At 41.2% G+C, this 441836-nt stretch overlaps 5 protein-coding genes, 1 long non-coding RNA gene, 2 other non-coding genes and 2 pseudogenes across 14 annotated transcripts; 6 read left to right on the top strand and 4 right to left on the bottom strand.

Annotated features, from left to right (window-relative positions):
* The first annotated feature begins 4164 nt into the window (after positions 1 to 4164).
* Positions 4165 to 86221, top strand: USP14 (ubiquitin specific peptidase 14). 5 transcript variants are annotated; one of them, XR_016387594.1, is made up of 18 exons: positions 4273 to 4303; positions 9200 to 9345; positions 11665 to 11697; positions 18928 to 19032; positions 19765 to 19868; positions 29738 to 29796; positions 32832 to 32962; positions 35035 to 35115; positions 35484 to 35569; positions 36244 to 36358; positions 41555 to 41620; positions 41765 to 41857; positions 43492 to 43620; positions 48331 to 48391; positions 48757 to 48864; positions 49532 to 51899; positions 53154 to 53224; positions 75464 to 86221. XR_016387594.1 is itself a non-coding variant. In XM_089894967.1 (17 exons), exons 2-17 carry the CDS (start codon positions 6793 to 6795, stop codon positions 49681 to 49683), a joined length of 1509 nt encoding a protein of 502 aa, XP_089751093.1. In that variant the 5' UTR covers positions 4174 to 4303; positions 5928 to 6792; the 3' UTR covers positions 49684 to 50392. The 5 variants fall into 5 exon arrangements, 3 of the variants coding, with proteins under 3 accessions (XP_089751094.1, XP_089751093.1, XP_089751095.1); XM_089894967.1 differs by lacking the exons at positions 53154 to 53224; positions 75464 to 86221 and adding an exon at positions 5928 to 6832 and having other exon boundaries at positions 4174 to 4303; positions 49532 to 50392; XR_016387593.1 differs by having other exon boundaries at positions 49532 to 53224.
* LOC111181451 (prefoldin subunit 4 pseudogene) lies at positions 20346 to 20913 on the bottom strand (annotated as a pseudogene).
* Positions 52533 to 94665, bottom strand: THOC1 (THO complex subunit 1). The gene is made up of 21 exons (XM_022586797.2): positions 94558 to 94665; positions 92598 to 92671; positions 92444 to 92504; positions 91132 to 91198; positions 88245 to 88363; positions 87738 to 87786; positions 87225 to 87320; positions 79429 to 79511; positions 76415 to 76488; positions 74970 to 75078; positions 73664 to 73795; positions 60132 to 60232; positions 58816 to 58882; positions 58567 to 58617; positions 58406 to 58476; positions 57908 to 58003; positions 57097 to 57162; positions 56055 to 56138; positions 54256 to 54403; positions 53434 to 53509; positions 52533 to 52931 (listed from the first exon to the last, which is right to left on the bottom strand). The coding sequence occupies exons 1-21, from the start codon at positions 94609 to 94611 to the stop codon at positions 52636 to 52638; spliced, it is 1974 nt and encodes a 657-aa protein (XP_022442505.1). The 5' UTR covers positions 94612 to 94665; the 3' UTR covers positions 52533 to 52635.
* On the top strand, positions 76623 to 76695 carry TRNAR-CCU (transfer RNA arginine (anticodon CCU)). The gene has a single exon. It is a non-coding gene; the product is annotated as a tRNA-Arg (tRNA).
* Positions 94069 to 160024, top strand: LOC115802123 (uncharacterized). 2 transcript variants are annotated; one of them, XR_016387596.1, is made up of 3 exons: positions 94069 to 94388; positions 135498 to 136623; positions 137910 to 160024. It is a non-coding gene; the product is annotated as an uncharacterized LOC115802123 (long non-coding RNA). The 2 variants fall into 2 exon arrangements; XR_016387595.1 differs by having other exon boundaries at positions 94069 to 136623; positions 137910 to 138013; positions 138967 to 160024.
* COLEC12 (collectin subfamily member 12) lies at positions 121169 to 319526 on the bottom strand. 2 transcript variants are annotated; one of them, XM_022586796.2, is made up of 10 exons: positions 319337 to 319525; positions 302040 to 302090; positions 169484 to 169606; positions 159863 to 159961; positions 158073 to 159119; positions 145195 to 145683; positions 144104 to 144240; positions 142662 to 142771; positions 133269 to 133414; positions 121169 to 125633 (listed from the first exon to the last, which is right to left on the bottom strand). In XM_022586796.2, the coding sequence occupies exons 1-10, from the start codon at positions 319341 to 319343 to the stop codon at positions 125614 to 125616; spliced, it is 2229 nt and encodes a 742-aa protein (XP_022442504.1). In that variant the 5' UTR covers positions 319344 to 319525; the 3' UTR covers positions 121169 to 125613. The 2 variants fall into 2 exon arrangements, with proteins under 2 accessions (XP_022442504.1, XP_089751092.1); XM_089894966.1 differs by having other exon boundaries at positions 121169 to 133414; positions 319337 to 319526.
* A 62617-nt stretch (positions 319527 to 382143) lies between these two features.
* On the top strand, positions 382144 to 383594 carry CETN1 (centrin 1). The gene has a single exon (XM_022586774.2). It carries the CDS (start codon positions 382537 to 382539, stop codon positions 383053 to 383055), a length of 519 nt encoding a protein of 172 aa, XP_022442482.1. The 5' UTR covers positions 382144 to 382536; the 3' UTR covers positions 383056 to 383594.
* A 16062-nt stretch (positions 383595 to 399656) lies between these two features.
* Positions 399657 to 400481, bottom strand: LOC111181422 (endothelial differentiation-related factor 1 pseudogene; annotated as a pseudogene).
* Positions 400482 to 411433: 10952 nt separating this feature from the next.
* LOC115802325 (U6 spliceosomal RNA) lies at positions 411434 to 411544 on the top strand. The gene has a single exon (XR_004022752.1). It is a non-coding gene; the product is annotated as a U6 spliceosomal RNA (small nuclear RNA).
* Positions 411545 to 412629: 1085 nt separating this feature from the next.
* Positions 412630 to 438894, top strand: CLUL1 (clusterin like 1). Its single transcript, XM_022586773.2, has 7 exons — positions 412630 to 412762; positions 413918 to 414066; positions 418921 to 419088; positions 421002 to 421434; positions 425696 to 425833; positions 434358 to 434572; positions 438471 to 438894. The coding sequence occupies exons 1-7, from the start codon at positions 412657 to 412659 to the stop codon at positions 438657 to 438659; spliced, it is 1398 nt and encodes a 465-aa protein (XP_022442481.2). The 5' UTR covers positions 412630 to 412656; the 3' UTR covers positions 438660 to 438894.
* Positions 438895 to 441836: the final 2942 nt, after the last annotated feature.

Here is a 441836-nt window from a genome sequence, read left to right as displayed (position 1 = left end):
CACAATTCCTGTTTATAGTTTGGTCGAGGGAATACAGACGTTAAAGAAACAGACATGATGAAAGTTACTAGAGGGAAAGCACAGGGTGCGATGAGAGACAGTATATGACAAGCACTGGCATCCTTCCATCTTTAGGCCTCCCTTACTGTCAACTTCACAGGGCAGCAGAGTTTCCCACTGAGGACCTATCCAGTATATTTTTAAAGATATATTTTATAGAACTATATTACTGAACATTTGGAAAGTAGAGAATAAAGCTACCCATAGTCCTCTACTCGAGCCACACCCTACAAAATCCCTCTCAAGTATTTTTTTTTTTTTTCCCCCTGTACGCGAGCCTCTCACCGTTGTGGCCTCTCCCGTTGCGGAGCACAGCCTCCGGACGCACAGGCTCAGCGGCCATGGCTCACGGGCCCAGCCGCTCCGCGGCACGTGGGATCCTCCCGGACCGGGGCACGAACCCGTGTCCCCTGCATCGGCAGGCGGACTCCCAACCACTGTGCCACCAGGGAAGACCCCCTCTCAAGTTTTTATTGTGTAATCTGAAATAGCTATCATTTATTGTACACTATGTGCAATGCCCTGTGCTAAGTATCTTCTATACAGGATCTTATTTCATCCTCGCAACAATCCTATAATGTAGACATTTTATCTCCATTTTATAGATCAGGGAACTGAGGCTCAGAGGTTACACAGCTAGTAATGAGATTCAAAACAAGTCTGAATCACAAACCAAATCCAACAACACATGGAAAGGGTCATACCCCCAATCAAGCTGGATTCATCCCAGGGTCACAGGGATGGTTCAGTATACACAAATCAATCAATGAGTTACAGCACATCAACAAAAGAAAATACAAAAACCACATGATCATCTCAATAGATGCAGAAAAAGCATTTGATAAAAATTCAACATCCATTCATGATTAAAAACTCACCAAATTTGGTATAGAGGGAACAAATCTTAGCATAATAGAAGCAATTTATGACAAACTCACAGCCAACAAAATACTCAACGGTGAAAAGCTGAAAGCCTTCCTGCTAAATTCTGGGACAAGACAAGGGTGCCTACTCTCACCACTTCTATTCAACATAGTATTGGAAATCCTAGCCACAGCAAACCGAGAAGAAAAAGAAATAAAAGGCATCCAATAGAAAGAGAGAGGTAAAATTGTCATTATATGCAGGTGACATGATACTCTATACAGAAAACCCTAAAGATTCCACACAAAAACTATTAGAAATGATAAATGAATTCAGCAAGGTAGCAGGATAGAAGATTAACATACAGGAATCTTTTGCATTTCTTTACACTAACAATGAAATATCAGAAAGAAAAAGTTAAAAAAAATTGCTTTTTAAAATCACCAGATACTATAAAACTCCTAAAGGAAGGCATAGGCAGAATGCTCTTTGACATAAATTGCAGCAATAGTTTTTTGGATCTGTCTCCTAGAGTAATGGAAATAAATGAGACCTAATTAAGCTTAAAAGCTTTTGCACAGCAAAGGAAACCACAAACAAACCACAAAGAAAACCTACAGAATGGGAGAAAATATTTGCAAATGATGTTACCGACAAGGGATTAATTTCCAAAATACACAAACAGCGCATACAGCTCAATACCAAAAATACAACTCAATCAAAAAATGGGCAAAAGACCTAAATAGACATTTCTCCAAAGAAGACATACAGATGGCCAACAGGCACATGAAAAGATGCTCAACATCACTAATTATTAGAGAAATGCAAATCAAAACTGTAATGAGGTATTCCCTCATGATGCTCAGAATGGCCATCATCAAAAATTCTGCAAATAATAAATGCTAAAGAGGGTGTAAAGAAAAGAGAACCCTCCTGCACTGTTGATGGCAGTGTAAATTGGTGCAGTCTATGGAGAACAGTATGGAGGTTCCTTAAAAAGCTAAAAATAGACTTACTGTATGATCATGCAATCCCACTCCTGGGCATATATCTGGAGAAAAAGATAATACATGCACCATGTTCATAGCAGCACTATTTACAATAGCCAAGACATGGTAGCAACCTATATATCCATCAACGGATGAATGGATAAAGAAGATGTGGTATACATATACAATGGAATACTACTCAGCCATAAAATAGAATGAAATAATGCCATTTGCAGCAACATGGATGAACCTAGAGATTATTATACTAAGTGAAGTAAGTCAGAGAAAGACAAATATCATATGATATCATTTATAAGTGGAATCTTTAAAAATGATACAAGTGAACTTATTTACAAAACAGAAATAGACTCAGACATAGAAAACAAATAATGGTTACCAAAGGGGAAAGTGGGGGGAGGGAAAAATTAAGAGTTTGAGATGAACAGATACTACTATTCATAAAATAAACAACAAGGACTCACTGTATAGTACAGAGAAGTATATTCAATACCTTGTAATCTACACTGGAAAAGAATCTGAAAAAGTATATATATATATTCTAATATATATATAGAATATATAGAATCACTTTTCTGTACACCTGAAACTAACACAACTTTTATTTTTTAATATTTATTTATTTATTTTTGGCTGTGTTGGGTCTTCCCTGCTGCGCGCGGTCTTTCTCTAGTTGTGGCGAGCGGGGGCTACTCTTTGTTGCAGTGCGCAGGCTTCTCACTGTGGTGGCTTCTCTTTGTTGCGGAGCACAGGCTCTAGGCATGTGGGCTCAGTAGTTGTGGCACACTGGCTTAGTTGCTCTGCGGCATGTGGGATCTTCCCACAACAAGAATCGAACCCACGTTCCCTGCACTGTCAGGCAGATTCTTAACCACTGCGCCACCAGGGAAGTCCCTAACACAACTTTTAAATCAACTATACTTCAATTAAAAAAAGAAGTCTGGGGTGGGACAGGGAGGGTGGGAGGGAGGGAGATGCAAGAGGGAAGAGATATGGGGACATATGTATATGCATAACTGATTCACTTTGTTGTAAAGCAGAAACTGACACACGATTGTAAAGCAATTATACTCTAATAAAGATGTTAAAATTTTTTTAAGAAGTCTGAATCTATGAACAATGGTTTTATGTACTGCATAAATCCGATATACTCAATAAATCCAATATACTCTTTCCACTTAATATTACACATTACTTTAAATAACGTTCTGCGTATCTTTGTGTTATTTTGGTCACATTTTGGATCATATTTTTATGATAGGCCTTGAATAATGAAGTAGTGAAGGGTGAGTAAGACTCCTGATGTAGACTGATAAAACTCACTCTCCTATGGGCTGCACTGTTTTAAAATATGGACAGTTTAATTTTGAAATAGGGACAGTTTCAACTCCTCGTTTGCAGTATAGGTGATCATTATAAAACCTCTATATTAGGCAAGAAAGCACCTCAATTTTAATTTCCACGTTTTCGGAATTCCTTCGTTCATTTACAGATTCTATTTCCTTTCTAACTCATCTAGAAAGTTTTAAACTGATGTCAGCCGTGACAATTTAGAGTTTGAAAAAGGCCTCAGAAACCTTCCAGTCTATCTTCCTCATTTACCAGGCTGAGGAAACAGGTCCAAAACAATTAAGTGGAGGGCTGCACGTAACTTCCATGGGGCAGTCAAGGGCGCTGTTATCTACTCCTTTACTAGAGCCAACCTAGGGTCCGAACAGGTGTTAGAAACAGCAGTAATACATTACAACCAAGACAGACCTATCTCTGAAATATTCAGATCATTTTGATGTTTATTTTTGTTGCAAAATCCTGAATGGGAGGCCTAGACATTTTTATTAATAAGTAGACCAAGTTGAGGGGCGGAGCAAGGCTCTTCTCCAGCCTACATTAACAGAGAGAATAAAACCCCAGCTCGTACTGCCCCACCGTTTGGAAACGGGTGAACAACCTCCTAAGAGGCTGCGGCGGGGACACTAGGTTCCCGCTATGTCTGCAGCCGGGCGGGGCGGGGCGGGGCTGGGAGCCGGTGGGCGCAGACGGGGTGCAGTGCGCAGGCGCACACCTGTGAAGCGCAGGGGCCCCGGGCACCCGGCCGTTCCCACCTCCCTTGTCTCTCCACCCGCAGGCCCCGCCTCGCTTCCTCCCCTCAGTCGCCCCGTGGCTCGGCCGGCGGACGGCGTGTTGCTGCGTCATCGCCAGTGGCCGGTTTGAATGAGGCTCTTGTCGCACCGTGTCTGCCGCCACTACCGCGCCTCCGCCTCGGCCGCCGCCACAGCTTCTTTGCGGCCCTTTCCTTTCGCCGCTCTTGCCAGGCCCAGCCTTCCTGCGCCGCCGCCGCCTCCTAGCGCGCCCTGCCATGCCGCTCTACTCCGGTGAGCGCGCTCCTCATCTTGTGCTCCGCAGTCCCGCCCGGGGCTAGGCCTCTGTGTAGGCCTGGCCTGCAGGGCGGGTGCCCCGCTGAGCACGGGGCGGGGATTCCGCGGCGTGGAGGGGACCCTGGCCCCTTTCTCTCTCCCTGCGAGTTCCGGGCCCTGCAACGCGAGGGAGCCGTGCCCCTCCTGGGCCGCCGGGTGCGTGGGGTGGGAGCCGGAGGGGAGGTGGGGAAGCAGCGAACGTCCGCCCCTCTGAGTGGTGACTCTGCAGAATAGTTCTGTCTCTGTCCTCGCGTGCGGGGTAGGGTGAGGTGGTGTCCCGGGGCAGCAGGGACCAGGCTGGAGGTGCAGTGGCATTTCCTGAACCTCTTCAGGGGTAGCCGTAGCCGTGGAAGGGAGCGGCCAGGAGGGGAAGCCTCGGTAAGGGAGTGATGGAGGGACCAGAGATGTGAGGTTAAGCCTTCCTTCCTTTCTCGTTCTGGGGGTTTCCCTCAATAGCCTCCCTTCGCTTACCCCTTGCTGCCACCACCCCGTTTGTACCAATTTCATTTTTATCCCGAGGCAGATTGCGAGCTTTTTGCTTCATTTTCATTTCATCAAACACTGTTTTGTGTTTCTGCGTCCGAAGCACAGTGTTAGCTTTGAGAGGTAAAGGAATACAAATGGTCGCGGGTATCATTTCCTTTTGATTGGCGTTTGACAGGGTTTTTTTGCGTGATGGCAGTCCAAGGGGTTGGCCAGGGATCATGTTTTTACTGAGTTAATGGACCTTGCTGTCTCCTAGTGTAATTCAAAATGGCCCCTAAAGTGTATGTGGTGGCTTCAGTTGGCTATGGATGTGTGATTCATTGGCCATCCTTGACACTCTATCATAATTCCTTTATTGAAGATTCAGCGTTTTCAAAGAATGACATCAAACAAAAGAATAATGTTTAAACTCGACATGGATTCTTGATGTTCTAGAATCTTGAATGCTTTAATAATGATTTTTTGTTTGTTTTTTTGGGTGAAGTATAAAAGAATAGCTTTATTGCTTTGCCAGGCAAAGGGGGCCACAGCAGGCTAATGCCCTCAAAACTGTGTGTCCCCAAATGCTTTAATGATGATTGCTCAACCTCTTTTTCTAAGGCCACAACAATGGAACAGTAGAATGGTACTTGAAATATTCTGTTTATGCAGTATAGAATTTAAGTGGCATTAATTAAGTAGTGGCGGTAAATACCTGTGTATGCTAATACTTAAACACACACAGGTAGTTTGTTCCCCTCAAAAAATGCCTGTACTCAGCAAACTTTCTATCTTAGAAATTGAGTTCCATCTTAAATATTTAATCAGATCTTTTCCTCATTTCCAAAATGAGGGAATTGAAGTAGATTTCTAAGGTTTCTTCCTTTGACATCTCCATATTGAGAATCTGTATTTTCAGATTCTGCAAAAAGCCCTGTATTAAAACAAGAACATCTTAAGTACTGTCATAAGTTTTGATACAAAATTAAACGTCCAGACACTTACGTGTTTAAGAAGAAGTGCTGTAAAAATTAGTGAACACTTTTTTGTCTGGTACAAAGCTAATGTTTTTTTTGTTTGTTTGTTTTGTTTTGTTTTGTTTTTTTTGCGGTACGAGGGCCTCTCACTGTTGTGGCCTCTCCCGTTGCGGAGCACAAGCTCCGGACGTGCAGGCTCAGCGGCCATGGCTCACGGGCCCAGCCACTCCGCGGCATGTGGGATCTTCCCGGACTGGGGCACGAACCTGTGTCCCCTGCATCGGCAGGCGGACTCTCAACCACTGCACCACCAGGGAAGCCCAAAGCTAATGTTTTTTATACATGTTGCTTTGTTTTAATTTTCAACATAGTCCCGTGGTACTAGTATAATTCTCCTTTATGGCAGCGGTCCTCAACCTTTTTGGCACCAGAGACCAGTCGTGGAAGACAGTTTTTCCACAGTCCCGGGGAGGGGTTGGGGGGAAATGGTTTCGGGATGATTCAAGCACATTACATTTATTGTGCACTTTATTTCTATTATTACTACATTGTAATATATAATGAAATAATTATACAACTCTCCATAATGCAGAATCAGTGGGAGCCCTGAGCTTGTTTTCACTTCCCACTCACTGATAGGGTTTTGATATGAGTCTGCAAGCAGTTGATTTATTATGGTCTCTCTGCATTCAGATCTGTCTGCTAATGATAATCTGTATTTGCAGCCGCTCCCCAGCGGTAGCATCACTGCCTCAGCTCCACCTCAGATCATCAGGCATTAGATTCTCATAATGAGCGTGCAGCCTAGATCCCTCACATGTGCAGTTCACTGTAGGGTTTGTGCTCCTATGAGAATCTAATGCTGCCACTGATCTGACAGGAGGTGGAGCTCAGGCGGTAACGCAAGCCGTGGGGAGCGGCTGTAAATACAGAAGAAGCTTCTTTCCCTCGCCTGCTGCTCACCTCCTGCTGTGCGGCCCGGTTCCTAACAGGCCATGGTGTGGTATGGTCCGTGGCCCTGGGGTTGGGAACCCCTGGTTTATGGGTAAGCAAAAAGTTTAACTTGCCCATGGTGACACAGCTAAATAAATTTCAGATAGATTCGTCTTCATTATTTCTAATACAGTTTTGATTTAGTCCTCTCTCTTTTGTTTGTATTATTGTTATATGTTTCTGGTTTGTCTCAATGATTGTAGTCGTTCCCCCTTCAAACCAGTATTTTCTCTGCTGCTGCTAGAGTGTTCTAATGGTCAAACCAGACCAAAGTGGCCTTTATGAAAACCTTTCAGGGACTGCACATTTTGTACAACCTAAAGCCTGTATGTTTTAACATGACTTATGTTATCTTCCCTGACTTGATCTTTGGTCAGTTTCTCCTTTTTCAGCTGCTTCCCCTTCACTCTGGGAATTACTTGTATCTCAGAGGACACTATGCTGCTTTATGCTTTTGAGTGTCTTTTCCAAGAATGCTTTTATTCTTATTCTCTGGCTAACACCTGATTTTTTCTTTGAGACTCAAAGTTGATAGTGGTAACTCACAGTTAACACTTTCTCCAGAGAATCCTTCCTCCCTCGTGAAGCATTCCACTGTGCTACTCTAGCATTTGTAATATTTATATTGTATTGTTAATTATTTTAACCTTTTTCCCTCTCTCCTTTATTAAACTGTGAGTTCACAGAGAGTCTCCCTAATCCTTGTTACTGGGCTTATCATTGAATGAACACTAACACGTTAACTGAACTAGTGAAAGAATAGGGATTTGGAGTCAGGGTCACTTTTTTATATTCTGATTTTAGTAATCAGAGAAATTAGACAACTATTATGGGATTCTCATTTTGAGTAGGTATAAAGTTTTCAGTGGAAAAAACTATGTACATCCTTGAGTGAGTGAGTTTGTTTGTTTGTTTATTTATTTATTTTTGGCTGTGCTGTATGGCTTGTGGGATCTTAGTTCCCTGACCAGGGATTGAAACCGGGCCCTGGGCAGTGAAAGCATGGAGTCCTAACCACTGGACCGCCAGGAAATTCCCTAGTTTGTTTATGTTAACATATTTCAAAAGTTAGCTATTTTATAAGATTGAAATTTTTTTATTGTGGTAAAATATATGTAACATAAAGTGTAGTTTTAAACAGTTTTAAGTGCACAGTTTTTAACATTGAGTACATTCACATCGCTGTGCAGCCGTCATCACCACCCACCTCTAGAAATTCTTCCTGTTCCTAAAATGAAACTCTGTACCCCTGTTTCCATTTCCCCCAGCCACCAGGCAACCCCCATTCTTCTTTCTGTCTCTAGGAATTTGACCACTCTAGGTACCTCACATAAGTAGAATCATACAGTATTTGTCCTTTTGTGACTGGCTTGTGTCACTTAGCATAATGTCTCCAAGGTTCATCCATGTGGTAGAATGTGTCAGAATTTCATTATTTTTTTAAGGCTGATTAATGTCCATTGTATGTATATACCACTGTTGATGGGCACTTGGGTTGCTCCCATTTCTAGGCTATTGTGAAATAATGCTGCTAGGAACATGGGTATACAAATATCAGTTTGATTCCCTGGTTGCCATACTTTTGGGTATATACCTAGAAATGGAATTGCTGGATCACATAGTAGTAATTCTATGCCTGAGTTTTGAGGAACCACCATACTTTCTGTCACAGTGGCGGTACCATTTTTATATTCCCAGAGCAATGCACAAGCGTTCCAATTTCCCCACATCCCTGCCAACACTTGTTATCTTCTGTGGTTTTGTTGTTGTAGCCATCTGAATGGCTGTGAAGTAGGATTTCTATAATTTTTAATAATTTAGCTATATTTTTGGATTCTTCTTAATATTTGACCACCTCTTGCTCAGGAGGCAGACCTTTCAGTTCTTCTACACCTTTCTTCTTATAATCCAGGATCTATATTCCTTAACCTGTTTTCAGTGTGCTTTATTTTCCCAAGAATTTTTTTTCTTCTCAAAATACTCTAGCCTTTCTTCCCCTCTCTATTTCAGCAGTATGTAATATTCAACTGATTTTAATGATTGTTTAAATAAACACATTCTGAAGTCTGTGAACTTTATTCTGGGAAGTGTTTCAGTGTGGTCATATTTTGCAGATATTATTGGAGTAGGATTTAGAAGCTCTGTATATTTACTGACTGGTTTTGTGACATTAATCAATGAGCTTCTTTTAAGTCTCAATTTCCGTATTTATCAAATGAGAAGTTGGATTAGATCCAGTTAAATTTTATCCAAGATCTATTGCATTCACTTCACTCCTGATTTGGTAGGCCTTAGGTGTGTAAAAAGATTAATGACATAGTTTGGCTTTTAAGAACTAGCCTAATAGTTCCTTAAGGATCTTCTAAATCTTAAGTCTTGTTATTTTGTAAATTAAAAAAAAATTATGGTTTGTTTGCAGTTACTGTGAAATGGGGAAAGGAGAAATTTGAAGGTGTAGAACTGAATACTGATGAACCTCCGATGGTGTTCAAGGCTCAGCTTTTTGCACTGACTGGAGTCCAGCCGGCCAGACAGAAGGTTATGGTGAAAGGGGGAACACTGAAGGTAAAATTTAGTCCAGATTTTCATTATGTACTAGTGAAAATAACTAGCACCAGAAAATGTTGCATTTAAGGTATTTTTTATTTGGTGAGAGTATATAGTCTATGGTATTAAAACTCTTATTCATGTTAGTTTAAGGAAGGAACATTGTAGCCATTTCAAAACACTATATTATAAAGCATCATTAAAATTTTGATTTTAAAATGCATTTTATCAGTGATTATCTCTGGGGGTCAGGGGACTGGGGCACTTTCCATTTATCTGTGTTTGAATTTTTTTCTTATGAATGTGTGTTAAAAGTATTTCATTTTGTATAGACTAAAAAAGTCTATTTGTTTTTCCTTAGTAATTTTCAGTTATGGGGTTAGAAATTTTATCTCTGTTAAAAATGTGGAACAGTATGGTAAATTTATTTTTTAAAGGCTACTACACAATGTGTTTTTGTATATACATGCGAATGTACCAAATTTACTAAGGCCCTGGTTCTGGAATACTGGAAAACTTAATTTTTCCTTTGGCCTTTCTTGCATCCTACCATTAAAAGGAGCCCCTTTCTCTTAGAAGTAATCACTATCTAACATCTGCCTGGAGATGGGAGGAAAGAAATTTTTGTTTAAAAGAGAGGGAATTTAAGTTTTCCATTAGTTCCCTTGGAATGATCACATTGATTACAGTTAAGAGTCCAAGCTTACCAGTATCATTGATGAAGGGCCACAGAAAAGATGTGAAGGTATTTTCTTTATTATCGTTTGTAATACTATATAAGTTTTTTTGTGTGTGGTACGCGGGCCTCTCACTGCCGTGGCCTCTCCCGCTGCGGAGCACAGGCTCCGGACGCGCAGGCCCAGCGGCCACGGCTCACGGTCCCAGCCGCTCCACGGCACGTGGGATCTTCCCGGACCGGGGCACGAACCCGTGTCCCCTGCATTGGCAGGCGAACTCCCAACCACTGCGCCACCAGGGAAGCCCATAAGTATAGTTTTTAAAATACACTTTCTTCAAGAGTTAGATGTGAAATGCTAAAGAGCTCTAATTAACTTTAGAGATAAGGATTGGCTACCCCTGTTAGCTGGGCCTTAAAACAGGTATTGGTGAAGAAACATTGTTTCCCCTCAAGTTGCAGTATGAGCTTTTGGTCATTAGTGAACTTGGTAATGTAATTTGTGCTGAACTGTGTACTGGTGGTATACTGTGGAGAATTACAGAAAAATGCTAATTAAATGAAACTATGACTAATAGCTACCACTTACTGAATACTTACTCTGTGCCAGGCTTTTGTTTTCTTTAATTGTCAACTGTATGTATATTAAAAATGAGGAAAGTAAATGTATTTTACATATTTTACTGAGCATCAGAGAGGCTTAAGTAACATATAGTAAGGCACCAAAAGAACATGTGATTTACAAGTCGAGCAGATCTGGGTTCATTTCCCAGCTTTGTGTGACCTTGGATAAGTAGGAGGAGGCATTATTTGAGGAGACATTTATAATTATCATTCCTTATGATTAGCAGTAATAGCCCTTAAACTGAGAAGGGCATTTAGAAACTTACTGTTCTACTTTGAAGCAGGATGCCCAAAAAGAAATAGTGGCACCACCAAAGGGAGGTGTATTGAGTGCCTGGTACCTTCGGTAAAAAGGAAGGAGTGATATGGAACTGAGTATCCCCTGAAGGGAAGGGCTTTTAGCTGCCAAAATATCTGTGGACCAATCATGGCATTTCAAAAAAAACTTGATTTAAATTGAACGTACTGAAGTCAAAGTATGTGTTAATTGATGCATAGATGTGAAATGTAGGACTTGAGAAACATTTGTGGATGCAGCAAATACTATTAAGGGTTAGTTTGCCTTGGGTAGTCTTGTTTACTCTCCAGGTATAATTTTTAGTAGCACTTTCATTCTCAAGAGTCTCTTGATTTGGGTGACTAATTATATAATCACCCTAATTATGTAGACCTTATTTCATTTTTGAAGTTATTCTTTATTCTTGTCAAACATATGCTAGTTATTAGCTCTGCTGGTTCCAGATATGCAAAAAATTAGCATCTGTCATCAGTCAAGTGTTTCAGTACTTTTGGTGCTGCCAAGTTTACTGCCTTTTAGATTGTATCTTACGTAGTTTGAACAATTGTTAGACTTACTAGTTTTAGGACTGCGTTTGTTTTTTGTTTTTTAAAAAATACTTTTGATTACAGTAATTTTAAGTAAAATCTGCATATAGACAATTTCTATTTTGGAGTAGAAATCTAAAATTAGTTGATTTTTAGATTATGTTTGGATTATATGGGGGTGGTTAAATGTTTATTATTTGTCTTTAAAACAGGATGATGATTGGGGAAACATCAAAATAAAAAATGTAAGTATTATCTTAAGAACACTAGTTATAATGCAGTTCCCTAATTATTACACAAAATGTATTCCAAATGCCTTTATTTCTGTCTGTATATCCAGTTGTTCCAGCACTATCTGTTGAAAATATTTTCCTTTTCTCATTGATTTATGTCAGAGTCTCTCTTGAAAATCATTTGTTGGTCTATTTTTGGACTCGTTTCATTGATATATTTGATTAACCTTATACTAGTACCACATGGTCTTGATTACTAAAGCTTTATAATAAGTCTTGAAATAAGATAATGTAAGTTCTCCCACTTTTTCTGTTTCCTCAAGAATATTTTAACTCCTTTGCATTTCCTTATAATTTTAGAATTAGCCAATTCCAGCAAACGGACTCCTGGAATTTTGTTTAGGTTGCATTGAATCTGTAGTTCAGTTTGGGGAGAATGAACATCTTAAAGGTATTGAGTACTGAAATCCTTAAATAAGGTGTACTTCTCCATTTCTCTTAGCTCAGTTTTATAATTTTTCAGTATAGAGAGCTTGCACGATTTTTGTTAGACTCTGGAACTTAACATTTCTTGGCTATTTAATGATACTTTTAAAAAAATTTGTTTTCCAATGTTCATGGCTAGATTATAAAAATACAGTTTATTTTTAACCTGTGACCTTGCCAAATTCACTTTCTAGTTCCAGTAGTTTTTTTGTAGATTCCATTGGGTTTTCTATGTACGTAAGCATGCTCTTTGCAAATAGAGGCAGTTTTACTTTTCCCTTTCCAGTCTTTACGGCTGTTATTTCTTTTTTTGCCTTACTTTACTGGCTAGGACTTCTAATACAGCATTGAATAGAAAGTGGTGGGAGTGGACATCTTTGTCATTTCCTAGTTCACTAAGACCTTTTAAGTTATGAATGGCTCTTGAATTTTAAGTACTTTTCTGCTGATTAAAAGGATCATATGATTTTTCTCTTTTATTCTGGTAATCTGGCTAGTCTCATTGATTTTTAACTATTAAACCTTGCATATTTGGCATGTGCAGTTCTCAGATTTCTTGGTCTTTGTGACCTCTTTACACTCTCAAAAATTATCATTTTTTTTTGTGGTACGCGGGCCTCTCACTGTTGTGGCCTCTCCCGTTGCGGAGCACAGGCTCCGGACGCGCAGGCTCAGCGGCCATGACTCACGGGCCCAGCCACTCCGCGGCATGCGGGACCCTCCCAGACCGGGGCACGAACCCATGTCCCCTGCATCGGCAGATGGACCCCCAACCACTGCGCCATCAGGGAAGCCCTCAAAAATTATTTTTTAACCCCAAAGAATTTCATATATATGGGTTACGTCGATATTTATTGTATTTGAAATTAAGGCTGAGAAATTAAACATTATTCATTTAAAAGTAGCAGTAGCAAACCCATTACCTTTTTTTTTTTTGGAATTATTTTATTTATTTATTTTTGGCTGCGTTGGGTCTTCGTTGCTGGGTGCAGGCTTTCCCTAGTTGTGGTGAGCAGAGGCTACTCTTTGTCGTGGTGCACGGGCTTCTCATTGTGGTGGCTTCTCTTGTTGTGGAGCACAGGCTCTAGGCACGTGGGCTTCAGTAGTCGTGGCTCACAGGCTCTAGAGCGCAGGCTCAGTAGTTGTGGCGCACGGGCTTAGTTGCTCCGCTGCATGTGGGATCTTCCCGGAACAGGGCTCGAACCCGTGTCCCCTGCATTGGCAGGCAGATTCTTAACCACCACGCCACCAGGGAAGCCCTGTCTACTTCTTTTATCAAGCGTGTTGTAATCTCCAACTATTATTGTGGATTTGATTATGTCTCCTTTCAGTTGTATCAGTTTTGTTTTGTGTATTTTCAAGTTCTGTTATTAGGTGCATGCATATATAGGATCGTTAAATCTTGATGAATTGACCTTTCATCACAGTGAACTGTCCCTCTTTATCCTTGGTAATATTCTTTGCTCTCAGTTTTACTTTGACTTTAATAAAGCTACGCCATATTTCTTTTAATTATTGTTTGCATTTCATGCATTTTCCCATCCTTTTGCTTTTAATACATCTGTGTCTTTGTTTAAAATGGAGTTTTTTAGGTTAGCATATACTTGGGTCTTGCTTTTTTATCCAGTCTTACAATCTCTACTTTGTAATTGGAACCTTTAGACCACTTATGTTCAGTGTTATTATCTACATGTTTGGGTTTAATTTACCATCTTGGTATTTGTTTTCTGTCTCATTGTTCTTTTGCTGCCTTCTTTTCGATTATTTTTAATTTTGTGTTTATCTCTGACTTTGCTTTATCTCTGTTTTGTTATTTATGCTTTTATAAGTTTTCTGAGAAAATTCACTGACTATGAAATTCAGCGCTTTAAAATGTTCATTTCAGTGTGTTCTGCTATATTCATAGAGTTGTGCAACTGTCAACACTGTCTAGTTTTAAAACATATCGTTATCCAAAAAGAAACCCTGTGTTCATTAACAGTCATTTTCCATTCTCCCCTCCATTCCCAGAGTTTTAATGATTTCTCTAGGGTAACAGTTCTCTGAGTGTACCCCGGGAACTCCAGGCAGTACCCAGGACTCTTTCAAGGAATCCTTGAGATCAAAACTGTTTTCATATTTTAAAAATGTATTTCCATGTTGACATTAAGATTTTGTTTGCCTTTTCTGTTGTTGATTATGTACAGTAATTTTTCAGAGGTTGTGGGACATGTGATACTGCAGCAGATTGAATACAGAAACAAATATGAAAATCCACTGTTTTCTCTTAAGCCAAACATTAAAGACATTTGAAAAAATGTAGAACAATATCAGTCTTCACTAGTTTTGTTTTGAGAATATAATTATCTTTCATAAAAATGTTAATCTTAACATTAAGTGGGTTTATTGTTTTTGAATGAATATTATTAAAATTTCTCAGTTTTAATTTCTAATACGGTAAATATTGAGAACTACATAACAGAAGTTCTCAATTTTTAAGAATGTGAAGCAGGAGTCATCAAACTGTGAACTCTGAGCCAAATCTGGCCTGCAGCCTGTTTTTGTAAGGCCTGCAAGTTAGGAATGATATTTATATTTTTAAAGGGGTGGGGTTGAAAACAACAAAGAATATGCAACAAAGATGGTATGTGGCCCAGAAATTCTAAAATATTTATTATATGGCCTTTAATAGGAAAAGTTTGCCAACCGTTGGTATAAAGGGTCCTGTGATGATGTTTGATGTTTCTGAATTGCTGTTGTAAGGTTTATATTATGTATCTATAACGAGTGATTTCAGGCATAGTATAAGACTATTACAACAGTGTATTTCCATTTCCCTGCTTTGTGCTGTTGTTGTCATACATACATATAGTTTACTTCTACCTGTTAGAAACTCCATACTACATTGCTATTATTTTTACTTTCTACATTGCTACTTTTGCTTTAAATAGTCATTTATCCTTTAAAGAGATTAAAAAACGTAGAAAACCCATATTTACCATTTCTGGTGCTCTTCCTTTGGATCCAGATCCAAATTGCCATCTGGTATCATTTTCTTCTGCCTGGAGAACTTCCTTTTTACATTTTTTGCAGAGCCTGTCTATGAGTTTTCTCTGCTTTTGTTTTTCTGAAAAACTCTTGGTTTCATTTCATTTTTGAAAAACATTTTTGATTGGTATTAAATTCTAGATTAACACTCTTTCAGTACTTGAAAGATGTCTTCTCATTTGTACAGTTGCTGTCATTCTTATCATTGTTCCTCTGCATGTAATGTGTCCTTTTTTCCCTGGGTGCTTTTGAGATTTTTCTCATTATTGGTTTTCAGCAATTTGTTTTGGTCAGGTTTTCTTTATGTTTATTCTGCTTAAACCTCTTGGATCTCTGTGTTTATAGTTTTTATTAAATTTAGAAAATCTTTAGCTATTTCTTTAGATATTTTTTCTGTCTGTCCTTCTCTTTCCTCTTTTTTGAGACTACAGCTACACATATATAGGGTAGTTTTGCCCATTGTAGTATTTTGGTCCCTTTTTTACAGATGTTGTACAGGTTTTTTACAGATGTTCATCAGGTTGAGGAAGGTTCTCTTCTATTTCTAGTTTGCTGAGAGTTATCATGAATGGGAGTTGAGTTTTGGCAAATACTTTTTCTATATATATTGAAATTTTTCTTTTTAAATCCTTTAATCTCAATGTGATGAACTACACTGCCTTTTTCGAAATAGTAAACCACTTGGTCATTATATATTTTCCTTTTTATATAACGTGGATTCTGTTGGTAGTATTTTGTTAAGTATTTTTGTGTCTCTTTGTGAGAGATGGTTTGTAGTTTTCTTGAACTGTCTTTGTTTGATTTTTGCTATCAGTGTAATGCTGACCGTATAAAATGAGTTATGAAAAAAAATGAGTTATGAAGCATTCATACCTCTCCTCTTTTCTGAAAGAGTTTATATATATACACACACACACACACACACACACACACACACATATTAGTGTCTCATAGAATTCTCTAGTGTAGTTCTCTGGGCTTGGAGCTTTCTTGGTGGGAAGACTTTTAATTCAGAATTTAGAGTCTTTAATAAATGTAGGATTATTCAGATGTTATATTTTCTTTACACCGGTTTTGGTAGTGTCTTTTAAGGAATTGGTCTGTTTAGTTTAAATTGTTGGATTGATTGTCATACTACATACATTCTTACAGGATATCCTACAGATTCTAGAATCTGTAGTTCTGTCGTTCCACCCCTCCCCCAGCCCCCGTATTGGCAAATTGTGATTTCTTGCTTATTGTCTTTATCATCTAGGCAGAGGTTGTAAAGTTTCATTGATATTTTTTTCTCCCCAGTCCAAAGAGTTAACTTTTGCTTGTTCATTTATTATTTTATTGATTTCCCCTCTTTGCTTCATTTCCTCCTTTTACTTTGATTTTAATATATACTTCTGCTAGCTTCTTAAGGTGGAAGCATATTTAATTTAATTTTAAGCCTTTTTTGTTGGCTTTCTACTTATCTCTACTGCCTGTTTTTCTATTGTGCCTATATATAGTGATTTTTTTTTTAAGTTTGTCCTTTAAAATTTTGATTGTGGTAATGGGCAAGTTTTTAAGATTTATATAGTTATATACTAGAGACATGAGTCCTTTCATCTTTTATGTCAATTTTAGAAAATCTTCCAAAAACAGTAAGACTTTTTAGAAAATAAACAAATGTTTTGTAATTATTTGTTTCATTTTATTTACGTTTAAATCTTCAGTTTCTAATTCATTTTGGGTGTGGCATATCATGAGGTGGAGAACTCAAAGTATTTTTTTTCTAAATTATTGTCCTCAACATTCTTCATTTTGTAATCTATTTTCTTAATAATTTTAAAGGTATTGTTTTTAGTCTTCTTTTTCAGAAATTTCTTAGCTGTTGTCATGGGTATGAATTTGCTACATGAATGAAACATTTTGTAAAGTTTCAGAAAGGAATTTTGTTAAATTTATTTGATAGTTTGGAATCACATCTTTACATAATTTTTCTATTCCAGAAATCTTTCATGTCCTTCAGTTTCTTTAGGTGTTTTTTAATATCCCTAAGTAAAGCTTTATAGTTTTCTTATTAAAGTATTACATATTTCTTGTTATGTTTACTCTTAGATATTTGTTGGTATTCTTTCTTTTCTGTTGTATTTTCTGACTGTTGCTAGTATATTCCTCAGATATTTGGTTTTCCTGAGACAGTTGTCTTTTTTTAATAAATGTATTTATTTTATTTATTTTATTTTTGGCTGTGTTGGGTCTTCGTTGCTGCATGCAGGCTTTTCTGTAGTGGCAAGTGGGGGCTACTCTTCGTTGCGGTGCGTGGGCTTCTCACTGCGGTGGCTTCTCTTGTTGCGGAGCACAGGCTCTAGGCACACGGGCTTCAGTAGTTGTGACACACGGGCTCAGTAGTTGTGGCTTACAGGTTCTAGAGCGCAGGCTCAGTAGTTGTGGCACACAGTGTTGGTTGCTCTGGGGCATATGGGATCTTCCCAGACCAGGGCTCGAATCCTTGTCCCCTGCATTGGCAGGTGGATTCTTAACCCCTGCGCCACCAGGGAAGCCCGACAGTTGTCTTTTAAGAAAGATTCTTTAGTGATAGCTTAGTACTGCTTTGCTGTTATCTTATAGAAAGTTTAAATAAAAATAATAGGTGATAGAATGAAGATTGTTGGATTTGAACATAGGTACTCATAAGACTGAGTTTGGTGACCTTATTAATTTACTAATTTTAATCTTCGTCTAGATATTTTTATTTTATTGTCCTTTTTTTTAAAAAAAATTTCTCCTTCTGGCCTTTTTTTTTCTTTTAAACCTCTCTACCCTCTGTCTTTGTCTCAGATGTTTTTGTCTTCCAGAAAGATATTGAATAAGATGTTCACATTTCAGGATTATGAGACTTAAGGTGACAGTGTCTCCATTGTTCTTCTGTTGTATGGAATGGTGTATCTGTACTGAATATAAGTATTCCCTTAAGTTAATAATGTGTAGAATTATACAATTAGATATTTTGAACTAATTTATATGTTTGGTTTGATATTTTCTAATAATGGAGATTTCAATGCTTTCAAAATATTTCTATTCAAATGTAAATAATGGTTACATTTCACAATAGACTTTCATAGAAAGAATCTTATCAGTGCGTACTGTGTTATGGGGAGAAGTGATGCCACAAAATATTAATGATCATTTGAAGAATTCTCTCCTTTCCAATATTGAAAACATTCTCAGCTTTCTTTGTGACTGTGTTTTTTCTGTTAGCTTTATTGACGTATAGTATATAGAGAGTAAGATTCACCTACTTTAGTGTAAGAGTTTGATGGATTTGGTTAACTTTATACAGTCATGAAACCACTACCACAGTCAAGATAAAGAAGCTCCACTATTCTAAGAAGTTTCCTTATACCCCTTTTCAGATAAGCAGGTGACCTGTGGCCTGAGGCAGCCACCCTAGTACTTTTTTTTTTTTTTAACAGTTCAGTGATCTTTAATGTATTTACAGAGTTGCGTAACCTTCACCACAGTCTCATTTTGGAATATTTTCATCACCCCAGAAAGAAATGAGTTCCCATTTAAAGACACTCCCTATTCTCACCTTCATTTTTAGCAACCACTAATCTACTTTGTGTCTCTCTAGATTTACCTTTTCTAGCAAATAGAAGCATGCAACATGTGTTTTTCTGTGTCTGGCTTCTTTCATTGCACATAAACGTGATCAACTTTTCAGCATTTTCATGAAATTAATTTTTTTTTAAACAGGGAATGACTTTACTAATGATGGGGTCAGCAGATGCTCTTCCTGAGGAGCCCTCAGCTAAAACTGTCTTCGTAGAAGACATGACAGAAGAACAGTTAGCATCTGCTGTAAGACATACCACATTTTATATATTTGATCACTACTTTTAAGAAGTACAGTTAGTAAGATGCCTTTCAGAAAGCATCTACATGTTTTGAAGATTTAATCAATATTAAGATGTATGTTATTAGCAGTAAATAAAAGTTTTATCTTTGAAATTGGCTCAAGGAATCCTTTTTTAATTGAATAATTCATTATAAAGTCAGTGAATATCTGTAATAAATATGTGTCTGGCAGATAGTGCTATTTAAATGTTTACTATTATTTTATGGGAAAACAGGCTCAAAGAAGTTAAATAGTTTAAATGCTGGGATATTTAAATTCTTAAAACCTTCCATGTTGAAAATATACAATTTATCCTTAATTTAAATGCAGTGTTGGTTTAGAAACTGGCCAACAAACACTTGTCAAATATTATCATTATTTTTACTACCCAGCATTTATATAGTACCATTCATTTTTTTGAAGTGTTTCTGTATATATTTTGTTACCCTCTTCCAGTGATAAACCTGCAGATGAGGCAGAACTGATATGATTGTTTTCTTATTATTTTTAAGAAGGGAATTAAAACAGGATGATTGTCCGCATGATGCAAGTAAAATTTTTTGTTAGGGAAATAAAACATTGTTAAGGTAGAATAAATTGGTATGAGTTGGTAAATTGTATTTGCTTCAGTGTGTTTAGTGATTTATATATGCTGTGTCATCTTTTAAAAATGATTTAATCCTTTTCCTTATCAGATGGAATTACCATGTGGATTGACAAACCTTGGTAACACTTGTTACATGAATGCTACAGTTCAGTGTATTCGTTCTGTACCTGAACTCAAAGATGCCCTTAAAAGGTAAGACAGAAGAGAGATTGTTTTATGTCATATATATATATATATATATTAGCAGCTTTATCGTGATATAATCCATTTATCGTACAATTCACCCTTTTAACATGTTCAATTAGATGGTCTTTATTATATTCACAAGGTTGTGCAACCATCACCACGGTCTAATTTCAGAATATTCCCCTGCCCCCCAAGAAGAAACCTCATACTCATTAGCAGTCACTCCTTATACCTTTCCCACCTCCAGCCCTAGGCAACCATTAATCTACTTTTTGTCTTACAGATTTGCCTATTCTGGACATTTCATATTAATGGGATCATACAGTACGTGGTCTTTTTGCTGACTGGCTTCTTTTACTTAGCATAATGTTTTCTACATTCATCCATGTTGTAGCATGATTCAATACTTCATTCCTTTGTATGAATGAATAATAGTCCATTGTATGGATATACTGTGTTTTGTTTATCCATTCATCAGTTGATGGACATTTGGATTGTTTCCATATTTTAGCTATTATGAATAATGCTGCTATGAACACTCAAGCACAAGTTTTTGTGCAGATGAGTTGTTTTCATTTCTCTTGATTATGAGTGGATTGCTCTGTCACATGGTAACCTGTGTTGAGCAACATTTTAAAAGTATTGTAAAATGTTTAGCGTTCTTCTGCTTCAAGGTTTATGCTGTTCTCCAATTTTGCATATTACTGAACTTTCAAATCTGCTAACACCTGCTGCATTGATTCCACTCTGGATTCTAAAGTATCAATTTCTTTTTGGAAATTTTTCTTTGCTTCTTCTAACATTTCTTGAAGTTTCTTCTTGAGAATGGCTAATGAAAACATCACTAATCTGATGAGATATCATTAAGCAGTTGTCATCTGCAAGTGTGATATCCTCACAAGCATCTCCTAAATTTTGGAGCTGTTTCTTTTTTAATTCTGTTTCTTCCTTTAACTGTGTGATTCTACTTGTATTCTGTGCACATTTATCTTTTGTTGATCTTCAGATGTAACATTGACATCTGTGTAGTCAACTTCATGGTGGCTGCCATCTTGGGACTCTGTCTTTGATTATAGCCATTCTAAGGGTGAAATGGTATCTCATTGTGGCCCTCATTTGTATTTACCTAGTGACTAATGATGTTGAGCATCTTTTCATGTGCTTATTGGCCATTTGTATATCTTTGTAGAAATGTCTGATCAGCATATCCTTTTCCTATGCTTTAAATGGTTTGTCTTTTTATTATTCAGTTGTAAGTGTTCTTCATATATTCTGGGTACAAGTCCTTTTTCAGGTAATTTGCGAATATTTTCTTCCATTTTGTGAGTTGTCTTTTCACTTTCTTGACCGCATTCTTGTAGCACAGAAATTTTAAATTTTGATGTAGTTGAATTTTTTTTTCTTTTTTTTGGTGTCATATGTAAGAAACCATTGCCTAATTTCTAGGTCATAAATTTTTTTTAAGAGTTATATAGTTTTAGCTCTTACATTTAGGTCTATGATCCATTTTTAGGTGATTTTTTTGTATGGTGGGTGGTAGTTTTCCCCATTCTTTTGCATGCGGATGTCTAGTTCTTTCAGTACCATTTGTTGAGAAGACTAGTCTTTCCTGTTGAATTGTCTTAGCACCTTTTTTGAAAATTAATTGACCATAATGTATGTAGTAAAAAGTAAGATTGGATTCTCAATTCTAGTCTAGAAACACATACGTTGTATGTTTATCCTTATACCAGTGAGTAACGGTTTTTAAAAGAAATAGAACTTTGTTTTTATACTATTGTATTTACAAGAGTAAACAGTTATTCATGTTTTGAGAACATATCAAATAGTCTATAAAATGAGGGTCCCTTCTCTTCAGTGAGTATAAATGTGTAACTTAAAAAATATGTAATTTAATTCTGACTACATTTATTACATCTGTTTTGATTCATACATTGCCAGTTATTAATATGTGGTGGAATTCTGAACTACAGTTTGGATTCTTAGCTTTATGAATGCTGTGTGGTTTTTTCTCCCCTACTGGCTTATGAAATGCTTTGATAAAATTGAGCAGTAGAGAGGAGAGAGAAGGGACATGCAGAAACCTGAGAGTAACTGAAGGTTTTCTGAATTTCTCTGAAGTGAACACTTGTCAGGTATTTACATGAAGTTGCCTAGATTGCCACTAATATACTGCCAGTGCACAAGACAGAGCACCTGTCTTCAAGGTACTGATGGTCTGATGGAGGAAGACTACCAAGTAAACGGGTACTGTTTCAGAACAGCTTTGCTGGGAAATGTTAAAGTCAGTTATTTTTCCTCAGAGATTCATAGTTATTTCCCCACTGTTGTAGTGTGCCCATGGTTACTGAGAGGTCTAATATCAATCTCTATTCTTAATCTTTTCTGTCAGTAACTTTTAGGGTTTTCTCTTTATTTTTGTTTTCAACGTTTTCCAACAGTCCTAAGTGTGGGTTTTCTTTTATTTATCTCATTTAGCCCTCAGTGGGTGCTTTCAGTCTGAGGACTGTTGTCCTAAACTCTGGGACATTCTTAGCCATTATTTCTTCAGATATTGCTTCTCTTCTATTTTACCTTCCTCTTATATTCTAAATATTGGGGTTCTTGGATCTGTTGCTAATGTCTTTTTTTTCTCTGCACTTTTATTTTTATGTGCTGTGTTCTAGGAGAATGCCTCAGTTCTGTTTTACATTTCACTGATTTGTACGTTAGCTTTGTTTCACAACTGCTCATTTATCACAACCTTCTTTTTAATAAAATCTCCCTTTCTTAAGTTTTGGATATGATTCCTGCTTTTATTTCTCTGAGGCTCCAAAGTATTCTTATTTAAAGGTTTTTTTTTTCCTGTTTGGTCCTTTAACTTTGTTCTCTTTGGATATATAGATCTTCATTTCTTTGAAGATGGTGTACTTATGCAGTGTATTCTCTTGTGTTCCAAGTGCAAATTATCTGAATGAGTAGCTTGCTGGGGCAGCTCCCTGTCATAGAGGGTGGCTAGTTGGGACAGATTTGCCTTATTTCCAAGACTTCCTCTTTACTCTTTTCATCTGGGATTCCTTATTACAGCCTCTACGTCAAGGAGAGCTCTCTTTCATGTTTTGGAGTTAACTTCTCTGAGTTTTATATAAGCAGGGAGATTTCATCTTGTTGCTTCCATTTTCTTGAAACCAAGTAAACTATTTTGAATTCTAAGTTGTTGCAAGAGGGTGGAAGCCCCTGTACTTACTAACTTAATCGATACAGAATGATGTGGATGGGGTTGTATGTCTTTGGGAAAATGATACTAACTGATAAAATAGGAATGAAAGAAAAGAGGACAATTCCATGAAAGATGCTTTACTGCTGGAGATGCTGAAGTTCATCCTCAAATGTATGGCAGGTTCTGGAGAGTGGGATGTATACCGATGAAGAGTAGAAAGAAAACGCATTCAAGAGAAACAGGCTGGATTAGCTGAAGAGAAGCAGTGAGGGCCAAGAACAATACCTGCAGATAAAATCTGGTTTGCTTGATGCTGCCCAACAGTGGAACCTCATCTTAATGTGGGAGTTCTAAATTTAGAACCTAAAGTGAAAAGTGTATATAATAAAAATTACTCTTAAATTCTATGTTACTTGTAAAAGACAGTATCACATGACAATATTTTTGTCTTATTGGAGACTGGCAAGCCAACTCTTAGTAAGTACAAAATAGTCTTTTCATTAGCAATTACTAGACTGCTATTTTACTTTCATTTTCAAATTTGTAGAGGAATGATCTATTTTTGATAGAACTTATCAATAAAATTGGCTGGACCCAACTTTTTTGGGGGCATCTTATTTATTTTTATAAATTTATTTATTTATTTTTGGCTGTGTTGGGTCTTCATTGCTGCGCATGGGCTTTTCTCTAGTTGCGGCGAGTGGGAGCTACTCTTCGTTGCGGTGTGCGGGCTTCTCATTGTGGTGGCTTCTCTTGCTGCAGAGCACGGACTCTAGGCATGCAAGCTTCAGTAGTTGCAGCACATGGGCTCAGTAGCTGTGGCTCACAGGCTCTACAGTGCAGGGTCAGTAGTTGTGGCGTATGGTCTTAGTTGCTCTGTGGCATGTGGGATCCTCCTGGACCAGGGCTCGAACCCGTGTCCCCTGCATTGGCAGGCGGATTCTCAACAACTGCACCACCAGGGAAGCCCTTTTTGGGGCATTTTAAATGTCCATTTTCTGTGTCTTTTTGAGTCAGTTTTGGTAATTTATTGTTTCCTACGAATTTGTCCCTATGTCTTTGAACTATTTTAGCATATGAGTTACTCTGTTTTGGGATCTATTTTTTTCTCCATTTTTATTTCGTATTAGTTATTTTTTCTCTTTTGATTACCTTGACAGAGGTTTGTGTATTTTTTCACAGAATCAGCTATTAGATTTATTCACTCAGTTCTTTCAGTTGTCTGATTCGTTCTACTTTTGTTTGTATTAATGTTTTATTTCTGTTTTCCTTAGACTTGTTATATTATTTTTTAAGTTGCATGCTTGGATCATTAATTTATTCTTATGTAGGAATGAAAGTATTTAATTCTGAGATTTTGCTTGTTTTCTATTCATTAGATGAGATTGCTCAGATGTTTTTTAAAAAATGTTATAAAAGGGACTTGCCTGGTGGTCCAGTGGGTAAGACACTGTGCTCCCAATGCAAGGGGCCCGGGTTTGATCCCTGGTTTGGGGAACTAGATCCCACATGCATGCCACAAGTAAGAGTTTGCATGCTGCAATTAAGTAGTCCACTTGCCGCAACTAAGCAGCCCGCATGCCACAACTAAAGATCACGTACGCCACAACTAAGACCCGGTGCAGTCAAAATAAATAAATATTTAAAAAATAAGTTATAAATTCTTATCTTTTCCTTTTGCCCCAAAGTTTTTTGTTTTTTGCTTTTCTTATTGAAGTATAGTTGATTTACAATGTTGTGTTAATTACTACTGTCCAGCAAAGGGATTCGTTTATACATATATATATTCTGTTTTTTTAATATTCTTTTCCGTTATGGTTTATCACAGGATATTGAATATAGTTCTCTGTGTTATACAGTAGGACCTTGTTTTATCCATTCTGTATATAAAAGCTTACATCTGATAACCGCAACCTCCCACTCCCTCCCCTCCCCCAACCCCCGCCCCCTTGGCAACCACCAGCCTGTTCTCTATGTCCATGATTCTGTTTCTGGGATAGGTTCATTTGTGTCATATTTTAGATTCCACATATAAGTGATATCATATGGTATTTGGCTTTCTCTTTCTGACTTACTTCACTTAGTATGACAATCTCTAGTTGTATCCATGTTGCTGCAAATGGCATTATTTCTTTCTTTTCTGTGACTGAGTAGTGTTCCATTGTATGTGTGTGCCACATCTTCTTTATCCATTCAGCTGTCGATGAACATTTAGGTTGTTTCCATGTCTTGGCTATTGTGAACAGTGCTGCTATGAACATAGGGGTGTATGTATCTTTTTGAATTATAGTTTTGTCCAGATATATGTCCAGGAGTAGAATTGCTGGATCATATGGTAATTCTGTTTTTACTTTTCTGAGGAACATCCATACTGTTTTCCACAGTGGCTGCACCAGCTTATATTCCCACCAGCTGTGTAAGGAGGGTTCCCTTTTCTCCATACCCTCTCCAGCATTTGTTATTTGTAGACTTTTTTAAAGGTATTATTATTTTTAAAAAATTTATTATTATTTATACTATTTATTTTTTGCTGCATTGGGTCTTAGTTGCAGCATGCAGGATCTTTGTTGCGGCATGCGGAATCCTTAGTTGTGGCATCTGGACTTCCTAGTTGCTGCACGCGGGCTTCTTAGTTGCAGCATGTGGACTATTTAGTTGTGGCATGCATGTGGGATCTAGTTCCCTAATCAGGGGTCAAACCCAGGCCCCCTGCATTGGGAGTGTGCAGGCTTACCCACTGGACCACCAGGGAAGTCCCTGCCCATTTTTGGATTGGCTTGTTTGTTTTTTCGTTGTTGAGCTGTATGAGCTGTTCGTATATTTTGGAAATTAAGCCCTTGTCTGTTGCATCATTTGCAAATATTTTCTCCTGTTGTATTTTCGTTTTGTTTATGGTTTCCTTTGCTGTGCAAAACCAAAGTTTGCTTTTAATTATTGAATTATATAGAAACATATACAAATGAATTATCCCAGAGTGAACACATCCCTGTAACTGATGGGGATCTGCAGAGCTCTGTTAGCACTCCAAAAATCCCCTCACCAATCCCTTCCTATCCACTGCCCCCACCCTTCTTTGCAAAGTTGTTATACTCACCTGACGTCTAATTTTGAGTAATTTTGCTTATTTTGAACTCTTCATGAACAGAAACATACAGATTATGTTCATTTGAGTCAGGCTCATTATATTTGGCTTTTCTATGTTGTGTGTGTGTTCATTCATGTTCATGCTGTAGGGCAGTGGTCCCCAGCATTTTGGCAGCGGGGACTGGTTTCATGGAAGACAGTGTTTTCGTGGACCGGTGTGGGGGTGGGGGGGAATGGTTTCGGGATGATTCAGAGCATTACATTTACTGTGCACTTTATTTCTATTATTATTACATTATAATATATAATGAAATAATTATACAACTCACCATAATGCAGAATCAGTGGGAGCCCTGAGCTGGTTTTCACTTGTCACTCACTGATAGGGTTTTGATATGAGTCTGCAAGCAGTTGGTTTATTATGGTCTCTGTGCAGTCAAACCTCTCTGCTAATGATAATCTGTATTTGTAGCCACTCCCCATCACTGCCTCAGCTCCGCCTCAGATCATCAGGCATTAAATTCTCATAAGGAGCAAGCAGCCTAGATCCCTCACACGCGCAGTTCACAGTAGAGTTTGCACTCCTATGAGAATCTAATGAGGCCGATGATCTGACAGGAAGCGGAGCTCAGGCAGTGATGCAAGCGATGGGGAGCAGCTGTAAATACAGATGAAGCTTCTCTCCCTTGCCTGCAGCTCACCTCCTGCTGTGCGGCTGGGTTCCTAAGAGGCTACATACTAGTACCATTTAGTGTCCCGGGGGTTGGGGACCCATGCTGTAGGGTACACCATTGTATGTATATACTACCAAATAATTATTCATTTTTCTGTCAGTGAATGTTTGGGTTGATCTGATCTGTGACTGAATATTGTGAATATTTCACAGATGATAGAAGAGTCAAGACATCCTCTTTTTGTAGGTGATAAAGTATAATAGGCATTAAGTTTGTTTTTTTTTGTTTTTTTTTGTTTTTTTTGCGGTACGCGGGCCTCTCACTGTTGTGGCCTTTCCCGCCACGGAGCACAGGCTCCGGACGCGCAGGCTCAGCGGCCATGGCTCATGGGCCCAGCCGCTCCGCGGCATGTGGGGTCTTCCCGGACCGGGGCATGAACCTGTGTCCCCTGCATCGGCAGGCGGGCTCTCAACCACTGCACCACCAGGGAAGCCCTAAGTTTATTAATTACATTCAGATTTTCTATATCATTATTTAATTTTTATTTATTTGCAAAGATTATGAAAGGTACTCTATTGGTTCTTTTGTCTGAAAAACCTCTCAGTATTTTTATCTGTTAAAACTCTTAGTACTCCTGTCAATTCCTCCTCTTCTCTAGCAGTTTTTTCTTTGTAAAGTTCATTATGAATGTTTGGCTTATTGGATGGTTTTATCTTAATTAGGACTTATAAGTTTTCTTGGTATAATATTGAGAGTTTTAGGGGGATGGTATTAAATTAGCTATGATTTTTCTGTTCTCAGATAATTAAAAAAAGATTGATAATTCATTAATGCAGCTTTTGTCATAAACGTAGAAATAGTTACGTACTCATGTTACCCTGTAACTAGATGTAAATTCATAACAGCGGCAGTTATGTAATTACATACTTCAGTGATGTTATGGGATGCATCTACTTTATGAGTACTTCGTTTTAACTTCAGAAGTGCCCTTTAAAAAGTTGCTAAACTGTCTGACAGGGAAACTATTATGATTTCTTTCTTTTTTTTTTTTTTTTTTGGCGGTACACGGGCCTCTCACTGTTGTGGCCTCTCCCGTTGTGGAGCACAGGCTCCGGACGCGCAGGCTCAGTGGCCATGGCTCACGGGCCCAGCCGCTCCGTGGCATGTGGGATCTTCACGGACTGGGGCACGAACCCGTGTCCCCTGCATCGGCAGGCGGACTCTCAACCACTGCGCCACCAGAGAAGCCCATATGATTTTTATTTTTTAAATGAACATATATAATTTAGACTATGCATTATTGTATATTGAAAAATTAAGAATTTTTTAGTTGCAAGAGTTTCCAAAAGATCTAAACAATTGAAAAAAAGAAAGAAAATTATTCCATTGAGCATAATTTAACATAATATTTTCTGTGACCTCTTTCATTCACTTACATAAGCACAGAGTTTTTTTTTTTTACTTGACTGCATTGGGTCTTCGTTGCTGCGCAGGCTTTCTCTAGCGGTGAGCGGGGGCTACTCTTCATCGCAGTGCGTGGGCTTCTTATTGCAGTGGCTTGTTTTGTTGCAGAGCACAGGCTCAGTAGTTGCAGCGCACAGGCTCAGTAGTTGTGGCACATGGGCTTAGTTGCTCTGCAGCATGTGGGATCTTCCTGGACCAGGGATCGAACCCATGTCCCCTGAATTGGCAGGCAGATGCTTAACCACTGCGCCACCAGGAAAGTCCCCTTTTTTTTAAAAATTGGAATATAATTTACATCTAGTGAAATGTATGCATCTTATGTGTTCAGTGTGATCAGTTTTGACAAATGCAAATTCTCTGTAACTCATTTTACAATCAGATTTATAGAACATTTTCATCATCCCAGGAAGTTTTATTGTACCTTTTCCCAGTCAACTGCCCATCTCCCCCAAGTAACCACTGATGTTATATTAGTTTTGTGGGATCTCTCCCATTGCCTGGTGTTTAATACCTGAATGATAATTTTTGATCCTTTGTCGTAAAACATTGTATAAGTAACTACAGTGGTTTGGGTATTTCCTTTAGGGTGGCCAGTCCTTTTTACTGCTGTAAATTAACTGAGAATCATAAAAGTGAATTTAGAAATCATTTAATAGGAACCCTTCATTTTATAGGTGAGAAAACTGACTTGAAATTTAAGTGACTTACTTAGTGTTGTGTAGGAAGTTAGTGCTGAATGTAGATTTATTCATTTTGATTTAAATTTTTTTGTTTGTTTGTTTGTTTGTTTGTTTTTGCGGTACACGGGCCTCTCACTGTTGTGGCCTGTCCCGTTGCGGAGCACAGGCTCCGGATGCGCAGGCTCAGTGGCCGTGGCTCACGGGCCCAGCCGCTCTGCGGCATGTGGGATCTTTCCGGACCGGGGCGTGAACCCGTGTCCCCTGCATCGGCAGGCAGACTCTCAACCACTGCACCACCAGGGAAGCCCTGGTCTAATGTTTTTGATCTAATGATTTTTTCTTCATTTCTGAAATTATATTTTATTTTCTTTGTAATAATGGATATTAAATATGTGCTTTTTAATTTTATTTATTTTTAACATCTTTAGTGGAGTATAATTGCTTTATAATGTTGTGTTTCTCCTGTATAACAGAGTGAGTCAGCTATACGTACTTTTTTGTTTACACAATTTTTAGAAAATGTTATAGATGAGTTAGACAAGAGGAAAGAATTTAAAGTAGGCTTCATTCATCTAATTTCTGTTTTTTCTTAGCAGTCCTTTTTTGCCCATGTAATTCTTAAAGGAACAAGACCAGAAGAGAAGAAGAAAAAATGGTGGGAACAACTCAGAGAAACTTGTAGTTGAGGGTTTCATAATAAGTCCTTTGAACTAATTTCTTCCCATTTGAGTTTCAGAATAAAGTGAATATTTAATTCTGTCTTAATGTTCCTAGGTATGCAGGTGCCTTGAGAGCTTCAGGGGAAATGGCTTCAGCACAGTATATTACTGCAGGTCAGTATCTTAAATATACTACTTTTCAAGAGGGAGATGGTATTCAATAAACGTCATTTTTCACTCACAGTTTTTTTAGTATCTTTCTGTTTTCAAAATGTATTTTTAAAACATCACCTCATTAAAATTAGAGTACTTACACTTACATTAAACAACTTGGGACTTTTTTTTTTTTTTTGTGGTACGAGGGCCTCTCACTGTTGTGGCCTCTCCCGCTGCAGAGCACAGGCTCCGGACGCGCAGGCTCAGCGGCCATGGCTCACGGGCCCAGCCCCTCCACGGCATGTGGGATCTTCCCAGACTGGGGCATGAACCCGTGTCCCCTGTATCGGCAGGCGGACTCCAACCACTGTGCCACCAGGGAAGCCCTGTAACAGCTTTATTGAGAGATAATTCACATACTGTACTATTCACCCATTTAAATTATACAATTCACTGTTTTCTAGTTTACTCATAGAGTTATGCAGTCATCACCACAATCAAATTTAGAATATTTTCATCACTAGAAAATAAATCCTGTAACAGCAGTCACCCTGTTTCCTGTCACTACTACCAGCCCTGTGCAACCAGTAATCTACTGTGAGTCTGCGGATTTGCCGATTCTAGAATGTTGATATAAATGGAATTGTACAATATATGGTCTGTTTTGATGGCTTCTTTCACTTAGAATGTTTTTGAGGTTCAGCCACATCGTAAACATGTATCACTACTTCATTCCTTTTTATTGCTGAGTAAGATTCCATTGTATTGGATATATCACATTTCATTTATCCTTTCATCATTGATAAGACGTTTGGGTAGTTTCCACTTTTTGACCAATATAAATATTGCTAAACATTCGTGTACAAGTCTGTGTGGACATATGTTTTCATTTCTCTTGGGTATATGTCTAGGAGAGGAATTGTTGGGTCACATGGTAACTATGTGAGGAACTGCCAGACTGTTTTCCAGAGCAGCTGCATCATCTTATATTCCTCCCAGCATGTATGAGGATTCTGATTTCTTTGTATCCTCACTGACACTAGGTATTGAATGTCTTTGATTATCACCATTCTAGGGGTGTGAAATGGTATCTCGTGGTCAATCATTAATTTGTAATACTATAAACAGTAGGTTTCTTTGCATCATTTGGAATTAGTGAGATTTTCCTCTAACCTTTTTCCCTGAAAGTAGGTTCATTTGTTGAAATGTTTTGTTTTCTTTTTTGAAGATGTTGGGGGTAGGAGTTTATTTATTTATTTATTTTATTTTGCTGTGTTGGGTCTTCGTTTCTGTGCGAGGGCTTTCTCTAGTTGTGGCAAGTGGGGGCCACTCTTCATCGCGGTGTGCGGGCCTCTCACTATCGCAGCCTCTCTTGTTGCGGAGCACAGGCTCCAGACACGCAGGCTCAGTAGTTGTGGCTCACCGACCTAGTTGCCCCGCGGCATGTGGGATCCTCCCAGACCAGGGCTCGAACCCATGTCCCCTGCATTAGCAGGCAGATTCTCAACCTCTGTGCCACCAGGGAAGCCCCCTGAAATGAAGTTTTTACTGGGAAAATGTGATCACATATCTAGTTCATCTTGTAACTTACGTATCTAAGAGTTGCTCAGAATTTCAACAGCTTCTCCAGAGTCTTATAGGAGGCTTGCAGTATTTATGGGATGAAAAATACCGGTCTTTACTTTTTGCTTCTTGATTTTTTAAGTTTTTTATTTTGAAATAAATTTAAATTCACAGAAAAGTTGCAAGAATTCACCAGTTACTAACTTTTTGTCACATCTGGTTCATCATTCTGTGTAATGCATGTTCTTTTTTTCTGAACCATTTGAGAATAAGTTGCAGACATCCTGTTTTTTGTTCCTGAATACCTCAGTATGTATTTCCTGAGAATAAGGACATTCATAACCACAAGATGGTTATTTTTCGAAGTCTGGGAGTTTAACACTGATGTTAACTCGTAATACTGACTTGATTAAATTTTGCCAATTAACCCTGTATTGCCCATTATAAAGTTGTTTTCCTTTTTTGCTTCAGGAGCCAATCTAGGATCACACATTGCACTTAGTTATGTTGTTATGTCTCATTAGTCTCTTAATGTATAGTGTGTCTTTTGACCTTTTTCTTTCAAACTAATGAAATATTTGAGATGCTCTGTTCATGGTATATATTAAATTAAATCATCTGTGTTTTTTTCTTGTTTTTTTTTTTGGAGAAGTGTATCCTTTAAAGTGTTATTACAATTTAGGCTTTTTTATTTTAAAAATTATTAGCTTAGTAGGGATGCATAATTTCAGCTCTACCTCCTAAAATATTTTTTAAACATTGTGTTTAGTAGTTTTATTCAGGAACATTTCATTGAGTACTTACTTTGTGCTGAGATGTTGTATTTTAGTATTTGCTATGCTAAATAGTCTGTATACTAATGATAACATTTCACATTTTAGTTAACAAAACAATGCAGGATAAGCTAGATTAGAGTTTTGCTATACATGAAGTAAGGGCAAGGTGTGATAGCTAGGGAGTCAACAGAGAAAAAGTATTCTGAACTCAAGAGCAGGGTTGAGTTTATGACCATCATGGGATTTATGGTCATGGTGAGAGAGGATAACATACTTCATTTAAACATACTCCAGATTTCAATACTCAGGAGTTCAGTACACGGGAACCAAGTATGGGCTTAAAGGGAGGAGGGCTGGGAGTGGTTACCTGACGTCCTGATAATGGCGGAACTGTAACATCATGCCTCTGTGATTCCTAGACAGAAGTTATGTGTTGTCTGTATTAAAGTGAATATACCTTGCTTTATTAGGGAAGACAAAAAGGCTGTCAAGGAGAGACAGACATTGTTTATAGCTAATGATTGCATTATAAAGTCTTCTGGTGAGTTAAGATTTAAAAACATTATTTTCCTATTAGGGATCCAACAATTGCAAAAGGAATAGGTATACTTAAAAATAATAGGCATTTCTTGGTATTAATTGAGACTTAATTTACAGTAGCATGTATTAAATATGTCACTATTTTACTAAGGAAGTATTTGCTTTGTTTTTAAGCCCTTAGAGATTTGTTTGATTCCATGGATAAAACTTCTTCTAGTATTCCACCTATTATTCTACTGCAGTTTTTGCACATGGCTTTTCCACAGTTTGCAGAGAAGGGCGAACAAGGACAATATCTTCAACAGGTAATCAGGGCAAGGCTCTGTGGTTTTTATTTTGTAAATGTAAAATTTAGGCGTCCTACACTTACTGGAGTATATTTGGAAATACAAATAATCAGTCCTCTGTAGTTCACACCACCATTATCTCTTGCCTGGAGAGGTGCAGTAGTCTGTTAACTGATCATCTTCTGCCTTTTGTGGTGTTTCTCTATACAGCCCCAGAATCCTTTTAAAAATGTAAATAAGATTATGTTGGTTTCCTTGTTCAGTACCTCCTAGTGACTTTCTGTCTCAGTCCTAAACAGTCTAGCTCCTGGCTACCTCTCTGAGCTTATCATGTGCCACTCTTCCCCTTGCTCAATTCTCTCCAGATACACTGACTTCCTTGCTATTTTTTAAAAACCCCCCAAGTATCCTCTTTCTGTAGGGCCTTTGCTCTTGTTCCTTTGGCTCCCAGGTGCATGGCTTGCTTCCTCACCTCGTTCAGGTATCATGGCTCAAATGTCAAGGCATCAGAGAGGCTTTCCTTGACAGTCCTATTGAAATAGCACACTTCCCTTCCCCTAATCACTTCCTTTTTTTTTTTTTTAACATCTTTATTGGAGTATAATTGCTTTACAATGGTGTGTTAGTTTCTGCTTTATAACAGCGTGAATCAGCTATACATATACATATATCCCCATATCTCCTCCCTCTTGCATCTCCCTCCCGTCCTCCCTATCCCACCCCTCTAGGTGGTCACAAAGCACCTAGCTCATCTCCGTGTGCTATGCAGCTGCTTCCCACTAGCTATCTGTTTTACATTTGGTAGTGTATATATGTCCATGCCACTCTCTCACTTCGTCCCAGCTTACCCATCCCCCTCCCCTTGTCCTCAAGTCCATTCTCTACATCTGCGTCTTTATTCATGTCCTGCCCCTAGGTTCTTCAGAACCATTTTTTTTTTCCAAGATTCCATGTATATGTGTTAGCATACGGTATTTTTCTCTTTCTGACTTACTTCACTCTGTATGACAGATTCTAGGTCCATCCACCTCACTACAAATAACTCAATTTTGTTTCTTTTATGGCTGAGTAATATTCCATTGTATATATGTGCCACATCTTCTTTATCCATTCATCTGTTGATGGACACTTAGGTTGCTTCCATGTCCTGGCTATTGTAAATAGAACTGCAATGAACATTGTGGTACATGTCTCTTTTTGAATTATGGTTTTCTCAGGGTATATGCCCAGTAGTGAGATTGCTGGGTCATATGGTAGTTCTATTTGTAGTTTTTAAAGGAACCTCCATACTGTTCTCTATAGTGGCTGTATCAATTTACATTCCCACCAACAGTGCAAGAGGTTTCCCTTTTCTCCACACCCTCTCCAGCATTTATTGTTTGTAGATTTTTCGATGATGGCCATTCTGACCAGTGTGAGGTGATACCTCGTTGTAGTTTTTTTTTTTTTTTTTGCGGTACGCGGGCCTCTCACTGTTGTGGCCTCTCCCGTTATGGAGCACATGCTCCGGACGTGCAGACTCAGCGACCATGGCTCACGGGCCCAGCCGCTCTGCGGCACGTGGGATCTTCCCGGACCGGGGCACGAACCTGTGTCCCCTGCATCGGCATGCGGACTCTCAACCACTGTGCCACCATGGAAGCCCCTCATTGTAGTTTTGATTTTCATTTCTCTAATGATTAGTGATGTTGAGTATCCTTCATGTGTTGGTTGGCAATCCCCTAATCACTTTCTGCTCCCATATTGCTTTTTTTCCCTTCATAACCCTCTCTTTACTTGAATTTGTTATATTTTGTTTATGTTCCCCATTAGAACTTTTTCTATTTTGTTGACTGTTGTGTATTCCTAGTGTCTAGAATAGTGTTTAGCATAATGATGAATTCACGAAACATCTCTTGAATGAATGAATAAACTATTCTGGAATTCTTCATTGTTTTGAAGATCATATAATATTTAATTTGGCTTAATATTTTTTAAGAAAAAAACTTCCTTCCCCTTCTCTAAGGAAACAGTAATTACTTTGGAAGGATTTTATAGATCAAACACTGTAATAGCCAGGATTACTTACTGTGTCACTTTTAAAATTACAGGATGCTAATGAATGTTGGATACAAATGATGCGAGTATTGCAACAGAAATTGGAAGCTATAGAGGATGATACTCTTAAAGAGGTAATTGAAATATATTTGTGAATATAGACTTTGATTCTCTATCCCACCCCCACCCTAAAGTCTTAGTTCATCTTAATAGGTAGACATGTACTTGAATACTTTAGATGCTGAATCTGTAGTTGGAACTTGACAGCTTGCATTTGATGCTTGAATTCAATGCATTATTTGCTAAATTTAATCAATTGAGATTATTAAGCATCTGTAAATTTTTGGTAATATTTTTTGATCAGTAGAAGAATTTTACAGAAAGGGATTACATTTTAAAAAGTCTAAATGTGTGTTACTAAACTGGATTGTGTGGGAGCCAATGTACATTAATATCCATATGAAGTAAAGTTGGAATTTTTATTTCATCTTAACTTTTGCAGACAGATTCTTCATCTGCACCAGCAGTGACACCTTCTAAAAAGAAAAGTTTAATTGATCAGTTCTTCGGAGTTGAATTTGAAACTACGTATCCTTATGAGCCAAGATTAGTATGACTGTAATCGTAACTTAGAAGTGAATTGGTATAAATAGCGTTGTTGCCTGGAGTGGTGGGTGGGATATGAAGGAAAATTCTTCAGAGGTTTTTATGCTTAAAAAATATGGAAATTAGGAATTTGGAAAAATACACCCTTTGGAGTGCTTTTGAAGTTTAGATAAATGTACTCTTTAAGGACATTCATATTTTTTCCTAAGAACACCTTTAGCAGAATACCTCATTAATTCACCTCATAGAGAATTAATTTTTAATTATGAAATGGGATAAATCAGCTAAATTATATACATGAGATTGATATAATTAATAAAACATGAATTTAGGAGAATACTATTTTCTACATCATGGGTGGAAACTTAGAAAAAGATTTGTTTATCTGTTGTTGGGTTATTAAGACCATTTTAAGACTATAAATACCAACTTATATTTGTTGAGAGTTTATCCTTTTACACACATTCATTAATCCGTATTGTTGGTAAGTGAATGAGCATTTTTAAGTATATTAGAATGAATCTCTATTGGAAGACTGAAATGTTTTAAATACCAGTGAATGATGCTATTAATTTTAATAGCATTAGGATAACTTATTCAAGATTATATAACAAATTGAATGCCTATTGGCAAATTCCTTATCTTATTTTTCAAAGCATGAAATGTACAGAATCTGAAGAAGAAGAAGTCAGTAAAGGAAAGGAAAGTCAGCTTCAGCTTAGCTGTTTTATCAATCAAGAAGTCAAGTATCTTTTTACAGGACTTAAGCTGGTAAGGATAATTGCAGTTCCTCCCCATTGTTCGTAGATTCTGTATTTGCAAATACACCTACTTGCTAAAATGTATTTGTAACCCCAACATCAGTACTCATGGTGCTTTCATGGTCATTTGTAGATATGCACAGGGTGACAAAAATTTTGAGTTGCCTGACTCACACTGTTTCACCTGAGGTCCCCAAAGGTGATGCTCTGCCTTTTTTTTTTTTTGTGCCATGCGGGCCTCTCACTGTTGTGGCGTCTCCCATTGCGGAGCACAGGCTCCGGACGCGCAGGCTCAGCGGCCATGGCTCACGGGCCCAGCCACTCCGCGGCATGTGAGATCTTCCCGAACCGGGACACGAACCTGTGTCCCCTGCATCGGCAGGCGGACTCTCAACCACTGTGCCACCAGGGAATCCCACTCTGCCTTCTTGTTTCAGTGCTCATACTATAAACAAGTACCCTTTTTGCGGTAATTTTAATGCCACATGTCTTGCATTTTTGTGCTTTTTGTTGGTGATCTTGCTGTTTATAATGGCCTTCAGAAATAATGCTGAAGTGCTGTCTGGTGTTCTAAGTGCAAGAAGGCTGTGATGTGCCTTAAGGAGAAAATAACCTTTGTTAGATAAGCTTCATTCAGGGATGAGTTACAGTTTACTTGGCTGTGAGTTCAGTGTATGTTAAGGTGTCATTAAATAGCAGAAACACACATAAAACAAGGTTGTGTATTGATTGGTTGACAAAAATGTTGTGGCCAGAGGCTCGAAGGAGGCCTCTGAGGGTATTATAATAAGGATATATTAATAATTGTGAGGTAAAAACTGGGGTTGTACTGTGCAAATACGGGCATGTAGTCATTCTGCCATTGCAATAGTATTAAAGTTGAGGCCCTAGAATTTAAGTGACTTAATTGGTTTGTGGCAGAGCCAGAAATAAAACTTGCTTGTCTTATTATTCAGTTAGTACTGTTTCCCTAGTGCCATACTAAAGAATCCACCCTAATGAGCAGATGGATAAAATAGAACAATTTTGCTTGCCTAACATTTATTTGATATGGTTTGGGGGAATATGTACATCTCTTGAATGATGGGCAGTGAATTGGGGCAGGGATTACATTGAAAACAAGATTATTTGTTGTCAGGGAGCTCCCATTTACAGTTTGGGGTAAGATTGGTTAGGGGAAGTATTGGTAAATGTTTCTATAAGAAACAGATAGATAAATAGTGCTATTCTTTGCCCTGTGATACTGAGGGGAGAGGTGTGGTGAGGCATAATGGCTTTTAAGAGAAGTTCACTTGAAAAGCATACGTAAATATATGCAAATCAATCAATGTGATAAACCATATTAACAAATTGAAGGAGAAAAACCATATATGATCATCTCTCTAGATGCAGTAAAAGCTTTCCCCAGAATTCAGTACCCATTTATGATATAAACCCTTCAGAAAGTAGGCATAGAGGGAACTTACCTCAACATAATAAAGATCATATATGACAAACCCACAGCCAACATCGTTCTCAATGGTGAAAAACTGAAACAATTTCCTCTAAGATCAGGAACAAGACAAGGTTGTCCACTCTCACCACTGTTATTCAACATAGTTTTGGGAGTTTTAGCCACAGCAATCAGAGAAGAAAAAGAAATAAGAGGAATCCAAATCGGAAAAGAAGAAGTAAAGCTGCCACTATTTGCAGAAGACATGATACTGTACATAGATAATCCTAAAGATGCTACCAGAAAACTACTAGAACTAATCAATGAATTTGGTAAAGTAGTAGGATACAAGATTAATGCACAGAAATCTCTTGCATTCCTATACACATGATGAAAAATCTGAAAGAGAAATTAAGGGAACACTCCCATTTACCATTGCAACAAAAAGAATAAAATACCTAGGAATAAACCTACCTAAGGAGACAAAAGACCTGTACACAGAAAAGTATAAGACACTGATGAAAGAAATTAAAGATGATACTAACAGATGGAGAGATATACCATGTTCTTGGATTGGAAGAATCAACATTGTGAAAATGTCTGTACTACCCAAAGCAATCTACAGATTCAGTGTAATCCATATCAAACTACCAATGGCATTTTTCACAGAACTAGAACAAAAAATTTCACAATTTGTATGGAAACACAAAAGACCCTGAATAGCCGAAGCGATTTTTTTTTTTTTTTTTTGGTGGTATGCGGGCCTCTCACTGTTGTGGCCTCTCCCGTTGCGGAGCAGAGGCTCTGGACGCTCAGGCTCAGCGGCCATGGCTCACGGGCCCAGCCGCTCCACGGCATGTGGGGTCCTCCCGGACCGGGGCACGAGCCCGTATCCCCTGCTTCGGCAGGCAGACTCTCAACCACTGCACCACCAGGGAAGCCCCAAAGCAATCTTGAGAAAGAAAAACGGAGCTGGAGGAATCAGATTCCCGAACTTCAGACTATACTACAAAGCTACAGTAATCAAGACAGTATGGTACTGGCACAAAAACAGAAATATAGATCAATGGAACAGGATAGAAAGCCCAGAGATAAACCCATGCACATATGGTCACCTTATCTTTGATAAAAGAGACAAGAATATACAATGGAGAAAAGACAGCCTCTTCAGTAAGTGGTGCTGGGGAAAGTGGACAGCTACATGTAAAAGAATGAAATTAGAACACTCCCTAACACCATACACAACAATAAACTCAAAATGGATTAAAAACCTAAATGTAAGGCTAGACACTGTAAAACTCTTAGAGGAAAATATAGGCAGAACACTCTTTGACATAAATCACAGCAAGATCCTTTTTGACCCACCTCCTAGAGAAATGGGAATAAAAACAAAAACAAATGGGAACTAATGAAACTTAAAAGCTTTTGCACAGCAAAAGGAAACATAAACAAGATGAAAAGACAACCCTCAGAATGGGAGAAAATATGTGCAAATGAAGCAACTGACAAAGGAGTAATCTCCAAAATTTACAAGCAGCTCATGCAGCTCAATATCAAAAAAACAAACAACCCAATCCAAAAATGGGCAGAAGACCTAAATAAACATTTCTCCAAAGAAGATATACAGACTGCCAACAAACACATGAAAGGATGCTCAACATCACTAATCATTAGAGAAATGCAAATCACAACTACAATGAGGTATCACCTCATTATAAGTCAGAATGCCCATCATCAAAAAATCTACAAACAATAAATGCTGGAGAGGGTGTGGAGAAAAGGGAGCCCTCTTGCACTGTTGGTGGGAATGTAAATTGATACAGCCACTATGGAGAACCATATGGAGGTTCCTTAAAAAACTAAAAACGGAGTTACCATACCACCCAGCAGTCTCACTACTGGGCATATACCCTGAGAAAACCATAATTCAAAAAGGGTCATGTACCACAATGTTCATTGCAGCTCTATTTACAATAGCCAGGACATGGAAGCAACCTAAGTGTCCATCAACAGATGACTGGATAAAGAAGATGTGGCACATACATACAATGGAATATTACTCAGCCATAAAAAGAAAAGAAATTGAGTTATTTGTAGTGAGGTGGATGGACCTAGAATCTGTCATACAGAGTGAAGTGAGTCAGAAAGAGAAAAACAAATACCATATGCTAACACATATATATGGAATCTAAGGGAAAGAAATGGTTCTGAAGAACCTAGGGGCAGGACAGGAATGAAGATGCAGACATAGAGAATGGACTTGAGGACAAGGTGAGGGGGAAGGGTAAGCTGGGAAGAAGTGAGAGAGTGGCATGGACATATACAGTACCAAATGTAAAACAGATAGCTAGTGGGAAGCAGCCACACGGCACAGAGAGATCAGCTCGGTGCTTTGTCACCACCTAGAGGGGTGGCATAGGGAGGATGGGAGGGAGAAGCAAGAGGGAGGAGATATGGAGATATATGTATATGTATAGCTGATTCACTTTATTATAAGCAGAAACTAACACACCATTGTATACTCAAATAAAGATGTTAAAAAAAAAAGTAAAAATAAAAATAAAAGCATACAGATACTAGCTTACCACCCCAAGTCCTATAAAAAATTATGATGCAAGTTTTGGGGCATCAAAATATGATGTAAATGTTAATTGGAGAGTGTGGTATAGAATGTTTCAGCAGGGACTCTCCAGGGTGTATTCTTCGTAATTTTATAAAATTCCAGGAAAACTAAGTATACCTGGAACTTCTAGATGATCATGAATTGATGATAATGATATGTAGCTTATCTGATGAGTAACATTGTACCATATATCCTTTCTTTAATAACATGTATTAATGAGATGTTGTATTTGTTGTCTTGGTAATTTTTTAGATTTCTTATCATTCGTTTTATTTTTGAGTAATTTTGCTCCACATTTCTTTACCTCTTTGTTGCCAGATAAACTTGGTTAAATGTTAAAAAGCTACTCCATGGTGCTTTCTTTTGTAATTAGTAATTTTAAAAAATCAAACCTGAAACAATTTTTATACAAGTGTAACATGCTTGTTGAACATAGAATATATACCAAATAGTTCTCCAAGTTTTCTCCATGTACAAACTCATGTAATTCTAACAACAGCACTGTCACGTTAACTGCTGTTAGCACCATTTACAGATCATGCACCATTTACAGATGATGCCCAGAGGGATAACTGTCTTGCTCAGTGTCACACAGGCTGTAAGGAGTGGAATGGCAGCCATGATGGTTATAAGATATAATGGCTAAAGGCTTTCCCACATTTATTAGATTAACAGAGGTTTTCTGTGTTACGACTTTTCTCAGATTTAACAATAACTGATTGTTCTGGAAGGCTTTGCTAAATAAAGCGTAAAGAACAAGGATTATCTGTATTCTCTTAATTTTCTTCTAATATGAATATTCTGTTGATCCATAAGTAGAGGAATACCATGAAAGGCTTCCTTAGGTTGTATAAAATACAGTATAAACTCTCAGAATCTGAGCATTTGGGTTATAATTAAAAGACTTCAAATATTTACATTCTGAGGAGTTCATGCCAGTAAAAATTGATGCCTTTTAAGAACTGAACCATATCTAAAAGCCTTCCCACATTGTCTTCATTCAAATTATTTCTCAGGGGTATAAATCCGTTGACGTCCTGTGTGTTGTCTATTAATTAGTAGTGCTGATAATTTTTAAAAGAATTAAATAAATAACTGTATTGCAGAAGAAAATTCTTTAATGTTTGGACTTCTGTTATGTTCTTTTTTAGCGACTTCAGGAAGAAATCACCAAACAGTCTCCAACATTGCAAAGAAATGCTTTGTACATCAAATCTGTAAGTTTTGGAATCCAGTTCCATTTACTAGAAAGGTTTCCAGCTAATTAATGTTACCCAGTCTTTGTTTTTACCAAACTGAGGAATTAAAAATTTGTGTGGTATTTGTATGTTACAGAATTTCTTTCCACTTTGTCTCCTCAGTCCAAGATCAGCCGGTTGCCTGCTTACTTGACTATTCAAATGGTTCGATTTTTTTATAAAGAGAAGGAATCTGTGAATGCCAAAGTTCTTAAGGTTAGTAACGAACTTTACTATAATGAATTATTGTAATTCTTTGAAGGTAATTCATAACTTACAATAGGTTTCTTTATTCTTTTAGGGATAAACTCACTTTAAAATACTATAAATAGGGAAGTTATTAACATTAGACAAGTGGTTCTTAATCAAGAATATATATTGGAATTATCTATTGTCCTTTTTATTTTAAATCATACACACGCCTGCCCCTCAACTGCCACCAAGCATCTGATTAAGTGGGGCCTTAGTAGGTCTTACATTTTTCAAAAGATTCCCAGGTAATTCTGATGGATGCCCTCCATTCCCCAGAAATATTGCCCTAGACCAGATCCTCAATTCCAGAGATACTAGTCCAGTAGGTTTGGGGATGGGAGTGGGGCAAGGGGCAATATAGCACACTCTATTCTAGGCGGTTCCTTTCTTCCAGGTGAAAGGAGAGTGTTAAATTACTGGTGCCCAAGGAATACTTAAATTGTAATCGTTTGATGTCAGAGCTAACCTTATGATTTATCTGTTTTGTTGAACTGTAGCTCTGCTGTGCATCCATAGAGTCTGATCCTTGGGAGAGGTATATATAATTTTAGCCTCTTGAGCTGAAATTTATAATACATTTTCAGATATACTTAGGGTCATATGAACAGGTTAAATGTAGTTGAAGTATCTGCTAGTCTAATATTTCTGAAATGCTTCTTTTATTGTTTAAATTAAAAAAAAAACTTATTTGGCTGCGTTGGGTCTTAGTTGCAGCACACGGGATCTTCATTGCGGCATGCGGGATCTTTCGTTGTGGCGCATGGGCTCTTTGCAGCATGCGGGCTTCTCTCTAGTGGCACGTGGGCCCTAGAGCATGTGGGCTCAGTAGTTGCAGCACTCGGGCTCTCTAGTTGTGGCGCACGGGCTGCAGAGCGCACAGCCTCAGTAATTGCAGCATGTGGGCTCTCTAGTTGTGGTGTGTGGGGCTCCAGAGCACATGGGCTCAGTAGTTGTGGCACATGGGCTATCTAGTTGTGCGTGGGCTCTAGAGCACGCAGGCTTAGTTGCTCCGTGGCATATGGGATCTTAGTTCCCTTACCAGGGATTGAACCCGTGTCCCCTGTATTGGGAGGTGGATTCTTAACCACTGGGCCACCAGGGAAGTCCCTGTTGTTTAAGTTTTTGGTAACTCCTCTGCGGTCAGTTTCATGGGTTAAAATGTTTAATGGAAAAGTTAAAAATTTTTTATCTTAAAGTTAGGACTACGGGCTTCCCTGGTGGCACACTGGTTGAGAGTCCACCTGCCGGTGCAGGGGACACGGGTTCGTGCCCTGGTCCGGGAGGATCCCGCATGCCGCAGAGCGGCTAGGCCCGTGAGCCATGGCCGCTGAGCCTGCGCGTCCGGAGCCTGTGCTCCGCAATGGGAGAGGCCACAACAGTGAGAGGCCTGCGTACCGCAAAAAAAAAAAAAAAAAAAAAAGTTAGGACCAGATTGAAAATAAACATATTTTCAAATGCATAGATTTCCACGTGATTTTTACAGTTCTTATTTTCAACTTTATTTGAATATGAAAGCAGTACTTTAAAAAGTGTGATAAATATTTTAAATAACTACCTTTATAAGTCTGTTTACCCTTTTCCTTTTGGTTTGTATATAGGATGTTAAATTTCCTCTTATGTTGGATGTGTACGAACTGTGTACACCAGAACTTCAAGAGAAAATGATTTCTTTTCGATCAAAATTCAAGGATCTGGAAGATAAAAAAGTAAATCATCAGCCAAAGACAGTAGGTTCTTATTGGTCATTTTCTAATCTTAATATGTTTACCTTTAATCTGTGTCCAGTATTCATTTTATATTGTTAACCTATTAGTAAAAATGGATGAACCTGTGTTTAGCATATATACAAATCTTGCAGATAGTGGTGCAAGCCCTTAAAGTTTTAGGTGTGTTTTAGCATAAGAAAAAGAACTCTAGCTATGCTAAATGGGTCCTTTGTGGTAGAATAAACTTAATATTTTCTTTTCCCATAAAAATCTTCAGCTTATATTCCTTTTATATCAATATTTATTTCCTCAAAGCACTTCACGTAAAATCTTGCCTTGTAAAATTCAGAGTATTTTATTATTTTCCTTGTGAGGCATCTCCATTTTTTAAAATGGAGTTAGTGTTATCGAATATTGCTTCATTATGCCCACTGTGACAACTTAAGTCATATCTTTTAACAAGCACCTATAACTGTTAAAATTATAACCTTAGCAACTTTATATATTTAATAAATTGTATATTTTAAATTCAGAGAAGGGACAGCTGAATTATATGTTGGATTGTTTTCTTCAAAAGGAAAAAGATATTTCCTGGTAAATAGGAATATTTCCAGTGTGATATTATATACCAAATTTTAAAATTAAATTCTTCTGCAGGTTACTGTGTGTGTGTGTTAAAAGCAATTTTAAAAAAATTAAACTTTATTTTGAGATAATTGTAGAATCACATGAAGTTATAGGAAATAATAGAGCTCCTGAGTACCTTTTACCCAGTTTCTCCTAGTGGTAACATCTTGCAAAGCTGTAATACAATATCACAACCAGGATACTGACTTTGATGTAGTCTAGATGCAGTACATTTCCTCTACCACAACGATCCCTTATGCTGCCCCTTTGTAGCCAAATCCACTCTCCTTTCCCCCTACCCCCTTCTTTTTTTAAAAAAAATAATTACTTTTTGGCTGTGTTGGGTCTTTGTTGCTGGTGCAGGCTTTCTCTGGTCGTGTGCGGTGACTGGGGGCTCTTCTTTGTGTGATGTGCAGGCTTCTCGTTGTGGTGACTTTTCTTGTTGCGGAGCATGGGCTCTAGGCGTGCAGGCTTCAGCAGTTGTGGCTCACAGGCTCAGTAGTTGTGGCGTGTGGGCTTCAGTAGTTGTGGCTCGCGGGCTCCAGAGTGCAGGCTCAGTAGTTGTGGCGCACGGGCCTAGTTGCTCCACGGCATGTGAGATCTTCCCAGACTAGGGCTCGAATCCGTGTCCCCTGCATTGGCAGGCAGATTGTTAACCACTGAGCCACCAGGAAAGTCCACTTCTTGTACTTTGGTTAAATTTATTTGTAACTATTTTATTCTTTTTGATGTTTTTGTAAATGGCATAGTTTTTAAAAATTTCATTTTTGCATTCATTGCAGTTGATTTTTGTATATTGATCTTACATCCTCTACTCTCCTGAATTGGTTTATTAGCTGTTTTTTTCTCTTATTTTTTTTGAAAGAGATTGTGTAGAATTGGTGTTAGTTCTCTTTTAAACGTTTGGTAGAATTGTCTTGGTCAGACAGTCTTGGCCTGCAGAGTTCTTTTTCAGGAGTTTTTTTTTTTTTTTTTTTTGTGGTACGTGGGCCTCTCACTGTTGTGGCCTCTCCCGTTGCAGAGCACAGGCTCCGGATGCGCAGGCTCAGCGGCCATGGCTCACGGGCCTAGCTGCTCCGCGGCATGTGGGATCTTCCCAGACTGGGGCACGCACCCGTGTCCCCTGCATCGGCAGGCGGACTCTCAACCACTGTGCCACCAGGGAAGCCCTTTTTCAGGAGTTTTTAAATTAAAAATTCAACTTTATAGTTATGGGCTATTCAAATTTATTTCATATTGGGTATGTTTTGGTAGTTTGTCGTTTTGCGGAATTGATCCATTTCATCTAGCTTGTCAATTTTATGCGTGCAGAGTTGTTCCTAGGATGATGATGATTCTGATGTTTGCACGGTGTGTAGCGATATCTGTCCCCTGTTTCATTCCTGATATTGTAAATTTGTGTCTTTTTTTTCTGTCAGTCTTGCTAGAGGATTGTCAATTTTATTGCTCTTTTCAGAGAACTAGCATTTCGTTTCATTGATTTTTCTCTATTTTTCTGCGTCTCGTTTTATTGATTTTTACTCTTATTATTTCTTGTTTTCTGCTTGCTTTGGGTTTATTTTCCTCCTCTTTTTCTAGGTCCTTATGGTGTGGGAACTTAGATCTTTTATTTCAGACTTCCTGTTTTCTGATGTGTGCATTTAGTGTTCTAAATTTCCTCTTAGCAGTGCTTTCAGATTGTGTCCTACAAATTATTGTATTGCATTTCCATTTTCATTATGTTTCTTGTATTTTTAAAAAATTTTGAGACTTCTCTTTGACCTTGGATCATTTAGAAATGTCTTGTTTAATTTACAAATGTTTGGAAAATTTCCTGTTATCTTTTTGTTACTGATTCTAGTTTGAGTCGATTGTGGTGAGAAAACACCCTCGTGTGATTTAAATTCCTTTAAATTTGTTGAGGTTTGCTTTATGGCTCAGGATGTGATCTATCTTGGTAAATGTTCCATGGGCACTTGAAAAGAATGTGTATTTTACTGTTGTTGAGTGGAGTATTCCGTGATGTTGATTAGATCCAGTTGGTTGATGGTGGTGTTGCTTTTTCCTGTAACCTTGCTGTTTTTCTGTCAGTTGTTGAAAGAGGAGTAGTGAAGTCTTCAACTAAAATTGTGGATTTGTATGTTTCTCCATTCATTCAGTTCTGTTAGCTTTTTGCTTTTCATGTTTTGTAACTGTTATTTGGTGCATACACATTTAGGATTGCTCTGTCTTCTTGGTGGAGTGATTCTTTGATTATTATGCAGTGTCCATCTCGGTTTGTGGTCATTTTCTTTGTTCTGTAGTCTACTTTATCTGATATTAATATTGCCACTGCTGCTTTCTTTTTGTTAATGTTTGCATGATACACCTTTTTCCATTCTTTTACTTTAAATTTGCCCATGCTATATTTGAAGGTAGTTTCTTATAGACAGCATATAGTTGGGTCATGTTTTTTAATCCTGTGTTAACCTCTGTCTTTTTATTGGTACATTTAGACCATTTATATTTCATGTAATTCTTAGTATGTTAGTGTTTGGATCTATTTTATATTTGCTGTTTGTTCTGATTTTTGTTTCTGTTTTCCCTTCTTGTAGGTTACATGAACATTTTTTAGAATTCTAGTTTATAATTTTTTTTGAAGAATTTGATTTTTAAAAAATTTATCTGTTTTATTTTTGGCTGCATTGGGTCTTTGTTGCTGCACACAGGCTCCCCCTAGTTGCGGCAGGCAGGGGCCACTCCTTGCTGTGGTGCGCGGGCTTCTCACTGCAGTGGCCTCTCTTGTCGTGGAGCGTGGGCTCTACGGCTTTCGCGCTTCAGTAGTTGTGGCTCGCGGGCTCTAGAGCGTAGGCTCAGTAGTTGTGGCACATGGGCTTAGTTGCTCCACATCATGTGGGATCCTCGCGGACCAGGGCTCAAAACCATGTCCCCTGCATTGGCAGGCGGATTCCCAACCACTGCACCACCAGGGAAACCCATGTGTAATGTTTTTTAATGTGTTTCTTTGTATAGCCTTTTTTGGGTTGCTCTAGGTGTTAAAAATATATAAAGGAATGGTTGACCTAATTGCCTTTCTTTGTTGTAAGATTCTTTGGCTTCTTGTCACTTTAGCTATCTTTTAAACTGCTTGCATTGTCTTCATTTTCATTATAGTCTTCAAGAACTTTGTGTCCATATGCCTAAGTAAGTTTTTTTTTTTTTAAATTTATTTTTGGCTGTGTTGGGTCTTTGTTGCTGCACGCAGGCTTTCTCTAGTTGTGGCGAGCAGGGGCTACTCTTCTCTGCGGTGCGCGGGCTTCTCATTGTGGTGGCTTCTCTTGCTGCAGAGCACGGGCTCTAGGCGCGTGGGCTTCGGTAGTTGTGGATCGCAGACCCTAGAGTGCAGGCTCAGTAGTTGTGGCTCACGGGCTTAGTTGCTCCGCGGCATGTGGGATCTTCCTGGACCAGGGCTCGAACCTGTGTCCCCTGCGTTGGCAGGCAGATTGTTAACCACTGCATGACCAGGGAAGCCCCTGCTTAGTTGTTTTTATATTACACACTGAAATGGGTTGAGGCAAGCGAGTTCTCACTGAAGACCCTTGTCTAAAGTTGTAAATCATGCCTCTTAATGTAGGTAAATATTTGCTGAATTAAATATTTCAGTTCATTTGAGCTGAAGTGGCAGGTGACCGTGGCTTAGTAGATATAATATTAATTGCAGTAATTCGACTTCTGTTTTTTTGAGGCAGGTTTTCTTTTATCTTCACCTATATGGTTTGATAGTATTCTGGAAAAGTTGCCGAATTGGGTTTTCTTTTTCTACCCTAGAGCAGTGTTTATCTGTACTCTGTATTCACTGGTGTGCTCTAGGTTTAGTGGTTTGAAGTTGGTTCTGTAATCAGGATCTCCTACTATACATATGAGACTGTATGTTGTTAAAGAGTAGGACTTTTGGGTTTACAGTTTTATGTTAACTGTAGCTGTATCATTTGAGCAATTTGTAAGGCAGATCATATTTTTTCTTTGTCTTGCCTTGGTGATTTGCATTATAGACAGTAAATATTTGTGGAGATGGATACTCATTGAGAATATAAATTTTATTTCCAATATCATGAAAACTTAAAATTAAAATTTTTTTCCCCTCAGAGTGACAAAAAGAGTAGTCCCCCAAAAGAAGTTAAGTATGAACCCTTTTCTTTTGCTGATGGTAAGTGAAATCTTCATTTCAGTTGACTTTTACTGTGTGTAGTGTTTTTTTTTTTAAGGTAAAATTACTCTTTCCACATATCTGTTTTTTTCAGGTACTGTGCTTTAAAAAAAAGTTGTTTCTTATGATTTACTGTAGTATGACATAGTAAAAAAATCACTTTTTAGTGAATATATGTTCTATGAATGGTAGCATACTTCTTAAAACATCTTTCATGAACCTTTAATTGGACAGTAGTATCTTATTGGATTTTAACAATAAAGTAGTACTTCTCTAGGCTAAACTTGAGTTCTTGCTTGTTACTTAGCTTGAGAAAGTACATATCTGTTCATTTCTAATATTATTGGGTTTACATCTTTCTTTAGACATTGGCTCCAATAATTGTGGATACTATGACTTACAAGCAGTGCTAACACATCAGGGAAGATCTAGCTCTTCAGGTCATTATGTATCATGGGTGAAAAGGAAACAAGGTAAAGATTCTGTTTTTTTAAATTGTTCCATACTATTTTGATAAGTTGTTTAGATTTTTAGCACATTTGTTCTCAAACTTTTTGATCTCAGAACTCCTTTTGCATTCTTAAATTATTGAGGATCCGAGAGAGCTTCCGTTTATGAGGATTATCTCTTAATATTTACTATAATAGAAATTAAAACTGAGAAGTTAATTCTTTTAAAACTGACAGTAATGACGTCATTACATATTAACATAAATAACATTTTCAAAATAAAAATTACAATCTTTTCCAAAACAAAAAAAGGCAAAAAATGATATTGATTTACATTTTTCTAAGTCTGTTTTGTTAGGCTTAATAGGAGACAGCTGGATTCTCCTGTTTCTGCCTTCAGTCTGCTGCTTTATCACACATTGTGTAACCTCTGGAGAACTCCAAAGCACACTTCACAGAATGAGGGGGAAAAGGGAAATAATGCTTTAGGAGTGTTATAAAAATTGTTGTAACCTTCATGGAACCCCTGAAAGGATCTTGAACCTGAGTAGTCCCTGGACCACTCTTTGAGAACTGTTGGTATGGCAGATGGAATACTACTGTACATGAAATTACTCAGTACCTCTTTTGCAATGGAACTCTGAAAAAATCATATATGAGATTAATTTCATTCTTCTCTTTTGCACTTTAGATGAATGGATTAAGTTTGATGATGATAAGGTCAGCATCGTGACACCAGAGGATATATTGAGGCTTTCTGGTGGTGGAGACTGGCATATAGCTTATGTTCTACTCTATGGGCCTCGCAGAATTGAAATAATGGAAGAGGAAAGTGAACAGTAATCTTCATTTTAGCTATTTATGCTTAGGTGTGAAATAAATGTTGTTTGTTGATCATTTCTATAACCCAGAGCTTTAAAGGAAGATTTTTAGGTGGTTTTACATGTTTCCCCTCATGTGGAACAAAAGAGGGCAGAAGCAGACCACTCTGTGTTATCGACCTAAAGAATAACAGAAAAGAGAAAATTGCCTTTGGACTGTGCTGCCCTATATAAAAGTGACAGGAAGACATTTTTAAAAAGCTTATTTCTTGGATTAATTTTTAAAAATTATGAGTTGAAATGCCTTTCAACCATTACCTTCTGTGATAATTTTTCTTCCTTTTTCAGCCCAAGATTCAGCAATCAGATGTTTATTGCACACCTATTACTCTATTATTTGTTGTTTTTGCATGGTTCAAACCACCAGTGATTCAGTAGCTGCCCATCCTTTGCATTATCTAACAAAAATTTTGCCAGGACGGTGGAAAGGAAGTTAAGTGTTGATCTCATTGTGTAACTCAGTGCTGCTGTCCCCATCCCATGGAAACATGGGTACAATCAAGTATTTGTCCAGCCTGACTGTTGCTGGCTTTTCATGACTTTAAAATAAATTGTGATCAATAATAGTACATTTGATTATACATTTATTACTGTGTCTCTGATGTACTAGGTTTGTACATTTAACTTTGCAATGGTTTTGTAGTAATCAACCTTAAAAATAATGTTGACAAGCTCCGGTTGCTTATTTTTAGAAAATTAGGATATTTAATAAAAAAACAAAACAAAGAGGGACTAACAGCGTTTGACCTCAAGTCTTTTGTCTGTTGAGTGTTGGAGCTTGGCTGAAGTTCAGATATGTTTACTACTATTACAGTTTCTGCAGATGGTTCGTTTAACTAGGCTCTTAAGCATCCATTTAAAAATAGTCTTTGCCTGCTAGCATAATATTGTTTAAAAAGGAATAGAGTTGTAAAAGTAAGGGAGTTCTTTGGATGCTGAATGCAACCATGTTATCAGATCTGTTCCTTGGCTCAGTTGGGTGTTTATTTCTACTCCCTTGTCAACTTTGGACAACTCCCTTGTCCAAATTCTTAATGTCTATCAAAATTTAGTACCAATGATTTTTAAAGTGATGGTAGAAATACCAGAGTATGAGATATCTCAATATATGGTATGTTTCTTCCATTTTAATACTCTAGTCAATTCATTTTTGTTTTAGGAGCCTTGCTTGGTTGCAAAAGGATAGAGTATCAGCTGACTTGTCTGATTTCCTTTGAGTTAGATATTTATCATAAAGTTTTGGGGATTATCGTGAAATCTCATCTTTGCTTATGCTGTTTTAATGCTCTGCAGAGCATAGTAGTGATAACTATTAGATTCTTAGAGAATAGTGGCCATTTCCTCTCAAGTTTGAACAATGTAATATAATCTAAGAACACTAGGGGATAAAATAAGCATTTCAGGAAAATTTATTTGTAAATAGCTTCTTCAGCTAAGCTTTAATAATTGGCAATCAGTACTCCTTTTGCCTTGGAGGTGGTATAGAATAGAATAGGGAGGATGAGACCATAAGAATTGTAATGATTCTTTTATATATTGGTGTGATGCTTGTAAATTTGTGAAGTTTTTTTATTCACTAATTTTGTTCTGAACAATTTTGAGGACACCAATTTAGGAATTAGAATTCAGATTTTACGATTTGGAGGATGCTGTAGCTACTAGATCAGGTAGGGTTAGAACAAAGTATATAAGCCTTGTATGGAATTAGCATTTTAAATTATAATTCCTTAACTGTCATTACAAAACACTTCATTTTATTTGATCCAGAAAAGCATTATAAAGTATAAGAAATTGGACTTATACTATTGTTTTAAACTAGGCTATTTTAGAATTCAGCCTTTCATATAAGATCTTTGAAAAGAGAGAATAAGCAAGAAAATGTCTTGATTGATTCCTGAGTGTGCCTTATGTGCTGTGCCCCTCGCACTGAGGCCCTTTTGATATTAGAGCTGCGCTGGATCACTATTGGACTAGTGAGTGAGGTGAAGCCCCAGCAAGAATATTTTTAGTGACAGGTACTTAGCCCTCCTTCCATATTCAAAACAATGACCGTAGCGCCCTAAAGGGTAACTTACGTGGGAATGGAAACTGTCTCCAGCCATGATGACTACATAGTGCTTTGCTGTTTGTAGGATGCTTTCACATACATCTCATTTGAACTTCACAACAATCCCTGAGGTATGTACCCCTATTTTAATGACTTGAGAGCTTAAAATAAGTTCTCTAAGGCTAAATGAACTACGTTTTAGACTTCACCCCATTTCTTTTAAAGTTGGGGGTTGGAGAATATTTTCTGCCATGGGCCAGGTATTTTAAAAATATGTTTTAAGCTTTGCAGGCCATAAGTCTTCATTGCAACTATGTAACTTTGCTGTTGTAGCATGAAAGGAGCCATAGACAGTACTTAAAAGAACCAGCATGGCTGTGTACCATTAAAATTTTACTTATAAAAAGAGGTGACAAACGGACCATTGTTTGCTGATCCTCTGCTTTAAAGCATAGATGAGACTAGAGCAGTCATATAGTTTCAGAAAGTATTACTGTGGGATGTTCAGGATAGCAAGTTAAATTCTATAACTGCTAATGGAATGCAGGAAACCAGTTTGGCATAGGGTATCTTAGGAAACACCATGCCCCTAAATATTGCTTACTGACTTTATAAATGTTTAATTAACAAAAATATTATGTGACCCTGAGGTCACTTTACTTTGGCCATTTCCCCAACCTACCCCCTTGTCCCCCCAGACCCTGAGGTCAGTCATCAAGAGGCACCATGCATTCTGTTGTTCTTGGAGCACCAGCCAACTGTACAACTGTTATAAAAATGTTTATTGTTTACCAAAACCAGTGAACCTCTTATCAAATGCTGCTTGGTAACAAAAGCTTATCACAGTTTTAATAATAAAAAAAAAAGCTAACTATTTGTCTCACTGTCATTAGTTAGACTTTCTGCAAGGTCACTTAACCCTGACTTGTTGAGTGCACTGATCAGGTTCTCAGGTGTCGCGTGCACTCCCTCCTGATCCTGCCAGGCGACTAGCAGCTGCTTAGCTCTCATCTTCATGTCTTCACTGTCACACTCAATCTGTCTAATTTCTGAGTCTTTCATTTCCAAGTAGGGGGCCAGAATCTTCCATTGTTCACCCAGTTTGTTGGCAAATACCTCTATTTGGTCCCCTGTTACAGGTTTGTCTCGCCGAACATCAGGACCTAGAAAACACAGGAAACATAAATTATGAACAATGTACGAGGATGTGTACAATTCAAAATATAAAACGGAATATGGGGCCACTGAGATATTATTCACCTTTAATAAGCTTTATTTTAAAAGTAAAACAGTTCCTTTTTGTACTTTCCACGGGTTGAATTACCATTCTTATGATCATTAGGGACTCAATCAAACCTAAAGCTGTTGCCTCTATTTATAATTAGGAAGGCTTCTGAAACCAGCGGCCCCCAATCTAAACCCCAAGAATTAAGAGAGATATGAGTTGCCTTCAAATGTAAGTACTTTTCTTCCCAACACTTCCAAATTTTACTGTATAAAAGGTACTATTTTAAAAATTATCAAGCAATGTTTTAGATTCCTCACTATAAGAAACAGCTGAGAAAGATGGTAGAAGTTGAGAAGTAGATCAAATAACGTACCTCTCAACAAAGAACCCCAATCTTTTCCAATTTTGTAAAATAGCCAAGAAAATTCAATTCTTACTTTCATTTTCCTTCAGTAAAGCATCATTATCTTCCTCATCTTCATCCTCACCTGTTTTTATTTCTTCAGAAGGAGGCTAAAATGAGTAAAAGAATGGTTTAAAAGAATGCCAACTTCTAAAACCAGATAACTGGGCATACTTTCTATTTAGGTATGAGATTCCAATTACGGGGCCCAGAACTTTACCCTTGAGAGTGTTAAATGTGAATGTCAGGTAAGGATCGCAGTGGGACAGTGTTAACCTGGAGAAGGAGGGGTAGGCGGGGAAGACTGAAGGTTGGAAAGACTCTTATTCCAACCTGGGAAGAAGGGAGCCAGTAAGAAGTATGGTAAGATGACTTGTAAGTACTCAGCATATGGTAACGATGGTCTAGGGAAGACTGGGGGAGCAACCATGTTCTTAACACTTTTTTTGAGTAATTTTATTCAGATTTATGCATACAGTATAGTTATTACCATATTGTATTGGAAAAGAGTAGAAAGATAGGCCAAGCTGCCTACCACACTACCCCATGGGCCCTACCTTTGATAAAATATAATGCATTGGCACACAGAAAAAATAAGTTAAAGTATAATAAGTTAATCTTTATATAAAGTTACTTTATCTATTTATGTACTTCCTATAAATGTATACCCAAATGCATTTTTTTCTCATTCTAAACAAGGGGGTTTATGGATTTTTTTTTCAACAAGGGGGTTTATGGATTTTTTTCTCTCCCACATGATAAAGGCTAAATTCAGCTCTTAGCTCAAACAGCAATAGCAGTTTAAAAAAAGAAGGTAACGCAAACTAAAGGATGTAAAAATTGATGTGTTACTTACTGGTAATTCCTTGGCTAGCTTTATTACCATGTTTTCGAGATATTCTGGCAAACTTTTAAACTGCTGGTTGGTTGGCTGAAAGAAGTGAGGGCTTCTCCGTGCTAATAGTCTCAGGGCTCTCCAACCATAATTAGAATTGTTCACAGCCCTATAAAAAGAGATGTCAGTCTTGTAATTTATACTTCTTTATTTCTATATTCCCTTCTAGTTAATGTAGTTCACCAGGCAAAATTCTATACTCCCAGGTCAGTTGCTGAAGGCACCATTCTTCTCATTCTGATCACAGCCCTAAAGAACCTCTCAGTGAGCAGTTCACTTATAAACGGAAACCAACAGAGTCCAAAGAGGCAGGTTCATATGCAGCAAAGTTTTTAAATTTAAAAAGTTTACATACATTTTAAGTTAAGTCAATTAGTATGTGTCCAGGACTGGCTAGATGCTGTGTGTGCAGGACAGATCATCCCCCTGGTCATTTAGAGAGAAAAATACTCATAGGTTCACTATGTTCAGTAGACTTGATATCCAAATGGGCAATGCCATCTGCAGGTGTGAGTTTCAGAATATTTTATAAACCCAACCGTTTTCATCATGTTAATTTAATTAATCTTTTTTTAAAATTTATATAACATCTAAACTTTAATTTGCTGAATATCAACCTCAGTGAATAAAAATTACTCCAAAACTAAAAGGGACACATCCAGTAGCCAACACCATAAGCAGTGATACCAAGAACAGAATCCACGAACTGTTCCTTAATACAGGTGGTACACAGTAAGGTAAGAAAAACCTGAGAAACTCTATAATGTTTTGGAAACAGGCAAGCTACAGAGAATCCAGAGCACAGATCTGTTCCACTTAAGAGTTTCTGTAAGTGACTTGGAAGTCCCCACAAGTTCTTAGAGTAGCAATCTAGTTTATTAGTCACTGCTCATAAATAAGCCTCATTACCTCTGAGACAGTCTTGGCACCTGAAAAACTACCGCTAGGCAGTGCGTGGTTCAACATGAACCATCTTATTTAATGCTCAGAATAACCCTGTGAGATGGGTACTATTACTGTTAAACAGATAACGAAACAAAGCAAAGAAGGGTTTAAATTAGCCCTTAGAAGCCTAGCCAGTAAGTGGTAGAGTCCCAGGACTGACCTAGGCAGGCTGATGAGAGGGCCCTTGCCCTCGGATCACGATGCCATAATGCCTATTTAAAACCACGGGGCTGTGTGGTGTCACCTGGAAGATACAGCTAAGACTGACTCCTGAAGTTACTACAAAATTTGAGTTAGATGGAGAGCCAGCAATGGAGACTGAGACGGTGAGGCAAAGGGAAAAACAGGAGGAGAGTGCAGTTAGATGGGTGTCAAGGGAAGAAAACATTATCTAAGCAGGGAGAGATCAACTGGAGAATGCTGCTGAGAGGTCAAAAAATGATCAGAGCTATTTCAGTGGAGTGATGGGGAGACAGGCACGGGCTGACCAGAGAACAGGAGCTGAGGAAATGAAGGCAGTAATTATCAACCACTGTTGGACATACTGTGATTTGAAGGGGAACAGAGAAAAGAGGTGATAGAGGTGGGCTCAAGGGGGATTTTTCTACTTTTCTGACACAAGCGTGACTCTTATGCTTGTTAGTCGATGGGAATGGTCACTGAAATCAAGACGTGCAGTAATGTGAAGCTGGCACATAAACTCAGCTAAAAGAAAAAGTACTATGCGCTCAACTGTCTGCCTTGATAAGCATTCTAGTATACATACAGTTCTTAAGAGATATTAGGGAAATTAGTTCATGAGAAACATTACTTACTTGTATTCATTTTCAACCATATTTTCAGGGTCTGCCTGTTCAATGGCTTCTTCAAAGAACTCCTCCAAAGTTGGCATATATTCCCTGGGCATTAAAAAAATAACTAGTGAGGATCATGTCTGTTCTTATTTACAGTTATTACAGAATATTGGCTCTATTCCCTGTGTTGTACAAAATGGCTATATTTTCTTATTGCTACAAGTAGTACTTGTTTTTTCTAATTTGCCTGGTCCTTTTTGAGAGTGCCATGTTCCTTTTAGTTGCTTCTTCTGTCTGCTGATTCTTAGTCATGGTAGATTGTTTTCTTAAGTTTGGATGGTGAGTTTACCTTCAGACTTACCTGTAGAATCCTTGTGTGGCTTAGGTTGAAGGTGTGGCCGCCCTACCCCACCACAAGCTTTCTATCATCAGCCTGGGACTTTTTAGTTCACCCTCTTAGCTTAAGGGTCATCCCTTTATACTGCTGGTAGTATAAATATAAACTCTAAGACGGCATGACAGCAGACCTGTGGTTATAATTTCTCAGGGAATACTTTTTCCTTTTCCTCCACATCTCAGGTGGAAATGGATGAGCTCCTTGCTTCCTGTGCCAGTGAGCAAGTCCCTCCTCCTCCCGCCGTGCCCTTTTCTTTACAGATAGTGTGCACTGAGGGCCTCAGCTTTACTTGGGGGAAACTCAGTTACATATTTGTACAGCCCTAAGGCTTTACTTTCTATCCTTTTGTGGCCGTTAAAACCCAAGTTCTCTGGTTCCCCAATGTGGGAATCACTTGCACTGCTCCCCAGCTAGAAGCAACCGCAGCATTAGTTCTTACTTTGGTTTTTAGTTCCCCCTTCTTTTGCAAATCTTTATTTCTTGTGATTTCTACAATTATTTTATCAGTACTTCTAGGTGTTTTATGGAAAGCTATATTCTACTGGGCCAAAGTCAACCACAGTAAACTTTAAAATTTCTTTTGAGCTCTACTTATAGCTGCCAAAATTCTACTCTAGTTTAACATTTGAGAAAAGCAATACTTCATATGAAACATTTTAAACCTGCCTTGTCTCTGATTTACAGGCTTCCATATTATCAGGACAGAGATTCCAAAGCCTTGTTAACTCCTCACTGCAAAACAGACAAAGATAAATACATTTTTTTATGGACACCATTCTCTTCTACCTTAAAACTATAAAAATACTTAAATAGTGGATTTTGGGGTGGTGATGAGTTTTAATCATTTTTGGTATTTAGCAAATTTTCTATATGAGCATATATTTAATGATTTTTTTTTCTTTTTTTCTTGTTGGAGTAAAATTGCCTTACAATGTTGTGTTAGTTTCTGCTGTACAATGAAGTGAATCGTATATGTATACCTATATCCCCTCCCTCTTGGCTCTCCCTCCCATCCCCCCCATCCCACCCATCTAGGTCATCACAGAGCGCTGAGCTGAGCTCCCTTTAATGATAATGATAACCACTACTTTTTTCTAAAAATATTCAAGTGCAGTATAACGCAATGAATAGTTAACTAGAAGGTAAAAGAAATGAAAGGATTATAGTACCATGCAACAACTAGAAGTAAGCTGGCTCAATCTAACAGCAATTGTATTGTCTGTGACATGGAAAAAATGGCAGAACCTAGAGCCATGGATTTTGGAAGCAGGAGACAAAAAACTAAGTTTTGTCTCAATGCGTGAATCCATGATGGACCCTACAGATTGATAGGGTGTGGTTTGCTTTAGTTATCTGTGTACATACCAAACACACAAAAAACTGGAAAAACACAAAACCTTGGGAGTTCTTACAGTAATATTTTCACAATACAAAAGCCTCTATGATAACATCCCACCTATGAGACAGGTTAACCTACTTTCCCATCAGAATTTTTTTGTTCGGTCCTTTCCCTAGGAAGTCCTCTGGAGCCGTTCTCTTCCGTACTACTCTTGTCGGCTTGGTATCTGATGTTCTGTGGTGAACAAAACATGCTGGAATTTCAAATGTTTAATGTAAAAGAAAATTTAGTTGTTTTCTTCCTAAAAAAGCTTCATATGAAAGCTTCGTATTATTACACTCATCAGAGAGAAGACAAAAAGGCCACACCAGGGGACAAATTACAAGGAGTGGGTACACAGCATTTTTTTCCCAATAATTAATAACAGATCAGTTTGTTCTGAGAAGTTAATGACAACAAATTTGAGATAAAAATGTCACATAGAAGTATATCAAAATGGTTGTAATTTTTATGGAATACAATTTACATTTTTTATATGAAATACATTTACACATATCTGTACATAATGTAAAATAATCATACCAGACTGTATTCTGAAAGCCTTTCTCATATTGCTTGAGAGGAGTATATATTTACCTTTCTTTCACAAAACTTGGGCAGCCTTCATTTTTCCATGAGTTCCAGTTTTCTTCAGTGTTTAATATATGCTGGGAAAAACAAAGAAATTACATTTCCATAATGAAGACTTTGAAACTCTACTGGGTGCTAAGAAGACTATGTAAATATAAAACACATACCTCTACCATCTTTGAAAATCTTTCTCCATCAGGGGGGTTTTCAGATAGTAGCTGTGATTAGAAAGAATATACTAAGCTTTCAACAACTTTCTGCATCATAGGAGTTGTTTGTAGGCAGAGAACCAAGAAGTGTTTGTGGTCTTGTACCTGAGCTTAACTTTATCCTTATTTTCCTATTTGGGGCTGAAACAAAGAAAATTCTAAATTTTCATTTTGTTCAATCATGGGTTTGTTGCGTGATGAACTTACTTGATAAACTGATTTTGTAGTATCTTCAATCCAGAGTGATTGCTCATCAGTTAAAACATAGTTTGAACTAGGAAACAAAGCAATAAAAGCATGCTTGAGTTACAAGAATTGTATATTCAATTTTAAGGTTTATATACCGTCTTGAAGAAACACTGAACAAAGCAATGAATGTTTCCTAAAATAAGTTCAATGTGGGATAATAGCCTCAGAGAAAATGTTAACATACTCCTCTCCAAGATGCACATTCAAATAAGTCACACTATGTTCCTTTAAAACGCATTCAAGATACAATGAATAAAACCCCCAAAACTCTAGAGAAGGCTGAAGGCAGACCCAAATTGTTAACAGCTGCCATCAATTCAGCTCTCACTATGTACTAGGTGCTCTATAGTTTATAGCCATCCAACGAATACTGATAGACTGCCATGTGCCAGGATTTAAGGACTTTACATACATTATTCATTTAATTCTCAAAACAAGGACATGTGCATATATTAAACAGACTACAGAGGCTCAAGCCATAAAGCTTGCATTCAAACCCAGGTCTGCCTCCAATTTCTACTATGCTATACCAAACCTCCACAACAGATAGGATAACAAATAGCATTTTTGAGTGTTTGCTATGCGTTATCTTAAAATTACAAGTCTGAAAGCTGAATTGCAGCTAGTGGGTGATGAAAGTGGGATTCAAAACCAGAAGGTAGAAAGCCACATTCTTTACAACTAATACAACACTGCTCTGCAAACTTCCGATACCATCCAGTAACGGAGCTCTGCTTCAGTTTTAGGTGGGACAAGAGGGACTAGTCCGCCCTACAGGTGGAGGAATTCAGACTGACAGCGGAGGTCCTGATTAGGTTTTCTGAAATCCCAAAGAAACTAGAACTCCGTGCTTCAAAGGTTTACCTAATTTTTTTCAGCTCTAATGTCCTAGATAGTCCCACACCTGGAGAAAGAAGTATTATTGGCTGAGTTTGCAAATCAGGTTTGGAGAAGGTCTGAGTGAGGTGAGGAATGACGGAAATCAGGAGCAGACCTCCACCCACCAAGACAACTGAGAACTCCCAGGATGCCAGGCTCTCAGCAAGAAAGACACTGGCAGCAGATACAGTCAATGCCTTTTCTCTAAAACAAATAACCTTAGCATCTTGTTAAGCTAACAAAAGCCCCTGATTATCTAATATTGCTGCAAATGAAATGTTTCAGGGAGGTGAGCCTTCCACACAAAATGAGCCCGCTACATAAAAATATACATCAGTAAGCAATCATTCTCTTTGCTGCTGTTTATAAACCATTTACTACCCATATTAACTTACCTTTTAAATTTGACCTGCCCCTTGAGATACTGGAATAAAATGAGATACTGCAACAGGATGTGTCGACGAAAGTTACTGTCGCTCAGTTGTAAATCCATCAGCTACTCGAAAAACAAGCACACACACAAACCACCACATTAAATTCAAGTTCTACCTAAAGGTGCAAGTGATACTATTACAGAAATGGAAGATTTCAATTCAAAAAACACGTGCTGAGAACTCACTGCATGTGAGGCGTTACTGTACAAGCCCCAGGACAGAGTAGCAAAGCTTCATTTAGCTTTCTTAACCATTTTATGCCATGAGGTATTTATGTTGGTGGATAGCAATGTTATACCTGTGGTCCTGAGGTCAGGATAAAAGCAGAAATATAAAAAAGTAAAAGTATGGCTGTCACTTTCCCACATATAAAGAAATAATGGCTAAAGAAGAGGTCCCTGTGGATAAACAATACAATACTGAGGGATGTCGCTCTTTTCTGTAGTCCTAGGAAGTGCCTGCAACAGGGTGGGCGCTCAATAACAAGCAAATGAGAAGAATCAGAGGTGAAAAATCATCCATGAATTAAATGGACTGTTTTTATATTTTAGAAAAAATTGTATCACACCTGTATTATCACAGAATTTGGATTAGAAAGGACTTGAAGGTCATTTATGAGGAAGCTCTTCAACAACACTGCCACCTAGCTGGTCTTGCTGTAAGAATGGCCTCAGTGATGAAGGCGTCATTCTGATTCTGTCCCATGTGCTGAGGGAAAGCTACGTCTATGTCCACAAACCCGGTTTGTGCTGTTCTGCCCTCCAGACCTAAAGCAACAATGGAGGCCTCCTTTTTCTAAATGAATAACCAGTGAGACACCTGACAGCCCTAGGAACCAATTTCCAGTTCCAGGTCCCAAGTTCCTTGGGCAACGCATCACACGCTATGCTTTCATCTACTAACACAGCAGTTGGGCTGCACCCCACAGGCCTGGAAGCCCTGTACTTGCCCAGCCTCAAGACAGCAGAGCCGGAGTCAGCAACAGAGACATCAATGGTTTAACGGACGCGGAAGCTTACACGTTTGAAAGCGAGGCCTGGAGTGACACCCCACCATGTGTGGCAGACGGTGGGCAGGACGAGGCAGCAGTCTTCCCTCCCCGGGGGGGAGGGGGGAGGTTACCAGTTATAGCGGGAATTGATGTCATCGGTTACCAGGGAAACTAGCAGAGGCGCATGCCCCTCACTGCCCCTTAGGTAAGCTCTCCTGGTGGAGATCTTCTGACCTAAGGATTAGATCACCAGCTGGGGCCTGGGGCAGGTATGTAGAAGGGCAGTCACGTGAGCAGGGTGTGGGTGAAGCAGGCACTGGTCAGCAGGGGATGTACAGAGAGCAAGAGAACAGCCATCCTGCGTGACCTGGTCATGCCACAGCCTAACGTTCATTAGCCATTTACTCACCAGCCACTTCTTCCACAAGGGTGGTTCTTGTTCAAGCAAATGCCATGCCCTTTTTTCTTTTAATTTTAAACATACGATTGGCCTTCTAGTGGGGGTTCCCTCGCCTTTAGAGATGTGATTTAAGGATCTGATTCTGTTACTGTATTAACCACCCCAAATTGGCAGGCTGAATGGCACGCTCCCAATCTCCCTTTCCTCCACTCCTGGATGACTTTATATCTCCGCTTGGGCTCTTAGTTCCCTGACCTCAACTCCACTGACAGTCACAGCCCCTCTACTTTGGTCCCCGACTACCATGGCCACAGCTGGACCTGGCTGTCACTTGCAGCTGCCCCAGCTCTGAAATCTAACTCACAAGAGTCTCACTTCAACCTCCTATCCTTCCCACTCAGTTGTCCCATTGTACCTAATATTTGGACTTTACTGAGACCTTAAGTTCCTTGGACCCTCTATTTTCTGGCTATCTGTAAGTCCCATCCTGTTTTTACTATAATCCTATTTTAGTCTAGGTAAAGGTCAGGAAACGTTTTCTTAGAGGGCCAGAGACTAAATATTTTAGGCTATGTGAGCCAAGAGGCATATTATGGATATTATGTAAGTACTTATGTAAACATTTAAAATGTATAAAAACACAAGACAGGCAGTGGGCCACATTTGGCCTGTAGTCAGCCGACCCCTGTTTTAGAGTACGTGGTCTTATCTCTTCAACAACTTTCTTGCCAACTTCCTTAACACCCTCGTCCCATACTTCTGTCACATCTACTGAGCAAAAGGGCAACTTGGAGCAAACCAACTGTTAGTCACCTTCTCTATCCTAACACTAAGGCTTCCCATCTAGCCGCAGGTGGAGCTGCTTGAAAAAAAATACAAATCAGGGCTTCCCTGGTGGCGCAGTGGTTGAGAGTCCGCCTGCTGATGCAGGGGACACAGGTTTGTGCCCCGGTCCGGGAAGATACCACATGCCGCGGAGTGGCTGGGCCCGTGAGCCATGGCCGCTGAGCCTGCGCGTCTGAAGCCTGTACTCCACAACGGGAGAGGCCACAACGGTGAGAGGCCCGCGTACCGCAAAAAAAAAAAAAAAAAAAACAGAACGAGAAAACAAATCACACAGCTACGCAAATGGTACCACTGCTATGTTACTGTCTCCAACTTAGAATTCTCCCTTGTCTCTAATCAGCAATCTTTATTCTCCAAGGCTGTTCTCCCTCCTATTCTCCACAGCAACTATTTCAAATCCCTTGTACTTACCAGAACACTACTTACTACCCCTCTCGCTCTCAGTAGATAATTCCCTCTACCTTCAACGAGGAGAAAAACTCATTAAAATGGAAGTTTCAACTGCACTCACATCCTCATTCGCCTCATTTCCTCTGCCACAACATCTTCAGGATCTTCGCTGAAGGTGATCCTTCTATCTGGACATCCCATCAGTTAACCACCCTGGTTGCCTTATCTTCAACCCTTTCTTCTTTCCAAGCTCCTTTCCATTAGCATTTAATAACTTCTCTCAAAAAGATTCTACAGCTTCACCTTATCCTTCCTGAATAGCAAAGCTTCTTGTAAGAACTGGCTACATTCAGTTTCCAATCCTCCCCTCAACCTGCCTCAACCAGTGGTGTTCTGGGTCACCAATCCACGGGAAGTGTTTTGCCAAGACCACCGATGACTTACTTTTTATTAAATCGAATGAGCACTCTTCACAGTCCTCATCCTACTCAATATGCTTGGCTTCCATGGGGTCATATTTTTTTAGTTCTCCTCCAATCTCACTGGCTACTCTTCTATCTTCTTCTCTCCTTCTCTTTTCCTTCTCCCTCAAATGCTGATTTTCTTCAGGATTTGGTTTGATGCTTTCTTTTCTTTCCAGTCTACACTCTCCTCTTTAATTACCACGTATAAGCTGATAACCAAACTATATACCAAATCTATACTCTCAACCTAGATCTCGCTCCTAATCTCCAGATCTGTGTGCTCAAGAAGCTACTACATATCTCTATTTGAATGTCCCACTGACACTTGATCAGATTTCCTGTCCAAAATGAAACACACCAATTTCCTCAACAAAGTCTGCTTTTCTCCGGTGTTGGCTAATTCACCGAGAGGCTCCACCATCCATCTATTAGCCTAAACTACTCCAGGAACACTTCCTGGAAAAAGCAGCAACCATGAGCCACAGGAGCAAACCTAAAGTTGGAGTGTATAGAAGAAAGAAACAGGAGGTACAAAGACTGAGGCAAGTACAAGACTGGCCAGTTTGAAGACCCTGAGGCGTTTAGCTTACAGTGAAGACAGAAACTTCCTGGCTTGAAGAAATAGGTGCTGTTTATGAACTTTTCATCTACCCTGAGCTTTAAGTCCCCTATTCCACATTTATTTTTTATGTTGGATGATAATTTTTTTTGATAGAGACAATGGATTGAAAACAAGAGTCAAGAAGACATTGAATCACAGGTGGGAGGGGACTAGTTTGATCATTTAAACTAACTGCATCACACTATCCTTAAGAAAATGAGGCCCTGACAAGTTAAAATGACCCCTGCAAGGTTACACAGCTAGTTAGTAAGAGGTGGGACTATCAATTGTATTCTTTCTTCAATAATATATATTTTCTAGTCCTGCTTTTCTTCAGTTATTTTTAAAATTACACCATTTACATCATGCATTGGGTCAAATATTTCTTTGCTGTCTTTGTTTTGTGAACAAAGGGCCTTTTTTTTTTTGAACAAAGGGCCTTTTATTGTCCTTAGCTTTTACTACACCTCTTAGCTCAGGCCTCAGCCTTCCTGATTATTATTCTAAACCTAAAAAGGCTCAGGCTACTCTTCTTAGTTATTCTTATGTGCCTTTCTGTCAATAAATCGTACATACAAACAATATTCCTTTCTGCACATTTGAAACTTTTCATAATAAAAAAATTTAAAACCAAAACAATGCTCTGGAAAAATTAAACTGAAGTATGAAATCTTCCATTTCTGTTACTTTAACACAAAATGCTTAAAAAATCTTTACTAAAAAACAAAATATTAAGAGCATTCTCATTAATTAAATTCTTACTAATTTGTGATTATTAACACATCAGATGAAAATATCCAATTTTCAAATTGTGGAGTATTTTTTAAAGTTCAAAAAGGTACAGTTAATACAACATTCATGTCTCACGATCCAGTTACTTATCAAATCCTAACATTTTTACTTGTTCCACATTTCTTAAAGAAATAGAATATTATCAAAACTGTTGAAGCCCCTCTATAAGCTCCCTCCACTATGGAAAGCACTACCATGTATTCAGTGTTGCTGATTCTAATGCATATTTTACACTACTATACATATAGAGGCATCTATAAATATCAAGGTATTTTGCATGTTTTCAAACTCTTATACTACACACATTATTCTGCAATAAGCTATCTTTCATATATTATGTTTGACATTTACACAACTTGATACATGTAGCTCGAGTTTAGGGGTTGGCAAATTTCTGTTAAGGGTCAGTAAATTACTTTAGGCTTTGTGGTCATACAGTCCTCGTCCCGACTACTTATCTCTGTTGCCATGCAGAAGCAGCCACAGACGACACGTAAAGGAGTGAGCATGGCTGTGAGCCAATAAGCTCATTTACAGAAATAGGCAGTAAGTAATGTGCCAACCCCCATCCTAAGTCATCCATTTTCAGTGCTTTACAGAACTCGATGGTATAAATTTACCATAATTTACCACCCACCCAGTCTCCTGCTTATGAACATTTAGGTCGTTTCTACACTTTCACTTGCAAACACCTAAGTTACAATGAGTCATATATTTCCTTGTGCATATGTGTGATTCTCTAGGGCCCACATCTTAGAAGTTTTAACTTTGCTCTTTATTATAAAATTACTCTGCAAAGTGGCTGTATCAATTTATACTTCAACCAGCAGTGTGTTAAAGTTCTCCTTTCCCCACACTTTTGCCAATACATTTCATTTATTGTTAGGATATTTAATTTTGGTCAATTTGACAAATGTGAAGTGATTATCTCATCATTTTAATTTCTTTGGCTACTAGTGACATTTAGCATCTTTTATAAGCTCATTAGCTATTCAGGTTTCTACATCTGTAAATCACCTGTTCATACCATCTTTCCAGTTTTCCATCTGGTTGTCTTTTTGTCAACGGTATATTCAAAATACTAATCTTCCTCAGTTCTGGAGATGGTGAATATCTTCTCCTACTTTGTGGCTTGTCTTTTCACTTTGTCTAGTCCTAGTTCCTTTTTCTTCTTTATACCTGTACTAATACTTACTGTTTTAATTATTAGAGCTTTATAGGTCTTAGTATCTACATCTGATAGGGCAACTGTTCCTTCTTAGGAGGAAGTAGTTACTCTTGGCTTAGTTACTCCTGGCTTTTTGCTTTTCCATAAAAACTTTAAGATCAACTATTCAAGTTCCCTCAAAAAGCCTGTTTGGATTTGATTTAAAATACACTGAATTTATGGACACATTTGGGGAGAAGTTGCACTGGGTCTTCCTATCTATAAATGTAGTCATATCTCTTTATTTTTATAGTTTTATCCATGGAGATTACTCATAGGTATTAGTTTTCATTGCTGTTTTAAATAACATTTTGTAACCAGTTACTTATAGGAACACTATTGATGTTTCTTTTGTAACTTTGATGAAGCCTCCTTAATTCAAAGTTTGTTGGTTCTCTTGGATTTTCTCTGTAGACAATTATATTGCCTTCAATTAGAGACAGTTCAGTCTTTTCTCTCCAATACATATAACTCTCATTTCTGTTTTGTTTTCTCTTATTGAAATGTAGGTCCTCCATTACAGCGTTGAACAGAAATATGGTTGGTAGATATCTGTGTCTTGGTCTTGAAATTACTGAGAATACTTTTGAAAGTTTGATCATTACATATGATGCTTTAAGTTATAGGGTTTTTGTCAATCCCCTTAATCAAGTTAGAGAAAATTCCCTTCTACTTCTGATTTGGTTTTGTAATGAGTATTAGATTGTATTGAAATAATTTTCTTGGCATCTGAGATGGTCATAGTTTTTATTTAAAAACCATTAATCTGTTAATTTCATATTAATCTTTCTGTTATTGAATCATACTTACAATCCTGGGATTAATATATTAATAAATATTAAGTCTATTATTTAGAGACTTAAATGATAAATATTATTAAATATTATAAATATTATTTAGTCTCTTTTTTATTTACTTTATTAAATTTATTTATTTCTCCATTTATTTATTGGCTGCATCGGGTCTTCGGTGCTGTGTGCGGGCTTCTCACTGTGGTGGCTTCTGTTTGTTGCGGAGCACAGGCTCTAGGCACGCAGGCTACAGTTGTGGCACACAGGCTCAGTAGTTGTGGCACATGGGCTCAGTAGTTGTGGCTCGCAGGCTCTAGAACGCAGGCTCAGTAGTTGTGGCGCACGGGCTTTGTTGCTCCACGGCATGTGGGATCTTCCCAGACCAGGGCTTGAACCCATGTCCCCTGCACTGACAGGCGGATTCTTAACCACTGCGCCACCAGGGAAGCCCCTAGTCTCTATTTTTTAAAAATAGCTACTATCAATTTAAAAAATTGATTTGTGAGTTTTTACAATATATTTTTCATCTCTATTCATAAGTGAAATTGATATATATACTTTTTTTCTTGTTCTGTCCTTATTGGGGTTTTATTTAAAAGTTACATTAATCTCATATAAGGACCTTGGCTGCTTTTCCTCTATTCCTTGAAGTGCTGATAATACGTACCTAAAAAAATCTGGGACTGATGTCATTTGAAAGGTGTCACTTTGATTACTATTTCTTTAATAGTTATATGTTTATTCAGGCTTTTAATTTCTTTGTGAATCCATTTTGGTAATTAAGTTTTTCTACAGAATTACTATTTCATTAGATTTAAATATAGTCTCTTACACATTTTACTGTCTCTGTATTTCCAATTACTCCTATTTTGTTTATTGGTACCTTTTCACTTTTTTCCTTAGGCCTGTTCTACAAGAACTTCTACAAAAATTCTTTTTATAAAATTTTTCTTTTCAAAGCCTTTGGTTTTCCTGATATGTTCTATTTCATTAACTTGTGCTATTATTATTACTTAATTCTCTCTTGAGGTTTATTCCGTATCTTTTTTAGCTTCCTGAATTCTCAATTTGTCACTCTTAAATTTTTCATTAATGCATTTAAAGTGGTAATTTTTACCTCTCACTTTATTTGTGACCTACACACGTGACATAAAATACTTTGTCCTTCTTCAGAACTAGGCTCCAAATCCAGTCTACACTGGCAGGGTACTTTTTTAACCCTGTCTTGTGTCTTTCCTAAATAGCTGCTTGGCATCACCAAAGAATTTACTCTTATCTTGCTTGCATAACTATGGATTGACTCACACACAGAAGGGATTCTAAAAATAATAAAGTATGATGAGTATGCTCTAAACTTTCCAATATGTTCAACGGTATTTACGGAGCTGCCCTGTGTCAGGCCCACAGAGTACAGGAGTGTCACAATAAAGAGGGCAGCTCATGCCTCCCACCTTGCAGACCATTTCAGATTGATTTTATGCATGTAAAACTTCAGTAATTGTGTTTACCTTTTCAGATGAGTGGAAGTACACCCATATGTTAAAACTGACATGAGTGTCAGCAAAAGTCTTCAAACAAACTGCAGTTTGTAAAACCCTAACGATTCATCAATGCCTTCATGCCATAGAACTGGAATTCAGCAGAGAAAGTCAAACATCAAAAGAGAATTCTGAAAAATAAACTAACCCAAGAGTTTGTATATGTTTCAACTATAGTGGTTAGACACATTGCCTACAGCTCATATGACAATGAGATCTATAGTAAACAGAAGATTTGGTTTCTCTCCTTGTGAAATATTAATGGTAGGCCAACTAAATTTCTGATACTTCCCCAGTGGCCACCCAAGGGCCAACACTGATGTGCTAGATAATGTTGTGTTAGGTTACTTCAAAGCCTGGATCAAGTGTGTCAAATATTCTAATCACAGTTGTGAGAAGCCCAACCAGTTAACTCAGATGGATGGTGTCAAGACGTAAAGTCTTAACAACTGATTTACATCAAGGTTCATCAGTGGAAAACACTGCTCCGTTCTTATTGAGAACTGCTGAGTGCTTATATGATTTTTAAAGTGTAAGGCCTTCCATCTTGGACCTATAAGAAAATGTCAGCACCACCCATTTAACAGCTTTTTGCTATAACTTTTTTCTCTCTGGGGGCACAGGGATCAATGATCTAGTTTCTACTTAAATTTCTGATAAACTCCAGGAACCTCATGGTACACTCCTGGAACTATGTGGAGGGCTGGCTCTTTCTCTGGCTGCAGACAAGGAAAACTCAAGCGGTGTTCCAGAGTTGTCCAAAAACCTCCCAGACCTGTTTAAAGGGAGTCCCATATGAGACAACTGATGAAACTAAAGGAAATTCTAGGAAAGTGGTTAGCCTGCCTGTCTGTCTATAGGAGGGTCTTACTTCTGAGGTCATTTCCTAACTAGGTTGTAGTGTGTCTCATAAAAGATGAGACCTGTCTTTGCCTACACTACATAAACACTCAGCCTTGGCTATCTCTCAAATTGATAGAGAAAGTATGAAAAATTTAAGGCTGTACTGACAGCTTCTTTCTGCCAGGAACTTTTTTTTTTTTTAAGTGACTAAAAGTTCTTATTTGAGAGCTCTTCATACAATGCAGAGTCTGGGAAGAATTGTTATTTCTCTTACCTCCATGAACAAGAATGGCCTAATGACCACACTAGTGTGTGATTGTGGGACAACCACTCTGGTAACTGATAGCTCTGGAGTATTCCCCCGGATCTTTTTCATTAGGTCACTGAGTCTCAACTGTAAGGGGAAAAGGAGTCGGTATTCTGAAGAACTGGGTAACCCTGAAGCTCATACCTAGTTACTGGCTGGGCTTTTTTCTGTAAGAACTCAAAGATATAAAAATACATTCCTTTAACCATCATGCTAACACTCATGGTACTTGGAATTTTGTTTTAAAATGCTGGTTCTACTTTTACACGCTACACAGTACTGAGGGAGAAATTCCTATAATAGTACAGTGCCCTTCACACAGTATGATAAACTGGGCAATTAGAGGTGAAATCCTCAAAATTTCTGAGTATGACTCTGGACTATACTTAAGGAACCGGCAGTTCTCCACTAAAAATAAAAATCCAGGGATTACTTTGCTACGTTAACAAGGGAACTATATTGTTGGAAATTAGTGTTTACAATCATACCCTAGGCATGAGTTTCTAGTGGAAACTTCCACCTTTAAGAAAGAAGGTATGATAAGTTAGAAACATATCTATTTTATCTGTAAAATCTGTGCCTACCTGAAGCTGCTACATGATTGGCCTGTCTCTAACTAGAAAGGTTATATCATCCTTCCTAAGAATGATATAAGGAAAACTCTCCTAAGAAAAAGTTTGACCACATTCATGTAAGCAAAACACAAGGGTTCTGGGTAATAACATGGCCATCAAATGAGGCTATACGCTCTATTTGAGTGATGAAAGACCTAACCTTGTAATGACAAGACCACTCTCCTAAACCTGCTCACCACTGAAACGATGGGCTATAGAATTATACTCTAAATAATTAAATGGCTTTTGATTTCACTTAAGCTAGCTCTCACTGGCAAGAAATATATCCCTGAAAAATCAAGAGTGTTTCTGTCATTTACCAAATCTACAACCAGAAGAAAGTTGAGAAGTAACATTAGATTGGCACATACTTAGGTGGGATGGCCTTTTCAGAAATCCTGAGATGTAAAACATCATGTAAGGTGTTATAGAAATGCTAGAAGGCTTCTTTTAGTGAAGCAGTAAAACTTATCAAATGGTGCTACAGGTGGTGCATTACAAATATTTTCACTTGGATGCTGAGTAATAAACATTGTAAATACATAGGAAAAATACAAAGATTGCACAGGAAGGGTTCTTTTATAGGTTGAAATTTAAGATAAAGTTACTGCTTAAGAGGCAACAAATGGAAGTGAAGATGCAAAACATCACATGCCTTACATTCTTTGTTGCAATTCTCTGTGCCTTTTTTCTTTCCCATATTGTAAAGTTTTAAGCTTCTAAAACCTGCTTTTCCCTCTATCAAAACGTTACCTAATGGAATTCCAGTGCTTAACCCTGAAAGCTCATGCTGTCTGCACTGCTGGTGAAACAAAGCTCACAAAGAGTCAGTAAGGGAGACACTATTCAGGGACCAGTTCTGACAAAGTGGTGAATGGAGATCGATACAAAAGCACTGATCTTACTTTCCAATGTGGAGATGTCTCTGAAAATGTATAATCCTGCTGCTTTCTAAAATGTCCTTGGAAATGTCAACTGTCCAAAAAAAAAAAAAATCTTTTAAGATATCCAGGGTTTTGAAATAGTTGTCATGTCCTGAGAAATGTGACCTTTAACTGCTAAAAGCATACAACTCTTACTGGTTGTTGTATTTTTTAACTGTCTTGCCCTGATAATATTATTTAAATTGATATCTCAAGCTTTCTGAAAGGTATATATCTTTGGGAAGCTTCTTTGTTAAATCAGAGGAGGCTTTGGAATTTTCTTCCCTTTCTACATACGGTAAAATAAAATTTTGAATTCTTTATTCAACCAAAGAGTTTTATATGTCTGTTTCATTTAAATGAATAAATATATCTGGATTTTAAAAAAATCCAATGTGATAATCTCTATTAGGTAAATTGAATCAGTTTATGCAGTCATTACTGATATATTTGGACTTACCTACCCTTCTCTCTTTTTTTCCTCCCTTCCTGCCATCTGTTGGATTTATAAAGTAGTCTATATTCCTTCTTGTCCCCTTTTTTAACCCCTTGCCATTTGAGAGCTACAGGATGTTTTTCCTTTGGTGGTTTCCCTTTTAATAATAATAATGTCTAAAGTTATTCAGCATTCCTTTTCTCCTCCTGAGGATTACAAGGACTGTAGCATATACTTAAATTACTCACTAAACATCTGTTTTCCCCTGATTCTTATTGTTATCTAGTTTACATACTACATTAAAATTTTTTAAAAAATCAGTTATTATGACTTTTTTGTTTTTAGTCAATAGTAAACTGAAATATTTTTCAATTTCTGTGCTCACAATTGCTTTCTTTATTCCACTCCTTTCTTATGGATTCATTTTCCTTCTTCCTGAAGATCATCCTTTAGTAGTTTTTCACAATGATGGTCTTAAGAGTGGTATGCTTTCCTGGTCTTAGAATGAAAATGTCTTTATTTCATCTACAGTCTTGAGTGCATTTAGCTGGGTATGAAATTCTGGACTGATAGTTTTTTCTCAGAAATATTTCTCCACTGTTTTCTGGTATCTATTATTGATAACTGTTAGAAATCTGTTCCTTTCCAGTATATTTGTGTTTTTTTCCTCCCCTCTTTGGTGGCTTTTAAGGTTTTCTCTCTATACCTGCAGTTACAGCATAATGTACTGAAGTATGGATTCATCTTTCTTTATCCTGCTTGGTAGTTGTAGCACACTTTTAATCTGAGAACTTGGGACTTCCTTCAGTCCTTTAGTTTCTCCAATATTCTCTCCATTTTGTTCTTTGGCAATCCTACTTAGATATATGCTAGAATTTCTCAATCTATCTTCCATGGCTCTTAACTGCTTTCAGGTTGACAAAAAAAATCTGTCTGTGCTGTGTTCTGGGTGAACTTCTCATCATTAGTACTCTTGTCATCTATGTCCAAACTATAGTTTAATTCTATGTGCTGTGCTTTGGTTTCAATGATCATATATTTTCATTTTCAAGAATCCCAATTAGTTGTCATATTAAACTTTCCTCTTTCATTTCAACTGAAATGTTTCAGTTTCACAATTTCTTACTCTCCATGGAGGCTGTACTATCAATTATCTCTTGATTATCCGAAACATATATATTTTAAAGTCTTGGTCAGGCTATGTATCTAAAATAAACAAACATACATCCCAATAGTTGATTTTGTTGGTGATCTTTCTTAGCACTGGATTTCGGAATTTTAATTTATCAGAGAGTTTTGAATGGAAGGCTTTTGTTTTGGGATTGTTGCTTTTTGCTTCTTTATCTCTGTGTATACCTTTTTCTATCTAGTAGTTTTGTACTTTCTTTCACCAGGTCCATGGGCCCAAGTCTAGAAAACAGTCTCATGATGACTTTTTGGAACAGCTGTTTCATGAGTATACTGGGGATATCTCATATCTGGTCATAGAGCAAGCAGAGGACACAAAGCTGTGCCTTTGTTATCCCTAGACCCACAACTTGCTATGAAACCACAGCCTTTGGCAGAAGACTGGTAATATCTACCTTAGCTTCTTTTCAAAAGTGGGTTAAGTTCTACCCCAGTCTCTGGCTTCAAGCAGTGAATATGGCTCTGGCTCCTGGTCTCACATGGATCTGGTCTCACTTGTAGCCAAGCTCCTGGTTGCCACCACCTGCTTGGAATATACAGTCAGCAGGCCCAAGGCTTCATTTTCACTTACTACTTGGCAGTTCTGGTCTGTGAAGATATTTATCTTGTCTCTGGAAGCCCAGCTTTGTCTTTTTGGTTTTCTCTTTTTATATTTTACCTGTCATTGCTATGTGTTTGGAGCAAAGGGAGTGAATCGAAACACAAACTCAATGTGCCATCTTGACTAGAAACTTGCATAATGCCTTAGCATTGTATTTGAACAAAATTTACTTATTACTTATTAAACTGTGTAAATAAGATTAACAGGGAACTTTAAAACCCCTTATTTGTACCTAAATGGAAAACTATACAAAATATTTTCATAAATGCAAATGAAATCCTAACTTGAGGTTCAGAATATATGTACTTGAAAGTAACTAAAATGTATTTAATCCAAAGTAAATCTACAAAACAGACAATGCAGAACAACTTTTCACCTTTGAAATTAAATTAGTCTTACTTCTACAAGAAGAAATAGGACTCTCAAACTAACATTTATCAGTTTTAACCAAAAATAAAGAAACTTTTCTACTGTATTTAACTTAAAAGGATATCAGCTAAATAGAGAAAACAAAAATAAAAACATTTCTTACTATGCTTAGTGAAAAAGAAAGATTTATACCTTTTCACTTGTTAAAAACTTTGCAAAATATACATGCTCTCCTCCTGTTTTCAATTCTTCCATCTTTTTCCTTGAGGCCTGAGTATCATCTAATTTATAACTCTTAAAAACAGCAAGAACTTCTTCAGAATACTGCAAAGTAAAAATATCAATTAGTTTTATTTGGCATTGTTGCCCAATCATTTGTTTAGTGCTTTTCTTTATCAAAATAATGTACAATTTATTCCCAGTTAATCATATATGCATCCCTAAGGCACACTAAACAAGAAAAATTATGACAGCAAAATGAGGGTAAAACTATTTTTTGTGAGATATCATGGTTACTGTAAAAGTAGGAATAAACTCTCTACTTCTGGAAAAATGTGATTTCTTATGCAGTTTGTGTAAGGGGCAAACAGAGAAAGGAATGCTTTGAGAGTATACAGAAATTTACCAGTAAAAGTAGCTGTTTAATCAGCAACGGAACTCTCAAGCATTTCTTGTGCTAAACACTGTGACCAAATAAAAAAATGATGTCAAAGCCTATCCAGTTGAGGAACAATTCCAGATGATTTCTCACTTACCACTTAATCTGAATTTGGATAGTTATGGCGAAAAAAAAGATACTTCATATAAAATAAAAACTTTAAAAAGTAACACAGAAAACACACCATGCTACTTTTAAGAGCTACCTATTAACTTTAGATTTTGATTACAACAAAAAGGACAAACTGACCTTTAAGGAGCCAAGAAAAAGAAATACAGAGGATTCTTATAGAAAAGAGGTTAGTAAACTTTTCCTGTAAACAGTCAGATAGTAAATATTTTAGACTATATGGCTCAAATGGTCTCAATCACAACTACTCAAGTCAGCCATTATAGCACAAAAACAACCACAGATAACACGTAAATGATTGGTGTCGCTGTGTGACAAAATTAACTCTGTCTGCAAAAGTAGGCAGTAGGCTGGATGTGGTCCAAAGCCATAGTATGCAAAGTCCTATTCTTAGAGGATAGCTGAAATAATTTTGTGCAAAGGCAGGATGTATTCTGCAAAAGTTCATCAATTGACAATACTCACTATGTAAAAAAAAAAAAAACCAAGGCTGTAATTACTAAATTTTAATCCTCAAGTCATTTATAAACTACTCTCAAAATCAACTGTTTATATATTAATTTACAATTTAGCTTCTATATTATGAAATAGGTATAAAAACATAAGAGGTAGAACTATATAGTGAAAAGTATGCTGGAAAAGAGTCAAGTTCTGACTCTGCCATTAGCTATAAAATATTGGGCTTTTGGTAGTCTGTAATTGGCAACTCACCTTGAGAAAAGTTTTCCATGAAATTTTCTCATAGCATTGCACAGGGTTCCTAAAGTAATCCTGAAGTGACCAAAATTTTCGGTACAGGTTGTAATCAATTGGAATGGAGCTGATAAAATAAATGTTACATTAAATAAATCATTTAAGTTCTTTTAGAAATATCTAAATGCTTTGACTTTTCTTGGGTCACATATCCTCTGAAAAAGGTAATGAAAGCCATGGCTTCTTTCCCCAGAAAAGTACACAAATTCATAAATATTTATATAAACATCTATAAATAATTTCAGGGGGTTCATAGACCCCTATTCCCTCTTTATCTTCAGTGGTGGAACCCCTGAATTTTGGCTGGATACATTCAGAATTTAAGGCTCTCTTTCCCAACCTCTCCTGCACTAGGTGTGGCCATGTGATTAAATTCTGGCCAGTCAGTGGGGAGCGGAAGTCATATGTCTTATATGGGCTATGTTTTACCATTTTCCCTTTTTGCTGGCTAGAATGCAGATATGATGATGAACCATCCTGGACTATATGAAAAAGAGCAAATACCAAGGCATGGTGGAACAAGAAGTTAGAAGGAACATGGGTCGCTAGACAATCTCCTTGAAGAGTGCTACTGCATCAGCCCTGAACACCTGTCTTCTGAACACCTGTCTTCAGACTTTTACATGAGAAAGAAATCAATTTCTATGTTGTTTAAGCTAATGTTAATTTGACTCTAATGGTAAAAGCCCTAGGCATTGTATCCTAACCAACACACTAAGACCTAGTATGAAACAAACACATTAAGTACATATCAACTTAGTATTACAAAAATGGCGTTACTAATTCAATTTCTAATTCGGCTATGTTACAAATCTTCAGTGTCAATACATATTTTTTTTTAAACATCTTTATTGGAGTATAATTGCTTTACAGTGTTGTGTTAGTTTCTGCTATATAACAAAGTGAATCAGCTATATGTATACGTATACTATCTTACTCCATTCTTTCCAAATAAACCTTAACAAGTTGAACCTATGGATTACAGTTAGCATCTGTGCTAAGCTTCATGCCCATACAAATATTCCAAGTAAGACTGTAATTTTATATGGGAAACAGGAAGTAGGTTTAGTGATCCACACAGCACCATGATCTCAAAATGAAATGGAAGGGAGAAGGGAAGGAGTGCGTAGGTTGCCTGTGGTTGGCTTTTCAAACGTTATGAATATATATAAGGTAGGTTACACCTAAACAACGGACTGCCTGCACACAATTTAGAAACCAACTGATAGAGCCCATTAGTGATTTTGGAGTTGTAATTTTAAGTGATATACATTAAAGTTACAAACAAAAGAAATCCATAAGCATGATCTCCTTCTTCCCTGTCTACATTCTCACCTTAGTGCCTGATAAGTCATAAGGTATTATCTTTGTAAATCAAGAAATCTGAACTTCTAAACACTCACCAAGTTGTTGGAGCTTCATCATCCCCCATTTCACCTTCTTCCACATCCATTCCTTCTTCTCTGTCCTCCATGTGCTAAATTAAAAGAATGTACATCCTGTCATGAAGCAGTTGTCAGGCAGAGGAAAATTCTATATGACAGGGATCCGAGAACTCAAGAGCAGTATGACAATAATATAAGATAGCCATGAAGACATGGTGCAAGGACCTCCCTGGTGGTCCAGTGGGTAAGACTCTGCACTCCTAATGCAGAGGGCCCGGGTTCGATCCCTGGTCAGGAAACTAGATCCCACATGCATGCCGCAAATAAGAGTCTGCATGCTGCAACTAAGATCCTGCATGCCGCAACTAAGAACAGTTGCAGCCAAAATAAATATTAAATAAACAAATATTAAATATTTATATAAATAATAAAAGAATATAAATATAAATACCTATTCATTAAAAACAATAAAAACAAAGAAAAACATAGTGCAAAGTTTTAAACCAGTACTTTTCCAAACACAGTCAGTACATTCTCTCTGGGAATAGAGAATCTATGGCAAAATATGATTTGGAAACATAGTATACAATGACTTGTTGGAAAAGTGAGAAGATCATTAGTACACTAAGGATTCCAAGAACCACAGTAAATAACTCAAAGCGATTTAAGTAGTTTTTGTCCCCAACTTTAATTTGACCTTGAAAATCTTCCCCCGCCTGTACACATAACACTTATTATCTGGGAACACTTTAGGATATGCTGGGTGTACAGCTCCATATTGAAAAAAAATTTTTTTAATACTTAATTTTTATTGGAGTATAGTTGCTTTATGATGTTGTGTTAGTTTCTACTGTAAAGCAAAATGAATCAGCTATACGTATACATATATCCCCTCGTTTTTGGATTTCCTCTCCTTTTAAGTTACCACAGAGCATTGAGTAGAGTTTGCTGTGCTATACAGTGGGTTCTCATTAGTTATCTCTTTTATACATAGTATAGTGTATATATGTCAATCCCAATCTTCCAATTCATCCCACCCCCCCACTTTAAAATAACAAGTTTACATAGAATAGTCCAAAAAATACCTAAAAGATACATAAAAGGGAAAGGCAGATTTTGAAAAATCTTAAAGTCAATATCATTTCCAAATTGACAATGATTACAATTTAAGGGATAAATTAAGTAAAGTACTCTGATTAATTTACAGTGAAATATTAGTTACATCTAATTAATAATTTTTTAAACTTTATAACTTGCTCTTAAATGAAGAGCAGGTGCTGAATGTCCAAAAATTTGCCAGCTCTGGACTGTCTTCTGGACACATCAAAAATAATCTTTAGGGGGTGTCCCTGGTGGCACAGTGATTAAGAATCTGCCTGCCAATGCAGGGGGACACGGGTTCGAGCCTTGGCCTGGGAAGATCCCACATGCTGCGGAGAAACCTAAGCCTGTGCACCACAACTACTGAGCCTGCGCTCTAGAGCCCGTGAGCCACAACTACTGAGCCCACTTGCCACAACTACTGAAGCCTGTGTGCCTAAGGCCCATGCTCTGCAACAAGAGAAGCCACCGCAATGAGAAGCCCACGCACCACAACAAAGAGTGGCCCTGGCTCGCCGCAACTAGAGAAAGCCCGTGCACAGCAATGAAGACCCAACGCACCAATAAATAAATAGACAGACAGATAAATAAATAAATAATCTTTAAAAATAAAGTTGATCTGCTGATGTCCTTTTGAAAAAATCAGTGGGCAAATGATGGATTACTTAACAAATGGTTCTGAGATAACTGGCTCACCATTTAGAAAAAATTAAATTATAAATCAACTTACTCCAAACCCCAACCTTCCTGCTGGGTAAAAGATTTAAAAGAAAAAATAAAATCATAAAAGCACCAGAAGAAAACAAAGAATTATATACTCCTGTGGAGTGGAAGCCTTCAGTATGACACAAGGCTAGAAACACTAAAACAAAAGACCAACAAATGTTAATATTACTATATCCAAATTTAATAGCTCCATATAGAAAACTATAAAGTTACAAGAAAAACCATAAACTGAGGAAAAAAATGTATCAACACACAGTAGGAATGAATTAATAATATTCTATATAATGAGTTTCTACACATCAACAGTAAAAGACGTTTCAGCAGTAAAATGGGCAAATGTCATGAATAGGCAATTCTCTTCCTCATTGTTTCTAATCAGCACAGAAGAAAAATAAATTCCAATGAACATGCAGTAAGTTCCTCGACTTCATTAATAACCAAAGAAATGTAAGTTAAAACAAAGACGACTTACCTTTCAAGTATGTATCAATTAAGCAAAAATTAAAAAAAACTGGTAATTCCCCATGTTGGCGTGAGGCTGTGGGGAAATGGGAAGGCATTCTCTATGTGCCACTGGGGGTGGTATAAATGGGTACAACTTTTTTGAGAAGTACCTGGGCAACAGTTATCAAAATTTGATATATGCATTTATTTTGACACAGAAATTTCACCTATCAAAATTTATCCTAAGGAGACACCTGCATAATTTAGCAATGATACACAAAATACTATTTACTATAATGTTGTTAACAAGTTTTCACTATTAGAGATTATCTAAATGCTCAGTAACAGGAGACTGTGATATATCCAAAGACTTATCATGAGACATTAAAACACAGAGACAAATCTAAATGTACTGATGCAGAAATGGAACCATTTCATACTGTTAAAAGAAGAAAGCGATTTTCAGAACAGTATGTATTGTATGACCTCAATTTTGGAATAAAACTACATATACACAGAAAGTCCTGTAAGGACAAAAAAAGAATGTTAAGAGTGGTTATCTCTGGGGCCTTGGATTATGGGGTAGCTGTACTTTTTATTTTAAATATTTCTATTTTGTTTGCATTTTTTTTCTACACAGAATACATATTATTTCTATAAATTGAAAACAAAGGTTTTTAAATTTTTTGATTTAGAAGACCCATTCATCTGAGTTATCTCAATAACAAAATATGTTATGTTAGCTTTCATATCAGCCTCACCTTTTGACCCAATGTGCTTTCCTGCTCATTGGTATTGAAAACAGTGACATTTTCCAGATTAAACTGACTCTGCAAGTTAAGACCTATTAAAAAAAAAAAAAAAAAGATTTTCAAAGCAAATCCATCAAACACCTAAACTTGTTTAAGAGTATAACTTTGTTGTCATATAACCAAAATACATAAAATGATAAATCCATAATTAAGCAAAAGATCAAGTCAGAATAACATCACACTTGATTTTCAAATTCTTTCTAAAATTCATTTCTTTAAGGTGCCTTTAGAGTATGCTGAATTCTGTATACACTGTGACAGATATATTGATCCTTGTTATTTATGAATATTCTAGAACAATTTTACAGAATGCAATATGTAGTAATTTATAATTTTGCTGAAGCACAAATAGAAATTGTATTATTCAAAAAGTGTGAATGTATAACAATATTTATAGGAAATATAGTTAGTGAGGGCCAGGTTTCTCGCTGTCAGGGAAAGAAGTGATAAATAAGCAGGTCTATTGGTGCTAGATTAGACTCACAAGTTATCAGTCACTATGATAGCATTGTTTTTGTTGGTGGTCATTAAAAAAAATGTAGACAGATACAGAAATACAGATACAGAAATACATGTTAGTATACATATGTATCTTTCCAAGCTCTGTCTACTGAGAGGGCTTAGAAGCAGTGATATTCTAGTAACAATTAGCATGATCTAGGTCCCAGATCTTGTCTTCTAAATACCATTTTTAAGTAAAACAAATCAGGCTCTTTGGAGAAGTGGCTGATTCCAGGGGCTGGGCAGGGAAAATACAAGATGTGCCTGGACTATCCTCGCCTACATGAAAGAGCTCCCAATGGGGAAAACTATAATAATTTGAGCAACAAAGTAAATAATGATATTATGAGATTATATAAAATAAATATCCATGAGTTCATACTGAAATAGATGACTGAATTACAAGTAAACAAAGGAGAAGAGACAACTCTTCTTTTCTTTTGTTTTTTTTTTTGGCTGCACTGTGAGGCTTGTAGGATCTTAGTTCCCTGACCAGGGATCAAACCCACGCCCCCTGCATTGGAAACGCAGAGTCTTAACCACTGGACCGCCCGGGAATTCCCAAGACAACTCGCCTTTAGAGAAGACTCCCAATTCATAAACGTAGAAGGAATGAAAGAAATAGAAAATCACCGCCAGGACAACCTAATAATAATCACTGCAGGCAAGATCCACTGATGAACAGTACTAAACTCAGCCGGCAAAGGTCTAAGGAGAAAAAGTATCTGCATAGCCTCAAAGTATCTCCCTCCAAATATTTATTAATTACAAAGGGGAAAATAGTAACTTTGTAGTAGACAAATATGGTGATCAAGGATAATATCTTAAATAAGTGATGAAAGATAACACCCCCAGTAAAAAGACACATCAATACCATGTTGAAACGATGCACTGAGAAGGGCCCATCCATCACCTCTGTGGTCTTCTTCCCCAAATCTGTAACCTCAATCTAATTATGAAAAACAATACACAAACATGAATTGAAGGGCATTCTATGAATTATCTGACCAGTGCTCTTCAAAACTGTCAAGGTCATGAAAAAATAGCAAAGACTGAGGAACTGTCACTGACTGGGTAGATTGGGGAGATTAAAGTGACATCACAACTAAGTAATACAGGATCCCAGATTGGATTCTTAAAAAAGAAAGCACTGATAAAACTGGTAAAATCCAAATAAAGTCTGTAGCTAACAGTGCTGCACCAATGTTGATTTCTTAGTTTTGATAACTGTACCATGGCATGTAAGAGGTTAACATTAGGTGAAGCTATTTGGGTACTCTATACTATCTTTGCAACTCTTCACGTCTAAAGTTATTTTAAAACAAGAAGTTTTTTTTAAAAGCTAGTACGCTAGATGACGTCATTAAGCTAGTGAATGAACCTGGCTGACCATTTAGCATTGACTACTTAAAATATCTTTGTCCATTTTCTGTTTATTACTCAACAAAGCACATGCCATAATTCTCAGGTTAAAAATCTCAGTCATACTTTACTAAATTTAATGGGTAAATTACATGTGAAGACAGCTTTCTGAAGGTCTTGGGATATACTCTAGTGAATCTTATGCAATCAAATGTAAAAAAAGAAGAAAAAATACTGCAAGAAGATATCCCCAAATGCCAACCTAGCTTATGTTAGGGTGACAGGATTGATTATGATTTTTTTTTCCCTTCATTTTCCAAATTTTCTGAAACAAGGTTGGGTAATTTTGTAATTTAAAAATTAAATTTAAAAATATAATTTATTAAAATATATATATATAGTTTAAAGCTACCTTTAGCAATTATTGTTAGTCTTTCAACTAGTTAATAAGAAAAAAGTGATTTCTCTATGTCTTGTCAATTTAGGAATGTAGCATATTGAAAAAGAGGTTAAAATGTTTTTTAAAAAATGAGAGTGGAGGCTAGAGATCAACAGGAAGGACTAAAGAATGGCTGAGAATTGAAACTTTGTTTTTGTTTTCTGTAAATTCCAGAAAAAGAAATCACAAATCAGTACTTATGAAGGGGCACTTCATTTCACAAAGAGATAGAATTTCATTCATCAAATATTTAAATAGTGCCTAGATATCTGGTATTAGAAGTTACTAGGCACAGAAAATACAGAGGTGAACAACACAAACACACTGAAAATGCCAGGTGGTGCTAAATTCTAAGAAGAGATTTGAAATCAGGTGGTGATAATGGGTAACTGTGGTGGCAGGTTTAGATTAGATGCTCAAAGACAGCCTCCCTAAGGTAGTAAAATTTAAACCGAGATTGAGTGACAGCAAAAGTCAGTAATGTGACAATAACGAACAAAAGGATTACAGACAGCAGAAAGAGTGCCAAGGTCCTAAAGTTCAATTGATCTTGATATTTTGAAGGTAAAAAGAAGGCAAGATGCCAATTCAGTGGGAAAAGAATAGTTTTTTCAACAAATAGTGCTGGGACAACTGGGTATCCACATATAAAAAGAATGAAACTGGAACCCCACCTCACACCACATACAAAAATTAACTCAAAATGGATCATATACCTAAATGTAAGAGCTAAAACTCTTAGAAGAAAACATAGATGTAAATCTTTGTGACTCTGGGTTAGGCCAGGGGTCCCCAACCCCCAGGCCATGGACCAGTAGCGGTCAGCGGCCTGTTAGGAACCGGGTCGCACAGCAAGAGGTGAGCAGCAGGGGAGTGATCGAAGCTTCACCTGCCGCTCCCCATCGCTAGAATCATCGCCTGAACCATGCCCCTGACCAACCCCAGTCCGTGGAAAAACTGTCTTTCACGAAACCAGTCCCTGGTGCCAAAAAGGTCAGGGACTGCTGGGTTAGACAACAGTTTCTTAGATATGACACCAAGAGCACCAGCAACAAAAGAAAAAATAGATATATTAAACTTCATCAAAATTTGAAACTTTTTTGCTGCAAACAACACGATCAAGAAAGTGAAAAGGAAATACACAGAATGGGAGAAAATATTTACAAATTATATATCTGATAAGGGTCTAGTATCCAGAATATAATAAGAACTTGTACAACTAAGTAATAAAAAGACAAATAACCCAATTTTTAAAATGGGCAAAGAATCTTAATAGACTATTTCTTAAAGGAAGACATGCAAATGATCAGTAAGCACATGAAAAGATGCTTAACATCTTTAGTCATTACAAAAGTACAAACCCAAACCATGAGATACCACTGTACACTCACTAGGATGGCTATAATAAAAAAGACAATAAACAGTCAGTGTTAGCAAGGATGCAGGGAAACTGGAACGCACTTGCATCAATGATAAAATGATGCAGCCTCTTTGGGAAACAGTTTGGTAGTTCCTCAAGAACTTAAATACATCATTTGTAGAGACATGGATGGACCCAGAGACTGTCATACAGAGTGAAGTTAAGTCAGAAAGAGAAAAACAAACATCGTATGTGAACACATATATGTGGAATCTAGAAAAATGGTACAGATGAACCAGTTTGCAAGGCAGAAATAGAGACACAGATGTAGAGAACAAACATACAGACACCAAGCGGGGAAAACGTTGGGTGGGATGAATTGAGAGATTGGGATTATTGACATATATACACTAATACATATAAAATAGATAACTAATGAAAACCTGCTGTATAGCACAGGGAATTCTACTTCACTTTGCTGTACAGTAGAAGCTAACACAACATTGTAAAACAACTATACCCCAATTAAAAAAAAAAAGAACTTAAAATACAGAGTTATCATATGACCCAGTAATTCTACTCTTAGATATCTATCCAGGAGAAATTAAAACAGTTACCATATGACCCATCAATTCCATCCTATGTATATAGCCAAGAGAAGTGAAAACATACATCCACATAAAACTTGTACACAAATGTTCACAGCAGCATTATTTACAATAGCCAAAAAGCAGGAACAACTCAAATGTCCATTAACTGATGAATGGACAAAATGTGGTATATCCATATAGAGAATATCATTCAGCCATAAAAAGGAATGAACTACTGATACATACAACACAGATGAACCTTGAAGGTATTACGCTAAGTTTAAAAAGTCAGTCACATGAAGTGAGAGAGTAGCACTGACATATATACACTACCAAATGTAAAATAGATAGCTAGTGGGAAGCAGCTGCGTAGCCCAGGGAGATCAGCTCGGTGCTCTGTGACCACCTAGAGGGGTGGGATACGGAGGGTGGGAGGGAGGCTTAAGAGGGAGGAGACATGGGGATATATGTATACGTATAGCTGATTCACTTTGTTACACAGCAGAAACTAACACAACATTGTAAAGCAATTATACTCCAATAAAGATGTTAAAAAAAAAAAAAAGCCAGTCACAAAAGACCACATATTTTATTACTCCATTTTTAAAATGTCCAGAATAGGAAAGTCCATAGAGACCAATAAGTAGATTAATGGTTGTTTAGGGCCTGGGAGACAGGGTAAGGATGGAGGTAAGTGGAGAGTGACAGTTAATGGGTGCAGGGTTCCTTTTAGAAGTTAAAATGTTCTAAAATTAGACTGCAATGATGACTGCACAACCCTGTGAATATACTAAAAAACAGTAAACTGTACATTTTCAATGGTGAATTGTATGGTATGTGAATTTACATCTCAATAAAGCTGTTAAAAAAATATAAAAAGCTGAGCTTCCAGTAATGGAAGGCTAATTAATTAGCTAATTGATTAATTCAGATTAACCCTCTAAGGACAACTGAAAACTTGGATAAATTACATTAATTCTATGAATACTTACAGAGCATAAACCATGTTCACAGCATTGTTTTAGGCAAAGAAACAGAAAATTGTTTTCTTAAAAACAGTAAAGAGCTGACATTCAGTGAGGAATATATGGCAAAAATCGAGAAGGCAAGAAAGATAAGCAGTGCATCATCAGCACTCAAAGCCACTTCTGTCTTGAGGATATCTGCCAAACAGGAAGAATCGGCTGCAAAACTGAGCTACTCTTTTAGCAGCTTCCTGAAGTGAGGATGATAAAAATAAATCTCTGAGTCCAAGGAAGGTGGGGAATCTAATTAATCCTACCCCAACCTTCTTCTAGACTGGGACCTACGTCCTCAGGTAAGGATGAACCAAATTGCAGTCCAGTGCCAAGTCTTCTCGATTATCTAAGGAATCACAGGCCTTGAGCTGGGCTAGATTAAGGTAATCTTGGACTAGTAAGGGTACCTGGCAGGAGTAATGAAAACTCTTATCTGGAGAAAGGTATCTAACCTAGGCCTCAAAATTATTCCCTCAAATATCTTCTCAAATATAACATCAAACACTAACCAGAAACACAAAGGGGTAAGATACAATCAGTGAGAAACAGTAGAAACAGACACTAGAGACATACCCACAAAGACTTAAGACACTGGAATTATCAGACACATAAAAATAACAATGCTTACCCTGGTTAGAAGATTAAAAAACAAGTTTGAAAATATCAGCAGGGAATAAGAAACTAAAAAAGTGACACAGCAGACTTAAAAAAGACTTTCTAGGAATGAAAAAATACAATTACTGAAATTAAGAGCTCATTTAGCAGCAGATTATTCACAGCTGAAGAGAGAAGTAGTGAACTGGAAAACATTTCTAAAGAAATTATGCAGAATGTGATGGAGAGCGACAAAGAGATGGAAAATGTAGAAAGTGTAAGAGACAGGATACAGTGAGAAGATATAGGATGTCTACTAGAGTTCCAAAAAGAGAAAAAGAGAAAGAAGCATATATAATATTTGAAGAAATAACAGCTTAAATTTTTACAATCTGGATGAAGGACAACCAATCCATAAATTCGAGATGCCCACAAATCTGAAGAATGATAAATTTTAAAAATCCACGCTTAGATACATCATATAAAACTGAAAAACAAACAAAATAACCCAAACAAATAACAAACAAAAAACCCAAAGAAAAATAAAACCTTAAGAGCAGATAGAGAGAAAAAAAAAAACTAGATTATCTTCAAAGGAGTTAGACTGACATTTGCCTTATCTATAGAAGCTAGAAGGCAAAGTAATGATTATCTCCCACTAAATGAAATCCTATATCCAGTGCCAACCTACAATCTTCTATCTATTGAAACCATTCTTCAAGAGTAAAGAAATAAAGATTTTCAAAGAAAACACAAATCTGCACTAAAGTAAAGTCTAAAGGGGGAAACAGAAGGTCAAAAATACAAGTGGTAAATACACTGATAAATCAAAATTAATCCTGACCACATTAAATAAGAGGAAAGAAAAAAAAAAAAAGATCTAGCAGGACAAAAAGAAAGCCACATGTAAAACAACTGCTAACATATACTATAGGTCTTACCACATGCAGGCACTGTTGTAAGCTCTTCACATATTTTAATTCATTTAATCCTTACAACAACATATGAAGTAGGTGGTATATTAGCCTGATATTAAGGAAGGGAAGATTGAAGCACAGAGATATTAAAATCTGGCATATTTGAACAGATTGTGGTGGGCTCTAGAGAGCCTTGTGGTGGGCAGTGTTCCATTTCTGGACCTGGACAGTGGTTACACAAGTATTTGCTTCATAATTATTATACTATATTTACTTTATGCACTTTTCATATTACCATTATATTTCACAAAAATATATGATAAAAGAAACGAACAAAGTCAATGTGGCTGAACAGTAGTGATTGAAGGAAAAAAGCAGAAAAATAGGCACACATTAGGAAATGAAATAAAAACATGATTCACAGCTACATATTTCAGTGTGATTCAACTATACATTATTATTAATAAACTTTGAACTTAAAGAATCAATAACTTTAGGGACTTCCCTGGTGGTCCAGTGAGTAAGACTCTGTGCTCCCAATGCAGGGGGCCCAGGTTCGATCCCTGGTTGGGGAACTAGATCCCGCATGCATGCCACAACTGGGAGTTGCATGCTGCAACTAAGAGTCCGCATGCTGCAACTAAAGATCCTGCATGCCATAACAAAGATCCTGCATGCCGCAACTAAGACCCAGCATAGCCAAAATAAATAAATAAATAAATAAATATTAAAAAAAGAGAGACAAACAAACAGGCTTGCAGATATAGAAAAAAAGGAATCAATGACTTTATTTAAGGGTTACCTGTATCATACACTGGGACAGGTGTAACTACTTATAAGTAAAATAAAGTGGCAATTTCCTATGTTTTCAACTTTTTAGAACCATTTTTCTTTTTTATCATCATAGTACATTCTAATCTGGTAAAGATTTTCCTGCAAAGCATTTTATGTACAAAAACTTACCTGACTTCTCAGATAAAGGGAAAAGTCTGGCCAAAAAGAGCTGAATTCGTCCACAGAAGACTGTATTCTGGGATTTTGATAATCTTCGTAAGAGATCTAACAACACATGGAAACGAAGGTTACACAGGTGAGATCATTCTATGTTTATTACAATCATACCCAAGTTTCTTAACCAGTTTGTCAAAAGTATTTTCCTAAAGCAGTAGTTCTCAAAATGGGGGTAGAAACTATTTTTGTCACAAAAAAGCTCTAGAAAATTAGGAATAAAACTAAACAAGTTTAGCATGGGTAAGACGAGCTTTACTAAATTTTTTTGGTTTTCATTAAGTTTATACCCAGAACAGGAATAGTTTAATTTAAAGCAAATGATCAGTTTTAATAAGTCAGACTGCTATTTAAAAATGAAGATACAATCTACTTTAAAAATTTTACCACTTGTGTTTAATTCCACCACCTGTTTTCCTGGCCACATTTACTTTTTAAAAAACAATCATTTACTGTTGAATTACTTACCATTGCACATACGTAGTAAATAATTTTTCCCAGCAGAATAGAATGTATTCTGAAATTAAGACAGAAATTATTACTATTGTTCTGAAGTTGTTGCACATCCTTCAGTAATAAGTCACAGGAAGTAAAATTTTAAAGAACACTACTATGCACTGAGAATCTACTATGCCACTTTCACTTTTTTCAAGCAAATAACAATTTTAATGAAATAAAAATATTTTCAAATATATAACAAAACACAATTCTAAGTAACTTTTAAACATGTAAAAGTGTGTGTTTTCAAGTTAATTGTATCTACTCAAATTTTGTACTTCCATTTTCTCCATATAACTTTTACTTGGCTTTTCCAAGAGAGCAGAATATATAATTCTCATAGGGACAAACTTTTTGGCAATCAGCAATATTAGAAATATAAGCAAAAAACAAACAACAACAACAACAAAAACTACCCTCAAAACTCTGGATCTATAGAAAGATAATATTAGCAGAAAAAGAAACTAAGGCACTTACTGATTTCCAAGTAGCAACATTTTTTTCCACAAAAGTGAATATCGTGTCACACTGATCCAAAGGAAGGCAATCCAAAACATCTCCCAACAATACAAAAGGTGTAGATGCTGTACAAATACCTTCAAGTGGAGCACAGGCCAATTAAAAAGTTTAAAATACTGTTGAGTAAAACAGCCCATGCAAAATAATTTTAAAGAAAATATTAAAGGTATACTTTGTCAATCCTAACAAGGCTGTGAATGACAAGAAACAGAAGCAACCTCAAGTCCCCAAACAGGATATACTTAAGTAAGTATGTGATGATGATAATCATTCTTGATAACACTTCTAGAGCATTTACTATATGTCAGGCACACTAAGTGCTTTACATATACTAACACATGTAATCCTTATAACCCTATGAGGTAGATAACATTATCTCCAGTTTATAGAATGGGAAACTGAGACACAGAGAAGTTAAATAACTTGCCCAAGATCATAGAGCCAGTAAGTGGTAGAGCTGGGATACGAACCCAGGCAGTCTGGCTCCACAGTCTGTTTTCTTCACCACTAAGCTATTCAAAAGAATATAATGCAGCCAATTAAAAAAGATGGTTATGACGACTATAATAACTTGGAAAATGTTTATGATATAATGTCAGGTGAAAAAGGCAGGGTTCAAAACTGTATGGGTATTATGGTTATCACAATAAAATCTTTTAAAAAGACCAGAGAAACTAAAACCATATACCAAAATAAATGGTAGTTTTTTTTAAAGTAGAAGAATTAGGACTAGTATGTTCCCTTCTCATTTCCAAATGTTCTGTACTATTCCTAAAATTTAAGTTGTCTGTGATTTGAAAGAACTACTTCAAAAAAGATAACAAAACATCACTGTAAAACAATTATACTCCAATAAAGATATTAAAGAAAAAAAGGGTAAATGATCTTCAAATTGAAAATTCTGTTCTTCCACTCTTCCTGAAGCTTTCAAAAACCTTCTGAAGTGGCAAAATAAATATTTGTTTGTTTCTAAAAAAAAAAAAGATTTGATACTGATTTCAACTCATTAAACTTTTACAATAATACCATTGTTTCAAGGGAAAAAAGGGTAAAATAAAAAGTTGTTTATTTCTAAATTCAATCTTACTAAAGTAAAGCAATAAATTAAGGACTTTAAGGTCGTCTAGGCTAGCTAAAAATACTTTTTACCTCCCTGCTCATTCTTCCTTCTATTTTTACGTAATAGATACTAACACTTGTTAAGTGTTTAGGAAAAGTAGACACTTCAGCATGATATGTAAAAAAAAAAAAAAGTACTGAGTGGGTACTATTAGCCCAAATTACTGCATTAACACAGTATGTTCAGAAACAGGAAGTAGTATTTCCAGCTCTACTCTGCACTGGTAAGATCATATCTGGAATGTGATGTGAGGGATACTGCCTAGAACCAGGGAGGCATAAAGAAGCAAATTTCAACTCAATACAAAGGGGATATCGCACCATCAGAACTATCTAACAGAAATCAAATAGTGAGCTCCATCAATGGGAGTAGAGGCTGGATGACCACCTGCCAAGGACTTTACTGAGGGGAGACAGGATAGGTCAGAGACAAGATTGGACAATATGACCTCTAAAGTCCTTTAACACTTAGATTTGTGATACTTTTAAGTCCTGTATATCCAAGAGATTTGAGAGACATACTCCCTGCCCTTAGCAGAAGTATAGTTTGGCAAAAGTTAACTCACATTAATAACTATAGAAAAATACCTAAATTCCACTCTCAAAGATTCTGATTCAGTAAAACAAAGCTAAAGCCTGGCAATCTCATTTGAGGGGCTTCCCTGGTGGCGCAGTGGTTAATAATCCACCTGCCAATGCAGGGGACATGGGTTCAAGTCCTGGTACAGGAAGATCCCACATGCCACAGAGCAACTAAGCCCATGTGCCACAACTACTGAAGCCTGCGTGCCTGGAGCCCGGGCTCCGCAACAAGAGAAGCCACTGCAATAAGCCTGTGCACTGCAACGAAGAGTAGCCCCTGCTCTCCACAACTAGAGAAAAGCCCACGCGTAGCAACGAAGACCCAACGCAGCCAAAATTAACTAAATAAAAATAACTAAAAATAAATAAATAAAAATAAATAAAAGTCTCTTGAAACTATCCCCTACTGCCACTGCCCCATTTTAATTGTCCTCTACCTAGTTTTCCTGCCAGCAGTTTCTCCCAATCCAATGGCTCTTCCATAGGTCCTCTTTAGCATGGCACACAAAGCCCTTTACAAATGGCCCTAACCTACCCCTCCTGCTTCTTTTCTTCACCATGCTCATCATCCTCTCACCATTCTGCTCTACATTTTTTTTAGTCATGCTGAACCAGGTCTTTACATAGCTATATCCTTCTGTTTCTGCCTGACAAATTACTCATCCCTCACATCCCAGCTCTTATGTTACAGTTTCCTTTCTAAGACCATCCTGATTCCTTCAGACTCTGAAGTTTAGAGAATCACTTCAACCATACTTCATTCCTACTTCACCCCCCGCCCCAGTAAGACATTTAGACGTGTTTCCTCCATTAGCCACTAGGCTCCTTATAGGCAGCGAATATGTCTTATTTACCACTGAATCTCCCAATTCCTAGCTCAGTACCAGGCACATAGTAGATGCTCGATAAATATTTACCTGATGAACAGAACAAGTGGAGAACAAAGAAAGTGCCAAAGTGTGCACTGTATACACTAGTGACAAGAAATACCTGTGAGCTAATTTCCATGGGACTTCTTGGCAAACGGGGTAGGCAGAATTTTAAAAATGAACAAAATCAATTAGGTATGGGGAGAATAAGTTTTAAATAAAACATGTCATGCCCAAGATTGCTTTAAAAAAAAACAAAACAAACCCATACTTACCTTCAGTAACTCCCCCAATAGCAAGAGAAATAACAGCTAAAACGTTTTCACATGATGAATGATTTATCTACCAACAAAGGAGAAAACAACTTAATTTAGGAGCCAGACTTTAGACTAATTTGATAATAAGAAAAACATATCCTCTGACATTAAATTGATTATCATAAACACTGGATAAAGATATTTCTCACAGAAGATTACTTTCTAAGATGAAAATTTAAAAAATGAACAGTAATAACCCTAACGGTAGAAGTATATCAAATAATTAAACAGCAGGTGATTCACTTAAAATCCAAGTCTTAGGAAGATCGTTACATTAGCATGATTAAGGCTGTAAGCTAATCAACTACACATGTGCTGAGGCCAAAACTCACTCAATGGCACAGGACAAAGGCAGGGCCAGGGGAATTAATTGTACTGGTGCATCAATATGTCTGAGGGAGGGTTTTAATAGAAGAGAGGTGGTGCTTAGGTTTGATAGCATCATAAAATCCAGCATTTATTGAGTGTACATTAAGTGCCGTTTCACACAACCACCATGAAAACATGGTATTTCCCCTCTTACAAATGAAATTGAGGCTCAGAAAAGCAAAGTAACTTGCCCAATACCTGACAACAGGTAAGTGACTAGGTCTGAAGAAGAGGAAAGAATGAATTTGACATAGAATTGTCCAAAAGAAAGGGACACTGTTTTATGGCCACGGGAAAAGGGTCTAGCTTCTTGAGATCTAAGCTTTGCTAAACCAAGAATAAACTATTGAAACTTTTCCTTTCATTTGCGTGCTCCACTAATGGTAAATAAATTCAGATTTTTCATGTTTAGATTAAATTTCTCTACTGAAGTTGGATAGGCTATTGTTATTTTTGCAGGTGAACTGATAAGGGGATGCCATAGGAAAATGAGGGCATGGAATCCCAGCTCCCATGCTGAATGAACATCCTTGGACTAGACCTTTTATGCCACTACAAGATGTGTCACTGTTTATACAGCAAAGCGAGAGGGCTCACCTTCAAATTATAGTTTTTGCTCAGGAAGACCTCTTATCAAATTTTCTTATACATATTCACTTGCAGAGGGCTCTATTCATTTATTAAACCAACCCTTAAACAAGTCAAACTGTGCTATTAAAACCCTTAATCCTTACACAACTCCTATACTAACTATGACCAAGTTAGGTTTCACAAAGTAGCAAGTTCACTCTAGAAAAAATAGTCATGTTTAAATATCTATTCTAAGGATAAAAGCAAATTTTAAAATAATATTAATTTGCCAGCAAAATTCTAACGATAAATAAAGGAAAAACATACTTACAATTTCTTCTTCTACAACACCTCTAAAAGCTTGGTCAAGGGTACATTTTTTTTCATTTTCACTATTAAAAACAAAAAACACCTGCATTTTTAAAGCAGCTCAGGGTACGTATAAAGATTTCAGCGAGCCTATTTCATGGATATCAACGCCTTACCTTCCAGGCAACTGGCTGAAGGTATTCAACAAGGGCTTGATATTTTTGTTGTTCAGGGCCTCTCTGGTAGATTTCTAGAAAAATAAAAATAGCAAATAAGTGGAAAGATTTCTGCTTATTATTTACTGAAAAACATATCACTCATCAATAGTATGTCTAATAAAAAATGTTTATACCTGGGAAAAATTACCTATGAGTCATTCTATCAGTAATTCTTATTCAAATGCCACTTACTGATATAGACTCATCACTTTAAGCCTTGCAAGAGCTCCCCAGCTAGACTTTCTCATTCCAGGTTTTCCCTCCTCCTTTCTTTTTAAATATCCCATTCATGAGAGTATCCTGCTTTAAAAAAAAAAAATCTCTAAGTGGCTCCTTATTTCGTAGCTTCCTCTAAACGTCCTTGATAATGTTATCCCACTCAAGCTATGCAACCTCATTTCCCAGTACCCCCTAACACACACTCTCTACTAGGGTCTAGCCATTTTCCCATCATTTTCTATCAAGCTCACTCTAGTGTATTCATTCCCATTATTCCTCCCACGTGCTCACGCAAATTCTATCCATTCTTCAAGACCCATCAAAAGTCCTACCTCGAAAAAAAAAAAAAAAGTCCTGCCTCGTCTAGGTAGCTTGCACAGCACAGCCCCTGACACCAAGTAAACACTGATTGTCTTAAAGTAGTAAACCTGCTGGTTGTCTTAAAGTAGTCATAATTGAAAGACAAAAATATTGCCAAGTCATTCATTCTGTGAAAATTCACATACACTTGGAAAATCAATGTTACCTCACAGGAGTTACATTTATACTGGAAAAGTCCGTTCCTGACTCTGCCTGTGAATAGGCTGTGTAATCTTGGGCATACCCCCTTACCTCTGTGCTTCATTTTCCTCACGAGTTAAATATGAGGGTTGTTGTAGATCCTTACTACCAACAGCAGCAGTGGCATCACCTGAGAACTTGTTAGAAATGCAGAATCTCAGGCCCCATTCCAGACCTACTGAACCAGAATCTACATTTAACAAGATCTCCAGGAGATCCCACCTCATGCTCAAGCTTGAGAAGCACTGGGCTAGATGAGCTCCCATTAAATGGTCCCCTCCAGGACCAATACTGGATATTCCTAACAGTTACTCCTGGCAGAATTTCAGAGCACAAGGGAAAAATACAGTCAAACAATTTAGTGATGGGCAACATAAAAAGAATACTGGGTCTTAAGTCAGAGAAAACAGTAAAGTAAATCATTTAACTTTTGGAGTGGGGGGAGGCTGTCTCAGTTTCTATCTCATCTACCAGGGATAATAAAACAGCCTCCTTACAGTGCTATTCTAAGAGTTAAACAAGCTAACAAGAAAACGCTCTGTAAAGTGTTTCCCAAATGCTTAACCTACTGTTCCCCAATGTGTAAGAATAAAATGACAGCTGACAACCCTTTCCAAGCTGACCTGTTTGTCCTGTCCCACTTAGGACCTTCCTCATCGATCTCTTACGAATGATACGGAGGGTTAAAGGGTGGTGAATAAGCGGCCAGAACAACCACCTGGCAGCTTAGGAGGCGGGGCGGGAGCCAGTTCTCTGGGCTAAAGTCAGTCCCTCCCCCTTCAGCAGCCCCCTTCCAGTTCTGGAGACACCTGACCAGCTGAGAGAGCACTGCAGAGGAGCTGGACCCGAACAGAGGTAGTCTGCGGATGACCCCTCCACGCAGGGCGCAGACACGCCCAGAACGCGGGGTCCTGGGACCAGCCGGCGGGAAGGTGGAGGCGGACCGCAGAGGACGCGCGGAAGAGACAGGTAATGCGCCTTTGCCACTTCCCAGCCCACGACGAGGCCGGGAGCCCGTCGCCGCGGCGCACACGCCTCTGTCCCCGCTTTACCCCAGAGCAAAATTCGAGTAATTTCAGGGAGAGGAGGGCAAAAAATAGCGCTGAGCCAGGGCCGCACCCACCCGCCTTCCGCTCACCGTAAACCGCGTCCGCGCTTCGGGCAAACTGAAGAGCGGCGGCGTAGGAGACATCTTCTCGGCCGCGCGTGCCCGCCACCGCGCCGCGGCGCCCGCCGATGACGTCAGGGCGGGAGCGAAGAGATTGCCGGCTCGGTGCGCGGCTAGAGCGGCCTGTGAGCGCAGGGGCGGGCCCGGTGGGGGATGGGAGCTTCTGTGGTGACCGAGGACGGGCTGGAGCTGGGAGCCGGAGTCAGCCGCTCAAAGCCCGATTCGGGTTCGTGGGTAACCCTTGGGGTGACGGTAGATGTGTGGCCTTGTCCTGTAAGCGCTGCGGGTTGCAGGCCGGGACGCGCACTTTGGCGGTGGTTTTCCTGTTTTGGGGAAGCCTGGTGAAAGGCGGCTGGTTACGGCTCAATGGGCCGCGAGGGAAGGTAACCGCCGCCCGAGAATCCAAGGCAGGTGGGTTATCCGGGAAAGCTCCAGGCTGGGGAAGTGTCGGCAGTGGCCGTGCACCGCCGGACCAAAGTCCTTTTCGAGGAGTGGTCCCAGCTCCGGATTTGCGTTTCTGCCCTACAGTTCCTGGGCCCTGTAGCTCAGGAGCAGCCTCCTCTTCTGAGTAATAGAAATAATGCTTATATCCTTGGGCTGTGGAGGAGCGTCAGTGAAGTCATGAATGCCCGTGTGGCTTGTATAGCAATGCAAGTATTATTATGAATGCTTGGGGATTCGTTAACTTTGCTGGCACATAGAGGGCTATACTGAAAGAGGAAGATCTTGGAGGAACGCAGTACTCGGCGCTGATTGGATAGCGCGTGGCGCCGGGTCAAGGGTTGGAGGCACCAGCTGCAAAACCTTGCAGTTTCCTACCTTGGCCAATGAGAGAGGCTTGGCCAATGAGAAGCCAAGTGGCAGTAACTTTTCAGTTGGAATTATGCTGTGGGCGAAGAAGCACTGACCCAAACACTTCCTACCAGCTCTTATTCACCTCCATGTGTACCTAAATGAAGAAAGCTAGACGCGCTTTACCTTTTTCCCTTCGTTGATATCCAGCGAGAATACAGGACACTAACAAAAAGACAGCTTTGCATAGTCTTGTCCCTAAGTGGGAATTGTGAACAGTGCTGGCTACCTGGAGCGTTGAAGGCTTTTTAGAATCAACAGAATCATTCAGGTTTGATTGTGCAACGTAAATTTCCAAATTGCCAAAATAAACAGGTTTTAACTGATTTAATAGGTAGCTGATGTATTAGGATTATTATTATACTATAGATGATTATTAACTGTGTGGAGCACAACTAAGACCCAAGAGATAAATAAAATTATTTTTTACAAAATCCAAACAGAAGAAGAGCTTGAGTTTATTGACTCATCCATCAAAGTCTAGTGACTTAGAATTGTGTTTATTCACACATTTGCTGGGCATTTTATACACAGTGGACAGTATTTGTTGAATGAGTAATAAATATATGGACATATGATTGAATGAACAAAAATTGCTGTTTTGAGGAGCTCAGGTCGACATAAATGAAACAACTGCAGTGTACAATTTTGATCATGAGTAATTTGCATCATAGCTGCTGTAAGATATCAAAGGAGAGAGGGACCATATGAGGTGGTCAAGGAGCCTTTGTGGAAAAGAGAGCATATGAGCTGGGCCCTGAAGGATTCCAATAGACAGGTCAGAGTGTGAAGGGGTGAATAGGAAAGACATTCCAAAGGGTGAAGAAGGTGTGAGCAGAGGTGTGGAAAGAAGAAAGCACAGTGAAAGGTAGTTGTTGACTTTGACTTAAACTTTGGATTCTGAATAGAAATAGAGTTGAAAAACTGGGTTGGAACCAGATTGTATTCGTGTTTCAGGCCAAAGAATGTTACTGGTTTAAAAATGGCATTTGCAGTTCCTCTCAAGTTATAGCCAGCAGTATATTTTGTGGGAAGGAGAGAAATGAGCTGTTGTTGCTAATGAGTGAACAAACGCCAGATAAACAGGAAAAAAAAGCAGCAAACATCAGGGGGTAATGGGGAGTTACTGTTTAATGTGTACAGATTTCAGATTGGGACGATGAAAAAGTTCAGGAGATGGATATGGGTGGCGTTTGCACAGCACTGTAAGTGTACTTAATGACACTGAATTGTACACTTAAAAATGGTTAAAATGCTAAATTTTATTTATACTTTACCACAAGTTAGGAAAAAGTCTATGTAAAAACAGTAGTCTGATGCTAGATAACTTAAAAAGGGCAAAAACGTCACAGCCATCAGTATAATCTTGAGATCTCAAGGTGAAGTGATATTCAATAAGGCAAGGAAGTAGGTGATGCATTTAAAAAAGTTGTGCATCAAAACTCACTACCATAGAAATGTGTTAGCATTTAGATCATGTTAATAAATGCCTTATAATTCCCAAAGCACTTAACGTGTAGTGCTTTTGATCTTTTAAATGATATTTTGAGATGAGTAACAGCGATTATGCTCACTTTACACATGAGGAAGCAAACTCAAAGAGATAGGGTTCTTGATAGAGGTAACTGGCAACATGAGACTACCCATGGGTTTTGATTTCAATTTTTTAGCTCTACACTGTCATACTGTCGTAAGTAATAGTCAAGTTTTATTGAGTACCTCCTATGAGCCAGACACTTTCCTTGTATTATTCCTACTCCTTACAACAACATTGTACATAGTTATACACATCAGTGAGGAAACAGGCTCATCTGTCCTAGGTCACATGGCTAGAGGAAGCTAGGTTTGAACCCCTAGCTGTAATCCCAAAACCTATATTTTTCTCGAGTCTTAACTTATGAATCCTTATGAAGCCATGGGCCTAGTTAATGGCTCATAAATTATTTCCTTATAATTAGATAAGGGTGAGGATCATATTGTCATTCCTAACATAAGTGTTTAAAGAAGTATGTAATAATAACATTCCAAGGGCAGACATCCAATAACATGTAAATTCCTCACTTACATTTATTAAGCACCTCTTCTTCCTTCTATGCTAGTGAGGTAAGATGGACCAGGGAATGCCTCTCTGTTAGGAAACACCTCCATGGGAAATTCTAGGATGGATGGTTTGGATGGATTCTAAGCATTCACATCTTTATTCCTCTTCTTTTCCTTGGTATGTCTCATTTGGATTCAAGTTATCATTGGTGTGGTGAGATCTAGGAGAAAAGGACCAGGGAGGCAGCTTAGTCTGCTTTCGTTCTGGTCTTTATCCTCTAGCCCAGGCCAACGAAACTTTGTTCCATGCTCACAAGTCAGCCGTGTTAGCATGTTGGATTGCGGCCTTTGCCGGTTTGGGTTCTGGGCCCTAGCCCTCTTTCCCTTCCTCTCCCTAGGTAATTTAAGTGGATTGAAAGAATTATATTGACAGGGAACTGATGTCTGAGAGGCAAAGTTGAGCAAAAAGAATGAGACTCCTGCATTGGGAGAGGAATGTCGCTGAGAAGAAGAATGGAAGAAGTTTGGCACTTCGTGTATATTTTGGGAGTTACATTTTTGTGGAAAAAGAGAAATTGCGTGAAAACTGTGGGTGCTGTCTTTTTTATAGGGTGGTGGCAATTTTCAAGCATTTTAATTGTAAATATTGTGCTGTTCATTCAATATGTATTTATTGAGTGCCTACTATTTGCTAGGCACAAGAACAATATTATTGGACTGTATATGCAGTATTGTTATTTTATTTTATTGTAATATTGTATATATCATTATCTAGTATATGTTGTGAAATCCTGTTTGGTGAGCTTGATTGGACCACATAGATGAACATAATTTAAGGTTAGAAATTGAATAGTGGGTGATTCTTACCCTGGTGAGCCCAGCTTCCCTGAAAGGTTAGGCAGAGATTTTGACTGAAATTGACCCATCACTTGGCTTGTATCCCTTTCCTATCCTGTTTCTCTCCCTTACTGGTTTCTCCTGAGAGCACCTTAATCATATATTCACAAATTCTCCCCTCGGGGTTTGCTTCTGCAAGTTTGGGTCTACCAAGAAGCAGATGCCAACATTTTATTAGATGTGCAAGAGATTTATTAGGGAGGGAGCAAGAGCCAGGAGCAGGCAGTGAGAGCTTGCAGACCACAGTGCAGGGCTGACACCTGTGCAAAGAGAGAGGCAGGGAAGAAGTGAAGTGCAGCTCCAGGAAAGGCTTGACTTTGCCAGTGGGGAGATGTCAGGCCAAACTTCTTGTAGGAAGGGTCTGGCAGTTTGCCCGAATGGACCTGCCCTGGTTACCTCTGCCATGCTCAGTCATTGACCTAGAGCCACCCTCAGAAAGCCTGGCCTCGGTGCAAGTGTGGTGGACCCAGCAGGCAGCAGTGGGGCTGTCAGTCAATTTTGTTTCCCACAGCAAATGGTCTGAGGGGAGCGTTTTCATGGCCACCACACTCTCCTAAGTTTTTGATATAATATTTTCTTCATTTGTTTATTCTCAACTAATATATATATTAGTTGTGTGTGTGTGTGTATGGGTGAACCTGGCACTTTGAACAAAACAGAAGAGTTAACTGTCCTCATGGAGTTTTTATTCTATGGGAGAAAAGATTTTTTTTAAAGTAAAGAAAAACATAAAAGAATTTCACTGTGAAAAATGCTATGAAGGAAACAGTGGCGTATATTGAGTGCCCTTGTGTGCTTGAATTCTTAGTGCTTTACATGTATGAACTATTTAGCCTTCCCAGCAACCTTGTGAGGTAGGTACTCTTTATTATTCCTGGTTTACAGAAGAACCTGAGGTGAAGAGCGCTTAAGTAACGTAGCCCCAAGGTCCCTCAAAACCAAAGGAATGAGAGACTGAGGCAGGGGATGCTCCGGCAGTATTTAACTTTTGAGTGGCCAGAAAAGACCTCTCTGAAGAAATGATATTTAAGCTAAAGCTTAAAGAATGGAAAGGAATGAGCTGTATATTTGTGAGGGTGGGATTTGGCAGAGGAAGGCAAGAAAGATATTCATATGAATGGTGATTTTTCCTTCTGTATGTTTACAAATGTTTATAAATGAAGGTCAAGATTGTTCAGTCCTAATCACTGTTGCAGGGGTGCTCAGCACGTTTCCCACTCCTCGCTTGCCATTCCCACCACCTTTGCCCCATTCTTGTAACAGATGACCAGTTGTGGGCATAGGACCAGGCCTGGCCAGCCGTAAGTCTTTGAAATTTTTCTTCTGCAGCTGGACAATATGGCTGTCGTACTAGTGAGAGTTTCTCTTTCATAAAACAATAGAAACCTGCTCTGGTTAGTATTTTGAGAAGTAAGTTATTGGGAGGGTATCGGGAAGCTCATATAAGTAAAAGGCTGGAGATAAAGCTTGGGCAGGCCTCAGTGGAAGCAAGACATAGCTTCAGTCTTAAGATGCCCCACCAACACCATTTCTATGACTTGGCTCTGCTCCTGGATTCGGCAGCCCCTGGGCACTTGTCACCGCGTCACTGAACATTGACCACCACACCATGCCGCTGCAGCTGTCCTGCATCATCTCCAGCTCTCAGACCTTTGCACGTCTTCCTCGAGATTCAAGTTCGTGGCTGACAGTATCTGATTGGATATACTCAGGTCTCGTGCTTGTGCTCTAGCTTCCAGGGAACAGGAAGAGTTATACCTGTCCCTCCTCACCTTCAGCTTCTGTAGTGAGCTGCAGAGCCCTATTTTGGGATTTCCCTTCAACTGGAAAGAGTATTTGGATGCTGAACAGCAAGTAGGATAATATCCATTGGTGATGCTGGCTGCCTAGCCCGATTCACCACAGGAGCCGTGGTGAATATTGAGCTAATGCTGCCGTCTTCCTTATCACTTGGAGAAAGCCCATCTTCAGAAAGAGAAAATGAGGCCAACACACAGACACAGAGCTAACAGATGGACTGTAGGAAATGAAAAGAGAAGGGGAGGATCTAATGTACAGCTCAGTGACTCTAGTTAATACTGTATTTTACACTTGACATTTGCTAAGAGAATAGATCTTAGGTGTTCTCATCAATCACAAAAAAGGTAACTAGGTGAGGTGATAGGTATGTTAATTAGCTTGATTGTGGTAATCATTTATCAAAACCACGTTGTACACCTTAAAATACACAACTTTTATTTGTCAATTATACCTCAGTAACACTGGAAAAAATTAAAACTTGCCCTACTAGATATATGCTTATTAGAATCATAACAAGATGCCATACTAATGGTTAAGGGAAAGAAAAATTGACTAATGAAAGAAAATAAGGAGCCCCCAAACAGACCCACACATATGAAGAAATTTTATCTATGTTTCATTGTATCACATTTGAAGACATTGTGACTAAGAGTCAAGAAGAAAATGGGAGATTATATGATAAATCATTCTAGGACAATTGGTTATCCACACATGGGGAAAAAAAAAGATCCCTCATATCACACAAAAAAATTTCAGATGGATTAATGACACAGTCTGAAATACAAAATTAAATTATTTAGAGCATATCCAATTACCATGGAGTAGGGAGGGATATCTCAAACAAAATACAAAAAGCGTAAAACATAAAGGAAAAATGGACAGTTTTGTCTACATTAAAATTAACTTCAGCTCATTAAGAAGACAAGATAGTAAAAATGGAAAGACGGGCTTAGAGTGGTGGAAGATATTTGCGACTCTTATAACCAGTGATTAGTGTCTAGAATATATTAAAAACTTTTACAAATCAATAAAAAGGCAAACAAGTTAAAAATGGCAAAAGACATAAACAGTAAATTCATACAGAAGAGGAAATATGAAAAGATGCTTAGCTCCCTGAGTAATCAGGGAAGTGCATAAAACAATACTGAGAGATTGTTTTCTCATCTGTGAGATTGGCATGAGTTTAAAAGCCTGATGTGGGACTCCCCTGGCGGTCCAGTGGTTAAGACACCGTGCTTCCACTGCAGGGGGCACGGGTTCGATCCCTGGTCGGGGAACTAAGATCCCTCATGCCGTGCCGCGCGGCCAAAAAAATAGAAAAAAAAAAAAAAAAGCCTGATGCATGTTCGTGAGGAGGTGGGGCCAGCTAATGGAAATGTAATCTGGTACAGCCATTTTGGAAGAGAATTTGGCATTCTATAAGGTTGAAGGTGTAATACCCTTCAATCCAACAATTCTCTAGGTATAAACACAAGATGATTTCTTATGTTGATAAGACGTATACAAAGAGACATGTACACAAATGCTTATCTTGGTACTGTTGGTAACACCACAGAATTGGAAACACCAAGTGTCAATCAATGAATTGGTGAATAAATATTAAAATATTCATTTACTGAGTGTAAGGCAGAGAAAATGAAAGAGCTAGATGTATTTGTTTCAGTGTGAATAAATCTCTTTGGTTGGAGTGATCATGTTTGACTTTTATAATTTTCAATAGGGATGTAATAAGCAAAATGAGAAAGCCTTTGGAGGAAAGAGAGAAAGTTCTGGGATTGCCAAGGGAAAAGCATTTTGTGGGTGAAGTTGTTTTTTCCATTAAAATAGGATCATTTAGGGCTTCCCTGGTGGCGCAGTGGTTGAGAGTCCGCCTGCCGATGCAGGGGACACGGGTTCGTGCCCCGGTCCGGGAAGATCCCACATGCCGCGGAGCCATGAGCCATGAGCCGTGAGCCGTGAGCCGTGAGCCGTGAGCCATGGCCTCTGGGCCTTCGCTTCCGGAGCCTGTGCTCCACAACGGGAGAGGCCACAACAGTGAGAGGCCCGCGTAACACAAAAAAAATAAATAAATAAAATAAAATAGGATCATTTAACTTTCCCTTTCCTATCCATAACGCAAATTATCTTAAATTCCATTGGAATTATACCTTCTTTAAAGTAACTTTAAAGAAGTAGTTTAGTAAGTAACTTACTAAAGTTTCTTACCAGGAGAGGTCAGCATTTGCATGGAAATACTCCTCTAAAGTAGAAAGACGAAGAGACAGAAAAGTGAACTTTTTCTATTTAGATGTATTCCTATCTGAAGTGGATTCTGGTAGTACTGACCTTAACGGCCTTAGTCAATGCCAATTGTAAGTAAGTTATTACTACAGAAAATGGTATATACTTATAGTGCTGTGTTAGAATACTTGCTTAGTTCTGAGCAACTCAGCAGGTCCATCCACATTACAAAACTCAGGAAGGCTCAGCTGGACTTTGGTGTTTTTTTCTTTCAAGGAACTCCTCTAATGGCTGTTTATGTCAGTTTAAAAAACAAGTGATACAGACCTACACCAGGGGGAATTACTAAGTTATGACTATTTCATGAGGTTTTGTGACCTTCACTCTAGCATGTGCTATTTTTATTCATAGCTCTTAGAGGAAAACAAAGCACTTTGCCCTCAGGGCTAGAAGAGGCCTCTGCCACTTGGTTCTGGTTAGACTTTCCACTAAAATGTTTTTTTGCCCGACTCTAGCTTCCTTCCTCCCACTTCATAAATGGAAAGTCGTGAAAAGGTTCCTGTTTTGATGTCAGCACCAGATCCGCACTAAATCGTCAGTGGTTGATGGCAGTGAATCATAGAGGGGGTGTCTAAGATAGCATTTTTGTTCAAACATCTCTCCCACAGTGATTAGCACACTGCCTTGTACTTGAATATCTGCCTTAATGAAAATAGAAATCGGATCAATCCATTCCTTCAGTGGCTCCAAATAGCTTTCAAGACCTAGTTAAATTAGCTCCACATTCAAAGGTATTCATAGCATGGCCCTGCCCAATCCATCAGCCTTATATATTGATATATTCCTATTCATAATAAGTTACTGTATGCTAAGCACACATCGTATGCCATCATTGTCTTTTATACTTTATATACATGATCTCATTGATTCCTTACTTTTTGAGATATTGTATGCAAACGAAAACAAGACTTAGAGAATTAAAAAAAATTCTTTACACGACTAGGATTTGGACTTGAGTGTTTTTGATTCTAAAGTCATAATTATATATTGCATTTCTCTTGTCTCGCCTCATAACCACATACTCTGCAGTCAGACTGAGCTACTCTCAGTTCTTTTTATGTCTAATAACTTTCACGTACATTTCTGCTTCTTCCGGAATGCCTTTCTTCCCTGCTCTAACTAGTCGAATCCTTCTTGTTTAAAGCTCAGCTTAGTCATCACTGCTGTGGTTGACCCTCCCCGATCTACTCAACTGTGTTCATGGCCCCTGCTCTGAGGACAGAGTAGTTTTTCTTAGCATGTACATGAGGGAGTACGGCAGAGGATTCAGGAGTTAACTGCTGATGTTACTCTGGAAGAACCATTGCTCTGGTTCTTCAGAAAAGAACGTGTGGAAATCCACTTGTAGCTTGCACCCCAGCAAGGAAATGTGTTCAAAATAAGGGAGCAAAATAAGTCCATCTCCTTTGACCCCGAGATATAATTACTAGGAGAGGGAGAGTACTGATTGAGCAGTAACTGAAGTTTCAAGAAGGAGCTCCCAAGGTGGAGTTGCAGGGCTAAGAGAATAGAAAAAGATATTACTCGGGTGAACAAATCAAATGGGCAGCTGTGTTTAAAGGCTAGACCTGAAATGAACTCTGAGCCTTTGCAAATACAGGAACCAAAAGGGCCTTGAAAGTGAGGGAAAACAACTCCTACCCAAACTACAGGGAGGACTTGTGTGCTCAGAATGGGCAAATCAGGAGGAGGCAACACTCCTTTCTTAAAATTCTTTCCATAAGGTAGCTAATGGCTATTTTGAGCATGCTACCTGGGAACAGAAACTTTGAGGGATTATATCTCCAGCATGCCTTTTCATTTCTTTCTCAAATATTGGGAGCTAGATTTTCACTTAGATTTGTACCATGAGCATTGCCTTTCTTATTTCGCAATGGCTTCTTCCTCTTTTTTTTTTTTGTACAGTTTTCTAGTTGCTGAGACTCTGGAAATTTCCTGGCAAATTATGGTTCCATTTTCTTGAGAGCAAGAAATTCTTTAAAGATATGGCCTTATTAGTTTCCCATTTCAAGTAATTTATTTTTATCACTCATCTTGAAAAAATATTATGAGAAAAGGAAGGGAATTAGTATTTACTGAGGATATGCTAAGTGCCAGACAACTCTTTCACATGCATTATCATAACCCCGCTCCCCCAGGGTTTCCCAAATTTAAATGAAGAATAGACCTCTTTTTAAAAAGGAAAACATTTCCACAGACCCCTTGTAATGATTAAAGTTATTTTATGTTTCTTAAGTGAACAAACATAAAACTAAATACAGTTCATGTATATGGCATTTATGTAACTACAGGACTAAAAGCAAATATACAAATTAAATAGAAATAAAACTTCAAATGACATAAATAATAATGTAATTTTGTTAAAATAAAATTGAGGCTTGCAATATAAATACAATATTGATTCTCATAGTGCAGTTTTTTTTCACTTCGGCATTTCTGTCTGCTGTGTGATGATTCCATTTCACATTACCGCTTAACTCTTTGAACTACCGTGAAAATCCGAGATTTTTACAGCACATCGTGATATGATTTAACCTTTGCTTGACCCAAATGATTATTTCATTATGAAATCCACCTCTGTTCTTGTTTCATTACAATAAAAAATCAATCTTGACAATAAAAATAGAACTATGTCCACTCCTCGAGGGTGGGTCTGCCTTTTTCACTGGTGTATTGGTGTCTAGAACAGTGCCTGTCACATAGTAGGTGCTCAATAAATGTTTATTGGATGGAAGGGTTAATGAACAAAAAACACTTGAGGCCAATACATTATTACCTGTAAGGGCAGTTTCTGAGATCTTATGGTGATAATAGGTTGTTCGATGGTCGTCCAGATGATTCACAGTGTGCTTATATTGCTGAGATAATATTTTGAGGCATTATTTGTTGATTTCTCTCTGTGTTTTCCCTCTCCAGCCCTTCCCTTTATTCCTATCCTGACTATTCCAGCAGGTACTTGGATTCTATGCCAAGGACCTCATGGGAGGGGTCTGGCGGGTCAGAGAAGCAGACTGTCTGTAAGCTTTCTTGGTTTGTGTTCCCTAAGCCTCCAGGTGACAGAGCCCCTTTTGGGTCTACTTTTCCTCAGTGTGCTGCTTATCCTCCATCCGTACCTTCAGATCCACTCTCCATTCTTCTCCAGCCTGATCTGTGCCCTTGGAGGCTGCTCATTATGAATTGTATCACTGATCCCTCTTGTCTTTTGGCTTCTGCTTGGATTTGGCCAGTGGGAGGCACTGACATGAGACTGAGGGACGCATCTCAGTGGCTACTTGTTTGGACATAAGTCCTTGCTCCCGCACAGGCCCCCATGATTTGGTGTTTGGGGCTCTGTGAAAAGTCACAGAGTTGAGACAAAGCCCTGGAGATGTGGGGTGACGGGAGCAAGGAGACCTGAAGTTAAGTTGTTTGTCCTCCTGGTGGAATGGTAGACTCAGAGTTAGAAATTAAGTTTAATTATAGAGAATTAAGTAATATATTTTTCCCTGCTTAAATTTGCAGATTGAGATTCATACCCCCCATGGTATTTTTTTTTAAAGGTTATCATTACAGTGGGAACTCCAAACTTAAAAATTGTCCCATTGAACTCAATGGACCCCATCCAGGAATCCAGTTTGAAATACACTACACTATGTCATACTGACCTTTGGGTTACAAAATTCTAAAAGCTGGTTTCCGTGTGCATGAACAAAAATTGTGATTAAAAGTTACACTCTGGGAGCTTCCCTGGTGGCGCAGTGGTTGAGAGTCTGCCTGCCGATGCAGGGGACATGGGTTCGTGCCCCGGTCCAGGAAGATCCCACATGCCGCGGAGCGGCTGGGCCCGTGAGCCATGGCCGCTGAGCCTGCGCGTCCGGAGCCTGTGCTCCGCAACGGGAGAGGCCACAACAGTGAGAGGCCCGCGTACTGTAAAAAAAAAAAAAAAAAAAGAATGAGGAATCTGGATTCAGATTCCTGCCTTGCCACCCACAGCTATGTGACTTTCAGTAAGTCTGTGCCTGTTTCCTCATCTGTAAAAGTACACAAAACTTTGAGGATTAAATAAGATAACATGTAAATAACTTAGAAAGGTGCACATAATAAGTTCTCAATAAGTTTATGATAATTATTACTCTGATCTCAGTAGTCACTCAAACACTGCTTCATTTCACTGTTTACTTGCCACTCACCCTGCAGTGCACAGCAGAAGGCACTCATGAAAAAATGAATAAAGGGTTTATCTGCTTCCAAGCAGACAGTTAGCCATTCACCAAAAAGAATCCATTTCTTCTTTTTCTTTGGGCAGGCAGCTACACTACATTCCTTGCACCCTTGCAAGTAGGCATACAATGCAATGAAGTTCTAACCAATGGTTTGTGAGAAGTTTTACCCGTCACTTTCAAGCTAGAGTTTCTAAAAGGCAGGGTTTTTAAGTGCCCTCCTCAGTGTCTTGATGCAGAAGATGACAAGGCCGTAGGAGATGGCACAGCCACAAAATGGATGGAGCCTGGTTCCTGAATTGCCATGTGGAGGAGAGCTGCCAAACAATATCTCCTTCACACTGAGTTCTGGGAAAAAAAGAAACTCCTGTGGTCTTTGAGCCATTATACATTTTTTGAGGGGCTGTTTATTATAGCAGCTAGTGTTATCCAAATTAATATACTCTTCTCATAACTCTAACCATGATGGAGTACATGGAAAGGGTGGATATTTGCAGTCAAATATGTTGTCTATTTGGATTCAGATTTTCAGGAGGGAGAGGGTGGGGCAGAAACTAGAAAAATGGGGTCCTTTTATATCTTGTTTTTTCATAAAGCCAGACCCCTCCCAGATCCTTCTGGTCTTCCCCATGGTGTTTCACTCTGGGCAGTGTTTCCCTCCCCCCCCCCATCATTTTCTTCTTTATGAGAGCTTCCAGGCAGCAGTCTCCTCAGCTCAACCATGAATGGCATCTGCTAGCAGTGCTGGCCCCTGTTTATATCTGGGCCATGCTGTGTGTGTGTCTGCATTAGTGGGATAAAGAGCTCTTCCTGACCCTTTGGTTCCTTTCCCAAATGATCCACTGGCAATTTGTAAAGTGAAAGGTTGGTCTTCCAACAGCCCATAAATAATGTGACTTACTAATCAAAGGAATATCATCATACACAAGGCACTTAACCGGTTTCATTGAAAACAAGGTTTATTGTTATTTTGGGAAAATATTTTAAAACTCCAGATTAACTGTGTATCTACTTCTTGAAACAAAATACCTTACTTTCAATGAGCACTTTCTAGAATGAAAGGCCCACTCCTTCACTAAATGGCAAAACCAGGTAGTAGTTTCCATAGTATTTGATCACCAACCTCCAATCTAAACTATGAATTTGACAGAGACACTTCTTAGGATACAAAAAAACACCCATTGGGCAAATCTGTATATGCCCCTAGAATGGCCTATCCAGAGTGGGCTCAAGTGGGCTCGAGTGAGCTCATCCTGAGGGTGCTGCTCCGATTCTGGGCAGCCCAGGAAGGCCTGGCTTGGGTCAATTTCAGCGTGGCTCTGCTCCAGGCTCTGTCTGGAGGCCTCCCTAATGGGAGATGTGGGTGCTGTCCAGTTCTCTGCCTTCTTCAGGGCACTGCCAACCTGCAACCTTGGCTTGAAAGGTGTAATAACACAACTAAAAACAAATTGTAGGCACATTTTTACCTGGAGTTGCCCACTGCCCTGGGTTGACCATTCTTATCCAATAAGCAAGCCTGAATCGTAGAGAAAAATAAGCACTTCAGAAACATTTGGAAGTTTCTCTCTTTCTCTCTCTCTTTTAAACTCCTTTTAAAAGAAGGCAATACTTCTTAAGTTGCCATAGGTAGATTCAAGCTACATTGATAATTTTTGCTATCAGGACTTCATTTTACATTTTAAAACAATATTCCAACTCTGAAAAAAATTACTCTTTTGGCAGGTTTTCAGGAAATAAGTGCTTAACCATGTTAGATTTTAGAAAAAAGTAAAGAAAATTAGTCACTCAATACTTTGAAGCATCCAGTAACTTCTAAGTCCCTGGAAAAATCAACACAAGGCAGACCTCTTGCAGATTTCTTAACTTTTCTATTCTCCTAGAAATACCAATCTCTCAGCTGGCTGGAACACAATTTGTGAGCCAGGATTGGCCCAAACCAAATTGCGGTTTTTCATTTTTCTACAGCAATGGCATTCAAACTGGTAATAACAGCCACAGTGTAAAGTGTACCCTCCAAAACTGGGCAGAGTGGGAGTTGGCACACGGATGTTTTTCTGACCTGCTCTGTAGAGGGTGTCATGTTCTGGCCAGTCGCTAGAGTAGTAGTGACCACCCACTGGGCAAAGAACTTATAGGAGAAACTATGTATTCTCCATCCTAGCACTACTCTCTGGTTTGGCAGAGTGGGGTGCCAAGGAAGAGCACAGACTTAAGCACCAAAGAGCCTCACTTATATCACATCCCTGCCCTGAACCTACCACAGTGGGAAACTTAACCAGCCACCCACTATCCATTTACCAGCACAGTGGAAAGAAAGATCATGGGATCTTGGTGCTGGCTGGAGATGGACTGCTGCCATGTTGTACCCCCTCTCAGGGTGACCTTATAAAGGCTCACTTTATAAAGAAGGAGAAGTACCCTGAGATACAGATTGATATGAATTCTTGGACAAGAGTGAATGGCTTGACTGCTTGGTCGGGGCCCAGAAGGAACAAAATTGGAAGGTCCATGGTGAGGAAATCTGGGGAAGAGGCATGAGGATGTATCTGTGGTTGTGGGCACAGAGTATGTGTATCTTTGTATCCTACATTAATGCCCACCAGAGAACCCCCACTGCAGAGGGAGCTCTCAACCACAAGGTAGACAAGATGTCTCATCTTGTGGATGTGGACAGCTAGTGATGAGCCTTGGGGAGACCAGACCACCCACTTGGTGGCAGAATGATGTCAATTTCAATTTGTCCTTTCCAGAATTGATATACCCACCCTACCCACATGTCTCTATTAATATCACCACCCAAGGGCTCACAGAATTCCTGATCTATTAAAAATGGCATCCTGCACAGCATTGTGGCAAAGGGCACATGAACACGAGATCTACTGGTCTCCCCAGAGATCTGATCAACCAGAAGTAGCTAGTCTAATGGGAGAGTGCAAAGACTGTTGAAGGCTCAGCTAGGGTTCTAGCCTTGGGGCAATAACCTGCAGAGTTAGGGTGCTGTCCTCCAGGGTGCAGTATATCCACTAAGTCAGTGGCTATAGTGCTATGCTCCCAATAACTAGAATTCACAGGTACAGGAACCAAGGGATAGAAAATGGGTGTGGATCCTCTCAGGATCACTGCTTATCAAGCTTGCAACTTTAGACTTTGCCATTTTAAAGGTTCTGGTTTCCACAAGGGGAACACCAGGCAGCAGTTGAACTTGAAGCTGTGACTATGTCAGGTCATTTTAGGCTCCTCATGTCAGTGGAAGAACTGGCAAAGAAAAGAATTATCCCCTTGGTGGGCAAAATTGACCCTAATTACCATGAGGCAGAGGATTGCTCCTACATAATGAAAGCATGGAGGAGTTGACTGGAACCCAGAGGACTCACTTGGGTGTCTCTCGGTGCTTCCATGCCAGCAATAACAGTAAGTGGGCAACTTCAACAGCTATGGCTTGATGAGGCCAAGGCAGCTGAGGACTCAGGGCTGAGGTTCTGGGTCAGCCCATCAGGCAGGAAGCCTCAGCTGTCTGGAGTACTGGCCAAAGGTCAGTGAAATCTAGAGTGGGTGGTGGAGGAGGTAAATGAAGGCTTTATCTTGGGATCTGCTTTCCAGGGAACTCAAGAAAGATCCCCAGCATCTGGCACAGGACCTAGAACATAGTAGAGAGGCCCTAAGAGGTTGACTATATGAATCTTTGATGAATGTATGAATGAATAACTGTGCCTTGTGCTCTGTGGTAAGGATGCTCAAGTTAATTCACATTTGAGAAGTGCTTAGGGATCTCAGGGAAGGTCTGTATGTTAACACGTGACACCCCCAGCCCCTGTTCAGCAGGGTTCACTCACTGTTCCTCCCGCCGAACCAGGGTCTCATGTTGAAGGCTCACACACAGCTTTGGAAGTGCACCAAAGCCCCTCTGTGCTTTCCTCCCCAAGCCACTGTGTCGCCAGCAGGAACTCATTATTCCTCAGAGTCAGAGCGACAGAGAGAAACACGATCCTTAAGGCCTGACCATTTTCTTTCCCCCAAATAAAAAAGCCAAGTCACACATGGCTATAATTTGGATGCTGTGTCACTTTCACACTTTATTGCTCCACACATAAGCCAGTTGAATGTTTTTGAAAGTGACTGAATGAATTTAGTTTTTAAATTATCCCATGTACCTTACCCCGATAAATTACCAAAATAAGTGGCAAGTGTAATATAATTACAGCATTGACAGTGGTCTAAGGCTCAGCTCTATGAAAAATTGCTTCCCCTCCACCCCTTCATCTATCTCTCCTGGGATTGGTTGGTGGGAGATGAATTCTCCAACAAATGAGCTATCTTCTTGAGATGTAATCGTAGGCCTGGAAGGACTTGGAGGTGTTTTTGCCTAGTGCCCAATGCCAAAAGCAGAGGCTCTGCAGATAGGGTCAGAAATCTATCAGTCTTTCACTCTATTCCCATCTTTTTTGCTTTCTCTTAGTTCTGACATTTTACAGCCTGGCTCACTGATTCTCAGCTCTTACATTTCTAGTCCATTCTCGTATGCTAGAATTTTGGTGGCATTTGTGAAGAGATTGAAATACTCAGAACAACAGCAAACAAGTAAGCAATAAATTACCATGCAGCCACTGCTCGGGTTTAACGCTTTCTCAAGGTGTTATGAAAGCATCCACAGTCATTTCCTTATTCACCTGGCAGCTTTTCAGGCCATGTTGTTGTTTCAGAAGACCTTTTTACTGCCCTGGCCTTTTGCTCACATGGTTAAATTAGCATAAAATTTGCCTTTGGCACTAGCCTGATAAAAATTTATGCTTTACCGCCTTACAGTAAGGCTCTATATTGGGTGGTGGAGTCCCAGTAAGGCTCAATATAGAGCTATATTCCACATAGCTCTATATTGCTTTTCACAGCCTCGTCACCTCTGTGTTTCATTTTTTGAACAACTCTGTAACAGTAAGTATTGTAGTTGTGCCCAAAATGAAATTTATATGTTGATCAATATTTGGCCACATGTTAGCAATGGATTTGTGAGATGCCACCGTACTATACGTGACCTACCAATTAAGAATCCTGGGCCTAGCTAGTAGTGAAGAAAACAGTATAAGAGTTATGAGTTATGAGATTAAAGCCTTGAATGTTAAGACCTGAAACCATAAAACCCCTGGAAGAAAACAGAGGTGGTAGGCTCTTTGACATAGGTCTTGGCAATGATTTTTGGTAATCTGACACCAAAAGCAACAAGCAAAAATAAACAAGTCGAACTATATAAAACTAAAAACTTCTGCCCAGCAGAAATGAAAAGGCAACAAAATGAAAAGGCAACCTACTGAATGGGAGAAAATGATTGCAAATCATAGATCTGATAAAGGGCTAATATCCCAAATATATAAAGAACTCATATAACTCAATAGCCAAAAAAAAAAAATCTGATTAAAAAATAGGCAGAGGATCTGAATAAACATTTTTCCAAAGAAAACATATGAATGGCCAGCAAGTACATGAAAAGATGTTCAACATCACTAATCACCAGGAAAATGCAAATCAAAACCACAATGAGATACCACTTCACAGCTGTCAGAATGACTTATCAAAAAGATAAGAAATAACAAGCATTGATGAGGATGTGAAGAAAAGGGAACCCTTGTGCATTGTCTGTGTGAATGTTAATTGGTGCAACCACTATGGAGAACAATATGGAGGTGGCTCAAATTAAAAATAGAACTATCATATGATCTAGCAATTCCATTTCTGGATATTTTTCTGAGGAAAACAAAACCCTAATTTGAAAAGCTGTATGCAGCACCCGTGTTTATTGCAGCATTATTCACAATAGCCAAGATATGGAAACAGCCTAAGTGTTCATCGGTGGATGAATGGATAAAGAAATTTTGGTATATATATACAGTGGAATATTATTCAGCCTTAAAAAAGAATGAAATCTTGCCATTTGTGACAACATGGATGGACTTTGAGGGCATTAATGCTAAGTGAAATAAGTCAGACAGCGAAAGACAAATACTATATGATCTCTCTTATATGTGGAATCTTGAAGAAAAACAACGAAAACCAAAAAACTGAGCTCAGAGATACAGAGAACATGTTGGTGATTGCAAGGGGTAGGGGGTGGGGTGGGAGAAAGGGGTGAACTTTTTTTAATAGATTAAATAAATTGAACTCAAAAAGTCAAAAATAATATTATATTTTCCAAGCTAATGTAACCACTAACATAATGTCAAAATAATGTCTAAATAGCAAAACAAAAAGTAGAGAAGGGGGCAAAACAATATTTGATCCAAAAGAAGACAGGAAAGGGGAGAAAGGGAACATGAGAAAGTGAGACACGAAACACGTGATGCTTGATTTAAATCCAAATACACGACAATCACATTACTTATAAGTGGACTAAATATTTCAGTTAAATAACAAAGATTAACCACTATACACCTTTTAGAATAGCCAAAGTCCAGAACTCTGAAAACACCAAATGCTGACAAGGATGTGGAGCAACAGGATCATACATTGCTGGTGAGAATGAAAATGGTACAGCTACTTTGGAAAACAGTTTCTTACAAAGCTAAACATACTCTTACCATACAATACAGCAATTATGCTCCTTGGTATTTACCCAAAGGAACTGAAAACTTATGTCCACTCAAAACCCTACACACAGATGTTTATAGCAGCTTTGTTCATAATTGCTAAAACTTGGAAGCAACCAAGATGTCCTTCAGTAGGTGAATGGGTAAACTGTGGTATAGCCAGGCAATGGAATATTATTCAGCACTAAAAAGAAATGAGCTATTAAGCCATGAAAAGACATAGAAGAAGCTTAAATGTATATTACTCTTTATTAGTAATATTATAAATAGTAATTGAAAGAAGCCAATAAGAAAAGGTTACATACTGTATGATTCCCAACTATATGACATTCTGGAAAAGACAAAACCATGGGAACACTAAAAATATGTGTTACTAGGGGTTCCAGGGGATGGGGAGAGGGATGAATAAATAGGTGGAATACAGGGGATTTTTAGGACAGTGAAACTATTTTGTATGAAACTATCAATATAATGATGGCTACATGTCACGTGAACCCTAATGTAAACTATGGGCTTTAGTTTAAGCCAGTAGTTTAGCACTACTGGTTCATCAATTTTAACAAGTGTAGTGCACTAATGAATGATGTTATTAAGAGCAGAAACTGGGGGAGGGTGTGGTTGAGAGGGGATATGGCAGCCCTCTGTACACTCTGCTTAATTTTTCTGTAAACCTAAAACTTCTCTGAAAAATAATGATTTAAAAAATTTACGAGTTATGTTTTTAAGATGAAATTATCCAAAACATGGAAATAACATAAAAGGATAAATATATATCCGTGCAAATGTCATTCTGTTGCATTGACCAACAAGCCCATCAACGGGCCATCAGAACCTTTAGGGAATAAAACTTTGGCAAATTAATGGCTCAAACGCTGTAAAGCTGGATGTTAATGAAGATAATTGATAAGCTGCCAGTGATTTTTGACCAGTAGAGGAGCAGGTGATTTCTGTCTGGCTGAAGAGATAACTCCAAAGGTTATGGCCCTATTGTCCTGTTAGTGTAGCTTTGTATCTAATTTAGCAACTAAAAAAAAGTTTATTTTTTCACTTTGTAATTCTTTTTTTAATTTTTATTTTATATTGGAGTATAGTTGATTTACAATGTTGTGTTAGTTTCAGGTGCACAGCAAAGTGATTCAGTTATACATATACATATATCTATTCGTTTTCAGATTCTTTTCCTATGTAAGTTACTACAGAGTATTGAGTAGAGTTCCCTGGGCTATACAGTAGGTCCTTATTGATCATCTGTTTTATATATAGTAGTGTGTGTATGTTAATCCCAACCTCCTAATTTATCCCTCCCCCCACCTTTCACCTTTGGTAACCATAAATTTGTTTTCTAAGTCTGTGAGTCTGTTTCTGTTTTGTAAATAAGTTTATTTGTATCATTTTTTAGATTCCACATATAAGTGATATCACATGATATTTGTCTTTCTGTCTGACTCACTTCACTTAGTATAATAACCTCTGTGTCCATCCATGTTGCTGCAAATGACATTATTTCATTCTTTTTTATGGCTAATATTCCATTGTATATATATATATACCACATCTTCTTTATCTATTCCTCTGTCGATGGACATTTAGGTTGCTTCCATGTCTTACCTGTTGTAAATAGTGCTGCAGTGAACATTGAGGTGCATGTATCTTTTAGAATTATGGTTTTCTCTGGATGTATGCCCAGGAGTTGTTATTGCCCTGTTAGTATAGCTTTGTATCTAATTTAGCAAATTTTTTTAAAAAATAGACTTTATTTTTTATTTATTTATTTTATTGGGTTGGCCAAAAAGTTCCCTTGGTTTTTATTTATTTATTTTTACATCTTTATTGGAGTATAATTGCTTTACACTGGTGTGTTAGTTTCTGCTTTATAACAAAGTGAATCAGTTATACATATACATATGTTCCCATATCTCTTCCCTCTTGCGTCTCCCTCCCTCCCACCCTCCCTATCCCACCCCTCTAGGTGGTCACAAAGCACCGAGCTATCTCCCTGTGCTATGCGGCTGCTTCCCACTAGCTATCTGTTTTACGTTTGGTAGTGTATATATGTCCATGCCACTCTCTCACTTTGTCACAGCTTACCCTTCCCCCTCCCCATATCCTCAAGTCCATTCTCTAGTAGGTCTGTGTCTTTATTCCCGTCTTACCCCTAGGTTTTTCATGACATTTTTTTCCTTAGATTCCGTATATACGTGTTAGCATACGGTATTTGTCTTTCTCTTTCTGACTTACTACAAAAAAATTGAGTAGATAGTACAGAGGATTCCCTTATACCCTGCACCCAGTTTCCTTTATCTTAACATCTTACATTAGTATGGTACATGTGTTATAATCAGTGAACCAATATTGGTTCATTATTATTAACCAAAGTCGATACTTTACTCAGATGCCCTTAATTTTGACCTAATGTCCTTTTTTTGTCTCAGGATCCCATTCAAGATACGACATTACATGGAATTGTCAAGTCTCCATAGGTTTTCCTTGGCTTTGACGGTTTTTTTTCCTTGTTTGTTTTTGATGGCCTTGACAGTTTTTAGGAGTACCACTCAGATATTTTGTAGGATATCCTTCCATAGGAATGTGTCTGATGTTTTCTGCACGAATAGACTGATTTTATGGGCTTTTGGGAGACAGACCAAAGGATAAAGTGCCATTTCATTACATCATATCAAGAGTATAGGCCATCCACATGAATTATGACTGTTAATGTTGGCTTTGGTCACCTGGCTAAGGTAGCACTTGTCAGGTTTTTCCATTCTCTCCCCTCCCTCCTAGCAACCACTGATCTTTTTACTGTCTCTATAATTTTGCCTTTTCCAGTTGCTATTATTATTGGTGACCTCTTACAAGAGAGGTTGTCGAAAGTGCTACCTTGCTTTTAAAGCTCCTTAAGATGATTCTGTGTGCCCTTCAGACTCTTATCAGGTCACATTAAGGATATTGGTATTGTAGACACAGTGGTGGGAGAGTGGGATGGAAACAGTGCTGAGTTTGAGGACCCCTCTGCTACTCAGTGCCCAGTCCATTAACACCTTCAGCCTCAGCTTCCTCATTTTGTAAAGTAGGAAATGTCATAGCAGCGCAATGATACTATAAGTGATAAAATATCCTAATTCACTGAGATGTCTGTCTGAAATAAAATCATATGTGTGAAACACTTCCTAAGCACTACAGAAAGATAAATTATTACCATCTAGTATAGGGGTTGGCAACATTTTTCTGTAAAGGAACAGATAGGACATGTCAGCGTTGTAGGCTATCTGGTCTCTATCGCAACTGTTCAACTCTGCCATTGCAGTTCAAGAGCAGCCATGGACAGTGCTTAAACAATGAGCACAGCTGTGTTCCAATAAAACTTTATTTATAAAAACATGCAGGGGGCTGTATTTGGCCCACAGACTATCGCACGCTGACTCCTTGTCTAGAATATGCGTGGAAAGACACAAACCACTCTGCCCCCTTCCTCCTGAAATCTCTTCCAAATATAGTGCTGGCGAGGACATTCGGTAATTTATTGGGAGTCTTGACGCACAGACTACAAAGACCCTAGGTGGATTGAGTCCATACACATATGATATAAATAAATAAATGATGGAATAAATTAATAAGAGGGGGAGAAGAGACAGATCTCAAGGCTTGATCCTGAGGCCAGATGCACCACTGTGGTACTGCTGATTTTGAGGAGCTCCAGGGAGTGGTGTATCCTTGAACATTTTATCCTGGGTGTCCTATAGGAGGAGGTTCTGAAGACTAGAACGTCAGCAAGGATATACAGTGCTCGGCCATCGCATAAGACGCCTGGGGAGAGAATGGTGCCAATTTGCAGAAAATGGGAAAAAGAGGGTGTTCGGGTGAGTGGTAAAGGGGTTTGAGTAAGGACGTTAGGGTGCCCCCAATTTCCTGTATTCCCCAAAATTCCCACAAAAGAGAAGAGCTGAAAGGGCTCCTGCTCTGAAGACAGGCTAACAATTGCCATCCATGGAGAAACTCTTTTTTTTCTTTTTAATTTTGCAAAGTTTTTGAAATAGGTAGTGTCAGTTTGCAAGCCCCCCGAGCTGGGTGCTAAGCATGCAGAGTCTTCGTTATCTCACCCTGGGAGGGCTGGCTTCTGCCTTGTCTCAGAGGACAGATTTTATCTTTTTTTTTTTTTTTTTTCTGGAACTGCCTCCTAAATGCCTTGTGACAGCCAAGTTCCCAAGGCCAAGGGCCTCACTCTCCTTCATTCCACCTGTGCAGTTGCAACTGGGAGGAGATGTGTGGGAACTGGCTGAACTTTCTGATCAATTTTTCCCTAAATCTAAAACTGCTCTAAGAAAGTAACGTCTATAAAGATAAGGAAAAAATGGTCCACTTATAAATGTCATCCCCCCTTATAAATGTCATCCCCCCTTATAAATGTCATCCCCCCTTTTACCTCCTATCCCCAGATTCCTCCCCACAATGACTAAGAGTCCACCTTTGGAGACACACTTCTTTGGGTGAAGTATCACCTTCCAGCCTTTCTACCGAAGTTTGTCTCCCTCCCTATCCCTTCCTCTGTCTCTTGTATTAGTGACATTGGGTTTTGATTATTGAGATTTGGTTATTCCGGTGCAGACCCTGTAGGGTGAGGCTGGATCTTTTCTGAAGGTTGAGATCTGTGTCATGTGAATAACTGGAGACAGGTGTCTCCAGGGTGGACCCATGGATCTGTAGGCAGGAGAGGGGCACTTTGGGGGTCTAGATGCCTAAAAGGTGCTTCTGAACAGGGGGTTTTCAAGGCGATGCCAGGCGGCACCCTGGATTGAGGAAGGGGGCAGTCCAGGTGAGACCTCTCCTCCTTGGAATCCTCCGTGGCTGGCAAGCTCTGCTTGTCTAGCAACTGGATGCTCTCTGTGACTGTTTATCTTTTATTGTGCTCTAGCCCTGACTGTAAGCCTTCTCCAGAGCTTCTAACCTAGAGAATGAAAGGGAGGGGTTTGGTCAATGCTTGGCTGTGAGCGTTAACAGAGCAGTGTCCCTCTCCTGCTGTGATGACAGCAGGGATCCATGAGGCCCCAGGAGAACGTGAAGCTTAGGGACACATCAGGCTGTGTGGTCCAGGATGTTATCCTTCAAGTGCTAGTCTTGGGGATTGGTTTATTTTCTTATGAGAAGTGGTATTTTCTTATATAATCTCTAATACTAAGTAGGAGATTATTTCTCAAAAATAGCAACAGGGCTAGACAGGGAAGGGTGAGAATCCAGAGTTCATGCGAATGTTCAGACAGATCAGCCTTGCCTGCTTTTCCGTGGTGCCCAGTGCATCCCTGCGGGGGTTTCCGGTTGCTGGGAGCAGCCTGTCTCTGGCAGGTCTGCTCCTGGGTAGGTTCAACCCCACCCTGTATTTGGGTAACATGCTGGGTTCCTGGCCTCCCCTGCTCTGGCCTCACGAGGTGCCCGTTGTGGTAGGGTGCGTGTCAGCAAGCTGAATTAGGGAGGAAAACAGTCCCCATGGGAGGTGGGAAGCAGCAACCCCAAATGCCAGGGCCAGCTGACCAAGCTGCCAGTTCTTACTGCAGACTGTGGAAGAATGCAGTGCACATGATCCCGTTGCCTGCGATGGAAGACGAAAACAGGAAAAGGTAATGCTGGGGCTCTATGATTTCAAAACACTGTGGCCACAGAGTTGAAAAGTGAGCACCAACGATCTTGAGCAGATGATTTTTTCATGCCTTCAGAAGAGTATGTGCAGTGCCGCTGGCTGCTGCTAAGCTGTCATCATCTTAAACTCAGGTTTCACCTGCCTGGGGGGGCAGGCGGAGGACTTCAGGACTTCAATGGACTTTAAGGCAGTGCTTTCTCCACCGAAAGAACTCTTTCAAATGGACTCTGGGGTAAAAAAAAAAAATGGTAACAGCTTTCTCTTGGCTGACCCTCTTTCTTTTTCTCTTCCATTCTATGCATCTATGTTTCTGTCTCCTATCTTTCTTCCTCCCTCCCTCCTTCCTTTCTTCTTCCCTTCCTTCCATCTATCTATCCATCATTAAATTTTGGGAGGCTTCTTTTTTCTTTCTGAGAAATGCCAGGCTCTATATGAAGGTGCTGGTCATTATTCCTTGTGCCTGTTGATTTAGGCCTCTTGGTATACTTCACCCAGTGTAGTTGTAGGTATAGGGTTGAAATAGGTGAAGTTCTGGTATAAACTGATTATTTCTTTGCAGAGTGTCAATTAAGTGGCATCTTATAGGACCTGAAATCCAGACTGTTTTATGAAGTGGACTCCAAACTATACCTTTGGAGTAAAAAGAGCTTATTTTCACACAGTATTGTCCAAATGGAGGCAAGGCAAATAGTTGTTTAGAAATAAGTTGTTATTACCATCGATAACAAGGTAGCGTGTGTCTACGAGAAAAATCATTATTCATTTTACTATCTATGAACATCATGGTGGAAGGTTGGAGCTAGGAAATCTTTTGGCGGGGGCAGGATTATAGATTTTTAAGAGCATGTTAGCAAGTCCACTGGGGACTCTTTCTTGCTTTTTGTCTGTTTGATCAGGATTTCCCACAGCATCAGGCTTCCGTGCTATTCCTCTTGTGCCCCTTTCCTCCCAGGTCTCAGTAAGTGGGACCTGGAGCTGCCTCATGCAGCTGAGTTCAGCCAGCCTCTCCCGTATCCTGTCTGACCTTCAGCTCTCCTTTAGTTGGCCTTTTAGAGTTTGGTTGAAGTTCCAGGAGAGATGCTTCCAGTGGGATTTGTGTGGAGCAGAAAGTCATATTTCTACAGGTCATGAGGAAGGAGGTAGAACCTGTGGAGAAAACTACTTATGATGGGGCCAGAGCCTTTCCATGCAGCCAACCATCTGTCCATCCATGCTTCCATCTATCCTTGCAACTATTCATGCATTCATCCTTCCATCTGCCCCTAAAACAAAGGGAGGACACAATGGTATATGACTTCATTCTATTCATGTTGGGTAGATACAATTTATATGCATAAAAAGACTAGTGTATTTCTAGCAAACAGAATCCAACAGCATATGCCTCACAAGCAGGAAGTAGAGAGGAGGATTCAAACCTGGGTCTATTTGGCTCCCAAGCCTGTCTCCTTTCATCTGACACTAATTATATCAGAGAACCCTGTGAGACGTCCAGTTACTCTAGAATCTACGGTGGTTTCTCCAAACTGGACCTCTTTGGACATCCATGGCATGGGTGCCAAGTGGACTTTTGCCTCTTTGCTCATTGATAACAAAGAGATTGGTCTAGTACTTTTATGTAAAGAGCACGAATCACGATTCCTCCATTATCTCCCTGCTTCTGTTAGAGAGACCTGGTGGCTTGACTGATTTCTTGTGGCAAAGAACAAAATACAACCCAGAAAGCCCAGACTCTCAGGAAGGTTACTGTTGGATCAAAGGAGACAGCCTGGTGGGGTGGAAGCTAGGTGGTCATGGGTTCAAATCCCAGTTCTTGGAAAATTATTTAACCTGTCTGATCTTCAATTTCCTCGTATGGTAATTGGAGATAGTAGGTGTTATTATAGCTACTCTAGAGCCAGCACTTTGTGCTGGTTTATGTCAAACCTGGCCTAGCTCCTCTGCTCTCAGGCACAGCAACTGCTTTTAAGACTCTTATAATTCCCTGAAGCTTGCAGGCATTATTTAGTGGGTCACAGCAATGAATGATGATTAAAGAATACACCAAACTCTGGCACCAACGGTTGGAAGACTGGCCAAAGGACAATTCTCCATCTCTGGCCAAGAGGACTAACCCTTTTGTTAAAGCCCATTTAATGACCTGCCTGGTTGAGTTGTTGGTGGGAGTCTCCTTGCTGGCAGCTGACTCCCAACCAAGTTGTACGGGTGATCCCCGTTTTACCTAGTAAGTCCTTGGAGGAAAGCTGGAGGCTGGGATACAACCCTGCCTATGGCAGGCAGGGCTGGACTGAGTTCATTCATAGACTCATTCATTGAAAAGTTTGAAAACCAGGGGCTCTGCTTCTGGAGAATTAAAGTTGGTTTTCTTAAGCCTGCTTTTCTTTGGACTTCTGCCCACCTGGTGTAACCTGGGCATGCTATGTACTTATTTGAACAAGTATATCTAGGAGGAGAGGAAAAAGCATGAACGGGTGGAGTGGAATCTCTTTAACATCTGCTCTGTGATTTATAAAATAAGTGTGATGCCATGCCACTACGGGATGCTTTCCAGGAAAATGGAGCTATGGTACAGAGAAATACCTTCTAAAAAATGGCAAAAGTTCACCTATACTTCTAAAACTGTTGAGTATAACAGAAAAGAGATATTTCATTACACAGCCATTTAGAAAAGGTTTCTAAAGCTTTTCCCTGACTCAGGGCCATATTTTGATAAAGAGAATGAATCTGCTTTGCCAGTTTTCTTTTCACTCAATATTCCATTCATAATATGTATATTACATATATAGCCAATATAGTGGATTTATAGTAACCAGTTGTTATCAACGTGAATTGCTTCATTTCTCCTGCTTGGCTTCTCCCATTCATCAGTTCTCTTAAGATTTCATTGCTGACTGGCCATATTCACCTTTCTCTTCTTTCTTTTTTTTTTTTTTTTTTTATAAATTTATTTATTTAGGCTGCATTGGGTCTTCGTTGCTGCGGGTTTTTTCTCTGGTTGCGGTGAGCAGGGGCTACTCTTCATTGAGGTGCACGGGCTTCTCATCGTGGTGGCTTCTCTTGTTGCAGAGCATGGGCTCTAGGCGCGTGGGCTTCAGTAGTTGTGGCACGTGAGCTCAGTAGTTGTGGCTCGTGGGCTCTAGAGCACAGTCTCAGTAGTTGTGGCGCACGGGCTTAGTTGCTCCACAGCATGTGGGGTCTTCCCGGACCAGGGCTCAAACCCGTGTACCCTACATTGGCAGGCAGATTCCCAACCGCTGCACCACCAGGGAAGCCCACCTTTCTCTTCTTAATTCAGTAATATTTAGGCCTCTCAGCTAATCTGTAGATCATCTAACACAGTGTGTGGGTTTTCCTCCATGTTATCTGGAGCACTTGTGTGTAGCGTTTGGCATGGAAGAATCAGCTCTTCCTTCAGGGTGCATTTGTTTTGAAAGGATTCGGGCTAGAAGTGATGCTTGAGCTGTATCTTAGAGGTACTTTCCAGGTAACAAAGGTAGGGAAGGGAAGTTCAGGTAAAGTATGGGGGTAAGAAAGAGCATGGAGGAAATTGCAGGTGGCTTGCAAGGCTGTTCTGGCACATGGCAAGGGAGGGCAGGGTTGCAGCTGGAGGGGAGGCTGGAGGTGCAGCTGAGGACCTGGTCACAAGGCCCTTATCTCCCCTGCATGTATGTACTGCAGGCAACTCAGAAGATTTTAAACTGGGGGTAAGGGTTAGAATGGACTTAGACTTAGGGACATAAGAAGGAGGAACCTGATCAGATTTGCATGACAGTGATGTGGGCAACGGGCAAGTCTTCAAATTAGCCTCAGTGTCCTCATTCCTAAAGTAGAGAGAAAGGTTTTGCACCAAGGTTGGAAGAGGTAATGTATGTGAAAGTGCTAAATATATTTAAACTTTTATTATTATTATTGGACTTCTTTGAGCCATGAATGAGTTAACATACTTCATTTTTCAAGAGATCAGTTTTGTCATCTGAGGCAAAATACACATGCTTAATATTGTTACCTGATTTATATAGGGATATATGATTGATTGATTGGCTGCGTTGGGTCTTCGTTACTGCGTGCAGGCTTTCTCTAGTTTCAGTGAGCGGGGGCTACTCTTCGTTGTGGTGCACGGGCTTCTCATTGCAGTGGCTTCTCTTGTTTCGGGGCACAGGCTGTAGGTGCGAGGGCTTCAGTAGTTGTGGCTCATGGGCTCTAGAACGCAGGCTCAATAGTTGTGGCGCACGGGCTTAGTTGCTCTGCAGCATGTGGGATCTTCCCAAACCAGGGCTCGAACCCATGTCCCCTGCATTGGCAGGCAGATTCTTAACCACTGCACCACCAGGGAAGTCCCAGGGATATATGATTTATGTAGCTTTCTATTTCCTTAAACATCTGATTTTTAAAATGGGAGCAGGTCTTACTATTTGTTGTCTGCTTTAAACTCTAACTGCTAAAATTGGAAGGATATGGGAAGACCTGGTGAACGCTGCTCATAAAGAGGAAAAGAAAGGGTTTTTTTCTTTCTGGCTGTGCACTCATTCTTTCAAGAGTCATTTAGAAAGAAAAGGTTTCCATCTTCTCATAGCAACTCAAGTGCTTGAGGACCTCATGACATTTTACCAAAACTCTCCTCCCAGAAGGGCATCAGTGGTGAGTAGGTGAATAGAAACATGGTGTATAAATAGCTAAATATACAGAGGAGCACATGAGGCATCTGGTAATGTGTGATTTTCACCTGATTTTACTGTGTTATTAAGACGAACCCTGCTTCCTAAAGAAAATTAGAACATTTTCAAAGCTCGAGTCTGAATCCTGCCTCATTCCTTGGTGATGATGTGACCCAGGAAATGACATCACCTCCCTGAGTGCTCCCCTCTATAAAATGGGGAGAGTAGTAAGGCCTACTTTTTAGGGCTGTTGGGAGGATGACATGAGATCATCTGCTTGAAGCCTGACAAATGATAAGCTCTGGGTAAGTTGTTATTAGGAACACCCTCAGCTGTGGGAGCCAGCACCATTCTCTTCTGAGCATGGCATCAGACGTTCAAGTTGCTTCTGAACATGAATCTGAATTGACACCTAAGAAACCAGAAGAGGATGAAAAAGAGGATGGAGTTTAGTCTATAGAAGGTCTTGAGCCTGAAGAGGTACCAGAGTCCAGTGCCTGTCTCGTGTCATAGGGCCCAGACGACAGCGGGTCGTACCAGCCCGACCAGACTACATGGACAGGACAGCAGGGCATAAAGGTGCTGAGGAGGTGACCATTCCTGGGCTGCAGAGATGGCATGAACAGTGACCAGGGCAAGACAACACAGTCCACACAGCTGCAGGTGTGAAAATCAAACTCTGTCTTTATTCTTTTACCATTGTATGTGGGATAGGTAGCAGCACTGCTGGGGAGCTCCTTGGGAGGAGAGGAGAGGGAATCTGTTGGATGGAAATCTTACCTTTGAGCATCAGTTACATCTAAGCCTGTTTTCAGCACATTTCATGTTAGACTTTTCAATGGCAAGTCAAGGAGTAGAAGGTAGATGGGCTCAGACAAAAGGTTCTTTGCAAGAGTTCAACATAGTGGCCAAGATTTTATTCTTGCATTTCATCATGCATGTGCCTTGGAATTACAGATTTTTTGGAATCTGACTGAAGAAAACATAAACTTTCCAGGTAGTGTATAGGTGTCCCCATCTTTCTAGCATCTCTGCCTTTGGCCGATGTGATGCCATACTTTCCTGACATTTAATATCAGCTCTGGTATGGGTCTGATACCAAGTATATTCATACCTCAGCCATAAAACAGGACCTTCTAGATAGCCAGATTCAGGTGCTCTGCCCTTCCCAACAGATGCCTCTCCACCACCCCTGACTCCGCCAAAATGAAGTAAAAGCACATCCTGAGTTGACCACTTCCTCTGAGCCTGGCAGACACACAGCAAGAGTCTTGGCTGGTGATGGGCTTGATGCATGGCCCACTTGACTGAGCCACACATATGCACAGGCTTGACCTACACTGGCAAAATCTGCAAGGACACTTCTTAGACATTTCAAGTGATTGATTCCTCTGAGGAAATGATACATTAAAAAATACACATATACACACATATTTAATTATTTTTTTAAACCACAACTGAAAAAAATTCTTTGCCACTGTGTAGAATTAAATCTGACAAGAAACCCTATGAGTTTTTATTAGTACCATTATTGTTTTCTTTGGCTTCATGTACTATAATGGTAAAATAACAAAAAAAAAAAGAAAAAAATTGTAAAAAGGCAAATATTTTGTACAAAAATACAAAGTTTTAAAAGCTCTTTAAGTATATTTCATATTGTTACTAAAAGTTGACCTATATATCTGTATGTCTGCATATTTTTCCTACATGTGGGATTTTAGAAATGTAAGGTACTGTTTACACAGTATACGTTTTCAGTTCTTCCTAAAGCTCAACAACCAATGATAATCTTTTTTCTGATTGGAGCATTCCATACTCTGGAAGACATGATTTGCATAACCGTACGATTACTGGCTGAGAAAAATCTATGTGATTCAGTCCATTTGCATACTGAAAATCAATGTATCATACTGGGGGAACACTTTTGTTCCCAAGTCCTTAAGTAATGGCAGATGGTAAAGAACGTTGGCTGTCAATTTTTTCAGTAATTGGTTTGCAGTGCTTTTTTTCAATCTGGTGAGAAGGTGATGCAATGAGGAAGAAGTATCTTTTGCCTTTGAGAACTGTCCGAAAATTTGCTCTTATTATTATATCACAGTCCATTATAATGCAGGTGATAGTACTAAAAGAAAGGAAAAAGGATGGGTGTTAGTTTTTCTTAAAGAACAATGTTAATGTATAATTCAAAAAAGGAACATGTGTTTTTATAGGAAACATTCCAAATACATCGTTCAATAATTACTTTTTCAAATAAATGCCTAGAAATTCTTACTCAGATTAAATAAAAGGTAAAATTCACTTTGAAAGAGCCTATTTTGGGGAATCCTAGTCCCAACTCAAATCCCAAATGGCCAAAGAAGGCTAACAAATGACAAATCTGGGTCACTTGTCACCCTCTACTGTAATCTCTTGTTGAGATATTTGTGTTCTTTTCCTGAAACTGACCAGGATGGGAGTTCCTTACCTGTCTGGAGACCTCTAGCACTTGGACGAGTGCTTGACACACTAGAGGTTTTCAATACATGACTGTTGAGTGGATAAATGCATAATTTGTGCCCCAGTTACTGTCAAAAATAATTTGAGCAAAATATATTTTTGTCATCAACTTTGTTTTTAAAAATTGAGATAAAATTGACATATAACATGTTAGTTTCAAGTGTACATGATTCCAAATTTGTATATATTGCAAAATGATCACCACAGTAAGTCTAGTTAACGTCCACTACCACATATAGTTATAATTTTGTTGTTGTTGTTGTGATGAGAATTTTTAAGATTTACTCTTTTAGCAACTTTCAGATATATAACAGGATTAGTAACTATAGTCACCATGCTGTACATGACATTACATTACCATGCCTTATTTATTTTATAACTAGATGTTTACACATTTTGAGCCCCTTCACCCATTTTGTACACCCCACCACTCTCCGCCTCTGGCAACCACCTGTTTTCTGTATCTATGAGTTCCATTTTTTTTTTATAAGGTTCCATATAAGTGCGATCATATGGTGTCTGTCTCTGTCTGACTTATTTCACTTAGCATAATGCCCTCAAGGTTAATCCATGTTGTCACAAATGGCAATATTTCATTCTTTTTTATGGCTGAATAATAATATTCCATTGTATTTATATACTGCATTTTCTTAACCCATTCATCTATTGATGGACCCTTAGACTGCTTCCATATTGTAAATAATGCTATTGTAAATAATGCTCCAATGAACATAAGGGTACATATATCTTTTCAAGTTAATGTTTTTGTTTCTTCAGATGAATACCTAGAAGTGGAATTGCTGGATCATATGGTAGTTCTATTATATTTTTAATTTCTTGAGGAACCTCCATACTGTTTTTCCATAGTGGCTGCACCAATTTACATTCCCACCAACAGTGCATAAGTGTTCCCTTTTCTCCACATCCTCGCCAACACTTGTTATTTCTTGTCTTTTCTATAATGACCATTTTGACAGGTGTGAGGTGATATCTCATTGTGGTTTGCATTTCCTTGATGATTAGGGATGTTGAGCAGCTTTTCATGTACCTGTTGGCCGTCTGTATGTCTTCTTTGGGAAAATGTCTGTTCAGATTTTATGACCATTTTTCAATGGGATTGTTTGGTGTTTTGCTATTGAGTTGTGTGAATTTTTCATATATTTGGGATATTAGCACCTTATCAGTTCTATGATTTGCAGATATTTTTTCCCATTCAGTAAGCCGACTTTTCATTTGTTGATGGTTTTCTTTGCTTTGCTGAAGCTTTATGGTTTGATGTAGTCACACTTGCTTATTTTTGCTTTTGTTGTCAGATCCAAAAAATCATCGCCAAGATCAATGTCAAGGAGATTATTACCTATGTTTTCTTCCAGGAATTTTATGGTTTCAGGTCTTACATTTGAGTCTTTCACCCATTTTGAGCTTATTTTTGTATATGGTATAAGAGAGTGGTCCAGTTTCATTCTTTTGCATGTGGCTGTCCAGTTTTCTCAACAGCATTTATTGAAGAGATTGTCCTCTCCCCACTGTATATTCTTGGCTCCTTTATCATAAGTTAGTTGACCAATAATCCATATGCATGGATTTATTTCTGGGTTATATATATTCTGTTTCACTGATCTATGTATCTGTTTTTATGCCACTACCACACTGTATTGACCCCTGTAGCTTTGTAATATAGTTTGAAATCAGGGACTGGGTCTAGCTTTGCTCTTCGTTCTCAAGATTACTTTGGCTATTTGGGGTCTTTCATGGTTCCATACAAATTTTAGGATTGTTTGTCCTATTTCTGTGAAAAATGCCATAGGAATTTTTCTAGGGATTGCATTGGATCTGTAGATTGCTCTGGATAGTATGGACATTTTAACAATATTCTTCCAATCCATGAACACAGAATATCTTTCTATTTATTTGGGTCTTCTTCAGTTTCTTTCATCAGTGTCTTATAGTTTTCAGTGTATAGGTCTTTCACCTCCTTGGGTAAATTTATTCCTAGGTATTTTTTTCCTTTTTGATGCAACTGCAAATGGTATTGTTTCCCTAATTTCTCTTTCTGATCGTTTGTTATAGTGTATGGAAACACAACATATTTTTGTACATTGATTTTTGTGTCCTGTGACTTTACAGAATTCATTTATTAGTTCTAACATTTTTTTTTTGGTGGAGCCATTAGGGTTTTCTATATATAAAATATCATGTTACCTACAAATAGCGACAGTTTTACTTCTTCCTTTCTGATTTGGATGCCTTTTTTTTTTTTTTTTTTTTGCCTAATTGCTCTGGCTAGGATTTCCGATACTATGCTGAATAAAAGTGGTGAGAGTGGGCATCCTTGTCTTGTTCCTGATCTTAGAACAAAAGTATTCAGCTTTTCACCATTGAGTATGATGTTAGTTGTGGGCTTGTCACAGACCCTCTATAGAGAGTTTCTCTCTACAGGGAATCCATTTGAGAGTGGTTTTTTTTTTTTTTTTTATCATAAATGAACACTGAATCTTGTCAAATGCTTTTCTGCATCTATTGAGATGATATATGATTTTTTTCTTTCATTCTGTTAATGTAGTGTATCTCATTGATTGATTTGTGGATGTTAAACCATCCTTATATCCCTGGAATAAATCCCACTTGATCATGGCATATAATTCTTTTACTGTATTGTTGAATTCGGTTTGCTAATATTTTGTTGAGGATTTTTACATCTATAGTTCATCAAGGATATTGGCCTGTAATTTTCTTTTCTAGTAGTGTCCTTGTCTGGCTTTGGTATCAGGGTAATGCTGGCCTCATAAAATGAGTTTGGAAGTGTTTCCTCCTCTTCTATTTTTTGGAAGAGTTTGAGAAGGATTGGTATTAATTTTTCTTTAAACGTTTGGTAGAATTCACTAAGGAAGCCATCTGGCCCTGGACTTTTGTTTATTGGGAGGTTTTTGATTACTTATTCAATCTCTTTACTAGTAATTGGTCTGTTCAGATTTTTTTATTTCTTCATGATTCATTTCTTTGTAGATGGTATGTTTCTAGGAATTTATTTCTCATAGGTTGTCCAATTTGTTGGTGTATAATTGTTCATAGTGATCTTTGTATTTCTGTGATACCGGTTACAGTGTCTCCTCTCTCATTTCTGATTGCATATATTTGAGCCCATATTTTTTTCTTGGTAAATCTAGCTAAAAGATGGTCGATTTTGTTTATCTTTCAAATACCAGCTCTATCATTAATCTTTTCTATTATCTTTTTAGTCTCTATTTCATTTATTTCCACTCTGATCTTTATTTCCTTCCTTCAACTAACTTTGGGCTTCATTTGTTCTTTTTCTAGTTCCTTGAGGGGTAAGGTTAGGTTATCTGAGATCTTTTTTTCTTGATATAGGATGTATTGCTATGAACCTCCCTCCTGGAACTGCTTTGCTACATCCCATAAGTCTTGGTATGTTGCATTTTCATTTGTCTCACTATATTTTTTACTTCCTTTTTGATTTCTTCCTTGACCCACTGGTTGTTCAGTAGCATGTTGTTTAATCTCCTCATATTTGTGATTTTTCCAGTTTTCTTCTTGTGATTGAAGCCATATCAAGCATCTTTTCCAGTCACAATGGTATGAGGCTAGAAATCAATCTTCTTAAATTTATTGAGACTTTTTTTTTGTGGCCTAACATGATATATTCTGGAGAATGTTCCATGTACACTTGAGAAGAATGTGTATTCTGTTGCTTTGGGATGGGATTTTTTCTATCAGTTAGGTCCACCTGATCTAATGTGCCATTTAAGGCCAATGTTTCCTTATTGATTTTTTGGTCTGGATGATCTATTCACTGATGAAAGTGGGGTACTAATACTGTACTGCTGTCTATTTCTCCCTTTAGGTCTGTCGATATTTGCTTTTTTTACTTAGGTGCTCCTATGTTGGGTGCATAAATATTTACAAATGTTATATACTCTTGTTGGATTGATTCCTTTATCACTATGTAATGACCTTCTTTGTCTCTTATTCCAGTCTTTGTTTTAAAGTCTATTATGTCTGATATAAATATAGCTACCCCATCTTTCTTTGGGTTTCCGTTTGCATGGAATATCTTTTTACATCTTCACTTTCAGTCTGTGTGTATCCTTCATCTGAAGTGAGTCTCTTGTAGGCAGCATATAGACGGGTCTTGTATTTTTATCCGTTCAGCCATTCTATGTCTTTTGACTGGAGAATGTAGTCCATTTATGTTTAAAATAATTATTAAAAGATATGTATTACCTGCCATTTTGTTAATTGTTTTCTGGCTGTTTTGTAGTTCCTCTGTTTCTTCTTCTCTTGCTCTCTTCCTTTGTGACTTGATGATTTTCTGTAGTGGTAGGCTTAGATTCCTTTCTATTTATCTTTTATATATCTACTATAGGTTTTTGCATTGTGGTTATCATGAGGCTTACATATAACAATTTATAACAGTCTATTTTAATAACAACTTAAGTTTGAATGCATTCTAAAACTCTGTGTTTTTACTCCCTGCCCCCACACCATTTTATGTTTTTGATGTCACAATTTATATCTTTTAATCTTGTGTATCCCTTAACAAATCATTGTAGTTGTAGTTATTTTTATTACTTTTGTCTCTTAACCTTCATACTAGCTTTATAAGTGTTAATCCACTACCTTTACAACATTAGAGTATTCTGAATTTTACTATATATATGTAAAGGTAAATATATTTTGACCTTTACCAGTGAGATTTATACTTTCATATGTTTCCCTGTTTTTAATTAGCACCCTTTCTTTTCAGTGTAAAGAAGCCTCTTTAACATTTCTTGTAAGGCTGGTCTAGTGGTGGTGAACTCCTTTAGGTTTTGCTTGTCTGGAAAACTCTCTCTCTCTTTCAATTCTGAAGGATAACTTTGCTGGGTAGAGTATTCTTAACTGGAAGTTTTTTTCTTTGAACACTTTTAATAAAACCATTCCACTCCCTTTTGGCTTGCCAAGTTTCTGCTGAAAAATCAGCTGACAGTCCATAGGGGTTCCCTTGTATGTAACAAGTTATTTTTCTCTTGCTGCTTTTAAGATTCTCTCCTTGTCTTTAACTTCTGACATTTTAATTATAATGTGTCTTGGTGTGGGTATCTTTGGGTTCCTCCTATTTGGAACTCTGGGTTTCCTGGGTTTGGATGTCTGTTTCCTTCCCAAGGTTGGGGAAGTTTTCAGCCATTATTTCTTCAAGAAGTTTCTGCCCCTTTACCCCTCTCTTCTCCTTCTGGGCCCCTATAATGTGAATGTTGGACCACCTCACATTGTCTCATAAGTACCTTAAACTATCTTCACGTTTTTTCATTCTTTTTTCTTTTTGCTTCTCCACAAGCAAAGTGGGTGTGTTCCACTGCCCTGCTTTTGAGCTCACTGATCCTTTCTTCTGCTTCATCTAGTCTGCTACTGAATCCTACTAGTATATATTTTCCAGTTCAGTTATTGTATTCTTCAGCTCTGTAACTTCTATTTGGTACTTTCTTATATTTTCTATCTCTTTATTGAAGTTCTAACTGTGTTCATCTATTCTTCTCCCGAGTTCAGTGTGAGCATCTTTATAACTATTATTTTGAACTTTTTAATAGGTACATCACTTATCTCCATTAAGGACTTTTTATAAGGTTTTATCTTGTTCTTTCATTCAGAACATATGTATCTTTCTTCATTTTGCTTGACTCTCTGTGTTGTCAAACTAGATAAAACAACCCTCTTTCCCAATCTTGAGGGAGTGGCATCTTGTAGGAATGAACCTTATCTTTCAACACTGCCCTAGCTCTTGCTTGTCCTTCAAACCACTGTGATTGTTCAAGCAGCCTTTTTTATTTTTAGTGGCTCCTAGCATTTGAGTGTGCCAAGACCTGTCAGTGCCCCAAAGGGGAGGATCTCAGTCAGCAACTAGAGTCTTGCTGATTAGAAACTAGACCTTCAGGCAGCAGCTTTTAGAGTATGCAAATATTTATAGTCTTGTGGGACTGAAAGGTATGTCCCACTGGCCACCAGAACTGGGTGACCTAGAAGTGTCTCCTGCACAGTTGTTGCAAAAATCAGGGTGCCAGACAAGTGTACAAGCTCCATCCTGGGAGCTACCTGCACCCTGTCACGAGGCAGAGGGAGGTCACAAAGATGGCATCCACCAGCCTTTGTCCCTGGAGGGCACCTCAGTAGGTCCCTAGATGAGCCAAACCAGAAGCCTACCCCTCTTGCTGAAGCTCCAGGACAAGCAAATAGGCCTCTTTCACAGAAATACTGGGGGTATGATTCAGTTTGCTGTCTGCACAGTCCCCTGGGGATAGCAGCTGGCCAAGAATGATTTGTTTGTTATAGTCTCATGGGACCCAGGAATGCAAGCTCACTGGCCACTAGAGCCAGGAGATCAAGGGGTGTTCCCTGGGTGGCAGCTGCAAAAAACTGGGCATCAGACGTGTGTAAAAGCTCCCCTTGGGGTGATACTGGTGCTGTGGAGCACAGCAGAGGGAGAGCACAAAGATAGTGCCTGCCCTTCAAGGTCTCCCACCAACTTTCAAAATAAAGACTTTATGAGATAGAATTACATAATATTCACAAGGTTGTATAGTTTAGAACTATCTAATATTTTAGAACATGTTCATCACCCCTAAAAGAAACCCATACCTATTACCATTCACCCCCATTTCCTCCTCCACCCACCACAAACTTTCAAATCTAGTTCTGATGAAGAAAACTAAGATGCTATGTCCTGAAGAGGGTCATGTATTTAATGAAGTTTTACATAAGTACCTTTTGAAATGAAAAAAAGAATCTCCAAATGCCTCTTAGGCTTATGAGCTTAGAAGGAGGCAGGGAAACTATATCCCTACATTATCTAGCACAGCATCTGGCCCATAGTAAATGCTCAGTAAATACATGTGGAATTGAATGCTTGGCCACCTGAATTATCCGTGCATGGAACTCTATGAAAAAGACTTAACACTGGTGCCATATGTTAAATAACAATTGACTGACAATATTATAAGGTAATGACCTAGGCCTTTTAGTCTAATATTTATTGGGTACTTCCTCTACATTAGGCACATTTATTAACTTATTTAAGTCCTCACAACAACCCCATTAAGAAGATATTATTATTTCCCTGAGGTTAATAGCTTGCCCAGCTAGTAAATGGCAGAACCAGGACTGGAAGCCATTACCGAGCCTACATTCAGATCCCTTATACTCATCACTTCTTGCCCTTTAATAAGATATAAGCTCAGTGGCTCTCTCTTAAATCCCCTCTGCTGCTTACCTGTCTCCCTGTCTTTTTCGCAAATGAAGTTATTGATGTCCTCACACTGGAAGTCGTTCCACTGCCCAGCATAAATCAGCCCAGCACAGTCTTCTCCAGGCCCGTGGCCATGACCCCAGTTATCTGGCTGTCCAGCTTTCCAATTTCTTTTAAGAAAACAGAAATCAGATATTATTTGCAAAGCCACAGAGAAGTTTTCTTTACCCAAGAGCAGCAGAGAAATGTAAAAAACAAAACCAAGGCCTGTCATTTGTCCGGGAATGAAAATGCACTGTTTAAAAAGCTGTGCACACTCGGATTCAGAATAAGCAGCTGTTTTGCAGAGCGCTGTGTTATGCAGCATCTCCCTGCAGGCTTGTTATCATTGCCACAGTGCAATCAGCTCACTGAGCTGCTTCATCACGTTGCTGAGAGAGTAAATCTGTCTCCAACACAGTTAGATGAATGACAGCTTTCTAACGTGCACTGGAATGCTGACTGCTGGGCATGTGGGTGTATATCTGTGTGTGAATGTATATGCATTCTGAGGACCACACACACACACACACACACGCGCACACACACACACACACATTCTTGGAAGAACCCAGAGGGATCCTCGTACGTTCTGATATCTTGTCTCTAACAAGTCAGAGTCAGGCAGAGAGAGCGAAAGACGCTTGATATACACTTACAAGAACCTACAATTATAAACACTTGGTTATGGTTTTCTGGCTAAGTTGTAGATAGTTAATTGCTATAGAAAGAAACAGTAATTTATTCTTACTGAAAATGACTTATACATCTCACTGCCTTTTTTGGGAGAGAGATTAAAGTCTTTAAAACAAGTTTTCTTTAGGATGAGCTCATTTGGGGCTTAACTTGCATGCTGCTGCTCAAAGCACCCCTTTGCCAACGTTTCCTCTTCCTGACTCTATTTCCAAGCAATAAATTAGATGTGCTTCCAAGACTCAAAACTTGAAAGACTACGTTTTCTCTGAGAACCAGGTCTTTGCACAGAAGCTTGTGGTTACCTCCTAAGAGGACAAGCTTGCCTCGTGCGGAGGGTCCGAAAAAACATCTGCAGCAGGAAGTGCTTCCCATAAACGATGACTCATTACCCAACCAGCATCATCTAATAATAACTCACTCTGGTCCATGCTTCATGTTCGTATCAGAGTGGCTGCGGCTTTGGCCGCTAGAGAGAAATCTTCCACTGTACAGACCCTGATAGCAGGAGAAAGTTTTACAGCAAAGAAACACTTCTCACTACTAAGATTTTCCTTTTCTGAGGCCAGGCTCTTACCAGGGTCACCTGGGGACAGAGCCCATGTTGTCCTACTTCTTTCGACGACAAGACCAGCAAAAATCAGGGCGATGGGAAAGGAGAGTTGAAATTTACAGTTAAAGGATGTAACAAGGTAGCATGGACTCCCCCAAGCCAACTGTATATTTTGGGATATTTTATAAAATGAAATGAACTTAAATAAATCTAGTGATGAAGAGATAATTTAGATGAAACCATCAACTGATGAGAGTAAATGTGGGACGATACTCAGGTGGAAGTCAGAAATAGTCATTCGTTAACTCATTCATTCGACAGATATTCACAGAGCACCAACTATGTGCCAGGGATAAATAATGCTAGCTGATGGCAACACGGCACTGTGGAGAATAGAGTCCCAGCCCTCTCAGAAATTATATCACAGGCAAGAAACAAATGAGGTAAAACCCTCAGACTGTCACAGTGATGCCAGAAAGAGATGAAGTTGGAAGGAAACTTTCAGGCAAGCTTTTTGGTGTGTGTGTTTCCACCTCGAAGGACCCTCCCGGAAATGTCAACAATGCCTGGGCAGTTTGATGTTGTTGGTGTACACGTTGTTCATTTCTGTAGTTATACGAGGGGGTTCCCTTCCAATTTTGTTTATCAAATTTGAGATTGTGATTCTCGATGCATACTGACAGGACATTTAATATTCTTTATCTCCCAGTTAGTTGGGAATAAATAGGAATATTTATATAATAAATATAATAGGGTTTATTATAATATTATTTATTATATAATAAATAATAAATAGGAATAATAATAAATAAATAGGAATTCTGATAGAAGATCTGTTTAATATTTTCCCCTTGTATTTCCTTGCCCTTTTGAGTAGATAAAAGGGATTTACAGATGAGACAAAAAGAGAACTGCTTGATAAGAAAGGAGATTGTCTTTATCACCATCCTCCATTCGTTTTTTTCCAGGTCACTGGAATTCTTCACATGCAGTGCTTAAAGCAATCCTTCCGGACTAAAGGTAGAAGGTGGCTGTGAGTGGAGTGACTCAGGTGGGACCAGCATGGATGTGCGGTGGAGTAGCCTGAAGCCAGGCTGCAGGAGGAATTTGTCTCAAAGACTAAGTCTCACAGCATCTCTTTGGAAAAGCTAAAATCACATGGAATGATTTGTGGCAAATCCCCCCAGTCTGCATGTTTGTAATAGAGCAGAACGTGTCAGATAAATAGAATGTATATATTTTGGAGAAGAATTTCAGCTTAAATGTTTCCTAAACCTCATTCATAGGTAGATTCTGGAAAGAAGAATGGCTGAAACCTGGGCGCCAGATCCTTGAATGCCACATTATAACATACATGTCAGAGAAGTGGTTGGGTAGCAAGGTGTGTATGTACTTGGACACTGTATTTTGAGTACACTGGGGACCATGGAAGCATCGGGACTCCCTCTTCCAGGGAGCTGGAATCATTGCAAGCACCTCAGCCAGTGGGTGTGAAACACCCCCCAGGATTCTGGGTTTATACTAATGGAGGTAGAGCACAAACTCTCAATTTTGGGAACAGCCCCTTCCAACCCTCACAACTTAGTATTTCTCATCAACCACAAGATTGACTGAGCCTTCGTGGCCAAGAAACTTCTGCTGGTAAGAGCCTGGCCTCAAAACAGGAAAATCTTAGTAGTGAGAAGTGTTTCTTTGCTGTAGAATTTTCTCCCGCTATAGAGGTCTGAACAGTGGAAGATTTCTCTCTAGTGGCCAAAGCCAGTGCCACTGATACAAACATGAGGCATGACCAGAGCGAGTGAGTATTGAAGTAGATGATGCCAAAGGTTCCCTTCTGGTCCTTACCATTCTACGGTTCTATATTCTAAAAATGTAGTATATAATATTACGTGTAGCCATCTGTGTGGACAGAAGGGCAGCCCATGTTTTGTCTTTGCAGTGCAGAGATGAAAGCTGTTACTCGTAACTTGACAGCATGCTCCCGTTAAATGATATCCTGTGCAGGGGACCAAGAAATGGACAAGAGGAAGAGAGGAGCTTCAAGTGTGTTTTGGGAGACTCTCAGGAAGCACAGCATATCTCTGGTGATCTAAGGTGGGCAACTGCAAGGAGGGTGGGCAGGAAAGGCCTTCAAAGGCTCCCTTACATTTCTGCTTTGAGCAAGTGGGCAGAGTCTCCATCCCATGTGTGTTTGGCTGCCCCGTGCCTACCAGGCAGTCTCCATTGACAGTGATGACCTTTGCCAAATGACACACCGGCATTTATTCCATCAAGAGTAGAAAGACCAGCTTTGACATGCTCCTGATTTCACTGGTCTTCTCCCTGGTTTGTCTGTTTTCTATTTCATTGCTTTCCAGTCATTATTATTCCCTTCCTTTTGCTTGCTTTGGGATTAATTTGCATTTCTTCTTCTACCCTGATAAAGTAGAAGCTTAGGTCATTAATTTTCAACTTTAAAATATTTTTCTAATATAAGCATTTTAAATTTATAAATGCCCCTCTATATACTGTTTTAGCTTCATCTCACAGATTTTGATGTTATGTTTTCTTTGTCTTTGAAACATTTGCAAATTTCCTTTGTGATTTCTCCTTTGCCCCATGGGTTATTTAGAAGTGTGTCTTTAATTTCCAAATATTTGGTGATTTTACAGATATCTTTTTGTTATTGATTTCTAATTCAATTTTGTTTTGGTGAGAGAACATACACTACATAATTCCAGCGCTTTTAAATTTATGGAGACTTGTTTGATGACCCAGCCCATAGTTGATCTTGGTGAACATACCATACTCACTTGAAAAGAATGTGTATTTGTAGTTGTTGGGTGAAAAGTCCCATAAATATCAATGAAGTCAAGTTAGTTGATAGTGTCTGCTATATCCCTCTTGGTTTTTCTATCTCTTCAATACTTGTTCTATTAATTACTGAGAGGAGAGCATTGAAACCTCCTTTGAAGCCCCGCTCTTCACTGTATCCACATTTAGGGTCAGAGTGTCTGTCTTCTTGATTGTGACAGGGTCCTGGAAATCAGACTGTTTTTACATGAGTAGAAGAACAGTACCTCTCACTCGTATTGTGCCCCAAACTCCAGAAAAGATCCTCCAAACCAGCACAGAGGCTGGGTCATGGTGGACACTCCAGGATAATTCAGTGAATGTTATCATGGGACTGTGGGCCAGTGGATCCCAATGTCCAGTCAGAGGACTGGTGCTGGGCAAGAATGAAGTTCTCACAGGTCTGTGGTGAAAAGAGAAAAATGAAGACAACTCTGTGTGTATGTGTGATGGCCAACTGTCTTTTCTTGGTTTTATTCTTGTTGTTTTTGTGCTGAGATTTGTTGATAGGTGATTTTTTTTTTTTTTTTTTTGCCTGTGCTGTGTAGCATGTGGGATCCTAGTTCCCTGACCAGGGATCGAAGCCGTGCCCCCCTGCACTGGAAGTGTGGAGTCTTAACCACTGGACCGCCAGGGAAGTCCCCCTTGATAGGTGATTTTTAAAACCCACGTCCTTAGTTGGGCAACTAAAATCTTGGCAACATAAGTCAGCCCTCCAGTCTTTCTCTTGGAATTGTATTGGTGTGTGGACCCAAAGCATTTGGAAACCTGTCCTGGGGACCATCCTGAGACATCACAGATTGCTTCTCATGCCATCCTTTTCCCTAAACGTCATAAGATTTAGTGAGTCAGGTCGTATGTTTCATGGGAAATAAACCTCCGTTCAAGTCCACGTGTGCCCTAAGCTTCTGGCATCCAATCCACATCACCGTAGCTTTTTGTCTGTTTATTCCAGCACTGTCTTTCTCAGCCAGCTCTCAGTATAAAAATGGAGTGGGGGCAAGAGGCAGAGGAGAGAACCTTTTATCCTTTGTCTGTTTCCTCTTTAACAGTCCCCTCAGCAGCCTGAAATAATTTCACAAGGGGTGTGTGTGCGCATGTTGGAGAAAAAGGATAAGAGTAAAGTAGGGAGACTGACTTCTTCTGTAGCCTGCACAAAGTACGGGGAGGTGCCAGGTCCAGAAACCACTGTGGGTGGCAGGGGAAAGGGAAGTGGATGGACCAGGCTTGGAGGCCACAGAAGCAAAGAGGAGGAGGGTACAGGTGAGTCTGAGTCGATGGAGAGGTACTTGGGGAGCTGTATCGTGTTGGGAGACCCCTGAGAGCCTAGAGCCCCATCCCCAGGCCACGGCAGGGAACATTCTTCTTGTCTTCACAAACCTGTCGTGTGTGTGCCATCTCCTTCAGGACATGGTATAATCCATAACTGCTAGGAAGTGTTATCCTGCGATTAGTGACTAGTATGAAAATGATGACAGTGATGACAATAGGAGTAATAATTCTTGAGCACTTCCCATGGGCGCAATGTCCTCAATGCTTGATATATATTATCTCATTTAATTTTCACAATACTGACATCGGTCCTTCTGGAATCTTCATTTCTAGATGAGGGCATGGAGATTCCACACAGTTGAGTAACTTGCACAAGGTCACGAGCTGTTGAGTGCTGAGTCCGGACCTGGAACCCACACCTTATTGACTCTAGGGCAGGTACTCTCTCCCCTCGCTACACTAGCTCTTTTTCTAGTTTGTGCTGTGTTTATTATTCTATGTCAAGTTAAATGAGCCTTCGGCTATTGAGGCCTCATAATATGTCTGCCTAATTTATTCTTGCTTTTAAAATGTGATCCCGAGGACAAAGTGAGAGAATGGCATGGACATATATACACTACCAAACGTAAAATAGGTAGCTAGTGGGAAGCAGCCACATAGCACAGGGAGATCAGCTCGGTGCTTTGTGACCACCTAGAGGGGTGGGATAGGGAGGGTGGGAGGGAGACGCAAGAGGGAGGGGATATGGGGATGTATGTATATGTATAGGTGATTCACTTTGTTATAGAGCAGAAACTAACACACCATTCTAAAGCAATTATACTCCAGTAAAGATGTTAAAAAAAAAAAAATGTGATCCTAGGGTTTTTTACATGTCTATGTATTCCTTTGGGTGGAAAACTAGAAGCACTGTCTGGGCTGTGGCTGGGAACAGAGCTCCCAGGAAGGTGTCTGGGGATGTGAGCCTTCTCAGGTCCCAGGTACCAATTCTGGCGCTCTCCTCCCAAATCACATAATTCCTGCTGCAGCCTGGGAGAGACGAGGAAACTTCCACTTTGGGAGAGCTGGCATAGGCCGTACTGTTCTGTTCCCTCTCAATCCATTCCATGTGGGCCAATCCAGTTTTTGCTTATAGGAGAGCTTCAGATTGAATTTCTTAGTGAGTCTAACCCAGACCTTTTTCGTATTTATGGTTGTGAGAAAAGTGGAGGGGACTGAGGTTTTTTGTTTTTTTTTTTTCCAGCTCCCCACTGACTCCCTTAAAAAAAAAAATGATCCTGGCACTCTAGACTGTCAGTCACAAATTTCTCTTTTCCTTAGTAGTCTCTGCCTTCCGTGCCCCCCTCCCACTGGTCCGATTTTAGGTGACAACTCTCACAACTGTGTTGACTCTCCTGAAGCAGATCTCTGCTGTGCTGGATGCCCTCCTCGGGCTGGCGGCCAAATTCCCGAGTGCCAGGGTGTGGTGTGGCTTCATCTCCCCAAGGACAGGTGCGCAGGGAGCAGACAGGATGTCTGCTGAGCCAGGAGGCAGATATCCATTTGCCCTGGGGGCAGTCTGGGGCAGTTCGGAGCAGACCTAAAATCTTCAAACTTTCCACCTTGAAGTTTGGTCGTTCTTTTAAAAGAAATGGCCTTCGCCAGCCCCCACCCAGAACTCCCTTGTGGTAGGATGAACCTAGCTATGGACCCAAAATTTCCAGTGTGCGCTCCAGCACAGCACTTGTGATGGGCTGCAGGAGCAAAAACATATATTGTCAGGACTTCCCTGGTGGTCCAGTGGTAAACAGTCTGCCTGCCAATGCAGGGGACACAGGTTCGATCCCTGGTCAGGGAACTAAGATCCCACATGCCACGGGGCAACTAAGCCCGTGCGCCACAACTACTGAGCTCGCACACCTCAGCTAGAGAGCCCGCATGCCACAACTATGGAGCCCGTGTGTTCTGGAGCCCACGCACCACAACTAGAGAGAGAAAAGAAACCTGCACGCCACAACTAGAGAGAAGCCTGCGCCACACAACAAAGAGCCTGCGTGCCACAATGAAAGATCCCGAGAACCTGCATACCGCAACTACAACCCGCAGCCAAAATAAAAAATAAACATATACTGTCTTTCTCTAAGTACAGTTTCTAAACACTCCCCCCAAACCCCCCACAATGGTAAGATCATAGACCCAGTGCCTGGCTATGTGACCCCACCTCGGGGGTCAGGTCCATTCTAGGCTGATCATTTCCACCTCTCCCATGGGGGTGATAAGGGTCACATGGAATGAGTCTAGGATTGTGCTGAAAACTGAATTCCCATATTTACACATCTGTGTTCATAGCAGCATTATTCACAGTAGCCAAAAGTTGGAAGCAACCCACATGTCCATCCATGGATGAATGGATAAACAAACTGTGGTCCATCCATACAATAGAGTATTAGTGAGCCTTAAAGAGGAAAGAAATTCTGACACGTGCTACAGCATGGATGAACCATGAAGACATTATGCTCAGTCAAATAAGCCAGTTACAAAAGGACAAATACTGAATGATTCCACATACATGAGTGACTTAAAGGAGTCAAATTCATAGAGACAGAAAGTAGAAGGGTAGGTACTACAGGCTGGGGGGAATAGAGAGTTATTATTTAACGTGGACAGGGTTTCAGTTTGGGAAGATGAAAAAATTCTGCAGATGGATGGTGGTGAAGTTTACACAACAATGTAAATGTAGTTGATGCTGGAATCTACACTTAAAAATGGTTTAAATGGTAATTGTTATGTTATATATATTTTACCACGATTTTTAAGTAAAAGGTTTTTTAAAAAAATAAAATAAATGGCCTTATTCTGGTTTCCACCTATATCCTCTAATCATGCTTTTCACGTGGAGGATTTAAAAGTATAAAGAAGCCTGTCTGTCTACCCCCATGCACAGACATGCACAGGAACTCTATCTGGCCCCTCCATCCCCTCTAACCCGTTCCCTGTCCTTGACCTCTACTGCTCCAGCCCCGAAGCCCGTGACGCTGTCTTGGACCTGAAATACCCTCACTTTCTCCTCTCCTGGTGCCAAGGATGCTGTGGCTTCTCCATGCTCGGGACATGGTCCTGAAGCCGAGATGCCCACATGCCTGCTTGAACCTCTGCGGGGCCTGCCTTCTCTGTCTCCAGCAAAGGAAAGGTGGGTTTTTATAAATTCTGCTCCATTTGGTACAGTGTGTGTCGCATATTTTCACATCCATTAGAGGCAAAGCAGGAGTAGGATAAAGAGGTGAAATTTAAATGGGCACAATTTAGTCCTCTTCAGACCATGGGGTAGGATTAGGGCAGGAGTGGACACGGGGGTCGGATGAGGCTCATCGAGATGTCTGTGCCCCTAGGAGCTCCGAGAAGGTTCTGTGAAGTGCTTCCCTTCTCTGTTGCTGCCTTTATAGAACTCAGGTCACATCGGACTTAGAGAGACTCTTCAAGCCTGCAGGACACGGTCATCCCACAAACGCCTTCATTTGTGGTGTACTTGAACTTTCTGTGTGTAGGGCAGTCATCAACCTGTAGTTCATCCCCACACTCTGGCCAGAAGCACAGAGGGGGTCAGGGCGTCGATGGCGTCATCCTGAAGGGAGTGCCCGGCTCTGATCAGAAACATGGCTGGTGAGCTCGGACCATGCTGGGAAGCCTGGGGCTTCTTTGGCCTTCACGGCAGCATTTAAAGAGCACGCTCGGCCACAAGTGCCATCCTGGGTGGTTTTATGGGTCTGGTGGTTTATTTTGTTTGTTGTTTTGTTTGTTTTTGTAGAAATGAAAAAAAATTCACTCCATGAAAAGAAAAAAGAAAACCCCTATTTTTACAGCATATTGATTCTCAACCATAATTTCCCTACATGGAAATAAACATGCAGCTGGTACCTGGAGCCTCAGTTTGAGGAACGTGTAGGACACAAGGTCGTTCAGGAAGAAACTGTAGGAAGTCAGTCTGGCAAGAGGTGAAAACATAGACCAGTGAGAGCCTGACCAGCAATCTGGAAGTTTCTGAGACTCACTTATACTCTAGAGATGTCCCATCCAGCCACTTCCATTCGTTTTCCTGCTCTGAGTCTGTGAGGCCGATCCAGTAGTTCTCTCTCCCTACCATCTGCTTTTTGATCCATTGCTGAAAAATAAATCAGAAACGGTACATTACTATTTCTTGAACAGATGTTTGGGGGACTTTCCCCTCAATGTTTAGAAAAGAAGGACACTTTATAAGAGGATGTTTATCAGACTTTAACAGAGAAGCATAATGAGATTTGAATAAGATAAAGCTGTCTCAAAAAAAAAACAAAAAAAAAGGATGTTTGTCAGAATTTGTGCACTGCTTTTGCTGTCCTCTCGTTACTGCACTTGTTTTGCACTGTTTTGGGGGCTTTGACCTTTTTTCCTCTTATAAGCTTATAAGCAATATTTAAGTGATGCTCTTTCTCCCTTAAAGTATCCAGACCACTCGATGAATCCCACCAGGCTCCACCCCCTTCCACCACCCCTCCCTCCCATGTTCAAACAACAGTAACAGCCACAGCAATATTGAGCGCTTCCTCTGGGCCAGGTCCCACGTCCAATGTGTCACATACAATGTGTCTTTGAGCCATTACAACCACCAACCTAAGACAGATGACAAGTGGCTGAGCTGGGATCAGGCCCAGGTGTGTGTGTTCTGAAGCCCAGGTACCTGACTACTGTCTTATGGATGCTCCTTCCCAGTCAATTACTGCAGAAGCATCTGTTTTCGGGGTCATGTCTGCCAGAGACACTTAAGGAAAAGGAAGGAGGCCACTGGGACAGTGTGGCATTAAAGAAAGAGCATTGGTATTGTTGCTAGTTGGACCTCAGTTTCAATCTCAGCTCTGCATTTACTTGTCTCATCATGTATTAATCATTTAAACTTTGCGGGGCCTCAGTTTTCTTATCTGTTAGATGGGGGTAACATTACACATAAGCTCTAGGGATGTGGTGAGGTTTATAAGAGAAAATGCCTCATACAGTGCCTGGCACACAGTAGGGGCCTAGTGAGTGGTCACCATTGTTATCATGTGTGGGCTCTGCCCCAGGGCCTCCTCTGCTCTTCCTGACTGTGCCGAGGCCACACGTCTGGTCCCTTGCATCCCTCCCCACCCCTACGGTGCTTAGGCCTCTCTGCCTCTCTCTCCACAGGGGCCTGGTGCCGGCCTGCCAGGCTTACGGCTCTTTCAATGGCCACCGGTAAAAGCCACACACCTCCAGGCTTGATAAAGCAAGACCTTCCAGGTGGAAGCATAAGGACCTAATTCCCATGCCATGAATGCTTCTTGTCACTGGATAAATAGCCCAAATCTCCATAATGCAGCCTTCTGTGTTTACGTGACTATGAATTCTTGATATCTTTGAATCCTCAGTAAGCACGTACTTTCCACGTGTCACGATCCTTAAATTACAGTTTTCCCCAACTATAAGTATGCTGCAAACATACCTGTTCCTCTCTTGTGTTTATGAAAATGAGATGTGAAGACTTGTCTTCACAGGAAAGTTTTGCATCCTCAAAAATTTCTTTTTCAACCGAAAAATAGTAGCATTTGTCTGTGAAGTTCTTCCAGTGAGGCGGGCAGCCTAGGAATGCAAAGTTTAAAAGTATTGATTAAAACACACACACACACACACACACACACAGAGAGAGAGAGAGAGAGAGAGAGAGAGAGAGAGAGAGAGAGAAAGCACTATGCCTTTCCTCAGCTGCGTTTAAGAGGCACAGCTATGGCCCTGCTTCCCCACGTCCATGTGCCAAGCCAGTGACTGACGTTTGGGGACATGCTGGGAGCAAAGACTAGTCCAGGAAAGTGGCCTGCAGAATACACAGTAGTTAAAACTACATAATCTGGAAAATATCTACCCTGAGCCTTTGTTCCTCTGTGTCTGGATTCGTCTTTACAATGACAGAAATAACAGACACAGCAACAAAAAGCACAGGCACAGATCTTCAACGTCAGTCTGGAATCACGTGGAACCTGTAAACAAGTGGCTGGGAGAGCCCAGAACTAGAACTAGACTCACGGAACAAACATGATTGAGCTGGACTGAAGGAAACCAAGTGGAATCGGGTGTGGGTCAAAGGTTGCAGACCCAACACTCAGGGTTTGACCAAAGGTTTCACTATCAAAGGACGAGAAGGCGCCGTAACATCTTCTCAAAAAGAAATACGATCTGGCTTCAGGAACAGAAAGTTCCATCTGCACGTTAACCACGGGTCATCCATCCCCAGGTGAAGGGCATAAAATGAGGACAGGGACGGGTCCGGGGTGGCCAGCCTCGGACTTTCCTGAAGGAAATGTTTGGGACCAGTTTGTCCCCGAGGATCCGACTCAGCTAATTATAAACAAGTGCTGGAGGGCCTGGTGCTGTTTAGAGAGAAACACAAGTGCCTGAGCACCACCGCCTGGCACGGGGCCGTGGGAGCAGCGGGGGCGGAGGCCACCCTGTGCGATGCCTTCACTGCCAATAAAATGCAGTGTGGGGGGCACACATGGGGGGGGCACCCATCCCCAGGTACGAGGGGCTCAGACTTACCGTTGGCCTCGGGTGCTGCAGTTGGCTCGCTCTGCAGGGCCAGGGGCACCGCCACCCCTGATGGGCCCGGGGGACCGGGGGGGCCCTTGGGACCCGGCATGCCCGGCACCCCAGGCAAGCCCGGCAGACCCCTTGGCCCGGGCACCCCAGGCTCCCCCACGGTGCCCTGCAGTCCCTGGAAGCCAGGGGGGCCCTGGGGGCCCGGGAGTCCGTCCTTGCCTGGTGGGCCAGGGGGGCCTGGGTCCCCACTGGGGCCCTGAGGGCCGGGCTTCCCGGGGGACCCGCGGGAGCCTTTGGGGCCCTGCAGGCCTTTGGAGCCTTTGCCGCCACGCTCTCCAGGGGGGCCGACCGGCCCGATCGGGCCCCTCTCACCGGCCGGGCCGGGAGGGCCAGGCTCCCCCTTCTCTCCTTTCTGTCCCTTGTTGCCAGTGGGACCCGGGGGTCCCTGCTGTCCTCTGTCACCTTTCGGACCCCTGGGGCCAGGAGGACCTAAAAGAAAAAAAAAGACAAAAGGCATAAAAGTGAAATCCAGGACGCCTCTGGTCATCTGGGACCATTTTGTCACCAGCAGGAAGGCTGTGTGGGTTGAGATCGTGTGCGGGTTGAGATCGGGATGCCCTCCCTCTTATTTCCTCCTCTTTCCACTGATGTGATGAATATTTATGAACTACCTGTTATATGACAAGCACCATGTAAGGTGGGGGAGAAGGGGTTTAGAATTAGACCAAAAAGATGCCATCGAGCGTTGCGGGCCCTATCCTGTAATTCCTGCACCACACCGCCCTGGCCTCTCCTCTCTGCTCCTCCACTGACGCTCCTGTCCCCTTCAGCGGTGCTGCGGGCACACTGCTGTCCTCAGGGCTCAGCCTCACCGTGGACCAGCGTGCAGGGACGGGCGGTCTCCATGAGAAGTGCTCTCGGGGCCAGAGCTAAGGAGGATCAGTTTCATTTTTTCCAGAGAGTCTAATGATGCAAATAGGGAAGGTGGACTAGAGAAAAAAAGAGGTGGACCATCTAATTGGCAAGGGAGAAAAAAAGACACCATTTTCCACCAAAGGAGGAAAAAGCAGTTCCCCCTAAAAAAGGTTGGGAGAAGAAGGCAAATACCTGTTCACCCCTTCTTGTTCCAAAAGCAAGTTCACATAACATGGGATTGTTTTGTTTTCTCTGAGTTCTCAGGGGTAGGTAAGGTAACAGGGATGTCACACAAATACATCACAACAAGGATTTGTATAGAAAATGACCGTGTGAGGTACTTTCACATACATTATGTCACCTGACCTTTGTCTATGACAGAGAATTCCCACAGCACATCTGAGGACACGCAGGGCCACAGACACCAAGCTCTTTGTTCAAGGTTACTTAGTGACTCAGGACAGATCTACCCAGGGGAGTAAGACATGGACAGTCACCGTCTGGGAGAGGAGCTGGGACAGGAATTCAGGGCTTCTCGTGTTGAAATGGATGCATCGTGGAGGGCACTGTGCTCAAATATTCTGCTGCCTAGAATCTTAGAGTTTGAGATCTCACTATTCTTCGTGAACAAGTGTAAGAGCTTCACACCCATTCTTTGGACAGAAGCAGAGAGCCTTTGAGGCTGGAAGGGCGCAGGTGCGGGGAAAAGGCTGGGTTGGTGGGACTCTGCACTCCCACAGTTTTTCCTATTCCCCTGCACCAGCACACCCCACCGGCTGGTCGGGATGGAACAGTGAAGCAGCCTTTCCCACCTCAGTAGGGGGAATCTCTGCACCCTCCCATCCCAGGCCCTAATGGACATCACTGCGCCCACATACCATCCATGGCCAAGTCCAGCCTGCCATCTCTGCCGCCCCTTAGCAGGAGCCTAGGTCCTGGACTCAGCTTTCCTTACTTGAGGCTACCCATGACGTGCCCCTGGACTTACTGGCAGGACCCTCTACGGAGCTGTAAGCGAGTTTATGCCAATGGCTAGCACTGGCTTCAGTGCGTTCTTTCTAGGGTTATCTACCCCATAAGTGGGAGGCTTGGGATGAAGCACCCTCTCCCTGAGCCCATTTCATTGACTCCTCTCCACCCGCTCCTGCTGACTCCTCTCTACCATCAGCTCCCCTGGGCTCTGGGTCCTTATCTCCATCTCATAGTCGGATGGTCTATCTTCTCTGGGATGTCCCGCCAGCACCCCCAACCTGGTGTGTCTACACTGACCTTGTCACCTCTGCTGTTCACGTCCTCCTCCCGCCATCCCTTAACCCACTGCATCATCACAACCATCTCATCACCATCCTAGTGTGAGTCTTCTCTCTCTTCCTCTCTCCCTCCTGCCCTTCTCTGTCTTTCTGGTAGATTTTCACAGTTACCTCTTAACTGCTCTTCCTACCTCTGATTCCTCTCCATTCATCCCACTCTGCATCTTTCGCCTTCTTTACACATAACTCTGGTCTCCACCTGCTCCAGAATATTCAGCCCCTTCTCGATCACCTGATGTCAAGGCTTTCATGACCTGGTCTCACATGTGTTTATTCCATCCTCCCCTGCACTTATGCAAATTTCTTCTCTTAGAATTTTCTCTGCCCATATCCATCTGGAGAATTCCTGTTCACCCACCATGTAATCCTCCCAGGTCACTCCAGATGGAAGTTTTTCCTCTTTTATGATTTTTTAGTCCTTGTTTATTCCTCGAGGATCCTTCCCCATCTAGCAGCTAGATTATAGGCCATAGTCATTATCCAGCAAGTGTTTATCAAATCAATGGGCATCACAGCCCAGTGCACTAATGCCAACATTATGGGCCCCAGCAGAGACCAAAAGGGAGAGATTTTGGGGGAACGGTGTCCTGCCTGGTGTCCCTCACCTCATTCCAAGAAGTACAGCTCCACTCAATCTACATATCAGGTTTACCCTGGCTGCCAGTATGGAATCACCATGGGGAGATGTCTTTCCTGACTCTACTCACACTTCAGAATTGATCTAGTGGTCTTTTACCCACAATCTGGATAAACAGATTTTTTTTTTCTGTTTAACTTGATGAGGCTTACTAAACAGCCAAACCACTTAGTAAAGACATGGAGGGTGGGTTTTCATTGCCAGATCAGTCTCCTTTAAAAAAATAACTTAGAGGCTTCCCTGGTGGCACAGTGGTTAAGAATCCGCCTGCCAATGCAGGGGACACGGGTTCAGTCCCTGGTCTGGGAAGATCCCACATGCCGCAGAGCAAATAAGCCTGTGCGCCACAACTACTGAGCCTGAGCTCTAGAGGCTGTGCACCACAACTACTGAAGCCTACGTGTCGTAACTACTGAAGCCCGTGCACCCTAGAGCCCATGCGTCGCAACTACTGAGCCCACATGCTGCAACTACTGAAGCCTGCATGCCTAGAGCCCGTGCTCCACAACAGGAGAAGCCACCGCAATGAGAAGCCCGTGTACCACAACAAAGAGTAGCCCTTGCTCACCGCAACTAAAGAAAGCCCACGCACAGCAACGAAGACCCAACGCAGCCAAAAATAAATTTTAAAAAATAATAAAAATTTAAGAAAATAAAAAGGGCTCTCACTCATAAAAAAAATAACTTAGTTCCTTTGTGTAGTTGAGAAATAGTGTCTTACAGATTATTAGTGGGTAAGGTGGCATGTGTGTTCCTCCACAACAGATGTAGCATTATGGAAGATTCTAGTGGAACAATACTGACAATAGGCCAAAACGAACAAACAAAAATCTAATTTATTTAGAATAAGGGCAAAAATAAAAGTAACTTTTTTTTTTCCCCTCAGCTACTTCTGTTTTGTTTATGTTCTATGTTTAGCCTTAAGAAATCCAAATAATGAGGAAGGTCTGTTGGGAAATTCAAGTGCTTTAGAAATTCTTTATCCTTATCCTCTTCGTGGATTTACCAATAATCAGTGTTTCTTGATCACTCACGTCTGGGGTTGGTGCTGTACTTGCAAGTTACGGGAAATGAGTTCACTTGCAGCCGTGAAATAGTGCCCATTCCGGGGCCTGTCTCCCTGTTCTGAATGTTCTGACAGACCCATGTGACAGGGACTTGTATTTGTTCCAGAACACCCTCCTCTGGTTTCCAACAGAATTCCAAAGACATACAACTCTCTCTTTGCCTCCTCACATGAATCCAAGACCTCCCTTACCTGGGGTGACAGCTTTTCGTGAATCTTATTTCTTTCTGGGGTCAGGTAGTTTATCGTATTCAGCTGTCTCCCTCTGAACCGAAGTTGTGCTTGAATGGCCCTACCTTCTCCACATAGAATCGTGGCTTATTTTAAGAACAGCATAAAAACACGGATCCCACAGTCAACACAAAATACCAACAGATGCTAATTTCCAAATCTTGAGAAGGAAGGGAATAAGACACTGGGAGAAGATGCAAGATTTTGCCTTTGATAAAGTCTAAAATCCTACTTGTGATGGATTTCCTAGCTGGATTAGCATAAAAACTGAAGTTTTCATACGAAGCACTAACTACATCCATCATAAATAGGTTATCTGTCTCTCTCTTTAAGATAAAGTTTTATATTCATGGCTGTGGATAAACTCCTAGCAAGCACCCTATTATCAACGCATGTCTTCATCCCCAGCTGCCCCATCCGCAGAGCTAGAGCAGGAGGCTGGCGCTCCGCCTACAGATGCTGGGCTATGTGAAAACATATTCTGTGTGTCCCATACCTAGGGGATTCATTCATTCATATACTTGGCTCATTAAGACGGTACTTTGCTCCTTAAGACATAGATATTTGCTAATCATTTCTTTTTAAAAATCACTAAGAGGGCTTCCCTAGTGGCGCAGCGGTTGAAAGTCTGCCTGCCGATGCAGGGGACACGGGTTCGTGCCCCGGTCCAGGAAGATCCCACATGCCCGTGAGCGGCTGGGCCCGTGAGCCATGGCCGCTGAGCCTGTGCATCCGGAGCCTGTGCTCCGCAACGGGAGAGGCCACAACAGTGAGAGGCCCGTGTACTGCAAAAAAAATAAATAATAAATAAATAAATAAATAAAAATCACTAAGAAAAAGAGCTAAAACCATTTCAGAAGTCAGCACTGGATCCCCCTACAAAGCCGATCGTCAATGCCATGAGTATATCTCCCTCTAGGCCCTGGGATGCTGGTATTGCTTTTGGCATCTAGATGATCCCAGGCTTTTAGGTATTACTTGAATCTTTTATTAGGCAGCTACTGAAGTGAAAATAAAATGAAATAAAATATAAGCCATCCATAGTGCCTTAAAACTGAGAACACTGAGATAAATGATGAGGGAGGTATTTATGAGCTCATGTGATAACAATTTGAATTCAGACTCAAGAAAATCTAACACTACATGTGAGGCAGACATGATGTCTCATACAGAAGAGCAAACTGGAGATTTGCTTCCAAGGCCAAGTGGGTGGCTGGCCTGGGATTCTGAAATGCCAGGATACCCATGTTGCTGATAAAGCCTTGACCAAAGGCTCCAGAAATGCCTGTATATAACCGACACCAGAACTTGGAGCAACCGTGTTTACACTGCCAGCAAAACCTTCTCCCCAGGTTCCCAGGCTCCAGAGCCCAGAGCCTTGAACACACGAATCCCCTAAACAAGCAGCTCCAAAGAGGACAGAAGACTAAATCACTGTGCCATTTCTGCTTTAACAACCAAACTGCAGGCCTTGAGAAGGGCCCAGCCCTGTGTCCTATGCCAGAGATAGCTTTCCAATTCGTTTTCCAACAAAACTGCTGGTGCCTAACAGAAAGTAGAGAAACCACTTTAATTCTTACTGCCATTCAACATCTTGGAGAGACTGTTTTAGAACCACGAGTGGTTGGGTTGGAAGACAGAAGAAAACAGTAATATAATCTGACATATTTTTCTTCTTATTAAAAAAATCTACTTCGCATGCAAGGAAATTAATCAAACATTTATTTAACACCCACATATGAAAAAGTGGTCCTGCTTCACTTAGGTGAAAAGGAATATACAAATTAAAAGGAAATTTAAGAGATATTTTTTGGCAATCATTTTGAAGAATTTGATTCTTGACCTCATGTTCAAGACAGTCAGGCTTCTGGAAAGCCATGGAAGCTCTCTCTCCACAGAGAAGGATATACTTAAACCATTGTTTCTCACCAACTGGCCACGGTCTACATCGATGCCTTTGAGTTGCCTACTCTCAAGGCTCCCCAGACAAGTGGTCTTGTTTGGGGAAGAGTATCAAGAGGGGGTGGGGTCGACAATGAGAGGAATCGAGGCCTCATGCCTGATCCACTTTGCTCCATGCCCTGTCCTGCTATGTGTGCTGTCCAGCCTTCCTGTGCATCTTTCAAGGTCCAGATCAAATGTCAGTCTCTCACTGAAGCCTTAACTGATAGCTCTCCTGAAGGTAAACTCTTGTGTATTCAACCTCCCCAAACATGCCATCTTTCTCCTGAATCATCCGAGGGCAGCAGGGTACCGTGTGGAAGCATGGGTTAAGGGACCAGACAGACCCGAGTTTAGCACTGCCTACCACTGACTAGCTGCTTGATCTTGGATTAGTTACTCAGGCTCTCCGTGCCTCAGCCCCCCTCCCTGCAAATGGGGATGCTGACGATTCCTACCTTAAGGAGCTATAACAATGAACAGAGACAACTTATCCAAGTGCTCACTGGCATGACTGGCATGTTGCAGACACTCAATAAAAGTCCATTAGGGACTTCCCTGGTGGCACAGTGGTTTGGAATCCGCCTGCCAATGCAGGGGACACGGGTTCGAGCCCTGGTCCCAGAAGATTCCGCATGCCACGGAGCAACTAAGCCTGTGCGCCACAACTACTGAGCCCACATGCCACAACTACTGAAGCCTGCGCGCCTAGAGCCTGTGCTCCGCAACGAGAAGCCACCGCGATGAGAAGCCCGCACACCTCAACGAAGAGTAGCCCCCGCTCGCCACAACTAGAGAAAGCCCGTGCACTGCAACAAAGACCCAACGCAGCCAAAAATAAATAAAATAAAATAAAATAATTTATTTAGGGGCTTCCCTGGTGGCGCAGTGGTTGAGAGTCCGCCTGCCGATGCGGGGGACACGGGTTCGTGCCCCGGTCCGGGAGGATCCCACATGCCACAGAGCGGCTGGGCCCGTGAGCCATGGCCGCTGAGCCTGCGCGTCGGGAGCCTGTGCTCTGCAACGGGAAAGGCCGCAACAGTGAGAGGCCCACATACCGCAAAAATAATAATAATGATAATAATTTATTTAAAAAAAAAAGTGAATTAAAAAAAATGAGTGAAAGCCAGGGGTCGGCAGCACCGAGTGTGATTCCTCTCCTGGGCTGGGCACCAGGAAGCCAGCAGTTAAGTAGTTTTGGACCCACATGGTACAACTATAGTCCTTGTGCACATGAAGCTGTTGTTTTCCACAGCGATGTACTGGCTGGGGCTCCAGTGGAGGGAAGTCTTGGATAGGAACTGAACAAACTCACTCTTGGGTATGAATATTAGCTAACCCCCTGCCAGGCACTGCACTATTTTATTTACATTATCTCATTAAGTCCTTATAACTCTAAAAGGTAGATGCAGATGGGAAAACCGAGGCACAGAGAGGCTAAGGAAGTTGGTACTCGTATCCAGGGCTATCAGGCTCTAGAGCTTTTGTTCTCACCCACTAAACCTTGTGCTTCTCTCAGAACAGCAGGTGCAGGGAACTGTCTGATTGCATTAGGAGGATGTGACTTACACCTGCATGGCTTGCAGAGAATAGCTCAGGATGTGAGGTGAACTTGCCACCCAAGAGTGTGTGTTATGAGTATGAAGTCCTCCATGTGCCTAATTAGGATAAAAAGCATTACATTATTGGTAACAAAAAAAATAAGGCTTTCTTAAGGTTTGGGGGTTTATGGATATAGAGATAATTGTTATCAGGATTCAACATATGACTTAATATCTAGTTCCACATTATCATCTGGCTTCAGTGCCATCTAATCAGTCAGCTTCAGCTTTCACTGCCTAATGAGGTAAGTGTCTCCTGTGGCTGAAATGTCCCAGAAGCACTAGGGTTCTTGAAGTGCACGTCACCAAGAATTTCCTGGAAAGCATCAGGGTATTCTGAATCTTGCAGAGGCAAACCCAGCATAAGCCAGTGTTAATCCCATCCTGCTCCTTCCTGTTTTATCCCATCTGTCCCTCATCCTCAGGGGTGGGATGTGGGTACAGAGAACGAGGAAAGGCGCTAGGGATGCAGGGGGGGAGGAAACGCTTGCATTTGGAAGTGGGGGTCTTCCCCCAGTCTCTGGTTCTCTTGGAATCGCCGGTGGGCATTCCCGTCCTGGAGGAAGTTGAACACATTGAATAGAAAGGGGGTGGCTTGGCTTGAGAAGTTTCTCAGGTCAGCTCACAGAAAGTGCAGGTAATGAGAAGACCAAGGATAAATGTAAATGGGAAAGCATATGAAAAAAAGAAAATACCATTCAGAAACCAAACTCTGAGGCCTTTCAGAGACACAGAGCCAGGAACCTCACCCTAAGAGACATCTCCCACTTAATATGTCTAAACAGACCTCCCTTTCTGCATCTCCTGGTTGGTACTGCCATCCGCCTAGGTGCTCAAGCCAAACACTTAGGAGACACCCATTCCTCCCTTTCCCCTGCCCTCCATGGCTGATGCATCCGTGAGCCTCGTCCACCTGCAGGCAGCAGCCCCTAACCCCGTGTTCAGTTTCTGTCCACAGCACCCCGACTCCTACGACGTACTGGTGCCTCTTGGCTGCCGCTTTGGGCTTGGGACACTTCGGGGAGGGAAATCCAGTGTCCTGTGCACCAAATGTAGTCAAGATGGGATTGGCACAGACTCCAAACTGCACAGCCCCTCCAGCCCGGGAATTCCTCACCCCGGTGGGCAGGGCCTGTTGTCCAGGGAAGGGCAGGGCTGTCCTTGATTCTACCTCCATGATTCCTCCTGACTGAGGAGACCCACTTCTGTCATCTCCACTGCTACCATCCATCCCACGTCACCCATGACTGGTCCACTGCCCCTCACTGGACCCCTGCCTCCAGGCTCACTCCCCCAGAATCTGTTCTCCCCCCAGAGAACATTTATTTTTGTATTTAAAAACGTAAATATTTTTATATTTAAAAACATAAATATTTTTATATTTAAAAATATAAATCAGGTCATGTCACCACCTTCCTTAAAACTCCCCTTCACACTTAGAATGAAATCCCATCTCCCTGCCCTCACAGGCTCCCTCGGGATGGCTGGGAGGGGGGCGTGCACTTGCTGTGATTATCAATGGGGTTCGCACCATGGGCTTTGCACCAGACGCACTGGGCTCAGATCCTGTTTAGCTACTTATCACTTCTGTAAATTTAAGGAAGTTCCTTAAACCTCTCAACGCCTTAGTTTCCTCATCTATAAACAGGTGATGATTTTCTGAGTACCTGCCATACAGAGTGGGTGTTAGGACTCACCAGGATGGTTCATGAAAAGCCCTCATTCCTCTCACGCTCAGTATCAGCTGATAAAAATAATCAGAACAATGGAAACATTAACTCAGTTAAAGCCGGGCTCTGAATCTCCAACCATGAGCTTTTCATACCCTTCCTTAGCTGTTAAGCTGCACTGTCTGTAAACTAAATATGTCAGAAGTTTCCTTGTAGAAGAGAAGTTAACAATTAAACCCATGGAATAATAAAACTATGAAATTTATAGCTAGAAAATATCCAGAATACCATGATAGGACTGCCTAAGGTATAACAACCTGCCTAAGGTATAACAAGAGACAATGAGAAAGCTCTTATTTTCTGAGGTTGCACGTCTGCTGAGATCTGCCCTCATTCTGAATTTAGGTTGAGGAAGAATAGGGAAAAAAATAAATCAAGCACTGAAGAACCTTCTGGTCATTTGAAAGCCCACCTCTTTATTCCGAGTATCACTCATACCTACAATACTTTGATGGGCACTGTCCAACCTCTCTAGAGTTGGGGCATGCCTATGGTTCAGGAAACCCACTATAGTCTCAGGCAACACCAATTTTTATAAGGAACATTATATAAAACCAAAATTTGGGCTTCCCTGGTGGCGCAGTGGTTGAGAGTCCGCCTGCCGATGCAGGGGACACGGGTTCGTGCCCCGGTCCGGGAAGATCCCACATGCCGCGGAGCGGCTGGGCCCGTGAGCCATGGCCGCTGAGCCTGCGTGTCCAGAGCCTGTGCTCCGCAATGGGAGAGGCCACAGCAGTGAGAGGCCCGCGTACCGCAAAAACCAAAATTTATTTTCCTTTAATGAGTACCCACTAGTCTTTGTTTCACCCTCTGGAGCACCTCCGATGTCATTTAAAATCTCCACATGCTGGCCTTTTGAATAGTTGTAAACAGCTGTCTTATTCCCCACTAAGCTGTCTCTCCTACAGGTTAAAGTTCCCAGGTCCTTCAGTCCTTCCTCACAGCACATCGTTTCTAGACCCCATCATCCTGGTCATATTTTTCCAAGCATGATGGTCTGTGAGCGCCCCTGTTGAAAGGGGCTCCCCAACATACGCAGTATCCTCCAGGAGTGGTTTTGCCATGCTGAAGGGAGTAAGATATCACCTCCCTCATTTTGGAAATCATATTTTTATTAATACGGTCAAAGATCACATTAACTTCCCTGGAAGACACATTTAGTTGCTTACAGTCAACTAAAATCCCCACGCTTTTCCTGCACACTTCCTCCAAGCCATGCCCTCGCATCAACACTAATATTTGGTCTTTTCTATGTACGAGCAGGTCCTATATGTCTTCCCTATTTATTTCACTTTGTTGGCATCTCTTTACTATGCCAGCCCCTGCAGATCATTTTGGATTATGATTCTATCACCCATTAAACAGTATATACAGTTTCATGTCACACAAGTATTGGATGACCAGGTCATCCACGTCCTCAAGCGAGTCCCTGCAAAGCTGTTGAGCAGGTCCCTGCCATCTGCCACCCAGATATGCCTCCAGGCTCAGAGGGGCTCATGAACTATCACTCTTTATACTCAGTCATTCAATAGTATGGCAGTCACACCCCAGGGTGACTCCCAATGACTCATGCTCTCGTATAATCCCCTCCCCTTAAGTATGGAACCTCTAACTTGCTTCTAACCAATAGAATATGGCAAAGGCGATGGGATGTCACTCCCTTGACTAGATTACATTATATGAGACTCTGTCTTTGCCAACTAGAGTGAGAGAGACTCCCTTGCTGGCTTTGAAGAAGCTGTAATGTTTTGAGATGGTCACATGGCAAAGGACTGGGGGTGGCCTTTAGGACCTGACAGCCGATCTTACAGTCCAAGCAGATGAACTCTGCCAAGAACATGAAGGAGTGTGGAAATGAGTCTTTCCCCAGTCAAGACTCTGATGAAACCACAGCTCCTTGCTGAGACTGCAGCTGGGTGAAACCCTGAGCAAAGGACGCACCCGAGCTGTGCCCAGATTCCTGACCACAGACACTGTGAGATGAGAAGTGGGTGTTTTAAGCTGCTGAGTTTTTAGTAATTTGCTATGCAGCACAGAAAATGAATACAACCAATAAACCCATCTAACTGGGCTATAAACCAGCACTGAGTGCTCCATCTTGTTCAAGGGTATCACTGCCAAGTGCCTTGGTGAAATCCAGATATGCTATTTTTCATTCTCCTACTTTAAACAATATACTAACTCTGTTAACGTGAGGAAATAAGATTAGGTTCACCAGGCTTCTTCTTAGTGAATTCATTCTGATGATTATTGCATTCCTGAAAACTCAAAAATTATCCTTTTTATAATCTCTTCTCAAATTTTTCTTGGGCTTGAAGACAAATTCCCCATTCTACACAGTGTGTAGACTCTACCTTTATCCCCTTTTTTTGAAAATCAGGATTACTTTTGCTTATAGCCAGTCTCTTTCTTTTTGCCCTAAAATTCTCTTGATTTTAAGCTACATGAGGGCAAAGACCTTCTGGTCTTCTTTGTACACCCCAGAGTGCCGAGCACAGCATCTTCCACTCAGTACTTTCAACTTAAACCCTGTGAAAATAGTTATGACTGAAAATACTATTAATATATGGTTGCTGCAAATCTTCAGAAGTAGGCTTAATCTAATCCAAAGACTTTCAATTTATAGGGATGATCTGGTTGAGAGCAAAACTCAGATTTTTATGTAAGTCCATTATTCCCCTCCTCTGTGGTGTTAACAGTTACTGTAATGGCCAACCATCCATCTGCTCATGACACTTAGAAGTAGGAATCTCTTAATGCTAACTCCATGATCTAAAAGAATTAATCTTCCTTCCAAAGGAGTCTGATTTATAATGGCACTGAAATAGCTAGGCACTAAGAAAATCCAAGTTAACCAACCTTTCATCCCACAAATATTTAATGGAACACATTTGAGCACGGTCCGCAAGTTCTTAGTTATTTCTGCTTCCTTTCAAGAAATGGAGCTTAATTCCCTTCCCCCTTGGGTGTGGGATGGACTTAGTGACTTGTTTCTAAATTAGAGAATGTGGTGGAAGTGATGGTATGTGACTTTTGAGGCTAGGTCATAAAAGGCACCGTGGCTTCCTTCTTTCTGTTTCTCTTGGCTCACCTGCTCTGGAGGCAGCCAGCTGCCATGTTGTGAGAACACTCAAGCAATTTCACATGGTGAGGAAACGAGGCCACCTGCCAACAGCTGACAAGCCAAGAGCCATGTGAATGAGCATCTTGGAGGCAGATCCTCAGCCTCAGTTAAGGCTTCAGAAGACTGCAGCCCTGGCCAATATCTTAACCACAACCTCATGAGCGTTACTAACCATCTAGCTAAGCTAAGCTGCTCCTGAATCCCTGATCCATAGAAACTATGAGATAATACATGCTTATTGTGTTAAATTGCCGAGTTTTAGGGTCATCTGTTACACAGCCATAGATAACTAATACAAACACAAATTCAGAATTTTCGCTTACCTTGTAGTATTGTAAAATTCTTGATGAGCTGACCATGCTTGGAGTCCACCAGCTTCATTTCTTCCATAATCACTGATAAGTTGGCCACTTCAGTGTCCAACCTCGACCTCATCAAATCTTGTTGCATCCTGAGAGAAACAGAATCCAAACGGATGTTGGCCAGTGTGTTATTCAAGGAGGTCAGATCATCCGTGTGTTTGGTCAGCGTATCCGTGCACGTGGTCCTGACTTCATTCAGGTTGCTGGTCAGTGTCCGTAGGTAGTGGGCCGTGTAGCTAATGTTGCTAATGATGTTCACAATGTCGGTCTCAAAGAGCTGGAAGCGCTCCTCCAGCTGGCTGAACTTGACAGCCGTTCTGTTCTCTGCATCCCTGTGTACATCCTGCAGATCTTTCAGGTTCTGCTCATTGGCTTGGGAGGCCGTAGTGATGTTGTCCATCTGCCCTGCAAAGGAGCTGAGCTGGCTGTTCATGTCCTCCAGGGTGTCATTGTTGGCTTTGGCCAAGGCAGAGTTATTGGCAGCCAGCGTCTGCAGGCTCTGCACTTTCTCCTTCAGCCAATCCGTGTCCTTCTTGGCTTGAAGGAAAACCTGCTGCAGGTTCTGGAAGTCATTCTTGATTCGCTGGATTGCCTGGCTTGTGTCATCCAAAGAGCGCTGCAGATTTGTGATGAGGTTCCTTTGCTGCACCTGGGTCAGGTTCAGGTTGTTGAGGTTCATGATGACCACGTTGTGAGAATACATCTGGCTCTGCAGGTTGCCCTGAAGCACACTCGTGTCTTGCTGCAGGTTTGTGACATAGCCGTTATATGCCTGGAGGGTTTTGTTTACAGTGGTGATGAGGAAGGAGTTATTCTCCAAAGTTTCTTTCAGCTGACTCTGCTGGTCCACCAGCGCATCCCCGCTCGCCTGTAACTTCTCCAGCGTATCTCTGTTCTTGCTAGTCTTTTCTGTAATCTCACGAAGTTGCTGACGCAGATCCAGAATGTCTGACCTGAAGGTGGAGAGTTCTGAGTTGGTGCTGAGAGCTTTCTTCCCAGTTTGGTCCCCTGGAATAAGACACGTGTGTTACTCAGATTGGTGGGATGGAGAAGTGTTCGGGTGAGATCACAGATCCCAGAGACCTAACTGGAATGTGCTCTATTTCATACATAAAACTTGTGGGATATGCAGACTGCACTGCAGTAGTAAAATCCATATCTCTGTTAAAACTGGGTCCTCAGAAATTGGAAAGGCTACTGAGTACTAGGACAGACTAACTTGGGTGAACACTTATCTCAAAGGAGGGGGAATTTGCCTGATTCTAGAGCACTGGGAAGGACGTCAAGAAGGCAATAACCTTCTGTTTAATTCATCAAAATTCCTTTTTAAAAAATTGAAAAAAATCACAGGATAAGAATAGGCTGGGATCTTTTATTTTTTTTAATTAATTTCTACAAATTTTTATGAAGTTTAAAATATTTCAAATAGGAATTTACTGAGTATTTCATAAAAGAGCTTTTAATAAAGGGTATTTGTGGTTCTTTTGGATCAGGATTTGTCTTCAGGTTTTCTGTGGCACATAATAGTGTTTTCTGGGGAGCAGAATTCAACTCCAAAATTGGTCCTTAACTTTAAAATTTTAAAGTCTTTGAATTAAATCATGAGGAAAGATTCAACACACAACATGAAAGTTTAAAGTCTTTCTGGGTGAATGTGAATTTAGAGCCATGTCATTCTAAAAAGCTGTGGTCATTTACATAGAGTTGAGTTAGGGGATTCAACTTAATAGTTCACTCTCGTTGCAGATTACCTAATTTTTTCAGGTCGCTTTCCACTGCTGTGAGCTTGTCATCATAGGTTTGGCGAGATGTCTCCATGCCACCTGTAACACTGTCCATTTTCTCTACAACTAAGATTTGGAAATCAATGGATTAATACACACACCTGCCCATATTTTATCTTTCAGTTTCAACAAGAGGGCATTTCATTACAGAATAAAGGAAACAGAGTGAAAGAAAAAGAGTATAAAAGAAATCAAATATAGGGAAAAAGCCATTCTTTTAGAAAAATAAGTAACGTACTTGTCGTAAACCCCGGTGGTAGTTTACTTGGTTGAGAACTGTATGTTCTTAAAAGCTGTTCTCAGGATTCTGTATTGGCTTGGAGATTTTAGAAACTGTATGGAACTCATTAAATACTTTTTGTATTATAGAAATACTCAATCTGTGTTATTTTTTATATTAACTTCCATAGGTGGAGGCATAACACAAAATTTTGTCACTTATCAGACTCCCTACCATTCTTGGTAGGTGTAACTCGATTATATGGAAGGAGATTCCATGGCAAAGAAAATCTAGCTCAAGTCTATACATAAAGTTGTTGTAAAAGGGATGCAAAGTCAAGGGTGTTTGCTACTCTCTGTCATGAGTTCATCACTGAGGCTTGAAAATCTGCTTCTCCGTAGTGACAAGTGAATCTTTATCAGTTCCCAAGAAGATGCCTAAGTGGGTTTACAAATAATAATTTACTAAGAAGACTTTTTTCCCAGCATTTTCCTGATTGTACATGATAGGGAAAGTTAGTGATGCAGTGTTAAAGCCACTGTCATTATTCGTTCTCAGAAGGCAGTAATTGTCCATGGTTATGAATTTAAGTTTACCATTCTAAAATGTCTGGGAATTGTCTCCTAAGGCAAAAGAAACAACAGCAAAAATGACAAATGGGACCTAATTAAACTTAAAAGCTTTAGCACAGCAAAGGAAACCAGTGACAAAATGAAAAGACAACATACTGAATGAGAGAAAATATTTGGAAATTATATGACCCATAGGGGTTAAAATCCAAAATATATCAACAGCTCATACAGCTCAATATCAATAAAACAAACATGCCAATTAAAAAACGGGCAGATTGGGCTTCCCTGGTGGTGCAGTGGTTGAGAGTCCGCCTGCCGATGCAGGGGACACAGGTTCACGCCCCGGTCCGGGAAGATCCCACATGCCGCGGAGTGGCTGGGCCCATGAGCCACGGCCGCTGAGCGTGCGCGTCCGGAGCCTGTGCTCCGCAATGGGAGAGGCCACAACAGTGAGAGGCCCGCGTACAGCCAAAAAAAAAACCAAAAAACAAACGGGCAGATTTATTATACAAACACCAAACTTACTGAATTATACTTTATTGTAATTTAAAATAGAGAATGAATATGTAACATATATGTATACACACACACACATATATATATATATTTTTAAATTGATTTATGGCATCCTCGATGCTTCCCTGAATTCCAAAGTTGCAGTGTCAGACTCACTTTTATCTATTTCCTTCTCTTTATACCAGCCTTCATCTTTCGTATTATTGGAATAAAAATATCCAGGTCACTAAACTCTAGTCTATAAAGGAGAAAACTCTTACTCTCCCTAACAGTGATCCATCCTATGTCATAATCTCTTTCATCTTCTACCTTCTCTAATATTGTACCTCTTCATATAAATGAAAACCTGATTCCTTCCCAATAACACCACTTCCCTGGAGGTCCTCCCTAGTGGGGACTGTAGGTATTGACATAATTGTTTACCTCTGGCACATCTTGATCCTTATCTTTGAAATATCTTTTAACCCTTTCCTCCTTTTGAAATCAGCATCACCCAATTTTACTTTACTTTTCTATCTTTGAGGCTATAAACCACAGAACTTCAAGACATGGTGTACCTTCTCTCTGATTTCAGCATCTTTTTCTTCTCATCCTTTCAATGCAACATTTCTTGAGACTTCAGTGTTTCCCTATTCATCTGGAATGGACGCATTTCAACAACTGTCTCTTGTTCCTTACAACTCAAGCCATGTCATTGTAACTCATCTTCCAGGAGATCCCCACCACCACCAAAAAAAATCCAACCAACCAACCAAACAAACAAACAAAAAAACAGGCAGAAGATCTGAACAGACATTTTTCCAAAGAAGATATGCAGATGGCCAACAGGTATGTGAAAAAAATGCTCAATATCGTTAATCATCAGAGAAATGCAAATCAAAACCACAATGAGATATCCCCTTGATATCTCATATCTCATTTACACCTTGACAGGTGTAAACCTGTCAGAATGGCTATCCTCAAAGTCTACAAATAACAAATGTTGGCAAGGATATGGAGAAAAGGGAACCCTACTACACTCTTGGTGAAAGTGCAAATTGGTGCAACTACTATGAAAAACAGTAAGGAGGTTCCTCAAAAAACTAAAAACAGAACTACCATGTGTCCAGTGATTCCACTGCTGGGTATATATATGAAGAAAATGAAAACACTAACTCGAAAAGATACATGCATCCCAATGTTCACAACAGCATTATTTTACAATAGCCAAGATATGGAATCAACCTAAGTGACCATCAACAAAAGAATGGCTAAAGAAGATGTGGTATGTGTGTGTATATATATATATCTATCTATCTCTATATATATACATATATATACAATGGAATATGACTCATCCATAAAAAAAGAATGAAATTCTGCTATTTGCAACAACATGGAGGGACCTGAGGGGTATCGTGTTTAGTGAAATAAGTCAGACAGAGAAAGACAAATACTGTATATCACCTATATGTGGAATCTAAAAAAATAAAACAAACGAATATATATATACAAAACAGAAACAGACTCACAGGTATAGAGAACTAATGTTTACCAGTGGGGAGAGGGGAGGGGAGAGGGGCAAGATAGGGATTAAGAGATACAAACTATGTATAAAGTAAATAAGTAACAAGGATATATTGTACAGCACAGGGAAATATAGCCATTATTTTGTAATAACTTTAAAAGGAGTATAAACTATAAAAGAAATTGAGTCACTATGTTGTACACCTGAAAATCAACTATACTTCAATAAAAAAATAAAGATAGAAAAAAATAAAGTGTACTAAGTGAAAAAATAAATGTCAAATAAGAGTATATCCCTCCAGAAGTAACTCCTGTGAGATCCAACCTCTAGCAGCTTGGGATCAAGTCTGACTGTCCCTCTTGGTATTGATAGCTTTTTAAAAAATAATGACTATTTTTTTAAGCATGAATATGTTTTATATATTACTTATCAGCCAATGGACCCAGTCTATTTTATTCAGCAAGCGTTCCACCCACGTGGGACTGCGTGAGAAGATTCTCCAGGCTCCCATCAGGAAGCAGAAGTATGTTCCCACGCGTGGAGAAGCTGGAGAAGCTCATCGTGCTCTATCTCAAGCTTCTATATAGTCTGGTCATAATGAAATGTGTGCTTTGCACCAAACGCTCTTTCTCCCCCAAGCCTTTCCATGCATGCTTCTCCCCACCTAGAATGTTCTTCCCTGGCCTCTTCCCCAAGCTAAGCCCTCCTTGCTCTTCAAGACTCAGCTGGTCACGTCCTGTGGGAAATCTTTGCTGAAGTTTATGTTGCAGGGGTCTCTCTCCCGATTATAGGACTCTCGTCACTGTGTTGTCATGGTTTCCCTACTCTAAGACCCTTTAGGGCAGGACAATTTGTGTTGGTTTTATCTCCAGCTCTTAGCTCAGTGTGTGGCGCGTAGTAGGTATTCATCACATACTTATTCATTACACCGTTTATTTAAATAAATGAGAATCTGCCTGCTGGCTGCTGAGGCCTGTGGAAAAAATCGACTGAGCTAGAGGTTATGCAAACAAACGTATAAACCAACCAATGCAGGGAGGCCTCGACACTGGCAATGAGTATGGCATTTAGTTGAATAATTATCGTTTTTTTTAAGATGACTATATAAACACAGAAGTACAGTTATAATAATCTGAGGGTTGTCTGATAGGCATGCACATTCCTAAATCCCTAGAAAATGGGAAGAACAAAATGTTTCATCTGCATTTTAGCAAAGCTACCCTTTAAAAAAAAAACAACGAATGTTTACAAGTTTAGGTTCAGTTTTGATCCTCAAATCAAACACATGCCTCAGTCTGTCCTCAAACCACACACAGGATCTTAAGTCCTGACCTTTTTTCCTGGAAGCCAAAGAAACCTCTGAATATGCTGACAGGCAGTCATTTTCTACCCTCTCTAATTTTTCTTCCATTTTACTTTTTAAAAACACAGAACTGTCGTAGACAGCTAATTCAGGTTTGTATAGAGTAAAAGGAATAAATACATTCATGAAAAAAAACCAAAAACCTGTTAGGTTTCTCTTTGGTGCTAGGAAACTCTTTGCCCCGCCCACAAGGATTATGAATTGGTTACATGCACCACTGCCTGTGTGTCTGTGTTTAAAAACAGAGGATCTGGGTATAAAGCTGCAGACTTGAGGGCTGCAAAACTGGCAGCTTGCTAACTGCTTTAAAATACTAGACTGATGGAGATCCAGAAGTAACACTTGCTGTAATAGCACATAGCATTTTCGCTGGTTTTTTTACTCTTAACTCATTAGCACAAATTCTCTGTCAGGAAAATAGTGGCAGACCATCCTCTCTGACCCTGGAAACTCCCCATCTTTGGAGGGAGACCTCAGTTTGTAGATTGTTCTCATATGGGGAAAACAAACATGAAACACAGAAGGGTCACGAGCAGTCTTTTTTCACAGGCTCCCCTTTATTGGAAAGTGTTTCTTGACAGATTTTTTCTTCAAAGTATCATTGCTTTAGGTGTCATATCTGAAGTGTTGCCCTTCTTTAAGTACCCAAAACTCAATTCTCTAGGATCATCTGACAATAATACCTTTTCTATAAAAGCATGTTGGTATCATTCCTTGGCCTGGGCCACTAACCTCCTTCTCCCTCGTCTGGATTCCACCCGTCCTTTAAGGTCTACTCCAAATCTCACCAGCCCATCGTGCTAAGCCTTGCCTGATGATCTGATTCCACACCAATGGACCCTTTATCTGAATGGCAATAAAAACAGCCTCTGTGGATTGCCTACTCTTTGCAAGGTGCACTGCATCGTCACTGCAGTTAATCCTTATGACTGCTGTTTTACAGATGAAAAAAATTGAGGCTCAGAGATGTTCAGTAACTTGTCCAGAGTCACAAAGCTTATTATTTTTAATTTTGGGGGGGGGTAAAAATCTACACTTTACTTTTAAAATTTTAAAATGTTTATTATTTTTTTGGCCACACGGCATGCAGGATCTTAGTTCCCTGACCAGGGATTGAAGCCACGCCCCCTGCAGTGTAAGTGCGGGGTCTTAAACATTGGACCACCAGGGAAGTCCCTCACACAGCTTATAAGTGACTAAGTGGGATACCAGGCCAGGAGATCTAACTCTAAAATCCATGCTTGCTCTATAATTCCACATTGCCTTTCATCCAGTATTTCTTTTTCCTAAATATGGTTTCTTCCAAGAAAAGTCCCTTCAGGGGAAGGACTATGTCTTCTTTATCTTCCCTTTACAGTCATCAACCTCAGATGTTTACCAAGTATCTGCCAGGTTTGTGGCCCAGAGCTGGACATGGAGGATCCAAGAGACGTAGCTCATGGCCCAGGCCTTGGGGACAGGGAACAAGAGCAGAGCACAGAGCTCCTGCCGGGTGCTCACGAGGGTCTGTACCAGCCTGATTGTGGTCCTGAGAAACACGCCCCCTGCTGGTACCTGGGACTTCCCAGTAATACCAGTTATGCTCCTTCGTGATGTAATAAAGACATTTCTACCTTGAACACTATTTCATATTTCATTACAAAAATACAGAAGATCTGGTTATAGGGTGTTATCGTGGATTCTGACAACAGCTACACAGTGTGATCTGATGCACATCTGAAAGCCTACTTATCCAGCTGTAACTGCCACCTTGGCAGAGCCGAGCAAGGCAGACATTTATGACTAGGAATGTTGCATCAGAGGAGGTTCTTACTGAAAAAGGTTCAGATGTCTGTCTTTCATCTTTATCCTAATTCCCTTAAGGTAGATGCCTGCTGGGCAGGACCACAGACTAGGATTTTCCTGTTCAGGGAATGTTCTGGAGGAAAAATGACCCACTGAATTTAGGAGGTGGCTTCTGTCATGGAAGCTTCACTGACCGATGATAAAGAGTCCAGGACAGAGGGTGCACCAAGCTGTAACTGTCTGAGAATGTGCTTTCTGTAAAGTGGCTGACATGCCTCATTGTCACAGCCAGTGTACTGACCTGTCTGGGTGACTCAGCAATCCTCTGACTTGATCAGCAAATTCTCTGGAAGGAGCTTAAGTTACATCCTAACTTGTAGCTGCATAAGTGACATAAAAGGAGAAGTAAAGAACAGTTTTGAGGAAAACACCATGGAATTGCCTTTGCAAACTCTGATAAATAAAGGAGTTTCTATTTTATTTCCTTCCAACTTCTCCTCCAGAGAAACCTCTTTTTCACTGAATATTCTTTTTTGTTTCTTTCTTCCCTTTTTTTTTTTTTAAGTGGAGCGAGTTCCTCCAGACTTCAAAGGGAGATGTGTGAAGGGAGAACTTATCTTTCTGCCTCTTACCATGTTGGGTCACCAGAATCTTATCAGCAAGAAAGAGGAATCACTGTTCAAATAAAGAGAAAACACATCTGGAAAATATAAGCATTTTAGCTCATTAAGGCTGTGTTTAAAGACAAAAATTGCATGTTGTGTTACCTTATTTTTGTCATTAGAAGCCTGAGGGATGGGGACCCTGAAGGAGGAAAAGAGGGGCCTCCAACTTGTCTCACTCCCTCAATCTCTTCGCCCTTCATTCTGGCGAGATACACCCCAGAGCAGGCCAAGTAATCTTCAGGATTTTAAGCTTCTAGGTAGGGCCTTGAGTTGCAGCAATTGGCTTAGAGGTCCCTGGGCATTGATTGACTGCCTTTATAGAAGTCGGCCCTAATCTACAATTCAACCATCCAACTATCCATCCATCTTCTCATTAATTCATTCAGTAAACTTTATTGGGTAACTATTACGTACTATGAGCCAGGTGCTAGTGGGAGATATGATAAATAAAAGATAGTCTCTTGTCTTCGTGGAGCTTACGGTTTGGGTGGTGAGACAGACCCATTGGCCATAACGATATAGTGTGACAGGGGCTAAGAGTAAAAAAGGATGCCATGGGGACCAGCAGGAGGGCACCCAACTCAGCTTTCAGGGGCTTCTTGCGGTACATGTGTCTGAGGGAGACATGAAGGGAAAGAAGAGAAAATCATAAAGAGAAAGGTGGAGAACAGGGAAAAGGCGTTCCGGGTGAATGGACCAGCCCACACAAATATGCCAGAGCCGAGAAGGGCTTTCTACTGTCATAAGAATGGAGGAAATATCTGTACTTTAAAAATAAACAAAGCCCCCTATTTTGTATCTTTCTGTATAATTCTTAAGGCATAAAGATCCTAGACCTTATCTTTTTGCAGAGGTAAAAATGCCAAAATACCATACAGAGCTATTTCTTCAAACCTTTCTCATCTCTTTTTACTTTCATATCACACAGTGCTGAGCCCTAAAGATACCTATTAAATGACTGTTTGATTTCAAGCATCTCCTTTATCTGAGTTCACTAGGAAAAGTTGTCAAGTGAGTAATGACCTAAATGACCCAGTAAAAGAAGACAACCAGGCTGAATTACCTGGGACATAAAACACCTTCCTTTTCCCCACTAGGTTTCCTCCCCCCCCCACTCTGTCCAGCCCCGCCATGATTTAATAGCATTTCTTAACACTTGCTCTGTTAATCCTAGGTTAGATTAACTCATCGCAAATGGATAGAATGACCTGGTAATTTTCCAAACTTCCATTGCCCAAGTTCATCAGTCAGCCCACTACAGGATGCACACAATTTTCCATGGAAATAGCCTTAAAAGTGGACTTAACAAGCCCTGACTATACTGAGTATTTTTTAACATGTTTTTCCATTCTCATAGCTAGAGCTGTAAAAACGCAGTTATGAAGAAGCAAAGAACAGAAAGATTCAGCCACTCGCTACTGGGACCAACCTTAGGACAGGTGGCTCAGTTACATCATCTTTGCTCATCGCAATCACCTTGAAGAGTGGCATTACTATTGCCATTTTACAGATAAGAAATCAGAAACACCAAGGGGTTATGATTCATACCCAGGTTACACAGCCATGCAGAGGATTTAGCGTGATGCCCGGCACGCCAGCGAGCACTTAATAAACATTCACAATTGCATTACAAATGGTGGACTCAACAACTGGACCGGGACCGTCTGGCTCCAAAGCCCATTCTTATTCCAGTACATTGTTTTCTCAGGAAACCGATAAACACTTGGAGAGCAGTGGGAGGAGTTACAAGCTGGAGGGAATTCACCTTGCATCCTTCTGTCCCCAGGTCAAGTCTATGGGGCAGGGAACAGAGAAGGGAACATGTGGGAATTCTCCACTGTTAATCTGTCAGTGCTGAGCGAAGGCAGAGCGAAGATCAACAGACCCCACGTCTGCCTCTTGCTGAAACCAGACATCACATCTATCTCGCATGTCTCTGTGAGGCTTCCATGGCTGTTTTCTTTTCTTTTTTTTTTTAGATAAATAAATAAATAAATAAATAAACTTATTTAGGGCTGTGTTGGGTCTTCGTTGCTGCACACAGGCTTTCTCTAGTTGCAGCGAGCTTGCGGTGCATGGGCTCCTCACAGGCTCTAGAGCGCAGGCTCAGTAGTTGTGGCACACGGGTTTAGTTGCTCCACAGCATGTGGGATCTTCTCGGACCAGGTCTCGAACCTGTGTCCCCTGCATTGGCAGGCGGATTCTTAACCACTGCGCCACCAGGGAAGTCCCCCATGGCTGTTTTCTATAAAAGGGTTTACATAGTTTGTGATTCTGAATCAGGGCGCCTTCTACCTGCGGTGTCTGGAATGGGGGGTGGGGGGGACCAACCCACTTTGCAGATCTGGAGGATTCAGGCAAAAATCCTCCACTGACCTTAAACCATACATGTTGAAAGAATGCCTGATGTGTCATAAAGTACAGTTGAGGTGGTGGTGCCACCTCTGTGTTTAATTTCTACAGGGTGGTATTTTTATGGGGGTATATAAACAGTGACCACAGTAAATGTGCTGAAGAGAAACAAAAGGGAATTAATTGGCCAGTTCCTAGGTGAAGTAAGTCGTATCTCTTGGAGGTCTTATCCTCTGTCAATACAGTTTTCCCATGTGCTGACTCCAGGGTTTTCGTGGGGCCTCTTAGAGATAAGATGGAAAAAGATAGAGGAAGAGGGAGTATTTGGAAATAAGTAGGAAAAAGCAACAAAGAGGAAAAAATTTTATAACTCATAGAGGACCATGATTATGGTTGAAATGACTCAAAAGGAATTGCTACTTCTCTCCTTTCAGGTCCCACAGCTACAAGAAGCTCAAGACACAAAGATGGAGCTTAAGATGTTTAAGTTTTGTTGGCAAGAGTTATATTAATGAAATACTTCACACTTGCCAATGTACTTGTTTTTTCAGGCTTAAATTAATGAAAGAAAACTTGCTATTTGGAAGGAAAAAGGAAAGAGTACTTACCTTTGTATCCCAAAATGGCTACTGTGATTGTTAACAAGGCACACAAAATGTATAATAATATGATAGAAAACTTCAGTGCCCAGTTATTTTTACATTTGGTACATTGTGTTCCTTCCTGAATACCTGTAAGAAAAGTCAAATCTTAATAATAGTAACCAAAAACACATTTCAAAAGTATCTTTTTGCATTTTGGTTCAAATACTATAACTAAGAATGTAGTTTTTACACATGCCCTACTATAGGATGAGTGGTATTTTAAAATTAAACATACTTGAACAACACAAGCACTTTAAATCTCGCCATTATATTATTATAAACGTATTTAACGACTTGAAAATAGAGAACTTTGTCTCATAGAACAGTTTCAAGATCGCATTCCATTATGATAATTATAATTTCAATAAAGATCTCTATATGACAAGAGATTTAAAACACCCAAATCTACTTGTGTCAGCCATTATTGGACCTACAGTAATTCAGACACAAACAACAACAAAAAAATTGTGACTGGGGCTTCCCTGGTGGCACAGTGATTGAGAGTCTGCCTGCCAATGCAGGGGACACGGGTTCGTGCCCCAGTCCGGGAAGATCCCACATGCCGCGGAGCGGCTGGGCCTGTGAGCCATGGCCGCTGAGCCTGTGCGTCCAGAGCCTGTGCTCCGCAACAGGAGAGGGCACAACAGTGAGAGAACCACGCACAGCAAAAAAAAAAAAAAAAAAAAAAAAAAAATTGTGACTTGTCCCTTGATGTTTGTTTCATTGGTGTGCTCGAGCTAGTTCCTACTGGCTTGCAAGAGTCAATTGTCAAATTTGTAGGAATTTTGGGAACCGGTTGTTAAACAGTTGGCAGCTTGAAATCAACCCTGGAGGGAGTATTTACACCATGGAAATTGGCAAACACAACAAATGATGCCCTCCCACACCCTCAATTGCTTTACCAGCATGCCACTAGCTATACTGTACTATAACCTATAGCAGAAAATATAGGTAATTTTATGATTAAAATGCTCCATATATAACCATCTTTGTACATTACATAAATACAGAAAACAGACACTGACCCTTAAGTTATCACAGTGATTTAAATAACAACTAGGGAACAACCAGAAAAAACAGACATTTTTGATGAGAGCAGGTAAATTTTTAGTGCTCACAGCTGAACTTTTTGAAAAACATTCTAGTCTAAGTGGTAAACCACCAACACTTCTGCAAGTGACTCCAGAAACTAACCCATTAAAAAGGAGCTTGCCATCGGACTGATGAGAAACACAGAAGACATAGACTCTTGACATTTTAATGTGAAAATCACATTGTAAGGAGTATCGCGAGAGTCTTCCTTTCCCTATGTGTGTCTTACTAATAGCGTCTCCCAGGAGCAATAGCATGTAAAGGACTGATCTTCTATGATTGTGCTCAATAACTTTTGATGGGTAAATTGTGAAGATTAAGCCACAGCTGAAGTTCCTCTCCTTTGGTTTGTAATTTTACGCATTGTGCCCTTCTTCGGTGAAAAGAGTCCTTCAGCTGTGTTTAATGCAAAATGATGAGAGAAACAGTATAGAACAATGACTCAAATTAAGTTTCAGGGTTTAACCAATCTCTCCAGTGTTCTGGGCTATACACCCAAGGGGAGGGGGCTCAATCTGTCTGTTCCATGACTTAGAGCAATGATTCTCAAACTCCACAGTGCACTGGATTCACTCGAAAGGCTTGTTGAAACATAGCCTTTCTAATTCAGGAAGTCTGAGAAGGCACCTGAGAATCTGGATTTCTAACAAGTTCCCAGGGGCTGTGATGCTGCTGGTCTGGCCGCCATGCTTTAGAACAGTGCTTCTCAAACCGTCAAGTGTTTACAAATCACATTTTTGAAATGGAGATCCTGATTCAGCAGGTCTGAAGCAGGAGCTAAAATTCTGTATTTCTAAAAAGGTCCAGGAGATGCTTCGTTGGAGGAACACATTTTGAGGAGCTACGGTTTGTTGTAGAAGATGGTCATATGCTGGATCAACCTTGGTTAGCCAATTCCTTGAAGGTAAAGCTGTAAAGTCAGACTTATTGATCAAACAGACCTAGAGTTAATCAGCTTCGCAGCATCACAGTTTTCTCATTTCTTTGACTCCTTTTCCTTTCCATCCTCCTTCTTCCACTGCCACCTGGATGTTTCAGTGCCATCGCTTGTGTCCAAAACTGACCTTGGTACTAGCCCTGCCAAACCAGATCTCCAGCTTTCACCCAACTTTTTAATTTCCATCCAACCTAAATACTCCTACCATCCCAATCCCCCAGGTGGTCAAACTCAGACACCTTGAAGTCTTCTCTTATACTTATTCTCTAACTCAACAGGTCATCAGACCCTGCTAATCTTCCTGCGGATATTTTTGTCATGATCATCTCATCCACAGTTTACTGACGTTCGCTTACTGCCTACACTGTGCCAGACTCTAATACAGGTACTTTACATCACCTTTAATTCATATAATAACGCTTCAAGATGGCATGGTAGTGAGAGCTGAAATGACATCCCATAGACATCATAGCCAGGATTCGAACTTGGGCCTGTCTGACTCCAATCGTCATGACATCTCCCCTACGCCACGGTGCCTCTCTGGTCAAGCTTTCCTATCCATTTCCACTGCCACCATCCTAGTGTGAGATCTTCTGATCTCAGTGGAAGATTCCTCTTCCATTCCCACTGGAATCCAGCCTCACCTCACCCTGTAACAAAATACTGCTGACCTCATGATGATGCCAAAAAGAAAAAAACAAAGAAAACTTTCAATCGTTCACCCTTAACTAAAGGATGTGCACGTGCACGCACGCACACGCGCGCACGCACACGCACACGCACCTGCTCGTAAGCTCTCTATAATCTGGCAGTTTAAAATGAAACAAAGACCCCTTATATCCAGTTAGAGTGAGCATAGTTTTGGAATTGGGAGTGGGGGAAGCACAGGTAGACCCAGAGATAAGCCACATCTCATGTTCAGAAAGCAATTAACTTGCTTTGGTGGTAATTGTAAAACACAGAAGGAGGATAGACCCAGGGATGCTGTGCAAAGATTGGATGACACTTTTATAGTTGATGGAGGGTTTCATTCCTTTTGGATTTTGGGAGTGCGGTGGGTGAACTCTTTATGCCTCTCCAGGGCGATTTCTTTCATTCCGTTAGAAGAGCCTCAGAAGATTTGGTCAGAGGGCAGGTGATGACAGATAACAGAATTTGGGGCTAGAGCATTGCTTAGAGGTCATCCGGTCAAGTATCATTGTGTTACTGATGTGGAGAGTGAGGCCGGCGAGGTAAAGCAGAATCAGAAGGAACGTGCCCTGACATCCAGTGCAGGGGTCCTTTCCTCCCCTTCTCACCATGCGTGGCTGGCGCTGTGTTTGCCACTGGACATCTTCTGCATGTGGTCTTCATGCAGATCTGCTCCCAGACAGTTGTCACCGCTTCACAGGCTGAAGAACAAGGGTCACTTCCTAGTGACACGCATTTCTCGTTGCTGACTCTGTCAGCATTTAACCAATATCAGATGGCACCGCCTGGTCTCCCGTCCTACTTGACACAATTTCTCCGTCTTGTTTTTTCTCCCTCCCAAGACTTATTTTTCATAAGAATTCTGTTTTATCTTTCCCTCTCTGCCCTCCACTGGGAGGACATCTGGCCAAACATACAGATGCCTACTACAAAGAGACCCTGCTGGCTCACGTAGCTGGGGGACCCCCTCCTCCTTGAACCTAGATGGTCACAAAAAACATTCAAGAGAGACATCCCCCTGTTACCAGCCTTTGTAGTGTTTGTTTTCTTAGCATTACTTTCCAGAGACGGGGGACTCTGTTCCCATTGCGAGGGGCCGGTAGGAAGGGCAGGGAATGGATCTGCAAGGCTGCAGATAAGAGATTCTAGGTCAGGAAGTGAAGCAGTTTGCCCCTCACCACCGAGAGAGCCAGCTTATCACAAAACCTGGCCCAAACGGCACATCTACAATTCAGCAGGCCACAGGCAGAACGTGCCTGCAGGACCCATGCCCTCCCATGGGTTACCCCTCCTGCTCTATCCCCACTGAACTCAATGCTTGGCTTGTGTTCTGAATGCACTTTCCAGTGTCCAAGTCTTTATTATACAAAAAACATTGGGGAGGCCAAAGGAAGCCAGAATCACTCTGGTTAACTCCTTGAGTATTCTACAAAGTTCAGAATAGGCTGATAATTTGGTCCCATCCCCAGTGTGCAAACTCAAAGTTCCCTGTGTTGCCCTGCTTCCAATAACACGTTTTAAGTAAGAAGATGGGGGTCAGTGCGGCCGCCGATCAGGGTATGGTGAGCTAGTTGGAGAGAATAAGTGAGAAACACTGCAGGAATGACAGTGCAGAAGGCCAGAAAAATTCACCAGCAAAGAGAATTCCTTTCTGCTGTGGTTCTCCATAAAGAGCCCTCCCAAGCTCTGTGGTCCTGGCCCCAATACAGTCTGTTTTGCCAATCATTTTGGAAAACAAAAGAGTCTCCTTCACTATCATATTTTTCTACCATCACCAAAAGAGGGCTCTCTGTTAACATGGATGCGTGCTGATCAGCGCCCTTCCTCCGTAAGTGAAGGCTGGCGCTGTGGGCGAGTGCACGGCGCTTTCGGGCTGTCTTAATTATCATAAATGTCCAGAGCTCAGTGGTGTTGCCATAAAGATCATGTTACCATAGAGAAGCTTCAAAAAGCTGGTAGACTGCAAAATCCAGAAAACCACAGGTTTTGATCTGAGTTTTGCAGTGACCTTTTCATGTGGTTTTTTAATAGTTATTAATCTACTGCCTGGTGGCATATATTCCCATAAGCCCATGAGAATGATTTGGCTCTAACGGTAAAACTGATGATTCAAATACATTCCTATCATTAAAATGCCCTCAAAAGCAACAAAACAGTAAGAGTTAACATCCTAGTTAGTTATTTGGATGTTGTGCAACATCACTAGAACAGAAGTTAAATACATAAAACACTTTATCCCACAAATAATTGGTTTTTCCTTATTATAAAGGCTATTTACTAAATGATGGGATATGGATTTATTTAGTATTTTTTAAAAAGTATTAATGAGTATTTAGTTCCCCAAATACAAATCCCAGCCCTGGACAACTTATTATGCCAAGTTTCTTAAATAATGTAGAGAATCATGGTAACAGAAAGACGACAAGAATTAAAAATAAAATCACTTTCTGTGTAAAATAAATGAAGCCTCACAGCATCGCTATATTCATAAAGATGCATTCAAACCAGAAAAATGATTTAGAAGAGTTTTATGAATTTGAACTCTTCAGCATTCATCCTGAGCTTATATTAATATTCTGCACATTTACCAAAGGTATAGTTTCTTTCGTTAAAAATTTTTCATGTATATATTAAAAGAGGCAACCAGTTCTGGTTTGGTTTTAATGTAAAAATCTATATTTATTATTGGTTTAAAATTTATAATGTATACGCTGCCTGCTAAAAAAGAATTGTTAGAGGCAAAAGACACATAATGATGCCACTCAGAATATATAACGTCTGCCAGATCGTATGGTGTCTCAAAAGAATGCCATTACTTTCTCTTTGTGGTTTTTATAATAGGAAATCCTTTATTATATGAACTGTACACAAATGCCTTCAGTTCCGAGGAGCGGAATCCTAGGTCCAGGAGGAGTTCATCCATCACATCTCTTACATATGTCCCTCCTGGCTGGCCCCTTCCTCCTGGCTCTCTTCCTATTCATTTTATTCCATGGGCACAGAGTGAACTGTCAACCATCCTAATGATACACTTCAGCAGCCCTGACAACTTCATTATCGGCACCACCAAACAATGTCCTTCTGTGATTAGGCTCTGAATCTTTTAATTAAAAGGACACATGAAAATTTGGCTCCAGCTTGGACCATCAAGAGTCTGTCGTATAATTGAGCTGGACACTTAGACTGCACAGGTATTTGGAGGAAAGCCACGAGATATTTGTTTAGTGGATGAGAGTTTGCTATTGCTGCAAACTCGAAGAGGAATTGGTAAGGATGGTGGCCAGTCTTGAGTACCTGATGTGTACCACGACCCCCTGCCCAGCTACTTACAGTCCCTTTAATAACCCTGCCAAGTAGGACTTCTGACCCTGATTTTATAGATTTTTAGGAAAGTGGGGGTCAGAGAGGTTGAGCACCCAAGCTAGTGAGTGGCTGAGCTGGGAGCTGAACCCAGATGATCACAAGTTGCTTCCCTAAGCTTGTTGACCTTCAGAGGTGGAAAGCAAAACAAAGCAAGGAGAAGGATGCCTAATGAGATAAACTGTAGAAGGTGGACAGGTTAGACTTGTAGAAGTGTTCTGTCAAAATACAGGAATGCAGAAACATCCTTTCAAATGTTGACAGATAAGCCTTTCTCAGAAATGAGCAGGAAAATTTAGTCTCCAGGAAGTTAACTATTACAGGCCTGAGGTTTCTACAGGCTGTAATTTCTCTTCCTATTCTGTGATGACATACTTGAGCAGCAAGTTAATTCCACCCTAAATAAATCCTCATTATCTCTGTGAGAGGTCACAACTGGCTTGGAGGTTTGGCTGGTAAGGTCTGTTAGCCCCTCAGGGGAATCATCCCCCAATGGTGGTGAAATTTCTGGGATGGGGTGGCCTGGGAAGAGAAGGTAGCTTTATAATTTCAAGGCAAACTATGAGATATGTAAGGGCTTTGAGCTTGAAACCAAAACAAGTTGGTTGCCCCTACTGAGTTTTCTTCTGAAGTTCTAGTTCACTGAAATAGGAGCCTCAAAAGTCAATGGTGCACTCATCTATGGACCCAAATAATTGTTGGTGGTTCGAGCCTGCAGGAGTTGGGAGAGAAAAGTTAGTGGAAAGGAAGCAGGTAAAATAAGGATTTATTGAGTGGTAATAAAAATTTATCTAGCCTCTTAACCCCCTTTTTAAAAAAACCTCCCTGGGGACTTCCCTGGTGGCACAGTGGTTAAGAATCCACCTGCTGGGCTTCCCTGGTGGCGCAGTGGTTGAGAGTCCGCCTGCCGATGCAGGGGATGCGGGTTCGTGCCCCAGTCCGGGAAGATCCCACATGCCGCGGAGCGGCTGGGCCCGTGAGCCATGGCCGCTGAGCCTGCGCGTCTGGAGCCTGTGCTCCGCAACGGGAGAGGCCACAACAGTGAGAGGGCCGCATACCACAAAAAAAAAAAGAATCCACCTGCCAATGCAGGGGACACGGATTTGATCCCTGGTCTGGGAAGATCCCACATGCCGCGGAGCAACTAGGCCCGTGCACCACAACTACTGAGCCTGCACTCTAGAGCCCGCAAGCCACAACTACTGAAGTCTGCGCACCTGGAACCTGTGCTCTGCAACAAGAGAAGCCACCACAGTAAGAAACCCACACACCTCAACGAAGAGTAGCCCCCGCTCGCTGCAACTAGAGAAAGCCCGCGTGCAGCAGTGAAGACCCAATGCGCGCCCCCGCCCCAAAAAAAAACTGCCTGGAGTACTTTGGAAAAAAAAAATTCTTTTTACAAATACCAGCTTGACCCCATGGTTCAGAAATCCACTGCCACAGTAACAGCTCCAGGTGGCTCAAAGTACATACCAAGAAGCCCACCACCTAGCATCCTCTGACCACCCAGGTCCTCAGAACCTCACAGCCTGAGGACTTCAGCGGTCACCTCAGCCAGTATCCATCTTACGAGTGAGGAAACTACAGTCCAATGAACTTCTCTGCCCTCCAGGCTGTCCTGGGCTTGAGGACTCAGGTCTCCGGATTCTCTGCCAAAGTTCTTTAGACCCCAAAACATAGCCCACCATACTTCTTTCTCGCTACATCCCATTTATTCAAGAAACAAGGATGGAGCACCTAGTCTGTACCAGGCGCTGGGTAGAACGGTGAACAAAACAGACAACAATCTCTGTCCTTACGGAATGTACACTCCGGTGGGAGGATATTTTAATATGTTGGAAGGTGCTAAAGGTTATGGAGAAAAATAAAGCAAGGACTGGACAAAGGGAACGTGGGAGAGGAGGTGGACGGCAGTGTAAGCAAGTGGTCAGAGAAGGCTTCAGGGAATAACATCGGGGCCAAAGCTTGAAGGAGCTTGGGGTGCTGGGCAGGGACCTCATGGCACAGCCTCATCGTCTGCCTGTCTCCTCTCTACGTCTTGAGATTCGGCCCCCTTCTCCCTGCAGCACTCCTCTCTCTACCAAATGACTTCTATTAAAAGCTGTTTAATTTCCTCACAAATTTCCTCCTGGATGAACCCTCTTCTAATAAGCCTCGCCCCGAGCCCAGCTGGGCCTGGACCCCTTCGGCTCCTCTGAGGTTCACATTGCGTAAATCTATTAGGCTCATTTGTACGGTTTTCAAGTAATTTAAATGCCATCTCCCTGGCTATGACCATGGTATGGGAATGTAATTGTTCTGCTGTGCTGCTTTTGCATTTCTCTGAACAAACCAGACCCCTCTCATACCCTGTACGCCCTGCAGATTCACGAATATGGGCCTGGAGTGTAGAGCCCGCCACGGGCAGACGGGCTCTGTCACCCTCTCAGCCAATCCTACTAGTCAAACAAACTGGCAGCAGCGCCAGGTGTGGGGATTTCACAACCTTCTCTCCCACTCTGTGTCCAGCCTCCTGGGTGATGGGTGACACGCTGAGCTCAGCGTCCTGCAGGCCAGGGTGTAGACGTCCTGAGAGAGGCATTCAGCTCAGGGCCTGACAGTCAAAACGCAGACATACAGGACACCTTCCAACCAAACACTCAGGAATGCACGGCTAGAAAGGAAGCATTTTCTTTTCACCACTGGGGAAGGGGTGTGCAGTGGGATTTACTAACCAAAGAAATGCAAGCTGTTCCCAGAGACCCTTCCCAGCTGCAGGGCTACAGCTCTCACAGAACTAAACCTGACAGGGCAGAGGTGAGAAAGCAAACCCACAGTCCAACATTTGCCTCGAGGTGCTTGCTTTAAAAAGTGTCATTTTAGGGCAGCTGAACTGAGCGGGCAAGTCTCAGTTAATGATAGCGTATTTGTTGTCGATTACCGAGGCAGCGTTGGGGCATGTGGAAATTATGCTTTGGAGCAGGTGCTGGTGGAAAAGAGAAAAAAAGACAACCCACTATCTCTCACATATCTACTTGACTTTTTTTAAACCAAAAAACGAGTGTTTTGATGGAAAAAAAAAAAGGACCTAAATGTAAGTGAAAATATCAATCAGCCTGACAGAAACTCCTCGTTCCTGTATGAATATGCTTTTTACTTTCTTCAAGTGAAGATGATAGCTGAGGACACTTAAATTAAGGGAAAAGTGAGCCAGACGAGGTGACAGATTTTCCTGTTGGCACTTTAAAGTAATTATCTATTCTGTGGTGAAGGTAACCTCCGTTCTGAACCTCGATGAGAAGTCGATTTGAAATGACTCAGTTGAGGGGGAAAAAAAAGCTGGTAAAAATAATGAGGAAAATGAGAAGGCTCTATTTTACAGACCATGGGATCGGGGGTGAAGGGGGTGTGTCCCCCAGATTCAGTGAAGAGCATCTGTTCACCAGCTTGGTATTCACACTTGTTATTAAAACTGGACAAAGGACAGAAAGAGGAAGAAATCTTTTCATGGAGCAGACAGCCCTGGCTGTAGAGGTCAAAGGAATGAAACTGAAAAGTATGTGGAAAATCACTACGCCAACAAGTCAGAAGGCATGCAACCAATTATAACTAAAAGTAAAGAAGAAGAGCGGCTTCAAGATGGCAGAGGAGCAAGACGTGGAGATCACCTTCCTCCCCACAAATACATCAAAACTACATCTACATGTGGAACAACCCCTACAGAACACCTACTGAACGCTGGCAGAACACCTCAGACTTCCCAAAAGGCAAGAAACTCCCCACGTACCTGGGTACGGCAAAACAAAAAAGAATAAACAGAGACAAAAGGGTAGGGACGGGACCTGCACCAGTGGGAGGGAGCTGTGAAGGAGGAAAGGTTTCCACACACTAGAAAGCCCCTTCACTGGTGGAGATGGGGGGTGGGCAAGGGGTAAGCCTCAGAGAGCACAGCAATAGGGGTGCAGAGGGCAAAGCGGAGAGATTCCCGCACAGAGGATCACTGCCGACCAGCACTCCCCAGCCCGAGAGGCTTGTCTGCTCACCTGCCGGGGCGGGTGGGGGCTGGGAGCTGAGGCTCGGGCATCAGAGATCGGATCCCAGGGAGAGGACTGGGGTTGGCTGTGTGAACACAGCCTGAAGGGGCTAGTGCGCCACAGCTAGCCGGGAGGGAGTCCGGGAAAAAGTCTGGAGTTGCCGAAGAGGCAAGAGACCATTGTTTCAGGGTGCGCGAGGAGAGGGGATTCAGAGCACCGCCTAAACGAGCTCCAGAGACGGGCACGAGCCGCGGCTATCAGTGCAGACACCAGAGACGGGCATGAGACGCTAAGGCTGCTGCTGCCGCCACCAAGAAGCCTGTGTACAAGCACAGGTCACTATGCACACCTCCCCTCCCGGGAGCCTGTGCAGCCCGCCACTGCCAGGGCCCCGTGATCCAGGGATAACTTGCCCGGGAGAACGCACGGCGCTCCTCAGGCTGGTGCAACGTCACACAGACCTCTGCCGCCGCAGGCTCGCCCCACATCTGTACCCCTCCCTCCCCCCACCTGAGTGAGCCAGAGCCCCCACATCAGCTGCTCCTTTAACCCCGTCCTGTCTGAGCAAAGAACAGACGCCCTCAGGCGACCTACATGCAGAGGCGGGGCCAAATCCAAAGCTGAACCCCTGGAGCTGTGCGAACAAAGAAGAGAAAGGGAAATCTCTCCCGGCAACCTCAGGAGCAGCAGATTAAATATCCACATTCGGGCTTCCCTGGTGGCGCAGTGGTTGAAGAGTCCGCCTGCCGATGCAGCGGACACAGGTTCGTGCCCCGGTCCGGGAGGATCCCACATGCCGCAGAGCAGCTGGGCCCGTGAGCCATGGCCGCTGAGCCTGCGCGTCTGGAGCTTCTGCTCCGCAACGGGAGTGGCCACAACAGTGAGAGGCCCGCGTACCGCAAAAAAAAAAAAAAAAAAATTCTCCACAGTCAACATGATGTACCCTGCATCTGTGGAATACCTGAATACACAACGAATCATCCCAAAATTGAGGCAGTGGACTTTGGGAGCAACTACAGACTTGGGGTTTACTTTCTGCATCTAATTTGTTTCTGGTTTTATGTTTATCTTAGTTTAGTATTTAGAGCTTATTATCATTGGTAGATTTGTTTGTTGATTGGGTTGCTCTCTTCCTTTAAAATTTTTTTTTATATATATAAATATTTTTTTCCCCTCTTTCTCTTTTTGTGAGTGTGTATGTGTATGCTTCTTTGTGTGATTTTGCCTGTATAGCTTTGCTTTTGCCATTTGTCCTAGGGTCTGACTCTCCTTTTTTTTTTTCTTAGTATAGTTTTTAGCACTTATTATCATTGATGGATTTGTTTTTTGGTTTGCTTGCTCTCTTCTTTCTCTCTTTTTAAATTTTTTTTATATTTAATAATTTTTTCTATTTTAATAACTTTATTCTTTTTCTTTCATTCTCTTTTTTCTCCCTTTTCTACTGAGCTGTGTGGCTGACAGGGTCTTGGTGCTCTGGCCGGGTGTCAGGCCTGAGCCTCTGAGGTGGGAGAGCCGAGTTAAGGACACTGGACCACCAGAGACCTCCTGGCCACACATAACATCAAACAGCGAGAGCTCTCCCAGAGATCTCCATCTCAACGCTAAGACCCAGCTCCACTCAACGACCAGCAAGCTACAGTGCTGGACACCCTATGCCAAACAACTAGGAAGACAGGAACACAAACCCACCCATTAGCAGAGAGGCTGCCTAAAATCATAATAAGGTCACAGACACACCAAAACACACCACAGGATGTGGTCCTGCACACCAGAAAGACAAGATCCAGCCTCAACCACCAGAACACAGGCACCAGTCCCCTCCACCAGGAAGCCTACACAACTCACTGAACCAACCTGAGCCACTGGGAGTAGACACGAAAAACAATGGGAACTACGAACCTGCAGCCTGCAAAACGGAGACCCCAAACACAGTAAGTTAAGCAAAATGAGAAGACAGAGAAACACACAGCAGATGAAGGAGCAAGTAAAAACCCACCAGACCAAGCAAAGAGGAAATAGGCAGTCTAACTGGAAAAGAATTTAGAGTAATGATAGTAAAGATGATCCAAAATCCTGGAAATAGAGAAAATACAAGAAATGTTTAACAAGGACCTAGAAGAACTAAAGAGCAGACAAACAATGATGAACAACACAATAAATGAAATTAAAAATTCTCTAGAAGGAATCAATAGCAGAATAACTGAGGCAGAAAAATGGATAAGTGACCTGGAAGATAAAACAGTGGAAATAACTACCACAGAGCAGAATAAAGAAAAAAGAAGGAAAAGAATTGAGGACAATCTCAGAGACCTCTGGGACAACACTAAACGCATCAACATTTGAATTATAGGGGTCCCAGAAGAGGAAGAGAAAAAGGGACTGAGAAAATATGTGAACAGATTACAGTTGAAAGCTTCCCTAATATGGGTAAGGAAAGAGTCACTAAAGTCCAGGAAGTGCAGAGAGTCCCATACAGGATAAATCCAAGGAGAAACATGCCAAGACACATATTAAACTATCAAAAATTAAATACAAAGAAAAAATATTAAAAGCAGCAAGGGAAAAGCAACGATTAACATACAAGGGAATCCCCATAAGGTTAACAGCTGATCTTTCAGCAGAAACTTTGCAAGCCAGAACGGAGTGGCAGGACATACTTAAAGTGATGAAAGGGAAAAAACTACAACCAAGATTACTCTACCCAGCAAGGATCTCATGCAGATTCAACGGAGAAATTAAAACCTTTACAGACAAGCAAAAGCTAAGAGAATTCAGCACCACCAAACAGCTCTACAGCAAATGCTAAAGAACTTCTCTAGGCAGGAAACACAAGAGGAGGAAGAGACTTACAATAACAAACCCCAAACAATTAAGAAAATGGTAATAGGAACATACATATTGATAACTACCTTAAATGTAAATGGATTAAAGGCTCCAACCAAAACACACAGATTGACTGAATGAATACAAAAACAGGACCCATAAATATGCTATCTACAAGAAACCCACTTCAGACCTAGAGACACACACAGACTGAAAGTGAGGGGATAGAAAAAGATATTCCACACAAATGAAAATCAAAAGAAAGCTGGAGTAGCAATTCTCATATCAGACAAAATAAACTTTAAAATAAAGACTATTACAAGAGACAAAGAAGGACACTACAGAATGATCAAGGGATGAATCCAAGAAGAAGATATAACAATTGTAAATATTTATGCACCCAACATGGGAGCACCTCAATACATAAGGGAAATGCTAACAACCATAAAAGGGGAAATCGATAGTAACACAATAATAGTAGGGAACTTTAACACCACACTTGCACCAATGGAAAGATCATCCAAAATGAAAATAAATAAGGAAACACAAGCTTTAAATGATACATTAAACAAGATGCACTTAATTGATATTTATAGGACATTCCATCCAAAAACAACAGAATGCATTTTCTTCTCAAGTCCTCATGGAACATTCTCCAGGACAGATTATATCTTAGGTCACAAATCAAGCCTTGGTAAATTTAAGAAAATTGAAATCATATCAAGTATCTTTCCCGACCACAACGCTGTGAGACTAGATATCAATTACAGGAAAAAATCTGTAAAAAAAATACAAACACACGGAGGCTAAACAATACATTACTAAATAACCAAGAGATCACTGAAGAAATCAAAAAATACCTAGAAACAAATGACAATGAAAACATGACGACCCAAAACCTATGGGATGCAGCAAAAGCAGTTCTAAGAGGGAAGTTTATAGAAATAAAATCCTACCTCAAGAAACAAGAAACATCTCAAATAAACAACTAACCGTACATCTAAGCAAATTAGAGAAAGAAGAACAAAAAACTCCAACACGAGCAGAAGGAAAGAAATCATAAAGATCCGATCAGAAATAAATGAAAAAGATATGAAGGAAACAGTGGCAAAGAACAATAAAACTAAAATCTGGTTCTTTGAGAAGATAAACAAAATTGAAAAACCATTAGCCAGACTAACCAAGAAAGAAAGGGAGAAGACTCAAATCAATAGAATTAGAAATGAAAAAGGAGAAGTAACAACTGACACTGCAGAAATACAATGGATCATGAGAGATTACTACAAGCAACTATATGCCATAAAATGGACAACCTGGAAGAAATGGACAAATTCTTAGAAAAGCACAACGTTCCGAGACTGAACCAGGAAGAAATAGAAAATATAAACAGACCAATCACAAGCACTGAAATTCAAACTGTGATTAAAAATCTTCCAACAAACAAAGCCCAGGGCCAGATGGCTTCACAGGCGAATTCTGTCAAACATTTAGCGAAAAGCTAACACCTATTCTTCTCAAACTCTTCTAAAATATAGCAGAGGAGGGAACACTCCCAAACTCCTTCTACCAGGTGACTATCACCCTGATACCAAAACCAGACAAAGATGCCACAAAATAAGCTACAGGCCAATATCAATGACGAACACTGATGCAAATATCCTCAACAAAATACTAGCAAACAGAATTCAACAACACATTAAAAGGATCATACACCATGATCAAGTGGGTTTATCCCAGGAATGCAAGGATTCTTCAATATATTCAAATCAATCAGTGTGATAACCCATATTAACAAACTGAAGAAGAAAAACCATATGATCATCTCAATAGATGCAGAAAAAGCTTTTGACAAAATTCAACACCCATTTATGAGAAAAACCCTCCAGAAAGTAGGCATAGAGGGAACTTACCTCAACATAATAAAGGCCATATATGATAAACCCACAGCCAACATCGTTCTCAATGGTGAAAAACTGAAACTATTTCCTCTAAGATCAGGAACAAGACAAGGTTGCCCACTCTCACCACTATTATTCAACACAGTTTTGGAAGTCTTAGCCACAGCAATCAGAGAAGAAAAAGAAATAAAATGAATCCAAATCAGAAAAGAAGAAGTAAAACTGTCACTGTTCGCAGATGACATGATACTATACATAGAGAATCCTAAAGATGCTACCAGAAAACTACTAGAGCTAATCAATGAATTTGGTAAAGTAGCAGGATACAAAATTAATGCACAGAAATCTCTTGCATTTCTATACACTAATGATGAAAAATCTGAAAAAGAAATAAGGAAACACTCCCATTTACCACTGCAACAAAAAGAATAAAATACCTAGGAATAAACCTACCTAAGGAGACAAAAGACCTGTATGCAGAAATCTATAAGACACTGATGAAAGAAATTAAAGATGATACAAACAGATGGAGAGATATACCATGTTCTTGGATTGGAAGAATCTACACTGTGAAAAGGACTATACTACTCAAAGCAATCTACAGATTCAGTGCAATCCCTATCAAACTACCAATGGCATTTTTCAGAGAACTAGAACAAAAAATTTCACAATTTGTATGGAAACACAAAAGACCCTGAATAGCCGAAGCGATTTTTTTTTTTTTTTTTTTTTGGTGGTATGCGGGCCTCTCACTGTTGTGGCCTCTCCCGTTGTGGAGCAGAGGCTCTGGACGCTCAGGCTCAGCAGCCATGGCTCACGGGCCCAGCCGCTCCACGGCATGTGGGGTCCTCCCGGACCGGGGCACGAGCCCGTATCCCCTGCTTCGGCAGGCAGACTCTCAACCACTGCACCACCAGGGAAGCCCCAAAGCAATCTTGAGAAAGAAAAACGGAGCTGGAGGAATCAGGTTCCCGAACTTCAGACTATACTACAAAGCTATGGTAATCAAAACAGTATGGTACTAGCACAAAAACAGAAATACAGATCAATGGAAAAGGATAGAAAGCCCAGAGATAAACCCACGTACATATGGTCACCTTATCTTTGATAAAGGAGGCAAGAATATACAATGGAGAAAATACAGCCTCTTCAATAAGTGGTGCTGGGAAAACTGGACAGCTACATGTAAGAGAATGAAATTAGAACACTCCCTAACACCATACACAAAAATAAACTCAAAATGGATTAAAGACCTAAATGTAAGGCCAGGCACTATAAAACTCTTAGAGGAAAACATAGGAAGAACACTCTATGACATAAATCACAGCAAGATCCTTTTTGACCCACCACCTAGAGAAATGGAAATAAAAACAAAAATAAACAAATGGGACCTAATGAAACTTAAAACCTTTTGCACAGCAAAGGAAACCACAAACAAGACAAAAAGACAACCCTCAGAATGGGAGAAAATATTTGCAAATGAGGCAACTGACAAAGGATTAATCTCCAAAATTTACAAGCAGCTCATGCAACTCAATATCAAAAAAACAAACAACCCAATCCAAAAATGGGCAGAAGACCTAAACAGACATTTCTCCAAAGAAGATATACAGGTTGCCAACAAACACATGAAAGAATGCTCAACATCACTAATCATTAGAGAAATGCAAGTCAAAACTACAGTGAGGTATCACCTCACACCAGTTAGAATGGCCATCATCAAAAAATGTACAAACAATAAATGCTGGAGAGCGTGTGGAGAAAAGGGAATCCTCTTGCACTGTTGGTGGGAATGTAAATTGATATAGCAACTATGGAGAACAGTATGGATGTTCCTTAAAAAACTAAAAATAGAAGTACCATATAACCCAGCAATCCCACTACTGGGCATATACCCTTAGAAAACCATAATTCAAAAAGAGTCATGAACCACAATGTTCACTGCAACTCTATTTACAATAACTAGGACATGGAAGCAACCTAAGTGTCCATCGACAGATGAATGGATAAAGAAGATGTGGCACATATATACAATGGAATGTTACTCAGCCATAAAAAGAAATGAAATTTAGTTATTTGTAGTGAGGTGGATGGACTTAGAGTCCTGTCATACAAAGTGAAGTAAGTCAGAATGTGGAAAACAAATACCGTATGCTAACACATATATATGGAATCTAAAAAAAAAAAAAAAAAAAGATTCTGAAGAACCTAGGGGCAGGACAGGAATAAAGGCGCAGACCTAGAGAATGGACTTGAGGACACGGGGAGGGGGAAGGATAAGCTGGGACGAAGTGAGAGAGTGGCATGGACATATATACACTACTATATGTAAAACAGATAGCTAGTGGGAAGCAGCTGCATAGCACAGGGAGATCAGCTTGGTGCTTTGTTTCCACCTGGAGGGGTGGGATAGGGAGGGTGGGAGGGAGACGCAAGAGGGAGGGGATATAGGGATGTAAGTATATGTATAGCTGATTCACTTTGTTATACAGCAGAAGCTAACACACCATTTTAGAACAATTATACTCCAATAAAGATGTTAAAAAAAAAGGTAAACTTATTGGGGAAAGTATATGCTTATTATCATTTCCATGCCTATGTAAAGAGTTCATAAATGAGTGTTAAATTTAGAAAATTGTGTAAAACTGAAATAACTAGATAAAAAGACAGGTAAGTACCTACATTTGTATGTACACACACGCACACACACAGTGACTTTCTTCAGACGGTAGAGATGTTTTTAAAGAAAGGATTTCTAAGGCAAAATTCAAATTCACGATTTCCCATCATTTCTCAGGGGTGTGTTGGAGCCAGCTTACACTGACTGGTGACAGCCAAGTGGTTTTTTTTAAAATAAATTTTATTTATTTATTTATCTATGTTTAGCTCTGTTGGGTCTTTGTTGCTGTGCTCGGGCTTTCTCTAGCTGCGGTGAGCAGGGGCTACTCTTCCTTGCGGTGTGCAGGCTTCTCACTGCAGTGGCTTCTCTTGTTGCGGAGCACAGGCTCTAGGCCCACAGGCTTCAGTAGTTGTGGCCCGCGGGCTCTAGAGCACAGACTCAATAATTGTGGCACATGGGCTTAGTTGCTCCACGGCATATGGGATCGTCCCAGACCAGGGGACTTGAACCCATGTCCCCTGCATTGGCAGGCAGATTCTTAACCACTGAGCCACCAGGGAAGCCCCAGCCAAATGTTCTTATCTCTTCACACCCTGCGTTCTGAGACTTTAGTTGACAGCTTGAAGCTGGTCATGCTGGGAGTATTTACACCACAGAAATCAGCAGATGCTACAAATCAGGGCTTTGGCCTCCGGAGAACTGGTTGTTAAAGTTGGCCAGCATGCTGTTCAACCTGGTGCAGCTGACCCATCACATTTAAACAAGTGAAACAACTGTTCTGTCCATAGAATCACATGAGAAGTTCAGGATCACTGGCCCTGTCAAGCTGGACATGGTGGAGTCTGTATTGGACCGTTGTTCCTTCTCTCCCCTCAAGGTAGTAGGGATAGTGCACATGCTCCTATTGGCGATTTGTGCACATTAGAAGTTTTGCATTTAAAACTTGCATGGAAAGTTCATAAATTACAAATTCATCATATCAGTGGGACATAATATCAGTGAGATATTATGAAATTCAGTGAAACTGACAATGTTTCTCAGTGAAACTGACAATGTTTATTTTAGGGTTCAATTCCCACACGTCTGTTAACTTCATACCAGGGACACAAGTTTGACTTAACTCTGACCAGCCACCCTAAAAACTAATTTCTTTCTCATGTGGAGGAAGGGATTTCGAATGACAACCCTCAGAGTCTGGAAGATATTCTCCTGGCCTCCTAACATCATGCAGGAAGTAAAACCCCACCTGCTAGGCAGAAAAAAATCCAAGAGTCCAAAAGAGCATGAAACTTCTGTACATTTTTAAGATGCACAAATGTCTGCGACAGCAACAAATGGACCCAGAAACAGAAAGAGGAGAACATTAGAAATACACCAGCTGAGCCACTCAGAGTGGAGGCCGGGTGCCATTTGAACTTGACCTCTTAGAGCAGAGAACTGCAAAGTGTGGTCAGGGCTGCATCAGCTCTGGTCCATTATTCAACGGATATCAGAGATGCAGAAAATATATACACAATTTCATACGATATGAAATTCTTAGGGTAAAATCACTTAATTGTATTTCATGCTCAAAGAAATGAATTTTATTGCCCAAATGGCTAAACAGCTTCTAACTATGGCTGTAAACTGGTTAAACAGGCTGAAAGAAGAGGCTTTGGACAAGTGCTTCACAATACTGTCCAATCCACACCTAGCTCAGGGTTTTCTCCACCACCCCCGCGAATCTGGAATTTGGAATTAATATCAGGATCACCCACCAGGGAGTCATTCATATATTATATTTCTAATATGCAACTCTACTGGTTTACATGAACTCCTAGAAATCTGTATATAGTTTAGAACACAGTGTGAGTTCACTGCTTATTATTCTTTAAAAAATCTCTGTGGCAAAAGAGTCCCTCTTGGTTAAGAAGATGTAGCTGTCTTGGGTGGCCACTACACAATGGGATGCCAAGGATGGGCTCAGCTTGGCAGACCAAGGACACATACCCCATCTAGAATGGGGCCTGAGCAGGGCTCTTCCTTCTTGGGGAAGCAAAGCTTCCCAACCCTACTGTTGGAAAAGCCACTTGAAGCTCAGGTCCTAGGGATGACGGGCCAGCAGTGTCATCTGGTGAACACAAAGAGAGCACTAGTTCATTAACTTCACATTATGCATGGCCCTGGAGAGGAACTGAAAAAGAAAGATTCAGTGATTCACAAAACGTCTGTTCCTAAATGAGGAATCAGATGAAGTCTGGACTTAATAGCTCCAGCTACTTTGCAATGTTCCTTCCTGCTGGAAAGCAGTTGTGTTATAGCAGCAAAGCTAGTAAAGACAACCAGCCACCTGTAAATACAACCTACTGGTTGCCCTGAAACAATGCGTCCCTTTATACAGCACTTAGAGGAAACAACACCTAATAAACAACACCTAGAAAAGCAAAGAAACATATACTACAGTAAAAGGAAACATCCCACTTACAACCGTGGTTATGACAGTGCTTATAAAATTAGAAGCACTAATTCATTAGGGTATACAGCGCCCTAAATGACTGTGTGATTGTATATTTACTAAATTTTATCTATAGGACGGTTGTATAGGAGTATATCTTCCTGGCTTTGAGTTTGTTTCCATCCCTGCTTACTTGCCAGACACACATCCCAAACTGGGCACAAATCATCTAAGAGAAATGTTTATCCAAATGGAACTGGAAAAGTCAGGGGCTCCAGGCGGGCCCTGGGGCTCTGGGAAGGGCCCTTTTTTCAGTGACTTCTGCTGTACAGGCTGAGGGTGGGATGGAAAGGATCACAGAGTAGGGGACGGAAACAAGATTTCTTTTTTGAGGAAAAGAGCAAAGCTTGTGATTATCTAGTCAGAACAGGAGAAAGGGGACAGCTGTGGCAACAGGGAAATGAAAGTAAGCAACAACAGGCTTCACGAAATAGACTGCAAGGAAGGTTCCTACCATCGAGTCATTTGTGTCCCAGCGAGCTGGGAAACCCTGAGGTGGAGTGTCTGTGCTTCACTTGCTGGGACACAGAGATGATACAGATTATTGCTGTTAGTAATGAAGAGCAGGCTCTAGAGAGTGAAGGAAAAACAAACTAGAACATGAAACGAGTATTTGCCCAACAGTCTTGTTAATTACTTGGACATCTAGGGCAAAATCAAACCAGTATGTCAGGCAGAGAAATGAGTGCCAATCTAGTATCCACTGTTAAAATATGGTGATTCTTATTTACCAAAGGGCCAATCTGTTTCCAATACTAAGGATTTATAGCTGCACCTGGTCCTCAGAGCAGGGCGGGACTTCACTCCCCTTCTCCTCCCACCCTTCCCCACAGCCAAGTACATCATGTGGCACGAAAACTGGGAACCAAACAATGGGGCTCCCCCCTCGTCAGATGTACCCCACTTGGGCGCACTATGTACAGACAATGAAAGCATCCCCCTTTAGTAGATGTATTTCAGAGTCCTTCTACAACCTCAACTCCCCTCCCTCCATGAACACTCTTGAAACACAAAACAGGTAATAAACTGAAGAGATCAGCACTGTCTCCTTTAAGTCAAGCACCACAGTGTTGAGATCACTGAGCCACAGCTGTGAGCAGGCTATTCAAGCCCTTAAGTTGGTGCAAAATAGTTTCCTACCAACATCATTTTGTAAGGTACAACCAAAAGTGTTATTTACTGACACCAGGTAATAGAATTCACGCAAGGTCGAGCAGTGTGGGATTCAAGGGAACACCTCCAACTACTTCCTGCCAAGGGGGACGTTTGATGCTGACACAGGAAGTGTATTGATGTCTCGTGAATAGGGGATCCAAAATGGATGTCTGATCTTCTAGCAGAAAAAGGGTCTGGCCTAACAGTTTAAACCTCCTCCCATCTTTAAAGGAAACAGATTACAGCTCTGTTGCAAAGCCTAATGAATCCCTCTGAGAGACTGATATTGTTAAATTAATGAAACAAGGAGGCCATCAGACTGAGATGGCTCTAATCCCGGCAAGGCCTATGGAAGCAAACCAAAACCTGAACCTGAAATGCCTCAAGGTTACGAAATCTAAACCCAAGGACAACCAACCACAAACAGCCAACTAGGCTTTAAGCTACAGCCGATCAATAACTTCCCATCTTTGCTTCTGCACCTTTTCCTTGTAAGTCTGGCCCCAGCTCCTGTCGGGCAGAATGCTCCAGCCACTTCCGGTTTGGTGCCATCCAGGTAGAATCGATTTTTGTTCAAATAAGCTCTTAAAATTCTTAATACGCCTCAGTTTACCTCTTAACAGTCCATTCGAGTTAGAGAGGAGCCCAGACCACGGCTTCCCCGTGACCAGGACAAAACTGAAACGTTGGTGACAGTGGTGGAAAGTCACACAGACTGAATCCAGGGTAGTTTTCATAGTTTTTTCTCAATTCCCATCTTGATGAAAAATGTGAAACCTCTATGTGTGTTTCTGACGGTCCCCATTTCCCCCTGCACAGAGATCAGTCAGGGGGCATGTCGATGCTTCTGACCCTGATGGGAGGAGCAGACAACCAGTGGGAGGAACAGTGGGGGAGGCAGTGTGGACATACAGGCCGGATTCAGACAGGACTGGGACTATTTCCTTAGCCACACCGATGAAGGGTTTCTACTGGGTCCTTAGTGAGGAGAACTGGAACCTGGTATCAAAACCCACTGTATGTCCTTTGTAGTTTTTTGGTATAATTAAGTACCACCAACTGTGCGGGGTTTGCATTCCAGGGCCTGGGATCAGTCATTCTCGACAATCCTTTTGTTGACTTCCCTAAGTCCCAGCTAAGAAACCCTTGAGGGCTTCCCTGAACTGGGAGGAACTGATTAGCGGGGCAGGACTCTAGCGCCCAGGACACCCCTCCCCCGCCCCCACCATCTCCGCCAGGTGTGCTTCACAGCATACCTGCAGGTGAGCATCAGACAACAGACACACCGGGTGCGTGCCCTGCCTCCAGCGGCAAAAGAGGCCAGTACGTACCCACGGGACTGGGAACGTGTATTTCTACCATGGTACTGCGGCGAAGTCCCGAGGTCTCCCTGTTAAGTCCCTCTCTGTTCCCCTTCTGAGCCTGGACCTCATCTAGTGTGTGGGCCCTGTTCCACCAAGGACCCGAGGGGACGTGGCAGGGGGCTTCTAAATACCTCAGGCCTAGGATGTTGTTTCAAAGCACTTGGCTCATGTGCGTGTCTGTAAAGCATTGCTAGAATTGGAGGTGTTTCAAAGGCAATGATGAGCATATGAGAACAAATGATCTAATACAGCGGGTGAATTCCTGGTGACTTAGTCACTGAGCAAGGAGGCAGAACAGACCTTGAGTGATAGTACACCTTGAGGTCCTCAAAAATACATTCCACACCTTCTCAGGGACCATAATTTATCTATCTTGGGAACACTATCAGCAATAGTTGTCAAATATAGATATTACAGATTCTTAATATTACAGAACTAAAAGTTCCCTTTAAATCCCTTTATAAAACATGTACATTTTCACACGCTTGCACATAGGTTATCCAAGGTTGCAAATGTGGCCTACAGTTGTGACGAAGCCATTCAATGAACACGCAACTGAGCGCTATCACCTGTCCCCAGAAAAATGTACACAGACATCCATTTGGACATGATTTCAGGGGATCCATGAGCTCCAGATGCCACTCACAGACCTGGGGCTCAGAACTTGTGATGCCTGACCTCTCATAGCATGTATGAGGATGTCATAATCCTTTCCCACAGGAATGCAAGGGTACAAGTTGTCACTCGGACACACGTCTGTTCCCCCATGGAACAGGATGGAGGGGAAATTCCATTGACAAACATCTCCTCCTTCACCCTTCCTCCCTGCTGATTCTCTTGATTGCCAGGCCCAAGCAATATTTATCTGCGAGTCCCTGGTCCCAATAACTAATTCAACACAGCAACACATTATGAATCACGAGTGTGGACCACAGTTGTCTATGAAGCCACTTAAGTAGCATCATCAAGACAACCCAATACAAAGAGAGAGCAAAGGACAGAATCATTCAGAAGAGGGGAGGAGGCTGGACAAAGATACAGGGGAAGTTGGGGAGAGTTCATCTGTTGTTAAAAAATCAACATGTACAATGTTGACAGTGGAGGCCCAGATGTCCCATTAAACAATGTCCTACTTAAAGTCTCAAAAAGTTGGCAACTGTCCTTATGGGAACCAACAGCAGGAGCAGCAGCGGTAGTAAATGAATCAGAAATGTCCTTTCTACACATCTGGCTTCCTCTTGATCATGTCTCCCCTCTGCTCAAGTTCTTCTGGTAGCTTCTCATCTCACTGAGATAAAGAGCTGAGATCCACAAAGCCTATCTTCTCCCCAAACCTTCTCTCTCTGACCTCATCTACTCTGCGGATCACGCCTTCTGCTCTAGCCACATTGGCCTCCTTGCTGTGCCTTGAACACACCAGACACATGGCCCCAGGGCCTTTGCACTTGCTGTTTCCTCTGCTTCAGACTCTAACCCTCATATACCCTCACAGCTCTCTCTCTCTCTCTCTCTCTTACTCTTTACAGGTCTTTACTCAAATGTCACCTTGTTAGAGAGGCTTTCCCTGATCAACCTTTTGAAAATTACAGCTCCCCCATCCCCCTTTCCTGTTTTATTTTTCTCTATGGCACTCATCACCATGTAACGCACTGTCTAATTTACTTATCTTTTGGCCTCCCCCAACAAGAATGTAAGTTTCATGCAGAGGGAGATTTTGTGAGTTGCACTCACTATCTATGGCTAGAATATGGCTATAGCACAGTGCCTACTGCACAGGGTTACTGAGAAGATGAAATGAGTTAAGACACATAAAACGCCTGAAAAGCACAGGGCGTATAATAAGAATTATGTAACTGTTGGCTATTATTCTGGTGTTTGTTTTAAACTCCATGACACACCTAATGAGTAGTTGGTATTGTAATAGCCAATTTACAGATATAAGAGGCTGAGGCTCAGAATAACTTTGCATGCTAGTGGCTGGCAGAACCAGGATTCAAACCCAGATCTGACTCTATGTTCTGTGTACTCATTTCCCTCCATCTGCTTTGGGAGTCCTGGGATAGAAAACAGGCAGAAATCCATTCATTCTGGAGCAAGGGCCAAGCCTGAGAAGGCTCTAGCCCAAGGGGGTGGGCGGTAGGGAATCAAGTTTCCAGAATCCAGAGACATTTCTACTGCATGGATCTGAAATGGCATGTGGCATTCTGTTTACTTCCTAACCTCACCAAAAAATGTAGCAGAACCTGCCAATTAAAAAATGTTTTCATGACCCCAGAAAATCCGCGTATTGGAGACATTTACTTTAAACAGTCATTCCACCATAACAGGAAAAAGAGGTAGAGCAGAGGAGTTTATTATAACAGCTGCTTTCATACCCAAAACAAGGTTTGGCTGTTTTTGGCAGGTTGTACTATAGTGGAGTTGGCAAGAAGCTGACAGACTGTATGAGTTTCCTTTCAAAAGATCATTTTGCTTCCTTAGAAAAACCCATGACTGGACTATCTAGTGTGACCTGCAGATGTCTGTTCCTCCTCTGCTCCTCTGTCACCCCGGGGCTTCCACCCTACCTGGGCCTAAACAGGGCACGAGCTTGTAGCACAAGAGGGTGTGGGCTTTGGAACTGCAAAGACCTTGGGTAGAATCCAATCTTCCTTTATTAGCTGCTTAACTCTGAGACTCAGTGTCCCCGTCCGCACAGGGCTATTACGAGGATGAAAGTAAGGCAACGGCAGCTCCTGGCACGTTATCAAGTGCCACTGGCAGCTATTATTAGGATGCAGTTATTATCATGACTTCAAATGGTGACAGAATTGAGTCCCGATTCCTCTGAGACATTCCTTTTGCAAAATGCACACAACGTGAAGTACAACTCCTTTCCTGGGGGCTTTTAAAAAAGTGACTTAAAAAAAAAAAAGAGAATTTAGGGCTTCCCTGGTGGCGCAGTGGTTGAGAGTCCGCCTGCCGATGCAGGGGACATGGGTTCGTGCCCCGGTCCGGGAGGATCCCACATGCCGCGGAGCGGCTGGGCCCGTGAGCCATGGCCGCTGAGTCTGCGCGTCCGGAGCTTGTGCTCCGCAGCGGGAGAGGCCACAACAGTGAGAGGCGCACGTACCGCAAAAAAAAAAAAAAAAAAAAAAAAAAGTGACTTATCTGCACCCCCTTCCTTTCAAAACTGCAAAGTGGGCAAGAAAAGGAATGGGGAGAGATGCCAGGGTCCCCCTGCAAGTGTCACTGCTCTCGAGGTCCAAAATAAGAGGAAAGGGAAGGGAGAGAAGGGGACCTGATGGCAGCCTGCAGCGCAGGGCTTTGCTGGGGTGACACTGGAAATCCAAAAGGAAGCAAAGGGCTCCTGACTCCTAGGGACCAGGGCCATGCTGGGCTGCACCTCCTGCAACACAAGTGCACAGCAAGCGGCTGAAACCGTCTCAACACTGATGGCTTCCAGATGGCAGGAGAGCAACCAGCACACGGCACAGGTCAGTCCAAGGGGTCTGATGCCCATCATTTGGGCCAGTGACCCAAACTCATAAAGAACCCATGTGAATTAGAACCAGATGTCCCGCATGTTTGGATCCCCTGGCTGGACCAACAGGGCGTGCTGGGGATCCCAGGTAACGGGCACACACCCTGTATCCTGCAGGGTCTCCAGCTGCATGGAAGCCACCTCCCTCCAGCAACGCGTGCCCTGCCACATTTGAGTCTGAGACCCACGGACAGCACAGGCCTTGCAGCACAAAGGAAATGAGCTTCCCACAGCATTTGGGAACTGTGGGCTGGGCTGGGTTTGGGACCCGTGCTCGAGGGGAGTTCCTTGGCCATTGCCGGCAGCTTTGAAGACCTAGTTTTGATTTCAAAAGCCTTTAATCCTCTGTCTATTCAGAGCCTGAACTTGGAGCACTTGCCTTCAAGAATGATGAAAGCGAGGAAAGCCGGTGAGCAACACAAGGGGCGTGGATTCAAAGGGGCACCACAAGCTGGCACATCTAAGCCCTTATTCCTGGGCTCCAGCCTGGCAAGGAGTCAGAGTGGGGAAGGTGGGTGAGTGGGTGGGGCCTGTACTCCTTCCCCACTGAGAGGGCTGTAGTTTAATTCAATGTTGAAACATCCCACAGCCCAAATACCAGCTCAACCAATAGAAGAAGTGCACATCTTCAGCCTGAACTCCACATCCAAGTGATATTCCAAATATTTGATAAATGCCCTGGCACGAGCACTAATCAATGAGCAGGGATACCCCATGGCGCTCCCAGCTAAGTATCTGCCCTGCCTGCGTCCGGAGAGAGGCGTTTACAAAACACCACAGCAATTACCTGTGGGTGGAATATCCCAGAGCAGCCAACACACTTTCCACTGTTGACTCAGAGCTTTCACTGCCTGGCGCTTTTCCTGGAGGGCGCCCTGCTCCGCGGTAGCCTGGCCACACAGAGCTCATGGGACATCAGAAGACGGACTATCTGCCCCAGTTGTGAATTAAAAATAAAAGCTGTTATGAAAGCAGACAGGCGGATGGCCATTTTAAGTTGCTCCTCTGTTTAAGGAAAGTAGCCGTAAGGACAGGTGCCAGGGCTCGGAGGATATCCTTCCATTCCTGTGAAACTGGGTGAAAACCCCAAGTGCAATATTTTGTGAACCAAACACTCAGGTGCGATTGCTGCAGGCCCTTCCGCGGGTTGACCAACATCGGGTCCTGCAGGGTGTGGTCGCTGAGGGAGAGAGAATGAGGACACCTGGTGCCCACCCTCCAGGAGCTTACGCTGAGGTCCTGGCAACTAGTATCAAAGTCGGACATGAGCAGCTCCCTCCATGTGGCAGTCTGTACTGCTCTCCACGGGGCCATTCTCAGGGCCAGAGGATGTGCCAAGAGAACCACGTTTGTCTTGCCTTTTCTCCACCCTCCTGACACCATGCGCTTCTTCCCAATTGATTTCCCCTTTTCCTTTTCACTCCCAGATTGTTACCCTCTCCATTCTCACCTTTCTTCCCTAGCCCCGTGCACGCTCTCCCCTGCTGTCCCTTCCATTTTTATAGCAGTTGTGCTTCGTCCTCCCGGTTCCTTCTTCCCACCCGTGCCCTTGAGAACCTTACATCCAAACTGTCAGAAAGCAGCCTGCCTGCCCTTGGCTGAGGGTTGAATGGGACACTGGAAAAGTGTAGGATGGTTTCCAACAACTCCCTTTGTTTGGGAGACAAGGGCTGGATGGATCGCTCAACCCTTTTATCGCAACACTAGATTTTTGTCAGAAAAAGTTGTAACAAGCAGAAGGGCTCACTGACTCCTGACCAGGTCCATGCAACCTACACATTTTGGAAAAGCGAAGGAAACAGAGGGAGAAAACCGGAGGGAAAAAGAAGAAAAGAACAAACAGCAGAAGAGAAAGACCCCACTTCAGAGCAATCACAGCTCATTCAGGTCAAAGTTCAAAATACTCAAACTGTTCCTAATGTCCCACTATGCAGCAGCCTCTCAGGGCCTCTGACAAGTGATTTAAGAGGAGTGGTCTGCTCTTATGGGAGCTCACGAATCTCCATGCAGGATGGTCCGACCGAGTGAGCACAGAGCCGCACAGTGGGGAAGGCAGTGATGCAAAGGTCAGACAGACAAGGGAGAAGGTCATCCATCAACCCGGACGTGCGAGCGTGCCCGGGACAGCTCACGGGACGGGAGCCATCTGGCAGCTTCGCTTGCAAGGACAGATTAAGAAAGCACCAGCACAGAAACCACAAAGGAGAAGATGAAGCTGTATTTCCGGAGGAAAAGCAAAGATTTCTCCCCAAAGCTGAGGTAAGAGCTTTATTGATTTATTTTTCCAATGATGAAGAAAAAATCCTACTTCCCTCTGATTTGGGATTATTTTTAGTGTATGTGCCTCAGCTTTGAGGCCCACACGTCTGGCCATATATTTTCCCCAGCCTGAAAATTTTCAGGAGCTTCCCACTGCCTAGTGTATGAAACAAACGCCATGGCATGGCACCCAAGGCTTCCAAGGTGGGACCCCACCCACCTCTTCCCCTTTGTCTTCTTCCTGCATTCTCGGCTCAGAATTCACAGAGTATTTGCGTTTTCCAGAGCACGTTATACTGTCTCACACTTCCCTGGTACACGCGTTTTCCTCTGCCTGGAACACCTTTCCCTGCTTGCTTGCCTACCCAGATTTTACTCTCCCTTTGTAACCCATCTCAAAACTCTAGCTCCTCTGTGAAGCCTGACTTCCTGGGTTCCCTCTCCTGGACTCCACTGCACTCAAGAGCCACCCCATTACGAGAACGATCTTTCATTGTAATACAGACAAGAACTGTATCTTTTCATTCTTTTGTCACCAGCATCTAGCCCACAGGAAGTGCCCCAAATGTATGCCAACTGTTCGTGTAGCATTCATTTGGATTCTACATGTATACACATTTAGTTTCACATACACGTACACCCACACAGCCATCATCCCCTGCATCTCCAGGGTTGTGAGTTTTAGTTAGGACCCTGCCATGAAGTTTCTGACCAGGGCCCCAGAGTTGGGATGGATTGATGGAATGGCATAAGTGGCCTATCAGAAATCAAGTCTAAAACTTGGAAATGAATGGCTTCAAGTGCTTAGAGACCTCATATGCACAGGCCTTAGCTTCAACTCAGGCAGAGTCTACATTGTCTGAGAGAGGAGAGCAGATTAAGAGTGAGTGACAGCAGAGAGGGGGAGGTACAGGGTCTTGTGCAGAGTCTCACACCTGGTCCCCTTCCAGCTTCCTGGGAAAATGGCGCTTATCAGGTCATCCTACGTAAAGAGCCATTTATTATATCAATTTTTTTTTTTTTTTTTTGGCCACACTGCACAGCATGTGGGATCTTAGTTCCCCAACCAGAGATGGAACCCGTGGCCCCTGCATTGGAAGCTTGGAGTCTTAACCACTGGACCACCAGGGAAGTCCCCTATTTCCATCAATTTTAATTCCATTTTTAATTAGCCCTTTCCCAAAGAGCCACCCAATGTCAAAGTTGCTGGGATAAGCAGTTGAGACTTTAATAAATGTCAAAGCCAGTGGAACCAGCCTCAGAGAAAGGCAGGTAAGTGCAGGAAGGGACCTCTCGCATTCCAAAGCACACGTGGAAAAGCGCAGAAGTGGGTATTTACGTATGAAGGAATTTTTTAAATAGTCCATCGTACTGAGGCATAATTCTGCTCCAAAACCTTAATTGTCGGGCTTCCCTGGTGGCGCAGTGGTTGAGAGTCCGCCTGCCGATGCAGGGGACATGGGTTCGTGCCCCGGTCCGGGAAGATCCCACATGCCATGGAGCGGCTGGGCCCGTGAGCCATGGCCACTGAGCCTGTGCATCTGGAGCCTGTGCTCCACAATGGGAGAGGCCACAACAGTGAGAGGCCCGCGTACCGCAAAAAAATAAATAAATAAATAAAAATAAAAAGACCCTTAATTGTCAATAAGTCTGGCGTGAAACTGACAGGAAAAAGGGGTATCTAAATCTCAAATGTTCTGCAGTTCTGAAATTTGGTTCTGCATTGTATTAAAACACTTCACCTCTCATCAGGAAAATAATTGCTGGATTTATGAATGTCAAGAACTCATTACTGGGCATATTTAACAAGCATACCAGGTCTGTGATCGTCTAGGGATCTGAAAAAAGCTACTTGCCAACATGCGGGAGACAGGAATATAAGAATCGGCAGTATACTCATGATGGAGGTGGAACAGCATTTTCATCACCGCATATGGTATACCACAGTTTAAAAAGGCAATGCAGATGGCCAGAAGAGAAAATATTATTTCTAGAGCAAAATATATCTTTAAATGATCAAACATCTGCCTTGCAAATCACCTTTCCTGTTCCAAGTTGGGGACTACCTAGGTAAATCATTCAGACACACTCAGGGGGAAAAAATCCCTTTTCCTTTCTACTTTTCATGCACAGGGTCAAGAATATAGGATCAATTAGTTTCACAAGCACATTGTCTGACTTACTACTTTACAGAGCAAATTGCTCAAAGACAGGATGAGTGTCTTCTAAGAGTTCTGCATCTCATCACAATGGAGTAGGTTTTCTGAACCTAGCAAGTGCACGACACAAAGAAAGAGGATTCAGAATGACTGAAAGACTGGAACTCTGGAGCAAACCCAACACGATGAAATGCAGTAGGATGTAGGGCCTTCCTTACCCCAGCAAGATGGTGTGGTGGAAAGGGCATGACTCTCACTTTCATCCTGACACCCCACTGATTAGTGCTTAAGTCCCTCTGAGCCCCCATTTTCCTCATCTGTAAAATGGGCATAATTACATGCACATCACAGGATTATCGTATAGGTTAAAGGAGACCATGCACTGCCAATGAATACAGTGAATGTGGCACATATTAAGTCAATGTATTGTAGTTTCCTCTTCTTCTCTCCTTTTAAAATGCAATTCCTCTTTGGAGGTATCTGCAGAGAACACACCTTCTGGTCTGTCCATGCTGCAGGTTTTACACGGCAGTTCTCACATGGGAAGTCTGTGGTTTTCCAGCACTTCCTGTAACTTCACAGGAAAGTCTAGCTAATTCTGGAGTCCAGGATTGGGAAGCTCACTGCTGTGGCACACCTAAGCCATATCCTCCCACCTAGCCTTTATCAATATTAAAGGTGAATTTTTAAATTTAAAAACAAAAAGCATTTACCAAAAAAGGATGGGGGGTAATGGTTTAGAAGTAAAAAACCCTAGGAGTTAAAGGGCATAGCAAATTCACCTTGAGTTAGTGATCTGGTACAGCTCAAGTGTCATAATGTAGTGTGATGGAGGGGAGTGATCTCTCAGGAGGGAGACGTGTATCTCCCCACATCCCAACCCCCCAAATGTCTCATCACAGCATCCCAGAGAGTGAAATAAAATATGTGCCAGAAACACGATAAATAAGACATGAAACACAAAAACATGAGCTCAGCTAGCTCAGCTGTGAAACTTAAGTTATGATTATATTGGTTTTGTATCAATGTAAAAAACTTCAAGATGAGAATCTAAAACCCAAGAAACAAGTATGAGTTCCAGCTTACAGAGAGACCTACCAATTCAACAATAGGTTGTAGCCCCTCCTCGACCCTAACACCCTCTCCCATTCTCATCCTTTCTCCACACTTAGCCTGGGCAGCAAGCAATGCCTCTGATTGGTAAAGACTTTAGAATACTCGTCCCCAACCTCAGCTACATTTGGTATTTCCCCAGAAGTTTATACAAATCTTGGTGCTCAGACCACACCCCAGGTCAATGAAATCAGCATCTCCAAATGTGGGGCGCAGGCACTGTCCAGGTGATTCCAACACGCAGCCAAGGTTGAGAACTGTTCCAGAAGGCCAGTCCCATTCCAACCTGGAGGACGGTACCAGTTCTGAGCCACGAACCTGAAGAAGGTTGGTGAGGTAGGAGCCTGTTCAAAGAGTGACCAGGATGGTGAAGCGTCTGATCTCTGACATAAGGACAACTGGCAAAGGAAAGAGAGACAGGCAACTTGGGAGTATAACCGGTACTTAAAATCCCTGAGGCCCTGTCAGGTGTAAGAGGAAATCATTCAGTTCTGTTTTCTCTGCATTGATATCAAAGGGTGGGAACTAGAGAGAAATGGATTTCAGCTCCATCTCGGAAGAACTTTCGTATGAAAACTCTGCAAAGACTAACTTATAACCTGTGGCTGAACAGGTTCGAACACAGACTATGGTGAAGCCCATAGGGCAAGGAATCTACAGGGAAATCAGGCATCGGACAGGGGATTAGACCACGTGACCCTTAGGGTCCGCTGTAACTCTGTGATTCCAGATGTCTTTGATTCCAAGGGCTCAATGACTAATAACAGACTAAATCACAACTTTGCACAGTGAAGAAAAAAAATTTTGTTTAACTCAGGAGAACAAATCCATTATAAACCTTACCAAATGGATAAACATGAGTGGACTGGGACTTAGGAATAAACCCCAGAAGACTGAAATGCCCAGAAGTTCTTTCCACAATACCATACAGTTCATTAGAACAATGGGAAATAGAGCAATAAAAGAGGCAGCTGAATGGCCCCGCTGTGGCAGCCCTCTGGGAGGCTATCTGCTGATTTAAGAAGGCAGACACTCAGGAGGAGACCCCTGCTGTTTATATGGTTGTCCAAGTTAATTATCCCTATATTTTCAGATGAAATGAATGGTAATCTGTTTATCTAGGTCAAATATTTGGAGCTGTCTTTGTCCCTTGACAGTGGTACAAAATACATAGTGTTGTCCTTTTGGGCATTATAAGAAAAGATAAGGTTAAAAAAATAGTAGCCGCTTCTTTATAGGCTCAACACAGTAAAGTCCTTATTTCTGAAGTACTCTAATTAGATCCAACTCTAAACAAGTGGTTTAAAATGGGATTTAAAAAACAACAGAAAGAAATTTTGAATTCATGCCATATTTTTGTCTTGAGTTTATGACGATGTTTCCCCATAGAGATTATGAAAATCTGGCCTCTGGCCTCTGCAACCATTCCTAAGAGCAGTAACTACCACTGCACAAGGAAAAAATGCATGGAGTCATCATAGACGGCTAATAAAGTGCTGTATTGGTTACCAGAACAAAGAGGGGTGTCGGAGTGGAGGAAGAAACTTTACATGTCACAGTGTACATGGGGAGGATGTGATTTAAACTGCAAAAATAAATAAAATCTTTGGAAGAGTAAGGTGCTTCTTAATGGTATTTACCAGGTGTCCTTTAAGGTTGGTCTCATTCTGGAACATGTCAATCAGACTGAGCTGTGGATAGATAGAGGTAGGGTGAATAAGCCCACTGTGGAGAAAGGATTATCAGGGACTCTGCCATGGGGTGGGGTGGGGTGGGGTGGGGGTAGAGGAGAAGGCCAGGCTCTGGTTTGGCCCTTGAAGGATGGAGCCTTCAGGGAACTGCAGAATCACTGAGCAGCTAAAGTTAAAAACTTCCCTTACTTTGAGCCACTTACTCTACTAAGCAGATCCAACGTCTCTAACATTATTGAAAACCAAGTATGCAAGACACCTACCAAACGCAAGCCTGCAGCGGTGAGTGGAAGACGCGGTGGCTGCCATCTTGGAATCCCAGGGTGATGATGCTCTATGACCTCCCTTCCTGCACCAGCATCACCTGAAGCTTGTTAGATGCAGACCCTCAGGCCTCTCCCAGACCTACTGAGTCAGAATCTGCATTTTAACAAGATCCTCAGGTGATTCCCATGCTCATTAAAGTTGGAGAAGCACTTCAGTAAGAAACCTTTGAGTTTCTATCCTTTCATTTAAATTTGTTTAAAATTAAGACTTTATGTTTTAGAGTAGTTTTAAGTTCACAGTAAAATTGAAGGGAAGATACAGAGATTTTCCACGTACTTCCTGCCCACCCCTCCACATGCACAGCCTCCCCCATTATCAACGGCCCCCACCAGATGGTACATTTCTTACAACTGACAAACCTGCATTGACACATCATCACCCAAAGTCCATAGTTCACATTAGAGTTCATTCTTGGGGTTGTATATTCTGTGGGTTTGGACAAATGTATAATGACCCGTAGCCATCATAATGGTATCACACACAGTTTCACTGCCCTAAAAATCCTCTGCTCTGCCTGTTCGTCCCTCCCTCCCCCATATCCCCTGGCAACGTCTGATCTTTTTCCTATCTCCATAGTTTTGCCTTTTCCAGAATGTCATATGGTTGGAATCATAAAGTATGTAGTCTTTTCTCATTGGCTCCTTTCACTTAATGTGCATTTAAGCTTCTTCCATGTCTTTTCATGACTTAATAGCTCATTTCTTTTCAGTGGTGAATAATATTCCACCATCTGCTGGTACCACATTTTATCCGTTCGCCTACTGAAAGGCAACTTGGCTGCTTCCAAGTTTTGGCAATTATGAATAAAGCTGATATAAACATCTGTGTGCAGGCTTTTGTGTGGACACAGATGCAGGTTTTCAATCCCTTTGGGTAAATACCAAGGAGTGTGATTGCTGGCTCGTATGGTAACAGCATGTATAGTTTTGGAACAATAACCTCTTATTTTTCAGATACAAACCTGAGGCTCAGGGAAGTTATGAGACTTACCCAAAGTCACACCATGAACTCATGGCAGCCAGGTCTAGAACAAGCATTTCTTGATGCTTCATCTGTAAATACACGTTGTCATGGGAGAAGAACGGATATGGGAACCAGGGAGACCTGAATTGAGAAACTCTGTGCCTCAGTTTCCTCACCTGTGGACACTAAGATGCTTATACTTCCTCAGCAGTGTAATTGTGAAGACTGAGTGAAATAACATAACTGAAAATGCCCACGGTGCTCAAAAAATTTAACTCCCAAATATTTTTTTCTGTTCCTACCAGCACCTTTGAGGGACCCAGTGCCTCGGGAAGAGGCCAGGTGTATACCTGACTCAGGCTGGGGGTTTTTCTACATAGTAAGGAGTTTTCTTGGACAAAGAATGCAGAACTTACTCCATCTGCTGCAGGGTGGGTGCCACATTGCTGCCCCTGTTGTTTAAGATTGGTGTCTACGCTTTATATAGATCCCTGGATGCCTCCTGCTCTGTTTTCTAACAGTGACATGCTTGCTTTTGGCAGATTAATTGGTAGTGTTGTCAGCACAGCTGCCTTTTATTGCCAATAAACTTGGGCCCCTGTGAGCTGTGGCCTTAATGATTTGTTATTTCTTTTTCCAAGAGGGATAAAGTATATCCTGCTTTAAGCTGGTGTTCTCTTGTATCAGGACACGAAACTAAAGAGCACACTGAGGAATTGATCGTGTAGCAGTGACTAGAAGGGGTGCCTTCGAAAAAGCAAACAGTGAACTGAGGCTCCAGCACCCTTCCTGGCTCTTTTTCATCCTCTTACCCCCTCTTTCTCCCCCAAATCCATGCTTAATGGCAAGAGGCAGAGAAACTTCTGCTCATAATCTAAGCCTCATGAGGAAATTTCCACCAGTAAAACATTGTGATTTGTCTCTCCCTACTTAAATGTTTGAAGGCTTCTATGCCATAGAGCAATCTCTTGGCGATGTTTTTCCATGTCACACTGGAGTGTGATATTATTAAAAATAATGTGCTCTAGGAAATTTCAGACTCTTTGTTGACAACGTTTACAGAGTTAAGCAAAGCTCAGTTTGATGAGTATAACCACAGTACAAACCATGTGTAATTTTTAAAGGCTTCACTATCTTGTTGGGTTTATCAGTGTTTTTCCTTACATGTGACAAAATTAATGTTATATAAAGCAGAAGCCTGCTGACTTTACTTTTTACCCTACCAAGAAATAATCAGTTCAGCTAATTATTAGCTCTCTCCAACATCAGGAATCCAGGGAAATCAAAGGAAAATTTAATCCACGGGAACACAAAGGTCTGTTTTCGTCAATAGTTTCAGTATCTTCTCCACAAAATAGTTTACCAGATCTGCTGCTAGGCAGAAGGATGTGAATTTTACCTTCTTCCATTCTACCTTCTAGTCAAGGGGCTAATGAACTGTAAAACAGTCTCAACTGGACAGCAGGAGGCATAAGGAACAAAAAGAACTTGGTAATAAGCCATCAACATAATTAGTCCTTGAAACCAAAAAATCCAGCTTAAATGGTAACTTTTAAGGCTGTTAGTAGCCCTCAGCTTCCACAACGGCAAGACCTAGTAAACGACTTATTATACTATTTTAATATAGGCAAATACCACCTCATTTTAAATATAGGCCTTGTAAAATTGAACTAGATTGATGTCTTAGAGTTATCTGTGTAATCTCTAACTCCATCCGCCTAATTGGATCATCGGCAATGGCTCTTTCGGCCATTAGTCTTAATTAGCATGGCGCCACCATTACTGTGCATGCACACGTGGCTTCCAAGTGGGAGCGCACAATCACCCACCGGCCTCTTTAAAAAGAGAGTCACTCAAAGTTTTTTGTATGTGTGTGGGTTTCCCCAGATGTCAACCACACATCCAGTGAAGTTTGTAAACGTCCGTTTAAATACGCTGAAGTCATTTCATTAACTACCTGTGGCCACTCATATCCGAGAGAGCCGGTATGTCAGAGACATGGACTAAACAGGGCTGTGCTGGGGAAACAACTGAAGGTATTCCTGGCAACTAATTAACGTGACATGAAAACTAGCTTTTGCCACAATATCTGTTTCCCAGGGAAATCTGAACAGGAGCTGACACCTCAGCAGTTGCCGTAACTGACTGTGCTTATAAGATTCTCACCTCCTTTATCTCCCTTTCTTTTTGGTCGAAGAACCCTTGGGAGAGCACACACCTTCCCTCCCCAAACCAGGGTCAGCTTTGTTTACATTTTCAACACGAGTAGAAGTTTATCTTTGGAGGCCTCCTGCCTGTATCTCTGCATTGCCCTTCTTTCTTCTGAGCATCCTTTCTGCATCCTCATAGGCTCATGTGCCTGCCAGCTACTGGAAATTCCTCGCTCCAAGTACCTCTTCATCTGACAACACACACTCCCTCTCCTGGACAGCGTGTAAGCCAGGCGTTAGAAGGAAAGCAACATGATCACATTATTCACAATTTAGTGTGAAGACAGACCAACTCACCACAACTCTCCTAAGAGTATTAACAATTGAAGAGATGAGCTTATTGTTATCATTGAATTTATACTGATACACTTTCAGCCAATATAACTTTGGAAAGGAACTTATTTTAAGGAGAATTGGGAAAGAATGTTTGAAAAGCAAGATACATATATCTATTTCACACACACCCCACCCGTACACACACAGAACCATGCTACAGAAAACTATACAGCCAATTTTTAAAATGAGAGCGCTGTAGATCCTAAAGCGCCCTTTGAGTTTCTTAAATCCAACCACAAGTCACAAATAAAGTCATCCCTGGTCTTTCTCCACTAATTCAGAATAATCCTCCCCTTCCCTCACCCTACTCCCGGAGAGAATCAAACTCACCCAGTGCCACCCACAGACTCAAGCCTGAAGAATGGAGCTGGAAACTTGGCATGGTACTTCTGAAAAATTGCTAATCCCCGAGCCTGGCCAGTGGATGTGGAAATCTCATTCGTGGTCAGAATCCCACTCACAGATCAGGCCACAAATGGGAATTCATTTTCTGCCATGGTATCCACAAACCTCATCTATAGCTTTCTGATGAGTGGCTTTTGTTCTAAGTGAAAGATCAAAGATAAGCTCCCAATAGAATTTTTTTCTTTAACACTAAAAGCACAAATAAAAACAAAAGAAAACAAAACACTGTGCGAACACACTGCCAGACTCGTTTCACAGGTGCCACCTCAACCTGTGGCAGTTTCCAGGACCCGGAAGTGCTTTGCCCAGCAGGGGGAGACACTGCTCCCAATCACATCTGCATTCTCCAAGAGCAGGCCTCAGATGCTCCCAAAATCTGGGAAGGGAAGCGAGTCCTGTTACCCAAACCGTGGTTTGTTATGGAAGCAGAGATGGCCTACACCTTTCCCCCTGTGAGCTATTTTTGAACAAGAAGGAAGATGAGAAACTTGAATTGGAATTGTTTGAAGCAGAAACTACTCTCTGGGACCCAGAGGTTTTTGGAGATGTTCCATTATCTATTTCCTGGCACTAAGGATCATTCAGCAAATGACTCTTTTCTGTGCTCAAAGATGAAAACGATAACAGAGGCAAGGACTCCTTTGGCACATGTGCTATAATCCCTGAGAGTGAAGAAGGCTCTGCTTTCCTAATGCTTTTGTCACTGTTTAGCAGCAGGTCAGAGAAGGCACCTGGACACCCCTTGCTGCTACACTGGTGGGACAGACATTGTCCCCACAGCAGCAAACTGGTGTTTGTCAGGAAGTAACCAACCGTGCAGGGGGCTGTGTTGACAGGGAACTGGTTCCACTCTTTTTTTCTTTTGTTCTTCTTTCTTTTTTAACCTGAATTTCCAGTTGTATCGCAAGGCCATTTCTAAACAATGGATTTCCCAAAGCAGTCTCAAGTTTGGCTGTCAAAGGGTTTTGTTTCCACTGAATTAACATAAACTCTAACAATTTGGGAGGCTGGAGAGAAGCAGGCTCTTTGGTGTGTAGCTGCTTTCGTCTTGTAGAACCAGTAAACTCTCAAGTTTTGAACTGAAAAGAGACTCAGGAGATGACGTATCCTCTCATTTTGGGAGTGTGTGCAGGTGCCAACTGGAAAGAGGTAAGTGGTAATGTGTGTGCCCTAACAGAGAACAGGGAAGAACATTCTGGAACATTTCATCCTGATCAGTTTGGGGATGGGTTGCTTTTGGGAACCTTTGGCAAGTAACTGCATCAAAAGCGTCTCGGTTTTTTAGTGAATACATAACATGTGTTGAGTTACCAGGTCTGCCCACCATTCTGAGATCTGGAATCTCCTCCCTGACTATAAACTGGGGATATTTGGTGCTATATTGAAATCATCCTTTTGAGTGCTCGTGGCTCTCTAGTTATAAGTAATTTTGCTGATCTGGAGGAGAGTGCTGTCTTTTGGGACCCTAGCTTACAATTTAGTGCATTGTATCAGCAGTGGCATTGATGTCTGAATTTCACCCCCTCTTTGTATTTTCAGGGAGAATCAAGTGAAAACAGTCTATATCCACAAAAGTAACACCAAAGTATATGCACACCAAAGTAACTAGATACGAGTTAGCTCTTTAGATGTTCAATGAATAAGTAGAAAAGAGGTGGCAATGCTTCCACTTAAGTAGAGTACTCTGAAAAGCAATTATTACAACATACAGAGTTCAAGTTCATCCTCATATTTACAGTAAGTTAGCTTTGAGAAGATTTGATCACTGAATACCAATAGGTAAGATTATTTAAAGTTTCTCCAATGTTTGAAGCTACTCTTGCATTATACCGTCCACACACTCATGTATGGCAACATGTATGTATGTTTGGTAAATAGAAGGGTGAAAGAACAGATCCTTGGATTGTCTCTGACCAGTGTATACCTGGGGCCATGCGTGGGGTCCAGGAACTAGAGAGTGTTCATCTTCCCATGAACAGATGCCTCCCTTTAGCATTCCGGCCTAAGGAGTTGAAATTTTTTCTGAGTTAACTGCAGTGAGCCTTCCAACCCTACAATGTTTGGAATTTTTCCCAACAGGCGCTACTCTAGCCTGGTGGCTGCTGAGCGTGGTCATCATAACCTACAGTTCACTGGTCCTTTGGGTAAGTCAGCTGGGCCTGGGAAGGTAGAACAATAACTATACTTAAATCGAAAGACCTGGGTTATGATCCTGATTCTCCCACCTCACATCCATGCCAACTTGATCAAGCCTCTGTTTTCACATCTGTCTGATGGGATAATCATACCAGGCCTGCTCAAGGTTTTTATGCAGTTCAACTTAGATACTGGATGGGAACAATGGGAATACATTTTACGAGTTGTACCATGTTGTATAAATATTTGGGATTGATTTATGTTTGGCAAAATTTACACTTTTACCTTAGATGCTATTCGGTGAATGCCACAGGCCTTCTGAGACCAAAGCAACACACATAACACACACACACACATCAGCCTCTTGAACCTAGGTTTGCACTTCACACAATTACTTTAGCTGCTAAGGAAAAGAACCAAATCTCAAAAGATGCTCAACCCACAGCTTTACTTCTGTAAAGGTGAGGACTTTTTATGCTACCACCTTCAACCTAGATTCACAGCAATACACAGGCCGGCAGGTCAGGGAACCCTACTTAGCAACCCAGCCTTAATTCCAGGTCAGTTGGAGCCGAGCCATGGGATTGCACTATTAGTCCAGGATAACCAATTACTTTCCTTCCATGATTAAACATCTTTGGAAAAATATTGTTTCTCTTTGTTACATAACCCAAAGTTCAAATTCTTTTGTTCTTGAGGTCTCTGCCAATGAATGGAAGCTCAAGTTCACTGCCTGCTGTCCAATACTTTTTAAGAGCCCCATTGTAAGAAATAATGTTCATGGATGATTGCCTAAAAGATATGAAGAACTTCTATTTCTCTAGATACCCTAAATTGTATCCACACACCAAGCCAAACCATGGAAAAGCTGCAGGCTTAGGCTGAATCATTCTGGCCCTGTGTTCAGCTGGTTTTACTGTATTACACTTTGGCAGTATGCCATTGGCTTGCATTGAGGGACATTACAAGAAACAGTCCTATAAAAATTGCTAGTGCAGGGAAGATATTTCCACTGTGTCCCCACATTGAGCCTTCAATGAGAATCAATGGAGAAATTTCCCTTGGCTCTTAGTTCCAGCAAAAGACTGTTTCTTTTGAGCAATTGGCTTTTTTTCATATGGGTATAGCAAAGTTCACAGTTCCCTTTTTGCTTTGGCATCTAGGAAGCTCAGAGTCAATTTTTGTCCAACCCCTAACAACTAACGGTACATAAACTCTATATGAACTAACTGTTCATGGTCTTATATTATTTTTCATCCCTTATATTCCCTACACTTTAATTTCTTTTCTATGTAGTGTGTGTTGGGGTAAACCCCCCCTGAATCTTTTTGAGAACAAATGTGTATGGAACTCATTGGCCCTGCATAAGCCTCTTCTAGATCCCAATCTGCCTTTCCGGGCTTGTCTTTGGCCACTTTTTACCTTGAATCTGTGCTCCAGTCACACTGAGCCACATCACACCTTCACGGTGCTGTGCTCTTTCGTGTTGTTCTACACCTGCCTATGTAGGTTCCCCTGCCTGGAATACCCTCTGCCTGTCTCTCAGTCAACCAAAAGCCTGGCAGAACGCAGGAGTCCCCATCTCTGTTCCTGTCCAGCTTTTCATCCACACCATCAGCTTATCACATACATTATACAGTAGACCAGGTACACCCCTCTGTCCTTTGCTAGATCATAAACCCCTGGAAGGCAATGCCATTTGCACTTGTCTTTGTATCTCCAGATACAAAGTTCCAGATGTACAACAGGTCCTCCATAAACATTGGTAAAATTAATGAGTAAATGAGAGCTCCTGTTCCAGCACCAGCACGTGGGACCCTTCTGATGTTTGTTACCAAGGTTGATAACAAAATGCATTTCAACATTCACAACCTGGTGGTGGCTGCTAGAAGCACAAGTGCAGGTGATGCCGTCTTCCAGAAGGTGGGGTACAGGTCCTCAGAGCAGACCCCAATCCTCCAACTCTCTTCTACAGACAGCAATACCTGGATGCTCCCGCCGCCCCACCCCACTACCACCTATGGCATTTGCTACTTGGTCAGTTTCAGCTGTTTGCCATTGGTGAGGCTAACACCAAAACAGCAATCATGGGAAGCCAGAAACAGAAAAAAGTGCAGCTGATTCTGGTTTGTGATTCTATAGGCCAGAGGAGAGGGGCCCAGGAAGGGGGATGGGAGGCAGCCTGGTATCCTGGGGGCAAATATCTATGCATATGAGCGCAAAGGAAAGTTAACACCAGAAACCAATTACTCAATCAATTTTCCAAACACTGGGGTGGAAACGATGCTTCTCCAGCCTCCCTTTGTTCTTCCAGTGCCAGAATAGTGTGTTTCTCGTTTGCTCAAGAATCCAGAACACTCTTAGGATGCTGAGAGAGAACATGAAAAGAGCATCACAGGGTTCTCAGCAGAATGCTGCATCACGACGTATTGAAAGGGCCTCGCACGGCCATGTTCAATACGATAAGCAGTTACTTTCTACCTTGAAGGTTTCCCATTTTTGCCTCTTGCTTTGGTGTTTGCTTTCCTTCGAAGTCTGCCAATAAAACTAACGGGATTATTACTGTTTCAACAGGAAGACCACTGAATCCAACGCCTCCATTTTACAAATGCACAAGCTGAAGCCCTGTCAGATACAATGACTTGACCAAGGCCACACAGACCAAGGCGGCAGAACCAATACTGGACCCCCAGCCCACTGTTCCTCCCAGGACACCATACCAGCTGCCTCTTTGTAGGCATCCAACAAAAAGCAAGTACAAATAACCAGAAGCTCCTGGGAGAATAAGCCAGTCCATTTGTTTCCACGTTGATGCCAACTCAGTCCAAAAAACTCTGGCATTAAAGGGCTAACAGACTTAGTTGATGGACCCAGCAAGTGATTAATGTGTAAGGGACTAAGGTTGTAAAGAGATGCTGTATCTTCAAGCTTGGCGTCTGGGACTGGTTTGACAAACACTCTGGGAGAGCCTAGCACTGACCCAGTTGCTGGAAGGAGATGAGGTGATTGAAAGCCAAGTGTGGAAGAATGCAGCAGAAACCTAAGACTCAGACCTCCTGCTCTGCTGACGAACGTGTTATGTAGGTCACTTGGCAACAGGACATGGAGTGCATCAGCAGAAAGACACTCGGGATTTCTGCAGTTGAGGTGGGAGGGCACAGGGCCCTACAAACAGTTCACAGTTCAGTTGGGAGTGTCACAAGGAAGGCAAGAGTGTCCGTGCCTTACGGTCTCAATTCTGCCACAACAGGCCGTCTCATCCCCAATTTTAGGGGCCAAGGGTGTCCACGATCTCTCGGCACACACAACACAAAGGGCAGGCTCGTGAGAGGTGTACCAGCTCAACCACAGAAAGAGCACTAGACATTTTTGAGTTTCTGATTGCCTTTTTTTCAAACAGTAAAAACACGGATAATAATCCTTCCCAGAAAAATGTGAGGTTAAAAGTTTAATCTGACTTCACAGCACACACATTCCAAGGGGGGCAACGTACTTGGGGAAATTACTCACCTAGAGTTTATGTAAGTTCCGAGGCGATTAGAGTCAGCCGACAAATTGGAGCCAGAACACGTTTACATTTAAATCTTAAAGTGTAGATTCCTCTTACGGAAGAAAGAAGGGTGTCAGGGGTGGGAGGTGGGGGGGGGAAATCACCCACCACACAATGTTTCTTGTTAAGGGACCAGACTCCATTAAGTGTCAGTCCGTCATCTCAAAGAGTGTGGAAGATGCCAATACACGATCCCCCTCTGCCCGTCCCTCTTAAAAAGCGCACGTCACATCTGCTTGCAATCAGCATTTATCTCGCGGCGTGCGTCTGACTCATTGGGAAAACTCAAAGCACATGTCTATTCCTGCTGAGGCGCCGGCCATTACCATGCAATTTACAGGTCCTATGCAACCCTGAGCACACGGCCAAGGAGCCGGTCCCGGCTGGGTTTGATGACTTTGCTACCAGCTTCACAAATGGAGGTGACACCCGTGTCAGCCTCCACGGAGCTCTCTTGTCACTTCTCAGCCCCAGTCACAATGAACGCTTCTCCTTCTTTGGTGAGGAGCCCAAATAGAAAGTGTTTGGGAAAGAGTGGCCACATGTAACTAATGGGGAACATGTGGCTTGTTAGTTTCTGGAAGCAAACAGCATGCGTGCAACCCCTCCAAAAAAAGCCTTGGTCAAAAAGCAAAATCAAAGTACTCATTCTTTTTTCCGAATGCCTGCAGTCTCTGGGATGGAGCTTGGTGATTGCAGCACACTTTTCACCTGGGTTTCTCTCCACCACCTAATCTGATTTCAAGCAGCCTCTCTAACAACACTGAAAGGGAGTGCAGCGTGAACCTACTTAACCGTGGCCTATACCAAGCCACACTCCGGGTTGAAAAGTGAAAATTCATCAGACTTAGCATTTTGTCTGCTGGATCTTTTTTTTTTTTTCCTTCTGATTTTGGCTCTAGTCGGCCACAAGTCACAGCAAGGTCATGGCCATAGCGGGTCCACAGAGATGACTTTGTGTAAGTTATAAAAAGGTGACCCCTCCAGTCAGCTCAGCCCTTCCGGGAGCCTTTCTGCAAAGCAAAACCTGCACCAATGAATGTTGCAGCACTGGCAGGAGCTCATCAGCCTTTCCTTTCCAGAAATCTTGAAAAGTGATGGACACTCTAAAGTTTGTTCACCTTAACTGGAAAAGGCCACACCAGGCTGTTAAAATGCAAGGGGCCAAAGGCTCGAATAAAAGTCTACCATGTACCCCTGTCTGTGTTCTCGGAATGCTGGACCTCTGCATGGAGAGGCTGGCATGAGTTATCTAGACCCGATGGGCTTCCATCTGGCCAGGTGACCCTGTAGTATTCATTTTGCTCTAGAAGCACCTCCTAGATGGAACTGGTTCCCTTGGTGAGGTGGCGTCCACTTTCCTTGGGTCCTTCCTTAGTTCTGAGTATCTCTGGAAAGATGGGAGATTTCCTGTCCTCCTGGTTTGTGCAGAATGTACTCCCCACTCTTCTCATCAGTGGCCTGTATCTTCCCTCAGCCTTTGCAGGCAGGCCTGTCCTCTGAGGCCACCTCTACCTTTGAACATGCCACCAACCTTTGACCATCAACCTCAGAAAATGCCATTTCCTAGAGCAGTGGGTTCTAAGCATTTTGAACATATATCCTCCAAATCCTTATTATTATTTTTTGTTGTTGTTGTTGTTTTTGCGGTACGCGGGCCTCTCACTGTTGTGGCCTCTCCCATTGCAGAGCACAGGCTCCGGACGCGCAGGCTCAGCGGCCATGGCTCACGGGCCCAGCCGCTCCGCGGCATGTGGGATCTTCCCGGACCGGGGCACGAACCCGTGTCCCCTGCATCGGCAGGCGGACTCCCAACCACTGCGCCACCAGGGAAGCCCCTTATTATTTTTTTTATTCTTTATTTGTTAACATATACATTATCAACACAGGCTATTACCATTATTTAACAGTTCAAGGCACAAAATAGATTTTGAGATTTATCATAACAATTATACATGTAAATTTTCATCCAGGTTCCCAGTGACATTTTAAAATTTTTGGAGGTTTTTGGCCAACTGCTTATTAAATCAAATTAGATTGCCACTGTTTCTACCTTGTAACACTGTGACCTTGTAGTGTGGTTGGCAAACATTCTGCAGTGGGAGTAGCAGGAGGGCTACTGCCATTTTTGTTCGGTTTTCTTGGGAACTGTATGGTTAGAGTGTTATCTTTAATCCATGGTTCCTTTATAGGAGTCTTTTCAAGCCATGTGTCCCTTTTGTCAAGGTTAAAACTAGATAATGCAACTGGTAAATACATTTAACCAGGCACAAGGAACCAGACAAGGACACTCCATGCCTTTGAATTGGAAAACTTGGAGACAAAAGACTAAAGACTGGCCCATTCATTCACTCAGGGTTAATACCAGGTCAGGAAAAAAAAGCAGAGGGAGCTTTTCTGGGGGCTGCCAAAAAAATGCTACTTTCACAGTTGATTCCACATCTACATCATTTCTGGTTTAGAGCACTTCCCAACAAAGGAAGGAAAGCGACAGATACCAAACGTGTCCCAATGTCTCAAATGCCTCTAAAGGGAAGCAGGTAAAGTATACGACCTAACTTCTTAGGTTTAAAGCAACCCAAATCGGGGCCTGTCTTCACACGTCTTTCCCCCACAGAAGGTCAGGGAAGCATGGGAACCACGAGACAGTGGAGGGAACCATGCCGTTCCTCCTCCCATTGGCCCATGCTGCCTCTCATCTGGCAACAGTAATATCTACAGTCTTAACACCTCCAGTAAACTGATTTTTGTCACCCGATTCTGGGTTTGAAAAAATGAGAGCTGCTGTAGGCACATTCAATCTCAAGGGTCACAACTGCTAGTTTTAGAGGGATGTTGCTACCACCGTCAAGGTGAGAGGAACAAGCAGCACATTCCCTTTCTGCCCACTTCTATGGTAAAAACTCCAAGTCAGCAGATTTCTCCACTGTTGCCAGTGAAGACTTTTCTCTAATGCTTGAAAACAACCGGCCGTCCTACCCAGACTCCCTGGGAAGGTGGGAGCAGCTCTGCTCACTCAGTGGGTCCTGACGCAGGGAAGGGCCCTGGGGGAAGGGTGGGTGGCTGCCTGTAGCAAGGTCCAGAAAACCTCAGGATGGGAAAGGAGGGTTCAAGCTAGGGAGGAGTTAGTTAACCATAAGCTGACTCTAAGTTAGCTTATACACTGAACTATCCAACTCAGTGGCACCACAATGAAATTCATAGAAGTCAATAATTATATAAAGAACGAGAAGAAAACTGACATTGAAGCCAACAAAAGACAGGAACAGAGACAGGCAAAACCTCCATGTTTTCTGGGCCGGCGGGAGATATGTAAGCTAATGGCTTTGCTCTCATCCACATGCTGCCTCTTTTCTTGCTACTTGGAGGTGTTCATATACCCGTGGACTTAAATAAGACAAGAAGGAAAGAATCAAATGCCAGCCTATATGCAGTATCCAGACCTGAAACCTAACCTAAACATATCCAGATTCCTCTGATCTTGTTACTAATTTAAGACAAGAGAGTAGGTCCAAATAATGCCAAGCATCTCAGGGCCACCCATGGAAACCAGGCTACTTTATCAGCAGCTCAAGGCACTATTTATAAAAAAGCAAAACCCACCAAACAAGACAACCCAAAACAACCCAAACCCAAAATGCCATCCTGGAAAATGCACAACAGAGTCTGAGGTCGAGGACATTTTCTACCCTGCTGGGCCAAGTGTAAGATGCTACTGACAGAATGAACTTCAGACAGCTAGCGGGGGTTGGGGGGGGTGACCCTGGCACTAGAGACCCAGTGGGTGTGTGTGGCCAGGAAGAGGGGGCTGCAGAGCAGCTCACTCAAAAGGATCCTTCTCCTCTGTCCCCGGCTCTTGCTGCTAGAGTGTCCTTTCTTGTCAAACCAGCCCCGAGAGCAGCCCGAGCTCTGCCACCCCATGTCATGTCATTCACTAATTTATTCATCCATTTAGCAAATATTTATTGAACTCCTCTGAAGGGTCAGGCCCTGGGGATACACACATGAATGGGACACACATGGCCTCTACCTTCATCTGAAGCTTTCTCTAAGTCTCTCTGGCAGGTTGTTGGCTTGCGTTTTCACAAGGCAGACGCTGCGGGGTAGAACTGTGCTTTGTGTTCAGTAAGTGGAGTTTTTCAACCCAGGCTGATGCCCGCTGCTTGGAAGGAGCAGGCCCCTGCCCCGGCCTGGGCTGGATGTGTGGGGAGAAGCGTGGTGGGAAATTAATTTTCATCTGCTTCACAGTTTGCTTGGGACTAACCCAAACTAGGACACAGCCCCCATCTTGGCTCAATCCACAGACAGCCCTTGTTAGAGGGTGTCTCGGGGTGGGGGACTGGAGAGGCTCTATTTATTCAGGGTCTATAGAAAGTCCCATGACAGTTTCAGCAAGGACTTACCATTCTCTCTTAGTATGAATAGAGAACCCTCTTCACCTCCATCTGTGTCCCCAGCACAGGTCTGCTGGTAGTGCCGGGAGGAATGAAACTGCAGAAAAAGGCTGGGGCAAGTGGGCATCTAGAAGATGGAAAAGGCCCAGATAAGTTCTAATCTGGGTAATCTCTGTGCACTGGATGATGATGTGCCCTCAGAGTGCAGCAAGTTTTAGTCTAAATCATGCCAATTCTGTGTTCAACAGTTTACAGGCTAAATGGATCCTTTTAGTCTGTCATAAGTTCATGCACTTGGAAGGACCAATAATGTAGACTTAAACATGCCATAAACTTAAAGGAAACGAGGGTCCAGGGCGTGAGGAGAAATGAGCTATTACTCCTCCTCTGGCAGGGAACGGCCATTGTATTTCATGTATGATTTGACCATGCTTCAGGAAAGCCATTTTGGCTTTAAATGGCACATTTCTTTCTTCTTTATTAGGCTTCCTGAAGGGTTATTTTACCCCCAGGTACTTTCTTACACTGAGTAGTATTTCAGTTGTGTTCACAAACCCAGAGGTCTTGCAGAGATCTCAGGAATACTTGGTATGTCACTAACGGTCAACAACCGGCAGACTGTGGTTCTGGAATCCTGAGAGGCACACTCGGATCTGTGATGGATGTTTATAACTCTCGGGATGTGTCTTCAATCATTGCAGAAATGCCTGAGCACGTGGCTGTTGGTTGTGCAACGTGAGACATGACTGACAGTGTCTCTTAAGATGGGCATTTGTGCCATTATTTATTATTGTTCTAGTAACATTTACTATTTCAGAGTGCTTGTTGTTCTGTTCTAAGAAATAACAATTTGAGTATGGATTTTTTTTCAAAATAAGTAGCCTAAACCTCCTTTCCCTGAGTTTTGGAGCAAGGCAGCATCTGGGAACATATGGTTACAGCTTCCTGAAAAGTAAACTGTCCTTCCTTATTTTGTTAAAATGCATTCTTTATCCCTAGTGAAACCAAGATGAGATTAGTTCATAGAATTTTATTTCCTTGGGACTTATCTACATGGGGACATGAATCTCATTAGAGCCTCTGAAGGCAAGGGCTAACAGGATGCAGACCGCCTTGCACATGGATGTGATCCCCACTCAACAGTTCTCACCTAGGAACTGCATATGCTCGGTTGTGATACTATTTGCATCCAGGCTGGTTTCAACCTCCTTAGTATTTAGGTATTTTAAATTAGTTATTCATCAGTGAAATCAAATATTTTTATTTGCATTATAGTGCTTCAGATCTGTCACTGCTCATGTGCCACATGGCATGTGGGATCTTAGTTGCCCAACCAGGGAGCGAACCCATGGCCCCTGCAGTGGAAGCATGGACTCTTAACCACTGGACAACCAGGGAAGTCCCCCTGGCTGGTCTTTTAAATAATTCCTCTATAAAATCCCCAGCAACTCTATCAGTCAAAGCCATGCAGTTACCTTCGGCTTCCTTAAGGGATTCAACCCTTATTCCAGGGGAAACAGACCAGGTTTTCAAAAAGCAAAACTGTTTTCGACTCCTTAGTTGCTCATGAAAGCACAATTATTACCAACAGAAAAGATACTTTCTAACTGGCACTAAGGATTTGTCCTCAGTGTTCTGTGATATCTGCAACTGAACGTCTCCAGGTGTCATGGGGAGGGCCAGGGCCAGGGCTGGGCTTAGACTCACAATGCATCCTCTTGGTACCCAATGTTCTTGATTATGAAGTTGGGCTCTCTTCTCCCTTAGAGATCCTCTAAGAAGTACCTCAAGAGAATGTGCTCAAAAACTTGCTTCAGTATAATCCTTGGGGGCATGGCAGTGGCCACACCGTGTCATATGAGCTTCATAGCAGGCTTCAAGCCCTCTTTCTTCAGGGTCCAGGGACAGGAAGGCTGAAAACCATCTGTGCTACGTGGTGACCTGGAATTCAGAGGACCCAAGAGGGCCTGAAAGGGACATTTGTCTTCTGGAGCAGGTAACACTTGGCTCCAACAAAGGTCTCCCTCCTAAGACAGCAGAAAGAGTTCTACTCTGGAAGGCACAACGAATGGTCTGAGTTCAACCATGGCATCACCATGGTTAATGGTTTCCTCACCTGTAAAACGAGAGTTTGGGTACATTCAACAACCTTCCAAACCCCTTCCGGTTCTCATTTGTGTGACTCTGTAATTCTATTCTACGTAGAATTATACCCTAGCAGACCATGGTAGAGCAAAACTGTAACATAACAGTACGAAAGAGGGTATTTATGACAGTTAACCATGGCCAAACAATACAAAGCCTACCAGAAGTGAGGCGAGAAGGTGACTTCTCATGACTCCTTTACTGCAGAGATCTAAAAGATCCAGGAGAAGTCTTGCCTTGTGAGATGTTCAACCTTCACGTAATAAGGGTCTTAGCGGCAGGTGAATTAGAGCTATCTCCATGACTGGTATAATGATCCCACTCCTCCGCCTTGGGCAGCAGTAATAGTTTGTTCTTTGCCTTCAGGTGTATGTTTGGGAGCCTCTTGGAGGGTGAGTCATGTGCACAAAAGCTAGAAGCACATAAATCAGGCACAAAGTGACTAATCAACCATGGCCTGAGTGACCACTTTGGGAGAGCATCTAATTGTTTCACAGGAAGTGTCTGACGGTGCCCCTGTTCCTGACAGTGAGCCATCTGGATTCACTTCTCCTTCAAGGGTTAATTTACTTTGCCCTTCAAACGGGGTTTTTTCAACTTTCCATCTATAGTCTTAGCACTCAGAAGAATGCTAATCCTACTGAGAGGACTTTGAGATACTTGGTTCCTAGGCTCTAGGAAACAAAGACTGAGAGCTATGTATGACCAGCTTAGGAGAGACCTTATGAAAGTAAGAAGTACAAACTAGATCAGGGATGACACAATAATGATAGAAGGACTCAGCCCGGGACTTCCCTAGTGGTGCAGTGGTTAAGAATCCACCTGCCAATGCAGGGGACACAGGTTCGAGACCTGGTCCAGGAAGATCCCACATGCCCCGGAGCAACTAAGCCCGTGCACCACAACTACTGAGCTTGTCCTCTAGAGCCCATGCGCCACAACTACTGAGCCTGCGCTCTTGAGTCTGCGAGCCACAACTACTGAAGCCTGCACACCTAGAGCTCGTGCTCCGCAACAAGAGAAGCTACCACAATGAGAAGCCTGTGCACTGCAACGAAGAGTAGCCCCCGCTTGCCACAGCTAGAGAAAGCCCGTGCACAGCAACGAAGACCCAACGCAGCCATAAATAAATAAATGAATGAATGAAAGAATTTATATTTTAAAAAAAATAAGAAGGACTCAGCCTGGACCAGAGCCACTGCCTAAGGGCAACCAGGTCCTTAATGAGTGGAACTGGTAACTAATAGCAAACCCCACTTTATCTTCCGTGTGGTTTGTTGTACGTGGCAAACTGTGTAAGGTCTTCACTTATCACAGAGTGTGATTTCAACCACTCCCAAGAAATCCTTTTGTTGTCTTCATACAGACCCTGCATTAAAAAACAAGAAAAAGACAAAAACACACAAACAAACCAAACAACTTTCAGGGGTTATTATAAATAGATTTGAACACAGGTGACCATAAAAGACAAGATTCTGATGCCCAGAGTGAGAAAATTCAGGCTAGCAGCACCCACCTGCCCCACCCTTGAATACACAGAACACAGACAGCACCGGGTGTGCTAACACTATACACACTTGCATAGAGGCACTAAAGAACAGTATATTAAGCAAAGAGTGTTTTGCTGGTGGTATTTGTTTTATTTTCAGTGATGATTTACTGTCCAACCTTCTGAAAAGACAGCTTTAACTGAAAACACATCCATCTAATTTATTTTGGAAATCTCTATCAAAAAGATAAATGGGCTTCCCTGGTGGCGCAGTGGTTGAGAGTCCGTCTGCCGATGCAGGGGACGCAGGTTCGTGCCCCAGTCCGGAAAGATTCCACATGCCGCGAGGTGGCTGTGCCCGTGAGCCATGGCCGCTGAGCCTGTGCGTCCAGAGCCTGTGCTCCGCAACGGGAGAGGCCACAGCAGTGAGAGACCCGCGTACCGCAAAAAAAAAAAAAAAAAAAAAAAGATAAATGGAGTTGGTGATTACAGTCGTATTTCCATTAGCTAACCAAAATGATGAGCCGAGGAAATTATCCACTTTGGCCAAAGGTAAGAGGGTAGTTATCCTTTCAAATCTAAAATGTCCACAGTGCCAATTTCACCAGGTCATTGGGTAGCCTTCTGATTCACCTGAAGCCAGGTAAACGTGGTGCAGGGTTGGCTCACCTGTCGTTCTCACATTCCTATAGTATTAAAAAAAGGGGGTGGGAAGAGGTTTTCTTTTGCTGCTCTGGAATTGGAAGAACCCCAAGATCCAGCCCAGGTCATTTTCCCTTTTTCCCCAAATGTATTTCTAGTTGGTTTATTTTTTTAACTTATTTTAGGTAAAATGAGAATAGCAAAACCACATGAAGATTAAGCATGAAATGGAAACTGTGATGTCTTCAGCTTCACACACAGCAGCACCAACGTGCTTGTGTAATACAGTAACAAAAGCACTGCTAGCTGAACTTCGGTGACTTCTTTTGATCCCCTGAAATCTGTTTATTCCCTTGAACTGGAATAATTCCTGTGGCTTTGTTTGTTTATTAGCAATTGTTTTTCAAAGTTTGGAAAAATGTAGCAAAAAAAAAAGAAGGAAAGAAAAGCAAGTGATAAAACAAGAATATCATTCCTCTGCCTGCTATTTACAAGACACTAAAATGAATTAAAATTTACTCTAATAATCTCCAAGAATCTCAAAGTGCCATTTCATGTGTTTAAAGATATTATCAGTATGATAGAAATTTATGGGGAACTGGATTATAGTGTTGTAAACCAAGGCTTCTTTTGACCAAGTCATGAACTTGTGTTCCTGAATGAAACAAAATATTCAAAAGACAGGATGGAGCCACATATTGATTTAAAGTGGGACTAAGGATGGGGCTGTATAAACTGAATGAAAATTAGCTACCACTGCACAGGCCTTTCAACCAGGCGGATCCATTCATTCATGGCCACATGGCAGGCAGCCATAGAAAAGAATCACGGATTGCAACAGTGGAGACTTCTGGTCTACCTTCACATCTGCATCTCTCTTTTACCCCATCCCATCCTGTTCTCCTGGCTACCTCTGCTGGGCTTCTGAACCTTTGACTTTGCCCTCCTCTCTGGCTCTCTGGTTGCCCCTTGGACTGGCATGGGACAGTGGCCTGGCGCTCAGTGCTCTCTAGGACTGCCTTGCAACCCTCTTTGGTTCATTTTTCTCTTGTCTCTTTGGGTAATCACTTCCCCACTCAGGGCTGAGCTGTAGACCCCAAGTTCAGCTTTAGCCATCTGTCCAGTATCCTGAGAAGACTGACCCCAGACCGCCCTGAGATGATTGGACAATGTGAGTTAACAGTGGGCACCTTATATTAAGGTGCCTGTACTCCCCAGGCTGCCCTTCCTGTGACGGGACCACAATTACCTGAGAGGGGTGTCCATTCAAACCCCATTTCAAAGGCATTCCTTGTGATGTCTCCAGGGACCTAAAGTATGAAAAAGCTCAGAGACGGAAAGGTGTCTAGAAGTCTTAGTCAGAAATGGAGTGTGTTAGGCAGGGTTCCCCAGAAAAACAGAACCAATAGGATGCATAGGAATTGGTTCATGCAATTGTGGAGGCTGAGAAGCCCCAAGGGCTGCAGCTGGCAAGCTGGAGACCCAGGAATGCTGATGGTTTAGCTTCAGTCTGAGTCTTAAGGCCTGAGAACCAGGATAATGGTCACTGAGACACTAATAAAAGGTCAGCACAGTGCCTGGCCCCTGATAGGATTACAGCAAATGTCAGTCTCTTCCTCTAACTCCATAAGAATCAAGTCTTATTAAAATCTGAGAAACAGAAACATTCATATCATACATGTAATCCAACTGTGTTTTCAATAAATAAATAATACATCACATACTGCACTTCCTCTAGCAGTCTTTCTTTTCAATCACTATCTTGTACTAAAAACTCCTGTAGTTCACAAACAGGAAAAAAAAAAGATGTCAGATTTTGAACGTGGAAAGGAACAAATGCAGGATTAAACTTGAATTATTCATAGCTGTCTCAAAGTTGAAACTCTCCAAGGAATTCAAGTATTGCCAAATATCGAGAAAAAGAAAAAAATGGGGAAAGCAAAAAAGAAGGAGAGAGATTTAAGCTTATGTAAGTCGAATTTCAGAGACACAAAATAGGTCTAAACTCATTAGTGTGTATGGGGCTCCTTAGGAAATAATTTTGCTACAACTTATTTCACACTAAAACAGGGGTTGAAATGCCTGACTCAGAAAGGACTGTGTTCCATAATTATGACTAGCTTATTAACCTTAAACAAAGTCCATGCTTTTTCACAACTGAAAGAATATTATCTGGATATTCTGCATGCAGACAAATGTTTTAGGCTCTAAAAGAAATGTCTCCTTCTCTCCAAAATGCAAGCATTCCTATAAAGAGTGTTGATGAGTTGCTTTACTTATGATTCTGTAGGTATTTATTTACTACTGGAATCCGTCTATTATACCATGGGCACACTTAACACAGCAATACTGGAACATGTTAGCATTGTGGAATCTCACTAATTTGATCCTATAGGTATTTATTAATTACCTCCTATAAGTAGAGGACTCCTCCCTGTTGATGCAGTTATATCTACATTTATACACATAACCACACATACCTGAACAGGCTTCACCTAACTGATTTGGAGTTGCATGGGATTTACTAGGCATGGGCACACAAAAGAAGCAGGAAAGACCATCTCTGTGTCAGTGAGCTCACAAGCTGACTGAGGCCTGTGGTGGGAGAAAAATGTGGGCAAGACTGGCCTCAAATCCTGGCTCTGCCAATTATTAGCTGTGTGATCTGGAACAAGTTACTTAATTTCTCTGAACTTCAGATCTCACCTCGGTAAGTCAGGGTTAATAATACCCTCCCTGTAGCGTTATTCTGAGGATAAAGTGAAATTATGCATAAAGTGCCAAGCACGTGGTAGACACTTTTCTTCTTACATAAATCCTAGAAACAAATGTTTCCTGCAGGTGGTTTGGTGCCCTTCTGGTTTGTTAAGTGATGCCGCATGTGCATAAAATACTGAGCTTGGAAAACCAAGCTGACTAAAAATTAAAGCTTAGGACTCCTGCTTCCAGGAGGATGAAGTGGACACACTTTCTCCCATCTCTCCTGTTAAGTATAACTAAAACCCTGGACATTAGATTTAAAACAAATTTAAGAAGACTCTGATAGGTGGAGAAAAGAAGGCAGACTAACTAGGGATCTCAGGACCCATGGCACAACATGGTGGTGAGTTGTTCTTTCTTTTTGTTTCACATGCCCCATAGTTAGAATTGAAGCCAGCAACTCTAACCAAAGTTAGAAACACCAAAGGGCACAGATGAAAAAGGTTCCAACAAGAGCCTGCTCTCTCAAGGAAAGGGGCAGCCTAGCAAGACCGCAGACATTTAAATAATAAAAGCTGTGTTCCAGCCAAATACCACACACACAAAAATGGTGGCCCTACCTCTACCCATGCCAGCCAAGCCCAGGTGGGGAGCCTAGACTTCCCCACCGTAAGGTGCCCCAACACCCCTCTGGAGTGGTGTCAGAGAATGCCCACTGGAGAATCAGGACTCTCACCATTGCCTAGTGATAACAAGGCCACCCCACTGTGGGGTCAGAGGAGACCACAGAGAGAGCTGGAACTTCCACCCTTGCCCAGGATTGATGCTATGTAATGAGCTATGAGGATAATGAACAAAATGTCACCCCTCAAGTATCAATGGAGGCTGAGTGGGGGACCTGGATTTCTGCCCCCACCTAAGCAGTGAGGTGGTGCCCACCCCTTCCCTGTCAGAGAGAGCCAGCTAAAAATGGATTTCGGTAAGACCCAGAGTCTCATAAAATAATATGAAAATATCCCAGTTTCATTTGAAATCACTGTCATACCAAGAAGCTGAAAAATCTCAAACTCAATAATAAAAGGACAATCAATAGATACCAATACCCAGAAGACACAGTTTAGGATTCCCTGCCAAGAATTTTAAAGCAGTCATGAAAATTTGCTTCAATGGGCAATTATGAATGTTTCAAACAAATGAAAAAGATAGAAAACCTCAGAAAGGAAATGGAAAGTCTCAGCGAAGAAACAGATGACCTAAAAAAAAAAAAAAAAAAAAGAATCAAATGGAAATTTAGAATAAAAAGAACACAGTAACCAAAATAAAAAGCTGATTGGAAGGGCTCAACAGCGAATGGAGGGAACAGAGGAAAGAACCAGTGAACTGGAAAGTAGAATAGTATTTTATCTGGAAAACAAAAAGAAAATAGATTGAAAACAAGATGAGCCTCAGGGACCTGTGGGACCAAAACAAAACAAAACAAATCTAACACTCATGTCATCAGAGTTTTGAAAGGAGAGAAGAGAGAGGAGGTGGAAGAGTACTTGAAGAAATAATAGCTGTGAAAACTTCTCAAATTTGGCAAGAGACATAAACCTACAGATTCAGAAGCTGAATGAGCCCCAAACAGGGTAAAGCCAAAGAAATTCATGCCAAGACACATCATAATTAAACTTCTGAAAGCTAAAGACAGAGAAAAAAAATTGAAGGCAGCAAGAGAGAAACAACATTTTACTTGTGGGGGAAAAACAATTCAAACAACAGTGGCTTTCTCATCAGAAAAATTGGAAGTGGAAACAATATTTTTCAAATGTGGAAAAAAACACACAAACAAATAAAACAACTAACCCAGAATCCTATATCTAGCAAAAATATCCTTCAGGAATAAAGGGGGAAACGAAGACATTCTTAGAGGATGGAAAACTAAGATGAGTTGTAGCTAGCAGACCTACTCAGAAAGAATAACTAAATAATTTTCCAAACAGAAAAATAAACAGAAGAGACCTGGAATGTCAAAAAAGGAAAAAAGAATAGAGTAAACAAAAATATATGTAAGTGCAATCGATTTTTCTCTTTCTCTTGAGTTGTCTAAATTATGCTTGATGGTGAAGCAAAAATTTTTGACAACGGTGCAAAAGCCATGCAGTGGAGGAAAGACAGCATTTTCAACAAATGGTGCTGGAGTATTCACAGACAGTTCTCACACCTTGTATGAAATTTAACTCAAAATGGATCACAGACTTAAATATAAAACATAAAACTTTTAGGAAAGAATTAGAAGAACATCTTTAGGATCACCAGATAGGCAAAAAGTTCTTAGATTTGACACTGAAACCACAATACATAAAAGGAAAAATTGATAAGTTGAACTTTGTCTAAACTAAAAGCTTTGCCTCTGGAAAAATGTCTTGTTAAAGGGTTGAAAAGACAAGTTACAGGGTGGAAGAAAATATTTGCATACCATATCTCCAACAAGGAACTAATAGGGAATATAAAGAACTTGCAAAAACTCAACAGCAGAAAAGTGAATGATCCAATTAGAACACGGGTGAAAGACATGAAGAGACACTTCACCAAAGAAGACAGACAGATGGCAAATAATCACATGAAAAGATATCCAACATCATTAGTCATGAGAGTAATATAAATTAAAACCACAATTATATACCACAACACACCTATCAGAATAGCTAAAATAAAAAATAGTGACATCTCCAAATGCTGGTGACGATGTGGAGAAAGTAGATCACTCACACACTATGGTGGGAATGTAAAATGGTACAGCCACTGGAAAACAGCTTGGCAGTTTCTTAAACAATGAAACATCCGACTACTGTATGCAATGGCACTCCTGGGCATTTACCCCAGAGAAAGGAAGACTTGGGTTCATACAAAAATCTGTATACGAATGTTTATAGCAGCTTTATTCACAAGAGCCCCAAACTGAAGACAACCCAGACGTCCTTCAATGGATGAACGGTGAAACAAATTGTGATGTATCCATCTCATGGAATACTACTCACCAATAAAAAGGAATGAAGTACTGATATATGCAACAATCTTTTTTTTAATTGAAAAAAAATTTATTATCTTTATTTTTTATTTTTTAAATCAATTATAGCTGATTTACAATGTTTCAGGTATATAACAAAGTGATTCAGTTTTATATATATATATTCTTTTTTTAGATTCTTCTTCATTATAGGTTATTATAAGATATTGAATACAGTTTCCTGTACTATACAGTAGGTCCTTGTTGGTTATCTATTTGATATGTAGTAGTGTGTATTTGTTAATCCAAATTCACAGTTTATCCCCCCCCTTTCCCCTTTGGTAACCATAAGTTTATTTTCTATGTCTATGAATCTATTTCATTTGTATCATTTTTTTAAGATTCCACATATAAGTGATATCATATAATATTCTTTCTTTGTCTGTCTTACTTCACTTAGTTTGATAATCTCTAGGTCCATCCATGTTGCTGCAAATGGCATCATTTCATTCTTTTCTATGGCTTAGTAGTATTCCGCTGTATACATGTGCCACATCTTTACCCATTCATCTGCCGATGGACATTTAGGCTGCTTCCATGTCTTGGCTATTATAAATATTGCTGCTATGGACATTGGGGTACATGTATCTTTTCAAACTAGAGTTTTTGTCTTTTCCATATATGTGCCCAGGAGCAGGATTGTTGGGTCATATGTTAATTCTATTTTTAGTTTTGTAAGGAACCTCCATACTGTTCTCCACAGTAGCTGTACCAATTCACATTCCCCCCAACAGTATAGGAAGGTTCCCTTTTCTCCACACCCTCTCCAGCGTTTATTATTTGTAGCCTTTTTGATGATGGCCGTTCTGACTGGTGTGAGGTGATACCTCACTGTAGTTTTGATTTGCATTACATGGAACAATCTTGATGAAGCTCCAGGGAATTATGCTGACGGGGGGAAAAAAGGGTATACATTGTATAATTCTGTTTATATAACATCCTTGAAATGAAAAATCATAGAAACGGACAGCAGATTAGTGGTTGGTGGGGATTAAGGAGAAGGTGGAGGGGAGGGAATTTGGTGTTATCTATATATATAAGAGAAATCTGGGAACCTGTGATAATGGACATTTTCTGTATCTTGACTCTACCGATGCCAACACTCCACTTGTGCTATTGTACTATAGTTCTGCAAGATGTTACCATTGGGGGAAACTGGGGAAAGTGTACAGAGAATCACTTTCTATTACTTCTTACAACTGCATGTGAATTTACAATACTATAAAATTTAATGCTCCAGAGACGACTTGCAAACTGGTAAAGAAAGTAAGCAAAAGCAAAACAAAACAAGCAAACAAAAACCAAACTCTTATGCAAACATGGCCTTTAAAGATAAAGAGTCCTTACTTATCAATTTGTCTGATTTCTTAATCTGAAGTTGGCAAATGGAGGCCCAGTGGTGGACTGGTTTGCTCAAGGACAGACCTGGGACTCTGACCACCAAACAGTCTTGGTCCCAGACACGGAGCCTGTGGGCCACAGTGAACACATGTAATGTCTGTGTAGTTAAGAGGGGATGCAGGAGCTGTTTCCTTATCTGAGCACAGACTACTTCACTTGAATTATTTCACTGCTTTTCTGCACCTAATAAAGCTACTGTCACAAAGACAAGGGAGTAGCCTTGATTTTAAAGGTTGAATTCAAAATGCATTTGTGCAACCTTGGAATGAAGCCATTACTTATGATCATTCCTCTAGAATTGCATACATTGTTCAAGTCAAGATGAGAACAATAAACATTTGCATGAAGTTTTACAGTTCGTTAACACCTATATATTCATTATTTCACTTGATCATAGCAACAACTCTATGTGGCCTAGGAATTATTGCCATCTCCAATTTTTAGATGAGGCAACTGAGGCGCCATAAAGCTATATAACCAACCCAAAGTTAAAAACTAGCAAATGCAGAATGAGGGCGCCGACCTAGATTTTCTATCTTCAGTTACTGCTGCCTGTTCCTCGCATCTGTTGTGTTCTCCCAGATCTAGGGACAAGATATACCTTAATCCTTACAAAGCTAACCCCATCCTGGATGGAAATTCCACTCTCCAGACCCGAAGTTAGGCTTAATTCCTTACCATCCTGACTCCAGACCTTCTCTGCACCATCCAGTCATTCTACACAACAACATGCTCTTATTTTTGTGGCTAACTGAATTATAATTATTTGTTCAACTCTCTTGTACTAATCTTTGTATCTTCTATAATAGATACCCATTGACGTGACTCATTTGTAAAAGTTGCCTTTCTTGTCTTGTTTGTACACTGGTCTGTCTTATCTGATGACCTCTTTGAAATTTAAAGACTTTTGGATTTAGACTCTAGAAGTTTCTACAAGGCACTGGCAAGCAGGTTATGTGTCACCACAGAAAAGGAATTGACTCTTCAGGAACTAAGAGAAATAGAATAAATAGCAGAGCTTTTCTGGCTACATATGCAATAACATGGAGATTTATTCAGTTGCCTGTCACAGTGACATATGCACCTAATTACATTGTAATTCACATCTGTCTTTCTTCAACTACTCAATACTCCGGTGTTGAATATGTTAGGCTTATAGTAAGCTGGAATGAAGAAAAATAAATAAGAAACGATAGTCAATAGCACTAGTTCCTGGTCAGGCTACTGAATTTCACTGCCCTCAAATGAGATATCATTACACTAGTAGATGTGGGTGAGGTATTTATGGGGTAGAGAGATGACATTTAAACCTTTTTCTGGATTATCCAGTTCTTATTTTCTTCTTAAAGAGACATAAATATCTAACAGATCAAAATTCAAACCTGACCTGTTATGGTGTTGACCCACAAAAAAGTCAATCTGGGAATTGTTTCATCAAAAAGCAAAAGCCAACTGAAAATAGTAAAGGCCAGCCAGGAACATGGAGTGAAGTACTTATCACATGCTGGCTATGGTAGGTGACTGAAACATGAAACAGGACTGGGTTTTAGGAGATTTGGAAGAAAGGAAAAAAGAAAAATGAATCCACTCAGAGGTTGAAAAGAGAGTAAAGAAAGAGTGACCGCCATGATATCTATGAGTTGTGGGTCTCTCTAACTACTCCCTCAATATTTTGATTAAATGTCTTATTACGATACCTAGAGAAATTCCACCACTTACTTTAAGTGTCTTCTGTGCCTCCTTTCCAGTAGGGAATGGTTTTCCTTATAAGCAGGGAGGTAACGAAGCTTTGGGACTCTTCCCCGCCCAGCTGTGTCCCCTCACACAGCAGGAACACTGTTCACAGGCTTCTCTTTCAGAGAGGGTCATGGGAAGCTCCAGCTCTAGGGAAGATCAAGTTCTGATATGTCTCTGTACTCAAAGTTTTTTAAACCAAGAATAACATTAAAGGTAGAAGACCTGTCTCACCCTGCATTCTCGACAGCATGAGATGACATTTGGCTAATCAGGGGGAGGTAGAAAAGGAAGGAGGGAGGGAAAAGGCATTCCAGGCAGGGAGTCCAGCAGGTGCAAGGGCATAGATGTGAGGGAGAGTGTGCCAGGTTTAAAGGATGGCAGGAGCTAGGTTCATTCATTTCACACATACTGTTGAGCACCCAGGCCAGGCATTATTCTAAGGGTTACAGTGACCAACCCAGACAAAGCCCCTGCTCCCATGAACCTGCCTCTGAGCTGGGCATAAAGAGGTGGGGAAGAGAAGTAAAATAAACAAGTAAAGGAACATGAAATATACACAATGAAATACTACTCAGCCATAAAAAAGAATGAAATAATGTCATTTTGCAGGAACATGGATGGACCTAGAGATTATTATACTAAGTGAAGTAAGCCAAACAGAGAAAGACAAGTATCACATGATATCACTTATATGTGGAATCTAAAAGGACAAAAAGACACAAATGAACTTATTTCCAAAACAGAAAGAGACTCACAGACACAGAAAACAAACTTATGATTACCCAAGGGGAAAGGAGGTGGGGGAAGGATAAATTAGGAGGTTGGGATTAACATATACACACTACTATGTATAAAATAGATAATCAACAAGGACCTACTGTAGAGCACAGGGAACTATACTCAGTATTATGTAATAATCTATAAGGGAAAAGAATCTGAAAAAGAATATATCAATATATTCAGATATATATATGTATGACTGAATGGTTGTGCTATACACCTGAAACTTACATGATATTGTAAATCAACTATACTTCAATCAAAAAAATTTTTAAAAGGAACATGAAAATATCAGATAGTGATCAGCAGTATGCAGAGAATCCACGTGGCTGCTTTGAGCTTGGGTCCTCAAGGAAGTGATTATTAAGAGGAGATTATTAAGTGATTATTATCAAGGTGATTATTAAGTGGAGATTGAATGACAAGAAACCAGTCATACCAAGAACACTGGGGAGAAGGAATAGCTAATGCAAAGGTCCCAACACAAGGAGGAGCTTGAAAAGAGAAAGAGGGTCAGGGTGGCAGTGGCGAAGGAATGGGGAGCTAGGAAACATGTCCTTAGCTCCAGTCAACATTCAGACACGCTGCTCACATCTAACTGGAAAAGGGGAGGTGTTTCTTAATGCTGTTTCACTTATTCCCTAGTCTCTCTGTGACATCTATAGATGTATGTGAGATATTGGCTCTACCCAAATATTCACTGACACAGGTTCAAACCCAGATTCCAAACCCCTGCCTTGTCCTTCTCGCCATCAGTCTGGCTCCCCTTCCCCAGAGCATAACCACAGATGAGCCACGTTCCCAGGGCCACTGTCAACATGTCAATCAAGTGACGTGAGCAGAGTCTTGCCCTATCCTCTGGCCGGGAGGAGATGATGGTAGGAAGAAAACATGGTGGAGGTGCTGAAATGGTAGAGCCAAGTTCATTACTATCAGCCTCAGAAGCATGATTAACAGAGGAGAGATTTCACTCCTAAGGCCTGTTGCTGTCAGCAAGTTCCAGGAAACATTGGTCATTGCTATAGCAACTGATTGCACATGCATCAGCAGAAATCGTAACGGTATTAGTTCTCCTGGAGACAAGTTGAAACTGCCTACGATTAGTGTTCCCCATTTCCTCTAATGGTGCTGGCACTGCCCTGATCCTTTTGCCTTTCTCTAACCACTTCGGGTTACTCAGTTTTCTGAGGCCTCCCATTTTTCTCCCTGAAGAGGATGGTGCCACCCTAGACAATTAGGCCATTTATGTGCTGTTCTGAGCCTTCCAAAGCCAAGGAACCTGGGGTTGCAGAGTGGGGATTAGAGAGGGAGAAATCACAGTATTCAGAGTTTAAAATTCTGGGCTTGGGCACCAGCTCTACCAGTTAGCTGTCTGACCCACAGAAGCAGTTTACTTAACCTCTCTGTACTTCTGTTTCCGCGTCAGAAAAATGGCGCTATTAGTATTACCTCTCTCATGAGATCAGCATGTAGAACAAAGTAAAAAAATGGGTGTGAAAATACTTTGTGAGTAGAAGAGCCATGTAAGTACCAAGTATTTGCCTGAAGCGAAGGATCTTCTCTTCATTTTAGGAGATAAACATCCAAAATGATGATATATATCTATTAAAAGTCCTTACCATATACTGATGAACCTAGTGGCAGGGCAGGAATAAAGATGCAGAAGTAGAGAATGGACTGGACAACACAGGGGGCAAAGGGGAAGCTGGGGCGAAGTGAGAGAGTAGCATGGACATATATACACTACCAAACGTAAAATGGATGGCTAGTGGGAAGCAGCTGCATAGCATAGGGAGATCAGCTCGATGTTTTGTGACGACCTAGAGGGGTGGGATAGGGAGGGTGGGAGGGAGACTTAAGAGGGAGGGGACATGGGGATATATGTATACATAAAGCTGATTCACTTTGTTGTACAGCAGAAACTAACACAACATTGTAAAGCAATTATACTCCAATAAAAATTAAAAAAAAAAAAAAAAGTCCTTACCATAGTCTGTAGCTTCCTTCTACCTCTACTACGGAATTCAAGGAAGCCATCAGTGAAAGTATGCAGCTAACCGAATTCTGGTCCTGCCTCTTCCACCATTAGTAGCTTTGGGATCTGGGACACTTAACCACTCAGAGCCTCAGCTTCCTCAACCACAAAGTGAAGATAATAATACCTAAGAGCTGATGCAGGGAACAGATAATACATCTCAATATTCTTTGGAAAATATCTAATACATTTAAGGATATACATTTGAATATGTGCATACATGCATGCATATGTTTTAGATAATTATGAAGTCATAATTTGAATGTGAGATCAAAATTTTTCCATCAAAACATTTGCGGTCAGTAATCTTTATATAGAAAGAACTCTGAAATGAAGTGCATTGAATATCTATCTTTTTAAGGCAGGCACAGAGTGAGACAGAAGTAATCTCCTTCTGAGCTTCCCTGGTGGCGCAGTGGTTAAGGATCCGCCTGCCAATGCAGGGGACATGGGTTCAATCCCTGGCCAGGGAAGATCCCACATGCCGCAGAGCAACAAAGCCCGTGTGCCACAACTACTGAGCCTGTGCTTTAGAGCCCGCGAGCCACAACTACTGAGCCCGTGTGCCACAACCACTGAAGCCCACATGCCTAGAGCCGTGCTCTGCAACAAGAGAAGCCATCGCAATGAGAAGCCTGTGCACTGCGACGCAGAGTAGCCCCCGCTCACCATAACTAGAGAAAGCCCACGCGCAGCAACAAAGACCCAACACAGCCAAAAATAAATAAATAAATAAATTTATTTATTTTTTAAAAAAAGAAAGAAATAATCTCCTTTTTGTAGATATGGTAAATGGCGAGGCAGGGGGGATTTTTGATTTGCCACCTGTGGTAGATTAAAGATGACCGCAGATTCTTTGCTATTCCTCCCACTGACAGGTGTAATTTATGTTCCTTCTCCTTGAGTCTGCAGGGTGGGACTGGGGGTGTCTCTGTGAAAACTTAACCATCAGAATATGGCAGAAAGGAAGCTGTCTGCCATGTCAATTTCCAAGCCTCAAGAGACTATGAGCTTCTACTCTCTGACTCTTGGAAGACTTGTTTTTGGAGCCCTGAGACACCACATAAGAAGTCTGACTACCCTGAGGCTGTCATTCTGTAAGGAAGCCCAAGCTGCTCACCAGGGGAGGTCATATGAGGAGAGAGAGTTGCCCAGCTGCCGCCAGGCTGCCTAGCTCTCAGCCATTCCCATCACCCCAGCTGAGACCCTACGACGGTGGTGTAGAGGTGAGCTATACCTGCTGCCCTGTCTAAAGTCCTGACTCACAGGATCAGAGAAGAAGAATAACTTTAAGCCAAAGAGTTTTAGAGTGGTTTGTTTTACAGTAATAGATAGCTAGTAAATCATCCAAACATGAAATAATAAAATGTTTGATGACTGTTTATGAAAGTGTGTCTCACCAAAATGAAATTTCAGCCCCAGAGTTGCTTCAGTCTTAGAACAGGGAAACATTTTCCTATGGCTAGCTGCCAGCGGGTGTCTGAGAAATTATGGCAAATTGGAACGATTCCTCAGTATTTCCAAGTACACTGACAAGGGAAAAAGCCTCATTAAGTTTCGCCAAGCAACAAAATCTACATAGGCTTAATCTCTTTTGCAGAAATACAACAGAAAGAGAAAAAAAGTCTAAAAATCTATAAACAGCCCTCAAAACGTTTTTGGGTGAGGAGAGGGGGGTTCTTGATTCCCCCCTCCAGCTGTCTAGTAGAGGTTAAACTCCTTATTGGATGATAACTTGAGGACTGTAGAAATACTGTACCAGGGGGCTTCCCTGGTGGCGCAGTGGTTGAGAATCCACCTGCCAATGCAGGGGACATGGGTTCAATCCCTGGTCTGGGAAGATCCCATATGTCACGGAGCAACTAAGCCCGTGAGCCACAACTACTGAGCCTGTGCTCTACAGCCTGTGAGCCACAACTACTGAGCCCGCGTGCCACAACTACTGAAGTCCGCATGCCTAGAGCCCGTGCTCCACAACTAGAGAAGCCACCGCAATGAGAAGCCTTCACACCGCAACGAAGAGTAGCCCCCGTTCACCGCAACTAGAGAAAGCCCGTGCACAGCAACGAAGACCCAACACAGCCATAAATAAATAAATAAATAAATAAATATTAAAAAAAAAGAAATACGGTACCATGCATTCAAAATCATGTACCATTGAAGACAAATTACTTCTAGAACATACTTGGCAAATGATCGTGCAACTCCACAAGAGGTAACGAAGAAAGATTCAGACAAATATGTTAAACTCATTTGTATTGTATGTATTTTAAATTTTCTGTATGTTATGATGTTTTGACATCTTAAAAAAATCTTTCTGGCTGGAGAGGGACTGCTCCCTCCAGAAGCCAGACAATCCTTGGAAATGGCAAAGGACCCAGGCTGGAGCAGGTCTTTGACAAGCAAACGAATCCAGAGCCACAGTTCCTCTGTCTGGTCCGTACACTCCAGGAGGCAATATTCCTCTGCCTTAGTCACTCCAGGCCGGGCACTACACAACTGAGAACACCGTATGGTCCAAGGCCCTCCAAAATTATTAAACTGGCTAATCCTAAACCATTTACCCTGTCCTGCCTTGTCTTTCCCTGGGAAACCCCAGTAAAGACTGTGGCCCTATTTTACCATAACATGGACATTCTTAGAATATCATTCAAAGGGTTACGTGGTCAAAGACTTAGCTGAAATCAAGAGTAACTGCTGGGAATTGGGGTGGGTGAGGTTAGGCTAGTTTAATGACCATGGAATTATGGAGGGGCTTTTCTCAGCTTACAAAGGAGAAAGGAGGTGAGAGAGAGCACAAGAGAAACTCAACTGCTTCATTCCAAAATTCAGTTTCTCGTGTAATCTAGCAGGGAAAAAGTTATGTAGCTTTATAAGCACCTACTTAAATTAATTCTTTTAAGTAAAATAGCTAAATGGCTGCATACGGAGCTTTAAATTGCACAGGGCTACGTATCTTCTGAAAATGAAGCCTGTCTCTAATGCTGAGTTACGAAAGCCACATATTAAGGTAATGAGCATATGCTTTAATAGAAATACAAGAGGAAATTGAACCTTCTTGCCTGGTGATATAAACCAAATATGTTTTACTAATATGGTAGAGAGCAGATGGTGAAAAACGTAGAAAGGTACGACTCACTTCTACCTTGAAAGGCTTTACTATTCTCTGCTATCGGCAGAAATCAGATTTCATATTTTCAAAACTTCCAAATATGGTGCCTTTATTTTTCTGAGAAAGGCTACAGTGAAAGCCAAAGAATTACCTTCACCGTTGCTCATCTTCTTCTGGTAGGTCGATGAAGCAGGAGGCTAACATGAGGGACTCAAAGGAATGTAGGAGGAATCTGGAGGTGTAATTAAAAGAATTATATGTCTGCCTTTTTGTGCCTTTAATTTAGGAAGTCAGTGGCTTAAATCACCTACTTCACAGCATGAGTAAGGCACAGAAAGTCTGGGCTGTCGCCACATTTAAAACGACTCTGCCACCCAGACTGCCAACGAGCAGCACTTTCTTCACTTAAAATATTGAAGTGATTCCCACCATTGCCTACTGATGGTACTTTTATCTAGACATTCCTGCCATGAGGATCTTTCTATCAGCTTCTTCAAGAAGACTCCAAGCTGCCATTCAAGCATTTTCAATATCGCCAACTCATGTCCTAAATGAGGGGTCAAGAAAGGATTTCATGCATTTGGGTCATGTCAGCTAGACTGGGGTTAAAAGCTCTCATTCATCATATCAGATTCTGGACATCAAGTTGTAGGACTGGCCTTTCTGGTCAATTCAGTCGAATGACTGGTGGTTGAGCCACTGGACTACTGCCTCCCTCCCAGTCTCACTAGTTCTCCAGGTGATCTGGAAACCAGCTGTGGCCTGAACACAGCTGTGAGTACAAAGACCTTTCAGACCGCCATGCATGTCCAGCCCTGTCAGGTGAGCAAGTCGCCAGGGCTGGTGGCCTTTCTTGCCAGGCTACTGGCCCCTGTGCAAGCAGTAGACAAACCAACAGGAACACCTATGACTCGGTGTGGCACTATGTTACTATACATAATGCTGTGTTATTTGCCAACAGCAGCTAGGTGGCTAATTTGGGCAGTTTTGTTTCTAAAAGTGGGAAATATGCAGTTTAGCAGTGGCAGCCTCACAACTATTCCCTTATTTCTGCTGGCCTCTCCCAGCGACAGAGCCAGATGATGTTCTCTTTCCCTAGACCTTCAGCTCAATTTCCTTATTCTCATCCCACTCCTACCTCGCTCAAAGTCAGGTGTTTGAGTATAATTTTTATGCCACCCTACTGACTGATTCACCTATGTGTTTGCTGAACACTGACTGAATATTTGCTAAGGGCCACACCGTGTGTTAAGAACAGGAGACAAACGAATACTCATGATAAGGAGGTTTCAACAAATGAGACATATATCAGGTAAAAATGTGAACGTTCCCTGTATCTTTTCCAATTTTACTCCTTCCAATTGTATTCCTGGAATGTGCTGTAGATGGGTTTATCTATATTTTCTATAGCTTTAAAAGTGCATTTATATGTGCACACACACACAATCTATGTATTATATTCTAAGCATATACACATGGGAGTGTTGGGGTGTATGCGTGTTCACACACAATTCTAGATACGGTACTCGTGAGGTTAAAAGTATAAATTATTGAAAATTATACTAAATGTTCTTTTAAAATTCCCACTCTGATCTTTTTGTTTATACACATTTTTCAGAGTTTGCAGAAAGAAGACACCACTGGACTCACAGCCAGCCAGCCCAGAGGCTTTCGCTCTGTAAATATTCTTCTCACTCCATTCATTCAAAAAATATTTATTGGGCTTAGACCATCTTCCAGACACTGTGCTAACTAGGAGTACAAAAATGAATTACCCTCAAGTCTAGAGTACACAGGATTAAAATGAATATATCTAATTTTTCCAAATAAAATTCTTACTTTTAAAGAAAATAACCTCAAAAACCCTTTTGATTATAAATATTTTTTTTACATTGTATAACGGCCAAGTGTTATAATGATCGTTGTTCAAATGTTGGCCTTCCCAGATAACAAGACAGGCTGACTCAGGATCAGCGCGTGTGAGTGACTTTTCAGGAAACTTGAGAAACTAGGCAGCTGTCACATCATACACACACTCACGGGCTGGCCTAATGGTAGGACGGTTTGGGGTCGTTCTGATTTTCCCTTGTTTGTAATTGTGGTCACCTTAGTCAGACTGGGCAATTGTGGCCCCTGGTTCAGGGGCCGTGGAAGAAGTGCCCAGGAGACAGTTATGCAGGTTGAGAGGCTGAGGAGTTCATTCGATTTCAAGCTTTAACGCCATCTTTTCCCTCTCGTCTTAGAAGAAGACGGTCTCTTGCTCCTGCCTCCAACTGGGAAGGAAAAGAAAGTGACTTTGGAATGTTCTATAGATAGGCTTTTATAGCTGCCCCCAAACTCCGTTTTAAGGACAGCATCTTCTAGTGAGAGAAAACATTATACAACAAATGTCCCTGATCATTTTTCTACGGAGAGTGAAAGCCCAGTTATAAATTACACTGAATACTTCAATCATGGCATGACCTACAAGTGACCTTCTGCCTTCATTGGTCCAGCCAGCCTGGACTCCCACATCATTGTCACCATGGACACTGTATCACAAGAGAAGAGAAGACAGTATGGGACTTACGTAACCACAGGCCTGTCCCCACCCCGGCCCTCTGCTCACATGAATGCTAAGCGGTGTATAATTTAGACAGGGGGAGAGGCGATCATAGCTTTTGACCTCACACTGCTATGAAATTCCAGGCTTTTATGTGCAGGAAGCTCCATGTTGATCTTGGCGTCCCCATGGGTTAAAAATCCTGTTTAAATGTTGCAGCCTTAGAATAGTCTTTGAGGTTTTTCTATGTTGTTTTATAAAAGACTCTGCCTGATTATTTACAGATGCTGTCTCTGAGAAAGCTGAAAATAGTCTCACTACGAATGCTGAAATCTGGACCCAGGCTTCCGTAGTATTTTATGGTGAACAGTTCATCAGAGCTCAAGCCCAAGGCTCAACCAGCTTTTAAACGGGGTTTTCTGTCAGTGTCTCTAGCGTTGAGGTTTCTGTTGACCTGACCTCAGCCTGTCAAGGAGTCATTCGTCAGTGCTCTCATTCAGCAAGTATTTGTTGAGCCCTACTATGTGCCAGGGACTGGGGACACGGAGATGAAAACCAAGGCTCTGCCTTTGAGGAGAGGAAGTCAGTCAGCCAACAACTAGAACACGGTGTGACAAATGCTGTGACAGACAAGCAGGGTGCACTGGTCACCTCCCAGGGCACAGGGAGGCGGAGAGGTGAACAAGGAGGCCAGCTCGGATGCTCAAGCTCTCCTTCCCTCGCCCCCTAACTCCTACTAAACAAGGGCTGACAAGCAAGGTATGATTTCCTCATCTGTTTTTTCCCTTCTTCAAATCTGAACCAGGCCTCGGCCTCTAGGGGAGCATGATCTGTAATATTCTAGACTAAGAAAGACCCATTCTTGTTCTACAAAATCTCTAGAGAGGAACTTAGCACAGCCTTCATAATCATCACCGTGGGCAGAGAGGTCCTTGGTCTCCATGACCATAATCCTTGAGCTGCTTTGCTACTCAAAGAAGCTCAAAGATTATAAGCTGCTCATAATCTTTGAGTTTCTTTGTCCCGTCCCAGCCTTGGGGGAAAGCTGGCCCCTGGAAGCCTCCGTCCACACTGAGTCATGCCCCCGCCCTCTCCTCTCCAGGCCAAGTGGTCCCAACGCCTCCCACTCAGGACTCATTCATCTCCTTCAGTGCATTCAGTGTCAGGTCCTGGACTCATTCCAAACCCTCCTCATCACTTCTCAATTCTAAAACACAGAACTGGGCCAGGAGAGGAGTGTGCTGGGCCAAAGGTTTTCCTTCTCAATTCCTGCAAATTCCTGAGTCTCCACAGGCTGGTTGAATGAGTCTCTTTTAACATGATGACCAGGGGAGACTCTGGGATGACAGCTTTGTGGGGAGGAATTGAGGAGAGTAAAATACAGTCCTAACAGGCTTCATTAGGGACACACAGCCCCACAGTCATCAACATTACCATTCCTGGCACCGCTAGCTTCTCTCCGGAGCCATCAGGACATGTGGGTGAATACTGGAGAAGTGCTTTTGGGTTAACAGGAGTGTCATTAATCACTGTTACTGAGTTAAAGACTCCTCCATATGATTTACAACCTGCAGTAATAATGACCTGGTGAGTTTGAGAACTCATCACTCCATCTCTTATCCTATAGTGTCTCCTTAAAGAAAAATGAACAAAAATCTAAGCTGAGAGCAATAATGTAATCACATCTCGTCTTGGTACAGCATTTTGTATTTCCCCACGTACCACCTCATCTAATCCTCTCAATAACCTTATGCAGTGAATCTTACATACTGACTTATAGCTAAGAAAACAGAGGCACAAAGCTACAAAGTGACTTGCTCAAGGTCACATGAAAGTATCAGAACTAAAATAATATTGTATGTTAATTATAACAGTTTAAAAAACATTAAAAGAATGTGTCAGGAGTAGGACTCAAAGGCAAGTCTACCTCACCTCTCTCTTTTCCACTATAACTACTAGTGTTTGCAAAATACATCTTAGTTATGACAACTTTTCATATACATGATTTTATTGGTCTTCAAAACATTCCTAGGATGTAAATAAGGAACTAGCAAAAATAAAAACTGTGTAGGAAATAATTGTGAAAATTTTTGAAATGCACCAGAAGGGTGAATGGACATTGCCTAGTTCACCCTTCCCTAGTTCACCCTTTCCAGTTACCTTGTACTATGAGGACTTTGCATGTTTTGTGGTCTTTGAGCTATTTTACAACTCATAAATTGTAGATAACTGAGTGCAAACAATTCTTGCCCACAGACACACAATTGCATTTTCCCCCCTGAAAGTGCAATTGCTTTCCCTCTGCCTGTGGAAGGAGCCAGTTTTGCATCCCCTAAGCCAATTCACTTCAGCATCTTTGGTTACCTATTTATGCACTTACCCTTTGAATTCTCCTTTGAACTAGTTGTAACATCTTACTTATTCATCAGTTAATGAGTTAAATAAGTCCTTGACACATGCTCATTTGATATTTGTATGAGATGATGATTTTATCTTTTAAAATAATTATGCTTTAACAATGGCTAACACTTAACTCAGCACTTACTATAAGCCATTACTAAGGGCTTGACATACATTTAATTCTCACAACAACCATAAGGCAGGCACTCTTATTATCTCCGTTTTCTAGATGAGGAGACAGAGCTTCAGGAAGATTAAGACACTTGCTCAAGGTCCCAAAGTCAGCAAGGGAAGGAATCACTTCTCTCCTGCTTCTTCCTGAGGCCACCCCCTACTGATTTTTCCTTGGGGTCTGTGATATCTAGAACTAAGTAACTGAGGAAGCAAGGTCCCTGATGGAGGTAGATGTGTGAGTCCATCTTGAGCAGTTATGGCTGGTGGGCTGCAGTTCATGTTAAGTTTAACACGGTAAGGTTAAAATCATTCTCATTTTGGATGTTGATCAACACCCCACTGCTTGACAATTTGGGGAGTACTTGATATGATTTGTCTCCCACACAATGTGACTTGAGGGAAGATGGTGTCCTGGAAATAGCAGTGGCCTCGTAGTTAGAAGACATGCATTCTTGCTCTGGCTCAGCTGCTGACAAGTAGTGTGACCCTAGGCAAGGCACTAAACCTTTCCAGTTCTCATCTGTAAAGTGAGGAAGCCTGGATGGACAGAAGGGTAAGTAGGATGACAAATTTCACTGTGCCCACATTGAACAAAGACAACGGGCACTGAGCCAGGTACGCATTGTATGGAGGTCCCTGCCCCTTCAGTCATTAATCCTGGGTCTCAGGAATGGCAGGGGGGGTGGGGGGGATCCTCATTTTAAAACTGGTAAAGGAGCAAGTATTACAGGTCATCTGGTACACACAGGCAGATGTGTTCTATATCTTGCCCCTGCTGGGCAGGGCTGTCCTGGGTGATCTCTCAGGCCCAGCCCTTTAGAAGCTTCTTCATAGGGTCCCTGGGCAGTGGCTTGGGCATGCAGCCCTCTTGGAAGAAAAGTGAAACTCTACAGCTGGGACTAAAAAGACCTGAGGCTTACATATGTAATTGTTAATCCCTAGAGGTGAAAGACCTTGTCTTATTCATCTTTCTGTCTCCCCAGTGACTTGCACAGCTCATAACTAGTTCTCAAATGTACTGAATTGAGTGGAATACAAGCCCATTAACTAGTTAAATAACTGATGCAACAAGCATTTTATGGGCATCTACCACATGCCTGGCACTATCCCAGATGAAAGAGACCCCAAGCCCACCCCACGGTGCTCACGGTCCAATGAGACGTGCTCCTCAGATTCCACTCTCCTCTCTGGCTACCTGTGGGGAGACACTCTCTTCCCCTTTCAAAGTCATCTTTAGGGCTTAATGATCATCTTTTCAAAACATGCAATTCTACACATACTGTTATTTGCTCCCATGGAGGCCCTACTTAAAGAGGTTTTTCCAACAAATATTGATTGAATGTTTACCAGGGGTTATGGCTTGTTCTATGCAATGGACTAAACAGAGAAAGTCTCTGCTCCCACAGAGTTTATGTACATTTTAGAGTGAGACAGGGTGGTGAGAGGAGATAGATGAAATTAAAAGAACTTTTAAAAAAGGCATGTAAATTGAAAAGGAAAAAGTAAAACTGTCTCTCTTTGAAGATGACATGATATATATGGAAAACCCTAAAGACCAAACAAACAAACAAACCTGTTAGAACTAATAAATGAATTCAGTAAAGTTGCACAATACAAAATCAATATATATAAAATCCATTGACTCTCTGTACACTCACAATGAACTATCAGAAAGAGAAATGAAGAAAACAATCCTCTTTACAATAGCACCAAAAAGAATAAAGTACTTAGGAATGAATTTAACTAAGGAGGTGAAAGACCTATACACTGAAAACGATAAAACACTGATGAAAGAAAATGAAGAAGACAAAAATAAATTGAAAGATATTTAAAAATCTACACACAGTAAATGCTGGAGAGGATGTGGAGAAAAGAGAACCCTCTTGCACTATTGGTGGGAATGTAAATTGATACAGCCACTATGGAGAATCGTATGGAGGTTCCCTAAAAAACTAAAAATAGAACTACCATACAACCCAGCAATCCCACTACTGGGCATATACCCTGAGAAAACCATAATTCAAAAAGGGTCATGTACCATAATGTTCATTGCAGCTCTATTTACAATAGCCACGACATGGAAGTAACCTAAGTGTCCCTTGACAGATGAATGGATAAAGAAGATGTGGTATATATATACAATGGAATATTACTCAGCCATAAAAAGAAACGAAATTGAGTTATTTGTAGTGAGGTGGATGGGCCTAGAGTCTGTCATACAGAGTGAAGTCAGAAAGAGCAAAACAAATACCATATGCTAACACATATATATGGAATCTAAAAAAAAAAAAAAAAGGTTCTGAAGAACCTAGGGGCAGGACAGGAATAAAGACACAGATGTAGAGAATGGACTTGAGGACACAGGGAGGTGGAAGGGTAAGCTGGGAGGAGCTTACCCTCCTCCCTCTCAGGAGCTGACATATATACACTACCAAATGTAAAACAGATAGCTAGTGGGAAGCAGCCGCATAGCACAGGGAGATCAGCTCGGTGCTTTGTGACCACCTAGAGGGGTGGGATAGGGAGGGTGGGAGAGAGACACAAGAGGGAGGGGATATGGGGATATATGTGTACGTATAGCTGATTCACTTTGCTATACAGAAGAAACTAACACAACATTGTAAAGCAATTATACTCCAATAAAGATGTTAAAAATAAAATAAATAGAAAGATATTTGTGCTCATGGATTGGAAGAATTATTGTTAAAATGTCCACAGTACCCAAAGCAATCTATAGATTCAATGCAATGCTTATAAAAATTCCAAAGGCATTTTTCACAGAAATGGAACAAACAATCCTAAAATTTGTATGGAACCACAAAAGATCCCAAATAGCCAAACTAATCCTGAGAAAGAAGAACAAAGCTGGAGGTAACACACTTCCTTATTTCAAACTCTACCACAAAGCTACAGTAATCAAAACAGTATGGTATTGGCATAAAAACAGACACATACATCAATGGAAGTAATAGGCCAGAAATAAACCCACATATAAATGGTCAATTAAATATTGACAAAGGAGCCAAGAACGTATAATGGGGAAAGAAGAGTCTCTTCAATAAATGATGTTAGGAATACTGGATAGTCACATGCAAAAAAAATGAAACCAAACCCCTATATTATACCATACACAAAAATTAATTCAAATTGGACTAACAACTTCAATGTAAGACCTGAAACCATAAAACTCCTAGAAGAAAATATAGGGTTAAGCTGCTTGACATTGGTATTAGCAATGATATTTTGGATTTGAAACCAAAAGTAAAGGCATCAGAAGCAAAAATAAACAAGTAGGACTACACCAAACTAAAATGCTTCTGGGAGCCTGAACCAAGATGGTGGAGTAAAAGGACGTGCTCTCACTCCCTCTTGTGAGAACACCAGAATCACAAATAACTGCTGAACAATCAACGACAGGAAGACACTGGAACTCACAAGAAAAGATACCCCGCATCCAAAGACAAAGGAGAAGCCACAATGAGACGGTAGGAGGGGAACTCACAGACTGGAGAACAATTATACCACAGAAGTCCACCCACTGGAGTGAAGGTTCTGAGCCCCACGTCAGGCTTCCCAACCTAGGGGTCCAGCAACAGGAGGAGAAATTCCTAGAGAATAAGACTTTGAAGCCTAGTGGGATTTGACTGCAGGACTTCGACAGGACTGGGGGAAACAGAGACTCCACTCTTGGAGGTCACACACAAAGTAGTGTGCATACTGGGACCCAGGGGAAGGAGCAGTGAACCCAGGGGAGACTGAACCAGACCTACCTGCTAGTGTTGGAAGGTCTCCTGCAGAGGCGGTGGGTGGCTGTGGCTCACCGTAGGGACAAGAACACTGGCAGCAGAAGTTCTGGGAAGTACTCCTTGGGGTGAGCCCTCCCACAGTCTGCCATTAGCCCTACCAAAGAGCCCAGGTAGCCTCCAGTGTTGGGTTGCCTCAGGCCAAACAACCAACAGGTAGGGAACCCAGCCCCACCCATCAGCAGTCAAGTGGATTAAAGTTTTACTGAGCTCTGCCCACCAGAGCAACACCCAGCTCTACCCACCACCAGTCCCTCCCATCAGGAAACCTACACAAACCTCTTAGATAGCCTCATCCACCAGAGGGCAGACAGCAGAAACAAGAAGAACTACAATCCTGCAGCCTGTGGAACAAACACCACATTCACAGAAAGATAAACAAGATGAAAAGGCAGAGGGCTATGTACCAGATGAAGGAACAAGATAAAACCCCAGAAAAACAACTAAATGAAGTGGAGATAGGCAACCTTCCAGAAAAAGAATTCAGAATAATGATAGTGAAGATGATCCAGGACCTCGGAAAAACAATGGAGGCAAAGATCGAGAAGATGAAAGAAATGTTTAACAAAGACCTAGAAGAATTAAAGAACAAACAGAGATGAACAATACAATAACTGAAATGAAAACTACACTAGAAGGAATCAATACCAGAATAACTGAGGCAAAAGAACGGATAAGTGACCAGGAAGACAGAATGGTGGAATTCACTGCTGCAGAAAAGAATAAAGAAAAAAGAATGAAAAGAAATGAAGACAGCCTAAGAGACCTCTGGGATGACATTAAACACAACAACATTTGCATTATAGGGGTCCCAGAAGGACAAGAGAGAGAGAAAGGAACCAAGAAAATATTTGAAGAGATTATAGTCAAAAACTTCCCTAACATGGGAAAGGAAATAGCCACCCAAGTCCAGGAAGCACAGCGAGTTCCATACAGGTTAAACCCAAGGAGAAACATGCTGAGACACATAGTAATCAAATTGGCAAAAATTAAAGACAGAAAAATTATTGAAAGCAGCAAGGGAAAAATGACAAGTAACATACAAGGGATCTCCCATAAGGTTAACAGCTGATTTCTCAGCAGAAACTCTACAAGTCAGAAAGGAGTGGCATGATATACTTAAAGTGATGAAAGGGAAGAACCTAAAACCAAGATTACTCTACCCGGCAAGGATCTCATTCAGATTCGATGGAGAAATCAAAAGCTTTACAGACAAGCAAAACCTAAGAGAATTCAGCACCACCAAACCAGCTCTACAACAAATGCTTAAGGAAATTCTCTAAGTGGGAAACACAAGAGAAGAAAAGGACCTACAAAAACAAACCCAAAACAATTAAGAAAATGATCATAGTAACATACATATCGATTATTACCTTAAACGTGAATGGATTAATGCTCCAACCAAAAGACACAGGCTTGCTGAATGGATACAAAAACAAGACCCATATATATGCTGTCTACAAGAGACCCACTTCAAACCTAGGACCACATACAGACCGAAAGTGAGGGGATGGAAAAAGATAATCCATGCAAATGGAAATCAAAAGAAGGCTGGAGTAGCAATACTCATATCCCATAAAATAGACTTTAAAATAAAGAATGTCACAAGAGGCAAGGAAGGACACTACATAATGATCAAGGGATCAATCCAAGAAGAAGATAAAACAATTATAAATATATATGCATCCAGCATAGGAGCACCTCAATATATAAGGCAACTGCTAACAGCTGTAAAAGAGAAAATTGACAGTAACACAATAATAGTGGCGGACTTTAACACCTCACTTACACCAATGGACAGATCATCCAAAATGAAAATAAATAAGGAAACAGAAGCTTTAAATGACAAAACAGACCAGATAGATTTAATTGATATTTATAGTACATTCCATCCAAAAACAGCAGATTACACTTTCTTCTCAAGTGTGCACAGAACCTTCTCTAGGATAGACCACATCTTGGGTCACAAATCAAGCCTCAGTAAATTTAAGAAAATTGAAAACATACCAAGCATCTTTTCTGACCACAACACTATGAGATTAGAAATGAATTACAGGGGGAAAAACGTAAAAAACAAAAACACATGGAGGCTAAACACTACGTTACTAAATAACCAAGAGATCACTGATAAAATCAAAGAGGAAATTAAAAAATACCTAGAGATAACTGACAATGAAAACAGGACAATCCAAAACCTATGGGATGCAGCAAAAGCAGCTCTAACAGGGAAGTTTACAGCTATACAAGCCTACCTCAAGAAACAAGAAAAATCTCAAATAAATAATCTAACTTTACACCTAAAGAAACTAGAGAAAGAAGAACAAACAAACCCAAAGTTAGCAGAAGGAAAGAAATCATAAAGATCAGATCAGAAATAAATGAAAAAGAAATGAAGGAAACAATAGCAAAGATCAATAAAACTAAAAGCTGGTTCTTTGAGAAGATAAATAAAATTGATAAACCATTGGCCAGACTCATCAAGAAAAAAAGGGAGAGGACTCAAATCAATAAAATTATAAATGAAAAAGGAGAAGTTACAACAGACACTGCAGAAATACAAAGCATCCTAAGAGACTACTACAAGCAACTCTATGCCAATAAAATGGACAATCTGGAAGAAATGGACAAATTCTTAGAAATGTATAACTTTCCAAGACTGAACCAGGAAGAAATAGAAAATATAAACAGACCAATCACAAGTAATGAAATTGAAACTGTGATGAAAAATCTTCCAACAAACAGAAGTCCAGGACAGATGCTTTCACAGGTGAATTCTAGAAAACATTTAGAGAAGAGCTAACACCCATCTTTCTCAAACTCTTCCAAAAAACTGCGGAGGAAGGAACACTCCCAAACTCATTCTATGAGGCTAACATCATCACCCTGATACCAAAACCAGACAAAGATACTACAAAAAAAGAAAATGACAGACCAATATCACTGATGAATGTAGATGCAAAAATTCTCAACAAAATACTAGCAAACAGAATCCAACAACACATTAAAAGGATCATACACCATGATCAAGCGGGATTTATCCCAGAGATGCAAGGATTCTTCAATATATGCAAATCAATCAATGTGATACACCATATTAACAAATTGAAGAAGAAAAACCACATGATCATTTCAATAGATGTAGAAAAAGCTTTCAACAAAATTCAACACCAATTTATGATAAAAACTCTCCAGAAAGTGGGCATAGAGGGAACCTACCTCGACATAACAAAGGCCATATGACAAACCCACAGCAAACATCATTCTCAATGGTGAAAAACTGAAAGCATTTCCTCTAAGATCAGGAACAAGACAAGGATGTCCACTCTCACCACTATTATTCAATATAGTTTTGGAAGTCCTAGCCTCAGCAATCAGAGAAGAAAAAGAAATAAAAGGAATACAAATTGGAAAAGAAGAAGTAAAACTGTCACTGTTTACAGATGACATGATACTGTACATAGAGAATCATAAAGATGCCACCAGAAAAGTACTAGAGCTAATCTGTGAATCTGGTAAAGTTGCAGGATACAAAATTAATGCACAGAAACCTCTTGCATTCCTATACACTAATGATGAAAAATCTGAAAGAGAAATTAAGGAAACACTTCCATTTACCATTGCAACAAAAAGAATAAAACACCTAGGAAAATATTGGGAAAATGACTATACTACCCAAAGCAATCTACAGATTCAATGCAATCTCTATCAAATTACCAATGGCAGTTTTTACAAAACTAGAACAAAAAATCTTAAAATTTGTATGGAGACACAAAAGACCCTGAATAGCCAAAGCACTCTTGAGGGGAAAAAACAGAGCTGGAGGAATCAGACTCCCTGACTTCAGACTATACTACAAAGCTACAGTAATCAAGACAATATGGTACTGGAACAAAAACAGAAACATAGATCAATGGAACAAGATAGAAAGCCCAGAGGTAAACCCACGCACCTATGGCCAACTAATCTATGACAAAGGAGGCAAGGATATACAATGGAGAAAAGACAGTCTCTTCAATAAGTGATGCTGGGAAAACTGGACAGCTACATGTAAAAGAATGAAATTAGAACACTCCCTAACACCATACACAAAAATAAACTCAAAATCGATTAGAGACCTAAATGTGAGACTGGACACTATAAAACTCTTAGAGGAAAACATAGGAAGAACACTCTTTGACATAAATCACAGCAAGATCCTTTTTGACCCACCTCCTAGAGTAATGGAAATAAGAACAAAAATAAACAAATGGGACCTAATGAAACTTCAAAGCTTTTGCACAGGAAAGGAAACCATAAACAAGACGAAAAGACAACCCTCAGAATGGGAGAAAATATTTGCAAACGAATCAACAAAGGATTAATCTCCAAAATATATAAACAGCTCAAGCAGCTCAATATTAAAAAAACAAACAACCCAATCCAAAAATGGGCAGAAGACCTAAATAGACATTTCTCCAAAGAAGACATACAGATGGCCAAGAAGCACATGAAAAGCTGCTCAATATCACTAATTATTAGAGAAATGCAAATCAAAACTACAATGAGGTATCACCTCACACCAGTTAGAATGGGCTTCATCAAAAAATCTACAAACAACAAATGCTAGAGAGGGTGTGGAGAAAAGGGAACCCTCTTGCACTGTTGGTGGGAATGTAAACTGATACAGCCACTATGGAGAACAGTATGGAGTTTCCTTAAAAAACTAAACATAGAATTACCATATGATCCAGCAATCCCACTACTGGGCATATACCCAGAGAAAACCATAATTCAAAAAGAGTCATGTACCAAAATGTTCACTGCAGCACTATTTACAATAGTCAGGTCATGGAAGCAAACTAAATGCCCATCGACAGACAAATGGATAAAGATGTGGTACATATATACAATGGAATATTACTCAGCCATAAAAAGGAACGAAATTGGGTCATTTGTTGAGACGTGGATGGATCTAGAGACTGTCATACAGAGTCAAGTAAGTCAGAATGCGGAAAACAAATACCGTATGCTAATACATATATGCGGAACCTAGAAAAATGGTACAGATGAACCGGTTTGCAGGGCAAAAATTGAGACACAGATGTAGAGAAAAAACGTATAGACACCAAGGGGGGAAAGCCGCGGGGGCATGGTGGTGTGATGAATTTGGCGATTGGGATTGACATGTATACACTGATGCATATAAAATTGATGACTAATAAGAACCTTCTGTATTAAAAAAAATAGAAAAAACCTATTTATTAGGTTTATAGACATGTGTGCAATTTGGAAATAAAAAACACTACTGTTACCTTGAAAAAAAAATAAATAAAATATTACCAAGTTGGCAATACAGGTTAGCAGGGAAAGGATAAATTATTCAATAAAGCAATTTTATTCCCTTTAAAAAAATAAATAAATAAAAATAAAAAGCTTCTGCTCAGCAAAGGAAAGCATCAGCAAAATGAAAAGCAACCTATGGAATGAGAAAATATTTGCAAGACACATACTCACTAAGGGATTAACATCCAAATTACATAAGGAAAGCATACAAGTCAATAGCAAAAACCCAAATAAGCCAATTAAAAAACAGGCAAAGAACCTGAATAGATATTTTTCCGAAGAAAACACTCAAATGGCCGACAGCTACATGAAAAGGTGCTCAAGATCACAAATCATCAGGGAAATGCAGATCAAAACCACAGTGAGATGCACCTCAAACCTGTTAGAATGGCCATTATCAAAAAGACGAGATAGGGGCTTCCCTGGTGGCGCAGTGATTGAGAATCTGCCTGCCGATGCAGGGGATGTGGGTTCGAGCCCTGGTCTGGGAAGATCCCACATGCCACGGAGCAACTAGGCCCGTGAGCCACAACTACTGAGCCTGTGCGTCTGGAGCCTGTGCTCCACAACAAGAGAGGCCGTGATAGTGAAAGGCCCGTGCACCACGATGAAGAGTGGACCCCACTTGCCGCAACTGGAGAAAGCCCTCGCACAGAAACGAAGACCCAACACAGCTAAAAATAAATAAATAAATTAAAAAAAAAAAAAAAGACAAGAGATAAGTAAATGCTGGTGAGGATGTGGAGAAAAGGCAACCCTTGTACACTTGGTAGAAATGTAAACTGGTACTGCCACTATGGAAAACAGGATGGAGATTCCTCAAGAAATTAAAAATAGAATTACCATATGATCCTGCAATCCCACCTCTGGGTATACAGCCAGAAAAAATGAAATCATTATTTCTAAGAAATATCTGTACACCAATTCTTTGAAGCATATTCACATTAGCCAAGGTTTAGAAATAACCTAAGTGTCCATTGGATGAATGGGTAAAGAAAACGTGATACATATACATATATACATATATCACATACATATATATATTTATGTACATATACATACATACACACAATGGAATATTATTCAGCCTTAAAAAAAGAAGAACATCCTGCCACTTGCAACAACATGAATGAATCTGGAGGGCATTATGCTAAGCGAATTAAGCCAGACAGAAAAAAACAAACACTGCATGGTATCACTTACATGTGGAATCTAAAAAATAAACGTTGAACTCAGAAACAAACAGAAAGGTAATTGCCAGGGGCTGGAGAATGGGGAGAAATAGGGAAAGGTAGGTAAAACGGTACAAATTTTCAGTTATAAAATGAATAAGGTCTGAGGATCTAATGTAAAACATGGTAACTATAGTTGATAACACTGTATTGTATAACTGAAATCTGCTAAGAGGGTGGAACGTAAATATTCTCACCAAGAAAAAAAAAAAGGTAAATATGTGAGGTGATAGATGTGTTAACTCAATGGGGGAATGCTTCCTCAATGTACACATATAGCAAATCGTTATGTACACTAAAAGTATCTTACAATTTTGTCAGTTATACCTCACTAACACTAAAACAAAAACTTTACACTACGAAAAAATTTTAATTATTAGAAATCTTGCCTTGAATTTCAAAAATAAAAAATAATGCCAGCAATAAAATTTCATACCTTTCATATTTCTCCAAGACGAGTTAAATGATGGCAAAGAAGGTTGATTTCCACAAGATTCTCTAGTATCTCCCATTTTCAGACAATAGAGAAAGCAGATCTTTTTTGTTAGAACTAGTGCTAAGTAATTGGTTACCTGAAGTTACTCACTGGATAACTGGATCAAATGAATCAAACACACATCATGGGTTGCTCAGCAATCTGTTATTATGACTAACAGAGTAATTGGTTAGAAATTATATCCAACTGATATGTACGGACACATTCTGTGGGAGCTCATTAAAAAAGAATTATTTTAAATAAAGTATTATTCCCCAAATAAAGAAGTATTGCATTTAATAAGGTAACTAAAAATTGTTTTGAGACTTAAATTAAAAATTATAAGCCATGTTGCCCCTCCCCCCCCTTTTTTTCTTTTTTCTGCTGTGGTTTTATTTTGCCTTGTTGCAGTGCTTTCAATTATAATTTTATTTTCCCTAATACATTTTTTATCTTTCTATTTATTTTGTTTTCCATTCTTTGATATTGTACTGCTCCTTTTTTTTTTCCTCCTTTTTTTTTACCACGCCATGAAGCTTGTGGGATCTTGGTTCCGGGGCCAGAGGTCGGGCCGAGCTCCTGTGGTGGGAGCTCCAAGTCCAAACCTCTGGACTAACAGAGAACCTCAGCCCTCAGGGAATATCAATCGTAGTGAGGCCTCCCGGAGGTCCTCATCTCAGCACCAAGACCCAGCTCTATCTAACTGCCTGCAGACTCCAGTGCTGGATGTCTCAGGCCACACAAGCACTAAGACAGGAATACAGCACCACCCATCAAAAAAAAAAGAAAGAAACGACAAAAAAATACGTTACAGACAAAGGAGCAAGGTAAAAACCTACAAGACCAAATAAATAAAGATGAAATAGGCAACCTATCTAAAAAAGAATTCAGAGTAATGATAGTAAAGATGATCAAAAATCTCAGAAACAGAATGGAGAAAATACAAGAAACATTTAACAAGGTCTAGAAGAACTAAAGAGCAAAGAGTAATGAACAACACAATTGCTGAAACTGAAAATACTCTAGAAGGAATCAATAACAATAACTGAGGCAGAAGAACGGATAAGTGAGCTGGAAGATAAAATGGTGGAAATAACTGCCAGGGAGCAAATAAAGAAAAAAGAATGAAAAGAATTGAGGACAGTCTCAGAGACCTCTGGGACAACATTAAACACACCAACATTCAAATTACAGGGGTCCCAGAAGAAGAGAAAAAGAAAGGGTCTAAGAATATATTTGAAGAGATTAGAGTCAAAAACTTCCCTAACATGGGAAAGGAAATAGTCAATCAAGTGCAGGAAGCAAAGATAGTACCATAGAGGATAAACCCAAAGAGAAACACACCAAGACACATATTAATCAAACTATCAAAAATTAAATACAAAGAAAAAATATTAAAAGGAGCAAGGGAAAAGCAACAAATAACATACGAGGGAATCCCCATAAGTTTAACAGCTGATTCTTCAGCAGAAACTCTGAAAGCCAGAAGGGAGTGGCAGGACATATTTAAAGTGATGAAAGGGAAAAACCTACAACCAAGATTACTCTACCCAGCAAGATCTCATTCAAATTTGATGGAGAAATTAAAACCTTTACAGATAAGCAAAAGCTAAGAGAATTCAGCACCACCAAACCAGCTTTACAACAAATGCTAAAGGAACTTCTCTAGGCAGGGAACACAAGAGAAGGAAAAGACTACAAAAACAAACTCAAACAATTAAGAAAATGGTAATAGGAACACACATATCAATAATTACCTTAAATGTAAATGGATTAAATGCTCCAACCAAAAGACATAGACTGGCTGAATGGATACAAAAACAAGACCTGTACATATGCTATCTACAAAAGACCCACTTCAGACCTAGGGACACATACAGACTGAAAGTGAAGGGATGCAAAAAGACATTCCATGCAAACGGAAATCAAAAGAAAGCTGGAGTAGCAATTCTCATATCAGACAAAATAAAATTTAAAATAAAGACTATTACAAGAGACAAAGAAGGACACTACAAAATGATCAAGGGATGAATCCAAGAAGATATAACAATTGTAAATATTTATGCACCCAACATGGGAGCACCTCAGTACACAAGGCAAATGCTAAGAGCCATAAACAGGGAAATCAACAGTAACATAATAATAGTAGGGGACTTTAACACCCCACTTTCACCAATGGACAGATCATCCAAAATGAAAGTAAATAAGGAAACACAAGCTTTAAATGACACATTAAACAAGATGCGCTTAATTGATATTTGTAGGACATTCCACCCAAAAACAACAGAATACACTTTCTTCACAAGCGCTCATGGAACACTCTTCAGGATAGATCATATCTTGGGTCACAAATCAAGCCTTGGGAAATTTAAGAAAATTGAAATCATATCAAGTATCATTCCCGACCACAACGCTATGAGACTAGATATCAATTATAGGAAAAAGTCTGTAAAAAATACAAACACATGGAGGCTAAACAATACATGACTTAATAACCAAGAGATCACTGAAGACATCAAAGAGGAAATCAAAAAATACCTAGAGACAAATGACAATGAAAACACGACGACCCAAAACCTATGGGATGCAGCAAAAGCAGTTCTAAGAGGGAAGTTTATAACAATACAACCCTACCTCAAGAAACAACAAACATCTCAAATAAACAACCTAAACTTACACCTAAAGAAATTAGAGAAATAAGAACAAAAAATCCCAAAGTGAGCAGAAGGAAAGAAAGCATAAAGATCTGATCAGAAATAAATGAAAAAGATATGAAGGAAACAGTGGCAAAGATCAATAAAATTAAAAGCTGGTTCTTTAAGAAGATAAACAAAATTGATAAACCATTAGCCAGACTAACCAAGAAAAAATGGGAGAAGACTCAAATCAACAGAATTAGAAATGAAAAAGAAGTAACAACTGACACTGCAGAAATACAAAGTATCATAAGGGATTACTACAAGCAACTATATGCCAATAAATGGACAACCTGGAAGAAATGGAGAAATTCTTAGAAAAGCACAACCTTCCGAGACTGAACCAGGAAGAAATAGAAAATATAAACAGACCAATCACAAGCACTGAAATTGAGACTGTGATTAAAAACCTTCCAACAAACAAAAGCCCAGGACTAGATGGCTTCACAGGTGAATTCTATCAAACATTTAGAGAAGAGCTAACACCTATCCTTCTCAAACTCTTCCAAAATATAGCAGAGGGAGGAACACTCCCAAACTCATTCTAAGAGGCCACCATCACCGTGATACCAAAATCAGACAACGATGTCACAAAAAAAGAAAACTACAGGCCAATATCACAGATGTAAAAATCCTCAACAGAATACTAGCAAACAGAATCCAACAGCACATTAAAAGGATCATACACCATGATGACGTGGGGTTTATCCCAGGAATGCAAGGATTCTTCAATATACGCAAATCAATCAACGTGATAAACCATATTAACAAAATGAAGGAGAAAAACCACATGATCATCTCAATAGATGCAGAAAAAGCTTTCAACAAAATTCAACACCAATTTATGACAAAAAACTTTCCAGAAAGTAGGCATAGAGGGAAACTACCTCAACATAATAAAGGCCACATATGACAAACCCACAGCCAACATCATTCTCAATGGTGAAAACCTGAAACCATTTTCTCTAAGATCAGGAACAAAACAAGGTTGCCCACTCTCACCACTATTATTAAACATAGTTTTGGAAGTCTTAGCCACAGCAATCAGAGAAGAAAAAGAAATAAAAGGAATCCAAATCAGAAAAGAAAAAGTAAAACTGTCACTGTTTGCAGATGACGTGATACTATACATAGAGAATCCTAAAGCTGCTACCAGAAAACTACTAGAGCTAATCAATGAATTTGGTAGAGTAGCTGGATACAAAAATTAATGCACAGAAACCTCTTGCATTCCTATACCCTAATGATGAAAAACCTGAAAGAGAAATTAAGGAAACACTCCCATTTACCACCGCAACAAAAAGAATAAAATACCTAGGAATAAACCTACCTAAGGAGACAAAAGACCTGTATGCAGAAAACTATAAGACACTGATGAAAGAAATTAAAGATGATACAAACAGATGGAGAGATATACCATGTTCTTGGATTGGAAGAATCAACATTGTGAAAAGGATTAAACTACCCAAAGCAATCTACAGATTCAATGTAATTCCTATCAAACTACCCATGGCATTTTTTACAGAACTGGAACAAAAAATTGCACAATTTGTATGGAAAGACAAAAGACCCCCAATAGCCAAAACAATCTTGAGAAAGAAAAATGGAGCTGGAGGAATCAGGCTCCTGGACTTCAGACTATATTACAAAGCTACAGCAATGAAGACAGTATGGTACTGGCACAAAAACAGAAATACAGATCAATGGAACAGGATAGAAAGCTCAGAGATAAACCCACGCACATATCATCACCTTATCTTTGATAAAGGAGGCAAGAATATACAATGGAGAAAGTACAGCCTCTTCAATAAGTGGTGCTGGGAAAACTGGACAGCTACATGTAAAAGAATGAAATTAGAACACTCCCTAACACCATACACAAAAATAAACTCAAAATGGATTAAAGACCTAAATGTAAGGCCAGACACTATAAAACTCTTAGAGGAAAACATAGGAAGAACACTCTATGACATAAATCACAACAAGATCCTTTTGACCCACCTCCTAGAGAAATGGAAATAAAAACAAAGATAAACAAATGGGACCTAATGAAACTTAAAAGCTTTTGCACAGCAAATGAAACCATAAACAAGACAAAAAGACAACCCTCAGAATGGGAGAAATTATTTGCAAATGAAGCAACTGACAAAGCATTAATCTCAAAAATTTACAAGCAGCTCATGCAGCTCAATATCAAAAAAACAAACAACCCAATCCAAAAATGGGCAGAAGACCTAAATAGACATTTCTCCAAAGAAGATACACAGATTGCTAACAAACACATGAAAAGATGCTCAACATCACACTAATCATTAGAGAAATGCAAATCAAACCTACAATGAGGTATCACCTCACACCAGTCAGAATGGCCATCATCAAAAAATCTACAAACAGGGCTTCCCTGATGGCACAGTGGTTGAGAATCTGCCTGCTAATGCAGGGGACACGGGTTCGAGCCCTGGTCTGGGAGGATCCCACATGCCGCGGAGCAACTAGGCCCATGCGCCACAACTACTGAGCCTGCGCATCTGGAGCCTGTGCTCCATAACAAGAGAGGCCGCGATAGTGAGAGGCCCGCGCACTGCGATGAAGAGTGGTCCCCGCTTGCCACAACTAGAGAAAGCCCTCACACAGAAATGAAGACCCAACACAGCAAAAATAAATTAATAAACTCCTGCCCCCAACATCTAAAAAAAAAATTGAGATATAATTTACATACAGTGAAATTCACAGGTTTTAAGTGGTCAGTTCAATAAGTTTAAAAAAAAATCTACAAACAATAAATGCTGGAGAGAGTGTGGAGAAAAGGGAACCCTCTTGCACTGTTGGTGGGATGTAAATTGATACAGCCACTATGGAGAACAGTATGGAGATTCCTTAAAAAACCAAAAATAGAACTACCATATGATCCAGCAATCCCACTACTGGGCATATACCCTGACAAAACCATAACTCAAAAAGAGCCATGTACCACAATATTCAGTGCAGCACTATTTACAATAGTCAGCACACGGAAGTAACCTAAGTGTCCATCAACAGATGAATGGATAAAGGAGATGTGACACATATATACGATGGAATATTACTCAGCCATAAAAAGAAACGAAATTGAGTTATTTGTAGTGAAATGGATGGGCCTAGAGTCTGTCATACAGAGTGAAGTAAGTCAGAAAGAGAAAAGCAAATACCGTATGCTAACACATACATAGGGAATCTAAAAAAAAAAAAAAAAAAAAGGTTCTGATGAACCTAGGGACAGGACAGGAATAAAGGCTCAGACGTAGAGAATGGACTTGAGGGCACGGGGAGGGGGAAGGGTAAACTGGGATGAAGTGAGAGAGTAGCATTGACATATATACACTACCAATTGTAAAGTAGCTAGCGTGGGAAGCAACTGCATAGCACAGGGAGATCAGCTTGGTGCTTTGTTTCCACCTAGAGAGGTTGGATAGGGAGGGTGGGAGGGAGACGCAAGAGGGAGGGGATATGGGGTATACATATGCATATAGCTGATTCACTTTGTTATACAGCAGAAACTAACACAACACTGTAAAGCAATTATACTCCAATAAAGATGTTCAGGGCTTCACTGGTGGCGCAGTGGTTGAGAGTCCGCCTGCCGATGCAGGGGACACCGGTTCGTGCCCCGGTCCAGGAAGATCCCACATGACGCGGAGCGGCTGGGCCCGTGAGCCATGGCCGCTGAGCCTGCGCGTCCGGAGCCTGTGCTCCGCAAGGGGAGAGGCCACAACAGTGAGGTACACAACATGTACCGCAAAAAAAAAAAAAAAAAAAAAAAAAAAAGATGTTCAAAAATATATATAAGCCAATATAATTGGGGAGAATAATAATTAGGACACCAAACTAAATATAAATATAGTGGCTTTCCATTAAGATTTCATTAAGTTAATGTTTTTCTCCCTTTGGATTAAATTACATCAGGCCAAAATGAACTTGCCACAGAGCAAATTTTCCAAGGAATGAAAACAACATTTACTAGGGGACACAAACACAGTTTAAGAAAAAAAAAATTTTTTTTAAGATATTTTTTAACCAGATGGAAGGCTTTACTTACAAAATGTAAAAGGTCATAAAAGCCCCCCTTTTTGGGGTAATCATAATATTTTTAAACAAGCCAAAGTGAATATTATTAATATACAAGTGAGATTTTTAGTTCTTTAAAATGCAGTGGGGAGTAATTTTTTCTAAACAGTAAAAAGGAAAATCCCTCTGAGATTGTGAAGTCACAGAATTTGAGACTAAAAATTTGCTCACGTCGAGACACTGTTAGTTAACCATCTGTTCTGCATGTGTTTGTGTGTGCTTTCTTAATGAAAGCATTTTGTCTCCCCTGTGGTAATGATGTAGATTGCAAAATATTTAAACTATTGTTGGAACAATGTGTACCACACCAAGATAATCGCTATACTTGGCTGATTTGATAGTAAACAAGGCAAGCTCTTTTCTCATGCAATTCATTAACAACACAAGCTAGCAGAGAGCATGCAAGAGTGAAAGGGAAATAGGACCACATGATAGAAGATGTGGATCTGAATGTCTAATTCCAGGCCGGTGTGAATGAATAAAATCTCAGTGAAGAACCAAGTAGGCAGAAGCCCTACAGTCTATGGGAGATTCCCCACCACCCCATCTATCTAATCCAGCTCCTTGTACTGTCTAGTCCTTACTGCCCTTATTTTAATTCACAGCTTTCCTATAGCATTTTTTTTTTTTTTTTTTGCGATACGCGGGCCTCTCACTGTTGTGGTCTCTCCCGTTGTGGAGCACAGGCTCCGGACGCGCAGGCCCAGCAGCCATGGCTCACGGGCCCAGCCGCTCCGCAGCATGTGGGATTCTCCCGGACCGGGGCACGAACCCGTGTCCCCTGCATCAGCAGGCAGACTCCCAACCACTGCGCCACCAGGGAAGCCCTAATTCACAGCTTTTATCACTGCCTGGCATTACAGGTATACTGTTTATTCATTTATTTCCTGCCTCAGGTCAGGGCTCTGGTTTGCTTATTGTAGCATCTCCAGCTCCTAGAACAGGACCTGACACAAGAAAGTTCTCAAAAAATATTTGGTGAAAAATGAATAAATCCTTTGGAGAACTGCAGACTCTGTACCTGGATAACTCTGCATATTAATTACCCCTGTTTTGAAAAATTATATTTTCTCAGAGCTCTTTCCTAGTTTAATTATTAATAAATGATCAGCTATTAACAGTACATTTTGAAAAATGTTCTCTTTCAATGATATAGTAAATTTGAAACTTGAATTTGAATTAAAAGTCTCTAAGGTTTTATTTGTACAGACAAAACTGCTAAGAACATGAGTATAAATGGACTAAGCTAAATTTATAAATCCAAGCTAGTATATAAAAAGTAGGAATTTTTTTAAACTGAAAAGTCAACTTTAAATTCTTTTCAACCTATCTTTATACCACAAAAAAACAATCATTATACAGATACAAATCTAACCAAAGGACTGAATATTCTAAAAAAGAGGGAAAACTTTTACTGTAAAGCCATTGTTGCATAAAAGAACATTTTTAAGCCAAAATGAAAAATATGATGAGTAATAAAAATTAGTATTCCTGACAAATATGTTTTGTTAGCCCAAGGGGTCAAAATTTTTAAAATACAGTTTGACCCCAGGATTATATCCTTCATCAATTTTGCATGTAAGTGGTTGCCCACTTCAAGTGTATTTAAGTGGGTGGCAACATACTGGAACTATGGTCACATCATGTGGCTTGTTATACAGCTGGTTAACACATTTTATGGTGACTGGCCTACTGTCGTGGGATTTCGATCACACACTTCATACTTTGCATTTCTGTCTTATGATATCCTGAAAATTCTTCAGGACAAGGATCATGTCTTATTCATGTTTATTTCTTGAAGCACCTTGGAGAGTGCCTGGCACACAGTTGGTGCTGAATAAAAATCACAGTTGAAAGAGTGGATGACCCATGGAATGCGGAAGAGGAAGGAGAGAGTAAAGGAAAGGACAACTGAGGTTTCCAGCTTGGGTGAATAGTGACGGTGCTGATGACGGTGGGATTCAAGAGGAGGAGCACACTGGGAGGAAACGAATGAGTTTGACTTTGGACCTTTGAGTTTGAGGTCCTATTACATATCTGGGTGGAGATGTCCAGTGAGTAGTTGGGAAAACTGGGCTACAGCTCAGAAGTACCAGGGCTCCTTCTCAAATTCACTTGTTCTTGGCTCCTTGCAACATACAGAGCAGTATGTTGGAAAAGCAGCAGCAACAGTAGTAGTTGTAAGTGATGATAAGGATGCTGCTGCTGCCGTTGCTGATAATAATAATTGATAACACTTGTTGATCCACTGCCATGTGCCAGGCACTGTGCTAATGGTTTATATACATGATCGCATTTATTACAGAAACCCAAAGAGTACCCAGTGGGTACTCTCCCAGTGTTACTTAGGGAGAGTAAATAACTTGTCTGTGGTCTGTTACAAGGCCATACCCTTAATCATTTTACTAAAATCCAAACCAACCCAGAAAGACTTGAGGAGTATAAGGGAAGAGCACTGCCGCCCTTAACACTAAACATATATCTTCTCTGTAAGTCCATCTACACTCAGGTCTGGAACTGCATCCATCGTGAATCTAGATTTGATTATGTCCATTCATTAATTCCATTAATTTAGTCATTCATTTACTAACAAATATATATTCAGTGCCAGATATTACATTAAGTGCCAACATCTACACTGAAGAGCTAGTTCTGAAATCTACATGAAAACAACTAAGTACTAAAATAACGTCATCACCAGCAATAACGTCATCACCAGCAATAACATTAACATAATGATAGCAGGAGTTTATAAAACACAGCGAAAGAGGCAACAGAGTACGTGGACACTCCTACTGCAAAAGGAGCCTGGGGTCCAGGAATCCACGCTCAGCTCAGATACTAATCTGGCTATAAAACCTCATTGAAACCTGGGTCGCAATGTCCTTATATAAAAATTAAGGGGTAAAATTACCGTCAGTTCTGCTATATCGCTTGTTTTGAAAAATACACATTCCTTCCAACCCATTTGACAGATTAGGGAACAATCTGAGCATGACATGGATTTTGCTTTTTTGCTTTTGCACAGTTTCTCCTGTGACAGACACCAAGAGAAGGCAGAAAACTTCATCCAGCTGAACTGAGCCATGCTGGAATACACAAGACGCACATGCACTTTCAATTCTAATTATCTACCAGCTACCTCTTTCACCGAATGTTGTGAGCCACAGCCATCCACATCTGGTGCTAGAACTTTCCATCTGATATCAGATAACCCTCCTTCCGCCCCTTCACAAAAGCTCACAAGCTGCAACCCTTTCCTACTTCCTCAAGCAAACTTTTCAAAGTCAAGTGTCATGTTTATTGTAGTATTGATGTAGTTCTTAACCATTTAACATGTGTGAAACTGCACTAACATTTTTATTAGGATCTTATCTCTTTTTTAATATATGTCACTGGCCAAGCTGTTGAGAGTTGTGTCGCTTACCCTACTTTTACCCTACGCCTGGGTTTTCATCGCTTGATTTTACATAGTGTGGTTTTCAGGAAGGCCATGCATTGCATGGAAGCAGCAGTGACTGTTCTCAGGTGGTTTTCAGATTTAACATTCAGTTCTGCCTGCTTCACTATGCCGTCCCTGGACTGAATGTTTGCCTTTGGTGCTCCTTTAAACAAAACTTAACACCGAATCACATCAATAGGAGGCTGAAAATAAGGGCTTATTTAAGTCTGAGCTTAAGGATCAAAGGATCCAGTCATAGCATTAAATGACCACCCACTCCCTCTGCATTTTGCTCCTCCCTCAGGGAGAGCACCTACTTCCTTGCACATGGAGGTTCAGCACCTTAAGAAGCCTGTCCCTGGGTCTCCTACCCCAACCAAAGATGCTTGGGGCTTCACTTAAGGCAGGACTCGTATGGGCCCAAGAAACTTCATATAGTCTGAAGGCTATTGGAGGGCTGCTGCCAGTTTCTTCTCTGAGACTCTTGTGGTTACTGAACAATTGGTTTCTTAGAAGATTCTGGCATCCCCCGGAGGCCCTGGCATCGAGTTGTTGCTCAGCCCAGAGGCCAATCAGCTCTAAGAGTCATCACTTACAGAAGACAACAAAAGGCTTTACAGGCCTGGTCAGACCATCACATCCTGAATCCAGGACTGTCCTGCTTATGAAAAGGCTGGAGAAGAGATTTGCTTGTGGCAGGTGGTAATCTCCTAAATATAATTATTGTGACAGAGAAAGAGAAGAAAGAAGGAGGGTTAAGTACCCTGCAAAGCCCACCACAAACATCAAACTCACACCCCAAGAGTGAGTCGTTACACAAATATATGAGGCCATTGTTATTATTACTAATAATATAACACTACTGAAATATTATCCATAAATCATTAAGCCATTCTCATTGGTTGGGAAAAAGATACAGGAATTATTAGAATATATGCTTTCCACTGCTAACAAAATACTGTGAAAGAACATGCCACCAACTGTAAGGAGGTAAAAGCATCATGTGAAAATGCAAGAAATAAAAGAAGATACTAAATATTTTAAATTGCAGATATTAAAAAATATATAAACCAATAATGGCTGATAATGATCCAGAAAGATAAATGCAGTACACGATATTTCATGACAAATCTCCATAATTGGGGCTAATGTTTTGCTTCCATAACCAACTGTGTGCTAGGTCTGGCTTGGTGTCTACATTTCTATCACCCATGTTTCCGTATTGTCTGAGGAGGCACGTCTGGCCCATTCTTCCCCCACAAGACTTCTCTTGGCCACTCGTTCTCAGGACAGGTCTTTGTCACTGTCTTGATCAGCTCAGGCTGCCACCACCTCTTGCCAAGTGTGACACAACAGACTGTTCATTTCAAATCCTTATCTCAGATCACTCTTCTCTCCAATCACTTCCCTCCTCAGACTGCCATCAAAATTATCTTCCCAAATCTCCTATCTGAAGCTCACTCTCCCCCGCAATCACACAGTGGCCCCCTTTCCCTCAGACTCCTTCCCATGGCTTTTAATGCAAACAACATCCCCACTGCACCCCACTGATTTGGCCTAGACTATTTTTTCCTGCTTCATCTCTCATCAGAGCCATCCACACATCCCACCAAGTGAGCCAAACCACTTGCCATTCCCAGAAGTGCCCCGCCTGATCCCTCCTCCAGGCGAACACTTACACCATTTGCTTAGCTTGGAGTGTCAATCCCTCATCCTTGCCTATTTTCCCATTGACATCCTTGATCTCCACTAGCAGCTTTTTGATGTCTGACTTACTCCTGATATTATAATTCTCTTCACTTATACTTCCCTAGCTGGATTCTGAGTTTCCTAAAGATTTTAGCAGCCAGCACACTCTCTCAAACATAATAAACACTCTATTAATGTTCACTAAAATGTAACTGAGCTGAACTTCAAATTAGGGAAAAGATGAGAAGTTAAAATCTTTGGTATATATATATATATATATATATATATATATATATATATATGGCTGATACATATTTGAAGTCTCTTTTTATACACTGGCTTTTTCTGAATATCCAGAGTTAGACAAAGCATGCAGAATTTTGCCAACTTAAAAAAAAAAATCCTTCTGGATATCCAAAATCTGGATATCGTATTATACTGAGTAACCTTCTACACCTAAGTTGAAGAAACTCATTTGTTCTCAAAATGCAAAAAGTGTTGAAATATAAGGACTATTATCTTGATGGGTCAGCCTGAAGAATTTCCTGGAACTTTACACTCTTGTTTCTGATAACACACAACAGAAATTTGGACTGAAATCTAGACTCTTTATCTCCTGCTCACAGCAAAGGTCCACAAAAGACTGTGATTGTGTTTCTGGCAGTCAGATATTCTTAATAACCGTTCACCTTTCCCCTTTGGTCTTCATGTGTCTGTGTTGTCTCTGGAGAGAATTTAAGTCAGAATCCGTGACTAATGTGCAGAGTATGTCAGCCAGACTATCCTTCCAGTTAGCCATCAACTCTTTGTCATAACATTGCTTCTTGGTCAAGTTCCTCGACTGCATGAAAAAAAACCCTACTTAGTGATTAAAATTATGCTCAAATAGGCCCTGCACTGCCAGGGGACTAGCCAGAGAAATGGGGTCTTTCTCATCTAGACATGGGTTTATTTTGCAGGTAATAAAGGAAAAAAGAAAGTAGGCTTTCAGGAATTTAGATCTGGGGTCCCACACTGTACATGCAGTTTTTGGTCTAGACATTACATAGGTCTCTTCTGTGTTTGACTGGGATTCTTAGGCCCTAATACCAGCCTACCTAGGAGTCACCTGAACCAAAAGTCATGACCAGAGGCAGGTATCACAGCAGGTGTATTGTTTTCCTCTAAACAGCTATGGAAGAGTTTTTCTGTATTGTTCTGTGATGATCTGTGTGTTCACCACTCCTCTACACCCAGACTGCAAGTTTCTTGAGGCCAAGGTCCACGTTCCATATTTTATTTGTATCCCTCGCATGGCTGATAGAGTCACCAATGTTGAAATATTTAGCACATGCTCCATAAATATCTTCAATTAATTGATTTTGCCCTAAAAAGATAAGTAACACAATCCTTGTGGTCTTCAGATATTTCTAGCTCATAACTTGAAATAACCACACATTTACATAACCCAGGAGCTTCTAAGGCGAAAAGCAATTCGGTGAGGAGAATAAAACTGGATATGGGGGTGCAGAGGGCAGAGGAGGCAACAGTCACTGAGGGGAAATTACAGGGTGTAGTGGGCTGTCGGGCCCCAAACCAGGACCTCTCTTACCAGGACTGTATATTTTCAGAGAACAGCTCCATTAAATATTGATGATAGGACTATGAAAGGCCTAGAATTAAATTCCAATCCTGTTTTAATTTTATGGGCCATGCAACATAAAGAGCGAGGGAGAACAGCTGGGCCACTGGGCCACAATGCACATGTTCACAGCTGGAAGAGATCGGAGATGACCCGAGTTAAATTAGCTTCGGGGTGGCCACCTGCACAACATTTTCATTTCTCTAAAATTCTTTCCCCTGCCCATGTTGACCTGTCCCATGACTCTCCACTTAAACTGGATTTTTTTTTTTCAAGTCTATTTCCGTAGCCTCTTTTCTCCCCTACACTCAAGCTGGTTTTCACTGCGTTGCTGGTGCATGTGCACACACGGAATGAGGAACTTGCAGTCGTTTGCTCAACTGGTCGAGTTCTCTCTCTTTCGTATATTCCTAAGTACAATTAGAAAGGACAGGAAATGACTCCAGGGCTAAAAGTTTTATTCTGATTTGGATAAGTGGCTTGAGTCAACCCAGATGGTGATACTTCATACGACAGCATTCGAGTTAAAAGAAAAGTCTTTGGAGAAATAATAACAATGACAAGAGTTTGTATCGACTTAGCCCTCACCAGGTGCCAGACACTTTTGTAAGCCCTTTTGCATCGATTAATGTATTTAATGGACTGTTTGAGCTACAAATTGGGTACCAAAGAATCCCTAATATTTCTCTGGCAACGAATAAAATAGACTAAGGAAAGTAGACGCTAAAGCTTTGACCTGTCATCTGAAAGCACACATATTTCTAAAGAAATACACTTTTTAGATATTTACAGTTTATATACATATGTTACATGTATATAGTCAATTATAATTCAGCTTTGAACTGGGTATATTTTGAGTTTAACTTTTTAAAAAATTATGAAAGGGGTAAGGCAACATATGTGCTAGATTATAAGGTAAAAGCCATGTTCTTAAATAAATGTAACAAAGGAATTAATTTGGCCATAGAGATACTATTGGATATAAAAAGGTAGACATGAGTGATTTCAGATGTTGTAAAGTCAGAGTGCCAGCTCAGACCTCCTGCTATTACAACCCAGGCTGAGAGATGAATTAATCATTTACTTTTCCTAACTCTTTTCTTCTAATCTGATAGCTTAGCCTCCAATATAAAGAGGTACTATATCATGGAGCTAAAATAATTCCGAAATTTAATATACTCTATATTTCTGACAACTATTTATTATTTTTAACCATATTAAAACCTTAAGTGAACATCTGTCATTTTACTTCCAATACTTGGAAGGTTTATATGCCAAGTTTAGCTTCACTTTATGAAAAAAGAAGGTATACAGTGGAAGATCGAAAGTTCTCATTCCATAAAGCCCCAATCACCCCACAGCTACAAACTTTCACTGAATGCCTCTGAGAAGCCATGGAAGAAAGAACAGACCTGAAGTTAGGGGACAAGGCCACAATTACGGGAAGTCAGGTGCAACTGGCAGGAAGGAATAATAAATAAAGGAAGCAGGAATAATAATTTTGCATAGGAACTGGCTGCCTTTAACACGACTTGTCTCTCTGGGAAACTCTGTCAAGACCCAACTCAAACCTCTCTTCCTGCCTCTGACAGTGTCCTTGCTCTAAGAAATCAGCTGCACCCCAGCATTCTTTGTACATACTTCGTTTATAGTTCTTTGTTTCCATGTCTGCCTTTTCCTCAAAACCACGAACAACGGAAGAGTTTTTTGTGCATTTGTTTTCTCTTATTCACTGTCCATACGCCTAGACCAACCAAAATGGTACATTCTCTTGAGTGCTTAATATGTATTTGTTAGATAAATGAATGACTGAATGAACAAATGAATGGGAAGAGGTAGCTAGGCTATCAAAGGAGAGAAAACCTAGAGAAGAGAGGAGAGAATCAAACTAATAACCACAGCAATTCAAATTTTCTGAACCTCACGGTCTCCAGAAGCACGATTTTTTTTCCATTTTCCTAATTTTATCTATCATCTATCTATCTATCTAACAATCTTATTGAGATATAATTCATATACCATCTACCTGGAGAACAGCATGTGCAGTAATAATAGGGAAATATGACTAATATTATACCTTACATGTGATTAAAGTTTTACATAAAAGCATATTCACATAGGTTAATGCACTGGATTCTTTCAAAAGTTCTTTGAGTTACATACCATAGATTTTATCATCCCCATTGTACATATCAGGTGCCTGATTCACAATTACAGATGATTCTGGGAAATGCTGGCTTAGTTAATCAGGGTCCCTACAGTGGTGCTTCACTTTAAAGTGTTGGGCACATAGTACATCTCCAAAGAAGGTTACACTAGGCTTTTCCTGCACTGATATGATCAACAGGCATTTTTCCAAGGATCACCTTTGGAGACTATTTTGAAAGAACACATTTTGGGAAACACAGTGCTTAGTCATTCAGCATTCAGTTGGAAGTGTCTGTCATACTATATGACAATGGGTATATAATGGTGAACAAAGTAGACACAGTCCTCTGCCACATTAGACTGCAGTTCAGGCATCCATGGGGATGGACACAGGCAGACAGACTGTCCACACGCCTGTACCAACCACAGCGGTGTCGATTCTACCTCGTGCTCATGTTTTCCTTTTACCAGTGCATGTGCCCCTATAAAAACCCCGGTAAAAAACTTTGGGACAAAGTTCATTTTCTTTATATAGTACTCAACAGGAAACTAATAATGTCTCTTGGTCTAATGTAATTGGTCAAATATTTTAAAAAATCATATCAGATCCAGAAGATCCATTTCTTTCAGTCAATAGGTTTAACAACTAGGGATGTTCCTTACCCAGATTTGTAAGAAAAAGAAGATATTCGGGGGTTAGAAGGACACTAAGTCAACAAACATTTATTGACCATCTACTCTGTGTGGATGAATGAGACAAAATGTCTCCCCTCAAGCTGTACAGAGCCTGCAGAACAGGAAAGTCTAACGAACATTATCACCCTATGCAATGAATGCCATAATAAAAGAATGGAATGCATGATACTGGAACACCAAAAGCGGGACATGAAAATCAGCTGGAGGTGGGGCAGAGGGGATAAAGTGACAGAGGAATATAATGCTTAAATGGAGTCTTGAACTGACGCTTCTGATGACTGTCGTCAAGGCAGGGATTCTGAGACTGTATGCCAACCTTGTGCTCCTCGGTGCTGGGGATGTCCAAGGGGTAAGTCAGACAACGGTGCAGAGACGGAAGAAGAGGTCACGAAGCATGCAACGTGGGTTGGCATTTTCTGTCCTCCTCATGCATCCCGGGGTTCACCGATATTCCATCTCCACGGTATTTCCTTCGGAGATGGGTTATAAAGTCAAGCCTTCAATTATGATGCGTACGCAGAGGGCATTTGAATCTTTACCTTCAGTCCTGACTTCTCTCCTGAGCTCTTCATGGATGGGTCCAGCTCTCTGTAGATACTTCTACTTGGAAATCTTCTCCTCACCTCACCTGTTGACCTCACACTAGGTAAGAGCAATAGATCACCTCGCAAGTGTTCCTGATTTCAAGCTTTCCTTTCTTTCAATCCATTTCATACACTGCAGCTGACCTAATGCTCCTAAAACAGAGGTTTTGTGTGCCTTCCACCATATGACAGCTTCTACTAGATGTTCTACAGGGATCTCCAATGACTCCCCTGTCCCACTCAGAACAGGGTCCTGGCATAAAAGACAGGAGCAGAGGCAGGCTTCCTGCCTCTGGGTCTGGACTGCCATGACCTTGGGCAAATAACTAAGCCCGGGAGGACTGAATAAGAAAACCCAGGCCAAGGCTTAGCACAGATCCAGCACTTAATTCCCCTCAGTAAGGAAGGCTTACTTATTAAGTTCTGTTTGTTCCTGCCTTTAGCTCTTTGAATATACTGCTTCTGTTATGTGTGTTCACGTGTGTTCATCCTGCTTGCGAAACTTGCCCTCAGCACCACAGCCCAGAGCGACCTCTGCTTTCTCTAAACTCCTAGGACCTTTACTACCAGCTCCTCTACACAATCTAGAGCCATTTCTCTGAAGGCTAGAAGCCCCTGTAAGAGCTCATCTGGTCCAGTCACCTGCTGGCTGGTGAGGCATCTCTTTTTCCTGATGAATCATGTCTCATATAAAATCCTGATTGTTCCCTAATTTTCTATACGTGTGTTAACATGGAATATATATACATATATATGAAAAGAATGTATTCTGTACGTGCATATTCTTTCCAACTATGTTGGAAGCTCCTGAAGAACAAATTCTTTTATAATTTTTCCCATGGCACCTAAATATAGTATGTACTTAATGAGTATTTAACTGACTTTAAGTATTTCAGATTGGAGTTAAATGATGGACCAAAATCTCCAAATCTGGAAAAAATAGATACATCAATTTTCTCATGGTTGAAAGAAACCAAAGGTCAAACCTGAAAGAACTCAATTACCCTGTGTCTCACTTTCATGTGTTCTGGTTGGTAAAGTGAAACCACTCTAACTTTTTGTTTAAATCTCCTTCTGGCCTTCTATTGGAATGGTGGTTGAGAATAGTTGGCTCTGGAAGTGAGGCTGTCTGATTATCAGGTTTTCATGGGAATGTGTGTGTGTTCGTGTCCCCTAAGGTGCTCTTGGCTCCAGCTCTGTGGCTGTATTCCCTTTGCCTAATGGTGCAGGCAGAGGAGAAGGGGGTGGAAATGGATCGTGAGGCTGCAGCATAAGGATAAGGGTTATGTTATGATGAAACAGAAAAGGGAAAGAAAAAAGGAGCATGATCTCCAAAGTTTTTGATCAGACACCCTTATCAGAAACAAAGCAATGAGCAAGCATCCTTGAGTATATGTATTTATTTATAAATGATATATACCTGTGATCTTTATCCATCATTAAAGAGCATTACAACTTACATGTCTTTCTCTTTTTTCAAATAAAAGACAAGCAAACATGGTTATCACTTTGGAGATCACTGGGATAGAATCTAGAATCCCTAGCTAAGGGCTGGTTCCGTAAAAAGCCTGCAGCAGGCGAAAGTGCTGATGTAATTGAAGCCACACCTAAAAGTAACACACCATCTGTACAATTAATAAAGCCATGTAGATAGAAACTATAATAAGCCCATATTTACATTTCAGTGTAAAATGTAAGAAGCAGTTTTGATTCGAAATTAATTTATTTTTGAGACATGATATTTCCAGAAGCGGCTTCCAGTCCTGTCACTCAACATTTTTTAGAGGGATATTCCTTTGTTTCTTTGGGGGTTTTTTTGGGGGGGGGATGGAATAGAGAGGGCAAAGTAAAAGTTAAAATATAAGTACAGGTATGAAAAACAAGAAAACTCTTTCCCCAGTGTGAAAACCACTCATTTGAAAAACATACATCTCTATGTAAATGAGATAGACACATGATATTTCCATATTGCCTTAAAGCAAGAAATTTAGAGTTGTCAGAAATCATATCCTGAAATCATCTCACCGAGTCCCAAAACCAACGGTGACCACAGTTCTCACAGTGGTATACAAGATTTGACAAGGCTTTTCCAGATCTAGAAAAAGACTTCCTCCTTGATTTGTTATGTTTTGTTTCTACTTTATCAGTTTAAGCTATTTTTATTTATTAAGATATTTTTCCTTATGGATTATTTTACAACAGAGGTCAAATCTGACTCATTACCCTCCTCATATAACATTTACAGTTTGTTTCTTGCAGTTGAAAATGGTTTTCCCACATGATATTTGCAGTCTGAGGTGAACATATAATAATCAAACCTGACCGGGGGGCAGTACTTTTCACTGTGACCAAGTATGTGTCAGCAGATTCCATTCAGTGGGGATTTCAGAGCACCCTGGAAAATACATTATCAGTCTCACCTAAGTCGTAGCTACTGTTTCTCAACCTTGTTCCTCTTAACTTGCAGATGTTGTTTACATTATAATGTGAGATCTTATTCATCTAAATGCCAATTATTCTTATTTATGAAAATTCTGATAGGGATAAATGGACATATATCTTTTTTTTTAACAGAACAGCTTTATTGAGATATATTCACATATCACATGATTCAACCATTTAAAGTGTTCAATTCAATGGTTTTTAGTATATTCAACCATTTACAGCGTTCAATTCAATGGTTTTTAGTATATTCATAGAGGTGTGCAACGATCACTATAATCAATCTAAGAATATTTTCATCATCCCAGAAAGAGACCAAATACCCACTAACAGTTCTCCAGCTCCTATACCTGCCTGGCAACCACTAATCTACTTCCATCTCTACAGATTTTCCTGTTTGGATGTTTCATATAAAAATAACCCTTTTGGGGCTTCCCTGGTGGCGCAGTGGTTGAGAGTCCGCCTGCCGATGCAGGGGACACGGGTTCATGCCCCGGTTTGGGAAGATCCCATATGCCGCGGAGCGGCTGGGCCCGTGAGCCATGGCCGCTGAGCCTGCGCGTCCGGAGCCTGTGCTCCGCGCAACGGGAGAGGCTACAACAGGGAGAGGCCCGCGTACCGCAAAAAAATAAAAATAAAATAACCCTTTTGTGTCTGGTTTCTTTGATTTAGCAAAATACTTTCAAGGTTCATCCATGTTGAAGCAGGTACCAGTACTTCCTTTTTATAGCTGAATAATATTCCATTTTATGATTATACTATATTTTATTGATCCATTCATCAGTTGATGACATTTAAGTTGTTTCCACTCTTTGGCTATTATGAATAATGCTGCTTTGGACATTCGTGTGCAAGCATTATGTGGACACGATTTCATTTCATACTTAGGAGTGGAATTGCTGGGTCATATGAAAAGTCTATGTTCAACCTTCAGATTGTTCTGACATTTATCTTTTTAATCTATGTAAACAAGTTTTGTGAAGAAATTCAAATGCAAAATAGAAGTCCTGGGTCTGCTTCTTTTCTAAAACAATCTCCATACCTTTCAAAATGTTAGCATTATTTGCATAAAATATTTACTGTGTTAATTGCAAACTATTCTGTCTTATTAGAGCAAGGCCAGTTGATCTTAATGCACACTGCAACATTTTGTCCGCCGTTCATTTGTACTACTGAACACCTCGAAAAACAACCAAAAAGGCATTCATTTCATTCACATTTTCCATTTGACTTCTCCCTAATCATCCTGAATTATTTTACCCATTTCTCCTCAGAATACAAGGGTCTGGGGACACATAAGCACACCAATAGACTTCTGAAAAAATAATGCATTCATCTTTGACCTTGAGTGGGCTGTACCACCTTCATAGCTATTCTTGATCATTTGTACTGGTTTATCTTCCCATGTTCAAGATGCCGACTATCTATGGGCTCCTCTGGCACATGTGATTGGAGGGAATAACTTCCTCCTAGGAATGAACATGTCTTTAAGTCAGATAATCACATGTGGAGTCCCTACCTGTGAAAGGCAGTTCGTGCGTGATGACACACGCATTCAGGCTTTCTCCTGGGCTCATCGTAGCCTTTGCTAACCAAAAAAAAATGGTATCTTTTAGTGCATCCTATTTTTCTACCCATAATTTGGGGTCAGCCACGGTTGTACCATCTAAGAGATACTTGTATCAGAGATCTTACTTCCTACATGGGGAGAGACCTTGCTCAGAGCAGGTTCTGACTTCCTCAGGAGGCAATTTCAGGTCCCTTCAACTCCTCCTGGGCAGCAGAAACCTTGTCCAATTTCTCACGGGGGTGGGGCGGGTAGAGGCAAGGCAGAGCAGCCTACAACTTCTGGAAATTCACGCACAGTTCTTGCCTGGTGTGCTGAATGGAGGCCACCCAGTTTGGCTTATTGAATAGAATGTGACGACTTCACCAGACCAAGTGAAACAGATCCACCGTAGAGGCACTCCAGGAAAAACAGCAGACCGTAACCTCGGTGTGCTGAGAATCTGCTGCACCGCTCTTTATGGGGCACTGTCAAAAGTGGGAGGGGAATTCCAGTTTCTCGCGTTGCAAAATTCACCCCAACACATATACTGGACAAACATTAGAAGCAGTTTCTAGTGCTTGTATCTTTTACTAATATGTAGGAAACATACAAGTAAAACTGTAAACGCAGGTCCCGTCCTCTCTGACTTCACTAAGTACAAAGCTACAGACCACATTTTCCCCCCCTCTGGAAAAATATATCAATAATGTAATCACCCGGAGAGGAAAAACTCTAACCTCTATTTTTTATAATTATCAAATATTTTTAGAACTCTTTTCAAAAATAGCCAGCAGTCAAAGTATGTTGTAATGGGGGTGTGGGTGCGGAATCTGACTTGGGGGAATACTGTGCATTGAAAATATGTATCTAAAAAGGTCAGGTGGAATGTAGCACTGCCTTGACTGGAGAACAATAATTACGCTGCTTTCAAAGACTCAAGTGGTAGCCACAAAGTTTACCTTTTCTCTAAAGCCTGTCTGTATCAGTGCCTTTTGTCTCTCTTGAGAATATTACTTCGTGGGGTAATCTTCCTTTTAACCAGTTTGTCACCATCGTGGGATAAACACAATGGAGCTTCCAAGATGAACTGGGCAAGGCCGGGGTTCTCTAGATAAAACACAACTGACTCTGTTTGGCAAACAAGTGCTCACAGAGAGCTTGATCCAATAATCTTTGTGTTGGCAGAGCACTGCTGTCGTATAACTCGGTTTGGCAAACTTTGTGTAAAAATAGGACCCTTGACTTAAGACAGTGTAAACAGACTGACTTCCCTCAATGGGTATGTGGTGAATGAATGCTTAGGTGCAGACTCTGCTATGTAAAACCAAGTTAACTTGAAATACAATTTTTCTCTTCTCTCTCTGTTTTTCATAATGTATGGGCATCCCAACCCCACCCTCATGCCAAGAACTTCACAATTATTGCCCAAAATCCTGTGGAGTCCAGAGAGGAGATAGTGTTCAACTAGTGGAGACATTGAATACAATGAGATGTCTGTGAGGCCAATTAGGTTGTCAGTGGCCAAAACTAAGCATAGGTTAGAATAATTAAGTGAACGAAAATGGTCAAAAGAAATTTGTGGGGAGATATGTTTTTCACAGATTCTGTTTCCATTTTTTAATGAGTTTAAAAGGTTTTTTAAATGACTATACTGTACCTAAACCTAACCGAAGTAAAGCAATGCCTTTTGCTACAGTGTACAGAGGAATAAATTCAGTAGTTTCTTTTGAAAAGCTATTTTCATTGAAGGAATATTGTACATTCAGTATATTCACAAACAAGAAAAAGAATATGAGGTCATTTTTCTGCTCCCAAAGAAACGACATCTGAGGGAAGGAGGGGGGAATAAATACTGTTTACTTGAATTCATCTCTTTCATTGAAATCAATCGTCTTTTTAAAAAATTGCATCCCCAGAAATTATATAACACACAGGAAGGCAACATGACCACAGAGGCAGAGACCCAAGTGATGTGGCCAAAAGCCAAGGAATGCCAGCAGCCACCAGAAACTAGAAGCAGCAGGCAACAGACTCTGTCCTGGAGTCTCCAGAAGGAGCCAGCCCTGCTGACACCTTGATTTTGGCCCAGTGAAACTAATTTTGGACTTCTAGCCTCCCAAACTATGAAAGAATAAATTTCTATTGTTTTAGGCAACGAAATTTATGGTAATTTGACACAGCAGCCACAGGAAACCTACAGAGCACTGTGCTAACAAAGTACCACAAACACAGTTACCTCAACAACAGAAATTTATTCTCTCACAGCTCTGGAGGCCAGAAGTCCAAGATGAAGGTGTCAGCAAGGTTGACTCCTTCAGAGGATTGTGATGGAAAAATCTCTTCCATGCCTCTCTCCTAGCTTTTGATGGTTTTCTGGCAATCTTTGACATTCCTTGGCTTCTGCTGCATCGCCCCGATCTCTGCCTTCGTCTTTACGTGGTGTTCTCCCTGTGTGTGCCCTCTGTGTCCAAATTTCCCCTCTTTATAAGGACACCAGTCATACTGGATTAGGGCCCATTCTAAAGACATCATCTTAATTTGATCACCTGCAAAGAGCCTATTTCCAAATAAGATCATATCCACAGGTACTAGGGATTAGGACTTCAACATCTTTTGGAGGGGATACAATTCAGCCCATAACAATTACCTCAAATTGAATGTGTACAAAACTTAATTCATATTCCTTCTAAAATGTTCCTAGACTCTATGTGTCAGATGGTGCATCACCACCCCTGAGCCAGTCAGAAGTCTTGGCATTATCCTGGATACCTGGCTTTTCTGACCTCCCCCCTCAGTCCTGCTTTTTTTTTTTTTTTTTTAACCTCCCAAGCATGTATGTATGTATGTATTTTTTTTAGCTTTTTAGTTTTTAAAAAATTTTTCTTGGAGTATAGTTGCTTTACAATGTTCTGTTAGTTTCTGCTGTACAACCAAGTGAATCAGCTATACATATGCATATATCCCTTTTTCTGGATTTTCTTCCCATTTAGGTCACCACAGAGCATTGAGTAGAGTTCCCTGTGCTATACAGTAGGTTCTCATTAGTTATCTGTTTTATACACAGCATCAATAGTGTATGTATGTCAATCCCAGTCTCCCAATTCATCCCCCGCCCCCCTTTCCCCCCCTTGGTGTCCATACGTTTGTTCTCTACGTCTGTGTCTCTATTTCTGCTCATCTCTCCACCCCTCGCTACTGAAAGGGACTCTTAACTGGTCTCCCACCCTCAAGTTTGCCCTTCTCACATTTGCCCTCCTATTTTCTGAGCTCTTTGACTACAAGGACCGTGTCTCAGTCATCTTGGAATCCCACTGACCTTGCACAGAGCCTGCCACGTAGAAGACCCTCAGTAAATGATGATCATCAAACTCATTCAAGAAACTGTGTTTAGATACACAACACCAAAACCATACCATTTAAGGTCTTCTGTGGGATTTATAGATAAATTCCCCTATCGAAACAATGTTATAATAGTATTTCTTTTTTTTTCACACTGTATTTTATTTTTACAAGAGATAAATAAACTGACCCCAAGCATTGTAAATGGATGACCACAACATAAGCAACAATGATTGCAATTACCGAACACACGAAACACACTCACACTATGTCATAATATTGACATTCAGTCCAGGAATCCTCCACTGTAACAGCTCCTTTACTTTGCAGTGAAAATTGATTTGTATATTTTTTGCCTCTGAGTCCTTGTGGGATATTTTTTTTTTATTCAAACAGAAAGTCAAAAATTATAATCATCCTCACCAGTTCACTCAGTCCCATGTAATTAATTTTTTTCATCTTGATCTTTTGTTAGCACTTCTATGAATTCATCAGTTTTCCATTAGAGTTCTGACAATGCTTATTCATTCAGTTCAGCCGTATAGTCAGTTACCAGAAACCTGTACTTGTCAGAGTCTTTTCCATGAATTCCTTGAAGATGTATAACAGTATTTTGTAAAAGGAGATTTTACCAACAAATATTTCATTTTCATAGGCTATTAAGTATTACCTTTTACATTAATTAAAAAAATAGTTACAGGACTTTCCTGGTGGCTCAGTGGTTAAGAATCCGCCTGCCAATGCAGGGGACACGGGTTTAAGCCCTGGTCCAGGAAGATCCCACAGGCCGCGGAGCAACTAAGCCCGTGTGCCACAACTACTGAGCCTGCGCTCTAGAGCCCGCGAGCCACAGCTACTGAGCCTGCACTCTAGAGCCCATGAGCCTAGAGCCCGTGCTCCGCAACAAGAGAATCCACCGCAGTGAGAAGCCCGCGCACCACAACAAAGAGTAGCCCCCGCTCGCCGCAACTAGAGAAAGCCCACACAGCAACGAAGACACAACGCAGCCAAAAATAAATAATAAAAATAAAATAAATTACTTTTTAAAAAAAGATAGTTATATCATAGAGGAGAGGTATCACCCTGACCCTTGTAACTCACACTGTCTTGCTCTCTCTTGAGCATCTGCAATATTTGTCTGTACCTCTGATTAGGCACTTGGTTCCATGCTGCCTTATACTCTTATCTATTTTTTTTAGACTATGCCTTCTCTCAAAGACTGTAAGTTGCATGAGAAAAAGAATAATGTCACATATATTTGAATGCCCCCACTATGCATGATCTAGTGTTAAACAGAATAGATATTACTGAGTGAATAAATTTCACTGGCATCCATTATCACTCACACAGACTCTGTTAGAAAAGGAAAACCGACTTGAACTGCGCACCATTGTTTCCAATATATATGGTTTAGAGTGAGAGCCTGGGTTCTGAAATCAGAGACTTGGTTTCAAATTTCTCCCACCTACTAGCGCATAATGTTGGGCAACTTATGCAACGCCCTGAAACCTCAGCTTCCTCATCAATAAAACGGGATCCGCCTCCACCTTTAGTTCCTGCTTTGTGAGACTGTAGTAAGGATGAGGTAAGACATAATGTACAGCACAGTGCTTGGCACATGTAAGCACTCACTGAACGGTGGTTATCATCATCATTATCATTTTTTATCCCTTAAGGCTTTGGTTGCTGCTTCCAGGAACTGCCTCTTCAGCAGCATCCTCCTCTTCCTCACTACCACCATCAAAGAACATTTCTTAAGAATCTTGGAAGAAATCTTATGCTTCCAGGTGTTGGTTCTGGCAGGGTTCCGTGGGAGTGTGGAAAATCAGCCGATATCACCCCTGACAAAACCAAAACTTTCCCCAACCCAAGGCAGGAACCAAAGATTGGATCTCCAGGGCTGACTTGCAGGTTTATTTTTTTAATTACTGTGTTCTGCCAATATCGTTTTTTTGCCTTGTGTGTCTTTTCTGTGGAACTTCACATCTGTTCCTCTTGCCCCACAAACACTTTAGTGCCTTGGCAACGTGCACTTCCAATGGAAGTGCGAGGTGGCTGGGGAGGGAGTGAAGGATGCTGCCTTTGCCCCATGAAACAGTGTCACTTGGGGACACAACGTCATAAGTCCTAACCCATGGGAATTTGAAGCTAACATTCTACAAGCTGAAAGAATGTAACCAAAAGACATCATCCTAAAAACCAGCAGGAAACTATAGTTATTCTTTATTACACACTGTCAAATCCATCCTCTGATCCACAGAAGAATTTCTGGACAACAAAGAAGGTCTCTGGAGGTTGCTGGTTTGTTTTTCTCCTTCCCCCACCAGAAGTCCAACTTCCCCTACTTAAAAGCAGCAGTGGATTTAGCAAGCAAGAATTCTGAATTACTGACACATGATCAGTGTCACTGGACTTGTTCTGGGAATCAGTAAGGATAGGAATGTGTAGGATAAGCCAGAAAGAAGTCGACTCCCGGCCAGGTTGGGGAGCTCTAGAAATTGGGAATCAATCAAGAGAGGAAAGAGGAGGGAGAAGGAAGGGGGAAAAAACAGGGAGGAGAAAGAGGAAAAGTAGAAAGATGAGGAAGAAAGAGGAGGGGGGAAATGATGAAGACCTGTCTCCCCTGCCCCCCAACACATGGGAAGAGCATGGAGCTGTCCCCTGGGAGTGAGGAACTGGTGTGTACGATTTAGGTGTCAGCGCTGAACTTTGCAGAATAGAATGTTGGTTCTTCCTCCTCTTCTCAACCTTTAAATAATACTGAGGGGCAGTCCTTAGCTCCCAGCTTTCCTGTCGACACTCTCTCCATATGTAATTGCCCCTAGTCCCTTGACTTGCTGAAGATCCCAATTTCTATCTGCAGCCACAACTTCTCCACCGAGCTCCTGACTCATGCAACTATATCTCACTGGATGTATAATCTCAAAATTGACATGTTTAAGACAAAATTCCGAATCCGCTCATCCCTTAGGTTCCAATGTCAATAAATGCACCACTCTTCACCCAGATGCTTAAACCAAATACCTAAACATCCTCAACCTCACTCCATTACACCCACATCAGCAAGCCGGATTAGCTGTGCCTCTAAAATATACCCCCAATACCATCACTTCCCATCATCTCCACCATCTCTCCATTCCAGTCAAGGATACCCCCACCCCCATCTAGTCTACGGGCATGACCCCCTACAAGCCTCCTGCTTTCACACCTGCCTCCCCGCCCTCTGTGCCCCAACACACTTTGCCATGAAGGAGTCAGAGTGGCTTACACTATGAGGTGCAAGCCAGACCATCTTACTTCTCTACTTGAACCCATGAAGGCTTTCCATAGACTCCAAAGTCCTCCCCATGGACCCCAAGTCTTAACATATTCTAGTCCCCCCACCCCAGTTCTTAACTTCATATCCTCCATCTCCCCTTCACTCTATTCTAGCAACATCTGGCTTAGTTCTGCTCCTTGTACACTCCAGGCTGTTTCCACCTCAGGCTATAATGTTTCCCCCAAATCACAGCACCCATCAGTTTATTGTTCCAATGCCACCTCCCCCGAGAGGCCTTTTCTAACCATCCTATCCAGAACACCATTCAGTGCCACCACGCCCTAGTCCCCCACCCTGGTTTTTCTCCACGGCACCTATTTGAATTGTTTTTATTAGCTGATTAGCTATCTCTCCCACCTGCCTGAGGACAGGTAATCTCTGTCTTGCTCTCCACTGTGGTCCCAGAGTCTACAACAGAGTCTGGTGTATGACAGATGCTCAATAAATGCCTGACTAAACAAATGTTGAGCCGTGCAGATTGGCCAGAAAGGGCTTCCTAGAATCAGAATTTTGAGTTTTATTTTCGAAGCGATGAAGGATACACGCTGGGTGGAATTAGCCTTGAAGATCCCTGAGGTTCCGGATCTTACTGATGTCCAAGCAGCCCCCCTCCCCCACCAGCAGGGACCCCTTTGATGATCACAGGCCACACATCATCGTTCAGACCATGCCTGTGAGCCAGAGGGAAACCATGTGAAAAATCATCGTTTCCCATTCCACGACGGTGTGGTAGCTAAGCGGAAAGCCCCACTGGAAGATAAATAGAAATGAAAGGCACGGTGATGGGATAATGTTATAAAAATAGTGTGACGTATTTTAAATGACACAATACTTAAGTGTATCAGGCACACTCAAGCAGGGTGTGAAATCAGACCGTGTGTCAGCCCTCAGGTGGGATTACAGAGCACGTGGCTGAAGCCTGGCTGGTTTAAGAGGGCCTTGCAATCCATTGCATGGAACATTTTACTGCTTTTCTGAGTTGAATGTAGCCACAGGACAGAGAAAAACCATCTGACAACCACATTTACCCCATTTCCTAGAGGTGGGCACGACAGCACGAACATCCACTCTGTAGCTACGCTTGGTCTGAATTCCCAGTGCAGAGCTATGAGCTTGGCGTTATGCTGCATTGATTTCCATCCTGCACATGGCCGAGTTCTCCAACCTTCCTACAAAACACAAACCCCTCACTAGTCAGGAAGCACTGGGGGTTTGGACCAATCGTGTCCCACGAGCAATTTGTGCTCGGAGCCAGGCCCACACAGCTGCAACATTTTGCACAAGGAGAGAAAAGCTGTCTAGAAACTTTCTCTGAAGAAATACTCAGTGTTGGTCAGGATCTCCCCTCAGTGCTGGAAACAGCAGCATGGCTTCTGAGTTACCAGTGATCTGTTCTCCACACTTCACTGGGCCATCCCACACCTCGGCTCAAGAGGGTCACAAACCCACTTTGGGTTAAATGCTCTCACAGCTTACTGGAAAGCCACTGGCAGCGGATGCCATGTTTCAAGAATAAACTATGTCATCTTCAAGATTTCCAAAAGGCACATTTTCTCTTCCAACAAAGAGCAGCTTCTGACTGGGCTGTGGGCTGTGGGCAGTGGTCACCCCTCGGTGATTCACTCTTTAGATTCTGGAGGGATCGCACATGAGGATCAAAGACTTTGGGGACTGCAAGATCAGCTTCCCAGCCAGAAGGTAAAAATAAAATACAGGTGGTAGGCAAGAGCCGTGCCCACATAATGCACAACACTGAGAGTGTTCAGCCCTGCTGCTTCTCCACGGATGAGCCTGGAAAGGTCTTCGGGTTCTGAAATATTTCACTGCTTTCTGGTGGCATATTCATGGGCATTTTGTTAGGATGGTGGCCTGCTGGTGTCCCTGCGAGTTTTGTCTTGGCAAGGATCAGTCCAGCTAGGTGACGGCTCTTCCTCCTAATGAGCCTTAATTAGATTATGATTAACAGCAGGGACTGCACAGCGAGACCCGCTGATCTGCAGACAAGGAGCAGCTTACCCTGTAAATTAATAGGCCTGCCTGGGATTAGGGAAGCTGGTTAGGTAAACGCGCGAGGAGCCCCGTAAGCCAACAGTCCTTGGCCTGCTGACACAGCTGCGCCCGGGTACCCAGTCACCAGAGCGCCCAAGGATATTCAGTTACAGTGAAGAAATCATAACAAAGACAGGAAACAGATCAGCACACTCTGGATTTCACACCCTCCCTGGGGAACTCTGCTGATTTCTAGGCTGCAGATGTTTTTAACCCTGCCTTGAAGAATGTCCACGTCACAGGCTCGGGCTGTTGGAGGCAAGTAAAGTATTTAAGCAAAGCACACATATTCAGCAAGTGGACCGAGTTATGTCGATCAGAGGTCCTCGTCTTTGAAATAGAGGCAGGGCAACTGTTCCAACCCGCAGAATCCTTTGGTGGAGTTTGCTGAGCTGTCAGGAAATGGACGCCGGAAAAGTCCATGGTTTATTTACTTAACATAAGGTGTAAATGAAGCCAACTAGCGCCTTCCATGAAGATCTTAGTCCCTACACTTGTGGGGTTTCTCAGCTGTTTCCTCATTTTGCTCTTCCCCGCACTCCACACCAAGGGGAGTAGAAGGAAAACAAGCCTTCTTCATTCAGCGTTTGGAAACATCACTGCCAACAAAAACGGGATCCTTGACCATTTCGAGTGTATGATTAAAGGGATGGCATATCTTACTGGCAGGATACGGGTCATTTTTCAAAAGTTACAGTAAATTTATCTTTAAAAATTCTTCTAGGCTACATAAATATGTCGAAGGCTGCATAAAGATGTGGTTGGCCAGAGACACCACATCTTCCTCGGGACAAAAGAAACCAACTGGACCTGCCAGAAAAGAGTTCAGGCCAGAGGAGACTATGAATGTGATATGAACCTCAAGCCCAAGAGCTGGAAAAAGCTCTTTTGTGATTTTGTGATCACAGCTCACTTGTGATTTTGGTGGCGGGGGGGGGTGTCATTTGCAACTTTTTTACTGTTTGTTTTAAGTTTTCTTATCTGTTACATGAGTAAGTTTTAAGAATGCTCTCAGAGAACTCTGTTAGGACCAAAAACTCTATCACTAATTTCCTAACTTACCCTTGAAACATCCCACTGAGGATGTATTTTTGTTTCTCATGTTAAGAAAGCAATGATCATTTCAACTGCTACTGAATTGAGCCTTGTGTTTGAGGAGACACAGATCTCTGGTAATTTAGGGCAATTCTCCTTTCTCCACCTGAGTTTGCAGGCTTATCCAAACAACTGGGAGGACATGAAGGTGGGTGGGGAGGGGGAGAGGCTGCCTGAATTACACAGGCCGGCCCTCTGCCCTCACCACAGGCATCAGGGAACGGCTGTTCCTGACCGCACAGCCCCACTTTCCAAAGGCCAGTCTCGGCTTCTGTGAACAGGTGGCAGTTCAGGACCTAGGAGCTGATGGTGACCTATGGGGCAGCCTGGACCACTGCTGGCCAGTTCCACCTGTTAAAAAGCCCCTCCTTAATTTTGGACCTCTTCCGTCTTATGATCCCAGACTCTTGCCCCATACAACCACTTCCCAAGATTTCTCTCTCCTGGGTGAAGCCTTTTCTCCCAGCTTCCTCTCTGCTCCACCACTACACCTGATGGAATTCTCACTTCACACACTGGGTCCTCGGAGCATTCTTACTTGCCATCTACTTAGCTGGTGGACAGACCTGGATCACCCAGATTCCATGAGGAGCTTAGACTGATTCAGGACAGGATGGCCCTTAGCTGTGGGCAGAAAAATCCCTCTAAGGTGTGAAGGGTGCCAACAAAACAGCCTCTGTCCCGTCAACAGGCCCTAAGTCTCGTAAGTCATGTGTTGTGTTCTTTTTTGGGGTCAAGCAGTGCCCTATCACAAAGGTCTACTTTTGAATGAATGATCACTTGGAAGAGCAAGCATGCACAGTGCCTGGTATGTATGTGCTGAACAAGTTTATAAGTGAAATCATAAATCAGACAGCTTTTCTCACTGGGAGAGCTTGCAGGAGTGAAGGCGTATGTATGTAAAAACCTGAGTGATGATATGAAGGGCGTTTAAGATAGTTCTGTCTACATAAAACTCTGCTTGCTAAAGGCAGGTGCATGTCAGGAGACCCCAGATCAGCTTTCTCTATACACCCAGGGCAGCAAGTACCATGCATGTACCAGAATGCTTTTGTATACTCCTTTCTCCACCTTCCAGAAGCTTCATGGTGGAAGTGAAGCCAGAGGCAGGATACAATCTCCTGACTCGCCCATGCCTCTCAGCTATAAGGTAAGGGAGTACAAGAGGAAAAAAGGATGCTGAGGACCTTCTCAAAGGAGGATCATTGCTCATAAGGTTGGCCCCGAAATCAACCTGGAAATCCTGCAAAACACATGTGTGTTCATTTATAGGATTGTTGTCTCTCTCTCTTAATTATCCCGTTTTTCAGTAAACCATAATGACCTCTCAGTACTTCTCAGGGGGACTGCCCTGAGGTTCTTCCTTTAAAACGGGCAAGTGATGAGTGATGACTGATTAGCCTGCCAAATCCCTCACTTAAGAACTCATCAAGAGAAAGAAGAAGAAAATGAACTCAGCTATTTTGATTTGGCCGTGAGCTCAAGTAAGCAACATCTATAAAACAGTACGAATATTTTTGACAAGAGACATCATTTAAACACACATGGAGTCCCTCTGCTGTCATTCAAGAATAAACTCCTGGCTGGCTCTGACCTCTTTTTATTCTCCTTCTTCCACAGTCACTTGGGATGGGCCACAAGAGAGATCAGGATTCTTCATTCACTCTATGCCCTAAGGTTTTATGGACTTTGTCTCACCTTCTGAATCCACTCCCATCCCAAGTTTCATTTTACGCATCAGTGAAAGTTTCAGCCAAATGGCAAGAAGTTTTCTTCCTATTGAAGTGGAATTCAGGAATGTATCTGTCTTGAGGTCTGGAGTCAAGCTAAATTATGTTACCTGGGGATGTTGCCAAAATACAGGTCTGTTCTCTGTTTTGAATCATGAAACAACTAGTGGTAACCTTACGTCCAGATATTTGAAATTAAAAACACCAGTACCTGATGTGTGTTTTACAAAAGAGGGTTGCCAAGGATGTTATGTCTTCCACATAGCTTTCCTGGTAACCTGAATACTGTTCTTCCAACAAAAAAGGCAGGTGAGAAGCCCCAGCCCAACCCTCTCTGTTTACAGCTAAGTGGTATTCACACGTTAGCTGAAGGACGACTCAGCGATCAACGCCCCCAGCATCTTCCCCATCGTTTGCTGTGTGTGCCCCATCTTCTCATCTTTAGTCTGCAATGTCCACCAGGTTACACAACAGAAAGGGGCATCGTCTCAGGCCAGCCCGTGACTGGGAGGGTCAGGGAAGGAGCTGTATCCAATTATCACAGGATGTTGCTTTAACGTCTTCATGGCCATGTTTCTGTTCTTCAAGGCTTTCTCTTATTTTGTTGGGTAGGCAATGGGTTAACTTTGAAGGACGGTTGGCTGGTTGGTCAGTTAAGGCCCTACTGCTGAAAGCTGACCAGAGCTCATCTGATTTGCTGTTCTCATTCAGGGAGCAAATGGATTCCTGGTGATAAAAACTGATAAGAAGATTTGCTAATAATCATCTGAGTTTTACCCAAAGGGTATTTAGATGACATATTTTTCTTTTCCAGGAGCTCAAAAACAAGCCTTGAAAATATTAATAGTAGGTAAAAACACTGTCCAATAGAAATACAAATCACGTATGTAATTAAAAAATTTCTAGTAGCCACATTAAAAAAAGTAAAAAGAAACAGGTGAAGTTATTTTTCACAGTATATTTTATTTAACTCAATAGACCCCAAATACTATCATTTTGACATGCAGTCATATAAAAAACTATTATGAGATATTCTACCTTCTTTCTTTCATAGTATGTCTTCCAAGTCTAGGCAGAGTGTAGACTGACAGCATATCTCAGTTTGAACCGGCCTCATTTTCAAGAGCTCTGTAGCCACATACAGCTCAGGGCTGCCGCACTGGGAATCCAGGCACAGCACTGCCTGCACCCTCACTGACTTAAACAGGGACTTAGAAAAGAGGGAGAAGAGGAATGTTAACCAGACCACCTTTTCCACATGGCAGCAAACTGAAGTGTATCGCAATGTATAGATATTGAGATGTAATGCCACCGTATCTAAAACCACTCTCACGTCATTTCAATTCTATCCCTTTTTTAGTTAATACATATCATCCCTGTATGATAGCAAAATAACCCCAGCTGATTTTTTTGTCTTTTGGGATAAAAAAAAAAATGGAGATACTCAGTAATGGAATGGTGCAGCCACTTTGGAATGGAGTCCAAAAGGTAAACATAGGGTGACACGTGACTCAGCAATTCTACTCCTAGGTACACACCCAAGAGAAGTGAAAACATATATCCACACAAAAACTGGTACAATAAAGTTCACAGCAGCATGATTCATAATAGCCAGAAAGTAGAACCAACCCAATCCCTGTCAGTTGATGAATGGGTAAACAAAATGTAGGTGGACTATTATCCAGCAATAAAAAGGAACGGAGTACTGATACATGCTATGACATGGATGAACCCTGAAGACATTATATTGAGTGAAATAAGCCAGATACAGAAGACCCCCATATTGTATGATTCCATTTATATGAACTGTCCAAAAGAGGAAAATCTATAGAGTCAGAAAGTGGCTTAGTGGTTGCTGAGGGGTTTCACAGAGGAGGATTTGGAAGGAATGGAGTGATGACTAATGGATACAAGGTTTCTTTGTGGGGGGATGAAAATGTTCCAAAATTGTGATGATGGCTGTACGACTCTGAACACACTAAAACCTATCGAACTGTACACTTTAAACCAGTGGATTGTATGATATGTGAACTCTATCTCAATACAGCTGTTATTAAAAGAAAACAGCGAAGAAGCATTGCTGCCTGATGGATGAGGCCCCTCCAAACCGCACACAATTTATCAGGTGGCTGTATGAGATGGCGCACTTGACCACAGGGATACAGACAGAGAAGCATTCTACCAGCACAAACAATGGTTGAAATGTTGAAGCCGGTATGTTTCTTTTATTGGAAAAAGGCAAAGCAGAGCAGCCCCAGGTTAATTTCTCCTTAGCCAGAGTTTATTGAGAAGAGCCAAGTGCAATATCTCAGATTTAAGCCCTCCCAGCAACAATGGAGGAGCCAGCTCTTTCTATCTCTGTGCTTTCCGGAGAATGGGGTGGGGAGAGGAGTTTGGGGAAGGGGTGGCAGGTTCTGCAGAAGCTCTGGCTCCAACTGAGAGGCCCCGCTTAGTCCCACAAGCCCACTGCCTTCTCAGTGTGTGTGGCTCAGCTCCCCTCCTCACTCACTACTTCCCCCTCCTTGACTTGCTTCCCAAAATGAGCTTCCAACCTCAGAGCCGGCTTTCGGCATCCACTCTTCCAGAAAGGGATTTACTTACCCTTGGCAGAGGATGAGGCTCGCTGATTTTCGTTTCAGACTTCTTTTACAGTGTTTTGTTTTAGGCCTGGTTTGTTGTTGTTTTGTTTTCTCCCAAATCAAAGATCTCCAGCATCACACTGGCACATTGTGAAGTAGCAGCCACTTAGTAAAACGTGCTTATTAACTGTACCTGATGGTACATGGTTGCATTTGAGACATCTGGCAACGACCAGCCAAACCAAAAGATCTATTAAAATCAGGAAAGGAATAAACCACACACATACAAAGAAAAATAATTAGTTGCCTAATAGTCTCAATGCACGGAAAAGTGGCGGCCTGTGTCGTAAACATCGAGTGTGCCCGGCGGGGCTGTGCTGTGGCCGCTGCCTCCCTGGCTGACCTCTGAATCTCAGTGGCAGATAACTATCAGTGAGCACGGTAAGAGTCAGAGACATCGTGGAGTCACAGATTACACGACTCTCTCACTTCATTCCCGTCGTCACAAGCACATTATCAGCTTACTCGCCAGTGACAGCGACAGCTCACCTCCCCTCTCCCCTAAATTCCACTTTCTCTTCTTTCTGTATAAAACTATGTAGTAACAGCACATCAGTCGCTCCCGATACTCCTTTTGCTACACAGACGGATCTGTTAAAACACTTTGAGTCCGGTTACTTTAATTGGATCAAATGGAAATTCTGCTTAGTTTTCAGCTCCCCAGCCCAGCCCAGCCCCCAACACGCAACCCCAGCTCCAGGCAGGAAGGTTTACAATTTCCCTCCCTGGCGGCCTTTTCTCCCCATCCCCACAGGCACCCTGAGCTAATTCCTGCCCCTCCTCACTCAGAGCCCCAGACCGATGCAATGGTTTTCCTTTTCCTTTCTTGATTTCCTCTTGTCTGGATTCATCTTCAGCACAGACCTCTAGGATATAGTGGCTTTTGCATTGTTGGCTCTTGTTTCATGTGAGTAACTTCTGTCCTGTTAACTTGGTGGTGATATCCCAACAGCAGCGACCATGAGTTACTATTCTGAATCCTTCCCAGCCCCTGAAACATATCAGGCACCTAATAGACACAGCATTTAATGACCATCGCTGGATACTGGATCCCAGCGGCAGGGCGCACCTCTGCCTGCAGGTGTACACAGGCGTACCTTGTTTTATTGTGCTTCGAAATTGAAAGTATTTGTGGCAACCCGTGTTGTCAGATGATGGTTTAGCATTTTTCAGCAATAAAGTATTTTTAGATTAAGGTATGTACATTGCTTTTTTTTTTAGACATAATGCTGTTGCACATTGAACAGACTACAGTATAGTGTAAACATAACTTTTACATGCGCTGGGAAACCAAAAAACATCGTGTGACTTGTCTTATTGGGATATTCACTTTACTGCAGTGATCTGGAACCAAACCTGCAATATCTCCGAGTGTGCTGTCTGTGTCCCCTGAAGACAGGACTTACTGCCCCTTGATGCTACTGATGCTATTGATCTAATTTCATTCTGTTTCTTCTGCCTTGAGGATCTCGCCCACTGACTGCCAGGGGACTTCCTCATTTTAATGCCCCGCCCTTAAACAATCATCCTTCTCTATGGCTTCTCTGATCACGGGTTCCTCCCTTCCCTGCAGAATTAGTAACTTCAGAATCTGGGTCCTCTATTTCCTTTTAAGGATCTTTCAAATTATAGTATGATGATGTAGATGTTCTTTCCCCTTTGTTACACCATGAGGACTACACACACTGGTGCCATGTCTTAGCAATCCAATCCCAGGGTCTAGCACAGGGATAGGATATAATAGGTACATGACAGATATTTTTGAATTTCTTCCCCAATCCCAGGTGCCTTAGATCCAAAGCTCCTTGAACCTTTCAAATCTCTGAAAGACGAATCTCTTAAAAACAATCACTGTGCTGATTTCAGCCAGATTTGAGGAAGAAAGCAATCTGATTAAATAGTTCACCCTGAAGCGCAGATGACTGAGTAAACATCTTCCTCTCTATAACTTCCTAGAGTATTTGCACTTCACAAGAGCTCTATAATCTTAACTAAGTTTAAGCACAAAAGAAATTCAGATGAAGCCAGAGGACCTTTCCAGGGTCTTTCTGAAGAAGCAAACAGGGACATGGGCCCACCTCAGCTAGAGAATTTCAGGTGCTCTGTCTCTCCCCCTAATAGACCGGGAACTCTGTGCAACCCCCATCCCCAGGGTCGGCTCTAGTTGTTCTTCCTTCTCAGCCCTAGTCCCAGCCGTGGGGCATCTGTCCCGGCTTTGAGTCTGTGCCATGGCTGGATGCTGGATTTGGGGTCCGCGCCCCTCCCTCCCCAGAATTCAACTTTGGAAAATGTTCTTGGTCCGCACACAGACGCCGTCGGGGAGATGCCCACCAGGTCATGGGCATTGGTAACATTTAAGAAAACACCCTGAGTACAACGCGTGTTATAAGCACCCAAGCATATTACTCTTCTGTTCTCAAATGCTTGTTGAGCCGAGGACCTGTCCTAAGTTCAATGACGAACAAAACGGACACTATCTCTGTCCCCAATGTACTTACACCAGGGCTGGGAAAAATACATTTTTTAAAAGTAAGAAATTATCAGAATGCAAGGGTTTGCTCCCTCCCTTCTTCCTGGAATCCCTGGCCCTTGAGAACTAAATCCGACTGTCTGACTCCCCCATCCCACAGCCTGCGGGACTCTCTGCTACCCCTACTCTGCTCTCTCTTCCCCTCCCCTGTGGCTTTTCCTTCTTCCTTCTTTCAGCCCCAGGAACCCCAAATCCTTCAGGTCTCCAGCTACATGCATATATACCTAAATCCACACAAGTGCCCAGCAGGGAAAAAAAAGACTCTCAATTTATCAGAATATCATTTCTAAGTGTTTGCAATTATAAATAGGAAAAAGAAAAGTAATACTCTTCCTTCTTTCCTTCCTTCTTTTTTTCTTCCCTTCATTCAAATGCTGACTCATTCACGATTTGCAAAGTGAGGTTAACTATTTACAAAATGGCAGAGAGGGAAGGAATTGACCTAATAATTTCCCAGCTGGGAAAAAAAATCTAGCTCATAAGCTTTTTAAATATACGTGTTCCCACTTTACATAACCATAACCCCTGGTTCTCTCTCTTTTGTGTGTGTGGGGGGTGGGGGGTGTTCTAATACTTGGTCACTAACCCAGGGAGGTGAGAAAGACAGAGCTCCCAGGGGGCCTTCTTCTCAATAAGGGGCATGGCTAAAGAGAGTTTTTTCCTTTGTGGATAACCAGTAGATTTAGGTTCTCATTCAATATGTCTTTCATTAACATGAGAAGCACAAAGGAAAAATTCATAATATGATAAATATAAACAGATCACTGAATTGAGAGAAACTGCCAGATTTTCTTGGGGATTATTAATGGAAGCTTCTTATTAAATTTGCAGACACGTGTATCTGAATAATTACCCACTGATTTTATGAAGCTTGGAGGGAACAGAATCTTCCCTTTTTGAGTGTAGAAATCTAGAATAAAGTGAGTTCAAAACACTTAAGCCTAGAAAATGCTTCAATACTTCTAAAGTTATATGAAAGGAACATACAACCAAATGGAAACCCAACAAGCATGAGATCGGTGACAAGTTGAACAAACCTAATGTGAAGAGAAGATAGTTTTCCATCTGTCATTTTTGCTAAATTTTGTATCAGATACCTGGGAAAATATGTCTGAAATAAGGGTACCAGAATACTTATTCTGAATTGTTTGAGTAAGTAAAAGAAAGGGTGAAAAATAACATATATTTTTAAAAATCTCACGTAGTGGCAGAATAGAGCCTTGGATCACATTATAGTTGCAAACCCATAACCCAGTATGGCCTAAAGAAGTCTTTGAAATCATCTACACCAACCCCCTTCCTTTGCAGACCAGCTTATTTGAGACCCAGACAGTTTACATCATTTTGCAAAATTCACACAGCTAGTTAACTGTAGGAAAAGAAAGACTACAATTCTGATCTCCATGCTTCCAATTCAGACCTCTTCAAATACCCAGTGATGCACACACATGCACACACACACAGTATATACAGACGAGTGTGCCTGGGTAGACAGAGAGAAAAAGGAGTTCAAATGAAGTACTGAACTCAATTTTTTAAAAAAAATCTGGTTCTCTTTCCCCGATGAGCACTTATGGAACAGTTTCTAAGTGTCAGGCAATGTGCTAAGCATTTCACTTCCCTTAAATAATCTTCGACGTGCCCTCTCTCATGGGTAGTGTTGTTATCCCTCTTTCCATAACAAGCAAACGAGGCTTAGTGGAAATTTACGTGCTTGAGGTCACTAGGGCCCTCTGTGATCCTTATTCACTGTTTATAGGAGGTACGTTTTGGTCCATCAAAAGTGGACCAAATATGGGAATTCCCTGGCAGTCCAGTGGTTAGGACTCGGTGCTTTCACTGAGGGGCCATGGGTTCGATCCCTGGTTGGGGAACTAAGATCCCACATGCCGCGTAGTGTGGCCAAAATACAAAAAGTTGAATAGTGAAGGATTCTAAACCAAATTATCTTACTACACATTTACTGAATTGTGTTTTCAATGCACAAAGCTGCTGTTAATAAGCAGAGCAGGTTTACGTGGCAACAGTTTGGTAACAGCTGGGTCCACAGCATGTACACCATCTGGGGACGGAAATTACCTTCCAACCTTCTCTCACCGGCTTATATCAAACAAGTTCTCACATCTCGTCCTGAACCTTTTCTGAGGGGCAAAGGACAGAGACTCCATATACGCCCTCTTCCTGTGCACAGATGCGAGAGGCGGGTGCAAAGGAGAACCCCCAACCTCATCCGGAAACCACTGAAGTCTTGCCAATACTGAACTTAGAACAGCAGAAAGAAGAGGCGGCTTGCACTCCGTCTGGCATGTGGTGCCCTCTATTGTGCCTTTGGAAATTCTGCGGGTGGGAGAGGAAGCAATTCGTAGGGTTGGCTGATATTTTTCTTTTATGCAAATACACCCCTGTTGGAAAACTCTGCTTTCCATTACACTTGAAATTCCCAAAGGCAAAAGGCCATGTCTTCCTTCTTTATTGTGCATGATACCCAACACATTATGGGTGGTTAATAAATGTCACATCACTTTCATTCTGCATAGACTGAGAATGACATTTTCCCAGGAGTTTTGCTTGCTTCAGTTTCTCAGCAAATCTCACAAAATGCATACATTTCCCAGAAAAAGGGCACTGTTTAAGGCCAGTGTTCCTTGCTTGAATCTCTTCCCCAGATTCCCATCAACGCTTCACTCATCTTATCCCTGGGCCAATGGATTTCCCCCCTCTTCTCCAGTTGTTTTACTCTCTTTTTCTATGCCCACCTGCAGAATTTATATGTAATTCTCTGACACCCTATTTTATATCACTTCCATCCCAAAGTGGCAGCCCTCTGTTCTATGTCTACCTTTTGACTCTTTGTGGGGAGCCTTTGATGAGGCTTATCATCTGGGCTATTCCTAGTATAAACATTTTTAGGAGAAAAATTTTGTTTTCATAAGGACTTTTATACCTGTTGTTTTCTGAGAAATTTTTTAAAATGCATTATAAATGTTGATAAGGAATAAAAGAGTCAAGAGCAGAAACCTTGTTTATTCATCTTTGTACCCCAGTTCACGGCAGTCAGTGACTTCTCCTCAGAATGAGAAGCATTCCTATTTCCCCTCAGTTGTTTCCAAAAGTGATTCAACAGTAGACTTCCATGTAAAACGTGAGGCAGAGCAATCAATACATTTTGATATTCCTTATCAAATGGCCCCGGTCCAATATTAAATATGAGATACCATGAGGATGTCCTCTTATAAGTACAAAGTAAAACCCAAAGGGAAAGAATATGGTTCTCCCTCACTCATACTGCTTTGAATACTTGAGCTTAGACTGAAGATTCAAAATCAAAAACGTCAGCAATGATTTTTATCTATACAATTTCCTCCTTCACAGAACAAGATGGACATGTTAGAAAGGTTATTTCAAATATTAGAGAATAGAGGGCATCTTTAGGCATTTGGATAAGAATGTAGCTGGATTTTTTGCCAGAACTTTTGCAGACTTCTAGTTCCATTCTCCTGTTTCCCAACAAGCCTAAAATCCTTCATCCTCATCTTTCAGCATGTGAAAGAAATTGATCTGTATATGGAAATATTTACACCAATGAAGAAAAAAATAAAAACACCCTAGTGTATAAAAGAGAAGACTGTTTCAATCAGGGCCAAATGTCAGTTTTCAAAAACGTATAAAAAGGATAAAAATGAAATATCAGAAGAAGCAGAAAGTGTTTATAGTTATGACTCAGAACAGAAGACCAATTTCACAATGTTTCCTGTGGCAGGAGTTGTATTCACTGAGATTTGGGACTGTCTCCTTTTTTTTTTTTTTCAAGTTCCTGTTCTAAAAAAAAATTGTTTCTTCCAAATCTGCTGAACACTACTGAGAAAACTAAGTTCCAAGAAAGCAAAACAACTTTTGTTCATTCATTTATTCATTCCCTTCTCTATCATACTGATCTCTTGTCTTTTGAAGGTTTCTCTTTTTATAAACTGTCAAAAACTAAGAACTCTTGGTGCTTGAGAGTTCAGCACACAGCAGCTCCACTTATAACAAAATTCCAAATCATAAAAAGAAGCTTGCAGCTATTTTGTGAATGAACTGAATTTTTCAACATGTTATATAAAACACGATAATTTTATATGTGGAACAAATTATAAATAATAATTGGTCAGATTACAATTAAATTATATTGTTATTTAATAATCATTCATCATCTAATTTAACATTAAATTAGAAATGTAACAATATTACATGTTATACATATTATGTATTTATAATAGTCTACATTATGGATATTAACTTATACATAATAACAGCGGTGAGAGTGCTTAATTCCTCACCATACATTTTGCCCCAAACGATGAGCCCAAGCCACCCAGGGCCCGCCCATTCCCTTTGTCCGTAACTGATTTAGGAAAAGACTGACTCAATGTTGGCCAATGACACGTGAGGAAAAGTCTCTGAAGGCCTTCTGGGAAAGCTTCCCTGCTTCCAAAAAGACGCGGGAACCCAAGACTGTCTGTCACCCACCTGGAACTGCCACAGCCACCTTGTAACCATTTATGTGACTTCTCATGATGCACCATTTGTGAGTCTTTTTGTGTGCAAGGCGCTGCTCTAAGTACTAACTTCTTGAGTTCTCACGAGAGTCCTACAGGCAGATACTATAATTACCCCCGTCTTTTAGACAAGCACACAGAGGCCCTGGGAGGTTAACTGGTCTGAGGCTATCTCACCTGTAAGTGGCAAAGCTGGAAGCTGAGCAGAGGCAGCTGACTCTGGGGTACATTCCCTCAGCCAGGAGGCTGCTACGTCACCGCCTGCTACGTTACCTGCAACGTGCTCTTAGCCCCGCCCGTACTCACAACCTTCCTTACAATATATTCTTTGCTGGTGGCCACCAAGACTTTCAATTAAAAAAAAAAAAAGCTATGCAAGAAAACAGACTCTTTTGATATTCCCTGAACACAGTATGGCCCTTATGCAGAGCAGAGAATGCAGGAGTGAGGACAGCAAGATTTCTTTTTCCTTTTGTTTTTTTTTCCCTCAGTCTCTGTATTTTACTTTAATTTTTAAAATTAATTTTTATGGGAATATAGTCGATTTACAATGTTATGTTAATTTCTGCTGTACAGCAAAGTGAACCAGTTATACATATACATATATTGAGTCTTTTTTTTAGATTCTATTCCCATGTAGGTCATTACAGAGTATTGAGTAGCATTCCCTGTGCTATACGGTAGGTTCTTATTAGTTATCTGTTTTATATATAGTAGTGTGTATATGTCAATCCCGATCTCCCAATTTATCCCTCCCCCCGCCTTACCCCCTGGTAACTATAAGCTTTACCTAGCACATATTCAAGAAAGGATATTGAAGAAAAGATGCTTAATGCTTTCTTTCACATGAAAATAGAAAAAAAAATCATAATCATGTGGCCATGTGGTGTTGAACAAATTTTTACTGATGAGCAGAAAGATGAGTCAAGGAGGATGTGAGCTGCCCATTGAGAAGCTCTTGATGGAAAAGAAGGGAAACCCAGGTGAACACCGTTGGCAGAGGAGATTGTGAATATTATCTCTAATGATAGAAAGTAGGAAATCTCAGGTTATTTAAAAGAAGTAATAGGCAGCAAACCCTTTTTCTCAGGTCTCAGGAGCCCCACTGCTTGACTGGAAGTATGGGGAGAGGGGCCACGTGAGCTGTTCTGAATCTCTTTGGCATCTACTTCTTCACATGCCGTTTGACCCCCAATTCTCATAAAACCAGAATATCTACTCCATTAGGATTTGCAAAGCCACATAAAGAAGACTCTGCCACTAAGGAAGCAAACAGCTTTGAAGAGAAACCCCACAGGGACACCAGTTCAGCCTCTCATCCTCACTTATCTCTCTGCCCAGGGTCAGTCCTTTGCCTGTCCTGGTACCCTTTCCATTTAGGGATGTTTGGAAAAGGTGCTGTTGAAAGGACAGCCTCACGCTGGGCTTCTTTAGTCATTCCCCACAGGAAATGATGGAAATTCCTGGCATTCTTATCAGGGAAAGGGGTGAACTCTGCTGGTGCCGGTCTGGAAGGGCTGTGCGGAGACGAATGCACGGAGCCGTCCTTTATGGTTGGAGGTAGATGACTTCAAAGCGGCACCTTCTCCAAATCCAAGATGAAGCCAGGCTTCTGGGAAGAGTCCGGGGAGAGCAGAGACAGGCAGCCTGGTCCCCAAGCCCAAACATTCAGAAGAGGGGGCGGCCAAGTGTTTATGTTGGGCAGCTTCCCAGAGAGAGTTCATCATCCTCTTGGTCAACTCTTGGAACCCTCTCTACACTGAAAGCAGAAACTCACCATGTGCCTCAGAAGGAACCTTTCTTTCTGGTTACGCATACCTGTGTTGCTATTTTTCAGAAGCCCAAGTGGTCCTCTGCACTTTCTAGACATTCACTTCCTCAAGCCCTCTTGGGAAGACACAGCTCCATGATTTAACTAGCACCCCTGATTTGAAGTTTCATATGTTATCTCTTTGGAAGGCGGGTTAGGAGGTGTGGGGGGGGGAATGATGAAAAAAAGGAGCAAGGTCGGGAGCGTTCTGGGGCAGGGCTGGGTTCTATTCCACACCGATCTCTCAGGCTGCTCCCACATGCCCTGCACTGTGCAGGTTAAACTGTTAAAAATATTCTTGCTAAGCCAAAATTATTGTCCAAGGGAAGAAAGCCTGTGTGAAACTATAAGTAGAGGGAGGCCTATGAAGTTGCAGGTAAACAAAACTCACTTTTTCTTAAAAAAAAAAAGTCAAGAACTGACTCCAGTGAATACACTTAGGAAAAGGCATCTGGTACCCATTTTTGGACTGTTACCCTTATGTAATTTTTCAGTAGTTCTCTTAGAATTTTTCCACTTAGTTTTTTACAAAAGATTTGAGTTCTACTCCATAGAATACGCTTCCTTGTACTTTTTGCTACTATTTCACAGTTTGCAATTTTTGAGATCTTATTCTCTCATAGCTATTAACACTCCCTATTGCTGAGCCCCAAGGAAGCACTTTTGTCAAAGCTTTGTTCGTCAAACACAAACAACAAATGTTTCCAGCTGCCCCCAGTTGCTCACTGTCAACCCTTAAATCTACCCACGGCGTTCACAGACGGAAGGAACCACGTGCCTCTGATTCCTGCATCAGTCCAACTTCTGACATCCTATTATTACACCAGGTCCTATTCCAAAGATAACACAAGAGAACCCAATGAAACAAAGTCAGTCTTGTCCCCCCATCCCGCTTCCCCCCAGCACAGAAAAGGGGCAAAGCAGGCTCCAGAGGGAGGGTAAGGGACACCCAGGGGGGTACTCGCCATTAGGCTCCCACACTGCCCACCACGGTGCTGGGGCAGAGAGCCATGTCCCCAGGCCTTCTCGCCTCTCCCAGCTTTTAGCAGGAAAGCAGGGGATGTGATGCAGCCAGAATCCATGAGGTTGCAGGACATCAGAAGGTTCCAGGGGCTTACTAAACCCTAGTTCCATGTTCAAGCATCAGGATCAAAAGGTTCAAGAAGGAATCTGATAATAGGATATTGGTCAACATTTATGGGATCCTCACAGTGTGCCAGGCACTGTGCCAACCCAGCAGCATGTTTAATTCCACAACAGCCCTATGGAGTTGGCCTGTGATGACCCAAATGTTACAAGTGAGGAAATGGACTTCACAGCTTTGGATAATCACGTGCCCAAGGTCACATAGTTGGTGAGTGCTGGAACTTGGATCCAAAGCCACCCACCTGGTTCCAGCACCCACACACCCAACCACTGCACCCCACTGCCTCCTGAAAAGATGACAAGCAGCCATCAAATAGGAAAGATGGCACCTGGCCTGTTGGCCTCATGGAGTAGTGGTGAATGAAAACTACATTAGTACGTACTTTGGGAAGATACAAGTGATAAGCAAATGTGAGCTGGATTTGTTGCAATCTTTTGTACGTGGGTTAAAAAGCAGGATCTGGAAGTCACCCCTCTTCCCACACTTCTCCCCTTCTCTGGAACTGTGATGCACTTATCCCTTGGAGCTGAAATGACATTCTTCCTTCCTCCTACTCTACCATTTTAATGGAAAAATAATTTTTTTAACTTGGATGCACTCATGTTCATCACATGACTAATCAGAAGATTTCAGAAGACATTTTTGGAGCAACTTATCGCAAATTCCAAATTTTATGAATTCATATTTGTCCCGTAGAATATGAATGAATTCTCTTTCCCTTTCTGCTAACTATAATAATTAAGGATACTAGAGCCATGTGTGATATTTTTGAAGAAAACAGTAACTGGGAAATAAGTAGAAAGATATCATTGTAGTATAGATCATATTCTATCCATAGAAAATAAAACTTTATATACTGGTACCCCATGTTCCAGAGAATGAACTCTGCCAAACTGTAACTATAGTTACATCCCAAATTATTTAGCTCTGCACACTGAGGCCAAGAAACGCTGACCGGCAGAGCCTGATGAAAATTTGAAAATGCTCACTTCCTTAACCTTTCAAAGTTTCCCCTCATCAAAACTTTCATCAGAGGAGCAGATAAGTGCAAACCCACCAGATTTAACTCCATCTCTTCTCCAGACACCTGCCCAGAACCTTGGGAAAGGGGCTAACAAGCAGGACATATAGAGAGATGGAAGAAAAATAGAAGCCTTGGTTGAGACCCAAATGCAACAATGAATTCTTCACTAGACAAGGGATGACCATCTTAAAATAATACCATCCCATAATAGATTACTGGAGATGATCACCCATTTTGCTCTTTATTAAATATTATACTGAATTTGAAAAAGGACAGTATTTTTACATAAACAAGCCTTGACTTTATGTAGCATATGTTTCTGAATAACTATATATCAATAACTTTGGAAACAAGCTACCAATTTGCTAAAATAGTGGCCCCTTTGCCCTGCAAATAATTAATCCCTGGTTCATCTGCAGCCTAAATTCAAGCTGTGACCACTGTATTTGCACAAACAAGACATACCTAAAATTAGACAATAACTAACCCTTATATGTTATCCAGTCTATTTTGCAAAAATAAAAGCCAATGATATTACCATGTTCATCTTTATATCTCTCTTCAGGAATGAGATTTCAGACCTGTCACATTTTGATATTTGGCAGTGGCTGGACCAAGATGTCTGAAGAGTGATAACAGCCTCAAATCTCAGGAAAGTGGCAACACCACCCTTGTTTTCACAGTGCTGCAATTTCGAAGCACTGGTCCATCTGCTATCTTTCTCAGTCTCACCAAAGGCTTGTGAGGTAGACTTACTACTGTGGCAGGTGTCACTCTGCCCACAGGGCAGATGCAGCACTGAGGCTCACAGTGTGGAAGTGACTGGTCTCAAGTCACAGGAGTAAGTAGGGGCGGGGCTGACAGGACTGCCTGGTCTCCGGACGCCTCCCACTCACCACCTTTCACCAACTTTGTCTTCCTTTAATGGTTAAAGTTGAATCATACATGAAGGAATGGGTTCTTGGGTCCTGCTGCTTTCAATGACCAGCCTTGGCCACACCTTAGGAACTAGAAACCCATTTACCTTCTATAAAACCAGGTGCAGAGTCCTAGGCCCTGTGAATGTGATGAGGTCTCCCTGGTGGAGCCAGACTGGTGTCCAGCCCACTTTAAGATTCCAGAACTGCAGGGACACTTCTAGGACACAGGAATTGAGAGGTCACCTCAATCTCACTGTTGGACCCTTCCTCAAAATTACACTAGCCTGAGAGTTAGAAGACCCAGCATCCAACCCAGCTCCGGCTAACCTGCTTGACAAGGACTTGATCTATCTGGGCCTCACCTTCCTTATCTGTAAAAGTAAAGGCTGAGGGACTTGCCTGGTGGCGCAGTGGTTAAGAATCTGCCTGTCCAAAAAAAAAAAAAGAATCCGCCAGTCAATGCAGGGGACATGGGTTCGAGCCCTGGTCCGGAAAGATCCCACATGCCATGGAACAACTAAGCCATGTGCCACAACTATTGAGCCTGCGCTCTAGAGCTCGCGAGCCAGAACTGTTGAGCCCACTCACCTAGAGCCTGTGCTCGGCAACAAGAGAAGCCACCGCAATGAGGAGCCCGCACACCGCAACTAAGAGTAGCCCCCGCTCGCCACAGCTACAGAAAGTCCACGCACAGCAATGAAGACCTGACGCAGCCAAAAATTAATTAATTAATTTTTTAAAAAAAGTAAAGGCTGATATAAATCATCGCAAAGCCTCTCCATTTCCAAAATTCTACTCCACCCCTACGCTGGATATCCATCACTGTGCCTAAAAGCTGAACCCAAGAATTCTCAGCCTTGGGATGTCTCTCTCATAGCTCATTCCGAAGTTTCTCTTTTAATTTCATTCCTCTATTCTTCTACTTGTGCCACTTGGTATCACTCTCTCCACGTCTCCCTGGTTCTCCAATATTTGTACGTTGTTATCATGTCTCCCCTCTGAGTCATCAGTTTATGGTTTCCACACACAATTTAACTACCATAAATTAAATCCTTTCAGCAACTTACTATGTTTTTGTGTTTTCCACCAAATCCCTGCCCATCTAGCTAGTTACAGGATCATGAAATTTTATATAAAATTTCTCTCAAGGTCACTCTTTTCTCTTGGTTCTTCATATGTCTACCGATCTCTGTGTAGAGATTTGAAATCTGCTGATCTCCAAAATACACAGGCACGTCAACATTTACTCTGCCTTATCTTTACAAGCTTGATTTTCCTCTTTATTTCTGCCTTTTAATTTTTGTTTTGTTCTTTCTTTCCTTTATAATGTCTGGTTTCCTCTTCACTCCTATGACAACCTTCAGTGAACCCACGACGGGAAAGCAGAATAACACATGGTACCAATGCAGAAACATGTCATTGTGCAGATAAAGAACAGTAGCATGAGGGAGGGGAGAGCACGGTGGGCAGAAGCCTCTCTGCCAGCACATGAATGGAAGGGCCGTGGGCTTCGTGCCACTGCATTCTCACTTTAAAGCCCTATTTTTTTTCCCAGAAAGAAATGCAGAAGTGTGTATCCAGAAGAAAAATGCTAAAGCAATGAGGGAGCCAGAGCAGCTGGGGGATGTTAAATTTAATCAAGGTCCAGCCAGGATTTTTTTTAAGCAACAGGAAGTAGGTTTATTCTCTCTCTCTCTCTCTCTCTCTCTCTCTCTCTCTCTCAGACACACACACACTCTCATTCTTTTCTCCTCTATCCTCTATTCCTCATTTCCTCTGACCAAGGCACAGAAACGGGCTGGACAGAAAAACCTCAGTTCCCTTGAACTGTCTTTGGAACTTTGTAATGTTTTCACTGGCAGTTTGAGGCCCAACTGCAGATCCTGGGAAGTGTGGTCAAAGACAGAAGAGCATCCGTGAGTAGGCAGAGAAGCGTGGATTATTTCCCTGTGGCTTCTGGGACAGATCACCACAAACGGGGGTGCTTAAAAGAACACAGATTTATTCTCTTACGGTTTGAGAGGCCAGAAGTCTGAGATCAGCTTTAGTCGGCTGAAATCAAGATGTTAGTGGGGCCGCATTCCCACCAGAGTTCTCTGAACAGAAAATGTTTCCTTGCCTGTTTCAGCTTCCAGTGCCCACCTGTATCCCTTGGCTTGTGGCCCCTTCCTCCACCTGCACAGCATATCACTCCAATATCTGTTCCCATCATCCCATTGCCCTCTTTTCTCAGCAGTCAAATCTTCCTCTCCCTCCCTCTTATAAGGACAATTGTGCTTCCACTTAGAGCCCACCCAGATAACCCAGAATAACCTCCCCTGCTCAAGCTCTTAACTTGATCACATCTGCACAGCACTTTATGCTATATAAGGTAACATTCAGGTTCCAGGGATTAGGATGAGGATATCTTTAGGGGTCACTGTTCAGACTACCTTGGAGCACCTGTGTCTAGCTGGGTTCCTGAAAAAAGTCTTCCTCTCGTTTCTCCACTGACACTAAGTTATGAATATGGGGCCTGAGGAAAAAGGGAAAAGATGTTTTCTAAATCTCAAAATAAAGAAATGACTATCTTGTCACAGATTTACCTTTCCCACCATGTTTTGCCTGTTAAGCCATCAGGTTTGTATTCAGCCAACCCCCCTAAGCATCCCATCACTTCCCCATGCCTGGGCGTAACTCCTGTCCCAATAGCCTCAGATTCTCTGAGAAATCATCCACCTGTTATACAGAAACTCAATTTCCAACCAAAATTGGGCCTCAGAGCCACACGTGTTCATGCGTGTCAGAGGTCCAGCCATGGTCATGTTACCATATCCCAGGTCAAGCACAGAGAAGGAACAGAGCTTTGCTAGAACTCACCAAACCGCTTGTAACCGAAGGAATGCACCTCCTCCTCCTCTGCGAAGTCGTCTGTGGGAGAAGAAAAGACAGAGCATTAACCACAGTGAGGCCGGAAGTGCAGGGTCAGCGCTGGACTCAACTTCAGCCGTCTCCACCTTCTCCACCCTCCCCTCGCCCACCATGCTCCTCACAGTGGCTGTCCTTCTGCTCCTGGAACATACCACGCTTTCTGAGAAACACCACAGTGTCCCTGCACTGGCTGTTCCCTCTGCCTGGACTGCTCTTCCTCCTGTTCCTCAGGTGACTCCTTCTAATTCAGGTCTCAGCTGAGGTATGGTATCTTCGAGATGCCTTTCCGGACCACCACCCAGCCACTCTGCGTCAAACCATCCTATTTTAATATTACTCTCTGGTATCATCCTCATTTATGTGTGTGTGTGTGTCATCGTGCATGATTTTTTTCTGTCTGACTTCATGAATGAATCCCATGTACCTAGAATGGTGCCTGTCAAAGAGCAGAGGCTTAATAAACTTGGGTGAATGAATGACTGAATAATCAACTGTCCAAAGGGTCGAGTTATCTTCACGTAACTGAGCCTAAAGCCCTCCTTTGCAGATGCCAGGCTCTGGGGTCACCTCTTCCACCAACTGTGGCATCTCAGGAGCCCAGCATGCCTCCTGCAAGGACGGCCGAATCCTTCCCCACTCTCCTTCCACTGGATAACTGGGACTGACGGATGATTTCCCAGTAAATGCATTTCAAAAGACAGACTTGCTTGGGAATTCCTAAAGGTAGGGAACTGGAAACAAGGGCAATGTTATGGCAGCCACGCTTTCTACCAAATGCCCAAATCCCCCTCCTCACGTGGACACGATGCAATTCCTATGACACTGATAACGAACTTGTCATTTCACACATCTGCCAGGTGTGGGTGTGCAATTAAAGGATACTTTTGATGACTAGTCAAAGTGTTAAGACCAGGCCTTTCCAGGGAGACCTAACCAATTCTTCTTTTTGTTTTTCTTTTCTATTATGGTTTATTATAGGATATTGACTATAGTTCCCTGTGTTATACAGTAGGAACTTGTTGTTTATCTATTTTATATATAGTAGTTTGTATCTGCTACTCCCAAACTCCTAATTTATCCCTTCCCTACCCCCTTTGCCATTTGGTAACCATAAGTCTGTTTCCTATGTCTGTGAGCCTGTTTCTGTTTCATAAATAAGCTCATTTGTGTCACATTTGAGATTCCACGTCTAAGTAATATCATACTTTCTCTGTCTGACTGACTTCACTTAGTATGATAATCTCTAGGTCCGTCCATGTTGCTGCAAATGGCATTCTTTCACTCTTTTTTATGGCTGAGTAATATTCCATTGTACACATGTACCACATCTTCTTTATCCATTCATCTGTCAGTGGGCATGTAGGTTGCTTCCGTGTCTTGGCTATTGTCCAACCAATTATTCTTGGGTTGATCACCATCACTGCACCAGCACCCAGCTTTCCCCCAACATGCAGTTCACTTCAAAAGCGCTGACTCAGCGCTCACTATGGACCAGAGACTGCCAGGCAGTGGGGTGCACAAATGAGTGAGACATGGTCCCTTCCCTCAAGAAGCTGACAGGCTTTCAGAGAAAAGAGACATGTAGGGAGGAAATAGAGCCTCTGTGATCATCTTTTTCAGCCCACAGATGGGACACAGGGCCTGGCTATAACCAAACCTTGAAATGTGGAAAAACCCAAGATGTGTGATATCTACCACACAGCGTGCTGAACCTCAGCACGCTAGCTTGTTATGAAGTGTTATGAAGACATGTGTGAGAGAACAACTACTCCTAAGACAATGGAGGAGTTGGAAATCTTTGTATTTTACCGTGTTTCCTTATTCAGAGAACAGCGAAGAGATCTTGCTTGGAATCTAGAAATCCAGGTTTTCATGATTCAAGTCATCTTCTTCTGGCAAGGATTAAAGCTTTAGTTCTTTCTAGATGGAAGAACGTGCTTACAAGCAAAAGAACAGCACCTTCTTCTCTCTGACTCGGTGATTAGTTAGTTCGACAAATACATATTAATCCCCTAGTCTGTGCTGGCTTTCCTAAGTAATTCTCCCATTAATGCCTGCGAAGTCCAGTCTAGTCTCAGTTAAAGAGAAACCCTTATCTGCTTCTTCTGCTTAGAAATCCATGCATTCATTTATTCACTCAGTCAATAAACAGGTGCTTATAGACCAGTGGAGTTGATGGGACATGAACATAGGTAACGATGCCACCCAGACATCAGCTTCCCCCTCCAGCTCCAGCCCCTCCATTGCAGAGACACATCCGCAAAAGAATCTGCTCACATGCACACACTGTGGGCCAAGGAACCATCATCACTGAAGAACTCACAGTGGAGACAAAAAAACAGCTTACACTGTGCTCCCGGTAGCAAACAGCTTAAAAAATTAGTGTTCTCCCTAAAGCTTCTTTTCAGCAGACCTACCATTAGTTTGTTTGTTTGTTTTCTTTTTCCTCTCTGGTCTTTTTCCCATGCAGCATTTAGTCTGACTGACTCCTCTCTCCTTCCTGAAATTTCCCTGGGAACTTCAAATGTCTCATAGTTTTGTTATTAAAGCAATTCAGCGCTGCCTCCAAATTAACCTACTCAAACCCATTAGGGGTTCGAAGAAACAAAGGCTTTACAGGGACTCCTAATACAGGACTCAAAGAGGATGTCCTGCTTCTTAACCCTCATCCCAAGAGGATGCGAAATTCTTATGGCAGCTCCTAAAAGAATACAAATCTCTGTCTCATCCAACTCTATAATTAGATACTAAATCGTATGAGACATGAGGGGTACAAAGTACCCCAGAGAACATCTTACTGGGATTATCAGGGAAGGTGTCACGGAGAAGTGTCTTAATCTTTCCTAGTGTTTATTCTTTGGAGGGAAAAAGAGAGTTACTGCCTACCATATCCCTTTCTTGTAAATTCATAGCAATTTTGGAACCATTCGAGACTCAGGGAGGTGCTGAAAGAGAGAGAAAAAGATTGTTCAACTCTGTTTCACTCAATATTTTCAAGAGTTGACTTTTTGCATCCTTAAAAGCTGCGTCGAGTTGGGCAGGTAATGCCTAGTAGACATTCCATTAGTGGAGGTGTCCCCAGAGCCCCAGCCACATTCCCCCAGCTATGAAGATTAGCAAACAGCTGATTCAGGCTGGTGATGCAGTGAGACATTTCAGGAACTGAGAAAGAGAAAGGGGCAGGAGCTGATGGGGCTTGCGGCTGTCTGGACAGCCACATCAGACTACAAGAGTCACAGGAGAGAGGAGGAGAGGTCAGCGGTTCCCAGTGCCTGAAAGTTTGAGAGGGTGAAAGACTCCAACAGGGCCCACATGGCTGGCAGATGGGTTTCAGGAAGACAAACAGCCTGATATTATGTGCGAGGTTATACTTTGTTCTCAAAACCTTTTCCTCACACTGAGTGGACCCAGGCTAAATGCATCCTGGATTTTCTTTATAGTACCAGGGGCCTGCAGAGGTGATGGGCTCAAATAAGGATATTATCCCTCAAGGATATCCAGTCACCTTTGCAACCTGCCAGTTTTCAAAATCTGTCTCTGACACAATCTACGTCACATAACTGCTACACTCCAACACGAGAAAGGAATTTGTTAAGATTTAAGACCTCTAAGTTCTGCAGTGGCCAGAACTTGATCCCTGCTTCTGACATCAGTTAGTCTGCAGGGAAGAAGTAGCCTTAACATCCTAAATAACAAAACGTGTTAATTGGAGATTTATGTCTGCAGGCACGTACTTTCCTGGCTGCCACAGCTGTACTATAGCATTTTTGTTGTAATACCTATGGGCTATACTGTCTTTTGCTTGCCTATTTCAAAATGTGATTTTTATTTATTTTTTTACTTTCCTTGGTAACTGGCACAGGGCCACGCTGGCCAGAGGTTTCGTGATGGGGAACGCAAAACAGAATTCTGCTGCTGATTTATTCTTTGGGCTTAGCTATTTCAGAGTACCACGAGTTCAAGTGAAGTTTAGTTTAGTTGGCTTGGAGAGTTGAGAGTCATACATATTAATATGTTCCAATCAATCTGTGGACCAAGTTGTGCAACATCCCTATGGGTAGAATTCACCTCTCCTTCCCCTGCACTCCCTTTGTATCAGTGTGACAGCAATTACTTCCGTCTGCCTTATATTCCAGTTCTGTTTTTGTTTTTGTTTTTTTTTAACATCTTTATTGGAGTGTAATTGCTTTACAATGTTGTGTTAGTTGCTGCTGTATAACGAAGTGAATCAGCTAAACGTACACATATATCCCCCCATATCCCTTCCCTCTTGTGTCTCCCTCCCACCCCCCCATCCCACCCCTCTAGGTGGACACAAAGCACCGAGCTGATCTCCCTGTGCTATGCGGCTGCTTCCCACTAGCTATCTATTTTACATTTGGTAGTGTATATATGTCCATGCCACTCTCTCACTTCATCCCAGCTTACCCAGTTCTGGTTTTGACTTCACCAGATGGAAAGCCTTTGGAAAACAGGAAACTTATCACATTGTACCCTCAGAAACTAGCACATTTATGCCATGCTATAGAAACTCAGTAATTGTTGTTAAAAAGTAAGCAGATTATAGAGTTATACATGTGTCTCTCTCTCCCACTAGCAGATGAATTCCTGAAGGAATTCTTTCTCTTTTTGCATATCCACCAGGTTTGAGGAAGAGAAGAGAAGCAATACTTACTCAGATCTACTGAATGTCAGTTACTTCCCGTTTGTTGTTTCTCTGTTTTATAGGTGAGAAATCTGAGGCTCAGAGAAATCATGTAATTTGATCCAAGGTCCCACAACTTGTGAGCAGCCAGACCAACACTAAGACCCAGGTCTGGCGGACCCTCAGGTTCCACACCATGGTGGTTGCTGACCCCACAGACCCAGGAAACTGAACTCTGTGCTAGCAGAAGAGAAGGCTGAGAAGCGATGATTTATACCCCAGAATTCTGAAAAGGCTAAGGAATTTGGGACACGGGCCACTCTGAAAGGAGAATAAAGGTGAGGCTAAAATAGGAGGACTTGCTGAACATATGTTTAAGAAGCAACTACTATAGGGCTTCCCTGGTGACACAGTGGTTAAGAATCCGCCTGCCAATGCAGGGGACACGGGTTCAAGCCCTGGTCCAGGAAGATCCCACATGCCACGGAGCAACTAAGCCCATGTGCCACAACTACTAACCCTGCACTCTAGAGCCCATGAGCCACAACTACTGAAGCCCACACGCCTAGAGCCCGTGCTCCGCAACAAGAGAAGCCACCGCAATGAGAAGCCCACGCACCACAACAAAAAGTAGCCCCCACTCGCCGCAACTCGCGCACAGCAACAAAGACCCAACACAGCCAAAAATCAATAAATAAATTTTTAAAAAAAAGAAGCAAGTGCTACAATCAAAAAGATAGACAATTAGTGTTGGCAAGAAGATGGAGAAATCAGAACCCTCATATGCTGCTGGCGGGAATGCAAAATGGTGCAGCCACTTTGGAAAACAGTCTGGCAGCTCCTCAAAAGGTTAAACATAGAAATACCATATAAGCCAACAATTCTACTCCTAGGTATACACCCAAGAGAAATGAAAACATATGTCCACGCAAAAACTTGTACATGAATGCTTATAGCAGCACTATCCATAATAGTAAAAAAGTAGAACAATCCAAATGTCCACGAATCGATGAAGGGATAAACAAAATGTGAATATAATATTATTCAGCAATAAAAAGGAATGAAGTACTGATACATGCTACAACAGGAAGGAACCTTGAAAATATTATGCTAGTGAAAGAAGCCGGTCACAAAAGACCACATCTTGTATGATTTCATTCATATGAAATGTCTACATTAGGCCAGTTCATAGTCAGAAAGCAGGTTAAAGCCTAGGGCTGCAAGTTTTGGGGGGGAAATGGGGAGTGACTGCTAATGTGCATGGGTTTTTGGGGTGGGGGAGGGTGATGAAAATGTTCTAAACTTGATTGTAATGATGGTTGCAAAACTTGTGAATATATATATATATTTAAAACTCTCTTAATTGCACACTTTAAATGGGTGCTCTGTGTGGGATATGAAAAATAAAGCAGTTTGACCTCCCAGGCCCTTCACAGAGCTGGGTGACTGTCCCTCCCTGACCACAGCAGAAGATGGAAGATTTATTACTTAGAGAAATTAAAACAAAAGAACACAAATGGTGTCCTCCTCCAGAGGACACCAGCAACAGCTGAGATGAAGGGAACTGTAATGGAGTCAGGGGAAAAGGGGGAAATTTTCATACTGAATGTTCAGACACTCAGTCTTCTTCTCCCACTCACCCAACCAGACTGTATCCTCCAGGCTAATGACTGAAGGTTCTTCCTGGGGAATCTGGCCGGTTAAGAGAAAAATAAACTAATGATTCTCATTCCAGGAGGTCCCCAATGGAACAGCCCAGCCAGATCAGCCTAGAGTGATAGTCACAGGTCACAAAATCCACCAAAACAAGGAGCTTCTAATTAATGTTTATAATACTCTGCTCTTATACATGAGGAGACACCAGACACATGACACAGCCTCTAACATGAAAAGACAAAGATGAAAATAAAGAAACCAGATAAAGCAATTTGGAGAATATCATTGTGCAGAATGATAAAAATAAAATAAAAAATCCTACCATTAATATCCTTGTAGAGATAAGAGAAGATAATGTATCCATAAAAGAAGAACAGGATGCTATAATAAAAAAGAAACCCTCAGAGAAAAAGAAAGAACTCTTGGAAATTAAAACTATGATCACAGAAATGAAAACTTAATAGAAGAGTTGGAAGACAGAGTTGAAATATTCCAGAAAGCAGAAAAAGGGCAAATAAATAGAAAAGAGTAAAGACGAGAAAAAAAATTAGACAACCAATTAAGTGGGTTCAATATTCAAATAACAGGCGTTCCAGGAAAAAAGAACAGAGGGAAAGAATCATCAGAGGAATAAGTAACAGTATTTCTAGGACTGAAGGACATGAGTTTCCAGAATGAAAAGGCACATTACTTCCCAGCACAAAGAAAGGAAGAAGATCCACTCTGAGGCACATCATCATAAAGTTTCAGAACCTTGTGGACAAAGAGGAAACTCAAAAGCTTCTGGACAGAAAAAAAAAAAAATTACTTACAAGAATTTTTAAGAAAAGGAATGGCTTCACATGTCTCACCAGAAAACTGGAGCTAAAGGAGAAGAAACCAGTGCCTTCAAAATTCTAAGGCTATATTATTTCCAACAGAGAAATCTCTCAACTAAATGAGTAGGTAATATAAAGACCTCTTCAGACCTAACAGATTCCTCAAAAACGTACCTCTCATGCACCCTCTTCTCGAGAAGTCATTGGAGAAAGCATTCCACTGAAATAAGGAACAAACCCAGAAAGATGTATGTGCGTATATGTGTGTGTGTGCACATGCGTGTGTGCACCCTAACCTAACCTTAACCCTAACCCTGAGTAGGTCGGAAGAGTCCAGGAAAGATTTCTTCAAGAAGATGAAAATGCGGTAATACCTACTATGTTTGAACACACTGCACAGAGATGGAGGACAGTGGAAGAGACTTCGGGGGTGAATGTCGATGTAAACATACATGGGAGGCTAAACAAATAAAATAACAAGAGGATTACCAATTCCAGAGGAAACGCAGTTATGCAAGAGAGAAATATAAGTCAGCTGTTAATAGCATTGACATCGTCTTAATAATATAAACACTGAATATTGATCTAGGCCAGACTGTGATATAACTATACTGGGGTGATAGGGGGGGCAACAGGAGGTGTCCGTGATGGTTGTCAGGTGGAGGTGAAGGGTAAAAGAACTAAATCCTCATCAGCTATAAAGGGAAGTCAATATATAACGCCTAAAACCAAAATAATAATAATAATAAAACCAAAAAGTGCCCAAAGCATGTCACTTAAGGACATGGGACCATAGTAGCTCACCCACGTTAAGAGCCACGAACAATTTTTCCATCCCTCCGCGTGCAAGTCCATTTCCACTCTTTTGAATCTGGGAGGACCTTGTGACTTGCTGTGGCCAATGGTATTTGCCAGAAGTAGCAGTGGGTGACCTCAGGGCCTAGACCTTCTCCAAGACCTCTGCCTTTCAGCTTCTGTTTTCACCCCCTCGGCAGCTGGCTGCCATGGGAAATGTCCAGGTACCCTGCTGGACCAGAGGCCACCTGAGGAGAGAGGACCCCTGGGGGATGAGAGACTCTGAAGGAAAGGGGAGAGCCCGGCCAGCCCTCGGCCCTTCCAGCCACCCCGCTGATGCTCCAGCCGTGGAGCAAGGCTGACCATGACCAGCCTGGCCAACACCTCGGGAAGCAGAAACCAGCCATCCCTGCCAAGCTCAGCCCGAATCGCAGGGTCACGAACAAATAAACATCTGTTGTTTGAAGCTACAGGGTTTGGGGATGGTATGTTCTAGGTAGAGAACTGAAAGAAAAGTCAATGCCAAAAGAAAATGCAAAAAATGTTCTCAGGAGGTTGCCTCTGGGGACTGGGAAATGATGAAATGAAGTGGGTTGGGCAGGAAATTGCTGTTTTTCATAATAAATGTGATATTCTTTGACTCTTTAAACTGTGCGCATCTCTAACTTTGATAAAAATAAGAACTAAAGTCAAGCAAACAAAACAAGGGAATGTGTAGGGGAGATAAAAGTCAGGTAGACAAAAAGAAAAGTGCTCGGGTCCAATGGATGCTGACCACCAGAAAAGGTCCCCTGCTCCAAAGAGCCAGCAAGCAGAGTTCACCCTAGAGCGACAGCACAGAAGGTGTGGACTCGCAGCCTTCACTAGCTGGCACAGAGTAGGTTCTAACAAATGGCACACTGATCAGAACAAGTTCCGGCGCTTTTAGGGGCCAGGCTGAAGGACCGTGGACAGAGGCGAGGCTGAATTTAAACTTCTCTTCCAAGCCGGGCTCAGCACTGCTGTCCACTCTGTATTGTCTCCACCCTGATGCAGGCCCAGCTCCTGTAGCGTGATCACTGCTAGAACAAAACAGTGCGGTAGCCCACAGGCTACTAAAAATACTTGTAGGTTATTCCAAATAGTACAAGACATTTATTTTGATTACTCAGCTGCTTTCTGAATTTTATGTTTTACAGCAATAGGATCCCTTTTTTGGTTCAATGGTATAGGGTTTTTTTTTTAAGTCAAAATTGTAAAGACAGGGCTTCCCTGGTGGCGCAGTGGTTGAGAATCTGCCTGCCATTGCAGGGGACACGGGTTCGAGCCCTGGTCTGGGAAGATCCCACATGCCGCAGAGCAACTAGGCCTGTGAGCCACAACTACTGAGCCTGCGCGTCTGGAGACTGTGCTCCGCAACAAGAGAGGCCGCGATAGTGAGAGGCCCACGCACCGTGATGAAGAGAGGCCCCCACTTGCCGCACCTAGAGAAAGCCCTCGCACAGAAACGAAGACCCAACACAGCCAAAAATAATAAATAAATAAATAATTAAAAAAAAATTTTTTTTTTTAAATTGTAAAGACATAAAGTGACTCCAATTTGTGGCACAACTTGTAATTCTGATGCTTTTCAAAAACTTGCTTTTCTGATAAGGAGATATGATACCCTTTTCCTTCCTTTACCATTCAACAAAATTGAAGGGATTTTTTGGGTAACTTTTACCACTAAATTGGTAGTGGAGGCTAAACCAGATTTCCTCCAGCAGGCCCACTTCAACAACTTAAAAAGTAAATAAATATGAGACTCAAAATGTTGACCCCCACATCTACCATTCACAGTAACTACAGGGGAGGTGACATGTCTCCCCTTCTCTTATGAGGGACCTTCTCATCTAATCACCTTGGTCAAGTAGAGTCAGGATGAGGACTTGAATCCCTGCCCCAGATTTTATAAGGACCGTGGAAAGGTGTCAACCGCATGGGTCATTTGGCAAGAAAAACTAATGCCGTCCATTTCTCTGGAGACACACACATAAAATAAGTAGTCTTTGTTTAAAAACCAAACCAAACAAAACAAAAACTGATATAGCTGTTTTGTTCTGAAATCATTTAACTTTATGTTTAGGTTATCCAAACAATTATACCAAAGTAACATACTATAATTAATTACGAATGATGGACCAAAATTGAGCTTAGGAGACAAAGTTCTAGAAAACTTTGTATTTGATTCTCTCTCATCTCCCACATCGAAATGTCCTACCTGAAGGTTTCAGGGTGGCCCTGATGCACCATTTGCCTCTAATTACTATTAGAGCAATGTAACCTGAAACATGAAATATAATTTGAGATAACGAATCAGCTTGAATCTCCCCTCCAAAGGAAAATATCCCTGTCCTCAGCCATCTCCTCCTGTGTCCTACAGCAGCATTTATCTGAACCTCAAATAAGGCACTTTTCTCCTTCTATCTTGAATGCCAATTGTTTATGCATAAGTCTTACCCTGCCCATCAGACTGCGAGCTCCTTGAGGACAGGGGCTATGTACATACTAAATATCTGACTATATTTCAATAACATTCTAAATGCAGAATATTTAACTATATTTAATATAAAGAATATTTGAATATATTTAAATAATATACTACATAAAGAATAAGTGAAAGCTAGTAAGGACTTGGTGGCCTAATTTTAAATAATGAATAAAATAGAAACGACAGCTTAATAGAAAATTAACATTACCAATGAAATAGACATGATGTCATATGGTTAAAAATACATACATACACATACATCTGTCCTAAGACTTATTTACAGATAAATTTATGTTTTAACTCTTTGATGTCATATCCTTACTGGACAAAACTGGACACTGGATTTGAGATACAAATCTTTAAAAACATTATGTCACCATCAGTAGGTACCTGAACAATAGTGCTCCAGGAAAATTAGTGCTCCTAAGCAAATTAAAGGTATTTACATATATTTTCTAATTACCTAGCATGATCATAACAAATGAGAAAATGGTACCATTTTCACTATAGTTACAAACTTCACTGTAAATATGGTCCATGCATTTTCAGTAGGGCTGATTTCTGGCTACATGACAATAACACGAGTGTTGGCAGCTGGAGATGGACCAATAGTAAAACTGTTTCCCATAAAGAGCACAGTTTTCTCCCATCCCCCAGGTTTTCGTACCACACATTTATAATTTGAAAATTACTTTCATTTCAAAACCGAACTTTTTTCTTCTTGGTAGAAACTGTATCACTTGATTAACTTAACATAAGATGGTTCATAATTGGCAATTACGTTCTGCCTGGAGGAAGCAGCAGGTTATAACTAAACAGTATTCTAACACCTAAAATGTCTTGAGTTCTCCTTAGGTGCTAGACACCATTCTAAACAACTGATCTATACTAACCTACCTAATCCTCAAAACAAACCAACAAAACAAAAAACCAAAAAAAAGGCATCCAGTAGCTCCCCCATTTGATAGATGAGGGCACTGGGGGCCCCAGTAGGTTAAGTAGTTTGCATGTGGTCACCAGGCCCTCTGATTTCAGAGCCCACACTCTTCACCACACTAAAATTGTCAGGTTCAACTCCTGGGAACACTACATATAATTACATTTTATGAAATGGCTACATTTTAAAGTATATATTATTAACTATAAATTTGGATTATTTTGCCTTTGAATAATAAAATGTTATATATATATATATATATATATATGTATATATATACACATCAGCTAGTTTCCAAACATTTCTATGTCACAAGGAAGTGAGTTACACCCAAAGAAGTGCATCTATTTCCACAAACCAATGACAAGTTAGTTTTTTCACACAGAAATGTCAAATGTCCAACCTCTTAGGCAAGTGCATATGACTTCACGTGATACAAGGTTATAATCTCAAATGACTCAGGAAGTATAAAGGAGTCATTTAATATATCCAAGTCCAATAAATAAATAAATGTTTAAATCTCCTCCCATGCTGAAAAACATATTTCCTTCATAGTTTTTAAGAGTATTGATTAACTATTTGTGATAAATTCAGGGGTTAAGAAAGCTCCTAGGATCTCTTTGGAATTTTAAATTGGATTACTAATTTCTCCTTTCACTGCTATATAATTACAAAGGTCCCTTAAGCAATCAGCAGGACCTGTTCAAGGTAGTATTTTGGTTTGGGCCCTTCAAACATCATTCACTTAAAAAGAAATCAAATCACTGCTTGATTGAAAAGTTACCCCCTGCAAGCTTTGGATTGTTGGTGTGGTTAGAAACTGTGTTATCAACAGTGAACAATAAAATACTTTCTATGAAGAATGTCAGTATCTCCCTATCCCTTGTTTAAGATGTTTATTTACTACTGCTACTACTACTATTATTTTTTAATTATTATTATTACTGATCACCTACTGGTGGTTACAGTCTGTTCTTGAAAAGCAATTCTGACAATGTTTCATTGTCTCACAGCAAACCTGTCAGCAAAACAATGCAGGGGCTGTTTCCAGAGTCCATGGCTTTAGGGAGCCATTCACACTCATTCAATCAATCACAAGAAAACCTCCCGGCAGATAAATTCTACAAAAAGCAGCAACCCTGGAATCTGCCTTATCTCTGCAGGAGCTCCAGCCTAGAGAGACTCCTCCAGTGACTGGCTGAAGAGCACAGCAGTTTCTTCAGACCTTTGATGCCAGGTTATTAAAGTCTAAGCCCAGACAGTAGGACCTTTTCTCCCTTGCTCACTCAGTATCTATGGATTGTGGCACACAGTAGGTACCTAACAAAGCTGGGATGATTGAATGAAACATTAGGGTGTGGCTAGGAGGGAGCCTAAATTAGAGGTGTTACATGTGGATTCTGGAGTCAGACTGTCCGAATTTGCATACTAATTTCCCCACTGACTAGCTTAGTGCCCTTAGACAAGTAACTCAGCCTCTCTGAGTCTAAGATTTCTTAACTGTAAAATGAAGAAAAAAATAATGCCTGGTATGGCAGGTGCTCAGTAAATGTTAGCTATTACTAAAGGGAAAAATAGTAAGTGGGGATATTAAATGGCCCATCAGTCACGCCTAAGAAGTTGTTTGCAGTACTAACCACGGTACAGATCAACTTGTCCCTGGCTTTTATCTTCCAACTCACAACACTGTTCCCTGCCTCCAGGCCACAGTCAGGAATTCCAGAAGCTGAGAGAGCCTGTGCCTTCGGAATGGCATAGGAGCAGAAGATGGAAAGGCAGGACCAGCCTGGTAGAGCCAACCCCACAGTGCGGGTAGACTTTTTTCACAGATGACCACTTTGATGACCTAGAACACTGTCCCCTGGCCCCCAACTGCCTGATTCTTTTCACTTTGATTTGCCCCCCAAAAGCAGAAAGACTGTCCTCTGCCCACTCTGGGCTCCTCTCCTAGCACCTGACCTCTTTTTCCCATCACGCGGAGACATGTGGACCAAACTGTCCCCCTGAGAGATCACTCATGTGCTGGGTTTACCCGAGGCAAAACAGACTTTTCTATCACAAAATTTAAATGTCTATTTTCCCATTTGAAAATTAACACTTCAAAGGCCATTTAACTTACTTTGGCAGCAGCTACATCAACAGTTTTAAAATAATGTTTTAATGAGAATAAGCATTAATTCAGAAAATTAGACACCTAGTTATGCTATAGCTTTAAAGCTACCATACTCCAGCTTTTCCCGTCCACACCATTATTGCTGGATAAGCCGCATGGTGGGGGGGGGAGTGGTAAGGGGATGGGAACAATCTTGGAAAATTGCATAGGAGACCACAGGGAAGATCTATACTTAGCAATAATTAAACCTCAGACTAAGAATGTCAAGCATCTTCAAACTAACAGTCAAAAGTGTAATTGGATTGCAAATTTGTCTTCCAGAGGAAGGGCAGCCCCAATTCCCAAACAGTGAAAGGAAAAAGGTCTCACTTTGTTTCCATTTCCCTGCAGAAAACATGATTCTTTCAATGTTAAATGCAGTCAGCCCTTACACGCATGCCTGCTTATCCCAGTTAAGGACAAGAAATTTTAGACACTGGGAAAGCAAAGAGACCATGGGTCTGGGAAAACAACAGGCAGTAGGAGAAGTATACTGCTTACTAGTGCATTTTGAAAGTATTATTGCCAGACAGCATTTCAGAAATGTTTACATACAAAAGCACAAAAATAAGCAGCTGGACACTATGTTTTGATGGCACCAACCTCCTCCCTGTGTTAAATTAGAACAGTGGTTTGAATCACTGTGGTCGCGTGGTTGTTTCTGGCCGTCTCTTAGGTAACAAGTGCTGCTGCATTAAAACTCACCAATATTCCCAACTTCCAGGACTAGAAGTGTGACTTCTTAATGACACACCTAACTCTAGAGGAGTCAGATTCCTTCATAAAGAATGTGAATATTTATTAGAAACCATGAAATTTATGGTGCAGTACAGCTAATTGAAAATGTAATTAGAAATAAATTAAAACCAGATTCATGTTTTAATCAGTTTGGAACGCTTCAAGTATTGCAGCAACAAGGCAAGTAATTTTCTTCTGGAAAATATATAATGATGTCATTATTTTGGTACTTGTGACTCCAAAGATGGAGGAAATAGAACAGAGACAGATATTTGCTGAACGCAACAGATAGGTGGCGCTGTGGCTCATGGCAGACCTGGAATTAGACTACAAAGACTATATCCCAGGTTTAAACATCAGAATTAGAAAGTCAAATAGGCACCCTGAAAAGGTATCTGTCTCGCACAGTAGCTGAATTTCTGCTTTGGCAGATAAACTTCTGTAACTTCTAAGATGTCCACTAATTTTCTATTTGGCTAAAGAATGTTTTACCTTAATTTACCTTAATTTTAAGCATTTGCAAGGCTTGTCACTGACTTCTATTATTTAGGGAAATCAAATTCTAATGAAATGTTGGCTTAAACATAATAATTTAATAGCTATACGACATAATCACAAACCCAAGGAAGACTCTGCGTTGGTTACCTATGGCAAATCATCAAAATAATTCTACATGGTAAAGGCAGCTTTCCTTTTTGGCTAAACGCATACTCTGCTTGGCTTCAAAAGTCTTGTGTCCAGTTTCTTGGTTCCACCCCTTCCTGGCTGCTGCACCAACTTCGAGTTACTTGGCTACTTAATTGCCTGAGATTCACTTTTCTTCTAGTCCAGAGATGTCTAGTCCAGGATCTGCTCTCCTAGGTCTCTCCAAGCCTCACAGGGAAACTGGCAAAGCTTGTCTTTAGATGCCTACCATCCCCCTTGTGGCTGGTTTCTATTTCTTCTAGACTCCTTTTCCACATCTATAATGTAGGGGTTAAAATACCTACCTCACAGGGTTGTTGAGAGGGTTCACCGATGGAGGGCTTATAGAGAGTGGAGCACAGGGGCTAGCACTTAGTAGGTACTAAAGAAGTATTACTGCTGCCCCCCTTCCGCATCTCACAAACCAGACAAATAAATGCAAATTACATGGCAATGGTTGGTAAGCAAACCTCTCACAGAATATTTTGTTTTAAAAGAGGCCTTCAAAGTGACTAGTCTACCCAGGGATTCAGTCCCTCAGCTCCCCTCTCCCACTGGGGCAGAAGGTAAAAGGGGCCTTTGAAGCAGTGCCCAGACCACAGAGAGTAAGCAATAAACCTTCTCCAGGGGGTCTGCAAGCTGGTCTAGTATGCAGTGTAAACCTCACACACACGCAAAAAATATGTATAGAACTTGTAGGTGTGTCTTCCTCTGCAGATTTGAATTAACATTGGAAAAATACCCAAACTGTAGTAACAGTCATTGACCCAGTCAAAAGCATAACAAAATTTTCAGAGTTTCGGAACACACATGGGAGCTGATGAAATGAGTAGCTGGCTTATCTTTCCGAGAGTTCAAAACCTTCTGGCCTCAGTGACCAGCAATGAGAAGATTAACTGGCTAAAATGATGGTAACTGAGCCCCAGAGTAAAGTTTAGCCGCGTGAACGCTTTCCTTTCTGGGAGGATCCTTCAATCAGTGCTAAGGAAAGTGCTCCTTTCCTAGAAGGTAACTGAGAAGAGAAACCGAGATGGAGAGAGAAGGAACACACACCACTGCCTTTTGAAATTCCCTAGCCAGAGAGTAGTATCCTGTCTTTTGTTTCTCTGGCCCTGGGGCGGGCCCCATTCCACCTGGTGTTCTGTCCCCTCCCTACCCTGGGTCCCCAAAGGAGGACACAGAACTCCCTTGGAAGGAGAGCTAACTGGCATTACCGCTCCGGAGTGTTCAGCGTGAACTCCGTTTCAGAGAAACCTAGAGCCAAAAGCTACTTTCCAAGTCTGTGGGGCTCCCGGGGCGCCCGCCTCGGTCAGCAACGCTTGCAAGTCAAAGCGGTCGCATCGCGTGGTCTCGGGCGACTGGAAACTCGGTCCCCGCGGTCAGATGGCATTTCGCACCCAGCCCCCTCACTCAAGCCTGGCCCGCGCGGTTACAGAAATGTGTTATCCTAACGCAAAAACCAGGTCTCCAGTCTTGTGTAAACACCGCGCCGGCCCATCCCCAAACGGCTCTCTTGGATGCCTCCGCTGTAATTATCTCACATATAAATCTGGATTCTGCTGACAAATCTTCGGGTTTCTACTAAACACAGGCTGCCCTGAGAAGCCCTTCTCCTCGCGATTCCGTTTAAAGGTATGATAACATCTGACACTTCCCTAAACCGGCCTGCAGAGGATACCGCCCGGGGGACTGTGTCACCCCTGAACACACGTGGGCACAACAACTCCGCAGGCGGGCACATGGAAGGGACGCGGAACCCAGGACAGTTATTTTCCAGTCAGTGGGTCTGATGGAGAAAGATGCCAAACGCACTTCCCAAGCCAGCTGAACTCCGCGGGCACCTAATCATTGCCAGATGTGGGGAGGGCGCACCGAGAACATCCCCGAGTCCCAGAGAAAAACCCCGGCCAGCAGCCCTTCGACTTCTTGGACGGCGAAACGGCAACAGCGGGGAGGGAGAGGACGCTGGGGAGAGGGGGGAGTGCTCCAGAGCGGAGAACCGACTGGGGGGGCGGGAATGATGATGCCTCCACTCTCCTGGGCATATTTTTTCAATTAAAAAGTTGGGAACTGGAATCCGTAAACAATAATTTGGGGCTTCAAGCTACTTTGTAGAGACAGGATGGGGAGGAATACTCACACGCTTCAAAACCCCAACCTCTAGGTCTCCGGCGGTACCCGACTCCGGAGACGGGGGCGCCCCCAGGGTGCGCGCACGAACCAAGCACCGGGTGTCCCCCGGGGTTCCGCGCAGAGAAAGTCCGCACCGGATGCACCTCGCCCCCTCACGCGCTCCCCGAAGCTCGCCCTACCTTTCATGGTGGCCGAGGAGACGCACAGCCAGCCGGGGAGCTCCGCGCCGCCGAGGAAGTTCGCGCTGAGCAGCGGGTCAGTGAGCGCCCATGGCAGCTGCGCCGCGCGTCGGCCGTCTGCGCTCCAGCCCTCCCTCCCCGCTTGGCGCTCTGTGCCGCGGGGCCGCCGCGCGCTCCGCTCACCCCGGGCGGGAGGCGCCGCTCCCGCCAGCGCCCCTCCCCCTGGCCCGGCCGCCGGGGCGCGCGGGCCGCCGCGCCCACGCCCCCCTCGCGCCCTCCCGCGCCCGCCCCGCCCGCCCGCAGGCAGGCGCCCGCCCGGGCCCCGTCGCTTTCTCGCCGCGCCGTCGCTCGCCCGCGCTCCCCCGGTTCTCTCTTTTTCCCATTGGACCAGAAACGGGACGAAGTCGGAGGAAAGCGGCTCCCGAGGGTGGTCAAGTGCTCACCCTCGGGGTGCACGGAACGTGCGGCCGCTGGGCTTGTTTCTAGACCCCTGACTACCTAGAGTGTGGGGTGAGAGGGCTGGGAGCAGCGGCGTCACGGGGACGGCGGAGTTAGCTCGTCCCTTCCCCAAAGGGCCCTGGGCACGGAGGGTTAGAGGATCAAACAGGGGGCGAGCGCTTCCCCGAGGCTCCAAGTTTCCAAGTGCGCTTGTTGATGCCCCGAAGGGACACAAGGGACAGTGCTCACTGCCACCCGGGGAGAGCTGTCGCTAAGTTCGAAGTCACCATTAGATGATCTCCCTGCAGAACTCGGAGCAGGATTACAACTCTTGGACCTTCAAGAAGAGAGAGACAGAGACTAAAAAACCCACCACACTCCCCTGGGTTGGAAAAGTCCCCCTTCTACCCACCGCCCCTGAAATGATCAGGTTGACTCCAGTTTTACCAGGAAAGGAGGCTGGGCTGTTGAGCAGATTCATAATGAGCTCCTTTCATTGTGGCCCATCCTGTTGCCCCACAGTGTTTATCTTTCCTTTTAGAAACCTTCCTAAGCAGACCCATTGCTTTATTGCTTTCCTGCAGAAACTAAGTGGTGAGTGGAGCTGGTGGGGGGCGGGGCGGGGGGGCACTGCGGAGGAACTTTCTTCCACAATGGTGAAATGACAGATTACTTGCGCTCTTGTTAGCATACCAAAAGAAATACAATTCTGGCACGGGCAGTGGTTGCAGCTTTTCCGATTTCCTCTCCTGAGGGCTTGGTAACACAGTGTAACCAGTCCATTGATTCATTCTAAACAGGGAATTCTTTGCTCTAGTAAAAGTCGGTGCCCAGAAATGGATACATTCTAAAATATTTCAGACTCTCCGTTCCAGAAGCTTTCTATTTAGAACGTTAGGGGGAAACTTGTACATGACTGGCAAAGAAAAAGACAAAAACTGGCAATTTTTTTTTTCACTTTAGGGCTTGATGAAACTATAGGGTCCCTGAAGATTACTCTGGAGATTTGCTCCAGCTCTCACCAAGGTACCTGCCTTGTTTTGCATGTCAAATGAGAGCCCCTGAAGAGGCCAGAATATGGATTCTCAGCCCAGAGCTTACTAACTAATGTTGGGATGGAATAAGCCCATCAGTTTCTTTGCATAATAGTTTCTCCAACTGAAAAATGGAGAGAATTTTGGCCCCAGTATTTGAATTGAAGAAAATCATTTAAAATACCTAAATTACAGCTGTGACACCGAAAAGTCAACAAAAGAAAAAAATAATAAATTGGATTTCATCAAAATTCAAAGCTTTTGTGCATCAAAGACACTATCAACAGAGTGAAAAGGCAACCCACAGAGCAGGAGAAAATGTTTGTAAGCCATATATCTGATAAGGGGTTGACATCCAGAATCTGTAAAGAACTCCTACAACTCAACAACAACAAAACAAATAACCCAATTTAAAAACTGGGCAAAGAACTCAAATAGATATTTCTTCAAAGATGATATACAAATGGCCAATAAGCATATGGAAAGATGCTCAACATCACTAATCATTAGGGAAATGCAAATCAAAGCTACAATGAGAGGGACTTCCCTGGAGGCCCAGTGGTTAAGACTCCATGCTTCCACTGCAGGGGGAGTAGGTTCGATCCCTGGCTGGGGAACTAAGATCCCGCAAGCCACACAGCATGGCCAAAACAAAACAAAAAATAACTACAATGAGATACCACTTCATACTCACTAGGATGATTATCATAAAAAATAAAAAATTTTCAAAAAACAGAAAATAACAAGTTTTGACAAAGATGTGGAGAAATTAGAACACTTGTGCATTGGTAGTTGGAATGTAAACTGATGCAGCCACTATGGAAAACAGCATAGTAGTTTCTCAAAAAATTAGACATAGAATTACCATATGATCCAGCAATACTGCTTCTGGACAGATGCCCAAAAGGGTCAAAAGCAGGGACTCAAATAGATATATTTGTACACCCATGTTCATTGCAGCATTATTCACAATTGCCAAAAGGTGGAAACAACCAAAGTGTCCATTAACAGATGAATGGACAAAATAAAGGCAGCACATCCTGACAATGGAATATTTTTCAGCCTTAAAAAGGAAGGAAATTCTGGCACATGCTACAGCATGGTTGAACCTTGAGGGCATTATGCTAAGTGAAATAAGCCAGTCACAAAAGGACAAATACTGTATAATTCCACCTATATGAGGTACCTAGAGTAGGCGAATCATAGAGAGAGACAGTAGAATGGTGGTTTCCAGGTGGAGCGGGGAGGGAATGGGGAGTAGCTGTTTAGTGGAGACAGAGTTTGTGTTGCAAGATGATAACAGTTCTGGAGATGGATGGTGGTGATGGTTGTGCAATGATCTGAATGTACTTAATGCCACTGACGTGCACACTTAGAAAGGGTTAGGATAATAAGGTTTGTGTTATGTGTATTTTAACACACACACACACACACACACACACACACACACACGCAAAACCTAACAGAAGAAGTATAAGGTTGGAAAAAATCCCACAAAAACCTGTTAGCTACAATGGGCTAGACTCACAGACCTGGTGATGAGAAAACAAAGCTCAGCAACTCTTTAGAGGACAGGGCTTCTGGAACATGCATCCTCCCTCCAGCCCCACCACCTTCAGCACCAAGAACTGATCGAGCCCCTGCAAGTGGGTCCCAAAAGTCCCCGGCCTGGCGCCTCCTCTGAGCCCCACTCTGGAGGATACAGGGGCTGAAGGTTGTGGTCACGTGCAGATCATCAGCTGACCAAGATTTCTGTGCTCAAGAGCTCTGGGAGGAGTTGAGTTGGGGCTCAGGGAGAGGAGAGAAAGGCCCAGAAGAGGAGGATGGTGTGGTTGGAAAGGACACCAGTGAAGATGCCTTGCACTCCTCAGGGGAAATGGGCTGCAGGGCAGGAGCTTGAACTCAAGTCTCCCCGCTCCAGGAGCAGCAGCTGTGCCCTGCGTTCGTATTACCTTTATAACGTAGAGAAGGCATCGTCTCACTTCATCCTCACACCAACCCTGTGCTAGTAGTGTCTTTTTACTGATGAAAAAGCCCAGTCACCCTTGCCTCCTCCCTTCCCCTCTACCCTACAACCTCATCAAGCTCTGCTTCTACCTTCAAAATAGATCTCATGGTCCACTTCTCTCCATCTCCCCCGCATTCCCCATGTGGAGACCACGATAGTCCATCTGGAATTCTGCAATCACCCTCCAGGTGTTGCTCCCTCACCACCCACCTTATCAGATATGAACGCCCTCAACCTCCTTTTCCATATGCATCTAATTTTTGCTATCATAAACACCTTTATCTCCTCCTCTCCCACCTCCACAATTAATCTACTCATATACTTGATCTCACTCCCTCTACCTGGTCTCCCTGACTTCAATCTCGCTGCCTTTAATCTACCCACACCAGTACAGCCTAAATATTTCTAAAATGCAAACCTGATCATGTCACTCTCCTACTTAAAATTTAAGTTCAATGGTTTGACATTGTCCTCAGGCTAAATTCAAGTTCTCAGACCCAGCTTACAAGGATCTCTATGACTGGACCCGTGTTTATCTCTCTGGCTTCAGCCCATACTCCCCTCTGCGCTCTATGCTTTAGCCCCTACCTTTTTTTTTTTAACATTCCGTTTCTCTATCACCTCTTAGCCTTCAAATATTCCATTCCTGCCTGAAGCACTTTTTCCCAGGCCCATCTTCATTACCTAACTTAAGCTTCTGGCCTCAGCTTAACCTCCCTCTTCCTGACACCTAAACTAGTTTAGGGTCCCCCACCCACCCAACCGGTGCCTCCATAGCAAACTGCATTCCACACTCTCTTGTGGAATAGTTACTGTCAACTGTGTGAATTCCCACCGGCTACAGCTCTATGAAGGCAGGGACCATTTGGGTCCTGTTCAATGCAGAACCACAGACAAACATGTATGAATAAGTAAATGAAGTAAGTCTTCCTAGATCACATGTCGTAATTTGTGCCCTTTCTTAAATCTTCAAACCTTGTCCTCACCTCCTAAACTTCCACATAAGCTCAAGTCTCCCCATCTTATAAAATTCTTTGGATCCTATTTTCCTTGAAATGAGCCACTTTCATTTGACCTCTGATTTACTACCCAACTCAAGGCAATCGGACTGGTGCCTTATGACCCACAAAAATTGCTCTTGTGGCTGTCACGGACCTCCAACTTACCAAATCCATGATTTCCCTTCCAGATTTTTTCCCACCAACTTTATCCCACTGCCATGCTTGTCTTGCTGATCATGATTTTTTTATTCATTTACTTATTTATTTCTGCAAAGGCCTCTCTTCACTTCCATGCTCTCTGTCTCCCTTCATTTTCCTGTTCCTGTTTTCTCCACTTGCCCTAAGCACTTGGATTTCATCCACTGCCACCATGTCTTCAGCCTCCACAAGCTCTCCTTGGGTGGCCATCTAAACTCTCCAAGGTGTCAGCCATACTGCCTCCCACTGGGAGTTGGGGAGTGAAAAAGGTAACAAAGCCTCAGGGAAAACCTTTCAAACCACACTTGGGCCTCCTTCATATTCCAATCTAATCCCTGTCATCCACATTTAAGAGTAACTGAGTCACTTCTGCTTGCAGGAGTTAGTTTTATTAACTCAGGTGTGTTGGGGAGAAACTGATATGTATCATTCACCTATATGCTGAAGACACCCAAATCTCTCTCCTGTTAGACGTTTCTCCTGGACTCTAAGCCCTTCTTTCCATCTGCCTACCTACTGACAAGTTCTTCCCGGATATCCTACAAGCATCCCAATTCAGTTTCTCTAAAACCAAATCACCTCTTCAAGGCACGTGCCTTTCTATGTTTCCTACGACCCACAACCCAGTTGTCTAAGCTTGAATACGAGCATCATCTTAAAGCTTCTCCCTTTCCTTCAATCCCACTATTCACATCCTCTCAACCCCACCCTGATCCAACTGCGACCTCGTTTTTATAAAGTGCAGAAGGTTGGGCTTCACTTCAGGCCTTGGAATCAGAATCTTTCAGGGAGAAGCTCGGTTGCTCCTGTTTTCTGTTGCTCCCCGGCTGATTTTCATGTTCACTAAACTTGGAGAATCATTATAGTAGACTATGAGCTTCTTAAGAGAAGGGGCATGTCTTCTTCACCTTTAGAATAACAGTTTCTAGCAATTAACATTCAGTGAAAGACTGAATAAATGGAGAAGGGATAAGCAATGGAGGGAACTGCAGAGCAGGGAAAGCAAAATGCATGGCACACGCCTGAGGATTGCCATCAATGGGTGATACCACATGCTCTGAGTCAAGCCTTTGAGTATGGCAGGAGGATGAGCTGGTTTCTTGAGAAGGATGTTGGCTTCCACAGCTTGGTCACCTGAGTCACGTCATATTTTCTTCCACACTTGACAAAGAATAGACCTCGTTTGCCAGAGGAGCCATTGTTGTTATTAAGCAAGTCCACTAAAATGTTACGACCCTGTGAAGAGGCTAATGTGGTTGTAATGGACACCAGGTGTTTTGTCTCCATCCTTTGAGATGTGATTATGCTTGAGGTTTGCATGAAGGTTTTGGGGTTTTTTGTTATTTTGGGGGGGGGTTTGGATAAAGAAATAGCTTTTTGGTCTTTAAAAGTTTATGGTTTTTGTCAGTGAGTGTTTCTATTTCTTTCATTTTTAAATAAACTTAAGATTTTTGAAAGGAGGCTCTGATTGAGAGCTGCTTTCCCTGTTTGACCAAAAAGTCAATATTTATTCCATGTCATGTTTCACAGTTCAGAGGATCAGTCTGAAATTTTTCCTCTAATCCACTGCAAGGCCACTGATGGTTCTAGAGACTGGTTCAGGAGCCTTTTTTTAATTTCAGTGAAAAGGTAAGGGCCGAGAAAAAAGAAATGTGAGCCTCAGTTGGAGACCCAGGTACATCGCAGGGAAAGCCAGAATTCTCTCATCCTGACCTGGGAAGTACAAGGTAGATGGCCAACTGCAAAATGCTGATGATTCTTTCCTATTAGGTTTCAGGTGTATTACATCTGGACATTGCAGACAAGTGACCTATATGAAAAAAGTTTTTACAGGTTTTTTTTGCCCTTAATGTGTGTCTTTTGCAGTGGCATAGATGAGAGGGACTTATTTTGCTTTTATCTTCCATTTGGTCTTGTCATTCATTCGTTCTGGTGGAGATGAAGTGTGTTGAGCCACGCCACCATCTGGTGATCACTAGAGTTTGACTCCAGGCCCTGTTCTGTTATTAGGGGCCTCTCTCACTAGGGCCGGCCTCTGACATCTCGAGGCCTGAGTATTCTTCCAGTAAAAATGAAAGGTTTTAGACTAATTTCCAAGGTCTTTTTTGGCTCAAAAACCTTAACATGAAATGCATGTAAACACTATTTGAGGGGACTTCCCTGGTGGTCCAGTGGTTAAGACTTTGCACTCCCACTGCAGGGGCCTGGGGTTCTATCCCTGGTCGGGGAACTAGATCCTGCACGTATGCTGCAACTAAAGATCCCTCACGTGGCAACGAAGATCCCGCGTGCCACAACTAAAACCTGGGGCAGCCAAGTAAGTAAATATTTTTAAAAAACTGTGGAAGTTGGAAATTCAGACATATTTTGGATGTGTGTGTATATATATGTATATATATTATATGTCCAAATTATGTCTGAATTTCCAACTTTCACAGTGATCAGCTACAAACATATATACATTTGTATACATATATTTGTAGCTGATCACTGATTTGTATATATATTATATATTATTTATATATGTATATATTTTTACTTATGTATATTTGTATGATATATCTGTAGCTGATCACTGATTTGTATATATGTGTATATATATACATTTGTGCATATATATATATATTTGTAGCTGATCACTTTTTAAAATATTGGACTAGCTCAGAGGTACACCTTTATCCATATATTCATGCTGGTGATCCCATTACCTAGTAAGTATCCAGTAAATGACTAAACGAATGAATATGCAGATACAAGTGAAACAGAGAAGCTGTTTCATCTGTCCATCAATTCTCACCTACCTTTAAAATGAGCCTTTTCTTTATGGTAATAACAGTAACTATTGCTGACGTTTACTGAGTGCTTTCTATGTTCTAGACCCTATGCTTAGCCCTTGATACACAGTATCTTATCTATCAGATTCAGAAATATGTGGGACTTTAGGGAAACCACTTAACACTGAGTATCAATTTCCTTATCTAAGAAATGAGGACAGTACTATCCATCTTGCAATATTTGGGGGAGGGATTAGAGGTAATGTTTTAAAATCCCTCATACACTACCTGTCACATAGGAGAAGCTCAGTAAATTGTGGTAATTTTTCTCATAATTAATTAATTTTCTATCTTCCATTTTCTTTTCAAGGTAAAACAGAAGACCAAATTTAACAAAGGCAAAATAATTTCATTAAATTATTTCATACGAAATAACAATTTGGCTGGTTAAGGAAGAGCCTAGTAAAATTTATTTAAAATCTTAATGATGAATAGCTTTAAAGAGACAGTTTTATTTTTAAGAGCAAACAAGTACAAAAATAGTAGAGATCCCAAAGAGAACTACCCTAAGAGATAGATTAAAATGTTTACAATTCACATGTACATTGTTACTAAGTGTGGTGTGCACAAGATATTTGAACATAATTTGTTCTCTAAAGTAATTTAAACATTAACTTTACGAATTTTGTTTATACTATAATTTGATTAATAATGGTGAAAAGGTAAACTTTTGCTAAGCTTTTGTCAAAATTGTTACAAATTCCGAATAAGTATATCAAGGTTGGTAAGGTTTCACAGTATGGCGTTATTCCTATGTGATATTGTCTTTTGATACTATATTCTTTCAAGATTGGCAGAATTTTATTTTACTCTTTACTTCTTATAAATAACTAGCTATTTTCACTGGAGTCTTTGACTCCTATAAATAACTTACACTACATTTTTTATTCAAGGTCAAGATCCAGTAATTATTTTCACTTTATTTATATTTTTAATTGAGACAATACATTATATTTGAACTTAAATATTTCTCTACCTTGAATGTGCTTTCTTAGAACTTAAGAATAGTGCATATCAATATTCTAAAAGATTTACTTAAAAATAAAGAGCATCAGATGTGCAAATAATTTATTAAATAAAATCTTTTCATAGTTTTTTTCTGTTTGTTTGTTTTTGCAGAATTTGAAAGATGCTCTTTGTGGATTGCTCCCATGGTGCAGTGAATTCTCACATCGTCCATTAAGTTGATCTGCTTTATAGATTTTAAAAGTTGTGGATTTCTATTCCACACAGTTAAAATGTTTAGTATTCCTTGTAATGGAAGCTAAAGTCCAGAAGGGTTCCACAACTTTTCTAAGCCCAAGACAGTCAAGAATAAGGTTCCACTAAGATTCTTATTGAATGTGTTCAAAACAAGCACATCTCAAATTGAATATGATTTTTCCAATAATTACAGTTTAGCTGAATGGAAAACTTGAGACTGAAAAGAAAGAATTGGAATTTTATAACTAAACCTATAATGCTGCAGAAATATAGGAATGCAGATAGCTGAAAGGTCATTCTTACAACTTATTTACTATCTCCTATGAAGAAAATATGGCTAATGAAATCTTTGTAAAATATTAGAATCCTATCCTTGCTCCATTTGCAACATAAGGACATTAAAGTAAGAAAATCCAATTAAAGAAAACACTGACCTTACCAAGGGACTCATCAGTGTAATAGATAACTTTCTTTTCCATGGTTTTCTGTCCTATTTTTCATATCTAAAATATACCAGTTTTTCACTAATTATTAGTCAATGAGAAAAATTTTGAACTGTGAATAATGCTATTTCTGATAATTTATTGATTAAGTGCTCATGTATTACATTAGTAAAAATATAATTTTGTATTAGAAAAAAAATTAGAATCCTAGATTCTAATGTGCTGTAAGGAAAATGCCCACAGGTCAGAATCCAGGGTCCTGGTCATAGCTGGCTCTGCTGGGGCCTGACAAGTCTATCCGTGTCCTTGTATGTGCTCTGGGCAGCTCACTCCCCATTTTCCTAGCAATTACTCCTGACCTTCTTCTCCAGGACTCTGCTTGACGCCTGCCCTCTTACTCTGAGCAGATGACCTCATTGCCTCCTCTGCAAAAAATCAGAGGTTATCTGACAGGAATCCTCTGGAGCTCCTGCACTCTTTCCTCCGCCCGGCCTGCTATGACTTATCTCTCTCGGCACCTGGACTCACCACTTCCCCTCATCATCACTGGAAGAGACATCTTATCTGTCCTCCAGGGCTCCTTCCACCTGAAACCTCGCCTCTCCCATCCCCATCTATTATTATTGCCTCTCTCTCTTCTTGTAGTTTCTTCTTTTACTTCCTACACTCTTCTTGCCATTAGAGACAAACTCTTGAAGTCGTCTACACTTGAAGTGTCCACTTCTAGAACCTGTTGCCTCTACAGACATGGCCACACCTGTGCTGCCACACGGTGGCGCCGGCCCTGCTATAACCAAGGTCATTGGAGCCATTCAGACCGCCAAATCCAGCAGGCACTTAGCTCCATCCTTGGTTCCTTTAACTTCTCTCCTATTGACAATCGACTTCTTTTTTTTTTTAAATAAATTTATTTATTTTTATTTATTTATTTGTGGCTGAGTTGAGTCTGTTGCTGCACGCGGGCTTTCTCTAGTTGCGGCAAGTGGGGGCTACTCTTCATTGCGGTGCACGGGCTTCTCACTGTGGTGGCTTCTCTTGTTGCAGAGCATGGGCTCTAGGTACGCGGGCTTCAGTAGTTGTGGCACGTGGGCTCAGTACCTGTGGCTCGTGGGCTCTAGAACACAGGCTCAGTAGTTGTGGTGCATGGGCTTAATTGCTCCGCGGCATGTGAGATCCTCTTGGGCCGGGACTCAAACCCACGTCCCCTGCATTGGCAGGCGGATTCTTAACCACCGCGCCACCAGGAAAGTCTCGACACTCAACTTCTTGAACCTCCCTCCTCCCTCTGATAAGTGTCATCACGTCTCTGATTCTCCTACTAACTCCATCACTCTTTACTTTTGGTCTTCACTGCAGCTCCTCTTTTTCTGCCTTGCTTCAAAATAATGACACTCCTAAGGATCCTGCCATCAGTTTTGCCTCTAGTAACTCAATAATTTTCCATTTCTGATGACCTCTGTTTCCTGACTGGACTTCTCTGACCTCCAACTATCCAAAAATGCTTACCATTCAAATGCATACATACTTACTATATCTCAAAACTTTTCCCTTTCATATAGTTTTAAATTTACCAGCATAAAGTTCAAAGTAGTTGCTTTTGTTTTAAAAAAAAATCTCATCTCTGTATTTATCTCTCTTCTTGTTCCTGACATTATTTAAACCTTCTATCTGCTAGAGATGTGCCTATTTTAAAGAAACAGCTTTTTAAAAGAAATTTTTATTGAAGTACAGTTGATTTACAATGTTGTGTTAATTTCTGCCGTACAGGAAAATGATTCAGTTGTATACATACATATTTTATTTCATATTCAAAGAAACAGCTTTGATGTTGCTCGTCTATATATATCTTTGTTTTGTTTTATTTCTCTATTTTATTTCTGCTCTTACCTTTATTATTTTTTATTATTTCCTCTCTGGTTTTACTCTGTTGTTTTTCTAGTTTTTGTTTTTGTTTTTTTTTTAGTTGAATGCTAACTCATCTGCAATTTTCTAACTTTTTTTTAATTGATGGAGTTAAGGATTGTGGTAAATACTTCTTATTCTTTTGGGGTGTTTAGCACCTGAGTCCCCCTACTATGTTCAGTTAATTCCCCACCACATGAGTATTGAAGGGAGGCAATGGTTCTTCCCAACATAGAAGCAAAAAAGCCAAATATTTTTTGTCTCCACTTATCGAGGTATAGAATTATAAATTACCACTTACTATCTCTCAGCAGTTTAGCTTCTGACATATATTGCTGCTGAAGAGAAGTTTGATATCAGTCTAACTGCTATTTCTTCATGTTTGACCTATATTTTCTGAAAGCATTTTAGGATTTTCTCTTTGAGGTTCTGTGGTTCCAACTACAATGTATTTAGGTATTGACTTATTTTTATTTATCTTGCTTGATACTAGCAGTGCACTTTCAATGTAAGCACTCATGTCTTGCTTCTCTCTGGAAAATTCTCAGCCATTTTCCTCTTTGAATATTGCTTCCTCACAAATTCCATCAATTCTCTTCTTTTGCAATGTCTACTCACTGCACATTGAAGGCTTACTCTCTATCTGCATATCTCTCAGGGCTTTTTCATATTGTTCATGTTTTTGTCTCCCTGCACTGGACTCATGCCTATCTTTGGTTTCCTTTGTCCATCTAGAGTTCACCTTTTCCACTGAATTTTACAAATTTTAATGAATACATTGTTCAGTGTCATGATTTCTAATTTTCTTCTTCATATTTACTTATTTTGTTTCATTTCTCTTGTTTTGATTTATAACATCTCATTCTATTTTTATGGCTGTGATTCCTTCATTTACCTTTATAAGCATGCTAAGTTACTTAAAGATTTTTTTTTTTTTTTGCGGTATGCAGGCCTCTCACTGCTGCAGCCTCTCCCGCTGCGGAGCACAGGCTCCGGACGCGCAGGCTCAGCAGCCATGGCTCACGGGCCCAGCTGCACCGCGGCCGCAGGATCCTCCCGGACCGGGGCACGAACCTGCATCCCCTGCATCAGCAGGTGGACTCTCAACCACTGCACCACCAGGGAAGCCCACTTAAAGATTTTTTTAAAGATTATCCTGTACATTTAATTTCATCTGGAATGAATGCTTGTTCTGGAAGGTGATCTTGTTTGTTGTCTGTGTAGATTCTTCTCTTCCCTGGGACAGAACTATATGTTCACACCTTTACTCTGTCCTGGTGATGGGTGGAGTCTACCTCTCCACTTCTTGATTCTGGGCTTGTCCATATGACTTGCTTTGGCCTTATCTGAAGTGACTTGAAATATTCCTATGCTCCTGGGTCTCCTCTCCTGCTCTCTGATGATCTGTGGTGAGAGGAACATGAACCAGGTAACTGCTGCCTCTCCAACCTGGGTCCCTGAATAGGAACTGTGAAGCCAACCACATGCCCTAGATAGCATTTGGTCCCAGAAGGAGGAGACATATGGACCAGACCTGAAACCAACCTGGAGCCTGGAGGCTGGTTCCTGGAACCTGGAGCCCAGCCAAGCCCAGCCCAGCGGCAGCTGCCAGCAGTCCCATGTACTTGAGAATAAACGGCTATGTTTTAAACTACTGAGTTTTGTTACACAGCATTGTTGTGGTAATAGCTGACTAACACCTTATGCTTTATTGCATTCATTTTCTTCACCTGTTTTGAGAGTTTTGGTTTGCAGGCTTGTTTTAAATGGGAGGGTTTCTGTTTATTTTCCTCTTTCTCCTTCTCTGTACTTATCATTACCTGTTTAGTAAACTTCAGAAGCCTCCATGCAGCCCTTCTGGGCCCTATGTCCAGAGCCAAGTCTGATATTGATTCTTCAGGTCCTGTTCTAGGGTAGTATTGGAAATAGTCCTCTCTTGTCCTTGACCCAGAGTGTGGCTTGGCCCAGGGACTGGTTGTAAGCTGTGTTTGCATCTTCTGTTTCTCTGGATATGAAGCCCACATAAGGCAGAGGCCCCAGCCTCTGGTTTCTGGGAGTGAGCCTGGCTCACTTTTTCTACCTCGCCCAGTGTTCTTTTCATTCTTGTTATCCTATAGGTCACAAATTCCACCTTCACCTGCTTCTACACATTTAGCCCAGCAGGCCCAGGAGTTCAGTTCTGCTTCTCATTTTATGCTTGTCTTCCAAATTTGGTTCAATGTCATATTCACCTTGATTTTGAGATAACAGTCTCTTTTGAAGTGTTTCTAGTATACTTTTCCCATCACTGCTGTGTGTTTGGAGTGCGGAAGGGGTGCTTCAGAACAAGAACTCACTGCTGTCTTAACGAGAATTCTCCTGGACATTTCTACTTGCGTGTTCATCAAGCACTGACACTTCATACACTCAAAATAAAACTGAAATTCCACCATCCCTTTCCCGTAAAACCACTACTTTCTGTATTCCCAACTCTGGTTAACGTTACCATCATCCATCCATTCTCTCAAGTCAGAATCCTCATTCTTTCTTTTTTCTCACCTTCCATGTGTTTCTGCTTCTAGTCTGATTACCACCTCCTTCCCATGCCACTGCTGTATCCCATCTGTAAAGTCAACTCCCTAAAATGCACATCTTAATCTATAACTGCATAGCCTAAATGTTCTGTTAGTTCAAGGATAAAGTCCAAACTCCACAGCACAGAAGGAAGCAGAGGAATGGTTCCCTCTCAGCCTCAGCTCCAGTTACTAATCTATTAACAGTTCCCTGACTGTCAACCTGTTGCTGGGTCCAGAACTCTTTTCATACCCTTTGCTCTAACTGAAATTCAGTTTCCTAGACCATCAGCCCAATCCATCACATCCTCTACGCCTCATCCCTCCCCTCCCCAGGCTCATCTGGCAAAATCTTCAAGACTCAAGGACATATCTGACCCCCAGTGTGACTGATCCCTCCTTCATGACCTCAAGGAATCTGGTATTATACCTCTGTTATAGAACCTACCACACTAACTGGCATGCGTTTGATTACATTTATTTCCCCAACTAGGCTGTAATCTCCTTGAGAGCAGATATCATTTTATTTTTCAATATCTAACACCAAATCTGATATATAGTATGCACCCATTGGTAAGGGTTCCTCTACCCTTCAAAGAGTCTTTCTGATGGTTGAATAATCAAATCAACATGAGACAGATTAACAGGAGAAAAATGAATTTAATTTTGTACCTACAGCACACCCCCCATACATGAGAGGTTCAAAGACAGAAAGGTGAAATGAAGTATGTATGTCACCCTGAGCTAAGGAATAGGGCTTCCAAGGAGAGAAAGGTAATTCATAAAACGATAAGAAGAAGAGTAGGTGTTGAATAATAAGGTGCTTGACCTGCCATACAGATGGGTCACTCAGAAAAAATTTATCTCTGGTAATAATTCTCATTCTGGGAAAGACCCCCAATTTAAATTGTTCTGGGTAGTTTAGGGAAGGGCAGGAGTTTCTCCTGAGCCCACACAGTCTCAATTGCCTTTAGCTCAAAATAACCCACATGCGAAATTGCCACATTCAGGAGAGCCTCGTACTGAACCCATTCAGTCCCACCTTTGAAGTTTCCCCAAGAAGTTTCACAGACCAGAAGCTGAACTGGTAGGTGGCTCCATCTCACTGAATCAGTCTCTTAGCCCTGAGAAAAGGTCAGTTCAGTTAAACAGTTGTGTTCATTTTAGGAGGCGGAGATGCAAGGCTCTCAAAGCTAGGAATAATAATTAATGATTGGAGCAGACTATAATCCCAGTTTCTAAATTTTGAAGGCAGCCAGTTGAGAAAAGTTCTAAATGTCTGGCTCAGAGCATCTTCAGATGGAGCAAGGGCAGGCAGTGACAATCTGAGAGATTTTCCTGGTTTGCAGTTTGAATGTCTCTGGTGATCTTCCTGAGTGTCCACACAGGAACAGGCACTAAGACTATCCAGACATAAGCTGTTGTGGTGATTCCTCTGAAGTTTATATCGAGGTGTCCAACTTTTAGCTTGCATTGCTTTGGGAAAAGGGCAGTTTTACTTCTCAATGATTCCAAGTCAAAGGAGTGGGAGAAGAATTGGAAATGTTAGTTTGGGGAGTTGTAGCCAAATATTGGAGGAAACTAGAAGGATTCAGAATCCAGTCCAGTTTACAGATAGAAAAAAAACCTTAAAAGACAATGGACAGCACTAGAATCTAATATACACAAAGGTGTATTACCAAAACATAAATTTTCTCCCTAAAATCAACCCCATTTTAACCAAAGATTACTAAGTTAAGACTAATTCGTTTGCAAAATAAGTCTAGTGTAATAAACTTGGCCTCATTATTTACATAAGTACAGCAAGAAGAATGACTGATCATATAAAATCTTATAATCAACTTTTCTGGGACTTTGAATAAGAAATTTCAGATTGGACTTTTTAATACCTTTTGAGGCTAACTAGCCAAGTCAAATCTTTGTGATCAGACTTTGCCTAAAATACCTATAGATTTTCATGAATTCCTCTTGGGAAACTATATAAGTAGACCTACCATAAAATAATCATTGCTAAAAAGTTCATTGCTAAAATAAAAACTCTTATTTACATTAATTTATTTGTTCTTAACAATCATGTTTAGATTACCTACAAAAGCTTCACTTGACATTAGACAGCATCAGTCATATCCTAAGTTATTTTTCTGCCTGACAAATTTTGTAATAAAGATAACATGAGCATATTTGACTTGGTAAACATACATAGAATAAAAGTATGCTTATTATTGCTAGCTCTAAAGACATGTCTGTATTAATTAAACCAACAACCTCAAACTAGCTTTTACGTACTGAAAATTATCCTAGATCACATGAACTTGAAAAACATTTGTGTTAGTTCCTATTATATTTTCTGAGAATTTAATTTATATGTAAGTGTTTCTGTAAGCTTAAATAGAGCTCTGTACAAATTAATTTTGGCAATACTATACAGAGGTAGAAAAATATCGTTATCTATAATGTACCTATATAGACATACATTAAGCATTTAGACACGAACAGAGATTGTGTGGTTTTCATTTAAAAATGTTTGGTCATGAATCAACTACCACCATATAAAACTCACTAGTTAGCTACAGATAACTATTTGGAATAAGTTTATCTGCTCAGATGGCTAAGCTTTTTTTACTAACATCTGTGGAGAAGGCACTTAAGAGGTGTATTTGTCCTTGAATAGATTTTGGGAAAGGGTGTTTCTCTAGCAGTCTGTATTTTTAAAAGGCCTCTTTTTCTTTCTTTCTTCTTCTTTTTTTTGAATTGTGGATGGTCAAGATAAGAGTCCCTGGAGAGTTTACAAGCCTTTTTAGATAAATAGGGATTGGTGAAAAGGAATGGGTGGAATTTGAACCACTTCTAGAGCTGAATTTCCAGTTTTGCAAAGATTTGACAAATAAAGACAGTTGTTCTCAATTCCTCAAAGAATTTGGGTTGTAACTTACATGATATCATAGGTTGACTCACTCACCCATTCAATTTGTTCTTTCCTTCTGGGTATACACTTTTATTTTAATTTAGGGGAGAAGGCCTAAAAATTTTTTTCTGATCAGGCTCTGAATGTCAGCTACCTTTATTTATTCACTAATCTCAGAAGGTAATCCATTTACAAAACTTTGAGGATCCTCCCTGGTTTTAAGAAATACTTTAACTACAGCCCTTAGTTTCAGCCTTTGATGAAAGAGTGATCTCCTGTGGCCTCAGGTGGTCTTCTTTTAAAAGGTAACTGTTTAACAGTCTCCTCCAAGTGGAAAGGCAATTCAGATAGAGAACTGGTAAAATGTGAGTCCTCTGGAAAAGCCGGACAGAGGGGAGCAGTAGGAATCACATCAGTCTCAGCATCCTCCCGTTAAGGTATCACCCACGTCTTCAACTTTTCATTAGCCTTTTACAACAGGTCTCTCAATGAAGCTATTTTGGAATTTTGAAGACTTTAGGAGTCTCTTGCATACCAATTAAAATATGTATCCCATTCTGTTCATTTGATTTGGAAGCCCTGGCTGTTAAGTACACTTTTATTTTATTTTATTTTTGGAGGGGGGGGTGCGTACGCGGGCCTCTCACTGTTGTGGCCTCTCCCGTTGCGGAGCGCAGGCTCCAGACGCGCAGGCTCAGCGGCCATGGCTCACGGGCCCAGCCGCTCCGCGGCATGTGGGATCTTCCCGGACCAGGGCACGAACCCGTGTCCCCTGCATCGGCAGGCGGACTCTCAACCACTGCGCCACCAGGGAAGCCCGAGTACACTTTTAAAATGATCTTATCGAATTGGAACGTTCCTTCTGTGGCCATTGTGATTCCCCTGAGGGCTGGCTGCAGTTCAGTAGGGGCCTGGCCACGAATGGAGTTCAACCCACATTTCTGTCCAGCCATGTTTTGGAGCCCCCAACCTGAAAGTAACCAAGCCAAGTTCTCAGGACACAAAACAAGCTTAGTTAACATTTTGCCATTTTTTGTAGAGGTTTATAGCTTCTGGAACCTACAGTTCTTAGACATAAAATAAGGAGGTGTGCTAAAAGGTGGCACACTTAACTCTTTGGATTTTAAGAAGGGAGAATTTATGCTAGATGTAGAGATTTTGTTGTTGCTGTTGTTCTTAGTCTAATTTCCATTTTTTCATTTTATTAAGGGAGTCCCTAAGGTTAGCTGTTATACTTCTTTGTATCCACTTTTTAATTTGATCTTCCCATAGGTATTAGAACCAATAAAACAGTTGTTTGAGGGTGAAAGTTCTCTAAAATTTTTTTCAAATACAGTTTTTCCAATTCAAAGGATCCATCGTCTGGCCATTGACAAGTAGGAGTTTCATTAGTATATGTAACCAGATTGAAATAAAAAGTTGTTGTGAAGGGAAGAAAGGATGGGTACTGGGCAGGCAATCTACTGAGGTTTACTACAAGTGCTGCCATAAGAAAATATAGGGTGTTTTGTGAGCAAATCGTGCTTTGGGAGGCAGGATGGTATCGAACTTGGGAGCAAGGGCTCTGAACTCACATTGCCTGGGTTTCAGTGTCAGTTCTGCTAACTTACTTTCCTGCCCTGTACTAAGCTTTGTCAAGTACAAAATACAGATTATAATAGTAACTTACACTCTCAAGTTCGTTTGAGGATTAAGTGTGATAATGCATGTAAAGAGCCTAGGACAGTGTATGGCACGCTTAGCAGTTCCTATTTTTGTATTAAAGACCCTAAGCCAGCCTAGAGGAGTCAGGGAAGGCCTCCAGGAGGAAGTGGTATTCACACTAACTCCTAAAGGACAAGGACGAGTCATCTCAGGAAAAAGGAGGACTGGCTTTTTTTGTTTTTATTTATTTATTTTTGGCTGCATTGGGTCTTCGTTGCTGTGCGCGGGCTTTCTCTAGTTGCGGCGAGCAGGGGCTACTCTTCGTTGCAGTGCGCGGGCTTCTCATTGCGGTGGCTTCTCTTGTTGCAGAGCACAGGCTCTAGGCACACGGGCTTCACTAGTTGTGGCTAGCGGGCTCTAGAGCACAGGCTCAGTAGTTGTGGTGTACAGGCTTCGTTGCTCCGCAGCATGTGGGATCTTCACAGACCAGGGATCGAACCCATGTCCCCTGCATTGGCAGTTGGATTCTTAACCACTGTGCCACCAGGGAAGCCCGGAGGGCTGGTTTTTAAGAGAAAATAGACTGGCCCCTCATTTTTGGCCCTGAATGGATGCGGTATTACTTCTGAAGGAAGTGTTTCTTTTGTCTCATTTTCTAAGTGCAACGTGTAATGATTTTACCAGAAATATAATTTCTAGAATGACCAGAGAGAACTAGCTTTAGAGGAAGGGAGAAATTTGAAAATGGAGCTCAATGAAAGGACGTTTGGAAATAAAAATTAGTTTGTGCAAATTATTTTGGGATTTGGCTTATTTTTTTAAAAGTATATGTAAATGAAAAAGCTCTTTAGATTTTGAGGGGATCCATCAAGTTATGTTTGGTAGATTTATAGTAAACGGAGGTTAGAAAAGACAGAGTGGGGTGTTGGAGCTCACAGTTAATTCTTTACAGGCCATTGAAGCTAGTGAGAATTTGGAGCAAAACACACACCAGACCCAGCTTGGGGAATCTATAATTTAGTAATCATGGGTCAGGGAAGTGCTGAGCAGCTACAAAGGGAATCCATGGTAGGAAAATGAGGCACCTTCCAGGGAAACAGCAAACCCTAACCCACTGGTAACGTAGGCCAGTGACGACAAACTGGCCTTCACCAACCCCATTCCTTGCCACACTCAGATCCAACCCAAACCGTGTCCATAGTTACCACCAGCAAGCTATGAGGGCGGCCAGAGTTCATTCAGTAAAGCTTCACTCAGTGCTTCCTCAGGCAAGGTGCTCTGCTTTGTATGGAGATTTTAAAGATGTGTCAAACACACACCCTTCTAGGCTCTTACCTTCTGGAAATGTGATTTATTCACATAGTGTCAGTGAGCCAACACTCTGCTGACTGCTTTGAGAGTGTGGTTGTTACTTATTAGTTTTCCCACTTAACAGATGAGTAACAGGTGCTTAAGGTCCCACAGCTGATGAGGGTCAGAATCAGGACTAATTCATGGCTGTCCGACCTCAGAGGGTTCATTTTTAACCCTGTCCGTGTTGTCTGAGCATCAGGACTCACTTCGGGGTTTGTGGGAAGTGGGTACAGTGTCCACAGGCAGCAGCGCTCTGGTTTCTTTGCCAGGCAGGGGAGTGGTGAGAAGTGGAGAACTTCAATCGGCTGGTGAAAGATTGTTTTGAACGTTTTCCCTCCGTTGTTCTCAGAGGTGGTGGAGATCCTCGTGTGATTCTTCACGGTGAGTACTCTGATTTTCCCTTCCCAAAAAAGTGATATTGAAAAGTATGGTGTTCATTGAAAGCGCTTTACTGGTCTTTATGTATGCACTGACTTTTTTCTAAATATACAATTTTAATTCTTGTTGCTTTTATCTTTAGCCATGAAGGCAATTTTTGTTCTATGTTAGCTACAAAACTACAAGCTTACTAGAGGATGGTTGTATAAATTTCACTAATTGAATGTACATTATTTCCAGTATTAACTCATATCCAAAAACGTAGTAAGAACAGTTAAAAGAATCTGTGTTTTTGTATGGGGCGGGGGTGTGCAGTGCGGGGGAGAGACGGAGAGAGATCTTTTCATTGAAATGTTGTTGTCTGAAAATTTTTCTGCATTTTTGAGCACAAAAACAGTCTTTTCTCACCCTTTGTTTCCTTATTCATATTGTTATAAATTAGTAAAATGTATTGTTGCTAAAAAATCCCTTGAAACATTTTTCAACCACTTCAACAGTATTTGTTATCTTCTTGATAAAGTGAAATTGCACTAGTTCTTAAGAAAACATGCCAAGCAAGGACTATCTCAAGAATGTGTAAATATTCTTAATCTTATTTCCTCATCTCTTTTAAAGAATCGAGATTCATTTAGTTGAAATCCCCTCTGGCAACCATTTATTCACTTTCTGGATCTTCCATTATAGTGACTTGATTTTTGGGTTTTTTGCTGTGAGTACACAGAGACAGGTCTCAATCTTGTGTTTGCTGATCACTTATGAATAGATTTTTTAGATGGTACATTCAAAATGATTAAAGTACAGGTATGAGTGCAACTACTATCGTTTTATTTTATTTATTTATTTTTGGCTGTGTTGGGTCTTCATTTCTGTGCGAGGGCTTTCTCTAGTTGTGGCGAGCGGGGGCCACTTTTCATCGCAGTGCACGGGCCTCTCACTATCGTGGCCTCTCTTGTTGCGGAGCACAGGCTCCAGACACGCAGGCTCAGTAGTTGTGGTTCACGGGCCTAGTTGCTCCACAGCATGTGGGATCCTCCCAGACCAGGGCTCGAACCCGTGTCCCCTGCATTAGCAGGCAGATTCCCAACCACTGAGCCACCAGGGAAGCCCCACAACTACTATCTTGATATTCTGTTGACTATCTTTCAACAAATGCCTATTTTAAATACAACTATTTATTGACCAGATCTTGCCTTCATATGGTCAGAAAGCAAATCCCCCACCTATAAGCATATCTTTCTTTAGTGTTGGATTGGCAGTAGAATATACGTATTACTCTACAGCAAGCGGTACCTACAAGACAGGCTACTTCTAGCACACTGTGGACCCTCAGCTGTAGGAAATAATGAAGTCGTAAATGTGGATTACAAAACACAGCACAGCTGCGCAGGGTCAGAGCCTGAGCTGTGGAGTCATGCAAGCCTCGATTTGAATCCAGGTTAGGCCATTGGTCAGCTGAGTGACATCGGGCAAGTTGCTTGATGTCTCTGAATTTCACATTCCTCAAGTGTAATATCTGGGCAATAATATGAACTGTTGTGAGGATTACATGAGATGATATATGTAAAGTGCTGAAAACATAGTGAGCTCTCCATAAGTGCCAACTATTGCTGATGACCCATCTTTCCAATGCTTTTGAAAGCCCCTCATCTTTGTGATCAGTTGAACTGCCTGTGTTCAGAATGTTGGCTGATTGATTCCTGAGCTTCTCTGCGCTGAATGCTTCCATCTTGTCTAACAGAGTGCATGCCCTGATCACTTGTAGTCCCTGATTGCTGATGCTTATTGATGGTATTGCCCTCTGCCACAGATTCCTCAGCCCTCCAACTCGGGGTGTGAGCCCCGTGATTATCCAGAATTACCAGTTCTGTTCTTTGCCACCCACACTTCTATCTTACTCAAGGGCTACCACTTCTCTGATTCCTGAAGGTCCAGGGCAGACTAATCCTTCAGCTTAGTTTATACTCTAGGTGAAAATCAAGGTCTGTGTCTGGAGGCTCTGATTTCTGATCAGCTGTTGACCCTTTAAAGAGTCAGCTACAGCCCTGAGTCTCCGGGATCCTCTCGCTGACCGTCAGCCTACTCATCACAGGCACTAGCGGGATGCTGCAGGGAGCATCCATGCCGGGATGGGCTCTGTGACACCTTTCAGCACTAGAGCCCAGATCTGCCCAGTTTATGACCCACCGCTTCTCCCTGGCAGTCAGCCCTCATTTGCTTCTGCACCAATCTGCTTAGAGATGCAAACTTCGCGATACTCCTGGCCCTCTCAGGTGAGTCCCTTTACCTGATGTCAGATCCCTCTGCCACCTTCATGAACCTGGTCTTGATAAACAGCCTGACTTCTTGCTTGGATGTCAAATTTAGAGCGGCCTTGGCAATGTAACATTCACAGTTGGAGCCAACATGTACCAAAGTGGAAAAAACCGTAAATCATATTATGAAAAGTACCTAAATGCAAGACCAGGAATACTAATGCTGACTTTGTTTTTTGTTTTGTTTTGTTTTTTAATTTATTATTTTATTGAAGTATAGTTGATTTACAATGCTGTGTTAATTTCCGCTGCACAGCAAAGTGACTCAGTTATACACGTTATATATATTCTTTTTCATATTCTTTTCCATTATGGTATATCCCAGGACATTGAATATAGTTCCCTGTGCTATACAGTAGGACCTTGTTGCTTATCCATTCTATATATAATAGTTTGCATCTACTAACCCCAAATTCCCAATCCATCTCTTCTCCCAACCCCCCACCCACTTGATGCTGACTTTTTGGATTGAAAAAATTTCAATGCCTCAATTTTAGTTGGACAAAGGAGAGAGATGATGAGTGATAATGTTTATTAAATATTTGGCTATGGTTCAACAGGATGATATCTTGGTTATCAGATAAAAGGTGTGTCTGAGCATAACTTCAAATGATGTCACTATTTTATTCATTGGTCTTAGATCAAGCTAGAGATAAGACAAAGATGCTGGACAGATCTCATAATGGAGTAAGTTTACTCAGATAATAATCACTCATTGTCAGGACTCACTCATTTATTTAACATACTAACGCACTTTTCTTGACGGTATCTTTTGTGACAGTGTTCTAGATGCTGAGGGTAGCTACAAAGCGCCTAGGGGATTTGACTGTCCAGTGCGGAGACAGACAGGTACCAAATTGTCTCAGCATAATCTGTGCTGTGTAAGAGATGTGTAAGCTGTTCTGAGGAGTGGAACAGGGAGGGAGTGACATGGTCTCCCTGGGGAGACCAGAAGTCCCTGCAGAGGTGATCACATTCTAGGAGATGTAAGTTCATTTTGTGCTCTGTCCATATGCGGAATCCTTCCCCTTTTGTCATCTGGAAGTTCCCAAGTTTGGAAAATCATTTGGACTCGAAATAATTTTAACATCTCCAAATTCTAAATTTTAGGGACATTCAACACAGTGTCTTGACAGTCTGAAAAAAAGCCATTAGTAAAAAAAAAAAAAAAAAAGCCTAGTTATCTCTAGTGAGATACACTTACTGAACACAAGACTGAGGCATTTAAACATACCTGAAAGATAGTCAGGCTTCAGAACTTTGCCTTACTGGCTCTGAAAAGCGAAATAGGCCTGTGAAAGTCAGTCCCCCGGGAGCAAGATTTTGTTATTCCTACGTGTTCTTCATCAGGCTTTGCAGGGCTTTGAAAGATAGCCTGTGAGAATCAGTAACTACAACATAATCACATTTCCACTATTGACAGCATTGGAAGGAATCTGAGTACCAACCATGCAAAGTTCATTACAAAACTAAAATGAACTCAACCTTAAACACTGAAAAATGTGCAAAACAAATAATGCAGAAAAGGAAAACAGTTTGCATGACAAACTCTCACTTCCAAAGAACAGCCTTTCTTTTCCTTCTCCCTTCCTCCCTTCTTTCCCCCCTTCCCCCATCCAACTCCTCTCTCCCTCCCTCCCTCCCTCCCTCCCTCCCTCCCTCCCTCCCTCCCTCCCTCTCTCTCTCTCTCTCTCTCTCTCTCTCTCTCTCTCTCTCTCTCTCTCTCTCTCTCAGTTTTCTTTTTCTTGGTGTAGCTTTGATACTTGAAATGAACCACATTGCAGTTCTCTGTGGCTCACTCTTGAACCACAAGGTCAATCCAAAATTAAGAACACATCACTTATAGGACACATTTTAACCTGGCAACTGCCTTTAAGCTACACATTTACTAAAACTACTAAAGATAATTCACCGAAACTATAATTTTTCAAAATTCATATTGAAAGCACCGTAAGAAAGCAGGTGGACTCAGTACTTATCCCCAGCCTAGTGTTCTTCACATTTGTTTGTCACCCTCCAGCCCTGACCCTTCCCACCACTTTCCACTCTACTCCCCCACCCCACTCCCTTCCCACCACCTTTAGCTAGTTAACTGCTACTTATTCAGACATCACCTTCTCCAGGAAAGAGATCCTCAAACCCTCCCAGGAGAAGGCAGGTACCCCTCCTGGGGGCTCTGACTTAGCCCTTTCACTGCCTTGTAATGATCTGCTCTTATTTGTAAAGGCAACCACTGCATCATGTATACTCTTTTATCCTCTGTGTCTAGCACAGAGAAGCTCAAAAAAAATTTGTGGAATGAATGAAAGAATTCAGTCACCATACAAATCAATAACTAGAATTACAATGGCAGCGAATATCTCTTAGGCATGTGTAATGTATCAGGCATGGTAGTAAGCAGTTTACATGTATTTAATTTCATTTCATCTTCACATCAGCCCTATGAGGTAGATACTATGATACTATGATCCTCCTCATTTTACAGATGTGGACACTGGGACTTGAGGAATTAGGTAACTTGTCCAAAGGTAGAACGACAGAGGATCAGAACTGACTTCAAGGCTGGTCTGACTCCAGAGTTTGTGCTCTTAGTCACTCAATTTTTCATCCTTCAACAGATGTACTTTCAACAGATATACTTTTAGAGGGAAGTTCTTAGAGGTTTCATTCTCTTGAAACAGGTATCATTAATTCGTTCTTTCATTTATGGCTGCGTTGGGTCTTCATTGCTGCGCACAGGCTTTCTCTAGTTGCGGTGAACAGGGGCTACTCTTGGTTGTGGTGTGCGGGCTTCTCATTGTGGTGGCTTCTCTTGTTGCGGAGCACGGGCTCTAGGCACACAAGCTTAGGGTTCAGTAGTTGTGGCTTGCAGGGCTCTAGAGCGCAGGCTCAGTAATTGTGGCGCACAAGCTTAGTTGCTCCGCGGCATGTGGGATCTTCCCGGACCAGGGATTGAACCCATGTCCCCTGCACTAGCAAGCAGCTTCTTAACCTCTGTGCCACCAGGGAAGTCCAATGGGTATCTTTTATTTTACTTTTATTTTTTAAATTTATTTTATTTATTTATTTATTTATGGCTGTGTTGGGTCTTTGTTGCTGCATGCGGGCTCTCTCTAGCTGTGGCGAGCGGGGTCTGCTCTTCATTGTAGTGCACGGGCTTCTCATTGTGGTGGCTTCTCTTGTTGCGGAGCATGGGCTTTAGGTGCGTGGTCTTCAGTAGTTGTGGCACGTGGGCTCAGTAGTTGTGGCTCGTGGGCTCTAGAGCAGAGGTTCAGTAGTTGTGGCGCATGGGCTTAGTTGCTCCATGGCATGTGGGATCCTCCCAGACCAGGGCTCTAACTTGTGTCCCCTGCATTGGCAGGCAGATTCTTAACCACTGCGCCACCAGGGAAGCCCCCAACAGGTATCTTTTAAATGATTGCTTTTGTACTTATTTTTTCAGACTTCACAACAAAGGCTTGTTTAGGTGCCAGTCAAGTTGACTCGATGATGCCTTTCTATAACATTACCTCTGACATGTTATGTTTCAGGCTCAAAATTCTTTTTAACTCAACAGGGCTTGTGATGTGGTAGAACAAAAACATGGACTAGGAGTCCCATCTCTCACTGGCCCAGTCTTGAGGGACTTAGGCAAGTCACCCAACTCCCCTGACCTCCGAATCCTTGTCTGTGAAGTAAGAGTCTCTCCAGCACTTACGTTCTGCCATCCTGGGAGCTGTTCTTCTAGGGTATCCAGCTCTCTCCATCTTAAATCTTGAAAGGGCCCTTTTACAGGGACATGTTTTGTGAATGTAATATGGGCACTTTATCTTCTTTCTCAGAGTGTGTGCCTGGAAAGGCAGGATGAAACAAAGTATTGAGTTAACCATCCAGAATAATTCAGGCCAAAAACAGTTGCTGTAAGACCACTGCCTGCCTTTGCCTGGATGCACTGGTTTGTCTGACCTCCCTCACCAGACAGCAGTCTTTGATTCCTGCTGCTCTTAGCGTGGGATGACCCAGCTAGACACAGCCAGGTTTTTTGCTGTCCAGATACTAATCATGACAGGATGCTTCTGGCCTCCACAAGGAGAAAATGCAAACTTTGAAGCTGGATCCCAGAAGACAGAATCTTTTTTTTTTAATTTAATTTAATTTATTTTTTATATAGCAAGTTCTTATTAGTTATCTATTTTATACATATTAATGTATATATGTCAATCCCAATCTCCCAATTCATCCCACCACCACCCCCGACAACTGCTTCCCCCGCTTGGTGTCCATATGTTTGTTCTGTATGTCTGTGTCTCTATTTCTGCCTTGCAAACTGCTTCATCTGTACCATTTTTCTAGATTCCACATATATGCGTTAATGTACAATATTTGTTTTTCTCTTTCTGACTTACCTCACTCTGTATGACAGTCTCTAGGTCCATCCACGTTTCTACAAATGACCCAATTTCATTCCTTTTTATGGCTGAGTAATATTCCACTGTATATATGTACCACATCTTCTTTATCCATTCATCTGTCGATGGGCATTTAGGTTGCTTCCATGACCTGGCTATTGTAAATAGTGCTGCAGTGAACATTGGGGTGCATGTGCCTTTTGAATTATGTTTTTCTCTGGGTATACGCCCAGGAGTGGGATTGCTGGGTCATATGGTAATTCTATTTTTAGTTTTTTAAGGAAAAGACAGAATCTTAATTGGGAACAGTAGAACGAAATCTATTTCAGTAGAAAATTGTCCTAGTTCAGTGTGGATTTGTCTGTAATTATTCCCAAAGGGTTCTTCACTCATCAAAGCCACTGTATCTAAAATACATAAAAGTTATGTTTTCTCTGAGACAGAAATTGAAAAAGCAAAAGACCACACCAAAATCAGCTCTGAGAAACACTGGGAGTGGTGGAGGCAGCTCCTGGTAGAGCTGAGGGTGGAGGGAGCGAAGTCTGGTGGATTCGCTCACAGCCAGAGCAGGGCTTGTTGGGGCATCAATACCCGCCCCATGCTGGGCTTTCTGTTTCCTCAGGACGCATAATCAGAGGTCTCCAGTCCTGGCTGGCCTGTTTTTCCAACCTATGATGCCTGTTGCAATATCTTATCACTCTGCTCCTTTCCCATTTCCTCTCCCCGTTTCTTCCCACCATCCTCTCCTCTCCCCTCATGCTCCCCAACTCCCCTCCCCCACAGACACACTCTCACACACAATAGGCTCACAAAGTCAAATTTAAAACTTCCGTTATATGAGAAGAACTGAAAGTCATAATGAAACACAGGGTGATTTGCTTAACATAATAGAATTTTCATGTTGCCAGTATCTTTAGAAAACACCTAGGCAAACTCTGCATTTGACCGTGTGTCAACCAACCTGAGGACATGCATCAACCAATCTGAGGAACTTAAGTGATTGTCTCCCGTTATTATACAACGAGAGCAAGGATGAGACCCAAGTTTGCCATCCCCCAGACATTCCTCATCATCGTCTGATACAGCCATGCCTTAGACGTTTATCAAGTTCTGCACTTCACAAAACACTTTCTCATACGGGACTCAGCCCAGGAATTGGATCAAGTGGCTATTATTATTTATACAAACAACAAGGCTAGAAGAGCAATATTCTCCCTGGGATCACCTGCTATTGAGTGGTGGAGGCTGCGCTGGAGACCTGGAGTCTTAGACCAAATGCTTTGCACACTGTCTTCTTGTGTCCTCTCCTGCTTGTATTTTAGAGTTCATTTTGCAAACACACATTTATATATGTTAACAGAAATTATCTGGTTTGAGTGATAAGCTCTTTTTTCTTTTTTAAAATTTATTTATTTATTTTTGGCTGCGTTGGGTCTCCGTTGCTGCGTGCAGGCTTTCTCTAGTTGTGGAGAGCGGGGGCTGCTCTTTGTTGCAGTGCACGGGCTTCTCATTGCGGCGGCTTCTCTCGTTGCAGAGCACGGGCTCTAGGTGCGCGGGCTTCAGTAGTAGTAGCACGTGGGCTTAGTAGTTGTGGCCTGCAGGCTCAGTAGTTGTGGCTCGCGGGCTCTAGAGTGCAGGCTCAGTAGTCGTGGCACACAGGCTTAGTTGCTCCGCAGCCTGTGGGATCTTCCCAGACCAGGGATCGAACCCGTGTCCCCTGCACTGGCAGGCGGATTCTTAACCACTGCGCCACCAAGGAAGTCCCAAGTGATAAGCTCTTAAGTGTGAAATCAGCGCTATGAAATGATTGGGGTTTTGCTGCCTCAAGTTGATGTTTTTTTAAATAAAGTACTTTAAAATGCATGAGAATCATGGTGCAATATGATCATTCTAAAATTTCAAGATGAAAATAAGCAGTTTTTAAATAAACTACTTGAATTTTGAAAAAAAACATATACTGGGGAAAAGTCTGTTTGCTCCAACAGTGCTTCCCGGCTCAATCTGTAAGCACCATGGTCAATCCAGACACAGTTGTCCAACATCTTCTCTTAACGTAAGACTCTGGATTTAAGGTCTCGTCTATTTTATCCTCAATCCCATATTGCAATTCAGGATAGAAGGAGCACAGGTACATTTTAGGGCAGGAACAACAATAAGCATAGGAAAAATACAAGTCAGAGCCAGCAGTTGCTGGGGTCAGGCCCAGCAAACCCACCTGCAGGCCCTTTGCTGGAGATCCGCAGTTATGGTGACACTCAAAAGTGATGTGAAGGCTGTTTGGGGGCCTATGTGTTCTCCTGTTTGTTTGTTTTTTGTCACTTAGTGCTATCTCATGGATGTTTTCCATGCCCACAAATGCATTTCTGTATAGGGTTTGTAATAGGTGCATAGAATTCCCCTATATATTTGTACTATATCTTGTCTAGCCAATTTTGGATTGTTGAATTAAGGTTGCCTTTGATTTTTCATGTTATTAACTGAAAACATCAGTAACATCTAAACCATTTGTCATGAATCCTTTCTTATTTGAAGGCAACATGGAAAAGAGTATAGAAGGGCAGATTGGTGTAGCCTGACATACTGACCAGTACACTCTCCTCTGAAAGGTGTTTGTTCAGTGGTTTCGCTGGTGCCACCTAAAGTGAGCTAGTATCTATGAGAAAAAGGGAAGCTGGTGACTACTTCACTTATGAGTATTTGTTCGTTCATTCAGCCAGCCAGTCAGTTATGAAATATTTATCCCACATTTAGATATTCCAGGCACTATGCTAGGCATGCACTAGAGGAAAACGATTTAAGACAGGCTCACATCTTGGTCAAAACTCAGTCTAGTGGCGGGACGTGTTGGTGTCCATGTCAGTCTTCCCACCCAGAGAATGAGCTCCTTAAAGGCAAAACTGAAGTTGATCCCTTCTCTGCCCACGTGGCGCCTCCCTCAGTGATCTGTGCTTAGAAGTCCACGGTAAACTCTTACAAAGAGGATGGGCACATTTGACCTATAGTGAATGATGGGAGCCACTGTGCTTTCCCAAATGAGGAAAGAACCCAGCGTTACGTGAAAGAGGGGACTCAATGTCTTTCCTGCATTAGAAGTGCCTGAATTTGAGATTTATGGAGAATTGCATAAAAGTGTCTTATCTTTCATGTTGGCATGTTTGATTTTTACTTTTTTTAATTTAATTTTTATTTTATATTAGAGTATAGTTGATTTACAATGTTGTGTTAGTTTCTGCTGTAGAGCAAAGTGAATCAGTTATACATATATACATATATCAATTCTTTTTCAGATTCTTTTCCCATATAGGTTATTACAGAATATTGAGTAGAGTTCCCTGTGCTATACAATAGGTCCTTGTTGATCATCTATTTTATATATAGTAGTGTGTATATGTTAATCCCAAACTCCTAATTTATCCCTCCCCCACCTTTCCCCTTGGGTAACCATAAAATTGTTTTCTATGTCTGTGAGTCTGTTTCTGTTTTGTAAATAAGTTCATTTATGTCATTTTTTTTAGATTCCACATATACCTGATATCATATGATATTTGTCTTTGTCTGACTTAGTATGATAAGCTCTAGGTCCATCCATGTTGCTGCAAGTGGCACTATTTCATTCTTTTTAATGGCTGAGTAATATTCCATTGTATATATGTACCACATCTTCTTTATCCATTCACCTGCCAATGGACACTTAGGTTGCTTCCATGTCTTGGCTGTTGTAAATAGTGCTGCAGTGAACATTGGGGTGCATGTATCTTTTCGAATTATGGTTTTCTCTGGATATATGCCCAGGAGTGGGATTGCTGGATCATACGGTAGTTCTATTTTTAGTTTTTTAAGGCACCTCCATACTGTTCTCCATAATGGTTGTACCAATTTACATTCCCACCAACAGTATAGGAAGGTTCCCTTTTCTCCACACCCTCTCCACAATTTGTTTGTAGACTTTCTGATGAAGCCCACCCATTCTGACTGGTGTGAGGTGATACCTCACTGCAGTTTTGATTTGCGTTTCTCTATTAATTAGTGATGTTGTTTTACTTTTTATTTGTTTTGGGTCGCTTCCACACAAGATATTAGTTACTAGTTACTCAGTACCCTGTTACTAAAGACTGTTAAAATTATGCCTAATTAATAAAACCTTAGTAAATATTAAATGATTATTAAGATATTAACCAGACATGGTTAATAATAGAATGATCTATTTATTCTCCTTCCCAACAGCTATCGTGTTCCCAATAGCTTTCTTTTATCCATGAAGGTTGCCCAAAAGCTAATTCTTAGAAGAAAATTTTTATCATTGGCCAGGTGAAATTTAAATGACTTTCTGTTTTTTTATTCATCTTACAGAAAAAGGTTTTGAACAATCTCGCATTCTGAAGCAACTTATAAGACATTCTTATCTTCATTTATAGTGAAAGAAAGCAGTCTCGCAAGCTTTCTGAAAGTAATTTTTAGAAGTTGCTGTAAATAACCTTGTTACAAAATTAATTAGCATCCAAGCAAGAAGAAACTAGAATTATAAAATCTTAGAGCTTGGAAAAGTTTAGAAGTAAAGTTAAAGGCCTCATGTAGATGTATGTCTGTAATGACGTTCTGAGCACTAATAAAGTTGTCATTTATAAGGCAGAAAAAAAGCTGTGGTCTAATGATAATGCACAATTCACTCAGCACAGATAAGAAACAAGAATGAATAGAATATAGTCCCTTTAGTCCAGCTTAGAGAAGAAATTATACGTGAAAATTCATGAGGTGAGGGAGAGGCAAACAGCCGGGCTAGCTACAGGATTTGTGGGGCCGATGCAAAATAAAATGTGAGACTCACTTCAAACATTATTAAGAATTTCAAGGCAGTGACAGCAGAGCATTAAATCAAGCACAATGTGTTTGCCCTTGAAGCCAGCCAGCCTTGGATAGTGGTAACCACTGCCCTGTTGCACCAAATACAGGTGCTGGGGCTTTTCCTCTCTTACCAAGGCCACCTCTCTGGATGTCAAGAAGCTCACCCTCTGTTTTCCAGTACTTACAAGTATTTCAGGCCTTAAAAGGCCCATGAAGGACTATATCTGCCCCGACAGATGTCAGGACAGGAGTGATCTAAAGCGGCTCAAGGGCATCTTTGTGTAGAACCATACTCTGCATTAAAGAGAAGTCTGCCTTTCAGGGTTCCTTTCCCTGAGTGGTCTGCTCTATTTGACCAGCAACAGTCTCAATGAATCTTAAGGCAATGGGAGCAAAGCAAAGCTTTTTTTGGTCACATCCCTCCCACATCCTGCATAGCTCAGCAATTCCGGGCCCTGCCTTAGAAGTCCCAGCCAGCCCAGCCCACCTCACAAGCTTTGCCTTTACAGTTCTCGCTCTGAAATGTTTTGGCTAAAACCTCGTCCTCTTAAAACGTCCTCGGAAAAGGAACGGCACACACCCATGAACAGCTCTGGAGGGAGGGCTTTGGCAAGTTACCTGGGTTTAGGAGCCCCTCTTGCAGAATAATGAGCACACATGTGGCATTTGGGCCATGAGACAAACTTCCCACGGCAACTGCACCTGGACCTCCCCTGTGCCTTGTTCACTTGATCAATGAAAACAGACATGCCTTTTTCTTTGGACAGATGGAATCTGACACCAAATTGACAAGCCGTTAGGATGGGTGCGAATCAGGAGTGTGGTGCAGGGTAGTGAAAAGGGCTTTGAACTAGAACCCAAGGGTCCCACCTTCTTAATTTGTCACAGCCTCTTCCCAGCTGTGTGAGTTTAGGTAAATTACATCTCTCTCTGGGTCTCAATGACTTTGTCTCTTTAATGAGGAGCTTGGACTATCTCAACTTTTGGGTCTCTTCCTGTGAAAGAAGGAGAAGCTCTACACACATTTTCTTGCAAAGGTGTTGAGGGAAGATAGGGCAAGGAAAGAGGAAAGAGTCTGTTGAAGGGACAGTTTGTTCGTTGACATAAACAATGAAATACCCAGGGAGAGTGAATCATGTCCAGGAAACCTGAGAAGACAAGAGAAAAGACTAATATTTAGGGATTGAGATAATTAGCTACAGAACATGTCAGCGTGGTAGGCCAGGGAATTGAAGTATGTTCAAGGGCAAGTTCTTGGCTTGGCATAATGTAAGAGGCGGGAAAAGGGCTGGATAGGATACAGATTTTAATTTCAAACTTCCAAGAGGTTATTATAAACAACTGGAGAGAAGGTTGTTTTAAATTGTGTTTAATGGGAGTATTCACTTGTTGGCAGTGATCAGCATTTCCTATAAATACCACTTACATCTTATGGAATGAAGCTGTAACGTGTAATGTGTAAGGAGAAGAGGTGAAGAAAGAGCAGTGAGGGAAACTTGGAGCCTGAGCTCTTGGCATGAAAAAATGGGGAAATTGAATTCCCCTCCTTTTATTCTTTTTGGAACTGATGGTGAACAATTGCCTTTTGAATGGCTGTGTTCTTATTAATATACATTTTTGCTTTGCTTTCGGGTATTTAATGTGCTCCTCAGAGAATTGTTCAAAGCATTTAAAACAGCATTTGCCAATTTCTCCTTCTAATTAATACCAAGTGGTTTCATTCAAACTGAAGTTTCAAGCTGATTCTACATACGCTACAAAAGTAAGTGTAGAGTCAAGCTTCAGAGCCAGAACGACCTAGATTCCGATTCCTGCCCCACCCCTTACTAGCTGTGTGACCTTAGGAAAATGATTTAATGTATCAGAATTTCAAATGCATCTTTCTTATAAAGAGGATTGTTCTGATTATTAAATATGATAGGCAAGATATGTAAAACATCTAACACATTTCTTGATACACAGTAGGAACTCAACAAACAGGAACTATTCCTCTTTCCCCACTCACTCTTCCCTAGAGGAGAAGCGTGTAATTTTGGAGGTCTGAGCTATTCGTCCAGATACTGACATTGGTCACAGTTACCAGGGATGACCACATCCCCTGTTCCACTTAAGGCCTGCAGAGGAAGGTTGGGTAAGAGCCTCTCCTAAACATCTTTGCTCCTTATTTAGCTCGCATGAGTACCCCATGCATTGGCTCTTGCAGCCCCACGGGCCCACAGCATCCACCCAACCCCACCTTCAGTCTCATCCCAGCAGGTAACTCACGCAGAAGCCTTCCCAATCCTTTCAATTACAAGTCGTCTCACAGAGCCCAGGGCACACAGTGATGAATCACCTCTTTTTATTGCCACGACCTATGTATGTGCCAGGCTTCCCCACTGGTCTGTGTGTCCTGAAGGTAGGAACTTGGTTCCCAGTACATGATGGGCATGCCATATTTGTTGAGTGAAAGAATAAAAAGCATCGTACCTAAAACTACCTTTTCCCATAAACTTCAGTTTCTTCCTGGCTTTCCCATTTTGGTTGTTGCCAGCCAGCTCTTCCAGGAATGCTTCTCCGAAGATCCAGCCAAGTTTTCCTCACTTCCTGTTACCCAAAATTGGACCGTGTGACAATCTCTGACCAGGAATACTGACCAGAGGCTGAGATTATGTGATTAGCTGAGTCATACACCCAGCTCTTTCATGCAAGCATGTAATCTTTTCCCCTAAAGCTTGCACTTGGGTGGGTGGATATTTAAATTAACATTGGAATGGATATCAGGAAAAAGGGGAATGGATGTTGGGAAGACAGCCACTAATAACTAGATGATTGAAGGGTAAAGCTAGTTGGTGATGATGCCCGTTCGATTTTGCCTGAGACTGGTGTTGCTTTCATGTTTCCCTCTATGATTTGACACACTTATGTAATTTTGGTTGAGTTCTGATCTACTGAAGCTGAAACTGGGGGAAATATGTATGGACCCTAGCAATGGCCTCGGTGCCAATATGTTAGGGGTACTCAGTTCCAAACTGGATTCCACCGTGTTCAGGAAGTGAAGGTGGGACGCCAAGCGCCCCAAGAATGAACATCACTGGATTATACCTACAAAGACAAGCATCTCTTAACTGGGGGAAAAGTCCTGGCGACAGGCTGGCTCCTCCTGTCCCTCTAGACAAGGCTCCTGTGCCTTTTCACGATAATGGGAAGATGAACTGAGAGCAGATTTTCAAATGTAGACTTAGAAAATGGGATTACGTTATATACGACACTTTGTCAAAATTCACTTCTTAAAGTTAAGCTTGGAACATTGCCTTGCCTCTGCCTGACTCCGTGAAACCAGTATAAAGGTTCTGGGGTTCTTCGTGTCAGACTCGCTTTCCCCCTCAACCTCAGAGAAGCCATAAAACTAGGACCCTTTGTCCTAGAAGTAGAAATATGTTTTCACTCTCCTGCTCAAAAATTTGCAATGGGGGCTTCCCTGGTGGTGCAGTGGTTAAGAATCCACCTTCCAATGCAGGGGACACGGGTTCGATCCCTGGTCTGGGAAGATCCCACATGCCGCAGAGCAACTAAGCTGTGTGTCACAACTACTGAGCCTGTGCTGTAGAGCCCGCGAGCCACAACTACTGAGCCCACATGTCACAACTACTAAAGCCCGCGTGCCTAGAGCCTGTGCTCTGCAACAAGAGAAGCCACCGCAATGAGAAGCCTGCGCACCGCAATGAAGAGTAGCCCCCACTCGCCGCAGCTAGAGAAAGACCATGTGCAACAAAGACCCAGCGCAGCCAAAAATTAATTAATTAATTTAAAAAAATTTGCAATGGGCCCTCACCACCCCCTCACCTCACACTCCTAGGGCAGTTGCATTCTGGTTCCAACAGCCCTTATCAGACTTTTTTACAAACCTGACACTCCAGGCAGCCTGGATAGATATGGGTGCTGCTCTTGACGCTCTGTACCACAATCGCCCAAACCATTTCAGCAGCCTTGAATGCCCCCTTTCTACCATCCTTTCAAGTCCCATCTCATATGTTCCCTCCTCCCCCAAATTGTTCTTTATCCTCCAGCCCAAAATGATCTGTCCTCCAGCTCTTTGCTTGGATATATCATGTGTCCAGTGCTGAATGTATGAACCAAAGGTCAGTCTGTGCCTGCAATCTTCCTTGTGTTACAGAAAGTTACTTTTATCAGAAAAAAACCTGGGGACGTTATCTCCACCTAGGTAATAGTAGTTTTGAAAATAGATTTTTGTGAATCAGTGTAGTGTTTAATCCATAGGTGTGCATTCATAGCAAGAAGCAACAATTAAGAGCTCAATTTGGGACTTCTCTGGTGGCGAAGTGGTTAAGAATCCGCCTGCCAATGCAGGGGACATGGGATCGATCCCTGGTCCGGGAAGATCCCACGTGCCGTGGGGAAACTAAGCCCGTGCACCACAACTACTGAGCCTGCGCTCTAGAGCCGGTGAGCCACAACTATTGAGCCCACATGCCACAACTACTGAAGCCCATGCGCATAGAGCCCGTGCTCCACAACAAGAGAAGCCACCACAATGAGAAGCCCATGCACCTCAATGAAGAGTAGCCCCTGCTCACGGCAACTAGAGAAAGCCCGCGCGCAGCAACAAAGACCCAACGCAGCCAAAAATAAATAAATAAATAAATTTATTTTTTAAAAAAAGCTCAATTTATTTTGTACCCTCTTTTACATCAACATCTTCTTCTTTCCTGCTTTAAAAAGGCTTACATTCTCAGTTGAAACCCCAAATGTCAGTTTGTGGGACACAATGTTATTTTCTGGGTAAAAACTGAAGTGCTGATATTAATTAACCTTGATTAATTACAAAGCAGTTCTCCTCCCCTTCCCTTTTTTATATGCCCCCTTCTCTCTCTTCTCTTTGAATCGGCACGTAGGCATGGTGATTCTGCCGAATGAGTAAGTTGAAATGAGAAAAAAAATTTTTTTTCTCAGCCAGAAGCGTGTCAGCATTGACCTGGGGGGCAAAGGGGCTGATAAGTGTCCTGGCGGACCCTGTCACAGGAGAAGCACCAAGGGTGTCTGAGGGAAATCTAGCCTAAGTCCGTGGATTGTCTGACGGTTTAATAAGTGTGCTTGCACTAAACGGTCTAAAACTGGCTGTCTTTCCAAATGAAGTATGAGCAGGCTAGATGCATGACTGTAGAATTATTCCAAGCCTGTATTGGTTCTAAATTTTAGTTGAGCACGTATCCAGAGCAGCAGGCACAGAAGGAGTTGTCATTCTGACTGTGCAGTTTTCTGCACGGGACACTACTAAGGAGTTCCATAAGAAAGCTGTGAGAATGGCTTGTGACTATTTTATCACATGTATAGCCCGCCAAAGTCCTATATGTAGGTCCCAGCAGGAGCTTTTTTACTTACATCAATTAATCCAAAACTACTAGCAATTTTTGAATGTATCAACACCGACAGGTGGCACCGATCCCAGGGGCAAATTCATGGAGCAAATTCCTACTGTGAGTCCTGACACAGGTGCCCCCAGAACTCAGAGGCTTCTGCTATATTTGCTTATGAGAAAATTAAGAAAATGGATGAACTCTGAGCAAGCTGCTTTGGGGTGAGGGTCTGGGATGCTAAGGGGTTAATACGACCTGAGTGATTCATGGGATTGGTGGTCGTGCACTCGGGGGAGGGAGACCCGAGACTCGTCTACCCATCCCCCACTACGGTTAGTGACAACTTTGCAAGGTGGAGAGGGCAGGACAGGCAAACCAAAAATGAGACTCGAGCCATCCCCTACCCCCCACTCCCTCCTCTGCCATCTAGAGCAGCGGCCTTGTGGTGTGTGAGAAGGAAAACAATAAGATTTCTGCCTTTATTAAAATTCCATTTTAAAAATAAGAAAAATAATGATTTCCTAATACTTAACGTAAACTGCCATTGAAACCCATGTTCCCACAGTTTGTTAGGTTTACACACATTCTGTTTACGCAAAAAGAATTTTTGGGTTCACTTTCAGTATCTTTCAGGGTTTTAAAAAGATGTCTTTGTTGAGATGATTTTATAAAAATAAGATTGTAGTGAGATGGAAAAATGACCAAGAAAATCTAAAAAAATTAAGCATTAGAGTTACCATATGATCCAGCAATTCCACCAAAAGAAGGGAAAGCAAGGACTTGAATGGATATCTGTACACCCATGTTCATAGTAGCATTATTCACAATAGCCAAACTGTGGAAACAACCCAAATGTCCATAGACAGAAGAAAGGGTAAACAAAATGTGATACATACATATTACAGAATATTATTCAGCCTTAAAAAGGAAGGAAATTGGCTAAATGAACTAAGCCAGTTACAAAAGGACAAATATTGTATGATTCCATTTATATAAGGTACTTAGAGTAACCAAATTCATAGAGACAGCGAGGAGAATGGTAGTTGCTGGGGGCTGGAGGGAGAGGGAAATGGGGACTTACTGTTTAATGAGTACAGATTTTCAGGTTTGCAAGATGAAATATTCTAGAGATGGCGGGTTGTGATGGTTGCACAACAATATGGATATTCCCCCTGAACTGTACACTTTAAAATGATTAAAATGGTAATTTTATGCTATATATGTTTTACAATAAAGAAATAGATAAATAAATTAAAATAAACTCTTTTACTCTGTCACTTCATTATAAAGGTGATACGTTCACAATGAATGAGAAAGTAAATATTGTCTAAATGCAATTTGTGCTATGAAAAAAGCATTGTGAAACTGGATTTCTGGAAATATTTCCATGATTATGGACTTCTGTTTCCAAAAGTAGTATATGTGTCACCTATAAAACTCTGATACCTGCTCTTTTTAAAAGCTTGGAAAGAGACAACTTCATAGCTTCTTTTGAAGAGTTTCAGTGGGTTTTTAATCCATTTTCAAATGCACATACAGAAATGCAACACTTTAAATTGCAGGAACCAACTGATTTAACGTCAGGAAATATTTAGGTTTGCTAAATGGATTTGAACAAAAAGCTTTGTATAACGGGTTGATATAATTGAAAATGAGTATCATTTTTTAGAAAATTCAATGATACAATTCTACTTTAGGGCTATTTTCTCTGTGTTGTCTGTTAAAAACCAATTATCATGCATGGAAATGTGAGTTAGTGTACGTCTCTCTGTGTGTGTGCTCTAGTTCTGTCTGCTAAATGGGCCTAGAAGTAATGACACCCCAAAAGCAATGAACAGACAATGGTTTCTAAATACCATTTTCCAATAAAAGGCACCAGAACTCCTCAGAGAAATGACTAATTCCAGGGCTGGGCAGGGAAAGTACAAGATGAACCTGGAGCATTGTGTAGTAGCAGCAAGTGAGGAATTGCCTCCAAAAAAAAGAAAGTGGGTTGGCATGTCAAAAGGATAGAAGAACCAGCCTAAGAGAACTCCCAGTGGCCAAAGCTGGAAAAATTGAGCAAAAAAATAGATACATAGTATTGGATTATAACCCAATCTATAAAATAAATATCCACGAGTCAGTGCTGATAGACATAAATGATTGAATAAATCAATAAACGGGATGAGAAGAGACAAGGCTCACAGAAGAATCCCAAACAACGTATGTAGATACAACTCATCTACCCAGGAGGTAGAGCTTAATTCCAACCATCATGTCCTCTGCCATGAGGATAGGTTAGACACACTTCCAAAGAATAGGTGGGAAAAAGGAAAAATAGTAACTCTACGGTAGAGAAACTTGGCAAACACTGTCTTAACCAAGTGATGGCTCACATCCCCTGTGATGTCATATAACTCTCATGTCCTCCTGACATAATATAATGAGAAGAGCACTTTACCTCTGTGTTATTCATTCCATAAAAACATCACCCCAGTCTAATCATGAGAAACACATCAGACGAGCACAGATTGAGAGGCATTCTGCAGGGTACGTGGTTAATAGTTCTCAAGACTGTCAAGGTCAGGAAAAACAAAGCCTGAGAAGCTGTCACAGACCAGAGGAGACTGGGAGACACGACAACAAACGTAATGGGAGACCTTGCATTGGATCCTGGAGCAGAAATAGGACATTAATGGCAAAACTCATGAAATCCAAATCCGTCTGGAGTTTGCTTAACAATAATGCACCAACGTCAGTCTCTAAGTTTTGACAAATAAACCACAGTAATGTAAGATGTTAACAATGGGGGGAACTGGGTGAAAGGTACACAACTCTATTATCTAAGCAACTTTTTACAAATCTAAAATTATTCCAAAATAAAAAGGTTATTTTTTAAAAAGAACCAAAATACATTAAATTGAGGGCTAAACTTGAAAAGCACTACATCACAAAGTAGTCACCAAAATTGTCATAAATACTAAAGCTTTGACCATCACAGTATCTTCCTAAAAATTAACATTAATAATTGTAGTTAGGGCAAAATTTGTTTTTGCTTAATTAATAAACTAAATGAATTATTTTTTAAACAGCATTTCCCTTATTTTTTTACCCTTTCATGTCTTTTTTTGTATTTTCTATAATGTACTTAGTATAGTAACATTGTCATACTTTTTTTTTTTTTGGCTACGTTGGGTCTTTGTTGCTGTGCATGGGCTTTCTCTAGTTGCAGCAAGTGGGCTCTACTCTTCATTGTGGTGCACGGGCTTCTCATTGTGGTGGCTTCTCTTGTTGTGGAGCACGGGCTGTAGGTGCGCAGGCTTCAGTAGTTGCAGCACGTGGGCTCAGCAGTTGCGGCTTGCAGGCTCTAGAGTGCAGGCTCAGTAGTTGTGGCTCATGGGCTTAGTTGCTCTGCAGCATGTGGGATTTTCCAGGACCAGGGCTCAAACCCGTGTCCCCTGAATTGGCAGGTGAATTCTTAACCACTGTGCCACCAGGGAAGTCCCTGTCATACATTTTACAATTTGTAGATAAGTCGACATACATATGTTTGGAGTACACACTCAAATATTTTCACAGGAATATGAGGCTTAAAAAAGTGTGTCTAGGAATTCCCTGGTTTCCCAGTGGTTAGGACTTGGCGCTTTCACTGCCTTGGCCCGGGCTCAATCTCTGGTTAGGGAACTAAGATCCCACAAGCCACGTGGTGCGGCCAAAAATAAATAAATAAAGGAGGAAAAAACAAAATTGTGTCTATCAGTGGTTTAAGGGTATAACCAACACATCAAAACAGAAATCAGACCAGAACATCCAGGTTCAGGTTCTGGCTCCACTGCCTATGAGCTGAGAGAGCGTGTGCAGGTGACTTCACTTCTCTGAGCCTCATTTTTCTCATCCATGAAATCGGAATAATGACAGCACCTACACCCCAGGGTGTTTATGTTGGCCAAACGAGACCATGAATATGAAAGACTTTATAAACAGGAGGTGCTCCATAAAGGTGAGCAGGAAATCAGACTAAAAGAAGGTGGGGGGTCCAGGGTACTAACACTGAAAGCTGAAATCAAAGGTCCGAAAAGGCACAAAGTGGAGAATTTTTACAAACTGAAGAAACCTAGCTGACTTTAAAACATGCCCCCTTGGTCTTCTCCTGGGCTCTCGAGGTGTCTGGAGTCACAGCTGTGCCCTGCACTCCTTCTGGTCAGCTGGGGGCTTTTGAGCAGCTGAGGCCATGAGGTCACAGAGGCCTGGAGGCCGGGCCTCATATTTTACTTTTTGTTGAAAACCTTGCTGTAATCAGCTCATTCGGGGGTGTCGGAATCTGGAGAATGACTGTCTACACTAACCAAACTTCAGAAAAATGATTTATGAACCGGGAACACATCTCTCAATTATGATAGCCGATGTGTGCCATGGAGAGTGTCATAGTTGGCCTGCAGGCCAGGGCCCGCCTTTTCTTGTAAGTTTGCCTGGAGAGTGGAGGATTCGACTGCAAAGAGTTAGCTTTTCATCTGGCGGGATCCAAGTCTGTTCTGTGGCAGGAGTCACCTGCTACACACATCAGAATTCCCTGGTGTGCTAGACGGAAGCTTCCATTTCCAGGTTCCCAGATGACCATCTCTTTCTGTTGCCATGACAACATGCCGTCTTCTCTGTACCATCCAGTTTTCACTGTGGGTGACAATTCAGGGACAAAACGTGACAGAGATGGTACCTGCTTCTTCTGATAGCTCCAGAGGCATGTTAATTTCATCAGTAACATCTCTAAGCTCCAGGGCAGGGCCCTTTCATTCTGAGAGGGCTTCAGACCATCTGGACCTGTCTGGGTGAATTTCAGTAGCTTCAATCTTGGAAACTATTGCTGTTGTAATGGTTGTCATTTTTTAAAAGAATGCTCAGGGGGTGGTATTTCCCTCACTGGGACATCGTCACATCCTACTCCTGACCTCCCCCTCCAGATTGGTCCTGTCTTAAATCTCAGGGCCTTTCTTGAGGCTGTTTGTATTTCCTCCACGATGAGTAAGACGTGATGCTTGTGTGTGCGGGCATTCAGGCACTTCTGTTTCCCGTCTCACTGATCTTCAGAGATTTGAGCCTGGAACCTACTGCTGAGATTTCCTGTCCAGTGACTTCCTGTGTAAACAAAAGCAGCTCATCAAGATCCAAACAAAAAAATACAAACATCTTTTGTAGCCCAGTTATACCATTCATTCCTCCTTGAGAAAGACTTTACATCTTATCCCAGTAAGAAGCTGGGTGCCCCAAACTATGATTATTAAGATTCTCTTCACATAAGGTTTTGAACAAAGTTGGGCCTCTTTTTTTTTTTTTTAGTTGTTGGGGCCGCACAAAACACAACCACCTCTTTCATCTAAGTGTTTTGAAAAGAAAAGCTACAGAAGTTATGGATTCCACTGTCAGAAGGAGACTCCTTTGATAGAGGAATGTTTTTAATTATTTAAATACCTTCACAGCGAGAGCTCACGGTGGGTTGGTTTCTAAAAGTATTATGAGAATCTCACTGCAGGTAACCATGTAACTTGGTCAGAGGCGTTGATTAAACAACCTGGCATGAGGTGAAGTATCCTCGTGAGAGTGTGCATCCTGCATGTAAACATGCCGTGCTGAATGTTTGCAGCCATTTGTTCACTAGGCTTTATTCACTTTCCCTTCTAACTCTGAGTATTACAATATCTGAACCCTCCAGGGACTTCCAGGGCAGAGGCAGAGGAGCGTCATCCAGCAACAAACCTCTGCTGGCTTGTTATCTTTTAAAAAACAGTGAAAGAATAATATGAAAGACAAAGGATTATTTTCCAATCCAGAGGCAATGAGAGGTAGCCTTGAGACTCTCTGAAAACAGAATTCACTCGTTCCTCTGGCCCTTGGGAAAACATTTTCACATAGAGAGAGGTAATCGCCATCCTGAGAATCTTTTTTGACTGCTGTCATGAAAAATAAGCATGGAAAGGCTTTAAATAAGGTCAAAGTTGAACTGGCCAAATCTACCAAGCATTCCTTTTAACTAAAACATCCAGACAAGAACATATACAATTATTCTCTCTTTCCTTTTCTCCTTTCTGTTTCTTTCTTCCCGAAAATATTTAGCACCTATTATGCACAGGCATTATGCTACATACTTGGGATACAGAAATGAATAAGAAGTGGTCCCTCCCGTCAAATCATGGTCTACGGAGGAAGTCAAACACAAGGCCATTCATTCATTCATACATTTGCCCATCCATTACCTATTGAGAGCCTACTGCATATGCATATGCCTACTGTATGGCAATGACCATGAAACACTCAGTTATCTAGGGGTGTAAGTGAATGCTGAGGTCACCTGGGTCAAAACAAAGGGAGAGTGGATGGTCATAGTCTCAATTTCTCTACCTGCCAGTTAGATGTAAATAATGATAATAAATAAAAATAAGCTTTTTAAAACAATCCACTGTCTAGATTTCTGACATTAAAAAACTATGATTAAGATGAAATGTCAGGCTTCCCTGGTGGCGCAGTGGTTAGGAATCCGCCTGCCAATGCAAGGGACATGGGTTCGAGCCCTGGTCCAGGAAGATCCCACATGCTGCAAAGCAACTAAGCCTGTGCGCCACAACTACTGAGCCTGCACTCTAGAGTCTGAGCCACAACGGCTGAGCCCACGTGCTTAGAGCCCGTGCTCCACAGGAGAAGCCACCGCAATGAGAACCCTGCTCACCGCAACTAGAGAAAGTCAGTGTGCAGCAAAGAAGACCCAATGCAACCAAAAGTAAAAATAAATGAAATGTCAGAGACAGTAGTCTGCCATATTCTTGGCCTGCTGGCTTTCCAAATAAAGTTGTATTCCTTACCTCAAAAAAAAAAAAAGATGAAATGTAGTGAAATACCCACAAGGCAGTAGGAGGCTTCAGCTGAACTAAAACTTAGTAAAATGTTTTATGTCCAAGATAAAAAACTAGAGAAAAGATAGCTTCTGCACAGTATGTTTAGAAATCTTTCCATGATTATGTAACTTTCTTGCCTAAAAGATGTGTTTCAACTCTTAGAACTCTTTTATCTGCCTGCTTAGACTTGGGAAAAGATTATTTTTTTAACCCTTCCAGATGAAGAACGTCAGTAGTTTTTGAACCACTTGTCAAATATAGATAAAACAACATCCTCAGATCAGCAGATCAGCGTAGATGGAAATTTCCTAACCACATATTAAGAAAAACTTTGCATAATTTTTTGCCTGGAACTTAAAAAAACGGGTACCATCATCTGTAAGTGCACCCAATGATGCACATTTTTCATTTTGGTATTTATATGTATTTTGTGAGGTATCTTTTTCAGCTAAGATGGTCATTAACATCCAGTATAGAAATAAACTGCACTTAGAACCAGCACAACTACTTTCAAGTAGTTATATCATAAGCTATTAAACCAAACTTTTAAAATATGAAGTGTATTAACTATCTCGACAGTGACAGCAAAGATTGCTTAACATTAATAAAAGTTCTAAATATCTGATATTAATGATGATTTCTACTTATTAAACATTGAAATATTTTAAAGGCGAATAGAAAAATGTTACAGCCTTAAATGCATTAAAGTAAAGGATAAAGGCTGGGGGCTTCCCTGGAGGTGCAGTGGTTAAGAATCCGCCTGCCAGTGCAGGGGACACGGGTTCGAGCTCTGGTCCGGGAAGATCCCACATGCCGTGGAGCAACTAAGCCTGAGTGCCACAACTTCTGAGCCTGTGCTCTAGAGCCCGTGAGCCACAACTACTGAGCCCATGTGCCACAACCACTGAAGCCCACGCACCTAGAGCCCATGCTCTGCAACAAGAGAAGCCACTGCGATGAGAAGCCTGCACACTGCAACTAAAAGAAAGCCTGCATACAGCAACAAGGACCCAACGCAGCCAAAAAAAAAAGAATAAAGCCTGAAAATTTGTGAACTAGGCATGCTGCTTAAGAAGTTAAAAAGAGCGGCAGGAGAAGAAAAAAGAAAGTAGAAGGAAGAAAATAATAAAGATAGAAGAAATTAATGGGGGAAAACACTATACTAAAGAGGATCAACAAAGCCAATGCTTGGTTATTTGAAAAGACTAATAAAATTGCCAAATCTCTGGCAAGACTGGCCAAGAAAAAAGATAAAGCATTCATAAATAATGTTAGGAATAGAAAAGATAAGGCAGTCGTAAATAATGTTAGGAATAGTAACAGAAGAGATTTAAAACACTATGTAATAATACTATGTACAACTTTGTGCCAATAAATTTCAAAATTGTAAGTGAAACACACAAATTACTACAAAAATTTAAATGATCAAAATCATAATATTTCTATATACATTAAAGAAATTGAGCCATAAAAGAAATCATTAAGGAAATTGAATTCATAAAAGGAATTGAAGTAATTAAAAATGTTTCCTCAAAGAAAATACCAGATGTATTGTTTTACTGTTGAGGTCTACCAAACATTCGAGGATTTAAAAGTTCCAAGCTTTACAATGTTTTCAGATTATAGAAAAAGAGAAATTAATCCCAAACTTATATTATGATGCTAGCTTAACCTTAACACCCAAAGTTGACCAGGAAAAAAAGCATTGGCTGGGCTTCCCTGGTGGCGCAGTGGTTGAGAGTCCGCCTGCTGATGCAGGGGACACGGGTTCATGCCCCGGTCCGGGAAGATCCCACATGCCGTGGAGCGGCTGGGTCCGTGAGCCATGGCCGCTGAGCCTACGCGTCCGGAAACTGTGCTCCTCAACGGGAGAGGCCACAACAGTGAGAGGCCCCCGTACCGCAAAAAAAAAAAAAAAGAAAAAAGAAAAAGCATTGGCTAATCTCACTCAGGAACATAGATGCAAAAATCCTAAACAAAATACTAGCAAACTGTAGCCAATGATGTATGAAAAATATAATATATTATGACCAAGTTAGATTTATTCTAAGAATATAAGGTGGGCTCAATATTAAAAAGTCAAGTAATATAACAGTATAAAAGAGGAAAACATATTCTTAGAACATGCAGGAAAATAATAAAATCCAGTTACCACTCAGGATTATAAAACAAACACCTAACCAACTAGACGGAGAAGAGAATATCTTTAATCTGATTATAATACACACACACACACACACACACACACACACACACAGAAGAAACATTATAATCAATCATGAAACTTAAAAAGTAAACCTTTTAGAATCATGACAAAGATAAGGATTTTCACGTAGCACTTGAAGGTCCTTGCAACAGATTAGATTTTTTTAAATTTAATTAAATTAATTTATTTATTTATTTTGGCTGTGTTGGGTCTTCATTGCCATGCATGGGCTTTCTCTGGTTGCGGCAAGCAGGAGCTACTTTTTGTTGTGGTGCGTGGGCTTCTCGTTGCAGTGGCTTCTCTTGTTGCAGAGCAGGGGCTCTAGGTGCACAGGCTTCAGTAGTTGTAGCTCATGGGCTCAGTAGTTACAGCACGTGGGCTCTGTGGCACACAGGCTTCAGTAGTTGTGCCATGCAGACTCAGTAGTTGTGGCTCATGGGCTCTAGAGCACAGGCTCAGTAGTTGTGGCACACAGGCTTAGTTGCTCCGCGCCATGCGGGATCTTCCCAGACCAGGGATCAAACCCATGTCCCCTGCATTGGCAGGTGGATTCTTAACCACTGTGCTACCAGGGAAGTCCAGATTAGATTTTTTTTTTTTTAATTATAGGTGTTGGAAAAGGGAAAACAAAACTGCTATTCAGAGATGATATAGTTGTACATGGAAGATCCAAATAAATTTACACATTATTAGAATTAAAATAAGATTAGCAAGATTCCCAAAATACTAAATCAATATACCAAGCCAACTGGATTTCTCTTCATCAGCTACTGCCAGTTAGAATATTCAAATAAAAGAAAAAAATACCATTAAAACTAGCAACAAGAAATATAAACTACTTAGGAACAAGTCCAACAAGAGATGTGCAGGGCATATGTAGAAAATCATACAACGTTTAAAAAAAGACCTTAAAGAAAACTTTCTTAAAAATGAAGAGAGAGATGTTTATAGATTTAAACACACAATATTTAGGACATAAATCCACCCCTCCCAAAAGATTTATGGAGTCAATGCAAATCCAATCAAAATCCCAAAGAGAATTCATTATGGTATTCAACAAGATGATAAATAAAATTTATAAAGAAGTCCAAACAGTCAAGAATATAACCAAGACATTCATGAAAAATAAAAGGGATTTGCCCTACCAGAGATTAAGACTTATTGTAAAACTGTAGTAATTTAAACAGTGAGAGATTCAGGTGTAGTGACAGACAAACAGAATTAAACGTCCAGCCACAGACTCAGCGTACTTGGGAAACTGATACAACCATTCAAACTATGATGCTCAAACAGTTTTCCAAATGGAAAAAAAGGAAAATGGACCCCATTCAAGATAGATTAAGAAACTTAAATGTGAAAGATAAAACTTTGAAACTTTTAGTAGAAAATACACTAAATTAAAGTAGAAACAGATCTCTCAAATAACATATTAAAAGCACTAACCATAAAAGAAAATCTTGGAAAATTCAACTATAGTATAAGTCAGAACTTTTGACAGTGAACAGATAACACAGAGAGAGTAAAAAAGCCAGACATTGGGAGAAGACTTTTAGAAACATATACAATAAATTGTTTCTATTATCTATGGTATAACAAACTATTCCAAAACTTGTTGGCTGGAAACAATTATTTTATTGCCCATGATTCTGTGGGTCAGGAATTCAGGCTGAGCTCAGATGGCCAGTTCTTCTGCTTCCAGAGGCATTAGCTGAAGTTATATATGCATCCAGCTGGGAGATTGGCTGGAGCTAGAACTTCCAAGACAGCTTCACACACATGTACACCACATGAGCTGAGGTGGCTGGAAAGGTTAGGGGGTGACTGGTCCTCCCTTTCCCCCTGCACGGTCTCTCATCCTGAAGAACCTCTCTTTCCACATGGTCTCTCTCACCAGCAGGAGAGCTGGAACTTTTCACAAGGCAGCTGGCTTCCAAGAGCGTGGAATGGAAGCTGTAAGGTCTCTAGGCTGAGGCCTCGGGGTCACACAGTATCACTGCTGCTCCATTCTATTGATCAAAGCAAGTCACAGGGTCAGCTCAGAACCAAAAGGAGGAGATACAGATCCCAGCTCCTGATGAAGGGGACATGTGCCTACAATAATGGGAGAAATTGCTGGCAGCCTTCTTTGCAGACATTCCATGTGCCAACAAAGTTTTAGTATTCAAAATATGTAAAGAACTCCTATGAATCATCAAGGAAAAGACCCCAAGAAAGTGAAAACACAGACATTCATAGACAAGAAAATATGAAGGAACCATAAACATATGAAAAGATGCTTACTCTTATTAATCATCGAGGAAAAAGATTAAACGGACCAAAGGACAAAAATTCAAAAGTCTGGTAAGACCAAGTGTTGGTGGGAACTATTGTACAGAGATAATAGGAATGTAAAATGATACACTACTTCAGAAAACAATTTTGTATCACCTAGCAAAGATGAATTCATATACATAAGCAATTCCACTCTGGAGAAATTCTTGAACAGATGCCCTGAAGACCAGTACAATAATATTCTTAGGAGGCTTTCTGGGAGGAAAAACACTAAGAACAGCCCAAATGTCAATCAACGATAGAAGGCATAAATAATTTGCAGTAGACTCTATCATGAAATACTATAATGCGGTGAAAATGAATGGTTGACAGCTAGACATGCATTAACATGGATGAATATCAAAAATATAATGTTGGAGTGGAAAGAAGTCACAGAAGAATACTTCAGTGTAATCGTATTTATATGAAAAGCTCACAATAGGCAAAACGCAACAATATATTGTTTAGAGGTCCAAATTTACATATGGTGAACACACACACACACACTCACTGAGCTATGATTAGCCCAAATTTCAGGACAGAGGGTAACTAGAGGAGACAAAAAGGAAAAGAAAACAACGTGCTTCAAAAACACCAGTAAGGGGCTTCCCTGGTGGTGCAGTGGTTGAGAGTCTGCCTGCCAATGCAGGGGACACGGGTTCGTGTCCCAGTCTGGGAAGATCCCACATGCTGCAGAGCGGCTGGGCCCGTGAGCCATGGCCACTGAGCCTGTGCATCCGGAGCCTGTGCTCCGCAATGGGAGAGGCCACAAAAGTGAGAGGCCTGCATACCACAAAAAAACAAAACAAAACAAAACAAAAACACTGGTAAGGGCTTCCCTGGTGGCGCAGTGGTTGAGAGTCCGCCTGCTGATGCAGGGGACATGGGTTCGTGCCCTGGTCCAGGAGGATCCCACATGCCGCAGCATGGCTGGGCCCGTGAGCCATGGACACTGGGCCTGCACGTCCGGAGCCTGTGCTCCGCAACGGGAGAGGCCACAACAGTGAGAGGCCCACGTACTGCAAAAAAAAAAACACTGGTAAAATGTTCTTGGATTGGAAGACTCAACATTGTGAAAATGACTATACTATCCAAAGCAATCTACAGATTCAGTGCAATCCCTATCAAACTACCAATGGCATTTTTCACAGAACTAGAACAAAAAATTTCACAATTTGTATGGAAACACGAAAGACCCCAAATAGCCAAAGCAATCTTGAGAAAGAAAAACAGAACTGGAGGAATCAGGCTCCTGCTACTGGGTATATACACTGAGAAAACCATAATTCAAAAAGAGTCATGGACCACAATGTTCATTGCAGCACTATTTACAATAGCCAGGACATGGAAGCAACCTAAGTGTCCATCAACAGATGAATGGATAAAGAAGATGTGGTACATATATGCAATGGAATATTACTCAGCCATAAAAAGAAACGAAATTGAGTTATTTGTAGTGAGGTAGATGGACCTAGAGTCTGTCATACAGAGTGAAGTAAGTCAGAAAGAGAAAAACAAATACCATATGCTAACACATATATATGGAATAAAAAAAAAATGATTCTGAAGAGCCTAGGGGCAAGACGGGAATAAAGACGCAGATCTACTAGAGAATGGACTTGAGGACACAGGGAGGGGGAAGGGTAAGCTGGGATGAAGTGAGAGAGTGGCACAGACATATATACACTACCGAATGTAAAATAGATAGCTAGTGGGAAGCAGCCACATAGCACAGGGAGATCAGCTCGGTGCTTTGTGACCACCTAGAGGGGTGGGATGGGGGGGGGGGTGGGAGGGAGACGCAAGAGGGAGGGGATATGGGGATATATGTATATGTATAGCTGATTCACTTTGTTATAAAGCAGAAACTAACACCACTGTAAAGCAATTATACTCCAATAAAGATGTTAAAAAAATAATAACATTTAAAAAAAAGACTAAAGAAAAACCACTGGTAATGTTCTTTCTCTTTCTTTAGCTCAATCATGGTCACATGGGTGTTTGTTGTAACGTTATTCTAATATTTTTAGTTCTAATGTTATATGTTATATAAACATTTAGCATAGATAATGCTTTTTCAAGTGGTAAATAGCCTTACAATAAATTGCTCACTGAGAACACTCTGATGGCAACGAACAGAAAAATAATACTTTTAAATATGGCCAGGGGGCTGGGATAGGGACATCAGATTGTCACAGGAATCAAATCTTTCTTAGTTTATACTGAACTATTTATAGATGAAATGTCTGGAACTAGTTTCAGAATGACCTATGGATGGGTGTAGTGATGAAACGGTTATGCCCATGAGTGGGTAAGTGTTGAAGCTGGGTGATAGGCTAATGGGGGTTCATTTATACTATTCTCCCTTCTATTGTGTGTGCCAGAGAAAGAGGAGGAGGCGTAGGGGGTGGAGGACGAGAAATCTCTCACAAGAGAACTGAAACAATGAGGGTATTTACTGATTAACTGAACAGTAAGCATTCCTTGATATAAAGAATAAAACATAGAGTAGATTAGAAAGGAAGAGGAGGGCTTCCCTGGTGGCCCAGTGGTTAAGAATCCGCCTGCCAATGCAGGGAACATGGGTCCGATCCCTCATCCAGGAAGATCCCACATGCCGTGGAGCAGCTAAGTCCAGGTGCCACAACTACTGAGCCTGCGCTCTAGAGCCTGCAAGCCGCAACTACTGAGCCCACATGCCACAACTACTGAAGCCTGCACTCCTAGAGCCCATGCTCCACAACAAGAGGAGCCACCACAGTGAGAAGCCCGTGCACCGCAACGAAGAGTAGCCCCCGCTCACTGCAACTAGAGAAAGCCTGCACGCAGCAACGAAGACCCAACGCAGCCAAAGATAATAAATATTTTTAAAATTAAAAAAAAAAGGGAACAAATTTAAGGGGGACTTGCCAGTTTTTTACTCATGGGGAAGAGTCTAGTTGGCTAGAACACATCCAATGGGCAGGCATGAAGGTCCAGCCAGGTAGGCAGGGTACTGTGGGCGGAAGTGAGACCTTGAAGGGGGCCGTGGAAGATCCTACGAGCTGTGTGAGAGGCTGTCCCCTCTCCTGCTGCTGCTGCTGCTGCTGCTGCCGCTGCCCTTCACGGCCTTGCAGCGGACCTGGGCCTGTGGGCTGGCCACAGAAAGTGCACAAGCAGATGAAGCGCTATGGTCGTCCTGCTGTGCTGCACCCGCCAGCAGCTGCCTGCCAGGGTTGGTCTACGACAGGGACACCGGATCTCCCCTAGACCATCCCGTTCCACGACTCTGACTCTCATTCCCAGGATTTCTGTGGCTGGTACCTGCCACCCCCATGCCTTCCACGCATGGGCGCCCCGCAGACCTCCATCCCTGGCCAGCCCCACCCTCCTATTCACACGCACACACATCCAGTACTCCACCAGGAAGGCCACCTGTGGCTCTGGACTTGCTGTTCACTTTCTTGCTTCTACTCCTTTTTGTGTGTTGTTCCCTCTACCTGACAGTCTTCTGCTTCCGGACAATTCACAAATACCCCGCCAGAGTGGGCTCCAGTGGGGCCTTCGGTAGGAGGCACTCCCTGACTGCAGGCGGAGAGCTACGATTATTTGCAGCAATTCTCACTCCTTCCACCCTGCGGAACTGGCCCTTACTGAGTATTCCACAATCATGGAAGAACTCTTTTCTCGTGTATCTGCGGTCATCGTTATACCTAGAGACATCGTTTCCAAAAAGCACACGTTCACTATTTAAGAGACTGTAGACGGTATCAGAGGAAGGTTATTATGCACACAAGGGGATGTTGTAGTTTAATCCTAGTTTTGCTCCTGATTTTCTGTAATTGCACATTGCTGGGATTTAGATGGAGTTAGCCTAGAGAAGTTTCTGCTGAGATAAAGGACCATGGTGGTTGCCTTCCTCACCCTTTAGCCCTATGTCACATTAAACGGCATCCCTCACCAACACCGGCATCTGCAAAGCCAGGCCAACCCCCAAGAGAGCCAGGCGTGGGGGAGACGGCAGAGCAGGTACCGGTTTTTAGAACATTACAATGCTAATGCCCTTCTTACAAGAAGAGAGGTATCTGGCTCATTAAATATTAAGCCATTCCAAAAAAAAAAAAAAAGGCAACCTATATTACATCATGAAGTCTATGCTAAACCAAAGCAGGATGCACTTGAACTGAAGTTCGTTTTTCTGCTCCACTTTAGAACTCCCATGTTTTTTACTCCTGGGAGAAGAACAGTGCTGGCTCTAGCCAGACTTGGCAATTTAAGCTTCTGTCATTTCTACAGTATCTGTTTTTATTTAGTGACGTAACATATTTTTATCCAGTGCTGTTCTATTTCGCATATGACATTTTAGCGCATGTTCAGTGTTTTGGACTGTATCTATGGTACAGAGGGCAGTCACTTTAATTTATGGGTGATCCCAATTGTCACTTCCCCCAACCAGCAATGGAATTTTTCAATATCCTCAGAATAAATCCCTCCTCTGGAGCAGTAAAAATAATATGACAGCGTGTCAACCACGGATTTGTTTCAAGATTATTTACTTACAATTCAACAACACTGCTGGCCCACGGAGTGCCCCATCAGCAAAAGCTGCATTGTTTGAAGTAGCTCGGGGAAACAGCCAGGGTTTCAGAATCCAAAGAATGCAGTTTTCCTAAATACCTCAGGATTACAAGATGCTATAGAACTAATAAATTTGCTTCTTAAAATAGTCCAGAGGAATCCTTAATGTTTGAAAGTGTAGGTTATTGATGGGGAGAGGGAATGCAGTTTTGTCCCTTAGGCTCACGTTAACATATCATGAGAAACATTTTTCTGCTTTCTTCTCTTTAGGATTGTTTTTAAAGGATAAATTCCAGAGGTAGATAATCTTTTGAAAGAGAAGGACATTAAGAGAGAGTATCTCCAAAAACCCACTTTAGGGCAACCTTTTAAGCAGCGAATGTTTATCCCATGCTGATCACTGTTTCCCGGGATGGTGGGCTGGGCAACCTCACCCACCTCTGGGGTGAATTGGATCCTGTGCTGTAGGTGTGTCTGTCTGGCAATCTAATGACAGAATGAAATGGGACATTCTGCCACTGGTTTATTGTTTACATTTAGGCCGTAACCAAATCTAACCTATATCTCATCTTTTATCTGTTTTAAAGCACTTTCCCATCTGCAATCTCATTTTTCTCACCACTACCCAGAGAAAAGAGTTATTACTATCACCATTTCACAAATGAGGAAATTTAGGCCCGGAAGACTTAAGCAACTTGCTTAAGTTAACACAGAAAATGGGTGGAAGAGCTTGGACAAAAACTCAGGTACCACCTCTCTGGTCCATCCACGATGTATTGTGCAAATTCAAATTCATCTAACTAAGAGAAATATCCATATGAAGCATGTGCAGAGATGTCATCCATTCCAATGGATTTTTTAAGTGGGAGCATGGCCGCTCAGAATAAAGAAGGCATTTCTCAGCCTCCCTTGCAGCTACACGTGGTCCATGGATTGTGACAGAAGGGATGGGGGCAACTTCCTGTTCATAGGACCGTGTGGTCTCCTCTCTCCGCCTAGGTTCCCCTGAGAGTAGAATCTGAAGGTAAAGCTCAACTGCAGGTTTATTTGGGAAGTGGCTTCTGGGAGCAGGAGTGAGGTGACAAGGAGGGGTGTGAGGAGAAAGCAGGGAGAGCCCACACGAGAACGCGTTACTGCGCGGGCCAGTATCATAGGTGAACGGCGCTCAGTCCCACAGGACCTTCTGATGGGGAGATACAAAGGGGGAAACACCAACTGACAACCGACTGCCATTGGTCAAGGTGTAAATTCTCCTACACCGCTAGGTTGCACTTCCTGTACAGGCCTAGAAGCCCCAGAACAGAAAGTGGAAAACCTGGAGTATGGACTAAGATGAGGCATTGCCTGGATGCAGTTGTGCAAAATAGCAAAGGCTGCACAGCTGTGGGCAGCCAGGAGTGGTTAGGTGGGGCTGAGAGGATTAGAAGTGCTGCTCAAAACAGTGCGATACATCCCCCTTCCTGCTGGCTAAGATGCTAGTGGAGAGCTGTCTCAGACCTGAAACCAGAGCAAACTACCTGGGAGGGTTGGAACAATGATTGGCACCCTGGGAATGTCTGAGTAGCCATGTGAGCTTGGACTGTACGAGAGAGAGAAATAAATTTCTTTTATTGAAGCAACTGTTATTTGGGGAACTAAAAAACGATAAGTCTGATAATCACAAGCTGTAAACATCAAACTGGAGGGATTTGTTTAGACAGTGAATAAAAATTTTAGGTGTCAGTAAACAGTTGGCAGACCCATGGTCTACATGACAATCATCCTGAGAATCTCAGCACCGTGTGGCTCAGTCCATGACACCAAAGAACAGTCTAACAACTTGGTACTGAATCAACTGGGTGGTGTTGCCATCCAAACAGAGCTCCTCCAAATACCTTATTAAATATACACATTCTTGCCTTGCCAAAGTATTTTAAGCTGAAACAATGCATTCTTTTACAAATATGATTATCTTATATCACTGATCACACCAATTCTTAAGAATGAAATAGCCCATGGAACACTAAATACATTTCCACTGAATAATTAAACTTTGTAGCTAATGGCTAATAAGCGACCATACTGGACAGAGCGTTGAGTATAACATTCCTTCAAAGTGCCTACAGTGATCTAAGGGGAACTTGGTGCCACATCATGAAGGAAGAGATAGGGACAGAGAGGTGGGGCGGCACAACCTGGAAGTGGTGGAGCTGGGATTTGAACCCAGGTTTGTTTGCCTCAAAAGCCCATGCTTTACCCATTACGCTAGATCTGATTGAGGGAAACTGTGAGCTTTGCTATTCTCTGGGACTTTAGAAGGTCTAAAATAAGTAGTTCACCTGCCTTGTGCTTAAAAGGCAGGAGTGGGGATGGGGGGAAGGATGGGGGGCGATGGGGGTTGAAAATTGTAAGGGAGGAACACAGGAGTTGAGCTGAGTACATGGGCTGAGTCCTTGCCCTGCTGCTTGCTTGCTGTGTGAATAGGAAAATGGCTGAGAATCTCTAACCTCAGGTGCTTCACTGAGAAAATGGCAACAATAAAATGTACCTGTACCTCGCAGGTTTTTTTGAGAAGTGAAACAAGGATACGTATATATAATATCAGAAGTGCTTTGTAAACCATAATGCCCTACATTTCCTGAGCATTTACGGTGGACCAGACATAGTGTTAAACACTTTAGACGGATTATCTCATTTAATCACCACTGCAACACTATGAGCTAACTGCTTTTCCACCCTATTTTCCAGGAATTTGAAGCTTAGCTTGCCCGAGGTCACGTGACTATTAGTGGGCGGGGCTGGCATTGGAAGGTGGTACCCAGGGCTCTGGGCTACTCTCATCACACAGGTGCCTATGCACCTGGGCCATATGAGCACCCCCTATATACAGACCACTGACATAATGTAGACAACTTGTCTCAGATTAAAATGTACCCTAGGGACTTACCTGGTGGCACAGTGGTTAAGAATCCACCTGCCAATGCAGGGGACACGGGTTCCAGCCCTGGTCTGGGAAGATCCCACAAGCCGCGGAGCAACTAAGCCCGTGCGCCACAACTACTGATCCTGCACTCTGGAGCCTGTGCTCCGCAACAAGAGAAGCCAACACAATGAGAAACCTATGCACCATAAGGAAGAGTAGTCCCCACTCGCCACAACTAGAGAAAGCCGGTGCACAGCAACGAAGACCCAACACAGCCATTAATTAATTAATTGATTGATTTAAAAAAATAAATGTACCCTAGAGCTGCAAGATCTCCGGCTTCTCCTGTTGGGGCTGCCCCGGCCGAGATGCAGGAGAGACATCTCTCTGCCTGTGAGCTCTTCACTAAGATGAAGAATACAGTTTCTGAACATGTTCTTAATCTTATTCCATTTATCTAGCCGTTAATCCCAGCCTTGTAAATGTCTGCAGAGCCCCCATGCTAAATGTATGTATTTGTTTTTGTGCTTTCTCATTAATCCTAATGAACTGGGGATTCTAAGGCATTCTTTCTTTTATTTTGAACAATATGTAAGCATAAAATTGTTTATGTCTTAGTCTCTAAAATTTGACTGTGTTGGGAAATTAGGATGTTCACAGTTTTAAAGCAGAAGGAGAGGCTAAATAATGTCTATCACTTTCTTAGGATTCGCTAAATATTCACGATTTTGATAAAGTCACAAAGAGGTCTGGAGTGAAATATGCATCCTCCTTGCCTTTTTCAACCCAACTTGGTAGATGAGGTTGAAATGTGAGTTTATATCTGAGAGCCAGCTTTCTGCCCTTGCCTCATTCCCATCTGCTATCCTTAAAATATTATTGAAAATGCCTGTGTGAAATTCTTAGAGGATGTGAGAGCTTTAAAATCAACTAACTATAGGCTCCCATTAATGCACTGAAGCCTGAAATCACCTTGGCAGACAGACATTTTGTATAAGGTGTAACTGAAAAAAATACCACGAGTAAACCACTTCTTTTTCATTTTAAGCTTTGTCCCATTCACAGTACTCAGGGCAAAAGAAACCCTGACCTATGCCAAAGGAAAAAAACAAAAGAACATGGATTTCAGATAAGAATGATCCAGAAACCAAAGGAATTTGGAAAGGGCTTTGTAGATGCAAAGTAGCAAATGCAGAACATGAAGGCAAGTAGGGGGGCCAGCAACTCTGGGTGGTGAACCCACCAAGTTTCAATAGACGTTTTCACCAACATCTAAACGAAAAACCACCGCGGAGATGGTCAGTTGCCAGCTGGAAAGGATGAGGGAGACATCATCTCCTCCTGCCCAGATTGCACCCCTTTCCTATTTAGAGGCTTCACAGAAGGGAGCTGTAATATGATTATTTGTTGATGAAGGGATTTCTAATTGCTGCTTCAGAGGAGACTAACATGACCTATTGGTTTCCTTTGATGTTTTGTTTGCTGACACAAATGCTAAACTTTGAAATGCAGTCAAACTGTAATTTAGTTCAGAAGCTTCTTTTTAAACGTATATTGAAGCACAGAACTGATTTTTAGTCGAAATCCACTTCTCAGAATTTTTTGTTAATGCAAATCCTTTCTTTATAAAAGGCATACGTGGGCTTCACTGGTGGCACAGTGGTTAAGAATCAGCCTGTCAATGCAGGGGACATGGGTTTGATCCCTGGCCCAGGAAGATCCCACATGCTACGGAGCAACTAAACCCATGCGCCACAAGTACTGAGCCTGTGCTCAAGAGCCCATGTGCCACAACTACTGAAGCCCGTGCTCCGCAACAAGGGAAGCCACTGCAATGAGAAGCCCGCGTACCGCAACGAGGAGTAACCCCCGTTCACCACAACTAGAGGAAGCCTGCACGCAGCAATGAAGACCCAACACAGCCAAAAAAAAAAAAAAGATAAGATAAAAACTTAAAAAAAAAAGGCATACGTTTTCTCTACCATCTACTGTCACCTTCATTTGGTTTCCTCAATCCCCAGTGAATTGAGGAGCAGACCTCTGATAACAGGGCAGTTGTGTCCTACGTGCAGGAGGGGTACAGCCCCTCGCTATCCTGCTCCCTCATGGTGACTCAGGAGTAGCCTCTAGGGTCCTACCTGGATCAGCCTCACCGCCAATCACAGGGGCCCTCTATTCCCAAAGGGGTGCTAGTGGAAAAGGCCACAGGGATATGGGCAGGCAAAGTGGGCTCCTCTCCTACCAAGCTGGTTCAGGGGAGAAAATCAAACAGATTATTGCTACATCTGCAGTAGTTCACTTTCCCTATGGGCCGCTCCTATGGCAGGGTCTATACTTCAATAAAGATATTGATGCTGCGGGGACTTCCCTGGCGGTCAAGTGGTTAAGACTCCATGCTGCCAATGCAGGGGGCTTGGGTTCAATCCCCAGTTGGGGAACTAAGATCTCACACGCCTTGTGGTCAAAAATTAAAAAAAAAAAAAAAAAAAGATATTGATGCTGTGCTAAAGGAACTAGGCATGAGTAGGCTTGAGGCCAGAATTCAAGTTTCCCTCTGTCTGTCCTCTTCTCTGAGAAGTGTCCTTACTACTTGAACCCCAGTGACCAGTACAAGGACTGGACAAACACCATGCAGCCAACAGGCCAAGTTCTGCCTGACCTGTATTCCACAAGACCTGTTTTCTTGGGCCTGCACAGTTTTGTTTTTTTTTTTTAATTTGAATTTCAATGTCTTTTAAAAGGGCACAAGCTCTCCAGGTCACTGCTAATCCCTAAATATACCCTTAACATGCAGGTCACTTGGCTAATTCTGTGTCACTAACACCCCCGTGGGCTTTTGACCTTTCTGCCTCTGGTGACCAGAAAATTCTCCTTAGTTAACAGAGGACTCAGCTTTGACACTGAAGTCTCAGGGGCCTTGGATAATGAAAAAGGGTGGATCAAAGAGGAAACTAATAGCTTAGTCTATGAGATATTTTAAAAATCCAACTAAGCCACTCTGGGTCCCCTTAGTTCTGCATTTTCTGTTGTGTCCCTTAACTTGGTGGTCCTTGGCAGACTACTTACAGGGTGGTCAACTTCTGGGTCATAAACCCCATGAGGTTCTGCTTTGAATTTATGTCAACATAGACTGTGTCTTTTCTCAGCTTGTTGCCAGCAAAGCAATGCTTAAGTTGGGCTGATTTGGGCTCTGGGAAGAGAGGGCAGCCATTCTTTCAATGGATGCATTTCATTTTGCCCCACCTCTCAAGTTCCAAATGCTCTGGAGATTCATTCATCTTCCTTCTTCTCCTCACACTCTTCCTTCCTTCTTTTTCTTTGACACCCAAATCCAAATGATGTATAAGTGGAGCAGATCTTGGTTGGGTAGGAGTGGGAAATATTGTCCATCTTTATTTTTTTCACTGCAAACTCCACGTTAGATCCAAGTTTGCTAAAACATACAAGGTCCTCCTAACCCCTGGAGGTATACTTAAACTCAGCAAATAAGCAGAGTGCATTTTTTTTGAAAGCAATCAACTTTCCTCAATGATCAGTCATTTAAAACTATACTAAGACCAGCAAACTTGCAGTGAAGCAGAAAGCAAAATTCACTTTTTAAAAAGATAAAACACAGGATCATAAAGACATTTCATTCTTGCTGTAGGCTTCTTCCAAATGTTTCCCTGGATCCCAAGGGAGTGCTTTACATCTCCATTGCTATTAGGAGTATCTGGGTGAAAGTTTGAGAAGCAATGTGAGATTCTGGTAAATTCTTTTCTAAAACACAGTCTGCTTTTGTATCTGAGAGGAGTATTTCTTTATTTCTGGGGTTCGTGGAATGAGAAATTATGTAGTCCTTGGCTGGACACTTAAGTCTGTTCCTGGACTTGCCAAAAAGGCTTGGGTTGAGTTACTGGACTGGACTACATATTCCCACTCTGAGACCACCGGGATTGTAAAACTGTTGATGCTGAGTCCATTTCTTGTAAATGGCTCCACATATTCACGAATAAATAGTTTAGTTCTGTTATTGTTGGTTTTGGAGTCACCCACACACACACACACACACACACAGTTATCTTGTTTATGCAGAAGTATCAAGCATTGGCATTCTCTCTGTTCCGCATTTGTTGGAAGGTAAAGAGGCACCAATAAAGAAATTGTATTATGCATGTTTTCTGCATTGGGTGGCACCTGGAATTTGCTGAATTTGCTGAGAGCAACTTAAATTTTAAAAGTTTCCTGAGCCTCACCTTTTTCATGCCATTTGAGTCAGATGGAAAACCAAATAATTAGAATAAGCTAGCTGTGTGGGTCCTTTCTCTTGCTCTCAGCTGACTCCAGACCCTGCTGTGGAATTCTAGCACCTCTTCCCCACCCCCGCTTCCAGCTGCTAAACTTCCATGACCAGATCTAAACAACTGTCTTCCCTCCTCTCCCCATCTCAGATAATCAACAACTGAGTTAGCATATTACCTAGGACATCGCAGTACAAAAAATGTTCAGAGTAGAAAACAAAACAAAACAAAACCACTCCTAACCATTGGTTTATCAGAACATCTCATTTACTTTATGTTGGTCTTCTTCAAACTTGAAAAATGACTTTAAAGCAATGAAGCTGATTTTCACCAGCATTATATAGACTCTGACTAATGCCAACCAAAAACACTTTGCCTAGACTGCTTCCCACTAACTTGTACCCAGAGGGGATGGGGTGAAGCAGAATTGAAGAACAAATGTAAACAAAAGTCCAGACATATTGCTCTTTCTTTCAGTGACTCACCCCCGAATGGGACCCTGTCTGAGATCCCACAAAATCCTGTTAAATCTTTCTAGGCAAGATGCTTAACTGCTGTTAGGCTTAGGGAAGAAAATCGGTATTATAGCTTCCCAGTGATACTGCATTTTGGTAATGATCTCAACTTTTGGAGAAGGCAGCATGGTGTGGTGAACGAAGATTCAGCATCAGACTCAGACCAGCCAAGGTTTAAATCCCAGAGCCACCATTTTTTGGCTGTGCACCATTAGATACGTGACAGGTCCTCCCGGGCCTCTTTTTTTTTTTTTTTTTTTTTTTCCCATCTGCAAAATGAGAAATGATGACAAGGATTAAATGAGACAGCAGATGAGAGAAACAAGCTCAGTGCTAGGCACACTATCAAAGTAAGCATCCCTTCTTTTTTAAAATCAGATCACAGACTATGAACATAAAGTAACTCCCCACCAAGAGCTGACTCTGGCCGAGGGCACTGTTTTCTACGAAGGGAGCTCTTGGTGGCCCTTAGTTGTGACTGCTGATTGCACACATCTGGAAACTATGACAACTGTTTTGCTTTGAGCTCAGCTTGGCCCAAATATAGCTCTATATAAAGCAGCTTCTATCCCTCAGTTTTTCCCAACACATCATAGCTTGGCATGAATTTGGGCAGAAGAGTGGGTGTCAAAAGAAATGCAAAATATCTGGGAGGAATTCAGATTCAACTAAGAATCACCCAGCCCTGTATGGCCCCTGGAGTAGCTCCCTGTAGTAACTGTCCCTGGAGTAGTTCATTCAACACTCACAGGAGCCTAGTACGAAGCTCTATTATTATGCCTACTTTGCAGAAGTTTCAGCTGAGTCTGGGAGGTTAAGTGGCTTTCTCAGGGTCACAGAAATAATAAGGTTTGAGATAAGACCCCAGGCTTTTTGACCTGGTTAAGAAAGCAGGAGGATTTACAGAGTTGGAAGATGGGCAATGGCAGTGTCTACTTGCCAAAGCCTGCTTTGAGTTGACACCATCCACAACAAGTGCCGGGAAGGGGGGTTGTTGAGAGGAATGTCCCAAGTAAGGTGCTTTTACCTTTAGAAACCCTGTGCCGAGGCCCTCTGTCCATTATGTCACATATCAACTGGGGCAGGTAGTGAGATCTGGCTAATTAAACATGTCATGTAAACAATATCTGATCACTAACTTTAAAAACAATTTGTAAGGGCTTCCCTGGTGGTTGAGTGGTTAAGAATCCGTCTGCCAATGCAGGGGACACGGGTTCGAACCCTGGTCTGGGAAGATCCCACATGCTGCTGAGCAACTAAGCCCGTGCGCCACAACTACTGAGCCTGCACTCTAAAGCCCGCAAGCCACAACTATTGAGCCCTTGTGCCACAACTACTGAAGCCCACGTGCCCGTGCTCTGCAACAAGAGAAGCCACCGCAATGAGAAGCCCGCACACCGCAACGAAGAGTAGCCCCTGCTCACCACAACTAGAGAAAGCCCGCACACAGTAGCGAAGACCCAATGCAGCCAAAAATAAATAAATAAAATAAATAAATTTATTTTTAAAAAAAGAATGCTACCATTGTCAGCTTTCTGTTTTTTTTTAAACTGTTTAAAGAAATACAGAGCAATTCTTTTTTTTTACCACGAAAAGCAACAATAGTTTATTCGAATTATTTTTAATTCTTTAGCAAGAAACATTCATTTTTTTATGTGAAGGGAAAACCCTGAAGATGTCCAGCCTTAGGTCAGACAAAAATAGCTGAGTCCTAGCACCTACAGAGCAGTTCTAAACACAATTCCCTTATGGGTTTAACTGATGAATTTGTTCTTTCTTTTCACCTGAAAAGCTTCCATTTTCCTCTTGCCCCTTTGTTCTCAGGAGGCAGTTTTGAGTCCCAACATGCCCTGCATCACCTCCTCCTGTGTCCACTGCCGAAGCAGGGCAATCAGAGTGTGGGCTTCAGCACAACCCCAGTTGGATGACACACAGTGAGAGTAATATGCTGGTAGAGTTTTTAAAATTCCAGAATACCAGAATACAGTACTGCAGCCCCCCTCTCTCCAAATCAAAGCCTACTGAATGAAATGATGACTGCACTCAAGTGCAATTATACTGAGCATGTAAAATTGAAACACTGAAAGTAAATCTTACATTCAGATATTGCATTTCATATTTCAGCCTATGCCAAATAAGCTAGTGACATTTTTATCATTGTTGAGTGTAATGTCAGGAGACAAACTTCTACAAATTTTCTACATAACTTTTTCCATTTTATCTGTTTTCCATTTATGGAGTTGAACACATGGTGTGACTTTTAATATTCTCTCCTCCTTCTTCCCCGCATTTTATGACAAGGGATCAAACTCAATCTTGATTATCCTAAGTTTACCCTTAGGTAACCTCAGACCCAGAGGGGTTTTTTGTTTTGTTTTGTTTGTTTGTTTTAATTTGTATGGAAAAAGAGAGAGGAAAAACTTCCAAATTACCCTATAAACCTGGTCCTATGGATGCTGGCAAATGGCCTGGAAAGAACAGGTGCCAGCATGTTATAGAAGACCACAGTGGTTGGTGGCTACCAGCTCAGGTCTCTCAGGTCGTGGAAACTCCGTAATAACTGAGGGAACTGTGGGTTTTAACGTATGTCAGATTTCGAAGATGGGGCGGGCTTAGTTGAGCGGGGTCTCCCTGGGGGCGCACAAGGGAAGCGGTTGGGAATGAATGAGCCGAGGCCCCGAGCCCGCGTTCCTGGCGGTGGCGCCCTAGCTCCAGCGCGGTGACAACAAGCGTTAAGGTAACAACCGCCGCCGCCGCCGCCGCCGCCAGAGGATGGCTTCCAGCTTCAAGAAGTCAAACGTGGCCTCCACCAGCCAGAAAAGAAAGGTGGAACCTAAGCCCGAACTCACTGAAGATCAGAAGCAAGAAATTCGCGAAGCGTTTGCCCTCTTCGATGCCGACGGCAGCGGCACCATCGACGTGAAGGAGCTGAAGGTGGCCTTGAGGGCGCTGGGCTTTGAACCCAGGAAGGAGGAGATGAAGAGGATAATCGCCGAGGTGGACAAGGAAAGCACAGGGAAAGTCAGCTTCAATGACTTCTTGGCTGTGATGACTCAGAAGATGGCCGAGAAAGACACCAAGGAAGAAATCCTGAAGGCTTTCAGGCTCTTTGATGATGATGAAACCGGGAAGATCTCTTTCAAAAACCTAAAGCGCGTGGCCACCGAGTTGGGGGAAAACCTCACTGATGAGGAGCTGCAGGAAATGATTGACGAAGCAGATCGGGATGGAGACGGTGAAGTGAACGAGGAAGAGTTTCTTCGGATCATGAAAAAGACCAGCCTCTACTGAAGTCGGTTTCTCCCGCAAGCATGTGTAGGGAGATTGAGTTGACTTGCTGGGTTCCCTGTTTCTGTTTTGTGAAACCTTGAGGTAGAGGCCAGCACTGTCTCTCCTCTTACCCCCAGCTGGTCTAGATAGTTCTATTTCCAAATCTCTAGCTCAATTATAGAATTTTAAAGATGCTTTTAATGTGAGTTTTGGTTTTTCATTCCCAAGAGCAGACCTGGAGGAGTGTAGGTTGAATCAAAGATTCTGAAACTTCTTTCCATCCACCATTTGCCTTGCATTGGTGGACACCCATTAAACTGAAGGCAAGACATATTGCCTTCAGTTTATATATATATAATATATGCTTCATATATTATTCCTTAAATTCAAGTCATTGTTCTCGCATGATAAGGTGGAATCACCAGCAGGTCATCCTAGCCATTGATTTTCACTTAACTGAATACTGGTTTGAAGGAAAACAGTGCAGCCATTTACTGGGCTCAGGAAAGGTACTGCTCTAAAGGATAGGCTTGCCTTTGGCTGGTGGTAAATTGTGCTATTTAAAGTGTTCTCTGGTTTCATCACATGCAAATGATTCTTGATTTGTGTGTACATTATCTACTGTGGATTATCGGGGCCACAATGTATTCTTGGGCTACAGAATAAAAACAGAATTTAATATTGGCCCAAGCAAAGTATGATTGGCTTAAGAGATTAAGCTAACTAATGACTTTGAGTAAATATTTATAAATGTAAGATCTTAGCTTAGGAAGTTGTAAAAAAATATCTATAACACACTTTGAGCTACTTATCTGTCCTTGGAAAGATAAACTATTGTTTTAGTTATTAGACGAGTTATACTATAACCTTAGTCATTTTATTATTGCTTTATTACAAGCCACTGTCTACCTTCTAATTCTTAGAACATCTTGGTTCTTGATACTTAATTTCCCCTCCTCTGGTATATAGTTGATGCCAGAATGTCTGGCGTTTAAGTAGTTCTCTATTTTATAATCCCAGGAAACTATTTGTTGTGGCTTGTGTATGCATTAATACTACTTGTTCTCTGTTATAAATTAAACCTTTCTTGTTTTGAAATAAAATACCTACCCATTTGAACATCTACAAATATGAAGTTAGAGAAAAGTTAAATAATATAGCTGTGGGAAGATAATGAAATCTATCTGCTGAGATGGAGGCCTGGACAAATGTTTTGATAATAGGCAACAAAACTAGCAAACAGGCAAGATATTTTGGTCGCAACTAAATTAAGTCTTCATACAAAGTTGCATTAAAATAAATGCTGAAATTCTGGAAAATTTTTCACTTGCTTTGCCAGCAGTTTTACCCTTCAGAGGATTGTTAATCCAATCAGGAAAACTACTACTCTGGGTTTAATTCTCATTAACAGGGCCTAATTTGTCAAAGCAGCAGTACTAGCTGAAGTGATGGGTATGTGGGCATTTACTGTGAGAAAGGATTTTGCTGAGGCGGCTGGCACAGGGCAGGGGAACTCACCCAGACTGCAAATGCTAACAGTTCAGGTTCAAGGTCTTAGTGTGGATTCAGGTGCAGTTGTAGGGGATACAGGTGCAGCTTGGACCAGCGACAGTGTGAGGGGCCCGATCTGAGGGCAAGGGGAAGAGCGTGGCATTCTGGGAAACAAGAGTTCCTGGCATCCTGATGACCAGAGTCTCGGCCCAAGGATCTACATATGGATCAAGGTAGAAAAAACAGAAACAAAGAAAGTTGGCAGGAACTAGGAGAAAGGGTCAGAGCCTTGGCCAACTGGACTGGGTTCAGTCTTGGCTCCCGGCCCAGCAGAGGATAGAAGTGAAAACCAGGAACCCAGGCTGAAGCCCAGGAATCAAGCTGCCCAGACACCATGGGGTCAACTGTGGAGGCTGTAGCCCAGGACTTAAAGGGTTGCCTTAAAGACACAGTCCGTCCTACACACAGGAAGGGGCTCCAGAATATTTCTGAATCCCATTCACTGCTAAGGAAGAACCTCTCAATGGACTACTAGTTTTGCTTCTCAGTCGGCACGTATTCCGGGAGATGGAGGGTAAATCAGGGGCAGGGGAACAACTAGAGCAGACCTGGATTGACATTTGAATTTGAAGAGAAGTAAATCATACATGTCTGGCTGCGTCAGACATGTATCCCAGTCTTTACACAAATAGAACACAAGAAGTTCAATGAAAATTTAAAAACACCTTTTTGCAGATGAGTGAACTCAGCTATAAAGGTTGGGAAGAACTCAGAAAGTAGTTTTCACTTTACTGGCACTATTACAAATGGTCCAATAAAGAAGCAGGAAGTATATCAAAGAAACTGTGTAGGGAGCTCATTGATAAACTCTTGCTTTCTAATGATAAATGTTAACAGGTGAAAAGCAGAGCATCAGGCCAAGGATAAAAATATGACAGTCTCAAGGTTGTATTGCTATCAAGGGAGCTAATGCCCCAAATGAGCAGAGGACAGTAAAGGAATTTTTTTTTTCCTTAAAGGCATCTTAGTTATGTCTAAGATGAGAAGATTGAGGATGGGATAGGTCCAACTCTTTAAATTGTTGCAGGTTGGTTTCCATGCGAAGCAGGCTCTTTGAGTCTTAGGTTTGTGTACAGGAAGTTTATTTGAGTTCTGTGGATCCCACGGGTGAGGGGGAAAGAAACCAAGACAGGGCAGAGGGAGAAATTGGGCTATGATATGGTCACTAACAGAGGCCTCAGCTGATCTCTTGGGGAGCTCTGGGGCAAGGGTGACCCTGCAGAGGACCCAAATTGTGACGAGGAAGCTGGGCCTTTAAAACTTGTCATTGACTGACAGTCACTGGACATGAGCTGTCCCTAGGAAGGGGGTATGACCTTGAGCAAGGTGGCTGTCCTCAGCCAAGGGCAATCAATCTCTGGGAGAGGGAATTCAGTTGCAAACTATTAGCTGTCAAGACCGCCAGCACCTGGGGGATGACTTCCGTTCTGAGGGACAGGCCAGAGGGGAGATCTGGGCAGGGCCCCACGGTGTCCACTGCACCCCACACCTTATACCACTTAGATCTACTGGCTAATTCAGGATTCTGATGGATCTTTCTTCCTGGGGGAAACTTATAAAAGGAAATCTAGAGGGATGAACTTCAGCCTCTGTCACAGCAGCTTGTCTCGAGACCACAAGTAGTGCTCATCCCAACCACGCGGTCTGGATTCCCCTCACCCTCAGCACCTCTGCTGACATATGACTTGCCTAGTGGGATGACCCAGATCCTCATCCCTGAGGAGTCTGGGCCCCTAATCACCATGCCCCTCTCAGGCTCTGGTTGCTGCACACATCTCTCTGCCCTCAAAATTGACTACAGGAGCCCCAAGAGACGTTCAAGTGTGTAACCTGGGTGCCAAGCATACTGTCCCCATGTTCTGCCCACAGCTCTGCATCCTCCTGATGTCCAGGAGCAGTTACCCATGGTGGTGGCACCTTCCCTGGACTGCTGCCCTCTCAGCACGAGGAACCCAGTGTAACTGGGTGGCACGCGTAGTTTGACATTTAATGGGACTCTCGCTGTGCCTACTGAGGGGAACATTCCCCCTCTGGGAGCCAAGATCTCTAAATGCACAGAGGCCAGAGTTGTGGGGACGGGCAGCACAAATTAAAGGGTAAATGCCTGGCAGCTGTGGTAAGAATGACTTCCGCCCTTGATTTGCTGGACTCACGTGACACCACACCATATAATGGCCATCAGTTTTGAGTGTGTGCTGCATCCTGGAGGGTGGCAAGGCATCCTCACTGGTTGTGATGCCCAAGCTGGCCCCTCAGCAGCATCTCCAGCAGGCTTTTCCACTACTCCATCAGGTCAGAATCTTCTGTGTGTTATTGGACCAGTAGACTCTGGGCCTGAATTCCCACTGTTGCACTTCCTTTCCTATAAAGTGGGTGCCTCGGTCCAATGGAATATTATGTGGGATCTTATGTCAGTAAATACTCAGCCGTGGTCCTGGCTGAAGCTCCACAAGCAAGAGAGGCAAACCCTTGACCAAAATATGTGTCAAGTCCAGTCAAGATGAGTCGCTCATCTTTCCAGGTGGAAGGGATCCAGTTAGACTACTTGACACCAGGAGGCCTGTTGGCCTCCTTGGGGGATGGTGCTGTTCCCATTTGGTGGCCACAGTAGCTATATCACCCTTCCTGAATGGGAGTCCGAGCTGCTGGACCTATGCACAGCCTCCATCTCTGCCCAATGACTACTCCATTCATGTACGTATTGTGCCAGCCCTGGGGTGGCAATGACAGAGGTAGACTGGCATCAACTGGCCAAGTCATTCTATCTTCCTAGTTGTTTGGCATCTCTTATACGATAGAAATGCTCTGATAGGTGTTAATATGAATTCCTTACACTTCCTACCCATTGCCATAAATCCATCTATGTATCTTTTTTCCAGATCTTTTTTTTTTTTACATCTTTATTGGAGTACAGTTGCTTTACAATGGTGTGTTAGTTTCTGCTTTATAACAAAGTGAATCACTTATACATATGTTCCCGTATCTCTTCCCTCTTGCGTCTCCCTCCCTCCCACCCTCCCTATCCCACCCCTCCAGGCAGTCACAAAGCACCGAGCTGATCTCCCTGCACTATGCGGCTGTTTCCAGATCTTTTTATTCCTGATGTTTCCTTTTCCAGAGTCCTGAACAATCAGCCAACTGATTGGCCACCACTGTCAGAGCCCACATGTATTCTAATTTCAGGCCACTTTTCTTTCCACACAAAGTGGATTCTGGTCTATCAGAAATTCTGTCCATTGGGAGGGTTTCCTCTTTCACTGATATCTTTCTGGTCCACCTTTGAGTGTCATGAACCTATGGTCCGTTGTACCAAAGCTGACGTATCCCTGAACCAACTTCAGCATTTTTACTCTTCCAACAGCTAGTCATAAAAGACCACCTACCCCCACGTGGGCACAGGTATGAACTGAGGGAGGGGCTCTGGTGCAATTTGATGGATGACAGGGGCCTTCTCCTCATGCAGCTTACTTGGGTCCTCTAGACTTGCCTGTGCCGGATCCCAGGCATGCGGGTTCTTAGTTCCCCAACCAGGGATTGAACCCATGCCTCCTGCAGTGGAAGCATGGAGTGCTAACCACTGGACCACCAAGGAATTTCCCCAGATATACCGCTTCTTTTTCTAGTTTCCCAAGGTAGCAGATTACACTATTGATTGTAGATCTTTCTTCTTTTGTAACATATGCATTCAATGCTATTCATTTCCCCCCACTTTTCGTTGTATCCCACTGCATTTTTTTTTTAAGATTTTTTGATGTGGACCATTTTTAAAGTCTTTTATTGAATTTGTTACAATATTGCTTCTGTTTTACGTTTTGGTTTTTTGGCCCTGAGGCATGTGGGATCTTAGCTCCCTGGCCAGGAATGGAACCTGCACCCCTGCATTGGAAGGTGAAGTCTTAACCACTGGACCACCAGGGAAGTCCCCCCCACTGCATTTTTATTTAGTTCCAAATATGTTTTAATTTCTCTTCAGACTTCTTCTTTGACCCATGTATTATTGTTTGATCTCAAATATTTTGCAATTTTCCTACCTTTTCTAATTTAATTCTCTGTGGTCTGAGAGCATGCTTTTTTTTTTTTTTTTAAATCACTGTGTTTTTTTTTTTGTTTGTTTTTGTGGGTTTTTAAAATTTATTTTTGGCTGTGTTGGGTCTTCATTGCTGCGTGCGGGCTTTCTCTAGTTGCGGTGAGCGGCGGCTACTCTTCGTTGCGGTGCGCAGGCTTCTCATTGCGGTGGCTTGAGAGCATGCTTTTTGAGATTTATTCTTTTTAATGGGTTAAGGTGTGTTTTATGCCCCATAATGTAGTCCATCTTGGTGAAAGTTCTGCGTGAGCTTGAGAAGAATATGTCATCTGCTGTTCTCAGATGCAGTCGTCTATCGATGTCAATTATATCCAGTAGATCGATGGTGCTGTTGAGTTTAGCTATGTCCTCACTGAATTTCTGCCTCCTGGATCTGTCCATTTCTGATACAGGGGTGTTAACGTCTCCAGTTGTAATAGTGGATTCATCTATTTCTCTTCACACATGGATCAGTTTTTGCCTCATATTTTGATGCTCTGTTTTTAGGTGCATAAGAATTTTATGTCTTCTTGGAGAATTGACATTTTCATCATTATTTAATGTCCCTCTAGATCCCGGATAATTTTCCTTGCTCTGAAGTCTGCCTTATCTGAAATTAATGTTATTACTTCAGCTTTCTTTTGATTACTATTAGCATGGAATATCTTGACTTTTAACCAACCAGTGTCTTTATATTTCAGGTAGGTTTCTTATAGACAACATATAGTTGGGTATTGTTTTTTTTTTTATCCACTCTGTCAGTTTCTGTCTTTTAATTGGTGTTAGATCACTTAAGAACAAGAAAAATAAAAGATTTTATTTTACCTTCACTTATTCCTTCCTTAATGCTCTTCTTTTTGTTCTTCCAGTTTTACTGAGCTATAATTGACACGTAGCACTGCATAAGTTTAAGGCGTACAGCATAGTGATTTGACTTACATACATCATGACATGATTATCACAAGAAGTTTAGTGAACATCACCATCTCATATAGATGCAAAATAAACGAAAAAGAAAAAAATATTTTTCCTTGTGGAGAGGACACTTGGGATTTACTCTCTTAACTTTCATAACATACAGAAGTGTTAAGTATATATTAATCATGTTGTACATTACAAACCTAGTACTTTTTATCTTATAGCTGGAAGTTATATATTTTGACCACCTTCATCCAATTCGCCCTCCCCCTCCCCCCTGCCTCTGGTCCTTTTCCTATGAGTTTTTTTGTCTGTTTGTTTTTATATTGTCTTGTATACATTTATTTATTTTTGGCTGCATTGGGTCTTCATTGCTGCACGCGGGCTTTCTCTAGTTGCGGTGAGCGGGGCTACTCATTGTTGAGGTGCACGGGCTTCTCAGAGCCGTGGCTTCTCATTGCAGAGAATGGGTTCTAGGCACACAGGCTTCAGTAGTTGTGGCTCCCGGGCTCTAGAGCGCAGGCTCAGTAGTTGTGGCGCACGGGCTTAGTTGCTCCACGGCATGTGGGATCTTCCCGGACCAGGGCTCAAACCCGTGTCCCCTGCGTTGGCAGGTGGATTCCTAACCACTGCGCCACCAGGGAAGCCCTTTCCTTCACTTTTGAAGGATTACTTCACTGAACCCAGAATTCTAAGTTAATGTTTTTTATTTTCAGCACTTTAAATGTTTCACTCCACTTTCTTCTTCCTTGCCTGGTTTCTGAAGAGAAGTCAGTACAATTCTTATCCTGGTTTCCCTAAAAGTAAGGTGTTTCCCCCACTCCGCCTCTGGCCTCTTTGGGGAATTTCTCTTTGTCTTTGATTTTCTGCAGTTTTTTTTTAAATTTGATAATGAAAGGCTTTAATTGTAATGTCATTGGCACATGTCATTGCTTTATAGTTTCACAACTTAAGTTTAAATATTAAGAGATACTTGGACATTTTTTTTTTTTTTTTGCGGTACTCGGGCCTCTCACTGTTGTGGCCTCTCCCGTCGCGAAGCACAGGCTCCGGACGTGCAGGCTCAGTGGCCATGGCTCATGGGCCCAGCCGCTCCGCGGCATGTGGGATCTTCCCAAACCGGGGCACGAACCTGTGTCCCCTGCATCGGCAGGCGGACTCTCAACCACTGTGCCACCAGGGAAGCCCGGACATTTTTTAACCAAATAGGAAGCATTTAAAATACCATGGTGTTTAGCTAATGTGTATTTAAAAGTATAAAGGAGATTCATAAAAATAAAAAGATGTTTTAAACATAGGGTCTGTAAATACACCCTATTTTATCATTTATGGTAACATAGTATGGTATTTATTTATTTATTTATTATTTTATTAATTAAAGTATAATTGCCCTACAACACTCTTTGTTCCAGGTGCACAACACAGTGACTCAATATTTCTATACATTACAAAAGGATCACCACTTCTACAGTTTGATAATTACATGCAGAATTTTGGTGTTGTCTGAGATTCCTGGATCTGTGGTTTGTGTCCATCATTAATTTTGGAAAATTCTCAGCCATCATCATTTTCAATATTTATTCTTTTCCTTTCTTTCTTCTCCTTCTGGTATTCCCTTTATACATATGTTATTGCGGTGGCTTCTCTCGTTGCGGAGCACGGGCTTTAGGGTGTGCAGGCTTCAGTAGCTGTGGCACGCGGGCTTTGTTGCTCCGCGGCATGTGGGATCTTCCCAGACCAGGGCTTGAACCCGTGTCCCCTGCATTGGCAGGAGGATTCTTAACCACTGCGCCATCAGGCAAGTCCGCTTACACATTCTGATCTATCTTTTTCATTCTTTCTTCTCTTTACATTTCAGTTTTTGAAGTTTCTATTGACATATCTTCAAGCTCACTGATTCTTTCCTTGGTTATTAATGAGCCCAAAAAAGGCATTCTTCGTTTCTGTTTCAGTGTTTTTGATTTCTAGCATTTCCTTTTGACTATTTTCTAGAGTTTCCATCTCTCTACTTACATACACATCTGTTCTTTCATAATGTCCACTTTTCCCATTAGTGCCCTTAGCATATGTTATTTAAATGATGATTAAGTCCTGTTGGTTGTTGGTGATGTTGAGTTTTTCTACAACCCTGCTGACTTTCTGTCCACTTATTCTATCAATCTGTTGAGAGAGAGATATTGAAGTCTCCAGTTATAATTCAGGATCTGTCTATTTCGCCTTTCAATTCTATTAGTTTTTGCCTCACGTATTTTGCCACTCTGTTGTTTGGTGCACAGGCATGTAGGATTGCTGTGACTTCTCAGGGGATTGACCCTTTTACTATTATATAACATTTGTCTCAGTCCCTGATAATTTTATGAGCTCTGAAGCCTATGTTATATGATATAAATATATCACTTCTGCTTCCTTTGATTAATGTTTGCAAGATATATCATTTTACATCCTTTTACTTTCAACTTGCCTATACCATTATATTTGGATTGAATTTCTTGTAGACTGTATTTAGTTTTAATCCACTCTATCAATATCTGTCTTTTAATCAGTTTATTTAGGCCCATTATTTTAGTGTAGATCTGCTAATGACAAATTCTCTTAGTTATTTTCTGTTTCTCTGAGAATAACTTCATTTCCCCCTTCATCCTGAAGGACACCTTCACAGGATTCTGGGTAATCAGTTCTTTTCTTTTGGCACTTTAGTGTGCAGTATGCTGTCAAAGTAAGGACTAAACTAAAATAAAAATGAATGTGTTCCCAGGCTACATTCATAAAAGCGCAATTCACCAAATGAGGAGGGAGACCCATTTCTATGGTCTGGAGGACTGTGCTCACTTGTAGGTTTTACATCTTAAAAGGAACTGAAGAAATCAAGGCCTGTTGACAGCAGTGAGATAAATAGGGTGAGGGGATACAAAACCACATCCTAAGAGAAATGGCTTAAAATAACTAAGGCTGTTTCTCCTGAAAAGAAAATTCTCTCGAGGAATATGACTTCCAAAGAAATAGGACTTGTTCCACAGGGCTCCAAGGGGTTTCAGAGAGAAGGAATGATAAGGGAAAGAGATTTCAATTTTGTATCAGGAAGAATTTTCAGCAACCAAAGCTGCACAAAGATGGACTGCACTGCATAAAGATTATGTTCCTGTCATAAAGGTTCAGAGGTATGGGTTGGATGAATATTTTGCCAGTATGCCACAGGTATTTCAAGCTATTGATATTGTTATACCTTACCAAGCATCTCTATTTTCATTTGGGATTCCTGGATGTAAAATGAAATGGAGTGTATTTATTTATTTATATATTTTTATTGAAGTATAGTTGATTTACAATATTGTGTTAGTTTCAGGTGTACAGCATAGTGCTTCGAGTTTTTTACAGATTATATCTGAAATACAATGTATTTAGATAGAGAACCTTTAGACGTGGCAAATTCCACTTTGATTTTAGCAACCAAACAAAATTATTTATCCTACATAAGAACATTTTATTACTACAGTTGGTGATGACACTTATAGAAAATGTCTGCCCTGTTATGGATCTTGCCTGATACATTTATAATTCGAGGTGATGCTATAACGTGCTATGTGTGATTTTAACAATAGCCAACACTTAAATAGCACTTACTCTGTACCACCCACTGTTCTAGGAGCTTCTACATATTCACTAATTATCTCCACTTTACAAAAGCATTAACTGAGACACGAAGAGATTAAGTAATCTGTGCAAGGTTACACAGCTAGTAAGTGGTAAAAGGAAGATTTGAATCCTATCTGTCTGACTCCTAAGTCTAGACTTGAAATGTATACATTGCCCACCACCCTAACTCTTTCATTTAATCAGCTTGTCAGGATCTGTCTACTCCCCAATGCATGTGTCCCTTTCAAAAGTCACGCTTAACCAATGGTACTGCTGGGCTCAGAATATTTTTGGAAGTTCTCTTTTGGATACAATCTAAACACCTCCAGCATATTCTCTGGAACATTCTCAAGAGAATCTAACTCCACTGAGACTGGACTTAAGCTTTGGAAATAGCCTCAAGTGATTTGTAGTCAAATCTGATGGACAGAGTGGCTGGAAAAGCTGGATGTTATCATTTGACATTTAAAACCATCAATGCCACTGAAATGATGAGCCTAATTTCTCTGAACGGTTTGTAAACTGGCTTTGAAGTTTCTTCCAAAAGAGAAGAAAGGTGGTGACTGATGACAGTATGGCTGGAATAAGTCTCTAATCACCATAGCAACCCAGTGTTTTGAAAGAACAACACTCACTGGGATATGTCCATCTGGTGATGTTGTTATTTTCAAAGTTATACACTACACAGATGCGTCCTTTGCTTGGTAAAAGAACTGTTCTTGCTTTTTTCTTTTTTTTGGCCATGTAGCATGTGGGATCCTAGTTCCCCGACCAGGGATCGAACCCGCACTCCAGGCATTGGAATCACAGAGTCTTAACCACTGGATCTCCAAGGAAGTGCCTGTTCTTGCATTTATCAAGAAATAAAAAGGAGAAGGGAGAAGGCACCAAATAGGAGATTTCCATGCATCATGTACTTGAATAACACAGATCTTGATTAGGTGCCATTAGGGAGAAAAGCTAAAGCCTTTGGAATCTCAGTTAGAAGTAACAGAGTCATCATATCATCTTAGGGCAGCAATAGCTTCCTAGTGATAGACCTAAGTTTGAAGCCCAGAACAGAGCCAGTTCCTAGCTGGTTTTGGCAGAAAAATTACTTCTCTGAGCCTTAGTATCTTTATCTGTAAAACAACATCTTTTCAGGATGTTGTCAGAGTTAGAAATAATTTCTATAAAGGGATCTGATCCATACTAGACCAATAGAGGGAACATGTTAAAAATAATTGTAGATGAAGTGTACTAAGAAAGGCAAAGTAGATAAATGAGTACATCCTCTTCACATACAGAGTGCAATAACCTCAGAAAAATGCTGTCTAAAATAAACTCTCCTACTGATTCACCGTTCACCCCCCCAGGACCACTGAGAGCAAGTTTGGGACACAGTGTAGAAAAACTATTTTAAAATTTTATGGCTCCTTAGCAAGTATAGGCCTGCAATTTCTGTTGGCTTCCTGGCTCACTTGCTCCCTCCTCCATCACCCAGAGTTTGTGAATCTGCCCGCCCCCCCGCGGAGGCCCAGGGACAGAATCTGGCGTGTAGAGACTGACTTGGCGGCTGAAGGAGAGCTGCCTGCAGCTATGCACGGTGTACCTCGCGCAGCGCGCAGCCAGCGGGCAAGTGGAGGCTGAACCCTGGCCAGGACGCTCTCATTAAACCCAGCGCCTGGCACAGGGAACAACTGCCCAGAAGTACCTTTTACTTGGCACACATGCACTGAGTGCTTTTTTTTTTTCCCCTGCTTTATCTGCCCAGAGGGGTGCTTTTTTTCTAATTTGCACAAAGCATTGTATATATTACGCATGGGCCTGCCATCAGAGTGGTCTCTTTGTTTTTCTTTTTTAACCAAGTTAGCTTGCCAAGTTTGAAAAGTCAGGGATTTCACGCAAGATTCTATATTCCTAGCTTCTTTCGGAAAACGGGATGTTCTTTCCACAGTAGGCCCATATTCCTTCCTGACAACATTTTAGCTGGAGCCAGATGGCCACTGCTCGCTGCAGACCCAGACGGCTGGTTCTCCACAGGCCAGGGAGCCTCCTAGGTTCCCCCCGCAACCGGGGGTTGAGAGGGGTTGGGGGGTCGTGAGTGGGGCTGGGGGTGGAGGGGAAACGAATGCTCTGGGCTAACAGGTCTGATTTCCAGCTAGTGGCACAGCTGGTGAACGTCTTCAGGGGGCAGCACGTGCCCGCATATGAGTGATAGGTGAGGCATGATGTCCTTTAGGAGGAAGAAATTTCTCTCCTTACCAAAAGCCAGAGAAAGGCACTGTCTGGTCACGCAAACCCCGTGGATATGGGGTCTCTCCGGTGTGGGCAGAACAAAGCCACCCCCTGTTCTTTTTCCTGGGGAACGTGCAAACAGTGGTGGCTACTTCAGAGGCTGCCAGCAAAACTCAGGCCACCTCCTGGGCTATTCCAGGACATTTCTTCTCTTTACCAAAACAGCCGGGAGGAGGAGGTAGATGCTAGGAGACAACCCATCCCTACAAATCTATTGGCAAAAAAAAAAAAAAAAAAAAAAACAGCGGAAGAATCACTCTGACACTTGTGTATCAGTGTCAGGCAGTTCATGGCATTCTCCACGCAGGTGGCTAAATTCAGCATCAGAGGAAACCGTGAAAGGGCCCAGTGATTTCAATCCACATTCCTGATGGGCCCTGGTTAATGATGTTAATGAAATGAAGAGCTGCATACACTATTTATGGCTAGATTAAGCCGATTACTCTAGCTTAGCCTACTTTCAATGTACAAATCTCACCAGTGGACAATGCAAGGCTCTGTTATCTGTTTTTCTCTCCCTGGGACTTTTCTCTGGACATTGGAAACAGGAATCCTAATAAGACCATTTTTTACCTGTCTCATTTGAGAACAGGATTTTCAAACTCTCCCTTCAACATTGATGAAAATCCCTCAGTCCCTGACAGTGACCGCAGAAGCTTCCAAAAATATGCAGCAGCACAATTACTAGGAGAGATGAGATGTTGTTAACTAATAAAGGTGCCATAAATAAAGAATGATGAACCACCATGGGAAATGAATCGACAGAGAAGGACACATCGGAATGTGGGATAGTAAAAATCACTTAAACTTTGCATGACCTTGCAGAAAGTCGTGGTGATGTTCTGCCAGGTCCCTGGGAGAGTGGATTGAGATATGGCTGTTTCCCAAGACTTACTATCTAGTAGGCTGTGTTTAGACCCGCTCTGAGCCTTCTTCCTTGGACAGCCTGGAGTCTCTCTCTCGTATCTAAAGGGTTATCTGAGTTCCTCTCTGCACTTTACAACCTTTAGGCAGGAGCAGTTAATGAGATTATCAATTCCATGGAAGCATCTTGTTTGTAGCAATGGGGACGGGGGTGCCTCTTTGATAATTTAGAACAGTGCTGAGCAGAGGGTCAGATCTCCCTGGGGTGGTGTCACAAACTGGAAAAGTGGCTGTGGCACTGCGTTCCTCTACGGTTTTCTACAGCTGTTCCAGATTTTCCATGGGCTCACCTTTAAATTAAAAGAATTTCTGCACTTTCAAGAATTTGAAAACAAAGCCATGTGTGAGAATATGAGACCCGCTCCTATGCCCTTGCAAGAAATAGGTTGCATTCCTTTTTCTGCACTCAAAAAAACAGTACCTCCTCTTTTTTTGTTTTAGAATGCCATATATGTAAATGATCCCAAATTAATCTTTAGCATGTGCCCATGTTGTTTTGATTTACTAAACTTTAAAAATATGCCCATTGTTCCCTTTTAACAGCTTTCGGCAACATTTTCAGAAATGGAAATATATGAGCAAATTAGTAAATGAGTAGAATTAGCCAGTACCATTCAGCAAGCATTCAAGGTACGAATACTTCTACAATACACAAAAAGCATCAGTATAGATCTTATAATGCTATATAAGGTTTCTTATTTAACTTCACTCTTAATTAGCAACATACAATGAAAATTATATAGAGAGAAGAAAAATAATATAGTCACTGGAATAGTATTTTTACACACTTTTAAGTGATTTTGGTTTTGTTTTTAAGGGAATTGTGTGATACAGTGGAGAGAACAAAAAGATCTGGTTTAGATAGAATTTTAGTTCTCTGCCTTAACAGTTTTGTGACATTGGGCAAATTACTTAACTTCTCTGATCCTCGTTTTATTAAACTGTGAGGTGGAGTTGGTAATACTCATATAACAGGGTTGAAAGGATTAAATGAGATTCTGTGTAAAATGTCTAACGGTGCCTGACACAGTGTAAGATGTTCAATTAAGGTAACTCTCATTATTTGTAGTTTTCTCAGGTGATGGTGACTTCAGATGCTTAAGTAAATTTTTTTAAAGCTTTAGAAATAGTTGATTTTTCAAATTATTTAAATGATGTGGTGATCATTTTATAATGTACAGAAATATCAAATCACTAGGTTGTACACTAGGAAATAACATAGTGTTGCAGGTCAATTATGTCAATACTTCCAAAAAAACAAACAAACAAACTCATAGAAAAAGAGATCAGATTTGTGGTTACCAGAGGCTGAATTGGATGAAGGTGGTCAAAAGGTACAGACTTCCAGTTACAAGGTAAATAAGTACTAGGGATGTGATGTACAACATGATAAATATAACTAATACTGCGGCATGTTATGTATGAAAGTTATTAAGAGAGTAAATCCTAAGAGTTTTCATCACAAGAAAAAATTTTTTTCTATTTCTTTAATTTCGTGTCTATATGAGATGATAGATTTCCACTAAACTTCTCGTGGTAATCATTACTTCTTGTGGTAGTGATGGATGTAAGACAAATCATTATGCTGTACTTTAAACTATACAGTGCTGTATGTCAATTATATCTCAACAAAACTGGAAGAAAAAAGGATATAACTCACATATCACACAATTCCTTCATTTAAAGTATACCGCCCAAGGGGCTTTCCTGGTGGCGCAGTGGTTGAGAGTCCGCCTGCCGATGCAGGGGACACGGCTTCGTGCCCCAGTCCGGGAAGATCCCACATGCCGCGGAGCGGCTGGGCCTGTTAGCCATGGCCGCTGAGCCTGCGCGTCTGGAGCCTGCGCTCCGAAACGGGAGAGGCCACAACAGTGAGAGGCCCGCGTACCGCAAATAAATAAATAAAATAAAGTATACCCCCCAAAACTATTTAAAGGATTTATTTTTAGCACCAAAAATGTCAGTGACATTTTTGTCACTATCATGGAATTGTCATATTGTCACAATTATAAAAATTAATAATGATTTAAATCAGGGGTCCCCAACCCCCGGGCCACAGCAGACTGGTACCGGTCCGCGGCCTGCTGGGAACCGGGCAGCACAAAAGGAGGTGAGTGACAGACAAGTGAGCGAAGCTTCACCTGCCACTCCCCATCGCTTGCATTACGGCCTGAACTATCCTCCCCACACCCCGGTCCGTGGAAGAATTGTCTTCCACGAAGCCGGTCCCTGGTGCCAAAAAGGTTGGGGACTGCTGATCTAAATTGACTTTAATTTAATAAATAATTTCATTAAAGTATTAATGAAATTATTTCCCTTAGTGTCACATCACAGAGGCAAATCTTAATTTTGGTGACTGGAATAGGGGTAACTATTCCTCTTATTTGCAAACTATCACTTGTTGTTACTGTATATACAGCAGTTGGATTTTTGTTTTTAATTTACTTCAGTAGCTTTAGCCTTTCCCACCAAGATTCAAGGCAATCCATTTGCCAATTTTTTTTCTAAAAATCTCTCATAAATTATAAATACTATACACAGGCTAAATCTTTCCTGTACTTCCATATAGAACATAAATCAGTATCTATATGATGTTTCTTACTAATAAAAGGAGTGTATCTGGTTCCAGAACCAGGCAGTTTTATTGCAATACTGAGTTTCCACAGTTCAGCCAAAAGTTTGAGGATAAAGACTTGTTGCAAAAAGCCTTAACTAGTTCTCAACTGCTTTCTCACTTGGCATATAAATACAAAAGTTAGAAATGGCCACTGGTACGATAGCTGTGGGTGCATACTCCTCCCGTAGAATATCAGAAGAGACTTGCAGTTTACAGACAAGGCTGGCAAGGTGTTCGGAAATATATCCAGAAACCTGAGGAAACTGGTGGAAAGAGAGGCTTGTTATTTCTGTAAATATGCTAGAGTACATTTTGATTTTACACCTGAGGAACCAATTAGATTAAGTATGTTTGTAAGGTTTGGGGTTAAGAAAATACTGTCAGTGGAGGGTTTTTCTTAGGACTTCTTAATTGATTCATCAGCAAAGTTACCAGATCCCAGTCAAAGAAGATTCTAAGTTTTACAAAACTCAAGATAACTGTCAAAGAGCTAGAATAGCTTTAGCACCTCTGAATAATGCCTCAATGAAGCTATATCGTGAGGAATCTATCTATCTATCTATCTATCTATATATATATTTTTTTGGAAGGGAAACAAATGTTTATTAGCTTCTCTACGAGCCGGGCTGGAGACGCAGCTCCTCTCCCAGACGGTGGCTGCCCACCCTGTGCGAGGTGGTCCCCCTCCGAGCTCCCTGGAGCCACCCCGGTGACGGGGCAGACCCCAGGGGAGAGGAAGGCAGCGTTCCGCACCCCACGTGAGGGACGAGGACAGGGAGGAAAATAATCAGGAGAAGCAAACACTTTGCAAGGTTTTGTTTGTTAGTCTGACAGCAGGTAGGGGTAGAGGGGGCTCCCGGGCAGGGCTACCGCCCCGTGTTCCGCGTGGCCGCGTGAAGAGACCCACGCTGGCGCTGGTGGTCACGCGGAACCAGCCAGACAAGATCAGCTGGAACGCGCTGATTTCGAAGCTTTGTGTTCATTTCGCCCTCAGCCCCTTCTCGATCGGCTTCCCAATGTCTTTCCCCCGGAGCTTAAGGCCGATGGCTCTCTGGATTTTGCCCAGAACCTGGTTGTTAGAAATGGCCCGGCCCCTCTCACGGTCAGCGACGACCTGTGGCTTTTCGTTGATTTTCGTCACCAGGGCCTTCTGCGTCAGACCTTTGCTCTGCCGGCCCTGCGGGATCACCTTGCCCACCTCCAGGCTCACCCGGTCCTGATGCAGCTCCTCAGTCCCCAGGTCCAGCTTGGCTGTGTTCTTGGTGATCCAATGCTGTTTGTTCTGGCCGGCGGCCCATTTCTTGGAAGCCTCCACATATTCTCCTGCTCTCTGAGCTGCTAGAGAGGAGGACTTGGCCTTGGCCTGGGCGGCCATGGGGCCCTTTTTGGGCCAGTCACTCTCAGCCATGGCGGGGCAGGTGGTCCGTCCGGCGGCTCCGAGGCAGCTGCTTGAGACCCGGCGACGCGACGTCCCCTTGCCGCTCGGCCGCTTCCGGTGCCCGCCGCGGCCCCGCCCCCTAAATCTATATTTTTTAATTAACCCTAATTGTAGGGTGACCAACTGTCCCAGCTGACCTGAGACAGAAGATTTCTCAGGCTGAAGGATTTCAGTGCTAAAACCAGGACAGTCCCAGGCAAAACAGGTTGGTTGGTCACCCTACCCAATGGCCTGATGTATATCATTAGATAGAGTATCTGGATTCTTTCATGCCTCAAAAATCTACATGGCTTGCCTGACTCTAGACAGTTAGCAAGCGTTTATTCATTGCCTGCTGGGGGCCAGGATCTGGAGATGATGTTGTACAATTAGTAGACAGGCATCCCTAACTGAAATATTTTGTGTGTCTCACGCCCTGTGTCTTATGCTGATAGCCCCATGTGGATACAACTATTTCCAGGTTCGTGTTGCTTTTGGAGCTATTAGACTGAATTCAGCAAAGCAAGATGACCAAAATTAGCCTTTCCAGTGGATTCTGTCTTGGTTGTGCTGTTGTCATCTAAGTTAGATATGATATCAAGAAATGTATAAAAACAGTTCCTTGTGAAAACAAATTAAAATGGGCCAAAGATAGATTGTAAACAGCTTGCCTGCCTTCCCGCCTACTTTCCTATAAATATTAAGTTAAATATAGTATATGCCCTAACACTGTAATTCACTTCCACGAGGATTTATTGGATGATTATCCTGGGTCAAGCCCTGTGCTAGGTGCTGGGACTACAAGAACGAATGAGAAATGGTCCTGCCCTCAGGAACCTTCCATCTAATGGGGAGAGAAACATGTGTCACTTGGTCTCTATTTGCCACTGTCTCCCCCAGATCCATTCTCGCCCTCTCTCTGCCTTGCTCCACGCCTCAAGGATTGATCTCTATGAGCTGCATCTCTGGGGCTGTCTTGCTCTGTGGCTTCTGGTTGAGTTCAGCCAATGGGAGGCATTGTTTTGGCTTGAAGCTCTGGCCATTGCTCTGTGATTGTAATTCTCTCCTCCAAGCCTCCAGCACTTGCAGGGCTCCCTTAGCCAATAATCAATTTCCTTACCTCTGCCCACTTCTGTGAATAGTCCCTTCATAAAGTTAGTTTCATGATTTCATCTGAGTGTGCCTTCTGTTTCCTGTACAAACCCTGACTGATTCAATAGGTAAATAAACTACTGAATTAAAGGAGGTAAGTGAAGTAATAGAGGTATATACACAAGTAGAATGGTGTGATACAGGAGGGCATGCTCAAGAATGCACAGAGAATGGGATTGAGTAAATGCTTCTTGATCTGAACACTGAAGGATAAATAATAAGTGGGAGAAAGACCTGGAAGGGGCAATGTCTAGCATGGAGAGAAAACTAACCAGGATGTATTCATGCAACTGTTAGCAGATTAGGACAGCTGGAGCACTAAGTATAGGGAAGGCAGCAGAGGGAGATAGTGTGGAGAAATAGACTGGGTTCAGGACATGTAAGGATGTTAAGCAATTCTGTTCATTTCACACGCACACTGCCTGCCTCTCTCTCTCTCTCTCTCTCTCTCTCTCTCTGCCAAACACCGTTCTAGGCACTGGAGATTCATTAGACCATAAAACAACAATCCCTGCTCTTAGGGGATCTAAAACAGGGCATCAATAGAGATGCAAAAGAGGGGACAAATATTGTAAAGGAAATCAAAAAGGAGGACAATGCCCAGGACAGTGCAGACAAATCTGAGATTTTTTTTTTAATTTTTAATTTTGAAATAATTATAGATTCCCAGGAGGTTACAAGGAAATGTATAGGGAAACCCCATGTACACTTCACCCAGCCTCCTGCAATGTTCACATCTTATACAATTATAGTAAAATATCAAAACCAAGAAATTGTCATTAATATAATCACAGTGTTTTCAGATCTCATCAGTTATACACACACTCGTGTGTATGTGTAGCATCGCCACCATAATCAACATGCTCAAGCCATCATGTTACCTCTTGATAGCCACATCCATCTGCCATCCCTAACCCCTGAAAACTACTAATCTGTTCTTCATCTCTATAATTATGGTATTTCATGAATGTTACATAAATGGAATCATGTATCATGGATCCTTTGGGGATTGGCTTTTTTCACTCAGCATAATTTGCTTGTGACTCATCTAAGTTGTGTGTATCAATATTTCACTCCTTTTTCTTGCTGAGTAGTATTCCATGGATGTACCAGTGTTTGTTCAACCCACTGAACCCACCGAAGGACATGTGGGTAGTTTCCAGTGTGGGGTTATTATGAACAAAGCTGCTATGAAGAATTGTATACAGCCTAGATACTTTTTGAGTGAATGAATGAGATAAAATGGATAGAATGCAGTGACCAGCTGTAGGGGATGAAGCCTGACATTGTTAGTAAAAAATGAACCCCAAAGCATGTGCAGCCACCAAGTACTACAAAAAGGGTTTACTTTGTTTCATATATGTGTGTGTCTTATACATATGTATACATATACTTTATTAATAATCAAATGGTATCTTTTAAAATAAAACAATTTAAGATAAGCAAACTGAATTTAAAACTCTAAAGTAAAACTTGACAACATATTTATGTTGTCAAGAGACAACAGCTCTCAGTACAATCATTTTAAATATTTAAGTAAATTTTAAAGGATCTTTGTTGTGATCTGGCATTTTTAAAATTCTGATGCTTTACAAATTCTGTTTTGTTAGTTGCTTGAGTTCCTATTCTGCAATGTGCTATTATTATTATGCAGGATTGTATCCATGCTCCTGAAAGAGTTTTAAAATTAATTCTAATTTGAAGACAGAACATTCTACCCACAGAAGGTTCAAAAATTAAAATGATGAAGGACACATTTCAGGAAAACGCACATGGTATTTTACGTCACCTACTTTAGAATAATTCCAGGATAGTTTCTTTTACTTTTGTTTTATTTATTCTACTTTTTAATGAATTTACAAATAACCCAAAATGTTCCCTAGTTTTTTTGCCTTCCAGAGTCACAATTTCCTTCAATACTCAAGTAAGGATAATTCATCCTGGCAAGTCTGTTGCCTCCTTTTGGGTAAAAATCTGGCAATAACCCAAAGAGCATTCGTAAGGGCTCCTGATCTATCTACAAGATACGTGTATAATTTCTTTGCCCATTTTAATATTTTAGGTGTGTTGCCTTCTTCTAAAAATTTGCAGTCAGTACCCATGAAGAATTCTTTTTTTCCATGTAGAAAAAGTCTAGTTTGGACTTCCCTGGTGGCGCAATGGTTAAGAATCTGCCTGCCAATGCAGGGGACATGGGTTTGATCCCTGATCCAGGAAGATCCCACATGCCGTGGAGCAACTAAGCTCGTGTGCCACAACTACTGAAGCCCACTCGCCCTAGAGCCTGTGCTCCACAACAAGAGAAGCCACCGCAACGAGAAGCCCGTGCACCACAACAAAGAGTAGCCCCCGCTCGCTGCAACTAGAGAAAGCCCACGCACAGCAACGAAGACCCAACGCAGCCAAAAAATTAAAAAAAAGTAAACGACCTTAAACAAAAAAGTCCAGTTTGCTCAGAAAAACCCAACAAGCCAGGTGATATATTCTATTATTTATATGCTCCTGTTCATATTTTATTATTTAATTTGGACTTGCAACTACTTAGGCAGTTATGGATCAGAAAGTGAGGCTGAAATGTACTATCCAACTGATAGAATGATTTATTCCTCCACAGATCATTGGTATAGGCTACAGTTGTCATCAAATACGTATGGTATTTTACCTATCCTGTTGCCATGGAGATCAAGAACCAAATTAAAACACATTTGCCAGGGTCATAATAATGTAGCCAGAATTTAAAGAAAAACTTGATTTGCAGTTATATATAATTTTGCTTGTTTGCTCTGACGGTCTGTTGACTTCTACGTGCTTTAGCTTATCAATAATAATAAAGCTTCTCGAGCCATTAACTCACATGGGTCTTGACATTCCATGCCCAGATTCAACACATTGTCTGGCAGTATGCTTGGGTTGGCCCCTGGACTGAAGAAGAGAGAGAAGTCTGGGATAATTCCCAAATGTCTGGATCTGGTGACTGGGATCCCATGGTAAGGCAAGCTTGAGGAGAAAAAGCTGGATTAGGAACTGTTGAGTCTGAAATCCCTGTGGGCCATGCAGTCCGAGAGGCAGCCAGTAGAAGACCGGCTATGAGTGTCTGAGGTTCCAGGTCACATCAGCCAAAGAGGGTGGCTTGGCATTTTCCCCAAGAAGAGAATCCTGGGGAATATAAACATCTAAGGCTGGGACAGAGGAAGAAGGTCAGGAAAAAGACCGAGCAGGTGTCTAATGTCTGATAAAGTGCCTGACACACAGCCGGCACTCTGCAAATACTGTGAAAGAATACGGAACGCAGCCATGGGGATCTACAGCAGGATGGTTGGGCAAACTGGCTCAGCTCACACTTACCTGCAACTAGTCAGAAATGTGCCTGGGGCTTCCCTGGTGGCGCAGTGGTTGAGAGTCTGCCTGCCGGTGCAGGGGACATGGGTTTGAGCACTGGTCTGGGAAGATCCCACATGCCGCGGAGCAACTGGGCCCGTGAGCCACAACTACTGAGCCTGCGCGTCTGGAGCCTGTGCTCCGCAACAAGAGAGGCCGCGATAGTGAGAGGCCCGCGCACCGCGATGAAGAGTGGCCCCCACTCGCCGCAACTAGAGAAAGCCCTCGCACAGAAACGAAGACCCAACACAGCCAATCAATCAATAAATAGAAATGCTGTAGAATTATTTTTAAAAAAAAGAAATGTGCCTGGACCCAGAGGTTCATGTAACGTGTCAACCACTCTTCTCAGATCACTTCTGGTCAGTGCTGCGTCCATGTCACGTGCCCTTGGTCTCCCTTACATGTGCCTCTTCTCCATTTCTCTGGGGTCCTGGCTTGGTTCACCCCAGGGGTCTCTTCCCACCTGCCTGTGTTATCACACCCTTGCGGGGGGAGCAGTATACATTGCCTCTCACAGCATAATTGCGGTTTGTTATTATCCTAAAAGACACTCTTCCTGCGGAGGGGTTGGGATGGATGAGATAAAGGAGATTTAGAAGACGGAGAACCCAGTGAGACTAGGTGGAATTAAAAGAATGAAGGGGAAGGTGGACCCCATCCTGCTACAAATAAAAGGAACAGTCTGAGGAATAAGAGGAGAACCCAGAGAGAATGGTTCAGTAATACCAAAGACCAGCTGCTTTAAAAAATAGTTGCAGGACTTCCCTGGTGGTGCAGTGGTTAAGAATCCGCCTGCCAATGCAGGGGACATGGGTTCGAGCCCTGATCCGGGAGGATCCCACATGCTGCAGAGCAGCTGGGCCCGTGAGCCACAACTACTGAGCCTGCCCTCTGGAGCCCGCGAGCCACCACTATTGAAGCCCGTGCACCTAGAGCCCATGCTCTGCAACAAGAGAAGCCACCGCAATGAGAAGCCCGTGCACAGCAACGAAGATCCAACGTAGCCAAAAATAAATAAACAAATTTATAAAAAAAAAAAAAATAGTAGTTGCTAGTCAACTGTGCCAAATGCCACGTGGAGGACAAGAAAGAGGACAAAAAGTAAGCCGTGGATTTGGTGATCAGTAGCTCCGTGATGCGTTTAACAACAAAACTTCCCACTGGCAGAGAGAGTGAAATCCAGGCTGCAGGTCAGGAGTCGTGGGAAGTGAGGGAGGGCTACACGCCCCAGGCTTTCTCATCCAGGGCAGGGCATCGCTGGACACCCTTAGAGCATCACAACCCCAGCAGTCCCCAGTGATTCTCCTCCTTCCCTCAAATCACAATCCAGTCCTGCCTCCAAAATAAGTCCCAAGTCTGACCACTTCTCACTCCACCCAAGGAGCCACCCTTGTGTGGCCATCTGTCCGGGTGATGGAAACTCCCTCCCCCCTGGTTCCCCTCCCACCTGACTGTCCCATAATCAGTCCTTCACAGTGGCCACAGGGGTCTGTTAAAACCAGTCAATCAGACCATATCATTGCCCTTTGTAAATCCTCCACAGTGATCCTGTTATTAAAAATAATTGTTCATGTCTGACCCTGCCATACTACATGATCCGCACTTTCTGCCTCTTAGCATCCTACTTCCCCTTCCTCTCGCTGCCCTCTGCCACGTGCGCCTATTTTCAGTTCCTCAAACGTGCAGGGTTTGTTCCTACCCTTGCACTTGCTATTCCATCTTTCAGGCAGGGCTTGCTTCTTGCGCATGAGTCCTGCACCCCCCCATCCCTGTGGCCCCGTATTTGTTTAATGCTCCGCTGTTAGCATCTTGAAATTCTTCATTTTTGAACTGAGGGGCCTCACCTTTCCATTTTGCACTGGGCTCTGCTCTCAGGGATCGTGTTAGATAGACGTCCCCTCCTCAGAGAGGCCTCCCTTGGCTTCCCAGACTAAAGCTGCCCCCACTTTCCAAAACACAGGCAATCCCCTTATCCCGTTTTATTTTCTTTGTAACAGCTTTCACGCTCTGATACGTTCTTGCTTAGGTACTTATTTGCGTGGTGTCCACTTCCCTCCCCCTGGAATGTAACAGGAGCTCCTACAGGGCAGGGACCATCTATTCTGTCTCGCCCCAACGTCCGTAGAACCTCAGTGTGTGGAACACAAGGCTGCCCAACATACATTTGCTGATAAATGAGCTGTTCCAAGACTGAACTCCCTGGACACAAGAGAAGAACCGTGCTTGGTGTCATGGAAATTCTAGAATGCATTTGGTATTTATATACATCCTGATCAATAATTAAATTTTTGTGGTGCTGGTCTGTTCTGATAAATTCTGATTTCATGATGAAGTTAAATGGGATATAAATTCTTCTTATTATATTCAAGGTTGGTCTTTTGCATGAAAGATTTTGAAATCTGGATTCAATGCCTACTTTTGCTGCCTATGTTATATGAGCCTAAAACAATCATTTTAGTTTAGTCTGAATTTTTTAAAAGAGGTTGTTTGTCTACCTTCCAATTACATTGTGCTCTATGGCTCAATAAATCATTTTCGTTTGTATTAACTAATTTGACCTGTTCAGTAACTCTATACAAGAGATAAGGTGGCTGTGTTATTTTACCGATGGACTCAAACTATGTTGAAACTTGATGAGAATACATGAATAATAATCACAGATATTTAGAGCTGGGAGTAAGAGTTGAGATTATTTCTTCCAATAATTTCTCATTTTTAGATGAGGGCACAGAGAAATCCAGAGCCCACCACGAGGCAAGGATTTTGACAGAACCTGATTCTTAAATCAGTGAACTTTATACTTCACCATTGGTCCTCTCTGTTAGAGGTGGCCAACATTTGCCCAAAAAGAGTATTTACAGTCTACTTCAAAATTTTGCTCTTTGATGTGAATTATATCTTTAATTTTATTAAATGAATGGCTGAATAGATGAAGATAAAGAAAGAAGAAGGGAAGAAAAGGAGGGAGGGAGGGAGGGAGGGAGGGAGGGAGGGAGGGAGGAAGCAGAGCTAGGGAAATTATTACTATTGTTATTGAACCAGGTTCATTTTGCCTGACACTCAGCAAGCCAAAACACTGAGTTGCCAAGTTTTGCAGCAAAGAGAAGGTTTATTCACAAGGCAGTCAAGTGAGGAGATGGGAGAACAAGTCTCAGACCATCCTCCCCCTTTGGGGTGCAAAGGCCTTGGGGTATTTGGGAGATAAAGAATAAAGAAGCAGGATGGTCTGAGGGGCAAGGAACGTGGGGAGCATGAGGAAAGTGCTTGGGAAAAGGTGTGGTAATCGTCATCGTTCTATGAAGGCCTCTGCACATTCAAAACTGGAGGTGCTTAACATGGTCTGAGGGTGGAGTTTTTGGCCCTCTGACATCGAAACGTCACTGACTGGACACTCACACATGCCCAGTTGGAGGGTTGGTGGTCCTAACCAGTGTTAACCACTTCAGTTTTGTCCTATCCAGCTCATCTCCAACTAGACATAGCTGACTCCAAGTACCTGGAAAATAACTTGGGCAAACATCTTATTGCTTCAGCTGCCTGCTGCTTGGAGGATGTGCAAGTCTTAAAATGACCTTGATTAGCAAAGGCAGGTAAAATGGATTTGACTAATAATTACCCACGGTTTAATTATAATCTACATAAGTCATTTATTTGGATCTTTATGCTCTTGTCTTTTACTTACTTCTCTTATGCATTCCCTCCTTGATTTTTTTTTTTTTTTTTTTTTTTTTTGGTGGGAAGGGAAGGGGCTTCTGCCAGAGTAACACTCCCTCCCAAGCAGGAGTGGGTTATTTGACACACGGGAGAATCCAAGTTGTGGCAAAAGCATTAAGGCTTCGCTCTCTTTCCTCCCCTTTCTGACCTCACTGGTGCAAGACAGCAAATCCCAACTTATCCACAGGACACATGCAGGGCTGCCGGGTTACACAGCTCCACGGACCACGGACATTGTATCCTGGAGTTGGGCTCCACAGAAGAAACAGCACAAGTGGCACAGGCTTCCTGGCCTGCTCTGTGCCAAGTAGTTACCCGAAGGGAAGCCCAGAGGTTGTCTGGCTATTGCCAGTGGCAGGGTGGGCCGATCTAATCAGGGGTGACATAGTAGCAAGTCCATTATGGGCACACATCTAAGATGCTCTGTCCAAACCCAAACTTACCAACAATAAACCTGACATTTTGAAGTCCATCTGTCTGACTTCTCTATTTCTCAGTTAATACCCTGTGCCTCTTTTTGTTGTCCTTCTTAATTAAGATGACCTTGCTTCTAGGTGTCCTTAGTTACTGACTAGCTATAATATTTTACAACCCACTTAAATCTTGAATGTAATGATGTCATATTATGAAAGTAACCAGATTCACATGAAGTGTTGCCTAATCTTAAGAACAAAATGGCATCTGTGAAAACAGCTGAAACAATTAGAGGAAGAAAGTTTTTGGAAGCTTCAGGATTTTTTTTTTTTTTTTTTGCAGTACACGGGCCTCTCACTGTCGTGGCCTCTCCCGTTGCGGAGCACAGGCTCCGGACGTGCAGGCCCAGTGGCCATGGCTCATGGGCCCAGCCGCTCCGCGGTATGTGGGATCTTCCCAGACCGGGGCACAAACCGGTGTCCCCTGCATCTGCAGGTGGACTCTCAACCACTGCACCATCAGGGAAGCCCTGCTTCAGGCTATTTTAAAAGTAATTAGTACTAGTTAAGAATAAAGTTCTCTTCTAGGAAATTACACTTAAAGGGGGAACGTGGAATACAGAAAAAATCTACCACTAGAGAATGAACCACCAGTCTTCCTAAACATTGGTTCCACTTTCAACAAAATGTGGGTTGTTGAAAAAGAGCATGTAGATGCCAGCCAGGACTTCAAATGGGTCCAAACTTGGACAACAGCAAACTAACAAGAAAGGTTCTCAGGGTCAGAGTTTGCACTGATGCTGCACAATTTCCTATGATTGACTTTCCCAGAACTGTGCTCTCCTCTTCCTGAGAAAAATACCCAAAGTACTGCTTCTTCCTTTGGCCAACCAATCACCTCTCAGGATAGGACACATCTGTTTGTAGCTGTGGATTGTAGTTGCTCAAAAATGACGTGAGGCTTCTTAAAATAATAATAGGTCAATTTGCTTTGAGCTGATCTGTTTTCCAACAGAGCTAAGAGGTTTTCCACTAAATCAGAGATTCAGCAGGTAGTCAAAACAGCTGAAATGAGGTGTAGGCAGGACTTCACGTGTGTCCTGTAATTGCCCATCCCTATGTCCAAGCAGAGCAGAGATAAACTCCAGACTGCAGGTTACTCAGACACAAGGATCAACTTCTAAGGGCACTGAAAGGCAGGTGAACCAGTTCAAAACAGTGTGACCTGCTTAGAAAGTATTGAGTACCTAATAAGTATTGATTGGCTAATCCTTCAAAACTTGCAAAGGGGGCCCAAGACAATCTTGAGATTTCAGTAGCCAGAGAGACCCAGACAACACCTGGCTATGGCGACTCTCTGAATTGCTTTTAAATGAATCATTCGCTGAATTTTCAGTTCAGCTAATCAATTATCAAATTGTAGTAAAATACTCAGTTATATGCTCAATGTTATCACTTTAGTTAAAATGTGTTTGCATGTATTTTTTAAAATGCCAAATGACTATGTAAATAATCTTCAAAATGTTTTTAAATTAATTTTTATTGAGTATAGTTGATTTACAATGTTGTGTTAGTTTTTGCTGTACAGCAAAGTGAATCAGTTATACATATATGTATATCTACTCTTTTTTAGATTCTATTCCCATATAGGTCATTATAGAGTATTGAGTAGAGTTCCCTGTGCTATATAGTAGGTCCTTATTAGTTATCTCAAAATGTTTTAACTAAGCATTTACTTTATTTCATATTGTTGCTTATACTTTCAATCAAAGAAATTTATTTGGCCTATAAAAGAATATACATAGAATAAATTTCTATTCTATTTATTTTATATTATTATTATTATTTTTTTGGCTGCATCCAGTCTTAGTTGCAGCATGTGGGATCTTTCGTTGCAGCAGGCAGGCTCTCTTGTTGTGGCACGCAGGCTCCAGAGCATGTGGGCTCAGTAGGTGTGGCGGGCAGGCTTAGTTGCCCAACAAAGGATTGAACCTGCATCCTCTGCATTGGAAGGTGGATTCTTGACCACTGGACCACCAGAGAAGTCCCATAAATTTCAAATTTAAATATATATATATATATATATATATTTTAAGGCTTTAATGAGTCCTATCAAAACATATTTGTGGGGACTTCCCTGGCAGTCCAATGGTTAAGACTTCGCCTTCCAGGGGGTGTGGGTTCAATCCCTGATCAGGGAGCTAAGATCCCACATGCCTCGTGAGACATGCCTCGAGGCCAAAAAGCCAAAACATAAAACAGAAGCAATATTGTAACAAATTCAATAAAGACTTTAAAAATGATCCACATCAAAAAAAATCTTAAAAAAAAAATTGTGTGTGCTCACTTTGGCAGCACATATAAATACTAAAATTGGAATGATACAGAGAAGATTAGCTTGGCCCCTGCACAAGGATGATATACAAATTCATGAAGCATTCCATATTAAAAAAAAAAAATCTGCGTAAGATAAAAGTAACTCAAGGTCATTGTTCCAGATCGTGTAGACAGCCCGCCCTCTACTGTTCCTTTCTAAACCCTACCGCATTTTAAACCATAATCTCAAAATGCTAGGTTAATAGGATTAAGAACTGTGTCATCAAATTAATAGAACAAGGCAAAATCCCTGACACAGACAAAAATTAAATCAGAGAAAAGTGAAGGTCCTTCCAGAAGCTGGTGACAACCTCACTGGGGAGAGCCTGCAAAGTTGGTGGTAAATATATTAAAACTTCATTTGGTAAATAGGGTCTTAATAGAAAGAGAATTAGTCCAAATGATAACCGTAGATATAAAATGTGATAGCTTTGTAAATACTAGTATTTTTAAAAGATATTCCAAATGTTGATTAAATAATGGAGCTTTTTTTTAATAAAAAATATACATAAAGCAGATAAATATCCCCTTTGGGAGGAATGATAATCTAAGTTATTTTATAGATATAACTTTATGAAAGCATACATTTTTACTTGGAATGTTTGCAACTAATATTTATCAAATTAAATTTAAAAGGAAATTTATTATCTGAGAAGAAACAAATTTAACTGTGCATGATTCATACATCCTGATGGACTTTATAAGATGTATGAGAAAAATCTGAGGGGTTTTTGCTTTCATAAAAAAATAAGTAGTAAGCCATTTAGGTTAAAACTTACTTGTGGACTCTGAATTTTGGAAAAAACAGTCCCTTTGACATACCTAATTCTGTGTTTGGGAATATTTACTGTTGACAAGGAAATAAAATGTAGTTTGGATTCTATGGGGCTGTTATCCATGCTATTGGTTGCCCTAAATTTCAAATGCTTCAGATGATGACCTTATTTAACTGTCAGGAAGAATGTAAACAAAATAGGGACTTGGGTTGTCTTTTTAAAAAATTTATTTAGATTTCAGGTTTCCTTATGTCTCAGCCATATCAGCATACATTGTCTAAAGTCATAAAGAAAAACTGACAGAAAAATGCTTTGGATCACCATGTGTTTTCAATTGATGCCAGTAGAAACTAACTTAACCTAAGGCATTTGATGCAGGTTTATTTTTCCTTTGCAGTCACAACGGAAACATGAAGCTGCCACTCTTGGTGTTTATTGTGTATCTGCTGTGGTTGAAAGATTGTCACTGTGCACCTATGTGGAAGGACAAAACTGCTATCCATGGAGGCCTGAAGGGTAATGTTTGGTTTTTTTATCTGCACTGTGTCCCGTTTTCCTGTTTGCATTTCCTGCTGGCATTTACGGTGATTTACAGTTGAGAGATAACCGTATTCAGGATGCCCTCTAGTTTCACGGTGAGATGTTCTCCAGGCACTTAAGCCAAGTAGACAAGACGCCAAGCATCTGGATAAAAATAGAAAATTCCAAATGCGTCTCTGAGAATGGTCCACATATCCAGATGTTTGCCATCACAGAGATAAAACTTGCCAACGTTTTGAGTTGCATTGCTTGGTCTCATCCAGATGTTTGGTGTCCTCTGAGCACAGTTTTAATGAACAGTGAAATTCTTTTCTAGCATTTGAAAAATTTAAACAATTAAAGTAATCCATGCAGTTATTCTTGAGATAGTGAAAGAATGGGTTATAATGACATTGAATCTGGTTGGTCTGTGCTCATTAACTTGTGGCCTTTGCTTGATGAGATATGCTTTGAGTACTTAACAGGAAAATAAATTAGTCTAAACGTTTCTTTTTTGGGGATCTGTAATTAAATTTGGAGGCCAGATTAAGCTCCTTTGGTGGCCACATTGGCTATTGTGAAGAGAGAATGACAAACCATGAATTTCATACTCGCTAAAGGCTTATTAAAGGGGTGTAAGAGATGTCCAGTAGGTTATTAAAGAATCTTGCATTATACAAGATGCTTTCTAGGTTTTATGCCTCCTGGGAAGGTAACTGAAGCTGAAAGAAAAGGAAATTGTTCACTCTGTTTAAGGTTCCCAGTTGGGCATTTAATATAAATTGTCTGTGAAGAAAATTCAATGTTTTCTTCTAATATAAACACACTTGAGTTTTAAGGGAAAGAAAAACAATTGGATAAATGAAAACAGGCCCTGAGGAAAATGATAAGAATAGGGTTAAATGAACTCTGACTTGGCTAGCAGTTCAGAAGTGAGGAACAGAAGATATCACCCGGGTGGTAGCCATGTCCATGTGGCAGCTGACAGCCCAAATCATTGTGATCTGCTTTCAAAGTTTGATGCTGTTAAAAAAAAAACAAAACAATTAAGCCTCTGCTGGGGGAACATGAAAAGTTGGTGAACTCATTGTGTTCTGATACGTTGTAATCTGATCAGATCTCAAAGGAAAAAACTACATCGTAATCTTTTAGGTTTTTCCAAGGCTGGGGAGATAGATATAGATGAAGAGGTGAAGAAGGCTTTGACTGGCATGAAGCAAATGAAAATCCTGATGGAAAGAAGAGAGGAGGAACATAGCAACCTAATGAGAACCCTGAAGAAATGCAGAGAAGAAAAGCAGGTACAGTCATTGAAAATCACACCTGTCCTTAACTATATCTGGACCATAAAAAGTGCATGTCTGAGTGCACTGGAGGAATTACTTATTTACCCTAATCATAGATTTTCTGGAGAGCAGCCCTTATTGGAGGAAGAGTTTGAAGAAAATTTCAAATTTCTTCAAAGAACATATTCCTTGTAGATTAGGCCTTCGATGGCCTCCAAACTCGGGAATTTGGGGGATTCGGCTTTGTTTGGGAAGTGCTGCTTTCTTAAAAATGCTTTACTGGTGCCTTTTGAGTTGGGATATTGTGTCAAAAGTGTCTGGGAGTTTTTGGCTACATCAGTGGCCTCCAAAGTTTTTTTCTTTCCCATCCCTATTACCATAATTATTGTTAGCATCCACTCCTGAATATATGCATTTTAATTTATTTATTAAATTAGACACATGAATTGCTACCGTTATTATCTCAAGGCACAGAATGCACTTAGGGATCATCATTAGCTTGGGTAGATGTAAGTCCATATTTCAAATCATCTAGATATTTTGAAAATATTTTAGCTTATTGCCAAATCTGATTAGATCATCATATTTTTACTGACACAAGGCCAAAGAGCTTGTAATGAAAAAGTGACAGCCCTGCCATTTGCTTCTTATCTACTTGAGCTTAAGTTATTCATATTTTTTAATCTGCTGGGGTTTTTTTTCAAGAAACTTTTAAAGCCTCCTGTTCATTTTGTGAGGGCTAGTTTAGTTAAAAGTAGTTAAAAAACATCATTTACCTGAGTTCTCTTAAATGGCAAGTCATTGCAATTGGCTCCAAGTGAACAGAGAGAGGCAACCAGTGTCTCTTCCGCAGGGTCCTCACGCACAGCTGGCCACACACAATGGCCTGACACAAGCACCAGTGCATGTGAAATAGTACATCAGCCTCATCAACTTTTTTAATTCAAATACCTTTACTTAATAGTTGTTGTCCAAACTATGTATCTTATCAATGGAGAATATACATTATATTCAAATGTCTATGGGCCATATTAAAAACTCTTCATATGTTACAGTATAAAGCTCAATACATTTCTAAATTATAGACATTGCATGGCTCATAGTTTAATATCATTAACCATTAACATAACACTCAGAACAGTTAAAAAATTTTTAAATTTATTTTCCAACATACCCTTATAGAGAATATCAAAACTATAAAAATAATTTGGAAAATATTTTAAATTTTAAAATTGGGAGTAAATTACTTTTAAATTTTATTTTCATGAAAACATTTTTAATTGTGGTAAAATATGCATAACATAAAATTTGCCATCTTAACCACTTTTATGAGTACAGTTCAACAGTATTAAATACATTCACAGTACTTCCCCGGTGGCGCAGTGGTTAAGACTCATGCTCCCAATGCAGGGGTCCCGGCTTTGATCCCTGGCCAGGCAACTAGATCCTGCATGCATGCCGCAACTAAGACCAGCGAGCTGCAACTAAGACCTGGCTCAACCAAATAAATAAAGAAATATATATTTTTAAATGCACTCACATTATTGGACAACCAATCTCCAGAATTCATCTCATTTTGCAAAACTGAAACTCTATACCCATTAAACAACTCCCCATTTCTCCTTTCCATAGTTGATTTTTAAATTTAAAAAACACAAATACAAGTTCTAATATCTCTTCTCTAGACCTTGATCTACACCTAGACCTGTAGACCTATAAAGTTGGGGGTTACAAAGCTCTGGAGCTGCTGGAATTCACAGTGGCCACTGGGTGTCCCCTGATCCATTGGAGCAGGGCTACATCACAGGCTGGGACCCCAGAGCTGTAGTCAGCCTGTCACCAGCTGGTTGATTTTGCAGCCATCCCTCTCCCTGTACCACACAGGGTCCCTGTCGAGGAAAGGAGATTGCTTGACCAGCAGCTGGAAGCCCTCCTCCCTTTTGGCAGAGATCAAAAGACCTTGAGGAAATGAAAACCAGCTCCTCATGAGGAAAATGTGGAAGCCCCTCTAGCTGTGTTCTTCCCTGGTGGGCTTGTGAGTCTGGCCACTGGGAATAACCACACTAGATATCATTCACAGGCCCTTTATAAAACACATCATCACCTGCAGTCCTTCCAACATCTGAGTAAACCATCACTTTCATTTTACAGCTAAGGAAACTGAGTTTTGAGATGTTAATTAATGTGTTGTTGTTGTTGTCTTAAATTTTTATTGGAGTATGGTTGCTTTACAATGTTGTGACCCTGTCATGACTGACCCAGGAGAAAGTCCACTGGCGCTGTGCCTGTGGAAGACCCAGTGACTTTCTGTTTTTCTCCCTTTCCCGGGCCTCCTGGCAAGCCAAGGAGGGAGCACATGCTATGGAAAGAATGCTTGGTGTAAGTCAGGTTAGCAAGTGTTAGTTCCATTTCTGACCCTGAAGAATCCCAGGAGCTAGTAGAATTTTTATTATTTCTTAAGACGTACTTATTTTTTAAAAAATCATTGAATTATACTCTTAAGGTTTGGGTACTCATTTAAAAATTCATTTAAAAAAGGAAAAACCGGGCTTCCCTGGTGGCGCAGTAGTCGAGAGTCCGCCTGCTGATGCAGGGGACGCAGGTTCGTGCCCCAGTCCAGAAGGATCCCACATGCCGCAGAGCGGCTAGGCCCGTGAGCCATGGCCGCTGAGCCTGCGCGTCCAGAGCCTGTGCTCCGCAACGGGAGAGGCCACAGCGGTGAGAGGCCCACGTACTGCAAAAAAAAAAAAAAAAAAAAAAAGGAAACACCTGTTTAACCCTGAGTTTCCCTCCCTAAAATTATTTTCAATCTAAAATAAAGGATACTTCACACAAATCACGAACTGACAAATATGGGGTGGGTGCCCCCGAGTTTCCCAGAACAAAACACATCCCATCCTCAGGTGATCCAGTGTAATCTCGATCCTCCTCATCAGGTTCTCCCTATTTATATTTAGTGGGAGCATCTGAAACTTGCTCTTACTAAAGTGGGAAACCCTAAAGCAGCTTCAAGTGATTCCCCACGCCCCACACCCCCATCCAGGTTTGTGTGGGACTTTGAACTGCAGGAAGAGAGTTCTAAGTATGGAATCTATCGCTGGGTGGGACATTTAGGGAGAAGCAGAAGGCATGGACAAGGCATTCCTAAACCAGAGACCTTCTTCCTCCATGGCAACATTTCAGTACCAAAACTTGGGCCATGTGATTTGGTCATTGGTTCTTGTTACACTCTTGGAGGTGAGTGGAAGGAAATCAAATGATTACGGACTATGTGCCTTGCTTGCTCATCTCACTTAGTACGAAACCTTAAGAGGTAGATTCTACAGTTATTCCTATTTGCTAAGAAGGAGACAGGGGCTCAGAGATATTAAATAATTTGCCCAAGGGTCCACAGTGAGTGTAGTTTGTAATTGGAAATACTGAGATTTCAGTTTATAGTGACAATGGGCAGAATATTTAAAAGACTGATTGAGAAAATCTGGGCAGTACTGTTGCCTGTCCTGGTGAGGCAACATTTCTTGAGAAGTTGTAGGATTCCAAAATTGTTCTGCAAAGCCCAAAGAGACAAGTTAAACCTGTCTGGATCACGAGGTGCATTTGGCAGACTGGAGCCCTGCCAGGTTTCTTATGTGGGACGTAGCAAATGACACCCAGCTTAGCCCCAGGATTCTGTCATGAGGGCAGCTGAAAAATCCAAGCCCTGCAGAGGAAATGTGCGGGGATTGTCAGTGCCCAGGTGTTTCTTTGGACTTAATATGCCAGGAAAGGGTGATTTCTTTTTCTTTTCCCATAGGTAAAAGTGCATACTACATTGATGTTAGAAACTGTGCTCCCTTGTGTTTTTTTTCACTTAAGGGAGTCTTCATCTGCTCTGAGGCTTTCTCCTTATGGACAGGTCCATTATATCCCCTAAATCCCCTGAACTACTTCTCAGGCCTGGAGGGAGCCGGTCTGCAGAAGCCCACACTTGCAGGGAGACGGGGGTGGGGGGGTCTACGTGGGGCTGGCCTGGGGGGAGCTCTGGGGGCAGGGTTGACGTTCTCAGGGACAGGTGTCGCTTCTGCTGGGCGGGACCTGGCCGAGTACAGCAGGCACCACAAGGGGGAGTGCTTGGAATGTGGATGAGAAGAATGAAGCCCCTCAGAATACAGCATCTTTGCTATTAGGATGCAACTCACTACAAGAATTGTGATATACAGTACACAGGAATTTGATATACAAGATTTGACTTGATACACAAGAATTGTGCTTCCTTGCAGTGTTTAAGAACATACAAAAATTAAAAGCAGCATAAATGAAGGAAATAAATGTGTCAACTTTGTAAGCCTTAAAAACCCATCTTCCACATCCTTCAAGGACTAGAAGTGAAGACAGACAAGTAAACAGATCAGTTACAGTCATTCAGCAGAGTAGGGGCTGTGTCTTCATTGTTGCTTCACCCACAGGCAGTGAATGTCCATCCCATAGCAAGCACTCAATAAATAGCTGTTGACTGTACAAATTAACAGGTGAATAAGAACTGCCCGGTCTTCAATAGAGATCAAGCAGTGCTCTTAAGTTAACAGAAAGCTTCAGGGTAGATCTGGTAGACGCTAAGGGCTTGAAGAAGGAATGAGGTTTAGTATTTTTTGTTTTTGTTTTAATTTTTGGCTGCCCCACAGGGCTTGTGGGATGTTAGTTCCCTGGCCAGGGATCGTGGAACCCGAGCCCTTGGCAGTGAGAGTGCTGAGTCCTAACCACTGGACCACCAGGGAGTTCCCAGAGGTTTAGTTTAGAATACGCACATTTTGTAAAGCGTGAAATCAACTAAGGTACAACACATAGAGTCATGAAATGGAAATAGGGTGTGTGTTTCTACTTTTTAATTAGGAGGCTCTGAAACTTATGAATGAAGTTCAAGGACATCTAGAAGAGGAAGAAAGGCTATGCCAGGTGTCTTTGACAGGTTCCTGGGATGAATGCAAATCTTGCCTGGAAAGTAACTGCATGAGATTTTATACAACCTGCCAAAACAGTTGGTCCTCTATGAAAAACAAGGTAAGGGAAAAATAGAGCTCAAGGTTTCTAAGTTCTTAAGGTATGTGCTTCAGCTTACTTTTAAAAATTAACTTATGTTAATATTTAGAATAGATATGGATGATCTGATGTTGGCCTTTTGCAACCTAGAATCTAGCATTCATGTTTATGTATGAATCACTTGTGGATATATAATTTTTAAGTTAGAACAGCCATCCAGTGCTTGCCCTCCCTTTCAGGACACTGTGTGTATCTCTCAGAAACACCCTGACTCTTTCTGCCTTGTATTTGTTATTTATGAACACATTCCCACTAGATTGTAAGCTCTTTGAGGGCAGGAACCATATCTTATCTGCCTTCATTTAAGCATTGTAGGCATTCAATAAATGTTTGCTGAATTGCATTCTGAATAATAGCATTATAGTCTCTGATTTCAACCTGCTTTAGTGTTTTCTCTGGAGGCCAAGCCTTTGAAGGCGTCCTCTGCCTCCTGAGTCTCTCCTTCAACGGGCTTGCCCTCTTGTGGCAGCACACACATGCCCGTGCACACACGTCCCCACATTCACGTCCCCTTTACCACAATCCATGCACATCCTGTAGGACTGGCATGTTTTCTTTTTTGTCCTCTTTGGCTCTCTTCTGGGCAGAGGGAATCACAGAGGGTGGTGACCTGATTAGGATGAGCTCTGACCCATAAAAGGCTCCTCTTCTCTTGGCCTGAATTTCCCTTCCCCTTCAAGAAGTGGGCTGAGTAGGCAATGCAGAGAAATTCCCCTCTACATATCAGAGCATGCAGTAATCAGAGTCTGCGCCTGGCTTGGCAGTGCCTTCCCCAATTACAGAAGGAACAACCCCTAGGATAATTCATATGCCAAGTTAATTTGCCTCCACTGTTAATTGCACCTGCTCTATTTTTATAGCCACTCTCTAACATACCAGAGTATACTGGAATGAGCACTGGCTGGAAGTCAGGAGCTTTGGAGACAATTCCTATCTGCACCTTTTGTGTGACCTTATGACAATTTCTTGGGCCTTTAAAGTTTCATTTTTGTGGCTGGGTTCAGGTAAACAGAAGCTGGCAGAGGGAGAGGCAGATGATCCACCCAGATTACTTTTTGAGAAAGGCATGAGTCTTCTAAGAATCCCTGGAGAATTCTTTGAACAGCCCTTGAGCAGGGGTGGGGAGTGCTCCCACAGTGATGTTTGATGGTTGCTACATTCCAGAACATACAACAGGGTCATATCACTATCATACAAGGGCAACTGTGTTCTGGCACGAACTTATGTGTCACATAGATGAAGTAGAACATGGTGTGACTGCTGGAAGATCTCCCCCTGAATAGGAAATTCTATAATTAGAGCTTCATTCCTTTGGCTACAGCCAAGGAGGGCTTTGATCACTGGTAATATGTAACATCTCGAAGTAACCTATTTAGCTGTATTAAGCATCTATAGTTCAGTGTGAATGTATTGATCTTTTCCCTGGACTAATTTATGAGATGAGAGAGAGGAGAGCATAAAGACACGAATAGCATGCCACTGAAGGAAAAAAAAAAGAAGAACTAAGGCAGAGGTGAAAGACAAGAGCCTTCTTCACAGTTTTCAGGCTGCACGGTCTAAAACCATGCATGCCAACCACCACCAGTACATCAGGACTGTGGCTTGTCAATAATATTGAAAACTTGGCCTTCTTAGGCCTTGGTAGACAAACAGAAACCAGGAGGAACTTCAGACCCTATTTCCATAGTCAAAGTCAAAGCCAGGTACATGAATGTTAATAAATTATCTTAAAGTGGATCACGTTTTCCTAGTTTGCCCAGAACTGTTCTTGATTTGGAATGACTACTTGTAAGTTGACATAAAAATTCACAATAAAAAAATAGTCCAAAAGAAAATTAATTTATTTCATTTCTGTCCCCCATCCCACCCTACAGCTTGAACATTTTTTCAGGAAGATATATCAGTTTCTGTTTCCTTTCCATGAAGATAATGAAAAAGACCTTCCCATCGGTGAGAAGTTTGTTGAGGAAGATGCACAACTGACCCAGATAGAGAACATGTTCAGCCAACTGACTGTGGATGTGGGATTTCTCTATAACAGGAGTTTTGACGTCTTCAAACAGATGCAGCAAGAATTTGACCAGGCTTTTCAATCATATTTCATGTCAGATACAGACTTCATGGAGCCTTACTTTTTTCCAGCTTTTTCCAAAGAGCCAGCAAAAAAAGCACATCCTGTGCAAAGCTGGGACATTCCCAGCTTCTTCCAGCTGTTTTGTAATTTCAGTCTCTCTATTTATCAAAGTGTCAGTGCAACAGTTACTGAGATGCTGAAGGCAATCGAGGATTTATCAAAACAAGACAAAGGCAAGTATTAAAAGATTATTTAGATATCTGTACTAAAGTTGAGTTTTATTTAACTTTGGAACTGGTAGCCATTTCTAAGTCATTGTACAATGATCCTGAGAGTGATGGTTTATGGATAATCAAAGTCTCACAGCCTCTTAGAAAAAGCTTTGAGGTCTGCCAAACACTAGCCTTCTCCCGTCTTTGTCGAGAGCTCTGTGGGGCTGTTCTCTATTTCTAAAGCAAATTTTCAAAGCTGAGAAAGAAAACCCTGGTAAGGTGAGAACTTGAAAAAGACAGTTGCCTCCTTTATTAAAACTCAGGCAGGGCTTCCCTGGTGGCGCAGTGGTTGAGAGTTCGCCTGCTGATGCAGGGGACACGGGTTTGTGCCCCGGTCCGGGAAGATCGGCTGGGCTCATGAGCCATGGCCGCTGAGCCTGCGTTTCTGGAGCCTGTGCTCCGAAACGGGAGAGGCCACAACAGTGAGAGGCCCGCGTACCACAAAAAAAAAAAAAACTCAGGCAGATGCTTGGCTCTATTCTGCTTGAACACCATGGGGTTTCTTTAAAATCAGTCCAGGCTCCTCAACTTCCAGTTTGGGGAGAAAGCTTAGTGCCATGTAAAACCAGGTCACATTTAGTGCCTTCCATGACCTCCTCTGCATCGCTACTGTAATCCCTTAGATCACATCATTTATGCACAAAACCAGAGAAAATACTCAGAGACAAACCCAAGACTGTAGAAATTTCTGTAAATGATAATAATCACCTTCTACAAATACCACTCTGATATTCCATATTGGAAAAAGCAATGCTGCTTTATGTTGTTAAGGCAGAGGAGGTAACTTCTTTGGGCTTCTGTGGAGAGCCTGGGAGGCAGCATCTCAGAAACGAGAGTTGCCGTGTGGGCCACAGGTAGAATCTGTGTTTCCTTGGACATATCTCTATGGAACATTAAGTCAAGGACAGGGATGCTCTTCTCTAACAAAAAATGAAACAGGCTCCTTCTAGAAATCCCGCCAGTTGTGACAACATGGATGAACCTGGAGGACACTATGCTATGTGAAATAAGCCAGACACAGAAGGACAAATATTATATCCCACTTACATGAGGAATCTAAACTAGTCAATTCCTTCCTTGCACCACCATCACCTCAGTGATAATCTAGAGATCCAGGGTCCCCTGCAAGTGCAGAAAGTAAAAACAAAAACAAAACAGCAAACAAAAAAAGCCTTTGTTACACCTTTATACTCTTCTCTCTCCAGTGTCCCTACCCTAACCAGACAGCAAGCTCAACAGAGGAGAGATTCTCTTCCCAGATGAGTACATGAGGACAGTTTATCAAAAATAGGCAGGCAGGGGCTGTGGGGTATTTGCATGTAGTTTCCATCACTTTTCTGGACTGGTGGTAGGTGAGGAATAAACCTATTGCCCCTAGAAAATCCACCTAATGAGAATAAACCTTTGCCCCTTGCGGTAGGCAGAATAATATAATAGCTTTCCAAAGATACCCAAATCCTAATCCCCAGAACCTGTGAAAATGTTAGGTTACACAGCAGGGGAAAGTAAGGTTGCAGATGGAATTGAGGTTGCTAATCAGCTGACCTTAAAGTAGGGAGAGTATTTGGGGTTGTCCAGGTGGCTCCAGTGAAATCACAAGGGCTCCTAAAAGTAGAAGAAGGAGGCAGAAAAGAATCAATAGAGACAGCCTCACGAGAGGAACTTGTCCCTGCTTTGCCAGCTTAGAAGATAGAGGAAGGGGAACAGGAGGCAAGGGGGGTGGTGGCCTCCAGACCCTGGAAAGGCATGGAGATGGATTCTGCCCTAGAGCCTCCAGAAAAGAACAGCCTTGCCAACACCTTCATTTAGCCCACTGAGACCCACTTCAGACTTCTGACCTATAGCACTGTAAAATAATCTATGTTGTTCAAACCACTAAATCTGTGGAATCTGTTACAATATCAATAGGAAAGCTGCCTCCTGTCAATTACAGTGGTTAATATCTTCTGAGTGTAAACTAGGTATCTGGCAGCCTTCACAGATAGGCTTTATTTGTCATGATCATCCCAAGAGCCAAAATTAGAAAAGTAGCTAAAATTGAATAATGAACACTGTTAAAAGGAAAAAGGTGATAAAAATATGAAATATCTTGTTTAATATATTTTTTAATTTTATTGAGTGTTGTTTCATTTTAGTCTCCATATGAAAGAATTTCTTTCCTACTTTGTTCTTTCTAGACTTCAGTTGCTGAATCTGTTGAAACAGAATAAGATAGCTTTTGCAGTTGTCCTCACTTGGCTTACAAATCCCTAGAGAGAATAGATAAGATCCATTCAGTAAAACTGTGGTGTAGTAGCTTCACACAGTGCTGGGTGCTGGGAGCTGGGAGTTCTGGGTTTTAATCCTGCCCTGGAGAATTTTGCCGTCCTTAATTTTCCCATGGGGGAAACAGGCAAGTTGGGAGGGTAGATGATTTACTAGAAGTAACTGCCTAGAAGGGCCCTCAGGCTCTGTTCTGGCATGGCCGAAGGTAGGCGATGGGCTACTCTCATGAGTATAGCATGGGGAATTGGTTCAGATAGCCCTCAATTTGCCATCCTTGAATATACCAAGTATTCATCTAGATGCTGTGAATAAGCAATGATTATGACAGAGATGACACAGCCCCTAACTTTTAGGAGTTTAGTCCAGAGAAAGAAAAACAGGTCAGTGAACAGTTGCACTACCATATCTTAAGTGAAATGACAGAGGAAGTTATGGAAGAATGACAAGATTAAAATGACAAGACCAAATCCCCTCTCTCAAACGACTCAGAGTCTAATAGAGAAGACAAAATTAACGGCACATAATGCAGAATTGCTCTACAGTAGAACTCACAGGGGTTCTCTGGGGTGAGAGGAGATGCCACTAAATCTATAGGGAATGGGAGAAAATGACTCCTATTCAACCAAGTGGTTGGCTGCCTTACCCACCAGATGATCTAGCAAATGCCTCGTAGGTTTTTAAACAATAAACTTCACATTTTTTGTTTGTTGCTTTTGGCTGTGCCACGCGGCCTGCGGGATCCTAGTTCCCTGAGCAGGGATTGAACCCCTGCCCCCCTGCTGTAGAAGTACAGAGTCTTAACCACTGGACTGCCAGGGAAGTCCCAGTAAACTTCACAATTTATCTCGAAATGTTTCATTTTTTTAACATCAAAGATTTAATATAACAGAATATCATCAGGTTAAAAATTAATAACAAATTTTTCCTAATGTGAAACACTCAATTGGGAATTGTCAATTTGCTGTTGGACGACTTCTTTTTACATCATTTTTATATGGATGGTTAATTATTCCAGGAAAAAAAGAGTTTCTTAAAAGTTGATCTGCTTTAGATGTTTTCCTAAATCTTTGACTTACTGTTTATAACATTATATATGTGAAATGCAAAAAAGAATAGTAATAAATACCTACCACCCAGTTTAAAAAACAGACATTTCCAATATCTTTGGAACTCCAATACACATTTGAATTACAGCTTGAAAAAATTAAAATAATTACTAGAAAAAATTTTAATAGAAGCCCAAAGAGAAAAGTGGCTTACAATTCCCTATCTAGTTAACCCCAATGATATCAGAAATAATAATGATAAAAATAAGACACACTAAATTTAAAATAATTTAAATATACAAAGGAACAAAAGAAATGAAAGCTGCCTTCTCCCACCCCATCAAGTCTCTCTTCCAATAGAGTTACTATGAATAATTCCTCATGATTCCTTCCTGAAAATAAAATTATATGCATTAACCTCTGTGTGGGGAGTGGGGTTTGGGGAAAGCAAGTAGTAATAATAGTAATGATGAGTAATAATGACAGTAATGAGACTGCTGGATTAAAGGATACATGCACTTTTTTTTTTTTTTGCGGTATGCGGGCCTCTCACTGTTGTGGCCTCTCCCGCTGCGGAGCACAGGCTCCGGACGCGCAGGCTCAACGGCCATGGCTCACGGGCCCAGCCGCTCCGCGGTATGTGGGATCCTCCTGGACCGGGGCACGAACCTGTGTCTCCTGCCTTCGCAGGCGGACTCTCAACCACTGCACCACCAGGGAAGCCCAATACATGCACTTTTTAATAGATGCCAAATTGTCCTAGTAACTGGTTGCACCAGTATGCACTCCTACGATTGAATACAGAACAAAGATTTTGCAAGTGCTGGTTAGAAAGAGAAATGACATTCTATCCATGCCTTTAAAGTTCAAACTCTCTAACGACACTGATGTGAAAATGCTGTTACTTGTAGACTCCGCCCACGGCGGCCTGAGTAGGACGGCATTGCCCGTGCGGGGCCGAGGGCTGTGCGGAGAGCTTCGCCAGAACTCGTCGGAATGTTTCCAATTTCACGCAAGATGCCAAAAATGTCAGGATTACCTACGGGAAGGTAAATGATTATTATGTTCTCAGGGTTTCGATTGTATTCTGGTCAGAGGTCACAAATCTCACTTTTACAGGCATCGTGGATTCATTTGCTTCCCTTCAAGCTCTTTTTGGCGTGCTCATTGCCGTCTGGGGGTGCTCAGGGCAGGTTTATAAACGTTTATTATTCAAAAGTAGGTCAACTTACTTTTCCCCTTTTAAAAATTCCCTCATTATTCCCGTGAAAAATTTTTATGGTTAAAGACCAAGTGAACACTCTTGTGTGCAAAAGAGAACTCAGCAAATTAGGGTAACTTCTTTCTTCTTACTGCAGAGAAAGAAAACCACCAATGAAGAAATCTTCAAAATGTGTAAGCAAATTTTTTGCCAAATAAATTTTTTTTCAAATGGCATTAACTCTTTCCAGATGGTGGGTTAATTACTAATTAGTATTTAAATACAGATAGTAGCTTCTCCTCCCAAGCCCTGAGCAGCACGTTTCGCGTCCTCCCAGATCTGACCAAGAGCAGCTTTCATTCCTTCCCCAGGTGAAAAATTCTCTCCACCGGCCCTTCCCCCTTTCCTCCGACCCTCATGTCCCTTCTCCTCCCCAGCTGAAGTCACTTCCCAACCGCTAGGGTCTGAACGCAAATTTTCTTGCAAAATCCAAGAAGAGCTTTTGATTCCTGTGCTTCTGCTTTTTACCTTGCCAAAGCCCTAAGGGAAGGAAATTCTAAAAAATGTGGCTAAGATTTGAAGCAAGAGATTGAATATACACTGGACCTTTTTATTAGAGCAGATGAGGGTCTTATTTCTTCAGAATTGCTCCCTGGGTGACTTTCTGCAGCTCTGTTTCATCATTTGGAAAATGAAATTAATATAGCTACTTCACACAGGTGTTTTGAGGATTAAATAAAATGTCTGAAGTACTCATGATTCTCATTATTCAAGCGTTTGTTTTTCAAGTCACAGTTACAAGGTTGCATACAGACAACAGAAGTTTTTACAAGAGAAAAATATACACTAATATACTGACCTCTTACAAAAATAGTCCCACTCAAACATGCCACCTATGTATCATTAACTTCCTTTAACTTCCAGTTAAAAGCTTTGAAGAATAATCTCTCCCTGATTGTCATAAAATAATAAAGAAGATGGGGTGTGTGTGTGGGGGGGAAGTGATTGGAAGAAGGTGATTGAAAGGTACAAACTTCAGTTACGAAATAAATAAGTACTAGGGCTGTAAGGTACAAGATGATGACTATAGCTAAAGCTACTGTGTGATATATAGGAACGTTGTTAAGAGAGTAGATCCTAAGAGTTCTCATCACAAGGAGAATTTTTTTTTCTTTTTATTGTATCTGTATGAGATGATGGATGTTAACTAAACCCACAACAGTAATCAATTCAGAATATATTGTGAATATGTAAGCCAAACCATCATGTTGTATACCTAAAACTTATACAGTGATGTATGTCAATTATTTCTCAACAAAACTGGAAAAAGAAAGACAATATATAAGAAATCAGATAATACAATATAAACACATCAAATAATCAGTATACATCAAGTCACACAGTATACATGCAGTATAAATTGATTGCTGCAAAGGTAAAACACAGAGGAAAGGCTGTCCTAATGTGCTCCCAAACAATTTTTTTTTTTTTTTGGCTGCTTTGGGTCTTCATTGCTGCATGCGGGCTTTCTCTAGTTGCGGTGAGCAGGGACTACTCTTTGTTGCGGTGCATGGGCTTCTCATTGCGGTGGCTTCTCTTGTTGCGGAGCACAGGCTCTAGGCACATGGACTTCAGTAGTTGTGGCTCGCGGGCTCTAGAGCACAGGCTCAGTAGTTATGGCGCACGGGCTTAGTTGCTCTGTGGCATGTGGGATCTTCCCGGCCCAGGGCTCGAACCCGTGTGCCCTGCATTGGCAGGCGGATTCTTAACCACTGTGCCACCAGGAAAGCCCTCCCATACAATTTAAACTTTTATATTTTATGATAAATGTATATAGAATAAAATAATAGAAACACATGTGCCTAATACTAGATGAAGAAATAAAACATTACCAAAATAGATGAAGCCCCCGCTGGTGCCCCTTCCACATCACATCCTCTTTATCCCCTTATAAGGAAGTCATTTTGGGCTTTTTTTTTTTCCTTCCAGTTTTATTGAGATATAATTGACATACAGCACTTATAAATTTAATGATTTGACATCGTGAAATGATTAACACAGTAAGTTTAGTAAACATTCATCATCTCATGTAAAAAAATTTTTAAAAGAGAAAAACATTTTTTCCTTGTGATGAGAACTCTTAGGATTTACTCTCTTAACAATTTTCATGTATAACATATACCAGTGTTAATTATATTAATCATGTTGTATATTACATCCCTAGTACTGAAGTTTGTAACTTTTAACCACCTTTGTCACCATCACTGACTATATTCCCCACACTGTAGGAAACTTCTATTTTGAATTTGGTGCTTATTATTTCCTTGTATTTCTTTTTTAAAAATTTATTTTATTGAAATATAGTTGATTTACAATGTGTTAATTTCTACTGTACAGCAAAGTGATTCGGTTATACATATATACATTATTTTTTCATATTCTCTTCCATTATAGTTTATCACAGGATGTTGACTATAGTTCCCTGTGCTATACAGTAGGACCTTGTTGTTTTCCTTGTGTTTCTTTATACTTTTATCATGTGTTTATATATAGCACACATACACACATATACCATACATAGCAATGTTTTACATGTTTTTAGTTTTTATATTGTCAAAGTATAACTTTTAACCTTAAAAATATGACTCATACAAGTACAAAATGAACATGTTAAGATTGATTTAGGGCTTCCCTGGTGGCGCAGTGGTTGAGAGTCCGCCTGCCGATGCAGGGGACGCGGGTTCGTGCCCCGGTCCGGGAAGATCCCACATGCCTTGGAGCGGCTAGGCCCGTGAGCCATGGCCTGTGCTCCGCAACGGGAGAGGCCACAGCAGTGGGAGGCCTGCGTACCGCAAAAAAAAAAAAAAAAGAATTCAAAAGATTGATTGATTCCATTAATAAGGGAACGAGCAGAATGATTAAGCTGGTTTAAATGAGTACAGGAGAGACTGAAGTATTTACAGTCAAGGACAGAATGTTGAAGTAAGATTGCAAAGTTAGATATAAAACTAGTTGATGGGGCTTCCCTGGTGGCGCAGTGGTTGAGAGTCTGCCTGCCGATGCAGGGGACATGGGTTCATGCCCCGGTCCGGGAAGATCCCACATGCCGCGGAGCGGCTGGACCTGTGAGCCATGGTTGCTGAACCTGTGCATCCGGAGCCTGTGCTCCACAACGGGAGAGGCCACAACAGTGAGAGGCCCGTGTACCACAAAAAAAAAAAAAACTAGTTGATGTACCGAAGGGTAATAAAACTGTAACTTTTGCAGTTATGATTTCTATCAGACCAAAATAATTTATGTCTCTACTGGACAAAAATTTATTTGCAACTTTTCAATCTGTAATTTACATCTAATTTCGTGGAGTCTGGCCCAAATCAACAGTGACTAGTAAATCCAACAAAGGATCATTTCCCTAGAGAATTAAGTAATCTTTGGGTGGACCTCTTAGACAATACTTTATGTGACATTGAAAGGACGCACAGCCATTCTTCTGCATTGTTTCCAAGTTTTGGATAATATTTGTTAATAGTATAAATGCTATCGCTTATGTATTCTTTTGCACCTTGGTGTTTCACTCAGTACAGTTTGGGAGATTTAGTCATGTGAATGCGTGTGTTTCTAATTTCACGAATTCATTGTTGTATGTTAGTCTGTGTAAGCACATTACAATTTATTTATCCATTCTCCTGCTGAAGCACATTTAAGTTGCTTCCAGTATTTTACAAACAACTCTTGTATGTTTTGTCAAACAATGATTTTGCCTCTTTTATCAACATTTAACTCATTCTTTGTTCTAAGACTAAGCATACAGTTGTAATTATAATCTTATATTTGAAAAATATAAGATAAATGAAATATGTTCCAAAACATTATAAATCTTTTTTTTTTCATTATTTACCATACATTTTTGGTCCCAATTTTAAATGGACTTACTGTAAGTAGCTCTTTTCCCATACCAGTTACTGGTACTAGATGTATACACCTAAATTCAAAATAGTAGTTTCAAGATAAAGGAGTTTGATGTGGAATGGTCACAGTGGGGGGTTCATCTGTTTGGGTTATATTTTGTTTCTTAATATAGGAGGTAGGCACATGGAATTTATACCAAGGAATGTCTGTCTCCAGCCCAGTTTCTGTTACATGAGACCATATAATTATCAATTAAACTGAATCTCTTTTGAAAGTGATGTAGGCAATATTAATAATTGCTTGACAACCACAGGTATAAACTGGAAACTCTCACAGGCAGAAGGTGATACATGCACACTAGATTAAAGACAAAACAGCCACAATATTTTGCAGCTCCTCCCATCGAAAGCTGGAGTCTGTTTTTTCAACCTGAGAATCTGGGCTCGGCCATGGGTCTGTCCTTAAGCAACAAGATATTGGCAAATGTGAGTGGCTTGAAATGTGCTTGTGAATTAAAGTTGTCCTCTCTTGCTACTGGAAGCCTATCCACCACTGCATGATCAAGCCCAGGCTAGCCTTCTGGAAGATGAGAGGTCCCAGCCATGCCAGCTGAGACCCTCAAAATGTGAGGGTCTAGACCATCCAGCCCCAGCTGAGCTAGCTCAGACATAAGAATAGTCCAACCAACCCACAAAAACATGAGAAATAATAAATATTTGTTTGTTGTGCAACAAAAGCTAATGGATGCATATTGTCACATTTCATAAGAGACACCTGCTAAATGTGGGTTTTCGTTCTTCCTTTTCTTGAAACACTCATTCTCATGTCTATACGGTGACTAAAAAAATGCCTTAAGGTACTGATCATGTGAGTGTATTTTTTTAAGTAACAGCATTAAGATACAGTTCATATACCATAAAGTATACAATTCAGTGTTTTTTAGTATACTCACAAAGTTGTATAACCATCAGCACTATCTAATTCCAGAACATTTTCACCCCAAAAAGCAACTCCATACTCATTGGCTGTCATTTCCCATTCCCCACCCCTTTCCCCTACCCAGCCCCTGGCAACCAATAATCTGCTTTCTGTCTCTGATTTTGCCTATTCGGGGTATGTCATATAAATGAAATCATACAATTTGTGGTCTTTTGTGAATGACTTCTTTAACTTGGCATAATTTTTTCAAGGTTTATCCATACTGTAGCATCTCTCAGAACTTCATTCCTTTTTATGGCTGCTTAATATTCCATTGTATGGATATACCACATTCTGTTTATTCGTTCGTTAGCTGATGGATATTTGGTTTGTTTCTACTTTTTGGCTATTGTGAGTAATGTTGCTATGAACATTTGTGTACAAGTTTTTGTTTGGACATATGTTTTCAATTTTCTTGGGTATATACCATGAAATATGTATGGGTCATATGGTAACTCTATGTTTAACATTTTGAGTAACTACTAAACTCTCTTCCAAAGTGGATGTACCATTTGCATTCTCACAGAAATGTATGAGGGTTCTAATTTCTCCACATCCTTGTCAACACTTGTTATTGCCCATCGTTTTTGTCTTAGCCAACCGAGTGGATGTGAAGTGGTATCTCATTGTGATTTTGTCTTGTATTTCTCTAATCACTAATAATATCAAGCATCTTTTCATGTTTTTATTGGCCATTTGCATGTCTTCTTTGGAGAAATGTCTATTCAAATTCTTTGTCCATATTTTAATTTTGTTATTTGTCTTTTTATTGTTGAGTTGTAAGAGTTTTTCTTTTTTTTTTAACATATTCTAGATACCAAATGCTCATCAGATATATTATTTGAAAATATATTCTCCCATTCTATGTGCTGTCTTTTCACTTTCTTGATGGTGTCCTTTGAAGCATGGAAGTTTTTTATTTTGATGAAGTCTACTTTATTTCTTCTTTTCTTTTTTTATTTTGGTGTCATATCTAAGAAACCATTGCCCAATCCAAGGTCACACAGGTTTATGCTTATGCTTTCTTCTAAGAGTTTTATATATTTAGTTCTTGCATTTAAGTCTGTGATGCATTTTGAGTTAACTTTTGTATATGGTATGAGGTAAGGATCGAGCTTCTTTCTTTTGCAATTGGATATCCCGTTGTCTCAGTTTCACTTGTTAAAAAACTCTATTCTTTCCCGTGTAGAATTGTCTTGGCACTCTTGTTGAAAATCCATGGACAGCAAAAGTAAGGGCTTATTTCTGGACTCCCAATTCTCTTCCATTTGTCCATATATCTATCCTATGCCAATTCCATACTGTCTTGATTATTGTACTTTTTAGTTAGTTTTGAAATTGGGAAGTGTGAATGCTCCAATGTTGTTCTTTGTTTTCAAGATTGTTTTGGCTATTATGGATCCTTTGCATTTCCATGTCAATTTTGGGATCAGATTGTCAGTTTCTACAAAAAGGGCAGTTAAGATTTTGATAGGGATTGCATTAAATCTATAGGTCAATTTGTGGAGTATGGCCTTCTTGACAATATTAAGTCTTCCCATTCATGAAAATAGATGTTTTTCCATTTATTTAAGTCATCTTTAATTTTTCTCACAGCGTGTTTTAGCTTTCAATACAAGTCTTACAGTTCATTTAAAACATTTGTTCATAAGCATATGGTTCTTTTTATGCTATTGTGAGTGGAATTTTCTTAATTTCATTTTTGGTTTGTTCATTGTTAGTGTATAGAAATACAACTGACATGTGTATATTGATCTTGTGTTCTGCAACCTTGCTGATTTATTACTTTTTTAAAAACAAAATTTATTTATTTTTGGCTGCATTGGGTCTCTGTCGCTGCAGGCGGGCTTTCTTTAGTTGCGGTGAGCGGGGCTACTCTTCATTGAGGTGCGCAAGCTTCTCATTCTGGTGGCTTCTCTTGTTGCAGAGCACAGGCTTTAGGGCACACGGGCATCAGTAGTTGTGGCACACAGACTTAGTTGCTCCACGGCATGTTGGATCTTCCCGGACCAGGGCTCGAACTCATGTCTCCTGCACTGGCAGGCAGATTCTTAACCACTGCACCACCAGGGAAGCCCTGACTTATTACCTTTAATAGTTTTGTGTGTCTGTGTGTGTGTGTGTATGTATTCCTTAGGATTTTTTGTATACAAGACTATGTCGTCTATGAATAGAGATAGTTTTACTTTTTCCTTTCTCATGCAATTGTGTTTTGCACAAAGTCTCACCTTTATTTTAGGGAAATCTTTTTCCACTCTCTAAAAGAGTAAATGAGTGTCCCTTGTAGAATTCTCCTTGCCTAAGATCATGAGGTAACTCACCACCTTCTTCCCCCATAATTAAAAAAAAAACAAAACTACACCACTATTCTAAAAGTTAACAACTCTAAACTTGCAAATGAAGACATTTTAAAAGAATATCTGGATCTCCTTTCAAATGTATAATGTATCTTGTTAACTGTGGCTCTCTTTGTTTTCAAAATATTTTCTTGAATTACTTTTCAAACGTACACTATTGCAAATTTTTTTACCTGCAAGTACAAAGGTCTCCCTTTCCTGAAGATCCCAACACAAATTATGGAAAAGTGTGAAGTCTGGAGGATCTTGCATTATATCTACATATCAAAAAGAAACAATAACTGATTTTTAAGACTTGAGATGAGGTAGTCACCTAGCTTCTGGTTGGTGGATTCTCCCCCACCCCTATCTTCCTGAAGGCATGGTTTCTTAGTAAACAGCAGAAGACATAGTCGAAAGAGCCTGTGATCTTTTTCTACAATAACAATCTTTTATGATCCCAGATGCCCTAACACATAGACACTTCTGTAGTTTGCAGATAAATAATCTTTACACAGTATCAAGATGCTCATCAACGCAGCTCTATAAATTCCTTTAACCCTGTTTCAGTTCAGAAGGACTGTTGTGCAATAATAACACAGAGCTGCAGAATCTTAGTGACTTGTGAACACAAAGGTTTCTTTCTCTCTCTCTGTCTTGTCAATTACAGCTTGCATGGGAGCTCTGCTGCACATCTCCTCACTCAGGTTGATGGAGCCTCCACCATATGGAGCAAAACTAGTTCCACTGTCAGGGGAGGGAGGGTGATAAATCCTAAACCATTCTTAAAGGATTCCTCCAGCAGTAAGACACATCACTTTGAATATGGCCATGCTCAACTTCCAGGTGGCAGAAAAGTGCAATCTCCCATGTGTCCTGATCAGAGTATAAGTGAGCAGCCCTAATGACCTTCAGAGACACTATGGAAAGGAAGACAAGGAAAAGGAACATTTTAAATCTTCAGTGTGTGCTGGCTCTGTGCTGGCTCTGCAGTGTTATTTCATTCATGATGATTGTACCTGGCTGAAAACTCACGCAAGGTCAAAAGGCTGGAAGTAGAAAGCTTAAGGGCTGGGACTTAAATCCACAACACCCAACTCCAAGTCCCACATACCTTTTTCTTTACCATGTTACTTTCTTCTTTGCTAGACTGTCCTGATGTTCCTAAACTATACACAAAAGTAGATGAGGCCCTTGAGTTGGTCAACATATCCAATCAGCAGTATGCCCAGGTTCTCCAGATGACCCAGCATCACTTGGAGGACACTACATACCTGATGGAGAAGATGAGAGAACAGTTTGGCTGGGTGACAGAACTGGCAAACCAGACCCTAGGAACCAAGAACATCTTCAATTTCATAAAGGTAATGGAGAGACTCAAGAGCAGTTATGGAGACTAAGTGTGCATACATTGATTTTTCTGTTAATTTACTTATTAATTACGTCTGAATTTGAAAACAGGCTCTAGAAGGATATTCGTACTTCCATTGTGATTGTACTCAGGCTGACTTGTGCATGGCCTTTAGAAAACAAGAAACTCTATAAAGAAAACCAATTTAAAACACAAAATACTTTCTAATCCAGAGATGGCTAATTCTGCTTAGAGCTATAGTGCTGATACAAGTAACCATGAAGAAACCTGGCCAATGTTGTTTTTAAGGGAGAAGACTTTCAGGTAAAGCAACTTGAGATCAAAGGCTGACTCTGAAACTTACCAGCTGAATAAGTTTGGGAAAGTTCCAGAATCTTTCTAGGCCTCAGTTTTTCCATCTGGAAAATGGGAATAATAATAGCTACCTTAAAATTAATGTCTGTAAAACAATGAGTATAAGTTCCTTATCCAAAACAAGAGCTCTGTAAATTGTAGCTCTCATTTGCTTTTGACACAACAAGCTACTGACTTACCTTGAAAATTAAACACAGTTATATATTAATATTCACATATAAACATTGCTATCTTAAGTTGCACTTATACCATGTCTCCCACTTGCAATCAATAACTCCTGTTGCATAACATAAAATAGTGATTGAATTTCTTCCCTGATGCACCCCCTTCACACACCATATTACATTAATATACGATGCACCAGGCAAGTGATTTCTGATGAGGTTGGTATTGGTGGGCTCCTAAAAAGACCCAGATACAAAAATCACCGGCAGAGCAATTGAAGGTACAATATTTTGTGTAGCATGTAATGTTAACAATCCCCCAGGATCCCTTTACCAACTCCAGCTGGTGCTGCTGCTAACTGCTCACCCCTGAAATCTTCTCCAAAGGGTTGTCCTTGGGGCCACTTATGCTCCAGAGCTCCCTGCAGGATCAGGCTGAGGCTGGAGGTCACCTGAAGGCCACCTCCCAGATTAGCATCTCCCTCTTCTGTATCTTGCTCGCCTCATCCCCCTAAAAGTTTTACTGAAAACACCCTTAATAAATAACTGTGTCAGAATCTCAGGCTCTGCTTCTAGGCAGTCTGACCTAAGACATTCTGTATCCTAGTGATTCACTCTCTTTCAAGGTACAAGGTTGTGGTTTGAGAAATAAGTTTAGAGAGTCACAACCAGCACATTAAACAAACAAACAAAAGCAGAATAGAACACACCAGAAGAAAAAATATTAGAGTGCATTGCATTTAATAAGTCAGATGCATATGTCATGGAACTTTCATTTCCATGATGTGTGTTTATATATGTGTGTAACTTATATGTAAGATGTGGTTTATTTTCTTTTTCTATTTGAGTATAGTCGATTTACAATGTTGCATTAGTTTCAGGTGTACAACAAAGTTATTCAGTTATATATATGTCAATATATTCTTTTATATATACATTCTTTTTCAGATTCTTTGCCATTATAAGTTATTACAAGATATTGAATGTAGTTCCCTGTGCTATACAGGGTCCTTGTTGTTTATCTATTTTATATATAGTGGTATGTATCTGTTAATCCCAGACTCCTAATTTATCCCTCTGCCGCCTTTCCCCTTTGGTAACCCTAAGTTTGTTTTCTAAGAAATGTGTGTTTTTGAGTCATGATGACAAATGTGTTTATAACTGTAGACCATAGTCAAAAGGTTTTGAAAGCCACTATCAATTCCTGCTGACTCTCTATTACTTCATTAGATAGATCATTCCCTAGGAGAGTAAAATAATGTGATATATTTGATCATTCTCACAAATATAGACTTTTAGTTTAAAGAGGAAAAATTCTTGTAAGGAATGAGGGAAAGAATAAAATTTTAAGAAAAATTTTAGCAATGCTTTCAATCTTTAGAAAAGTAGAGCCAATATTTAACTGTTTTTATCGTCGTCAGGATTTCCATTCTATGCTTCAATTTGCTTCCATTCTAGTGGCTCTGAGTAACATTAATTGATTTAACTAAAATTTTTGATATTGATAACAAAGACACTTCTATACAAAAAACTCCATAGAAAATAAAATTATGGTTTTCAATGGTATATTTTTCTAATAATAATCACTGCTAAAGAGCACTCAATATTTGTCTGGCAATGTTCTAAGAACTTTTCCCGTGTATTAGATCATTTAATACTCTGTGTTCCTATAAGGTGAGTATGATTGTTTTACAGATTTTTCAGATGAGGTACAGAGAAGTTAAACAACTTGTCTGAGGTCGCACAGCTAGTAAATGGTAGAACTGAGATTCAAGGCCAAACAGCTTTTCTTCAGAATCCTTGGACTTAACCACTTTGCTGAACCGCTTGTAAAACTTATTTTTCTTTAAACGGCTCTTATTTCATCATGTAATGGAAAGTGCAAATTTGTAAAACAGCACACACTGAAGAGGAATCTTTTGTAAAAAAATATACAAATTCCAGCAGGTGAAAAAAGTTATGCTTTTTAGGTTGTAGTTACATGTTAGCGTTATAATTGTTTATTCAACTAGATGTAAACGCTTTATGCAGTTTTTATGTGTGTTACATGTATCAAAAGGAAAAGGGGGAAAGTTATGTTAGCTTTATAAACTAGAATTAAGAAATCACCAGTGTTGATTTGGCTTCTTAATATTCTGCTTTAGTTTTTTTGATAGGGAAATTTATTTGAACACATTTTCAAAATAGTTCTTTTTTTATATAAATTTATTTATTTTATTTTTGGCTGCATTGGGTCTTTGTTGCTGTGCGCAGGCTTTCTCTAGTTGCGGCGAGCAGGGACTGCTCTTTTTTACGGTGCGTGGGCTTCTCATTGCAGTGGCTTCTCTTGTGGAGCACAGGCTCTAGGCACATGGGCTTCAGTAGTTGTGGCACATGGGCTCAGTAGTTGTGGCTCGCAGGCTCCAGAGCACAGGTTCAGTAGTTGTGGCGCACGGGCTTAGTTGCTCCGCGGCATGTGGGATCTTCCTGGACCAGGGCTCAAACCCATGTCCCCTGCATTGGCAGGCAGATTCTTCTCCTATTTTTATTTTATTTTATTAATGTTTTGGCCACACCATGGGGCATGCAGGATCTTAGTTCCCCAACCAGGGATTGAACCTGCATCGCCTGCAGTGGAAGTGCAGAGTCTTAACCACTGGACCGCCAGGGAAGTCTCTCTGGCAGGCAGATTCTTAACCACTGTGCCACCAGGGAAGCCCCAAAATAGTTCTCTTAAGGTTACATCAAGTTGCATGTCATTACAGTTTCTTTTAAATTATTAAAATCAAAGTATATGCCCTTGAGAACTTATTAAGAAAGTAAACGACATGCATTTCAGATGACTGGTTCTTACAAAAATCACACATACAACCATAAATTGTAAATTTCCTGTGGAAACTCAGTACAAAACTTGGTACATCACATTAATATTTGTGACAGACAGTAGCGCTCACCAAATATTCCATCCGCTCACTCACACTTTCTTGCTCCTCTTGCAGTTAAGTGGTGCCATGTGTTAAGTTCTGGCCAATGAAATGGGAACAAAAATGAAAAGAGTTATTTCTAGACTGAGATAGAGAAGAACCTGTGTGTGATTATCCATTCTCTTTCTCTGATGAGGATGTAAAGAAAGCCATGCGTTATTACATGTGCTACAGCACATGTGAGATGATGTTCCTTTCTCAGCCAGGGTCCTGAGCATCTAGGTGGTTCAGAGCCCTTGTAATGGGCATGTAACATGAGTGAAAAATAAATTATAAGAAGCCACTGGAATGCTGGGGCTAATTTGTTACCTCAGCACAACTTAGCCTATCCTGACTAATGTGGTATTAAATTAATGCTCAGTGTGTGCTGGAATTTAGTAATCTTTTGTTGTATAATCCTTCTTCTTAGGTAGTTCCAGGTGTTCATGAAGGAAATTTTTCCAAACGAGATGTAACGATGACAGAGGTAAGCATTCTGCCTTCCCCTAATTTCACACTCACCATCCCTCATGAAGAAAGTGCTGAGAGTTCTAACTTCATTAGCTACATGCTGGCCAAAGTTGTACAGCAGTTTAAGGAACATTTTAAATCTTGGTAAGCAGAGTGTTTGGTTAGGAATGCTTGTCAACAGGAATAGATGATTCATAAAAGGGAAAAATGACAAAACTAGTTTTAAAATACCTTGAAAATATATTCAACCTCATTAATAATCAAAGACATGAAAACTAAGACAAGATAGCAAATTTTGCCTATTAAATTTGCAAATTAAAAAAAACCCTGATAGGATGTGATGAAATGAGAATTCCCATATGTTATTGCCGGGAACGTAAACTGTTTTTGCCTTTTTGAAAAGCTATTCAATTATACATATCAAGAGTCATAAAATTTCTTTTTGATACATTAATTCCACTTCTGGGATCAATCAGAAGGAATAAATCTAAATTTGAATAAAAGTTCCTACCCCAAGATCTATATTTGCAAAATTATTTAAAATGTTAAAAACAATCTGAACATCTAAAAATAAGAAAATGGTTAAAAGATTATGGCTAAATATGCTCAGTAAGTCTTATGAAACCATTAAAGATATTTATAAAATTTAAATCATAACATGACAACTACTGGAACAAGGGTTTATTCTAAGCCTATCTGTGAGGTAGATATTATTATTACCATTTTCCAGAAAGGGAACTTGAGACTCAGGATCCAAGGTTAAATGAATTATTCAAGTCAGCAGGTGGTAGAGCCAAATTTTAACTCAGTTCTCTCTGACTCAAAATTGCCACATTATACTGGTTCCTGTTAGGACATTTGGTCAAAAAAAAAAAAAAAAAGTACAAAACTATAAATGTAATGATCAAAAAAATCTAAAATCTACATTAAAAATAAAAAGGATTGTCAGGAATTACAATGGGAAATGGATGATTTATTTTAAAAACTTTCCATTTTCTGATATTTTTACAATTTTCTGTAGTGAATAAATAATTTTAAGATTTCAAATTAGAAGATGTTATTTTGCTAAAATAGCTAGGTAAATGTAGATTGAACCGTATCAATGTGTTCCGCATCTCTAAACCTAGTATAAGTACTTCCATTCCATGATAATCCTACATTGAGATAAAATGTAAATCTATTAAGTCTGCAGAGAAAATAAATGAATGACATTTCAGGCATACATTAGTCACCATCTCTGTTAAACTTAGGATGATCTAAATTAGTGGCACAATTAAAACTGTACATAACAGTCTCCTTTGGTAACATGATCAATCTTAAAAGAATAATTTTTAATTTTAAGTTATTATTCATAAGGGATCTTGTTAGTAGGTCACCATCAGTGTATAATTAAGCTGGATATTACTGGATTTGCTGCCTCTCCCTTTACCTCTGAATTTTGGAGAAGTTTCTGTTCAAGTTACATCAATCAACCAATATCTTTTTAGCATCTACTAAGTGAAGGCACAAGACCCAGGTACGGTGGAGGAGAAAATGATGAATTTGAGAGATACAAGACACACAGAACAGTAATAGGAGGCAGCATTTAGTGAGTGCCCAAGGGGGCCCTCTAGGAGTTGAGGGGAGTGTCTTTACTTTACCATGGAGGAGAAACTTCTCAGTGTGGTACATTTCCATTTTTTTCCTCTTCGTTTTCCATCGGTCTTCTATCCCCCTCATATTTTCCTCTTCTTTTCTCTTTCCCTCCCTCCTTCCCTCCCTCCCCCCTCTCTTCTCCCTTCATCCCCCACCAAAATATATATGATATATATCATATATATGTTTGATCATATATATATGATCAAATAATATATTTGATCATATGTGCATATATATATATGGTCAAAATATAAAGGTGAGAATATTCCAAAAAAGATTCCAAAAATAGGGGAAAATGTGAGCAAATGGGGCCAGAAAGACAGGAGTGTCTAGATACTAGGGATGCTGAGAAGTCCTATTAAACGATCTAGGGCCCTTTGCACCTCCCTGTATCCAGGAACCTCCCCCATATGAGTTTGTGTTCTTTCCTCACTTGTAAGCATGGAAGGGGGCTTCCCTGGTGGCGCAGTGGTTAAGAATCCGCCTCCCAATGCAGGGGACACAGGTTTGAGCCCTGGTTCGGGAAGATCCCACATGCCGCAGAGCAACTAAGCCCATGCACCACAACTACTGAGCCTGAGCTCTAGAGCCTGCGAGCCACAACCACTGAGCCCACAAGCCACAACTACTGAAGCCCATGTGCCTAGAGCCCATGCTCCGCAACAAAGAGAAGCCACTGCAGTGAGAAGCCCGCGCACCGCGATGAAGAGTAGCCCCCGCTCACCACAACTAGAGAAAGCCCGCGTGCAGCAACGAAGACACAACGCAGCCACAAATAAATAAACAAAACATAAATAAATTTATTTTAAAAAAAGAATATAGGAAGGGCTTAAACACCTTCCAATATTCTATATATATATATAAAAAAAAAAAGACATGGAAGAATACTGTCTGCCTCACAAAATGAGTGGGGAAGCTGGGCAGCTGTGCCTAGGGCTCAAACTCAGTGGGCCACAGTGAGACACTGCAGGATTTTGAGGGAAGAAACAGTGTGCTAGTGTTCAAATGGGTATTGATGATTTATTTATGACTGAATAATAAATATATTTTCAATAAAATCTTTTCACAGATTTTGGAATGAAGAGGCTGCAATGACAATGGAAAATATGTTGAAAAATTGAGATAGTGAACAAATTATTTACTAATATGGCTCACAAAATGATCTTTCATAAAGGCAGTATTAATTTTTTTCTTTTTAATTTATAGTTCTTTAATTCTAAAAGTAACAAAATCACAAATTCCAAAACTTTATTTATTTTTCTTTTAATTTTTTTTTTTTTTTTTTGCCATGCCACCCAGCTTGCGGGATCTTAGTTCCCCCATCAGGGATCAAACCCAGGCCCCAGCAATGAGAGCACGGAGTCCTAACCATTGAACTGCCAGGGAATTCCCCCCAAAATTTAGAAGACAAAGATTATCCACAGTCCCACCATCTTCACAAAACTGTTATCATCTTACTATTTTTTCTTATTCACATTTTCCACTTATTTTCTTAGATGGATTCCAAAAAATTGAATTATTTGTTTAAAGGTTAACATTTTATTGATATATATTGCCAAATTTGATAGCAGCAATGTCTAAAGTACTACTTTCTCATATCCTAACATTTCAATTTAAAAAAATCTTTACTAATAAATGAAAACTTTTCTTACTATTACAACTTTTATGTTTTTGATTATAATGTACA

The sequence above is a fragment of the Delphinapterus leucas genome, chromosome 14 (genome assembly GCF_059928025.1).
Source record: "Delphinapterus leucas isolate spDelLeu-1000000601 "Yukka" chromosome 14, BTC_Dleu_Yukka2, whole genome shotgun sequence".
NCBI lineage: Eukaryota > Metazoa > Chordata > Mammalia > Artiodactyla > Monodontidae > Delphinapterus > Delphinapterus leucas.
The sequence above is the reverse complement of the archived record's forward strand: the minus strand, read 5'-3'. Positions and strand labels throughout refer to the sequence as shown.

Coding starts and splice junctions, on each gene's coding strand:
- USP14 (XM_089894967.1), top strand. CDS start 6,793: ATGGTCCGTGGCCCTGGGGTTGGGAACCCCTGGTTTATGG. Junction 6,833..9,199: donor TGGGAACCCCTGGTTTATGG/GTAAGCAAAAAG, acceptor GTTTGTTTGCAG/TTACTGTGAAATGGGGAAAG. Junction 19,033..19,764: donor AAGAACAGTTAGCATCTGCT/GTAAGACATACC, acceptor TTTCCTTATCAG/ATGGAATTACCATGTGGATT.
- THOC1 (XM_022586797.2), bottom strand. CDS start 94,611: ATGTCTCCTACGCCGCCGCTCTTCAGTTTGCCCGAAGCGCGGACGCGG. Junction 92,505..92,597: donor TTCAGCCAGTTGCCTGGAAG/GTAAGGCGTTGA, acceptor TGTTTTTAATAG/TGAAAATGAAAAAAAATGTA. Junction 88,364..91,131: donor TATTGGGGGAGTTACTGAAG/GTAAGTATGGGT, acceptor CTCCACTTGAAG/GTATTTGTACAGCATCTACA.
- COLEC12 (XM_089894966.1), bottom strand. Junction 144,241..145,194: donor TGCAGCACCCGAGGCCAACG/GTAAGTCTGAGC, acceptor TTGCATTCCTAG/GCTGCCCGCCTCACTGGAAG. Junction 142,772..144,103: donor TAAACACAAGAGAGGAACAG/GTATGTTTGCAG, acceptor TTTATTTTTCAG/CAATGGATCAAAAAGCAGAT.
- CETN1 (XM_022586774.2), top strand. CDS start 382,537: ATGGCTTCCAGCTTCAAGAAGTCAAACGTGGCCTCCACCAGCCAGAAA.
- CLUL1 (XM_022586773.2), top strand. CDS start 412,657: ATGAAGCTGCCACTCTTGGTGTTTATTGTGTATCTGCTGTGGTTGAAA. Junction 425,834..434,357: donor TCAGGATTACCTACGGGAAG/GTAAATGATTAT, acceptor CTTCTTTGCTAG/ACTGTCCTGATGTTCCTAAA. Junction 434,573..438,470: donor ACATCTTCAATTTCATAAAG/GTAATGGAGAGA, acceptor CCTTCTTCTTAG/GTAGTTCCAGGTGTTCATGA.